The following is a 445,786-nucleotide window of genomic DNA, read 5'->3' as shown; positions in this document are numbered from 1 at the left end:
GTGTGTCCTTGATAGGCATGTCCCTGTCAGGCAGGGAGGAAATGGCCATGTGAGGGAACCATGGTTCATAAAAGAGGTTGAATGTCTTGTCAAGAGGAAAAAGGAAGAGTATGCAAGGATGAGAAAACAAGGTTCAATAGGGTCGCTTGAGGGTTACAAGGTAGCAAGGAATGAGCTGAAAAAAGGGCTTAGGAGAGCTAGGAGGAAGTAGATGTTCTGAGGAAGGATGTATTAGCAATTTTGAAAAACCTGAGGGTCGACAAGTCCCCTGGGCCAAATGGGATATACCCAAGGATTCTTTGGGAGGCAAGGGATGAGATTGCAGAGACTTTGGCTTTGATCTTTGGGTCCTCGCTGTCCACGGGGATAGTGCCAGAGGACTGGAGAGTGGCAAATGTTGTTCCTCTGTTCAAGAAAGGGAATAGGAATGACCCTGGTAATTATAGGCCAGTTAGTCCTACTTCGGTGGTCCGGAAGATAATGGAAAAGGTCCTGAAGGATAGGATTTATGACCATTTGGAAAGATGCAGCTTAATCCGGGATAGTCAACACGGATTCGTGAAGGGTAGGTCTTGCCTCACAAATTTGATTGAATTCTTTGAGGAGGTAACTAAGTGTGTAGATGAAGGCAGAGCAGTTGATGTCATATACATGGATTTTAGTAAGGCGTTTGATAAGGATCCCCATGGTCGGCTCATGAAGAAAGTAAGGAGGTGTGGGATAGAGGGAAATTTGGCCAATTGGATAAGTAACTGGCTATCACATGGAAGACAGAGGGTGGTGGTGGATGGAAATTTTCAGACTGGAGACCAGTTACCAGCGGTGTACCACAGGGTTCAGTGCTGGGTCCTCTGCTATTTGTGATTTTTATCAATGACTTGGAGGTGTGGGCTGAAGGGTGGGTCAGTAAATTTGCTGATGACACCAAGATTGGTGGAGTAGTGGGTGAGGTGGAGGGCTGTTGTAGGCTGCAAAGAGACATTGATAGGATGCAGAGCTGGGCCGAAAAATGGCAGATGGAGTTTAACCCTGATAAGTACGAGGTGATTCATTTTGGTAGAAAAAATTTGAATGCGGATTACAGGGTCAACGGCAGGGTTCTGAGCAATGTGGAGGAACAGAGAGATCTTGGGGTTCATGTCCACAATCTCTGAAGGTTGCCACTCAAGTAGATAAAGCCGTGAAGAAAGCTTATAGTGTGTTAGCGTTTATTAACAGGGGGCTTGAGTTTAAGAGCTGCGGGGTTATGCTGCAACTATACATGACCCTGGTGAGACCACATTTGGAGTATTGTGTGCAGTTCTGGTCACCTCATTATAGGAAGGATGTGGAAGCATTGGAAAGGGTGCAAAGGAGATTTACCAGGATGCTGCCTGGTTTGCAGGATAGGTCTTATGAGGAAAGGTTGAGGGAGCTAGGGCTTTTCTCTTTGGAGCGGAGGAGGATGAGAGGCGACTTAATAGAGGTTTATAAGATAATGAGGGGGATAGATAGAGTGGACGTTCAGAGACTATTTCCTCGGGGGGATGTAGCTGTTACAAGGGGGCATAACTATCAGATTCAGGGTGGGAGATATAGGAGGGATGTCCGAGGTAGGTTCTTTACTCAGAGAGTGGTTAGGGTGTGGAATGGACAGCCTGCTGTGATAGTGGAGTCGGACACTTTAGGAACTTTCAAGCGGTTATTGGATAGGCACATGGAGCACACCAGAATGACAAGGAGTGGGGTAGCTTGATCTTGGTTTCGGACAATGCTCGGCACAATATCGAGGGCCGAAGGGCCTGTTCTGTGCTCTACTGTTCTATGTTCAATGATCTATGACATGCGGCACCCCTGCCTCGTTCCTCTGTGCAGAGGAAAGTACTCTGAATTCATCTCGTTTATATGCACACTCACCATCGGGTTATTTTTAAAAAAATATTTTTATCAGGGTATTTGCAAGTTTTTATAATAATAACAATAACAGCGACATAAACATGGTACAATAAACATTTCCACCCCATCACAATCTTCACACACCCTGATGCATGATCAATTGCACAGAGACGAGAGTTGAATACAACAGAGGCTTTATTACTCTAACGTGTGTGGCCTCCGACAGCAGCTGGCGAAATGGCTGCTGTATAGGGAGCACACATATTTATACTCCGCCTACTGGGCGGAGCCAGCAGGCAGGGACTACCACCGTACTTGTATAACAGGGTCTTACCACACATCTTCTAATATGTACAACAGTGGTGATTACCACCTTCACCACCTGTTAAAATTGAGTCCGGCGGGGGTGGTGGAGAACTATATACAGAGCAAGTTTAACATACAGAAGTGAAAAAAAAAAAAATCTCTTTCTGAAGTCCAGTACAAGGTGGTTTGATAGTCCCGAACCAATGATAGATTTAGCCGGTCCAGGGCCTTGATGTGACGTTGGAAGTGACGCAGTGGTGACGGCGATTCCGGTGTTGGTCTGGTCCTCGGTGACTCCAGGAGCGTGCCGACATCCTCTTCGTCCTCGGGCGTGGGCAGGGGGAGGACGGATGGACCTAGGGGGGTTGCTGCTGGGTGTGCCAGGGGAGGGATGGGTGGAGCCAGGCCGGAGGGGTGTGTGCGCGTGGAACCTGCTGGTGCCAGGTCCCTGAGGGAGACAGTATCTTGGTGGCCGCTGGGGTACGCTACGTAGGCATACTGGGGGTTAGCATGGAGTACCTGCACCTTTTCAACCAACGGGTCCGCCTTGTGGAGTCGGACGTGCCTACGGGTCCTGGAGCTGAGAGCCAGGTCAGGAGCGCCACCCCTGATGTGGACTTCCTGGGGAAGGCAAAGAGACGTTCATGGGGTGTGTCGTTCGTGGCGGTGCATAGTAGCCGACTGGAGTGCAGTGCATCAGGGAGGACCTCCTGCCAGCGGGAGGCCGGGAGATTTCTGGGCCCAGGGGCCAGTTGGACGGCCCTCCAGACCGTCCCGTTCTCCCTCTCCACCTGCCCGTTTCCCCGGGGGTTATAGCTGGTCGTCCTGCTGGAGGCGATACCCCTGCTGAGCAGGAACTGACGCAGCTCACCACTCATAGAATCATAGAATCATAGAATCTACAGTGCAGAAGGAGGCCATTCGGCCCATCGAGTCTGCACCGGCTCTTGGAAAGAGCACCCTACCCAAGGTCCACACCTCCACCCTATCTCCGTAACACAGTAACCCCACCCAACACTAAGGACAATTTTGGTCACTAAGGGCAATTTAGCATGACCAATCCACCTAACCTGCACATCTTTGGACCGTGGGAGGAAACCGGAGCACCCGGAGGAAACCCACGCAGACACGGGGAGAACGTGCAGACTCCACACAGACAGTGACCCAAGCCGGGAATCGAACCTGGGACCCTGGAGCTGTGAAGCAATTGTGCTAACCACTGGGCTACCGTGCTGCCCTGAATGAGGATCCCCTGTCACTGTGGATGTTGGCGGGGAAGCCGAACAGAGCGAAGATTGTGTTGAGGGCTTTGATGACGGTGGCAGATGTCATGTTGGGGCATGGGATGGCGAAGGGGAATCTGGAGTATTCATCGACCACACTGAGGAAATACATGTTACGGTCGGTGGAGGGGAGGTGCCCTTTGAAATCCACGCTGAGGCATTCAAAGGGGCGGGAGTCCTTCACCAGGCGCGCGCGGTCCGGCTGATAGAAGTGCGGTTTGCACTCCGCACAGACCTGGCAGTCCCTGGTGATTGCCCTGACTTCCTCGACGGAATAGGGCAGATTGTGGGCCTTTATGAAATGGTACAACCGTGTGACTCCCGGGTGACAAAGGTTGTCGTGCAGGGTCCGGAGTCGGTCTACTTGTGCGCTGGCACATGTACCTCAGGATAGGGCACCTTGGGGCTCGTTGAGCTTGCCGGGGCGATACAAAATCTCGTGGTTGTAGGTGGAGAGCTCGATTCTCCACCTCAAGATTTTATCATTTTTGATCTTACCCCGCCTGCTGTGTGTTATTGAACATGAAGGCTACCGACCGTTGGTCAGTGATGAGAGTGAATCTCCTGCCGGCCAGGTAATGCCTCTGATGCCGCACAGCTTCAACGATGGCTTGGGCCTTTTTTTCGACGGAGGAGTGCCGAATTTCGGAGGCATGAAGGGTTCGTGAAAAGAATGCTACGGGCCTGCCTGCCTGATTGAGCTTGGCGGCTAGGGCGACATCTGATGCGTCGCTCTCCACTTGAAATGGCAGCGTCTCGTCTACTGCGTGCATCGTGGCCTTGGCGATATCGGCTCTAATTCGGTTGAAGGCATGTTGAGCCTCGTCCGTGAGGGGGAAAAGGGTGGACTGGATGAGTGGGTGGGCCTTGTCCGCATAGTTTGGGACCCACTGGGCGTAGTATGAAAAGAACCCCAGGCAGCGTTTGAGGGCCTTGGGGCAGTGGGGAAGGGGGAGCTCCATGAGGGGGCGCATGCGGTCGGGATCGGGCCCCAGAACCCCGTTCTGGACCACATAGCCGAGGATGGCTAAGCGGTTTGTGCTGAATATGCACTTCTCCTTGTTATAGGTGAGGTGTAGGAGAGTGGCGGTGTGGAGAAATTTGGCAAGGTTGGCATCATGGTCCTGCTGATCGTGGCCACAGATGGTGACATTGTCTAGGTACGGGAAGTTGGCCCGCAACCCGTACCTGTCGACCATTCGGTCCATCTCCCTTTGGAAGACCAAGACCCCGTTGGTGACGCCGAAGGGAACCATGAGAAAATGGTAGAGGCAGCCATCTGCCTCGAAGGCAGTGTATGGGCGGTCCACCTTACGGATGGGGAGCTGGTGGTAGGCGGATTTGTGGTCAACAGTTGAGAAGACCCGGTACTGTGCAATCTGATTGACCATATCAGATATGCGTGGGAGGGGGTACGCGTTGATCTGCGTGTACCTATTGATGATCTGGCTGTAGTCCACGACCATTCTGTGTTTCTCCCCAGTTTTCACCACGCCCAGTTGGGCTCTCCAGGGGCTGTTGCTGGCCTCGATGATGCCTTCCCGAAGCAGCCGCTGGACCTCGGACCTGATGAAGGTCCTGTCCTGGGTACTGTACCGTCTGCTCCTGGTGGCGATGAGTTTGCAATCCAGGCTTAGGTTTGCGAATAGGGAAGGTGCGTCGGCCTTTAGGGTCGCGAGGTCACACACAGTAAGCGGTGGTAGGGGCCTGCCGTATTTCAAGGTTAGGCTCTGGAGGTTACACAAGAAGTCCAGGCCGAGTAGCAGGGCAGCGCAGAGGTTGGGGAGGACGTAGATGCGGAAGCCGCTGAATTCTACGCTCTGGACCGTGAGTGTGACTATACAGTACCCCCGGATCGCCACGGAGTGGGATCCGGACGCCAGGGAGATTCTTTGATTGGCGGGGTGTACCGCAAGGGAGCAGCGCCTTACCGTATCTGGATGGATGAAGCTTTTGGTGCTCCAGGAGTCCAGCAGGCAAGAGGTCTCGTGCCCATCGACCTTCACGCTTGTCGAGGCGGTGGCTATATTGTGCGGGCGAGACTGGTCGATCATGACCGAGGCGCGTCGTGGCCGGTCGTCGTTGGTGTCGAACGATGGGGTGCCCGGGGGGCACGGGTCCTGGAACAATGGTGGTGCCCATGTGCCGTGGGGAAGACAAGATGGCGGCGCCTGATGATCTTGGGGTGGACATGATGGCTGCGCTCACGGGCTGCATGTGGCAGGGGTTGAAAAAGATGGCGGCGCCCATGGGTCGCACGTGGGCTGAGAAGGGGAAGATGGCCGCGCCCACTGGCCGCGCATGGTCTGAGGGGGAGAAGATGGCGGCGCCCACTGGCCGCAAGTGGTCTGCGGGGGAGAAGACGGCGGCGCCCACTGGCCGCGCGTGGTCCGGGGAGGTGAAGATGCGGCGCCCATTGTCCGTACACGAGGTGGGTCGGGGCAACACCGCAACGAAGTGCCCCTTCTTGCCGCAGGCCTTGCAAAGGGCGGTGCGGGCCGGGCAGCATTGGCGGGGGTGTTTCTGTTGCCCGCAGAAGTAACATCGGGGGCCCCCGGGGTTGGCTGGCTCGCGCGTGGCACAGGCGTATTGGCTGGGTGAGGCCCCCGGTGAGGCGGCCGTCTGCGGCGTCCACGATGTGTAGGAGGGGTGGGCCGCGCGGCTGGGGGGTGTAGGCCTGAATATTGCGCGAGGCGACCGTCATCGATAACGCCATCTTTTTTATTGCTGCAAGGTCGAGCGTGGCCCCCTCTAATAGTCACTGGAGTATGAGGTCTGACCCTATCCCCGTAACAAACCCGTGTCCCTGGTGCTGTGAAGCAATGGAAGCAACAGTGCTAACCACTGTGCTACGGTGCCGCCCAGATTGCACAGCAGCAACTCTCCAAGGCTCTTTGACAGCATCTTCCAAACCCCAAACATTACCACTTGGAAGGACAAGTGCAACCTGCCGCATGAGGAGGTTTGAATGTTCCTTGGCCGTGATGGCGTGACAGTCACAGTCTCTAACCAGGGGAATTAAAGCACGCCAGAAATCTTCTACGGACTCACCAGGGAGTTGACTGCGAGTAGAGAGTATGTGTCTGACGAAGAGCATGTTCGTCTGCTGGGTGTAATTCTCTTTCAGTAACACCATGGCTTCGTCATAGTTCGGCGCGTCCTGGATAAGAGAAAAGACGTTGGAGCTCAGCCACGAGTAGAGAATCTGAATCTTCTGAGCTTCCGGGATTGGGTCTGGTGCAGACCTGATGTAAGCTTCGAAACAAGCTAGCCAGTGTTGAAAGTCCTTTTTGCGGTTCGATTCCCAGCTTGGGTCACTGTCTGTGTGGAGTGTGCACGTTCTCCCCGTGTCTGCATGGATTTCCTCCCACAAGTCCCGAAAGATGTGCTTGTTAGGTAATTTGGACATTCTGAATTCCCCCTCTGTATGCCCGAACAGGTGCCGGAGTGTGGCAACTAGGGGATTTTCACAGTAACTTAATTGCAGTGTTAATGTAAGCCTACTTTGAAAGTAATAAAGATTATTATTATTATTATAAGTGGGGTTAATCTAATGTTTCTATGCCAAGAAGGATGAAATCTATTGTTAGATGCGTGTTGGACAAAGGTGTTTGGAGGATTTTCACAGTAACTTCATTGCAGTGATAATGTAAGCCTATTTGTGACGCTAATAAAGATTATTATAAAACTATGGTACACACTGCTACCACTGTGCACTCATGGTAGATGGAATTATTGTTTAAGGTGCTAGATGAGGTGCCGATCAAGCAGTTTACTTCATCATGGGTGGTGTCAAGCTTCTCGAGTGTTGCCGGAGCTGCATTAATTTAGGTAAGTACAATATTCCATTACATTCTCGATTTGTGCGCTGTAGATGGTGGACAAACTTTGGGGAATGTTGGCCACATTTTTCAAGAGTCTGTCAGTCTCAACGTCAACTGTAATTTTTGCGGATTACGTAATGGGATTGATTTTCTACAGCTGTGCAAATGATGTGCACGGTGGTTACCTGCCAAATGGCACTAACAGGTCACCAGAATTATAAGGTGACTTACTCATTGCAGACTTCCCAGCCTCTGACTTGCTATTTTTTTTTTAAATTTTATTAAAGTTTTCACAAAATATCAACAACAAAATGTAAAAGGAACCCAATAGAATTAAATACCAAACAAAACAAAACAACCGAGGGCCCCCTCCCCCCTATACATAAATAATAAATTAACACCTGCCGAAACACATAGCAAACATAGCAAATATATAAACCCCCTCAGATCCCCCAGTATAGACACACAGAAATAAAATTGAAACCCCCCCACCCGATCCTCCACCGCCGGGTTGCTGCTGCTACTGACCATTGTCTACCATTCTGCTAGGAAGTCTAAGAACGGTTGCCACCGCCTGAAAAACCCTTGCACCGATCCCCTTAAGGCAAATTTCACCCTCTCCAATTTAATAAAACCGCACCATATCGTTGATCCGGGATTCCACGCTTGGGGGCCTTGTATCTTTACACTGAAGAAGAAACCTTCACCGGGCTACCAGGGACGCAAAGGCCAGAATACCAGCCTCTTTCGCCTCCTGCACTCCCGGCTCCTCTGCAACCCCAAATATTGCGAGCCCCCAGCCCAGTTTGACCCTGGATCCTACCACCCTCGACACCGTCCTCGGTACGCCCTTCCAAAATTCCTCCAGCACTGGGCATGCCCAGAACATATGGGTGTGGTTTGCTGGGCTCCCTGAGCACCTAACATACCTGTCCTCACCCCCAAAAAAACGGCTCATCCTTGTCCCGGTCATGTGTGCCCAGTGCAGCACCTTAAACTGTATGAGGCTGAGCCTCACGCACGAAGAGGAAGAGTTCACCCTCCCCTGGGCATCTGCTCACATTCCCTCCTCGATCTCCTCCCCCAACTCCTCCTCCCACTTACCTTTCAGCTCCTCCACCGAGGCCTCCTCCCCCTCCTGCATCACCAGGTATGTTGCCGAGATCTTCCCCTCTCCAACCCACACCCCCGAGAACACCCTGTCCTGTACCATGCGTGGCGGCAGCAGCGGGAATTCCACCACTTGCCACCTGGCAAACGCCCTTACCTGTAGATAGCTAAAGCTGTTTCCCAGGAGGAGCCCGTACTTCTCCTCCAGCGCACCCAGACTCACGAATTTCCCATCCCACAAACAGATCCCCCAACCTTATTATCCCTGCCCTGTGCCATCCCGAAAACCCTCCATCTATTTTCCCTGGGACAAACCGGTGGTTCCCCCATATTGGGGTCCACACCGAAGCCCCCACTTCCCCCCTGTGCCGCCTCCATTGACCCCAAATTTTGAGGGCCGCCACCACCACCGGGCTCGTGGTATACCTCATTGGAGGGAGCGGCAGTGGCGCCGTTGCCAGCGCCTCCAGGCTCGTACCCACAGAAGACACCGTCTCCAGCCTCTTCCACACCGCCCCTTCCCCCTCCATCACCCACTTGCGCACCATCGCCGCATTGGCGGCCCAGTAGTACCCACAGAGGTTGGGCAGCGCCAGCCCCCCCATCCCTACTCTGCTCCAGGAACACCCTTCTCACCCTCGGTGTCCCTCACACCCACACAAACCCCGTTATGCTCCTGTTGACCTGCCTAATGAAGGCCTTCGGGATAAGAATGGGGAGGCACTAGAACAGGAACAAAAACCTTGGGAGCACCGTCATCTTGACTGACTGCACCCTACCCACCAGGGACAGCGGCAACGCATCCCACCTCTTAAACACCTCCTCCATTTGCTCCACCAGCCTCGTGAAATTAAGTCTATGCAGGGCCCCCCAGCTCCTGGCCACCTGGACCCCCAAATATCTGAAGCTCCTCTCCGCCCTTTTTAGTGGGAGCTCGCCAATCCCCCTCTCCTGGTCCCCTGGGTGAACCACGAACAATTCGCTCTTCCCCATGTTGAGCTTGTACCCTGAGAAATCCCCGAACTCCCTGAGGATCCTCACTACCTCTGGCATTCCCCACACCGGGTCCGCCACATATAGCGGCAAGTCATCCGCATAGAGCGACACCCTATGCTCCTCCCCAACCTGCACCAGCCCCCTCCAGTTCCTCGACCCCCTCAGTGCCCTAGCCAGGGGTTCAATCGCCAGTGTGAAGAGCAGGGGGGACAGGGGACACCCCTGCCTCGTCCCTCGATGCAACCAAAAGTATGTAGACCTCCTCTTGTTCGTGGCCACACTCGCCATCGGGACCTTGTACAACAGCCGAACCCACCTGACGAACCCCTCCCAAACCCAAACCTCTTCAGTACCTCCCACAAGCACCCCCACTCTACCTGATTTAAGGCCTTCTCAGCGTCCATTGCCGCCACTATCTCCGCCTCCCCCTCCCTCATAAAAACGTTCAGGCGCCTCCGCACATTCGCGTTCAACAGCCTCCCCTTCACGAACCCCGTCTGGTCATCGTGGATGACCTGCGGCACCCAATCCTCAATTCTCGTGGCTAAGACCTTCGCCAACACCTTGGCATCTACATTTAACAAAATCGGCCTGTAAGACCCACACTGCAGGCGATCCTTGTCCCGCTTTAGGATCAGGGAGATCAGTGCCCGGGACATAGTCAGGGGCAAAGCCCCCCCCCTCCCTTGCCTCATTGAAGGTCCTAACCAGCAACGGGCCAACAGGTCCACATAGCTCTTGTAAAACTCGACCGGGAAACCGTCCGGCCCCAGTGTCTTCCCCGCCTGCATGCTCCCTATTCCTTTGGCCAGCTCCTCCAGCCCACTCAGGGCCCCTAATCCCGCCACCAGTCCCTCCTCCACCTTCGGGAACCTCAGTTGGTCCAGAAAGCGGCCCATCCCTCTCTCCTCCAGTGGGGGCTCGGACTGATACAGTTCCTCATAAATGTCCCTGAAGAACAGGAGTTTTTTAGCACAGGGCTAAATTGCTGGCTTTGAAAGCAGACCAAAGCAGGCCAGCAGCACACGGTTCGATTCCCGTAACAGCCTCCCCGAACAGGTGCCGGAATGTGGTGACTAGGGGCTTTTCACAGTAACTTCATTTGAAGCCTACTTGTGACAATAAGCAATTTTCATAAAAGCCCCTGAAGACCCCAGTGATACCAACCCCACTCCGCACCACACTCCCGCCCCTATCCTTAACTCCCCCGATCTCCCTAGCTGCGTCCCGCTTCCGAAGCTGATGCGCCAGCATCCGACTTGCCTTTTCCCCATATTCATAAATCGCCCCCTGGGCCTTCCTCCACTGCGCCTCTGCCTTCCTGGTTGTCAACAGGTCGAATTCGGCCTGGAGGCTACGCCTCTCCCTCAAAGGTCCCCACTCCGGCACCTCCGCATACCTCCTGTCTACCCTCACCATCTCCCCCACCAGCCTCTCCCTCTTCCTCTGCTCTCTCCTCTCCTTGTGGGCCCTAATGGAGATCAGCTCTCCCCTAACCACCGCCTTCAGCGCCTCCCAGACCATCCCCACTCAGACCTGCCCGTTATCGTTGGCCTCCAGGTATCTCTCTATGCTTCCTCGGACCCGCTCGCTCACCACCTCGTTAGCTGACTCCTGCTGACCCCAGCCGCTCCCGCCTCTCCTTCGACTCCTCCTATTGTGGGCCTTCCCCTCCCCCTCCATTACCCACCCGCAGGCTCTCCGCCTCCCCCTTCCATCCCAAGCGCGGGAATAAACTACCGCTTCCCCGCCCCGCCCCGCCTCCTTCAGCCTTCAGCGCGGGAAAATGCCTACACTTTCCACCTGCCCGGCCCCGCCTCCTCTGGCGCAGCTCCTTTTACAGGCCCAGTCCCCTCACCCCCGACTCGGGCCTCACCCTCCCCTGCGGGGCCCCATCCCCCCTACCGACCATCCACCCTCTACTCCGTTTACTTGCCCCCCTCCAAGAGCCCACCCGTCAGACCCAACCAAAGCAGTGCCCAACCCACCCTAACTACCCACACTGAACCAAAAATAAACAATAACAAAGAACCCCGCCCTCAAAATATAACACAACAACAACAATCCCCGACCATCCCCACACCCGACCCCCCATCCTGGCCCTCAGTTTGTATCCAGCTTCTCGGCCTGAACAAAGGCCCACGCCTCCTCCGGGGACTCAAAATAATGGTGCCGGTCCTTGTAGGTGACACACAGACGCGCCGGCTGCAGCATGCCAAACTTGACCCCCTTCCTGTGCAGCACCGCCTTCGCCTGGTTGTACCCGGCCCTCTTCTTTACCACCTCCGCGCTACAGTCCTGGTATATTCGAACCTCCGCGTTCTCCCACCAGCTGCTCCTCGCTTTCTTGGCCCACCTGAGTACCCACTCCCGATCAGCGAACCAATGAAACTGCACCAGCACCACCCACGGCAGCTCGTTAGCCTTGGGCCTCCTCGCCAGCACTCTATGGGCCCCTTCAAGGGCCCCTGGAAGGACCCCGCTCCCATCAGCGAGTTTAACATGGTGACCACATAAGCCCCCACATCCGACCCCTCCAGCCCCTCCGGGAGGCCCAGGATCTGCAGATTCGTCCGCCTCGACCGATTCTCCATCTCCTCGAACCGTTCCTGCCATTTCTTGTGGAGCGCCTCGTGCGCCTCCACCTTTACCGCTAGGCCCAAGATCTCGTCCTCATTATCTGAGTTCTTTTCCTCTGACTTGCTCTTATAGCCACAGTATTTATATAATTGCGCCAGTTAAGTTTCTCTTCGATAATAACGCCCAGGATAGTGATAGTCAACTCAGCGATGATAATGTCAGTGGTAAAGAGGTCTAGGTGTCAGGCTTTAACCTGACTATCTGGTTGAAATAAAGGCAGCGCAGGCAGAATGAGTAATGATTGATGCCTCAGGAACAGATCTACATGATGCTTTCCGTCTGTGGTCACAAGAAAAAATGGATGTCAAGGAAATGGAACTTCCTTCTATTCAGAAAGTTGTCAAGCTGGTAATGCAGAGCAGGCAAGCCAGTTGGGGTGCAGTCTGTAGAACACCTTGCACATTAAGGTAGCTGTGAATTCATACAGTGCCAAGTGCTATCTCATCCTGCTTTTGCTCTGACTGTGTGCAAACCTGTTCCACCTGATGTGAAGAACCTTGGTGTCATTCCTGATATAACAGTGGACTTCAAGTTTTTTTTAAAATTTCCAATTAAGGGTAATTTAGCATGGCCAATCCACCTACTCTGCACTTATTTGGATTGTGGGGGTCAGATCCGCACAGTCACGGGGAAAATGTGCAAACTCCACACGGACAGTGACCTGGGGCCGGGATCGAACCCGAGTCCTCGGCGCCATGAGGCAGCGGTGCTAACCACTGAGCCACCATGCTGCCCTAGTGGACTTTAAGTTGTGAAATATTGCTGATGACATCTGCTGCATAAAAGTTAAGGGTCATGCCAATCTTGATAATGTTTCCATATATAGGATTCAGCTGGAATTCTTGGCCATAGTTATTACACACAACTGGTAATGTAATGACATAACTGGTAATATGTGACTACTAATCATTTTATTTGGCATTTACAATGTTTCAATTTTTAATAAATGGAATAAAAACTATGAAAGCCAAATGAAAAGGATTTGCAACGTTCCAACTGCTGGTACCATTTTTAAAAATTCATTTTTACAGGATGTGGACTTTGCTGGTTAGGCCAGCATCCCGAATTGCTCTTCAGAAAGTGGTGGTGAGCTGCCTCCTTGAACTACTGAAATCCATGAGTTGTTGGTACACCCACGGTGCTATCAGGGAGGGAGTTGCAGGATTTTGAGCCAGCGACAGTAAAGGAATGGAAGTATATTTCCAAGCTGCAGTCACAAAGTGGTCATGCTAATGTTCCTGTTATATACTGACACCATCCCTTTAAGGTCCCAGGTTCGATTCCGGCTTGGGTCACTGACTGTGCGGAGTCGGCACATCCTCCCCGTGTGTGCGTGGGTTTCCTCCGGGTGCTCCGGTTTCCTCCTGCAGTCCAAAGATGTGCAGGTTAGGTGGATTGGCCATGATAAATTGCCCTTAGTATCCAAAATTTCCCTTAGTGTTGGGTGGGGTTACTGGGTTATGGGGATAGGGTGGAGGTGTGGACCTTGGGTAGGGTGCTCTTTCCAAGAGCCGGTGCAGACTCGATGGGCCGAATGGCCTCCTTCTGCACTGTAAATTCTATGAATTCTATGATAAGGTCAACTAAATTGAAGAGTGAACAAATTTATTGAACTTCTTAACACATTAGGAAGTAATTGTGTCACAGAAGATTGGACTGAGCTATACACAACATAGGTTCCCAGCTGTGACACCCGGTTTGTGCTAAACTACTTAAAGCGAAGCAAGGGCAGCAATTGTATCACTGCTACTGGTTTATGCACCCCCAGACCAGAATTTCTTTTCTGCTTTCTATCCAACATCTTGTGGTGGCAAATACAAGTGTAGACGGATGAGGTCTTTGCGGTGAAGCTCTCCATTGGTAAATAATTGCACCAGAAGTCAGTTCCTATAAGGGAACTGAAAATTGGAGGGGAAACCATCACTTGGTCACAAAGAGAGCTTCTCCAGTTCTATCCCATTCACTAAGCAAAGTCAACTTGATTAATAAATAGAAGCCTTAGCTGGGTATCTTCTCCTAAAGCAATTAAAAATCAATTCAATAATATTGAACGACAAAAATGGTTATTGACATTAAAAAAATAGTTACTTTTTCAATCAAACCAGATCAAATCATACGATTGTTTTTATTTTTTAAAAAGTCTTATTATTCCAACTTATATTTCAGCAACATCAGCTTCTTATGAATAGAACAGGGCATTGACAAAATGGCAACTTTTCTGGAGTTAGGGAGTACACGGTTTGGCGCAGTTTTCAGGTTTTAAAGTTGGGGGTTAAACCATTTTCTATTATATGAAAGCATGATTGAATTGTTGTTTGTGCTGAAGCAGAATAATACGATTGAAACTTTAACAGGCCTTCTTTTGTGTGTATTCCTGTCGGTCACCAACTCTAACCAGCATCTACATGATAAATATCCATTCATTCCCTCATCATAGGCCAAGTGAATTACATTATTGCGATGTGGTCTTGATATCCTCAAAGTTGTGAATGTCAATTCCCCCATGACGGCACAGTGATTAGCACTGCTGCCTCACAGCGCAAGGGAACAGGGTTCAATTCCACCCGTGGGTAACTGTCTGTGTGGAGTTTGCACGTTCTTCCCATGTCTGCGCAGGTTTCCTCTGGGTGCTCTGGTTTCCTCCCACAATCAAAGATGTGCTGGTTAGGTGGATTGGTCATGCTAAAATAATTGCCCCTTAGTGACCAAAGCTGTGCAGGTTAGGTAGTGTTACAGGGGTAGGTAGGGTCGTGGGCATAGGCAGGGTGCTCTTTCAGATGGTCGGTGCAGACTTGATGGGCCGAATGACCTCCTTCAGTACTGTAGGGATTCTAGAGAATTATCTATGTCGAGCTTTGAGGGCGCTAGGACCCAGAGTGGGCTCTCCGTGTTTGTGGCTCTTGGGAAGAGCAAAGTTGAGAGAAACTTCAGGAGGATGCTCATACTGTCTGAGAAACTGGGGTCCCTGATCGGTGTCAGCTTTGTTCGTTAACCATGCCCCTATAAGTCCGCCGTCTTCATTTCCTTGCAGTCGTGGTCCTTGATTGACTATGGAGAAAACCAGTGGTAAGTTTCAGTTTTTAAAATTTTCAGAACTTTGAGACTCCTCACTAAAGTCATAACTAGCTTTAAAACGTTATTTCATTCCAGGCAACAACAAAAAATAACAAATGTGCAGGAGCTCATAAATAATTATTTTGTAGCAATTTAATGGAAGGAATGGGTCTTTAAACATGTTGGAAGTTCAATTAATTGGGTGGTGGAGAAATTCGACCTGAGTTTCCCCCACCCCCCGAATGCCTCCACGATGGTGTACCTGGGCTTGTACATGTTGGAAAATACAGTTTACCTTCGGTCAGGCTGGAATCCGCGTTCTTTTTGTTTAAATGCCACTCCTCAGCAGACATTTATTTGCACTTTTTTTCTCTCTCGTCTCCTGGGTTTACTTGAAGGCAAATGATTAACGCTGGTTTGAGAATAATTCTCTTCCCGCCCCCTCGCGGGGTGGTGTGACCTTTTTGTTTCTGACTCCGGCACAATTAAATCAACCCGCAGAAAATTAATTTCTGGTCCTTTTAGTGAGTTACAGTAAATGTTCGTATTGGGTTTTTTAAAACTTTGGCAGTGGAGTGAGTTGGTGAAATCATGTAGCACGGCTTGTCCGTGCATTGTGATCACCCTATGTTACACATTTTACTATTTTGATTAAGTAAAAGAACAAAAAACCCTGCCTGACTCGAAATGTAAGCAATGAGGTAATTTTAGCGCAATTTCTTGAAAAGACACATTGAGGATTCATTACAGTAGCAAAGACTTAATCCCTGGCGAAAGTACGAGGAGGACATCATTGCGATTTCATTGCAGCAGATGACCGGATACTGTTATCAACTAACCGTGGCTGCAGCTAACTCACTGACCAACACCCAGGTGCAGCAACAAGGAAGCTCAGTGTATTTGCACTTCGACCCATTCTCAGAGTGTTGCTCTCACCCACTCAGCAGTTCATTCTTAATGTTATTGTGGCAGGCAGTGAGCTTGCACGCTTTCTCGCAGCATTGGAATAATATCCCACACAAAAGGTTTTGGAACATTTCACTGTGTGCGGCTTTTAATAGAACCAAGTGTGAGACCTCTGAGAAGTGGAGAGGATCCTTGATTGGCTTTGACGGACAGTTCAAAGGCCAGGGGTGCCCAATAACTCGGCTATATTGAACTTCACATGTGGCTGAGGTGGGTTTGTAGAGGGTTCGAGTCTCGCAATAAGGAGACTAAGCACTCTGGAATAGAATTTTCCCTACCTCTTACTGTACGTTTGATGGATAATTGCAGACAGAATTCCTGGAGAAATAGTCTAAACAGCTGTTTATTTCTTCCCTTTCTGCCAAAGTTACTGCAGGGTATTAAGGAAACCACTACAGAATAACTGGTTGAAAATATTGGCCATATTTAGCCACTTTGGGTACCATTTTGCAACCAGAATGATGTATGCACCTGGAGGTGGCAACTAGAGGATTTTCACAGTAACTTCATTGCAGTTTTAATGTCAGCTTACTTGCGACAATGATAAAGATTATTATTATTCACACTCACTCCAACTGTATCCTGGACTGGGTGCCGTTTTGGGCAGGTCAGTCGCATGGGTATTAGGAGGGTGTGCCAGATGCATGCAGTTTATGCAGATTGTGCTGCCATTCTCAGACTGGTGCCCCAGCCCTCACCCTCTCTTAACACGCACACTGAGCATACAATCAGCAGCAGAATGGACCACTCACCAGTGCTGTAGGGCCATACAGCAGAGGCCTGTTGAGCCTGAACTGACAAAGCTACACTAAATCTACACTAATACCACTGTCCAGCACTTTGCCTATAACCTTGAATGTTATGACATTTCGAATGCTAATCCCTGCACTTTTTAAAGATTGTGAGGATTTTCCATCTCTACTACCCTTCCAGGCAGTGCATTCCAGACTCTCACCACCCTCTGCATGAAAAAATCTTTTCCTCAAATCCCCTCTAAACCTCCTGCCTCACCTTAAAATTATACCCCTTTGTTATTGACCCTTCAGCAAAGGGGAACACTGTGTCCATGCCCCTCATAATCTTATACACCTCAATCAGCTCCCCCCTCAGCCTTCTCTAAAAATAACCTGAACCTATCCAGCCTCTCTTCTTAACTCAAATGCTCCATCTCAGGCAACATCCTGGTGAATCTCCTCTTCACCCTCTCCAGTGCAAACACATCCTATAGTGAGGTTACCAGAACTGCGCACAGTACTCCAGCTGTGGCTTAACTGACGTTTAGTACAGCTCCAACATAACCTCTCTGCTCTGCTCTTACAATCTATGCTACGACTGATAAAGGTAAGTGTCCCGTATGCCTTCCTAACTACCCTGTTACCCTGTCCTGCTGCTTTCTTGGATCTGTGGACAAACACCCCAAGATTCCTCTGTTCCTCTTGAGCTTCCTAGTGTATTGCCATTCATTGAGTATTCCATTGTCTTGTTAGTCCTTCCAAAGTGCATCACCTCACACTCTTCAGCATTAAATCTGCCACTGATCTGCCATTTAAATGGAGCATCAAGCACTTTCAGGTCAGTTGCTGATTAATTTCTATTGGCTCTCTCTGAGTTTCTGATTGGTATTCCAGATCTGATCTCACCAGTGACCTATACATCTGAATCATGACTTTCTACCTTTGTATTCAACCTCTCTCACAGTAAATTATTGAATTCTATTAGCCTTCCTAATTACGTACCTGCATACTAGCCTTTAGTGATTCACGCGCTAGGACACCCAGATCCCTTTGGATCTCAGAGTTCTGCAATCTCTCACCATTTAGGTAGTATGCTTGGTTTATATTTTCTGCCAATATGTTCAATTTCCCATTCTTCCATATAATATTCCATTTGCCAGATCTTTGCCCATGCACTTAACCTATTTCCTTTTGTAGCCTCCTTATCATGGATATCATAGACTCCCCACAGTGCAGAAGGTGGTCATTCAGCCCATCGAGTCTGCACCGACCTTCTGAAAGAGGCCCCATCCAATCCCCGTAACCCCACTTAACCTTTGGATGTTTATGGGCGATTTAGAATGGCCAATCCACCTAACCGGCACATCTTTTGGGTTGTGGGGTGAAATCCACGCAAACACGGGGAGAATGTGCAAACTCCACACGGACAGTGACCCAGAGCCGGGATTGAACCTGGGACCTCGGCGCCTTGAGGCAGTTGTGCTAACTACTGCGCCACCGTGCTGTCCCATATGCTTTTTCTTTTAAATTTGGTGGCACCTTTAACTTTTTTCGTTAACCATGGATGGTGGGCCCTCCACATAAAATGTTTCTTTATCATGGAAATCTGCCACATCTTGCAGGCAGTCGTGCAACCTCAGGGCAGGGCAAGGCTGGTGCTGCCAGTGACTGTGAAGGCTACTGCGGCCTTGATTTTCTTTGGGCTGGGATTCTTATAAGATGGAGTAGGTGATATCTGTTACATCTCCCAGTTTGCCATCCACTGCTGCATAAGGGAAGGAAAATTATTGACTGGGATTCTCCAGCCATTGGGATAATCTGTTCCCGCTGGCAGGGCACATCCGCCCTGGGTTTCCCAGTGAGATCGGAGTATAGAATTCCACCGCTAACGAACGGTGCACCGCTGAGAAACATGCGGTTGGGGAACTGGAGAAACCAGCCCATTTTCTTCTCTCTGGCCTGAGAAAAGCAAGTGAAATGTGCCAATGGTTTTGCCAGGACAGCAGGCTTCCCTTTGACTGCACACACCTGGCTTTGTAGGAACTGCAAATGGTCTAGGTGCCACCCCATGAATGTGCTGTTAGTGTGTGTAGCACGATCAATCACTCACGAGACGAGAAGAGATGGAGTAAATCGATGGCTTTATTACGCAGACTTGTTCCCCAGCAGCACAGTTACAGAATGCGACTGCTGGGAGAACCCGGACTCTTATACTCCGCCTTACTGGGTGGGGCCAGTAGGCGGCTGATCCAATCGGGACCCAGCGTCTATCCACCAATAGCCTCTCGGCATCACAGTGTACCGTAATACCCCTAATACATACCACCACATTCACCCCTTGTTAAAAATGAACCCGGCGGGGGTAGTGGGCCGTATGGTGGTAGGGGTTTACAGAGTCGATACCTAGGATGCCGCGAACACGGCGGCTATGCTCCGATATTAAACTACCAGTACTATTTACAATGCCACTTTTACTGGGCAACTGAATTATTTACAGAGACATTTCTTGCTTTGTTATATGGATTTGATGAGTCGAATGGGTGCCCTGGTCATCCTCGCTGATCGTCTCAGCCCCAGTGGTGATGCAGGCGCAGGCTCGGGCACCGTCGTCTCTGGGAGCGTAGCGACGCCTCTTCCTGCTCCACTACCCCTAGTCGTGACTGGGCGGAGGACCGATCCACCCGGGAAGGGAGCGGCTGTTGGGTGCGCCGGTGGGAGGGAGGGGGTGATTGGTGTTGGGGGGGTGTCTGGAGCTCTGGAGGGGGCGACTGTGGGGTGCGTCGGTGGGAGGGAGGGGGTGTGTGGAGCTCCGGTGGGCGGCAGGTCCCGCAGGGAGACCGTGTCCTGTCGGCCGCCGGGGTATGCCACGCAGGCGTATTGAGGGTTCACGTGGAGGAGATGAACCCTCTCGACCCAACGGGTCCGATTTGTGCGTCCGCACATGTTTTCAGCGCAGGATGGGTCCCAGGGCTGCCAGCCAGGTGGGAAGTGACGTTCCGGAGGAGGACTTCCTAGGGAAGACCAGGAGTCGTTCGTGAGTTGTTTGATTCGTTGTTGTACAAAGCAGCGACCGGATGGAGTGGAGGGTGTCTGGGAGGACTTCCTGCCAGCAGGAAACTGGGAGACTTCTGGACCGTAGGACCAGCAGGACGGTCTTCCAGACCATTCCATTCTCCCTCTCTACCTGACCGTTCCCCCGGGGGTTGTAACTGGTCGTCCTGCTCGAGGCAATGCCTTTGCTGAGCAGGAATTGACGCAGTTCGTCGCTCATGAAGGAGGACCCCCTATCGCTATGTATGTAGGCGGGGCAACCGAACAGTGTAAAGTTGGTGCAGAGGGCTTTAATGACCGTGGCCGCGGTCATGTCGGGGCAGGGGATGGCGAAAGGGAACCGGGAGTACTCGTCAATCACGTTCAGGAAGTACGTGTTGCGATCGGTGGAGGGGAGGGGGCCTTTGAAGTCCAGACTGAGGCGCTCAAAGGGACGGGAAGCCTTTATCAGGTGCGCTTTATCTGGCCTGTAGAAGTGTGGCTTGCACTCTGCGCAGATTTGGCAATTCCTGGTGGCTGTCCTGACCTCCTCGATGGAGTAGGGCAGGTTGCAGGTCTTTACGAAGTGATAGAACCGAGTAACCCCCAGGGGGCAGAGGTCCTCGTGGAGGGTTCGGAGATGGTCCACTTGTGTGTTGGCACATGTGCCGCGGGATTGGGCATCGGAAGGCTCGTTCAGCTTTCCGGGACGATACAAGATCTCATAGTTATAGGTGGAGAGTTCGATCCTCCACCGCAAGATCTTGTCGTTCTTGATCTTGCCCCGCTGTGCATTATCGAACATGAAGACAACCGACCGTTGGTCAGTGAGGAGAGTGAATCTCCTACCGGCCAGGTAATGCCTCCAATGTCGCACAGCTTCCACTATGGCCTGGGCCTCCTTTTCCACTGAGGAGTGGTGGATTTCTGAAGCGTTGAGGGTGCGTGAAAAAAAGGCCACGGGTCTGCCCGCTTGGTTGAGGGTGGCCGCCAGAACTACGTCGGACGCGTTGCTCTCGACTTGGAAGGGGAGGGATCCATCGATCGCGTGCATCGTGGCCTTTGCGATATCCGCTTTGATGCGGCTGAAGCCCTGGCGGGCCTCTGTCGACAGGGGAAAGACCGTGGACTGGATTAGCGGACGGGTCTTGTCCGCGTAGTGGGGGACCCACTGGGCGTAATAAGAGAAAAAGCCCAGACAGCTTTTCAGGGCCTTGGAACAGTGAGGGAGGGGGAACTCCATAAGGGGTCGCATGTGTTCAGGGTCGGGGCCTATAACTCAATTTCGCACTACGTAGCCAAGGATGGCTAGACGGTTGGTGCTAAACACGCATTTTCCCCTGTTGTACGTGAGATTCAGGGCGTTTGCGGTCTGGAGGAATTTTCGGAGGTTGGCGTCATGGTCCTGCTGATCGTGGCCGCAGATGGTGACGTTATCGAGGTACGGGAACGTAGCCCGCAAACCGTACCCGTCAACCATTTGGTCCATCTCCTGTTGGAAGACTGAGACTCCGTTAGTGACACTGAATGGAACCCTCAAAGGCAGTGTATTTGCGGTCGCTCGGGTGGATGGGGAGCTGGTGATATGCGGACTTAAGGTCCACCGTGGAAAAGATCTTGTACTGTGCAATCCGATTGACCATGTCGGATATGCGGGGGAGAGGGTACTCATCCAGCTGTGTGTACCTATTGATGGTTTGACTATAGTCTATGGCCATCCTCTGCTTCTCCCTGGTCTTTACAACTACCACCTGAGCTCTCCAGGGACTATTGCTGGCCTGGATTATGACTTCCCGCAGCAGCCGCTGGACCTCCGACCGGATAAAGGTTCGGTCCTGGGCGCTGTACCGTCTGCTCCTAGTGGCGACGGGTTTGCAATCCGGGGTGAGGTTCGCAAACAGGGACGGCAGGTCGACCTTGAGGGTTGCGAGACCGCAGATAGTGCGTGGGGGTATAGGGCCGCCGAATTGGAACGTTAAACGCTGGAGGTTGCACTGAAAATCCAACCCCAGGAGTGTGGCAGCGCAGAGGTGGGGGCGGACGTAAAGCCGGTAGTTCTTGAACTCCCTCCCCTGCACCGTGAGGTTCGCGATGTAGAACCCTTTGATCTCTACGGAAATGGATCCTGCTGCCAAGAACATTTTTTGATTACTCGGGTGGATCGGAAGAGAACAGCGTCTTACCGTATCGGGGTGTATAAAACTCTCCGTGCTCCCAGAGTCAATCAGGCAGGGCGTCTCGTACCAGTTGACGAGTGCCGTCGTTGTTGCCCTTTGGAGCGTTCGGGGCCGCGACTGGTCCAGGGTCACCGAAGCCAGTCGCTGCTGCTGCATCGGGGCGTTTTCTTCAGGCCCCATGAAGTCGTCCATTCCGGGGTCCTTGGCCGTCAGCCAAGATGGCGGCGTCCACGGGTCGCACACGGTTGGGGGTAGACAAGGTGGCGCCGCCCATTGATCGCACGTGGCCGGGGGAGCACAAAATAGCGGCGCCCATCCTTCCCGCATGGAATCTGGGACCCGAGATGGCGGTGACCCCCCCCCCTCCCGCATGGAGTCCGGGACCCAAGATGGCGGCGCCCCTCCCTCCCGCATGGAGTCCGGGACCCAAAAAGACGGCGCCCGTTGGCCACACCTGGATCATTGGGGGGGGTGGTGCCGGGGTGCCGGTCGTGGCGAGGGTCCACGGTGCCCAAGGGGCAGCCGCGCGGTCGGGGGCGTATGGAGTCCGGGACCCAAAATGGTGGCGCCCGTTGGCTGCACATGGATCGTTGGTGGGGGTTGAGTTTGAGGTCCTGGTTCTCCCCGGTAGATTGCAGCGACGCCCTGGGCCTGGCACACCGCTACAAAGTGCCCTTTTTTGCAGCACCCTTTGCAGAGTGCTGAGCGGGCCGGGCAGCCCAGCCGGGGGTGTTTTGTGTGCCCGCAAAAGTAGCAGCGGGGCCCCCCCGGGTGGGTTAGCGCTCTGGCAGCACAGGACTGCGGGGGGGTGGGGGGTGCCGGGGGGTCGGTCGTGGCGGGGGTCCACGGTGCCCAAGGGGCAGCCGCGTGGTCGGGGACGTAGGCACGGGCATTCTGTGACGCCACATTGAATGAGGCAGCGAGGGCCCATGCCTCCTTGAGGCCTAGTGCGTCTCTCTCTCCAGCAATCGCTGGCGAATTTGGGACGGGAGCCTACCTGCTATGAAGGCAACCCGAATTAGTAGTTCCGTATGTTTATTAGCCGAAACCGATGGGCAGTTGCTGTTTATCCCCAGTATCAACAGCGCATTGTAGAATTCGTCCAGCGATTCCCCGGGAATCTGCCATCTCGTCGCGAGCTGGTGGCGTGCGTAGACCTGGTTGACGGGCCAAACATAGATTCCCATCAGCATGGCGAGCGGCGACTGGAAATCGTCCGCGTCCTCTATGAGAGTGTAGATTTCCGGGCTCACCCTGGAATGCAGGACTTGCATTTTCTGGTCTTATGTAGTCACACAGGTGGCCGTTCGGCGGTATCCTTCGAAACACGGTAGCCAGTGTTTAAAAGTGGCCGCTGAGTTTGCCGCGTGGGGGCTGATTCGCAAACACTCTGGAGTGATTCGGAGCTCCATGTCCTTTACGTCTGCGTAATAAATTGTAGCACGATCAATCACTCACGAGACGAGAAGAGATGGAGTAAATCGATGGCTTTATTACGCAGACTTGTTCCCCAGCAGCACAGTTACAGAATGCGGCTGCTGGGAGAACCCGGGCTCTTATACTCCACCTTACTGGGTGGAGCCAGTAGGCGGCTGATCCAATCGGGACCAATCTATCCACCAATAGCTTCTCGGCATCACAGGGTACCGTAATACCCCTAATACATACCACCACAGTGTGTAACATCATGCAGGAGAATGTCGATATGCTGGCAGAATTCATGATGTATTTATTCTATGCCAGATTGATTTTCTTTCAATTCTGAACACCAAACCAGAGCTGAATGATGCAGGCTTAACACCTGATTCATGACTCTGCTATAACCTAACCACATGGCCAGTATAACAAGAGCTATGCTGTCACATAAAACATCACAGAGCAGACGTGTGGTGTGCTCAAACATTGGATCTGTAGTCTGGACTGCTCAGGAGCCCTTTGAGGCATGTGACCCAATTTGTTATGATCTGTTGTGTCCCAATTTGTTATGATCTGTTGTGTCCTGCAGAACCATCATGAGAGCAAGGCCTTGCCACTAGGAATATGGAACAAACTGTGGAGGCATCCAATGCATTCCTTCCTTCCTGCTGGGCTGCTGTCATCACTCTATTTGATTATCATTGTGTGAACACTTTCCGAAACCTCCATCGGCCACATACCTTATTTTCCCCCCATCACTGCCATTCCTCCATCATTGCCGAGCTCAAAAATCCAAATCAACTTGTATCCAATGAATAATCCAATAATCAGTACAAAAGACAGCTAATCACACATGTGCATTCCCTCTAATTTTGTATGAGAGAATCCTGGATCTTGCTCTCTGTCAAGTTGTATCCGGAGGCACTTCCTCAAAGTGCTCCACAAGGTGCAGGCTCATTTGAAGTAGTGCCGGCTAGTGTTAAGTGGTGCTAGCCTTGCACAAATTGGGACCCCTTGCTGAGGTGTTAAACCAGTCGGCAGTTGAGTGCTGGGCTGCAAACTTCTATCTTTTAAATTATTGGCACCACAATGTTTTCCTGCATTGCAATGAACAGACATTCTCTCTGGGGCAGCACGGTATCACAGTGGTTAGCACAGTTGCTTCACAGCTCCAGGGTCCCAGGCTCGATTCCCAGCTTGGGTCATTGTTTGTGCGGAGTCTGCACATTCTCCCCGTGTCAGTGTGGGTTTCCTCCGGGTGCTCCGGTTTCCTCCCACTATCTAAAGATATGCGGGTTAGGTGGATTGGCCATGCTGAATTGCCCTTAGTGCCCAAAAAGGTTAAGTGGGGTTACTGGGTTATGGGGATAGAGTGGGGGCTTGGGCTTGATTAGAGTTCTCTTCCAAGGGCTGGTGAAGACTCGATGGGCCGAATGTCCTCCTTCCGCACTAAATTTTTTTAAAAATACGCGTTCATCACTCATTGTGATTCCCCCATGTCTGTTATCAGGCCTTAGTCAGTTGTTTACCTCTACCCCTTTGGCTTCAAATTGTGATTTTAGTTTAACAGGAGAACTAGGGAAGGGACAGCACGGTGGTGCAGTGGTTAGCACTGCTGCCTCACGGTGCCGAGGACCTGGATTCGATCCCAGCCCCAAGTCACTGTCCCAGTGGAATTTGCACATTCTCCCTGTGTCTGCGTGGGTCTCACCCCCACAGCACAAAAAAAGATGTGCAGGGTAGGTGGATTGGCCACGCTAAAATTGTCCCTTAATTGGAGAAAAAAAGAATTGGTTGGTCTAAATTTATTTAAAAAAACATGGGAACTAGGGCATATTGAAGAGTAAATAAAATTCTGTTTGAAGTTTCTGCCCAATGAGAAAGAAAATGGTATCTATTATTTAATATGTAAGTGACATTAATGGTAATATATTGAGCTGGATTGGGAACTGCCTGGAAAGATGCAGGCAAAAGGTGGATTTGGATCTGTCTGCAGATCAGCCACCAGTGAGGTCCTGCGGGAATTGGTGTTGGGATCATTGCTGTTGACTATTTTTATAAATGATCTAGATCTTAAATGTGTTGGCAGACTGGGCTCATGACAGAAAAATTACGCTTAATCTGGAAAAATTGCAGTTCTATGTATGTGGGCAGGGAGAATGCTCAACATGTTTATATCCTTCAAGGAAAAAGATTAAAGAAAGTGGAGAAAGATAGCAATCTGGGTGTTCTAGTGCATTCATTTCTAAAAGGTACATGAATAATGCTGTGAAATAATGGCTGAAGTCAATAAGGTGTTGGGGTTTATTCACAAGACAATTGATTTACAGGATGAGACACTTAATTAGGTCCTTTTACAAGACCTTGGCCAGGCCCTACTTGGGATACTTCATCCACTTTTGGTCTTTTCAGATGACTGGTGATATTGAGACTTTGGAAAACATGTAGCAGTGGGTAACTAGACTAATTCACAGAATACAGCATTTTACTGTTGGATTTTACGGTGGGGGATCGGGGAATGGTGGTGGTGGGGGGGGGGGGGGGGGGGGGGGGGTTTGCGGTGGTGAACCCACTCATGCAGCAGAGGGACTGGGAGGTGCATCTTGTTGGTGGAGCATAATATTGATGGTGGAATGTAACTAATGGTTGTTGCCAGGTTCACTGTCCCTGTTGAAGATGGTTTCCCATCCCGCTAAGAGCTGTCAGCCAATAAGTGGGCCAGCAGCTCAGCAGCATCACCAGGAATGGCGGCCATTGCTGGGGCTGTAACTACAAGATGAGGGTACATGAATGGCCGTGCGCCCTCAAAGTTAGGCAGGCCCTGGCATGGTGGGAAGGTGGGTGTTGCTGAGGGTTTGCGACACACTTGCCAAGGTGATGGCCGCTGTCACCAGCATTGTTCATGTACTGTTTAGAGATGTTTGTACACAGATATGAAGATTAGTTTCTTTCTCCGCCTTTTGTGCTTTTTTCTTGAAGAAAAATGTGTTGAGCATTTTCCATGCCCACATGAAGATAATTGCAATTTTCCAGATTAAACATCATTTGCCAGTCATGAGTCAAATCTGTCAACACATTAAGATCTATTAAATTGGGCCAAAATATGGTGAACTCTACGCGTTAGAGAGTCATAGACTTTGGACTGTTCTAAGGCTTATAAGAAGATGAAGGAATAGATTGTGCTCCAGTTTGACAATTTGCACCAGTTAAATAATTCTCAAGGAACCAAGAGTCATAAATGTATAAGGTGAGATCTAGGTTAGATATCAGGAGGTGCATCTTTTCCCAGAGACTAGTGGATCTCTGGAATCAGTTGCTGGCTCATGTGATGATGCTGATTTGCTGATTTCCTTCGCTGGCCCTGTTTCTCGCTCGGGACTTTAAAAAAAATTCTTCTACTTCTCCCAGGAGATCCCATGGTTTTACGTGGGGAGTGTATATATTGTTACAAGAGGTATTACAATTGTGTGAACAGGCTGGATGGACCAGAACATTTTTACTTGTTTGCTATTGTTTGTATGTTTGAATTAAGGGAGTAGAGAAGTACATTGTGTATTTGCTGATCTTGTATAAATGAAATCACTTGTCGGTTCAGATTCTGAGTTTTGATCAAGTAAAAATGTATATTCGGTCCATTTTTCAAAAAGAAGAGAATCATGTGATGGCATGTGACATATTCCAGTCACCAGGGAACAGAGTCCTTTACAGTTCCTGCATCTCGTGCAGAACAGAGAAAGGGGTAGTCTGCATCATAACAGGTATGAGGTGAGTTCTTTGAACTCAAGAAAATATCAAACATAAAACCCCCAAAACGTGACAGCAATGGAGACAAAAACCCCTGCAGTAGTTGGATGATCTGATGGAAGGATTGTAAACTTCAAAGGAATGATTAATTAGATATGATTGGCCGAGAGCCATAGAATGTTACAACACAGAAGGCGACATCTTGATCTAATATCTCTGTATCTACTCTTTCCCAGAGTGATCCAAATCTAAACATACTACCCTATGTGTCCTTATAATAGGAGCAGTACAGTTAGTGCATGAAGAGAAATAACAGAGACAAGCAGAATTTTTTTTAATGTATTCGTTCATGGGGTGGGGGTTTTGCTAGCGAGGTCAGCATTTAGGGCCTATAGTTGCCCTTGAGAAGGTGGCGGTGAACCATCTTCCTGAATTTCTGCAGTCCCTGTGTTGTAGGTATACCCTCAGTGCTGTTAAGAAAGGAGTTCCACAGTTTTGATCCAGCAACAGTGAAGGAATGGCAATATAGTTCCAAGTCAGGGTGGCGTGTGCTTGTAGGGGAACTTGCATGTTGTGGTGTTCCCATGCATATGCTGCCCTTCTCCTTCTAGGTGGTAATGGTCATGAGTTTGGAAGGTGCTGTCAAAGGAGTTTTGGTGAGTTGCTGCAGTGCATCTTGTAGATGGTACACACTGCTGCCAATGTGCATCGGTGGTGGAGGAAGTGAATGTTTATGATGCTGGATGGGGTGTTATTCAAGTGGGCTGCTTTGTCCTGGAGTGTTGTTGGAGTTACAAACACAAGTCAGGGGTGTGATGGAATACTCCTCACTTGCCTGGATGAGTGCAAGTGGTGGACAGGCTTTAGGGAGTCAGGATGTGAGTTACCTTCTGCAGAATCCCCAGCCTCTGACCTGCTCTTGTAGCCATAGTATTTATATGCCTGTTCCAGTTCAGTTTTTGGTCAATGGTATCCGCCAGGATGTTGCTCGTGAGGGGTTCAGCGATGTCAATGCCATTGAATGTCAAGGGGCAATGATTAGATTCTTTCTTGTTGGAGATGGTCATTGCCTGGCACCTCCAAGGCACGAACGTTACTTTCTACCTGTCAGCCCAAGCCTGGACATTGTCCATGTCTTCATGCATTTGGACACAGATCGCTTCAGTATCTGAGCAGTCACAAATGGTGTTGAACATTCAGCAACAATCAGCGAACATCCTCACTTATGATGGAGGGAGTGAAGTAGCTGGAGTCGGTTGGGCCTAGGACACTATATTAAGGAATTTGGGGACTGAGTCAGTCTTGGGACTGATAATAAATGTGCACCAAGGAGGCGAACATCAACTAAGCATTATGCTTCCAGTAGAGCACATAGAACACACAAGCTCTTCAAAAATGTCTCCAGAGGGGTTTGCTTAAACAGCCAATAGCCAATTATAAAAACTTGAACAAAACTGTCCCCCATTGTAAAGTGACCTCAAAACATCTTCTCAAACAGAAAATAGAATAACAAATGCAACTTGAAATACTGGACATCATATCAAAGTGGTCTTGATGTGTATAGATTTAAAACAGTTGCTTATTTTTAGGTGCAATATTCAATCAACTTCCTCCTTTTTAGTGCAGGACCCTTGAGACCCGAGTCCACCTCTACAGAGCCTTTTATCACCTTACCCTGCACTGCCTGATCTCACTTTCAACTGTGACACTCCCTTGTATAATGAAAATCCTCACTGCAACATTTTTCATCCTCTGGGTGTATTTCTCTGGACTGCTAAATGAAAGAAAAAATATAAATGATTGCAAAGCTGAGCATGTGGCTGGTTAGGTAGATGTGGTAGGCTACTCATTTCAACTTGCTCTCTTCTTCAATGACTTCTTACTTTTGGAAAAGAAGAAAGGGTGAAGCAATTCTATAAAAAGAATAATGGTATTTCTCGGGATTTTGATGTTTCCCAGTTTATGCTCCTAACCTATTACACAGGCAGACTGTAGTTAAACTGTCGACCAACCTGCAGTTCCTTCCCCCAGCCAGGTTGGCCATATGACTTCCAAGGATATGCAGGACTTCTTTCTTCCTCATGGAGTGTTGAATGTCTGTTGTTGGGGACACCAGTGCCCTGAGATTCCCAGCTCAGATCAAAGATTCAAAGTACAGCCCTACAGAACCCATTGGGGTAATTAATGAAGGAGTGCCACATGTACAATAGGTCTATAAGGAATGGTCTGGGGAGTGGCTGACTTCCCTAAGCCATGCTGATGAAGTTGTTGAACTTCTGGCAATGTGCTAGGGATGAAAGAGGTGGAGATCATTTCCTCATTTACTCCCTCCACTAAGTGCACATGATGTCCTCCTGGTTTCCTGTCTTCAACTCAGAACAATGTCTCCCTCCCGCTGTACAGCACAAGTAGGGGGGAATCCAGGTCAGTTTCCCTGACGTTGGTGGCACTTTCCTTAGTTTTGGCTGCTATTACTATCATCCAGATTTCCAGCTTCTTTTATTGCTGCCAATTGACTGTTAAATAGCAGTAGGTTTTACATCCTGCTACTGTCCAGTTCCCTGCCTCTTCCTGCATTTTTCCCTGTTCCTGTGGCAGCTGTCCATGGCTCTGCTGAAGATCAGTTCCTGACTCTTCGTTATTTCCTGATCACTTGTCTCCCCCACATTGCACGTTTCCCGACCTCTTCCAACATCAGTCCCCACGAACGTTAGCCATTACAGTCTGGATTTGCAGAACTTGCATTCCTCTCCATATTTTAATTTCTTGAGGATTCACTTTTGCGACAGGGCCAGGAATTGGGATATCATAACATGGAGAAATCCCACACTCTGTCACTTTTGGAAACGCAATGGTTTAGTCAAAATTTCAGTGCCTACGTTTTTGTGTGTGTGGGGGGGGGGGGGGGGTGAAGGTTATTTTCATATTAAATATCAATAAAATCATATTTAATCTATTTGGCAAAGATTGCCTGTTTGCTTTGCAGATGGTCATTTAATCTGTGTCACTCACTTGTGTGACCTGAGTCATCGGGAAATGTAGCATATCCTCCTGTATGAGTCATAAATTTACAGAAACACAGTAATAAATTCAAATATTCAGGTCACATCAAGAGAGAAATTTTGACATTTCTTTAATTCTATATGCAAAATGTGTTAAATACAAGAATGGCAACATCAGAAATGTTGGTACTTCTAACAGCTAACAACCACAACTTGCATTTATACACCATATTTCATGTAGTACAATATCTCGAGGCTCAAATGTTCATTACAAATATTTCTTCCAGTCTGATGCTCCTGATATTTTACGTAACAGTGATAGTCCCTTCTTAAAACTTTCAATGATGGGAAGTGAAAGATACGCTTAGCTGAATGGAATGGTGTGAAAGCAGACATAACCATGTTCTTGCTTTCTAATGGTTCCCAAAATGACCAAGGTTCAACTTGCACAACCATCTTTTGTAAGACTGTCTCAGTTGAATCAGGTACATAAAGCATGGATTACTCAAAAAATGGCTATCTGATTATGTATAAAATATTCAGTATTGGACAGACTGTGACGAAGTACAGTACTCAATAAGTGATATAAAGGGTGTGATTCAACGACCTTGTCGTGCCAACTTGGAGTCGGGACGCGATGGTTGAATCCTGGGAAAGGCCAAAATCGGCCTTCAAACCAGGAGGAGAACCTCATGTGAATCAGAGGACTCACGAGGCCCGATGCGACCTGGATCTCACCCTCACTGGGCAAGATCCAGAAATGTATTTTCAAATGAGCCATTTCACCGGATTACAACAGCCATGCCTGTGAGGCTTCAATCGGGCACTGTTCAGTACTGGTTCACACAAACCTAAACCAGGCGTGATAGCTTGGAGCGGTCTCGCAGACAATTATAGGTCCCCAGGGGGTCAGGGACAGGGCAGGCTAGCACCCTGGCACTTCCCGGCAATGTCAATGTGATGCTGCCTGGGTGGCATAGCCAGGCTGGTAGTGCCAAATTCCTGTGTGCCAGGTTGGCAGTTCCTGAGGTCCGGCCCGGTGGGAAGGCCTTTTTCATAAGAGCAGGGGTTGAGGTGGGGTGGGGTCTCCAGGGTCCCAGAAAGGTTTGGAGGAGGCAAAGAAGGGGATTCTGAAAGCCGGGAGGGTGTGGTGGGGGAGAGCTGAAAAGGGGGTTTAAAGATCGGGGCAGCCTTCTGAAATGGCTCCCCGATCTGCGAGGAGATCAGCTCACCAGTGCTGATGACTGCCAAAGTGTGGCCTTAACAGGAAGAAACTCCCCTAAAAACCGGCAAGGTGGCATTAAATAGCGGGGCTATTCTCGGTGCTGCAACCTCCAAGAAATACCCCGCCAAATGCTCCCGAAACAACACTTTTCCTTTTTTATTGTTGAATTGTACCCACAATGTTTAATCTTTGGATTGGTATGCAAGAAGAATTTATAAAAGTTTAAATCTTAAACGAATTGTAGTAGATATAAATTCTCCTTGTCAGAAATATGTATGAATACGTGTATTTTTGGATATATTTGAACATTGAAACTAAGCTATAGAGAACTCATCGGTGCCTTAACTGTTGAGCCCTTTTGTATATTTGGACTTTCAGAAGGCATTTGACAAAGTCATGCATAAGAGATTATTGTGCAAAATTAAAGCGCATGGGATTGGGGGAAATGTATTGAGGTGGATAGAAAACTGGTTGGCAGCGAGGAAACAAAGAGTTGGGATCAATGTGTCCTTTTCAAATTGGCAGGAAGTAACCAGTGGGGTACTGCAGGGATCGGTGCTGGGACCCCAGCTATTCCCAATATATATTAATGATTTGGATAAGGGAACAAAATGTCTCAAAGTTCGCAGATTATATCAAATTAGGTGGGAGGGTGAATTGTGACGAGGATGCAGGGATCCTACAGCAAGATCTGGACAGGTTGGGCGAGGGGGCAAACCAATGGCAGATGTAGTATAATTTGGATAAGTGTGAGGTTATTCATTTTGGAAGCAAAAACAGGAAGTCAGATTACTACCTGAATGGTTGTACATTGGGAGAGGGGAGTGTGCAGCGGGACCTGGGTGTCCTTATGCACCATTCGCTGAAGGTAAGTATGCAGGTGCAGCAGGCGGTAAAGAAGGCTAATGGTATGTTGGCCTTCATTGCAAGAGGTTTCAAGCATAGAAGCAGGGATGTGTTGCTGCAATTGTACAGGGCCTTGGTGAGGCCACACTTGGAGTATTGTGTGCAGTTTTGGTTTCCTTCTCTGAGGAAGGATGTTCTTGCTCTCGAGGGAGTGCAGCGAAGGTTTACCAGACTGATTCTATGGATGACAGGACTGTCATATGAGGGGAGATTGACTAGGTTGGGATTGTTCTCGCTGGAGTTCAGAAGAATGAGGGGGGATCTCTTAGAGACTTATAAAATTCTAACAGGACTAGACAGGGTAGATGTTACCAATGATGGGTGTGTCCAGAACCAGGGGTCACAGCCTGAGGATTCAGGGTAAACCATTTCGGACAGAGATAAGGAGACATTTCTTCACACAAAGAGTGGTGAGCCTGTGGAATTCATTACCAAAGGAAGTAGTTGATGTTAAAACTTTGAATATATTCAAGAGGCAGCTGGATATAGCTCTTGGGGAGAATGGGATCAAAGGCTATGGGGAGAAGCAGGATTAGGCTGTTGAGTTGGATGATCAGCCATAATCGTGATGAATGGCGGAGCTGGCTCGAAGGGCCAAAAGGCCTCCTCCTGCTCCTATCTTCAATGTATTTATGTATCTATTAGAAATGGTTACATATAGAAAGGCCCATGGTGCAGATTGGTGGACTGCTTGCTGGTAGTGCTAATGCAAGAAACCATTAGAAGATTCACAATGAATGGTCTTTGTGCTGCTTCACTGTACTGTAGTAAATGCCACCAATATTCTGTTTTCTATTTTCTTGCAGTTATCCCATTACACAACGTGAAGATGTGCAGTACAAACATTGAAAACTTAATACTAACAACCCCTTGCAACCTTTTAAGGAACAGTAGGTGTATTCCAGGAGTCATTCTGTAATCTGTCAGGGAAATTCATCTGTTTATGGAAATAATGCATAGTTGCTTTATTCCCTCTTTGCCGGAGCTTTCTTTAACGTAGTATTTTAGCACCCCACATTAATGATTTCCATCAGATTGTGAACATTATTCCATTGCAGTACATGGTGTGTTCCTTATTTCCTGATGGTTAGTATAGTGCTCACAAAGACCACAAAATAGCTTTAACTTAAGGAAAGCTATAAATTTATTATCACTACTAACTTGGATTCGACAGATATCCTTAAGAATACACAGTTGATTAATAACATCTAAACCACACTCATCTACAGCTAACTCACTACTGGTTTAAACTATAATCTGCACTATCTGCTCTTCTGATCTTCACTAGCTCACTCCTGCAAACACACCTCCCCTAAGATCTAGCATCGCTGCCTTATATAGTTGTAACTAGCTCCCTCTGGTGGCTACACTCTACACTACATTAACCCTTGCAATGCTGATAGTCATAAGAATACCACAGATGGTTGTTACTATTCCATCTGTTGCATTGTCAGCCACAGTCACAGTAAAATGGCTGGCTGATAAAGCCTTGCTTGGACTGCTGCGAAAGTCATATTTTGCAGATATTTCTGGTCATAAAAGTTCACATTAAGATGTAACAGATGGAGTGGTTTTTTAAGATCATCGTCCCGCCGCGCCACATTTCTGCCTCACCCCGCCGGCGGGATCCTCCGTTATGCCGACCGGTCAATGGGGTTTCCCACTGTGGGGCAGTCCCACGCCGTCGGGAACCCCCTGGGCTGCCGGAAAAATGGAGCATCCCGCCCCATATGTTTAACTTTTGAACCATCGCACCAAATATTGCATATAATTCTGCAGGTTGAAAAGAAGTTGTTACTGAGAGAATTTATTTTCTTTATTTTTTTCACCCATACTCAGTTCTGAAGTGTGCAATGGCAACCCCAAGTATCTTGACAAGTACTGTCTGTTACAGAGATACTACAATACAGCATACTTCCCAAATATCCTCTGTTACTGTTCTGAAGCAGGTGACTCTTGTTTATATATGCTTTCACGGGTGCAGGTGGTCCCAAGAATCCATTCCTTAGCTATGAACCTAAATGGTGAATATCAGCAGGCTACTCTTTCCAAATACTGCAAATAACTGAAAAGTTTGTTTTCATAACTGCTGAGAGGGCGTCTCTGATGATTCTGTGAACAAATGCAGTACATATCAGGTATACAGGGCGTTGTCTTGCCCAGGAAAGTCTTAAGGTTTGACTCCTAATGCATGCTGAGTTTGCTGGTCTCTGGAGGCAGCCATTGATCTTCATGTCTCTGTCTTGATGCTAAGAACACCAGGTTAAAGTCCAACAGGTTTGTTTCGATGTCACTAGCTTTCGGAGCGCTGCTCCTTCCTCAGGTGAATGAAGAGGTCCAACGCCGGCATCTCCACATCATTGAAGCTAAGAAACATCAATCAAAGCTCTTGGTCCACGCCTACTGCCTTTAAAGGAAAACGGATATGCTAAAATCAGTGAGTGAGGACAGAATCGGGGTTGGTCAGCATAGTCCCCTATTTAAAATGGTAATGGGACGGCATGGTGGCACAATGGTTAGCACTGCTGCCTCACGGCGCTGAGGACCTGGGTTCGATCCTGGCTCCGGGTCACTGTCCGTGTGGAGTTTGCACATTCTCCCCGTGTCTGCGTGGGTCTCACCCCCACAACCCAAAGATGTGCAGGTTAGGTGGATTGGCCACAATAAATTGCCCCCAAATTGGAAAAAAAGAATTGGATACACTAAATTAGAAAATATAATAATTCTTTAAAAATATATAAAATGGCAATAAACCAAATTCTTGACTGAAGAGTTTAAGATACAACTAACATGGAGTATTCTGATGGGTGAGATTTTCCAGTCACTGTTGGAATATTCCAGTCACTGAAGGAATTTTTCTTCATCTGACAGATCTTTGAATTTGACATGCAGGGCGAGACATCAAAGGTTCTCAAGGCTACAGGGGGAAGACTTTTACCTTAACCTGACAGATTATTGAAATTGACATGCTGAAAGAGTTTAAAGGGTTTCAAGGCTAGAGAGGACTTCTCACATCACCCCACCCACAGCATCCTGGAGGTAAGTGTAGAGAGGATACTCATCACATTGCTCCCCCTCAGTGTCCCTGGAACCTGGTTCCCGCTTTTAGGGTTCAGGAGTGATTTGCACCCAGGTGACTTCTGGGGAGCGGGGGTGTAGCGCACAAAGACTCCATGAGACGAAAAGAGTGAAGTCGATGAGGCTTTATTAAGCGTGTCTGTTCCCCAGCAGCCCGATAGTAAACTGGCCTGCGGGGGAAGGCACCGGCTTCTTATACTTCGCCTTCAGGGCGGAGTATGAGGTCAACGGCCAACCAGGACCCGGGATCTGTCAGCCAATGACATTAGGGCTTCCAGTCCCACATGACCCCCAATACATACTACCACATTCACCCCTTGTCAAAAATGAACCCGGCAGGGTGATGCTTCGTATGGTGGTAAGGGTTTACAGGGCTGGTCCTGGGAGGATAGAACAGTTAAGTACAGTATTGGACAGTATCGTCCTGTTACAACTATTTACAGAGGGTATAGGAAAAACAAAATGTTCATTGGACAGTCCATCTTTGTTTTACATCGACGCCACGAGTCGGTCGGGCGGTCTGGTCGTCCGTGTCGATCGCCTCGGCCCCCGCGGTGGTGGTGGTGCTTGTACCAGCGTTGTCGCCTCCGGGAGCCGCACGGTTTCAGCTGTCGGTGCAAAGGGGAGGGGGACTGATCCTCCTGGGAAGGGGGCGGTCGCGGGGTGCGGCGGTGGCAGGAAGGGGGGCGGTTGGGTTGATGGTGTCGGGGGGGTGTGCGTGGTGCCGGCGGGCGCCAGATCCCGCAGGGAGACCGTGTCCTGTCGGCCGTCGGGGTACTCCACGTAGGCGTACTGGGGGTTTGCGTGGAGGAGGTGAACCCTTTCGACCAACGGGTCCGCCTTATGTGCCCGCACATGCTTTCGGAGCAGGATGGGTCCTGGGGCCGCCAGCCAGGTTGGCAGCGACGTTCCAGAGGAGGACCTCCTAGGGAAGACAAGGAGACGCTCGTGCGCCGTTTGATTAGTGCTTGTACATAATAACGACCGGATGGAATGGAGAGCGTCCGGGAGGACCTCCTGCCACCGTGAAACTGGGAGATCCCTGGACCGTAGGGCCAGTAGGACGGCCTTCCAGACCGTGCCGTTCTCCCTTTCTACTTGCCCGTTCCCCCGGGGGTTGTAGCTGGTCGTCCTGCTTGAGGCTATGCCCTTGCTGAGCAGGAACTGGCGCAGCTCGTCACTCATGAAAGAGGACCCCCTGTCGCTGTGGACGTATGCGGGGTAACCGAACAGCGTGAAGATGCTGTTCAGGGCTTTAATGACTGTGGCCGCGGTCATGTCGGAGCAGGGAATGGCAAAAGGGAAGCGGGAGTATTCGTCCACTACATTAAGGAAATATGCGTTGCGGTCGGTGGAGGGGAGGGGCCCTTTGAAATCGAGACTGAGGCGTTCAAAGGGGCGGGAAGCCTTAATCAGGTGTGCTCCATCTGGCCTGAAAAAATGCGGCTTGCATTCCGTGCAGATGTGGCAGTCCCTTGTGACTGTACGGACCTCTTCTAAAGAGTATGGGAGATTGAGGGACTTGATGAAGTGGTAAGACCGAGTGACCCCCGGGTGGCAGAGGTCCTCGTGGAGGGTTTGGAGGCGGTTAATTTGTGCGTTGGCACATGTGCCGCGGGATAGGGCATCGGACGGCTCGTTCAGCTTTCCGGGCCGGTACAAGATCTCATAGTTAAAGGTGGAGAGCTCGATTCTCCACCTTAAGATCTTGTCATTTTTAATCTTGCCCCGCTGTGCATTATCGAACATGAAGGCTACCGACCGTTGGTCAGTGAGGAGAGTGAATCTCCTGCCGGCCAGGTAATGCCTCCAATGTCGCACAGCTTCCACTATGGCTTGGGCTTCCTTTTCCACTGAGGAGTGGCAGATTTCTGAGGCGTGGAGGGTTCGGGAGAAAAAGGCCATGGGTCTGCCCGCTTGGTTAAGGGTAGCCGCTAGAGCTACGTCGGAGGCGTCGCTCTCGACCTGGAAGGGGAGGGACTCGTCGATGGCGCGCATCGTGGCCTTTGCGATGTCCGCTTTGATGCGGCTGAAGGCCTGGCAAGCCTCTGTCGACAGAGGGAAGGGCGTGGTCTGTATTAGGGGGCGGGCCTTGTCTGCGTACTGGGGGACCCACTGGGCGTAGTACGAAAAGAACCCCAGGCAGCGTTTCAGGGCTTTTGGGCAGTGCGGGAGGGGAAATTCCATGAGTGCGCGCATACGTTCGGGGTCGGGGCCTATTATCCCATTGCGCACTATGTAGCCCAGAATGGCTAGCCGATCGGTGCTAAAAACGCACTTGTCCTCGTTGTACGTGAGGTTCAAGGCTTTGGCGGTCTGGAGGAATTTTTGGAGGTTGGCGTCGTGGTCCTGCTGATCGTGGCCGCAGATGGTTACATTGTCGAGGTACGGGAACGTGGCCCGTAATCCATGTTGATCAACCATTCGGTCCATCTCCCGTTGGAAGACCGAGACCCCGTTTGTGACGCCAAAAGGGACCCATAGGAAATGGTATAATCGCCCGTCTGCCTCGAAGGCTGTGTACTTGCGGTCACTTGGGCGGATGGGGAGCTGATGGTAGGCGGACTTGAGGTCCACGGTGGAGAAGACTTTATACTGGGCAGTCCGATTGACCATGTCGGATATGCGGGGGAGAGGGTACGCGTCTAGTTGTGTGTTCCTGTTGATGGTCTGGCTATAGTCAATGACCATCCTTTGTTTCTCCCCTGTCTTCACTACTACCACCTGCGCTCTCCAGGGACTATTGCTGGCCTGGATTATGCCCTCCTTTAGTAGCCGCTGGACTTCGGACCGAATGAAGGTCCGGTCCTGGGCGCTGTACCGTCTGCTCCTAGTGGCGACGGGTTTGCAATCCGGGGTGAGGTTCGCAAACAAGGACGGGGGTTGCACCTTGAGGGTAGCGAGGCCGCAGATAGTGAGTGGGGTATGGGGCCGCCGAATTTAAACGTAAGGCTCTGTAGGTTACATTGGAAGTCTAAGCCCAGCAAGGTGGGGGCACAGAGTTGGGGAAGGACGTTAAGTTTGTAGTTTTTGAATTCCCTTCCCTGTACCGTTAGGGTGACTATGCAGAATCCCTGGATCTGTACGGAGTGGGATCCTGCAGCTAGGCAAATCTTTTGTGCGCTGGGGTAGGTAGTTAAGGAACAGCGTCTTACCGTGTCGGGGTGTATAAAACCTTCCGTGCTCCCGGAGTCGACTAGGCATGGCGTCTCGTGGCCGTTAATTAGGACCGTTGTCGTCGTCGTCTGGAGAGTCCGGGGCCGAGCCTGATCGAGCGTAACCGAAGCGAGCCGTGGTTGTAGTAGTGGGGTGTGGTCCGTTGTTGCCGTCCAAGATGGCGTCGGGGATGGACAAAATGACTGCCCCCATACATCGCACGTGGCTGGGGGGTCACAAGATGGCGTCGGGGGTGGACAAAATGGCCGCCCCCATGCGTCGTACAGGTCGGGGGCGGTCCAAGATGGCGGCGCCCCTCCTCCCCTCGTGGTGGTCGGGACCCAAAATGGCGGCGTCTGCGGGTCGCACATGGTGTGCTGGGGGGTCTGGGGAGCGCTAGGACCGCGCGGAGTTCCTTCACTGCGAGCACCAGGGCCGCGGGCGCTAGGACCGCGCGGAGCTCCCTCTCTGCGAGCGCTAGGACCGCGCGGAGCTCCCTCTCTGCGAGCGCCAGGGCCGCGGGCGCTAGGACCGCGCGGAGCTCCCTCGCCGGGGACAGCGGTGGTCGGGGCCCAGGTAAGTTGCGCCGGCGGGTCAGGCGTGGGGCGCGGGACGGGGGTGAGGGCCCAGGTCGGCGGCGCCGGCGGGACAGGCGTGGGGCGCGGGGTGAGGGCCCAGGTCGGCCGCGCCGGCAGGACAGGCGTGGGGCGCGGGACGGGGGTGAGGGCCCAGGTCGGCGGCGCCGGCGGGACAGGCGTGGGGCGCGGGACGGGGGTGAGGGCCCAGGTCGGCGGGTCAGGCGTGGGGCGCGGGACGGGGGTGAGGGCCCAGGTCGGCGGCGCCGGCGGGACAGGCGTGGGGCGCGGGACGGGGGTGAGGGCCCAGGTCGGCGGGTCAGGCGTGGGGCGCGGGACGGGGGTGAGGGCCCAGGTCGGCGGCGCCGGCGGGACAGGCGTGGGGCGCGGGACGGGGGTGAGGGCCCAGGTCGGCGGGTCAGGCGTGGGGCGCGGGACGGGGGTGAGGGCCCAGGTCGGCGGCGCCGGCGGGACAGGCGTGGGGCGGCGAGAGCTAGGACCGCGCGGAGCTCCCTCACCGGGGACAGCGGTGGTCGGGGCCCAAGTCGGCGGAGCCGGCGGGTCAGGCGTGTGGCGCGGGAGGGGGGTGAGGGTGGCGTTCGGGACGCAAAAGACCCATTCCTCTCCGTGGAGAGTGTTGGCCGGCACCCAAATCGGGAGCGCCGGCGGCGGGTCGTACATGGACTGCGGGGAGGGGGGTTGGGGAGCGTGGGCGGCGTGCAGGGCTCCCAGTTCTCCCGGGGCCGCGGTGGTCGGGACCCAGAGCCGCTGCGCCTGCCGGTCGCACATGGCGTGCTGGGGGGGTTGGGAGGCATAGACTGCCTGTAGGGCTCCCTCTGGCCCCGGGACGGCGGCGACCTCGCGGGATCGGCACACCACCGCATAGTGGCCCTTTTTCCCGCAGCTATTGCAGATGGCTGCGCGGGCCGGACAGCGTTGTCGGAGGTGGTTCGCCTGGCCGCAGAAATAACAGCGGGCGCCCCCGGTGCGACTCGGCGTTTGGGCCGCGCAAGCCTGTGGGGTGTCCGGGGGGAGGGGGGTTTGCCGCGACGGGTACGTACGGGGCCCAATGGCCTGCCGCGCGGTCGGGGCCGTAGGCGCGGGTAGCGCGGCGTAGAACTCGTCCATCGATTCTTCGGGAGCTTGCCGTCTCGTCGCGAGCTGGTAGCGAGCGTAGATTTGGTTAACTGGGCGGACATAGAGACTTTTCAGTGCTGCGAACGCCGTCTGGAAATCGTCAGTGTCTTCAATGAGGGTGAAAATCTCCGTGCTCACCCTCGAGTGCAGGACCTGCAGTTTTTGTTCGTCTGAGACCCGGCCAGTGGTCGGTCTGAGGTAGGCCTCGAAGCAAGTCTGCCAGTGTTTGAAGGCTGCTGCCGCATTCACTGCGTGGGGGCTGATCCTCAGGCATTCTGGAATGATCCTGAGCTCCATAGTCCTTTTTAGGCACGCTTAATAAATTGTAGCGCACAAAGACTCCGTGAGACGAAAAGAGTGAAGTCGATGAGGCTTTATTAAGCGTGTCTGTTCCCCAGCAGCCCGATAGTAAACTGGCCTGCGGGGGAAGGCACCGGCTTCTTATACTCCGCCTTCAGGGCGGAGTATGAGGTCAACGGCCAACCAGGACCCGGGATCTGTCAGCCAATGACATTAGGGCTTCCAGTCCCACATGACCCCCAATACATACTACCACAGGGGGTCGGTGGGGGGGGGGGGGGGCGTGGTTAAGTGAATACCGAGAGGCTACTGCATTCAACTTTAATCTCTCTAATGAGATTAAAATTAATGCAAATTACTTGTGATTAGGGTTCTTGCCAGCACGAGCGGGCTTGGAGAATGGGAAACTGATTTGTGCCCAACGCTAATTCCATTTCAGGGCTCTCCTGCAATTTTCCTATCATAGTGGGAATTACGCCGAGTGCAACACAGCTGGAAAATTGCCACCTGATGGTATACCTAGGACTGCAGAGATTCAAGAAGGCAGTTTATCACCACCTTTCAAAGCCAATTTGGGGATGGGCAAAGCTTATTTTAAGATTGAATATTAAGAAAAAGAGTTCTGCTGGCAGAAAGGCAAAATGGAAAATATAGAAGAAGTACGAATGAGGACATGGTTGTCCTAATTGTGACCAGATAGCTATCCCAACCACCCAAAATCATCATTGATTCAGACTCCAAACTCAAGCTTGCCGAGAGTAAATATCATCATTTCCTCTTACACTAATAGCTTTCCTTCCTATATTAAAGGGAGAAAATGATGAATGACCAAATTCAATTGTTTGCTGTTGTCCCATAATCATTTGCCAAAGTCTTCTCAAATTGGCAAGAACTAAAGATAAAGCAAACTGGTTGTCCTCAATTGAATCTATAAGATTTGTCAAAGGTTCACATTCAAAGAGGTTTTTAGTGAACTTTATCTAATGGCTGATAGGATTCTCTGATCATTTATATCGACAGCCTGACATCTGCAGGAAGGAGGTTGGACCATTTCCAGAGTGTACAGAGCAATAGTTAAGGCTTTTGCTTGATTTTGAACACTTGTCATGAGTGCACAGTTTCCTTGATGTGGCCCTTTTCGGAGCAAACAGTTTGACTGAAATGTTAAATTACGGCATCTGGTCCTGCAGTTTGTTTGTATTTGAACAAATCTGTTTCCAGTTGACACTTAAGTTAGGAAGAGCAGTAAGTAATGCAGATCGGAGCAGGAAGTTGCAAAGAAACATTGGCCAGAATTTTCCACCCATTCATGCCAGTGCGCCCTTCTGGTCCAGCCCATAGCACATCCCCGCCGCGGGTTCCATGCTGGCGAGGGCCGCATTCAGCTGGAAACCCTGTCGATAACGGCGGGACCTGGAGATCCTGCCGCTGGTCAGTGGCGGGCCACCGCAAAACCCGTGTGGAAAATCCCATTCAAAGATAATTAAATGAGTAAGCAAAACAGTAGAGGATGTAGTTCAATGTGAGCAGGTGTGAGGTGGTCCACTTTGCACCCAAGAAAGATAAATCAGGGTATTTTCTAAACGGTGAGAAATGAAGTTATTTCGGAGACCAAGTACACAAGTCATAAGTGCTGGAAGACAGACATAAGAAACGATGAAGAAACCTAATGGAATGTTGGTCTTTATCTCAAAAGGGTTGGAATATAAAGGGGAAGAAGTGATGCCTCAGTTGTTTGGAACCAAGGTCATTCCCTATCTGGTGTACTGTGTTTAGCTTTGGGCACTGCACCTCTGGCAGGATATATTGGTCTTGGAGAGGGTGCAGCATCAGCTCATCAGATTGATATAGCAGTGTTAAATTACGAAGGCATGTCGAATTGGCTTTGAGTATAGGAAAATAAGGGGATGTGATTAATGAGTTATTTTGGAAAAAGCATTTCCTCTCATGGGGAAATCAAGAAGAAGGGGACATCACTTATAATTAGAACTTGGCCATTCAGAAGAGAATTCAGGATTTTGCTGAGAAGAAAGACGTGTTGCCAAAGCGTTCCATCTTGCACTCCCTTCATCAGGACAAACAAAAGAATGCCAAATGTCAAATGATCAGAACAATTTATGCCACCGGAGAAAAGGGACAGTGGTTACCACAGCTACCTCACAGCACCAGGGGCCTGGGTTCAATTCCGGCCTTGGGTGACGGTCTGTTTGGAGTTTGTACATTCTCTCCGTGTCTACGTGGATATCCTCCGAGTGTTCCAGTTACCTTCTACAGTCCAAAGAAGTGCAGATTAGGTCCAGGGATGTGTAGGTTAGGTTATTAGGATAGGGCGGGAAGTGGGCTTTCAGAGGAGCGGTGCAGACTCACTGGCCTCCTTCTGCACTGTAGGGATTCTATGAAAAGGGATGCTGATTGAATGGTAGGTCAACTCTGATTGGCTGAGGGTTGCCATGAAGATAGCCACCGGGAACTATAAGCTCCACATACTCCTGGGTAGTTCAAAAAAGACCAAGGCTTGAATATTTTCCGTTAGTTTGCAGAGAATAGTGGTCCTTATGTATGTTGCATCTTTGAACCATGAAGGAGTCAGGATGCATGTTTTCATACACGGGGTAGTAGAAATTTAGAACCCTCATCTAAGGCTGTGTATGCTGAAGTTTTCAAGGCTGAGATAGTTACATTTTTATTAGGGAAGGGTATTAAGAAATAAGGAGCAAAAGCAGGAAAACTGAGTTGAGGTGCATATTAGCCTTGATCTACTTGAATGGCGGAGCAGGCCTGAGGGGTTGAATGCCGGCCTGTTCTTGTTTATAATGTTTAATCACTAGTATACACTGAACACATTGCCTGAGCTAAATTCTGGTCATGCTGCAGGTCATGCTCAAAGGTCATAAGAAATCAGAGCAGGAATAGGGGCAGCACGGTAGCATTGTGGATAGCACAATTGCTTCGCAGCTCCAGGGTCCCAGGTTCGATTCCGGCTTGGGTCGCTGTCTGTGCGGAGTCTGCACATCCTCCCCGTGTGTGCGTGAGTTTCCTCCGGGTGCTCCGGTTTCCTCCCACAGTCCAAAGATGTGCAGGTTAGGTGGATTGGCCATGATAAATTGCCCTTAGTGTCCAAAATTGCCCTTAGTGTTGGGTGGGGTTACTGGGTTATGGGGATAGGATGGAGGTGTGGACCTTGGGTATGGTGCTCTTTCCAAGAGCCGGTGCAGACTCGATGGGCCAAATGGCCTCCTTCTGCACTGTAAATTCTATGAATAGGCCATTAAGCCCATCGAGCCTGTTCCACCATTCAGTAAGATCATGGCAGGTCTAATTACGGCACTAACACCGCTTCATGCTGCTCGGCCACTTCTGATAGAGACTTTTAAAATCAGTCTGGGTTTACCTTTTTTTTATCCTTCCTGCTTTATAATAATAATATTTATTAGTGTCACAAGTTGGCTTACATTAACAGTGTAATTAAGTGACTGTGAAAATCCTCTAGTTGCCACACTCCGGCGCCTGTTCGGATACATTGAGGGAGAATTCAGAATGCCCAATTCACCTAACAATCTTACTCCATGTATCCTATGCTTTGCCAGATGGTTTCATCTTGGTTCATTTACTAATTTGTCAGCAGTCTCTCACTACATTTTCTGGTAAATCTGGATTAAGCAACATATTTACAAATCATTTCAATTGCAGCACTTATTAGACGTAGAGTCATGAATGTTCCTGCTATTTCATTATCTCTGACCCTCCCTAGGACAATACTGCTTTAAGCATTGTCTGCACAGTGACATGGAAAGTTCCTTATGTTACCCGAAGTTTCATCGGATATAGGTGGGACTGCAGTACTGAATTGTTTCCCCTGCTGTGATCCGTTGCACTGCAGCTTCCCCAGGATTCTTTAATGAAACATCCGTTCTCTTTGATTGACATTCACTCAGTTCCTTCCTCACAACACTCATTTGCGCAAATTTCCCTTCTCAAAATCTGGGTGAAGGACAGGCCTTGAGATTGTTTGCGAGTTGAATAAGTGCTTCCTATCCTGCAGGCCTAGAAACAGCTGGTCACGTTTACATAGGCAATGAGAAATAATGCATCATCAGGCAAAGTAATAGTGACTTCATTGTACCTTCTCATCCAACAAGGACAAAATATGTGAGACCCAGAAGGGAGATATGAGTATAGGCTCACGGCTGGGTTATCTGGATGTAATCAGATGTCATTCTCTGTTTCAGAGAGCCAAACAAGTACAAGTCAACTTCCTTTGTTTGTTAAGGAGATCTAAGTGGCATACATTGGGCTGGATTCTCCGCACCCCGACGCTGAAATCGCGGCCAGCGCCGGGGCGGAGAATCCAGTTTCCCACTTGGAATCGGGACCGGCACTGGTTCCCCGGGCCCCGAAACGCGCGCTGCGCCGCGTATCGCCAACTTGCGGCCATTGCTGGAGGCCCGCCCGCCCCGCTATTATCTGCCCCCGACCGGCCAAAGTCCCTACGTTGTGGATCTAACATGGTCCTGCTGGTCAGGGTACTAGCGTGGCGGGCTGCGGACTCAGTCCGCGGCTGCCATGGTCGGGGGCGGGCCAATTGGAGGGCAGGGAGGGTCTTATATGGCACCGCGCTAATTTTGGGCGGGCAGTCCGGTTCGGGCACGTGGCCGATCGGGGGCACTATTTGGAGGGTCCAGCTCCGAGGTCTGAGTCCGCCATGGAGCAGTTTTTCTGGCGTGAAAGGCCACAGTTTTTGCAACGGTGTGGGGACATAGTGCCTAAAACAGAGAATCCAGCCCATTGATTTTCCTGGTAATGTTGATGATAACAAAATCAATTTCCACAAAATAGCCAACCTTGTTTGATTGGAAATGGAATTGGGAGACAAAACTAATACATTCCTGTATTGATATGATAAAAAAATGTGGAAAACAAACCCAAAATGCAGAAACCTCATTCTAGTTCCAGCCACTGGATATGTGTCACAATGGGATTTTAATGCCTCAGGATTATGGAAAAATTGTCCTTGAGGTCCTGCCTACAAGGTGTGAATCTGAATAATGTGGTAGATTTGCCAGATATGCTTTTGTTTCTTTGCTTTTGTTTCTTTTCTTGAAATTGAATCGCAGGGCTGACGGGCAATCAATTCATGCAACTTTCTGGTGGGTCAAGTCATGGTAAAAGAACATCTCAATTTTGAAAAGTGGGAAAATATTAATAAAGTACATCATACAGTTTGTACAAGGATAATTTGGGGCAGCATGGTAGCACAGTCGCTTCACAGCTCCAGGGTCCCAGGTTTGATTCCCGCTTGGGTCACTGTCTGTGCGGACTCTGCATGTTCTCCCCGTGTCTGCGTGGGTTTCCTCCGTGTGTTCCGGTTTCCTCCCACAGTCCAGAAGATGTGCAGATTAGGTGGAGGTTAAATGGGGTTACTGGGTTACGGGGATAGGGTAGAGGTGTGGGCTTGAGTTGGGTACCTCTTTTCCAAGGGCCGGTGCAGACTAGATGGGCCTAATGGCCTCCTTCTGCCTGTAGATTCTATGAACATGGTTTGTAGTTTGCCCGATGAAACAAAAGACTTTTATCGACTCAAGTAATTTGGAAAGAATAATAGTGAATTGCAAATAAATGTTAGAAAAAATGGAAAACGGTCTACAAATAAGCACCACAATGGTAATAAACATGAAAGTATAATATAAATGCTTAGATATTGATTATTATATGATGGCTGTGGAGTCCAATCCATAAACTGGTACTCTTCATAAATAATTCATACTGAATTACAGAAAACAGTGCACTGAATAATTTTCCTCAAGCAGCCACACTACTAACCAATCAATTAAATTAGCTCCTACACTCAGCAATGACTACAACGTTGTTAATGATTTAATTTCTCCCCGAATACTTCTTACAACATCTTAACATCACCATGTGATGCATCAACTTCTATGTCAAAACAGGGCTCCATTATATTCCTAGGTTTTGACATTTGCCACACTATATCAAAATACTTTGGAAAAATGGTGCAGACTCAGTGAGGCAAATGACTTGTTCCTGTGATAGAACATTCCCTGGTTCTACATATTGTTTTTAATTATTTTGGGTTGAACCCATGGTAGAAACAGAAAACATGATGAGAATTTGTTGAATTTAAGGTCAGCTGGCAGTATTGAGCAACAATGCAATGAGTGAGAAATCAATTTGAGCTGTTTTGTTGACTACGTCTTTTGGATGCATTCTGTATTCAGGAAGTATGCACATTCAATCCAATTTTCCAATTGTCTCTTTTCCTGAATGTGCTGAATGGTACTGAGGTATGGATCTAGGGAAACCATCAGTTCCTCGCACCTCATTCAAATGGGTACCTTTGTGCATAAACCGAGACAGTGACATTTGATAGGCGAATTCACTGTAGGAACTACAGTTAAGCCTAATCCTGGTCTCATTTAATACACACACCCAAACAATATACATACACAATTTCCGACTGGAATCAATAGATACTAATCAGACACAGGAATCTTGAGCATTATTTTCCTCTTCAATGCTGTTATAATTTTTGGCTCTCCTACTGCGACTCAATTCAATTCATTCAGACAGATAAAGGATCTGCTCTGTACAGCTCAGTACTGCATTGACTGCTGCATTTACCCATTAGAAGAGATTGTTATAAAACGATGATATCCAGCTAAATTAAATTCACAACACAATTCAAATTCCAGTCACTTTTGCTTGCACAAAGAATTAAACCAGAATAGAATCATAGAACCCCTACAGTACAGGAGGAGGCTATTTGGCCCATCGAGTCTGCACCGACCCTCTGAAAGAGAACTTTACCTAGGCCCACTCCCCCGCAACCTAATCCACACTAATCCACCTAACCTGCACATCTTTGGACTGTGGGAGGAAACCGGAGCACCAGGAGGAAATCCATGCAGACATGGAGAGAACGTGCAAACTCCACATAGTCATCCAAGGTCGGAATCGAATCCGGGTCCCTGGCGCTGTATAATTTCTTTAAATGTTTTGAACTTCTTCACTTCCTATTTTCTGTAACCATATCATCCTCTTCCTGCTTGATTTAGGTTTATATTTTGCACCTTAATCCTTTTAAGCTCCTCTTTTTTTTTTAAACAAAACTGTTAACCTTCTTAGAATAGGAACTTTCTAAAGCAATCTGTAACACTGATCTGAGTAATATTGAAAGCATACTTGTGTAGAATGGCAACTTTGTTTTGTGTTATGTATGACCCATCAATGCACTTGAATAGTTGTTTACAGGTGGATACTATTAATGCAACTTATACAGTGGGAGTGAAATGTTTAAAGATATTTTTATAAAATGTATTTATCAGATATAGTGGAACTTGTTATAACTGCAAAGGAAAGACTTAGACCAAAATAAATACTTTGCATTTCTGTACGTCCTTACCACATCCATGGGATTTTCCGAATTGCCTCATTTTCAATAAGTTATTTTAGAAGTATCATCACCGTTGTTACATAAACTAACCAGGCAGCCAATTCAGACAATGCAAAATAGCTTAAAAAATAGCTTGAGGTGAATAATGTTTTTATGGAATACAAACAGAAAATGGTGGAAGTGCCCAGCTGGTTTGGCAGCATCTAAGGAGAGAGAAACAGAGTTTGTATTTTAATCAGTGACTGTTTGTATGAACTGTTGTAATGCAGGGTCACCCATCTGGAATTATAACCCCACTTCACCCACTACAGGTGGTGTCAGATGTATTGTGCATTTCCAATATTTTCTGTTTGTATTTCAAGTTTCCAGCATCAGTATCTTTCCTTTTGAATTAATATTTTCCTAGGAATGGTTTCAGGCAACAGTGTTCACAAGGAAACTGGGAGATCTCCCTACTCTTTCTAAAAGTGCTGGCCCAAACTCAGTTTGACATTTCGTCTGCAAGACAGCTTCTCCAAAAGTGTAGCAATGAACCTATAAGCAAGAACAATTACCTGGATTGAAAGAGAAAATATTTAAGGAAGGATCTTAAAAGGTGGGTCATGCAAGTAGATAAACTCCAGATGACCTTTGCAAAATGCTATAGGAGATCTATTACTTTTTCTTTTAATCAAATGGTAAAAGCATTTATAATTTGGGCAGCATTAAGGAGGATTTTGTGTGAAGCTTGTTTTTTGGAGGTTGTTTGCTGTGATTATAACTTTAATATTTTTCAAGACAAATATCTGTTGGGAACTATCTGAATTTCAGGAATGTCAAAACTCAAATTTGAAATCTCAAAACAGCTAAATGCTCATCATCTCTTGACACCTCCACCCTTTCTCCCACTCAGTTCCACTGGAAATCTGATTGCCAAACCAAATGTAGAAAAATGAACCTATTGTCTCACAAGTAAACTCCGAAAGGAGTGCTAAATTTACGATATCTCAAGGGTAGTTGAGATATTACACAAGAATTTCAAAATTCTGTTTCTGCAGACACATTTGTATTATGGTGGTCCTGGCACTGGTTTCAGAATCCTGTAATTGTAATCACTTCACTAGGGTCTCTGGAAAACCTTCTTCCATCGAACAATCTATTTTCATGGAACATGGTAGCAGAGGTTAAACCATATATTTTGCTTTTGCACACAAATGGGTTTAATTTTAAGAACAAACAGAAATATTTATAAAGGTGCAACTTTCAGATTAGATCAGTAATCATACATGTTGAGTGACTCTTCAATTGTAAAGTTGTTGATGGAATATCTGAGCCATATGAATTGTGCAGTGGAATTATGATTATGCTGTGAGAATTCAAGAAGTGATTTCCTATTTCTTACAATCAAATAGTTGAGCAATGTGGTCACTTTTTGTGGTTCAACATTATAGGTAAAAGTTCTGAATGTGTTATTAGTTATCTCAGTCCCTATTTTCTACCCTGTGTCATCCTTTTTTGTTCCGCACCTCAAACCCCACAAACCCGTTGCAGGGCAGTTGACCTCCGCACAATTGCTTTACCAACACTATTGCTTCCTTAATGTACTATGGTGATTATGTACTTGCTTCAATTCATACACAAGATATAAACTAAGCTCCTGAGTCTGTCCTAATAATTGAACAACTGCATAAATATACTTAGAGGTTAGTGTGGTATTATCATAACTGTAAGAACGGCAAGGGTCAATGAAATGTCCAGAGTAGCCACTAGAAGGAGCTACGGATACAAGTATATAAGGCATTGATACTGAGCCTTGGGGAGAGAGAGTAATCCAGGAGTTAGCTAAAGACAGACAGAAGTATTGACCGTGTGAGTAAGGGCAGATCATAGTTTATAGCAGTATTAAGATTAGTTGTAGATGAGTGTAGTTTATATATTAACAATCAACTGTATTATTTAGTAGTACGTGTTGAATCCAAATTAGTAGTGTTAATACATTTATCACTTTGTTTAAGTTCAAGCTATTTTGTGGGGTGGGATTCTCCGTTTTAGCAGCAGAGTGTTGATGCCGCCGTAAACGCCGGAGCATTTTACGATGGCATCATTTGGCTGCTAGGAGCAGCGATCCCCCAACCCACAGGGGGCCAGCACAGCACTGGAGCGCTTGACTCAGCTCCAGCTGCCGATACGGGCCGCATCACGGCCTGCCGGGTCCGCACATGCGCGCCACGGCCGGCGCAGGTCCGCGCATGCGAGTGGGTTGCCATCTCCGCGCCAGCCCCCACGCAACATGGTGGAGACCCACAGGGGCCCGGCGAGGAAGAACATAGGCCCCCCCGGAATTAGCCCGCCCGCCGATCGGTAGCCCCCGATTGCAGGCCTGGCCACCGAGGAGTCCCCCCCGGAGCCTGATCCCCCCCCCCAACCAGGATGGCCCCCACAGCCAGAACGCCAAGGTCCCGCCGGGTAGGACCACACGCGAATGATGCCGTCGGGACTCGGCAGGCACTCTGCCTGTCAAGCGTGGAGAATCACCGTGGGGGCCACTCACAACGACCCCCGATGGCGCCGCGGCGACAAAGCCCGTGGTCTTTGTGAAGACTATGCCAACCATCCTGAATTAAGCAACACAAAGAACACCACAGATAGGTTGGAGTATTCCTGTTACTGAAGTTAAACCTGAACTGCTATTAGCCAAATGCTATTTAATTTCCTGGAATCCTTTCACTAATATGGGAATCCATTTAAATGATGGGAATGCCTCAATGCCCAATATAGTACATTTATTTCAATTCTGAACTGGCTTATCGGTCCTACAATAGTTTATCATAGAATTTACAGTGCAGAAGGAGGCCATTCAGCCCATCGAGTCTGTACCGGCTCTTGGAAAGAGCACCCTACCCAACACCTCCACCCTATCCCCATAACCCAGTAACCCCACCCAACACTAAGGGCAATTTTGGATACTAAGGGGCAATTTTAGCATGGCCAATCCACCTAACCTGCACATCTTTGGACTGTGGGAGGAAACCGGAGCACCCGGAGGAAACCCACACACACACGGGGAGGATGTGCAGACTCCGCACAGACAGTGACCCAAGCCAGAATCGAACCTGGGACCCTGGAGCTGTGAAGCAATTGTGCTATCCACAATGCTACCGTGCTGCCCACTTGGGTTCTAAGAACCAATACATTCTGTCCAATTGCCTTGTAAGTAATTCAGTTGGTAGCAGGCTTGTTCTTTGAGATAGGAGGTTGTGGGTTCAAGTCTCAATCCAGAAATAAGGACACAAATCTAGGCTGACTCACCAGTATAGTATTGATCAAGTGTTGCCTTTGACTGACTAATACATTCTATCGATGTACAAGTCTCTGGGATTGTGTTTTGTTTATTCGGTTTGCGGGCATTGCTGGCAGAGCCAGCATTTGTTGCCCATCCCTAATTACCCTTGAACTGAGTGGCACGCTCGGCCATTAGAGAGACAATGAAGAGTCAACCACATTGCTGTGAGCCTCAAGTCACATGTAGGCCAGACCAGGTAAGGACAGAAGATTTTCTTCCTTAAAGGACATTAGTGAACCATCAGGGCTTTTACGACAATCCGCAATAGTTTCATGGTTATCATTATACTTTTAATTCCAGATTTTTATTGAATTCAAATTTCACCCTCTGGCGTGGTGGGATTTGAAGCTTGACACCATTGAGTGATCAATCTATTTTTATTATTTGAATTAAGTAGACCATAATTCTGAATGGCAGCATTTAAGTTTTTAGATCCACTTCCATTTATTTATTTATGCAATACTTGATACAATGCTTTTTATTTGCATTATCAGCAACGTTGCTACAATTAATTAATAATGTTCTTGCCTTTTTGACTCTTGACTAATTTATAATGTTGCAAATGGCTGAAATGTTTTCATGTTTTTCATTTTTCACATGGAACTTTAAAGCAGTGGTTAAAGGTTCCCCAGTACTGTTAAAAGAAGAGTAGGGAGGTTCCTTGGTAACCTGGCCAAACATTCCTCATCAACAATTGCAACCAAAAATAGTTGAACTGATTTTTCAGCATTTTTTTGTTGGGGTGAGCAGTGTCTGGAAATAGGCTGCCTACATAACAAAAGTGATTGCATTTGAAAAGTAATTAATTGGCTATAAAGTGCTCTAAATCGTCCTGAAGAGGTGACAAGGTGTGATAAAAAGCGGGATTCTCCGGAATCGTCGCAATGGCCCGACGGCGGCGTCAAAAACGGCGCAAACCACTCCGGCGTCAGGCCAACCGGAAATAGTGGAATTCTCCGCAATTCCAGGAGCTAGGTGGATGCCGGCGGGTTTGGCTCTGCGGCAGCCAGCGCCGAAGGGACTGCGCGAATCCGCGCATACATCAAAAGGCCGGTGTGATCCCACGCATGCGCGGAACCGCCGGTGTATTCTGACGCATGCGCAGGGGGGTGTCTTCTCCGCGCCAGCCATGGCGGAGCCCCACAGGGGCCGGCGTGGATGAAGAAGTGCCCCATGGCACAGGCCCCCCCCCCGCAGATCGGTGAGCCTCGATCGCAGGCCAGGCCACCGTGACGGCGGGGCAGGATTCGTGCCGCCCCCCGGGCATTCTCTGACCCGGCGGGGGTCGGAGAATCCCGACCAAAGTCTTTTTTTCTTCAATTGTGTGTCAACTGCAGAAATATCCAAGGGGAAGAGGACCATGTAAGATTAAGGTGGGTTTAGAAAATCCCATGACATGATTTTGAAGAAGAGCAAGAAAGTTCTGCCAGTGGATTCGGCCAACCAATATGCATCCCTTAAACAGTTTCATTAAAAAAGAGATTTTAAAATGTCTAATTTAAAAAATAGATCCACATCTGGGTCATTATCGTATTGTTTTTGGGATCTTGCTGTGACTGACACAGTAACCTACTTTCCAACACTCACTATACTTTAGAAATAATCCATTGTTAGTAAAATGAATTGGAAGCTAGTGAAAGGCACTATATAAATGCAAGGATTTTTTTTTACTGCTTTGTCATGTATTTCAGAATTATCCTAAAGCAGAGGTTTTCAGAGTCAGGGTCGTGACCCATGGATGGGTCACAGGCAGGTTTCGGGAGGGTCTCGGCGCTCGGTCGCAGCGTTCCTGATCGCGGGAGGAATGGCCAACAGCCGCGACCGGCTTTTCAAAATGCCAGTCACGACGGACTTTTGAGATTGCTGGCCATCCCTGTGGTGATGTGCATCACTGTAAATACATGTAAGCTAGACAGACAGTAGAGGGAGCACCAGAAACATCACACACACACACACTCAACCAATAGATAAGTTAGATGGGAGGCGACCAATGGACATTCACGATACACAAGGAGGTGACACGACCACATTACACCAACCCGTACATAAAGGACACCACACACATGATCAGCCCCTTCGGCCAGTGGAGACAGTCAGTGAGGAGAGGCACAGGGTTGATTCATTATCACACCAACCAAGTGGAAGACAGCAGCTGGTTGTCAGTTTAGGTAGCTACAATAGGATTAGCAGTAGTGTCGAACTCAAGTTATAAAAGTGCACATAGTGTAAATAAATGAGTTGAAGTTATTTACACGTCTCGACCTTCTTTGACAAATGCAACACAAGGAAGCCGCTTACGTTACAAAGGAAACAGAATAAAACAATCCCGTGCATGCGTGCTGGCTCACACAGTGCACAGGCCAGGAGCCCAACGGGGTGGACCGCCTGTTCCTGACATCAGCTCGCTGTCCAGGGCCAGTTTTTTCCAGCAAACGGCAGAGTCCTCCCACCAGAAGCAGCGGCAGAGAGCAGGTCACGAGCCCCATACGCTGACATCACGTGTTCTGGGCGCGAGAGAGATTCCTCCATTTTGCAGCTGCCAGCAGTGCTGGTGTGAATACCAGGGCCTCTGGTGAACAATCCATGAAGAAGAAGCTGAAAACAGGAACAAAGCAGCATTACGACGATTACTTGAGGTATGAGATATTAATTGTGCCACTGCAAATCAGGATTAAAAGTTCATGTGTGTTATATGCAGGGAAGCACTGGCAAATGAAAGTTTAAAATCCTCAAAACTTCTAAGACGTTTGAAGACTAAACATGTGTGTTCGAGGCCAAACTTCTTTATTTTTTTCAACGGATGCAGTGAGATTTTAAATCATCAGCGGAAGGAATTATCAGAAATGTAACATTGAATAACTAAGTGACAACGTGAGGACCAAGCAGGCTCATCTGTCACATTAAAGGTAAATGAAAATGGTAGGTCGCAAAGGTCATCCGGTGTGGGACCCAAAGATTGGCTGGCGTGGGTCCTGAAGGATGGCCGGTTGGTAAAAATGGGTCCCAGGAATAAAGGTTTAAAAAACACTGTCCTAAAGGGTTTGATACATATTTGCTATTGATATTTTAAATACTTGATGGTTCTGAGTATTTTACATTTAGGGTGTCTTCAAACTGCCAGTACCTAGCTACACAATTGAATAAGCTAAGGTGTAACAGTAGTAATCTGAACTGGTTATTGAATGGTTTTGCACATCACGTATACCCTCTCTGAACCTTTTCCATTTTTTGCAGGGAAGAGTGGGAAAACACTTGGTAACGTTAATTATTAAGCTGCTTTGCTTCACAGATTGCTAACGACCACTCAAAGCAGAAGTTAGGTTCAGAATCAGAGTTCAATACACTTCAGTCTTTTCTTACTGACCCCAGCAGTAAAGATTTCAGTTCAACCGATAAGAAAAGCCTCAATTTTTAGCTTCGTCTTTTTCAGAGCTATATTCCAAGAAGTGATTAAAATGCCAAATAGGAAGCATTTACAAGACTGTTTCGTGGACTCTGCAGTTTTTCACTGCATAAGTTCTTTTGATATAACTTTTAAAATTATTTTCAGCAAAATTAAATCTAGATTCAGTATAAGAAAACAGCCAGATGGTGTTTTTGCACTTGGGGCTTGAATCCTGTTGACTTAATGCAGCACAGAAGGAGACTATTAAGCCTTTGGGACTTGTGCCAGTTCTTTTGAAAGAGCCATCCAATTATTTTGACTCCCCTGCTCTTTCTCCGTAGCCCTACGGATTTTGGACCAGACCTTTGCCAGGTCAGGCCGACTCGGAGCCCTTTAAAGATGGCAGCAGACCCAATTCCAGAATTCCCATTGAGATAAGGTGCCCACACACAGCACTCCAGCCCTTGTCAGCATCATTTGCTGGGGTGAATTTGAGCCGTTTCTTTCAAAATAGGTGGTTCACAGCACCTCGGATGAGTTGTGAACCCCAGGGGGATTCCAGTCTCGAGTGGGGAACCAAACAAAAACAGTCACTTCCTCCTGGAAATCTTTCAATTGCAGGCTCTGAAATACTAAAAAAAATACGTTCTTTCATTTTCAATAGTCGGATGCTGTATTGAAAGTTTGACATTTTAATTGCAGTTATTGATTTCAGGGTGGGGCATTTTATAAATGGTGAGAGCGCTTTCCCATTGGGAAATTATGCATTCAATACTGAAGAAAACAAAACTTGGAAACTCTTAAGTGTCATGATTTGAAGTGATTTAGATGTTCACAATCCTTAAAATAAAAAATACTGCTCTGCACCTTTCCTTAGAGAAAGGAAAATTAGACACCTACTGCTGGAGTACATTGATTGACAGGCCATCTGGTGTAGCTTGGGACAATATAGTTATCTGTTTTTAAAATTTCAATGGACTTCATCGTCTTGGAGCTATGATGCTCTTTCATGACAGCCAAGCCCTTTATGAATGTTTGGCTGAGTTTCCAACTCTACAGAAACACACATCTCAGCAAGAAGCTGTGTGGGCTGTTTGGCAGTTTTAAGAGGTTATTAAAGTATTGTCTGTCTTTAATCTGCATTCTGAACAGATGTTTGTTTATACTAAAAAATTGATTGACCAATTGAAATTATTTGAATGGGTTTCAGTATGAAATGTGTTTGAATGTCAGCTCTATTAATTAGATAGTTAGAAATTTACATTTTTTATTTAAAAGTCATTGCTCCTGATATCTGGCACAGTGTACACTGGGTGAGTGGCTGTGGAGGATATTGGGGACATGGAGCGCACATGGGTGTGTATGAGGGGCCATGGAGCATATGATGGAACATGAGGATTGGTTCAGCGGTGAGTATTTGAGGACCTGATATCACTACAACTGAGCCAGTGTCTCAGTAAATGGAGGTGGGCAGCCTCTCCATCCGCCAACCTCTCACTTTGGGCCTGCCTCTGGAGGTGGCATTCATTTTAAAGGAGTTGGTTCTGCCAAGTCAGGAAATTTCCAGATGCAACCTCCCCCCATCTTCTCCACAAACCTACAGTTCATTACCCTTAAGTATATATCCAATACCCTTTTGAAAGTTACTAATGTATCTGCTTTCAGGTAGTGTCTTCAAGATCATAACTTAACTGTCTTCTTTTAGATATATTTTCTCTTCATCTCCCCTTTTAGTTCCTATACCACTGCATCATCCATACCTTACTGACTGGAACTAGCATATTAACCTGACTCTGATAACATAACTGATAAAGAAGCATAGAATATAGAATTCTTACAGTGCAGTAGGAGGCCATTCGGCCCATTGGATCTGCACAGACTCTCTGAAAGAGCACCCTATCTGGGCCCAACCCCGCCCTATCCCTGTAACCTAAACAGTATAATCCCTGGAGACTAAGAGGCAATTTATCATGGCCAGTCCATCTAATCTGCACATCTTTGGACTGTGGGAGGAAATCAGAGCACCCGGAGGAAACCCGCGCAGATACGGGGAGAAAATGCAAACTTCACGCAGTTACCCAAGTCACGGAATTGAACCCAGGTCCCTGGCGCTGTGAGGCAGCAGTGCTAACCAGCGTGCCACCATGCCACCATTTAATTAAACATTTAATGTGCAGCACACAGGGCAGTCAAAATATTTTTACAGCTTTTGCATTGTGTAGGACTATGAAAATCAGCATTATTTCTATGCTTCTTCAGACATATTCTTAATCATAAGCGCAGAAGTCCGTTTCTAGCTGAAGAAACATGACGGTTTAATTTCCCAATTTTGGTCTTATTAACTAAGAGTTCCCGGTTAGTGTTAAATTATTGGAATTTTTGTACGATGGCCTCAACCTCTGGGAACTGGGATATGATTGTCCAAACATTCTATTTATAACTGTGAACAACCATCAAAGTAAAGTAAGGTTTCCATCTAGCCACCTGGGGATTCTTGCTCAGAACTCAGGAACAAAATAACTATCTTCAAATCCATTGCAATAACTGTTTTCCCCCACAGTTTGAGTATGTAGGAAGTTGTCATTCATCATGAATTACCTTTCCTTGTGGTATTTCTCCCCAGATGTACTAAGTAGTTTAAGTGAAAAATAACAACCAGATGACCAGTGGAAACATTTTGCTAGTTCACATGTCATATTTCATGGTTTCAAGAAACCTAGTGAGCAAAATCGGAATATGTCGATCCAATTTCTCAGGCGCAACATGGGTGTAAATCAGAAAAGCAAATTACTGCGGATGCTGGAATCAGAAACCAAAAGAGAAAATGCTGGAAAATCTCAGCAGGTCGGGCAGCATTTGACAAAGGGTCATCTGGACTCGAAACGCAGCTGTTTTCTCTCCCGACAGATGCTGCCCGACCTGCTGAGATTTTCCAGCATTTTCTCTTTTGAGTGCAAATCATACCGGCTTGGAAGGAGAACAACCTGTGTTACTCTTGCCGCTGTTGGTCCAGCTGCTATATTTGGGGGTCCATTTCTTTGCTGTCCAAGACACTGAGATCTGTAGCTGCCAACTCCAGGAAAGCTAATCTCTTGTTTATTTTGTTTAAAACCTTCTGCGGTGCCATAAGGAGGAGAAATGCTCCAGCCCCCTTCTCCATCACTCCCACCCCCACATCCCCCACTACTCAGATGATAACCCTCCTCCCATTGCTCTATCTGACCAACCTCTTGCTTCTCCTTGAATTAACCTGAAAGCTAATGGCCGCTACAAGCTACTAGTGAATGTCAAACAGGTGCTAGCAGCTGGGCCTAGATGTACATGGCAGGATGAAGCCCAATTATGGGTTGACTTTGTGTCTCTCTGTTCAGATGCTTGGGCAGCACAGATTTCCAACAGGAGAGATCAAAATAGCTCATTCGCAGTAAATTTCGTCCTGCCTCGTGAATAGATTGAATATATAACCAAACTGTTATCTGGTAATTTACTATATAATTGGATTACCCTAATCAGTTATGTTGGGTGGTTAGTTAAGGAATTCCAATAGGTTAGAAATGGATTATGTATTACTTGAATAAATATGATTCTCCTCCTGTATGATGCATTTTGTAACTTTCCATTTGTGTGTGTGGCAGGAATTGGATCCACTCTTTTAAATGCACAGGATTCTTGTGAATAAATGAATCTTTTCTGGTCTTGGTCTTGGGCTCAATTTGCAGAATACTGAGAGGCCGAGATAGAATGGATGTGGAGAGTGTCTCCGCGAGTAGTAGGAGAAGGTAGAACTCAAGAGCACAGCCTCAGACTGAAAGGAACACCTTTAAAACCGAGATGAGGAACTTGTTCAGCCAGAGGGTGGTGAATCTGTGGAACTCATTGCAGCAGAAGGCTGTGGAGGCCAAGTCACTGAGTGTCTTCAAGATAGAGATAGATAGGTTCTTGATTAATAAGGGGATCAGGGGTTATGGGGAGAATGCAGGGGATGGGGATGAGAAACTTATCAGCCATGATCAAATGGCGGAGCAAACTCCACGGGCTGAATGGCCTAATTCTGCTCCAGTGTCTTATGTATTTATGAATTTTATGGCCCTGTCACAGAGTGGGTGGGACTGTAAAATGCGGCGAGCCATTCAAAAACCCATTGACTTCAGCGGGACAGAAAATCCTGTCAGCAGGAGTGTCTATAAAATCCTGCCCCATAACTCTATTTCGAAACTTTCAGTTGTAATTCTCCCCATGAAAATCTGCATTTCACACATCCCAAGTGGATTCCTGTGGGTAGGTTTGCCACGTACCATGTGGGAGTCATTGCCTACCATCCCAATCAGACCTTGATGCCTGAACACTGTACTTGAACACTGCAGGAGGCAACACCACACACGCAGCAGCAGCGATCCGAAGCCCCAGCACTGGGGACATGTCCATGGCTGGAGGGTGGGTGAGTGTAATGAGGAGTGGACCAGTGCCCGGTCCAGGTAACGTTATGTGTGGGTGTCCAGGGCCTGGGGTCCAGTGAGAGGCCCCCGCTGCAGCCGGGTGTGCATGGGCAGGGCCTGCCGGGTGTGTGGGGGAGGGGGGGGGGGGGAGGGGGCACCCATCCCCTGGGTGCTTGGATCGTGGCTGCTGCGAGTGTGGTCTTGCCTCCTGCAGTGTTGCCTCCAGCAGTGTTCAGGCACAGTGTCCTGGAATCACGGTCTGATTAGGATGCTGGATCATTGGGGGAATGGAGAGTTCTGGGGTGGGAGCCATCATTGTTTGTCAGTCTATCATGCTCCCCCAATGCCTTACAGATATTGGACGGTATGGACGGTATTTTGGATCGGGTAGAACTAGCTCTAGTGGTGCTGCTGGTAGGCCGGGCAGACAGGCACCGGAGAAGCAGCAGCAGCGTCGACAGAGGCTCAAGGAGGACCCCGCCCCACACCCTGAGGACCTGGCTGCCCATCAGGCCAGGGTGAGACCCAGAGGGGGAGGCCCGCGACGGCCCAGGGTGTACAAGCGTCGCTGGTCGTTCAAGCAGATGACGGACAGTGCGTTCCACAGGAGTCTCCACCTCAACAAGGAGATGGTGCGGCACCTGTGTCATGTTCTTGTAGACTTGGCACCATGTGCAGAAGAAGGATACCCACTCTCCGTAGTCGTAAAGGTCACCACAGCCCTGAACCTTATGCCTCAGGATCCTTCCAGGGCTCGAGCGGGGACCTGTGTGGCATCTCTCAGGTCACAGCCCACAGGTGCATCCGACAGGTAACGGATGCCCTGTTTGCTAAGGCAGAAAACTATATAAACTTTGACATGGACCAAGCCCAACAAGACGCTCGAGCAGCAGGATTCTCCGCCATCACCGCGATGTCCCAGGTCCATGGTCTGATAGACTGCATGCATGCCATCTTGCGCACACCAAGCCATCTGGGAGTGGGCTCCAATCAACAGGAAGGGGTTCCACTCCCTGAATATCCAGCTCGTATGGGACCACCAAATGCAAATCATGCACGTGTGTGCATACTTCCCAGAGAATGTGCACAATAATTACATCCTGGAGCAGTCCGATATCCCAGCGTCTTCGAAGACTACCCCAGAATGGCCGCCTGGGGAAAAAGGGGAACCTGCTGAGGACCTGGCTAATGACGCCAGTAAGGAGGCCATTGACCGATACGGAGACCCGATGCAACAATTCCCGTGTGGCCACCCAGGCTACCATCGAGCGGTACATTGGGCTGCTCAAAATGCGGTTGCGATGCCTCGACCTCTCTGCATACACCCCCCGGGAGGTCGCTCACTTTGTGGTGGTCTGCTGTGCCCTCCACAACCTGGCACAGCAGCAGAGCGATGTGCTGGAGGTGGGGGACCAGGAACATGTGGCCACCTCCTGAGGAGGAGGACGAAGATGATGTTACATCATTCCAGGGTGCTGGGACTGTGTTGGAGTTGTTAGTGGGTCACTGTCAAGGGCAGCAGTGCCAGGTGCAAGCTCGTGGGGGCGGGGGACAGCTCACCTGTGCGGCCCGGTGTAGGCCGTTGACCTTACGGCACTGGGTCCCGGTCATCCTTGTCATGCTTCCCATGCTGACAGCTGCTGCCATTTAATCCCAAGCGGCACTGGCTGCCCAGTGGCTCACCCTCCGAGACCCTCTGGGGAACAGGACATCCTTCCTGGCCTCGACTATCTCCAAGAGCCTCCCCAGGTCTTCATCCCAAACCTTGGGGCCGGGCATCTCAGCGCCATGGCTGGCAGCTGAGTGGGGTTGGCTGTCTAAGTGCTGTTCAAGAGTTTCTCGACCTTGTAAGCGGGGAGCTGGCATGTGCGGGCCCAGCGAATCAGCTGGCGAGCCTTAATTTGCGGCGTGAAGCCCATGGAGCTACCTTAAGTGGACCAATTATCTCACTTTGTTATTGATATTTTAGGAAAGCCTTTAATAATTATTATTTAAAAGAAAAAAAGTGGACCAATTGTGGGGACAGTCTCGCAGGGCTGTGCGCCTGGAAGATTGCAGCAGTTCCCCCTCGCTACCACGCTTAGAAATCATTTGGAAGAATCGCGCCCAATATCTTTAAACTTCTGGGGCAGGATTCTCCGTCCCGCCAGTCCCATTTTCTGGTGTGGCATGCACCCACCGGCAGTGTGAATCTCCATTCCTGCAGCCGACCAATGGGGTTTCCCATTGCGGCCGCCGGGAAAACGGCAGGCGTGGGTGTGCTGCCGGCGAAGCGGAGGATCCCGCCGATGGAGAATCCCGCTGCTGCCATTTAGTAGCTGTGGATTCTCAATGTCAAGACCATCTCCTTCCAATCAGCTGAGATCATGTCCTTCATGGGTCTTATTTTAAATTTGTTCTTGGCATGTGAGTGTTGATCGCAAGGCCAGAATTATACAAGACGCCCTTTAACTGAATGGCTTGCTAGGCCATAGAGTGTCAACCATATTGCTGTGATTGTCAGCTGTCTTATATAGACCAGACTGGGAAAGATAGCAGTTCACCTCCAAAGGACATTTGTGAATCAGATGTATTTTTACAATACGGTATTATGGTAATTATTAATGAGACTAGTATTGAATCCACATTTATTAATTGAAATTAAATTCCAGCTACCACGGTGGGATTTAAACATTTGTTTCTGGAGCTCTGGATTAGTGAAGTAATATTACCATTCCCTCTTTCCCTCGATCTCAAAAGCAGATTTTTCATGGGTGGATTTCAGCCAAGACTAGAACTGAAAAGTTTGTCAATTTGAGGGCTTGATTCCCCGAAGAAGCATCAGCCTCCGATGTCAGAATGGTTACTATGGGCGCAATTTAATTGCCTCACGCGCTCGACTTAGTGACACGCTGAGGCCATTAAATCTCGTAATCTGGATCTTGTCCTCACTGGACAAGTTCCAGAGTAACGTATTTAAGTGAGCCATTTGGCTCAATTAAAGGTATCTGGCCAGATTCTCCCGGGGCCTGGGAGACCGTTTAGCGCTGGTTTCCACAAATACGGACCGGGGTAATGGCATTTGGTGGATGGGGGGTTGTGTCCCAGGCCATTAGAGCCCCCCGGGGTGGTCGGGCTCTAGGCAGGGTGGTACCCTCGTACTCCTGCTTGCACCTGGGCACTTTGGCACTGCCAGCCGGACATCTTGGCAATGCCACCTGGAGACCCTGGCACTGTCATGGTGCCTGGATGGCACTTCCCGGCTGATGGGCATTGCCAGCCAGGGTACCAGGCTGGCAGTGATTTGGTCTTGGGTGCCAGGTTGCTCGTGCCATGGTTCGGGTCCTTGCCTTTAAGAGGTGGGGCGAGGGGGCAGTCAAGGACCCCATAAGAGCTGTGTTAGGTACAGTGGGGGGGGGGGGGGAAGAGAGAGAGAGAGAGGGAACTCCAGAGGCCTCAGTGGGGTAGTTGAGGGGGGTTGAAAGATCAATGCCACACCCATCCATGAACACAGCTCGCCAGTGCAGGAAATGATGCAAGTGCGGCCTCGGTGGGGCGTTCCTCACCAAGGCCAACAAAAAATGGCAAAATACCTTTAAATCACCGTCTGCAGCCCATGCAGCGATGAGAAACACCCCGCTAAACGTTCCCAAAATGGGACTCTGTTTCTGTCCCGTTAAATCGCGCGCTCCCAAACCAGTGAGACAAGCTTCCAGTAGAGGGTGCAAATAATTGAAAGTCTACCATCAATATTTAAATTAAGTTGATCTGGGGAAAATAGAATAGAGTTGTAGCAGAATCCCACTGGCAGCATAAGTGCATTGCCCGCGAGTACCAGATGAACCATTCAGAGAGCAAAATCTTAGTCCTGCAAAGTAATGCTGAATCCTCAGGTGGCACATAAACCGAATGTTGCAGAGATGCTACCTGTATTGATATCCCTGCTGCTACAGGGGTCCACGGGAATGAGAGAACATGGCTAGCTCTGCTACACACTAACAGCGACAGTGAACTGCACATCGAATTGCATCATGCAAAACCATCTTAGCTCGAAATAATTACAGGCTGTAACTGTACACACAGTAGTATTTGTGCAATCTGCAAACACTAGTTCATTATTGTCGTGTAACGACAGTCTGAATAAATGAAGGGCAGCTCAGAGTTTATAGAGATATGTGCAGTGATGCCGTATCTTTGTTCTCTGAAATGACTGACCAATGATGTCATGTAGCTAAAGTGGCCATTATAGTACGCTGAACGAGATATTTGTGGAAAGTGTCCCTTGGGAGACTGAGGACCTCTTTGTGTTCTTTCCTACCCCACACCCCCAAAACCGAATAAAATTTCAAAGTCAAAGAAACTTTGTGCAGACTGGTCAGTTAATCGCTAATGAAGGAATTCATATCCTCAATCTGTCTGCTCCTCTATTTGTCATTGTTGTTTGTCCAAAGGAATATATCTCAGCTGTAGAGCAATTATTAGGTGCCCCACTTGAATCTTAATTCTGTTATAAATTTTCAATGTTTGGTGCCTAAAGAGTAAAATGATCCACCAGTGAACCAACTAAAGTGTTATCTTGGTGAGCACTAAAAAAAATATATTGCTCTTGCTGGGCACTGACTAACCAAAACGCAATTTTTTTTTAGCAGTGAAAAATTGTAACCTGGTTGTAGCTCAATTTCACCTATTTAATTTTATTTCAATGTAAAAAATATCTTAGCAGGTTGTAAAAGCAAAATACTGCGACTACCAGAAATCTGAAATAAAAACGGAAAATGTTGGCTACACTCAGCAGGTCTGGCAGCATCTGTGGTGAGAGGAACAGAGTTAATGTTTCAAGTCCAATATGACTTAAGAGTCATATGGACTTGAAATGTTGGGCACGATTTAATGGCCACGCCGCACCCAAAAAGCAGCTTTTAGTGGCGCAGCTTGGCCACTAAAAGCTGGGAGACCTGCTCCTGTGATTTAACTGTCTCGCAATGCCTAGTGCAATCTAACGTGATCTTGCATGACATTGTGATGTAATTCCTGCCCATTGTAGGCGGATCACTTTTTACCAAATCTGCACATTAAAGAGAGTCAGCTAGTCTCACTTTAATGTGCAGATTCCTGAATTACCCGAGACGCGGGATTAATCTTCCTCGCCTCGGAGACCTCAAGCGAACAGCGTTCAGTACTAGTCTCCAAAAAAAGGGGTCTAGACGGAATGGCACTCTGAGGGGAGGGGGAAGGGGAGGGGGGAAGCTTGGAAGGAGGGTCTCCCAGGTGATTGGAGGCCCCCAGGTGCATACACTTTGGGCATCCTGGCACTTTGGGTGCCACCTGGGCACACTGGCAGTGCCAGCCTGACACTGCAGCTGCTACCTGGGAACCCTGGTGGTGCCAGACTGGCACCATGGCAGTGTCACCTGGGTGTTAGCCTGGCACTGTCAAGGTGCCCAGGTGACACTGCCAGCTGGCAAGGGTACTGCCAGTGTGTCAGGTTGGCACTGTCAAGGTGCCAAGCAGGCATTTTTTGCGCATGTATGATCAGGCCCGGGAATGTCCTGCATGGGTGTTGGGTCTTTCGGGGGTCAGGGGTCACTTCGGAGGCCTCGGAGATCGAAGCCATTTAAGAATGGCGTCCTGATCTCTCGATACACTGAGGAGTTTGAAAATATATATTTAATGGAATAATGCTCTATATTCTGTGCTGCATTACAGCCTCTTAATTTATCAACATTGAAGAACAACCTTCATTTACATAGCACCTTTTTAATGTTGTAGAATGCTACTTTTTTCACTATCCTTTTTATATACTTGTAAAAGATCTTCCAATGCTTTTTTATATTGCTGCTGAGTTTACTCTTTCTATTTTCCCCTTTCTTTAAAATCAACTTTTAAGTCGCCTTTGGTTCCTGAAACCCTCCCAATCCTCAGGTTGACTATCTTTAGCACTTTATTGAAGGGCTATGCTGAATTGCTATCAGCTTGTTTAATTGTTTGGAATTTAGTGCATTATTTTCTCTTCCAAACTTTTCTCCTCAAGGCATTGTCCACTTGCTTGGGTATAGTTATTTGAGTACCAGACACCCTCAGGTGCCATCCCAGGTGGCCATTTATCTATGTATCACCCTGCATGTGGATCTTGGGTGGATGAGGATCAGCTTTGGCTTCAATACAACTTTTTCCATGTAAATATACTAGGTGAATCTAATTTTTAGTGAATTTGAAAAACGGTGGAGATGATAACGGTGGCATTAGCACTTCAGTAACTACTGTTAAATGTGAATGGGACCACTGATGTTCACTTCCTATAAATTTGCCTGGTGAGTATGGAGTAATGAACAGTAGTATATAATTGATTCCCGATGGATGTATATCAGTGAGCAATCTCCAGATTTTGTAATAAAATGCAAGTGTAGAAAGGCTGGAATGTTTGATCCTAGGTGCGGGTAAATTTGTGTTGATACGTAGCCACATTGTTTGTCTGGAAGCAGCTCAAGTGAAGCAGTGCAGATCCAGCAATGCAATTAGATTTGGCTGTAAACCTCATGACCTTGAAATCGAAACCCAACCTAACATCAAAGCTCAAATACCCTTGGGTAGAAAGACAAACCGATATCAAAGCAATTAAATTGCTGAGCAGGTGAATCTCCGTTTGGCCTCTAGTTTCATTAGGAATAACACTAATCCCTGAGCTCACGGTGTAATGAAGCTATTTCAGAGCAAGATGGTTCAAATAAAATAGTTTTTTTGGACTTGGGGTCCTCTCCAATGTAACTCAGGCCCATTAAAACATCTAATCCATGTTATTATGGTAACGGGACACTCCTGCTACCACAGAACACTATGCCTGTGTCAGGGTTACTTGTGGGTGAGAGTGTGGGCAGACGCCGGTCTAGAATGAAACAAGCTGTTGTCCTGCAGTCCTGGGCTGTGCCTGCGCCAGAGGTTTTTGTTATTTCCAGGAACCCAAGCAAGGTTCCCTCTAGGAATTCAAGACAGTTAAGTCCAGGGCTTAAATACATCCAATACATTAACAAAAAAACAGAGAGTTTTGTTTGCTTTCCAAACTTTCCGACAGAAAATCAATCCATGCTTTCTAAATTGTTATCATAATTTTTCTTTGCCAACAGGTGGCACAGTGGTTAGCACTCCTGTCTCCCAGCTCCAATAACCCGGGTTCAATTCCCACCTCGGGTGACTGTCTGGAGTTTGTACTTTCTCCCCATGTCTGCGTGGGGTTCCTCCAAGTGGTCCAGTTTCCTCCCCCAGTCCAGAGATAAGCAGGTTAGGTGGATTGGTCATGCTAAATTACCTCTTAGTGTCCAAAAGGTGGGGTTACTGGGTTACAGGGATCGGGTGGAGCCGTGGGCTTAAGTAGGGTGCTCTTTCCAAGGACCGGTGCAGACCCGATGGGCCGAATGACTTACTTCTGCACTGTAAATTCTAAGATTCTCTCCTCCCTCTGCAGCTAATATCCTGAAGCTGTAGGCTGTGATTTGCTAAATTACGAGCTGCCTCTGCATCCCATTTTATGAGGTCATTCTTCAAGTGTGAATTTAGATTAATTCTTGATAATTTTAACATCCATCTCAATTCATCATACACCCTCTCCTCGAAGTCCACAACCCTCTTATCAAGTCTCTCCTTCTGTGTAAACTCCCCATCCCATGTCCATGGCCAGCCCTTTCATTTCGCCTTCCCACATGGTCTTGCTCGTCTCATCATGTCAATTACAGTTAAAGCCATCACTTTCTTGTGTCATTCACCACACACAAGCTCAGTCCATGGCCCAACCCTACCTCATATCATCCCTACAAGAATCTATCCTCCAATTCACTTACTACACTTTAAAATCCCACCTTTCACCCTTCATTCGCCACAATATTTCGGCAGCTGCAGATTTGTTCAAGGTACCCCCATCTTTTGTGTCCCAGTCCTCAATAAAACCATTACACTCTCTCATCCTGTGTATTCCCTTTTTTCTCTGTTCTGTTAAGTCCAATGGACGCAGACCTGAAAAGATATGACAGACAACTGGTTGAAGCCTCTGGCATCAGATCTGGCTGGACCACAGAGGGACCACAGAGATGGTGAGATTCTCTGGCCTCCCTGCGGCATGTTCCTTGGTTGCGGGGGATGGTGGGCTGCCATTGGCCACTGACTGGATTTTCCAGTTCCGCTGCTGTCAATGGGATTTCCCATTTATTCCACCTAAACTACTGGGAAACACTGGGTGCGCTGTTGACAGGAACGGAAGATTCCACTCGCAAGAGCAGCCAGAAGATCTCACCCAAAAGCATGATCAGGACCTGCTCCTGTCAGCTGAAAGCTGCTCAGAATAAGCCTCGAATGGAAATATAACAGCTAACTTTTGTTTATTGAAATCCATCTTCTTAATCTTTCCCCCCCCCTCCCCCTCCTCCCCCCTCCCCCCCTCCCCCCCCCCACCCCTCTGCCCACACTCTTGCACCTTCAAGTGTAAGTTGTTCATGGACTTCTTTGTCACTAAAATCAAAGCCATCCAATAAGCTACCACTGCCACGTCCCATCCTTCCACTTGCCCTTCTGGCCAATCTTCTTCTCAGCCTCCCCTTGCCCTAGCACTGAATTTGAAACTTTCCCTAGTTTCTCTCCCATCTATTCTCGTGTCTTCCCTGAGTTCATCTCATCCAAGAGACCCACCTCCTGCTCCCTCGTTCCTAATCGCACAAAAATGCTGTCCACCGAACCTACTCTTCTGGTCAGCATTTATGCTGATACTATTCAAGTCTTGTGCCTCTCTCTTTAAATCTGCCATAATCAATCTTTCACTGCACTTGGGTGGTCGGGCTCTGGTAGGGTGCCACCCTAGTACCCTAGCAGTGCCACCCTGGCAATGCCAGGGTGCCCATGTGGCACTGCCAGGACACCAGGCTGGCAGTGCCATGGTGCCCAGGTGGCATCTTGCCTTTGCTGGGGATCAGCCTTATGAGATGGGGGGGGGGGGGCTGAATGATCCCCCTCCCCCTAATTGGTAAGTTGGGGTATTGGGGGGGGGGGGTCTAGAGATCTCCTCTTGCTCTGGCAAGCTAAACTAATTTGTTTAGGAAATGAGCCTAAGTGCGGCCTCGGCGGGGGTTTCCTCGCCGAGGCCCAAATATTAAGTAGAGTCCCATTAAATAGCAAGGGCTTTCTCACTGCTGCAAGCACCGAGAAACACCCCCCCCCCCCCCCCCCCGTATCGCGCCCAAAACGGGACTCTTTTTAATTTCTATTAAATGCCCCTATTTCATTTTGCAATAAGTATGGTGTAATCCAAAGCCAGTTAGCAACATCCTAGAATTACATTTCCCACAGTAGTTTAGCAACACAATTTGATCAACACATAGGAGGTACTTTATCCAGCCCTGTCAAAGATCCTCGGTTTAGATTACAACAAATTGTCCTACCATTCTATTTTCATTTGAGTTGAAGACATATGTTAAGGGCAGCACGGTGGCGCAGTGGTTAGCATTGCTACCTCATGGCGCCGAGGTCCCAGGTTCGATCCCGGCTCTGGGTCACTGTCCGTGTGGAGTTTGCACATTCTCCCTGTGTTTGTGTGGGTTTCACCCCCACAACCCAAAGGTGTGCAAGGTAGATGGATTGATCACGCTAAATTGCCCCTTAATTGGAAAAAATTAATTGCTACTCTAAATTTTTTTTTAAAAGACATATATTAAACCCAGGTAATAGCTATTCATCTATTTCACAACACAAAGGGTTGTGAATCTATGGAATTCCTTGCCCAGTGAAGCAGTAGAGGCTCCTACATTAAATGTTTTTAAGATAAAGATAGAATAAAGGGATTAAGGGTTATGGTGTTTGGGCCGGAAAGTGGAGCTGAGTCCACAGAAGATCAGCCATGATCTCATTGAATGGCGGAGCAGGCTCGAGGGGCCAGATGGCCTACTCCTGCTCCTCGTTCTTATGTTCTTACGCCTAGTTTTTTTTTGTATTTTCAATCCTTCCTGCCAGATAAAATACATTAAAAGTGTAATCAGACAAATATTTTGTACATCAGGTTTATTTTGTTATAGAATCTCTCTGCCTCTTATTACAATTATTTTAGTGGGCTTAAATTACTTAAAAGCCAACATTGAGTAAAAGAAATTGGTTAGTTACGAACCTGCAGCCTGAAAAGTTAATACAATCGGTTATTGTTGTGTAATATTCCTAAAGGATTTTTCATAAAACCTCATTTCTGTTATCGTAATTTATGATACCAAAAACAATCAGAAGTCTGTGCTTTAAATACAGTCACGTCATTAAAAATAATCATGTTATATTGTGATGGGTTTAAGCCAGCTTCACTGTGTTTGTGTATATTCTTTAGTTCCCCACCCTGATCTCTCTGAAGGAACAGAAGTGTATGATGCTCTCTGAATGTTGTATTATTCAAAAAACAGCTCCAAGGTCAAAACTAGCTCAAATTTGCTGTTGCATCGTGACATCAGCTTCCTACTTCTAAATTGATAAATTCCACAGCAGGAGAATGTGTTAATGCTTTGTAAGTTTAGAAATGACCTGTAATTATATCATGATCAGATGAAGAATTGGGCTTCTGTGAAAACAGTGTAGGTCCAAAAATAGTCTGGAATGTAGCTCCAAGCTCTGACATAAAAGACATTTAAGTTTAAAATAATGAGGTGCAAACATTTCGTTAACAAATGTACTGCATATGCTAACAATGTGGGTTAGACATTCAAGGTGGAAAAAAAACCCTTATAAATATTTAATTTAATTTAAAATCCAGGGCCTTTTTGAGCATGCCAGTAATTTTTCATTTTACTAATATTTTATTCCAGCCCTAATCTGACCTTGCCCAATGGAGCTGGTGTGGGAGTTGATCAAGTGTGTGGATTACATCCATGGCTTAATATCTGATGCCTGGGAGGGAGAATCTGCATCCAGGTGGGTGGGACTGCACAGCTGTAGACTATTCGGCCCACCTACGTTTGCAATTGCATCCTTCATGGCCAAGTTACTGCACTTTAAATTATTCTGTTTTAATTACATATTTTCAGTTGGGAGAAGCTAGTGGGAGTATGGCAATATTAACCATTCTGCTGTCAATTATGTCAATTAAGATACAATTCCCTGAAGAGATTGCCTCACACAGCTGTATGAGATGATACAGAAAGATATGCTTCAGGGATCCGATCCGGCAGTAGATTAGCATTCTCTGCATGAATTCATTAAATTCTGCAAAATCAAACACAGTGTTGAATTTTATATCTGTGTTTATCTTACAAACTTTATCAAGAAGTAACCCCATTATCACCTTTAGAGACTTAAGCATAAACACCCTCAAATGAGGCACTTTAGTATAAATACTGAGGCAAATTTCTTACTCCAGTGTACAATCAGCCTGAAGCAAATAATCCCATTTTGCGTTCAGCAGAGATGGTGCACTCTGTAATGAGTACAGGAGTATGAGATGGAACAGTACTTATTTTGACTGCAAACATTTTCTTTACATTACATAAGGGGCAGAATTTTACTGTCCCCTGCGAGTGGATTCACAGGAGGAAGGTGGTAACCTGAAAAATTCTGCGGTTGACTTTTCTGCCGCCTACCTACCCACCCCAGACCTCACCCCAAGTAAGGCCATTGTGCCCAATTAATGGTCACTTAGGTGCCACTTCCCATCCCAGTTGCTGTTTATTAGCCAGGGGGAAGAGGTTGGGGCTCGGTCTGCTGCTGACAGGATAGCCTGCTTGGGCCTTGGGCGGGAATGACAACGGAGTGCTTCCTTCACAGGCCCTTTTTTTACAATGGTGGGGTGGGGAGGGGTTCACTTTCAACGTTCCTCTGCCCAAGGTGCCCCGTTCCATCTTCTGCTTTGCACCTTGCCCCCACCCCCTTTCTGTCTTCCGCCAGTGCCGCCTGTCCTGGCCCCACTCAGGCCTTCACACTTACCTTGCACACAGCTCCTAGCGATTCTCGTTGGGACTGCACCCAGTGGCACTGCTGAGGCAAGAGAGTTGTTAACCAATCAAATGGTTGGCAGCTTTCAGAGGCGGGACTTCCTCCCCAGAAGGGGGCTGGAGACCTGCCTCCAACCAATTGGATTGGATTGGATTGGATTTGTTTATTGTCACGAGTACCGAGGTACAGTGAAAAGTATTTTTCTGCGAGAAGTTCAACAGATCATTAAGCACATGAGAAGAAAAGGGAATAAAAGAAAATACATAATAGGGCAACACAACATATACAATGTAACTACATAAGCACTGGCATCGGATGAAGCATACAGGGTGTAGTGTTAATGAGGTCAGTCCATAAGAGGGTCTTTTAGGAGTCTGGTGACAGTGGGGAAGAAGCTGTTTTTGAGTCTGTTTGTGCGTGTTCTCAGACTTCTGTATCTCCTGCCTGATGGAAGAAGTTGGAAGAGTGAGTAAGCCGGGTGGGAGGGATCTTTGATTATGCTGCCCGCTTTCCCCAGGCAGCGGGAGGTGTAGATGGAGTCAATGGATGGGAGGCAGGTTCGTGTGATGGACTGGGCGGTGTTCACGACTCTCTGAAGTTTCTTGCGGTCCTGGGCCGAGCAGTTGCCATACCAGGCTGTGATGCGGCCTGATAGGATGCTTTCTATGGTGCATCTGTAAAAGTTGGTAAGAGTCAATGTGGACATGCCAAATTTCCTTAGTTTCCTGAGGAAGTATAGGCGCTGTTGTGCTTTCTTGGTGGTAGCGTCGACGTGGGTGGACTAGGACAGATTTTTGGAGATGTGCACCCCTAGGAATTTATAACTGCTAACTATCTCCACCTCGGCCCCGTTGATGCTGACAGGGGTGTGTACAGTACTTTGCTTCCTGAAGTCAATTACCAGCTCTTTAGTTTTGCTGGCATTGAGGGAGAGATTGTTGTCGCTACACCACTCCACTAGATTCTCTATCTCCCTCCTGTATTCGGACTCGTCGTTATTCGAGATCCGGCCCACTATGGTCGTATCGTCAGCAAACTTGTAGATGGGGTTGGAACCAAGTTTTGGAACGCAGTCGTGTGTATACAGGGAGTAGAGTAGGGGGCTAAGTACGCAGCCTTGCGCGGCGCCGGTGTTGAGGACTATTGTGGAGGAGGTGTTGTTGTTCATTCTTACTGATTGTGGTCTGTTGGTCAGAAAATCGAGGATCCAGTTGCAGAGTGGGGAGCCAAGTCCTAAGTTTTGGAGCTTTGATATGAGCTTGGCTTGGATTATGGTGTTGAAGGCGGAGCTGTAGTCAATAAATAGGAGTCTAATGTAGGAGTCCTTGTTTTCGAGATGCTCTAGGGATAAGTGTAGGGCCAGGGAAATGGTGTCTAATGTGGACCGGTTGCAGCGGTATGCGGATTGCAGTGGATCAAGGCGTTCTGGAAGTATGGAGGTGATGCGCTTCATGATCAACCTCTCAAAGCACTTCATTACGACTGAAGTCAGGGCCACTGGTCGGTAGTCACTGAGGCACGTTGCCTGGTTCTTCTTAATGTTCTCACAGTTGTGGGGAATGGAGGCGAGTTCCCTGCTGACATTGTTTCAATGACAGGGCAGGAAACCTTGCCACCCATCAAATTTATGCCACGTTTACTTCTGTCACCCTCAGCTATACCTTGATTTGAGGGTGACATCTACTTAGGGTTGAGAGTTTCTATCTGGGTTCTCATGTGACGAAGACATTTTCAATCCATAGATCTTTGAACTCAACGCAGGTTTCAAGTTGATGCACAAGTTCTGAACAACGTTTAGCAAATCCCTCCCAGTCATTAAGGTCAATGCTGCTGTGCTTCAAAGGTGCTTCAAATTGTCTTTGAAACCTCTTCTTTGTCGTGTCCTGAGAATTTCAGACAACAGGCCCTCTTGTGAGGGACATTATTCAGCCATGCGGACACAGTGGCCAGTCCAGCAATGTTGATTTTACTGCTGATTTTCCTGAATGCTTTATCGTCTTCAAGAAAAACACTAACATTTGTTTGACAGTCCTCCCATTGAATCCAAAGATGGTGGCAGAGGCATTGCCAATGTGTCAATGACATACAGTCTAGGTATCACTGCAGTCCAGGAGCATGCTGATATACAGTCTAGGTATCACTGCAGTCCAGGAGCATGCTGATATACAGTCCAGGTATCACTGCAGTCCAGGAGCATGCTGACATACAGTCCAGGTATCACTGCAGTCCAGGAGCATGCTGACATACAGTCCAGGTATCACTGCAGTCCAAAAGAAAGCTGACATACAGTCCAGGTATCACTGCAGTCCAGGAGCATGCTGACATACAGTCCAGGTATCACTGCAGTCCAGGAGCATGCTGACATACAGTCCAAGTCTCACTACAATTCAGTAACATGCTGAAGGTAACTGCTTTATGCATTAAGGCCAGGGTTGTATGGCCCCGCCCCAGTGTGTCTCCCCCAGCGGATGTGGTGAGCTATTTAAATTTCCATTCAGTTGGCAGGGACTGGAATATCCCGTCGGGCAGGCGGGCTGGTAGAATTCTGGCCGAGGATTTTCATTAACTTGCAGAGGTCTTTGTAGTTAGTGCTCTCACTGCTGAAGTTTGTAGAATGCTGAACTGGCACAGCTGATCTGACATTGGATCTAGTCCTCATTCGTGGCCTTTTGAGTGAGGTGACTTTCGAGGTATTGGATGCTCATATTCCAGAGTTTCTTTTTGAGCAAATATGGGAACTGAAATATTTGGCTGATCGGTTGTTGGTTGATATTGATCTGAGTTTTTTGTTTTGGCAACATTCAAGGACAGGCCACATTTGTATGCAGAATTGAAGAGATGGAGAGTTGCTTGCGAACCTGGTATATAATGGGCAATGACACTGCCTGCAGTCATCTGCAAATTGTACATCATGGCCGGAATTCTCTGGCCGTTTGCTGGTGGCGGGAATCTCTGGTCCTGCAAGAAGTGCACCCCCACCCGTGGATTTCCCAGGGGCGTGGGGTGGCTTCAATTGGAATTCCCATTGACAGCGGAGGGAACAGAAATCACACCACCAGCGAGTGGCGGGTCACCTCTCACTATCAAGAAACACTGGGCTGGGAGGCCAGAGAACCCCGCCCCATGTGTATCCATGGTGGTCAGTTTAGTTATGGTACAGAGGCAACTGAGGTTAAAGGGATTTCCATCTCGGTGAATTGCCACTGTCAGATTGTAAATAGTATTGGTGTTATCACAAAGCCTTCTTCGACCCCAGTCTAAATTTTGAAGGTGTCTGTTTCAAATCTGCCATTCAAATTGGGTGCAGTAATCTCATAATGAAGCAGTTGCAGGATTGTAATGACATTTCTTGGACATGCAAATCTCTGGAGTACAATCCACACAGCCTCACAATTTACTGAGTCAAATGCTTTGGTTAGGTCAGTGAATGCAATGAAGAGTTCCTGGTGTTGTTCTCAACATTTTTCTAGGATTTCTCTAACCACAAAGACATGTCAGATATTCCTCTGGAAGGTCTAAAGCAACTTGTGTCTCCAAGAAAGTTTTCTCAGCCACAGGAAGTAGATAGTTCAGGAGAATGTTCCTGCTAAGGAAAATACTTTGGTCACTTCCACAGCATAATTTATCTCCTTGAAGGTAGTTAAAGTTGTCACATTTCTGAAGTCAGGGGCGAGTTCTTTTTTCTTCCAAATGCACAGGGTGAGTGCATGGAGTCTTGACGTTGACAAAAAACCACCAGCTTTGAAGACCTCTGTATAACAACTCTTGGGACCACAGACATTTTTGATGTTCATCTGTTTGTTACAGCACTCCCATTGATAGTGGTTCATCCACGGATTTATAACAGGGCACAAGGAGATATCATTGAGGTTTCATAGTTAAGATGTTTTTTAAATTTAAATTCAGAGTACCCAATTCATTATTTTTCCAATTAAGGGGCAATTTAGCGTGGCCAATCTCCTACCGTGCACATCTTTGGGTTTTGTGGAGGTGAGACCCATGCAGACACGGGGAGACTGTGCAAACTCCACACGAACAGTGACCCGGGGTCGGGATCGAACCCGGGTCCTCAGCGCCGTGAGGCAGCAGTGCTAACCACTGTGCCACCGTGCCGTCCTTCATGTTTAAGATATTTCCCAAAATGTTCTTCCCAGGTTTGGCATACAGCATTGTTTTCCATAAGAAGAGAAACACCAATCAGTGAACGAAAGGGATTTTGACCATTTGAACTCGGTCAATCGATGGCTCCCACTGGGTTCCAAAAGGTTGGCATGTCAGGATGGACAAAATATCATTGGATCCCTCGGGCTTTCTCTTCCCACCACATGTGTTTTATCTTCTAGATTTGTCTTGCTGTTGGAATGCTGTCTTCAGGTGTTCCAACCTTAGGTGGTTCTGCCAGGCAACGAAGGCTGCTCGGTTTTGTTCCAAGACGTCACATATTTGAGCATCATTTTCATCAAACCAGTCCTGGTGGCAATAATGCTCGAAGCCAGTGGTCTGGGCCATGCAGCTGACTTTATTGGTCCAGTGGTTCTGGAATTGAATTGGATTCTCTGGTACTGGGAGGCATACCAACTCTCCTGCATTTAGTCAGACTGTCACATGTAATATCATGCCCTCACACCTGAAGATGGTGACACTTTAATATTAAAACAGAAAATGCTGGAAAAACTCAACTGGCCTGGCAGCATCAGTGGAGAGGAGAGAAAAAGAGTTAAAGATTCAAGTTCAATATGATTTCTTTGGCACTGGAGAACAATAGAAATGTATGCCGGAATTCACCAGGCATTGTGATTCTCTGTTCCCGCCGGTCGCGCATCGCCGCCCACGAGGTTCCCAGCGGCGTGGAGTGGCTTCAATGGAAAATCCCATTGAGAAACAGTGGGAATAATGAATCGTGCCGCCAGCAAATGCCGCGTCGCTGAGAAACATGGGCTGAGGGACCGGAGAATCCAGCCCGTAGAGTTTTATGCTGTTGGAAAAGTGAGAGGAGGTGTAGCAAAATAGAAGGCCAAGGATAGGTTAGTGTCGGGAGCGATCAAATAATAAAGATGCCATGGAACAGAAGACAAAGGAAGTGATAATTATAGCATTAAATTCTAAAGGTTTTGTCCAGAGTAGGTGTTAATAGCAGAATAAAGGTCAGCACTGTCTGAAAGCAAATTACAGGAGAACAAGATTCAGACTGGCAGTTGGAGTAAAGTAAAATTAAAAAGGAGGACAGAGTTCATGGTCTGAAGTTGCCGATCTCAGTATTGAGTCCAGAAGGCTGTAAAGTGCCGAATTGGAAGGTGAGATGCCGTTCCTCCAGTTTGCATTACTAAAACATTATATGGAGATGCTGGCGTTGGACTCGGGTGAGCGCAGTAAGAAGTCTTACAACAACAGGTTAAAGTCCAACAGGTTTGTTTCAAACACCTTTTTTTTTGTTGTCGAAGGTGAAGACGTTGTGATCCAGAATGAAGCGGATGAGATTGGCAGTTGTCGGTGTTGAGTACTGAGGCTGTTGCAGCAATGCCGTCGTCATGGGGGATGCTGGTGTAGAGTGCCGAGACATCCATTGTGACGAGGAATGTTCCTGGTTCAACTGGTCCATGGATGCTGAGTTTCTGGAGGAAGTCCATTGTGTCGCGACAGAAGCTGGCCGTACCTTGTACGATGGGTTTCAAGATGCCCTCGATGTAGCCAGAGAGGTTCTCACACAGGGTCCCATTGCCTGAAACGATAGGACGGCCTGGTGTGTTGGCCTCGTGTATTTTCGGGAGGCAGTAGAGATCTCCAATGCGGGGAGTACGTGTGATGAGAGCATGTAGGATGCTCTGAAGGTCTGGATCCAAGGTCTTGATCAGTCTGTTGAGTTGGCGGATGTGTACCTTGGTCTGATATGTGGGTAACTGTCTGTAGTGTTCCTGGTTGTTGAGTTGTCGGTACACTTTGCAGTAGTCCGTTCTGTTCAGTATGATGGTGGCCCCTCCTTTGTCTGCTGGTTTGATGACGATGTTGCGGTTGGTCTTGAGAGGGCGGATGGCGTTACGTTATGCTTGGGTGACGTTCGGGGCTGTCTTGTGAATGCGACTGATGAATCTGGCATTGACGCGACTCCTGACGGCTTGAGCATACATGTCAAGTCTAGGGCAGCAGCCTTCCGGAGGGGTCCAATTCGATTCTTTCCTCTTCAGTTGCCGCACCGCCGATCTCTCGGTCTGCTGTTCTGGTTCAATGGTAGTCTCCTTGGGATCACTGTTGGCCTCTTGGGGTCTGAGGACGAATTCCCAGAGCCTCATTCGCCTGATGAATTCCTCCGTGTCTGCCGTGAGACTGATGGGGTCCATTTTGGTGGTGGTGCAGAAATTGAGCCCTCTGCTGAGGACTTCGATTTCGTCTGGTTGAAGGGTGTAGTCCAAGAAGTTGACAATAGATTTCCTTGTATTGTTTTCTACTGTGGTACCGGGGAGCCTTGGTTGCTGCTGGTGGTGATGCCGAGTTTCTCAAGCTACCTGTTCTTGGTGTGCATATAGGTGGCATAGTGTGTTCGAAACAAACCTGTTGGACTTTAACCTGGTGTTGTAAGATTTCTTACTGAAACATTATAGTAGGCTAAAGACAGAAATATTGGCAGGATTCTCTGGCCTCCTAGATGTTTGTTTCCAATCGGTGGGAGGCGGCGCAGAATTTATTGACTCTGCTCTCGCTGCAATCAATGGGAATTCCCATTGAAGTCACTTCATGCCGCCGGGAATCCCAGAGGTGGGGTACGCTGCCGGCGGGATACTCTGGTGGATTGGCCGGTGAATTCTGGCCATGAGCATGGGAACAAAATGGTGCATTGAAAAGACAAGTGAAACTCCACCAAATTGAGCCTGGGGATGGAGGGGGAACATGGAGTGATTGGAAGAAGCTTTATTTCTGTTTTCTGGACTCGCTAGATGTTGCCTTGGGATTGACATTTCAAACAGACTCTCTCCAAGATTGCGTTTCACCTGAGTGGATGTAACAGAAAGTATCTCAATGACCATGTTGTAGGTGGTAACTTGAAACATGGTCTGGTTCAAGAAAAAGGAACAAACACTGAGTATGTTATTTTCAATTCAGTTTTGCAATGATCAATGGTGGAACTACCCCTCAATTTAAACCAATTAATGCTATTTGCAGAGAAGAATTGACTTTACAGCATAAAATGCCTTTCAGTTACTGTATTGACTGACATGGCAATTGCTGCGGATTGCAATTCATTTTGAATCACGCAAACCATTTAATATCCGAATGTTTACTGAAAAGCAGGACACAGATCAGACATCACCGGCTGCAAAGGAGAAAGAGGCTTTTATGAATAGCAGACTCGCAAGTAATTCCTTCTCCACTTCCCTTCTCATAGGAACAGCTTTAAACTGCAAACTCGCATTACAAAAGACAGCATTTTGGGTGTGTACACATTTTTGAATTGAGTTAAAAATTGCAAATGCATGAAATCTGGGGAGAGAAACAGGGAAACAAAAATGGAAACATTCTGCAGATTAGCCATGTAGGGGGAATGAAGTGAACATTTCAGGTTTGTTACCTCCTTTTGAATGAAAAATATGAGACAAACAGGCATGTTAACAGGATTAGACGGAGAGAAAAAAATTAATTTAAAAAATCACATTTGATTGTAGGCTGATGAAGCACATAACGGTCATGCAACAGAGGCATAATTAAAAAGAAAGACTTTCATTTTGATCCAAAAAGAAAATTCTGGAAAATCTCAGCAGGTCTGGCAGCATCTGTAGGGAGAGAAAAGAGCTAACGTTTCGAGTCCAGATGACCGTTTGTCCTTACAGCTAATTAAGTAATGTTGAAGTGTCGTCACTGTAATATATTTTTAAAAAGAAATCATAAATGACATTAAGAGTGTGTGAGTAGTAACTGATCACTTTGCTGAGGTGTTTATATATGGGTTTTCTGCAGATTAAGGTTATCATAAATTCAACAACAGAGGTGACTGTTCTGTCAGGTTCAGGTGGTAATGCCTGCTCCACACTGGAGATTTCTTCTCTTGTTCCATTTCTTGTCTGTTCATATGTACTTGTGTAGTGGATATGAACTCAAAGGTAACTGTTTATGGAATAATTTAAAATCCAGACTATTAGCAAATCAGCAAACTCTGTGTTAATGTGGTCTTTATGCTACTTACACTGCTATGTAGAATCATTCATAAAGATCTCTCGTCATCAAATCAATAGCAAGCACAGCACTAATGGTAAAAAGTTGACGGAGGAAAATTGGTAAGTTAGGAAATGCAAAGTAATTAAGCAATACATAAATGTTTAAGCCTATAGAGAAAAGGATTTCCCTGCACTGTTGCTACATGTTGATATCGTAAACTATTATAAAGCCATTCAGCGAGAACTGGTTTCTACATTATTGCTAAGTACCTCACAAAGGCTATTAAATCAGCAGGAAGGAAGTGCATAGGCAACTAATATTGTTCCATTACTGTTGTGATGACTGCTTATTTTAAAGCCTTAATCCAGTAATGGCATGGTAAATGTAAAAGGAAGTTACCAATTTTTATTTCAATCAAATGGACCAGCCCTAACTGCATGAGATGTGAAGTACTAACAATGGATATTGTGAGAGCTTTGGATCAAAATCCATTGAAGTACTCCTGAATAGAACAAGTGACTGGGAATGAATGAAGGAAGTATATGTGGTTCATGGTTAGTTTTGAATTGAATTGGACTAGCGTTTATTTCCTTGCTCCTATTTTGCAAGCATCTGAAAATGTTTCTTTAAGGCAAATATGTATTATACATCCTTGTTATTATTAAATATACAAAGAGGAGAAAACTAGAGTGTCGTCCTCAGAAAAGGATAAAGGGTATTTCTGTAGGTTTGCTAATCAGTTATGTTCATATCGCATGATATTAAGAAGTAAATCATTTTTAATCCAATATTTCCATAGGGCGTATAAAGTTTTTAATAGGGACTTTATCATTTCCCGTTGTACTTAGTGGATATCATATAACATCAACACAGTTCAAGAAAACATCTTTGACTTGGTTTAATTTTATTGAACTTTGAACTGACTGAATTCAAGACTATTTCCAAACTAGTGAAATTCTTGAGCTAAAAGCAAAGCCTGCTTTGGTGACTGCTTGGTGCAATTCATGGCTTTTATGTTAGTTGTACTTTTCATCCCTTGGCCAATATTTATATTGTTTCAAAAAATGTTTAAGTGAAGCCTATGCACAGTCTAGATGGGTATCAGCACAATGCAGCAAACCATCTCATTGAGCAGTATTTTCTTTATTCCAGTTTGTCATTGAATATTCCAACATTCACACTGACTGACTGACTTCCAATAATCATTCCAAAATTCATATGCAGTTGTCAAGTTGATCAGTTTGTGCCTTCAAACACTATAACATGTGAAAGTGACACTTTCTTTCACGCACAAATAGTTTATTATAACCAGGTTTGCAAAATTGTGAGCATACATTTAAGAACGATATGTTCATACACATGAAATCTAAAACATTGTTTTCTCCAAGTTTTTTTTATAGACATTTGGCCAAATTTAAAGATTGTTACTTGGTAATACAGAACTTGAATATTGCTGAATAAAAAGGCATTCATAGAATCAAAAAATCCCTTCAGTGCAGAAGGAAGCCATTCGGCCCATCAAGTCTGCACTGACACTCTGAAAGAGCACCCCACCTAGGCCCACTTCCCGCCCTATCCCTGTAAACCTACCTAATCTGCACATCCTTTGGGCACGAAGAGGCAATTTTAGCATGGCCAGTCCACCTAACCTGAACATATTTGGCATTATTTCAAAGGAGGCCAAGGGAATTGTTCCTGGTGTCCTGGTGAATATTTATCCCTCAACCACACCTGCAAAACAGACGGTCCATTTGTTTTTTCATTTGTCGGAGCTTGCTGTGCACAAGTTGGCTGCACCATTTTCTACATTCTAACCTTCACAAAGTATTTTGCTGACTGTGAAATGCTTTGGGGCTTTCTACGGTTGTGGAAGGCACTATATAAATGCAAGGTGTTATTTTGACTTTCTTCCAGCTCTTAACAGCAGGGCCGGAATTCTCCAGCCATTGGGAATCTCTTTCCCCATGAGCAGCGCACCCCTGCCCTCAGATTTCCCAGTGGCGTGGGCTGGCTTCAATGGGGAATCCCATTGACAAGCAGCGGGAAGAGAGAATCCTGCCATGAGCGAACGGCACACTGCCAAGAAACACGTAGCTGGGGGATCGGACTATCCAGCCTCAGATGAATTATTTATAAATTGGAGGAATCTTGATAATTTAATTGAAGGACTTTGAGCTGTTTCTGTGATCTTATCCTTTAATCTGCAGATTTCTCCTACTGCAGCCCACATGTATTCTTCACAGTTTTGACACTTTTACTTGAAAAACAAAACTCATTGACATCCTCAAAGGATTCATTTGTTTTGCCTTTTATGGGATTAAAACACTGTACAATCCTCAAACTGCTGGATTGGTGTGTGATTTACGGTGTTCCAATTCATATTATATTCTTATTTTTATTCACAAGGACCACAGCTTAACTGCCATTACCTTAAATGGCAGTGCCTCTTTGGTGTTGTACCGCTTTGACAAAGCACGCGTCTAGAATATTTGTGTCAGTAAAGGTTTTATTGCTCTGGGATAAACCTCTCATTATACTGCCCAGAAGATTCATTAGAGTTTGTTTAGGCTTCATCAAAACTGACCAGGCGATTTGTCAAAGTAAATGAAACAAACCACCAGTTACTAAAAAATGGATCATATAAAATATCATGAGCACTAACATGAAATGTATACCCCTCAACAAGCTGGATTCCCTCTTCCCTTTAAATGGTCTGTATAAGTGTATACATATTAAGTGAATGTTTTGGCGGTCGCTAATGATGCGTCTTTTTGCACCTTTTTAAAACCTAGCGTCATAAACGAGAATGCCACTTGGCGTGGCACGTTTGGTTGTATCTATGGGCCCATGCCGCAGGATGGGGCAGTGCCTTCAGCAGAAGAGAGGAAACAACTGGGCAGAGAAGAAAAAAAAATGTACAGTGCTTTTCATTGGTTAAAAGGTTCCTAGTATTTGCAAGTGACTCTTGTGTAATGTTCCTCAACACAATTAAATTGCCCTTGTTCACTGGATTCTGTGCTTTTCATTAAGGTACAATCAAATTAAGACTCACTAAGAATGTGCCTTGTTACTTACAGTTGGATTTGATATTTTATTTACTGCTTCAATAAGGTATACTATCTACTTGGAAAGGGAAAAAATCTTTTTGTCGTGTCGTGCTTATGTTATGAGACTAATTTTAATCTGCATTAACATTATCAATGATCTAATTTTTTCCCTCATTTTTATATCTCGTGATTCCAGTATTTTTTTCCTCCATTTTACCCTCCCTCCACCTAATATTAATAATCGAATGATGCCTCCCAGTGGGTCCGAGATATAAAACAACAGGTCGTCCGCATATAGTGAGACCCTGTGTTCGACGTCCCCCACCTTGCGCACAATCCCTCTCCAGTTCCTTGACGCTCTAATGACATTGTCAATGGCTCTATTGCCAAGGCAAAAACCAGCGGGGAGAGTGGGCACCCCTGCCTTGTCCTACAGTATAGCCCGAAGTATCCGAGCTCACCTAATTTGTCCGTACGCTCGCTACCGGCGCCCTATAAAACAATCAAACCCAGTCCACAAACCCCTATCTGAAACCAAACCGTCCCAACACTTCCCACAAATACTCCAATTCTACCCGATCAAATGCCACCTCTGCATCCATTGCAACTGCCACCTCCATATCCTGTCCCTCCGGGGCATCATTATCACTTTCAGTAATCCCCTGACGTTCGCTGACAGATGCCTCCCCTTTACAAACCGTGACTGATCTTCCCCTATCATCTCAGGCATACAGTCTTCAATTCGTGAGGCCAAAATCTTTGCCAGCAATTTGGCATCCACATTTAGCAACGATATCGGGCAATAGGACCCACACTGCTCCGGGTCTTTATCCTTCATTAATATTAGGGATATGGAAGCCTGCGATAATGTAGGGGGGCAGCTCACCCTTATCCCTCGCCTCCTTGTGTGCCCTCACCAGCAGGGGCCCCAAATCCTCAGCAAACGTCTTATAAGGTTCTACAGGGAATTAAACCAGGGCCTTCCCTTCCTGCATCACCCCATGCCCTCCATCACCTCCATCAGTCCAATGGGGGCCTCCAGCCCCTCCACCAGTTCGTCCTCCATCTTGGGGAACTCTGACCTGTCGAGGAATCGGTGCATTCCCCCCCACACCGGTCGGGGTGCCAGATTCATAGAGCCTCTTATAAAACTCCTCAAAAACCCCATCGCCCCTCCTGGGTCCAGTACCACGTCCCCACCTGCCCTTCAACCTTACGCTCTCCCTCGCCGCTTCTTGCGTCCTAAGTTGGTGGGCCAGCATCCTACTCACCTTCCCGAACTTCACCTCCTTCTTAAAGAGGGCAGCCTTCGATTAAACCCGGCTCTCCTCGTCACCTGTTCCACGCCCAGGTCCTGGTACAGCTGGAGCTCATTCCCTTCCCAGGTGCACCTCCTCATCTGCCTAGCCCACCGCAATATCTTCTCCTTGTTGAGGAATCGGTGGAGACACACCACCAGCGCCCATGGTGGCCTGTTCGCCTGCGGCTTCCTCATCAGCGTCCTATGCGCTCAGTTGAGGGCCCCCTTCCCCATCAACTGTTCCAACATCTTGGCTACTTATGAGCCAGCATCCGCTCCCTCGATGTCCTCTGGCACCCCACGATTCTTAAGTTTTGCCTCGGCGAGCGGTTCTCCAGATCCTCCATCTTCTCCTTTAGCCCCTTCTGGGTCTCCCGCATCATTCTGATCTCAGCCTCCAATGAGGTAAGCTGCTCTTCGTGCTCCCCCACCGCCTCTTCCACTTTCCGAATAGCCTGGCCCTGGGACACCAGCCTCTGCTCCATCCGTTCGATCCCCGCTTTTAGTGGTTCCATTGCCTAAGCTGGGTCCTCCTGGGCTTCCCCCCACCCCCCTCTGCTGGCTTAACCTCTCATTTAAGACATCCACCAGCTGCTCTGTTGACCACTGGGCAGGCAGGGCTGACTCTTTACTCTCCTCCATCTTCACCTATGGCGGACAAAGAATTTCCTGCTCCAACAGCTCCCTTCTTCTCGATCCACTTCTGGTCTGTGGATCCATCCACCAGCACCACCAGTGGAGTTTAACTTCCTTAATCACCTCTGCACCTTTTTCCACCAAAACATCCGCCCAGCAACAAGGAAATGGACCAAGAAAAATGCCTCGAGCAGGTGCTGCCAAATGTGGGGCCACTCACTCCATGGCCGCCACCGGAAGTCAGACCTGGTTAGCTCTTAACAGTGGCTTAGACTGGACCAGAGCCATAACTTTTTTAAGGTTTTAAGGCGGTGCTGTAAGATCCATTCATTCCAGGAGTGATAATATAAGAAATAGGGCTTTGTTATTTTATAAAACAAAATAGAAGACATTTAAACCTTTAAACTTAAACCCTAACAATAACATATTACGTGCAGTTTCTTAACCTTAACACACTAATTCCCATTAAACAGCACCTTTACAGAACCTGCAGGTTTCATGCCACTTACACAGGCAGACAAAGGCAATACTTGCATATATAAAGCAATTTTCTTCTGTTAGGGAAATTCATTCTGAATCCTTTTCCAAAGCCTGCCTCGGTGACAACTTTCATGACCACTCTCGGTCAATTTCCAAAATCTTCTCTCTTCTATTGTTCAAAACATGATTATTTTTCACTCTCTCACTGTCTAAGGTATGCCCAGACCCTCAAAAGAGGTTCTCTGGGGTTTCCAGAGGGTATCTAACCTTGAACCTATCATCGTTATCTTGGCTGTTTGATGTCCCACTTCCGTTTATACAAAAGAACAGAGCCATGCTATTGATATGCAACTAACCTCCCAATGATGAACAAAGAGGCCATCAGACTCTTGGTCCATCAGACTTAATGGTTGGTCAGACAGGAGTGTCCCAAAGGACAATGGATCTGGGGCATCCTGTGTATTCCCACTAATTAGTTTAAGTCTGACTTGGACAATGTAAGTCGGCCTGGTGTGTGCATATCACGCTGACTCCGTGCCAGTGGGTGTTTTCCCCTCGGTATGTTTAACCACTAAATTGCCTGCTACATCTTCAATCTAATTTCTGGACTCAAATTCCTCATATGCCCCTCGCATAAGAGTGACTCGTGGAGTGCCACAGGGATCCATGCTGGGACCTCAACTGTTTAAAATCTATATCATTGACTTTTTAATGAAGGGACCGAATATATGATAGCCCAGTTTGCCAAAGTCATCAAGGTAGGTTGGAAAGCAAGTTGCCAAGAGGACGTAAAGAGTCCACAAAGTGATATAGACAGGTTAAGTGAAAGGGCAAAATTTGGCAGATGCAGTATAGTATGGGAAAATGTGAACTTGTCCACTTTGGAAGGAAAAATAGGAAAGCAGTACGTTACTTAAATGTAGAGAGATTGCAAAACTCAGTGGTACAGAGGGATCTGGGTGTCCTGGTGCATGAAACCACAAGAAGTTAACATGCAGGTACAGCAAGTGATTAGGAAGACAAATGGAATGTTAGTCCTTATTGCAAGGGAAATGTATTATAAAAGTAGGGAAGTTTTACTGCAGCTGCACAAGGCATTGGTGAGACCACATCTGGAGCACTGTGATGGAGTATTAGATGAGGAGGATTTTTTCTCTCAGAAGATAATTAATCTGTGGAGTTGTTTACCACAGGGGAATGTAGAGACTGGGTTGGTTGTTAAGTATGTTGAAGGCTGAGATAGAGAAATTTTTGATCAGGAAGGGAATCAAGGGTTATAGGGATAAGGCAGGAAAGTGGAGTTGAGACTTATCACATCAGATCAGTCATGATCTCAATGAAAGTTGGAACAGACTTGATCGGCCAAATGGCCTGTTTCTTCTTCTATGTATAATGGTTTCATGCTGTATGATACTGTGTACAGTTTTAGTCTCTTCATTTCAGAAACGATATAATTGTTTTAGAAGCAGTTCCCGGAGGCCCAATCAACTCATTCTTGAGTTGAAGGGCTTCTCTTATGAATCAAGGTTGAACAAATTGGGCCCATATCCATTGGAGTTTAGAAGAATGAGAGGTGATCTTACTGAAATTTATAAAATTCTGAGGGGAGGATGGATACTAGGAGGATGTTTTCTATTGTCGGAGGAAACTCCTTTTCTTTCTTATGGCTTTCGGAGCAGAAGTTGCCATCGTAGTTTTAATGTCAAGTTCCCTAGCCAGTTCAATGTCCTGATGGAGAGCAAGTGTAACCCCAGGATGGCGCCCTCAAACTCCAATCTGGAGTAAGATATTACTGGGTGCTCCATGGTTTGGCCAGGGTTTCCGCAGTCGCAGCCAGGCACGGTTTGGAAGTGCCACTTGAGGGTGATTATTCTATTGAGGGTTGTCCACATGCTCCAGGGGAGGTTGAAGCCTAGACATTGAGGTATTGGGTCGCAGACAGTGGCTGGGATTTTCTGGCGCTGGCACGGCGGGTCCCGTTGCCGCGGGTGTAGCGAGCTAGCCAAAGGTCCATTGACATCAGCAGGGCTGGAAGATCGCGCCAGCGGATGGCACCCTAAAATCCTGCTCAATGTGTTTATTTGGAAGGGTGTTTTCTGCCCAAGCTTTCCTCCAGGTTTCATCATTGTTATAGGTTTGGAAATGTTTGATGTGTGTCCAGAGTGTGTTCTGTAGAGCCATGTGGCAAATTGGGGGGGGGGTTCTTGATGGTCTCTATGGATGCAGAGGTCCAAGTTGCTGCTGATTAGAGTTACTGTGTTGCTGTGTCCCATCCCAATGGAGGGAGGGGTGATATTTGACAGGATTAGTAACTACTGAATTGGAGTTGATCTCAGTGCTCCAAAGCTGATCCTCATAACTGAGTGAGGTTGTTTTCATTTGAGTTTGGTGTGGCAAATTGAGGCCTACACGGGAGCACAGTACCCAGCCATCTATAAAACCAGAGCTCCAGCAGACGTGCAAGCGATGGTGGTTTCGCATTCGAGCTTGTGCTGGTGAGCTTACAGATGACGTTCACCCGAATCTTGGTCTTTTCAACAGTCATTCCTAGGTGGTGATGGTAAGTTAGGGAGTGGTCATGGGGATGGGTGGGAGTCGGGCTATGCTGTACTTCTCCACAGAAGGCAACATTTTGGATGTTGGCATGGACACTTTCCTTACATCTCGATAAGCGACATACTCACACTCTGGATGGGATTTTCCGGTCCCACCCATGATGGGATTGGAAATTCTTCCCAAAATCAATGGGCATTTGGCTACCTCTTAAAATTTTCCATCCCGCCTGCGACGGATCGCTTGGTCTCTAACTTGTCAAAACTCTGACCTGTTGCATGACTTGTGATTTTCAATTGGAATGCAGAGACGATGGACTTGGTAGGGTTTGCTTGCAGGCTCCAGTTGTAAAAATATTCAGCCACTTTTGAAAAGTCGATGTTCAGCATGGCTCCCATATCCTGGAAAGGTTGTCCAGGCAATATAGTCAGCGTAAATTAATTTTCATGATGATGTGTGAGTATGTCGCTTATGTGGATGTCAAAAAGTGTTGGTGCCAGGAAATTGTCCTGAGGGAGAGAGTGTTCTTGGAGAGCTGACCATGAGGGCGACATGATGGCACAGTGGTTAGCACTGCTGCTACACAACACCAGGGACCCGGGTTCAATTCTGGATTTGAATGACTGTCTGTGAAGACTTTGTACGTTCTCCCTGTGTCTGCATGGGTTTCCTCCGGGTACTCCAGTTTCCTCCCACAGTCCAAAGATGTGCGGGTTAAGTGGATTGGTCATGCAAAATTGCCTGTGGTGTCCAAAGTTTAGGTGGGGTTATGGGGTTACAGGGATAGGGTGAGGGAGTGGGCCTAGTTAGGGTGCTCTTTCAGAGGGTCGGTGAAATCTCAATGGGCTGATTGGCCTCCTTTTACACTGTGGGGTTTCTATGATTCTATGTCTCGTAGGTAGACTTGCATCCTACTGTTGTTCCGAAAGGTGAACAAGACTAGAGCTAGGTGACATAGTTTAAGAATAAAAGGTCTCCCTTTTAAGACAGAGGTGAGGATATTTTTGACAAGAGGGCTATTGGTCTGTAGAACTCTTCTTTTTTTTTCCCCGCTGAAAGCAGTGTAGGCTGGGTCATTGAATCTATTCATGGCTGAGTTAGCTCGGTAAGGGAGTCGAGGGCTATGGAGTTTCATGGACACTTTAAAGGTGGATACTGTCTTCATAAATGTCTTAGCTAGTGTTCAAACTAATTTGGGTAGCTCAGGGTATTTCCAACTATTAGGGGCATGAGACAGGGCTGTCCGTTATCCCCACTTCTGTTCACATTAGCAATAGAGCCTGTGAACAAAGAACAAAGAACAAAGAAATGTACAGCACAGGAGCAGGCCCTTCGGCCCTCCAGGCCCGTGCCGACCATGCTGCCCGACTAAACTACAATCTTCTACACTTCCTGGGTCCGTATCCCTCTATTCCCATCCTATTCATGTATTTGTCAAGATGCCCCTTAAATGTCACTATCGTCCCTGCTTCCACCACCTCCTCCGGTAGCGAGTTCCAGGCACCCACTACCCTCTGCGTAAAAAACTTGCCTCGTACATCTACTCTAAACCTTGCCCCTCTCACCTTAAACCTATGCCCCCTAGTAATTGACCCCTCTACCCCGGGGAAAAGCCTCTGAATATCCACTCTGTCTATGCCCCTCATAATTTTGTAGCCCTCTATCAGGTCGCCCCTCAACCTCCGTCGTTCCAGTGAGAACAAACCGTGTTTGTTGGCTATTGTGGCTATTGCTCTCTGAGCTTCTCGGAGATGGTCAGGTATTGTATATTGCTAGAGGGACGGGAGTAAAGACATAGGGCTGGATTCTCCGCTGTCGGGATTTTCCGTTGCACCGGTAGCCCGGGGATTTCCCGATGGCGTGGTGCTGCCCACAATGGAAAACCCAATTGGCCAGCTGGCGAGACCGAGAATCCCGGGGGGGTGCCGCACCAGAAATCTGGTGCGGCGGGACAGAGAATCCCGCCCATAAGAGTTTCGCTACATGCAGAAAATCTATTATATGTATCTAACCCATTGAAATGTATGGATACGTTTATGAATATATTGGAAAAAATTTGAATCATTCGGCTGCAAATTGAATATAACAAAAAATGAAATATTTCCAATAAATACCTGGGGAGAGAAACAGATTTAAGTAACCTTCCATTCAAACTAATTGGAAATAAATCCAGGTACTTGGGTATACAGGTGAGAGGCCTGATGGAGGGGGTAAAAGAAGATTTAAAAAGGTGTTATACACTTTCATTTTCATTAGTTGGACAGGTACAAACAATCAAAATGAACATCCTAACAGGCATTTTCTATAAAATTGATATAATGATTTTGGATTTTATAAGAGCTAATAAAATTCCAAGAATTCAGGTGTTTTTACAAAGGAATCAGTGGCTGGGAGGGTTGGCGTTGCCCAATCTTTTGTATTTTGGGCAGCTAATATAGAGAAGATTCAGCAATGGTGGAAAGAGGAAGAAGCAGAATGGGTACATGGGTATGGGAGGAAGCATCATGTAAAGGGGCTAATTTGAAGGCTTTATCTGCGACCCCAGTCCCATTTACCCCAGGGAAGTTTACAGAAAGTCCAGCGGTGGTATCGTCCTAAAAAATCTGGAGCCAATTGAGATGACATTTTGGTTTGGGTGTTATGACACCCTGGTCGAGTACACGGTTATTTCCAGCCCCACAGACCCCGGAGTCCTAACATAAGTGAATTAACCAATAATTCATATATTTTCCTTGAGATCTTTGACCCTTGGTTGCTTCAATGATTTACAGTCACCAGATTTGCAAGTAAAACATAGAAAAACTGTTTATTTATAACAAGAAAAGAGACAAACATGCAATGGCTAAAATGGAACAATGGTTAATTTAATTATTCCCCAAAGCGCAACCCACCCTCCACTCAGACACTTGCAAGACAGACACATGAAGGGGGTAGGAGTGGGTCAAAATAACAGGGATTAAAAGAGCGTGAAATTAACTTTAGCTGCTGATGGTGTAGTCTTTGTAGGGCACGAAGTGTTAAAATCATTGGTTGGTTTGGATTTTCTATGTTTGACTTTAATTAGAACATGCAGACTGTAGAAGACTCTCTGGGGAATCATTTTCAGTTGAATGACCTCCACCAGTTAGACTCTCAGACTCACTGAGATAATATTAGAATTCTACACCTGAGGATTTCAAATAGGTTTTCAAACAAACCCTTCTTCCTGCAGGGGGTGCTGGAATGGATCCTCCTGCAGGTTGAACTGACTGCAGAAAGAAAGGTCTTTAAACATACGCCATCAGTTGAGAGAAATCTGTTCAGCTCCCCAGCCTTTTAAGCAGAAGTGTAACATCATTCACAGGCCGGGCTGGAGTGTTTTTTAATCTCCAGCCTTAGCCGATGGAGTGTTTTAAATCACCAGCCTTTCAAACAAAGATTTAAACTTTCACAAACCTGGCTACTGTTTGCAGTCTTTCAATCAAAGTTGAACTTTCACAGGATTATTAAATAGAATGGCCGTACCTGCTCACTCCAGCCAAGGGATCAGAGGGAGAATAAGTTCTCGGCTTTCTGGGAGAGATTTTCAACAAGCTTCTGCTCAGATCCTGCAGTTCAATTCAAAAAACAAGGTCTGCAATTCTGAGGCATCCAGCAAGTCCGTGATTAAAAAAAGAATACAAGGTTTGGAAAGAGGTTCCTTATATGGGAAACATGTTGGTGATAGCGCCTATTTATGGAAATCACGATTCACCATGGCAAGATTGGATACAACATTTAAACAGTGGCATAAAGAGGGGTTGGGACAGATAAAATATTTATTCTTAGAAGGTAGATTTGCGAATTTCAAAAAATTGAGGGAGAATCACAAAATGCAGAGGGAGGAGAAGTTTAAATATCTTCAATTACAAAATTTTGTGAAAAAGGAGTTGCCCTCTTTCCCTCGACTACCAGATAACAACCTCCTTGATAAATTGCTCTTGCCAGATGAGTTGGGAGATGGGAACATTACTAACATTTATAGATGGCTGATGGATATAAAGAAAACACAGATTGAAGAAATAAAACAAAAAAATTGGATATGAAATTGGAATGGGGACTATGGAGTGAAATTATGCACAGGGTCAATACTACATCTTCATGTGTTCGGATAAGCTTAACACAATTCAAGATAGTATATAGCATCCATATGACACAGGAAAAAATTAGCAGATTCTTCACAGAGGTAGAAGATAAATGTAAAAGATGTAAAGGAGGACCAGCTACCCATGTTGACATCTTCTAATCATATCCACGATTAATGGGGTTTTGGATCTCGGTATATAATACATTATCAAAAACTATGGAGATGGAAATATTACCAGGGCCTCGAGGCAATTTTTGGAATGTCGGAAATACCAGGACTAATAGAAGGGAACAGAGCTGATGTGGTGGTCTTTGCCACATTGATAGTCCGGAGGCAAATAGTATGAGAATATTGACATGATTGGGAGATGTTGCGGAATTCCTTTAGCTTGAGAAAATTAAGTTTGTCCTTTGTGGCTCAAATAGGGAATTCTGGATGAGATGGAAGCTGTTCTTGTCTCTATTTACAGATCTGTTTGTTGCCACTGGGTAAAGGGAGGAGGTAGGGGGACATGGGATGAGGGGGTTGGTGGGGGGAAAGAAAAAGGGGAGAAGTTTAATGGAAATAAGCGAAAAACTCTCAAATTATATTTTGTTGATTTTGTTATTGATTGATTGTTTGTATGTTGTTATGTGCATCCTTATTTGAATAAATTGAATATTTTAAAAAATAAATGAGGGTTTCTATTGACATGTACAGGTCACTCCGGATATTTTTGTGCTTTTTATAAAGACGTTTCTATTTCCAGAAACTGTTGTATAGAATTGAAAAGACAGTGAAAGAAGCTTGGGAAGGTGGAAAATAACTTGATTCAAAAATAGAGTTGAGCTCCAGTTGTTTCCTCAAGTAAACAAAAGTGTTTGATTTTGCAAGATGTAATTTTTGATTCTTTTGGCAGTGAATTAGCAATCGCAACACAGGAAGGATACTACTGAGAGTGATGCTTATAAGTTGGAAGAGGTTTTGTGTGCTTCTGTAATATATGTTGAGATTATACTTCTCGGTCAGTTAGTCTGGCAGCGAGCCCTGCCTTGAAGAGCGGATATCAGAAATTTAGGCAAGGATTGTGAACAATTTTCCAACTATTAATTTAAGGTTTCCCACTGAGAGTGCAAAATCAAACCTGTGGTGCTTAGTGAGTAAAAATTCCCAAATCATATTAGCTTTGGTAATTGTACAATATATATTAGCATCTTGACTCTTATCCAGACACTTCAGCTATACCATAGAAAGCGCTATGTTTGCTATGATTTTTTACATGAATTAAAACTTGACGAGCAAATGCATGTGAGCCTTTAGAATTAGGCTTAATGTTGAGCATTTAGGACCTTCATTGATTTTTTTAGACAGTTTCTTTTATATTATGCACAAGTATGACGCTGCTCATTGGATCAAAAAGCTTTTGGAATCATAAATTATTTTCATTCTATCAGTTAATTATGTAAGCTTTTAGTCAAACAAACTGTTTAAAATATGTTTTTTTTAATCTGCAGTAGGTCTTCCGAAGAAATAGCCTATCATGATCTCAGGAAGTTAATGCTTCTCCCAAGTTGGTCTGCTGAAAGATGTACTTTATTTGATGGCTAATTTTCTCCTGTTCATTTGTGATTTCCTGAAGATGTTGAATCTTTGCTGCTGTACATTTCCAAGTCACCTTTCTACACATGTGAGCTAGTGTCAGCAGAGGATTTCATCATGGGGGTGAAAGCACCACCATAGCTAATACATAGGCACCACCATAGCTAATACTCCAAGCAGCGATTTCCAGGACAGTGGTCAAACGAGGCAATCCTGCTTAGTTTTTGAACCATAGAACCATAGTATTCCTACAGAATGCAGAAGGGGAATGTAGAAGGAGACCGTTTGGCCTATCAAGTCTGCACCAACCCTCTGAAAGAGCACCCCACCTAAGCCCACTCCCCCAACCCATCCCCATAATCCCACCTAACCTGCACACCTTTGGACGCTAAGGGACACCATAAGGCATAGGAGCAGAATTAGGCCATTTGGTCCATCAAGTCTGCATGGCCAATCCACCTAACCTGCACATCTTTGGTCTGTGGACTGAAACAGGAGCACCTGGAGGTAGGGAGAATGTCTGTGAGGAGTTTGCACAGTCACCCAAGGCTGGAATTGAGGCCAGGTCCCTTGCGCTTTGAGGCAGCATTGCTAGCCATTGTGCCATCATGCCGTGCCCCTGTCCAGGTCCCCTTATGATTTTGAATACCGCTATCAAATCTCCTCTCAGCCTTCTCTGCTCTAAGGAGAACACTTCTCGCTGGATTGATTTATAACTCCCAGACCACCTGTTTTTCAGCAATCAGAGTGAATTAAGATCCTCCTGAAAAAATCGGATCGTTTTAGGAAAAGCTGCCAATATTTCTGAAACTCTGGCCATTTGTTGCTGGCACAAAACTAAGATCATGGGAATTATGCAGAGTGATACAAACCATATTCACTTAACATTTGCATGAATGTGTAGGGCAGGTATTGAAATAACTATTGGTTACCAGCTAGCTCTGGAATATTTTATACATTCAACAGTGAGGTTGCTTGAATAGTTTTCCATCAGGAAGTCTAATCACCTATGGTATGTCAATGGTCATGTATAATTCCGTAAAGGGATGAGGAAATAAGTGTCGGAAAATTGATTTTCTGCAGGAACCGCTATAAACAGCATTAACCTGTAAATTTCTGTGCAATGAAACTGTTTCCCTCAATGCAATTTAAAGCGATTGCCCATGATCCTGACCGGAGTGCATTCGTAACAATTTGTGTTTCCTGTGCAGTCCAATAGATGTACCATAATGTATTCTGTTATCTTGATGTTTATGGTCTTTTATAGAGATATAGCCAAGTAGATTTTACTGATTACAATTAATAATATAGCATATTGTGGACTTACTCCGAAAAAGAGAAACAGCCTTTTCTCAACTGTTCAGCTTGTAATCAGCTGTTAATCAATAAAGCAACCCATCTAACTCCCAGATAACTAATTGCATTCCTCCTGGAACATAAAAGGTCACTTATTGCTCACCAGGTTAAACCAACCTCCAGGCAGTTCCACCGCTATTTCTATATACATTTGGATTGGGGCAGTGAAAGATTAACTGTGCTGACAGAGAAGTTAACAATAAAAAAATCTAAACTGTGTGGAATTATGCTGAGGTGCTCAGCGCTGTGGAAATTAGGCTTGTTTTCGACTGGTACATCTGTAGAGGTACTCGAATTGTTAGCGAAAGTGCCTTCCAGAACTAAAGTTAACTCTTTGGTTCATTACAAATACAAAATATGTAAGATTGTTGTATGTTTGGGACTGTCTCTTAAATTGGAGGGAAAATTATGGAATGAAGGGGGTGGGGTGAGGGGGCCATGTGGGCTTGTCTGAATTCTGTCTGACAACACGCTTGGGTGGCTTGGTTGTTACCTGGCTTGGGTTCACTTACTAGGAATAAGGTCAGTATGAAGTCTTACAACACCAGGTTAAAGTCCAACAGGTTTGTTTCGATGTCACTAGCTTTCGAAGCGCTGCTCCTTCCTCAGGTGAATGAAGAGGTCTGTTCCAGAAACACATATATAGATAAATTCAAAGATGCCAAACAATGCTTGGAATGCGAGCATTAGCAGGTGATTAAATCTTTACAGATCCAGAGATGGGGTAATCCCAGGTTAAAGAGGTGTGAATTGTACCAAGCCAGGACATTCAGCCTCTGATCTCCGGGTAAGCGTTCTCCAAGGCGGCCTTCAGGACCCGCGACAACGCAGAATCGCCGAGCAGAAACTTATAGCCAAGTTCCGCACACATGAGTGCGGCCTCAACCGGGACCTGGGATTCATGTCGCATTACATTCATCCCCCACCATCTGGCCTGCAAAATCCTACCAACTGTCCTGGCTTGGTAGCAGCAGCTACAAAGCACAACCCACAAAGTCTATGCTGACCATCAAATACCAATCTATACTAATCCTATTTACCAGCACTTGGTCCATAACCAACTATGCCTTGGCGACTTAAGTGCTCATCCATATGCTTCTTAAGTGTTGAGACTTTCACCACCCTCTCAGGCAGTGTATTCCATATTTTCACCACCGTCTGTGTGAAAAATTGTCCGGTCCCCTCAGTCTGCTGCAAATGATAGAATTGCCTTTAGTATCTTGTCATGTACACACCTGGGGTACAAGGGGGCTCGGTGCATCTCTGGTAGCACCCAGTTCTCTCGGAACTTGGTATGTATTTAAGAACTGATGTAACTCTGTCCATTTTGATTTATGCCCCAAATTCTGGTCTGCTGTGCCAGAACGACACCACTTTCACCCCCAACCAGGAAACAAAATCTCAGGCGTTTTTCTTTCTACCCAATTCCTACTGGGGTTCAATTCCACAGGCACCAGCAGTGCTTCAGTTTTCTTCATGTTTGCACGTGGATAGCAAATTTCAGCACCCATTGCATTGCACCAGAAGGCGAAATCTCATGAAACCACCCACTCCTTCATGTTAAAAGTCGTTTTTGCTGATTAAGTCAATATGATCAATGTGGCTTGAGCTATTCTTGAACTTTAATGCAGGAGAAACAAAGTTTAAATATCCTTGCAATTTCTCTCACTGTATCTTACTAAAAGTAATCCAACAGCAGTAATAAATTTGACGGTGGGACGATATTAAAAGGGAGGGTTGTCAATCAAGTCAATCAAGTCCTTTTGACTTGTTTCCAAATCAGTAAAAGTGGTATACTTGGGCTCTAATTATATTATTATGTAATTTAGTACAGTATTTATCACTATTGATCTACTGTAGTTTACAAAGTTCAAAAAAGATTTGCTATGAATGAGTTTTGATGATTCAGAAACTGAGCCAAGAAACAGGGATATTGTTTCTTGAACTTGGCTGGTTAGGTACAGTACTGCCAAACGAATGAGAGAACAGCAAGAAAAGGAAGCAGAAGGCGCTGACGATATAACAACACCCAGAGTTTACAGGAAGGGCCATCTGGGAGCTGCATCCGGACTGACAATCCTGTACTAAAAAGTTTGAAAATGTAGTTAGGCCCTATCCAAATAGTTCCATTCACATATAGCTGGACAGCACGGTCTATTATATGCTTTTTTAAACTTTTAAAACTTTACTTTTGACGTGGTTTTAACAGAGCCGAGAGAATGAAATAATTTCAGTAAACCTTGTTGGGACTGAATTAACTTTACAAAATCACTACAAAACTCCACTGCATTTTCTTAACTTTCCCAATGTCTGTGAATTCAGATTGGAACGTTCATTTATCTTTGAACCTTGTGGTGTTTGTAAAAGGAACGGGATATATTTATTTTTAAAGGTGACAGTGTAATCCTTATTGTTCCAAAGTGCAATCATAAATTAAAACATATGAAAACTTGTCAAACTGAGGAAGTTTAAGCACCATAATGTCTGAAGTTCGGTAAGAGTTTTGCTAAAGGTATAGCCAAGAAACCCATCATAGATTTTAGCAACACTACGGCCGGATTTGCCAGTGCAAGTCTACCGCTACTAACGAGGATGGAGAATTTGGCGCGCTGTTCGCGATCGGCAGGATTCTCTACTCCCACCGCTTGTCAATGGGATTTCCCATTGAAACTGCCCCATGCCACTGGGACACCCGTCGGCGGGGGGGTGCTGCCGGTAGGACCAGGGAATCCCGCTGTTAGCAAACGGCCATAGAAGTCCAGCCTACTTTTCTTTTGACAGTGTGGAGAAGCCTCGGAGAAATTTAATTTGTTTAAATCTTCCTGATTCAAAATAAATATCTTCCCATTTCTCCCTCTCTCCATCAAGGTGATGATACTTCGGGCGCGATCTAGTGGCCTCGTCGCGCCCAACTCGGTGATGCGATGAGGCTATTAGATTTTGTGAGAGGCTTCTCCTCACCTAAAGTGTAGGTAAATTCCTCAGTTTGACATCCTCTCATATATGTTATCTGATAAGATCTTGCGACACATCACGATCTGGATCGCGTCCTTGTTGGATGAGATCCAAATTAACATATGTAAGTGAACTATTAGACTTATTTAAATAAGTCTGCAATGGATTCTCTCGCCTGGGAGCTCTCGTCAGGATGCCGTTTAGCACTGCTCCGCACAATCGTGGACGAGACATCGCGGCACCTGGGGGGGTGTCCCAGGCCGGGGACCCTCACATAGTGCATTGAGGCTTTGGGGGGAGGGGGGTTGGGGGTCGCACCAGGGGCTTCGGAAATCGGGACGCCATTTAAAATATCTCACTGTTCTGAGGAGTTCCGGTGAGCTGAGTTCCTCAGTGCACAAAATAGGGCTATGTGCGGCCGTGGCTGCCATTCCCTGTTGAGGTCCCTTATCTAATGCGGGAGGCATTTTATAGCCATGCGTTTCTCGGCACTGCGAGCACCGGGAAACATACGGCTATATTCACTCTCTATGGGACTTTGTTCCCTTTTAGTTAAGTCGCACCCACAATTTCCAAACACACAAACAGCAGCTCTGAGCTGGAACTCGTCCTTTAGGCACTGATAAACTTGTATTTACATTGCCTGTCATGCTACCTCCAACCGACAACACCTCATTCATTCTGCTATATGTATATAGTACAGGTAAGTCCCATACCTGATCACCACCTGCCTACAACTAACACCCACTGACATACAATTTACGCACACTTTTCAAATTAAAGTCAGGATAGTCATTGGAATCAAGAATTTTGTCTTTTTTTAATGACCATTAACCAAGTACACAGTTACATTTTAGCAGTGCAACTAACCAAATCCATGAGTTACATCTGACTCTGGCCAGAATTTTCCAGCCTTCCACGGTGGTGGAATCTTCTGGTCATCCGAAGTCATGGATGTTTGAATGGCTTGCTGCATCTGCTGCAGGGGAACCCGCTGCAGTGGGGCTAAAACATTCCAGACTGTCTCAGGTAGTAGATGTAGTGCATTATTATTCCTCCATGGCCTCTCTGCAGCCTTCAACATGATCTATGGACCATTCCCACCCCTCCAGTGCTTCTGATGTGTTGACCAGGTTGTTGTGCCTGCATTTGATAAAGTGCACTCTTGCGTATCAGTTCATAGCCAAAACATCTTTAATAATGACTTCTCTACTCTACTGTACTTCTTGAAATATATAAGATTCTTAAGGGATTAGACAGGTTCAATGTTGGGAGGATGTTTCCACTCATGGGAGAATGTAGGACCAGAGGGCATATTCGCAGAACAATGGTGTGCTCATTTAAGACAGATTTGAGGAAGAAATCCTTCTCAGAGTGGTGAATCTTTGGAATTCGTTACCCCAGAAGCTGTGAAGGCCGAGTCCTTGAACATTTTCAAGGCTGAGAGATCGGTAGGTTTTTATTCGGTCGGGGAGTTGAGGGTTGTGGAGAGAAGGCAGGAAAGTGGACTTAATGAATGTGAGATCAGCCGTGAACTTATTAAATGGCAGAGCCGGGATGAATGGCCTACTCATGTTCCTGTTTCTTATGGTCATCCAATTCATGGATCTATCCTTGCTCCACACCTCCTCCTCATCTACAAGCTGCCCCTAGCTGTAATCCTACACTGAAAAAGGGTTAACTTCCATAGGCTGAATGGGAGATGGGAAACAGGAAAAAATCTTGGATCAGAAACCTGCCTCTGATGGGAAATTGATTTAAGTTCAGATCTTCATGGGGAACAGTCTTTAATTGATATGGATGTGGGTTTCCTGTCCACTTCGAGCCAGTGGCTGTGGGATCATTGGCAACTCAGGCGAAGTGAATCACTCATTTAGCCTTCGCACAGCAGCCATCACTGAGGCTGCGGTTTGTGCCAAAGCCTTCCAATGCAATAGAGAAAAGCAAGATGTCACAGGGGAACCAGAAGTCTGGCATCAGGCAAGGCTTACCTTCACTTCATTGATGCTAAACTGGATCTAATGTCAAGGCTTTGAGGGTGAGGAGGGATATCCTCTTCTCTGAGGTTGGTCGAGGGAGGCCACCTTATCATGTATCAGGACACCGCTCTGTTCAGCGTCAGTTCCCTTCATCTTCAATTCCTTCTCTTTTCTCACCTCCTGCTCCTGCTTCTGCACTTCCCCTGATGAGCTGTTGCCTTCGAGGGGTTCATCATTCATAAGGTCCACACGTCTCAGAAGGACCATTTTGTGAAGAGTGCAGCAAACCACCACAATAACTGAGACCCTTGCAGTCGGATATTGAAAGTTACCAACCAACTGGCTCGAGCACCAGAATCACTTCTTCGTCAGCCCAGTGATTTTGACAGGACATGGCAAGCAATGCTGTGAGGTGTTTTGCAACAAGGGCACAGATGTCTGTGCCATCTGCCTGGAGAGTCACATTCTCCTAGTTCTCCAGGTAGTAGTGCATGCAGCAGTTTGATCCTTTATTGAGGATTTTGCCTCTGTTGCCTTCCTGTACCGCTTACCTTCCGTACTGTCCCAATGTCAGGAGTTTCATCCTTCCTAATTGTCACTGGGCCCAATTGTTACTGTCAGGAACTGGTCTTTCCACCAAAACATTCTTTCATTTATCTCCATTTGCCAATAGGCACAATGTAATGGACAGTGCAGAACCTTCCAGATCCTCCTTTGGTCATCACTATTTGTTCAATAGAAGATTGCAGAGGAAAAATGAAGGTTCAGTCCCAGGTCAATGGGGGCATTGGAAGGATCGTCATTGTTAAGATGCTGTCATGCAGCTTTTATTGGATTGTTAGAAGCAATTTGGACAGAGGAGAGCATCAGTTGGGTGTCCATTCTCAACCACAGGACTTGCAGGATTCTGAGAAGCAAGAGTCAAAGAGACAGAATAACTGGCAGTGGTTTACTGGCATCAGTGCTGCATTAGTGAGATAAAACCGATAGAAACAATACTTGAGCTCTCGCCTCAAAATCAGGTAGAGCAACCCATATGCTCTTGGCATTTTGCGCATATACAAAGAATTGTATGCATCACTTTTTCACCTAATTTGTTGAATAGTTTGTGCAACGAAACACCAAAGGCAAAAACCGAGTTAATGGACAGCCTTAATGCATAAAGAAATTGTCTTTCAGCATATACATGACATACATTATAGACTGGACATTTTATTGCCATCGCTGTCAAATATCATTTGAAAGAACTAATTCTCATTAATTATTGACGGGCAATGAAACCCTTTCAACTGTAGCCTAATGATATCAACCGTATGCAGAGAGAATGTTGAAGGCAGTGGAGGCTGTGATTTTCATACAATTTAACTAATGAAGACTGATTGCTGGTGAATTACTTCAAGTGAACAAGGAACATTTATGCTGCAATTACACTGGGACACGTGTGGTCAGAGTGGAAACCACCAGGTTATGGTGTCCTTCAGATGCACCCCAACAAAGAGTGTCCCTGGTGCTGCGAAGCAGCAGTGCCAACCATTGTGCCACTGTACCATCCCCGTTTTATTCATTCATGGGATGTGGGTGTCATTGGAAAGACCAGCATTTATTGCCCATCCTTAATTGCCCTCGAGAAGGTGGTCGGTGAAGTGTTGGGTGCTCTGAGATACAGAAGAACCAACACGGTTGCGATTGGTACAACGCAGTTTTATTCCTTTAAACTATTCATATAACAAACTTGGTACTCAGCACGTGGTGACTGTGTGAGTGTCTGGCTTTGAGGTCCTTGCCCCCCTGTGTCGTCTCCTGATGGACTGCCCAGGAAGTGTTGTGTTTCTTGTTTTGTACTGTGTATGCTCTTGTCTGTGATTGGCTGTCGTGTTATGTGTGCTAATTGGCCCGTTGCTCTGTCTATCATTATGTATGTGTGTATGTGCTGTGATGTTCACTTGAATATCATGACAGTAGGGAACTGCCTTCCTGATCTGCTGCAGTCCCAGTGGTATAGATAAATCCAAATGCTGAAGTTCCAGGATTTTAACTCTGCGGCAGTGAAGGAATGGCAATATAGTACCAAGTCAGGGTGGTGTGTGGCTTGGTGGGGGCATCTTCCAGGTGGTAGTGTTCTCATTTGTCTGCTGCGATAAGGCTCAAAATCAGCTGTTAATTCCTTCAGTTTTTTATAACAATGAAGATTTTAAAGGCTTTTTCGAAGCTTGAGGCAAATTGCATCCCCACTTCAGTGGGAATGGACGGTAGTGCGAGGAAAATGGGAGTGCAGGAGCAAGCTGGCAGGTCACCCATGAGTCACAAATGAGGACTGATTATCAAGATGTTTCAGACCTTTCACTGGTGTTAGTGAGAACACTGCCCACCACCAATCCAATGGGTACCACTCATCAAAATCAAAATCGGCATTACTTTTGAAGCTTAAAAAGTTGCTTTCAAACTGATGATACTGCAGTCAGTGCATGCCAAAGCCCTAGTTTGGCTTCTTTGTGGTGTTCTCAAACCTAGAACCAAATGCAGAATTAAATTGTGTTCATCTGCTGATATCTTGTGGTCTCATATTGCTACAAATGATAAATTGCTTCACATCTCCGCAAAGGAGACAATTTCCAACTCTCAACCCTACAATTTTTCTGCGTGAATGAGGCAGTATGAGCTAAAAACAAACTTCCCACTGACATCTCGCCCAGTGACCACTTAATAGATGTTTGAACAGACTTGATTTATGTGGCCAATGTTTCTGTTGGAAAGCAGCCAGATCCTCATCATGCCATACAATTTGGGATTCTATTCTATCTTTTGGAACCGAAAGCCATTTTCATTGATACCCAGGAGGCTCTTACATGTGGTAAGCCAACCTGCTGATAACTGAGAATACAAAAAGTCACGTCTTGTGTATGTTAAAAAGATCACTGGCAGCAGGTTGAGGAATTTATTGATTTGCCACTTTTCAGCCTTCAGGATTACCTCAATTCCTTTTCCTTCTGTAAAGTCCCCAGCCCGCTAAAAGCATTCCCCCTTCGCAACAGACTACTTTCAATCATCAGTAAAGTGATGGGAAGGAGTAATCAACAGTGCTTTCAAGCAGCATTCACTTAATAATAATCTGCTCACTGCTGCTCAGTTTGAGTTCCGCGAGGGGCATTGGGATCCTGACCTCATTACAGCCTTGGTTTAAACATGAACAAAACAGCTGAACTCCAGAGGTGAGGCGAGAGTGACTCCCCTTGACATCAAGGCAGCATTTGAAGAAGTGTAGCATCAAGGAGCCCTAGCAAAACTGGAGTCTGCACCAACACTTTGAAGGAGCATCCTACCTAGGCCCCCACCCTATCCCCATAACCCAATACCCGACTTAACCTTTTGGACACTAAGGGGCAATTTAGCATAGCCAATTCACCTAACCTGCACATATTTGGACTGTGGGAGGAAACCGGAGCACTGGAGGAAACCCACACATACACAGGGAGAAAGTGCAAATTCCACACAGACAGGCAGCCAAGGCCGAAATTGAACCCGAGTAATGCTCAGTTCCTACTCCTTGATACTGACTGAATTCCCAAAGCAGAATAAAAAGTTGAAAAGCATTGGGGAATTTTTATCCTGTTTATCTGGGTTGGTGACACAAGTTGCAGTTAAGAATTAAATTAAGTCTCCCCCAGCTGCCATAAAAATTGAACAAAACATCATTGGATGCTGAGGACGTTCCAAAGTGTCATAGCTTTGCAAAACATAAAACCTCCTCAACATAAAGAAAACTATTCTGAAAAACACAGCTGCAGGAAGCACTTTTGATCCAATTCCTGTGCATTACAGGCAGGGGTTTAACTGAGATTATGAAACATTTCCAATGGGGTTTAATATGTGTGATTGGATAATCCATACTTAAACTTGTTCTCATGAAATTACTCCTCTCTGAATTTGGACCACGTTCAAATTCAAATCATCCACCTGACTACATTAGAAAAGCACATTCAAGTTCAGATGAAATTTTTAACTAAAGGCATTGTTGTGTTGGGCGCTCTGGATCCGTGGAACACATACAGGTCACCAACACTTGAAATAGTGCAACACTATTTTGTTGAGTCATTAACTGTTTAACATACTCTCACTGTGGGTTAACACGATACTAGCTTTAACTATAGAACTTTGCCTTGTCCTAACCAGTCGATGCACTCAGCATATGGTGAATGTCTGTGCTGCAGGCTGTGAGCTCTGGCCTACTAGGAAGCTGCAGCTCGAATGAGCGGGAACTCTGATGCCCCCTGTCTTTATAGTGCAAGTGCTCTAACTGGTGATTGGCTGCGGTGTTGTGTGTGTTGATTGGTCCCATTGTGTGTTCATCAGTGTGTGTGTCTGCACCATGATATACTGGTGTATATTATGACAGGTATTGTCTGTATAAAAAGCTTGTGAAATTATGGTTGAACTATAGAAATGTAGAAAGTATAACTATAGAAATATAGAAACCATAGAAATAGGCTTGGTTGTGTACATTGATAAATCATGCTAAAGTGGTGGTAGGTATGTTGTGAATATGGCAATGAATATTTTACTCCATTTATTGTGGTGATGTGCATCAATGTAAATACATGTAGGCTAGCTAGACACTAGAGGGAGCACTAGAAACATCAAACACACACACTCAACCAATAGATCAAGTAGATAGGACACGACCAATAGACATTCACGATACACAAGGAGGTGACACGACCACAGGGGGGCATTACACCAACCCATATCTAAAGGACACCACACACATGATCTGCCTCTTTCCAGTGGAGACAGTCAGTGAGTAGAGACACAGGGTTGATACAATATTACACCCACCACGTGGATTGCAGCAACTGGTTCGTCAGTCTGGGTAGCTATAGTAGGATTAGCAGTAGTGTCGAACCCAAGTAATAGAAGTGTAAATAGTTTAATAAACGTGTTAAAGTTATCTCCACGTCTGAACCTTCCTTTGTCAAGTGCACCACAAGGAAGCCGCTTATGTTACACCTACAACATAACAAATAATTTATAATGTACATTATATTTACAAACATCTGCAGAAATAACTTTACTGATGTCTTGGGCAGGATTCTCCCAGCCCAGGGCCGGACCAGAGAATCCCCGCAACCAGGCCACGCCACTCCAACGGCGGCTTGCGATTCTCTGGTCCGCAGAGAATCGGCACCATTGGCGCCGGCGCGTTTGGTGCGGTGCCGGTCACAGGCCGCTCTACGCGGCTGGGCCACCGATTCTCCGGCCAGGATGGGCTGAGCGGCCGCTCTAAAAAGGCAGAGTCCCGCCGGCACTGTCCACACCTGGTCGCAGCCTGCGGGAACTCTGCACGCAGGGTCGGGGGCAGCCTGTGGGGGGATGGGGGTGTGGAGGGGGGCTATGCCCCAGGGGAGGGGGCCTCCGATGGGGCTTGGCCTGCAATCGGGGCCCAACGATCGGCGGGCCGGCCTCTCGCTCCCTGCACCTATTTTCTTCTGCGCCGGCCCCTGAACTGACGCGCCATGTTGCGTCAGGGCTGGTGCGGTGAGGGAGGCCAACACGCATGCGTGGGTTGGAGCCAGCGCCACTGCGCATGCACGGATCCCGCGGCGCACAGTTCACGCCGGGATGGGAGGCTGGAGCGGCGTGAACCGTTCCAGCGCCGTGCTGGCCCCCTGTAGGGGCCAGAATCGGTACTCCCAGTGGCCTGTTGACGCCATCGTGAAACGCGACGGTGTTTCCGACCGCGTGGGCACTCTTGACGCCGAATGGGAGAATCCCGCCCCCTGTTTCCAGTATATCGTGAACTTTTAGTCGATACTTTTAACATTGCAGAGACACAGACTATTAAGATGGGTGCTACAAAACATGTGACCTTTGGCATTTTGAACTTCAGACAGTTCTCAAGGGAATAAGTAATTAAATATGGACATTCACAGTTATCTGGTGAATTAACACAACTCTTTGTTTAAGGGCCATAGAATTCTTGCTGACTGTTTCTGTGGGCGAGATTTAACAAAAAAGAAAGAGTCCATTCCTGGTATGTTTAGTGGGGTGTTTCTCAGCACCTGCAGTACTGAGAACGACCCCGCTATTAATTGGGTCTCTGCTTCTTTTTCGGGCTTCGGCGAGCAATGCCCCGCTGAGGCTGCAATTACCTTCATTTACGTTAGTGCCATTTTTAAATGCCGCCCCTATCTCTGACCCCCACAGTGGCCTCTAGACACTCCCCCCATGCTCCAACTTACCAATTAGGGGGTCCACAAGCCCCCCTCACCCCACCTCATAAGGGCAGGGCACGGGCAATCTGGCACCTGGGCACACAGCCTGACACCCTGGCAGTGCCACCTGGGCACCTGAACAGTGTCAGACTGGCAGTGCCAAGGTGCTTGGGTGGCAATGGAGGTGCCAGTATACCATCCTGCCCTCAGCCCAACCACTTGGGGGCCTCTGATCACCTAGGAGACCCCCCCTCCCTTCCTCCTCTCCCCCCCCCCCCCCCCCAAAACCCAAGTGCCGTTACGCCTGACCAAGTTTGTGGAAACCGGTGCTAAACAGCGGAATGGCGGGGTCTCACAAGCAGGGGCATTCGATCTTGCTTCTTGGGATCCTCCTGCGGAGGCTAACTGCTCACGTGAATATGCAAATCTGGATCCTACCCAGTGAAGGTGAGATCCAGAGAGCGGTGTCTTGCGAGATCTTATTAGATCTCACGAAGCATCCTGACGTTGTAAATCTTGTGAGAGGCCTCTCATCACCGAGTCAGGCCGACGAGGCCATACGATGGCACCCTCTGTTTCACCCTGGACCAAAGGGAATATCAAAATTCAAGTGTGTTTAAGATGAATGTGAATGCATCCGAGGGTGAGTGGGGTGGCAGGTGGGGGCCATGGCGGAGATGGTAAAAGGAGTTTAATTCTGCTTTGTGGAGCTTTGATTGTGCAGGAGGAATCCTCTATTTGAAAGCAGGTTCTCCATCCAGAAGATAGGCTGATTCACTGTCATGTTGGAAAAACTCCAGTGGAGGCCGCAGGTGAGGAGGAGGCAGAGATCTGGCATTCGAGTTTGTGGTAGCATGGTGGGCAGTGGTGTGCTGGCCGATCATCAGGGAGGGTCCAATCTCCGATCCCAAAGGATAGAAGGTAGATGAGTTAAATCTGAGACACACATCTGCATCATAATATTTAAATAGCCAAGCTTCCTTCTGCGAGAAGGTTGTTTTCCTGCCGCCATCCTGCCTTCATTAAGTGGATGCCTTTGCAGTGGATTGTGGTTGCATTTGAGTGTTTTTGAACTTTCACATCTGACCTGGCCTAAATTCGCCAGTTTTTGGAACTAAACGTTCATCCATTACATTTCACTTACCTGCTGATATATTCCAATTGATCTCCCATGACTGGTCTGTAATCTAAAGAAAGCTGATTAACCAGCAGATAGAATGTTGGAGTGAGGGTGGGTGTTAGAAAACAAAGGTAGTTTTAAGGGATTTATATAAGATATAGTTGGGTGGCACAGTAGCACATTGGCTAGCACTGCTGCTTCACAGTGCCAGGGACCAGGATTTGATTCCCGGCTTGGGTCATTGTCTGTGCGGAGTCTGCACATTCTCCCTGTGTCTGCGTGGGTTTCCTTCGGATGCTCCCGTTTCCTCCCACAAGTCCCGAAAGGCATGCTGTTAGGTGAATTGGACATTCAGAATTCTCCTCAGTATACCCGAACATCCGCTGGAATATGGTGACTAGGGGTTTTGACAGTAACTTCACTGCACTGTTAATGTAAGCCTACTTGTGACGCTAATAAAGATTATTATTATAAGTGGGGTTAATCTAATGTTTCTCTGCCCGAAGGATAACATCTATTGTTATATTCATGCTGGACAAAGGTGTTTATATGTTTGGGAGTTGGTTAAGTTCCAATTGTGTTTCTATTATGCTTAGAGAGGGCTACGATATAAAGAATAAATAAACAAGCAGTGGTTGCTCAGAAACTATGGCCTTATAAGGTAGAAGAGCTTTAAGTTTTAGTTTAGCTAATTTGTGGAAAGTTGCAAACCGGATCTTGGGGAGTGAACTTCTCTCAACTCTGCCAGAAGAAAGACTGGACAGGGCGGGAGCTGCAAAGAGGCAGGTTTCCGGAAGTACAAGTTACAATCCAGATAACCCTAGTATTGTTCAGAAGAATTCAAGGAAGACTAAATAAAGTATTTTGAGTTAAAGAGCCAATTGCAGTAACTAGACTTGAAGTGGCCCAGCAGACTTCGGAGGTAAATGAAACCTTTGATGCCATTTTAATACACTCTGGAAATTGAGTTGTGAGCAGTTTGCATATCAGTCAAGACAAGGAAATCCTAAAAGGGATGGTGTAAAATCCTGGATTGCATTCGCTGTTAAACGTGGAGCGTAAGTTTTCTTTTAAAGTATTATTTGGAAAACTGGTCTGGATTTCGAAAAGCAAACCACTAAAAGGAGAGCAAATTATGAGAAAAGATTTTAAAGCATGTTTTGGGAGTGGAAACTCTCACGTTACAATCATCTGGGGGAATTCTGAGGAGTCATTTACAAACATTCCCTTGGGGTTCAGAGTGCAATGCCCACAGTCGTCTTGTGTGCTTAAAAAGAACTTTGTGTTAATGAATCCATTGCAGATTAAGATGTATTTTATAACCTGTGTTAAGCTTGGGGGGGGCGGGGGGAGTAACAGCATATATGTTGAATGAATGTTTTTTCTTCTTGCTAAAATTAATTGGCGCTCCTCCATGTTTTATTTTTAAAAATGTAAAAGTCATGTTTTCTTGAGCCACGGCTCCATTCTGGGATCTTCCTGCACAGTTAGAACATCAACTTGAATACTTGAATTGTAACGGAGGAACAGAGAAATGTATTAGGCAGGAGCAGCTTTAAGTGTTAAGACTTCAGCCTGGTGCAGGTTACTCTGTATCCAAATTATTACTGAAATTTCATTCAATTTAAAATATGGGTCACATTTATGCCAGTATCAATTTCGAGCATGTGATCAAATGAAAAGGGCAGGCTTTTTGATTGGATTTTAGATGATTTTGGACTCGATCTCACCTCCAGAATATTATACAGTTACTTCAAAAGTCATTGCATATCTGATTCAATAGAATGATCTGGTAACATTGACATTGAAGCAAATCTCACCCCTTCTGCATTTTGAACCTGTTGGACTTTAACCTGGTGTTGTAAGACTTCTTACTGTGCTCATCCCAGGCCAAAGCCGGCATCTCCACATCATGGCATTTTGAAGGATTGCTTAACAGTTAGCACATGTTTTATCATCTACCCAACAAGGGAGTAAACCATCATTGTGTGTGAGGGGGAGGAGAGCAAAGCATAAATGTTTATCTCCTTAAGTCATTTGGAATGGAGTTATATTAAACAGACAGGGTGCAATGCTTCTGAGCTGCGTTCACCATTTGGGAACACTCCAATTTTTCGAAGTCAGCCTTATGAGTATAATAGTAATTTTAATGGATGGAATTGAAAGTCTCTGAATGATCTGTATCTGGAATAATTGTTGATATGTTGATGAAAAGCAGTGTCACATCTCTGAAACTTAAATTTATATCAATTATCCACTGAAATTGATTTCTATTACTCTCAGCATGGGAAAATAACTAGTTCTTCTAAACAGAAGAGCCTAGAAAGAAATCCTGCATTTGATGGATTGTTTACAAGCAAAGAAAGAACATGCATTTAGTCAGAACTTTTCATTTCCTTAGAACAACCCAAACCACTTCACAACTCACAAATTACATTTTGAGCTGTGGTCACTGTTAATTTTAAGGCAATTTCTGTGCAGCTGGGTCATCCAACTGAAAATAAATAACCAATTATCTATTTTGTGGTGTTGATTTGAGTGATAATTGTTGGTTGGGATAACGTCCTGCTGTTGAAAGAACATTTTTTCCATCACTGCAATAACAAGTTGGAATTAGATGGGTTTGTACTTCAAGCAGAAATCAGCAGTGAGACTTTCTAAGCTGGTTAAACATAACATTGGCTTTGGGAAATTAATGTTTATTATACAGCAAAAACGTGGAAATAGATACCACGTAGAAAGGGAAAACAATGCAACAGGTTAGAAAGGCCATAATCACAAGCTGCCAATCCAACCATCAGCACTCTGAGCAGGTATATGATTACTTTTCCTGTGACTCCCTCATTGACCTGGAGACCTTTAGAATGGAATAGAATGGGCCTGACTAAGGCAGGGCCTGTTAAAGGTGGCAGGGTGTCTGGTGTGGTTCTTGGGAACTGAGAACTATCGGAAATTGGGAGGTGACAAAGCCAAACACACTCAGCAGGGGAAGTGAGGAAGTGACATTGAAAAAGAAAGTTAGTGCCGCCTTCCAAATTCACACAGCATGTCCTGAAGAACATCAGCCCTGACATTTGCCTGAATTCCAATAATTGTTTTTATTTTCCTCTCATTTACATTTAAAATCCTATTAAATACAGCAAACTCTCAGAGACATGTTAAAGCCTTGTGCAAGTCTCTTTGAAATAGCGGCTATGCACTTAAGATGGTTTCAGCTTTCTCTGTGATTTTTTTGGCGCTTATCTGAAGTTATGCTTTTTAAAATTGTAATGTTTTTCCAGTTCCACTATTTTCATTTTTTTCTTTATTAATTTGAACAAAAGCAAAATCATTGTTTCGAACAGAGAATGTTAGGATCTGACCACAATTTTCTGAATGTCCAAGCTGTTTTCCTGCCTATAAATTATCCTCGATGAAATATTATTTTGTCCATAATGCATCAAGACAGGATCCAAATAAAATCATAAATATTGCCCTTTGTAAATGTTCTATGACTGGAAGCTCGATTCATGTGTGAAATAACTAAAACACATTTTAAGAAAGACAGACCCCACCCTCCACCAAGGTAAATTCCAAATTTCAACTGAGACATAACTAAGGATTGCTTTATAGGTACAAAAAAGTGAGGGAAAATTAAAACTGATGCCCCAGTCATGGAGCAGCAAGTGACCAGGAAGTTCCCCGTCAGCCATGGGACCCCAGTGTCAGGATCAAAAGGCATTCAGAACTGTGTGAGAAACTATAATTTGGAGTGATTTTTCCCAAATTGGCCAGAGGGTGGGCTTTCCTTAAAGGCGGCGAGCAGGCTCTTAAAGTTGGAGGGCCAATAGGATGCCTGCGAGCTGATGCACAATCTTACCTTTCCAGGTGAGAGAAAGAGGGCACTTCAGAATGGAAGCAACCTGACTTCTTTAACTTCTAAGTTTAAAAACAAACTACTGGCACAACCATAGAGGGATTCCGCTCTTCAGTCTTGCCTGGTGGCTACAGCTGAGGCCTATCAGGTGGGTGGGTGTGGGGGTGTGAGGGGGGGGGGGGCAATCGGTCTGGAGTGCTGGTTTCTTGGTCAACAACCAGGAGGCATTTGGACTGTTCAGTGACCCCTCGGGTGGCCTGAAAGCTGACTGGATAGTCCTTCACTTGTTGCTGAGTGGTTAACCAATGCTTGAGGGCCCTGCTATCTCTGATCTTGCCTCTGGAAAAATGGCCTGTCGGTGGGATACGTCTGACACACTGGCCAATGGCATGGAATTCTGCACCGCAACACCCCCTCCCCCCACCCTCTTCCATACTCTCCTCCAAAAAAGCCTAAATATCCAGCCAAAAGACAATAACAGTACACACCTACTCTCACAGTGGCAATCCCACTCTCACAGTAACAATCCTACTCTCACAGTGACAATCCCACTCTCATAGTGACAATGCAACACTCACAGTGACAATCCCACTCTCACAGTGACAATCCCACTCTCACAGTGACAATACCACTCGCACAGTGACAATCCCAGTCTCTCAGTGACAATCCCACTCTCACAGTGACAATACCACTCACACAGTGACAATCCCACTCACACAGTGACAATCCCAGTCTCTCAGTGACAATCCTACTCTCACAGTGACAATCCCACTCTCACAATGACAATCCCACTCTCACAGTGACAATCCCACTCTCACAGTGACAGTCCCACTCTCACAGAGACAGTCCCACTCATACAATGACAATCCCACTCACACAGTGACAATCCTACTCACACAGTGACAATCCCAGTCTCTCAGTGACAATCCTACTCTCACAGTGACAATCCCACTCTCACAGTGACAATCCTACTCTCACAGTGAAAGTCCCACTCTCACAGTGACAATCCCACTTTCACAGTGACAATCCCACTCACACAGTGACAATCCCACTCTCACAGTGACAATCCCACTCTCAGTGACAATCCCACTCTCAGTGACAATCCCACTCTCACAGTGACAATCCCACTCTCACAGTGACAATCCCACTCTCCCAGTGACAATACCACTCACACAGTGACAATCCCAGTCTCTCAGTGACAATCCCACTCTCAGTGACAATCCCACTCTCACAGTGACAATCCCAGTCTCTCAGTGACAATCCCACTCTCTCAGTGACAATCCCACTCTCACAGTGACAATCCCACTCTCACAGTAACAATCCTACTCTCACAGTAACAATCCCAGTCTCACAGTGGCAATCCCATTTTCACAGTGACAATCCCACTCTCAGTGACAATCCCACACTCACAGTGACAATCCTACTCTCAGAGTGACAATCCTACTCTCACAGTGACAATCCCACTCTCACAGTGACAATCCCACTCTCACCGTGACAAACCCACTCTCACAGTGACAATCCCATTCTCACAGTGACAATCCCACTCTCACAGTAACAATCCTACTCTCACAGTGACAATCCCACTCGCACAGTGACAATCCTACTCTCAATAGTGACAATCCCACTCTCACAGTGACCATCCCACTCTCACAGTGACAATCCCTCTCTCACAGTGACAATCCCTCTTTCACAGTGACAATCCCACTCTCACAATGACAATCCCACTCACACCGTGACAATCCCACTCACACAGTGACAATCCCAGTCTCTCAGTGACAATCCCACTCTCTCAGTGACAATCCCACTCTCAGTGACAATCCCACTCTCAGTGACAATCCCACTCTCACAGTGACAATCCCAGTCTTTCAGTGACAATCCCACTCTCACAGTGACAATCCCTCTCTCACAGTGACAATCACACTCTCACAGTGACAATCCCACTCTCACAGTGATAATCCCACTCTCACAGTGACAATCCCACTCTCACAGTGACAATCCCTCTCTCACAGTGACAATCACACTCTCACAGTGACAATCCCTCTCTCACAGTGACAATCACACTCTCACAGTGACAATCCCACTCTCACAGTGACAATCTCACTCTCACAGTGATAATCCTGATAATCCTACTCTCACAGCGTCTCGCACACAGCTCCAGGAACTAGAGATATGGGGTGGTGGTGGCATAGCAGTTATTTCACTCAGCTAGTAATTCAGATGCCCAGCCTAAGCTCTGGTGACATGGGTTGATATCTCACCATGGAAGTCAATGAAATTTTAATTCAATTGGATAATTTTTTTAAAAACCTGTAGTTGAATGGTGCTGCTGGATTTTATGGCCCCTCACCAGGCAAATGTCTGGTGGCTGGGGGAGCGGTGCGGGTGCAAAATATGTCAGGTGCCCAGCACAATCCAAACTGTTTCCCACTCGGCTGCCCAACGTTAAGCATATGGAGGTCCTTAACTGCACAGTTAATTGGCAAGTTTACAAGCAATATCCCTTTCATAACAAAACCAACAAGCTACAAAACACATACTTGCAAATCATTTTACTGACCATGAATAGTGCAGGGAGATCGAAAAGTAATGAGGATGAATAATTATAAATGTATTTTAATGGAAAACATTTATTATTCAACGTTTTAACAATTAACTGGCGGATGCAAGTACTGATGCAAGGAGTTACAGAGATCGGCAAAGTAAGCAACAGGCCTAGATGGAGCTCGGAAGGAACCTGAATTACTAAGTGAAATTGAACTACGGACAGATACAAAAGCACCTCCCAATTTCTAACTCTCTCTATTGAAGGCACTGCCTGCAGCTAGGTTCTGTACACAGTCAATTCATCTTCTACCTCACCTGAGGGAACATTTTATATTTGTAATAAATGCTGGCAGACCTTGCAATATCAGTTTCCTTTTTTTTCATCCAAAGTCCACATATATGCCTTTTCCAATAAGGGTCATCAGACAGCACTCGAGTAGAAATCCTAAAAGACTTGCCCCACCCTTGCCTGGGGCTGCAATGATTCAGCTGCTGCTTTGACCTTGATCAGCACAGACCAGAAATGTGATGTCATTAAATAAAAACAAAACAGACACAAGATCAGGCAGCATCTGTTGGGAGAGAAACAGAATTAATGGCCCCGATAGTTACTGAGACAGTATTTTGGAGATGGAGAGGGTGTTCGCAAATCACCTGAAGTTTAACTTCAGTGTGTGTGTCTGTGTGTTTCTTTTGAAACAGATTCCCTGCTTCCTAACAGACTTGACTATCTGCAACTCAGCATGAGGTGATAATCCAGGAGCAGGATGGCTTGGTGAGGCTGATTAGGAGAGTCTGGGGTTAATGCAGTGGATCCGATATCATTGGGTTGGGGAGAAATCAGGGGGCTGTTAGAAGTTGTGGGATAGATGGGTGTGAGTCACAAGACGGTCAGACATCATGGGCGGGATTATCCCATACCCGGCGGGGCAGGGGGTCCCGGAGGGACGGAGTGGCGTGAACCACTCCGGCGTCGGGGGCCGCCCCAAAGGTGCGGAACTCCACACCTTCAGGGGCTAGGCCCGCCCCGAAGTGGTTCGCGCCACACAGGCCAGCATGGAAGGCCCTTGGCGTCGCGCCAGCCGGGGCCGAAGGGACTCCGCCGGCCGACGCGCATCAGCGGCTGCTGACGTCATCCCCGTGCATGCGCAGGGAGGGTTCGCCATCGCGGAGGCTTACACGGCCGGCGCGTAGGAAAAGAGTGCCCCCTCGACACAGGCCAGCCCGCGGATCAGTGGGCCCCGAGGGTGGGCCAGGCCACTGTGGGGGCACCCCCCAGGGCCAAATCGCCCCGTGCCCCCCGAGGACCCCGGAGCCCGCCCGCGCGCCGGAACCCGCCCACGCTGCCAGGTCTCGCCGGTAAGGGACCTAGTCCAATTTACGCCGGCGGGACCTGCATAGAACGAGTGGGCCTTCGGCCCATCGCGGGTCGGCGAATCGCCGGGGCAGGCCGCTACGAGCAGCCGTCGACTGGCGGGCCGTGATTCCCGCCCCTGCCAATTCTCCGGCGCCGGCGTATTCGCCGACTGGCGGGGGCGGGATTCACGCCGCCCCCCGCCGATTCTCCGACCTGGTGGGGGGTTGGAGAATCCCGCCCCATGTGAGAGATTGAGGATTGGTGATGGAAGGGTGAGGGGTCAGTGATGGCAAAGGGTGGGTGTTAACAGGTTAACTTAGTGTGCCTGGAGGAAACACCCCCGCTCCTCCTGCTCCATAAGCAGTGCTCTAAAAGCATGTAATTATATGACGTTTCCAGCCCTTCTCCCTCCCTTTTACTTGCTTAATTTCCTGAGGCATGGGAAACTCAGCCAACAGAAAATGAAAATATAGACCATCCTAAAGTGGATTTTACTTCATTCCTTCATGGGATATGGGTGTTGCAGACAGGGCCAGGTTTTGTTGCCCATCCCTAATTGCCCTTGAACTGAGTGGCATTTTAAGAGTCAACCACATTGCTGTAGATCTGGAGCGCATGTAAGCCAGACCTGGTAAGGAGAGCAAATTTTCTTCCCTAAAGGACATTACAACATAGAACATTACAGCGCAGTACAGGCCCTTCGGTCCTCGATGTTGCGCCGACCTGTGAAACCACTCAAAAACCCATCTACATTATTCCCTTATCGTCCATATGTCTATCCAATGACCATTTGAATGCCCTTAGTGTTGCAGGCAGGGCATTCCACACCCTTGCTACTCTCTGAGTAAAGAACCTATCTCTGACATCTGTCTTATATCTATCTCCCCTCAATTTAAAGCTATATCCCCTCGTGCTAGACATCACCATCCGAAGAAAAAAGCTCTCACTGTCCACCGTATCTAATCCTCTGATCATCTTGTATGCCTCAATTAAGTCACCTTTTAACCTTCTTCTCTCTTAACGAAAAAAGCCTTAAGTCCCCCAGCCTTCTCTCATAAGATCTTCTCTCCATACCAGGCAACCTTTCCAATGCTTCCACATCCTTCCTATAATGTGGCGACCAGAATTGCACGCAATACTCCAAATGCTGCTGCACCAGAGTTTTGTACAGCTGCAACATGACCTCATGGCTCCGAAACTCAATCCCTCTACCAATAAAAGCTAACACACCATACGCCTTCTTAACAACCCTCTCAACCTGGGTGGCAACTTTCAGGGATCTATGTACATGGACACCGAGATCTCTCTGCTCATCCACACTGCCAAGAATCTTACCATTAGCCCAGTACTCTGTCTTCCTGTTATTCCTTCCAAAATTAATCACTTCACACTTTTCTGCATTAAACTCCATTTGCCACCTCTCAGCCCAGCGCTGCAGCTTATCTATGTCCCTCTGTAACTTGTAACATCCTTCCGCACTGTCCACAACACCACCGACTTTAGTGTCATCTGCAAATTTACTCACCCATCCTTCCATGCCCTCCTCCAGGTCATTTATAAAAATGACAAACAGCAGTGGCCCCAAAACAGATCCTTGTGGTACACCACTAGTAACTGGACTCCAGTCTGAACATTTCCCATCAACCACCACCCTTTGTCTTCTTCCAGCTAGCCAATTTCTGATCCAAACTGCAAAATCACCTTGAATCCCATGCCTCCGTATTTTCTGCAGTAGCCTACCATGGGGAACCTTATCAAACGCTTTACTGAAATCCATATACACCATATCAACTGCTTTACCCTCATCCACCTATTTGGTCACCTTCTCAAAGAACTCAATAAGGTTTGTGAGGCACGACCTACCCTGCACAAAACCGTGTTGACTATCTCTAATCAAATTATTCCTTTCCAGATGATTATACATCCTATCTCCTATAAACCTTTCCAAGATTTTGCCCACAACAGAAGTAAGGCTCACTGGTCTATAGTTACCGGGGTTGTCTCTACTCCCCTTCTTGAACAAGGGGACAACATTTGCTATCCTCCAGTCTTCTGGCACTATTCCTGTAGACAACGATGACTTAAAGATCAAAGGCTCAGCAATCTCCTCCACTTCCCAGAGAATCCTAGGATATATCCTATCCGGTCCAGGGGACTTATCTATTTTCACACTTTCCAGAATTGTTAACACCTCCTCTTTATGAACCTCAAGCCCTTCTAGTCTAGTAGCCTGAATCTCAGTATTCCCCTCGACAACATTGTCTTTTTCCTGTGTGAATACTGACAAAAAGTATTCATTTCGCACCTCTCCTATCTCCGAGGACTCCACGCACAACTTCCCACTACTGGCCCTACTCTTACCCTAGTCATTCTTTTATTCCTGACATATCTACAGAAAGCTTTAGGGTTATCCTTGATCCTACCTGCCAAAGATTTCTCATGTCCCCTCCTGGCTCTTCTTAGCTCTCTCTTTAGGTCCTTCCTAGCTAAATTGTAACTCTCCAGCGCCCTAACTGAACCTTCATGTCTCATCTTTACATAAGCCTCCTTCTTCCTCTTGACAAGTGTTTTGACTGCTTTAGTAAACCACGGTTCCCTTGCTCGACCACTTCCTCCCTGCCTGACAGGTACATACTTGTCAAGGACACGCAGTAGCTGTTCCTTGAACACGCTCCACATTTCCATTGTGCCCATCCCCTGCAGTTTTCCTCTCCACCTTACTACTCTCAACCTCCTGTATACTGGAGCTTCAATTCAGGTTCCCAAGCCCCTGCTGAACTAGTTTAAACCCTCCCGAAGAGCAATAGCAAATTTTCCCCCCCCAGGATATTGGTACCCCTCTGGTCCAGGTGCAGACCATCCAGTTTGTAGAGGTCCCACCGACCCCAGAATGAGCCCCAATTATCCAGAAATCTGAAACCCTCCCTCCTGCACCATCCCTGTAGCCGCGTGTTCAACTCCTCTATCTCCCTATTCCTCGTCCAGAAGGTTTTTTACGACAATGGTTTCATGGTCATCATTAGACTTTTGATTCCAGATTTTTTTATTGAATTCAAATTTCACCATCCGCCATGGCAGGATTCAAACCCGGGTCCCCAGGACATTACCTTGGGGTGTCTGGATTACTAGTCCAGTGACATTACTACTATGCCACCGCCTCCCCACAGGATCCTTAAAACGTTTCAACCACTGACCCAACTTCTGAGAGTGGATTGGTTTCCCACCCTTATCTTGTCTTCATTATAACCAGAAGTGGGCAGGTATGAATTGGGTTGGGTTCCTGCTTCAGATTTTTATTATTCAAATTTTACACCTGAACGAAATCCATCTGTTTTGGGGATTCAAATTACCCCCCAATATTTTAGGTCAATGAACTTGCATCAGAACTAGAAGATGTTTGAGATTGGCTTGCTAATTGCACTAGAAAACACTTCCACCTACGATGATATTGTAATGAGGCTATGCCCTTTAATTTTGAAACTATGATTTTCAAATTTTCAACTGATGGGAAATTTTGCAATTTTTAATGAGATAGAACAACCAACTTAAAAATGCAAGGCCATCTTCCTCCGTGAAGGTGAAAAACAAACAAAATTTAACTTCCCATATTTCTGATACTGTGTATGTGTGTGTAACATTCCACCTTTATTTATTATGTTTTCCCTCTGTTTAATGGTTAATACATTTGCTCTTCTTCTGAGTCAAGAAAACCTTGTTTGATTGGCTGCTATTTTTAAACATTGAGTGATTGTAATATCATGGGGTGTGGGAGGTTGATGTTTATTTCCCAAGGTGTAGGAATGCAGCAAAAGAAAAGGTAGTAGATTCCTGGATGAAAGATGCATTGCTGTGCTCTGTTGCTGTAATTATGAAATATAGTTATGCTCCAAAGACACACTGGGGCATGGACAACCGAACAAGAGTTATGACTGAGCGGGATTTTCCAGTCCTTCTTATCAGCAGGTTCTTCTGCTGCCACCAAAGATGATCCCCCGCAGTGGGTTCCCCAGTGGCAGGATCGACAAGCCACGTAATACGGCATAGACATTGCATAGACATTGGCGGGACCAGAAAATCCCACTGGCGGCCAATGGCAAGTCGTCTCTGCCACTGGAAATGAGTGGCATTTTTCACCCCCTTGTGGCAGATCTTTCAGTCCCACCGCTAACAGTTGCTTTTCCAATTTTTTGCACCGTCCACCAATGGGGAATCTGAGGGGGGGAAGAGGGAGCTACCAATGGCAGGACAGGAACATTCCATTGGCGGGGAAGACCAGAAAATCTTGCCCAAGGATTTTGTCTCCAGTGACTACTTTGGAACTTCTGTTAGCTTCGGAAATATGGAACAAGTTTCTCTGCTGGTCTGATTGTGAAAAGTATAATACAGTGGCCTACAGACCCAAAACGGTCCACATTTGATCAGTGGTCTACCCTGAGGAAACTGATCCGCTTCAAAGACAGGAAGGAACTTCCAACAGGCCTCAGTGCTAGTTGAGCAACCAGTGTTCCTGCTTCTGGTTACTATGTAGTGACTCCTGCTGAAAATGTGGATGTCGGTGTCAGTCACCATAACATTGGGCTCAGCTGTGGTATCCATTATGGAATATTCAATTCTCTTTGCTCTTTAAACTCAAACAAACAAGCAAAGTCAGGATCAACAAGAAAAAGGGAATAAAATTGGAGAAAGAAATGAAATGTGCAGAATGAGATTGCAGTAGGGTTTGCTGTGCACGCAGTAGTTGTATTCCCATCATTAATATGCTACGAACAGTATTGGAAATGAAACAGACATTGTTTCATGGTCATCATTAAACATTTTGAAATAAGTTTAGAAATTCACCAAATCTAATCTGTAGTTTCCTCAAAATCATTAGAGAGCAGGGATCTAGTGTGATCATTTATGAATGGCAAACAGGCACCCTGGTGCCAGTAACAGGCAGTAACCCTTGTGATTAGTTAGGGCTGTGATGAAAGGCATAAAAGAGAGGAGCATAGAATCCGAGAAACCGATTGAGTTAGTGATAAATACTAGTGGAGCATTTATGGCAGGGCACATCCCTGTGGGAGGGATCACAGCTGCAAGAAAACCAACAGCAGAACTCATCAAACCGGGAAAGAGTGCTGCTGACTGCAATAACTGAGCTCAGTCTGAGGAGAAAAAGTGAAAAAGTTCTGGGATCTAATTTGAAACTTTTGTTGGAATTGCTTGTTGGATTTTGAGTTAGAGATGTTAACTGGACCATACAAATCTACCGATAATGGTAAGTTCTAATAATTAACTGGTTATTTAACCAACATGTAGGTTGTGCATCTTTCAGTATTACTTTAGCCTTTTTGCACAATGAAAATGAAGTAGAGTTCATATGAACCAAGTGCCACAAATCACAGTGTGCAAGTCACCCTGGCATATAAGACCAGCTCCAGAAATCATGGTGTTTTTTTTTTGCTTATACTCTGTGGAAATCGACCCTGACTTTTCAGTCACAACAGGCTACACTCGCATTGGTAGTCGACCTTGATTTTTAAAATGTATTTATTCAGGGGATGTGGTGGTCACTGTCTTGGTCAGCATTTATTGTTTGTCACTAATTGCCCTCGAGAAGGTGGTGGTGAGCTGCCTTTGTGAACCGCTGCAGCCTATGTCTGGTAGGAATGCCCACAGTGCTGCTTTTCACCCCATCAAATGCATGTTTCACTTACTATTTATTACCTTATAATTGGGTGCAAGGCATCAAGCAGCGATATGAGCTGTGCCGCAAAGTTGCATGGGATTGTAAGATACATCATGCTTTGTTTTAGATGCTGGTGACTCTTCAAAATGGTAACCGTGCACGCCAACGCTGGCAGTTCACTTTTATACTTGGCGTATAAATCGGCTTCCATTTTTGGAGGGATTTTTTGAGGCTTCAAATGTTACGTTATAGCCCACCATCTATGGTATTTTGGTTAAATCTAGAGTTTGCTAGGATTTTGCTTACATCACATTTTTTGATGTAAGTGGAGATGTAAGGGCAGCACGGTAGCATTGTGGATAGCACAATTGCTTCACAGCTCCAGGGTCCCAGGTTCGATTCCGGCTTGGGTCACTGTCTGTGCGGAGTCTGCACATCCTCCCCGTGTGTGCGTGGGTTTCCTCCGGGTGCTCCGGTTTCCTCCCACAGTCCAAAGATGTGCAGGTTAGGTGGATTGGCCATGATAAATTACCCTTAGTGTCCAAAATTGCTCTAAGTGTTGGGTGGGGTTACTGGGTTATGGGGATAGGGTGGAGGTGTTGACCTTGGGTAGGGTGCTCTTTCCAAGAGCCAGTGCAGACTCGATGGGCCGAATGGCCTCCTTCTGCACTGTAAATTCAATGATAATCTTTGACAGTGTTTGAATAACATTGAAATTTAACCTGCCAAAAAGTATACTTTAAAAATCATAAAGTAAGGAGATATCAAGCACAATATTTATAGAAGTCTCCTAACTCGTATTTCTAGAGTCACCATTGCTATTAACCACTCCATGTAATGTTGTTAAACAGAATGCAGAATGCATTGATAGTAAGCTGCTGCATTCAGACACTAACCAGTCCGAAATGAAACCGCTTTCCATTGAATAGTTAGTTGTGAATGCAGTAAGAATCCACAGTCAGCGGCCCAACACTGAATGCAAAGGATTGCAACGACCTGGAGAAGTATCGCTCAGCTTCACTTCAAAGTCAGTTTGTCCCTTAACGCCTGATTTACATTATGTGGTTCGGGGATTTGCCGCACATTTGTGGTCAGATACACACTCAGTTGGAGCACATACCAAATACATAGCTTAAAAGATCATAGAATTGCAGGCACGAGCAAATTACAAATGTAAATACAGTGCGTCTAAATCACCTCGATCACTTACAGTCATCCATTGGTCCTTCAACCCGAACGCCCTCTGCCCATAATAATGACCATCACCAATTTACAGAGCCTCAAACGTGAGTTTCTTACAACTGCTTTTGCTCAGAGGCTCTCTTCACATTATAGTCAGTTTTTCAGCCAATTTTCTTCTACTTTCTTTTAATCTTTTGAGCTTCTTCTACGTATGTCCTGTTCCATATATTCTGCTTCTTTTGATGTCTTTTTATGATGTCAATGTAAGTTATATTAAAATTGCAGATTCTTGAACATGCTGTGCCTGAAGTGCCCAGGTGAATGCATTGAAGCTAGAATTTTCATTGTGAAGAGAAACATGGGGCAGGATTCTCCGAGCCTCCGTGGAAAAAATCGCGCTCGGCACGGGGGCGGAGAATAGGGTGTCAGACCCATGATCGGGTCCGACGCCTTCCCACGATTCTCTGTGGATGGGAGAATCGCCGCCAGTCACGCCCACACGATCAGGGGCCACCGATCAGCGGGCACGCACGATCTGGGGGAGCCTATATTGTTGGAGCCGGCTTGCTGTGTGGGTCCGCCATGTTGTGCAGGGCCCCGTCTCAGCAGCCGGAGCTGCATGGACTACTCCGGGACCCTGCAAGCCTCCTTCAAAATGGCGAATCACTCTGGACTTGCTCCAAGAAAGTCGAAAGTGATTTGCGCCCGTCTTCTCGCGGGCGTGAGGACATAGCCCCATTTTTAGAGAATTCCGCCCATGAGTTTTGTTCTTCCCTTGGCCGCCAATTGTTTTTGGTGATTTACACTCATATTATGTTAAACTGTTTTCTAATGCAATTCATAGGAATTCTGAGTCTCACTTGGCTATTGTTGATGAACGGGAGTGGGAACAGGTGCAATTTGGGGCAAACTTCCAGGGCACCCACAGATGTAATATCGAAGGGTGCAGTCAAAATGGCTTTGTCCTAGGAAAGGAAGGAAAGAAAGATGTGCATTTATGCAGCACTTTCATGATTTCAGGATGCCCCAAAGTGCTTTACAGGCAATGAAGTACAGACTATGGACGGAACTTTGAGCACATGTTAGCAATCAGTGTAAACAGCGATGTGAGCCCAAAATCCCACAAGAGTCAGGAAACGAGATTTTCATTGGTGATTTCTCGTTTCCCGATTTAGCCTGCCATTCGCTACTGATGTAACAAGGTTCCCACCCAGAATGGAACCTCATTTTAACACATTGGAATATAATTAAAGGGCTTCCCAGCCATATGATTCCCATCCAACCCCCACTGAATATTCATACCTCGCCAACGTGAAATCACATCGGTGAGGTTTACAACTGCTATACAAAAACAGGTACCAGTCAAGGGGAACCTGCCTGGAGTGCCAAGGGAAGTATAGCTCCTGGGGAGCGTGACATGCCCAGGCCGTGCCAGGGGTGTGCCCTCTTGGGAGCTCCACTGGGGGAATGGGGTTCCCTATTACGGTCCCACATCAGACCCCAATAGTGGCTAAGGTACTGGATCAAAACCCCAATATTTTAGTTTACTTTGTAAGACTGTGTAGTAAGAACGATTCGCTCCAGGTGTGATTGCATGAAGAAATGTAGTACTTTAAAAACAAAACTTTATTATGAATATAATATTAAACTCTTTAACTTCACAACTGAAAAGTATAGCTTTACCCTTTAAACACTACTACTCAATTCCCCATTAAACGACAAGAAAAAAAACATACATCGCTCAATCCACCTTAAAAATCAGCATGACATAGAGTAATACTTGCTTTACAGAACAGATTCTGGCTCCTGTTAGAACCCCTTTAGACTCTGGCTGATATTTTCGAATAGCTGCTTCAACCGGGTTGTTTCAGCCGCTTCCTTGTCTTCAGACAAGACTGCTCTGCTTTACCTATTATTACTCTGTTTTATGCTTTCCTACTGGAAGAGAAAGCTGCTTTTCCTTGTGGTCAAATCACAGATTGCCAGATCAGGCTTCAATTCTCTCCAAACGTTTCTCAAAATGTCTCTCTCTCCCTTAGCTCCATCCAGCAATGTCATCATCTCCCCAAGCTGAAAACAAATTAACTCCCAAGGGGCTTCCTCAGCCAAACTACAGTACATTAGCCCAGTCTGAAAAACACATTCCTCTGGCCAATTTCACCTTCTAACTCCTAAAAGCCCCAATGCCATGTAAAACACAATATGTTTATAAAAATATGACCGCTGCAGACAAGTGCACTCTAACCGCAGGATTTTAACCCTTTTGTTGCCCAATATTGATAATCCTAAAATCCTCCATTCATCGTGCCCCTTGTGTAGCGGGGGAGAGGGTTGATGCCAGTTGCGGTGGGGTAATGTTGATGACTATGAGAGTTTGGGAGTGTGCTGGTTCCTGTGAGGGGGAGGTTGCCCTGATACCTATGTAGTGATGAGGGAGGTGTTAAAAAAACACCTTTACATCTACATACACACAATAGTTTACAATATTTCAACCAGTCCAACAGCCCCCCAAACCCATAAGACACAGGAGCAGTATTAGGCCATTCAGCCCATCGAGTCTGCTCCACCATGCAATCATGGCTGATAGTTTTCTCATCCCCATTCCCCTGCCTTCTCCCCATAACCCCGGATCCCCTTATGAATCAAGAACCTATCTATCTCGGTCTTAAAGACACTCAGTGATTTGGCCTCCACAGCCTTCTCGGCAAAGAGTTCCACAGATTCGCCACTCTTTGGCTGAAGAAATTCCTCCTCATTTCAGTTTTAAAGGATTGTCCCGTCTGTCTGAGGTTTTGCCCTCGGGTTCTAGTTTTTCCTACTAGTGGAAACATCCTCTCCACGTCCACTCCATCTCGGCCTTTCAGCATCCTGTAAGTTTCAATAAGATCCCCCCTCATCTTTCTAAACGCCAACAAGTACAGATCCAGTATGCTCCCCATATGACAAGCTCTTCATTCCAGAGATCATTCTTGTCAACCTCCTCTGGACCCTTTCCAAGGTTAGCACATCCTTCCTTAGATACGGGGCCCAAAACTGCTCACAATACTCCAAGTGGGGTCTGACCAGAGCCTTATACAACCTCAGATGTACATCTCCCTCCAAAACAGGTATACCGTTTTGGATACTGTTGGGGGAGATGACTCACCAGCGGAAGGCAGTAGTAGCCAGGCTCATGGCACCGTGGCTGGCTCTGCTGCACAGAAGGGCGGGAAAAAGACTGGCAGGGCTATAGTCATAGGGGATTCAATCGTAAGGGGGGTAGACAGGCGTTTCTGTGATCGAGAACGAGACTCCCGAATGGTATGATGCCTCACGGGTGCACGGGTCAGGGATGTCTCAGATCGGCTGCATGACATACTGAAGGGGAGGGTGAACAGCCAGTTGTCGTGGTGCAAATAGGCACCAACGATATAGGTAAAAAATGGGATGACGTCCTACAATCAGAATTTAGGGAGTTAGGGGATAAGTTTAAAAAGTAGGACCTCAAAGGTAGTAATCTCAGGATTGCTACCAGTGCCACGAGACAGTCAGAGTAGAAATTCAAGAATAGTCAGAATGAATACTTGGCTTGAGAGATGGTGCAGGAGGGAGAGGTTCAGATTTTGTTCTGGGGGCGGTGGGACCATTACAAATCGGATGGTATTAAAAAACTTTAATGAATATATTTTAAAAAAACAAATCGGATGGTCTACACCTGGGCAGAACTGGAACCAATGTCCTAGGGGGTGCTTTTGCTAACACTGTTGGGGAGGTTTTAAACTCATGTGGCAGGGGGATGGGAACCAGATTAGGAAGTGAGAGGTCAGTAAAGAGGCAGCAACTAAAGCCAGTAAGGTACTAGATAATAAACTCACTGTGACTAAGGAGAAGAGTAGACAGGGAAGAGATGATGAACGCAAAGGGACAGATGGTCTGAGGTGCATTTGTTTTAATGCGCGAAATGTAGCAGGTCAGGCAGATGAACTTAGTGCTTGGATTACTACCTGGGAATATGATGTTATTGGCATTACTGAGACTTGGTTGAGGGAAGGGCAAGACTGGCAACTAAACATCCCAGGGTATAGATGCTTCAGGAGGGATAGAGAGGGAGGTAAAAGGGGTGAAGGAGTTGCATTACTGGTCAGAGAGGATATCACAGCTGTGATTAAGGAGGGCACGATGGAGGATTCGAGCACTGAGGCAATATGGGTAGACCTAAGAAATAGGAAGGGTGCAGTAACATTGTTGGGACTTTACTACAGGCCTCCCAAAAACGAGCGTGAAGTAGAGGTACAAATATGTAGACAGATTATAGAAAAATGTAGGAGCAATAGGGTGGTCGTGATGGGAGATTTTAACTTCCCCAGCATTGAATGGGACTCATGTAGTGTTGTAGGCGAAGATGGAGCAGAATTTGTAAGGAACATCCAACAGAGTTTTTTAGAGCAGTATGTAAATAGTCCAACTCGGGAAGGGACCATACTGGACCTGGTATTGGGGAATGATCCCGGCCAGGTGGTTGAAGTTTCAGTCGGTCATTACTTTGAGAATAGCGATCACAATTCCGTAAGTTTTAGAATATTCATGGGCAGAGATGAGAGTGGTCCTAAAGGAAGAGTGCTAAATTGGGGAAAGGCCAAGTATAACAAAATTCGGCAGGAGCTAGGGAATGTGGATTGGGAGCAGCTGTTTAAGGGTAAATCCACATTTGAAATAGTGGGAGTCTTTGAAGGAAAGGTTGATTAGAGTGCAGGACAGACATGTCCCTGTGAAAATGAGGGATAGAAATGGCAAGATTAGGGAACCATGGATGACGGGTGGAATTGTGAGACTAGCCAAGATGAAAAAGGAAGCATACATAAGATCTAGGCGACTTAAAACTGATGAAGCTTTGGAGGAATATAGGGAAAGTAGGACAAATCTCAAACGCGCAATAAAGAGGACTAAAAGGGGTCATGAAATATCTTTGGCTAACAGAGTTAAGGAAAATCCCAAAGCCTTGTATTTGTATATAAGGAGCAAGAGGGTAACTAGAGAAAGGATTGGCCCACTCAAAGACAAAAGAGGGAATTTATGTGTGGAGTGAGAGGAAATGGGTGAGATTCTTAATGAGTACTTTGCATCGGTATTCACCAAGGAGAGGGACATGACAGATGTTGAGGCTAGGGATGGATGTTTAAATGCTCTACGTCAAGTCGGCATAACGAAGGTGGAAGTTTTGAGTATTCTAAAAGGCATTAAGATGGACAAGTCCCCAGGTCCGGATGAGATCTATCCCAGGTTACGAGGGAAGCGAGGGACGAAATAGCTGGGGCCTTAACAGATATCTTTGCAGCATCCTTGAGCATGGGTGAGGTCCCTGAGGACTGGAGAATTGCAAATGTTCTCCCTTTGTTTAAGAATGGTAGCAGGGAAAATCCAGGGAATTATAGACCTGTGAGCTTGACGTCAGTGGTAGGCAAACTGTTGGAGAAGATACTGAGGGATAGGATCTATTCGCATTTGGAAGAAAATAGACTTATCATTGATGGGCAGCATGGTTTTGTTCAGGGAAGGTCATGTCTTACAAACCTAATAGAATTCTTTGAGGACGTGACAAAGTTAATTGATGAGGGAAGGGCTGTAGATGTCACATACATGGACTTCAGTAAGGCGTTTGATAAAGTTTCCCATGGCAGGTTGATGGAAAAAGTGAAGTCGTATGGGGTTCAGGGTATACTAGCTAGATGGATAAAGAACTGGCTGGGCAACAGGAGACAGAGAGTAGTGGTGGAAGGGAGTGTCTCAAAATGGAGAAAGGTGACTAGTGGTGTTCCACAGGGATCCGTGCTCGGACCACTGTTGTTTGTGATATACATAAATGATCTGGAGGATGGTATAGGTGGTCTGATTAGCAAGTTTGCAGATGATATTAAGATTGGTGGAGTTGCAGATAGTGAGGAGGACTGTCAGAGAACACAACAAAATATAGATAGATTGGAGAGTTGGGCAGAGAAATGGCAGATGGAGTTCAATCCAGGCAAATGCGAGGTGATGCATTTTGGAAGATCTAACTCAAGAGCGGACTATACGGTCAATAGAAGAGTCCTGGGGAAAATTTATGTACAGAGAGATCTGGGAGTTCAGGTCCATTGTACCCTGAAGGGGGCAACACAGGTCAATAGAGTGGTCAAGAAGGCATTCAGCCATGCTTGCCTTCATTGGACGGGGTATTGAGTACAAGAGTCGGCAGGTCATGTTACAGTTGTATAGGACTTTGGTTAGGCCACATTTGGAATACTGCGTGCAGTTCTGGTCGCCACATTACCAGAAGGATGTGGATGCTTTAGAGAGGGTGCAGAGGAGGTTAACCAGGATGTTGCCTAGTATTAAGGGTGCTAGCTATGAAGAAAGGTTGAGTAGATTAGGATTGTTTTTGTTGGAAAGACGGAGGTTAAGGGGACCTGATTGAGGTCTACAAAATTATGAGAGATATGGACAGGGTGGAAAGCAACAAGCTTTTTCCAAGAGTGGGGGTGTCAATTACAAGGGGTCACAATTTCAAGGTGAGAGGGGGAAAGTTTAAGGGAGATGTGCGTGGAAAGTTTTTACGCAGAGGGTGGTGGGTGCCTGGAACGCTTTGCCAACAGTGGTGGTAGAGGCGGGCACGATAGCATCATTTAAGATGCATCTAGAGAGATATATGAACGGGCGGGGAACAGAGGGAAGTAGATCCTTGGAAAATAGGCGACAGGTTTAGATAAGGATCTGGATAGGTGCAGGCTGAGAGGGCTGAAGGGCCTGTTCCTGTGCTGTAATTTTCTTTGTTCTTTGTATTCCAGTCCTCTTGACATGAGTGCGAACATTGCATTTGCCTTCTTAACTGCCGACTGATCCTACATGTTATCCTTAAGAGAATAATAAACTAGGACTCCTTAGCCCCATTGTGCTTCTGATTTCCTGAGCCTTTTCCCTTTTAGAAAATAGTCTATGCCTCCATTCTTTGTACCAAAGTGCATAACCTCACATTTTTCCACATTGTATTCCATCTGCCACTTCATTGCCCACTCTCCTTGCCTGTCAATGTCCTTCTGCAGCTCCCTGCTTCTTAAATATACCTGTCCCTCTGCATATCTTGTATCATCTGCAAACTTGGCAACAGTGCCTCAGTTCCTTCTTCCAGATCGTTAATGTATATTGTGAAAAGTTGTGGTCCCAACACCAACCCCTGAGGCACACCTCAACACCATGGACTCATAATTTATTAAACCCTCCTATACGGCACCTTGTCAAAGGCCTTCTGGAAATCTAAATAAATCACATCCACTGTTCTCCTTTGTCTAACTTCCTTCTTACCGCCTCGAACAACTCTTTAACAGATTTGTCAGACATGACCTCCCCATGACGAAGCCGTGTTGACTTTTTTATCATGCCGTCCTATTTTATCATGCACTTCCAAGTACTCTGTAATCTCATCTTTAATAATGGACTCTAAAATCCTACCAATGACCAAAGTCAGGCTAACCGGCCTATAATTTCCCGTCTTCTGCCGCCCTCCTTTCTGATACAGGGGTGTTACATTAGCCATTTACCAGTCCTCTGGGACCCTCCCTGCCTCCAATGATTCCTGAAAGATTGCCACCAATGCCTCCACAATCTCCTCAGTTATCTCCTTCAGAACCCTGGCGTGTGGACCATCTGGTCCAGGTGATATATCCACCATTAGACCTTTCTTTGTACCTGATAGCACTGAAACTGGTTAACTCTTGTTGCTAACTTTTGGTTGGCTCTTTGTAAATGTTGCTCGTTGTGTCTTTACTTAATTTGCTCTGTTTTATAACCTTTGCTCTAGAGTCGCCAGGTATCTTTATGACACCACCACGAGGTTCAAGTTCAAGTGCTGATCAATAACTTAATACACCAGTTAGTATGTTTCAAATCAAAACACATTTATTTTACACAGTCAATCACTACTCATGTATAAAACTCTACTTACTCGGCTATCTCTAACACTAAAAAGCCTATACTTAGCTTTGGAACTGGCCCACCAGGTCAGGGGAACAAATGGCCTTTCGTTCGATTCTGAATCTGCAGGCTTCAACGCTGGTATAGACTGATAGCTAGGAGCGCCTATCTCGTAGCGTGCGTTGACTGGAGACTTACTTGGTTGGGACAGCTACTAGGCGGGTCACGTTCAAGGGTTCTTTCGAGCTGCTGAGAGACCCTGCCAAGAAGGACAAATTGAACTTGGGGACTCTATTTTATAGTCCACAGGGGCTTCACTCCCTTTTGGGCGGACCCCGTACCTGGTTCCAAGTGATTGGACTAAGTTTTGATCACTTGGATCGATGTCTCCAATACTGGAGCTGTTCCCTGATCGCTGGGCGGTTCCTAAGTGTCCGTTGGCCTTCCTTTGTCTTGGCTCCTGTTGGCGCCGAGGAGTCTGGCTTGGCCTTGTTTACCTTAACTGTTTCCAATTGTTCCCGGGGATTGCTCATCAGTATGTAGATGGTTGTTAGTTTCAGTGCTGTCTGGGTTCCTGCAAGTTCTGATTACAGGAAACTTTGCACCTGTTTGTTTTTCCTGCCTTGGCTAAATTTCCCTGCATTCTTAGCGGATCTCCATTTTAAAGTCGGGAAGTGGCCAATCCAGGTGACTACACCCCCTCCTTGTGATCCCTAACGCGAAGCGTGAAGGATCACATAACTGCGTCGTCTTCATTCCCTGACGCAGCAAGCACTCTTCCATGGCCTCTACACTGACCATAACTATGCAAGAAAATTTTAACTGACAATTCTCAGTAGCAATGTCACAACAGGGACATGCAGTCCAACATATTTTTTTTAATGGTACCTCTAACTATCTTCCATAAACTACACTCACTCAAACATACAATCATACTAACTTCCTAACAATACAAAAATAATAGCAGCATTCACATTTTGCTCTGGCTTGGCGGTCAAGCACAGAGTTGTACAATCTTTCAGTTGCAAATGAGACATAATTCTTTATTCACTAATGACGCAAAACGAATGTCCTTTATTGTAGATCAAGGGGTTCAGGGGCCTGGTGAAAACCGAAAATAGGGGATCTCATCCTGTATACCGGGGTGCGAGAGTGGTAGGCTCTCCTTCGCCATTTTTTCATGCGGATAGTCTGCACGATGCTGCAGAATATCGCCAATGCTAAAAGGGATTCAATGACATATGAAAGGGAGTACCACGTTATAACCTATCACACAATGATGGTGTGTTGTTACTTTTCACTGGGCTCTGGGTGCTATGGGGAAGTGAATCATTGACGGCCGGGGGGGGGGGGTTGGGTCAGGGCGTTCGCGTTCGCTTACAAATTATAATGGTAACGAAAAACACATATGATGTCTTCATTGTTCTCTTCTCCCTTCTCTTCTCTCTTCCTGGAGCTTCTGGAATTCTGTGGATCAAGCATAGTTTCTGTTACTATCTTGTTTAATACCTTGTACGTCAGCATGTCCCTTTATTTCCCTTTATAATTGGTCACCATGTGTGACTCCCTCATTTTTTAAAAAACCGAATATTTGGACTAGACATCTGAGAAAATACTGCCGTACTGCGAGCCGTCTCGCAGCCTGTGTGATTTACCATCCCAGTGTTTGAGGATGTAAATAGCATAGGGAAGCAACCGTAGGGTTGCCAAAACCAAACAAAAGAATTTTGAACGTAATGAGCCAAAATGGGCCGCGGCGGGTAAGATTTGGATGGAATCCCCGGGTAGGACGGTGATCAATGCCATATGTGCTCTACCAGAGCGTAGCTGACCACAGGGGGGTCCTCAGGCAGGTGGGGACCACTGCCGTTTCTCCACTGCCTGAGCAACCGGCAAGAACGGGTAAGAATGTGGTCGTTGTGGGGGGCTGCCTCTCGAATTAGGAGAGCAACTATGAGTCGGGATCTGAACTATTGTCTGGGACAGACTTGTACCTTTAGTTCCTCTGAACTATTGTCTGGGACAAACTTGAACCTTTAACAATTTTCTGTCGACAGACTAGTTCCTCTGAACTATTGTCTGGGACAAACTTGTACCTTTAACAATTTTCTGTCGACAGACTAGTTCCTCTGAACTATTGTCTGGGACAAACTTGTTCCATTAACAGCTATTGGGCGTCAAAGGGGGCGGTGACGTGGGGCCGTGAAAAACTTTTGAGTTTACACACAACACTTAACGATAACATTAACGAGCAAACATTCAACAAACATGGTGCAGGTTCCACCAGAAAGGATATCGTAAATTACATTTGGACTGGGGTGTAACTAGCATATGGAGGCAGTGTAGTGTGACCGAAGAAGAGAGGAAGGAGGGGCGAAACAAAAATGAAGTGGCATTGCTGAGGTATCGCTGCCATGAGAAGTGGTGGGTAACCGCTCACAGTTTGCATGGGGCAGCTGGGAGCTTGCAGCTGCTGTGGATGGTGTTCTCTTTCATATCTGGGTGCGAGTCTAGCTGGTGGTGGGGGTCTCCTGCCATCTCGGGCGAAGTGTCCTGGCTGCCCACAGTTGTAACATGACCCCTGGGGCACGTAAGGTGGAGCAGGCTCTCTGGGGTATTGCTCCCTTGGGTATGGTTCCCTCGGGGGGGGGGGGGGTTCAGGCTGTTGGTGTCGTTGCTGGTTCGGGGGCCATTTGTGTGCTGATTCTGTTGCTGTTTCAGGGGGGCTTGACATTCTCGTGCATAGTGTCCCAATTGTCCACAATTGTAACACTCTTGAGATTTGGGCTGGGGTGGGCTGTTCCTGCCCTCATTCACCTGCTTGTTTTTCCTGCGTTGGCTGAATTTCCCTGCATTCTTAGCGGATCTCCATTTTAAAGTCGGGAAGTGGCCAACCCAGGTGGCTAAACTCTCAGAAGATTGTACAGCTTCACTTCTTAAAACTAGAGACATTCCCATAGAATCATAAAATTTACAGTGCAGAAGGAGGCCATTCAGCCCATCAAGTCTGCACCGGACCTTGGAAAGAGCACCCTTCTTAAGCCCACACCTCCACCCTATCCCCAGAACCCAGTAACCCCACCTAACCTTTTTGGATACTAAGGGCAATCTAGCATGGCCAATCCACCTAACCTGCACATCTGTGGGAGGAAACCGGAGCACCCAGAGGAAAGCCACGCAGAAACGGGGAGAACGTGCAGACTCAACATAGACAGTAACCCAAGGCAGGAATCAAACCTGGGACCCTAGCGCTGTGAAGCAACAGTGCTAACTATTGTGCTACCTACAAACATACATTGTACATCGACGAACAAGTCATCAAACTTCTCTAACCCCCTGCCTTCCAAGTCCCAAAGGACGAGTCCAAAGCCGCTGGCACAAAACAATGGTTTTCACAAATTGGAGCCAAGACTGACATGACACCCAGTTTAAAATGTTGCCTAAACTGTCCCTGTATTCTCAAGGTTTGGTTGTCCACTTGGTGGGGAAAATGGACGGGGAGCCGGGATCAATCCTCTCAAACTGGTGCCTTTACAGTCATTCCTTTCCATCCGTTTCCAAATGGCTCCATCCCCCTATACCATCCCGCAACTTTTCAATATTTGCCGCCCAACAGTAATATAACAGGTTGGGCAATGCTCGGCCCCCTGATTGCCTATCCCTTTTGTGATGTACGATTACTGTATTACTGTGCCCTTGTCATCATGTAAGGTGATGTCCCCTTTAAGACCGGGCTTGGAACCCTGGGGGACTCCGCCTCTGGCTCTGCCCACCTGGGAGTCGTATATAAGGGGCCGCCTTGTGGGCGGCACCCAGTTAGCACCCGTCTCGGCACCAGGCTAGTTCTTAGCTTATTAAAGCCTTCTTTACCGTTTTACTCTCTAAGCAACGATATTGAGGGTACAACACCTTTGTAAAAGGCCTCCCCAACGAACCCGTGGGAGGAGGAGTTTTTTTGTAGTGCTGATTGGGGAGCACTTTAAAGATGGCAACCCGAGCTCTGACAAGCCAGCCTTGCCAGCTCTTTCAGGCCCCGCCCCAGCAGAGTGACGGTGCAAACCATATGCCCAGATTCTCTGTTCACAGAGTTCCAGAAAATCTGGAAAGAAAACTTGGCTGTGCATCTGGAGCAATCCACACCAGTTTTCAGTCAGAAACTGACACTGGCAAATTTCGGGAACATTCCGCCCTTTATATCTTTTGTCCAAATGCACTATTAATCTAAATCTTTCTTTGAAACTGATAAATCTGCTTCTAGTTTTAAAGCAAGAATGCCTTAAAAGTTTTAAAAGTGCATGTCATCAAATCTGGTTACCTGTATCATTTCAAACTTATCATTACAAATTAACATCAGCCTTGATTAATGAGTCGCTGAAAATCTTGAACATCTAAGCAGTGCGAGGGACACCTGGTGACATTGGACTGGAAGCTTGGGCTAAGTTACAAAGCTTAGGAATGAATCTGTGAAACAAGATTTTCCTTTCAAATATAAATACTCAAACAAATTGTTATTGTTGAATAAACATTCACACTCATTGTGCGGGACTTTATGAGCCCCCCCCCCATGGCATGTTTTCTGGCGGCATAGGCGCCTCGCATTGGCCACTGGCGGGATCTTCTAATCCCACTGAGTTCTGTGGCATTTTACGTGGCTCGCCCGACCCGCGGCCGGGAACCTGCTGCAGGGGGTCGCCTTCGATAGGACTGGAATATCCTGTCAACAGAAATGGCTGGAAAATCCCACCCATTGTTTATTCACACTCATTGTTTGACTGCATTTGAAGTTTTGTTGGCACCTGCTTGTGAAACAACAGTCACACTAACATGTTTGTTCGACCAGCAGTTTAGCAGAAATAATTGTTCTGACTTATCAAAGTCACTGCAGCTCAGTAACTGAGGTTAAAATGCTCCAGTTCCAGATTTTTCCTTTCTTTACTACATCAACTAAAACTTGCAAGTTGCTTTCCTCGATTTTACTTTCCTTTCCTTACTTTTGATATTTCTGACTTCTGAACCTGTGCGTTCTCTGTTTTCCCTCTTTGCAAATAGAGGGATTTTCTGCCAGTGCCACTTGCCTTCTGTTCTTCGATATTCCACTCATCAGATTCTGAGGGATGGTTACAGGCCGACACAGTAAGTCCCAGATGAACTGACATCAAAGCTTCTCAGTACTAGATGGCCATCAGCGATTATCCAGTGATAAGGAGGAAAGAAACATTTCAGTATTCCTTCTAATATTTAACACATGGCTTCTCTGGTGAGTACTGATGTGTTGTATTCTACTTTGCCAAGAAAAAACAGTGTAGGAGTCAGTTCCTAAAAATGCATCGGATTGTAAAATGGAGAGTGTGGGACAGTAACGTTAGTTCCTTCAGCTGTGGTGTTCTCCTTCAGCCAGTGAGGAAGGGGACTGTAATATGAGTGGCTTCGGTCACTACGCTCTCCTTCAACCATTGGCGAGGGAGTGTAGTGTGAATGCTTTCCATCGCCCTCCTCTTCAGCCACCAGGTAATGGATGGAGCAGGGGGAAGCTGTTGCACATGTGCATTAGGTCACCATACTATTCAGACGGGGGTGGAGACTGATTTATTTTTTGGTACAATGCCTGCTCATTCAGTTGGTGGTAGAGGAGAGCATAACTGTTTGCTCTGAGCAGATGGTTCTTTTAGCAACACTCTCACCTCTTGAGTCAGAAAGTTGTGAATTCAAGCCCTGCTCCAGGACTTGAGAACAAAAAATCTAGGCTAACATTCTGGTGCAGTACTGAAGGCATCCATCAGAAGGGTCATCTTTTTGATAGGACATTAAACTGAGGCGCCATCTCCCCCCTGAGGTAGACATAAAGGACACTATGATGCCATTTTAAAGAAGAACAGTGAAGTTATCCTCATATCCTGACCAACATATATCCCTCGATTAACATTAGAAAAATCTAGTCATTATCACATATTTGAGAGAGTTTGCTGTGTGCAATTTGGCTGCTGCGTTTCCTACATTACAACAATAACTTCACTTCAAAAATCCTTTTTAGCTGCAAAATACGTCAGAACATCCTGAGGTCATGAACGGCACTGTAGAAATGCAAGTCTTTTTAAAAAAAAATTTCACCCTCGTTTGACTATCCTAGAATCATAGAAATACACAGCGCAGAAGAAGCCCTTTGGCCCATTGAGTCTGCACCGACACATGACAAACACCTGACCTACCCACCTAATTCCATTTGCCAGCACTTGACCCATAGCCTTGAATGTTAAGACGTGCCAAGTGCTCATCCAGGTACTTTTTAAAGGATGTGAGGCAACCCGCCTCTACCACCCTCCCAAGCAGTGCATTCTAGATCGTCACCACTCTTTCATGTAAAAAAGTTTCCTCACATTCCCCCTAAACCTTCTGCCCCTCACCATGAACTTGTGTCCCCTCGTGACTGACCCTTCAACTAAGGGGAACAGTTGCTCCCTCTCCACCCTGTCCTTGCCCCTCACAACCTTGTACACCTCGATCAGGTCACCCCTCATTCTTTTCTGCTCCAATTAAAACAACTCAAGCCTATCCAACTGCTCTTCATAACTTAAATGTTCCATCCCTGGCAACAGCCTGGTGAATCTCTTCTGCAGCCCCTCCTATGCAATCACACCCTTCCTATAATGTGACGACCAGAACTGCACACACTACGCCAGCTGTTGCCTCACCAAAGATCTAGACAACTCCAACATGACCCCCACTGCTTTTATAATCAGTGCCTCGATTGATAAAGGCAAGTGTCCCATATGCCTTTTTCCCCACCCTATTAACCTGCCCTCCCGCCTCCAGAGATCTGTGGTCAGTGTCAGTGTTCAGTTTACAAGAAGTGTAGCTGACTTATTCTGAGCTGTCCATACTCAATAAGCAGTCATTTGGAGATGCATGGTAGCAGCCTGCAAAGAATATTTGTTTTTTTGTGGCAGATTGAAGATTCAATAGTATCACCATGAAACTCAAATTACTTATTTTGTGTCCAAATTTCTTTGTTGTTTTAGTCCTGCTAATATTTTTTTCCAAGTGACATCAAAAATATGTTCAAAACCCTGGATCAAAGATATGGCGGGGTTTATTAAATTGGAGAGGGTGAAATTTGCCTTAAGGGGATTGGTGCAAGGGTTGTTCAGGTGGTGGCAACCGTTCTTGGACTTCCTGGCAGAATGGTAGACGATGGTCAGCAGCAGCAGCAAACGGCCCGGGGGGGGGGGGGGGGGGGGGGGGGGGGTTCTATTTTATTTTTGTTTGTCTATACTGGGGGATCTGAGGGTTAAGTCTATTGGGTTCCTTTTACATTTTGTTGTTGATATTTTGTGAAAACTTTAATAAAAATTATTTTTTTTAAAAAAATGTTCAAAACATTGAAGCCCCGTTGGATAAGGTGACCGCCCCCTTGCACATCCAAGCACTGCTTTTGCCTGATTATTTTTGTCACATTTTCAAATCTCGTTCCACGATGAATGCTGTAAGTAGTTAGCATGCTGAACAGTTCAGTGGTAGATGTTTTTTGCAGTGACTTTTTAAACTTTTGTCCAGGGAGACTGACCTCCGCCTGCTGCTTAATCTGACGCATATTTGAGAGTTTGCACTGTCCTCCGTTACTGGCATGGGGCGTTCTGGAATGCAGCAGACATAGGGAAGCCTGTGATTCTCAGGATAGCTGGACCCCTCCAATATAAAACAGAAAAACTGCAACACATTTTAAACAAATTGAAATGAAGAGACGTGTTTCTTAACACCATTTATTGCAGCCATAATGGTAAAAGATGAAAAGGATATTGTTTAAAACAGCAAGCTAACCAGAGTCATTGTGAGCTTGGATAATAAGATACTGAGCGATCCTTCAGTTAAAGGTCATATATTGCTGGGCAATAAATGACATGAAGATAGTTTTTCCCAGAATGGTGATTGACATGATGTTGAGTGCAACAGCAGACTCAGCCAGTTCAAATCACCCCCAGCTGCAGTTTTGCAATATGTGTTTAGAAGAGGCCATTTCAATCCAGAAGATTATTCATTGTGGCTGAACAAATTGTTTCCTTCAACCAAATTTTAAACCAACGCACTTGATTGGCTCAACAAGCAAGTAAATGTGGCTGTCACCTCTAGCAGTGCAATTCTAAGCTGGTAAAGCAACTGATGTTACTTCAATAACCTAAGGTATTTTCTGTGTTGTTTCTGACGAAATAAAGATCGACTAACACAGGGTAAAATTAACCCCATTGCTAACCACAGCCCCAAACATGTGTTACTCAGCCCCCCCCCCCCCCCCCACCCCCCCCAGGAAGAATGTGGCCCTAGGTGGCGGAACCACCTGGGTTGCCTCGAGTTAAGGCAGCCTATCTTTTAAATGTCAGCCCTGATTGCTGAAAATCTCTGATAAATCGTGACAGCCAAGATAAAGAAAGAGGAGCCTGTAAACTGAAATTGCCTTAAATCAACTGTGACCTAATTCCTTCAGCAGGTTTGAATTCCAGTGTAACTGCTAACCTATTGCCTTACCCGTATGAATCATTCAACAATTCTGCTTTGGCTTTTGTTCTGTTACTTTTAACTCACAAGCTGAATTTGCACTCAGAAAACATAAGCCACAAAATGGATAGCTTATGTTTAAAGGTCATAATTTGTGCTCAGTAACATATTCTCGTCTAATATAATTTGATATATTATTTGAGGTGTGAATGTGTCAAAACAGGGTCTTAGTAATTGCACTTCAAATGTAATTAATTGGCTGTAAAGTATTTTAACATGTCCTGAGGATGGAAAAGACAATGTATAAACATAAACTGTTTTCTTTTATATTTCAACATTTCTTTCTCTCTTTCAACTGAAAACAAATGTGAGAGTGAATGTTGAAATGTTTCAAATGGCTGTACCTATCATGCAAGCCCATTTCCCTTCGATTGCAGTGGGGAAGGTTAAAAAGGGCACACGGCAAGGGGTATTTCCAAAATGATACAAACATCTGATGGGATGACAGTGATCATTGTTAATGCAGGCTAAAACCAGATACAGAAATAGAATTATTGAGGAACTTGAGCAAGAACAATGGGTGGGATCTAATTGCCTAGTGGCGTCCAACTCGGATGCGATAAAGCCAGCAAATCTCGTGAGAGGCCTCTCGTGAGATTTATGACGTTACACATCGCTTGATCTAACAAGATCTCGTGAGGCGTCACGATCTGGATCTCACCCTAAATGGGCCAGATCCAGATTTGCATATTCAAGTGAGTAGTTTGCCCCACTTGAATATGTCTGTGCGGGAGTTACCTAAGATGCGGGAAAGTGCCAGGAAACACACCGCTAAACGGGCAAGACAATTCTTTCCCCAGAAACAATCATGGCATGGACTTGCTGCAGTGGGCTTACTCTTGCCATGAAAACAAAAGTGTTCAGCCACGCTCCGATCGTACTACTGTGTGTAGATGCACCACTCTGCTCTTCCAGTCCATTTGAGCAAAGGCAAGGTAAAGAGATGGATATTCCTTCAGAATAAGACAGCATGAAAAGGAAAGTTGTAACTTGGAATGGTGGGATTACCTGCAAATTGTGTGTTGGACTGTGCCTGGGCGATACTGAGCATGATTTAACCACCGCGTTATACACAACCTGGATCTGGGCATGCAGTTAAATATCGGGAAAGGCTAAATTGAGATTTGCGCTGGGCACGAATCAGTTTGCGATCTAACCGGTTCGCTCTCGATGGCGTGTTCCAGATTACGGCCAAATATGGCGATCATATCATTAACCAGTATTTGCATTCATTTCCATCTCATTCGCGAATTAACCGGCTCTGCAACGAGAAATCACACTGGCATCGTTTAGTATTCCTCTTTAAAAATGGAAAGCTGGCGTAATGGCTGCTGAGGGGAGCTGCGGACAGGAGTAGCCATTTCCATTTTCTATCACGTACCTCAAGGGCACTGGAGCCTCTGCCCAAGTACTCAGGGGGGCTGTGGGTGGGAGGGGGCTTGTTTGTGGGCTGAAGCATTCTGAGTTGTGGGTCGTCTCTGGGCCGAGGGGGGTAGAGTGGGGGTGTTGATGTGCGGCTTTTCGTCTGAAGCCTTCAAAACATCTTTATATATTGAGGAGACCCATAACAAGGGCAACTACAGCTGCTGCCTGTCTGTCCTACCAAACATTTCCAGAACAGAGCCCTGCTCTTGGTTTTATGCTGAAGGTCACGTAACTCCCTTTGACTGTGACCAGCCTATATCTTCACAGCTGAAGGCTATTGTTAATGAGGAATTGGCCTTGTTAGTTGTGAGAGCACTTGTGAGAGCTCTCAAGCGGTGCTGCAGGTTGTGTTTGCTGCTTGCTGCTGCTTGTAGCTGCAAATGCCTGGAGGCTGCTCCTTCTTTTTCTGTAGCCTGGAGTAAGGAGAGGGAGGATGGTGAGACTGGAGGGGGGAAAGGGAGCTCTTTCTCTCTTCTGCCATTCACTGGGTTGGTGTGATTTTCCACTGCTGAGAAATCTACTGCTAGGAGTTGCAGAAGGGAAAGAGATAAGCAGATTGATCCGAATAAGTGGTGTTTGCTGTTCGTTGGTGCTTGCAGCTGCCTGGAGGTTGTGTGTTTGTTTGCTGCCACCTCTTACTTCTGTGACCTGGTGTAAGGAAATTCAGGATGTGAGATGACCTGCTGCCTGCACTGGAGGAGGGGTTGGGGAGTTCTTCTGGCATGCTCCGGGTTGGTGTGACTTTCTACTGCTGGAAGCTGCAGGAGGGGGGAGAGAGAGGCGGATTGATTCGAATGAGCAACTTCATGAAGTTGTTGAAGAAATGCTTTTGCAGATTGCCGGTAATTTTATTGTGAGTGTGGTGAGCGCTGCATATCGACTAGCATGTTGCCGCGAGTCAAATATGCTGGACGGCGAGGCTGTTTTACTGCACCTTGAACGCCAGTGGACCATGTGGATACCGAGCTTTGGTTCTGATTAACTTAGGCCATATGAGAGTGCCTGTATAACGGAGACTCATGGACAGAGACGGATATGTAAAAACGACCGAACAACAAGGACCCTCCATTTTGTTAAGGACCTGCAAGGGTGATACAGTGTGTTTGGTTTTCTGCGTACAAATGAGCTGTTGTAGCTTTGTGTTTGTACCGACATTCTGCAACGAAAAGATACTTGTGTATGGCATGATGCCGTTTCCTTGTTGATTAATGGTTAGTGCGATATACGGACTTATGTCGTTGGTTTTCATTTCTTTGTATAGAGGTACTGTTGATCATTTAATAAAGAAAATATTCTTAAGTGGATTCAATCAAACTTTGGAACCTGACAGTTTGCCTGAACTCGGGCGTCCTCACCACAGAGGCAGCAGCTAACAATCAAACACTCAGGAGCTGGACTTCAGCACTGGGGGTATCCTAGCGACCATAAGGTAAGTGTGTGGACCAAGGGAGGGTACCTGAGCATGGTCTCCCTGATGTTCTCAGCAGAGGTCTGGAATCTGTGGGCTCCTGCTTTGGCCAGGGGTGAGTGTGTAGCATGAGTGTTTTCCAGCACCACTGGCTCGGTGGATGGCACTCTGGGAGAAGGCGGGACAGGTAAGGATGGGGGAGGCTTGGGGGATTTGAGGGTCCTAGGGTGGTAGCCCTAATTGATTGTCAGTCTCTCTCCTTCTCCAATTCCTTACAGATATACAAAATATGGCTAGTTATGTTGGTCCCGCAGCGGCTGTCCTCGCAGTGCTGGTGGCAGCCCAGGTGACCAAACGTTGGAGAAGGTGGCAGCAGCATCGACGCAGGCTGGATGCGGAACTGCATGTGCAGGGGGCTGCCATATACCCTGAAGACCTGGCCACCCATCAGGCTGAGAAGGAACCCAGAGGAGAAGCCAGCGATGGCCCAAAGTGTACAGGCGTCATTGGTCTTTGGAGGCGGTGACGGACAGCATGTGCCGCAGGAGATCCCCTCTCAACAAAGTGCGGCACCTGTTCCACGTCCTCACGGACATGGCACCCCATGGAGGAGGAGGACACTGCGCCTTGTGGCTGTGAGGTTCACAGCAGCTCTAAACCCTGTTCATTTCAGGGCTCGGGCGGGGATATGTGAGCCATTTCTCAAGCTACAGGCCACGTGCATCCATGGGATCATGGATGACTTGTACGCCCGGGCATCTGACTATATCAACTTTGAGCTGGACCAAGGCCACCAATGCCCGGGCTACAGGATTCTCCGTCATTGCCAGGATGCCCCAGGTCCAAGGGGCAACAGATGGCACGCATGTCACCTTGTGCGCATGGGGGCATCAGAGAGTGCCCATATAGAATCATAGAATTTATCGTGCAGGAGGAGGCCATTCGGCCCATCGAGTCTGCACTAGCTTTGGGAAAGAGCACCTTACTTAAGCCCATACCTCCACCCTAACCCAATAACCCCACCTAACCTTTTTGGACGCTAAGGGTAATTTAGCATGGCCAATCCACCTAACCTGCACATCTTTGGACTATGGGAGGAAACCGGAGCACCCGGAGGAAACCCACGCAGCCATTGGGAGAACGTGCAGACTGCGCACAGAGAGTGACCCAAGCCGGGAATCAAACCTGGGACCCTGAAGCTGTGAAGCAACAGTGCTAACCACGGTGCTACCGTTCCACCCTTCACTCCCTGAATGTTGAACACGTGTGCGCCCACCACCTCCGTCCAGATCATGCATGTGTGTGCACGCTTCATAGGGTGCATGCATGACAGTTACATCCTGGGACACTATTGAGATCCCCGGCATCTTCGAGCACCACCCCAGGATGATGGGTTGGTTCTTGGGAGGGGGGGGGGTAAAGGTACCCGCTGAGGTCCTGGCTGATGACGCCAGTGTGGATGCCAGAGATCAAGATGGAGACCCGATATAACGAGGCCCATGTTGCCACCATGCTGTCATTCATCGGTGCGTCAGACTGTTCAAAAGCAGTTCCAATGCCTCGACCACTCTGGGAGGAAGCTCCATCACTTACATGGTGTTATATTACCATTGGTGGTAATATGTTGTGTTCTTTGTCTTTTCTTCCAGAATGGTCCATTGCGTTGATGACAAAGATTCCACCAATCATTAGATTGAAACAAAACTGATTTATTGTATAACTATTAATTAAATGAAGTTTGTACACTCTACTGAGCTACAGTTAATAATAAAGTAATATTGAATCTGTCTAGCAGTACTCAATAATCTAAATAGTCACTAATTATACTATGATCTAACCTCGTGTTAACTCTATCTAATCTAATCTCCTAGTGCTGTTCTCATGCTTTCTCCTCCACTAACTCTGACTTATATACGGAGTAGTGGTGGCACACTCTAGTGTTTGAATTGCACAGAGATGTAATAATTAACTCTTCACTAATCTGACTATATACATATCATTATACACGGGTTCAGGTACGTCTCAGAAAAAATAGGCAAAAATAACAAAGAGCGATAAAATTTAACTGGCCCCACAATGAATCTGGCAACTGTGGAATAAGTACACCAGAGTATTTGGCTCCACTGAAACAATGTTTAAAAATTGCTTTGTGTTTAAATTTACAAACCTCATGACTGTAGTTATTGGGCAGCCAAGGGCCAAAGGCTTTGGATGTTTTGCTCAAACATTGCCTGTGAACCAACACCTTAAGGAACTTAAAGGGCAAGCAGGTCTCACATTCCCTCCCATCCCTGCCCCCTCAGAGGGCAGCCTCTGAAAATTGCATTCTGTCCTGGGGGCATCAGTATTCCAAAGCAACAACCGGGACCACAATGTTCAATCACTAGCACGCGGTTTCCACCCCATAGCCCTTGAAAATTTGGATCAGTGTGTCTGATTTTTAATCTTTGATTGATGCAATGGGCTTGCAATGCTTTGGCTGATTATCAACAATGCAAACTCTTTTGATTACTTACACACTTTAGAAGCTAACAGAAACCCTCATTGGTGCATAGACTGTTATGACTCCTTGGGCTAGTGAACAGTCAATTCCAGTCCCACTTGACCCAGAGTTGCAACACAATTTAAATTAATAAATAATTTGGCTTTGTTTATTGTCATGTGTACCGAGGTACAGTGAAAAGTATTGTCCTGCGTACAGTCCAGACAGATCATTCCATACATGAAAATATTCTGAGCAAAAAATCCGAAGCCTTTGGCCCTTGGCTGCCCAATAACTACAGTCATGAGGTTTGTAAATTTAAACATAATTAAGTTTATTAATAAAAATAACTATGATTAAATATGCAGCAAATACAACAGGTTAACTATTAATTAATTCCTAACCCCCCCACTTAAAACTCGCCACACCCTCTGCACACACAAGACAGACAAAGACATGTGGAAAAGTGGGGTGTAAAATAATAAGCAAAAGGATAAGAGTCTTTGTTTCTGATGGTTTTCTTCCAGCACACCTTTCTTCAATTTAGGCTTTCTGTTCGAGATTTCTGCTTTCCGTCTGTAATGATTTTCATTCAGGTCTCTGCAGTTTCAGAAATACATTGTTTTTTCTGGAGAATAACAAAAGAGACAGAGAGAGAGAGAGCAGCTTTTTTCCACTGAGCATCCAGGGATCTGACTGTCCTTCCTTGGTTCTCTGAAAAAAAAAGCTACGCAACACGGACATCCAATCACTGCCTGTTACCGGTCAGAATACAACCTTTTGGCCAATTCTCAGGTGTCAAAAAGTCTGAGTGCTGCTGTCCGTGGCTAGCATTGTTCTCTTCTGTAACTTGTGAATTCCTCATTTCCCCTGCTCAGCTTAAAGGTATATGTCCATTAAGCATCAGTAAAAGTAAAGACAGGGGAAAAAAGAGAATCAATAGGAAGGGCCCTTGCAATACTCCAACTAATTTAATGAAACAATAAAATATCTTGTAACCATCTTCTAATCATACAAACAGTGGAAATCTTGTAAATTCTACATGGCCAAGCTAGAGTGCTGTCACAGTGATGCACCCAATATTTTTTCTTTGAAGGAATTTTTAGTTCTGAATTGACCTGTACCTTTATAATCTATAATGTCTGCCCGAAATTGGCTCCTACAATCTTTTATTTTATAAATTTAGAGTACCCAATTCATTTTTTTCAATTAAGGGGCAATTTAGCATGGCCAATCCACCTACCCTGCACATCTTTAGGTTGTAAGGGCGAAACCCACGCAAACACGGAGAGAATGTGCAAACTCCACACGGACAGTGACCCAGAGCCGGGATCGAACCTGAGACCTCGGCGCCGTGAGGCAGCAATGCTAACCACTATGCCACTGTGCTGCCCGGCCCCGAAAATCTTGATGCACCGCGGTCAAAACTCTACTAATATTAATTAGCTATCAGTTATATAGCAGTATTGATAATGACGTCAGAATTTCCCTGAAGCCCTGTAAATGAAGGAAATTCATATGAATAGAACAGAAGAGAATTTTAACTTGCGCAGAATATATTTGCCTGAAGAGAATTAAAATCAATCCCATTCACATGTGATAGTAAGGGGTAACAGAACATGCTTTATTTTTTGATAACTTACATTATAAAACTTGGAGCAATTAGAGAACTGTCTGGTTCACTATGGCCTTGGGTGAGATTTGGTGAAATATTTTAACCTAATTTGTTGAAATTGCTCTTGTTCTGGCCCTGGTGCTCGCTGTAATGGTTCATCAGTTGCATGTTTTTGAGATGTGCGTGCTAATCAAATTTTGCGTTGGGTAGCAGCCCAAATTATTTGAAAAGAGCTGTGTGGATTTTTGTTGTTTAATTCAGTTGGTATTGGTATGGATAGTGGAATCAATGGGTTTTCATGCAGTTTGAAGTTCAGCCTGATCGCTGAAATGCACCATGACCATGTCCTAAATCTCAGCAATGTTGCAGGTCAGGCATTTCTGCGCTACCGCCACACATGTACCAGACACTAGAAAAATACGCATGAGATACCTGTTATTGTTCTTAGCCCTTTTATGAGGTTTGAAAGTTCAATATACTGCAGGTATGCAGATGGAAGGCTTGCAATTGGGGAGGCACGATGGCGAATGGTTATCATTGAATCATAGAATTTACAGTGCAGAAGGAGGTCATTCGACCCATCAAGCCTGCACCAGTCCTTGGAAAGAGCACCCTACCTAAGCCCACACCTCCACCCTATCCCCGTAACTCAGTAACCCCACACAAATTTTTTGGACACTTAAGGGGCAATTTAGCATGGCCAATCCACCTAACCTGAACATCTTTGGACTGTGGGAGGAAACCGAAGCACCCGGAGGAAACCCACGCAGACACAGGGAGAACGTACGGACTCCACACAGACAGTGACCCAAGTCAGGAATCGAACCTGGGACCCTGGAGCTGTGAAGCAACTGTGCTAACCACTGTACTGCAATACCGGTTAGCACTGCTGCCTCACGACGCCGAGGACCCGGGTTCAATCCCGGTCCTGGGTCACTGTCCGTGTGGAATTTGTACATTCTCCCCGAGTCTGCGTGGGTCTCACCCCCACAACCCAAAGATGTGCAGGGTAGGTGAATTGGCCTCGCTAAATTGTCCCTTAATTGGGAAAAAATAATTGGACACTCAATATTTTATTTTTTTTAAATGGAAGGTTTGCAGTTTAAAACTCTGCTCAATTAATGATATGTTGACTGATAATAGCAGTGATAAGTTTGGTTTTGCCTGGCCTTTGTGTAATTCGGTGTGGCTTATGTTCTCCCTATTCAGAGGAAACCTTGGTGAGAAACTGTGTGAACACTTTCTGTGGGAGTAAAGTTATTTATTGACACAGAACATAGACCCTGCTGATTGTCCTATTTATCTTCAGTTTGCTTTGGGCTCTGATCTAACTGTGAGGTATGATAATCCCGAGAGACTGAGGGGGGAGGGCGAGGGGCACTGTTCTTGCCGAGGTTGAAAGTTGTGTGGATGTTAAAAACCTGCAGTAGTAATGTCACAGAAATATTCTATCATTGTCTGAGTGGCAAAACTGTTGACAAACAGTTTACTTTTAACCAAATTACTTAAAACCAAAATGGTGCAGTGGATTATGTTGGACGCTTTTCAAATTACCTGCAAGAGATAAATGGCATTTGAGCACTGAATTCAAACATCAAAAGGGCTACCACTTGGACTCAGATCAGTTGAGTCACAGGTCATCAGTAAATTTTCCTGGTGGACATTAAACTTAGATGGAGCTAAATGATCCCACAACCGACGGATTGGATTAATGCTCTGCAGTCCTGCCTCATCCATTCATGGTGGAGCCGTAAACAATTAACAGGAGGAGACAGACATCCCCCTCTTCAGTGGTGGCAGAACCCAGCATGCGAGTGCTAAAGATCACGCTGAAGCGTTTGCAACCATCTTCAGCCAGAAATGCCCAATGGGTGATGTCTATTGTATATTAATTTTTGTGTGTAATTATATTAAGGTGGTGGACATCAAATGGGACCCACCCCTGCTCATGCATAGAGTTGCAGGTGGAAACTGTGATTGCTGGGTTTAAAGGTGCATGTTTGCAATCGGTCAAATTATAATACAACAACAACGTATATGTATGTATCACCTTTAACATAATAACATGTCCCGAGGCACTTCACAGGAGCATTCGGAAATAAAATGTGACACCAAACCAGGTAAGGAGGTGTTGGAGCAGGTGGCCAACAGCTTGGTCTCAAAAAGAGGTAGATTTTAATCAGGGAAGTGAGGGAGAGCGGAGGAGAGCCGACTGAGGAAATTCCAGAGTTTAGGGCTTAGGCACATGTAAGGCAAGGCCATAATGATGGAGGCAGGGTGATCAACCATCCTGGATTTTACTGGACAGTTCCATAATTTGGCCACCGTGTCCCAGCTCAGACCTTGACGGAATATATTTTGTCCCAGGGGTTTGGTAAGGTTGATAGTGTGCGTTCTGGGATGTCCTATGGTTGTTGAGTGGTGGGATCTGAGACAGCAACATCAGAACTGGAGTAGACCGCCCTCCCCCATCCCTCCAAACCGCTGCCAGAATGTCTACATTTCAAATGTAGAATAGAGCAAGAATGTTTCTTCTGATGGGGAAAAGCAAACTAAAGGCCAACAATATAAAATAGTTACAAATAATTCTATTACGGAATCCAGGAGAAAGTTATTTATCCTATAATGTGGTAAGAACATAGAAATAAAACTAGGAGCAGGAGTAGGCCATTAGGCCCTTCAAGCCTGCTCCACCATTCAATATGATCATGGCTGCCCATCTATCTCAATGTCATATACCCACTTTCTCCCCATACTCCTTGACGCCATGAAAATCTAAACATTTCTCTACCTCGCTCTTTAACACATTCACTGACTTTGCCTCCACAGCTTTCTGTGGTAGAGAATTCGACAGGTTCACTACTCTTTGAATGAAGAGATTTTTCCTCATCTATGTCCTAAATGGTCTGCCCCATCTTCTAAGAGTAGTTCTCGATTCCCCAACCAAGGAAAACAACCTGCCTGCACCTAGTGTGTCCAGACCTGTTTAAAATTTTATGGGTGGGATTCTCCGTTTCAGAAACCAGTGTTGACGCTGGGACAAAATCGGTGGATTTCTGCGAAAACAAAATTGTCGCTGGTCTCAGAGTACTTCAGGATCCATTAATGGGCTAGCACCAGCGCCACATAGAAGACGAGTGATTCCAATGAAAAATTGTACCGGATTCGCTGGGGTCAGGTTTGACACCCAAGAGGCTGACAAGCTGCAGTCGCATATTAGCACTCCACTTCCCACACACACTCATCCCATCCAACAAGATGGCACTGGTTGCGCTGGAGTGCACCCATCCCATTGATGAGTCAGCTAGAGCCAGAGATATCTCAGGAGTGACTCATATGACCCGTGGCACTAGGTTCACTGTGGGCAGTGGCGTGCACAATCACATGGCTGCCATGCAGGCTGCGGCAGAATGTTCCGTGCCCATTCACTCCGACCCCACAGCCCCCCCCCCCCCCCCCCCCCCCCCCCGGGCCAGGCCCTGGCTGAAGCCCCCTGGCCAGTATCACAACTGTCAGCACGCTATAGCGATGTTGGACACTTTTTGTATCCACTCTCCCTCAGCAGCCATGGCACCTGTTTCCCGATTTTTGAAACCACAAGTGAAACACGCTGTCGGTAATTCCTCCCGGTGGAGGTGGAGCATTGCTGAAGCCCTAGAGATTACCGGGTCAGCCTGCTAATGATATGCGGATGACGTTTACTGTACTTGCGGAGTAGAATGCATTGACGCTGCTGTAGGAGCACCGGAGCATGGCATTCTGGTGGGTGCCTGGCGCTGGCCACGATTTTGGCCTCAAGACCGATTCTCCACCCAATCGCCTTTCCTGATTTTGGCATCAGCCAACCGAGAATCCCCCCCACTGTGTGTTTCAATAAGACCTCCTCTCATCCTTCTAAACTTTAGTGAATACAGGCCCAGCTGAACCAATCTCTCCTCATAGGACAGTCCAGTCAATCCCGGTAACCGCCTAGTGTGCCTCTGCTGCACATCCTCTTGGGTAAGTATATCCTTTCTTGCGTAGGGAGACCAAAACTGCATGCAAAACTCCAGGTACGGTCTCACCAAGGCTTATATAACTGCAGTCAGACATCCCTACTTCTGAACTCAAGTCCTCTTGTAATGAAGGCCATCATACCATTTGCCTTCCTAATTTCTTGCTGTATCTGCCTCTCCACTTTCATTGGCTGGTATACACGGACACCCAGGTCCCTTGGTACATCCATGCTTCCCAATATATCACCACTTAAGTAATACTCTTCCTTTCTGTTTTTTCACACCAAAGTACTTAACTTCACATTTCGCCACATTGTACTGAATATGCCATGTGTTTGCCCACTCCCTCAGTTTGTCCAAATCACCTTGAAGCTTCCTTGCATCCTCCCCACAACTCACAATTCTGCCCTGTTTTGTTCAACAGCAAAATTGGAAATGTTACATTTAGCTCCCTCATCCACGTCATTTTTTGTATATTGTGAACAGCTTGGGCTCGAGCACTGATTCATGCAGTACCCACAACTTGGAAAAAGCCCCATTTATTCCCACCCTCTGTTTCCTGTCTGTTAACCAATTCTCGATCCAGGTCAATACATTACCTTCTATCCCATGTGCTTTAATTTTTCTAACCTCTGATGAGGGACCTTATCAAAGACACCTAAAAGTCCAAAGACACCACATCCAATTGTTCTTCCTTCTACTCGTTACATACTCAAAAGTCTCCAGTAGATTTGTTAAGCATGATTTGCTTTCTTTTGTAAGGGACAATGAAATGAGTCCACAGGGAAAAATAAAACTTATTTTATTTAACCCATTAACTATTATGTACAGCTCCAGTAGTTCCCTACTGGGTCTTCTCTAGTCTGTGCCTGACTGGCTGACTCTATTTATACATAGGCACATGTACTGTGTTAAAGTTCCCCCATCTCCTTATCGGGGGAGCTCATATTCTGCAAGCTTCATGGAGTAGTGGATTATCCCAGTCCGTAAGACCCTTGCTGGTTATAAACTATCAAAACGCATGCTGCTGACTTTGTTCAATCCAGTTAATGCTTTCCAAATGTTCCGGTATCAAGTCTTTTGTAATAGACTCTAGCATCTTCTCCACTACTGATGTCAGGCAAACTGGTCCGTAATTTTCCATTTTTCCTCTTCATTCCTTTTTAAACAGTGGGGTTAGATTTGCCACCCTCCAATCTGTGGGAGCATGTGTACAATTTTAGAAGCTATGCATCCAATATTTCCAGGAGCACATCCTTTAATACTCTGGGATGTAGATTAACAGGCCCTAGTGATTTGTCAGCCTTTAACCCCATTAATTTTCCCAGCACCATTTTCTTACTAATACTGATTGTGGTACTTTCTAACCAAGGTGTGCTTGAAGTGAGTGTTTGGTTATATTTAAGGGGAAACTAGACTAGCATATGAGGGACAAGGGAATAGAGGGCTATAATGATAGATTTGGGTAGGCACGGTGGCACAGTGGTTAGCACTGCTGCCTCACAGTGCCAAGGGCCCGGGATCAATTCCAGCCTTGGGTGATTGTCTGTGTGGAGTTTGTACATTCTCCCCGTGTCTGCATAGGTTTCCTCAGGCTGCTCCGGTTTCCTCCCACAGCCCAAAGATGTACAGGTTAGGTGGATCGGCCATGTTAAATTGTCTCTTAGTATTCAAAAGGTTAGGTGGAGTTACTGGGATGGGATGGGGGTGTTAGCCAAGATGGGGTGCCCTTTCTGAGGGTCGGTACAGCCGCGATGGGCCGAATGGCCTGATTTAGATGAGGAATTATGGGAGGAAGCACAATTAGAGCATAAACAGTGACATGGTCTGCTTGATCTGAATGATCTGTTTCTATGCTGTATAGCCTATGTAATCCTACGTATGCATGGGAACACCATCACCTGAAGTGCCCCTCCAAGCTGCACATCGGGCCCCTCCTGCTGGCGATACTTTCCAGCTTTTGAACGGCTAAGTGCTTTTTCTGGCCCCACACCCGCTTCAGGATTGTCGAATTCCACCCACCATCTAATTTGAAAATGCATTGCCAGTACATTTTCGTCGTTGGATCAAAATCTTAAAATTCTTTACTTAATAGCAGCGTGGGAGTACCTTCACCAACAATGCCACGTTCATTCAAGTTTTTATATAATATTCACTTAAATCTGAAAATAGCCAGTAGTACAATTTTCATTCTGTCCTTCCAAAATCGAGTTGTGGATTGAAAGCTGGTTTTCTGTAAATATCAGCCCGAGGAGGAAGTACGATATAATGATTATAGATCTGTCACAGTTGACAAAGTGTTAGAAACAATTTGAGGTATAGAATTATTAACGCAATTGGCTGAAATACACATTTTCTTCTTAATGGACGGTTATGTATCAAGAAATCACAGAGTTCTATGTGTTCATCCATTGATTTTATCCAACTATCCATGTGTTGTCTACCCACCTAACACTGAACTTCTCCTCATGCCGTCACCCCGTTCCTTAGCCATTACCAGCTTCTCCTTCTGGCATTGGCTTTTAGAATTTTAGTACTGAATTTTCTCCAACTTTCCATCTCTCCGCCTTGCTTTCAAAAAACCCTCTCTTCAACTGTGTTTATGGTTCTCCATCCCAATATCTCAATTCCCTTCTCCTTTCGCCGAGCTTGCTCTCCACCATATCAAAGAACAACAAAGAACAAAGAAATGTACAGCACAGGAACAGGCCCTTCGGCCCTCCAAGCCCGTGCCGACCATGCTGCCCGACTAAACTACAATCTTCTACACTTCCTGGGTCTGTATCCCTCTATTCCCATCCTATTCATGTATTTGTCAAGATGCCCCTTAAATGTCACTATCGTCCGTGCTTCCACCACCTCCTCCGGTAGCGGGTTCCAGGCACCCACTACCCTCTGTGTAAAAAACTTGCCTCGTACATCTACTCTAAACCTTGCCCCTCTCACCTTAAACCTATGCCCCCTAGTAATTGACCCCTTAACCCCGGGGAAAAGCCTCTGACTATCCACTCTGTCTATGCCCCTCATAATTTTGTAGACCTCTATCAGGTCGCCCCTCAACCTCCTTCGTTCCAATGAGAACAAACCGGGTTTATTCAACCGCTCCTCATAGCTAATGCCCTTCATACCAGGCAACATTCTGGTAAATCTCTTCTGCACCCTCTCTAAAGCCTCCACATCCTTCTGGTAGTGTGGAGACCAGAATTGAACACTATACTCCAAGTGTGGCCTAACTAAGGTTCTATACAGCTGCAACATGACTTACCAATTCTTATAGTCAATGCCCCAGCCAATGAAGGCAAGCATGCCGTATGCCTTCTTGACTACCTTCTCCACCTGTGTTGCCCCTTTCAGTGACCTGTGGACCTGTACTCCTAGATCTCTTTGACTTTCAATACTCTTGAGGGTTCTACCATTCACTGTATATTCCCTACCTGCATTAGACCTTCCAAAATGCATTACCTCACATTTGTCCGGATTAAACTCCATCTGCCATCTCTCCGCCCAAGTCTCCAAACAATCTAAATCCTGCTGTATCCTCTGACAGTCCTCATCGCTATTCGCAATTCCACCAACCTTTGTGTCGTCTGCAAACTTACTAATCAGACCAGTTACATTTTCCTCCAAATCATTTATATATACGACAAACAGCAAAGGTCCCAGCACTGATCCCTGTGGAACACCACTGGTCACAGCCCTCCAATTAGAAAAGCATCCTTCCATTGCTACTCTTTGCCTTCTATGACCTAGCCAGTTCTATATCCACCTTGCCAGCTCACCCCTGATCCCGTGTGACTTCACCTTTTATACGAGTCAACCAACAAGATATTTCTTCATCATTTTAAAATGCTTTGAGGCATCCCTCTGTATCTGAGGAGCATTGTGAATGGAGTCTTAATTGCAATTGCACGAGTCACTACTGTAGTTTACACAATTGTGTGGCGGGATAATTGAAGAACTTGTTTTTCATTCTTCAGTGGTGGAGCAGCTGATCCCAGAACTGAATCTCTTACTGAAATTACTGGACCATGAGTATCTGAGTGCCACCACCAGAGAGAAGACAATGACAGTGAGCAGCATGTTGCAGAGACTTCAACCAACCTCTGGTCAGTACCATAAATCAAATTACTTTACTCCCATGCCGATTCATTGGGTTCTAACTGAAACAAAGCCTTGTTGGGACTAATCTCCAGTTTATGAAATATTAAGTTTGGTTCACAATCACATTTTCCTTCAGTTACTTGCTGACCTCATTTACCCCTTCAGCTGGTGAGGAGATGCACGATAACCTTGATTTCATCATAGTTACTGCTACTGCGTGGCTGGCCAACAGGAGGCGGGCTTTATTGGGGAGTTGATTCCCAAAGAGAAAATATTTTGTTTCCAATGGGCTGATGTTATAACACATACTCTTCCCGAGTTGGCATTGTCAAGCTTAATCAGGTGTGGAAAAAATGGAAAAGAACATGTCACACTGGTGCAGTAGGGGGTGCTCTTCTCAGGTCAGGGCTGAGGCCTGTTGTTGATACACTGCAGGGTGTTCTGCAATACAAACTGAGAGATGACGATTGGGCCAGAAGAGAGGCTGCTTTATTGTACTGCTGGGTATCCTTTACACAACATTAGGTTGCAGAATTCTACACATAATGCTTGAAATGGAAAGTGTTCTATTCTTTTCCTTAGCATTCCTCACTAATTAAACTATTAGGTAAGTTCATAGAATCATAGAAAATCTACAACACAGCAGGAGGCCATTTGACTGAATGTAGCCAGGCTGATCAACTAAAAGCTACCCGGCCTGATCTCACCCTCCTGCACTTGGTCCGCGACCCTGCAGGTTGCAGCTCTTTAGGTAGTTGTGTCTCTTCTGAACATTTGCATACATTTTCTTTCTGAAATGGTGTCTTCTTTAGTCATAAGAATATTTGAAATTCCATTTGCCATTTGTAACCAATGGTGCATTGCTGTCAGATTATTAACTTGGTTATATATCAAGAATGCTTATAAGCATGGCCGTGTAATGATGACTAGTTCATTCAATGGTTAGTTGTACCATATCTGATTGTGCGTGGCCCCACATGATAGAACAGAACAATCAACATTTCTCCTTCATCATATGGAGATGTGCAAAAAAGAGCAAACATTTGCTTGAGTTCCTAGAAAAGATTAGAACAGGTTTTTACTGTTTAACAATTTCCACACAGGTAATTTACCACCGCGTTGCGCCCAGTGCTGATCCCGTTGCACCAGTAGCATCGCGGGAGAGGCCCAGAACGGGCTTCGTGCTGGGCGCCAAGCCAATCACAAGTCACCTAACTAGCGACGCCTCACTAGGCATGATCCAGATACTCAGATTTAAAAGAGCCGTCAGGCTCATCTAAATATGCACGGCCTGTTTGAGGCAGCATTCTCATGACTCCCAGGTGTCCGCCCGCACCGGTGAGGCCTCACTTGGGTGCCGATTAGTACTGGTCTCCTCCACCTGGCGAAATGGCCACACGAGAGGGCTCAAAGGTCCTTGGAGCCCCCCACCCCCACCCCAGGCAGTTGGGGACAGGGCACACCTGGCACCTTGGCACTGTCATGTTGCCATGAGCAATGCCAGGGTGCCTTGGCACTGCTGAGGGGTGGGCCCTGAGGAGGGCCTTGCCCATGAAAGGGGGTGTGGATAGGCATCATGAAGGTTGGGGAGTGCAGGGAGTCCTAGAAGTGGGAGGCCCTAAAAGTGGGGGTCCCTTAGCGACCCCAAAGCTGGGTATGCTCACTTGGCAGGGGGGACAATACCCACAAGGATGGATGGGTGTGGGACAGGGTCACCCTCATGCCTGGGTGGTGGGGAGGAGCTCACACTTACTTTTAGTGATGGGGGAGGTTGCCCGTTGGGGGTCAAGGGTTGGGGGCGTTACCCATGGCTGCAGGGGGTAGCATTGTCCATGGGTGGGAAGTGTGGGTGGGGGACCCTCAACATCACTGAGGTCAGTGCACCCTTTCAAAATGGCACCCCGATCTCTGAAGTTCCAGTCTGCGGGTCAACAAATGCTGGCCCAGCCAACGATGCCCACATCAGGTGAATGAACTTTGAAAAGGAAGAGGATTTAAAACTTATTTCTATGTATTCCAGAAACATAAGAAATAAAGGTAACAGTTTCCATACTAGTAACTGGAAATGAAACGGTGTTATAAACCTGAGCCTAGTGTTGAATGTCACTGTCTTGGAGTGTGTTACTTTTGGAATTCTTGTCAGCATTTTGAAGAATCTGCATTAGAATGCTGAAGGAGTAGTGGTTATGAGATGTTTATCATTGTACAGAAGCTGAGCGGCACGTGGCGCAGTGGTTTAGCACTGGGACTATGGCGCTGAGGACTCGGGTTCGAATCCCGGCCCTGGGTCACTGTCAGTGTTGAGTTTCTACATTCTCCCTGTGTCTGCGTGGGTTTCACCATCACGACCCAAAGATGTGCAGGGTAGGTGGAGTGGCCACGCTAAAATTGTCCCTTAATTGAAAAGAAAATAATTGGGTACTCTACATTTTTTTTAAAAACAAACAAAAAAATCATTGTACAAAAGCTTACATCGACTGAAATTAGAAGTGTACAGATTAAGAGATGCTGTGAATTTAGTATCCAACTTTTGAACCACCGTTTGCATTAACTTGAAATACTTTAGCCCTTTTCCATTCAGATGTTTCACCAGCTTTAATTATTTTCACTAGGAATTTGAGGTTGTTTTATGTGACACGTGCTTTACTATCAAATGACTCTCTGCCTAAGTGGGCAGAGCTAGGCAGCAATTAGAAGGATTTTAACTTCCTACAGAATAAATAGTGGCGCAATGACATTTACACACTTACACACAATAGTTTTAATTTGGAGTTCTGCACAGCATTTTCTGTTCAGACCATTACGTGTAAGTTTATCAACTATTAGAAGTGTAGAAGTTGAAGCTTCAAAGTGTCTGATTACTTGGTTTCTGCCTTTGTATAATTCCATTTTGCTGTGTCTCTTCCTTCAGATACTAATTATATGTACATGAACACATCTGATTGTCGGAATGGCACAAGCTTTGTGGAATCCTTATTCGACGAGTTTGGTATGTCAACATTTTTGTTCTAAAATAAAAAACTACAAGACTAATTATAAATGATCACACTTTTCAATGCTTCTGCCCCTGTAGCACCATCACTGTGGGAAGCTGTGAGAATCTTATAAATGCATTTCCCATTACAATGAAAATATCAATGTAGCAATAGAGTACATCACTTTAAAATGAAGACTGAATCATTCCAATTTTCCAACATTTTAACTGCAAAAGTCAACTGAAAATTACACTGGATCTTGACGCCTCGTAATCAAAACTGCAAGAAATTGAAAAATAATTTGTTTCATACCAATAGAAGCAGCCTCAACATTAGTCCTGCAATCTAGTTACCGAAATGTCAAATCGTAGTTTCAGCCATTAGCTCTTATTATTAACTCATTTGTTACGTCCTCCTTGTACAAGTAAAGATAACCTCCTCTCAAGTAAGAGTGACATAATAAGTTTTTATGTATTTTTTAGGGATTCAAATATAATAGAAGAACATTCCTGGTACACTATAGGTGCATTTTAATCAACACCTACTTATTTTTGACTGCCAGAAATGCAGAGAAAATCTTACTTTATAATCTGACAATGAAGGACATCTTATTCAATGTAGGTGGATTCCAGTGCAGTTAGCAACAGTCATCCATGGAAGTTTGTTTTTGTTGTGAATTGCACAAGATGGATATCTTCATGGTGCAGCTGTGCCATTTTTAACCTGCCTTAGCAGTGAAATACATAAATCCATCTATTATGTTTTCTGAAGTAATAGCACATTTCTGAGTTATTGTTGCTGAGCATTGAGAAAGAGCCAGCTGAAGAAAATACACAGCAACAAGCTCATTTGAATGAAAGTCAAATGGTCCTTATGCCAGGGCCTGATCCGGCACTGGCATAATGTCACCCAGGCATCCTGGCAGTGCCACCTGTACGGCATATTGGCAGGGTGGCACCCAGGTGGCATTGTCAGGGAACCAGGGTCTGGGTACCCAGGTGATATCAGGGGTGCCAGGGTACCATCCTGCCCAGAGTCCAGCCACCAGGGGCCTCTGATCCACTGGAACCCACACCTGAAGTTAGGAGATCAGAGAAGTTCAGAAGAATCCAAGGAAGAGTAAACAAAATGTTTTGAGTTAAAGAGACAATTTCACGCAATAGATTTAAAGTGGAACAGCAGACTTCAAGAGGTAGATAAATGTTTAATGTCATTTTAATACAGTCTGCGAAGTGAAAGGTCAGGCAATTGTGAGCAGTTTACACAGCATTCAAGACAAAGAAGTCTGAAAGGGGTTTGTGTACACCCTGGACTGGATTAGCTGTTAAAAGCGGAGTGGAAGTTTTGTTTAACATCGTCATTTGGAAAACCTGGTATGGAGTTTGGAATGCAAACTTCTAAGGGCAAGGATAATTATGAGAGAAGATTTTAAAGTGTGTTTTGGGAGTGGAGTTTGTGAACTTACGTGGCAATCATCTTGGGGTCATGTGATCTGTTGCTCCACGTTTTATTAAAAAAAAGAAAAGTACAGGGCTGGGTTCTCCGCCTTGCTGTACCACATTTCTGTTTCACCCCACCGGCGGGATGCTCCATTCCACCGGCCTGTCAATGGGGTTTGCCATTGTGGGGCAACCCCACGCTTTGGGGAAACCCACGGGCTGCCCGCAAAGCGGAGCATCGGCAGAGAATCCAGCCCTGCGACTTTTGAGCCAGGGTTCCATTCTGGGATCTTCCCATCCAGGCATAACATCAACTGGGATCGGAACCCCGTGACCATAACTCTATATCAATAAATCTAACTCTGTAAATCACATGACGTTTCTGACTGTTGTTTTTTGTTTCTCCCCTTTCCCTACACTGTTTGGTTTATCTGCTTTATATGAATCTTCTGTGACCTGCTCTTTGGTCAATTCCCTCCCAATAATCCAGTGAACTGTTTTTGATTAAAAGTAATTTAAGTAACTGGTGTGATTGCCATTAATAACTTTTTGGATAGCAATCTTATTAAGATAGGCTATTGGCGGTTAAAGCCCAAAACTGTCAGATATTTGGGATTAAGATTATGGCTAATGCTATAAAATCAGAGATGAGTCAAGTAAACTCATCTATGAGGTAAGAGAAAATAACAGTAACCCTTCCCGATAGGATCTTCACAATTCATTTTGGAAACTAACAGGCCTCACGGAGGTCATCACTTTCAGAGGGTTCAGAATATTAAATCACCATAAAAGTTAAATGACTGTTCCAGCCTAGAACTGAGAACTATTATGACTTGAGAGGTCAGATATTCAAAGGCTATCTACCACCGACTATTACTGAGCATCATGTATATCAAATAACTGTAGGAAATATTTGGTCAATTTATTGTTAAAACACTGGGATGTCTGATGCACACTTTGCCTGCTAACTGAGTGGTGATCTGTCCCCAGGGTTCAGCTTGGACCATTGTGTGTGGGATAGAAAACTGAATATCTGTAGTTGCACATTCTCATATATCATAAGAGCAAAGAAGAGTCAGCACAGTGGTGCAGTGGTTAGCACTGCTGCCTCATGGTGCCGAGATCCTGGCTTTGGGTCACTGTCCATGTGGAGTTTGCACATTCTCCCCGTGTTTGCGTGGGTTTTGTTCCCACAACCCAAAGATGTGCATTGTAGGTGGATTGTCACACTAAATTGCCCCTTAATTGGAAAAATGAATTGGGTACTCTAAATGTTTTTATTTTTAAATAAGAGCAAAGAATCTTCAGGCCATCAAAGGAAAATGTACTGTTGAGTGGCTCTAAATAAGTAACTCAAGCTGTTAGCTCTGAAACTTTTATGGTATATGTAATAACGCCCACAAGGCCCACGTGGAAACCATAATTGATCTCTCTGTGGGGCTTGAGGAATATGAGCTTCCCTGCTAGTGGGCAGAGCCGACCCAGCTGGGGCTCATAAGATTGAGCATAAAAGCCGGCCCAAGCAGGGACCGGCATGTTGGTTGTCCCAATGGGAATATATAGCATAAATAGTTTGCTGCTATGGGCAGACTGTAGGTTTCCTTAATTAAATCTAAATACTTCCATCGCTGGCTTCCTGGTCATTAAAGAGGCGACAAGGAAAAAATAAAATCTAAACACCCTAGCCGTTCCAGTACAGCAGCGTGTGGAGATAGCTTTCAAAAATGCCATATTTCGGGAAACAGGAGGTGTTTGACACAGGCCTGGAAGATTGAGCTCAGTAAGCAGAGTGGATGAGATACTTTTTTCAGGCTAATGGCATCTTGGGAGAGGACCGGCAAAAGATAATCCTCCTGACAGCTTGCATTTGGTATTATAAAAAGCCTCATGTACTCGGCTGCTCCAGATTCAAAATCGTTTGAGGAACTGGTTGCACTGTGAACCAAAACCATCAGTAATTATCCAACGGTACAGGTTCAACACTGTGGTACGGAACAGATTTCTTAACTCGACTCCGACAGCTGGCTGAGCATTGCGGCTTCGGGCTGACCGTATCTGAAATGCTGAGGGATAGGCTGGTGTACAGAATCAATAACATAGAACATAGAACGATACAGCGCAGTACAGGCCACACAGAGGAAGCTATTGGTGGAGCCCACAGTGGATTTTAAAAGGGTCATTGAGCTAGCGCTATCCCCGGAAAACTTGGAAAAAGGGGAGCAGGAACTTCAAGGTTCCATGGACGATAATGTCCATCGTGTTGCTCGACCTGCATATCAGACTCCCGCGACATCCTAGGGCAGTACCTGAATGGCCAGGTGACCTGCAAAGCGACAACCAAGGGTACAAAACTGTATCCGGGCTCAATATTCTGGGGCCTCCGCAGATCAGCCGGACCCGTCCCCTGAGGACACGGAGGTTCCAATAGCATTGACAGGCATATGGGTATAGATCACGCGGAAATCAAGGCCGCAAGAATAGGCAGGCAGTCTGCCACCCTGGACAGACGATGAGGGGTTGTCCCGAGCCAGGGCTTTGCACGTGGCCCCACCTGAGGAGGGCAACATGACATAATTGACCTGCATCACGTCCCCGTGCCTGTTTCGCGCTGTCGTGAAACGCAACGGCATTCACGACGGCGCGAACACTTCGTCTCCATTTTGGAGAATCGCCCACTCTGCTCTAGTACATAATTAACTCACACTCCAATCCGAGACTTCAATCTTTTAGTCTGTTGGAAAATTGATAAGGCGGAAACACAATTATCCATTCTTTAATTTTCAGCCAATAGGTTTTGGTGTTGAGGGTGGCGCAGTGGTTAGGACTGCTGCCTCACGGCACCGAGAACCCAGGTTCGATCCCGGTCCCGGGTCACTGTCTGTGTGGAGTTTGCATATTCTCCCCGTCACTGCGTGATCTCACCCACAACCCAAAGACTTTCAGGGTAGGTGGATTGGCCACGCTAAATTGCCCCTTAATTGGGAAAAGAATGGGTACTCTAAATTTATTTTTAAAAAGATTTTGGTGTTGAATGACCATAGATTTAATGAAACACAATATATATTATTATTAATATGTCTTGCCTATGCTGTACTGCATCAAGCATAAAGTCCTGGTGCCTATAAAGAGACCCGGAAGTAACATTGCTTTACGCGTTTATCTGATTTCGTGCTTGCATTCTATTATTTCAGACTGAACATTATAAATATATTTATATTTTCCATTTGTGCCTAATTAAGAATATTGCAACCAATGTAGATTAGAGAGAATGTTGATATCATATAGGATCAAATTTCATGAATCAAGCAAAACGTCAGAAGACAAATTCAATATTTCCAGAGGCATTGATTGAAAGGCACAAGCTTTGTAAAAACAATCTCAGCACACTTCTCGCCTTGAGATAAGGATCTGAATTTTCATTAAGATGAAGAGGGTCTCTGGCTTAGTCAAAGTGGTGCTGGAGACCCAAATCTGGAAGTCCTGCCCTGAACCCGACATCTACTATTTTCACCAATAGGGGCACAGGGACGGGTTATAGTTTGCATATCCATAATTCAAGCAGGCAGCTGCTTTTGTAAAGGTGCAGCTGCCGTCAAATGCATCCAATTTTCATAACTGGGTTGTCCAAAACACAACTGGTGGATTTTAATCTTTACGAAGTAGGCCTGAAGCTCCCAGATTTCTTTGGAGGGATATGGTACCCTTTTGGATATGTCCAGGCATATCTTTGGGAGAGGCCAGATGTCCTTTTGGGAGAGGTCAAGCACCCTTGGGACTGTTGAAAATAGACATAGCTGTGCGCAAAATGTGGATAAACTCATTGGAACTGCCAAACTGTCAAGGAGGCTGTCAGCTTCATTAGAACTATCGAACATTCAAGGCATTTGGAACTGTCAAACTCATTGGAACTGTCAAGCTGTCAAAGATTTTGAATCTCCTGGCCTTTAAATGTTTTAAAAAATATCTCTGGAGTAAATACAGCACGCTGGCACAGTGGTTAGCGCTGCTGCATCACGGCGCCGAGGTCCCAGGTTCGATCCCGGCTCTGGGTCACTCTCCGTGTGACGTGTGGAGTTTGCACACTCCGTGTTTGCGTGGGTTTCATCCCCACAACCCAAAGATGTGCAGGGTAAGTGGATTGGCCCCACTAAGTTGCCCCTTAATTGAGGCAGCAATACTAACCACTGCGCCACTGTGCTGCCCTGGACAGCCTTCTTCGAGGCGATATCCAAGGTTGTGAGGGTGAAGGTGAAGCCATGCCCGATAGTGGCAATCTTCGGGGTATAGGAGCAGCCAGAACTACACATGAGGAAGGGGGCTAATGCCCTGGCTTTCGCTTCCCTAATCGCACGCCGGAGAATCCTGCTTGGCTGCCGATCAGCAGCACCATCCACATCTGAAAACTGGCTGGCAGACCTGGCAAAATTTCTCTACCTGAAGATCAAGTACACCATCCGAGGGCCAGACGAGGGCTTCCGCAAAGCATGGGGGCTATTCGTCAGCCATTTTCAAGACCTGTTCAAAGTTCATAGTGATTAGGAAGAAAGGGGGGAGGGAGGACCGATGAGGGCAGACAAGAGCGCACAAAGCAGAGAGGAACAAGGGAGAGGGGGGGGAGGCAAAGAAGGAACCCAGGGGAGTATCAGGGAGAGATATGGAAAAAGAGTAAGGGGGGGGGCAGGGAGAGACCCCACCCCCAGAAAACCCACAAGGGTAACGGCAGGAATCGCATAAGGAAGGAAAGGAATATAGCAATACGACATCCAGGGTGAAAGGTGGTGCCAGGAGGGAGCCCAACTATCAACGGGGGAGGAGGGCGGAGCAGGAGGGGAGGGCTGAGAGAAGGGGTATATGTAAAATTGTCCATAAGAAACTTCACACTCTGTAAATATGTGCTTTATATGTCATATTGTCAAACTGTTAAAATTGGAAAATGGCAATAAAAATATATTTTTTTAAAGAAAGCCTTTGAATGAATGAAGAAATGAATGAAGTCGCTTATTGTCACAAGGAGGCTTCAAAAGAAGTTACTGTGAAAAGCCCCTAGTCGCCACATTCTGGCACCTGTTTGGGGAGGCTGGTATGGGAATTGAACCATGCTGCTAGTCTGCTTTGGTCTGCTTTCAAAGCCAGCAATTTAGCCCTGTGCTAAACCAGCCCCTTTGATGTGGGGCTATGAGTTCAGATGCCTGTTTTTATAAGAGTTTAGGCACTTGAATTAAATGTTTGTTTCTATGAGTGATTGAACACTTGATGGAATGTAAATGTAGTGAATGGGTTTGCATAAAAGACACATTTGTTTTATTTAATCTCAGCATGAGTCCTAAGGTCTTCCCATGGTAGATACTGAGGAGTTGGCATTGGGGTATAAGGGAAAATGGTGGTGGGTGTACGTATGGATTGGGCATGATTTGAAACTCAGTTCGAATATGAGTTATAAAGTATAATAATAATAATCGCTTATTGTCACAAGTAGGCTTCAATGAAGTTACTGTGAAAAGCCCCTAGTCACCACATTCTGGCACCTGTTCAGGGAGCTTGTACGGGAAGGCATCGGGAGGTGGGTCGCGGGTATTGGGTTGACATGGAAATAAATACCTGTTGTTTAGAAAAGACCTACTTGGAGGAATCTCCTGATTGAAGGATACAATTATTCAAAGACACCCAACGGAAAGAGGAGACGCGGAAAGGAAATACCAGCGATGTAGAGTCCAAGGACCAACCCAACTTCCCCGAAATACCTACCAAACATGCAGGCAAAGATGTGGCTCTAGGATGGGCTCATCAGCCTCGCAAGGACCCACAGAACCTATGACAAGTGACACAGAGTTTCTTAGGTGGACAACCATACTCATTAGCGAGTGATCGCCAAAGAAGAAAAATATCATGAGGTCAGCAGCTGAGTGGCCCTGGCAGAATTCAAACTGAGCATCAGTGAGCAGGTTCCTGCTGTGTTAGTGCCATTTGATAGCACTGTCCATGACACCTTCCATTATTTTGTTGATTATCAAGAGTAAACTGGTGTTAATTAGCCTGGTGGATTTTCCCTGCTTTTTGTGGATAATCAACACCTGGGTAATTTTCAATATTGTCAAGTAAATGCCAGTGTTGTAACTGCACTGGAACAGCCTGGCTAGGGGCACAGCTACTACTGGAGTAGAGATCAACAGTCCTACTGCGGCCCAGAATATTGTCAGGGCTCATAGCCTTTGCAGTATCCAGTGCCTTCAGCCAGTTCTCAAATTCGCTGAGGGCTGTTATCTGCGATGCTGGTGACATCATAAAGAGGCTGAACTGTATCAGCCACTGGGAACTGCTGGCTGAATATTGTAGCAAATGCCTCAGCCTTATCTTTTACACTGATGTGCTGCCCCCCCACCCCCCCCCCCCTATCATTGAGGGTGGGGATATTTGTTGGGCCTGCTGCTCCCATGTTTACAAATGCACCACCATTCACAATTGGATGTGGCAGGACTGCAGAGCTTTGATCTGATCCGTTGGCTGTGCGATCATTTCGAATGAATGGCAGTACACAAACCAAGCTTCAAAGAAACTAGTTTGTGTTCGTGCTGATTACTTTGATACCAGAGTAATTGAATCTGTACACAGGATACACGCAGCTGTGTTGGCAATATCTGGGAACAGGGATATTCACTGATGGGATTTTAGTGTGCAAATTGAAAGCTTTTATGTCATTTGGTTTTTATTATTAATGAGATTTTTATTGCATGTATGTCTCACATCACTTCCTACGATGAGTTGAAAGGTATGCTAGTTAAGCACAGCACTAAAGGCTACTGAAAGGAGATGATATTAGAAGTATAAGTGCACGGCTGCCTCTCCGCACTGAGGACCCGGTTTCGATCCAGTCCCCGGGTCACTGTCCAACGGGAAGTTTGCACATTCTCCCCGTGTCAGCGTGGGTCTCACTCCCACAACCCAAAGATGTGCAGGGTAGGTGAATTGGCCACACTAACTTGCCCTTTAATTGGAAAAAGAAAGAATTGGGTACTGTAAATTTCTGAAAAAAGAAGTATAAGTATTTGGAAGCAGTAGTTTTTCTCATTGGCGGAAGTTCTTCAGGAACTCATTGTAAAAAAAAAAACAACATATAATTCATCATCTCTGAATGCATAATGTGGCTGGAATTTCCAAGGAGCCAGTCTAGATGTGCTGAGAGCTAACTTGGTTTTTTTTGGTACCTGGGAAAGATGAGGCAATTATGATTTTTATGTCGATAGGTGATGGAATTTTTTCAATGTGCATGTTGATATGTAGATTGACAGATGTTTTATGATATTTTGATGAATGGAATATTAATCTGACAGATTGAACAATGAGGGACAAAAAGCAAGCTAATAGCATAAACACATCTCTCGCAGAAATCGCTAAGACTACGTTTTTCTCTCCTTACGTTCAGAATATGGCAAAGTTCTGTTTGTGTCTACCTTTTCATTCTGGACACTATAACACGACATTTAGACCATCCATATAAACAGTCTTGAGTGAGGATTTTTTCATTTCAATTAGATTTCTTCACTTCACAGATCATTGTGGATATTAAGATCATTTGGAGGACCTTGGTACACTTATCCAAAAGTATTCTTCAGCTTCTCTCTTATAATATCCTGTTACAATATTTCTTACATGATCCCAAGGCTTTCGCCTGTACTGCTGAATCCAGAAGTCTATTCCACAGATTGACCACTCTGAATGAAGAAGCATTTCATTAGGAGGAACTTCTTCACCCAAAGGGTTGTGAATCTATGGAATTCCTTGCCCAGTGAAGCAGTAGAGGCTCCTTCATTAAATGTTTTTAAGATGAGACTTCCGGTTGCGGCTATGCGGAGCTAAGCCGCATGATTCGGCAGCTCCCGCTACCACGGACTTTCAGGCTCGCTAGAGGAGCCCCAATGGAACCTTTTTTTGACGCAACCTGTGGGGAAGGGAAGAGAGAGGTCCCCCTCCAACTTCTATGAAACGGACCAGAAGTGCAATGGCCAAAGGAGCGGCACTGGAGCAACGGGAGAAGCGAGGGAAAGAAAACAAAATGGCGGCGGCCAGGGAAAAAGGGGAGCTGCAGGAGTTCATCAAGCGCTGCTTCGAGGAGCAGCGCGAGGAGATGCGCAAGGAGATGTTGGCGCCTATGCTTTCGGCAATTGAAGGACTCGGGATCACCCAGAAGGCCCACGAAGTTAAGATCCAGGAAAAGAGTCAGTCAGAACGAGGACGTGCTCGTGGGCCTGGTGGTGAGAGTGGAGCAGAACGAGGCGCTACATAAGAGGTGGGCGGGAAGACTCGAAGACCTGGAGAACAGGTTGAGGAGAAAGAATCTGCGGATCCTGGGTCTCCCTGAGGGAGTGGAGGGGGCCGATGCCGGGGCATACGCGAGCACGATGCTCGAGGCGATGATGGGCACGAAGGCCCCTTCGAGGCCGCTGGAGTTGGACGGGGCACATCGGGTGCTGGCGAGGAAGCCCCAGGCAAATGAGCCGCCAAGGGCGATGGTGGTGAGGTTTCACCGGTTCACGGACAGAGAGTGGGTCCTGAGATGGGCCAAGAAGGAGCGGAGCAGTAAGTGGGATAATGCAGAGATCCGAATATACCCGGACTGGAGCACGGAGGTTGCAAAGCGGAGAACGGGTTTCAACCGGGCAAAAGCGGCGTTGTACCGGAAAGAAGTGAAATTCGGAATGCTGCAGCCAGCGCGACTGTGGGTCACATACAAGGGCCAACACTATTACTTTGAAACGCCTGAAGAGGCGTGGACCTTTGTACAAGCCGAAAAGTTGGACTCTAACTGAGGGTTTGTGAGGGTGGGGGGGATGTTTTGGGGTTTGATGTGTGATGGTTGTTGTATATAGGGGGTCAATCACGCGCAGGAAATGTTACATGGGCTGGGGGAGAGAGACAAGGCCGTGACAGGAGCTGCGCCAGAGGGGGCGGAGCGGGATCTGGAAAGCGCGGGTTTTTTTCCCACGCGCGGGAAGAAAGGCGGGAAGAGGAACGAAGAAATGCACATTGATTGGGAGACTCCCACACGGGCAGGTCAATGGGATGGCGGGGGAAGCCGGGGTCAGCAGGCGTCAGCTGACTTACGGGAGTAACATGGGGGGAGCAAAGAAGCTAGACTGGTCTAGCGGGGGGGGGGGAGGGGGGGAAGGGGGGGGAATAAGGGTTGCTGCTGCACTGGCTGAAAGGGAATGGGGCACAGAAGAGGTGGTCGGGACGGGGGTCCCCCATCTGGGGGACTGGAGGGTGAGGGAGGCGTGGACACGGGACTGGCCCAGAAAAGGAGATGGCTAGTCGGCGGGGGGGGGGGGTTGTTGGTAAACGTATACTCCCCGAACTGGGATGATGCAGGATTCATGAAGCGCATGTTGGGGCGCATTCCGGACCTGGAGATAGGAGGCTTGATAATGGGGGGGACTTCAATACAGTGTTGGATCCAGCACTGGACCGCTCCAAATCAAGGACTGGAAAGAGGCCGGCGGCGGCCAAGGTACTTAGGGGGTTTATGGATCAGTTGGGGGGAGTGGACCCATGGCGATTTGCAAGGCCGCAGGCCAGGGAATTTTCTTTCTTCTCCCATGTACACAAAGCCTACTCCCGGATAGATTTCTTTGTTCTGGGTAGGGCGCTCATCCCGAGGGTGGAGGGGACGGAGTATTCGGCCATAGCCGTTTCGGACCATGCCCCATACTGGGTGGAACTGGAGCTGGGAGAGGAGAGGGACCAACGCCCGTTGTGGCGGCTGGATGTAGGACTGCTGGCGGACGAGGTGGTGTGTGGGAAGGTGAGGGGGTGTATCGAAAGGTAGTTGGAGGCCAACGACAACGGGGAGGTGCGGGTGGGGGTGGTATGGGAGGCGTTGAAGGCGGTGATCAGGGGAGAGCTAATCTCCATTAGGGCTCATAGGGAGAAGACAGAGGGTATGGAAAGGGAGAAGTTAGTGGGGGAGATTTTGAGAGTGGGCAGGAGATACGCAGAGGCCCCGGAGGAAAGATTACTTGGGGAAAGACGACGGCTCCAGATGGAGTTTGACCTGTTGACCACAGGGAAGGTGGAGGCACAGTGGAGGAAAGCGCAGGGGGCGACCTACGAGTATGGGGAAAAGACTAGTCGGATGCTGGCACACCAGCTCCGTAAGAGGATGGCAGCGAGGGAAATAGGGGGAGTCAAAGGTGGAAGGGGAGCCACGGTTCAGAGTGCGACGAAAATAAACGAGGTATTTAAGGCCTTTTATGAAGAGCTGTACAGATCCCAGTCCCCAGCGGGGAAAGAGGGGATGAGACGATTCCTAGACCAACTGAGATTCCCGAGGGTGGAGGAGCAAGTGGTGGCTGGTTTGGGGGCACCAATTGGGTTGGAGGAGCTGAGCAAGGGTTTGGGGAGTATGCAGGCGGGGAAGGCCCCGGGACCGGACGGATTCCCGGTGGAGTTCTACAGGAAGTACGTAGACCTGTTGGCCCCGCCACTGGTGAGGACCTTTAATGAGGCAAGAGAGGAGGGGACCCTGCCCCCGACAATGTCGGAAGCGACAATTTCTTTGATCCCAAAGCGGGACAAGGACCCACTGCAATGTGGATCGTACAGGCCGATCTCGCTCCTCAATGTGGATGCAAAGTTGCTGGCAAAAGTGCTGGCCACGAGGATCGAGGACTGTGTCCCGGGGGTGATCCATGAAGACCAGACGGGATTCGTAAAGGGCAGGCAATTAAACACTAACGTGCGGCGGCTCTTAAACGTGATGATGATGCCATCGGAGGAGGGAGAGGCGGAGATACTGGCAGCTATGGACGCGGAGAAGGCTTTTGACCGAGTAGAGTGGGAGTACCTCTGGGAGGTGCTGCGTAGGTTTGGGTTCGGGGGAGGGTTTATCAGTTGGGTTAAGCTCCTTTACAGAGCCCCGATGGCGAGTGTAGTGACGAACCGGCGGAGGTCGGAGTACTTTCGACTGTACCGAGGGACGAGGCAGGGGTGCCCCCCTGTCCCCCCTGTTGTTCGCATTGGCGATCAAACCATTGGCCATGTCATTGAGGGAGTCTAATAAATGGAGGGGGGTGGTCCGAGGGGGAGAAGAGCATCGGGTGTCGCTATATGCGGATGACCTGTTGCTGTACGTGGCGGATCTATTGGAGGGGATGGTGGAGGTCATGCAGACTCTAAGGGAGTTTGGGGAGTTTTCGGGCTATAAGCTCAATGTCGGGAAGAGTGAGCTCTTTGTAGTACAGGCGGGGGACCAAGAAAGAGGGATAGGGGACCTACCGCTGAGGAGGGCGGAGGGGAGCTTTCGGGATCTGGGGATCCAGATAGCCAGGAGTTGGGGGACCCTACATAAACTGAATCTGACGAGGTTGGTGGAGCAAATGGAGGAGGATTTCAAAAGATGGGACATGTTACCGCTCTCGCTGGCGGGTAGAGTGCAGTCGGTCAAAATGGTGGTCCTTCCGAGGTTTCTGTTTGTGTTTCAGTGCCTTCCCATCGTGATCACTAAGGCCTTTTTTAAGAGAGTAGGCAGGAGTATTATGGGGTTTGTGTGGGCGAATAAGACCCCGAGAGTAAGGAGAGGGTTCCTGGAACGCAGTAGGGACCGAGGAGGGTTGGCGCTGCCAAACCTGGAGATCTACTACTGGGCAGCAAATGTGGTGATGATCCGCAAGTGGGTTATGGAGGGAGAGGGGGTGGCATGGAAGAGGATGGAGATGGCGTCCTGTAAAGGAACGAGCCTGGGGGCGTTGGTGACGGCAACGCTGTGCTCTTGCCGACAAAGTATACCACGAGCCCGGTGGTGGCGGCAACGCTAAGGATCTGGGGCCAGTGGAGACAGCACAGGGGTGCAATGGGAGCATCGGTATGGTCCCCAATCAGGGGTAACCACCGGTTTGTCCCGGGGAAGATGGACGGGGGTTCCAGAGCTGGCATCGGGCGAGGATTGGAAGAATGGGGGACCTGTTCATCGACGGGACGTTTGCGAGCCTAGGGGCACTGGAGGAGAAGTTCGAGTTACCCCCGGGAAATGCCTTTAGATATATGCAGGTGAGGGCTTTTGTGAGGCGACAGGTGAGGGAATTCCCGTTGCTCCCGGCACAAGAAGTTCAAGATAGGGTGATCTCGGGTGTATGGGTCGGGGAGGGCAAGGTGTCAGAAATACACCAGGAGTTGAAAGAAGATGGGGAAGCGCTTGTAGAAGACTTGAAGGGTAAATGGGAGGAGGAGCTGAGGGAGGAGATCGAGGAAGGTCTGTGGGCTGATGCCCTAGGTAGGGTTAATTTCTCCTCCTCGTGTGCCAGGCTCGGCCTGATACAATTTAAGGGGTTCACAGAGCGCACTTGACAGGGGCGAGGTTGAGTAGGTTCTTTGGGGTGGAGGACAGATATGGAAGGTGCTCAGGGAGCCCGGCGAACCATGTCCATATGTTTTGGTCATGCCCGGCAATGGAGGGGTTCTGGAGAGGAGTGGCGGGAGCAATATCTCAGGTGGTGAAAGTCCGGGTCAAGCCAAGCTGGGGGCTAGCAATATTTGGAGTAGTGGACGAACCGGGAGTGCAGGAGGCGAAAGAGGCCGGCATTCTGGCCTTTGCGTCCCTAGTAGCCCGGCGAAGGATCTTGCTAGTGTGGAAGGAGGTGAAGCCCCCCAGCGTGGAGGCCTGGATAAATGATATGGCTGGGTTTATAAAGTTGGAGAGGATTAAGTTCGCCTTGAGAGGGTCTGCGCAGGGGTTCTACAGGCGGTGGCAACCGTTCCTAGACTATCTCGCGAGCGTTAGAGGAAGGTCAGTCAGCACCATGGGGGGGGGGTGGGGGTGGCGGGGTACTGCCTGGGAGGGTGGATGAGCAAGAGATAACATGAACGGTTGGGGAAACTGGCACGTATGGGAGAGGGCCAGTGTACAAAGCTGTGTAAATATATCATTTTGCCATGTATATATCTTGCTCTGCGCGATTTCTCGGGTTTTTTTGTTACGGGGCGGGGGGGGGGGGGGGGGGGGGGTGGTTATTGTTTGTAAGGGAGAAAAATTGTGTTAGAAAACTTTAATAAATATATATATATTTTTTTTTTATGTTTTTAAGATAAAGATAGATAGTTTTTTGAAGAATAAAGGGATTAAGGGTTATGGTGTTCGGGCCGGAAAGTGGAGCTGAGTCCACAAAAGATCAGCCATGATCTCATTGAATGGTGGAGCAGGCTCGAGGGGCCAGATGGCCTACTCCTGCTCCTAGTTCTTATGTCCTTATGTTATTTCTTGATATTGCTACCAACATTGTGAGAAAATGAAGTTAGGTCTTTTAAAAGAAAGGGAAGACAAATTAAATTTCCTTCTAGTTATCAGACGGTTAAGAAACATTGAAATAAGTCGTATATATGTGGCACAGGATACCTAAGACAGGGAAGAAAATGTAGACAACACAGCCATAATAAAGTATTACAAAAAATAATGCTACTACCAACAATGAATTATCAATGAACATTGTGAAGAGAACAGACTATATGAAGGGGTAGGTTATAACACTTATTTACATTCTGAACAATGGCAGCACTTGGGAATCAATCATCACCTCATTCATGATAATAAACCTCTTACTTCATGTTCCTGTGACACTCCCTCTGTAAAGAATATGCAACTAACACGAATTACTAAGCTAAACCACTTTCTGAACACATTTGTGCTATTATCACAGCAGTTAAAGTATGACTTTTTCTTGTGTAAATGCAGATTGTGAACTACGTGACCTTAAAGATATGCAGGAGGAGTATAAGGATGGAAACCAGATTAATATGCCATTACCAGAAACTCCTCATTCCAAATTGGTGAGTGTTGAGTACCTGGACTCTTTGTTTATTTTGTATAAAAACATCAGTGTAGCAAAGGGGAGTAGTCATGATTTTATTTCTGACAAATCAAACCAATAATAGCTCGAATCATTGATATGTTGACTGTAACAAACCCTTGTGCTTAATCAAAAAATGTGTTCAATGAATAAGTAGAATTTGGTATGATTTTAAATTTTTTTGTTAATTGTGGCATTTTTTGAAGGGGGGCAATATAACTGATTGAATATTGAGATCATTGGATTGTACTGAAGAATCAATTTTCCCCACTGTTGAGTAGTCTTCACAGTTAAAATCTTCATACAAGTCAACCTACAAAATAAAACCCCTGAATAGCTGACAATTCGGGGAAAGAAGCTTGGAATAAAGCCCTTAAAAGCAAGGCAAAGACGACAAGGACACCAAATAGATTAAGGACTTATGTTGAGCTTTGGATTTGGTTGTTGTTCATTATGTCAACCACCTGATATAATTGGCAGCTGGTGTTGGCCAGATTTGGCCAAGACTTGATGTACTTTTGGATGAAACATTTAACCAAAGCCATGTCTGCCTTCTCGGGTGAATGTAAACGATCCCATGATGCTATTCAATGAAAAGCAGGAAAGTTCTTCCTGTTGTCTTGGTCAATATTTATCCCATGTCAGCTGTGGCTCAATTTGTAGCACCTTCATCTCTGAATCACAAGGGTCTGTGTTTAAGTGCCACTCCAGAACTCGAGCGCGAAAATTAAGGCTGACACTCCAGCACTGCACTGAGGGACCGTTGCACCTTCAGAGACCTTTTCAATTAAGTATTAAAGTGAGGCCCTATTTGCCTGCTAGGGTGGGTGTAAAAATCCCAAGACACTGGAGGTATCCCTTGCGTCCTGGCCAATATTTATCCCTCAGTTTCGAAAGAAATTGATTTTCTGGTCATTATCACAATCGTTAGCTGGTGCACGATAACAGTGACTACATCTCAAAAAATACTTCATTCACTTCAAATATTTTAAGACATCTGGCAGTGTTAGAAATGTAATGCAAATGCAAGTCTTCCTTTTTTTCTCCGCAGACGTCAGTAAAACAGGTGAGCCAGTTGTTACCACCGTTAGTGAAACCTTTCTGTGCACAGATACAGTAATCATAGAAATAAAAGCACTGAGATTCTGATTTATAAAACAAGTTTTTCTCTTATTCAGGGAATATCTGATACACCACCCCCGCTCCCCACAACGCCACCACCTGAAGGTTATTATGAAGAAGCTGTTCCATTAAGCCCAGGAAAAGTTCCCGAATACATCACCTCTCGCAGTAGGTATCCTGTTCATATGAGGAGGCAGCACCTGAACCTTCTATCTTTTATTTTAAAGTGACAGAGCTGTTGTTTTCTTACCAAATAATTGAAATAGTAAGCCAGAAATGCTGGATTCAAAAAGGATTATTCTGCTGGTTCATCGGTTTCCTTTCATCTGATAAGCCTCCCTTGAACGAATGAGTGTGTGCTTTACCTCTGGCTGGAAGTGCAGTTAAATTGAAGTCTGTGCAGGTAGCATGTTAATCATATTGTTGGGCTAATAATCCAGAGGTTTAGAATAATGATCCAGGAACACGTGTTCAAATTTCACCACGGCAGTTGAGGAATTGGAATTCAGCTGATTAAATAATATCCAGGAATTAAAAAGCTACATCAGTAAAAGTGACCACAAAATGACAAAATTGTCATTAAAAACCCACCTGATTCACTCATGTCTTTCAGTGAAGGAAATTTGACATCCTTACCCAGTTAGGTGTCTATGTGGCTCACTGCAATGTAGTTGACTCTTAACTCTGAAATGGCCTAGCAAGGTACAGAGTTGTAGTTAAGTAAGGTGGCTCACCATCACCTACCTGAGGGCAGTTAGGGATCAACAATAAATGCTGACCTTGCCATTGATGCCCACATCACATGAATGAAGAGAAAAAGAGACACAGGCCTGAATTTTTCACAATATTTTCTTCTGAGCTGGAAGAGTGTAAAAGACGTTGGGAATGTGTCCCAACGTCATTGCATACTCATCGACAATTGCTGAGCTAGTTAAGGCCATTAAGAGTACAATCAACTCTAATTTCACGTTGCCCCCGTGCGTTTGTAGGTCAGTGCATGGGCAGACAGCCATCCCATTTTTTTCATTTTTCTCATCCAAGGGCAGGATAAAAGTGAGCTGGAGCTTTGGCTCTTATTAAGGGTTCAGGTGAAGTTTGCCGTTGTTTTAGTCTTGAAGTATTAGACCCTTTCCTGTGTTTTCTTGAAGCATTTGCTTTGCTAGCATTTATCTGAGGACTTTTTTCAATCAATGCTGCCAAAGCATTTCAGCCCAGTGCAGCCTTCAGTGCACAGGACAGTGCCATCTGCATTTCTGCAGATGGGATTGTCTACTCCGCTGAGGACACTTCCTCTGAGGAGGAAAAGAGGCGCTGAATGCAAAAGAGGACAGGCGTGTTGTCGTGGGTCCTGCCCCTTTCATTATTTTTCCAAAGATTTTGGCGGGAAAAGGCAGCTGGCAGGCTGCCCTCTGCTTTCTCCCTTTGGGGGACCAAGTCCCCACGCCTACCGGAAAACGGGCAAGAATCACTCCAGACTTTTTCCTCGCAAATACGGGGTGATTCCCCATTCTCCAGGGGGCTAGCAGGCCTCCGGCATGCAAACCGCAGCTCTGGCTGCCGTTGGGGCCCTGCTGGACAGGCCGCGCATGCGCACGGCGGCTGCAAGCGGGTCCGCGCATGTACACAGCAACCCAGCTTGGCACAGGCGTTGCTGACATGGCGGAGCCACACAGTGGACCCGCGCGGAGGAAGATAGGTTGCTCCCGGATTGCGTCGTCCAGCCGATCGGTGGCCCCCGATCGCGAGCCTGCCCGTCGTCGAGGCCCCCCCGGTGTCCGATCCCCACCCCTCCACCATAAAGACCACATCAGCCGCAACTCCGAGTTCCCGTGGGTGGAACCACATTAGAACCACGCCAGCGGAACTCGGCAGCCACTCGGCCCGTCAAGTGCGGAGAATCGCCGCGGGGGGGACCTTTTCCAACGGCCCCCGACTAGCGGCACGTCGATCGCGCGCGCACGAATGGCGGCATTCTCAGGTTGTTGGAGAATCGCGTGCCGGCGTGGGAGCCTATTTTGTGTAATTCTCCTCCCCTGTGCCGAGCGTGATTTCAGCGTGGAGGGTCGGAGAATCCTGCCCCAGGTTTCCGTTTCGAAAAACTTCTTGTAAATCTCGCCAATATGACGTTAGGTTGGCAAGGCGGGAGATCCCAATGACAATACAGCGGGGAAGCCCGTTCATTAGGTAATAATGCATTTAAATGAAAGGCCAAGAATCTCGTTATGTCACCGGCAGGGGATTGGGGAGAATCGGGAAATGAGATCTCGCCGACAAGATTCTTGTTTACCGATTCTCACAATATTTGGTGCCCACGTCACTGTTTGCACCCGCAACGAACATGGGCACAAAATCGCAGCCAACACTTTTGGAATAAAAAATCATAAAATCTGCCCTGTGAGACTGTAAATTGTTACCCATCCCACTCGTGGTATTTGTTTGAGAATGATTCAAACAATTGTACATGGCCCAAAGTCAGGAGTGATGAATGGTTGTTTTATAACGGTTAATTTTCTGTATTATTTATGTTGAAATCTTTTAATCAAGTTTATATACTTGACCACAAATGAAGGTCAAAATCTTACTGATTCATCAACTGCCATCATGCAGTGGTTCAGTCTGGTCTGCCTCCAGGTTATAAAGCAGACAGACAGCTGAAACTTGAATCCAGAAGGCTTGCTGAACAAGTCCCAGGTCAGTAAGATACAAATGCGGGAACAACCAAGCTCCTCTTCAATGTGGGCTTGCATCTCTTCAACTTTTAAATATTTATGCAGTTAATAAAATATTGCAATGTAAGCAATGTCCTAATTAAACCAGAGAATACCACTTTCTCAGGACCCCATTTCGCAGCTCCAGTAGCCTGCAATCTGTGTTTGATTAAAACTCTTCTGCAAAGAGTTTGCTTTCACATTGATGTCCCTGGTCATCAAAATAATCTTGTACTAAACAGATGGCCATTTTTTAAATTAGCACTATAATCTGGATTCCACACAGCAGATTGAATTGTTGTTTATCAGGTTGTGGAATGAAGCAGTGGATTTAATGTCATCAAATAAGATTATAAATTTAGTAAGACTCCTGAAATATTCTCTGAAGCTTTGCTGCTTCTCTCTGCAGCTGAGATAGGTCCTATCCCATAAATTAACAACTAAGACATTGCACATTTCCACTCCCAAGGATTGTAATGACACTGAAGTGAATTTTGCTTCAATTTTGTAAGTATGTGAAAGCGAAATGTGTTCATTGCATTTGAATGCCTGAAATACTAACTCCTTATTCAGTACAATTTTGACTCTAATGTCGATATATGATGATATTTAGCATCAAAAATAAAGTAATTGCCTGGAATATCTGCAGGAATTCTCCAGTAGGAGATTGACAGAACCCTGGGCCGGGCCGGACAATCCCCGCGACCGGCGCGAATCACGCCACGCCGCCGGGATGTGATTCTCCGCAGAGATTCTCGGCCCGGGATGGGACGAGCAGCCATAGCAAAAAACCTGAGTCCTGCCAGTGCCGTTCTAATCTGCTCTCAGCCGGCAGGACCTCGCCGTGGACGGGTGCGGGCGTGGCCTGTTGGGGGAGGGGGGATCGATCCCAGGGAGTGCCTCCGTTGTGGCATGGCCTGATCAGGGCCCACCGATAGGCGGGCCGGCCTCTCGGGCTGGGGGCCTCCTTTCTTCCGCGCTGGACAGGGGGGGTCCAGAGACCGCAGTGGAGTGGCTAGAGGATTGAAAGATTGGGGCGGCATTTTAAAATGGCGTTCTAATCTCTTCCTGCACTGAAGTGCAGGAAGTGACATAGTGCGGCTTCTGTCGGGCGTGTCCGACCTAGGCAAAAAGGAAAATAACGTCCCGTTTGATAGCACTGCAGGCTCTGAGAAACTCCCCACTATTCATGACAAAATGGGAATCGCTTTTTTCAAGAGATTGAAAGATTGATTGTGCATTTCCTGCCTTCGCTCATTGTTTTCACAGGCCTCAAAACTGTCGAGATTCTTCCATCCCTCAGTCTTCACTTACTCCTATAAGTTTTGTAAACCTCACCTTTTGGTCACCAACAAGCACTCAGCTTCTCTCTTATCATTTTAACTTTGGTCATATCCTGCTCTATTTACCTTTGCCCTTTACCTCGGCTGGTGAATTAAAAACAAGACAAATTGTTTCCACCTTTTGCTGCAGTTGGTTTCTAACCAAACTGAGTGCAAATCTTTTAGAAACCAACTCAAAACACAGGGAAAAAAAATCAGAGGCTGTATTCTCCATTGGGGGTCCTCCGTTTTGCCGGCAGCGCACTCACACCCGCGAATTTACAGATGGCATGGGGGTGCCCACAATGGTAAACCATTGTGAATGGTAAACCGGCTGGCTGCCGGGACGGAGAATCCCGTTGCCGGCGGGTGCGCACCGCTAGAAAACGGGTTCAGCGGGATGGATAATATCTGGTTGGACCAATGATATTCACAGAAAAATACTGAGGGCCAAGTGGGATATTGGTAGATTGTAATCGAGCCGCAAGAAGGGGAAGTAGCCAAGGGCCATGTAATTTAACCAGTGGGTTCGACTGATGAGAGTAAATCACATGAACAATTTGGTTTGATTTTCAATGGACAGTGATGCACGATCAACTGAACAAAGACTAGAGTTGGATACATCTGAGGCTTTATTGTTCTAAGATGTATGGCCTCCCACAGCAGCTGGTGAAATGGCTGCTGAATGGAGGACACGCATATTTATACTCTGCCTACTGGGCGGAGCCAGCGAACCTGCGAACCTGTAGCACAGGTCCTACCTTACATCACCTAATAAAGGTGTAACAGTGGTTGACCAAATTCACCCCCTGTTAAAATTGAGTCCAGCGGGGATGGTGGAGAACTATATACAGCAATGAATCTATATTTACAGTATTTGAGCAGAAGAAAAAAGTCTTTTGAAGTCCGGCGGACAAGTTAGAGGTTTAACCGGTCTGGTGCCTTGATGTTCCGCTGGGAGCGACTAATGGTGGCGGCGATGTCGATGCTGGCCTGATGTTCAGTGACTCCGGGAGCTTCCCAAAATCCTCTTCATCCTCGGGCATGGGCAGGGGAAAGACGAATGGTCCTGGTGGGGTTAATGCTGGGAGTGCCGGGGGAGGGGAGGGTGGCGCCGGGCCGGAGGGGTGTGTGCATGTGGAACCTGCTGGTGCCAGGTCCCTGAGGGAGACAGTATCGTGGCGGCCGTCGGTGTACGCCACGTAGGCACACTGGGGGTTTGCATGGAGCAAACGGGTCCGCCTTGTGGAGTCGGACGTGCCTACGGAGCAGGACTGGTCCTGGAGCTGCGAGCCAAGTCAGGAGCGACACCCCGGATGTGGACCTCCTGGGGAAGGCAAAAAGACATTCATGGGGTGTGTTGTTAGTGGCGGTGCACAGCAGTGACCGAATGGAGTGGAGTGCATCAGGGAGGACCTCTTGCCAGCAAGAGGCTGGGAGGCTCCTGGACAGTAGGGCCAGTTTTACGGCCCTCCATACCGTCCCGTTCTCCCTCTCTACCTGCCCGTTTCCCCGGGGGTTATAGCTGGTCGTCCTGCTGGAGGCGATACCCCTGCTGAGCAGGAACGGACGCAGCTCATCGCTCATGAATGAGGATCCTCTGTCACTGTGGAAGTAGGCGGGGAAACCGACCAGAGCGAAGATAGTGTTTAGGGCTTTGATAACGGTGGCAGACGTCATATCGGGGCATGGGTCGGCGAAGGGGAATCTGGAGTACTCATCGACCACACTGATGAAACACGTGTTTCGGTTGGTGGAGGGGAGGGGCCCTTTCAAATCCATCCTGAGGCGTTCAAAGGGGCGGGAGGTCTTCATCAGGCACGCACGGTCCGGCCGGTAGAAGTGCGGCTTGCACTCCGCACAGACCTGGCAGTCCCTGGTGATTGTCCGTACTTCCTCGACGGAGTAGGGCAGATGGCGAGCCTTGACAAAATGGTACAACCATGTGACTCCCGGTGACAAAGGCTGTCATGCAGGGCCCGGAGTCGGTCTACTTGTGCACTGGCACATGTACCTCGGGATAGGGCATCTGGGGGCTCGTTGAGTTTGCCGGGGCGATACAAAATCTCGTAATTATAGGCGGAGAGCTCGATTCTCCACCGCAAGATTTTATCGTTTTTGATCTTGCCCCACTGTGTGTTATTGAACATGAAGGCTACCGATCGTTGGTCAGTGAGGAGGGTGAATCTCCTGCCGGCCAGGTAATGCCTCCAATGCCGCACAGACTCAACAATAGCTTGGGCCTCTTTTTCGACGGATGAGTGACGAATTTCTGAGGCATGAAGTGTGCGGGAGAAGACTGCCACGGGTCAGCCTGCCTGATTGAGGGTGGCGGCTAGGGCGAAGTCCGATGCGTCGCTCTCTACTTGAAAGGGCAGTGTCTCGTCTACTGCGTGCATCCCGGCCTTGGCAATATCGGCTCTGATACTGGCGAAGGCCTGTTGTACCACGGCCGCCAGGGGAAAGTGTGTGGACTCTATGAGTGGGCGGGCCTTGTCCGCATAGTTTGGGATCCACTGGGCGTGGTATGAGACGAACCCCAGGCAGTGTTTGAGGGCCTTGGGGCAGTGGGGAAGGGGGAGCTTCATGAGGGGGCGCATGCGGTCGGGATCAGGCCCCAGAACCCCGTTCTGGACCACATAGCCAAGTATGGCTAAGCGGGTCGTGCTAAACATGCACTTCTCCTTGTAGGTGAGGTTGACGAGAGTGGCGGTGTGGAGAAATTTGGCAAGGTTGGCATCGTGGTCCTGCTGGTCATGGCCGCTGATGGTAACGTTGTCTAGATACGGGAAGGTGGTCCGCAAACCATGCCGGACGACCATTCGGTTCATCTCCCTTTGGAAGACTGAGACCCCGTTAGTGACGCCAAAGGGAACCCTGAGGAAGTGATAGAGACGACCGTCCGCCTCAAAAGCAGTGTATGGATGGTCTGATTTACGAATGTGGAGTTGGTGGTAGGCGAATTTGAGATATACCGTTGAGAAGACCCGGTACTGTGCAATCTGATTGACCATAACAGATATGCGTGGGAGGTGGTACGCGTTGAGCTGCATGTACCGATTGATGGTCTGGCTGTAGTCCACGACCATTCTTGGTTTCTCCCCAGTTTTAACGACTTCCACTTGGGCTCTCCAGGGGCTGTTGCTGGCCTCGTTGATGCCTTCCTGAAGCAGCCGCTGGACCTCGGACGTAATGAAGGTCCTGTCCTGGGTGCTGTACCGTCTGCTCTGGCGACGGGTTTGCAATCCGGGGTTAGACTTGCGAAGAGAGAAGCCGGATCGACATTTAGGGTCGCAAGGCCGCACACAGTGAGGGGTGGTAGGAGCCCGCCGAATTTGAGGGTTAGGCTCTGGAGATTGCACTGGAAGTCCAGGCCGAGTAGTAGAGCAGTGCAGAGGTGAGGGAGGATGTAGAGGCGAAAGCCGCTGAATTCCACGCCCTGGGCCGTGAGTGTGACCGTACAGTACCCCTGATCGCGAAGGAATGGGATCCGGAGGCCAGGGAGATTCTTTGATTGGCGGGGTGTACCGCGAGGGAGCAGCGCCTTATAGTATCCGGGTGTATGAAGATTTCGGTGCTCCCGGAGTCCAGCAAGCAAGAGGTCACGTGGCCGTTGATTTTCACGCTGGTCGATGCGGTGGGCAGGTTGTGCAGACAAGACTGGTCGATCGTCAGTGAGACAAGTCGTGGTCGGTCGTCGCTGGCGTCAGATGATGGGGAGCCTGGGGGGCCCAGGTCCTGGAATGCTGTCGGTGTCCATGCCCCGTGGGGGAGACAAGATGGCGGTGCCCGAAGATCCTGTCGGGGACAAAATGGCAGCGCCATGGGCCACACGTTGCGGGGGTTGGACAAGATGGCGGCACCCACTGGCCGCGCGTGGCCCCGGGAGGTGAAGATGCCGGCGCCCACTGGCGTGGTCCGGGGAGACGAAGATGGTGGCGCCCATTGTGTGTAGACTAGGGGGGTGGGTGCGTTAGCGGTGACTGTGCGGGCCTGGCACACTGCAACAAAGTGCCCCTTTTTGCCGCAAGCTTTGCAAAGGGCCACGCGGGCCGGGCAGCGTTGGCAAGGGTGTTTCTGCTGGCCGCAGAAGTAATATCGGGGACCCCCGGGGTGCGCGGGCTGGTGCATGGCGCAAGCGTACTGGCTGAGAAAGGCCCCCGCTGGGGCGGCCGTCTGTGGGGTTCATGATGCGTAGGAGGGGTGGGCCGCGCGGCTGGGGGGGTAGGTCTGAATGTTGCGTGAGGCGACCGTCATAGAAAGTGCTCGCTTCTTTGTCTCAGCTAGGTCGAGCGTGGCCCCTTCTCACAGTCTTTGGCGTATGAGGTCCGACCCAATCCCCGAAACGAACGCATCCCGCATAAGGAGGTTCGAATGTTCTGTGGCCATAACGGCCTGACAGTCACAGTCCCGGATGAGTGGGATTAGGGCCCACCAGCAGTCTTCTATGGACTCACCAGGGAGTTGAGAGCGAGTGGCGAGTGCATGTCTGGCGAAGAGCGTGTTCGTCGTCTGTGCGTAGTTTTCTTTGAGAAGCGCCATGGCGTCGGCGTAGTTCGGGGCATCCTGGATCAGCGGAAACACTTTGGAGCTCAACCTTGAGTATAGGATCTGTATCTTCTGAGCCTCCGGAACAGGGGTGGTCGCTGAGTTGATATATGCCTCGAAGCAAGCTAGCCAGTGATTAAAGTCCTTTTTGGCGTCGCTTGATTGCGGATCCAGCTACAGGCGATTTGGCTTGATATGGAGGTCCATCTTTTAGAAAATCTTAGAGCAATAAATTGATGCACAATCAATTGAACAATGACTAGAGTTGGATACAACTGAGGCTTTATTGCTCTAAGATGTGTGGCCTCCTACCGCAGCTGGCGAAATGGCTGCTGAATGGAGGACACGCATATTTATACTCCGCCTACTGGGCGGAGCCAGCAGGCAGGGCCTACCGGCGAACCTGTAGTACAGGTCCTACCTTACATCACCTAATAAAGGTGTAACAGTGGTTTACCACAGATAGTATGGCTGGGTTCTTACATGTCTTGCCATGTGCTAGACTAGTCATCAAGCAGCTACAGTCAGGCTATTCTAGGTTGCTACTTACATCCAATGCTGAGGGAGTGCTGCACTGTCAGAAGTGTTACTTTGCAATTGAATTAATCAATACCATCCCCCCATGAAATCTGTTTCATAGATTGGCCATTCCCTCATTTGTTTTCACTGATTAGTTTTGAATTTGCCTGCTTTCAAGCAAGGCCATCTCACCTTATTCTGGACAAGCTGAAATAGCTTGTAATGGCCTACCTTACCTAGGTGCATACTGATGGGTACAGGTTTTTGCCTGGATTAATTAACTTCAGTGACACCGCAGCCCCCACAAGATGTTTGAGTCTTAATGCTGTTGTTCTTTCTATTCAAGCCATGAAAAGTAGACGAAAAACAAAATGTACTCAAATTGAACTTTTTCAGGTAAAGTTGCAAATTTCTTTTGGGTGAGCAATTATCTTGATGTCTCTAGTATTGCCAACAAAGAGACCACACAATACTGACTGGAATTTTTTTGAAAATATCTAAGCCTTTCATGGCCCGTTAATCATGATTGCTGTACAATCCCTAATTTTTTACCGATGGATAATATGATTTATGGTGTTGTTTCGGTGATTAATTCCACTGAGTCGTTTTTAATCTGATGCCTAAGGATCGAAGTGTTACAAATTATTATTTGGGCAAGGCCATTGCGCCAGCATACCTCTGACCTACTTTGTCCCCCTCTATTTTATTTACACATTCCAAACCTGTGACTTCTACCACCAAGAAGGACAAGGGAAGCAGATGCATGGGAACACGACCACCAGCAAGTTCCCCTCCATGTCATACACCACCCTGATTTGGAACACATCGACATTCCTTCACTGACACTGGGTCAAAATCCTAGAACTCCCTTCCTAACAGCACTGTGGGTGCAGCATTTCAAGAAGGCAGTTCACAATCACCATCTCAAGGGAAATTAGGGATGGGTAATAAATCCTGGCCTAGTCAGCCACACCCACAACCCATGAACGACTAAAAAGAAATGAAGTGTATCTGCTTCAATATCCTTACCAAGGGAAAAGTCTGTATTGTGATATTCTTGAAGATTTATTAGCTATCCAATCAGATCTTTCCCGCGTACTTTGACTGCCGCTATATTGTTCTTTCTAGACAATGATGGACAGAACTGTAATATCAGCTAACTCAGGCTGGGGCACAAAGATATTCACTAACTTCAGATGATTTATATTTCTTTCAACTTAAATCCCATTGCATCCAGCTTTGCCAGCTTAACATCTGAGGAAATACTAGATAATTTTTTATAAAAACAAGAATAAATGAATGAGTCGGTCATGGTTTAATGCGTTTCTTGTTTGTAGTGACAGCTTTTTAAGTTTGGTATGCTGCATGCTATTTTGTAAAGGAATGGGATTGTTTAAGAATCACAAAGGAAGCTTAGCCTTGTGGCTTTTGATGAATGTGTTGAAGTCGGAGAACAAAGCATGACATTTTTCATTTATATTGCACTTGTGGAGGTGGGGGATGGAAGGAATAAGAAATCTTGCCTCATATGTATTTTGATCTGAAAATGCTGCAACTATCCTCAAGTGGTTTCTCAGTGGGTCGGCATCAAAATTGCCCCCCACCATCTGCAAATTCTTCCACCCTTCTTATATCATTCTTGCCTGTCTTAAAAATATTGCATCTGTTTTATATTTTCCATGTTTAATCAATAACCAATACTGAAAATGGTAAGCTCCTAACAATTAGCCTTAAAAGGATAATGTGCAGTAATCACATGATATGTAACTAAGGTGCGAGTCTAACAGCAGGTTACCATGACAACAGTATTCTTGCTGTATTTCGGCTTTGTCCTGCACTGTGTTTCCATTGGTATAATGTGGCAAGCTGGAAACAGGGATAAACAAGCAATGTTCCCTGTGAGCTGCACAACCACACAGCAATACAAAGATCCCGATGCAGGTCGCATACAAGTCGGACCCTATGGTGATTGTCCCTTTAAGAGCAACACAGCAGAGTAAGGGCCACATGATCTGTGTGACCATTCGGGGCTCAGTGTGGAATCACCCCATTGTTCGGGAAGTTCCAAGGCAGAGATAAAAGCAATTTTCTGTGGATGCTGGAATCTGAAACAAAAACAGAAAATACTGGACAATCTAAGCAGGTCTGACAGCATCTGTGGCGAGAGAGGGGAGCTAACGTTTCGAGTCTGGATGACTTTTGACAAGATTTTTGTCCTAGGCAGAGATGTTTTGTAAGCAAGCTACAGCTTGTATAGCTACATTGCTATACAATTCTTATTAAAAAATTACTTTTCCCTTCATTAATGAAGCCTGTGAAGTGCATGTTTATAGACCCTTTAAGTTATTGTGCACAACCATGCAAAAGAAATTAAAGAGTCCACACATTTCAATAAATGACCTGCACACTTTAAGAAAAAAATTATAGGAATGTTTCTTGCAAGTTCTAGTAATGGAATGCGATGAGAATGGTTCTGAAATGCAGCGCTGGTGAGCTATGTAGGAAAAACAACCCTTTCACAAACAAATCTAGTGAGGTATGAACAGTGCCTTGGGAGATCCTGGGCGATTTTCTCCATTCCCGTCGGCGATCGGGCGGAGAATCCCTTTAGACGGCGAAATTGGCAGCTGCGGACTGTGTCCAGTGCCGCCACAGTTGGGTGGGAACCCTGCTACTAGCCAGGAGGGGGCTTCCGCGAGTGCTGGTGGGGGTTGGCTGGGGAGTGGCCAGGGTGTGGCGAGGAGGTGGTCAGGGGGACACTATCTGGCAAGTCGGGTCCATGCATGGCTGACGCCACGTTTTACGGTGCGACCGCTGCAGGTCGTCACCATGTGCATGCGCACCACGGACCTGGCCATTCTCTGGCCGTTTATTTTGTGGAGCCTGGGAGTTTATGCGGCGCGGCTGCTAGCCCCTCCGGTCGCAGGATCGGTGAGGAAGCGTCGCCGATTATTTTCCATGTAAAACGCTATAGATCCTCCGCACTTAGCCTCAGAAACGTGAATCCAACCCCCTATTATCCACCTTCACCACCCACCCAATCATCTCTTCTGTTTAAGCTCGGAAGTTGCATCTTGTTTCATTAATCGCTAACCAGGATTCTGCAGTAAAATGAGGTGCGAATCGACTCCTATATCCATTATTCACTGAGTCCTCACTTTACATTATCCAAATACCTGACAGTTGTAAACTGGGCACACCTTATTTAAAGTCAGGCAACTATCATATAGCCAAACAAAAACATGGGATTAGGCGCAATAAGGTTTTACAAATTAGAACCATTGATGGCACCAAAAAAGACAATTCCTTAAAACTTATCAGATCTAATATGTCCTTTACATTATAAATTGGGTACAAATGTTACCAAGGAAGCAATTCTGATGACTTAAAAATGTTTTTAGAAAAGGTTGCAATGGAGCCACAATGAGCAGTTACACATTTGAATCCCAGTCTGTGCTGCATTAGCAGATCTCAGCTGGGGAAAGCACACTTGGCCTTGGCCTTCCTGAGCAAGGAAGACAAAAGCTCCCTTGATTGCCACCCAATGATTTACTAATGGAAAGCGTGTGTCTGTCAATATCAGTTAAAGAAAGAATGGGCTCAGCAGTGATGTCCCCATGGGCGAATAGCTCACAAATCTGAGCTGGTGGGCTGGTTCAGCACACAGCTAAAATCGCTGGCTTTGAAAGCAGACCAAGACAGGCCAGCAGCATGGTTCAATTCCCGTACCAGGCGCCGGAATGTGGCGACTAGGGGCTTTTCACAGTAACTTCATTGAAGCCTACTTGTGACAATAAGCGATTTTCATTTCATTTCATTTTCATAATGAATGCAGAATCAGTTTTTGGGCATGTGAGGAGAATGTGCCCAGCACCTGTGGAAGCGCATGCTGTAAAGAGAGGGAGACTGGGAGAACAATGGCAAAGAATATAATTCTGAGAGGTTTTCTTTAAAAAACAATGTTGAGGGGATCAGTAAAATATAAAGATATTGAATAAATTCTCCATAGCTGTGTTCTGAAATAAAGATAATGATCAAATTTCAAACCTAAGCAAACTGATCAGAAAATAAAGGTCTTTGGAAAAGAGAAAATAATAAAATAATTATCAGGTGTTAAGATAATCCTCAAGGAAAAAAGTGACGAACAATAATGCTGCATTATTATTTTCGGAACTGCATAAATAAAAGGATGAAATGAGGACTGTCAGAGATGGGAACATATTTAAAAGAGTGTACAGCATGAAAATAGAACTTTGCACTAGCCAAACATTATTGGGGAGCAAGATGGTCAACTTTTATTTAGTCCACAAGGCCCTCAAAATCTATTTAAAAAATATAAGTAACTCAGTAGAATTGTTTGAGGGGGAAATCATGGATTTTTATATTGCTGTTCGGGGGACCTTGCTTTGCACAGTTTGGCTCTCATGTTTTCTACATTGTAATAGTTTCCCCACTTCAACAGTACTTCATTGGCTGCATATGGGACATTCTGAAATTGTGAAAGCTGCTGTATAAAAGCAAGTCTTTCTTTTTTTTGTATGCCATTTTTAGTTGATTGACATGATCAGCACTGTTTCAAGTTTATTTTAAAAGGTATTTTTCTAATATACATTAATAGGTTTTCCCTTTTTTTTTCTCAGACAGTTCCAGTCCACCAAACTCTATCGAGGATGGCTATTATGAAGATGCTGACAATAATTACCCACTTACAAGGATCATTGGAGAACATAAGCATTCATGTAGCTACATAATATTTCATTCTTATACTGTCCACGTACATAAATAATCTTCAGTATAAGTAATTATGCTTGTAAGGCAGTACATGGTATGTTGTAACTCGCATCCGAAGCTTCAGAAGGAACTCATGGCATTGGGGTTTTAGAAATCGTGGGCAGGAAGCCCCAACTCCATTTACAATGGATTCAATATTGGGAGACCACTATAATTCAGATATGAGAGAAATATAGATAGACACCATTTTGGCCATTGCAAATGCCTTAACCCAGTGTGAGATTCACGTACTGATGGAAGAGATCGAAATGCTTTTAATGGGCGCACAAGGTCTGTAAAACTGTCACAATCTGTAGTTTTTTTTAAATATCCTGCTCTTTAAACATAAAAAGAACAGGCTGCAGCTGTCACTGATAGTTAAATAAAAACCTCTGCTAGCCTTCTTTGATTGACAGACCATCTGCTGCAGGTTAGAAAAATCTGTAGCATCTGAATGTGCAGTTTCAATAGATTTCTTTATTCATATTCTCCCAAGTGCTATAACTATATCATTATGAATGCTTGGCTGACAAAAGAGACAAATATCTCACCAAGCGGTTCTGAGTTGACAGTTTGGTAGTTTAAAGAGGCTGTTCTAGAATTAGCTGTCTTTGTAGTGTCTGAATAGAAGATTGTCTGTTTTCTAAGAGATTAAGCACTTGAGATTCAAAAGCATGAAATGGGTTTCATGAATGAGAGATTTAATTTTCTCCATCATGTGCTTCTGAGTGAGAGCTCTTCCACAATGTTACAAGCTTTCTTTCAGGTTTGCATAGCCCCTGAGATCTGTCCATGGTGGATGATGGCTATGGGGTTGGAATGGAGGTCATGGGCCATGGGTGTGAGTGGGGAGCTGAATTAACATGGAGAGTATGAAGGACCATGGCGTGGAGAAGGTGGGAGGAGCTGGGGGAGACCTAGTTTGGGATTGAGGATATGTGAAGGACAAGTGTTAGAGGGCTTAACAACTTCTGAAACAAATGGAATGAAGTCCCTGAGAACCAAAGTGGGTCTTTGAACCAGCTTGCCTCAACACTCACATACCCTTGTGGCAGCCGATGCTCGGGTTCCATGGTTGGCGGGCCCAACACTATCCCACATCTAGCAACCCTCAAACTGAAAAATTGCACAATTCAGGCTAATTTTTACCAAGGCCCAAAATGAGAGAAAAAAAAGACAATGCGAAGCAGAGATTTGAATGTGTAGAAAAAGAAGTACATGGTGGAGCAGGCTCTAGTGACCTGCAAATCCAGTGGAAGGAGGAATAAAGGAAGCAGATAGACAAGTGCATGGAATCCCACCGCTTATGCTTGGACAGTGCCCATCCACCCCCTCGCTCCCCTAGTGCTGGAAATACTGCCATGTCCATCCCACATTGCCGGAACTGACTTTCAAAGGGAAAATGGGAACTGAAGTTGAGGTCTGAAGTTGTTAATGTTAACGCCAGAGATAATGCACTAATAGAAAGATAAAATGCAGTTACTCAGGCTTACACCAAACTTCATTGGAACAGTGTAGAATGGCAAAAAGGAGAAGTTAGAAGGGAGTGGAATTGGAATTGAATTGGGAGGTGACAGGGAATTCAGGATTACAAGCAGAATGGAGGTGTTCAGCACAACTCAAACGCTTCATCCACTATCGAGCAACAATACAGGTTATTAGGTTGGAGGATTATTACTGCAGCTTCATTTACTCAAATATTAGAAACATTTTTATTTTTATTTTTATAAATTTAGAGTACCCAATTCATTTTTTCCAATTAAGGGACAATTTAGCGTGGCCAATTCACCTACCCTGCGCATCTTTGGGTTGTGGGGGCGAAAGCCTGGCAAACACGGGGAGAATGTGCAAACTCCACATGGACAGTGACCCAGAGCCGGGATCGAAACTGGGACCTCGGCGCCGTGTGGCGGCAATGCTAACCACTGAGTCATCGTGTTAGACGTTTTAGTTGCTGTGAAATGAAGAGTCTAAAGTTCTTGTTCCTTTTCACCAAACACCATTTATTTCACTTCCACAGCCTCTGCACAAAACTCTTAACAACACACCACCCGACAGAGGCCACCTGAAGACCCTTTACATATCAGTGTCAATTAATGGATACTTAACATAAATGAGACAACTAATTGCAATGTCTCTTAACCCATTACTTAACAGTCTCCCCTTCCTTGGAGAAAAAAAAATAATTGGGTGAAAACAAAATTTCAAGAAACTCAAAAACACACACATGATGTCCCCCCCCCTTTTTTTTTGTTTGGACGAGAAAGAAAAGAAAAAAAGTCACAGAAACAAGCGCCCTTCATTAACAATATCCAAAAGTTTCTGTGAACTCGCCCCTCTTTTCGTAAAACAGTCTGACAGTTGGTAGCTCCTGTCGACCCATTTAATTTTTGTTATTTCCCCTCTGTCCAACATCTGCTTCAAACTTGCGATGTCTAGCCATAACCTCTTTTCATTGACACTTTTTGTAGAGTGCACATTTTCCCACAGGGATTTATTGTCAATGTGACAGTCAATAGGTATATTACCCAAATCCCCTAATCCCAAAATTTCTGTCAATATCATACTTATATAAAAAGCCATATCCACCACCTCTACAAGGCTTAACGTCTCAGCAGCCAAAGTGCTTTTTACCACTCTCCTTATTTTCTTTGTTTCCCACACAAGTGGGCAACATTTACCATTGTTCCCCAAAAGGAAAATTATAAAACCTCCTGCGCTTGAAACCCCATCACATAAATTTGCGTAGGACGCATCACTATAAACTATGAGTTTCAAGTGCTTAAGGTCACCTAAAACCAGGAACTTCAAAACACACTCCTGCATTTTTAGTTTGGCCAACGCTTTATTTGCTCTTATTATGTCTTCCACTTTGGGATCATTCATTTTTGTACTCAACTCTAAGACATTAAAACTCACGTCCGGTCTAGTCTGTCTACCTAACCAGTTCAGTTGCCCAATTAAACTTCGCAGTTGCTCTTTTTCTATCTTTGAAACCATTGCGCCTTTTTGTGAAACTCGGCCACGACTAATTGCTATTGGGGTGATTCTTTCCAAATAAGATTGCTGACGTAAAGTTGCCCCTAACTTAGTCTGTCCAATTTCCAGTCCAATATATTTAAATGCACCGGAAGCCTGACTTCCAACCCTGAATTTTTTCCTCAAACCAGAGATTACAATAGCTTCAAAATCACTAGTCCCTCCCCACAAAAAATCATCGACATGCATCATAAAAATGCCAGAAAGATTTCCTTTATAGTGCCAGTAAAACATTGCAGGATCTGCTTTCAACTGGCAACAGCCTAACTTTAACAAAACTGACCTTACCGAAAAATATTAGACTCTAGATGCATCATTTAATCCTTATACACATTTGTTCAACTTCCAGAGTACCCCTTCTGTGTTAGCTGCTTCTTTAGGAAGACGGAGAAAAATGTCTCTCTGGAGCTGATGCCCCTGCAAAATGGCAGCTTTTATATCTATAGATTTGCATTCCCATGCCTTTGTGGCTAATAGAGCCAAGAAGATCTTTAAAGTAACCTTTCCTGCTGTAGGCGAATCTACCATTAAATCCTGATCTTCTAAGTTTTCTTCAAATCCCCTTGCCACAAGCCTGGCCTTTGCCTTATAAGTTCCATCCGGAAGAACCTTTTCCGTGCAAATCCATCTGTGGGATAGAGCTCTTTGTCCCCTATCCGGTACTTCCGTGTATACCCCAAATTCACTCCAACTATGCAATTATTGTTGTTTAGCTTCTTTAATAACTTGCTCATCTAATTTATTTGAAGCCACCAAAATCTCACGTGCATGTGGGCTTCTACTCCTATTAGTATTCGTAGTCTTACTCATGTTCCGAGATCTTGACAAACTACATCCCCTCTCCCGCCTGGTATCTCGTTCTGTACTGCGACTGCTTGATCTTTCCCTTCTGCTGTGGGATGTCCTTTCAATAGTTCTCGACCTTTTCCTGCGGACCTGTTCACTATCCGATGTACTATCTGAACTGGCACTGCGTTTCTGTGCCCTCCATGTTTGAACTTTGTTTCCCCAATCCATTGTCTTGACTCCTTCCCCTGAATGCTGTACATTCAACCAATGTTTATACTTTCCAGTGGCCTTCACTGCTCTACTAATAACAGTTGCATCCTTCCATTGACTAGACCCTTCAGGCAAGTATGTCACTTTTGTAACAACTTTTGGCAGTTGCCCTTCCGGAAAAATGGCCTGTTTTAATTCACCGGAAGTGTTGTGTTCCTCCACAGAAACCCTGTCTATATCAGTTAATTGGTCCTCATAGTTCTGTAACACATGCATACCAGATGACTCTGGTTCCTCGTCATGTCTGTCTGCTCTGTCTAAATTTGAAAATTTGTAATCTGTGCCTATTATCCTTGATGAATGGACCCTAACAGTTTGATTACCATGTTGCAAAATAATTGTTTTGCCATCTATGCCTGTGATCTTCCCTGGGCCTTTCCATACATTAGAATTGTCTCTCTTATAGTATACCATGTCTCCTTGCTGAAAAACGGCATCTGATGGCCGGACGTTATGTCTTAAAGCCCTGCGAATTCTTTCAGAGACTTCTGCTTCCAAAAAAGCCTTTCTACTGCTATGTAATGCATTTAAATGTTCAGCAAAACCAGAGCTAATTGTAGTCCCCTCCCAAGCTGGAGGCTGGTCATCCAAAATGGACGGAATTTTAGGATTTCTACCAAACACTAATTGATAAGGACTATAGCCCCCAACCATCTGCAATGAATTATTTGCATGTACTGCCCATGCTGAAGCTGAATTTAGCCTGCAATTTGGTCGATCTGCCAAAATATTCTGAAGCATGTCATCGGTGACAGCATGATTTCTTTCACAGACACCATTACTAAATGGGCTTTCTGCAGCCGTATTCATAACTCTGATATTCATGTTTTCACACATATTCCTAAACTCATCATTAGCAAATTCTCCCCCATTGTCCGTAAGGAATTTTGCCGGTGGACCCATTCAGAATTGATCCAGAATTACTCTCTTTTCTTTACTTCGTACAATCGTTGATTGACTAAATCTGGTTGCTAAATCTACAAAATGCAAAATAAATATATTATTTGCTTTATCCCAGATCTTAAGGTCCATGGCCACAATGTCGTTAAAATCCCTGGCCAAAGGTAGGGTTAATATCGGTCGTGCTGGTGTCCTTCTGTACTTCCTACAAACTTCACAGCGGTCACTAACCTGTTCTATCAGTTTAGTATAGTCGTCATCCCTTACCCCTGCATCCTTTAATACATTTTTCAGCCTCCGAGGAGACGGATGTGCAAATTGCCTATGCAGTTTTAATACCACAAGCTTTTTATCAGCTAAAGTCCCATTTTCAACTGCCATTAACACATCCTTAACCACTCTACTTGAAAAATTATTTGTCAGTAATGGAATACAATAGTGTCCTGACTGTGTAAATTGTAAGTCCACCGTCTTTCCAAAAACTGTTGCCTTATCCTGTTCCATATCCAGTTTCATGTGTGCTTTCTTCATCGATGGTCTGCTCAGAAGCAAAGGTATCTCACTTGATACAACATCCGTGCTAATGAAATGATTCACTCCGGCAATATTGAAAGGGATCACCACTCTTTTCAGTGACTTCAGAGTATTATCATCCCCAAAGCTGAAACTTGTGGAACTTTCAAATTCCTTAACCTTGTTATGATTTTCAGCATTCAAAGAGTCCAGGTAACATTTTAACCAGTCAATTCCACACACAGTAGATGTGCAGCCACAGTCCAATACAGCACAGTTGAAGGATTCTGCAACCAACACCCTCATTACTGGCGTAAAACTGCTTGTCAATAGGACAATGCCTTCTTTCTGGTCACTATCTTTTTCCTCTTCTGACTCTTCCGTGTCATGTGTCGCTTCAAACACTCTATTATAACGAGTTGGACAGTAGAAAGCATAATGGTATTGAGAGTCACATCGAAAACATCGATTTAGCATGCCCCGTGCATTTCTGGGGTTCATCTTCCTATTGTAGGTTCTAACTGGGTTTCTGTCTTCATAATTTCCTTGTCTCGGTCTCCGTCTATAGTCTTGAGCCCTGTTCGTAGCCATACGATTTTGCCATCCTGTTACTAGTGTATCTTCCATATTCTGCCTTATTGCAGGCTGGCCTATTTGGGTCATCAGAGCCATCGGAATCGAATGTTTCCCCAGAAACTTTTGTAAAGCTTTTGTCATCTGTTCGAATAAGGTATCCTTATCAGTAAACTGAACTCCTGTCAAAACCAGGAGCCTATCCATGTTGCTCACTCTAGCACAGTCAAGTAATTTAAAGGCCAACACAGACTGTGGAAATTCCAGATTGTGTTTCTGCAGCCAACATATAGTCTGCCAAATTCCATTATATAGTCTTCCATGAAGATATCTTCCATTTTCCGGAACTTATCAAAATCCGACCATGCTTCATACGCACTTAACAAGTCATCTTTCTTATAAATCTTATCCAAATAATGTAATAAAGTCTCCAGACCTTCTTCTGAGTCTAACTCTTCCAATTCCAGCTCAGAAAGCACTTTGTTTTGGATTTTACTGCCATATGGTAGAGAAAGAGCCAATGCCATACCTTGTTTTCTCTTTCCCAAAGCAGTTACTTTAGTCCACATAACTACTGCACTTCTCCATTGGTCGTACGATTCCCTTTCAGAAAATAAGGGAGGATAGTCATATCCAGCCATCTTTATCCTGGGTTCAGCCATGTATCTTTTTTTTTTTTTCCTTCTCACTCACTCCTTGGTTTGATCAGGAAAAGTTGTATCTTTCAAACCTTCACATTTGCACAGCAACCATCCTCTGCTGCCATTGTTACACGTTTTAGTTGCTGGTTTAGCACAGGGCTAAATCGCTGGCTTTGAAAGTAGACCAAGGCAGGCCAGCAGCACGGTTCAATTCCTGTACCAGCCTCCCCAAACAGGCGCCGGAATGTGGCGACTAGGGGCTTTTCACAGTAACTTCATTTGAAGCCTACTTGTGACAATAAGCAGTTTTCATTCATTTCATTCATTCATTTCAAATGAAGAGTCTAAAGTTCTTGTTCCTTTTCACCAAACATCATTTATTTCCCTTCCACAGCCTCTGCACAAAACTCTTAACAACACACCACCCGACAGAGGCCACCTGAAGCCCCTTTACATATCAGTGTCAATTAATGGATACTTAACATAAATGAGACAACTAATTGCAATGTCTCTTAACCCATTACTTAACACATCGTGCTGCCCAGAAACATTTTTATACGGTTGACCCCAAATTTGACGAGGGAAGTTTTCATTAGGGGAGGGGTTTAGGGAGGAATTTCAGTTGGAGAATCGATAATTGGAGCTTTTACTCCAACACGCGCCTCCTTTTATTTCCGCCTGCTGCTTATATTAATGCCGGCGAGAAAAGGTGCCTGATCCTGTGATCCTAGAGATGGGAGGTAGGCTGGGTGTGATCCAACCTCCCCGAGCACAGGGAGTCAGGAGTCGGTAGATGCGAGATCTAATGACCAAGGTTGGGGCTGACGGGGAGAAAGTGATGACAGGGAAGAAAGTGGTTCAGTGGGCTAAGAGGAAACACTGCTGCTTCTCCTGACTCTCAAGAAATTCTGTAAGAGCCCCTCACATAGCTCTTCCTCTGTCCTGCTCTAATTGTGACTACGGTACTGCCCTCAGACACCATGAATGAAGCCTTGCTCAAGCAGATCATCATATTCTTTCTGAATTACATTTTAATCGAGTACATTTTCTTCCAGGTGCAGTTATATTTGTCTCTGCATCTTGAGGTGGAATTTTAATGGGAAAGAGCACGGAGGTTTTGATTTGGTCAGCAATAAAAAATGACTGAAGTGAAAGCACATCGGTGATCTGGCTCCAAATTTTTTGCATTTGATGTGCTCCTACCGAAGTTCCAGATGACGGAGGGTTATCTGAAAAATTCAGTCCATGGTGTCTTTCTACATTGGCCATAATAAATGCTTTTTAAAGAGTAGCAACTCTATTGGATGATTTGGTATTTCCAATCTTCATTTCCTATCTTTACCTCCATTTGTACCCTGACTGACCCAAACCATTCGAAGTTACCTGGAAATGTGGCCTAATTATTTGGCGGGAAATGCTTAACCAAAGATGAGTCGGCCAACTAAAGTCGGGGATTTTCTAACGATTTTGCTTATTTTATTTTGTTGTAAGTTCACAACTTATTTGAACTTGGATGATTTCAATAACTATTTTACTGAGGATTCGAGGTCCATAACATTTCCCGCACATCCTCATTTACTGGTTTCATTTCTGGTGTGTTTCCTTGGCCTCCCAACCGCCTATTTCCTGGCAGCAGGAGACAGCGTGCTGTACACGGGTGGCGGGATTCTCTGCTTCCGTTACCATCAATGGGAATTCCCATTGAAGCCACTCCACGCCGGCAGAAAGTCCCGGACAGGTGTGTGCTGCTGGCGGGCCCAGAGAATCCTGCCGCCAGTGAAACAGCTGGAGAATTCCGACCTTTATGTCATTCGACTTTCCAAATATTTTAAACTATTTTACAAAATCTTTAAAGGACTGATCAATGACAAGAAACATTTGAATTTGGGTGAAAGTGATTCCTTGTTCTACGTGTCAGGTCGTGAGTTCCTAAAGAGTTAAAAATGGTTTTAAAAACTTGCAATGAAAAACTTACGGCTCACCACAGAGGTAACTACACCCCACTGTGCAAAGCCCCTCGATGCACTTCTGGATTTGAATGTCATTCAAACTCAGGAACATTCAGCAATGTTGCCAATTCTCAGCTGTGTTATTAGGCATGACACTTGAAGATAGTGGAGCATTCCACTGGGAGAACAAAATGCGATAAGAACTGGCTGCACAATTGCAGCGTTGCATTGATGATGGCATTAGAACAGTCAGCAGCAGAGGCTTCCATACCCAGAACATGACATTTAGAAGGATCAGTGATTCCAATCTAAACACACATCATGTTCGCTGACTCTTCTCTTGAAGGATTTCGCAAAGTTAGGAGGATTTATTGCTTGGTGGAAATGTGAGCATTATAAAATGCGCAGGATGTGCCGCACAGTTGTAATGTTCAGCAAAATAAAGACTTTTAAAAAAACATAACTTACAAAAGATCTGAAATAAAAACGGGAAATGCTGAAAATACACAGAAGGATCATTATCGCCTGATGCTGGAAAAGATGGATTAACACTGTAGGCGTGGACATTGTGACCCTGGAACCCTAGCAGCTAAACCCACATTATATTCACAACTTTAAACTGTGATTTTCTCCTCCATCTTGACCTTTTCAGCCATCCAAAACATTTTTGTCCTCTGCACTCCCCCCCCTTTCCCCCCACTGGGCCACCTGTCACTTGTTCTTAAGTTTTGCTTGCAGTGAGCATTGATCTTTGTTCTCCTAATAACACATTTTGCTATCTTACCTTATATCAGCACCTACTTTCACCCTTCAGACTGCCATTAACACTTCCTCTGTCTCATGCCTTACTCTTTCTCATGTCTTACTCATCTTTGTCGCAATCTCTCCTAGCTCCTGCTTATCACTGACCTTCTCTGCTCCAGCTGTTCCTTCCCCTTGTATACAGTACACAATTCATCACATTTCTCCTTCTCTTTAACTCTGAAGAAGATTTATACGGACTTGAAACGTTAACTCTGGGGCAAATTCTCTGCCAATGGGATTCTCCGTTCTGCCGGCTGCGCACCCAAGGCGGCATGGGGTGGCCACAATGGGAAATCCCATTGATCAGCGGTGAGAATGGAGAATCCTGCTACCGGCAAAGGTGCGCCGCCAAGGAACACGCGGCTGGGGAAATGGAGAATTCACCCCTCTTGTTTCTCTCTGCACAAATGCTGCTAGACCGGCTGAGTTTCCTGTTTTTATATGAAGTTCACACAGCTCTACTGGATTCTACCCCCCTCTATGCAAAAAGACTAAAGTGCATTCTTCACGTGGCATAGGTTTTCTTTCTTACGCTTACTCATTTTTTCCTTTCCCACCCTCTCGTAAAACCTCCATTCTGGTATGTGGCTGTATTGATCTACTCAGAGGCCAGTCAGTACCCTGCCCAAGTGGGTATTCACATGCTAACTTTGCTGGATAATTTGACAATTGGGGGTGCGAGGATGCAGTATTGCAGCCAAGCCTGAACCTATCCTCATTTGAACTTCACAGATGGACATTTCCATCCTTGTGTCTTTGTAGCATCCTAAAGTCACCTTTCTGATGTCAAAGCAATTTTTTATTTCTAAATTATATTTTGCCTGGTATCAGTTACAAAATTATTCATGCAGCTGAGCAAAAGAAAACAAAGCGCATTGAGAAAATATGCAAATGTAATTAGGATAAATATCTCATTAAATGAAAGCCAAATCATGAAGTCATTTGACTCCAGTGCCTGTATTGAGTGAGTAAACAATGTAGAATGCTGATAGGGATCCTCTTTTCCCTCTGGCAGCACACATCCGGCCATGGGTTTCCCAGCAGCGTGGGGTGGTTACAATGGGAAATCCCATTGACAAGTGGTGGAAAACATGGATTTTCCATCCAGCAATGGTGGGATCGCGAGGCACGACCGGGCCGAGAATTGCGCGTCAGCCGGAAATCGATGCTGACGCCAGGCGCCCAACGGAATACCACGCTCCGGTGCCTCGACAGCGGTGTGAATGCATTCTATGCCACACGTACAGTAAACAGTGTCAGCATATCATTAACGGCTCCATCCCGTTATTCTCTGGGGCTCCCACGATGCTCCACCTCTGCCAGGAGGAATTACTGACAGCAAGGTTCACTTGTGGCTTTAAAAATCAGGAAACAGGCGCAGTGGCTGCTGGGAGAGAGAGAGGCGATAGGACATGTTCCCAGAGGCACAACCTTCAGCTTCCGGACCTGCTGCTGGCATGGCTGGCTGGGGGGGGGGGGGGGGGGGGGGGCGGCGTCTGCTAGGGCCAGGGGGAATAGTGGGGGGTGACCAGATGATGGGCTGAGGGGTTGTGGTGTGCCCCTCGGTGTTCAGGCATGGACCGCCATTGCCACGGTCTGCAAGACAGCCATCCTGCTGCACATCCCACTGACCGCCCACCAGAGCCCGTGGTTGTGAAGAGCGACACCAGCCGTATGAGGGCACCCACACCACAACTCTTCCCAACAACCCCCTCCCCCCCCCCCCCCCCCCCCCCCCCCCCGCCCACCAACCCACCCACAAACGGGCGGCACCAGGTTGGACTCCTCCAACTGCACCTGCAGGCACTGGGTAATTGCTGACAACCCCTCATGTAGTCTCCAGCTCTATGTCTACATCTCGAGCTGCCCTTTCTGTCATAACATACACCAGTATATCATGGTGCAGACACACACTGATGGACACACAGTGGGACCAATCAACACACACAACACCACAGCCAATCGCCAGTGAGAGCGCACACACATAAAGACAGGGGGCATCAAAGTTCCCGCTCATTCGAGTTGCAACTAGCTAGGAGGACAGAGCTCACAGCCTGCAGCACAGAAATTTACCATGTGCTGAGTGCATCGACTGGTTAGGACAAGGCAAAGGTCTATAGTTAAAGCTAGTATCGTATTAACCCACAGTCTAAGTAAGTTTAAACAGTCAATGATTCAATAAAATAGTGTTGCATTATTTCAAGTGTTGGTGACCTGTATGTGATCCAGAACACCCAACACATCACTTTCCATAAGCCCGAGACCCATCTGGACAGCAGCTAGTCCCTGGGGTGGGTTGCCTTCCGATCTTCTATCCCCTCGGGAGCTGATGCTTCCACTCCCTCAGAGGTTCCTACCTCCACCTGATGTACCGCTGCACGTGTGTAGTGGGCACCAAACAGTGCCCCAGGAGCCTCTTCTCGGTAAGTGTCTCTGGGATGGTGTAAGGTGTTGGAGACAGCTGTGACGGAAAGTCGGTGTTGTCCCCGGACTGTTGTTCTGTGCTGTCAGAAGGGTGGAGTTTAGGGGCTCCATCGCTGTCTGGTGTCACCACCAATCAGGTCAACATGTCCTGGGGTTGCGGCCAGGTGCGGAGGTACCAGAAGGGCCCGCCTCATCGGCAGGTGATCCTGCAAGACACAAGTCATGACGCATGGTTGAATCGTGGTTTGGGGTGGTGAAGGGGTGGAGGGGTGGTGTGGGGATGGTGGGGTGATGGGGAGGTGGCAGGCTGGTGTGGGGGCAGTGGGGTGGGGGTTGTGCCACGTGTGCAAAGGGTGTGTGGGACGGGGATTGGTGCCAGGGGCATTTTACTGGCTACTCACCCTGGCAGTTCTGAGGAGCTTGTGCAGCTTTTCCGGCACTACTGGCTGGTCCTAGCGGTGGGGCCCATGCGTTCACAACCTCTGCCACCTGCACTCAGGCATGGAGTGTAATGGCGAGTGGCAGCCTCCTTCCCACCTCCGGGAACAAGGTGCCCGTCTCTCCTCCACAGCGTCCAGCAGTGTCTCGAGCTCTGCATCTGTAAAACGGGATGTCACATTTCAAGTTGCCATCTTGTTGGCTGGAATGAGTGTGTGGCTACAGCTTATCAGCCTCTTGCGTGCCAATCCCGACCCCGGTGAATCGGACACCGTTTTTCATTGAAATTGCACTAGTTCCACGTGGTGCCGGTGCTAGCCCATTGATGGATCCTTAATTGCTCCGGGACAGGCGCCGCATCCTTCGCCGGAGAACACCACCGATTCAGTCCCGGTGTCAGCACTTAGAGAGCCCCGCTCAGTGAATCCCGCAGCCGCCGAGAAGCACGCGGCTGGGGGACCGGAGAATCCCACCCACTGTTTAGAATCATGGACGAAATTCTCCCGAAACGACGCGATGTCCGCCGACTGGCGCCCAAAACGGCACCAATCAGACGGGCATTGCGCCGCCCCAAAGGTGCGGAATGCTCCGCATCTTTGGGGGCCGGCATTGAGGGGCTAGGCCGGCACCGGAGGAATTTCCGCCCCACCAGCTGGCGGAAACGGCCTTTGTTGCCCCGCCAGCTGGCGCGGAAATGACAGCCCCGGGCGGCGCATGCGCGGGAGCGTCAGCGGCCGGTGACAGTTTCCCGTGCATGCGCAGTGGAGGGAGCCTCTTCCGCCTCCGCCATGGTGGAGACCGTGGCGGAGGCGGAAGGGAAAGAGTGCCCCCACGGCACAGGCCCACCCGTGGATCGGTGGGCCCCGATCGCGGGCCAGGCCACCGTGGGGGCACCCCCCGGGGCCAGATCGCCCCGCGCCCTCCCCCAGGACCCCGGAGCCTGCCCACGCCGCCTTGTCCCGCCGTTGAAAAGGTGGTTTAATCCACGCCGGCGGGACAGGCAATTTATCGGCGGGACTTCGGCCCATTCGGGCCGGAGAATCCAGCGGGGGGGCCCGCCAACCGGCGCGGCCCGATTCCCGCCCCCGCCGAATATCCGGTGCCGGAGACTTCGGCAACCAGCGGGGGCAGGATTCACGGCGGCCAGCGGCCATTCTCCGACCCGCTGGGGGATCGGAGAATGATGCCCCTTGGGTCTGGATCCCCGTTTGAGAGACTAAGTATTCACGCCGGCATGAAAACGGTGGTGTTTTACGCCAGGAAATCTGGCGCAAAATGACCACCGATTCCCTGCTCCGGGGGGGGGGGGGGGGGGGGGGGGGGGATCTTGCAAGGAGGCAGCATAGAGCTCCCAATACGGCCCAGAGCAGTGCCGGGTCCGTGGCCGCGCATGCGCACGGCGGCGGCCTGCAGCCGCCGCGCTGTGCTTCATGACGGACTCGTCCCGCAGACCGCAAAAATAGTACCCCCCTTCGGCCACTCCGCTCCCCGGACCAACCCCCCCCACAGTGCCCCCAGCCCCAAATGAAAACCCCCCTGCCCGCGAATTAGCCCTCCCCAACAGTGGCATCACCGGACTGAGTCCGCAGTCGCCACGCTAAGTTCACGACGGGTGAGACCATACGTGTTCCAGGCCATCGGGAACTCGGCCGTTCGGGGACAGAGCCTAGCGGGGCGGGCCTCAGCCAATGGCCTGAGGCCGTGGATACAGCGTGCGTCGTATTCCTCGAGTACGCTACTTTTCGAGGGCGGAATATCGTGAAAGCGGCGGCACCCCGATTTTGGGGTCATCGGGGATTCTGCCGAGATCGGCGAATCCCGCCCAAGGAGTGGGATTCTCCGCCCACCCAGCCACGTGTTTCTCAGCAGCGGGAGGCGGTACGCCATTCGCTGGTGGCAGTTCTCTATTCCTGCCGCTGTCAATGGGCATTCCTATTGAAGCCAACCCACGTCACTGAGAAACCGGTGGGCAGAGGTGCCCTGCCGGCGGTACCAGAGAATCCCGCCACCAGTGAACAACTGGAGAATTATAGTCATGATCTCATGGCAGGACTTTTCGACCCCTCCCTCCGGCGGGGATTTCCACTCCTACTGAAGTCGATGGATTTTTGAACGACTCTTCCCATTTTACAGTCCCAATTCCACCACTACGGGGTCATAACATTCCATCCTTGGGTTAGTTTGGTGAGTGTTCTAAAAATTGGAGAGAAACAGAGAACAGGAGAAAACTAGCATTTTGAGCTCAATAAAAACAGAGATCATGATATCAAAACCTCCTTACAACTGTTGCCTTGTCAAACATGCCAGAATTGCTGAATCTCCTACAGATTGCATGCTTCATTGAATATATACTAATTGCTTCACACAGACAATGACTCGGATGTAATGAGCAGCTCATATGAATCATACGATGAAGAGGAGGAAGATGGGAAAGGTCAACGGCTGACCCATCAGTGGCCCTCAGAGGAAGCCTCCATGGACCTGGTGAAAGACTGCAGGATCTGTGCCTTTCTACTGAAGAAGAAACGCTTTGGGCAGTGGGCCAAACAGCTCTGTGTCATTAAGGAAAATAGACTACTGGTAAGTTGATTATTGAACTTTAACCTAGGAAGGGCTAACCATTGAAGCACCTTAAAATTTTAATCAATTAACTGATAGAACCTATGGAATATGTTTGTAAGTTAGTTAAAATAACCATATGTCTTTCTTGGAAAAAGAAATCTAAAGATACTTTAAAGTGTGAACTATGCTTTTTAGGGGATATGTTATTAACAAGAGGCGTAACACTACAGGTGGGATCTACCCAAAAAGCAGTGCGGCGCAACGCGACCAATAGATGCCGGGAGACCCCACTTACGGCATCTACCAAGCTCGCGACACCTTGTCAGATCTAATGTGATCTTGCAAGAGGTCGCAATGTGAATCTCATCTATTGTGGGCGGGATCACGTTCTGGCAAATTTGCATATTAGAGTGAGACAGCTAGTCTTACTCTAATGTGCATTCCCTTTAAAACATACACTTTCTGAGCATCTGATTTTGTTAGTGGTGATGAGCTAGTAACAATTAGACTGGATTAGTTCACAATATCTCCATTAGATATTTCTCATATTATCCACTCTTGTGCCCTCAGTGAGAATTCTATTATTTTCCAAGTGGGGCGGAACTGTGCTCACTTTTATACCATGGATACATGTTCAGCAAAATTACACTTTAAAGTACCCTATTTCCTTTTGATGATATTTAAGATTTTTTCCCAAATTATTGCAGCAGGAACCTCTGCTTTTCTCTTGGTCAAGAAAACTTGGTTAGGTGAGCTTCTTTTTATTTCATAGAATTTACAGTGCAGAAGGAGGCCATTCAGCCCATCGAGTCTGCACCGGCTCTTGGAAAGAGCAACCTACCCAAGGTCCACACCTCCACCCTATCCCCATAACCCAGCAACCCCACCCAACACTATGGGCAATTTTGGACACTAAGGGCAATTTAGCATGGCCAATCCACCAAACCTGCACATCTTTGGACTGTGGGAGGAAACCGGACGAAACGGGAGGAAAACTCCAGAACCATTTACCTGAACAGGGGGCCTAAGCTCACCTATTGATTGACAGTTTTTAGAGGCTGTAAAGGATTAGATGTCTTTGAAGTGGATTGTGAATAGAAATTTGTTGTTTGTTTTTACAATAAATTGACCACTTGAGGGTATTTTAAATCTTTAATTAGGTTTCATGAACTCATTTTTTTAATATCAAGTGTGTGAGTGAGAGCTCCCTTAGGCTGTTAGAACTTTAATGTTTTCTTCATTGTCACATTCCCCTTGAGGATTGCCCATGGCCGAGACTGGATGAGTGGCTGTGGGAGTGACATGAAGGATATGGGAGCTTTGAGGTGGAATGGAGATACGAGAAGGCATGGGGTGACTTGGGGTATTAGGGGGCATAGTGGTATGAAGGGATTTTACTCATACTAGTTATGTGGGGTGGGTGAGAGGATCAGGTGTACGGGACCCAGCAGCGTTTCCTACAAATTGGCCGAGACCCTAGAAAACTGAGCTGGGCTTTCTAAGTAATCTACCACGGCACTCGCCCATCCATAGTTACCTCCAAAAGCCACTGAAGGCAATGGACCGGACTCAGTCATGGCCTTGCCCCTGGAGCGTGTGTATGGGTCCTTTCCAGAGAGATGGATCTGCAGTCAGGACATTTTCCGACTTGAATTTCTCACCTCAATAGCAAAAATCCGGCCAATACTTTATAGTGACTATCAGCTTAAAGGAAATTATGAGAAAAAATGTTGCTTTAAATTGGAGAATTCCCCTCAAAGAAATGCAAAACAAATGAACATTTCTCTTTTCTTAGTGTTACAAAAGCTCCAAGGATCATCAGCCTCACGTGGAGCTGCCATTGAATGTGTGCAATGTTATTTATGTGCCTAAAGATGGACGACGCAAGAAACATGAACTGAGGTTCTCCCAACCCGGAACAGAGGCACTTGTATTAGCCGTACAAAGCAAAGAGCAAGCGGAGGAATGGTTAAAGGTACCGTGAACAGTTTATGGCGTCTGCTTTCAAAATTATGAATGCCGAGATTTTTATAGGGTATCATTGTGCAAAATATTCTCTCATGTTCTGTAGATTTTGAATCACAACAAGATTTTTCTGGCTGATAAGAGTGTATTAAACTTACTATAACGTTTCTGGTTATCGTACGCTAGCAGGACCTCGGCTGGGGGTGTCAAGAACCAGGTCACTTCCAGCTCTTATGCACAGTGTTTTAAGAGCTGCAAATGTTTCACTTGGAAATGAACAACTGAAGCAAATTCTTACACAAGGGGCAGACATTGAAGCACTCACCTCCTAAGACCCTTTACTTCTCTGATCACTGCAGATTGCTGCACTGAAATAATTCTCAATCGTCAATGGTGTCCTTTACACTGCTGACATTTTAACTAATTTCAAAAGTTCAACGTGCTAATTCGCTCAGACTATAACTTTGGAATGCAAAATAAAGATGAGTGCTGTAACACACCACTAAATGTCATGACATTTGAAAAATCTATATCACTTTATTGGCTGAAATTACTGTTGCCAATATTATCAAATGTTGAAAATATTCACATGCTATTCTGCTGTCAGCTACTTTAACAGAGCTATTAATCATATCCATTTAAAATAAACTAGTTAACATTTCTTAAAATAGAAGGCAGAGGAACATTAAGCAAGCAAGCTAAGCATACATCCACAAATCTCAGTAATAGTCATTTTAATCTGTTGGACGGGAGTAAATTTATTTTTGTCCATTAGCCCTAACTCCACAACCATATCAGCCTCTTCATAAAGGTTTGAGATATAGAAAAAGAACACAGGTAACTATGTTAAAAAATATTAGACAAATCAGACAAATGATAACTTTAATTCCTATATCACAGCAGTAGAATACTGTAATTAAAATGGGTGCCCATTAAACATTGAAACGACAGAAACCATTGGCCGGAACTTTCAATCCCGCCGACGGCGCACCTCTACTGCGGTTTTCCCAATGGCGAGGAATGAACTCAATGGGAAAATCCTTAGTGATGGTGGGACCAGAAGATTCCACTGCTGGCCAATGACAGGGCCGCCTCCCGTTGCCACGAAACATGCAGTAGAATGTGTGATAAATCCTGCCCATATCCTGCTCATTTTTTAAAAAATGGTTTTATTGAGTTTTTGGTATACAAAACAAATATAAATATGAACAAACAATAGGAGATGAGGAAAAAAAAGAGAACAAAAAAAAAGTAAAACTGAAACTATTTACACATAGATCGGCTTCTACTATTTACATACGTACATCACAGTTTCCTTTCTTTTTCCTCCTTACAGTATTTGCAGTGGCGGTTGTGGTCCCTGCGTTTCGCTTCCCACTGGCTTTCTCTTAGGTTTATTTCCCTATGGCTCAGGTTGTTGCACCTGCCCCTGCCCCCCCCCTCCCCCCACCCGCTGCGTCTCATGTTCTTTTGTTGGGCTTGGTTGAACTCCATGTTTTCCTGTACCCCCCCCACCACCACCCTCTTTTCCTTACTGTGCCGTGCCTACTCCCTCCTGTTCTTTGGTTCCTCGATGTTGGCTACAAACTGGTCTTGGAACAGCCGAATGAATGGCTCCCATGTTGTGGAAGTCTTCTACAGACCCTCGGATGGCGAATTTAATTTTCTCCATTTGGAGAAATTCCGCTAGGTCGGACAGCCAGTCTGCAGCTTTGGGTAGTGCTGCTGATCGCCAGCCGTGTACGATTCTCCGACAGGTGATTGGGGAGGCAAAGGCAAGTGCGTCAGCCCACCTCCCATGAACAGATCTGGCTGTTCTGATACCCCGAAGACTGCTACTCTCGGACATGGCTCCACGCTCATCCCCACCACCTTGGAAATTGCCTTGAAGAAGGCTGTCCAGAACCCAGTGAGTCTGGGGCAAGACCAGGCCATAGGGGCGTGGTTGGCCAGGGCGCCTTGGCATGGTTCACATCTATCCTCCACCTCTGGGAAGAACCTGCTCATTCATGGTCTGGTTAAGTGGGCTCAGTGAACCACTTTTAACTGCATTAGGCTTAGCCTTGTGCATGTGGAGGTGGAGTTGACCAATGCAGTGCTTCACTCCAGAATCTCCACCCTATTTCAAACCCCAAATCTTCCTCCCACTTCCCCCACGTCTCGTCCAGTTGTGTATTGGCCCCCCTTTAGCAGTCGCCCGTACATGTCATCCCTTTCCCTAAGATGTCTGCGTCCAATGGGTCCTCTAGCATTGAATGGCATGATGGTCGCGGGAACGTCCTTGTTTCCCTTCTTGGGCAATTTTTGATTTGTAGGTACCTAAGTTCGTTGCCCCTGTCAGCTAGAATCTTTCTGTCAGTTCTTTGAGCGTTGTTAGCCTGTTGCTGGTGTAAAAGTCCCTAACTGTCAGCTTCCCCCTGTCCTGTCTCCATATTTTGAAGGTGGCATCCATAGTCACCGGCATAAACCTGTGGTTGTTGCAGATGGGGGCATTGTCGGACATTTCGGTTAGCCCGAAATGCTGTCACAGGTGGTTCCACGATCGGAGTGTTGCTACCACTACTGAGTGCCGCCCTGGCTAGGGCCGGGAGGGACACTCCATTTAGACACGCCTTAAAACCTTCTCTTTGATCAGGTTTTTGGTCATCTGATCTATTATCTCCTTATGTGTCTCAGTGTTATATTTTGGGGCGGGATTTTCCATTGTGAATCTGCGTCGCTACTGCTGTCAGTGAGGACGAAGAATTTGGCGCTCAGCCAAATCTCCATTCACTGCAGCGGGACGGGAGAATCCCGGGAGCGTTAAGGAACAGAAATTCAAAGTCTAAAATCCTCCTGTGGTGTTTTATTATTGGATTCATGTCTCATTACATTCACCCCCCACCAACTGGCCTGGGCTTGCGAAATCCTACTAACTTTCCTGGTTTGAAACAATCACACCTCTTTAACCTGTGGTTATCCCTCTCGCCAGTCACTCCATCTGGACCTGTAAAGACTTAATTTCCTGCAAAGACTCTCATTCAAAGTATCAACTTGCATCATTGACTTTGCATCATTGATTTGTGGTTGTGGAAACCACCTCTTCACTCACCTGATGAAGGAACTGCACTCCGAAAGCTAGTGATTCAAAACAAACCTGTTGGACTTTAACCTGGTGTCGAAAGACTTCTTACTGTGTCCACCCCAGTCCAATGCTGGCATCTCCACATCATGTTTTATTATGTTAGAGACTATACAAAATCTAAATTGTTGTATTTTATAGTCGTGGTCTGTGTTACAGAGAGTTAGGGAGCCCAATTGCTATGGTAACATGCATTTTTACATGCCTGTTTAGTCTGCAGCTATGGTTAGTGATGGTTAGAGGCTACAACTTTCTCCCCATCGCATAGCTGACCATGAATCTCTCCCGCTCTAGGGCGGCATGTGGTGCAGTGGATAGCACTGGGACTGCGGCGCTGAGGACCCGGGTTCGAATCCCGGCCCTGGGTCACTGTTCGTGTGGAATTTGCATATTCTCCCCATGTCTGCGTGGGTTTCACCCCCACAATCCAAACATGTGCAGGTTAGGTGGATTGGCCACACTAAATTGCCCCTTAATTGGAGAAAAAAATAATTGTGTGCTCTAAATTTATTTTGAAAAATGAATTTCCCCCACTCTTACCACCTGCCATTGGTGACGGACTTGAAGGATTTGCAGGTCGAAAATCAACCTGTTTCACCACATTATGAACGCACCTTCCTCGGACATTAAGTCCTGGGGTCAAACTCAAAGCCAGAGATTCCGGCTCAGATGCAGGGACGCTGTGTCACAAGATCTCCATATTATTCCGTAAATAAAATAGGTGCCAACATTGCCTCATTTGAAAAGTAATCTGATGAATTTCGAAATTACCTTCTGGGAACATTTTAAGTACTGTAAAATAATTAGGCTGGCTCCTGGTTTAGTACAAAAACCAAGGGATCCTTTTAAATAAGTTAAATCATAACATTATCTAACAAGAGATTTTTTTTGACATCTTAATTAAGAGTTTTCAAATCAAATTAAATAGTTTTGCAAATATGAGTAAAGAAATGGTTGTTGACCTATTTTTATGCTGAAATGCAAGAGTTTCTTTAAATAAATTGTTGCTTTAATTGAAACTGGAGACGGCAAATTAAATCTAATTAAATTGATATCTCCACAACTCTTCTTTGATGACTGAATATAAAATTCCTTATGGTATTAGCACGACTACAGTGACTAAATCTGTTTGTGTATCCACGGAACATCTTCAGAAGACAGGAAGAAATTAAAAGATGGTGTCCAGAGAATTGTATTTCTGTCAGTCCTTGTATCATAGCTTGGGGAAGCTGAGAAAGAAAATAGACACACTTTCTGGAGTGAATCTTGTTTTTATTGGTTTGGATTATAATCCTAAATATTATTGTCTGATATCTGATCCTTTTGAATTTTCCGCTCTGGTTTTCCTCTGGTTGATCACAGCTTCTCAGAGGGAATCGGTGTGTTAGAGTTAGAAAAAACTTATCTCCCCATCGAGATAACTTGATCCCACACCAGGCGTGTATGTGATTCTGTGAAATCCTTCTACAGTTTCCTCGCATTGTTTCCCATATGGATTTCAGTGTTTGATCTTTTGAGACATGCTTGAGGCGGAAGAACAATTTCAGACAGAACCTCAGCAATCCTGGCCAAAGGCAGACCACTGACCTGGGTCACCAATGGAAAAATAGTGAAATCTCATTGTAACTGTTGTATAGATAAGCAACTTATACACAAACTATGGACTGGATTCTCCTTTTCTGTGGCTAAGTGCTGACGTGGGAACTGTGGCGTTTTACGACTCCAAAATTGGCACTGAACCCTCACCGATTCCGGGACCGGTGAGGGGCTAGCAGCGGCGCTGGATAAATCTCCAGGCTCCTGCACCAAAAAGGGGCAGAGAATGACTAGGTCCGTGGGCGCGCATGCGCATGGTGATGACCTGCAGCGGTCGTGCCATACAACATGGCGCCAGCCATGCGCGGACCCGACCTGCCAAATACGACCTCACAGGACAATCCCTGGCCACCCCCCACCAGTCCCCCCCCCCCCCCTCTCCCAGCCCTCGCGGTAGCGCCCACCCCCCCCTCTCCCCCGTCCAGCAGCACGGCTCCCGGCCGACAGTGGCGGCGCTGGACACAGTCCGCTCAGACACACTTCAACCTCACGGTCAGGAACTCAGCCCGTCGGGGGCGGGGCATCGGGGGAGGGCTAACGCCGTTCCTGCGGCGCGTGACGCAATGATGCCATTTCCGAGGGGCGGGGACTCGGAAACTGGGTCAAACCAGCGCCGTCCTCAATTTGGGCATTGGCAGGGCTTCTCCGCCTGGTCCCTGATTACGATATTGATGTTGGGCAAAGGAGAATCCCACCCCATATTTGTGCAAATATAACTCTGAACTTTCCCCAGTGCATTCTTCCATTCCTTCACCACCAAAATGCTCGCTCAGTATAGTGGACTCATCTTCTCCATAATCCAGAAGTTCAATACCATACCCGTTTCCATTTTCTTTGCTCTTTCCTCATTACTTTCCTAAACTGCAATAGAGGTTGCTTTTATGCTGCATTTACCTCATGGAGTTACTGCCAGTGGGACTCCCAACTTCAGTGGCAGAAGTTTGAGATAAATCTCCATTTGGCTTCAGGAGAAATAAAACATTGATGAGATCCAAAATGGACTACTGATTTTCCATGTTTTATGTGATTTGTTTTATTTCTTTAGATAATTAGGGACATATGCAGTCAATGCAATGGTTCTGAGGGATCAACATCACCACTTTTCCTACCAAAATTAGAACTGGAAAAGGTAAATGTAAGATATGTTTTGTGTTTGAATTAATATTTTATGTTTAATAAATACACAAGTCATTGACGTTCAGGCCAATTTCACTTCAAAAACATTGGTTAAAATATAGCGAATTTTGTTGATGGTAAAAATGTCAGAAGAATTACACAGCTGTGGGACAAGTTATTGCTGCACTTGTGTGTGTGTGTGTTTATGCTTATGAATGTGTTCATGTTTGTGTGTCAGTTCATGTGTGTGTGTGTGTGTGTGTAGAAGATGCAATCAGTCTACTAGACTGCTCGCATGTGGAGAGGTCTGAAACAAGTTATTTTAACACACATCAGGTGCCAAAAGAGACCTTTTGAATTGCATAACAAATATGGTGCATCGACACATAGATTCACAGGATCAACTGGGCAATGCTACTGATTGCTTTCCAGTCACTCCAGTAGCTGTGGATCAATCGCCACAGTGTAGTGTTTCACCTTCAGGAAAAAGGGAACAATAAAGGGGAAATAAACATTTTAACTTTACCTACATTTTATCTAATACCAGAAAGGCACACACAAGACACAAGAATATAAAGAAATTCTGGTACACGCCCATAATTTTGTCGAAGTTGAGGTCCAGTTCCAGCTTTGCTGTAAGAATGAGGCAGATATGTTCCCCAGGGAAGAAAAAGGGAAAAAGGGAAATCTCCTGAGTGCATCCCTCACATTCCATTTCGTTGAGAGGTAATAGTGATGGAAACCTGGCAGTTGATCATTTTCTCAGCTTTTCTGCTTGGGATATGCTAGTATGCGTGGAACGGGGAGAGCTAAATTGGGAGAGTTACTTCATTTGTTGGGTAAAATATATTTAACTAATCAAAGCAATCACAGGAATCTAAAATAATAGTAGCATCTGAAAATAATCAGTTTTAGATACAGTCAAATATGCTTATGAAAGAACGAGGTTCCGCTCACATTTAACCAATGTTCTATTGACTAACTGGGTTTTCACAATGGTGTAATCCCAAACAACTACCATTTCTTGACTTGTGTGTGTGTGTTTATGCTTATGTATGTGTGCGTGTTTGTGTGTCAGTTCATGTGTGTGTGTGTGTGTGTGTGTGTAGAAGATGCAATCAGTCTACTTGACTGCTAGCATGTTTTCTAAGATTTGTTATGATGTAAGCAGGAGTAGGTATTAATTTTAACAAATTTATTTGTCATTTACTTCTTATTTAGAATCTGCTATTCAGGTCCCATCTGAATTGCAAACAAATCACCGTATTTTATTGCCTCACAAGCTCAAGTGAATGAGTTGGCAGCAGATTTGTGCTACATAATGGTTTAATGTAAATCGGATCGATAAAGGTTCTTGTGTATAACTTTACACTTAACATTGGCTATGAACAGATATTTCTTACTGCTGTCAGAATACCAGCCATGCAATCAGTAGGCACAAGAAATAATTCCGCAGTTGTTTCCACTAAATCTTAAGTTACCAAACCACTGTTCATGATACAAACTATGAGGTATTGTTAGAAAACATTGCCTAAAATGGTTATCTGCTGCACAAGTGTCATTCTCCAGAAAGGTTAATTTATCCACTTGTATTTGCATCATGCTGAAATATATGGGGCGAGATTCTCTGTTCTCCCCTTGGCGTGTTTCTCGGTGGTGGGAGATGGCTGCCAGATAGATCTTCTGGTCCCGCTGCTGTTAATGGGAGTTCCCATTGAATCCATCCCATGCACCGGGAAACCCACGGTGGGGGGGTGCTGCAGGCAGGACCGGAAGATCCCGCTGCGCCAACAGTCGGAAGGTCTCGCCCATAGTGACCGCAAGTTAGCTGACAAAATATGCATAAGATAAAAATGTAATCTACTGAATAGAAATCTTCAGATGGCTTATGAGCAGAATTTTAAATGTTTGGATAGTAGCTGGAATCATAGAATGATAGTTATAAGCAAATTCATCCAGAAGATTCCCCTCAAAGCGCGTTAAATAATAAAAGCTAAAGCATTTGGCCTCTCTAGCCTGAGTGAAAAATAGGCAAGTGTAAAGAAAGAATTGTAACTTCATTTTTTATCAAAATTGGCAAAGACAGGAATTTCAGCCCCATTGTGGGAATTGCTGTTCTTGCTGTTGTCCTGCTCACATGATGTTCCTTTAGGCAGATGACTGGGGAAAAAGGAGTAAGGCTTCCTAGTATTGTAAAAACAAAAGATTATTCTTGGTTTCCATGCCTTTCTACAGAGATTATCAAATGAAAAACAGGCCTCAGACGCTGAGAGTGTAGTAACAGGGGAGAACGGATCTCCAGTTAATGGGAGAGAAAGTAGAGAACATGGTAAGTCAGTACATCGCAATGTAAACAATTGTTTAAAGCTCTGTTGTTTCCAGTTCCATTAGTTCTTTTCAAGCAAACCCTGTTTTCTTTTATAATAATCTTTATTGTCACAAGTAGGCTTACATTAACACTGCAATGAAGTTATTAGTAAAATATGAAAGGAACAAAATAAAATCACTCACTGTGCCACCAATGCAAGTGAGTTGTGTGCAAACATTTGGGAGCTGAGAAAAAATTTCGAGAGAGTTTTCTAATTTGGCCAAAAATTCCTTTCCCTTTCCCAGAAGGTTTAAAGCTGCATAATTAAGGAGGATTAAGCTGATAATGTACAGAAGTCAAACCAGGCTCTAAGATACCAACTGGTCTTTAATTGTCCTTTTTGATGTATGGTTCTATATTTACCTACATGATCCACTTACCTACATGATCCACTTTCTATCAGTTTCAAGCCATAGTGTAATTCAGATCACTAAAATCTCTGTTTCAATCTAACAAAATAAAACTTAAAGGAGAAAAGATACTTTCAGAATTTCAAAGAGAAAGAGGCTTCTTTGGATTTGATGTATAGAGCTGTAAAAAGATGACGAAAGTTAATATGATTAATTGTAAGTGATTTTTAAGATTTTAGAAATTGTTTGTAAATTCCAACTGCTTGCTTATTATGGCTTTTGGAAGTTACTGAGCTCCAAAATCTGATCTTTGTTTGATATTATACATTATGCCAATGATGTACTCCAGTTTCCAAGTGGAGACGACCTCAGGGGTGAGCTGTTTGTAAGCACAAGAATGCACACCAGTTAAAACTTCAGATGAAGGCTCTACCAAATCAATGCTACAATCAAGTCTTTCTGTTGAAATCATAGCCTCATCACTTCAATATTCAAATATTACAACGGGCTAACATCAGTGCTGACATTGAACATGTATTAGTACAAGCAAGTGCACACACAAAAATCGATAATGTGATCATGCTGCTCTGAGCAAATTACAGCAACGTAGAAAATTGACTGCATTTCAAATCATGTTTTTGAAATGTAACTCAGAGCACAGTATGAACAAAGCATTGAATTTCATCCAATTGAATATCCAGTGTCATCAGTAACAACGGCAAAAAAACAACTTCTGAAATTCTCTCCGCATACTTGAAATGATAAAATAAGAAGGAAACATCTGACTAATATAAAAGGTCTTTATTTATGTTGTGCCTTTTCTCATTCTCTGGACACTGAAGTGCAGTCACTATTGTGCTGTAGGCAAGCATGACAGCAAGGTCCGAAAAACAGTAGTGGATGAAGGGCCAGTTAATCTGACTTGGTGGTGAAGGAGAGATCCCCGTTCTTCCTGTGGAGTGCATTGGGATTGTTTACGTTGACCTGAACTTCCAGATGGCAACATAGAATTGATGTAACACCACATTGGATATAATAGGTCCCTGGCCCCTCTCGGCTACATTAAAAAGTGCCGACAAAAACTCTGAGAAACACGAAGCTTCAGCCACAGTCATGCGCAGACTGAGCATGTATTTTTACCTCCGCTTTTAAACCGTATATTTCAAAAATAAAGCAACTTATGTCTTAACTGTCTGCGTCATTAGAAAATGGTAAATGTATATGCAAATATATGGTGATGTATAAAATAAATTCTAAATAACGACTATTTCTAATTGCTAAGGCAACAGAATTATGTGGGCCATGAGGCATTCCCTGACCAGCCATGACCGTTTCATTTTCATTTTTTTAAATCAAAATTTTAAAGATTTTTGGGGATTGCAAAATAAATCTTGGGCTGAAAATGCTGTTGTTGTTTTAGTGTAGCTGTAAAGTGTGAGGCCAGAATTTGGGGCATAAGTCGATATGCCAGAGTTTCATCAGTCCTAAAATACATACTTCCATGAAAATGATGCATGTTTTCCAGCGGCAGGATTATGAGGGCCTTAGAAAATCTACCATTTACACCAGAAGCTCATGACAACTTTCCTGTATGCTCACATCTCCAAGAGCAGGCATGTGAAGGGATCAGCGGGAAAAGCCAGGTCGACTTTAATTAGCAGAGAGGCTGGCATCACAAAGGTGAACATGTTACCTGTGCTATGCCAAGTGAAGGCATGTCATATTCATACCTCTAAACATGGACTGCATTCAGTATATAATTTTCTAGAACTGTCTTGTATTTAAAAAGTGGACACGAACAAGACTATTAAGATGGCTGCCCAGGATCAGGTGGACCTTGCAAAATCTACTCAAACCTCCAGAAAGTTACAGAAAGATTGAATAACCAAGGCCAGAATTTTATGCCCGGGTGGGTTCTGATGCAGGTGGGAGTGTAATATTGCACTCCCTTAAGGCCCTGATTGGCCGGCAACTCTCCAAGGTGGACCTCCTCCCGAGCGAGAGCATAGGCTCTGCCTTATGTCATCCACTCCTCGTTAAAGTGTAATATGGCATTGGGGCTGCTGGAGCTGGTAGGATGTGTTCCACATGGGCTCTTTGACCCCTGCAATTCTAAAAATTCAGGTCCATGGGTGGGGGCCTCCCCCTTGAATGCCAGAAAATCCCTGGACTGCCATGCATGAGGTGATAACCACTTCCTGCACACATTTTGCTGGGTATGACTGACAGTGCACTAACATGCCCTCTCCCTGCTTGGACTGAGACCAGGACTGTCTTTGGAAGATCAGCAATGTAAACTGAATTGCTGCTTTGCTCCATGATCCTTCTACCCTGGCTCCGATTCACTTATGTCCTTCTCTAAGATCCCCCCCCAAGTCATGTGTCTGGAATGCAACCTTGACCAGTTGTCCTCATTCCCTGCCCGGTTAAGCCTTTGCCCTCCAGCCCCTTACCTTGCTTCGGTCTTGCCTCCCCTCCCCTCGCTGTCCCACCACCACCTCAGATGAGCCCTTGCCTTGTAGCACATTACAACCCACACCTGCATTACTACTTGTCTGGTTTATAGAACTTTATCTCTGTAACACTGCTTAACAATGATGTGGTGCTACCTGCAAAGTTAGTGCAGAGTTAGAGGTGCAGGGAGCATTGCGCGATGCAAGGGAGAGAATAAGCCTCAAAGTCACATGGTTTTGTGAAGGGGAGGTCATGTCTCATTAACTTGATTGAGTTTTTGAGGAGGTATCAAAGATGATTGATAGGGGGAGGGCGGTGGATGTTGTTTACATGGACTTCATTAAAGTCTTTCTCAAGGTGCCTCATGGCAGACTGGTGCAAAAGGTCACACGGGATCAGAGGTGAGGTGATAAGGTGGATACAAAACTGGCTCGGTCACAGAAAGCAAAGGGCAGCATAGAAGGGTGTTTTTCTGAATGTGTCTCTGTTGTTTGTTGTGTACATAAACGATTTGGAGGAAAATGTAGCAGGTCTGATTAGTAAGTTCGCGGATGACTCCATGGTTGGTGGAGTGGCAGATAGTGTTGAGGATTGTCAAAAGATACAGCAGGACATAGATAGGTTGGAGACTTGGGCAGAGAAATGGCAAATGGAGTTTAATCTGGACAAATGTGAGATAATGCATTTTGGTAGGTCTAACATAGAGGGGAAATATACCGTAAATGGTAAAACTCCTAGTAATATAGAAAGTGAGAGAGATCTGGGCGCGCAGGTCCACAGATCTTTGAAGGTGGCAACACAAGTGGACAAGGAAGTCAAGAAAGCATATTGAGTGCTTGCCTTCATTGGATGGGGCATCGAGTATAAAAACTGGCAAGTCATGCTACAGTTGTATAGAACCTTGGTAAGGCCGCACTTGGAATCTTGCGCACAATTCTGGTCGCCACACTACCAGAAGTATGTGGAGGCTTTGGAGTGGATGCAGAGGAGGTTTACCAGGATTTGCCTGGTCTGGAGGGTGTTAGCTATGTGGAGAGGCTAAATAGACTCAGACATTTTTCATTAGAAAGACGGAGGTTGAGGGGTGACCTGATAGAGGTCTACAATATTATGAGGGGCATGGATAGGGTGGATGGGCAGGCACTATTTCCCATGGTGGAGGGGGTCAGTCACCATTTCCCATGGTGGAGGGAGCATAGGTTTGAGGTCCGTGGGGAAAAGTTTAGAGGAAATGTGCGAGGCAGGTTTTTTACACAGAGGGTGAGTGCCTGGAACACATTGTCAGGGGAGGGTGTGGAAGCAGATACATTAATGGTGTTCAAAAGGCATCTTGACAAACACATGGATAGGATAGGCATAGAGGTAAATGGCACAAGAAAGTGCTGAGGGTTTTGACAAAGGTTGGTATCATGACTGGTACGGGCTTGGAGGGCCGAAGGGCCTGTTTCTGTGCTGTATTGTTCTTTGTTCTTTGAAGTGAGGTCCCAGATATACAACACTTATCTATGGTTGTGAATTGCATCTAATTAGACACTGATGTGACCTTTTGATACCATCCCCCTACCGTCACCAACCAAACTCTCCACAGGGGAGGGCATCAAACTCTGACCCATGTTCCTGTTAGGGTTGGTGAAAATATTGTAAATCCATTTTGAATTGGACACCACAAAACTTGATTAATCTCCTGTAACACATTGCCCCCTCCCTACCATATGCCTGATGTATTTTAAAAACCATATTGAAAACTTCAATTTGTTCATTCTTTACATTAACTAGATAAATTACACAAATTACTATTTTGCTTTAGAAGAAATGTTTCTCTGATACAATCTAGACTTGTCTAGGCGTAAAAGGTGTCTGCATGTCGCTTATTAAATGTATGTCATCTTCTGAAGGATGAGATGGGAACGAGCTATTGAATAATTATTCTCCATCTTGCAGCTAATCCTCCTTGGCATTCCACAAGCAAGGGTGTAACATTCTTTTCATGAAAGGCATATACATCAGTGTGATTTAATCAATTTTATTGTTTATGATTAAATAGTCAAAGGGAAGCGGAGTGGCTTGGCTGAACTAAAAGGCACAGTTAGCAAGGCTGCTGGGAGGAAGATTACGCGCATCATAAGTTTGGCAAAGAAGAAGCAAGCTACTGAGGAGCAAACTTCCTCAACAGAAGAGGACATTCCATGCTGTGGTTAGTACTAATCTGCCTTCTGGTACTTGGCTTGATAAATATTTCGGCCACATTCATTATTTGTACCTGTCATAGTACGACTAAAAATCACCAGTACTTATTGCACACTCCTGCCATAACTCCACCCAACATTACTTTCCAGTTTCCCGATGACCATGTGAGCACAGAGTATCTGTGCATCCCAAATGAGGCCCTTGTTACAAAGAGCAAATGTTTGCTACATTAAGAGTCCCCATGACCACCGGCCTATCCTTGGTACAGCTGGTGAAAACCGCATACCAGCTGCCCCATCACAGAAGTTGAACTCACCTGGGAGGTTGAAGGCTAGACAATAAAGATTTTAAAGGAATCTATATATTTTTCAATATAATTAGCAATGCCTTTACAAAGAGGATTGAAAGGGCCAGCTATCTGCCTCTACAAGAGGTAAGGAACCTCTGTCCCTCCCATCCAACACTGAATCTGGTTGTTTCTGTCACAGGTTTTGGTTTGTCAAAAGAATTGACATCCGTCCTTGGGAACCTCCTCCTGATCCTGTAACATCCACTGAGCTGAACAGTGAAAATTCTTCTCCACTTAAATGTGTGGAGTGCAAGAACCCATCTCATACAATTCTCCTCCTAATCATTCAGGACAATTGTGAATTAATGAGTCTGAGTTAAGTCCCTTGCTTCTCATTGTCTTAGTTTCAAGCAAACGATGAACCACCGAATTCCACAATTTGGCTCTTGTAAATTGATTATACCTAATATAAAACCTTTGCTTCGATACCAAGAGCTGGTGGACTTTAAAACCTGTGCATATTAATTTTGTGTTAAAACACACTTGAAGAAAACTCACACCCGCATCTTTGTGAGGAGAAAAATGATCAAAGAAGAAAGAACAAAGAAATGTACAGCACAGGAACAGGCCCTTCGGCCCTCCAAGCCCGTGCCAACCATGCTGCCCGACTAAACTACAATCTTCTACACTTCCTGGGTCCGTATCCTTCTATTCCCATCCTATTCATATATTTGTCAAGATGCCCCTTGAATGTCCCTATCGTCCCTGCTTCCACTACCTCCTCCGGTAGCGAGTTCCAGGCACCCACTACCCTCTGCGTAAAAAACTTGCCTCGTACATCTACTCTAAACCTTGCCCCTCTCACCTTAAACCTATGCCCCCTAGTAATTGACCCCTCTACCCTGGGGAAAAGCCTCTGACTATCCACTCTGTCTATGCCCCTCATAATTTTGTATATGTCTATCAGGTCTCCCCTCAACCTCCTTCGTTCCAGTGAGAACAAACCGAGTTTATTCAATCGCTCCTCACAGCTAATGCCCTCCATACCAGGCAACATTCTGGTAAATCTCTTCTGCACCCTCTCTAAAGCCTCCACATCCTTCTGGTAGTGTGGCGACCAGAATTGAACACTATACTCCAAGTGTGGCCTAACTAAGGTTCTATACAGCTGCAACATGACTTGCCAATTCTTATACTCAATGCCCCGGCCAATGAAGGCAAGCATGCCGTATGCCTTCTTGACTACCTTCTCCACCTGTGTTGCCCCTTTCAATGACCTGTGGACCTGTACTCCTAGATCTCTTTGACTTTCAATACTCTTGAGGGTTCTACCATTCACTGTATATTCCCTACCTGCATTAGACCTTCCAAAATGCATTACCTCACATTTGTCCGGATTAAACTCCATCTGCCATCTCTCCGCCCAAGTCTCCAGACAATCTAAATCCTGCTGTATCCTCCGACAGTCCTCATCGCTATCCGCAATTCCACCAACCTTTGTGTCGTCTGCAAACTTACTAATCAGACCAGTTACATTTTCCTCCAAATCATTTATATATACTACAAAGAGCAAAGGTCCCAGCACTGATCCCTGTGGAACACCACTGGTCACAGCCCTCCAATTAGAAAAGCATCCCTCCATTGCTACTCTCTGCCTTCTATGGCCTAGCCAGTTCTGTATCCACCTTGCCAGCTCACCCCTGATCCCGTGTGACTTCACCTTTTGTACTAGTCTACCATGAGGGACCTTGTCAAAGGCCTTACTGAAGTCCATATAGACAACATCTACTGCCCTACCTGCATCAATCATCTTAGTGACCTCCTCGAAAAACTCTATCAAGTTAGTGAGACACGACCTCCCCGTCACAAAACCGTGCTGCCTCTCACTAATACGTCCATTTGCTTCCAAATGGGAGTAGATCCTGTCTCGAAGAATTCTCTCCAGTAATTTCCCTACCACTGAAGTAAGGCTCACCGGCCTGTAGTTCCCGGGATTATCCTTGCTACCCTTCTTAAACAGAGGAACAACATTGGCTATTCTCCAGTCCTCCGGGACATCCCCTGAAGACAGCGAGGATCCAAAGATTTCTGTCAAGGCCTCAGCAATTTCCTCTCCAGCCTCCTTCAGTATTCTGGGGTAGATCCCATCAGGCCCTGGGGACTTATCTACCTTAATATTTTTTAAGACACCCAACACCTCGTCTTTTTGGATCACAATGTGACCCAGGCTATCTACACCCCCTTCTCCAGACTCAACATCTACCAATTCCTTCTCTTTGGTGAATACTGATGCAAAGTATTCATTTAGTACCTCGCCCATTTCCTGTGGCTCCACACATAGATTTCCTTGCCTATCCTTCAGTGGGCCAACCCTTTCCCTGGCTACCCTCTTGCTTTTTATGTACGTGTAAAAAGCCTTGGGATTTTCCTTAACCCTATTTGCCAATGACTTTTCGTGACCCCTTCTAGCCCTCCTGACTCCTTGCTTAAGTTCCTTCCTACTTTCCTTATATTCCACGCAGGCTTCGTCTGTTCCCAGCCTTTTAGCCCTGACAAATGCCTCCTTTTTCTTTTTGACGAGGCCTACAATATCACTCGTCATCCAAGGTTCCCGAAAATTGCCGTATTTATCTTTCTTCCTCACAGGAACATGCTGGTCCTGTATTCCTTTCAACTGACACTTGAAAGCCTCCCACATGTCAGATGTTGATTTGCCCTCAAACATCCGCCCCCAATCTATGTTCTTCAGTTCCCGCCTAATATTGTTATAATTAGCCTTCCCCCAATTTAGCACATTCATCCTCGGACCACTCTTATCCTTGTCCACCAGTACTTTAAAACTTACTGAATTGTGGTCACTGTTACCGAAATGCTCCCCTACTGAAACATCTACCACCTGGCCGGGCTCATTCCCCAATACCAGGTCCAGTACCTCCCCTTCCCTAGCTGGACTGTCTACATATTGTTTTAAGAAGCCCTCCTGGATGCTCCTTACAAACTCCGCCCCGTCTAAGCCCCTGGCACTAAGTGAGTCCCAGTCAATATTGGGGAAGTTGAAGTCTCCCATCACCACAACCCTGTTGTTTTTACTCTTTTCCAAAATCTGTCTACCTATTTGCTCCTCTATCTCCCGCTGGCTGTTGGGAGGCCTGTAGTATACCCCCAACATTGTGACTGCACCCTTCTTATTCCTGATCTCTACCCATATAGCCTCACTGCCCTCTGAGGTGTCCTCTCGCAGTACAGCTGTGATATTCTCCCGAACAAGTAGCGCAACTCCGCCTCCCCTTTTACATCCCCCTCTATCCCGCCTGAAACATCTAAATCCTGGAACGTTTAGCTGCCAATCCTGCCCATCCCTCAACCAGGTCTCTGTAATGGCAACAACATCATAGTTCCAAGTACTAATCCAAGCTCTAAGTTCATCTGCCTTACCCGTAATGCTCCTTGCATTAAAACATATGCACTTCAGGCCACCAGACCCGCTGTGTTCAGCAACTTCTCCCCGTCTGCTCTGCCTCAGAGCCACACTGTCCCTATTCCCTAGTTCTCCCTCAATGCTCTCACCTTCTGACCTATTGCTCCCGTGCCCACCCCCCTGCCATACTAGTTTAAACCCTCCCGTGTGACACTAGCAAATCTCGCGGCCAGGATATTTATGCCTCTCCGGTTTAGATGCAACCCGTCCTTCTTATACAGGTCACACCTGCCCCGGAAGAGCTCCCAGTGGTCCAGATAATGGAAACCCTCCCTCCTACACCAGCTGTTTAGCCACGTGTTTATCTGCTCTATCTTCCTATTTCTAGCCTCACTGGCACGTGGCACAGGGAGTAATCCCGAGATTACAACCCTCGAGGTCCTGTCTTTTAACTTTCTGCCTAGCTCCCTGAACTCCTGCTGCAGGACCTCATGCCCCTTCCTGCCTACGTCGTTAGTACCAATATGTACAACGACCTCTGCCTGTTTGCCCTCCCCCTTCAGGATTCCCTCTACCCGTTCGGAGACATCCTGGACCCTGGCACCAGGGAGGCAACATACCATCCTGGAGTCTCTTTCACGTCCACAGAAGCGCCTATCTGTGCCCCTGACTATAGAGTCCCCTATTACTATTACTCTTCTGCGCTTTGACCCTCCCTTCTGAACATCAGAGCCAGCCGTGGTGCCACTGCTCTGGCTGCTGCTGTTTTCCCCTGATAGGCTATCCCCCCCGACAGTATCCAAAGGGGTATATCTGTTCGAGAGGGGGACAACCACAGGGGATTCCTGCACTGACTGCCTGCCCTTTCTGGTGGTCACCAATTTCTCTGCCTGCACCTTGGGTGTGACCACATTTACATAACTGCGATCTATGACGCTTTCCGCCACCTGCATGCTCCTAAGTGCATCCAATTGCTGCTCCAACCGAACCATACGGTCTGTGAGGAGCTCCAGTTGGGTGCACGTTCTGCAGATGAAGCCATCCGGGACGCTGGAAGCCTCCCGGACCTGCCACATCTCACAGTCAGAGCACAGAGCACAGTCAGAGCACAGAATGCTTTTGGCAGCATCAAAAAATGCTTTTGGCAGCATCATTGACCACGTGCATCCAGTTTGGTGTTAGTCAGAAGCTTGGATAGAATTCTATCCTCAAAGTCATTACTTATAAAACGAAAAACAACAGTGGAAGACGTTCCTATTTCAAAATCCAACCGAGGTAATGAAGAGTACTAAAAATTATGGATAGTTTGTTGCATGCAATGGCAGCAACTTCAGCCATGCACTACAAACCTGTGAATCCAGGGTGGTGAAGTGAACGGCACAATCCTATAGGTATCAGAAGGTAATGTTGACCCCCAAATTTATGTGAGTTTAGTTCCAAAGTTAAGCAGAGAAACAACCTCACTCAATTTAAATATTTTAATGAGGCTGCATGCTTTAATTTTAAAAATGACTTCATTGTTAACCACAGTTGGCTGCGTTTCCCAGGTCTAGGGAAATCCTGCAGAAGGAATAAAGGTTGAATCTATGAAGTAATGGTCTTTCCAGCACTGCTTGTGGGCCAGGAGGAGCAGAGGTTTTTCTTTCAGGCCCAACAAGCTTATCAGTAAACTGCATTTCCCAAAATATCTTTCTGCTCCTCCCCATGCGATCAGGCCGGGATTCTCCATTGTGAGTATGCCTCGCTACCGCTGCTAGCGAGAACAAAGAATTTTGAGCTCAGCCAGATCTCCCATTCACTGCAGCGGGACCAGAGAATCCCGCTGCCATGAGCGGACGGTGAATCCAACCCCACATGCCTCCCCGTGATCAGATCCCCTGACCGCCTTCTGCTTTCCCTGATCATCATCTGTTTAACCTCCCTTGCAATCAGAATTCCCCCCTGCCCTCACAACTCTACAATCAGACAACCCCAGACTATTCCTACCCCACTTCCTCTCTGACCCCAATCCTAGACCCACCTGGTCTTAGCTTGGCTACAGCCTTCTGATGCAGACATTCTTGTAAACAGACAGGCTTGTTGTGGACAGAAAACCTGAAAAAGCATTAAAATATGTCATCTGGGAAAGGTATTTCCTTGTCCTCATGTGGAGTGTGCCTCCTAGGGAAGACTGGGCTATGATCCTAAACCCATTTCCCATCATGCAAGTTTACAACACAAGGGGCGTCATTCTCCGACCCCCCTGCCGGGTCGGAGAATGGCCGTTGGCCGCCGTGAATCCCGCCCCCGCCGAAGTTTCCGGTACCAGAGATTGGGCGGGGGCGGGAATCGGGCCACGCCGGTTGGCGGGAACCCCCGCTCAATTCTCCGGCCCGAATGGGCCGAAGCACCGCCCAGAAATTGCCTGTCCCGCCGGCGTAAATCAAAGCTGGCATTTACCGGCGGGACCAGGTGGCGTGGGCGGGCTCCGGGGTCCTGGGGGGGGCGCGGGGCGATCTGACCCCGGGGGGTGCCCCCACGGTGGCCTGGCCCGCGATCAGAGCCCACCGATCCGCGGGCGGGCCTGTGCCGTGGGGGCACTCTTTCCCTTCCGCCTCCGCCAAGGTCTCCACCATGGCGGAGGCCGAAGTGAATCTCCCCACTGCGCATGCGCGGGAAACCTTCAGCGGCCACTGACGCTCCCGCGCATGCGTCGCATTTCCGCGCCAGCTGGCAGGGCACCAAACGCCATTTCCGCCAGCTGGCGGGGCGGAAATCCCTCCAGCGTCGGCCTAGCCCCTCAATGTTGGGGCTCGGCCCCCAAAGATGCGGAGCATTCCGCACCTTTGGGCCGGCGCGATGCCCGTCTGATTGGCGCCGTTTTTGGCGCCAGTCGGTGGACATCGCGCCATTGGGGGAGAATTTCGCCCCAGCTCTCTGAGGTTCAGCACGAAATATCACAAAATTTTAAATCTTGCTCTACAAGGCTACAATGATGGTTGGTGTGGAAAGTGGATCTGTCACAGTTGTGCAGTTTTACAAAAAGGGATTATGTGCTGTTTGAAGTTAAGATACATTGCTGCACCAAAGTATCCTGACCATGCTTAAAAAAAAAAATTGGGAGTGTATTGCATTCTGCTGATCCAATGGGCGGGATTCTCCGTAATTGGCGCGATGTCTGCCGACCTGCGCCAAAAACGGTGCGAATCAGTCCGGCATCGCGCCGCCCCAAAGGTGCGGAATTCTCCACATCTTGAGGGGCTGAGCCCTTACCTTGAGGGGCTAGGCCCGCGTCGGACTGATTTCCGCCCCGCCAGCTGGCGGGAAAGGCCTTTGGTGCCCCGCCAGCAGGCGCAGAAATGACTTTGCCAGGCGGCACATGCGCGGGAGCGTCAGTGGCCGCTCACGGCATCCCCGCGCATGCGCAGTGGAGGGGGTCTCTTCCGCCTCCGCCATAGTGGAGACCATGGCGAAGGCGGAAGGAAAAGAGTGCCCCCACGGCACAGGCCCGCCCACAGATCGGTGGGCCCCGATCGCGGGCCAAGCCACCGTGGGGGCACCCCCCGGGGCCAGATCGCCCCGCACCCCCCCCAGGACCCCGGAGCCGGCCCGCACCACCGTCCCCCGCCGTCCCAAAGGTGGTTCAATCCACGCCGGCTGGCGTGGGTTGACAGCGGCGGGACTTCGGCCCATCGCGGGCCGGAGAATCGCCGGGGGTTTCCCGCCGACCGGCGCAGCACGATTCCCGCCCCCGCCGAATATCCGGGATTCACGCCGCCCCCCCCGGCGATTCTCCGACCCGGTGGGGGGTCGGAGAATCGCGCCCAATATTCCTACACTTGATAATCGTAAAAGCAAACCATAAATGTAATTGGAAAATATAATTTAGTCCCAAAATTTAATTGACTCTTTCGCTGAAGGCACTTATTCATGCTAAAATAGGCTACCACAATTGCCAGCAGAATGTCACCTTCCCACCAGGGAGCCATTGTTTTTATGTGAGCATCATAACTCGGTCTGATTAAGTCCTCGCCAGAGATCCAACTGCAAGCAAGCTTAGGAATCACCTCTCTGGCCTGGGTTGTTGTGGGCCATTGTAATGCCCTTGCTGCTCTGCTGGCTGGCATCAGATGAGCACAGAACATGGTCTGTATGACTCAGCACCACACCAATCAGTGAATTTACTGGCTAAACCATTAAGGCGATCGCCAATAAATGCAATATTTGATATGGTCAGCAAGGCATACCACATATTGCTTTTAGTATTCACCCCGCAACTAGTAAAAATAAATGGTATTGTCTGTAAACCTAAAATAACTTGCCATGTTAAGAATACTTCACAACCAGTGGTCCAGCTAAGCCGCAAGAGTGCTCTGCAGCATGAAAGTTACAATGCAGGCCTTGTACTGTGATGCAAAACAATTTAAAGACACCAGACACTGAGAAAAATGGGCCCTGCACGTCACCAAAATTGTAATAAGAATATTGTGCACAATATGGTGAGGTGAATACCAAAGAAGAGGAGGGGAACAATTTGAAGTGAAGGGCAAGAAGCCAGAAAGTGCAGTCTTAAGATAAGGATATGAAGCAACAATTCCAGACACCGAGATAAGGACAAAGATCAGCTGGGGTGGAATTCTCCGGAAACGGCGCGATGTCCGCCGACTGGCGTCCAAAATGGCGCAAATCAGACGGGCATCGCGCCGCCCCAAAGGTGCGGAATGCTCCGCATCTTGGGGGCCGAGCCCTAACCTTGAGGGGCTAGGTCGGCGCCGGACGAATTTCCGCCTCGCCAGCTGGCGGAAAAGGCCTTTGGTGCCCCGCCAGCTGGCGCGGAAATGACATCTCCGGGCGGCGCATGCACGGGAGCATCAGCGGCCGCTCACGGCATCCCCGTGCATGCGCAGTGGAGGGAGTCTCTTCTGCCTCCGCCATGGTGGAGACCGTGGCGGAGGCGGAAGGGAAAGAGTGCCCCCACGGCACAGGCCCGCCCGCGGATCGGTGGGCCCCGATCGCGGGCCAGGCCACCGTGGGGGCACCCCCTGGGGCCAGATCGCCCCGCGCCCCCCCCAGGACCCCGGAGCCCGCCCGCGCCGCCTTGTCCCGCCGGTAAGGTAGGTGGTTTAATTTACGCCGGCGGGACAGGCATTTTAGCGGCGGGACTTCGGCCCATCCGGGCCGGAGAATCGCGCGGGGGTTCACGCCAGCCCCCGGCGATTCTCCGACCCGGCGGGGGGTCGGAGAATCTCGCCCCAGGCTCCCATCCAACTCCAAGAGGAACATTTGGCTTTCTGGCAATGGGGACGATTTCACTGATACAATTGCTGCTAAATCCATTACCACCCATCCAGAAAAAAATCATTGTCAAATCAACAAACACTCAATCATAGGCCAGAATCATCCCAGCTTGGGTTCCAGCAAAGGTCAGAATTTCAGTCTGGTGGCCATATGTCTGGTGAGTTTCAGGAGTTCCCAGCACCCAGACACTTCTCACGGACACCTGCACCATATGGCTAGCTTGTATGTTTCTCTTCTGCTTCCTCGATCTCAATAAAAAGTTATATTGATGCTGGGAATAATTAAGACGGCTAATGTTCTAGTCAGGCTGTAGAGAAACGTTTACAAGGTGTCAGGATAGATTTGACATTAAGTAGGCATGGTAAATATAACTGGGCTTTGGGGACTAATGCTTCATGAGTAAAGCCAGCGGCATTACAATCTAGTTGGATGTTCAAAAGGCATTAACAAGTGACCCTTTGTAAACTTTGCCTACATGCAAGTTGTCTTTTCAACAAAACAACAGGGTGGATTGAGTAGGAGTAATTATAGTCAGATTTTATAGCACCTCAGACAATACCAAAATAATCATTAGTGTAGATTTTCGCAAATACAATTGAACTACATTTGATGATTTTTGTCTCCACCACTTTTCCCCCGCCACCCCTGCCCACACACCATACCCCCACCCCCCAATTCCCTGTACAATTTTGATGTGATTAGTACCATGATTACCACCCTCTCACCAGTAACTCCTTTAAAGTGGTCATAAGCCTCTTCAATAATTACATCCAACCCTTTGTATCTTGTTATGTTCTTCCCTATTTCATTTAATAGATCCTCATTTATGCCTTATTCTTTTCTTTAGACTCATTGCCCCTGGCTGAAGTTTGAGCAACAGTTTCTAATTGGGATTATACTAAAGCTACCTTAACTGGCCCCTGTGCTCCTAGGACATGGAAATGTCACATGGCCGCTCCTGATCTATCCATTGATTTAGTGGTACCAGAAATTAGGCATGTATGGGTTTCGAATTAGGAAATATGAAGCTGGACCTTGCCGAGCGAGGGCAAGATCCAGATCATAAGACCATAAGACCATAAAACATAGGAGCGGAAGTAAGGCCTTTCGGCCCATCGAGTCCACTCCACCATTCAATCATGGCATCTCACGACGTCTCGTTAGATCTTGCAAGGCGTTCTGAGCATTGCAAATCACATAACAGGCCTCTCGCGAGGGTTGCACATAAACATGAGTTTTGTTGGTCTCAATGCAGTTCCTGTTGGGCACTAGTTGTACCACAATATTTAGGCAGCTTCCTTATTGGGTCCACTAGGTGACTGGTGTGGACGATGCTCTATACCACTGATCATCATCTGAAGTTAGGGCAGAGATATATTTGAGGGCAAAGTAAAGGAAACTCTTTCTTTGCATACCCCTTTTTTCCCAGTAACAATATCCCCTCACCGTGGCAGCATAGTTTGGGTGACTGTCTTTGTGAAGTTTGCACATTCTCCCCGTGTCTCTGTGGGTTTCCTCCTCTGGGTGCTCCGGTTTCCTCCCACAATCCAAAGATCTGTATGTTAGATAGATTGGCCATGCTAAATTGTACCTTCGTGTCCAAAGTTAGGTGCGGTTACGGGGATGGGGGAGGGAAAATGGGACTGAGTAGGGTGCTCTTTCAGAGCGTCGATGCAGACTCGATGGGCCAATTGGCCTCCTTCTGCACTGTAGGTATTCGATGATAATTAATCAGATTTCTGCTGTTTAGCTACAACAAATCTAGAAATGTTACCAATATGTGGAGCAAAGTGGTGATCAATGGGAGTAAGATTGAAATGTGATGCACTGTCTGCACTCAAGCTTGTGTTCAATGTAAAATGTTCATTGCAGTGTCTGTCATGCTTTGTGCCTTAACTCCATTCCAGGCTACCTCAATGTGATGGTTAACAACTACTGGAGAGAGCGCTGGTGTCGACTGAAAGGCAATAGGCTGTACTTCCATAAGGACAGGACAGATCTAAGGACACACGTGAGCTCCATTGTGCTGAAGGGGTCTGAGGTGGTGCCAGGATTCGGACCGAAACATCCTTTTGCTTTCCGGATCCTTCGAAATGGACAGGATGTTCGTGTGCTAGAGGTGCAGTTATAATTAATTATCAGGCAACAGCTAGTTTTGGGTAAAGAACAATCTAAGCTAAATATGAGAATGACAAAGGACATTTGGGGTGGGATTCTTTGGAAACCGGCGGGGGGTGGGGGGGGGGGCGCGACTCCAGCGCGAAGGAGTGGCGTGAACCAGTCCGACGTCGGGCCGCACCGTTCAGGGGCTAGGCCGGCGCCGGAGTGGTTTGCGCCGCACCGGTCAGCGCGGAAGGGGCTTGGCGCCATGCCAACCGGTGTCGAAGGGCCTCCGCTGGCCAGCGCGAGTTGGCGCATGCGCAGGGGGGGGTTCATCTCCGCGCGGACTGTTACACCGGCCGGCGCGGAGGAATAGAGTGCCCCCGGCACAGGCCCGCCTGCGGATTGGTGGTCCCGATCGCGGGCCAGGCCACCATGGGTGCGCCCCCGGGGCCAGATTCCCCCCCCCCCCCCCTCCGAGGTCCCCGGAGGCCGCCCGCGGAGCCAGGTTCCGCCGGTAAGTACCTGTCGTAACATACGCCAACGGGTCCGGCCACAAACGGGCGGCCACTCGGTCCATCGCGGGCCAGAGAATCGCCGGAGGGGCCGCTGCCAGCGGTCGCCGACCGGCGAGGCGCGTTTCTCGTCCCCGCCATATCCCCAGCGCCGGAGAACCCGGCAGGGGCGGAATTCACGCCGCCCCCCGGCGATTCTCCGACCCGGCAGGGGGTCGGAGAATCCTGCCCTTGGTCTCTCAAGCTCATTCTGGGGCATTGTAGTTAACTGAGACTGGTATCTAAATGCATTTTTAACTCCTTGAATATTTTTGATTCCTTTACATCGCATGGTCGATTATTCTACAGGTGACTGAAATGGGCACACACAGTTTATGCAATAAACAAATGAGCTATTAAGTGAGACCCAAGGGCCGCGGGAGAATGCAGAATAGAAGGAAATTAATATAAGTAAGACAGTTGTATTGGAAAAATTATTGGGATGGAAAGTTGATAAAGGACCTGATATTACACATCTCAGTATGTTAAAGAGATTGCATTCGAGATAGTGGATGCATTGGTGATCATCATCCAAAATTCTATAGATTCTAGAATGGTCAAGAAGAGAGGAAGTGAGAAATCAGTGGTTGGGAAATCCCAGAATCTGTTATATAGGATGTGATAAATAGACAGTTGGACAGGCATTATCTGATTGGGCATAGTCTTTTAAAAAATATATTTTTATTCAAATTTTTACATATTTTCAACAAACAGAAAAAAGAAAAACAAAGAATGCATAAATAAACCTCTTACAACTACATAAACACAGTAGTAAACACAAAGTACACCCCTCCCCTTCCCCCCCGTGTTGCTGCTGCTGCTGACCACCTCCTTACGCTCCGCTAGAAAGTCTAGGAATGGTTGCCACCGCCTGAAGAATCCTTGCACAGACATTACCATCTCCAATTTAATGAATCCTGCCATGTCGCTGATCCAGGCTTCCACGCTTGGGAGCGTCGCATCTTTCCACTGTAGCAGAATCCTCCGCCAGGCTACCAGGGACGCAAAGGCCAGAATACCGGCCTGTTTCGCCTCCTGCACTCCCTGCTCGTCCGATACCCCAAATAATGCTAACCCCCAACTCTGCTTAACCCGGGTGTTCATCACCCTAATTAGACACCGTCCTTGCAACGCCCCTCCAGAACCCATCCAGTGCCGGGCACGCCCAGAACATATGGCCGTGATTTGCTGCGCTCCCTGAGCACCTCATACACTTGTCTTCCACCCCAAAGAACCTGCTCAGCCTTGCCCCTAACATATGCGCTCTGTGAAGAACCTTAAATTGTATCAGGCTAAGCCTGGCGCAAGAGGAGGAAGAAATAACCCTACCCAGGGCGTCCGCCCATGTAGCCTTGTCTACCTCCTCCCCAAGCTCCTCCTCCCATTTACCCTTTAGCTCCTCCACCGAGGTCTCCTCCTCCTCCTGCATCTCCTGGTAGATCGCCGAGACCTTGCCTTCTCCAACCCACACCCCCGAGAGCACCCTATCCTGGATCCTACGTGCTGGAAGCAGTGGGAACTCCCTCACCTGCCGTCTTACAAACGCCCTTACCTGCATGTACCTGAAGGCATTTCCGGGGGGAAGCCCAAATTGTTCCTCCAGCACCCCAAGGCTCGCAAACGTCCCATCTAAAAACAGGTCCCCCATCCTTCTAATTCCTGCCCTGTGCCAGCTCAGGAACCTTCCATCCATTCTCCCCGGGACGAACCGATGGTTCTCTCAGATCAGGGACCAAACCGAAGCCTCTACTTCACCCCTGTGGCATCTCCACTGCCCCCAAATTTTCAAAGTCGCTGCCACCACCGGACTCGTGGTGTACCTTGTCGGCGGGAGCGGCAGCGGTGCTGTCACCAGCTCTCTCAGACTCGTGCCCACACAGGACGCCATCTCCAGCCTCTCCCACGCCGCCCCCTCCCCCTCCATTACCCACTTTCGTATCATCGCCACATTGGCAGCCCAGTAGTACCCACACAGATTAGGCAACGCTAACCCTCCTCTGTCCCTACTCCGTTCCAGAAACACCCTTCTCACCCTCGGGGTCTTTTTCGCCCACGTGAATCCCATGAAGCTCCTGCTGACCCGCTTAAAAAAGGCCTTAGGGATCAGGATAAGGAGGCACTGGAATACAAAAAGGAACCTCGGGAGCACCGTCATTTTCCCCGACTGCACCCTACCTGCCAGGGAGAATGGCAGCATATCCCACCTTTTAAACTCCTCCTCCATCTGCTCCACCAGTCGTGTCAAGTTGAGCTTGTGTAGGGCTCTCCAGCTCCTGGCCACCTGGATCCCCAGGTACCGAAAACTCCTTTCCGCCCTCTTCAATGGAAGCTCATCTATCCCCCTTCCCTGGTCCCCTGGGTGTACCACGAAGAGCTCACCCCACGTTTAGCTTATACCCGGAAAAGTCCCCAAACTCCCTGAGGATCCGCATCACCTCCGGCATCCCCCCACTGGGTCCGCCACATACAGTAATAGGTCATTGGCATACCACGATACCCAGTGTTCCTCCCCCCGCCGGACCAGCCCCCTCCAGTTCCTGGACTCCCTTAAAGCCATAGCCAAAGGCTCAATTGCCAATGCAAATAGCAAGGGGGATAAGGGGCACTCCTGCCTCGTCCCCCTGTACAGCCGAAAGTATTCCGACCTCCTCCGATTCGTGGCCACACTCGCCACCGGGGCTTCGTAAAGTAGCCTAACCCAACTAATGAACCCCTCCCCGAACCCATACCTCCTCAACACTTCCCAAAGGTACCCCACTCCACCCTATCGAAGGCCTTCTCAGCGTCCATCGCCGCCACTATCTCCACTTCCCCCTCCACTGCAGGCATCATGATTACGTTAAGGAGCCTCCGCACATTGATATTCAGCTGCCTTCCCTTCACAAAACCCGTCTGGTCCTTGTGAATCACCCCTGGGACACAGTCCTCAATTCTGGTAGCCAACACCTTCGCTAACAGCTTCGCGTCCATGTTGAGGAGCGAGATTGGCCTATACGACCCACACTGTAGTGGGTCCTTATCCTGCTTCAAGAAAAGTGAGATCAGCGCCCTGGACATCGTTGGGGGTAGGCCCCCCCCCCCCCTCCCCCCCACCCCCCTCCCTCGCCTCATTGAAAGTCCTCACTAGTAGAGGGCCTAACAGGTCCATGTACTTCCGGTAAAATTCCACCGGGAACCCATCTGGCCCCGGTGCCTTCCCCGCCTGCATACACCCCAGCCCCTTAGTCAGCTCCTCCAGCCCTACCGGTGCCCTAAGCCCAGCCACCTGCTCCTCCTCCACCCTCGGGAACCTCAGCCGATCCAAAAATCGACGCATCCCCCCCTCCTCCGTCGGGGGCTCAGACCTATACAGCCCCTCATAAAAGTCTCTAAATACCCCATTTATTCCCACCGCACTCCACACCGTGTTCCCCCCTTTATCCCTAACTCCCCCAATCTCCCTCGCTGCCTCCCACTTCCAAAGCTGATGTGCCAACATCCAGCTAGCCTTCTCCCCGTACTCATACACCGCCCCTTGCGCTTTCCTCCACTGCACCTCTGCCTTCTCAGCGAAAACAGCGCGGGAGCAGAGAGAGCCGGGACAGCGAAAACAGCGCCGGAGGAGAGAGCCGGGAGATTTTAAAAGCGCGGGAGGAGAGAGCCGGGACAGCGAAAACAGCGCGGGAGCAGAGAGCGCCGGGACAGCGAAAACAGCGCCGGAGGAGAAAGCCGGGAGATTTTAAAAGCGCGGGAGGAGAGAGCCGGGACAGCGAAAACAGCGCAGGAGCAGAGAGAGCCGGGACAGCGAAAACAGCGCCAGAGGAGAGAGCTGGGAGATTTAAAAAGCGCGGGAGGAGAGAGCCGGGACAGCGAAAACAGCGCGGGAGCAGAGAGAGCCGGGACAGCGAAAACAGCGCCGACGGAGAGAGCCGGAAGATTTAAAAAGCGCGGGAGGAGAGAGCCGTGACAGCGAAAACAGCGCGGGAGCAGAGAGAGCCGGGACAGCGAAAACAGCACGGGAGGAGAGAGCCGGGAGATTTAAAAAGCGCGGGAGGAGAGAGCCGGGACAGTGCTGGGAGAGGTGAGTGCACAAAAGGTGTGGCAGGAGTGCCTTTAGTCACGGAGTGCTGATTGGAACAGAGTGCATCTGAGTTTAGGTGAGTGACTGAGTTCGGGTGAGTGGCGAGAGAGGGCTGTGTTTTTGTTGGTGTTCGGGTTTATCCTTGAGGTTATATTTTTTTTTTTAATTTTTGAAATATTTAAATTAATTCACGAGTTGAATATGGCTGGACAGGTGATGTGCTGTTGCTGTATGATGATGGAACTGGTGGATCCCATTGAGACCGTCAGTGACCACATCTGCAGCAAGTGTTGGCTGCTCGAGGAACTTCGGCTCAGAATTGATGAGCTGGAGACCGAGCTGCACACACTGCGGCACATCAGGGAGGGGGAACATTACCTGGATGCTTTGCTTCAGGAGGCAGTCACACCCGGTAGAATAAGTTCTGTTAATTCGGACAGTGGTCAGGGACAGAGTGGTGTGACTGCAAGGGAGGCAGGTAGGGGGATCCTGAGTTTAGGAGTTGAGGAGCCTCAGCCCTTGATCTTGTCCAACAGGTATGCTCCCTGTGTGGATGAGGAAGAGGGCTGTAGGGAGGATGCGTTGACTGACCACTGCACAGTGGTACAGGAAGCCATTCAAGAGGGTGGAGCAAAAAGACAAGTGGTAGTTGTAGGGGATTCTATAATTAGGGGGATTGATGGCATCCTTTGTAAGCCAGATCGAGAGTCCCGCATGGTATGTTGCCTGCCCGGTGCCAGGGTGAGGGACATCTCTGATCGGCTTGAAAGGATTTTGGAGAGGGAGGGGGAGGATCCAGTTGTTGTGGTCCACGTTGGGACTAACAACATAGGTAAGACTAGGAAAGAGGACCTGTTTGGGGATTATCAAACACTAGGGACTAAATTAAAGAGCAGGTCCTCCAGGGTTATAATCTCTGGATTACTACCCGAGCCACGTGCCAATTGGCATAGGGTTGAGAAAATTAGAGAAGTTAACACGTGGCTAAAGGAGTGGTGCGGGAAAGAGGGATTCCATTTCATGGGGCATTGGCATCAGTACTGGGGCAGGAGGGACCTGTACCGTTGGGACGGTCTTCAGATGAACCATTCTGGGACCAGTGTTCTAGCGAATAGGATAAATAGGTTGGTCACAAGGACTTTAAACTAGCAAGTTGGGGGGAAGGGAAGTGTAAAGCTATGGACAGTATACTGGTTAATGGGGATCAAGGCAGCAGGTTACGTGACAGGTTATTATGTAGAGATATGGGTTCAAAGACGAGGAAAATTAGGAGAAAGGGTAAGAGGAAAAATAAATTGCGAAAAGTTACTGATCAAGGTGTTAGGATTCATAACAAAGACATAAAAAACAGCATAAGTGTACTTTACCTGAATGCTCGTAGTATACGAAATAAGGTAAATGAGTTGATGGCGCAAATCATCGTGAATGACTATGATTTAGTGGCCATTACTGAAACATGGTTAAAATCTGGTCACGACTGGGAGTTAAATATGCAAGGGTATCAGACTATACGAAAGGATAGAATGGATGGTAAGGGCGGTAGTGTAGCTTTGTTGTTTAAGGATGGCATCCGGGCAATAGTAAGGGATGATATTGGTGCTATGGAGGACAAGGTTGACTCAATTTGGGTGGAAATCAGGAATAGTAAGGCGAAAAGGTCACTGATAGGAGTAATCTATAGGCCACCAAATAGTAACAGGATGGTAGGGCAGGCAGTAAGCAAAGAAATAACGGATGCATGTAGAAATGGTACAGCGGTTATCATGGGAGATTTTAATCTGCATATCGATTGGTTTAACCAGGTTGGTAAAGGCAGCCTTGAGGAGGAGGTTATAGAATGTGCCCGGGATAATTTCCTGGAACAGTATGTAATGGAACCTACAAGGGAACAAGCGGTACTAGATCTGGTCCTGTGTAATGAGGCAGGATTGATTAATGATCTCATAGTTCGGGATCCTCTTGGAAGGAGCGACCACAATATGGTGGAATTTAAAATACAGTTGGAGGATGACAAGGTAAAATCAAACACTAGTGTTTTGTGCTTAAACAAAGGCGATGACAATGGGATGAGAGAAGAACTAGCTAAGGTAGACTGGGAGCAAAGACTTCATGGTGAAGCAGTTGAGGAACAGTGGAGAACCTTCCGAGCGATCCTTCACAGTGTTCAGAAAAGGTTCATACCGACAAAAAAGAAAGACGGTAGAAAGGGGAAAAATCGACCGTGGATATCTAAGGAGGTGAGGGAGAGTATCAAATTGAAGGAAAAAACATACAAAGCGGCAAAAATTAGTGGGAGACTAGAGGACTGGGAAGTCTTTAGGGGACAACAGAAAGCTACTAAAAAAGCCATAAAGAAGAGTAAGGTAGACGATGAAAGTAAACTGGCTCAGAACATAAAAGCAGATAGTAAAAGCTTCTACAAATATATAAGACAAAAAAGAGTGGCTAAGGTAAATATTGGTCCTTTGGAAGATGAGAAGGGAGATTTAATAATAGGAGACGGGGAAATGGCTGAGGAGCTGAACAGGTTTTTTGGGTCATTCTTCACAGTGGAGGACACAAATAACATGCCAGTGACTGATGGAAATAAGGATATGATAGGTGAGGACCTTGAGATGATTGTAATCACTAAGGAGGCAGTATTGGGCAAGCTAATGGGGCTAAAGGTAGACAAGTCTCCTGGCCCTGATGGGATGCATCCCAGAGTGTTAAAAGAGATGGCTAGGGAAATTGTAAACGCACTAGTGATAATTTATCAGAATTCACTAGACTCTGGGGTGGTCCCAGAGGATTGGAAAGTAGCAAACGTGACACCACTGTTTAAAAAAGGAGGTTGGCAGAAAGCGGGTAATTATAGGCCAGTAAGCTTAACTTCGGTGTAGGGAAAATGCTGGAATCTATCATTAAGGAGGAAATAGCGGGGCACCTGGAGGGAAATTGTCCCATTGGGCAGACGCAGCATGGGTTCACAAAGGGTAGGTTGTGTCTGACTAATTTGGTAGAATTTTTTGAGGACATTACCAGTGCAGTAGATAACGGGGAGCCAATGGATGTGGTATATCTGGATTTCCAGAACGCTTTTGACAAGGTGCCACACAAAAGGTTGCTGCATAAACTAAAGATGCATGGCATTGAGGGTAAAGTGGTAGCATGGGTAGAGGATTGGTTAACTAACAGAAAGCAGAGAGTGGGGATAAATGGGTGTTTCTCTGGTTGGCAACCTGTAACTAGTGGGGTCCCTCAAGGATCAGTGTTGGGCCCGCAGATGTTCACAATTTACATAGACGATTTAGAGTTGGGGACAAAGTGCAATGTGTCAAAGTTTGCAGACGACACTAAGATGAGTGGTAAAGCAAAAAGTGCAGAGGATACCGGAAGTCTGCAGAAGGATTTGGATAGATTAGGTGAATGGGCTAGGGTCTGGCAGATGGAATTCAATGTTGCCAAGTGTGAGGCTATCCATTTTGGGAGGAATAACAGCAGAATTGATTATTATTTAAACGGTAAGATGTTAAAACATGCTGCTGTGCAGAGGGACCTGGGTGTGCTGGTGCACGAGTCGCAAAAAGTTGGTGTGCAGGTGCAACAGGTGATTAAGAAGGCTAATCGAGTTTTGTCTTTCATTGCTAGAGGGATGAAGTTCAAGACTAGTGAGGTTATGCTGCAATTGTATAGGGTGTTGGTGAGGCCGTATCTGGAGTATTGTGTTCAGTTTTGGTCTCCTTACCTGAGAAAGGACATATTGGCACTGGAGGGAGTGCAGAGGAGATTCACTAGGTTGATCCCAGAGTTGAGGGGATTAGATTATGACGAGAGGTTGAGTAGACTGGGACTGTACTCATTGGAGTTTAGAAGGATGCGGGGGGATCTTATTGAGACACATACAATTATGAAGGTAATAGATAGGATAGATGCAGGCAGGTTGTTTCCACTGGTCGGGGAAAGTAGAACTAGGGGGCTTGGCCTCAAAATAAGGGGAGGTAGATTAAGGACGGAATGTAGGAGGAACTTCTTCACCCAAAGGGTTGTGAATCTCTGGAATTCCTTGCCCAGTGAAGCAGTTGAGGCTCCTTCTTTAAACGTTTTTAAGAAAAAGATAAAGAATAAAGGGATTCGGGGATATGGTGTATGGGCCGGAGAGTGGAGCTGAGTCTACAAAGATCAGCCATGATCTCATTAAATGGCGGAGCAGGCTCGAGGGGCCAGATGGCCTACTCCTGTTCCTAGTTCTTATGTTCTTATGTTCTTGGTGGTCAACAGGTCGAACTCGGCTTGGAGGCTTCATCGCTCCTTGAGTAATCCCTCCTCGGGGACCTCTGCATACCTCCTATCCACCCTTAAAATCTCCCCCACCAATCTCTCCCTCTCTCTCCTCTCCTTCCGGGCCCTAGTGGAGATTAGCTCTCCCCTAATCACTGCCTTCAGCGCCTCCCAGACCACCCCCACCTGCACCTCCCCATTATCGTTAGCCTCTAGATATCTTTCAATGCACCCCCGGATCCGCCCGCTCACCCCCTCATCTGCCAGCCAGCCGACATCCAGGCGCCGCAGAGGGCGCTGGTCCCTCTCTTTCCCTAGCTCCAGCTCCACCCATTGCAGGGCATAGTCTGAGATAGCTATGGCCGAATACTCCGTGTCCTCCACCCTCGGGATTAGTGCCCTGCTCATAACGAAGAAGTCTATTCGGGAGAAAGCTTAATGTTCGTGGAAAAAAAATGAAAATTCCCTGGCCCCTGGCCTGACAAACCTCCATGGGTCCACTCCTCCCATCTGGTCCATAAATCCCCTCAGCACCTTGGCCGCAGCCGGCCTCTTACCCGTCCTGGACCTGGAGCAGTCCAATGCTGAATCCAGTACCGTGTTGAAGTCCCCCCACCATTATCAAGCTCCCTGCCTCCAGGTCCGGAATCCGGCCCAACATGCGCCGCATAAATCCGGCACCGTCCCAATTTGGGGCATATACATTCACTAATACCACCCGCACCCCCTGCAGCTTACCACTCACCATCACCATCACATACCTACCTCCATTGTCTGCCACGATGTTCAGCGCATCAAATGACCTGTTTCCCCACCTAAATCGCCACCCCTCGCCTCTTTGCATCCAACCCCGAGTGGAAAACCTGCCCTACCCACCCCTTTCTCAGCCTAACCTGGTCTGCTCCCCTCAAATGCGTCTCCTGGAGCATAACCACATCTGCCTTCAGTCCCTTCAGGTGTGCGAACACACGGGCCCTCTTGACCGGCCCATTCAGCCCTCTCACATTCCAAGTTATCAGCCGGATCAGGGGGCTTCCCGCCCCCCCCCCCCCCACTCCCGATTAGCCATCCCCTTTTCTAGGCCAGCCACGTGCCTGCGCCTCCCGCACTCTCCATTCCCCCCAGCGGCAGGCCCCCGCTCCGACTCTCTCTCCGAGCTCCAGCTCCCCTTTGGCCAATGCAGCAGCAACCTAGTTCCCCCGTCCCCCCAGCTAGGTCCCCCCCCAGCTGCATTGCTCCCCCCATAGCACTCCCGTAAGTCAGCTGACTCCTGCTGACCCTGGCCACTCCCGCCACTCCATCGACCCCCCAGTGTGGTAGTCTCCCCCTCCCCCCTCCTGTCCATCAGCGGGCGCTCCTCTACAACACTGCCCTTCCCCACCAGCCCCGCCCCCTTCCTTCCCCAGCGCGGGCAAAAGCCCGCGCTTTCCATCAAACCGGCCCCGCCCTCTCTGGCGCAGCTCCCTTTTGCAGCCTGATCCCAGCTCCCCCACCTCGGGCCTCCCATCTCCCCTCCCCCCCCAATGGGGTCCCGTCTTTCCAACCACTGACGCCCACATTCTCACAAAACTCCCACTTCGAACCATTTCACCCTACCCCACCCAGCATCCAAGGAAACAGTACAGAACAGAACAGATCATCCCCCAACATCCCCCAAAACACAGTGACCACAGTAGCCACCCCGCGACATCCCCTCACAACCGACCCTCAGTCCGTGTCCAACTTTTCGGCCTGAATAAAGGTCCACGCCTCCTCCTGCGTCTCAAGGTAATGATGCAGGTCCTTAAACATGACCCACAGTCGCGCCGCCTGCAGCATCCCAAATTTCACCCCCTTCCGATGCAGAACCGCCTTAGCCCGATTGTAACCGGCCCTCTTCTTGGCCACCTCTGCGCTCCAGTCCTGGTATATACGGACCTCTGCATTCTTCCACCTGCTGCTCCTCTCCTTTTTTACCCATCTTAGGACACACTCCCTGTCCACCAAGCGGTGGAACCGCACCAATACCGCCCACGGTTGCTCGTTAGACTTGGGCCTCCTTGCCAGGACTCGGTGGGCTCCATCCAGCTCCAGGGGCCTCGGTAAGGCACCCGCGTCCATCAACGTGATCAGCATCGTGACCACCTATGCTCCAGCATCCGACCCCTCCACTCCCTCCGGGAGACCCAGAATCCGCAGGTTCTTCCTCCTCGACCGATTCTCCATGTCCTCGAACTTCTCCTGCCATTTCTTATGCAGCGCCTCGTGCACCTCTACCTTCACCGCCAGGCCCAATATCTCGTCCTCATTCTCCGAGGCCTTCTACCGCACCTCCCGGATCGCCGCCCCTTGGGCCTTCTGGGTCTCGACCAGCTTGTCGATCGAAGCCTTCATCGGCTCCAGCAGCTCTGCTTTCAATTCCGTGAAGCAGCGCTTGAGAAACGCGTGCTGCTCTTGCGACCACTGCGCCCACGCTGCCTGGTCTCCACCCGCCGCCATCTTGGTTTTCCTCCCTCGCACTTTTCGCTGCACCAAAATTACTTTTTTCACCGCTCCGCTCCTGGTCCAATCCATACAGTGCCGGGGAAATCGTACTGTCACCTTTCCACACTGGGAACCGTCGAACAAATGCCGCTGGGGCCCCTAAAAAGAGCCCAAAAGTCCGTTTCTGGCGGGAGCTGCCGAATGTGCGACTTAGCTCAGCATAGCCGCAACTGGAAGTCCTGATTGGGCATAGTAAGCATGGATCTACTATTGGGAAATCACATTTGACAAAAGTGTTGGGAGTTTTTTGAAGATATTACTAACAAAATTGATAAAGGAGAGTCAATGGATGTAGTGTATTTGGACTTTCAAAAGGATTTTGATAAAGTCCCCAACAGGAACTCAACAGCAAAATTAAAGCACATAGGATGGGAATCAACATCCTGTCATGGATTGAGGACTGGCTAAAAGGCAAAAAACCGAGAGTAGGAATAAATGGGTCATTCTCTCATTGGCAGGCTGTGGCTAGTGGGGTACCACAAGAATCAGTACTTGGACCCGAGATGCTCACAATATATATCAATGGTTTGAATGTGGGGACCAAATAAGTTTGCAGATGATACAAAGCTAGGCGAGAATGTGTTGTGAGGAAGATGTAAAGTGGCTACAGGAGGATTTGAACAGACTTGGTGAGTAGGTAAGAACATGAGAGAATATAATGTGGAAAAATGTTGAAGGAACCGATGTACAGAGTATTTTCTAAATGGTAAGAATTTAAAAAGCATAGATGTACAGAGGGACCTGGTGTCTTTGTCCGTAAGTCACTGAATACTAACATGCAGCCACCTTTGGTACATTGGTTAGTACTGCTACCTCACAGAGCCAGGGACCCGGGTTCAATTCCCGGTTGGTTGACAGCGTGGAGTTTGCCCTTTCTCCCTTTGTCTTCATGGGTTTCCTCCAGGTGCTCCGGTTTTCTTCCAAAGTCCAAAGATGTGCAGGTTGGGTGACTTGGCCATGCTAAGTTGCCCCTTAGTGTCCAAAAAAGGTTAGGTGGGGTTTCTGGGTTACGGAGGTCGGGTGGAGGTGTGGGCCTAGGTAGGGTACTCTTTCCTAAGGTTGGTGCAGACTCGATGGGTCGAATGGCCTCCTTCTGCACTGTAGGGATTCTATGGATTCTATTGAAAGAGGATTTGAGTACAGGAATAGTGAGGTCTTGCTTCAGTTGTATAGGAGCTGGTTAGACTGCACCTGGGGTGCTGCGTGCAGTTTTTGTCCCCGAACCTTAGGATGGATATTATTACCATAGAGGGAGTGGGTTCACTAGACTTGTTCTGGGAATGGTGGGATTATCGACTGAAGAGAAATTGGGCAAACTGGGCCTATACTCTCTAGAGTTTTGAAGAGTGAGGGATGATATCATCGGAACTTGCAAAACACTTAAAGGAATAGAAGGATAGATGCAGGTAAGATGTTTCCCATGGTTGGAGAGTCTAGAACCAGAAGGCACAATTTCAAAATAAGGGGATGCCACTTCGGACCGAGATGAGGAGAAATTTCTTTACAGGAGGTTGTGAAACTTTGGAATTCTCTACTCCAGATGGCTGTGGAAGCTCAGGCATTATGTATGTTTAAAGCAGAGATTGATAGATTTCTGATTAACAATAATGGAAAGGGTTATGGAGATTGTGGGTGTAAAAGGCATTGAAAAGTCCGATCAGCCATGTTTATATTAAATGGCAGAGTAGGATGTGGATTTGGGTTTATTGTCACATGTACCGAGGTACAGTGAAAATTATTGTTCTGCGTACAGTCTAGACACATCATTCCATACATGAAAAAATATAGGACTTATAAACTTAGGTTTGACAGGCTGAATAGCCTACTCCTGTTCCTATGTTCCAAACAGTGAACAGACCGACAAGGTCCCAGCTTTGACCATCATCTCATCTTGGATAGCTAAGATTAACCCGGGCACTCATAGTGATTCTGCAGTTGACCTCAGCACCAATTAAATTACAGAGAAGTTCCTGTTCCTGATCGTTTTGTTTCTTGGAAGTGTGTCCGTGTCAAGGTTAGATGAGGAAGGATTCAGTCAAAATAGAGTTGGAACTACATTGAATTTTACAGCACAGAAATGGACCTTTCAGCCCAAAAGTCTATGCCATGTGTTTCTGCTCTTCCCATCTTACATCATCTCACCCTTGCAAATGTGCTTCTGCTCCTTTCTCTCTCATGTACTCATCTAACTTTCCCTTAAATGCATCTGTTCTATTTACCTGAACCATTCCATGTGGTAGTGAGTCCCACATATTCACTACTCTCTCGGCGGTTCTGCATTGTCGCACGTCCTGAAAGCTGCCTTGGCTGCAGCCTCGGGTAAGCATTCTCCAAGGCGGCCTTCAGGACGCACGAAAACGCAGAATCGCCGAGCAGTAACTGATAGCCAAGTTCCGCACACAGGAGTACAGCCTCAACCGGGACCTCGGATCCATGTCGCATTACATTCACCCCCCACCATCTGGCCTGGGCTTGCAAAATCCAACCAACTGTTATGGCTTGAGACAATTCACACCCCTTTAACCTGTGATCATCCCTCTCTCCAGTGGCTCTGTCTGGACCTGTAAAGACTTAATTACCTGCAAAGACTCGCATTCAAAGTATCGTCTTCATCATTGACTTTGTCTATATATATATGTTCTGAAACCCACCTTTTCATTCACCTGAGGAAGGAGCTGCGCTCCGAAAGCTAGTGATTTGAAACAAACCTGTTGGATTTTAACCAGGTGTTGTAAGACTTCTTACTTTGTATTCTTTGATTGCATGGGACTGTGTTTCTTTTTAAATAACAGTGAAAATTAATGTTATAATAAAAGTGAGAACATGTACATCAGTCACATAATCAGAAATTGATAAATAGGAATCAAAAAACATTTGGTTGAGGAATCACAGAATTGTTACAGTGTGGAAGGCCCATCATGTCCGCACTAGCTCTCATAATGAGCAAGTCACTTAGTGCCATTCCCCACCTACGCCACATAAATCTGCACATTTTCCCTTTTCAGATATCAGCCGAATTCCCTTTTGAACACCTCAATTGAAGCTGACTCTCAGGCAGTGTATTCCAAACCTTAACTACTCGTTGCATGTATGAGTTTTCCTTATGTTGCTTTGGCTTCTGTTGCCAATAACTGTTGAATTAAATCTGACCTCTCATTCTCGATCTTTTACCATTGCGATCAGTTTCTCTCTATCTACTCTGCCCAGACCCCTCACGATTTTGAATACCTCTATCACATCTCCACCCGGCCTCCTAAGAAGCACTTCCAAATGATTTCCTAGTTGAGGAATTTTGTTTTTCATTATGAATTCTTTATCTGATACTCGAGTATCATTCACAGTTCTCCCTTGTGCCTATTACAGACCAGCTCCTCTGAGGAGATGGGTCGATGGCTTGGACTTCTGCTTGCAGAGACAGGCTCAACCACGCAGCCAGAGGCTCTGCATTATGATTATGTGGATGTGGAAACAATAGCAAACATAGTGGATGCAGTTAGACATTCTTTCTGGTGAGTACTCTATCTATTATGTATAAAATGAACAAGAAGCCTAATTTGTGGTGCTAATACCTTATTGTCATTTATCATGCTAAAAGATCAAATCCTTACTCCATTTGCAACTAGAGTCCGGAATTAAAACAGTAAATATATTCAACAATTTCTGGAGGAATCTGCACAGATTTTAACCCTTTTTGTCTCTTCTTTCCAACCGTCCTCTGAGTCTTCTTTATGTGTGGGTTTGGACAGTGAGCGTTAGTCATTTGAACATGGTGGCACTTGTAAACTAATACAATTCTTTGCTCGCACAATGCACGGTGGCACAGTGGTTAGCACTGCTGCCTCACAGCGCTAGGAACCCGGGTTTGATTCCAACCTCGGGTGAGTGTCTGCATGGAGTTTGCACATTCTCCCCGTGTCTGCGTGGATTTCCTCCCGGTGTTCCGGTTTCCAGTCTAATTTTCCAGCAGATTTAAAACAGTCCAACAATGTGCAGTTTAGGTGGATTGACCATGCTAATTTGCGCCTTAGTGTCCAAAGATGTGCCAGTTAGGTGGGATTACAGGGTTACGGCGATAGGCAGAGGGAGTGGGAGTGGGTCTAGGTGACGTGCTCTTTCAGAGGTTTGGAGCAGACTCGATGGGCTAAATAGCCTGCTTCTGCACTGTAGAATATTGATGAGTAATTTCAGCACTGGTCACTAGATAATAAACAGAAGCTGAATCCTCCCCCTTAGTCTGTGAATGACAAACCTCACTTGTGTGGTTTTGTTTCTCTGTGTGGAATATGACCATGTTTAGTGGATTAACTTATTTTGTTTCATTACCTAGGTGGGCGACTTCCTCAAATAATTCTGCACTTTATCTGTCCGATTCCAGAACATATGATGAAGTACCATATGAGAAAGTACAGGTGAGATACCTCGTGGTTAATAATGTTCTCAAGCAACATTTAAACAGAATTCAGACAATGGTTGCAAAGAATCATTTTTATCAGATTTTCTAAATTACCAATATTATAGATCCGTTTTTGTGACAGGACGAATGATGAGGCTAACAGCACTGTCCATTATAATAGGGTGAAGCAGCCAGCAACTTTTGACATCCACACATGCACAGTTAAATGCATCATATCGATTGATTCCAGAGATGAGAGGTTTATTTTATGAAGGGAGATTGAGCCGTTTAGGCCGATGCTCTCTTGAGTTTCGAACAATGAGAGAAGATCCGATTTTTATAATCTTTATTGTCACAAGTAGGCTTACATTAACACTGCAATGAAGTTACTGTGAAAAGCCCCTAGTTGCCACATTCCAGCGCCTGTTCGAGTACACTGAGGGAGAATTCAGAATGTCCAAATTGCCTAAGAGCACGTCTTTCAGGACTTGTGGGAGGAAACCAGAGCACCCGGAGGAAACCCGCGCAGACCCGGGGACAAAGTGCAAGCTCCACACAGACAGTGACCCAAGCAGGGAATCGAACCTGGGACCCTGGCGCTGTGAAGCAACAATGCTAACCACTGTGCTACCATGCCGTGAGGTATATAAGATGATAAAAGGTATTGACAAAGCAGATGTAAAACGGATGCTTCCTCTTGCGGGGCAATCTAGAATGAGAGGTCATAGTTTTGGGCTAAGGAATAGCAGATTTAAAACAGAGCTCAGGAGAAATTACCTCCAAGGGTCATGAATCCATGGAATTCACTACCGTAGAGTGCGGTGGCTGCCAGGTCATTGAATAAATTTAAGGAGGATATAGACAGGTTTTTAATCAGTAATGGGTTGAAGAGTTATGGAGAACGGGTGGGAACTCTGGTTCCGAGTGATTGGACTACATTCCGATCACTTGGATCGATTTCTCCAATACTGGAGATGTTCCCTGATCGCTGGGCGGCCCCTAAGTGTCCGTTAGCCTCCCTTTGTCTTGGCTCCTGCTGGTGCCGAGGAGTCTGGCTTGGCCTTATTCACCTCACATGTTTCAATTGTTCCCGGGGATCACTCATTAGTATGCAGATGGCTGTGAGTTACAGTGCTGTCTGGGCTTTTGCAAGTTCTAATACACAGGAGATTTTGCACTTGCTAGTTTTTGCCTGTGTTGGCTGAATTTCCCTGCAGTCTTTGCGGATCCCCATTTTAAGTCGGGAAGTGGCCAACCCAGGTGGCTACAAGGCCGAGATGAGATCAGCCATGATTGCATTGAATGGCAGAGCGGGCTGGAGGGGCTGAATTGTCCACTCTTATGTTCTGATGTTATCCCAGAAATCCATATTGTGAGCTTTCGCTGTACCGCCTCCCAAGCAAGTAAGTCTTTCTTTAGATATGGAGACTAAAGCTGCGACTGTATTATAGTTGTCCCGATACAATTGCAACAACAGTTCCTTGCTCTTGACCCCTGTTTTTTTGCAATAAAGACCAACATGCCATTTTCTTTCCTCGTTACCCCAATTCTGTGAGTGCTTATCTTGTGTTTTCATCTTTTGTGCGGCACTTATCAAACATCTTTTAGAAATCCAAGTAGACTACATCTGCTGATTCCACCTCTACCCTAATCATTATAGCCTCGAAAAAACTATAATAAATTTATCAGGCACGATTTTCCTTTCTTGAAACCACGTTGACTCTACCTGATCATCCTTTGATTGTCTATGTGATTGTATGGATATCAGCATTTTCGCAATGATTTATGTTGGGCTGGCCGGCCTGAAGTTCCCTGTTTTTTCTCTCTCCTTCCTTTCTTCTATAACAGTGCCACATTTGATAACGTCCAATATGCAGAGACCAGACTAGAATGTTGGGAACTTTGGAAACATATAACCAATGCATCTGCTACCTCTGCAGCTATCTCTTTTAGAACCTTAGGATGTGGACCATCACATTCTGGGGATTTCTTGTTTCTTAGTTCCTGAGGTTTCCCTTATTACTTTTACCCTGCCGACACTATTTACTTTGGATTTTCATCCACAAGGTGGGTATCTAGAGTCAAGAAAAATCCTGTGGGTTTGGGTGGTGGTGGTGGGGGGCTAAGGGGCGGGGTATGGCTGGGGTCTTGCAGCTGCAGGCTGCAGCAAGGCCAGCTGACCCAGGAGAAAGTTTGGAGGCAACCACAGTAACTATCAGGTCCAGAGATGGGCTGTTTATAAAGCCTGGTGCTATGAGACTTTGTCCCAGTTAAAATCAAAACAGAAAAACCATCCACACATCCAACCTCACACATTCCCGACACCTCATCCATGCCACTTCATGCCCCCAACCCACCCCTTATGGCCCCTCATGCCAAGCATTTCCCCCCCCCCCAAACAATCCCTATGACCCTTCATAGCTCTTCTGAAAAGATATGGCACTTCCACGCCCATTGACTCGCTCCACATATTATAAACCAATTAACCCTGTAGTGACATTAAGATGTGTAAAAAAAACATTTTTTTAAACATTCATTGATAACTTTACACTTTAAAAAACATTATACTAATTACTACAGCCTGATAAAAATATCAATCATCCATTTAATTTCACTTGAAATTGCTTTATCTTGTGTAAGTAAGCACCATGAAATTGACAGCATAGATCAGAGAGTCAGAGCTGTCAATCAGATATATTTTCTTTGGGGCTCAGGTTTCTCAATTGGCCAATAGATTTCTGGACTATCCGTCAAGCCTCATTGTGTATTCTTGGCTGCAAACCCAGGTATACATTATAAAACACCTGAGCCCCAGAGGGTGACATGGGAGCCATGATGGACTAATGGGGCCATACCTTGGCATGGGAGCATGAGGAGCAAATGGGTTTGGTTGGGGGGTATACCTTGGCACGGGGGCACGACGGGCCATAGGGGCTGTCTGGGAGGCATACCTTGGCATTGGGGGCGTGAGTAAGAGCTATTGAACTAACCTTTTAAAAACTCCTCTCATGCACTCAATACCTTTGAAATGCAATGAACCATGAATCTTTACAAATTGCAGCGGACTGGCATATGCATTTCTCTGAAATTGAGCCTGCCAGGTTGGGAATGCAGGATGTGGGCTTGCAACTCAAACAAGCCCGGACCCTAAGGCGGCACTCCCAAAAATCAGAAACCCCATTTTGGGTGAGTGCCATTTGACTCAGTCAAACTCCAGCCCTTTAAGTTCCTCACTTTTATTAACCTCTTGGTTATCTTTTATTTCTGATATGTAATTTGTATCTTCTACTGTGAATCAAAGAATCATAGAATTTACAGTGCAGCAGGAGGCCAATCGGCCCATTGAGTCTGCATCGGCCCTTGAAAAGGGCACCATACTTAAGCCCACACCTCCACCCTAACCCCACCTAACCTTTTTGGACACTAAGGGCAATTTAGCATGGCCAATCCACCTAACCTGCACATCTTTGGATTGTGGGAGGAAATCTGAGCACCCAAAGGAACCCACGCAGATATGGGGAGAACGTGCAGACTCCGCACAGACAATGAACCAAGCCGGGAATTGAATCTGGGTCCCTGGTGCTGTGACGCAACTGTGCTCCCGTGTCGCCCTCAGCATGGTTTGGATGTATTTCCCCTTAGTGCCACTTCTAGCAGGATCTGGCTACAATTTTAATACGAATGGTGGAACAAAGGGAAAGAGGTTCACAAAGGGCCAGATTTGAAGAAACACAGAGTTGTGGGGATGGGTGGGGGGGGCCGGTGGGTGGGGGGGTGGGGGGGTGGGGGGGGGGGGGCGGTTGCAGGGATACAAGGCGGCAGATGTAAGATTGGAAGAAGTAAGAGGTAAGAAGGGGGAGGCTAGGCCATGAAGGGATTTAAAATGCAAATGTGATATCTGAGGTATTGTGAATCAGGAGCTAATAAAGGCCAGCAGAAACAAGAGAGGATATAGGAAGCTGAATTTTTAATAAACTGAAATTTAACAAGATGAAGGATGGGAGGCCAACCAGAGCAGTGTTGGAATAGCCAAGATTGGAAACGACAAAGCATGAATAGTGGCAGAGAAGATATGATGCCACTCGAAGTGATCCAGATCCGGTGTTGGATGGTGAAACCTGTTGTGTGTCAATAATAAGAATCAGAAGGCAGATGAAGAGCTTTTTTCTTCCGCAATGTGCTGTTACTACTTGGAATGCAACACCTGAAAGCACAACAAGAGATAGGCAAATGATTTGTTCCACTGCTCTGCCAATTCCTTACTCACAAGGATACTTTTTTGTCTGTCTCTGCCTCTAAGGGATTTAAGTCAGATTTAAGACTCCTTTTTACAGTTGTGATTTCTTTCAAATTCTTCACCACTGTCTGGGTGTCACTAGCAGTCACTTGCAAGACCATGGCCGGAAATTTCCAGCCATTGGGATTCTCTGTTCCCGCCAGTAGCGCTCCCAGCCTGCGGGTTTCCCAGCGGCTTGGGGTGGCAAAAATTGAAAATCCCATTGACACGCAGTGGGAGTCGAGAATCGTGCCGCCAGTGAACGGCGCGTCGCCGAGAAACATGCAGCTGGGGGACCGAAGAATCCAGCCCCATATTTTCTTTTGAAGGCAATTTCAATTGAATAGTTTGCATCCGGTTTCCTCCCACAAGTCCCGAAAGACGTGCTTGTTCGGTGAATTGGGCATTCTGAATTCTCCCTCAGTGTACCCGAACAGGAACTGGAGTGTGGCGACTAGGGGCTTTTCACAGTAACTTCATTGCGTGTTAATGTAAGCCTACTTGTGACACTAATAAAGATTATTATTATGAATGTTAATGATGCGATTTTCATTAAAACCAACCTTTACACCTCCAGAAGATGCAAGTCATTTATTCTGTAAAGAGATTTTTTTGTGTGTTTCCCTGATCGTGTCTGTGTTGGAAATTAGTCTTTTACTTGAATTGCTGGCTGAGTGATTATATGAAAATATAAACTTTCAAAAGCACCATTAAAACTCAACCTCCCAATGACACACTCGTGTACAATGATATAACTGCAGGGTCATTTACATCCCTTCCCTGGTAATTTAAATCTGGGTTTAATTGTAGGGCTGTTACATGGACAATTATTTATCCTCCCCATGATTTCATGTTTGAACTTTAGTACTTTGCTAGTCTGAACCAACAGAAGCAATAGAATTGGGTGCAACACTAGCTCGGAGCCTGTGGACTCATCATTCAATCAAGATATATTTAAGGCATTTCCCCTGACGGACTTAGTAGCTCAATGCACTCTCTAATATAATGCTAAGCTACATGCGTTGAGATGGTCTCAGTCCATGCTGAAATGGTTGATCTAACCATGGTACAAGTATCTGATGCGCACCATGTGACCTCAAGCTCATAATAAATTGTCACATGACCACTCCTGGAAAGTTTGGCTCAGGTCAGAAAAAATGTTGCTTTCTTTTGATGTGACAGAATAATGTTAAATTGGAGAGTAGAGAAGCATGGGAACAAAAGTAGGCCATTCATTCTGCAGCCATCTGGGATGGCCACGTCCCGATTACATAATGGACACTTGCAAAGAATGTAGGGAAAATTGGACAATACTGAAAAGCAGGCAAGTGCAAGGTCTGTCTGTTGATTAGAGCAGTGGCTCTCAGACAGAACTGGTACTGCTAAGCCATCTACATACTAATGAACCATCTCCGGGGACAAAAGAGAAACATTTAGATAAACAACGTTAAGGCAGACACCCCGGCGCCAGAGGAAACTCAAATAAAGCAAACCAACGGTCACTTAGGACACGCCCAGCAACCATGGAACCCACCCCTCTATTGGAGGAAGATCGATAAGAATGATTGGGAAAGGCCCAATTAATTGAGGCCAAGTTCAAGGCCCGCCCAAAAGCCCGCGAAGCCCTTTCGGGTATAAAAAGTATTCCCCAAGAGAGAATCTTTCTTTTGGCCTTGGCTCTCAGTGAGGAGAGACCTGCCTAGCAGCTACGCCAGACCAAGTAAGTTCCAAGTCAACGCACGCTACGAGATAGACGCTCCTAGTTGCTATCCTGTAAACAGCTCAACCCAGCAGCCTCAGAACCAAGCAACGGCCATTGTTCCTCTGACTAAGTATAGGCTTTTAGTAATGGTGATAGTTTAGGTTGTAGCATTTTATGCATGAATAGATTTGACTGTGTGTAAATAAATGAGCATTGCTTTTGAACTTACTAACTGGTGAAATGAAATGAAAGTCACTTATTGTCACAAGTAGGCTTCAAATGAAGTTACTGTGAAAAGCCCCTAGTCGCCACATTCCGGCGCCTGTTCAGGGAGGCTGGTACGGGAATTGAACCGTGTTACTGGCCTGCCTTGATCTGCTTTCAAAGCCAGCGATTTAGCCCTGTGCTGGTGTATCGAGTCTTTGATCAGTATTCAGTTTTGAACCTTGTGGCAGTGTCGAAAGATACCTGGCGACTCTTGAGCAAACGTAATTAAACAGAGCCAAATTAAGAGACAACAGCAAGTTAGCAACAATTCCTTCAAGCCTGCTCTGCCATTCAATTAGGTCATGTCTGAACTGTAACTTAATCCATAGGCCTTGACACACTTACCAAACAAAAGTCTGTCCCTCTGGGTCTTGGAGGTTCCAGTTGTCCTCACATTTGCCGCTTTTTGGGCCAGAGAATTCCAGATTGCTATTGCATGTTATATGAAAATGAACATCCTGGTTTCCATCAGCTTTTCCCCATGTTCTTGATTCCTTCATCAGAAGAAATAGTTTCACTCAGATTTGTCTAAAGCTATGGCGCTACATTGTTTGGAACTTCATAATAAATTTTAAGGAATTAGATTGAGAGATACTTAAAATGTATAAAAAGCTAAAACTCAATGTAACCATGGGTTCTGCTTTCATTTTTATTTGAGCATCTGGCGGATATTGGCTGGATTCTTGTGCACGTGCTCAGAATTTCTATTGAGATACATAAAGCTGTGCTTTTACTTTATGATCACAATGATTTACATTCAGTTAATGTGGCTCAACCCAAAAACCTGCTGAATTGAAATCTCTAACCCATCAAACCTTGTAAGAAAAGTCTCGGTCACACCCATTTTAGCAAGTGGATTTCCCTTCAGTTTTGAAATAGTGTTTCAAATCAGTTTCCTGGTGAGTGAGAAAGTGTTCTGTTGCTGAAAGCTTTCGCAGATGTTTCCTCCACCCGCCTGTGACAAACTCTATCCTGCACCTCAACACAATGGCCATTAAAAAACAGCAGCCAGCACGAATCAATCTGGAGGAAGAGAGCACCTTGACCAACTGTTACATTTTTTTATCTGAAGAAAGAACTTTGATGGAATGGCAGACTTTTGAAGTTTGTTCTAACAGTCCTTTAAATAGTTTTAACACCATGGTTTTCACAACAGATTTCCCTGACATCGTCCAACCCCTCTTTTAAATGAGTTTTGATGTTATGAGTTATGATATTGAAAGGCAGTGTGGCCAGAAGTTGCCGGGAGATCCCTCTTCCGGGATCTACCTGGTTCACTCTGTCTCCCCAGATCTAATGTGATCTCGTGAAACGTCGCAATATGAATCCTGGCCATTGTGGTCAGGGTCACTATTTTGCAAGTCTGCATATTAGAGTGAGACAGCTGGTCTCATTCTAATATGCATTCCCATGATCTACCCAAGGCTTGGGATCTAACCCCTTTGCGTCGGAGACCTTGGGTGAGTGCCATTCAGTGCTAGTCCCCACAAACAGCGACCAGATGGAACGGCACTCGCGGGAGTCTCCCAGGTGATCAGAGGCCCCCAGCTGTTTCCCATTTGGGCAGGGTGGTGCCCTGGCACTGCTCGTGCTACCTGGGTACCCTGGCAGTGCCAGCCTGGCACCCTGACATTTCCACCTGGATGCCAGCCTGGCACAGGTGTCACGGCCAGGATGCCAGCCTGGCAATTTTCACGCACCAGGGCTCCAACCGTGGGGTGCCCTATGTGGGTGCAGGGGGGTCCGAGGATCCCCTTATGGGTGAGTTGAGGCTTTCTGGGGGTTCGGCCATCGCATCAGAGGGGTTGAGAAATCGTTGGCAGCCTGATCTTCTCATATTCTAAGGTGTTCCGGCGAGCGGAGCTCCTCAGTGCAAGGAACGGGACGAAGTATGGCTTCGTCGGGGAGTTCCCTGCTGAGGTCCAGAATCTAACCAGAGTCCCAGCAGATAGAATGGTGTTTCTTGACACTCGGTTAAACACGCTCGTTACGGGACACTGTTCCCATTTGGTTAGATTGTCCCTACATTTTAAACAATTGATCTGAAACTCCATAATTAGCAGACTTTTTAAATCAAAATAAAATTGCTCTCTTGGGGTGGAGTGGGCAGGGCTGGTGGGGGGATGAATGGGATGGGGTAGTGGGGGGAGTGGGACGGGAATAGTAGGAGAGAGGAGTGGGATGGGGGTAGTGTGAGAGGAGGAGTGTGCAGCGGTAGTGGGGGGAGGTGTGGGTTCTGGATAAAAGGTATATTTTGTTCTAATTTACCTGCCGCTCATCTGGCTAATCCATGGATTCCACCCCCTCTTACCCACCCCACGGCAGCACTTTCAGGAGCAGACCTCCCAAATACAGGAGATAAAATGGAGGTAGTATTTGGCCATGACTTTTAGATCAGGAGCCTCAGCTGACCATGGTGGAGACAAATGTCACAAAACTGGACTCTGTAGCACATGAGTCGCTGGTGTTTTGGTTACTGTTTCGCTGCCAAAGTAGTGTGTGTGCTGCACAAGCACTCTTTCTGAGTCGGAAGGTCGTGAAATTAGTTGGGATGATACTGATTTGATGCCTGAGCATCCGTTTCCGACATTGCTGCTCCAATTAATATAATCTTTTGAACTTGCACAGCTAAACATGCATGCAGTGACAGAAGGTGGTATTTAAAGGGATCATTGATTGGTGAAGTACTGACAGGAGTGGTGTTGTGGTGAAGGCCTTGGATCTGAATTCAATGTTCTGGCCAGACCATTAACTCCCAGTTATTGATGCTGCAGTTACCTTTCTCCTTGGCCAGTAACATGAACAAAAGAATGAGCAGAGGCTGAAAAGAGGGGGATAAGCTGCTTGCAAAGCGAACAGGAGCAGGCAAAGGGCTCCCAGCAGGAGGCCTTATCCTACCAGGGCCTTATGGAGCCATACCCTGCAATTATGGACCACCTGTCCTCCAAGAGAGAGGGGAGTATGTCAGTGAATCTGGTGCAGTGTGTTTGGGTGATGTTCCGGTCTCTGTTGAATATTTGGCAGTGAGTGCAAGCTGTGAGAAATAGGTGTGAGGCTCCGAGCAATACTATGAGGATGAGGTGAAGCTACGAATGTGAAGTATGAGTTGTGATGCTCCAGAATGTTGAAAGATGAGTGAAGTGTGGGCGGTGTTTTCCAGCTCTGCCTGTTGCTGGGATTGTCCAATCCTGCTGAAAGCCAATGGATATTTGGCTGGGCTGCCGGACCTCCCATGGCAGGTCAAATTCCAGTTAAGGGGCAATTTAGCATGGCAAATTCACCAATCTGCGCATCTTTGGATGGGGCGGGACCCATGCAGACATGGAGAGAATGTGCAAACTCAACACGGACAGTGTCCCGGGGCCAGGATCGAACCCAGGTCCTAACCACTGCGCCACCGTGCCACCCCAAGCAGCATGTCAGCTGAGTGATTCATTTGCAAGGATGGTCACTTGTGTGAGATCACTAATCTTTCAGGTCCTCGACTAAGCTGCCATAATTGACAGCAATGGCTTTCTACTACCACTGCCTTCTCAGTGTCTGGCTGGTAGGCTTCTTTATCCCCTGTGAGTGGTGAGCATTTTCCCTCCTGCACCAAGACCTCCAGTGCTGGGTTAGAGAAGCTTCGCACACACCCGTTGCCCTGTTACACCACACTCGCTCTTCTTGTAGATTAGACATTCTTCCACAGATGCTTCCAACATCTGCTACAACCACAATGCATTTCCCTTTTAAGAGATGCAAGCTAGCTTTAAATAGTACTGGCTTCTCACAAATTTGCCCCTGTCCATCCCCCAGCTGAAGGACTTTGCTGGCCGCATTGCGACAAACCGGCACAAGTTAATCGTGCATTACAATCCCCATGACATTTTTGCTCCATGGTGTCACAGGAAGGGACCGGTGATGCTTTGGGCCCAGTGAGTGAATGCAAAGGATTGTATTATCTCCGATGCACCATTCTCCCAGGTCAGGGAGTGGGGATGTAGAAGGTGGGTAAAATTGACCCCAGTGCTTGTAACTGAAGAAAGGAATTGAGTTGGTATTTACACCCTACCCTAATGTAGGGTAAAGGCCCTGTGCATGAAATGCTAACCTATCTCTGCCCTTCCCAGATGCTGATGAACTGTGTGCATCTTCTCCACAATCTCTGCTTTTCTAATTTCAGATTCGTAGCATTTACAGTTCTTTATTTATATGTTTATGTTTCACTACAATTCTTCTATAAAACGTGTAGCATTCTTTCACAGCTGTGCTTCCGCAGCATATTTTAAACCATGAGCATGGAAGGTATTGACAGGTGTGGCATAAAAAAACAGCCTGTTTGACCTCTGTGGACCTCCAGTTTCCTGTGAGCCTCATTTAATTTATGACCATCAAAGCATCACCTCTGATCTGAGAAGTCTCTCCCATATACTTTCACAGGAACAAAGACTTTTCCCACTTTAGTCTCGAGGGAATATTTCACAGGCAGGAGGGACTATATGGTGGGAATTTATGCTGTGTTGCAGAAAAAACGGCTGTTTTTAAAGTCTGTCCCTCCAGATGCAAATGTGACCCTGAGCCCTGTCGCATCTAACCAGTGCAAAACTGCTTTGCTTTCTAATGGCAGATTAAAGGTAAGGTAAAGTCACCATAGTCCCAGGTGACCATAGGCTGCTTTCCCCTGTGAGGGGAGAGCTGACTGGTGGTGGTTTAGCCTGAGGATCACCACACCTGAGGCAAGGGGCAAAGTTGAGAAGGCGGGGCCTTCATAAATAACCTCAGGGAATTGAACCCACGCTGCTGGCCTTGCTCTGCATCACAAACCAGTTGTCTAGCCCCCTGAGCTAAACCAGCCTCAAGGATGTCATTGCTGAACGCTGGTGAGATCAACAGGCAAGTGCCCAAGACCAGAGGTGAATTCTATGATTTCCCACTGCTGTAATATCCAACAGGCCTGGTGACACACATAGCAATTCACAATGCTTCCGTACTTATAGAGTCATAGAGGTTTACAGCATGAAAACAGGCCTTCAGGCCCAACTTGTCCATGCCGCTCAGTTTTTACTACGAGGATAGTATCAATTGCCCACATTTGGCCCATAACTCTCTATACCCAGCCTTCCCATATAACTGTCTAAATGCTTTTTAAAAGACAAAATTGTACCCGCTTCTACTGCTGCCTCTGGCAGCTCGTTCCAGACACTCACCACCCTCTGTGTAAAAATATTGCCCCTCTGGATCTCCCCTCTTACACTAAACCTATGCCCTCTAGTTTTAGACTCCCCTACCTTTGGGAAATTATGTTGACTATCTACAGTATCTATGACCCTCATTATTTTATACACCTCTATAAGATCACATCTAAGCCTCCCATGCTCCAGGGAAAAAAGTCCCAGTCTATCCAGCCTCTCCAATAACTCAATAGATCAAGTCCCAGTAGCATCCTAGTAAATCTTTTCTGCACTGTTTCTAGTTTAATAATATTCTTTTTATAATAGAGTGATCAGAACTGTACACAGTTTTCCACGTGTAGCCTTACTAATGTCTTGTACAACTTCAGCAAGATGTCCCAACTCCTGTATTCAATGTTCTGACCAATGAAACCTAGCATGCTGAATGCCTTCTTCACCACCCTGTCCACCTGTGATGCCACTTTCAAGGAACTATGAGCCTGTACTCCTAGATCTCTTTGTTCTATAACTCTCCCCAACTCCCTACCATTAACTGAGTAGGTCCTGCCCCGATTTTGATCTACTAAAGTGCATTACCTCACACTTATCCAAATTAAACTCCCATCTGCCATTCATCGGCCCATTGGCCTAATTGTTCAAGATCCCATTGCAATCCTAGATAACCTTCTTCACTCTCCACTATGCCACCAATCTTGATGTCACCTGCAACTTACTAACCATGCCTCCTAACTTCTCATCCAAATCATTAATATAAATAACAAATAACAGTGGAACCAGCATTGATCCCTGAGGCACACCACTGGTCACAGGCCTCCAGTTTGAAAAACAGCCCTCTACAACACCCTTTGTCGTCTGTTGTCAAGCCAATTTTGTATCCAATTGGCTATCTCCTCCTGGATCCCATGAGATTTAATCTTATGCAACAACCTACCATGCAGTACCTTGTCAAAGGCCTTGCTAAAGTCCATGTAGATGACATCGACTACACTACCCTCATCTATCTTCTTGGTTACCCCTTCAAAAAACTCAATCAAATTCGTGAGACATGATTTTCCACTCACAAAGCCATGCTGACTGTCCATGATAAGACCGTGCCTCTCTAAATACCTGAAGATCCTGTATCTCAGAATGCCTTCTAACAACTTATCCACCACAGACGTTAGGCTCACCGTTCTGTAGTTCCCAGGCTTTTCCCTGCGGTCCTTCTTAAACAAAGGCGGAACATGTGCTACCCTCCAATCTTCAGGCACCTCACCTGTGGGTGTCGACGATTCAGATATCTTTACTAGGGGACCTGCAATTTCCTCCCTGGCCTCCCACAACGTTCTGGGATACAATGCATCAGGTCCCGGGGATTTATCTACCTTGATGCGCTTTAAGACTTCCAGCACCTCCTTCTCTGTAATATGTACACTTCTTTAATCCCTCATCCAAAAAAAAGTAATGTTCTTGTCAATGGTCCTATATCCTAGAAAGAGGAATGCCCACCAGCAAGACTGTATTTCCGCTGCTCACTCTAAATACAGTGTCAATGTTCCTGGGACAGAAAACCATCATATTTACATATACCTTCAAAGTTACGTAGCTATTAGTGTGTGCTGATATTCTAAATAAGGGCTGACACAGGTGGGAAGTATTTTGCGAAATGTTAAATACAACAAATGGCTATTTATGTAGCTGCTCCACACTGGCAGTTTCCACCAGAAAGAACGAAAGACTTGCATTTGTGTATTGTCTTTTATGAGCTGTGTACGTATCAAAACACTTCACAACCAATGAAAGACTGAAATGCTGTCACTGTTTCAATGCCTTGAATACAGCAGCATTTGAACAAGTGCATCAGAGCAGTACTGCAGCCTCCTCCTCCTTTTCTTTCGAAGACAATGACTCATGGTCCGGTGTTTTAATACTTATATGGGACCCCCATTTCTGGACCTATTCCTGAAATTGGTGAGTTGGAGAGCGCAGTGCCGCCAAAACAAGATATTTTATCATGCTCCTCCTACCTTCATTTTAGCACCAATTTCTGCCGTTCCAGCTTGTTTCCTTCCCGTTCTGTCAATTGGCTTCCTTTTCCCTGAAATGCCTTGGCTGGCACCTGAGCTAAATAAATTTTGAGAGGCCCAGACTGGCAATGTGTGCCGGGCATGTGTTTGGTGACTGTATCTTGCCACAGTTATGAGGGTGAGGCTGGAGGATAGATATTCATTGATCCTTGTATCTCTCCATTCTGGTGCGCGTTGTCCAAGTGCTGCATGGATCACCACCGTTTCAATGGCTGATGTATTTGGATCCCACTTTGTCCAACTTTAGTGACCTCAGCAATGCTTCAGCGCAAACACAAACATCAAACTTTATTGATCTGCCCACATTGGGCAGTGTACTTGCGGCTTTAACAGACCTTTGGCTCACAGTTTTGTTTTTGTCTTTTTCAGGTTGAAGAGCAGAAGCGACCTGTCACCTCACAAGTAAAACGCCAAGCATCCATGTCAGCTGATGCCTCACAGAAAATTAATGTTCAAACTAAAGTTAAACGGCATGGCTCAAGTAAGCACACGATTTTAATCACAATTTATTCCTTTCCAGACTCGTGTTCCATAATGTATTTGGAGGAAGTAACAAGGTACGTGGAACTAAAATGGTAAAACAGGGACTGCCATGTTGATTGGGTGGGGGGGAGCTACTTGGTAAATGGAGGACTCCCGAGTTCAATATAAGATTCAGCTGCTACTTCATTCACTTATCAGAGAACCGGCGCTGATTTTGACTTGTTTGGTTTTCCAAAATACTCTGAGGAGCGTTTGATAAAGTCACATGACACATTTAAAGGCCCACCGCTGCTTGCCTCATATTTTTAAAAGTTTTTTTTTAAAGCTGTGCCATCACACAAGTTCAGTGATGTTTTTGCAGTGACAAAGATATAGATTGCATACATCGATTCTTTCACAGCCACGAAAACAAGGTCCAAGACCAACAGTTTGACATTCCTTATTATGAAAAAGAGCTCAGCATATCAAAGGTCTCTGGGTGCAATTCTCTAGCCTCGTTGCGCTCTCGCTCGAGTAACCCCATATAGACCCTATGCCAACCCATATACCCATATACTGGGGCAGAACGGTAGCACAGTGGGTAGCACAGTCGCTTCACAGCACCAGGGTCCCAGGTTCGATTCCCGGCTTGGGTCACTGTCTGTGTGGAGTCTGCAACTTCTCCCCGTGTCTGCGTGGGTAGTTTGCATGTTCTCCCCGTGTCTGCGTGGGTTTCCTCCGGGAGCTCCGGTTTCCTTCCACAGTCCAAAGATGTGCAGGTTAGGTGGATTGACAATACTAAATTGCCCTCAGTGTCCAAAGGGATTGGGAGGGGTTGCTGGGTTACGGGTGTGGGGTGTGGGCTTAAGTGGGGTGCTTTTTCCAAGGGCTGGTGCAGACTCAATGGGCCAAATGGCCTCCTTCTATGTCTATTCTATGTCTCTATCTTCATCCTTTGTGCAGCGATAGAGCACAGAAGGCTAAGCAGGTTGAGAATCACTGAGAGGGCACTGGGGAGAAGGGGGGAGGGGTTGCGGGTAAGGAAGGTGGGGCGGCACCATTGGGAGCTGGGGGCAGTTGGGGACACATGTACATCTTTTAAAAACTTTACATCCGAGAAATATGACACATCTGGCATTCTTCCACAATGCGGGCTGACCACCCAGGTTGTGGAGGGCACAGCAGACCACCACAAAGCAGGTGACCCTCTGGGAGGTGAACTGGAGATCATCACCAGAGTGGTTGAGGCATCGGAACGGCATTTTGAGGCACCGGATGCCCCGCTCAATGACAGCCCGGGTGGCCGCATGGGCCTTGTTGGACTAGGTCTCCGCATTGGTCACCAGCCTCCTTACTGCGCTCTTAGCCAGGCCCTCATCAGGTACTCCTTATCCACAAGAGCCAACTGGCCATCCTGGTGTGGTCCTCGAAGAGGCTGGCAATGTCCGACTAAAACAGGAAGTAGCTGCCGTGCAAACTCCCCGGGAAGCGTGCACATACGTGCATGATCTTCAGGTGGTGGTTGCACACAAACTGGACATTCAGGGGGTGGAACCGCTTCCTGTTGATTTAGGGCATTCCCTGACATCCCAGTGTGCGCAAGGCGACATGCATGCCATCTATTACCCCCTGGACCAGAAGCATCCTGGTGATGGCAGTGAATCCTGCTGCCTGGGCATCTTGTAGGGCCTGGTCAAGGTCAAAGTTTATATAGTTCGCTACTTGGGCAAAAAGGACACCCATGACCTCATGGGTGTACCTGTGGGCTGTAGCTTGTGAGATGCCACACAAGTCCCCGCTTGAGCATTGGAATGATCCTGAGGCTCAAAGGTTCAGGGCTGTGCTAACCTTGATGGCCAACGGGAGCAGATATTCTCTTTCTCCACATGGTACCAAGTCTGCAAGGACATGTCTCAGATGCCGCACTGTCTCCTTGTTGAGGCGGCGCCTCCTGCGGCACACGCTCTCCGTCATCTGTTTTATAGACCAGTGACATCTATATACCTTGGGCTATTGCCGGCCTCCCCCACACCCCCCCCTCCCCCAGGTCCCTTCATGGCATGATTGGTGGCCGGGTCTTCAGGGTTTGGGGCAGGGCACTGCACATAGGCTGCCACCTCAAGTCTCTGTCGATGCTGCTCCTGCCGCTTCCTCCAGCATCTGGCCATCTGGCCTGCCAACAGCACCATGAGGACAGCTTTTGTGGGGTCCAAGATATCATCTATACCGTGTATTATCTGTAAGGAATTGGAGAGGGTGTGAGACTGACAACCAGCAGTGTCCTCTACTTCAGGACCCTCCATTCCCCCATTGCTCCCCCTCCCCCTCCCCTGCCTCTGCCATCCAGCACACCCTGCCCACGCACTCCTGGCCGCAATGGGGGCCCCTGGTCACCAGACCCACCACCCTGTACCCCAGGTACTTGAACGTAACGTTACCTAGACCAGACACTGATCCCCTCCCAGTGCACACACCCACTCTCTGGTCATGGAGATGCCCCAGGTGCTGGGGCCCAGCCCCTGGACTGTTCAGATATTGGCAGGTGCCTCCTTGATGTTGCTTCCTGCAGTGTTCAGGCATCACGGTCTGATTGGATGCTAGGCAATAACCCTCACATGTTACATGGCCTGTCCACCCATAGGAATCCACTTGGGAGCCTGTGAAGTGCTCACTTAACCGCAATTGCCAATTCCTTATTAGCGGACCCGTGGGCGCTGAGACCCCTGCTCCCCCTCCCCAGCCCAGGATTGACCCCCATCGATGGCCGCCCACCACGGCCGAGCCTGCTCCCCCCCCGAGCACTGGGGCAGCAACCCCTGTGCCCCCGGGCTCATTCCGCCTGCTTCTCATTTTTTCAAAGGTGTACTATTCGGCGCCAGATTGACCACTTGCTGGGGAGGTGGTTAAATCATGGGAGGCCGTTAAATAGGGGGCGCTCCCGTAAATTGTATGGAGATTATCCTAAAGTGGTGATTATTGGTTTCTCGCCTCACCACGCCATGATTTCACCAACGGTTAGATTGCAAATCGATCGGCGCCTGGCGCGGTTCTCGATTTTGGTCTTCCGTGATCTAACAGCCATGTCGCGCTCTTGCTCAAGCGCGATGCGGTCATTAAATCGCGCCATATATCTTCAAAGAACTCCTACAGCTTTAGACTTTCTCCTATTGGGCCTAAAGTGCTTAAGCTGTGTTTTGGACATCCCGCTCGCCAAAATCACATCTGACGGAGGCAACTTCACTTTAACATGTCCAGTTGCCTCTGTGAACAATGGATGTACACATTGGGACTCACCTCCATTCTCTCCATTTCAAAAATGACAATGGCCAGGTTCAGATCCAAACTTCCATTGCCATTTTTGCAACATCTGCTCAAATACTCTGTTCAGACTGTGCAGTCCATATTTGGATGGGTGCCAACCCTGAATCAACAAGTGTGATACCTGGAATGTTACTGAGATGTTAGGTAGGCCCGCAACATCAGTATTTTGCCCACTCAAAATAACAATTGTTTCATCACTAACTTCGGTTATTTTAAGAGTTGTAGAATTCCTGCTGAGCCATCAGAGCTCTTTTTGATTTTGATTAACTAGGCATGCCACAAGTGCACTTTCCTCACAAGCTTCCCCTTCCCCAGTGAGAATATCAGAAAGTGACAGCTCCATCAGGCTCTGTAACTAAAACTGACAGTCCAAAGATGTGCAGGTTAGATGTATTGGCCATGATAAATTGCCCTTAGTGTCCAAAATTGCCCTTAGTGTTGGGTGGGGTTATTGGGTTATGGGGATAGGGTGGAGGTGTTGACCTTGGGTAGGGTGCTCTTTCCAAGAGCCGGTGCAGACTCGATGGGCCAAATGGCCTCCTTTTGCACTGTAAATTCTATGATAATCTATGAAGGAGATTACCCATGTGTTTCGATTTAAATTGTTTCCGATGAATATACTGTCCAATAGATATGGATATAATATATTCAGATTTTGTATTTAAAAGTTGCATCAAAATGCATGCAGCCAGCTCATTTAAAAAGAATGATAATATATTATCAGTGAGTAGGTGGTTGTATTCTGTTGTACAAATGTAGGAGGTGAGGTATCCACAGTAAGTTTAAAAATCCCACACTACTTGTGTAAACATGAAATGCTGCATCCACGATAGCGTTTGCACTCCTCTCTCAATCCCAATTGTCACTACGACAATTCAGAGTTTACTATAACATTGCATCCCAGCTCACACATGTCCTGGACAGATGACAGCTCAGAAACATGCATTTCTTTTGACCACACTGCCTTTGTCACGTGGTTGCAAGGGGCTAAGATTAAGCACAGGTCACATCAGGACCTCTGTTAACATTATTATCCCATTGGTATCAGGTCACACAGCTGGTAAGCTTGCTTTCTATAGAGGTAAGGCTTCACTAAATACGATGCACCTTGCTCAGAAATTCAAGGCCAGCTTTCTAGTGCAGTCCTTTCTTTTAATGGGACAGGGACTCATTCACCCCCTAGACAGCGACAGCAACAAATGGACACAAAAGTCCCACATTAGTTTGTTAATTAACACCTTCTACAAAAGAGTAGTTTCCTTCCATGAACCTCATGAATAATTGTCAAAACCTAACTAGGTAAAGAACACAGGCAATACTAAATTTGTGATTCTAAGCTGTTGAGTACAGTATGGAATTATACAGGACATTACTCCCTCAGGGAGCTGGAACAAGACTGAATGTTCAGAGACTGTTGTACCCTCAATAACGACGCTAGAGAGTAAAACGGTAAAGAAGGTTTTAATAAACTAAGAACTAGCCTGGTGCCGAGATGGGTGCTTACTGGGTGCTGCCCACAAGGCGGCCCCTTATATACGACTCCCAGGTGGGCAGAGCCGGAGGCGGAGTCCCCCAGGGTTCCAAGCCCGGTCTTAAAGGGGACTTCACCTTACATGATGATAAGGGTACAGTAATACAGTAACCGTTCATCACAGAGACAATGGCTGGAACTTCCCTGGGGTGAGGGGTGCATTCAACCCTGCTGACAATGGTGGGACCAGAAGGCCCATTGCCAGCCCATGACGGGCTGCCTCTGCCACTGCAAAATACGTGACGGGTTGTGTGGAAAATTCTACGAAAAAAAACAATTACATTTTTTATTTTATTTATGCTGTTTGGGCCAATGTTTGGGATCCTGTATCAGTCCATGCAACAGCTCGTCTGGCATTTCAACAAATCCTACTGTGCATGCAGTGCATCACAATTTGTAAAAGGCTTTTTGAATGAAATAGCCTCATACAATAGCCCAAACCTGGCACCCATCATTTTCGCCGGGGGATGGAAAATGGAGGAAGGTTGTAGTTTGCATATCCGTGGTTCATAGAGGCAGCTCCCCATATAAAAATGCAGCTTGCTTCAAACAGATCCAATGCTCGACACTGGAATGATCAAAACACGATTTGCGACCTTTATACCTTCCAGAAGACTCTGTGTAGAGGTAGTACACCCTTTTGGATAGGTCCAGGGGCACCTTTAAGAGAGGTCAGGTGACCTTTGGGATATTTTAGAAGTAGACATGAATGGGTGTAAAATGTGGTTAAACGCATTGGAACTGCAAGCTGTCAAGGCAAGTGTTGAGCTGTCAAGGGAACTGTAGATCCCATTGTAACTGTAAAGCTGACAAGGCAAGTGTTGAACTATCAAGGGAACTGTAAAGTCTATTGGAACTGTAAAGCTGTCAAGGCATTTAAATTATTTTTAAAAAACCATGCTGCATTTAAAAAAACAGTGCTTGCTACTTCACTCTATCTTTAGACATAATCCAGAGGGGTTATCATTTATAGGATTTGTGGTGCATGATTGATTTCACAACTTATCGTTATCACAGTGATGTGTCTGTCAGTTCAGTTTGATTGACAGCTACAAGTGGTGACAAACTCTTTGATGCGGGACTATGAATAATGAATACAAATGCTTGTTTTTACAAGGGGATTAAGCACTTGTACAAAATGTTTATTTTTATAAGGAATTATGGGCGGAATTTTAAAGCCCCTCCCACCAGTGGAGTTTCTGCTCACACTGAAGTCGATGAACATTTCAACAGCTCACCACATTTTTGATCGATGGGACAATAACATTCTACCTTATGTAGTTGAAGTAATGTAACTGTACTGAATGTGGTGTTTATGAATGAGAGATTCATAAAAAATAAAGTTTCCAATAGACAATAAGAACGTCATCTTCTTTCATCTCAGCATGGGTCCTGAGGTCTACCCATGCTGGATCCTGGGTGAATTGGGATGGAGGGTGTAAGGGTAAAGGGTGGTGGGTGAGGACATGTGTTAGCATGGGTTGGCACCAGCTTGATGTAGGTAGAGGGGCATATGTCAGAATACAAAATGTCAGAGGGAGATAGAGAACCTTGTGGAGTGGTGCAGCGACAACAATCTATCCCTCAATGCCAGAAAAACTAAAGAATTGACTTCAGGAAGCAAAGTACTGTACACACCCCTGTCAGCATCAATGGGGCCGAGGTGGAGATGGTTAGCAGCTTCAAATTCCTGGGGGTTCACATCACCAAATATCTGTCCTGGTCCAGCCACATCGATGCTACCACCAAGAAAGCAAACAGCGCCTATAATTCCTCAGGAAACTAAAGAAATTTGACATGCCCACATTAACTCATACCAACTTTTACAGATGCATCCAGCTGCATCACAGCCTGATATGGCAACTGCTCGACCCAAGACAGTAAGAAACTTCAGAGAGTCGTGAGCACAGCCCAGTCCATCACACGAACCTGCCTCCCATCCATTGACTCCATCTACACCTCCCGCTGCCTGGGGAAAGCGGGCAGCATAATCAAAGACCCCTCCCACCTGGCTTTCTCACTCTTCCAACTTCTTCCATTGGGCTGGAGATACAAAAGTCTGAGAACACTCACGAACAGACTCAAAAACAGCTTCTTCCCCACTGTTACCAGACTCCTAAACAACCCTCTTATGGACTGACCTCATTAACACTACACTCCTGTATGCTTCACCTGATGCCGATGTCTATGTATTTACATTGTGTACCTTGTGTTGCCCTATTACGTATTTTCTTTTTCTTTTCTTTTATTTTCATGTACTTAATGATCTGTTGAGCTGCTCACAGAAAAATACTTTTCACTGTGCCTCGGTACATGTGACAATAGACCAAACCAAACCAATATGTTGGGATGGAGGGTGTGAGGTACTGTGGGGGCATCAAGTGGCACGAGTTTGCATGGTTGGGGCACAAGGAGTGTGAGACAAATGGGGTGAGAACGAGAGAATTATTTTTGTTTTGTTTTTTTACAGCGAAAGTCCCGGAGCACCAAGGCAAGCCTTTAAAACAGCTCACCTCCAAACCCGACTGCCCCAGTGGTGCCCTCCACACTGTTTGTGGGGGTGACTCTTGTTAACACCCAAACCCCAGAACCAAAATCAGATCATCCAGGGAACCTTCCCCAGACACAGTTTTGCGGTGTTGGGAATCTTTCAGACTCCGTTTTCCTGAGTCAGGAGCAAACATTCAGGCCTGAGAGATTTTGAAATCCTCACCCTTGTTTTCAAACTCCTCCAAGGCCTCACCCTTCCCTTAGATTAATCTCTTCCAGCCCAACAACACTCCAGGATATCTGCGCTCCACTAATTCTGGCCTCTTGTGCATCGCCTATGGTAAACGCTCCACCCTTGGTGATAATGGCTTCAGGTGACTAGGCTGCAAACTCTGGATTACCTTCCACTCATCTCTTTATCTCTGTACCTCACTTTCCTCCTTTAGGTCACTCCTTAAAACCCAAGTCTTTGACCAAGCATTTGGTCGTCTGAACTAATATCTCCTTAAGTAGCTCAGTATCAAACTTTATTTTGTAATGCTCCTATGGAGTGCCTTGGGATGTTCCATTATTTTAAAGGTACTACATAAATATAAAGAACAGAAAAGCAGAATGTTATTGAAATGGAGATTGACTGTAGAATGCTGTGGCACTAAGGAATCTGGGTGTCCTTGTGCATGAATCACAAAATATAGAATGCAGGCTTAGCAAGTAGTTCGAAAGGAAAATGGAATGTTGACCTTTATTTCGGGGGTAGTATGGAGTAGAAAAGTAGCAAAGTCGTGCTACAGCTGTCCAGGACATTGTTGAGACTGTACCTGGAGTAGGGCGTACAGTTTTGGTCTCCTTACTTCAGGGCAGCTATACCTGCACTGGAAGCAGTCCAGAAAAAGTTCACGAGGCGGATTCCTGGGATGAGGGGATTGTTTTATGAGGAAGAGTTGAGTGTGTTGGGCCTGCACTCATTGGGGTTTAGAGGAATGAGAAGACGATGTTTCCCTCATGGAGAAATCTAGAACAGGGAGCACAGTTTTAAAAATAAATGGTCTCCCTTTAAAGACTGAGATGAAGAGGAATTTTATCTGTCAGAATGTCATTGGCCTTGGATATTCTTTTCCCCAGAGAGCAGTGGAGGAGTAGGTGATTTAAATATATTGAAGGCCGAGTTAGATTTTTGATCCACAAGGAAGTGAAGAGTTATGGGGAGTAAAGGGCAGGCACAAAAGCAGAGCTGAGGCCACAGGCATATCAGCGGTGATCTTACTGAATGGGGGAGCAGTAGATGGGCTGAATGGCCTATTTCTGTTTCTAGTTCGTATGATCTTATAAGTTGTTGTATAGCAGAGTTGACACTTGCTGAAGTTGAATTTTAATGTTTAGGTATTACTGTTTCCTTCCAAGCATTTTTTCTCCCTCTAAGTCAAAGCTGCTGAAGGATTTTTTTCCAACGTAAATCACTTCAGATGATTACACGAGAGATCCAAAACAGTGTTATTCAGTTTTGAATGCATAAATGGATTTTTACCATAGGGAAAAGTACTCTAATCCATCTCAACCTTTACAAAATGGTGATCAATGTGTCTGCTTACTTTTGAAGATCAGAGCCCTATAATCAATCACTGCTGTGAAAACAAATCTAACTTACAATACCGCATTCAACTAGTGAAACTGAAAGAACATTTTCTTAATATCCCAAAGCCTGTCAATGAAACCATTCCAGGACCAGATGATTGTATTTGTTGGTTCTCCTCTTGGGACTGGGGACACCCCATGGTTCATGATTCCGGAGAGGACATCAACCTTGATGGGGTTGAAGGAGCCTGTCTTTGAACTGACCACCCCCGCAATGAAATAAATGCTACATTGCAGCCCCTTCCAACGAAAATTGCGAGAAATGGGAATGGATCGGTAGTCCCAGAATCGGGTCCCACCCAATGTTCTTAAACGGTTCCCCTGTCGGCATGAGTTGGCAAAAATCTAGGCCAAAATGTGTCTGTTCCATGGTTTAATAACATTTCAAATAGACCATTTTCAATACCTGACTAACTAAAATTGCAGTTCCATCTGCCTGCTTAAATGTTTCAAGCATACAAACTACACCTTACCAAAAGAAGAATTATTAACTTGACATTTATCAGATTTTTCCAAGGTAAGTTTCCATGTCCACGCTTGTAATGGGAATTAGCTATGTAAACGTGTCACAGTGCAGCTACACCTTGCTGTCAATGGTGATGCCGATGAATCTACATATTGTATCTTATTGAACTCCATGAAAATTGCCATTTGGACCAGCTAAGATAACTTACATTTGTTTTTTTAGATGAGCTTGAGGATGAACATTTTTCCCCCAGAGATAACTAACTGACTCATGCAGTAGGGCTACCAAGCACAAATAAAGCAAAGGAAAATCACTTGTGAAAGCAAATGACTTGTGTGGGAATGGCTTGGAGGAGGGATTTTTTAAAATTTTAATTAATTGTATTAACTGCTGACCTTTGCTTATACTTATTTACCTCAGATTAAAATTTAACGACGATGGAATTCTCTCCCTATTAAATGAATTGATTGATTTACTAATATCATAGAATTTACAGTGCCCATCGAGTCTGCACCGGCTCTTGGAAAGAGCACCCTACCCAAGGTCAATACCTCCACCCTGTCCCCATAACCTAATAACCCCACCCAACACTAAGGGCAATTTTGGACACTAAGGGCAATTTACCATGGCCAATCCACCTAACCTGCACATCTTTGGACTGTGGGAGGAAACCGGAGCACCCGGAGGAAACCCACGCACACACGGGGAGGATGTGCAGACTCCGCACAGACAGTGACCCAAGCCGGAATCGAACCTGGAACCCTGGAGCTGTGAAGCAATTGTGCTATCCACAATGCTACCGTGTTGATATAACTGGTACATGTTAATTTATCTACTTGCAGAGAGTCAAGAAACATACTTTTTATTACATGCTTTTTACACATTTTGGGAATTTTTAAAATACTCTTATCTTTAGAAATGATTTTTGTGACGACACACACATCCCTTCTCCACTGGAACTTGTAATTCAGTCATGGCAGAGACTGGAACCCAAGCGTGAGCGTTATGTCTTCACAAATTACACTTCCAAATGAGAATCTATTTATGGAAAACAAGTTTTTAAGTTCACCACCTGTAGCTTGATGCCATCTGTATGTTTCAGATGCAAATCAGTCAAAATATGGGAAGACTCGAGCGGAAGAAGATGCAAAGAGATGGCTTACTGAAAAGGAGGCCCTTGAGAATCAGAAGAATTCCATTCGCAAGGAATTGATACAGCTCCGCAAAGAGAAGAAAGAGTTCCGTGAAGCTCTAAAACTATGCACAGGTACAGCCTTCACCTTGCTCCTTGAAATACACAGAACTTTGGAAGCTCGGTAATGTGTTTGTAACACACCTTTTGGTAGGTTGATGCTGGAATCAATCAACAATTAGCTACATGACTGGGTAAATATTCAAAGATAGATTTTGAGTAGAGGGAAGCCTCTCTCTGTATTTTTACTCTCCCTTTTGCTACAATGAACCAAAGGTTTGGAAGCTAACTTCGAGTCCACTTGCCATTGTAGGGAAAAAAATAATTTGGGTTTACATCCAATGCAATTTTATTTTGTAGTCGTTTTCAATTTCTTCCCATAAAGGTTTCCACGCCTGTTTCCATGCTATAAACATCTATGACTCTATGACTGTGACAGGAGATGCCAGGTGGCATCCAGGCTCAGTTCTCCCGGTATGCACTCAGTTAAATGATATCAGGCTGTTTGGGACCATGGGCATCACGATCAATCCCAATGTCCCCTCATTAGTAATTGGGAAAGCTAGGCAGGGTTCCTACTTCTGGCATTAGAAATGCACATGTGTGGGGTAAATGGGGATCCTTGATGAGGATGTTTAAGGCATGCGGCATATTTTCCTCCTCAATTTTCCAGACGTTTTTATCAGTTTTATACAGGTGATGAGGGTAACCAACAGTTTGACCACCATTACAAATGTAAATTCCAGGCTATCAAATTCACCCACTCTGATTTACGCTTCCTACTCGATTCTTAATCCAGGATTTTCTGAACCCCCCCCCCCCCCCTCCCCCAGCCTCTTTTGCAGAGGTAGCCTGCCATTGGCTGGCAGGGCGATCTTCTGGTCCCACCGCTGTCAACGGAGTTTCCTGTTGTTCGCACCCACGGCAGGGGATTACCGGCGACGGGACCTGCGGGAACTGCCTGGAAATCCTTTAGGATAGTAATTACGCGGTCCTTCAATCTGATGAGTCAAGGAGATGCACTATTGCTGGCCATGTTCACTTAGTCCTAAGTGTCCTGTATTCCTCACTGCAATGCTATCAGCTCTTACTTTCAGCAACTCATTGAGCAAAATTCAAAAACTTAAATGCACAAGGGCAAGTCAGGACCAGGATCTGTTTTATTTATTTTTCTGCAGCTTCTATTGCCATCTAGTGGCTGATAACAGCACATTTGCCACATTTCTAAATACTTTATTTTAGGTGAAAGTAAGGCCTATACCATTTGTCAATCTAGAAAGGCATAAATGATCCTGTCCTGGTCAATATTTATCCTTTAACCAACTAAAATAGTTTAATTGGTTATTATTTAATTGCCATTTTTATGTCTTTTGTGTGTAGAACTTAGTTGCTGCGTTTTCACACAAAGACAACAAACAGTAACATCAAAAATAATTCATTGCCTAAAACAAGTGTTATGTGACGTCCTGAGCATGTGAAAAACACTGAGTACAAGTTTTTTTTTTCTCAATTAATATGTTCCTGATATTACATGAAGTAGGAACGTTAGGACATTGGCAGAACTCCTCTTCTTTGTAAAGTGCCACGTTAACTGGGAATTTGAACCCCATAAAAGGCCCTTGCAGCATGCCATCAAGTCACGAATAAATGTTTTGTTACTAATTTGAGGAAAATCTATTACATCTCATTGCTGCAAGCTCAAAGACAATTGCATACAAATTATTTCCTATTCTTGCTTTAGTTATCTTAATAACTCAAAGATGGAGGGAATCATTTTTCGTATCTTGAACCCTTAATTAATTCAGGTTGGCATGATTAATCCAGTGCTTGTAACACATCAGATTTCTGAAGGCTCCACAAACTGACTGAATCATTTGACTAAATTTGGAAATGGATTTATTTGAAAAAAATTGTTGTATTTCATAAATTACGGGTTCAAAATATTATAAATTTAACTGACCATCTGTGGAAGTGCTTTCGATACGTCAGCTGCATACCTAATTACTTTGGATTGTCCTTTCCAATTATAATCTCTCGATTCACTGATTTAATTACTGTGAAAATATTTTTTTTAAACAAACAATTTTATTGAGATATTTTTTGCTGTTGTAAACAGTTACAGATTACAGAAATGTGCAAACATCAACAGAAAACCAACACTTCTACCGAACCATAGTGCACATAACCGATCCTCTCCCAAAAACACTACCCGCCTATTTATCCCTCCTACTCTATTCTAATCTCCCCCCCACCCCGCCCTGCTGACATTCTATCTCCTGCGAAGAAGTCGATGAATGGTTGCCACCTTCGGGCGACCCCCAACACATTACCCTCAAGGCAAATTTGATTTTTCTTACAGACCCAGAAAACTCGACGTGTCCGAAAGTCATAGTTCGGTCTTCGGGGGTTTTGAGTCCCTCTATGCCAGCAGTATTCGCCGCCGGGCTATCAGGGAAGCAAAGGCCAGAACGTCGGCCTCTTTCTCCTCCTGGACTCCCGGGTCTTCCAAACCCGAAAATTGCCACCTCTGGGCTCATCACCACCCTTGTTTTCAGTACCCGGGACATGACCCCCGCAAATCCCTCCCAGTACCCCCTAAGCTTAGGGCATGCCCAAAACATGTAGACGTGGTTCGCTGGTCCTCCCGCACATCTAGCGCACTTGTCCTCTACCCCAAAGAATTTGCTCATCCGAGCCACCGTCATGTGGGCCCGTTGAACAAACTTAAACTGATTCAGGCTGAGCCTGGCACATGTTGCGGTTGAGTTTACCCTACTCAGGGCTTCTGCCCATACCCCGTCCTCCATCTACCCGCCGAGTTCCTCCTCCCATTTGAGTTTCAGTTCCTCCGTCTGGGACTCTTCCCCCTTCATGAGCACCTTGTAAATATCCGAGACTCTACCCTCTCCTCCTTCTCCTCTAGAGAGTATTCTGTCCTGGAGCCCTATTGGCGGGAGTCGTGGGAAGGATGGGACCTGTCTGCGTATAAAGTCCCGCACTTGTAAGTAGCTGAAGTCATTTCCCCTGACCAGCCCAAATTTCTCCTCCAAAGCCCTCATGCTCGCAAAGCTCCCCTCCAGGAACATATTGCCCACCCTCCTCACCCCCGCCCGCCACCATGTTCGAAACCCACCAACCATGTTCTCGGGGGCGAATCGATGGTTATCACATATTGGAGCCCAGACCGATGCACCCACCTCCCCTACAGGTTTCCTCCACTGGCCCCATATCCGCAGGGCCGTCCCCACTACCGAGCTGGTGGAGTACCTGGCCGGTGAAAGCGATAGAGGAGCCGTGACCAGGGCTGCCAGGCTGGTGCCCCTGCACGAAGCCGCCTCCACCCGCTCCCAAAGAGACCCTGTACCCACAATCCATTTCCTTATCATGGCTATGTTAGCCGCCCAGTAATAGTTGGTCAGTTTCGGCAACGCCAGTCCCCCCTCGCCGCAGTTCCTTTCAAGTATCGCCTTCCTCACCCACGGGGATTTTCCCGCCCAGACAAAGCTCATAATAATTTTGCTAGTTCTTTTAAAGACGGACTGCGGGATAAACATCGGGAGGCACTGAAAAATGAACAAGAATCTTGGCAGGATTGTCATCTTTACCGTTTGCACCCTCCCCGCAAGTGATAGTGGGAGTGCATCCCATCTCTGAAATTCCCTCTTCATTTGTTCCACCATTCTAGTCAAGTTTAACTTATGTAACCTGCCCCAGTTTTGTGCCATCTGTCTCCCCAAGTATCGGAAACTTTCCCCAACCAGCCTAAATAGCAGCTCCTTCAGCCTATTCTCCTGGCCCTTTGCCTGCACTACAAACATCTCACTCTTGGTCATATTTAATTTGTACCCTGAGAACCGACCACACTTTCTCAATGATTCCAGTATATTGTCCATCCCGGCCAGTGGGTCCGACACAATCAGGAACAGGTCATCCGCATAGAGAGAGACGTTGTGCTCCACCTCCCCCCTAGTCATTCCCTTCCACCCCTTTGCAGCTCTCGGGGCAATCGACAACGGTTCTATGCCCAGCGCGAACAGCAACGGGGAGAGTGGGCATCCCTGTCTGGTCCCGCGATGTAGTCTGAAATAGTCTTGACATTGTCCTGTTCGTCCTTACGCTAGCTTTTGGGGCCTGGTACAGTAGTCTGACCCAATTAACCAGTCCCTCTCCGAACCCGAATCATCCGAGTACCTCCCACAAATAGTCCCACTCCACCCGGTCAAAGGCCTTTTCAGTGTCCATTGCCACCACTGCCTCCACCTCCTTGCTCGTCGGGGGCATCATAATCACATTAAGCAATCTTCTCAAGTTGGCTGTCAGCTGTCTGCCTTTAACAAACCCTGTTTGGTCATCCCCAATCACCTCCGGTACACAGTCCTCAATTCTAATCGCCAGGACCTTGGCATCCACATTAATCAGGGAGATTGGCCTGTATGACCCACAGGATTCCGGGTCCTTGTCCCGCTTTAATATCAGCGAGATAGTGGCCTGCGACATTGTCGGAGGTAGGGTCCCTCTGTCCCTCACCTTATTAAAAACCCTGGTCAGCACTGGCTCCATTATCTCCGAGAACTTTTTGTAAAACTCTACTGGGTATCCATACAGTCCTGGGGCTTTACCCGACTGCATGGCCTTTAGGCCCCCCAGTACCTCCACAGCTCTAATCGGGGCTCCCAGCACGTCCACTAGTCCCCTGCCCACCTTTGGGAAAGTTAGTCCGTCCAGGAACTGTTTCATCTCCTCCGGCTCCTCTGGGGGTTCTGAAGTGTAGAGCTTACTATAAAAGTCCCGAAACACCTTATTCAGTCCCGATGGGTCCACCACTCTACTCCCCATCCCTGGCCGCCTCCCTTCTCCTGAGTTGCTGCGCTAGTAATCTGCTGGCCTTCTCCCCAAGCTCATACACCACACCCCTTGCCTTCCTAAGCTGTTCCACGGCTCTACTCGTGGATAGCACTCCCAGTTCCGCCTGCAGTCTCCGTCTCTCCCTGAGTAGGTCCTCCCCCGGGGACCCTGCATGCTCCTCGTCTATCCGGTGAATCTCCTGAACCAATCTATCCATTTCTGCTCTGTCCGTCCTATCCCTGTGAGCCCAAATTGAGATCAGCTCCCCCCTCACTACCGCCTTCAGCGCCTCCCACAGGGTCGCTGCTGAAACCTCCCCCGCATCGTTAACCTGCAGGTAATTTTGCGTACACCTCCGCAGTCTCTCACATATCCCCTCCTCCGACAGCAATCCTACGTCTAACCTCCATTGCGGGCGATGGTAATTTGCCCCGCAGACCTACAGGTTCACCCAATGTGGGGCGTGGTCCAAAATAGTGATCGCCGCGTATTCTGTATTTTTTACCTCCCCTACACAGTCCCTGAAAAAAAAATTGATCCTAGAGTATACTCTGTGAACATGTGAGTAAAACGAATATCCCCTTCCCATCGGCTGTCTGGCTCTCCATGGGTCCACTGCCCCCATTTGCGCCGATCAATCATAACCCTTCTTGGGCCCGACCCCGGGCCCGGGCCATGTGCCTCTTGGTTTGCCTCTTGGCAGTTTCCACCCCCGACCTCCTCTCCATTACCTACTTCATACCCCTCCCACGTCAGCAGAATAACTTCCCCCCCCCTTTCCCCCCTAGCAACATCTCCCTATAACCCCACCTCTGCCATCTACTGCACACCCCCCACCTGACTGCCTTGACTAGCCAACCTGCTAGCCCAATGACTCATCCCTCCGGCGCCTACTTGTCCCGCTCCCATTGTTTCCCCGACCTCCTCTCCCCACTCAGCAACACACCATCCCCTGATCTGACCCACTGGAGCAGTCTCACTAGAATGAGAAAGATCAAACGAGATGGGGACATCAAACAGCAAAGTGAGGCTGCTCCAGGTGTAATACAGTTCCAACTGTGTAAACAGATGAGTGTTCACAAACATCCCTTTCTGAGCATTAATTAAGTAACAACGCAGTAACACAGTACCTGTATAACACCCACCCATTAACAAAAAAACCCAAAACCAAAAACTTTAACCCCCATTGCTCACCGGCCACCTTTATGTTACAGTGAAGGCTCCAACAAACAAAAAAAACACGACAAAAGGTAAAAGAAAGCGAGAGGGGGATCACATCCCCCCCCCCCCCCCCCCCCCCCCCACCGCACACCCTGTAGGCAAAAGCTGCCAAAAATACAACACAAAGCACCTTTAAAGCAGTAAACAGTCGACCGTCAGTCCAGGCACAGTAGGCATCCCCCCAAACAATAACTCTCGGACTCTAGCTTGAGACCATAGGTCCTTTTTGCGGGACCAGCTCTGATCCCTCGCGAAGTCCATCGCTTCTTCGGGCTCGGAGAAGTAGTGGTGTTGGCCCTGATGCGCGACCCAAAGATGAGCCAGGAAGAGCAGACCAAACATCACGTGCTTTTTAAATAAAACCTCCTTAATTTGTTTAAAGGCTGCTCGACGCCTGGCCTAGGTCCTGATAAATGCGAAGAACACTGTTATTCCACGTGCTGCTCTTAGCGCTCTTTGCCCACTGCAGCACACGCTCCTTATCCGTGAACCTGTGGAGCCTAATCACCATCGGACGGGGGGGGGGGGGGGGGGGGGGGGGGTACCCCCCGGACGCATCTGCCTCGCCTGTACTCTATGTGCCTCTTCCAGCTCCGGCGGTCACGGAAAGGCGTCAGCCCCCATCAGCTGCAGCAACAGGTCAGCCATAAAAGCTGTGGCATCTGCTCCCTCAGCCCCCTCCTGGAGGCCAGATTTTGTCTGCGGGCTCTATTTTCCATCTCCTCTACTCTGTCCAGCAGTCTCCTCTGTCTCTCCTTCAACCCATCGACTTCTAGCACAGCAATCGTCTGCGTGTCCGCCTGCTCCTCCACCGCCTCTCCCAGCTCCTTAACTTTTTTGTCCTGGGCATCCAATCTCTGATTCAATTTATCCACTGCCTTCTGAAGTGAGTCCAAGTTATCCCGCTTCAATGTTTCAAAACTGCTTTTAATAACCTGCAGCATATTTTCCAGCGCTAACTGGATCGCCGGGTCCAAGGTCCGTAGGTCAGCCATCTTTGCTCCTGGGTCAGCTTCCACTGCACTTTGTCTTTGTCCTTTCCTTTCCCGTTTTCGGTGCTTTCTGCTCTCCTGCGGTTCCATACAGCTCTGCCCGCTAATCAGCACCTCCGTGGCCGTCTATCCCAGCGCTCAAAAGTCCCGAAAAAACGGGAAACCAGGTCCACAAATCCTGCCGGAGTGAGAGTCACCGAATGTGTGGCTTACTCGCTCATCGCCGCCACCGGAAGTCAATTACTGTGAAAATATTGACGATAAACCAATTGTGGAATCATTACAGTTGCAGTGACTGAAAGCTCTTGGCATTTAAAGGGATAATATGGGCTCGAGAGATAGAAAAAACGTCAAGGATGTCTACCATCCATCACTGTGGGTCTGTTGTAATGTGTATGATAAGCTGGAAATTATCACATTGAAAACACTTGCAAATAATGCTGTTATGAATCACACAACGTAAAATCATCACTCTAGATATCCCGAACCGTGCCAATTTGCCCTGTGGAGGTGTCATTTTGCATTGTTGTTGTGCTCGTGCAACACAGCACCCACTTCCTCATTGTTCTTTGTGTCCTGTGTCAATTTGAAGGCAAGTTTCCTAACTACAAAATATTATATTGTGTGCTTTAGCTGATGAAGATGCAGTGCTATCAGCTGCAACATCACTGGAAAAAAGAAAAAGAGGTGAGACAATTACATTGTAAAGAAGAAAGTAATTTCTATATGAAAAAAAATCATAAAATTGCATACTTATTCATTGTGAATTTCAGAACATATAAGCAGAAAAGAGCAGTCATATGATGTAAATAAATGGTGAGGCAACACAGTTATATAGTCCATTGGGATATCAATATACATCACCATGAAGTGGAGGAACAAATGCTCGTTCTCCCTATTTCACCAAGCTCTTGGTCACCATCATTGTGAAGACGTTCCGAGCTTGTTTGACACCTCTGCACAATGGAGTGGAGAGTCATTGTCCTGTCTCTGTGTTGCTCACTTCCTAGTAACCTGCTGAAAAATGACAGAGGCAGAACTCGTGAACATGCCATCACCGGTTGAGGCAGGATTCCAGGGGCGAAGCGCGGGAGGAATGAGTTTAATACCTTCATATGTTTAAGGGAATGGGAGGTGTATAAAAGAGGAGTAATGATTGGCAAGAAATCTACTGACCAACATGGTATTGAGATTGTCAAAAAGATGGGCACATCTGCTTCAAATCATTGATACATGGCCACAAAAAAACATAAACAACAAACCCTGGTTTGTTAATATACCACTGAACTAATCTGATCAGTAACTTAATCATACAGCCAAATCCCAGATAGCGACTGAGAAAAGTCTTCATTTGAACATTAGGGAGAGGAGATTTCCTCTGCGTGCTAGGTGGAACAAAATTGTAGCCACGTTAATTAAAAATGAGCTAACATGTTGGAGAGATATGTTTTGGTCATGATCCGATTCGGCATGATTGACGATGCCATTGACTAATCTGCCAAGAGTCAGTGCCACGCTCACGAACAGTATCGGTGACACGATAACACAATGGTTAGCACTGTTGCTTCACAGCGCCAGGGACCCGGGTTTGATTCCCGGCTTGGGCCATTGTCTGTGTGGAGTCTGGATGTTCTTCCCGTGTCTGCGTGGGTTTTCTCCGGGTGCCCCGGTTTCCTGCTACAAGTCCTGATAGATGTGCTTGTTAGGTGAATTGGACAATCTGAATTCTCCCTCCGTGTACCCGAATAGGAGCCGGACTGTGGGGACTAGGGGATTTTCACAGTAACTTCATTGCAGCGTTTATGTAAGCCTACTTGTGACACTAATAAAGATTATTAAATTGTTGGGTAAGATAGCAGTGAGGGGTGACTGACAACCTTGCAACTATACTGCAACAAAGTGTCAGCACTTTCAGAAGAAGAAATTATCAAACAAAAAAGCAATACATGAACCTTGGACCAGTACAATATCAAGGGCCAGGCATACCCAATTTTAATTGGTCCAAACCAAGTCACATTTAGGTTTTTCCAAGTAAGTTATCATTGGTCCAATTCAAAACATTTCAGATTAAGCTACACCGTAGCAATATACTCATGCATATTCTTTGGTAATCCAAGGGAGGTTGCATTTTAAATGTTAACAAGGAACATGCACCATACACATGGTGATTGATTTAATGTACATAATGTGGACATTTTTCACAGGTAAAAAGTCTCAAATTGCTCTGGAAGAGAAAATAAGAGTGCTCGAAGAAAAATGTAAAGATAAAGAGACTGAGCGGGTGGAGTTGGAACTCAAATTAACACAAGTAAAGGAGAATCTGAAGAAAGTCATTGCAAGGGGAGCAGAAATTAGTTTATCCATCGACTCGAGGTCAGACTCTTCGGGTCTGCAGGTACTTGGAAGAATTTTATTTTTGGAAAAGAAATGGAAATAAATTGTGAAATCTACCTTTAACATCTTCTGATTATTTATTTTTAAGTTTAGTTATCAGTTAAGGCTCAACAGGGTAGATGATAGAATCACAGAAATACACAGTGCAGAAGAGGCCTTTCAGCCCATCGAGTCCATACCGACACGTGAACTACACCTGACCTACCTACCTATCCTCATTTACCAGCACTTGGCCCATAGCCTTGAATGTCATGTCGTGCCAAGTACTCATCCAGGTACTTAAATCCAAGGGACGCAGCCATAGAATAAGAGTTAGGTTGTTTAGGACTGAGATGAGGAGGAATTTCTTCAGACAGAGGACTGTGGAGACTCAGTCATTGAGTATGTTCAAAGTAGACGGCAATAGATTTTTAGATACCAACGACATCAAGGGATATGGGGATAATGCGAGAAGATGGCATTGAGGTAGATAATCAGCCGTGATCTAGCTGAATGGCGGAGCAGGGCCGATTGGTGTACTCCTGCTCCCATACTCCTGCATCTGTTCAGTTGATAGAACCTTATTCTCTTTTGAGTTTGAATTTTGTCAGTTCAAAGTCCACGGCAGTATTTTTAAAAAAAACTTTGCATCACTACAGTCCAGGAGGATGCCATTCAGCCCATCGAGTCTGCACCGACCCTCCAAAAGAGCTCCCCACACTATCCCCACCCTATCCCCATAATCCAGTAACCCCAGCTAACTTTTTTTGACACTACGGGGTAATTTAGCATGGCCAATTTACCTAACCTGCACACCTTTGGATTGTAGGAGGAAACCAGAACACCCGGAGGAAACCCACACAGACACGGGGAGAAAGTGCAAACTCCACACAGACAGTGACCCAAGGACGGAATTTAACCTGGTTCCCTGGAACTGTGAGGCAGTCGTGCTAACCACTGTGCAACCATGCTGCCTTTGAGCACATAGTCTATATTTAACGCTAATACATTATGGCCTGAATTTTTCAGCTGATCTCACCAAGTGAGACTTGCGGTGTCCCCCTTTGAATCGGGGCCATGGCTCAACCTCCCATTGCTGCTGTAATAGATTAGCAACTCACTCCTTAGGTGTTACTTACAGGCTCCTGGCTGTTTAAACTGTGGATTGCTGCCAGTCTCTTTGAAATGCTCTGAGGTCTCCTGGTCATGTAGATATCCATCTACCCTGCCCATCTGGAAACCCTCATGTTGCCTGAGATGAAACATTTTAGTTATGAAGAGAGGTTTGATAGGCTTATGTTGTTTTCGCTGGAGCAGAGAAGACTGAAAGGGGCGACCTGATCGAGGTGTGCAAGATTATGAGGAGCATGGACAGGGTGGATAGGGAGCATCTGCTTCTCTTAGTTGAAGGGCGGATGCGAAGGGACACAAATTCAAGGAGCGGGGCGGGAGGTTCAGGGGGGGTTTGAGGAAAAAAAAAATTTCCCAGAGGGTGGTGACGGTCTGGAACGCACTGCCTCACACCCTTTAAAACGTACCTGGATGAGCACTTGGCACGTCTTAACATTCGAGGCTATGGGCCAAGTGCTGGCAAATGGGATTAGGATTGGCAGATCCGATGCCTTTCATGCGGTGGTGCAGACTTGATGGGCCGAAGAGCCTTTTCTGCACTGTATTTTTCTGTGATTCTGAACAGCAGTCTAATCAAGGGAATGGGCATGGCCATGCTTAATCACATGAATACCAGGTGTCCAGGCCCCTCACTGCATTCCTTAGATGCACAATTCCACAGCAGGGGAAGCAGAGGATTAACAGAGCTAAAATCAGCCAATTTCTCCAGGCCCTGCATGTCCACCTTGCCCCATTGATATCACGTGGTATGGGTGTATGGATCCTGGACCCGTACAGTAAACCTGACGAGCTCCCTGTCACAACCTCGGTGTTAAACCCAGGCTCTAAATTACACTGCGGCCAAACTCCTAACAAAAGCACACATCCCTCAGTGACCCCCATCAGTAGTATGTACCCGCACACCAATCTCTTAGCATAGAGCTGCATAGTATGAATGCCTCGACCACGCAAGCAGCTGTCACCATTCTGGTGGGAAGGCACAAGGTTCATCCAATGAGGACACCCACAGTAGACCCCAGGACAGGCAAAGATCCTGCATGACAAGAGCCTGCTCCAGAACACCAGGGTCCAGCTGGTGAGGCTCAAGTGCCAACCATCCAGCAGGCCAAGGAGGAAGTATGAAGGCGGCGCCACATCAGGCCAAGCCGGTGTTCATCCTTCAAGGAGCTGCCGGACCATATGTGCCACCATTGACTCCGCCTCACCAAGAAGAGATGTGAAGATGGTGCCAGATGGTGATGGACTTGGCACCGCGAGGGGTAGGAGGAGGACACCTGCTCCCAAGTGGCCGCTAATTTGACTTCTCCAGTTGTACTTCCAGGCACTGCAATGTTGCTGACACCCCATCTGGTAAATTCTGGTTCTGAATCTGCATCTGCACCATTGATGGGATAACCTTTTCCAGAGGTGCGACATCTGTCTTGGGGGCAGCTGTTCCCTGAAATAGGGATGTGTTCTCGGAAGGGAACTTCTCAGGGTTAGGTGAGTTGCAGCAGAGATTTGAGTTACCGAGGGGGGGTAAGTTTAGGTACTGGCAGGTGCGGGACTTTGCTCGTAAGTTGCTACAGATGTTCCCCCAACTACCAGAGTACACACTGCTGGAGAAATTTCTGCTCCCAGGTGACGTGCGGGAGGGTAGGATCGGGGCATATACGGGTGTTGGGTGAGCAGGGTAAGGCGCTGTTGGAAAGGGTTCAGTGGGAGGGAGAGTTGAGGAGGGAGATAGGTTGGGGATTCTGGTGTGAGGCAATGCGGTGAGTGAACTCAGTTTCCTCCTGCGCTAGAATGAGTTTGATTCAGTTTAAAGTGGTGCACAGGGTGCACATGACTTGGGCTCGGATATGTGGGTTCTTCCTCGAGGTAGCTGATGGGTGTGAGAAGTGTATGCAGGGGCCGGCGAATCATGCTCACCTGTTTTGGGGTTGTGAGATGTTGGAGAGCATTTGGGAGATGGTGTTTGGGACATTTTCGAGGATAGTGGGAGCCGAGGTGAAGCCGCACCCCATGGTGGTGATCTTTGAAGTTTCGGAGGTGCCGGAGCTGCTGGGGGGGGAAGGGAGCCAATGTTGTGGCTTTCGCCTCTCTGATTGCCTAGCGATGGATTCATTTACATTGGAGGGCGGAAACGCCACTGGGGGCGACAGCCTGTACGAATTTCTCCGGTTGGAAAAGATTAAGTTTGCCTTAAGGGGGTTGGTAGAGGGCTTTGAGGTACAGTGGAGGCCGTTCATGATGATGTTTGAGGAGCTGTTTGTCGCTGGGGGAGAGAAGATGGGGACGGGGGCCCGAAAAGGGGAAGACATGTACAATCTGTTAACTCTGTTTTGTTGGAATGTGGTGTTGTTGTTACTATTTACATTTGGAATAAAATATCTTTTTTTTTAAACGGGCTTGGGAGCAGGAGTCAAGGAAGGAGGTCATTGATCATCTTCCTGCATTGCATGCCAGTCTTCTTTGTGAGGCTGCCATCACTCGCTACATCTGCTACCTCATCCCAGGCTCGATCCATTACAGCTGGCCGGTGCCTGCACCTCACCCTGGGGAAGAGGTGTCACTCCTCTCCTCAATGTCGTCCTAGATCCTGTGGATGGCTACATCAAGGAGGCATGGTGCAGCTCTTCTTGCAGTCATCTTCTTGGCTAGAATGAGAGACTGGGGTGAGTGGCGCACCTCAAAGCTGCTTCAGCTTGTCAGGCTAACATTGGGATTCCCGATCCCAGAGAATCACTCGCCTGGGGAATCGGGATTCGGGTAGGATGCACATGGGCAGTGGGCTGATCCATTTGCATGGATGGACTCGTGCAACCCCAGTGCTCCTAGCAGCAGCGCAAAAATGTTCTGATTCTTCATTGGCGGGAGAACTTAGCCTCTGAACTAGAGAATCGTGCCCATTATTACACTATTTGTAAGAGAGCAGGAAGTTGTGGTATTCTACTTTTTAAAATGTTTCCAATTAAGGGGCAATTTAGCGTGGCCAACCCTTCTACCCTGTTCATCTTTGGGTTGTAGGAATGCGACCCACGCAGACATACAAACTCCACATTGACAGTGACCCGGGGTTGGTACCATGAGGCAGCAGTGCTAACTACTGTGCCATCTTGCCACCCAAAATTCTGACCAACACTCCTTCAACCAGCATCAACAAAAAGAAAGGAACTGACCAATCATCTCATTTATCTTGGTGTGCGCAGAAGCTTCCAAAGTCTTTACACAAAGACTTTGTTAGCTATGTGGAGAGGCTGAATAGACTCTGACTGTTTTCATTAGAATGACAGAGATTGAGGGGTGGCCTGGTAAAGGTCTACAAAATTATGAGGGGCACAGATAGAGTGGTGGGCAGGCACTCTTTCTCCGGGTGGAGGGGTCAGTCACCAGGGGGCACAGGTTTAAGGTCCGTGGGGCAAAGTTTAGAGGAGATGTGCGAGGCAGGTTTTTTATGCAGAGGGTGGTGAGTGCCTGGAACGCGTTGCCAGGGGAGGTTGTGGAAGCAGATACATTAACGGCGTTCAAAAGGCATCTTGACAAACGCATGGATAGGATGGGTATAGAGGGATACGGCACAAGGAAGTGCTGAGGGTTTTGGCAAAGGTTGGTATCATGACCGGTACAGGCTTGGAGGGCCAAAGGGCCTGTTCCTGTGCTGTATTGTTCTTTGTTCTTTATAACAAGTCATTTCACTTTTATTGGTGATTAATTGTATGTTAAGTGCTTTGAGTCATTTGCAAGAAATATAATAAATCACCATATGAATACAAGACCTTTTTTGATGTAAATGGAAGAAAATTTCCAAAATCTTTTCATCAAAATTTTAAAATGTTTGCGTTGAGGAAAGTTTTTCTTTTCCAGAATGCAATCGATCCAAAATGATCTTGCTCCCCTAATGGCTCCCTGAATAAAACCACTGTACTGGTTCTTTCCTGAGTAAACTAATCTCAATCAGGATTGCAGTAAGGTGCAGTGTTGACTTCAACACCCCTGAGATAAAGAGAAAAAACATCTGCAAGAACCCATGAGCTGTAGGTCCAGTAATTTATATTGAAAAGTGTCCATTCGTGGATGTTGATTGGGGAAAAGATTCATGTGCACCTGAATTTCTCTAAGCTACTCATAGTAGGTGAATCTTCTAGCTGGGAGTATGAAGATGGAAAATTACCCCTTTAAATTCCAAGATGGTGGCTTGTATCAGATATTCCCTGATGGCTCTGTTGCTGAATGCACTGTCCAGTATGTAACCAAGCCACATGATGGGAAGGAGGTCCCAAGTGTAATCTCAAACTTGCACATTGTTGCCTGAGCTTAACTGGAGAGTCAAAGTTGGTTCCAGCAGCTGGATGAAGGAAGGGGAAATATACCCAAGTCCAGTGCCTAAGCAATGATTTGGTTTGGAAAGTCTCTTTGTCTGATCATCGAGCAAGAACAGCATTGCGTTTAGCTGCTATGTCTCCAGTATGGCCCACAAACATATTGACGGGTCTCTGAACTGTCCACTTGTGTGAGGTAATGGAAGTCGAGCAGGAAGAAAGGGGAGGATGCTATCTTCGGGGGTCTATCCACTATTGCACAAAGGGAAAACCTCTGAAGCTAATACCCCCTTCTTTCCAAGCCTTTTAAACTCCTGTCCACGTCCACCCTACTACCTATGAATTATGGTGTAGACAGCATTGTATCAGGGTTAATTCACTTGTTGTGACCCTTGATTATTTATTTTAATATGCCAGCAGGCTGCCAATTTCAGCACCTGCCACCTATCGTGTTATCGGGGTGGGCTCGAGGGTTGGCAGGAAGATGGTGGGGTTAACACTACCCTATTTTACATGCCCCCCCCCCCCCTGAAAACATGCCCGGCAGGAGCATGTAAAATTCAGCCCATAATGAAGAGATTTTTTTTTCACATTTGAAAGCATTGTTATAACCTTTAGACCATACGACGTAGGAGCAGAATTAGACCACTAGGCCCATCGAGTCTGCTCCGCCATTCAATCATGGCTGATATTTTCTCATCCCCATTCTTCTGCCTTCTCCCCATAACCCTTGATCCCCTTATTAATCATGAACCTATCTATCTCTGTCTTAAAGACACTCAGTGAATTGGCCTCCACAGCCTTCTGCGGCAAAGAGTTCCACAGATTCACCACCCTCTGGCTGAAGAAACTCCTCCTCATCTCTGTTTTAAAGGATCACCCCTTTAATCTGAGATGGTGTCCACTGGTCCTAGTTTTTCCTACTAGTGGAAACATCCTCTCCACATCCACTTTATCCAGGTGTCACAGCATTTTGTAAGTTTCAATAAGATCCCCTCTCATCCTTCTAAACGCCAACAAATTCAGACCCAGAGTCCTCAAACGTTCCTCATGCAACAAGTTCTTCATTCCAGGGATCATTCTTGTGAACCTCCTCTGGACCCTTTCCAAGGCCAGCACATCCTTCCTTAGATACGGGGCCCAAAACTGCTCACAATACTCCAAATTGGGTCTGACCAGAGCCTTATACAGCCTCAGAAGTGTCATAATATGCACTCACGCAAATGGCGTGACTATGTACTTCTGATCGATTACTTTTCAAAATACCCAGGAGTTGTGAAGCTGTTGGACCTCACGTCAAAATCAGTCATCAAGGCCTGCAAGGAGACGTTTGCCAGGCACGGTATACCACTCACAGTGATGAGCGACAACGGTCCATGTTTGTACAGCCAAGAATGGTCCAACTTTGCACAATCCTACCACTTCAAACAGGTCACATCTGGCTCCACTACCCGCAGCCAAACGGGAAGGTGGAAAAAGGGGTCCACATTGTCAAGCAGCTGCTCTGCAAGGCTGCAGACTGCATCTGATTTCAACCTTTCACTGTTGGCATACAGGGCAACCCCTCTGTCGACTGGTATGTCTCCGGCTCAACTACTCATGAATTGCAACCTGCAGACAACTGTTCCAGCCAACCACGTTCCAGAACTTGTTCACCTCACGGTGCTAAGAAAAGTGCAGCGACTCAGGGACCAGCAGAAGATCATGTATGATGCTCAGGCCACTGATTTGCCTGTGCTGGCTCCAGAAGATGTTGTTCGCATCAAGCTGCCTGAGGGAGGTTGGTCAGCCCCAGCTGTTGTTCTACGATCTGTTGTACAGGTCTTTTGTTGTTCGCATGGCTGATGGCTCCATTCTCAGGCGCAACAGAAGGGCACTGCGCAAAGTTGCCTGCCCACCACCACCTGACCACACCCCTCCGTATGTCGAGGCGCCTCCTCCGGACATTTCAAACTACGAGCCCGTCAATCTGGCAGCAATCCCGCCTGTCGAGACGCCGCGTCCCCCCCCCGCCACCTCTGAGGCGGTCAACATGAATCCGCCGCCCAGCACAAAGACTGGACTTATGGACTTTAACTGTGTAAATTTTGTTCACCTTGTTCTGCATATGCATGTTAGACACCTTCCCATGTATATATGTTCACTCACTCACCATTTTGCACATAGTCACACATGTAAATACAAGCACACAGCCACAAGCATCCAAAATTTATTTTAAAAGGGGAGATGTCATAATATGCACTCATGTTCATAATGAGATACAGACAGGCAGTAATGGACACACACAGGAACCAATCACCACACGGAATACAGAACAGCCAATCACCAGGCAGGACACTACAGGGGACATTACCAGTATAAAACACACGAGGCAGGAAGGCTCGGCCTCTTCGTACTGGTGATAGCTGTAGCAGCAGTCAGGGTGCAATGTACAGTCAGCACCTACTACACATGGCACAGGGCAAGTCTGGGCAAGCCAGACCAAGGTTAGCAAGCTTAGATTGATAGAGTGTTGACTCACAGCGAACTATGTACATTACTCGACAAGTTCAATAAAGCAGTATTGAACCATCTACAGCGTTGGAAGCCTGTTTTCAAGTGATACTCCATCGAGTTGCAGTCCGTGTTAATCCAACACAGATAACACATCAAGATGCACATCCTTCTGTCATGATATGCACTCATGCACATAATGAGATACAGACAGGCAGTGACAGCCAGTCAACACACAGGACAGAACACAACCAATAACCAGGCGGAACACGAGAAGGTGGTCTCCCACTATAAAACACACGAGGCATCGACACTCTGCCTCTTTCCACTGGTGACAACTGTAGTGACAGTCGGGGTGTATATATCAGTTATCACCTTCTCCACGTGGCTCAGAGCTAGTCTGGTCTAGTTAATTATAGTAAGCACGCTTAGATTAGTAGAGTGTCAAACCCACAGCAAACTGTGTGCACTGTTTAACAAGTTCAATAAAGCGTATTGAACTAACATCAAAGTTTGGAGTCTACTTTCAAGTACAACTGCATCCAGTTGCAGTCCATGTTACCCCAGGGTGATTAACATGACATGGTACCAGTAGTCTACTATCTCTAAGTGGTTTACCTCGAGTGATTCCGTGACGACCAGCAAGTGCCTTCCAGCGACATGGAAAAGATCCGAGCCCCTCCACAGCTAGGGATCGCCGGCAATCTCGGCACCAACTGGCGGGTCTTCAAGCAAAGGTTCCTTCTCTACATTGAGGCTGCAGACCGCGAGGATGCGTCCGATGCCAGAAAAATTGCGCTGCTCCTATCAACTACGGAGGACCAAGCCATCCAGATTTTCAACTCACTTAACTTTACCGATGGCCAGGACAAGACCAAATTCAAGACCGTTTTGGAGAAGTTCGACAGTCACTGTGAAGTCGAAACAAACGAGAGCTTTGAGTGCTATATCTTCCTGCAACGCCTTCAGGGTAAGGATGAACCTTTCCAATCCTTTCTAACTCATCTCTGTATTTTAGCGCAGTCCTGCAATTATGGTGCAACCGCTGATTCCATGATCAGGGATCAGATCGTGTTTGGGGTGCACTCTGATTCCTTGCGGGAGCAACTCCTCATTAAGCACATGACCCTGCCAGTCGCAATTGAGACGTGTATAGTGCATGAGCATGCGAGAAATCGGTACTCCCGTTTCAAATCGGCAGAATACAAAAAACATGCCTCCCACGCAGAGAGTGTACAGGCCATCGCCCGGATGCAGCGCCTCAGTATCGATGAAAGTGGCCATTTTGCGCGCTTTTCCCGGGGCCCCACGTATGTGCAACACGAACGGGAGAACGAAGCGGCCGAAAACCAAACTGCGCAGATACGAACGTCGACTGACCGCACTGCGCATGTGCGACGACGCACGGAGTGTAACAACGTCAACGTCAAGACGGCCCGAACTGCGGCACCGCCCACTGAAAGCGGCAATGTCCTGCAAAAGGCAGGCGATGTTTACATTGTGGGAAGCCTGGACATTATGCAGCCTTGTGCAGGTCTGCACCACCAGTCAAGTGCCAGCGATCCCAATTCCAAAGCAAGCGCGTTTGATGTGTACAGCAAGGTTTACTGGATTCTGATCCTGGTAGCACTACGGATCCAGAGACGACTGCCTGGAGTCCCCCTATCGTGTGGGCATCATCACTACATGTGAGTCTGCCTCCTCAAATTCAGCAAGGTGCCTATCTATCCTCAATGTGGATTCTGCGGACAAATGGCGTGCTGTCATACAAGTAAATCAATGCAGCATCCCGTTCAAACTGGACACTGGTGATTCTTCCAATCTCATCTCTCATGCTGATTTTGACCCCATTAAAAAGCAATCCAAAATTCTTCCGCCAGCCTGCCAGCTCCTAGATTATAATGGCAATGCCATAACTGCACTTGGATCTTGTCATCTATTCGTCTTCAACAAGACCATCAATGTCACACTGCGATTCGAAATCGTCAAGCCTGATAAGGCATCCCTGCTCGGTGCCCATGCATGCAAGCTACTCAACCTCATACAGCGAGTCCATGCCATGTCTTCATCCAATCAGGATCTTCAGGCTGACATTGATGACATCCTTGCTCAATATCCAGATGTGTTTGATGGAATTGGCACTCTGCCATACTGCTACAAGATCCTACTCAGGCCTGATGCCACGCCTGTAATCCATGCACCACGCCAGGTGCCGGCTCCTTTGAAGGAACGTTTAAAGGCACAGCTACAGGAGCTCCAAGACCAGGGCATCATCTCCAAAGTGACAGAACCGACTGACTGGGTCAGCTCGATGGTCTGTGTGAAGAAAGCCCTCAGGTGAGTTGCAGATATGCATAGATCAAAAAAATCTTAACCGGAACATAACGCGGGAACACTACCTGATCCCGAAGTGGGAGTAACTGACCAGTGAGATGGCACACGCCAAATTCTTCACGAAGCTAGATGCATCGCATGGTTTCTGGCAGATACTACTGGACGAGTCAAGCAGGAAGCTCTGCACGTTCAACACACCATTTGGCAGGTACTGTTATAACCGTATGCCGTTCGGCATTGTCTCAGCCTCTGAAATCTTCCACAGGATCATGGAGTAGATGATGGAGGGCATTGAGGGTGTGCGTGTCTATGTAGATGATGTAATCATATGGTCCATGACCCCCGAGGAACAGATATCTCGTCTCAAACAAGTCTTTTGACGTGTCCATGCAAACGGACTCCAGCTGAACAAGGCCAAGTGCTCCTTTGGCATGTCAACCATCAAGTTCTTGGGCGACCAGATATCCCAGCAGGGTGTGCAACCAGATTTGGACAAGGTCAAGGCCATTAACTCCATGAAGACCCCAGAAGTCAAGAAGGCGGTACTACGCTTCCTCGGAATGGTGAACTTCTTGGGAAAATTCATTCCCAACATGGCCTCACACACCACAGCTCTCAGGCATCTGGTGAAGAAGTCCACCGCATTCCAATGGCTACCCACACATCAAGCAGAGTGGCTCGAGCTCAAAGCAAAGCTCACTACTGCTCCGGTACTTGCGGTTTTTGACCCGGACAGGGAAACAAAAATCTCCACGGACGCAAGCCAGGACAGCATTGGTGCAGTGCTCCTCCAGAGGGATGACTCCTCGTCCTGGGCTCTAGTTGCTTATGCATCAAGGGCCATGACTCTTACTGAACAGAGGTACGCCCAAATAGAAAAAGAGTGCCTGGGCCTCCGAACCGGCATTGTAAAGTTCCATGACTATGTCTACAGTCTACCAACATTCGCAGTGGAGACTGACCACAGACCCTTGGTCCATATCATTCATAAGGACTTGAATGACATGATACCCAGGCTTCAGCACATTCTCCTTCGACTCCGAAGGTAAGATTTTGAGTTAGTATACACACCAGGCAAGGAGCTGTCCCGCTCCATCACCTCGCCCTGTGAAAAGGTTGACTTCATCCACCAAATTGAGGCACAGGTGCAGCTGTGTGCCAGCAACCTCCCGGCCTCAGATGAAAGAGTGATCAGCATTCGTGAAGAAACTGCCAAACACCCTCTTCTGCAGCCTGTAATGCACCACCTCGCAAATGGCTGGCAAAAAGGTCAATGCCCTCAGTTCTTTAATGTGAAGGACGACCTGACAGTCGTTGAGGGGATCCTCCTCAAGCTAGATCGTATCGTTATTCCTCACAGTCTGCAGAGCTTAGTGCTCAAACAAATCCATGAGGGACACCTAGGTGTCAAAAAATGCAGGTGAGGGCCCCGCAGGCTGTCTATTGGCCTGGAATCAGCCAGGACATATCCAACATGGTCTTCAATTGTGCGACATGCCGGCGTTTCCAGCCTGCTCAAACAAATGAAACACTCCAGCAACACAAGATCGTGACCTCTCCGCGGTTCAAGGTGGGAATCGACCTTTTTCACGCCAATGGGCGTGACTATGTGCTCATCATACATCATCAAATTACCCGGAAGTTGTGAAGCTGTCAGACCTCACATCAAGGACAGTCATCAAGGCCTGCAAGGAGACATTTGCCAGGCATTGTATTCCACTCACTGTCATGAGTGACAATGGTCCCTGCTTCCACAGCCAAGAGTGGCCCAATTTTGCCAAGTCGTACCAATTCAACCACATTACCCCAAGCCCACACTACCCGCAATCCAATGGGTAGGTTGAGAAAGGGGTCCATATAGTGAAGCAACTGCTCTGCAAGGCTGCGGACTCTGCTTCTGACTTCAACCTTGCGCTGTTGGCGTACAGGGCAACCCCTCTGTCCACCGGTATGTCTCCGGCTCAACTCCTCATGAATAGAGACCTGCGGACGACTGTTCCAGCCATACACTTACCAGACCTGGATCAGCTCCCAGTGCTGCAAAAGGTGCAGCAACTCAGGAACCGGCAAAAGCTGATGTACGGTGCTCATGCTACCGATTAGCCTGTGCTATCTCTGGAAGATGCTGTTCGGATCACCTGATGGAGGCTGGTCAGCTCCAGCTGTTGTTGTTTGACAGGCTTCTCCCAGATCGTTTGTAGTTCGTATGGCTGATGGCTCCATTGTCAGGCGCAACAGAAGGGCACTGCGCAAAGTTGCCTGTGCCACCACCATGTTGTTATGTCTCCTCCGGACACCTCGCACCATGAGGCCACCAATCTGGCAGCAATCCCGCCTGTCAAGGAGCAGTCGTCCCCACCTCCACCGCTCAGGCGGTCGACAAGGATCACACGCAAGCCCCAAAGATTGGACTTATAGACATTTAGCTTGTAAATTTTGTCCTGTATCTGCACGCTAGACACCTCTTATGTATATATTCATCCAGTCGCTTTCATCCACTCACCATTTAATGTAAATAGTTCTACATGTAAATACAGTCGCATATGCTCCAAGCAACCAACATTTTTTTTAAAAGGAGAGATGCCATGATATGCACTCATGCACATAATGAGATACAGACAGGCAGTGACAGATACCCAGTACAGCCAATCAACACACAGGACAGAACACAACCACCAACAGGCAGAACACTAGAAGGTGGTCTCCCACTATAAAACACACGAGGTATCGACACTCTGCCTCTTTCCACTGGTGACAACTGTAGTGACAGTCAGGGTGTATATATCAGTTAGCACCTTCAACACGTGACTCAGAGCTAGTCTGGTCTAGTTAGTTATAGTAAGCATGCTTAGATTAGTAGAGTGTCAAACCCACAGTGAACTGTGTGCACTGCTTAACAAGTTCAAGAAAGCGTATTGAACTAACATCAAAGTTTGGAGTCTACTTTCAAGTACAACTGCATCCAGTTGCAGTCCATGTTACCCCAGGGTGATTAACACGACACCCTTGTCTTGTATAACCCTCTTGATATGAATGCTAACATTGCATTTGCCTTCTTAACTGCCGATTGAACCTGCACTTCAGTCTGATCTCACAGCTCCTCAACTAAATGAAGAGATATTGAATGTGTGACTATAGTTAAAAATGTCTAGGCTTGTGTGAAAGAGGATCCAGTTATTAAATATTGTCTTGTGTTCCCAAAGGCTGAAAATAATTACACAGAACATCACTTAATTCCTGTGAACTGTGCCTCAGAAATGAGAAGGAGAGCTCCCACCATGATATCCTCCAGTAAAGGATGCGTCTTACAGAAGGCTAAGGTATCAGTTTTGTTCAGATATCCTGTCCCTAGTAGGAAGCAGTGAGTTATATTAACATAATGTTCAGCTCCAGTTTGCGACTGTAAGTAGCACCATCTGCTAACAGTCGGGTTTTCAGCCGGATGACAGCTTCATTATGCAATATGATGCTTTTCCATTGGTGTGAGAGGTATCCTGGAAAAGCAGGTCCACAGACAGAACTACCGTAGATCGCAGCATGTAACCTTTCGGAAGACCCTTCGAAAAAATTTGGGGTCGACTTACCCGTCAAGGTAAACAAGAAACTCCGGAGGACCCATTTCTATTTGTCAGTCACCGCACACGGTTCGCTCTGTGTGGGTGCATCTTAAATTCCCACAAGTCCTTGGCGACTCAGCCCACATCATCTGCTTGATCTCATATGCCAACTTTTTAAGGCGAACATAACCAAAAACATGCATCACTGAGCTGTAAAATTGAGGCCATGTCCCAATGCGAGTATAGCCTTAAACAGGTCTTTTGGCACTGAACGCCTAATATGCTGCCATCTGTGGTGATAGGAGATATAAAATGTTATGAGTATGCAACACTGATTTCTGCTTTGTAACTGCATTTTAGGTTTAACTATTGTGTATGTATTTAATGCAAAATAATTTATGCAGTGATGATTTTACCAGATAAGTGGTTTCTTATTTCTAACAGTTAATACTGACACTTACCTGGTGAACCCAAATGTCCTGGAGACATTTTCACACTGCAATGAAATGATGCACTCCTCTGCCCTTACACACGCACGCCAATACACCCCACGCCATGCACCCCACGCCATGCACCCCATGCCACGCACCCCACGCCACGCACCCCACGCCACGCACCCCACGCCACGCACCCCACGCCACGCACCCCACGCCATGCACCCCACGCCACGCACCACACGCCAGGCACCCCAGGCCACGCACCCCACGCCACTCACTCCACACCACGCACCCCACGCCATGCACCCCACGCCATGCACCCCATGCCACGCACCCCACGCCACGCACCCCACGCCACGCACCCCACGCCATGCACCCCACGCCACGCACCACACGCCAGGCACCCCAGGCCATGCACCCCACGCCACTCACTCCACGCCACGCACCCCACGCCACGCACCCCACGCCACGCACCCCACGCCAGGCACCCCAGGCCACGCACCCCACGCCACTCACTCCACGCCATGCACCCCACTCCATGCACCCCACGCCATGCACCCCACACCACGCCATGCACTCCACCCCATGCACCCCACCCCACGCCACGCACCCCACCCCACGCCACGCAACCCACGCCACGCACGTCACCCCACCCCACCCCACCCCATACCACCCCACATGCATCCTGCACCCCCATACACACCCCACACCCCCACACACACCCCCACTGCTACCCCCACACCCACCCTCAAACGCCCACCCGCGCACACATCCACACACACACACCCACACCCCCCCCACACCCACACCACACCCTATACTCCCCCCCCCCCCCCCCCCCCTCCCCTACCCCCATATACTCACACGTACACCAAACACCACCCCCAACCAGGTTACATAGCTTTGGTAGTAGATGGCATTATAGGAGATGTTTTATTGATTTGGATGCCTGTCCAGAGCCATAATAGACAGGTGGTATTAGGGCAAAGTCAATTACATTCACTTTTAATCATTCTGGTTTGTTGATGTATAAGAGGTATTGGTAATTTGGTGATGTTTCTCACGTGGGCAGAAAGGTAGAGAAGCTATTTATAGGATTCAGTACCAAATTTAATCGACCAGACTTTGTAGTCAGCGGTGAACAAATGACACTCGTCGCAGTCACTGTTGTGTGGCTTTCAACGTTCCCAATGCGAATTTGAACCTGGCGCTAAACAAGGGGATCTCCAGACATCCAGCAAGAATCAGTGAAGGATTTTCACAGGAAGCAAACCAGGAAGGAAAATGCATTGTTCCTCCTTAATTTCTTATAAATGTTATGGAAACCAAAAGAAAAACTGGGATGCACACATGAAAAGCTAAAATGTAAAATATATTCATTTATGTCTATTTATTGTATTACAAAACTAATGGTAATAATATAGAATCTGCGATGAAGTTTTCATCAGTAAAGTGATTTCTAAAGATTGTGGCTCCAGGTATTTTCAACAGTCCACCCTGTGGAGGAGCAAGGAATTTTTGCTTTTAACTGCATGTGTTCAGATTCCAGGAGTTGCTGTCAGTTTCCGAAGCAATGAGTTTCACATAGCTATAAGGACAATTCAAAAGAAATGGAGCGGCTTCTTCATGTTACAATTTGGCAAATAAAGCTCTAACAAAAGATCTACTTTCTGTTTTTAATTATAGGAATGGGAGAAAAAGACAGGGACATGAAGCGGAATGAGGAAGGTGGATGCGATGGGATATTTATTAAGTTGGAATAAATGCAATGAATTTCGACTTCATCAAAGCTTGTCAGTTTTCACCCTGTGGAAAATGATGCCATGTATTCGTGCTCAAGCAGATACTCCAGATGGAAGGAACATGTTAAGAATGTCATAGGGTAGGGCAGCACGGTGGCCTAGTGGTTAGCACAGCTGCCTCACGGCACTGAGTCCCAGGTTCGACCCCGGCTCTGGGTCACTGTCAGTGTGGAGTTTGCACATTCTCCCCGTGTCTGCGTGGGTTTCGCCCCCATAACCCAAAAATATGCAGAGTAGGTGGATTGGCCACACTAAATTGCCCCTTAATTGGAAAAAATAATTGAGTAATGTAAATTTTTTTCAAAAAAGAATGTCATAGGGTGTGGGGTAATTAATTTGCCATAACTACCTGGTTATTATCTTGGAAGGTGAAAAACTTTATTTTAAATTACAAGTTCCAGATAATTTCTCCAGTATGTCACAAAACTCATGCTCTTTTAAATTATAATAATTATTAGAATGAAGACTGGAATGAAAATGAAATAAAAATCGCTTATTGTCACAAGTAGGCTTCAAATGAAGTTACTGTGAAAAGCCCCTAGTCACCACATTCTGGCGCCTGTTCGGGGAGGCTGTTACGGGAATTGAACAGTGCTGCTGGCCTGCCTTGGTCTGCTCTCAAAGCCAGCGATTTAGCCCTGTGCTAAAATCCAACATATGTGAGCATTACTCAAAGACATATAAATTCTTATCTACAACTATGTTAATAAGTAAATGCTTTCAGGAGAGAAAATTAGGAATAATTAACAAGTATCTGATCACAACTGCTGATCCGAGTTGGACTAAATTTTAATGTTTTCCAGTGTATGCATTGTGTGGTTCACCCTTAAGCAAGATTACAAATACACTGTGACTCTTTTCTCTAAACTGTGAGCTCCTTTAACGGACTGTTTTGGGGATGGGAGCTCGACTGCTCAACTGATGGTTATAAAAAATTTGAACACTGAACACATTTTGAACTGACTGAAGGTTGTTTTCAATATCAATGCACAATTCATCCCCTCGCTTTCCTATCTCATAATGGTATTTCACTCTGTACTCTCCTCTTACCCCTCAAAATCTCTACATTCAGTTAGATCTATTAGCATCTTTAACATCTGCGAGCATAATTCCCTTTGTGACAGCTACGGACTCAGATTATTTTCGTGGTAGTCAGTACTGCTATACTATGTTATCAAGCTCTGTGCCCACTCAGCCCACTGTTACCCCATTGTATGTATATTATTTATTATTCTAATATAATTTCTCCTCTTAAGACTAATTTCCTCCAATAAAAGTTTTGTTGGTTACTTGAGTCTGTGTTCATATCTCAACTGGATACCTATAGAACAACCACAGCCTGATAATGAAAACTAGGCATGATTCAGTCATATTTTGCCAATACCATGTCACAGGAGTTCATTAATAAAATAACGTTGATGATTGATAGAAGTGTGAATAATTAAAAAGGCAATGTGGTTTATCAGTGCCTGGCCATATGAGTCCACCAGTGCCTTGCTGTGCTGTGTAGTGGTCAGAAACCAAAAATTTATATTTATAAACTGCCTTTAACATCATTTTTTTAAAGTAACAGGAGTGGCAGTATAAAACAAAATTTGACACTGAGCCACATAAGGAGATACAGATCTGATAGTCAAAAATTTTAAGTAGCACACAAAAAAAGGAAGAAAGTAAGTCAGGTTAAGGCCCAGTCCAGGAACAATTTAGTATGGCCAATCCACCTAACCTGTCCATCTTTGGACTGTGGGAGAAAACCCATACAGACACAGGAAGAAAGTACAAACTCCACACAGTCAGTAACCCAAGGCTGGAATTGAACTCGGGTCCGTGGTGCTGTGAAGCAGCAGTGGTAACCGTGCCGCCTAAATGTTAACATGAAAAAAGATTTTTGAACAGCGATTCATATTCAGTGCCTTTAGTTACCATTTTGAAAAGACACAGGACTAAAAACAGACTGTTAATCTTGCAATCTGGTTTCATCGCTCCTGCCAATTAATTGCCATTAACACAAAACATTATAGGTCAAGTCAAAATAATTATTTTAAAAACAGTTCTATGTTTCAAGTATTTTCTGAACAAATTTCTAATTTTCTATATTTGGTTCAGTGTAGATGTATGCTATAAATGTTTTTGAAAATGCACATTTTGAAAGTAACTTGTAAATAGGTGGAATTAATTTGCAATTTCTGTGTTTAATGGTTCAAGCAAAAGAATTACCATGTTTTCCCAACCAACTCTAGGCTCAATTTTCTTTGCGTTACTCATTGGAAGATAAGGTTTTCTGCTTGTTCATTCCATTTTATAGTTTTATTTTCATGTGCACCTGTATATATTTCGGTAACAATTCTGCAGGCAATTTGTAGTCTGATCGCGGACATTTCTTTTCTAGTTGACTGAATTGTGATATTGAGTCATATGCATTTTGATTGTCAGCAATTTTTAATTTGAAACGAAACAATGTTTAATTTGTAAGCACTTTATAGGGATATGGTTCCACATATATTTAAGAACCAATGAGCAGTTTTCTTAATAACCTGATCTGTGGTCAAATGTTAATTATGTACACTTTCTATCCCCACCCTCAAAAATAAACGTTTTTTAGAGAATGTTGCAATTGAGTGAACTACATGACTGCGACCCATTTTTCAGAGGCCATAATGTAATAATGTGATTGACGTTGGACCTGCTGCTTTTGTTGCACTTTTAGCTTGTTGAAAAATCAGGATAATCTCATGTGAACTTGACTACGTTTTTCAATAGCTCCTGCGTCACCAACAACTCAAATAACAGAAGCCATCAGAATTTTGAAACAGTTTAGGAGGGTAAACAGTGAAAGATTTTTTTTCCACTGGTTGGTGAATCAGTAACATGGAGTCATTATCAGTAGGAAAATGTAAGGGAAAGTTACGAAATGTTTTTTTTCACTGGGCGGAATTTAATCTAGGAAATGGGCTCTCTCCTGCCGAATGGGGAGCCAGCGAAAACCCCTGCACCTCTCCTTTGGAGAAGGCCCAACATATTAATGCAAATCAGATAATGGTCAGCAGTGAGCCTTTTCCATGGGTGTGGAAATCATGTCCCTTGAGAGCTACTGACCAGTAGCTCATCATTGCAGGCAGCACCATTGGGGACGGTGGGAGTTGCCAGCAGTGTATACACCAGCGGCCCAAGATTAGCCAGGAACGCAAGTCAGGTCAGTGAGTGCAGAAGGGGTTGGTTGGCTAGGAGGATCAAAAGAAAGGACGGAGGGAGGGGTGGTTGTCAACAAAGCCACTCCAATCGGCCCCATTTCCTGATGCCTGGTCCCTTGATCAGGGACTGAGTGCCTGACAATGAGGGACCCATCTTTTTCCCACTCTGGTGAGATCACCATCAAGGGTTTGCTTTTCTGGCTCCCCTCAAGGTGACGGCCCCACTTACCGTTGGTTGAATAACGGGGTTGGGGGGAGTGGTGGATGAATCCCTTAAGAACTTTCAATTGACATCAGTGTGGGTGGCCATCCACAAACCTTCCTGCCTATTAGGAAAACAAAGATAGTTTTATGAGATATGTATTGGTAAACATTAGAAATAAGGTAGAGATTTTAGTCTGTTTAATTTAATATTTCTGTGCCTGGAAGGGTAAAACCTATAGTTAGATTCATACTGGACAAAGGTGTTTCTACGTGTGGGAGTTGCTTATGTTCTAGCTGTGATTTTATTATGCTTAAATAGGGCTAATGCGCAAAGAATAAATAGGCCAGCAGAGGTGTGCAGTCATTGCTGAGCAACTGGAGGCCCTTGTAAGGTAAAAGTCTTTTAGGTTTTAGCTGGATATATTGCAGTTGGAGTCATAACACTGGGGAGTGAACATCTCTGAACTCTGCCAGAAGATGGACTGGACGGGACCTGAGCTGCAAAAAGACAGGCTTTCTGGAATACCAATTGCTGCCTAGATAACCAGAGAATTGGGACAAAATGAATTTCTTAAGATGACTGAAGTTAAGAGAACAGAGATCAAGGTATTGCTCGCCGGAATTTAAGGAAGAGTAAACAAAGGGTCTGAGTGAAAGAGACAATTGCAGTAATCAAATTTAAAGTGGGTCAGCAGACCTCAAAGCTAACTCAAGTGTTTGATGCCATTTTAATACAATTCTGGGAATCTGGAATTAAAGCAATCGTGAATGGTCTGTACAGCAGTCAAGACAAAGGAAGCTTGAAGGGGGTGGTGTAAAATCGTGGACTGAATTCACAGTTATAAGTGGAGTGGAAGATTTGTTTAAAAGTGTCATTTGGAAAACCTGGACTAGGTTTCAGAATGAAAACCACGAAGAGAAAGCATTATTGTGAGAGAAGATTTTAAAGGGAGTGGAGTTTGGAAACTCTCATGTGACAATCATCTGGGGATTCTGAGAAGAAACCCACAGACACTAACTTGGGTTCAGTGCAGAGTGCATGTATTTGACCACAGTCATCTTGTGTGCTTAAAAGGGACTTTGTGTTAATAAGACCATGTAGCTTACGATGTACTTTGTAATCCATGTTAATCTTAAAATCGTGTGTAATTGTTAAGTTAAAGGGGGAGTAAATTAGTACTGTATAATAATTCAATTTTTCATGTTTAATAAATGTATTGTTTCTTGTTAAACTAATTAGTGGTCGTGTGATTCTGTTCCTCCACATTTTATTTTTAAAAGTAAAACTTATGGGCAGGATTTAAATAGATGGGAACAAAATTCCATATCGAGCGCGATTAGCCACATATTTCCCAGCGTCGCGTCGCCGAGAAACACAATGTGCTAGATAGGGGGCCTCAGCAGGGAGCATGTGGCTGAAGCCGCACATCGCCCCATTTGGTTCGCTGTGGAACTCCACTCGCCGGAACTCCTCAATGTGGCGAGAGATCGGGACACCATTTTTAAATGGCGTCCTGATCTCTAGAGTCCCCAAAATGAATTCCAACCCCCTCCCCAGTCCCAACTCACAATGGGAGGGTTCCCTGACTACCCCCCATATCACCTGTGCAGGGCAACACCGGCCTGTCGACATCACGCAAAAATGTCAGCTTGGTACCTTAGCAGTGCCAACCTGGCACCCTAGCAGTGCCACCTGGGTGTCAACCTGGCAGTGCCATCTGGTGACAGCTTGGCAGTGCCCAGGTGGCACCAGCAGGTCCAGTGTACCACCCTGCCCAAAGGGCATGCACCTGGAGGCCTCCAGTCACCTGGGAGACCCACAATTGCCATTCCATCTGGTCCCCGTTTGTGAAGACCGGTGCTGAACGGCATCGCCTGAGGTCCCCGAGGCAAAGGAGATGGATCCCACTCCTTGGGTACCTCGGGAATCGGCAAATTAAAGTGAGGCCAGCTATCACGCTTTAATATGCAGGTCTGCTAAAATGGGCGGGATTTACATCGCAGCATCTCGTGAGATCGCATTAGATCTCAGGATGCTTTGTGAGCTGGGTAGATTGTGGGAGCGAGGTCTCCGAGCTTCTATCGGCCATGCTGTCATGGCGAGCCGCTTTTTGGGCACAGCATAGCCGTAAAATTGCGGCCATGATCTTTTGAGCTACGATTCCATTCTGGAATCTTCCTGTCCAGTTATAACTTGAACTGGGATTGTCATGCCACCTCAGACTACATTGGGGCAGAGACGGAAAGGAGTTGGAATTCTGAGCTGACAACTTCTGTCATGATTAAATGGCCCCTCCCTCCAAGGGCAGTAAATTCCTCTCACTGTATGACTACAACATGGAATACTTTACCAGCAGTAACCAATGAGGCAAATAGTAGAACATTTAAAGGGGAATTGGGTAGGTGCTTGAAAATAATTTGGGTAAGCAATAAATAGAGTAAACAACTTTGCTTGAAACTCTAGGAGGCATGATTGGGTGAATGGATGTAATTTTCACATGCTTTTGTTTTCAATGCAATGCTGAGCCATCTGTTAAACAAAACTCCTAATAATACTTTTATTGAGCTGAAAGTTCAAGATTTAAAATGTCAACAAACAGCCAGATTTCCAACAAGAAGATGGGAAGTTCAAATTGCGCAATTTTCTGACTCTGTAGACCATTCTCGATATTATCTTTGCTCTGAGAAGGTAGAAGCAAGACCAATCCAGATCTGCTAACCCCAGAAGCAGGTTGGATCCAGAAACAGGTGAGTGAGTGTACTAAGGTAGGCTTTCAAACGAGCCCACCTTAGGTTCTCTGTAGTTCGTCCCAATTTTATTAAAGGCTATTAGGCACTCTAGCCCTCACCCCCATCCACTTCATATACCCCTCCACGACTTCCATGTCAACTCCATATCCACTCATTCAGTATGCACCATGTACATAATCAATGAGCCATGTAAAACCTTTGGTCAGACCTGCTCATGAAAAGAACATAAATTCACAAATCAGCTCTGAGAAAAACTTCTGCTTATAAAAGTGTCATTCAGATAATGCAATTCATAGTTTCATTAGCAAAAGCTTTATTTCACAGTTCTTAATAAACATCGACATTGAAAAAGCAGATCGAAGAAAAATAACATTATAACCACTTAAATTTGCCAATCAAAGCCAACATTCTGCTTCAGCCAGAGTAAACAGACTCCTGCTGAGCTAATGAGTTTGTGAGCCATGCAGCTCAGCCAAGATTTCGATACCATCTACCAACTATATTAACAGAAACGGATGATCGGATATCTGTTTCTCCAGATGGCTTCATTATGAATGCTCGACTGAGCTTCAAGGCTCCCTGGTCCAGTTTTCCATCATTGCATTGCAAAGCTGATGTCAATCTTTGGATCAACATTAACATACAAGCAGACCTACCCTGCTATGGGACACTTCACATTCATGAAGCGCAATGGGCTAATGGATGTAAATGTCTGTGCTAAATTGTGAAATGTCTGCACATCCCTGAGTCCTAATATAAGAAAGCTTTTATTTTACTTTTACCATTTGAGGGTAATGGCAGTTCCATTAAAATATGAATGATTGTGCATTTTCTGTAACACAATATGAAATATTCAGCATATATTAAATGTATTTAGCTTCAATCATGGGTTCATGGTAGTGCAGCTGCTTGAATTTAATCTCCACTGAGATGAGGGAGCGCCACTTGTGCAGCCCACTCACTCGCCTAGGTTGCCCATTACTATTCCTATTGGATAGTCTGTATTAAATTTTAATGTATATAATGGAGGTATTGAATATTGTGATGGATTATGACTGTTTCTCCTTATTTACTCCTTTTTTCATTGCAGGATGGTGAATAAATAGAATACCTGGGTGACTAGTAAAAGAACCAAACTTGTTGTCATGATCTTGAATTCACCATATGATAGGATGATAGAAGCATGTTCAATATTAACATCCAAAAGGAAATTGGGTATGTACTTGAAAAGGAAAAAATGCCGAGCTGCGAGATAAACACGGTGGAATGGGGCTAATTAGATAACTCTTTCAGAAGCACAATGGGCCAGCTAATCATCACCTGTACGGTAAGAAATCGAGTTTTGAATAAGCAGGTATTTTTTAAACAGCATTGTTTCTCCATCTGGAAAAGGAATTCTAAACACTGACCTCTGAACAGTCTTAGTTCAGGCTCCCATGTTGACATTCCTAAGTGGTTAGACGGCGTCCTGAGCACCTCCATATCTCCTAAGTATTTAGAGAAGACCAAGCATTGACTCTCAGCAGGATGTAAACTAAAAAAAGCTTACCTCTAGCAGAGTGACAAATAGGAGAAGGAGGTGGTGACACCCTAACATTTGGAGTACCTATTGTCTATCGATTGGTCAGAATAGATAGCTAGATGACTGACACTCGGTAAGCTACCAGCCATCAAAAATCATATACGTATATTAGCGCTATTCTGGTGGTGGGGTGTAATTGCTGGTGAGGGGTGAAGTGCTGGTCAAGTGACAATGCTTCTTCAGATGGAAGATGGAGCAGTGGAAGAGGATGACAATCGAGGGAAGAGTTTCTTAACACTTTGACTCCGCAATCAGTAAACTGCTCTCAACTGATATTACGGGTCATATACGTTTCCTGTCTGATGAGTTACTGAATCATATCTAAACTACGAACTTAAAATTATTTATGACTCATCGGCTGTCTATTTAGGTGTCTGTGGCTCCCCAAATCCCCAAAACCTACAGTACTTTGGTGTTGATATCACAAGTGAGAGATTAATAGACACAATATGTAATAGAAAATGTTACTTTGACGTTTGTCGTCCTGTCTATTCACATGAATCCTTTTACTTTTAACAATTCCTGATTCTTACAAAGCTCAATTTGATTCACTTTTCAATATCAAATCTATTTGAATAGATCCAAGATATGATTGTGTAAAAATTGAAAAATTGATAGAAGTGCAAAGGGAGACTCTATTATCCTCCAGGTTTTCTATTCAAAATCTTAGAGCTTCCCCCAAAAGCATACCCAAAAGCATTTCAATAATGTAAGACTGTCTATATATGATGAAAAAATCCAAATGCTTTCATAGTTATGCTCTTTATCTCCACAAGACACTTGATACTTAATTGCTTGATGTGATTGGAAGTTGCTGTGGAATTAGTATTCCCACAGCAATCTGCCAAACCATCAGCTTTTAAGCAAGTGAAGATTATTATTGTGATATAAAATGAGAGCTCCCATCCACCCCTTTCTAAAATGTGCTAAAAATGTATTGTGCATACTATGTTAAACTAAGCAAAGGATTCAGCATGTCAGTTTTGAAGCTGTGGAACGGCGGAAATGTGAAGTGTGAATGCTTTCAAAGATTTTTGATTGTTGAAATACAGTGTGGTGCCAGAAATGATTTCTCATCTTTCAAGATTTGAACGTTTTCAAGGACTTCTAATATTTTGGGTGGGATTTACCGGCGACGCCATGCCTGACTTGGTGACGTGACAAGGTCGTTGAATGCCATGAGAGGCCTCTCGCAAACTTCACGATGTTTGAGACGCCTCACAAGATTCAACTAAACTTCGCGAGACGCCGCAATCTCGATCGCATCTGCACTGGGCATGATCCAAATCAACATATTTAAATGAACCTTTTGGCTCATTAAATATGCACTTGCCGCATTCTCCCAGTGACCAGGAACTAACAGCCTCCCAAGCGATGCCTTGACCTTGTGCCTTTTACTACTGGTCCACACAAATATGGACCAGGCATAACAGCACCTGGGGGGTCTCCCAGGCCATTGAAAATCCTCAAGTAATCAAGAATAGGGCATGCTGGCACTCCCGCTGACACCCGGGCACCATGGTGCTGCCAGCCTGCCACCTTGGCACTGTGATCTGGGAAAAGTGGAAATGCTCGAGAGCAAGGTATTCTCCTTCGGTGGGGAATGTCGAAGGCATACCAGACGAGGAGTGCATCAAATATTGGGGCACTCTTCCGAACCGGAGGACACATGTGGCACAGCAGGAGAAATGATGGTGGAGGGCCCGATGGCGTCATTACCCGTACAATGGTTGCACACCAGTTGGCTAAATCCTTGTGGCTGAATTTAAAAAACAGACAGACAGCTTCAGAGGAATCTGATGAAGGTGGCAGAGGTGATTCAGGCTGCCCTGGAGAGTGTGGAGCAGAGCTGGAGGCACAGAGTGCATCAATCCAAAAGGAGACAGTGACTGACCATGAGGATCAGACTGCCTCGTTGGAGGCAGAAATGATGATGATGGCGGGTGATCAGAGTTGAGGGAGAAGGTCAACTACTTGGAGAACCACTCAAGGAGGCAGAACGTGAGGATCGTGGGGCTGCTGAAGGTGTTGAGGGAATGAGGTCCATGAAATATGTGCCAAGATGTTCAAGAAGTTGGTGGTGGAGGAGGCCTTCAACCACCCTCCTGAGGTGGATCGGACGCATCGGCCATTGAGGAAAAAGCCAAGAGCGGATGAGCTGTTGCAGGCAATGATTGTGAGTCTGCACCAGTACCTGGACAAGGAGTATATTCTGAGATGGATGAAGGAGATGCAGGAATGCACTTGGGAAAGCCTTGTCGTTTGTATTCACCCGGACCTGGAGCTCCCTGACCAGACTGGCCTCATGGAATGTTAGTGGGCTGGTGGACCGATCAAGAGGTCCTGTGCTTTTACTCATTTAAAGAGCTTGAAGGTAGATGTAATTTTTATGCAGGAGATGCACCTGAGGGTGAAGGATCATACAAGGTTGGGTGGGCAAGCGTTCCATTCAGGGTTGGATACGAAGGCGAGGGGATTACGGTGTTAATTAGTACGAGGGTGGTACTCTCGGCAACTAGCATAGTGAGGGACGCGAGGGTCGATATGTCATGGTGAGTGAGAGGTTGGAAGGGGTGCAATGGTGCTGATGAATGTCTATGCCCCCAAATGAGATGATGTGGATTTTATGAAGCAGGTGTTGGCAAAGGTTCTGGACCTAGTCTGGATCAGTCATGCCCCAAGTCCATGAAGGTGTCCGCAATGGCAAAGGAATTGTTGGGATTCATGGAAATAGTGGATCCCTGGCAGTTTTGCTTACCAGAGCGAAGGAATATTCAATCTTCTCGCATGTACATCGGGTGTATTCTGGCCAATTAAGGGGCGGATACCTCAGTGGCTGGGCGGGTCCCAGTTGTCATTGTTCCAGGCACGTAGGCCTATCCAAATAAGGGGAAGTGGCGCCCGTTAGTCTGCTACTGTTGTAGTTCCTTGATTCAAACTCTATTGCCCTGGGGGAAATGGTGATTGACTTTTAATGGGTGCAAGTTTTGGTCAGGTCTGGCTTCTTTGCACAAATCAGAGAGGCTGTGTACTTGTCTGTGTCCAAGTTGACCACAATTCCCATGGTCCTTTGCAGGTGGCCATTTTAGATGGCTACAATTCTCGAATTGATTTCTTTGTTATGAACAAGACATTGTTGGTGGGATGGTTGGGGCAGAGTATTCAGCAATTGTGCTGTTGGATCTTGCGCCACATTGTGTGTGGAAAGGGGGGTTCCCAGCAACCGTAGTGGAGGCTGGATGAGGGATTGTTGGCAGATAAGAGGGTGTGTGAGAAGTTAGGGATGGCTATATGCATCCATATGGAACTTAATAAAGTGTGAAGATGTCTGCCTCCACACTGTGGGAGGCTGAAGGTGGTAATTCGGGGGGAGCTTATTTCGACTCGATGGCTCTGGGGAGCGGTTGTTAAAGGAGAGTTTGAACTTTTGTCTACTGGGAAGGCAGTGGCAGTTGCGCCGGAGTAGAGGAGAGAAGGCCATTTGGCTGCTTATCCACCAGTTGAGGCAGCAGGCAGAAGCGCAGGAGATCAGGCAGGTAAGGGATCCGGGGGGCAGGGTGGTCACTGGGCCGGGAAAGGTGAATGGAGTGTTTGAGGCCTTCTACCGAGGACTGTGCAAGTCGGAGCCCCCGGGGGGGCGGGGGGGGGGGGGGGGGGGGGGGGGCGGGTGGAGGAGGTGATGTGGTGTATTGGGTTGATACAATCTGGGAAGGCCTGGGTCTGGATGGATTCCCAATGGAATTCTAAAAAAAGTTTGCTACTGAGTTGGGGCCTTTCCCAGTGGAAATGTTCAACGATTCGATTGATATTGGGGAACGTACGCTCAGGCTGACACAGGCATCAATTTTGCTTATTTTAAAGAAAGATAAGGATCCAGAGAAGTGTGAGTCATACATATCATCCAATATCACTTTTGAATTGGGTGCGGGGTTGTTGGCCAAGGTGCTGCCAACATGCAGGGAGGATTGTGGACAGGGAGTGAAAGAAGAAGACCAAAAGGGGTTTGTGAAGGCACGGCAGCTGTCATCTAATAGTAGGAGGTTACGAAATGTGGTAATGACCCCCCAGAGGGATGAGGAAACAAAGGTGATAATATCTATGGACACAGAGAAGGCGTTCCACCGGGTTGAGTGGGTGTCTTGTTTGAAGTGTTGGGCCGGAGTTTGAGGGTTGACCAGGATGTTGTACAGGGCTCCCATGGCAAGTGTACATACTAGATACAAGCTTGGGATATTTCTGTTTGCAACAGGCAATGAGACGGACTGTCCGCTGTCCCTGTTGTATTTTGAATTGCCTACTGAGCCATCAGCGATGGTGCTTAGGGCTTCAAGGCGTGGCGAGGTATAGAGATGGGGGGGGGGGGGGTGGAGCATCGAGTATACCTGTACGCAGATGATTTGCTGCTGTATGTTACAGACCCAGTGGATAGTATGGATTGGATTATGGGGGCATTGACATAGTTTGGGGTGTTCTCAGGGTATAAGCTCAATGTGGGAAAGAGCGAGGTGTTCCTGATCAATGCTCGGATGCAGTGGAGGGGTTTGGAGAAGTTGCCATTTCAGTTGGTCAATTCAAGCTTTCAATATCTGGGAATAAGGATGTATCACAGATGGGCCCAGTTGGATAAATTGAATTTGGCTTATTTAGTGGAGGGGATGAAGGACGACTTCAGGAGGTGGGATGTTGCAGGGAATGTCCAAACTGTGAAGATGACGGTCTTACCAAAATTTCTGTTTGTCTTTCAGAATCTCCGGATTTTTGTCCCTAAATCTTTTTTGTGAGGATAAATAGATTGATTTTAGTTTTTATATGGGTGGGCAAGGTACCTCAATTTAGGAAGGTGTGTTTGGAAAGGGACAGGCGAGGGGTGGGTTGGCTTTGCCGAATTTGTTGACTTGTACTAGGTGGCGAACGTGGACAAGGTTTGGAAATGGGTCATGGGGGAAGGGTCAGTGTGGGAGCGGATTAAGGAGGCTTTGTGTTGGGGGACGGGTTTGAGGGCACTGATATTGGTACCTCTTCCATTCTCACCAGCCAAATACTCCACGAACCTGGTAGCAGTTGTGTCGCTCAGCGTTTGGAATCAGTGCAGGCAACATTTTAGGATTGAGCGCATGTCGCTGTGGGTGCTGATTTGTGATAATCATAGATTTATCCCAGCATGGTTGGACTCAACATTCAGGGTGTGGGAGCAGGAGGGGATGGAGAGGTTCCAGGATTTGTTTGGGGAGAGCAGTTTTGCAGAGTTGGGAAAGTTGGTGGAGAAGTTTGAGTTGCCGCGGGCAATGGGCTTTTGTATTTGCAAATCAGGGACTTTATGAGGAAGGAGCTGGCCACGTTTCTGAGGTTGCCACCCCCATCGTTGCTTGACAAGGTTATGGCTGAAGATGAGTTGGGGAAGGTAGGGTCTCCGATATTTGTGGGGCATATGTAGAGGGAGTGGGCAGCAGTGGATGGGTAAAACGGAAGTGTGGGGTAGAGCCAGGGCAGGTTTTTGAAGCGGGGATATGGAGCAAGGCCCTGCGGAGGATAAACCCGACCTCTTCTGCAAGATTAGGCCTAATTCAATTCAAACTGGTGCATATCACAGATGACTAGGTTTTTCCCGGGGTGGAGGATAAATATGGGCAGTTTTCAAGGCCGGCCGGTAAACCACACTCCCGTGTTCTGGTCTTGCCTGAAGTTAGTGGAGTTTTGGGAGGCTTTTCGGAGATTATGTGGGAGATTTGGGGAGTGCGTTCGGCCCTGATCCCGTGGGTGGTGATATTCGGGATGTCGGATGATCTGAGAGTGCAGGTGGGGAGGGAGAGGCTGACATGTTGGCCTGTGGATCGTGTTAGGGCTCCAGAGCCACCCAAAGCAGCAGGGTGCGTGAGTGACTTAGCGGAATTCTTAGATTTGGAAAAACAATTGCCATTGGGGTTCAGAGGAGGGGTTCTTCTTGAGGTGGAGGTTGTTCATTGCTTCTTAAGGAGTTACAGGTCCAGACGGAGCGACTGGAGTGAGGGAGTCCTTTCGGAATTTTGTCTACTTTCTTGGATTTTTGTAGAAACCTAATGTCAGCGTCTAGGGGCTGTTTAGCACAAGGTTAAATCACTGGCTTTGAAAGCAGACCAAGACAGACCAGCAGCAAGGTTCAATTCCCGTACCAGCCTCCCCGAACAGGCGCCGGAATGTGACGACTAGGGGCTTTTCACAGTAACTTCATTTGAAGCCTACTTGTGACAATAAACGATTTTCATTTCATTATATGCGCGATCTTCTTGGAGATCCTCTCCACTTTGAGCCCACAGTTTACAGTGTCAATGGTAGCCATGATGTGGAGATGCCAGCGTTGGACTGGGGTGAGCACGGTAAGAAGTCTTACAACACCAGGTTGAAGTCCAACAGGTTTGTTTCGAATCACTAGCTTTCGGAGCACAGCTCCTTCTTCAGGTGAATGAAGAGGTGGGTTAAAACTATTGTCTGCCATCATTGTATTTGTCTATATATGTGTTTCTGGAACCCACCTCTTCATTCACTTGAATAAGGAGCTGCGCTCCAAAAGCTAGTGATTTGAAACACACCTATTGGACTTTAACCTGGTGTTGTAAGACTTCTTACTGTGCCCACCCCAGTCCAACACCGGCATCTCCACATCTTTGAGGAGTGGTACATGGCAAAGCGGGGAGGGGGATGGACAAGGGGGTGCTTTTGTTCGGGGATATCATTTTTTTATATTATAAATATAAAATTGGGGCACATGGGGTGTTACAAGTGATGAAGAGGTTTGTTTTGTGTTATGGCAAGTGTATAAAGATAATAGTTTCCTGTGTTTTGTTCGTAAATTGAAAATGTCTTGAATAGAGTTCTGTATTGAAAAGGAATTCAATTTGAACTCTGCATTAAAGCTACACTATGCTATAAATTTGCTGCATGCAAAAAGAGAAATGTGCATTTATATAGCACCTTTAACATCCACAGAGCATTCCAAAGGGCTTTACAGCCAATAAAGTGTTATTTTCAAAGTGTAGTCACTGTAATGGTTCCACAGTATGGGATATTTCACATCTCCAGCACAAGAAAGCAGATGAGGCTTTGGCTTCATGTCTCAGTTTAACAGCCTTATTTCTGCACTGCAATATGAACCTTGAATTTTATGTTCCCAAGTCCTGGGTGGTTCTTGAACCTATAGCCTGCTGAGTCAGGGGCAAGAATGCCATCAACAGCACAACAATATTTACTGATGTGCTAATGTTTCCATAAAACGTCCATGTTTCAGTCTGTCATGGGTTTTGTTAATACATCATTTTGAGGCTCAAAGAATGGGCAAATCTACTGACAAAGTGGGCTGGATTCTCCACTGTATGACGCCGGCAGAGAGATCGTGATTGGGCGAAGAATCCAGCGTTGTCAAAAAACGGGGATGCTGATCCGTTTCCGATGCTCCAAGCCCCCATTGGCGGCGGCATCGAGGCTCATGCCCTACGCCAGCAGGAGGATGCAAATACTTCAAATTGACCCTTTAGTAACCTATTAACGGGCTGGAAACCGGATTCTCCATGCCTCCGGGCCAGGATTCACGTGGGCATAGATTGGGGCAGGTATTTGTCACTGTGGTCCTCGTGTGGGGGACCTCGGGGTGGGCCAAGATGTAAGTCTTTTAAGGTAGGTATCACCAAAGTCCATCAGAGGGCCCCACCTCTTCCCCATAATGCAAATCCTGCCAACCCCAGCCCCATCAGACTGGCCCTCCCACCAGACCCCTCATCAGAGCCCGCCACCAGAGGCCCCTCACAACAAAGCCCCCTTCACTAGAGACTCCCACAACAGAGCCCCAACCAGAACCCCCCCCCCCCCCATTAACAAAGCCACGCCGTCTCCCCCCCATTACAGAGATCCCTACCTGGAAGCTACAGAGCAGTCTAGACAGAGGCAGTGAAATAAACCATTGCTTTAAAACTCACTGGCCCCTACACTTGCTGCATCAGACAGAGAAAGTAAGCTGTAAATTCCTAGAAAGCGAAAACCACATCTCCAGGGTTTAAACCCCCTCAAATATTTGATCTGTAAGGCTTTCATACAAATCAATGAGAAATTGCTTTTACAAGGATGTTATTTAGAGCTTCCAGACAGCCAACTATCTGGCTTGTTTAATTTAATTTCCCTTCATGCTTGAATGGATCTCATGCAGCCTACTGTGAAACTAACAGCAATGTTTATACACATCTAACTATGACTGACATTTCTTGACCACATCAAAAGCAGTAAAGTGCTCTCACTTCCTCTTTTTCTCTACAGTAAGCACTGACGCTTCAGCGGAATACAGGGAGAATTGCATTGTTGAAGCTGCTCTCTTTCAGGGAAGATGTTGAACCAAGGCCCTGTCTGCGATAAAGCACTTTGGGGCATTTTGAGATTGAGACACACTCTATTTTGTTTATTTCCTGAACTCTTTGCAAGGTGGGCAGGTTCTGGCTAAACAGGGGGCGGGATTCTCTCAGCCCAGGCCGGGCCGGAGAATCGCCACAACGGGCACGAATCGCGTCACGCTGCCCCAACACCGGTCCACCGATTCATAAGAACATAAGAACTAGAAGCAGGAGTAGGCCATCTGGCCCCTCGAGCCTGCTCCACCATTCAATGAGATCATGGCTGATCTTTTGTGGACTCAGCTCCACTTTCCGGCCCGAACACCCTTAATCCCTTTATTCTTCAAAAAACTATCTATCTTTATCATAAAAACATTTAATGAAGGAGCCTCTACTGCTTCACTGGGCAAGGAATTCCATAGATTTACAACCCTTTGGGTGAAGACGTTCCTCCTAAACTCAGTCCTAAATCTACTTCCCCTTTTTTTGAGGCTATGCCCACTATTTCTGATTTCACCCGCCAGCGGAAACAACCTATCCGCATCTATCCTATCCCCTTCATAATTTTATATGTTTCTATACGATCCCCCCTCATCCTTCTAAATTCCAACGAGTACAGTCCCAGTCTACTCAACCTCTCCTCGTAATCCAAACCCTTCAACTCTGGGATTAACCTAGTGAATCTCCTCTGCATACCCTCCAGTGCCAGTACGTCCTTTCTCAAGTAAGGAGACCAAAACTGAACACAATACTCCCGGTGTGGGCTCACCAACACCTTATACAATTGCAGCACAACCTCCCTAGTCTTAAACTCCATCCCTCTAGCAATGAAGGACAAAATTCAATTTGTCTTCTTAATCACCTGTTGCACCTGTAAACCAACTTTTTGCGACTCATGCACGAGCACACCCAGGTCTCTCTGCACAGCAGCATGTTTTAATATTTTATCATTTAAATAATAATAACTTTTGCTGTTATTCCTACCAAAATGGATAACCTCACATTTGTCAACATTGTATTCCATCTGCCAGACCCTAGCCCATTCACTTAGCCTATCCAAATCCCTCTGCAGACTTCCAGTATCCTCTGCACGTTTTGCTTTACCACTTATCTTAGTGTCGTCTGCATACTTGGACCCATTGCCCTTGGTCCCCAAGTCCAAATCATCTATGTAAATTGTGAATAGTTGTGGGCCCAACACTGATCCCTGAGGGACACCACTAGCTACTGATTGCCAACCAGAGAAACACCCATTAATCCCCACTCTTTGTTTTCTGTTAATTAACCAATCCTCTATCCATGCTACTACTTTCCCCTTAATGCCATGCATCTTTATCTTATGCAGCAACCTTTTGTGTGGCACCTTGTCAAAGGCTTTCTGGAAATCCAGATATACCACAACCATTGGCTCCCCATTATCTACCGCACTGGTAATGTCCCCCAAAAATTCCACTAAATTAGTTAGGCATGACCTGCCCTTTATGAACCCATGCTGCGTCTGCCCAGTGGGACAATTTCCATCCAGATGCCTCGCTATTTTGTCCTTGATGATAGATTCCAGCATCAGCATCCAGATTCTGCGGAGAATCGCCGTCTTTGGCGGCGGCGCAGTCGGCGCGCCGCTGGTCCAAGGTCGTGCTACGTGCCCCCTCCCCCGCCGATTTTCGGCCCGGGATGGGCCAAGCGGACACGCAAAAAAGCCGAGTCCCGCCGGCGCCGTTCACACCTGCTCTTACCTGGCGGGACCTCGGCGTGTATGCATCCGGGGGCGGCCTGGTGGGGGGGGGGGTGGCCTACCGATTGGCGGGCAGGCCTCTCAGACTGGGGGCCTCTTTTGTTCCGCGCCAACCCCTATAGCCCTATGCCATGTTGCGTCAGGGCCGGCGTGGAGAAGGGAGCCACTGCGCATTGGCGCCGGTCCCACTGCATGTGCAGACCCGCGGCGCCCATCTGACACCGGGGATCAGCAGCTAGAGCGGTGTGGGTTGCTCCAGTGCTGTACTGGCACCCTGTAGGGGTCAGAATCACTGCTCCTGAGGCCATGTTGACGCCGTCGAGAAACGCGACAGCGTTTATGCCGGCGTCAACACTTAGCTTCAGGATCAGAGAATCCCACCCAGGGTTTTTCAAAGTACGGATTGCAGCCCACGGGCAGGTGTTGGGAGGGTCGGGGAGTGATCAGTCATGGCTTTCCCACAGTGGTCCCAATCGCGGGACAAGTGGCCACTGGCCGCTACCGGTATTTTTATTGAGAATGGCGGCTATTGTTGCCTTTTAAATGAGAATGAAATGACGGTGTGTGCAGTCTTCCAGCCATAAGAGGTAGCAGTGACCAGGTTATTGCATGTACACTTGACATCAAGCATCCTGTATGTATGTGCTTTTGGTGCCAAATCACGGAGGACAGTTTCTTCCATTTTCTAGCCGCTAGCAAGCAAGGCAAGTGGACTGTGAAGATGAATCTTTTGTTACGAGAAAGAGACAGCCAGAGATACAAATACGCAGAATAGCTATTGGCCAGGTTTGTACACCTGAGTCTGCTGGAGAGAGATGCTCAGAGGAGTCCAAGGCAGGACAGAACAGCGTGAGCGTTAGCTCTACAGATCTCCATAGCTTCTGGTTAATAGCTAACAAAGAAGAAACTTAACTCGGGAGCAAAGCAGTAGAAAGATGATTTCCTGAGGTATGGCTTTGTCAATTGTGACAATGCAAATAAGGATGTGTGATATATGTGGGGAAATACTGGCAAATGAGAGAAGTTTCAAATTTTGAAAGAGAAGTGGTGGGGAAAACTTCCTTTTGAGATTGAGACCCCAGTCAGTTATTAACTTGCAGCAGACTCCAAATAAAAAGATTACGGTGCTGTACCTGACCTGTGACAGCACATTGAAAAAACACCAAAATCCTATGAGGCTGTTAGCATTCTGAAGTAGCATCTCCCAGGATGGTGTTCAGTGCTGAGTAAAACAAGCATTTTGTTACTCTTGCCCTTATATATGTGAGGTTGGATTTTCCATTCGCACAAAGGTGAAGATGGCACAAAGGCCATCGACGGCACAACTGGTTGGAGTCTGCACCTGATATGCGCACTGCCCTCTCCTCCTGGGAGCCTGATTCGAGTGAGATCATGAGATCCAAGCAGGCTCCCCTTTTGCATTAGAGGTACGCAAACATGACGTGGGTCGCGAAGATCGGCTGGCATAGGTCCCGAAGGTTGGCCGGTTGGCAAAAGTGGGTCCCGGGAAAAAAGTTTGCAAAACACTGCTCTATAACAATTAAACATAACATGCAGTGCTATGGGAGATGAGGGAGAAATATGCAGACTGCAATGCTCAGGTCAATCTCAAATTTATAATGAATTCACTGAGCATCTGTGGGGGAGGGGATTACAATTCACTGTTGGATCAACAGGGATAAAATTACTATTGTTCCTATCGTTGTTGCTTACCCTACTGAATTGATGCTGAAGAGATTTTTCCGCAAAAACATTTTTCTTTATTCCTGCATTTTCTTATAATTTCTACCATTTCTTGCTTCGTAATCTACTACTTAAATAAAAGCAAAATACTGCAGATGCTGGAAATCTGAAATAAAAACAGAAAATGCTAAATGATCGCAGCTGGTCTGGCATCATCTGTGGAGAGAGAAAAGCACTGTTAACATTTTGAGTCCATTGACCATTTTCGAGACATTAACTTGGTTTCTCTCTCCACAGATGCTGCCAGACCTGCTGAGTTTATCCAGCATTTTCTGTTTTTATTTGGGCTGTATGGTAGCTCAGTGCTTACCACGGTTGCTTCACGGCGCCAGGCTCCCAGGTTCAATCCCGGCTTGGGTCACTGTCTGTGCGGAGTCTGCACGTTCTCCCCGTGCCTGCGTGAGTTTTCTCCCACAAGTCCCACAAAAGATGTGCTGTTAGGTGTATTGGGTGATCTGAATTCTCCCTCTGTGTACCCGAACAGGCGCCGGAATTTGGCGACTAGGGGCTTTTACAATAACTTCATTGCAATGCAAGACTACTTGTGACAATAAATATTATTATTATTTCAGTAACTTACTGCTGAGCTTTCACAAGGTAGATTACAATGATTGCTCATTGTATGCAGTGGTACTTGTTTCATATTTCATATTAGTTTCTTTAATTTGTGTGTATATATGCGTACATTGACTAAAGGTAAATTCAGGCTTGTCTGTATGGAGGTATCAGTTGATACCCAAGTACTTTGGCTGCGCTTCTGTATCTCCTATGGGCCAATAGCAGTGCAGCCCGAACCTTTGGACCAGGAAACTTCCCCACCTTCTTAGCCACAACAGGTCTAACATGAGGAATTAGAGAGGGAAAAAAAGAGACTGAAATAAAAATAAGCATTGCTGCAGAAAATAATTTTGCAAGATAATGTTTTGCTTTATTTCTGTGTTTTTCTGATATTTTCTACAGTATCTTTAGTATAGGTGACCATTGCTCAGCAATTTACTGCTCACCTTACACAATGTAAGTTACAATGATTGATATCACATACACAGTGGTACTTGATTTAGATTTTAGTTTGTTTCTTTAATTTGTACTGAGACATTGCTCTGGGTGGGCCTGTTATTATCACTGTTCCATGTTGAAGAATACACAGAATATAAAGCCAACTACCCAAGATTTCTCAGTTGGCAAGGTCTCACTGTACAGCTGAGTCTTGTTATCAAAGGAAGGCAAGGTTCTATCTCTTCTATTGGCTGAGTTGTGGTAAACATTCTGCAATCAGCCACAGCACTCTTGAGCTCTGAGAAAAAACCTACTGTTCTTGCTGGAAAGTAATCGTGCAAGCTCAATACCTGACTTTGCTGTCAATCATCCTGCCAACATTCACTCTAGACTTTGCGTTGGAGGATTATTACTCAAGTTGACATGCCAATGGGAAACCCATGTCGATGGAAAAGTATCCTGACAGATGGTAATGTTTTGAGGGGAGAATGGACAGCGAGTAAAGCTGGCTCAATGGACTGCACACATCCTTTATTATCTCTTATTTTCCTGCAGATCACCCTGCAACTGTCCACATTGTACTTTTCACTATCAGAGCTTTCTTAATATGGTATTTGTCAAACAAAAGATCCAGGGTTATTTATAAGAGGTTAAAGCTTTCCACCTTGTCCCTCGTGTACTGTCTGCTATTACATTGAAATGACACTCTCAGAATCAAAATGGATAAGATGCATACTCATTACTGTAAACAGTTACTACAACCTACATCATTGCTTAAAAAATGCAACTTTCCATTGCTTTATATGCATTTTATTCTCGATGTAATACAGCTTTCACATTGCCTAGCACCGATTGAGTTAGTGTATAAAGATTTGGGTTGGCCTTAAATAAATAGTGATCTCATCTCAGCTCTAAAATTTATGGTTCAAAACAAGTTCAGGGAAGAGAGGTTAAAGTTTCCTAGTTGGGAAATCTGTTACAGTTCAGAAGTTCATCAGAGCTCAAGTATGCAAGGCCAGTTGTGGGTGTGATGCAACCTAGAGCTGCTCCATTTCCCGATCAGCTGGAAGGATAGAAAAACTACATCAATTTCAGAGTTTCAAGCATATAAACCGCAACCAGCCATTTCACATATTCACACTACTGCTGAAGTGCCACTTAGAGGCAACAGATACACGGTCCATTATTGGCAAGGAAAAGTGCCACAGAAAATGGTAATCACACGTGGCATGCTTGCTTGTTAACATCTGGTCACAATGCTTTGTATGTAGAGATTGTCCTTAAACCCTTTTCTCAGTTCTGATGAAAGGTCGCAGACCTGAAACATTGGCTGGAATTCTCCGACCGGCCGTGGTGATTCACTTTTCCCGCCAGCAGCCAAATTCCACCACAGTTTTCTCAGTGGCATAGGGAGATTTTAATGGGGAACCTTACTGATAAGCAGCAGGAAGATAGAATCCCACCACCAGCGAATGGCCTATCGCCGAGAAACACGCGGCTGGGTGACCAGAGAATTCTGCCCATTAACTGTTTCACTCTCCACAGGTGCTGCCAGACACATTCGTTATTTACTGCATTTTGTTTCATTTTAAAGATCTCTAGCATCTTGACAACTTGTCATATCAAAGACTATGGCCGGGATTCTCTAAAAACGCGGGTAAGTGTTGACGCCGGCGTAAACACCAGAGTGTTTCACGCCGGCGTCAACGGGCCTCTTGGGCCAGCGATTCTGTAGCCCACAGATGGCCAGCACGGCGCCGGAGTGCTCCGCACTGCTCCAGCTGCCGTACGCGGCCCTGCACTGCTAGCGCGGGTCTGCGCATGCGCACAGCGGCCGCTTCAACGCCGGTGCCGCACAACATGGCGGAGCCACACAGGGGGCCAGCATGGAAGAAGGTAGGCCACCCCCAGATCACGTGCGCCTGCCGATCGGTGGCCCCCGATCATGGGCCTGGCTGTCATGGAGGCCCCCCTCCCACGGAGATTGATCCCCCCGCCCTCCCCACCAGGACAGCCACCACAGCCGCGACGCGGAGCTCCCGCTGGGTGGAACCATACGTGAACCACGCCGACGGAAACTTGGCCAGTTGACCACGGAGATTCGCCACAGGGGCCGCTTTCAACGGTCCCCGACCGGTGACGCGACTGGCGCTTGTCATAATATACACCAGTATATCATGGTGCAGACACACACACTGATGGACACCCCTGAGGACCTGGCTAATGACATCAGTACAGAGGTCGGTGAATGCTGCAAAGACACAATATAAAGAGGCGCGTGCAGCCATCAATCTGTCATTGAGTGGCGCATCGGACTCCTCAAAATGCGGTTCCGCTGCCTCAACCACTCTGGTGTTGCACTGCAGTACCTGCCGAGGATCTCCCAGTTTATGGTGGTCTGTTGTGTCCTCCACAACTTGGCACAGCAGCAGGGTGACATGCTGGAGGTAGAGGGGGAAGAATATGTGGCCACCTCCGAGGAAGAAGATGAGAATGAGGAGGCGCTGGACCAGGAGGGGCTGGAGGTAAAGCCCGGGTAGGATCCGCAAGGCCAGACGGAGGATGGAGTACAGGCAAGAGGGACAAGGGTCTGGCAAGCCAGGAGGATCAGGGAGGCCTCTTCGCCCGCTTCACATAGCACGTGGCCTTGTCCTTCATTCCCCTTCGCCCCAAAGCCCACCCCCTCCCTTCACCATCGTCCACCCCGCCCCAATTCCCACCCTCCCAGAGTATGTGTAACATCACTCCAGGGTGATGGGACTGTGTCGGCAGTGTCAGCGGGCCGGTTGTGGTTGGTTGTGCAGGAGCGGTTTAACTGCTGCTCATCTTTGTTAGCAGGGGGCTGGCGAGCGTGGTCCTGGCAAATTAACCGGGCCCCACCCGGACGACCTGTTAAACACTGACCCATCCCTCCCACCGACCACATATCCATTCTCCCACATGTCCTCCAGCCGATGGCGCCGGCCCATCTGGGGTGGCCACCACCCCTACCTCCCATGAGACCAGCTCAGAGGAGAGCTCCGAGGATGCCATGTTCGACACGTCCCACCTGTCATCCCCATCCTCCAGTGCAGAGGCACACAGCTCGGTGGGCAACGTTAGTGGTCAGGCTTCTGGTGCACAATCTGGTGAGCACCACACAGTTGCTGATGCACATCAGGAGGAGGCAGCAACGCCCAGGAGGGACAGCAGTCGAAGGTCTGCTGGATCCCACTACCCAGCTGGCTCTCAGACAGATGTTGAGCTTATGGAACATGCTACCCCAGAGCTGATGGAGATGTTAGGGAGCGGTCAGAGGGAGATGTCAGCGACACTTCAGCAGGTCCATAGCTGATTGGAGGTGTTCCAGAGGCTACAGCGCAGGAGATATCGCCGGCAATGCATGGCACCGAGGCCAACACTGCTAGGGTGGTCATCACAATGGGGAGCCTGGTGCATGACATCACCAGCATGAGTGGAGGTGTCCAGGGCGTGACGCAGTCAGTGACGGGCATGGCCCGAGGGTCTTGGTAGACTGTACGACTCGCTGGGGGATGTGGCCCAGTACCTGGCTGTGCTTGATGAGCTTCTGCGGGACATGTCCCGCTCTCAGATGGGAATAGCCGAAGCGCTGCGGAGCTTGACCCAGTCGCAGGTGGGCATTGCCGAGATGCTGCAGAGCATACCCCATTCAATGAGGAGCACCACAGAGTGCGTCGACGCCGTGGTGCAGACATTGGGGAGCAGCCAGGGCTGGCAGAGCCAGATGATGCTGGGGTAGTCGGGGCTCAATCCAGCTGCCCCTCCATCCCGAGGTAACCCCCAGACCCATATGGGCACTGAGTGGGAGCCAAAGGCACTGGGTACCAACCATGTCCCATGGAGTGAGGATGGTGGCCACCTACTCCCCTGAGTTCCACCCTTCTGATGAGGCCACAAATCAAAATCAGCACATGGGACAGGGCGGCACAGCTGTGCATGCGCCGCTGATGAGTGCGCCGAGGGTTTTAGACTGACAAACAGCGGTGGCTCCCACCCTGGGACCGTCCATTCCCCATTGATCCCTCCCCCACCCCTCACCCATGCCCGGTATGCCCAGCCCACGCCCTCCTGGCCTAAGCGGGGCCCCCTCAATGGACCCCAGACCCTGTACAGTGGTGCAGTCATTAGCACTGCTGCCTCACGGTGCCAAGAACCCAGGTTCGCTCTCAGCCCCAGGTCACTGTCTGTGTGGAGTTTGCACATTCCCCCTGTGTCTGTGTTAGAGGTGAAAATATTCACACTAAGGCCTGAGTATAAGTAAAAAAAGCAGTTTATTATGTCAGAATTCTGGGAGAGAAGGTCTCAGACTCCGCAGCCTTTGACAGCACCTTTTGTCACTTGAGCTAAAGCTCACACGGGTTAATATACAGATTCAAGGGGCGGAATTAGTTGTATTCTCATTTACATACAATCAATCAACTATATTCTCGTCACACTTATTACATGTAGGCAATTTTCCTAGCATCCCAGTTATCACATATATGGTTAAGGTGGGTGTTGTCTTACCCACCCCTAACTTCATACAGAAGTCGTTCAAAACTAACATAATAATGTGTCCTGTCTAAGCTGTAGACCTTGAGCTTTATCAATGATACATTGCATGTCTTGTTCGGTAAAGCTGTTAATAGCGGCCGTTGGGATACTCCCTATACATACCCACGGTTGGTTTCATGAGACAGTTTACAGAGAATGTGGCTTGTTCAGCCATTTTATGTCATTAATATCACAAAATAGCTAACAGCCATTTTGTGTCTTTTCTGATATTAGCAGCATTGTGTATACACTATCTATTTCTACAAATTGCCTCTTCTAAACAGGCATCTAAGACAATGATACCTTTTGTTCCATCAGAACTATTCAAAAGTAATATAGGAGCGCAAATGTAGTTACAGGGCCATCTATAATTTATATCATAGTCCAGTATCACAAAATGCCCTCCAACATTCCCCCCTTTTGGTCATGGAAGATGTTTACAGAACTCCAACTGACCACAATGAAATGATATGAGGGCTACAGGGTGCGTTTAATATGTCCTTTGGGGCATGTAACCTCCCAGATGTTCTGTACGTACACCGTGCATGTGATTCAATGATTACCCCTCAAACAAAACCATATATGGTGATTCAATGTCTTGATATCAATCATTCCTGCCTCCCTGACTAACTCTGCTGTCTGTCATTAAATGATGTTATTCATAGCAGTTTTCAAGTAAGCTCATCTAACAGACCCACACCCGCTACCACTAACTGTCACTCTGAAGTAGATCCTCTGTGTGTTTATTTTTCAAAGCGTGGATTTTTTTTTGTTAACTGGTGGTAAAGCTTAACTGATTGACTGATCGTGAGTCTTCGATCCCTCAGAGTTTCTGCATCTCTGGCTATTTATACTTCTAACTCAAATGATCCTTACTAGGTCTATAGTGGTGGGCCTAAGGGGTAGAAAAGTTATAGCGATTGGAGGTTACAGTATTTTCCTTTTCTTCCATAAACTTAAAATGCATGAGGGCAGGTGTAATCTCTAAGACACAACCATGAGTTCTGATTAACCCACATTCGTCCAACTCTCCCTATCCCACTGGGTGGGGGCAACGTGAGGGAGATCCCATATATTATCCCTGCGTATAGCAGAGGTCTCGATGAGATAGTACCTGAGGGAGGTGTTAGCCTGTACGATTCCAATGTCCTCCAGTTGGTGGTGAGGGTATGGCCCTGAGTCTGGTGTGATGATAGGGATAATCAGAACCATCTGTACCCCCGTTATCTCATCCATTTTACAGTCGGGGATCGCTGAGTATACTCTGGTTACTTCCTTCAGAGTACGGTTGTAAATGTTGACTGCCTTAGTGTGTGTGCCTAACACTGTTGTCCTGTTCAACTGTAAATGCAGGCCCTCTTCCCCAAGACCTTTCTCTGCTTTCCCTAATATTCTCTTCCTTATTCCTGTAAGTTATTTCACCTTCGCATTTAACCTTCGTATGTCTAGTGACTTTACCATAGAAGTTTCTGTCATGTCAGTGCATCATTGATTATGCCTCTTCTAACCCTGTGTAGGTTGTCATACCCGCAAAATCTAGTGGCACCTGTGTCATTGGCAGCCTGCTTCATAACAACCTTACTTAAAACACTGTACATATTTATTTCATATTATAAACAATACCGGAACGCTCGAGAAGTACAGACACAAGTTGTATATGCATCCGATGTCTTTCCCCGAATGTAGCTGCAGCCAAGCATTAGAATAAGCTATATCATTGTTGCAGTCTCTGGCTGCTGGGATGCACATCCCATTAATAAAATTATATAAAGCACCATAGTTCATATAGCTACGTGCATTCTCTGTACGTTGTGAAGTCAATGATGTTCAAGCGCCTTGAAGTGCTTGTAGTTGTTATGAGATCTCAAGAGCCATCACCAGTCCCCACAGCTGCTGCTGTCGTGCCAGCCTTTCTTGAATGTTTAACCAAAAAATTTAAAGGAAAAGTGGAAAAGTGTCCTGGTCGACACCAGGGGCGAAATTCTCCGGTATCGGCGCGATGTCCGCCGACCAGCGCCAAAAATGGCGCAAATCAGTCCGGCATCGCGCCGCTTTAAAGGTGTGGAATCCTCCGCCCCTTGACCGGCCGAGCCCTCACCTTGAGGGGCTAGGCCCGAGCCGGACTGATTTCCACCCAGCCAGCTGGAGGAAAAGGCCTTTGGTGCCCCGCCAGCTGGCGCGGAAATGACATTGCCGGGCGGCGCATGTGCGGGAGCGTTAGCGGCCGCTCACGGCATCCCCGCGCATGCGGATCGGTGGGCCCCGATCGCGGGCCAGGCCACCGTGGGGGCACCCCTTGGGGCCAGATCGCCCCGCGCCCCCCCCAGGACCCCGGAGCCCGCCCGCGCCACCTTGTCCCGCCGGTAAGAGAGGTGGATTAATCCACGCCGGCGAGACAGGCATTCTAGCAGCAGGACTTCGGCCCATCCGGGCCGGAGAATCGCGGGGGGGGGGGGGGGCCGCCAACCGGCGCTGCCCAATTCCCACCCCCGCCAAAACTCCGGTGCCGGAGAATTCGGCAACCGGCGGGGGCGGGATTCACGCCAGCCCCCGGAGATTCTCTGACCCGGCGGGGGGTCGGAGAATCTCGCCCCAGGTGTTAGATGTTTCCATATAAAGCTTTTCCTGTATGGGCTGAACACGTGTGTTATGCAGGGGATAGTAGTTCTTATATATATTCCAACCCTTTCATATCTAGTTTCCTAATTCTATTGCGTTTGAACCCGACTTTGACGTGCATTTGCCTGGTTAATTAGCCAGTTTACAATAACTCAACTGTCTCAAATTCCTGAAGCTACTGCAAATATTGTGGCACTTGTAGTTACTTGTGAAGTTCTGCACTGTATGTTCTATGTTCTATGTTCTAACACCAAAGATCCATTCTGCATGGGACAGAGTGGGTTAACTAATCTGAATATATCTGACAATTCAAAACTTAAGATTTGTAAGTTCCAATTAAAAATACATCTTCAGCTGTTTTGTCTTTTTATTACCTTACCAGAATTACAAAGCCAGAGCTCAGAGTGTGGACAGGGGCAAACCCAACACGGGTCAATTCTCTGCTGGTTTGAAAAAGGGGTGGAGTAAAAGTTGGATTGCTGCCAAGTTCCTGTTATCAAGTGTCTTAGAACGATTTGTTTTTTGGAATATAGATATGCTTTCAATCAGAATTGTGTGTTTTTCCTTTTAAAAACCAGCTTCCACATTGTCTGAAGTTTTAATTTCCAAGTTAATTTTAAACATTTATTTTAAAATAGCAAACACAATAAGTTATTGAATATATAACTGAACCAAGTTTGCGCTGTATCTTGGTTCTCTACCAGACGTCATTTTGTCACCACCATTCTTTTGTTTAAACAAGAAACATGATCATGGACAGATTTTATTTACCCATCTGTCCTTTACACTTAATTCTGCAATCTCAGAATTAAAACATCTGCGTTGTGTCAGGGATGTTTTAACCCTGAACTAATGAAACACCTGTTCGGTCATATGTATGTCAACTATCCTAACTTCGCGGGTGCGGCGATGACCAGCTGAGTCGCACGTTTCGGCAGCTCCCGGTGAAACGGACTTTTGGGCTCTTGATAGGAGCCCCAACGGCAATTTTGACGGCTAAAAACACTGTGCGGTAAACCAGAAGGGAATCCCCCCTGGATACGGATGAAAAAAGGAGGAGAAAGTGGCCGGATTGCAGTGGATCCTTTAGAACAGCGACAAGGAAGGCAAGCAAAAACCAAGATGGCGTCGGAAGGTGGCAGTTTAACATGGGGCCCTGAACAACAAGAGTTCTTGAAATGCTGTGTGGAAGAGCTCAAAAAGGAAATGAAGAAAGAGCTGTTGGCCCCGATACTACAGGCGATCGAAGGGCTAAAGGAGGAACAAAAGACCCAGGAGCGGGAGCTTCGGGTCGTGAAGGCAAAGGCAGCCGAGAATGAGGACGACATACAGGGCCTGGTGGTGAAGACGGAGATGCATGAGGCACATCAGAAACGATGTGTGGAAAGGTTGGAGGCACTGGAGAACAACGCAAGGAGGAACAACTTGAGGATTCTTGGTCTTCCTGAAGGTGCGGAGGGAGCGGACGTCGGGGCATATGTGAGCACGATGCTGCACTCGTTAATGGGAGCGGAGGCCCCGGCGGGTCCGTTGGAGGTGGAGGGAGCATACCGGGTGATGGTGCGAGGACCGAGAGCAGGAGAAATTCCCAGAGCCATAGTGGTCAGATTCCTCCGTTTTAAGGATAGAGAAATGGTCCTTAGATGGGCAAAGAAAACTCGGAGCAGTAAATGGGAGAACGCGGTGATCCGCGTTTATCAAGACTGGAGTGCGGAGGTGGCGAGAAGGAGGACGAGCTTTAATCGGGCCAAGGCGGTGCTTCATAAAAAGAAGATAAAATTTGGAATGCTGCAACCGGCAAGACTGTGGGTCACATATCGAGGGAGGCACCACTACTTTGAGACGGCGGATGAAGCGTGGACTTTTATTGTGGAAGAAAAACTGGAATGAGCGGGTTATTAAAAAGAACGTTTGAACAAAGTGGTGGGGCGAATGTGGGGGGCGAAGAGGGGGTTTAAAAAGGGGGGAAAGAGGAGTTTTATGTACTAGTCCTGCGATGTGGTAACTTTTCTCTCTTCCACAGGTGGTGATGGGGGGAGGAGGGGAGGTGGAGGAGATGGGGCGTTTGCCATTGGGGGCGGGGCCAAGGGAGAAGCGCGGGCTTGGTTCCCGCGCTATAATAATCATGGCGGGAATAGAGAAGCAGGAAGGAGGGGGCGTCGCACGGTGCGAGCCGAGGTCATGGGGGGAAGCCGAGGTCAGCCAGAGTTTGCTGACTTCTGGGAGCAACATGGGGGGAGTAATTACACTAGCGGGGGATCTAGCGGGGGGGGTGGGAGGGGGGAATTACTGGGTTGCTGCTGCTGGGGAGAGGGGGGAGCTGGTATGGGAGGGGATGGGCGGGGGGGGCACCGCCTGGGGGAGATACAGCTGCGTGGGAACCGGGTGAGGAGCTGGAAAAAGGGGATGGCTAATCGACAAGGGGGGGGGGGTAGGAAGCCCCCCAACCCGGCTGATCACGTGGAACGTGAGAGGGCTGAACGGGCCGATAAAGAGGGCACGGGTACTCGCACACCTTAACCACATCTGCCTTAAGTTTCTTATGTTACAGGAAACGCACCTGAAACTGATAGACCAGGTTAGGCTACGCAAAGGATGGGTGGGGCAGGTGTTCCATTCGGGGCTAGATGCGAAAAACAGGGGGGTGGCTATATTAGTGGGGAAGCGGGTAATGTTCGAGGCAAAGACTATAGTGGCGGATAACGGGGGCAGATACGTGATGGTGAGTGGCAAACTACAGGGGGAGACGGTGGTTTTGGTAAACGTATATGCCCCGAACTGGGATGATGCCAATTTTATGAGGCGGATGCTAGGACGCATTCCGGACCTAGAGATGGGAAAGCTGATAATGGGGGGAGATTTTAATACGCTGTTGGAACCAGGGCTGGATAGGTCGAAGTCCAGGACTGGAAGGAGGCCGGCAGCAGCCAAGGTACTTAAAGATTTTATGGAGCAGATGGGAGGTGTAGACCCGTGGAGATTTAGCAGACCTAGGAGCAAGGAGTTCTCGTTTTTCTCCTATGTCCATAAAGTCTACTCGCGAATAGACTTTTTTGTGCTGGGAAGGGCGTTGATCCCGAAGGTGAGGGGAACGGAGTATACGGCTATAGCCATTTCGGATCACACTCCACACTGGGTAGACTTGGAGATAGGGGAGGAAACAGGAGGGCGCCCACCCTGGAGAATGGACATGGGACTAATGGCAGATGAGGGGGTGTGTCTAAGGGTGAGGGGGTGCATTGAAAAGTACTTGGAACTCAATGATAATGGGGAGGTCCAGGTGGGAGTGGTCTGGGAGGCGCTGAAGGCGGTGGTTAGAGGGGAGCTGATATCAATAAGGGCACATAAAGGGAAGCAGGAGAGTAAGGAACGGGGGCGGTTGCTGCAAGAACTTTTGAGGGTGGACAGACAATAGGCGGAAGCACCGGAGGAGGGATTGTACAGGGAAAGGCAAAGGCTACAAAGAGTAGAATTTGACTTGCTGACTACGGGCACTGCAGAGGCACAATGGAGGAAGGCACAGGGTGTACAGTACGAATATGGGGAGAAGGCGAGCAGGTTGCTGGCACACCAATTGAGGAAAAGGGGAGCAGCGAGGGAAATAGGGGGAGTGAGGGATGAGGAAGGAGAGATGGAGCGGGGAGCGGAGAGAGTGAATGGAGTGTTCAAGACATTTTATAAAAAATTATATGAAGCTCAACCCCCGGATGGGAGGGAGAGAATGATGGGCTTTTTGGATCGGCTGGAATTTCCCAAGGTGGAAGAGCAGGAAAGGGTGGGACTGGGAGCACAGATCGAGGTAGAAGAAGTGGTGAAAGGAATTAGGAGCATGCAGGCGGGAAAGGCCCCGGGACCGGATGGATTCCCAGTCGAATTCTATAGAAAATATGTGGACTTGCTCGCCCCGGTATTTACGAGGACCTTTAATGAGACAAAGGAAAGGGGACAACTGCCCCCGACTATGTCTGAAGCAACGATATCGCTTCTCTTAAAGAAGGAAAAGGACCCGCTACAATGCGGGTCCTATAGACCTATTTCCCTCCTAAATGTAGATGCCAAGATTCTGGCCAAGGTAATGGCAATGAGAATAGAGGAATGTGTCCCGGGGGTAGTCCACGAGGACCAAACTGGGTTTGTGAAGGGGAGACAGCTGAACACGAATATACGGAGGCTGTTAGGGGTAATGATGATGCCCCCACCAGAGGGGGAAACGGAGATAGTAGTGGCAATGGATGCCGAGAAAGCATTTGATAGAGTGGAGTGGGATTATTTGTGGGAGGTGTTGAGGAGATTTGGTTTTGGAGAGGGGTATGTTAGATGGGTGCAGCTGTTGAATAGGGCCCCGATGGCGAGCGTGGTCACGAATGGCCGGGGATCTGCATATTTTCGGCTCCATAGAGGGACAAGGCAGGGATGCCCTCTGTCCCCATTATTGTTTGCACTGGCGATTGAGCCCCTGGCGATAGCGTTGAGGGGTTCCAAGAAGTGGAGGGGAGTACTTAGAGGAGGAGAAGAACACCGGGTATCTTTGTATGCGGACGATTTGTTACTATATGTGGCAGACCCGGCGGAGGGGATGCCAGAAATAATGCGGATACTTGGGGAGTTTGGGGATTTTTCAGGGTATAAATTGAACATGGGGAAAAGTGAGTTGTTTGTGGTGCATCCAGGGGAGCAGAGTAGAGAAATAGAGGACCTACCATTGAGGAAGGTAACAAGGGACTTTCGTTACCTGGGGATCCAGATAGCCAAGAATTGGGGCACATTGCATCGGCTAAATTTAACGCGGTTGGTGGGACAAATGGAGGAGGATTTCAAGAGATGGGATATGGTATCCCTGTCACTGGCAGGGAGGGTGCAGGCGGTTAAGATGGTGGTCCTCCCGAGATTCCTCTTTGTGTTTCAGTGCCTCCCGGTGGTGATCACAAAGGCTTTTTTTAAAAGGATTGAAAAGAGCATCATGGGTTTTGTGTGGGCCGGGAAGACCCCGAGAGTGAGGAAGGGATTCTTACAGCGTAGCAGGGATAGGGGGGGGGCTGGCACTACCGAGCCTAAGTGAGTATTATTGGGCCGCTAATATTTCAATGGTGAGTAGGTGGATGGGAGAGGAGGAGGGAGCGGCGTGAAAGAGATTAGAGAGGGCGTCTTGTAGGGGGACTAGCCTACAGGCTATGGTGACAGCCCCATTGCCGTTCTCACCGAGGAACTACACCACAAGCCCGGTGGTGGTGGCTACACTGAAGATTTGGGGACAGTGGAGATGGCATAGGGGAAAGACTGGAGCCTTGGGGGGGTCCCCGATAAGAAACAACCATAGGTTTGCCCCGGGGGGAATGGATGGGGGATATGGAATGTGGCAAAGAGCAGGAATAACGCAACTGAAAGATCTGTTTGTGGGTGGGAAGTTCGCGAGTCTGGGAGCCCTGACCGAGAAATATGGGTTGCCCCAAGGGAATGCATTCAGGTATATGCAACTGAGGGCTTTTGCGAGGCAACAGGTGAGGGAATTCCCGCAGCTCCCGACACAAGAGGTGCAGGACAGAGTGATCGCAAAGACATGGGTGGGGGATGGTAAGGTGTCAGATATATATAGGGAAATGAGGGACGAAGGGGAGACTATGGTAGATGAACTAAAAGGGAAATGGGAAGAAGAGCTGGGGGAGGAGATCGAGGAGGGGCTGTGGGCAGATGCCCTAAGCAGGGTAAACTCGTCGTCCTCGTGTGCCAGGCTAAGCCTGATTCAGTTTAAGGTATTACACAGGGCGCATATGACTGGAGCACGGCTCAGTAAATTTTTTGGGGTGGTGGATAGGTGTGCGAGGTGCTCGAGAAGCCCAGCGAATCATACCCATATGTTTTGGTCATGCCCGGCACTACAGGGGTTTTGGATGGGGGTGACAAAGGTGCTTTCAAAAGTAGTGGGGGTCCGGGTCGAACCAAGCTGGGGGTTGGCTATATTTGGGGTTGCACAAGAGCCGGGAGTGCAGGAGGCGAGAGAGGCCGATGTTTTGGCCTTTGCGTCCCTAGTAGCCCGGCGCAGGATATTGCTAATGTGGAAAGAAGCCAAGCCCCCGGGGGTGGGGACCTGGATAAATGACATGGCAGGGTTTATAAAGCTAGAGCGGATTAAGTTCGTTCTAAGGGGGTCGGCTCAAGGGTTCACCAGGCGGTGGCAACCGTTCGTCGAATACCTCGCAGAAAGATAGATGGAATGGAAAAAAGAAGGCAGCAGCAGCAGCCCAGGATCGGGGAGGGGGGGGGGGGAGGGGGGGGTGGGGAGGAGGGGGGAGGAGGAACCAGAAGGACTCTCAAGGTTGTTAATATATACTGTATAATATGTATAGGTCGTTGCTACAGATAATTATATATTGGACTGTTAAATTATATTTTTGGAGAGTGTTATTTGTGATAAGATAGTTGCCAATTAGGGTTAGTTTTCATTTTTGTTATTTATTATTTATTCATTTTCTGTTTATAAAATAGGTCATTGTTATTTGTGTTGTTATAATATTATGTAAAGGATGCACAATGTACTGTGTTGGTTGACCAAAAAGTTTCAATAAAATATTTTATTTTAAAAAAACTATCCTGACTTCCAATGAACTATAAAACTAATATTTTCTTATTCTTACATACTTGATTTTGAACCCTGATTAAAATTCCTCGTGTATCAAAATTACCCTGGAAATGTCAATGATAGCCTTTGAAAAGAAAAATTTGTTAACTACACTCAAACTATGATCTTTAAATCACAATATTAGATGACACACCAAAATAAGTTAGGTAAAAATCATTCTGGAGCCTATTCTAAAATTCCAGATTATAAACCCAAGGTTACTTCCTCAGACGATAAATCTTAGCAGAGAGATATTAACATTCACAGACCAAACACACACACATTCTCACAGGTCGCAAATATCAGAGTAAAGAGACAGCAATTTCACAATCGCTTAATTAAAATACTGAACAAAATCTTCCATTCTCCTTCGTCATAAAACTTTATCTGTGTTATTCCATTTAAGTCAATTTCCACTGATTAATTTTATAGGCATTTGGTATTCTTAGAGACGTATATTTCTTTGTGCAGATGACCTGCTTGCTGAAATGGTTAAATTTTTGTACAGAATCGAAAAAGGCAGAGAACTTGGCATGATGCCATTTTTGTCTATTTCGTGACCTCAAACATTATTTATTCTTTCCTTTAATGTTACTCAAATTTCTTTCTTGTTCTTGAAACTGAATTAAATTTTCAATGTTCGCTATTTAACCAGTGTTTGAAAGAGATATTACTGGATGTTTATTTTTTTTTTGCTTCAAATGAATTGAATTACTACCGAGTTTATCTGGATGGCTTGAAATGATCTGAAATTATTTTAGACAAGAATCCATTGTTAAGTTTCTAACCGTAATCTTGTATTGACTTTACTCCCCATTTTTTCCTCGTTTTGGGAGGGGGATTTGTCATCCTCAGATATTTCTGAACAAAAAGCTGATTGAGCGTTTCAGCTCCTTTCTGATCTTTTGGACTTTACTTTATTTGATTTTTTTCCTTTCCTATCCTTTGGACATGTCTAAACTTTTAGTTGATTTAAAATGTCCATTTCCAGGGAGCCTATTTCTTTCCCCTCTCCTTGAGACATTCTAGGACAGTCCTTAGCCGTAATTGTAGCAGTTTTCCGTGATTCTTTGCCAGTTTGCACAATCTGTACTGCCGCTATCTTTACTCGCTTTATTGCTATGTTTAAAGGAGTGAGAGCTCAATTCCTTTAAACTAGCCTGTTTTCCAAACGGTGTGAAGGCTTAGTTTATGTCATTTGTCCTTCTAACTGGTGAACTAAGATGACTCCTGCTTTATTTGTCTTACCTCACTTCTGTGGATCTCACCATTTTCTTTGTTCCACAGGGGCTGCGCGGGATCCCACCCATCTTTGATCATTGTTTTTTTTTGTACCAGAGTATTTTGCTCTTACCCGAACACCAGACTCATGGATCCCCGGGGGGCCCCAGAAAAGCGGCCTTGTGCCTCTCTTTTCTTTTCCATGATGTGTTAACCGTGTCGTCTCAATCACCGTGTATCCGGTGTGACTAGGCGACTGTGCTCAGAGGCTTTACCTATCGTCCACTACCGGAGGGTGGCGGCCTGACTTGTCACTGTGTCACGGTAAATTTTGCGACCCGTTATTCACTCAACAGTCTGTGCGTCTCGGATTCCCAACTAACTCTGGCTGTCACGTGAGAGCTCAATTGCCCCCTTAATTCAGGCTCAGCATGGGTCCTCGAGCAGCCAATTAGTACTAAAGAAAATGGTATAGCGAACCAACAAAACAAAACCAAGAAACAGAAATTCTAAACGGAGTCTTTTACTCACTTGGCCTTGATACCAGATTCATTGGATGTTACCTTACCGTCCGTCCGCCTCGCCGTGGGACTCTAATTTCAGGCGGGCAAAGGTTTGACTACTCGCCTTGTTCACCGGCTCGAGCGGCGTCCAGCTCAGCAACATCCCGCCAGACTACGCCAAGTGTTAGAGGTGAAAATATTCACTTGAAGGACTGAGTATAAGTAAAAAAGCAGTTTATTATGTCAGAATTCTGGGAGAGAAGGTCTCAGACTCCACAGCCTTTGACAGCACCTTTTGTCACTTGAGCTAAAGCTCACACGGGTTAATATACAGATTCAAGGGGCGGAATTAGTTGTATTCTCATTTACATACAATCAATCAACTATATTCGCGTCACACTTATTGCCTGCAGTCAATCAATTTTCCCAGCATCCCAGTTATCACATATATGGTTAAGGTGGGTGTTGTCTTACCCGCCCCTAACTTCATACAGAAGTCATTCAAAACTAACATAACAATGTGTCCTGTCTACAGTTGTAGACCTTGAGCTTTATCAATGATACATTGCATGTCTTGTTCTGTAAAGTTGTTATCAGCGGTTGTTGGGATACTCCCTATACATACCCACGGTTTGGGTCTCATGAGACAGTTTACAGGGAATGTGGCTTTTTCAGCCATTTTGTGTCTTTAATATCACAAAATAGCTAACAGCCATTTTGAGTCTTTTCTGATATTAACAGCATTGTGTACACACTATCTATTTCGACAAATTGCCTCTTCTAAACAGGCATCTAAGCCAATGAGTACCTTTTGTTTCATCAGAACTATTCAAAAGTAATATAGGAGCACAAATGTAGTTACAGGGCAACCTATAATTTATATCTTAGTCCAGTATCACAAAATGCCCTCCAACAGTCTGCGTGAGTCTCACCCCCACAACCCAAAAAGATGTAGATGGCTCAGCCATGCAAAATTGCCCCTTAATTGGAAACAAAAAGAAACTGGGTTCTCTAAGTTTAAAAAAAAAGAAAATACTGAAAGTGACATTATGTATAATGTCTAGCACATTAAGGGTTAATGTAATATTTTATCCTACCACCAGATGGAGCTGGGGAGCAGACCTATAAAAAGGAATGCCTCTCAGACTTCTGGGTTAAGGCGGGAGAAGGCGAGAGAGAGTAGGAGGAGAGCAGAGAACAAGTAGAGATAGTCTGTGTGAGATAGGTGCTAGTTTAGTGTGGATTGTAATTATAGTTTATAGTATTACTAAATTTAAAAATAGCGTTCGAACTGTACAATAAATAGTGTAATAAAATTTAGCTTTGTTCATTTAACTTTACTTTGTGATGTTTGTGTATACTACGTTCAGAATCCATCCTGAGTATTAGCAACACAAAGAACAGCACACTGGACAATCTCAGCAGGCCTGACGGCATCTGTGGAGAAAGAACGGAGCTAACGTTTCGAGTCTGGATGACTCTTTGTCAAAGCTGGAGCGAACTGGAAATAGGATCAGATTTATAGCACGGTAGCACAGTGGTTAGCACGGTTGCTTCACAGTTCCAGGGTCCCAGGTTTGATTCCTGACTTGGGTCACTGTCTGTGCGGAGTCTGCACGTTCTACCTGTGTCTGCGTGTGTTTCCTCCGGGTGCTCCGGTTTCCTCCCACAGTCCAAAGATGTGCAGGTTAGGTGGATTGACCTTGATAAATTGCCCTTAGTGTCCAAAAAGGTTAGGTGGGGTCATTGGGTTAAGGGGATAGGGTGGAGATGTCGGCTTGGGTTGGGTGCCCTTTCCAAGGGCCTGTGCAGACTCGATGGGCCGAATGGCCTCATTCTGCACTATAAATTCTATGATTATACTGTGGTGGGGTAGGGGGGGTGAGGGTGGCGTGGATCTGTGGGGCTGGGTAGAGGGCCAGCGATAGGTGGAGGTTGACGAAGATGTCATAGACAAAGAGACAAAAGTAATGTAAATGGTGGTGATCATGGCTAAGAAGGGTGCTGATAGTAGCACATTAAGAGACCAGAATGTGTTAATGGCAGAACAAAGGTAAGCAGTGTGTCAAAGGACGGCTTGGAGTAGGGAACAGATGGCCCGAATGGGGTGGGGTGGGGTGAAGGGAGGGGGAAGAGAATGGTAAGGGAAAAATGGATCGATGGAAGAAATTAAAATAAATTGATAGAATTGGAGGAGAAAGTTCAGTCTGAAGTTGTTGAACTCAACATTAAGTCTGGAAGGCTGTAATGTGCCGAATGGGAAGACGAGGTGCTGTTCCTACAGTTTGCATTGGGCTTCACTGGAACACTACAGCAGGCCAAGGACAGACATGTGGACATGGGAGCAGGGCAGTGAATTGAAATGGCAAGCGCCAGGAAGGTCTGGGTCTTGCTTGCAGACGGACCAAAGGTGTTTTGCAAAGCCGTCACCCAGTCTGCGTTTAGCCTCTCTAATGTAGGGTAGACCGCATTGGGAGCAGAGAATGGAATAGACCAGATTGAAGGAGGTGCACGTGAAACGCTGCCTCACCTCAAAAGAGTATTTTGGATCTTAGATGGTGAGCAGGCATGAGGTAAAGCAGCAGGTGTTACACCTTCTGTGATTGCATGGAAAGGTGCCGTGGGAAGAGGGTGATGTGTTGGGGGTGATGGAGGAGTGGACTAGGAAATCCTGAAGAGAATGGTCCCTGCGAATGCTGACTGGGGGAATGAGGGAAAGATATGTTTGGTGGTGGCACCATGCTGGAGTTGGCGGAACTGGTGGAGGATGATCCTTTGAATGCGGAGGCTGGTGGGGTGAAAAGTGAGGTCAATGGGGACCCCATCCTGGTTCTGGGAGGGAAAAGAAGGGGTGAGAGCAGAGATGTGGGCAATGCCTTGGACACGGCTGAGAGCCCTGTCAACCACAGTGGGTGGGAAACCACAATTAAGGAAGAAGGAAGATATGTCAGCTGCACTGTTTGGTCATTTGTTTTATACATCTGTGTACAGCCATCTTATATTGTTTTATGTTCCCAGTGTTAAGCCTTGAATGAAGCTATAGCATACAAGGTAACAGCATTATTGATCTTAACAACCACTGTCAATGCCGTGTTGGTAGAATAGTTTTGGCTGCATATCTGTTTAGAACGTGTTGTACAACACTGACGTATCCTCCACTGTTTATCAAACTTGGCAGGCACTGACCTTGAACTGGGAATGACTTTTAGCTTGGATTACTAAATAAAAAGGAACACCATGGGGATGATTGCCCTCTCCTAGAAAGCTTGTACCTTGGGTGTGCAACTGTGTATGGTCTGAATGTTATTAAGTGGAGGTTCCACAGGAATTTTTCCAGTGAAAGATTGGAAGAACCCAAGAGAGGGTTAAAAGCAGCAGTCTCTGCCATTTTGCTCGAGATTCTACAAAACAACCACTTGGTGGAGCCTGGATGTTTTAAATTTTATTCTAAAATCAGTCATTCATAACATGTCTCCAAGTATGGAAATAACTTGAGATGCAATTAAGCTCAGTTATAAATATAAACACAGGCAAAATAATAAATCACCTGGTCATCAGCAAAGCTCATCAATTAATCCTCCAATTAAGCTCAGTAACCTGCAACTTTGAAATTCACAAATGATACAAAATTGGAAGAGGAATTTGGGAATTACAGAATGTGCTGTTTTCAGTACTTACTTCTGACTTGTTACCTTTGTTAATCCAGGACTGGATGGCAGTATGAAAACAAGTCAACAAAAGCAAAATACTGTGATTGCTGGAATCTGAAACAAAAACAGAAAAATGCTGGAAAAAACTCACCAGGTCTGGCAGCATCTGTGGACAGAGAAAATAGAGTTAACATTTTGAGTTCCTATGACACTTCTTCAGGGCTAAAGAGTGGGAGAGACGTGATTAATTATATATTGTATAAGAGGGGATGGGGAAGCTGGGAGAAGGTCAGTGATTGTTGGCCATGATGTGGAACAGGGAGAGATTGCAACTAAATGTTGCAATCCCATGTTGGGAACAGGGAGAGATTGCAACTAAAAAATATAAATCATGAGACACAGGCAATGTTAACGGCAGGAGAAGGTGAGAGTAGTAGCATAAAGGTGTGATATCAGAATGTGTTAATGGAAAAATAAATGTCAGTGAAAGCAAATGTAAGAACAAACAACAGATGGTCCTGTGGGGGAGGGGGACGGGGAGGGGGATGGGGTTGCACTGGGACAAAAAATGTTTGGGGTATATTAACAAAGGGTTGAGTTGGAGGAGAAGGGTCACAGTCTAAAGTTATTGAACACAATGTTGAGCTCTGAGGGGTGTAACGTGCCAATTGGCAGATGAGGTGCTGCTCCATAAGCTTGTATTGGGCATCACTGGGGAATTGCAGCAGGCCAAGGACAGACATGTGGACATGAGAGCAAGGTGTTGAGTTAAGATAGCAAGTGACAGGAAGGCTGGGCCATGCTTGCAGACGGAGCGAAGGTGTCCTGCACGATGGTTGCCCAGTTGGCGTTTAGTCTCCCCAATGTAGCGGACACAATATTGGGAGCAGTTGATCAAATTGAAGAGGGTGCAAGTGAAATGTTGCTTTACCTGAACAGAGTGTTTGAAGAGCGAGGAAGTAAAAGGGCAGGCATTGCACCTTCTGCAATTGCAAGGAAATGTACTGTGGGAAGGGGACATGGGAGTTGGGTGTGAATGGAGGAGTGAATCAGGGTGTCATGGAGGGAGCAGTCCCTGCAAAATGCTGACGGGGGTGTGAGGGGAAGATGCGTTTCATAGTTGGAATCATGCTGGAGTTGACAGAAATGGCGGTGTATGATTCTTTGAATGCGGAGGCTGGTGGGGTGGAAAGTGAGGGTAATGCATGTCAGTTTATTTTAATTGTTTCATTTTTTGGAATACAGAAAATCTAAAGTCTGATTATTTAAAGCACTGCTCCAACAAATCAACCATGGAATGAGACTAGCCTTAACAATAGAAAAGGATTAAGACTCAAACTATTGAGTTCTCGTCTATAGAGGATCCATGCATTGATAGTCTGCATTGGGTTTAAAACATCTTGTAACGTTTCATTTGGAGTTTTGGTTGGACATTTTCCTGAATTTACCTTATGGACTATTCTCTTTGGGTGTTACACATATAGATGTTGCCTCAGGAAAAGCTGAAAAACATTATGTCAATACAATCTAAAATCAACACCTTTCACTTCAATACTGTGCCTGCCTATGCATGATAAATTGTAGGCCTGGAGAGATAATTGATCAGCTACAGCTGTTCTCTCATGCCTATGATGACAGTTTCATGCACGATACATCACTCATTTGTTACAGAACTGCGAAGCTCTGACATATAGTCCCTTCAACTTAAATTAAGGAAACTATCACTCTGAGGAGGAAGAACTTTTGATAGAAAACTTGTCCATGAGCAACATTTAAAATCCTTAAAATACCCTCCTTGAGAAGAGGTGTTCACCATTATTCCAGCCCAAAAGCAGACTGACGGGGTCAAGCATTTCAGCTCAGCTAGCTAGAATAAAAGCAGTTTACGTGGAAGCATCAGGCCATGATGATGAGAACATGTACACAACATACTATGACTCCTGTAATCTAGTACAGCACCGAGGTTCTTCAGAGAACCAGAATCAAAAAAAAATTGCTGTAGATCTAAAGCATTGTAAAAAGATGTGAATGAAGTAGACTTTAAGGAGGGGCTTAAAAAAAAGGAGATGGGGGTGGGGAAGCAGAAAATACCAAAGGCCCCACTGTGTGCTCAAACAGGATTCACAAATAGCTGCAATCAGAGGAAGAGAGAACTCGGGGAGATTGTAGCACTAAAGTGGTGAGGAGAATGACCATTAGGTGGGCAAAATTCTCCGTTTGGGAGACTATGGGTGGGATTCTCCGATTGCCGACGCCAAAATCGCATTTGACGATTGGCCGGAGAATCCTTTTTGACGCCGAAATTGTTGGCGGCATCTGTTTTTAGATGCACTGTCCCCTCCAAAATGGTGTCATTGCTGAGAATGTCACACGCCATTGGGACAGCCTCTGGACATCACCTGAAGGCCCTCCCCCGATGCTCTGTCCCCGATGGGCCGAATTCCCGATGGTGTGGATCACTTGTGGTCTGAGGTTTCATCAACCTTGCGTGGCGGCTGCGGACTGTGGTGAGGGGGTTACAGGGGACATTATCTGGCAGGCTGGGTTCTGGCGCAGTGGCCGCCATGTTCTACGGCGCGACCGCTGTAAGTCGCCGCCATGCGCATGTACAACCCCGGACTCGGTAATGCTCCGTCCAGATCTGCAGGGAAAGCCAGGGGTTTTACGTGGCACGGTCTGAGGGTTTCCAAGGGGGTGGCCTGGGTGGGCTTCCAAATGACCAGAAGCTCTATGAACATTAACAGGACACAGTGAGCAGTCAGCAGAGTGAGCAGCCAGGGGTCTGTAACTCAGGGAAAGTGGGGTGGGATCATCAGCTCAGGGAAGCATAAGAGGCGGGATTCTCCACACCCACGCCGAAGTGGCCGCGCCGTCGTGAACGCCGTCGAGGTTCACGACGGCGCGGAACGGCCCCGGTCCTGACCGATTCAGGCCCTGACAATGGGTCAGAATCGGGGCCGCGTCATCTACCCGCGCCAGGCCTTGTCGCCCGCATAAAAGCGGCGCCGCATAGATGACGCGGCCGGCGCCGCATAACGGACGCCATCCGCGCATGCGCGTGGTTGCCGTCCTCTCTAAATCCACCCCGCAAGAAGATGGGGGACGGACCTTGCGGGGCCTTCAGAGAGGACGGCCCGACGATCGGTGGGCACCGCTCGCGGGCCACCCCACATTCCAGGTGAAGCCCGGTGCAGGATCCCCCCTCGCCCCCTCGCCTTCCCCCCCACAGGCCGTCCCCCCCAGCGTGTGGACCAGGTGTGGACGGTGCCGGGGGAAACCCGCCGTTTTGGCCTGGCCGCTCGGCCCATCCGGGCCTCAGAATAGCGGGGGTGCCGGAGAATCGCCATTTTCGGTGTCTCCGGCGATTCTCCGGCCTGCGGCCCGCGAAACTCGACCGGGCCGTTCCCGCCGCTTGGGAGAATCGCGGGAGGGCGTCGGACCGGCATCCCCGGAAATTTTGGCGGCCCAGGCGATTCTCCCAACCGGCGTGGGAGTGGAGAATCGCGCCCAAGGCCTTGAGGTCAGGAACAAACTGGTATAGTCTAAGGCGGCCAGAAAAGGGGGTGGAATTGATGACCACAAACTACTTATCCTTGTTGATAATAACACCTTTAATGTTCCCTAACTGAACCTGCTCCGATACCACTTATGTAAGGAACCTCTTTGTCTGATATTTGTGCTCCTTTTAATTACTGTCATGCTGACAGCTGCAACATTGTGGAGTTTGGGTTTCAACTGCAGACTTTTGAAAGACCCCTGCTGTAAGCAGCTAGTTGAACTGACCGAATGGATTCCACTCTCTGCAGTGTGCTGTGTAGCAGGTTTCTGTGATGACATTTTGATGGAATTGGCCGGCAGCCGATTGCCTCTTCTGAAATTCTGGGACTTGTTTGATTCTCAATCGTGATTGGTGGGGCCCTTCAGAAGTTTGTGTAAGATTTCGGGAAAAGAACACAGGTTCCATTTTGGCTTTCAGTCTCTGCTTAGAAGGCAGCACACAGCAAGTCTGGTCTCTCTCCAACAAATCTCTGCCTGGCGATTTAAGATGCTTCCAGCCAGCCCGCGAAAGTTCCACTGGAAGCTAAAGCAAATCTCTCAGCTGAGGGCTTGTGACCCCCCCCCCCCCCCCCCTCCCACCCCCACCCCCACACATAGAACTCACTTCCATGCGTCTCACCATGTCTTTTGTGTGTGTCCCAGGACAAGACAGCCTGTGATGGGCAGGAATGGTCTGTGGGAGAGGGGTCACTCACCTGTTCTAGGGACATCATTTTGGTTTGGGATGTCACTTGGTTGACACATGCCGACCTCCATTTCAGACACTGCCCTTTCCTCAGTCTTGCCTGCTAGCGCCATTGCCCTCTGCTCCGTGGAGGTCTGTACTCACAGGTCAGGCATGACGCCTCCAGTTTTCTAATGTGTGTCTTGTCTTTTGTCTCGCAGGATCACCAACAGATGAGGCCGGTCCATCCAGCATTGCGGCTCCCCAGACACTTCCACAGCGTGCCCCAGAGCACCAGTCCAGGGAAGACACCGACTTCTCATCACTGCTATCACCTGCACCCTCTACCATTGCAGAGACTAACACCTCAGTGGAGCATTTTAATGAAGAAGCTCCTGAGTCATTTTCAGGTGCACACTTGACACTCACTGCAGCACATCAGGTGGAGGCAGGGACTTCCGAAGGAGCGGGGCATCAGAATGCTGCCCGATTCCAGGAAACAGCTGTAATCCAGACAGGTACCATGCTTCTGAAAAGTACGATCTCATCACTGGTAGAGATGCAGACACTGAGCCAGGATTTACAGGTGGTGTCAGCAACTTTCCAGCGCCTGCAGATGCAGTAGATGGTGCCGACAATGCGTACTGCCCAGGCCAACACTGCACAGGTGGCGTCCGCAGCAGAAGGCTTGGGGCAAGATGTCAGAACCATGGGCCAAGACGTCCAAGGCATGGGGCACACTTGTGGTTGATGTGTCCTGGGCACAAATGGACATTGCTGCCATGCTCCAGAGCTTGGCCCAGTCACAAAGGGTTATGGCGGAGGGCATCAAAAGCATTGGCTGGGCGCTGACTGACCTTAGCCAATGACAGAGGAACATGGCAAAGTCTCAGAGGGACATTTCACAGTGGCAGAGGGATATGACCAAGGCAGTGAGGGACATGTTTCACTCTCAGAGCGATGTGGCCCAGTCTCAGTGCTCCATGGCAGTGGGCAGTGAGACCATGGCTCAGATGAGACTAGGTCTCCAGGACTGCGAGCGCCAGGTGACGGTGGAGCCTCCGGGGCTCATTCCAGCCTCAGCTTCGTCACAAGGAGTAGCCCAGGGGCCATCGAGCACCCCGAGGGAGGAGGAAGTGAGGAGGCTCATGCTGGTGCCTCCTGCAGGGGACGTTCTAAAACATCTCAGTGTTCCTGAATCCCCACCCATCCCACCGGACGCAAAGCCTTGATTTTTTTCAATTTTGCGCGATTCTCCTCCCGAACGCGATCACCTTTCCAGCATCGCAAAGCGGAGAATCCAGGCCATAATGTCAGCAAGGAAGAGAAGGGAGCCAAGCTTATGTTGCTTGAAGAATCCCAGAGATGGGGATTAGAAAATTAAGCAATTGCTTCGGAAATATTGGGCGGGATTCCCTGACCCCCGCGGGGTCAGAGATTCACCGGGGGGCGGCGTGAATCACGTCCCCGCCGGCCGCCGAATTCTCCGGCACCAAAAATTCGGCAAGGGTGGGAATTGCACCGCGCCGGGCGGCGCCCCCCCCCCCCCCCCCCCCCCCCACACCCCGGGCAATTCTCCAGCCCGCGATGGGCCAAAGCCCCGCTGCTGTCATGCCAGTCCCGCCGGTGTGAATCAAACCACCTCCCTTCCCGGCGGAACTGGCGGCGCGGGCGGGCTCCGGGGTCCTGGGGGGGCAATCAGGCCCTGGGGGCTGCCCATTTGGTGGCCTGGCCCGCAATCGGGGCCCACCGATACACGGGCGGGCCTCTGCCGTGGGGGCAATCTTTTCCTTCCGCCTCGGCCATTGCCTCCGTGATGGACGATGCGGAAGTGACCCCCCCTGCGCATGCGCAGGGATGACGTCAGCAGCCGCCGATGCTCCCGCGCATGCGCAGCCTTCCGCCGACCGGCGAGGTCCGTTCGGCCCCGGCTGGCGTGGCGCCAAAGGCCTTTCCCGCCAGCCGGCGACGCGCCAACCACTCCGGTGCGGGGCTAGCCCCTCAAGGTGAGGGCTTGGCCCCTAAAGGTGCGGAGAAATCCTGGTGTTGTTCCCGCCACTCCATCCCGCCGGGACCCCCCGCCCCGCCGGGTAGGATAGAATCCCGGCCATTGTGTTATGTCCAAGCCTAAAATGTTTTCCAGCAATTTTTTGTTTTTGTCTTAAAACCATGATATTCTTAGTATCTGTGTGTTATGTATCTGAGAATACATTCCTGTTGGTTATGTGTCACATGATGTGTAGTGATGTCAGCAGAGTTTGCACTTGCTTTGAGCAGATCAGCGTCTTTGATTGTATGAGCAACACGGTTAACAAACCTCTCAGCTTGCTTTACAAGAATCCAGGCTGGAAGCCAAAAACATTTGGCATGTTGATGGGATACTTTGAAGGTATGTTGATAAATGATTAGAGACTACGTGTGGTGCGTGACACCTTTTCTCTTTGCAGCAACAAAAAAATATATCTCTGCTCATCTTCCAATTGTTTTTTATTTTTAATACAATTATTTGAATGGAACATAAACATTTATTTCTGCTTAACCGGCGGCACGGTGGCACACTGGTTAGCACTGTTGCTTCACAGCGCCTCGGACCCGGGTTCAATTCCAGCCTTGGATGACATTTCTCCCCATGTCAGCGTGGGTTTCCTCTGGGTGCTCTGGTTTCCTCCCACAGTCCAAAGATGTGCAAGTTAGGTGGATTGGCCATGCTAAATTGCCTCTTAGTGTCCAAAGATGTGCAGGTTAGGTGGGGTTATGGGGTTGAAGGGATAGGGTAGGGGAGTGGAACTTGGTGGGAGTGCACTTTCATAGGGTAGGGCCCGACTCGATGGGCCGAATGACCTCCTTCTGCCTTTAGGAATTCTATGAATCTAACCTGTAATATTTGCATGCAAAAGATTTTACAACCCTGACAAAGGGAATATTTACACTTTTGAATTACATCTATGCTGCTCCCTTTAAATGGACAGAAAAAATAGTGGACCGATTGAGTCACGCACCACACGCAGCCTCTAATCATTTATCAACATACCTTCAAAGTATTCCATCAACGTGCCAAATGTTTTGGGCTTCCAGCCTGGAACAGTTGCGGCAGTGGGAACGGTGATTACATGGTAAGTGTATCTTCTATTTGTGTTTCCTTCACTGTTATCACCTCTCAGCACAACTCATTTGTTTATGTCCACGATTGCCATTAACACATTCTTTTAAGCTTTATATGTATTAGCACTTCATTAACATCCACAGTAATCCACTCTGTTTATACATCTGCCACAAATCACAGCTAAACTCCGTGCTGATGAATTAGAAATGAGGAAATAACGAGTGTCAAGTACAAAGAAAATAGATAAAGCTCTCTGGCCACTGTAAATACAAAAAACAGAGGGCAGGATTCTCCATTTCTGAGACTGTGTTGACGCCAACGCAGAATTCGGGGACTTTCATGACAACAAAACTGGTGCCGAACCTGGGTCAATTCAGCAACTGTTGGGGGTCTAACACCGGCACCACGTGGAACACAATCGATTCCAATGAAAAACAGTGCGGAATTCACCGGATCATGGCTGACAATCAGGAGGCAGACAAGCTGCAGCTGCATATACACACTTCACTCTCCAGACACACTCGCCCCAGCCAACAGGATCGCACTGATTGTGCTGGCGCGTGCCCATACAGCTGATGGGTTGGCTAGGCCAGAGGGCACCTAGGGGGGTGCGGCCCAAGTAGACACCTATACGACCCGTGGCCATAAGTTCACAGTGGGCAGACAGCGGCGTGTGCAGCCGCATGGCTGCCTTGCCGGCTGTGGCAATGGTGTTCTGTGCCCGTCCACCCCGACCCCACAGCCCACCTCCAGGCCATCACCCGCTACTCCCGAGCCCTGCTGGAAGCCCCCCAACCTGCGGCACAACTGTCAGCAAACTATGGCGATGTTGGACACTTTCCGTACCCCTTCTCTCTCCTCCAGCAGCCACGGCGCCTGTTTCACGATTTTGCAAAGCACCAGTTAACAGCACCGTTGGGAACTCGGCCCATCAGAGGCAGAGCATTGCGGAGGCTCCGGAGAATACCGGGTCAGGCCCGCTAATGACATGCAAACGGTGCTTACTGCATGTGTGTTCCAGACTGCATTCATGCCACTGTTGAGATGATGGAGAATTGCGATTTGGCGTCAAATCGGCCCCCACCAAGATTTTGGTGTCGGAACCTATTCTTTACCCAATCGCGTTTCGCGATTTCAGCGTCAGCCAACAGAAAATCCTGCCCAGATTCTGCTAGCAAAAGAATGGATCGATTTAGCAAGGATAATGGATCAACCAGATAAATAAAAAGCAGTTAATTGATTTCATCAATTCTTCCAACTGGCTTTGTGCTTGCTCTGTTGGTCAATGTGTGCTTTGACTTGCTTTTTACTGTTTAGAATGTTGGCGATGCTCGATCAATAACTCCTGAGACGAGATTGGAGACAATTGAAGGCTTTATTGCACTAGATGTATCCCCCTGCAGCGCTGGTACAGAACGCAGCTGCTGGGGAAACACGGTCTCTTATACTCCGCCATACTGGGCGGAACCAGCAGGCACGCTTCACCAATGAAAATAGCAGTCTCAGGTACCTCCCACACCAATGGTCTTACAGCATTATTCAGGGTACCGTAATACCTCTAATACCGACTACCACATTCACCCCGTTAAAAAAAGGAGACCGGCGGGTGTGGTGGTCTTGCATTATACAGTGGTAGAGGTGTAGGTTACAGTGGTACCCAGTATACATTAGCACAGTGTTTTGCCTCATTACATGTCCAACTATTTACAGTAATTATTTACAGTCAGAGTGAAGCAATTAGTCGATCGGGGGCCCTGGTTGTCCTCTGCGATCGTCATAGCTTCGGCGGTGATGCAGGCTCCGGCTCGGGCATCCGTGGCTCCGGGAGTGTGCCTTCGGATTCTTCAGCAGCTTCATCATTCCTAGATGGGACCAGTGGAAGGACCGATCCACCTGGGAAGGGGGCGGTTGTGGGGTGCGCCGGTGGGAGGGAGGATGGGGTTGGCAGTGGAGGTGCAGGTGGGGATCCAGCGGGCGCCAGATCCCGTAGGGAAACCATATCCTGTCGGCCGTCGGGGTACACCACGTAGGCGTATTGAGGGTTAGCGTGAAGAAGGTGGACCCTCTCGACCAATGGGTCCGACTTGTGCGCCCGCACGTGTTTGCGGAGCAGGATGGGTCCAGGATCTGCCAGCCAGGTTGGAAGCGAAGTCCCGGAGGAGGACTTCCTGGGGAAGACAAGGAGACGTTCGTGAGGGGTTTGGTTGGTCGTGGTACACAGTAGTGATCGGATGGAGTGGAGAGCATCCGGGAGGACCTCCTGCCAGCGGGAGACTGGGAGATTCCTGGACCGTAGGGCCAGTAGGACAGTCTTCCAGACCGTTCCGTTCTCCCTCTACACCTGCCCGTATCCCCGGGGGTTGTAACTGGTCGTCCTGCTCGAGGCAATGCCCTTGCTGAGCAGGAATTGACGCAGTTCGTCATTCATGAAGGAAGACACCCTATCGCTGTGTATGTAGGCGGGGAAACCAAACAGCGTGAAGATAATGTGGAGGGCTTTTATGACGGTGGCTGCGGTCATGTTGGGGCAGGGGATGGCGAATGGGAACAGGGAGTATTCGTCAATCACGTTCAGGAGGTACGTGTTGCGGTCGGTGGAGGGGAGGGGCCCTTTGAAGTCCATACTGAGACGTTCAAAGGGACGGAAAGCCTTTATCAGGTGCGCTTTCTCTGGCCTATAGAAGTGCGGCTTGCACTCCACGCAGATTTGGCAATTCCTGGTGGCGGTCCTGACCTCCTCGATGGAGTAGGGCAGGTTTCGGGTCTGAATGAAATGGAACAATCGAGTGACCCCTGGGTGGCAGAGGTCCTCGTGGAGGGCCCGGAGGCAGTCCACTTGTGCGTTGGCACATGTGCCGCGGATAGGGCATCAGGAGGCTCGTTTAGTTTCCCGGGACGATACAAGATCTCATAGTTGTAGGTGGAGAGCTCGATCCTCCACCGTAAGATCTTATTGTTCTTTATCTTGCCCCGCTGTGAATTATCGAACATGAAAGCAACCGACCGTTGGTCAGTGAGGAGAGTGAATCTCCTGCCGGCCAGGTAATGCCTCCAGTGCCGCACAGCGTCTACTATGGCCTGGGCCTCCTTTTCAACTGAGAAATGGCGGATTTCCGAAGCATGGAGGGTGCGTGAGAAGAAGGCCACGGGTCTGCCCGCTTGGTTGAGGGTAGCCGCCAGGGCTACGTCGGACGCGTCGCTCTCGATTTGGAAGGGGAGGGATTTGTCGATTGCGTGCATCGTGGCCTTTGCAGATATCTGCTTTGATGCGGCTGAAGGCCTGGCAGGCCTCTGCCGACAGGGGGAAGACTGAGGATTGAATTAGTGGCCGGGCCTTGTCCGCATAGTTGGGGACCCTCTGGGCATAATACAAAAAAAATCCCAGGCAGCGTTTCAGGGCCTTGGAGCAGTGGGGAAGGAGGAACTCCATGAGGGGGCGCATTCGTTCGGGATCTGGGCCGAGAACTCCATCATGCACTACGTAGCCGAGGATGGCTAGACGGTCGGTGCGCAACACGCATTTGTCCTTGTTATATGTTAGATTAAGGATTTTTGCGGTATGGAGGAATTTTCGGAGGTTGGTGTCGTGGTCCTGCTGGTCGTGGCCGCAGATGGTGACATTATCGAGGTACGGAAACGTGGCCTGCAAACCGTACCGGTCAACCATTCGGTCCATCTCCCATTGGAAGACCGAGACTCCATTTGTGACACTGAAGGGAACCCTTAGGAATGGTAGAGCCGCCCATCTGCTTCGAATGCAGTGTATTTGCGCTCGCTAGGGCGGATGGGGAGCTGGTGGTAGGCGGATTTTAGATCCACCGTGGAAAAGACCTTGTATTGTGCAATCTTGATTGACCAGATCAGATATGCGGGGGAGAGGGTACGCATCGAGCTGCATATACCTGTTGATGGTCTGACTATAATCGATAACCATCCTATTCTTCTCCCCGGTCTTTACAACCACTACTTGAGCTCTCCAGGGACTGTTGCTAGCCTCAATAATACCTTCTTTCAGTAACCGCTGGACCTCCGACCTAATGAAGGTCCGGTCCTGGGCACTGTACCGTCTGCTCCTGGTGGCGATGGGTTTGCAATCCGGGGTGAGGTTCGCAAACAGGGAAGGCAGATCGACTTTGAGTGTCGCGAGGCTGCAGACAGTGAGGGGGGTATAGGGCCGCCGAATTTAAAAGTTAAGCTCTGGAGGTTACATTGGAAGTCTAACCCTAGGGGCGTGGCAGTGCAGAGGTGAGGAAGGACGTAGAGACGGTAAATTTTAAACTCCCTTCCCTGGACTGTGAGGTTCGCTATGCAGAACCTTTTGATCTCTACCGAGTGAGACCCGGAGGCCAGGGAGATTTTTTGGTTGACTGGGTGGATAGGAAGAGAACAACGCCTTACCGTATTGGGGTGTATGAAGTTCTCTGTGCTCCCGGAGCCGATCAGGCAGGATGTTTTATGCCCATTGATGAGCACGGCTGTCGTCACAATCAAGAGTGTTCGGGGCCGAGACGGGTCCAGGGTCACCGAGGCAAGTCGTGGCAAAATTTGGATGTTTTCCTCGGACGGTGTTTAGTCATCCGAGTCGGGGTCCTGAGAGTCCAGCCAAGATGGCGGCGCCCACTGGTCGCACGTGGCTGGAGGTGTACAAGATGGCGGCGCCCAGCCGTCACACGTGGTCCCCGGGGGACAAGATGGTGGCGTTCGGAGGCCACACGTGGCCCTGGAGAAGGAAGATGGCAGCGCCCGCTGGCCGCACATGGCTCGTGGAGATGGTTGTGGTGGCAGTCCTGGTTCGCCCCCGGAGATCGCGGCGACCGCCCGGGCCTGGCATACTGCCATGAAATGGCCCTTTTTGCCACACCCTTTGCAGATGGATGAACGGGCCGGGCAGCGCTGCCGGAGGTGCTTGGCTTGCCCGCAAGAATAGCAGCGGGGCCCCCCGGGGTTGCCTGGCCGTCTCGCAACACAAGCTTATGGGGGGATGGGGGATGCATCGGAGTCGGCCGCGGGGGGGTTCCATGCTGCCCAAGGGGCTGCCGCACGGTCAGGGACGTAAGCGCGGGCGTTTCGGGTTGCCACATCCAGGGAGCTAGCACGGGCCCGGGCCTCCTTGAGGCCTGGTGTCTCTTTCTCCAGCAATCACTGGCGGATTTGGGAGGATAGCATACCTGCAACAAAAGCGCCCCGGATCAAAAGTTCTATGTGGTCGCTGGCCGAAACTTGCGGGCAGTCACAGTTCCTCCCTAACACCAGGAGCGCATGGTAGAACTCCTCCAGCGATTTCCTGGGGATTTGTCGCCTCGTCGCTAGCAGATGTTGGGCGTAGACCTGGTTTACAGGGAGAATATAGTGTCCTTTCAGCAGGGTCATTACGACCTCGAAATCGTCCGCATCCTCAATGAGGGTGTAGATCTCTGGGCTCACCCTCGAGTGGAGGACTTGCAGTTTCTGGTCCTCCGTAGGTTCAGTTGTGGCCGTCCTGAGGTACCCTTTGAAGCACGCCAGCCGGTGTTTGAAGGTTGCCGCTGAGTTTGCCGCGTGGGGGCTGTGGAGCTTGATTCGGAGCTTACTGGGCGGAACCAGCAGACAGTCTCAGGTACCTCCCACACCAATGGTCTTACAGCATGATTCAGGGTACCGTAATACCCCTAATACTGACTACCACAGTTGGTCCAATATAATGCCAAACTTTGTATGTCCTTCACCTAAATACTGGAAAGATTGAAGCTTTTGTCTTCAGATCGGACCGTAAACTCTGTTACATCACCATTTATGCCGCCCCTATCCCCAAACCATTATCTCAGGCTGAACCAGACTCTTCTCATCCATGGCATCTAATTCAAAACCGTGCTGAGCTTCCAGCCCCATACATCTGCCTCAAAAAGACCAACAACTGGTGGACACATGACAGATGAAATTTAATGCTGAGAAGTGTGAAGTGATACATTTTGGTAGAAAGAATCAGGAGTGACTATACAAATTAAATGGTGCTTCTCCAAAGGGGATGCAGGAACTGAGAGACTTGGGGTTTTATGTCCACAAGTCGGTGGAAGCATTGGGAGTCTCTTGTGGAAGGATATGTGACCTTTGACTTTACTAATAGTGGAATAAAGCACAAAAGCAAGAGGTTATGGTAAACCTTTATAAAACATTGGTTCGCCCTCAACTGGAGTACTAAGCTGGATTTTTATCTTCGAGGCAGGTAGCGGGAGTTGGGAAATTTCCTAGTTTGAACTGCCCACCTTGGGAGAAAGTTCCAGGAAAGATGGAATTTTCATTCCAGTTGGGGGAGGGGAGGGAGGCGGTGTGGAGACGGGGGGGGGGGGGGGGTTGGGGGGGGGGGGGGGGGGGGAGTGCTGCAGTAAGACCACCTGACCCAGGAAAAAATTCAAAAGCAGCCCACATCATAGAATCATAGAATTTACAGTGCAGGAGGCCATCCAGCGTATCGAATCTGTCCCGGCCCTTTGAAAGAGCACCCTATATCAGTGGCATGGGGCTTTGATCCAGTTATGATGAAAATAGTCGGGTCCTCTAGCCTTATACCACTCTCCCCTCACCACCACCGCCCCCACCTCAAACACACCCTCAGCATCATCGGTGTAACCTCATGCTTCTCAACAATCACCAGAGCCCCTCATATACATCATGCTGGGATATTCCTCCATCCACCCTCTTGCCCTCATCTCCACCATGCCAAGGTATGTCCCCACCATCCCATGGCCCTTCATGCCCGCATGGCAAAAACCTTTAAAAACAGTAATTCATTGTTATCTTCACTTTCTGAAAAAAAATCATTTTTTTTTACAGATCAAAGTGTCAATCATACACACCCTTAAACAGCAAATTCAAGCATCTGAAAGCTCTTTCTCTTGTGCCAATAAACCATGTGCAATTGACAAAATATCATAGGGCCTGAGCTGTCAATCAAGCATTGCTTTCCTGGTTTAGCACAGGGCTAAATCGCTGGCTTTGAAAGCAGACCAAGGCAGGCCAGCAGCACGGTTCAGTTCCCGTACCAGCCTCCCCGAACAGGTGCCGGAATGTGGCGACAAGGGGCTTTTCACAGTAACTTCATTTGAAGCCTACTTGTGACAATAAGCGATTTTCATTTTCATTTTTCATTCCTTGAGACTCAGCTGTTTCAACAGACTAATGGATGTTTGGACTCTCAGCCAAGAATACATCGTGAGTTTTTGAAGGAAAACAGGGGGCGGGATTCTCTAATCCCGCGGCAGAGTGTCCACGCCGTCGTAAACGCCGTTGTGTTTTATGATGGCGTGAACGGGCTGACCCAACAACTAATTCTGGCCCGCAAAAGGGGCCAGCAGGACACTGGAGCAGTTCATGGCACTCCAGCTGCTGATCCCGGCGTGGACTGGGCGTCGTGGGATCCGCGCACTCGCAGTGGCGCTGGCGCCAACGCGTGCATGCGCAGTGCCTTCCTTCAATGTGCCAGCCCCGACGCAACATGGCACAGGACTACAGGGGCTGGCGCGGAAGAAACGAGGCCCCCAGCCAGAGAGGCCGGCACGCCGATCGGTGGGGCCCGATTGCGGTCCAGGCCACATTGGATGCCCCCCCTCCCCCCCCACCCCCCGCTCCCCCCCCCCCGCCATCCCCCCTCCCCCCCCCCCCCACACAGGCTGCGACGCCGACCCTTCCACGCCGAGTTCCCGCCGGCTGAGAGCAGGTGTGGACGGTGGCGGTGGGACTCGGTGTTTTCACAGCGGCCGCTCGGCCCATCCCGGCAAGCCGGCCGCGTAGAGCGGCCCCCGACAGGCGCCGTGCCAACCACGCTCTGCGGAGAATCGCGTGCCGACGTCAGGCTGGCGTGGCGCGATTCATGCCAGTCGCGGGGATTTTCCGGCCCCGGGCTGAGAGAATCCTGCCCAGGAAGTTATCACTGACTCACTGTCTTAAAGGTGTTTTTTTACGCATCCTATTGTTACTACACGGTCCATTGGTTTTATAGGGCATCTAGTGAGTGAATGGGCATGGAAGTGCTATAGCTTGGCATGAGGAGGGGCTTTTGAACTTGCCTTTCAAAAGGTTCCTCATGTAGACTATGGTTCACGACACCCTCTGAGGTACCGTGAATTGTGAATCTTTGAAAATCTAACCCACGTCCCTGGAATTGGCAGAGGACTAGGACATGCCAATCCCCGCAATGGAGCCAGCCAGATCTGGAAAGCAGGGTATGGGATCATGACTTAAACCCGCCTGCATCCTTAGAACACTCTGCTGAAAATCGGAAACCACAGGAATGCAATCCCATAATAGGATCTCTGCCACCATTTTCACCCCTCCATGGAGTCTCCCCAACTCCATGAAAAGTCCTTTGTTTTCAATTCTGGGAGCCACACTTTAGAAGGACGTGAAGGCCTTAAAGAGGGTACAGAGAAGATTTATGAGAATGGTACCAGGGGCTTCAATTAAGTGAAGCAACTGGAGAAGCTGGAATTGTTATCAGAGCAGAAAAGGCTAAGGCAATATTGAACTGAGGTTTTCAAAATCAGCTAAACCTTGATTAAGTAGAGAAGGAGAAACTGTTGCAGTGGAAGGATCGGTAAGCAGAGGACACAGACTTAGTAAAAGAATAAGAGACAACATGAGGAAACCTTTATTTCCACAACAAGTTGAGACCGAGAAGGCACAAGGAATGACAGACTATGGAGCATATACAAAAGAACAAGAATGCGATTCCGCGGCCCTGTTGCCGCAACGGGTGAATCGTGCGAGAGCCCCAAATGGGTCTCTGCGCCTGGCCGATCGCAAGTCACCCGACTCCCTCCACCTAGACATGATCTGGATTTCGCCCTCGCTGGACGAGATCTAGATCTGCATATTTAAATGAGTCTAATGGTTCATTTAAATATGCGGATGCCGGATTCACCACGCGGCACCCGGGACTCAATGACTGCGCCTGCGAGACTTCATTAGGGTGACGTTTAGTACTGGTCCACACAAATGTGGACCAGGTGTAATGGCATCTTTGGGGGTCTCGCAGGGCATTAGAAACCCCGGGTGGCCAGGGTCAGGGCAGGGTGGTATCCTGGCACTTCTAGCACCTTGACACTGCCAGCCTGGCACCATGGTAGTGCCACCAGGGCACCCTGGGAATGCTAGGATGACATTGCCAGGGTGTCTTGGTGGCACTGCCAGGGTGTCAGCACTGACAGGCTATTAGGCTGTCAGTGCTCTGGTGCCCGGGTGCCAGATAAGCACTGCCAGGGGGGTAATGTGGCACTGCCATGGTGCCAGGTTGGCAGTGCCCAGCTGTTGGGGGAGTGCCAGGATACCACCCTGCCTTGGGGGGGGGGGGGCGATAAAGCGGAGGGGCCCTGAAAGGGGGGGGTGAGGGGAAGATCAGGGCTACCGGTCAAAATGGCACCCCTATCCACGAACAGCCATTCCTGCTGGCGAATTGATCTGGCCGGCAGGAAGTCAACTAAAATGTGGCCTAGGCAAGGAGAAACTCCCCAAGGCCAAAAAAAACAGTGAAGTGGCGTTGAAAAGTGAGGAGTTCCTTGGCATTGCAGCTGCTGAGAAACACCCTGCCAAACACACCCAAAAGTAGATTTTAACATTTCCCACTGAATCATTCCCCCAAGAACATGCTGAACTCTGTTGTTCAGTGATTTGGAAAGCATGGTTCAAAAGGGTAATGGAAGCAGATTCAGTACTAATTTCAAAAGGGGAATGGATAAGTATTGGAAGAGAAAATGTTTGTTGCACTTTGGGGAAAGACTGGGCTAGGGGAGGTTGTGGGGGTGGAGGAGGCATTGTGTGGGACTAGAATAGCCCTATCAAAGAGCTGGCATAGGCATAGTGGGTCGTATGGACTCTTATCCTGTGCTGTATCATTTTAGGATACTGTGAACACTATCTTTAGAACACTGCCTGCCTCTTCCCCTACCTTAGTTCATGAACCACTGAAGCCTTCACCCATGTTTTAACATCAGACGCTATCGCCAATGCTTTCCTGGCTGCCTTCCTACCCTCCATCTTCCATATACCTCAACTCATCCAAAACACTGCTGTCCATATCTTAGCCTGCATCAACATTATATACCCGTCACACTATCCTCGATCCTCATGTCTTAACTTTAAAGTTCCCATCCTTGCATTTAAATGTCTCCATGTGCCTACCCCTATAATCCCTATCTCTGTAACGCTCTCCCAACAAGCCCTGAAATGAGGGGTGAATTTACAATGAAACACACCATGCCATGGCACAGGGCCCCCAAACAACAAGCATCCCCAAAATGCAGGATTGTCTTTAAAAATGAAATAAAGTTCAATAAACCACACACATCCAAAGGCAACGTTAAATTGTAACGGGGTGAAAATGATACACAGAATAAGATGAAATTAAAATACATGCCGCTCGGGGGAGGGAGGGGGAGGAGAAGGGAGGGACGGAGGGGGGGGTGTCCCCTCTCCCACCCGCCCTCGGGTAATAGCTGCTTCTCGCCCCACATCCCGGTTCCAGCTGTGGAATCAGCTGCCGAGGGTGGGACATTGAACCATCTTTCTGAGACTGGGACAATGAAAGTTGACTTGCTGAAGGCTTGAGTTGTCCAGTGCCAAAATGACTTCATTGCTTGGGATAGTTTTCCCTGTTGTCAATATCGCAGACCTCAGGTAACTGTGGAGTTTGTGCGTTTTCCCCGTGTCTGCGTGGGTTTCCTCCGAGTGCTCCAGTTTCCTCCCACAATCTGAAGCTGTGCAGATTAGGTGGATTAGCCATTTAAAATTGTCCCTTAATGCCTAATGGTTCGATGTGGTTGCGGGGATATGGCGGCGGAATGAACCTGGGTGGGGTGGTCTTTCAGAGGGTCAGTGCAGGCTTGATGGGCAAAATAGCCTCCTTCTGCACTGTAGAGATTCTATGATTCTAAGATGTCAGCAGTTTTACATGATGACGAGCTGACAATTATCCTTGTCAGGGGAAAACAAGCAGTGTTTCAAACTGTTGGCCCATAAAAATGCAGGCCTGTCGAGGCAGACAAACTTGTTCTTGCCATTTCCATAGCCTGGGAATGGTTTAAGAGCACGGTGGCAATTTGAAATTACCATCATTCAAAACTAATCCTCATGTAAAACTGTCATGGTCTCCTTCCTAATTCCAAATACCTGTTACATTGCAAAACTTAGAAAGGTGCTTTAATACTCTTAACCCCAAATTCTAAAAGAAAACTGGTTTAATCCAAAATTTACACACCAATTTACAACTTAATGTGCCATTTTTCTCATAGCGAAACATTCCCAAACCGACGCAAAGGAAGGAGCAATAGCTAAACAGGGAGAGAGGGGTGTTGGAAAAGTTGAGCGTGAACAGGAGAAATAATAGTAATAATAATCCTTATTAGTGTCACAGGTAGGCTTACATTAACACTGTAATGAAGTTACTGTGAAAATCCCCTAGTCTGGGTACACTGAGGGAGAATTCAGAATGTCCAGTTCACCTAGCGAGTTAGTCTTTCGGGACTTGTGGGAGGAAAGTGACTGGATACAGTTAAAACAAGACTATCACCTCCTTAGACCTCTATGTAAGATAATAGGAACACTCTGTTCAAACTAATTCCAAAATTATTATAGCCACAATCCCAAACTCTGAACAAAATAATCAGAATCCTACATTTAAAATAACAAATAGATTCCACTAATACTAGACTCCAAGAAAAAGTTTCAGAATTCTACTGTTATTTGCATGTTTTTATTGAAAAAATTGAAGATAAGCACAGGGCCCAACCTACTGTTAATCCAACATTGTCTGAAATGCATGTTGCACCGATTCTGGTCTCTTGTGCATTCACTGCGGACAGTGTGCCTTTAGCTGCCCAAGCTCTGGAATTGCTTCCCCTAATCTCTTCAAACTCCTCTTCCTCCTTCTCCTGACACCTTCTTTTGCTGGATGCCTCAACAAAACTCTTTGATGGATCTTTTGTTATGTGAAATGTGGTATATTAATGCAGAGGGCATAAAATATGTAATTGAAATGTGCCATTTGTCTTTATTATTGAGTTACCAGCTGTTTACATGTTATGCTGAAAGTGCCACATCAAAAGTTACTTAAGATTGCATTTTGTGGAGTTGGTCATCGACTTGAGGATGAAGACTGTGGTGTTGGGTGCTCTGGTGCACAGATGAGCCAACACAGTTGTATGTGGTACAACTCTATTTTATTTTAACTCTTATAATACAGTTCGTTTTGGATACTCTGCACGTGCTGTCTCCCTGAGTGTGTCATGTAGCAGGTCTGTCCTGGTCCTCCTCTCCAGCTAATCCTAACCACCAGGTGTCGTGTTTGTGCTTTTATATCTTTCTGTGATTGGTTGTGGTGGTGTGTGTTCTGATTTGTCTGTTGGTGTGTCTATCATGATGTGTGTGTTTGAATATCATGACATCCCCCCTTTTTACAAAGGTATGTGCCTACGTGGTTATAAATATAATCGTGTCGTGAGTGCATCTAAGAGTGTGTGTGTGTGTTGTGTACAGCGTGTGTATATGACGTAACTATTTACATGGGGCGATGTTGGGTGCATCACACTAACAAGGTTGTACCATAACAAAACATGAATGCGAGAAAAAAACCAACTTGAACAGTGGTCCGGTCAGACGATATCTGGAACGATAAACAACAACAGGTTATAATACAGAAGTGTTTGACTTTTTGAACGTATGAACAGCGTTATAAGTCCAGTCTAATGGGTGACCGCCTCAAGAATAGGCTGGTCCTCAAGCCGGTTCAGCTGTGGAGATTTGGGTTCACACTGGTTCACCTTGGACTGTTGGAGGTGATGCTGTTGCCGAAGTCTCTACTTTTCCATTTGTTGTACTTCGTGCAGTGCTTGGTTTTTCATTCGTGCAAATATAACATTCAACATCTTTGTTAGTGTTGCCTTGGCTGTGGTTTGGTTCTGGTGGCGATGGAAGGGGCATGATCCGTGGCATCTCCACGAAGTCATCCTTGGGAACCAGTGGAGGATCCGGCGTGTGCGTACGGTTCAGTTGCGAGCGTGGAAGGCGGCGCAAAGCTCGCTGATTGCGCCTACGCACCAATCTATCCGCCCTGCATGCCAGGAACAAGGTGGAGTCTTTTTTCTTTTTATGGTTGTGGTGGACGGCATCTTGTAGCCGATGGGTCGTTGCCATCGAAGTAGCACCATCACTAATATCATGCAAGGCGATGACTGTGCCAGATGTGGAAGTTGGCCGAGACCGTGCACGCTGGTTCCGGCCACCTGCTGTGCCGGAAGGGCGACTCCGCAGAGAAACGTCGAAGCATGTCGCCTTGGAGAGAGAATTGTTGCTCGCATCAACGTCTGGCGATGGCGCGAATTGGTGTGTCCGTCTTGGACCGCCGGTGCTGGTCGCCACTGCCGACCCAGTGGGACTGCCACGCGATCCATTCCCTGTCGCCGTGGCATCCGCCGTCACCCTGAGCGTGCCATCACCGAGGCCGCGACACCGCCCGTCCGGAGCAAGGTCTGGCGTGCGCGAATCAGAGTCGGCGCTTGGCTGCTCCCCATCTGGAGTCCGGTCTGCCTTCCGTCGATGCTCCCCGTCCGGAGTCCTAACAGGTTCACTGGAGGCAGCCGAGATTCCCTGAAGCTGCACTTCTGGAGTCGGAACATGCAGGAATGCACCAACCAGTGGAGAGGCTCGAGCCATCGAGGGTGGAAGCGGTGCGCCGCCACCGCAGTCGTCAGTGGTCCCACCGTGATCGTCGAGTGCCTCGGTACGCACTAGGCGAGGTCTGTCACCTTGCACCTTTTGCATCGGAAGTGGGATGCTGTCGTCACTCGTCTCACATCCCGTGGATAGATCCTCATTAGCAGCTTGCTGTTCACTAGGATTTGGTAAATTGTCAGAGTTTTCATCTGGTGGTGCACACCATGTCGGTGGACTGTCATTGTCTTGCCATTGTCCTTCATTTGGGCTTTTCTTCTTTGGAATTTTAAATCTTCCCCCAGACATTGCAGAACCTTGGGCGAAATTCTCCTACCCGCCCCGCCACATTTCTGCCCCGACCGGCCGGCGGGAGTCTCCGTAACACCGGCCGGTCAATGGGGTTTCCCATTGTGGGGCAGCCCCACGCCGTCGGGAAACCCCCGGGCGCCGGCAAAACGGAGACTCCCGCCGGCGGAGAATGACGCCCCTGGTTTATTACCCCCAAATTCTCCCATATGTATGGTCTCGAATATAGGATCCAATGTTTCTATCGACATTGTACTATTTTCCAAAGAACATTCAGTTTCACTTTTCTTCTCAGGTACCTCATATGTATCTTTGTCTAATGTACATGCCTTCATGGTCTCTGGGTCTGATTTTGCTGGGACTGGCATGGTCACAGTCTCTCTTTTACTGTTCTCAATTGCCCACATTATACTCCCCATACATAACTGCTTAATCACTGGGGTTAGTGTGGTACAATGGATAATCGGGTCGACCTTATCTGCATCTTCACCATTAGTGGAAAGCACACTTGGTTCACTTGAAACTGCTGCAGGTTTTAAATTTGTTATCTGGCTACTCGATGTCGGTGTCCTCAGGGTTCTTGCTCCAATGTTCTGCTCATTTATCAGTGGAGTGTGTATAGGTTCAATGCAATTAATGTTCCCCTCAAGGTTTGAAGAGTCATTACTGACTAACTGCTGGTCTCCGAAGTTGGGACTTTTCGGCGTTGTGTTGAAGGGAGACATTTGTCCCTGCTGTAGATATGATTCAGGTTGTGTTATTTCCATTACCTGAGGATCAATGTCTTGTCCATTTTTTCGATCCGTACTAAAACACTGGCAATTCTCAGTCTGCTCCTTGCAAGTTAAACATTCAATTAATTTCTTTAGCAAATCCTCAGCATCCTTCTGTGACCGTGCAGCATTATTAATCTCTGTTCGGCTATAATGATCCTGAAGGTCAGCGCATAAACCTTTTTTCTTCGGGCTTGGAAGAGGCGATTCCTTTGGCTTGTCTTCAGTTGGGCTTGAACAGTCTTCAGCGCTGTGCCCTTCATTGTAGCATGAGAGACCGTCATGGTCATGCTGCTGTGTAGTGGAGCATGGTAGGCTGTTATAGCCTTCTTGCTGTTCACGTGAGCATGGCAGACTTGCATCGTCTGCTGCTGGTTGGTCAGGAGAGGTTGCTAGACCCTCATGGTCTAGTTCCTGCAAGGACCGCACATTGGAGTCTTGCATTGCTTCTATCGTGGAGGCTGTCCACGAGCTCTCTGTGGAGGCTTGTGACACTGGAGTCACTTCTTGTTCATGCAAGGACTGCGCTCTGGAGTCTTGCGTTTCTGCAATTGTGGAGTCTGTCCACGAGCTAGCTGTGGAGGCTTGTGACACTGGAGTCACTTCTGGTTCATGCGAGGACTGCGCTCTGGAGTCTTGCATGTCTTCTTTCATGGAGTCGGGAACGTTGAGCGGGACGTGGACCACGCTCTGTGTGGCAGCAGGGCGCTCTCCGTGTGCTTGCACCGCTCCCTGTCTGTTAATGTCAGGCTGCAGCATCATCCGGTACTGATAAGTTGGGACGTCATATCTGCTGGATTGAAGATCCTCAAATCCGAAAAATGAATCCGCATCTGCGTCGGATTCAATGTGGGGGCCGCCAATGTGCAACACGAAAGGTTCGTCCGAGTCATAGTCGTATAGGACCACGGAGCTATCATTGGGCTCGCGAGGTCCGGAAACACTGTAAAGATCGTCATCGAAGTATTCGAGGTCGGAATCATCGGCTTGTGCGTAGGTAACTGCTTGTCGGAGGGTTCTTCGGAGGTCAAATTCATCTCCTGGGTCAATTTGCGGCAATGTGCTGTCATTCCAGGTGAGGGAAGGTTGTTTTACAGCTTTAACAGATTTTTGTTTTTTTGATTTGGGACGTTTCCCTTTTAAATTGGATTTGGGACGTTTCCCCTTTAAATTGGTGCGGTCTGGGGCCTCTGACATCCTGACGCTCGGTATGTAGCACGTAGGAAGCGACTGCGCATGCTCAGATCGCTGTTCCTTTACCGATGGCCGTTTTCTTGACTGCGCATGCGCAGCATCTCGCGCATGTGCAAACGAAACTTCTGGTTCTGCACACTGCTCGCGCAACTGTGCTAGCGTGATACCTTTAGCAAGATGGCCGCCGACCTCGACCCGGCCCTCTCTCAGGCCCGGGATTTCGGCCTCTGGGAATTCGGGCTCCGGGATCCCAGCCACGAGGTGAGTACTGCCGCTTTTCTTACCTTTACTTGCTGATTGGATTGTGTTTTCTTCACAGTACTTGGAGAATTTGTCCAGGACTGCCTGGTAATCGTACCTTTGCTGCCTCCTGAAGAACCTGAACCGTGTGAATATTTCTCTTGCCCTTCCACCGGCGATGGTGAGGAGAAATTCAATTTTTTCGCTATCATCCAGGTCTTGGAGTTCAGCTGCCACCAGGAACAATTCGAACACTTGCCGGAATCGCCGCCAGTTTTCGCGGAGATCGCCGTAGCACTGGAGCGGCTGCGGAATCGGGAGCTCTATCATTTTGCCTGGGCACTGCTGGTTGTCTGTGTACACTGAGGTATGCCGGCAGGTATCGATCCACTCCTGTACCATGTGGTGTTGGGTGCTCTGGTGCACAGATGAGCCAACACAGTTGTATGTGGTACAACTCTATTTTATTTTAACTCTTATAATACAGTTCGTTTTGGATACTCTGCACGTGCTGTCTCCCTGAGTGTGTCGTGTAGCAGGTCTGTCCTGGTACTCCTCTCCAGCTAATCCTGACCACCAGGTGTTGTGTTTGTGCTTTTATATCTTTCTGTGATTGGTTGTGGTGGTGTGTGTTCTGATTTGTCTGTTGGTGTGTCTATCATGATGTGTGTGTTTGAATATCATGACAAAGACCACTCAGGTCACAAATTTTTGTGGGGACATTGAATGACTCAGTGGGCTGGTTCTTGATCTGAATACATTTGGGATATTTTTGGTTGCTTAGCAAATTGATTACATTCACAGAGGGCAGTTATTCATGGCAGCAAATCTGTCTGATTAGTGCAGTCCCACAAAGACCTGTTTTACGTCCATAGTTTGCCGCCTCTATGTTAATGATCTGATTTCAGGCATCAGGATAACAGTCAGTAAGGCTGGATATGGCAGCTGTCTTTCAATGTTGCTGAACATTATGGCCCAGATCTTCTGGTCTCTGGATTGTCTCCCTAATTCCCCAATCTGACCTCACCAACCCTATCCCTTTTACCCATCCTACCCTTTTACCCACCTTGCCTCCATATCCACCCTATCCACTTACTTACCCAACCTTATCTCCTCCCTGTAGCTTTTCAAAGAAGCTTTGGGACATTTTGTGCAGCCCGAATGCACTATGGGAGGGTCCACGGCCTGCCCTGAACACCCACATAGGGCACCCCAGCCCGATCATGCGCACGCAAAAAGCCAGCTTGGCAGTGACAAACATGCGATGGCGTTGCGATCCAGGTAGATCCTGGGAGCTGGGACTCCCGGTTTTCATTGGCCGAGCTGCCCCGCGGCAAGGTGCTTTTCCGGCACAGCATGGCAATTGGATCACGCCCTCAATCTCTTAACTTACTGTCATAATATACACACAGGTATATGATGGTGCACCGACAGGCAGTGATTGACACACAGGAGATGACCAGTGAACACACAGAACACAGCAGCCAATCACCAGACAGGTGACACGACCACTATGAAGCCAGCGGGCACTAGTTTTCCTGCTCTCTTGGGATGCAGCCTCTGAGACAGTCAGAGCCCATGAGCAGCAACTAGAACATACACCATGTGGTAATAAGATAGTCTGGTCAGGTTAGCCTCAGGTCTCCAGTCAAGTCAGCATAGTGTCAACCCACAGTTAAAGTATGTATCATAGTTAAGAGTTTAATAAAATCAAGTTGCATTTCTTCAAGTGTTGGAAGCCTGTCTCGCTCACTGCTGCAGCAAACGCAGTTCTCGCAGAGCCGGCATACCCAACACATCACTTACCAGAGTACAACAGCTAGTGCCGTAAAAATGTGTTGTTGCTTCTGTGTGGATTCCCTTCACTGATATCTCCAAGGTTTCCTGTGTTGGTTTGGAAAAATCGTCCATTGGTAGATTGCCCAGAAAAATCAGAGGAAAGTGTAATTTTTTTTGTCTGATCAGGGTCGGAAATAGGGCTTCTGACCTTGAATGGAAGATTTGGGCCAATATGTTGCAATTGGGCTGAAGCATTTATACAGATAGAGTTACTTAGTCAGGGAATCTTAAAACATTGTAGTTCTGAGTGATTTTGTCATGAAAGTAAATAAGGTACTTGAATGTATAATCCGGCCAATTAAATATAAAACTCTCAGTACAATTCTTACCTCTCCAGGCTTTGGTTCAGCTATATCTATAATACTCTGCCCAGTTATGATCCTACACATGGCAACACAGAAGGGGATAGGGGAGACTAGAGGTCTCGGTATCAGGTTAGGCATTGGAAGTGAAACCTTTTAGTCTGAAATAGACATCAAGATAATATGATTTAGGTCTTTAAAATGCAGGGGGCAGGGCGGCATGTGGCGCAGTGGTTAGCACTGGGACTGCGGCGCTGAGGACCCGGGTTCGAATCCCGGCCCTGAGTCACTGTCCATGTGGGTACTCTAAATTTTTTTTTAAATGCAGGGGGCGATTTTCGGCCTGTGATCACTGTCAGAGAGAAAGGTGACTTGGGTGAAAAATCCAGAGAAAATCAGAAACGCGATTCACTCTGGGGAGATCGCGTTTCCCTATTTTCCCCGCCCCTCACCGGCAACATCACAGGTTCATGCCCTCAAAGCGAACCTAATTTAAATGGATTATAATAAATGTTAATATTATATTATTGAGCCTCACTGCCACATGATTCTCCCTCACTAAATATTCATACCTCACTGACGTGACGTCACATTGGCAAAGTTTACAACAGCTTTTTAAAAATAGGATTCGGTCAAGAAGATCCATCCCAGGGCAGAAAGGTAAGTATAGCCCCCAGGGGAGAGGGACATTTCTGGGCTGTGGCCTGGCACTGGCCCTGGCTTGGGTTGGCATTGCCAACCTAGCAGTGAGGGGGAAACTTGCAGGTACGGGGGAGCGGCACTGGGGGAGCACTGGTGGCACTGGGGGAGCACTGGTGACACTTGCGCGGTGGTGTTGGGGGCCGCCGATGATTGTCTGGGATGCAGGGTAAGCCCATGAATATTGTCTGGGGTGGGTGGGGGAGAGCCCTTGATTCCTCCGTGATGGTGGGGAGGGTGTTAGTTGCACTTCTATTCAGATTAGGGTGCCTGTTAAAGATGGCACCCAAACACTGTGGAACCGAGTGCCAGCTCTATCAGGCCCCTCCCCGCCAAAGTGATGGCGTAATCCATGCCCACTCATTTTCTTTCTTTAAAAAGGCTTAAGTTCTGAGAGAAAACTGGTCTGTGCAACTGTAGAGTTACTTGTCAGTTTTCAATCTGAGCTTGACACTTAGAAAAAGATATAGAACATAGAACATAACAGCTCAGTACAGGCCCTTCGGCCCTCGATGTTGCGCCGACCTGTGAAACCACTCTAAAGCCCATCTACACTATTCCCTTATCGTCCATATGTCTATCCAATGACCATTTGAATGCCCTTAGTGTTGGCGAGTCCACTACTGTTGCAGGTAGGGCATTCCATGCCCTTACTACTCTCTGAGTAAAGAACCTACCTCTGACATCTGTCTTATATCTATCTCCCCTCGATTTAAAGCGATGTCCCCTCGTGATAGACATCACCATCCGAGGAAAAAGGCTCTCACTGTCCACCCTATCCAATCCTCTGATCATCTTGTATGCCTCAATTAAGTCACCTCTTAACCTTCTTCTCTCTAACAAAAACAGCCTCAAGTCCCTCAGCCTTTCCTCATAAGATCATCCCTCCATACCAGGCAACATTCTGGTAAATCTCCTCTGCACTCTTTCCAATGCTTCCACATCCTTCCTATAATGCGGCGACCAGAATTGCACGCAATACTCCAAATGCGGCCGCACCAGAGTTTTGTACAGCTGCAACATGACCTCATGGCTCCGAAACTCAATCACTCTACCAATAAAAGCTAACACACCATACGCCTTCTTAACAACCCTCTCAACCTGAGTGGCAACTTTCAGGGATCTATGTACATGGATAACGAGATCTCTCTGCTCATCCACACTGCCAAGAATCGTACCATTAGCCCAGTACTCTGTCTTCCTGTTATTCCTTCCAAAATGAATCACCTTACACTTTTCTGCATTAAACTCCATTTGCCACCTCTCAGCCCAGCGCTGCAGCTTATCTATGTCCCTCTGTAACTTATAACATCCTTCCGCACTGCCCACAACTGCACCGACTTTAGTGTCATCTGCAAATTTACTCACCCATCCTTCTACGCCCTCCTCCAGGTCATTTATAAAAATGACAAACAGCAGTGGTCCCAAAACAGATCCTTGTGGTACACCACTAGTAACTGGACTCCAGTCTGAACACTTCCCATCAACCACCACCCTTTGTCTTCTTCCAGCTCGCCAATTTCTGATCCAAACTGCTAAATCACCCTGAATCCCCTGCTTCCGTATTTTCTGCAGTAGCCTACCGTGGGGAACCATATCAAACGCTTTACTGAAATCCATATACACCACATCAACTGCTTTACCCTCATCCAACTGTTTGGTCACCTTCTCAAAGAACTCAATAAGGTTTGTGAGGCACGACCTACCCTTCACAAAACCATGTTGACTATGTCTAATCAAATTATTCCTTTCCAGATGATTATACACCCTATCTCTTATAAACCTTTCCAAGATTTTGCCCACAACAGAAGTAAGGCTCACTGGTCTATAGTTACCAGGGTTGTCTCTACTCCACTTCTTGAACAAGGGGACAATATTTGCTATCCTCCAGTCTTCTGGCACTATTCCTGTAGACAAAGATGACTTAAAGATCAAAGCCAAAGGCTCAGCAATCTCCTCCCTAGCTTCCCAGAGAATCCGAGAATCCTAGGATAAATCCCATCCAGCCCAGGGGATTTATCTATTTTCACACTTTCCAGAATTGTTAACACCTCCTCCTTATGAACCTCAAGCCCTTCTAGTCTAGTAGCCTGAATCTCAGTATTCTCCTCGACAACATTGTCTTTTTCCTGTGTGAATACTGACGAAAAATATTCATTTAGCACCTCTCCTATCTCCTCGGACTCCAAGCACAACTTCCCACTATTGTCCTTGACTGGCCCTACTCTTACCCTAGTCATTTGTTTATTCCTGACATATCTATAGAAAGCTTTGATAAGATTCTGCCCACAGATGGGATTAGATTTGGTCTAGTGGCAATTGATTATTTTAGTAAGATAGGCAAGGCAGGTTGAAGGAACTCAGTACAAATGATCAGTACATAGATTTAGATTAGGTTTCAAGAAGTACTTTCTCAGGCTCCACGATAGGCTGCCAGAACAATCGTGTCTGGATTTTCTGCAGGCCTTTGGATGTGTTTCTGCAAACAGAAGGAATCTTGAGTTACAGAAGGCAGTTAAGATAACTGGGGCTAGAGATACCAGTCACTATAGTCTGCAGATAGTTTGTTTATTCTCCTTTTTGTGTTGAAAAGGTTTCCCAGAGGTTTCCATGAATTGGACCGAGGTTTATTTTCTGTGCTTCTGTCTTTCCACGAAGGTTGAATGCAAAGGAGACTGATTATACAAATAGATTATAGCATGTCAGTGTGAGGGCAAGTTTGCTGAACAAACTGAGCCCCAATTTTAACTCGGGGCTGAAATTTGGTGGGTGGACATCTGGAATAACATCTGAGCATAAGGCTTAGGTGATCTTAATGCCATTTTTCTCAAGTTACTAATGCACAACCAATGGGAAGTGGCAGATGGCTAGCAGGCAGGGGGGGCACAAGGTCTGCTGGCAGGTGCCCATCACTGGGGACCAAAGGAACAGTCCCCAGCACTCTGGTAAATCATAGAGATGGAGTTATGCAGAGCTTTGTGAGAGGGGAATGAGTCGAAGAAGACAAAACTTCACTTATGGGGCCTAAAAAGGCTCAGCTGTTCCTGCCGGTCCCACAAAAATGAGGAAAAAGAGGGAGAAACCTGTGGGTGTCTTAAGGATTCAATTAATCTCCTGATAAGGTTAATTTGGTGGGAACATTACAGCCACTTCCCACTAAATCCCATAGCTGAAATGACAGTCAAGCCCTGATGATGCTGTCGTTATAAATTTGCACATTTAAAAGGACCAGAGCAATTTCCAGGCATTCCTCTCCCATGCTCAGAAGAACGGTTAACATTGTAGATTTACAGGGTCAGGACAGGATCTTGGCAGGTGAATCCCATGAATGGTTTTATGTGCCAGCCTGACTGGTTCCTGCCTTTTGTCAGATGTCTGTGTAAATATGCTGTCATGATGCAAATTACATTTGGCGTCATTGTGATGGAATAGTTACTGAACACATTTGCAACACTGGAGATTACTAATTACTGAAACTGGCTGCAGGGCTGTCCGCACAGTTGAGAAGTGAGCCCACACATGCCTAAATGATCTAAAATGTCGACCAACTTAAAATGCAACAAAGATAAAAAGCTATCATAGGCACCCCAGAGGCATCCCAGGAAATCCTCTTTCAATCAGGATTAAGGCACCGGTTTATTTATTTTACAGATTTTATCTCATTAGCTCTATCTAGAAGGAAAACATTGGAATATAAATAGTGTCTAAGACAATGCTGAGTACACAAACTACTCCACATACTATTCTATTAAAACTGAACTTAACCATTGTAGAAACTTCCTCCTGGAAGATCCCTCGGGCAACTTCAACTTTAAGAATTCTAAGTACACCAAAATATTTTCTGGAAGCAATTCTGAAATGTAAGTGCAGTATTATTTGTTTTTCCTCTGCCCATTTTGCTCAGTCAACATTACATCATTCAAACAGTATCAGTCTTGGTGACTTTGCTTTTTGTGAATTCATTAGCTGAACACATCATTCTCATCCAATGCCTCTCCTTTGTTGCCCAGGTGGTATATGATTCCATTCTTATCTGTCCAGTCATAGCCAGAGGATCACCAGCAGTGACTTCTGTTCTTGCTCCTGTACTCCTATCTCTGGAATCTCGTAAGGATCTACCTTTGACTATTCCACATGTACAGTAAGCTGATGATACCCAGCACTATCGCACCTCCAGCTTGTCAAAGAACAAAGAAAAGTACAGCACAGGAACAGGCCCTTCGTCCCTCCAAGCCCGTGCCAACCATGCTGCCCGACTAAACTACAATCTTCTGCACTTCTACACTCACGTGAGGAAGGCCTGGGCTCCCAATATTTTCAGGACAGAAAGCTTCTTTGTACATTTTAGAACAATCCAGTATTGTTCCCTGGAAGTGAAATTGCAAAACAATACAACTGCAAGGTCAGATTTAACTTTTTTCTTAAGTTACAAATATTAAACTGAAATTAGTGACACCAATAACAAAGAGAAAAATATCTTGCATTTACGTAACTCCTTTTCACTACTCTCAGAAATACGCAAAACACTTTATGCACCATGACTTGCTTTAAAAAATGGCCCCTGCTATTTAAATGTACTTGTAATGTGATAAACGTGTTTATATTGTAAATGTTACTCAGCTGATGCAAAATTAGGTCAACCCTCACAAACTTACCCTTTCAGCTCTCGCCCATGAATACAGTGACTCATGCTGGGGCACAGTTCCACAGGTACTCTTGCATCTCTTGCGAAATGGCCAATTTTCATCTCTTGAAATTAGTGGTCTTGTGGCACAATGATAGTATCCCTACCTTTGGACCAGAAGCTCCGGGTTCAAGTCTAATGCCAGGACCTGTTGGCCACAGAAGGAGTATTCATAACATGGTTCAACAGGCTGATAATCAACTTGGGAATCCTTCTACCATTTCCTCACTATCTCCAAAGGGAGAAAAAAGTATGAAGATACGATTTTCAAAATAATCTCTTGATGGAACAATAGCATCAGCAGATTGATCAACTATAGGAGTGTCACAACCAGCCATTACATTCTATACCAGGGTTTTTCAAATTCAGGGTCGCAACTCATGGGTGGATCGCGGGTGGGTATGCAGAGGGTCGCGGAGTGGTCGGACGTGGCATTCCTGATCACGGGAAAAATAGCCTAACAGCCGTGACAGGCTTTTACGAATGCCGACTGTGGACAGTGCCCAATTGGCTCCGGCGTTTGAGGAGGCGGGGTTGCGCAAGGCTGGGCTTTGTGCTAGTCATGGAGCAAATGTGCGGCAGGCACTGATGTGCAGCCAGGTGGCTGCACGATGCTAACTGTGGTGACTCCAGCTTGGAGCTCTGCTCTGGGGCTTGCCCTCTGCGCACTGCTCGGCTCATCCCCCACCACCGATCGGCAGTATGTGACAAAATATCTGCTTGCACTCCCATGATGTAAAGTACGGGTCAGAATTGGTCAGCAGTCTGTGACTGTGGGAGATTCATCTGATGACAGTAACAGCAACTGGACAGAGGAGAAATTATTCAATTTTGTATCTGCCAGCAAGCAAGCAACAGGCCTGAGTGAAGGACTGGAGAAGGATTATTTTGTAATAAGGAAGAGAAGACCAGAGACACAAACAGGCCAGGATCTCACAACTGAATCTGCTGGAGGGATCTGCTCAGAAGAGTCCACAACAGGATAAAGCAATACTAGTGTTAGGTTTGTACAGAGCTCCAATTAAGATGAAACTAACAACCAATTAAGAAGAAACTGAAATCGAGAACAAAGCTGTATATAGATGATTTCTTGAGATATGGCTTTGTTAATTCACAGAATCACAGAAAAATACAGTGCAGAAAAGATCTTTCGGCCCATAGCCTTGGATGTTAAGATGTGCCAAATGTTCATCCAGGTATTTTTTAAACAATGTGAGGCAACCCACTTCTACCACCCTCCCAGGCAGTGCATTCCAGACTGTCACCACCCTCTGGGTAAAAAAGGTTTTCCTCAAATCCCCCCTGAACCTCCCACCTTTCACCTTGAACTTGTGTTGACTTGTAACTGACCCTTCAGCTGCTCCCTATCCACCCTGTCCATGTCCCTCATAATCTTGTACACCTCGATCAGGTCACCCCTCTGTCTTTTCTGCTCAAGCGAATTCAACCCAAGCCTATCCAATCTCTCTTCATAACTTAAATGTTCCATCCCAGGCAACATTCTGGTGAATCTCCTCTGCACCCCCTCCAGTGCAATCACATCCTTCCTATAATGTGGGAACCAGAACTGCACACAGTACACCAGCTGTGGCCTCACCAAAGTTCTATACAGTTCCAATCAGACCTCGCTCCTTTTGTAATCTATGCCCTGATTGATAAAGGCAAGTGTTCCTTATGCCTTTTTCACCACCCTATTAACCTGCCCTTCTGCCTTCAGAGATCTAATTACAAACACACCAAGGTCTCTTTGTTCCTCAGGACTTCCCAGTGTGGTGCTATTCATTGAATATTTCCTTGTCAAATTGCTCCTTCCAAAGTGTGACACCTCACACTCTTCAGGATTAAATTCGATCTACCACTTTGCTGCCCATTTGACCATTCTGTCTATATCTTCCTGTAACCCAAGACATACAACCTCACTGTTAACCACCAGGCCTATCTTTGGGTCATCCGCAAACTTACTGATCCTACCTCCAACATAGTCATCTATGTCATTTATATAAATGACGAATAATGGGGACCAAGCACAGATCCCTGTGGTACCCCACTGGGGGCAGCACTTTGGCACAATGGTTAGCACTGCTGCCTCACAGCTCCAGGAATCCAGGTTCAATTCCGGCCTCGAGTGACTGTCTGTGTGGAGTTTGCACTTTCTTCCCATGTCTGCGTGGGTTTCCTCCGGGTGCTCCAGTTTCCTCCCACAGTCCAAAGATGTGAAGATTTGGTGGAATAGCCACGTTAAAATGCCCCTGAGTGTTCAAAAGGTTAGGTCGGGCAACTAGGTTTATGGGGATAGGGTGGAGGCGTGGGCTCTTTCCAAGGTGCTCTTTCCAAGGGCCGGTGCAGACATGATGGGCCATATGGCCTCCTTCTGCACTGTAAATTCTATGATTCTATGATACTGGCTTCCAGTCACTAAAGCAGCCCCCTGTCATCACCCTCTGTTTCCTACAGCTCAACCAGCTTTGAATTCACCTTATCAAGTTTCTCTGTATCCCATGTGCATTTGCCTTCTTTATAAGTCCCCCATGTTGGACCTTGTCAAATGCTTTGCTGAAATCCATGTAAGTTACATCAACTGCACTACCCTCATCTACATAATTTGTCATGTGCTCAAAAAATTCAATCAAATTTGTTCAGCATGACCTCCCTCTGACAAAGCCATGCTGACAATTCCTAATCAATCCTTGCCTCTCCAAGTGGCGATAGATTATCTCCTTCAGAATTTTCTCCATTAGTTTCCCCACCACTGACGTGAGACTCACTGGCCTGTAGTTCCCTGGCTTATCCCGACAGCCTTCCTTACATAGTGGGACAACATTTGCAGTTCTCCAGTCCTCTAGCACCTCTCCCATGACCAGAAAAGAATTAAAAATTTGGACCAGGGCCCCTGCAATCTCCTCCCTCGCCTCCCACAGCAACCTGGGACACAATTCGTCCGGACCTGGAGATTTTTCCACTTTTAAACCTGTCAACACCTCCAACCTTGTGCCTTCCTATGACAACTTGCTCAATAACTTCACCGTCTTTCTCCCCAAGTTCCATATCTGCCTCTTTATTCTCTTGGGTGAAGACAGATGTGAAAGATTCATTTAACACACTACCAATATCATCTGGCTCCAACCACAGATTCCTCCCTTGGTCCCTAATGGACCCTACTTTTTCCCCAGTTATCTACTTCCCATTGATATACTTATAGAATATCTTGGGATTTTCTGTACTTTAACCTGGTAGAGATTTCTCAAAATCCCTCTTTACCCTCCTAATTGCTTTCTTAAGCTCCATTCTGCACTTTCTGTATTTCATAACACCTCTGTTGATTTGCTCCTCCTGTACTTAATAAAAGCCTCTCTCTTCTCTCTCATTGTACCCTGATTATCTCTGGTCATCCATGTTTCTCTATGCTTGTTACTCCTTCCTATTACCCAAGAAGAAACATGTTGGGCCTGTACCCCCCCTATTTCCTCTTTGAACACCCCCCTCTTCTGTAGATCTTCCCACCAGTAAATTGTTCCAATCTACCTTAGCCAGATTCTGCCTTATTTAATAAAGTCTGCTCTCCTCCAATCCAAGACCTTTTTCTGCAATTTGTCTATTTCCTTGGCCATAACAAACTTAATTTGCAGCATGTTGTGGTCATTATCACTAAAACGCTCCCCCACAATCACATCAACCAATGTCCGGCTTCATTCCTCGGAATTAGGTCCAGCACTGCACCATCCCCTGTTGGACCCTCCACATGTTGAACTAAAGTGTTGTCTTGTATACATTTTACGAACTCTGCTCCATCTAAGCACTTAGCATAATGACTACCCCAGTCAATATTGGGAAAGTTGAAATCACCCACTACAATTACCCTATTATTATTTTTACACAATTCTGCAATTGCGCACAAATTTTCTCCTTAATTTCCTGCTGACTATCTGGGGGTCTATAATAAACACCTAACAATGCGGCTGTCCCGTTTTTATTCCCAAGCTCCACCCACAAAGCTTCATTTAATGCCACCCCCAAGATATCATCCCTCCTTACTGTAGTAACTGACTCCTTAACTAATAGTGCAATGCCTCCCCCTGTTTTGCCCCCTCCCCTGTCCCTCCTGAAAATTCTGTATCCAGGAATGTTAAGCTGCCAATCCTGCCCCTCCCTCAACCACATATCTGTGATGGCTACTATATCATAATTCCACGTGTCAACCCTCGCCCTTAACTCATCCGTTGTACCTGTAATACTCCGGGTATTAAAGTAGAGTCCATTCAGCCTTGTCTTACTCCCTTTAAACTTATTACCACTGTATTCACTCTGACCTGATTGCTTTTCTAGGTTATACTGTGTTCCTATTCTGCCAACAGTCTGCCAATGCAAATCAGGATGTAAAATCCATGGGCGGGATTCTCCGAAATGGAGGCAGAGTGTTTGCGCCGTCGTGAACGTCGTCGAGGTTCATGACGGCACGAAACGGCCCCTATCTTGACTGATTCAGGGCCCGATAATGGGCTAGGAGCGGCGTCGCGTCATTTACGCATGCCAGGCCTGCTGTCTGATTGAAGGATTGCAGATCGATTCCTGAGACAGGATGCCCAATGGGTGGACAGCCAGCAGTCTCTATGGTCACAATATGGCGTGCAAGGTTTGGTGAATATTGTGAATTTTCCTTGTTCTTCAAAAGGGGCAGCACGGTAGCATTGTGGATAGCACAATTGCTTCATAGCTCCAGGGTCCCAAGTTCGATTCCCGGCTTGGGTCACTGTCTGTGCGGAGTCTGCACATCCTCCCCGTGTGTGCGTGGGTTTCCTCCGGGTGCTCCGGTTTCCTCCCACAGTCCAAAGATGTGCAGGTTAGGTGGATTGGCCATGATAAATTGCCCTTAGTGTCCCAAACAAATTGGCCTTAGTATTGGGTGGAGTTACTGGGTCATGGGGATCGGGTGGAGGTGTTAACCTTGGGTAGGGTGCTCTTTCCAAGAGCCGGTGCAGTCTCGATGGGCCGAATGGCCTCCTTCTGCACTGTAAATTCTATGTCTATGCCTTGGCGCCACGTAAATGCGGCGCCACATACATGACGCGGCCAGCGCCGCATAACTGGCATCACCCGCGCATGCGCGGGTTGGCCGGCGCCAACCCGCGCATGCGTGGTTGCCGTCCTCTCCATGTCCGCCCTGCAAGAAGATGTCTGACGGATCTTGCGGGGCTGCGGAAAGAAGGAGGTCCTCCTTCAGAGAGACTGGCTCGACGATCGGTGGGCACCGATCGTGGACCAGACCCCATTTGAGCCCCCCCCCCAGTGCAGGATCCCTCCTCGCCCCCCGCAGGTCCCCCCCCCCCCCGCCCCCCCAGCGTTCCCACGCTGTTCCCGCCGGCAGCGACCAGGTGTGGACGGCGCCGGGGGGAACCCGCCGTTTTGGGCAGGCCGCTCGGCCCATCCGGGCAGGCCGCTCGGCCCATCCAGGCCGGAGAATCGCGGGGGTACCGGTGAATCGCCATTTTGGCTGTCTCGGGCGATTCACTGTACCGCTCTGCGCAAAACGCGATTGTGCCGATCTGGCCGCTTCTGTGAATCGCGGGAGGGCATTGGACCGGCGTTGCGGGAAAATTTGGCGACCAAGGCTATTCTCCCAACAGGCGCGGGAGCGTAGAATCGTGCCCCTTGCGTATTATATGCAGGGAAGTAGTGGGAAACGAAAGTTTTAAACCCTCAAAATGTCAAAGGCATCTGATGACTAGGTATGGTGAGTTTGAGGACAAACCTCTTGATTTTTGTCAAAGGATGCAGTGAGAACTTAAATCATCAGTTGAAGTCCTTAGTAGAAATGTAACATTGAATGACAAAGCAAGTGAGATCATAGTGGACCAAGCAGACCCATCTGTCACATTAAAGGTAAGGAATAAGGGCAGCATGGTGGCTCAGTGGTGAGCACTGCTGCCTAACGGCACCGAGGTCCTAGGTTCGATCCCGGCTCTGGGTCACTGTCTGTGTGGATTTTGCATATTCTTCCCCTGTCTGCGTGTGTTTCGCCACCACAACCCCAATGATGTGCAGGGTAGGTGGATTGGCCATGATCAATTGTCCTTTAATTGGGAAAAATGAATTGGGTACTCTAAATTTATTTTTTTAAAAGGTAAGGATTAAGTGTGTGTTGCAAAGGTCAACCAGCAACGGTTGCGAAGGATGGCCAATGTGGATCTTGAAGGTCGGCCAGCATGGAAAGTTTTGAGGATTTTAGACTTTCATTTGGCATTTCTTACTGGTTCCCCTGCATTGATCTATTAAAATCTTCAGTCATCTCCTTCTCCATTCTCACGAAAAGCACTTACTTCCTAGTTTCCAGAGAGTGGTGACACAAAGTGATGATTGTGTAGGTTTCTTCCAGTGTTGACATGTGTCAGCCCTACTGACTGACCTCATCTGATCGGTATTCCTGGCTGACAAAACTGGCCTGACTTCCCTTTCACTGCCCAGTAGCTGTTGCTGTTGTCAGATGCATCCATCCCAGTCACAAACTGCTGACCACTTCCCGACCCATACGTCACATTGTGGGAGTGCAAGCAGATGCTGTGCCGGCCGTTGAGCAGCTTGATTCTGCCGGTCGGAGCGAGGGATGAGCCGAGCATTGGGCAGAGGGCAAGCTCCAAGCTGAAGTCACCACAGTTAGCATCACACGCCCACTGGCCGCTCATCAGCTCCTGCCTCCCCCGCAAACGGTGACCAGCACATAGCCCAGTCTTGCACCACCCCACCTCCTCGAACCCCGCAGCAAATCGGATACTGTCCGCAGCCAGCATTCTTAAAAGCCGGTCATGGCCGTTGGGCACTTTTCCCCGTGATCAGGAAAACCACAGCTGTCCACTCCGCTCCCCTCCTGACACCACCCACAAGTCACGACCCTAAGTTTGAAAAATCCTGTCCTAACTCATTCATAATCCCATTCATCCATCTCCACACTGATACACATTAACTCATTCTAAATAATGTCTCAATTTTTAAAATTCTTGAATAAAAACAGGAAGTGCTGAAAATAATCAAATATTCAGCAAATCTGGCAGCATCTGTGAAGAGCAAAAAATAAGTGAACTTTTCAAGTCCAATTTAACTCTAAGAATTATAGAATTACTAGTGTAGAAGGAGGCCAATCAGCCCACTGAATCTGCACCAGCTCTCTGAAAGAGCACCCAACCTAGGCCCACTCCCCCACCCTATCCCCATAACGCCATCTAACGTGCACTAAAGGGCAATTTAGCATGGGAAATTTACCTAACCGTCGCATCTTTAGACTGCGGGAGGAAACCAGAGCTCCCGGAGGAAACCAACACAGACACTGGGAGAACGTGCAAACTCCATACAGACAATCCCCCAAGGCCGGAATTGAACCCGGGTCCCTGGTACAGTGAGGTAGCAGCGCTAACCACTGTGCCACCATGTCTGTTCTGACAAAGAGTCATTCAACTTGAAATGTTAATTCTGTGTCTCTCTCTGCCATCATACGTTGAATAATTCCTAAGGGCTGGTTTAGCACAGGGCTAAATCGCTGGCTTTGAAAACAGACCAAGGCAAGCCAGCAGCACGGTTCAATTCCCATACCAGCCTCCCTGAACATAGAGGCACCGGAATGTGGCAACTGGGGGCTTTTCACAGTAACTTCATTTGAAGCCTACTTGTGACAATAAGCGATTTTCATTTCACACTCTGTTTTTATTTCAGATTTCCAGATCCTGCAGTATTTTAGCTTTACTTATAATTCTAATCCTTGTTTTCAAATCACTCCATGGCCTTGCCCTCTTCTCCCTCTCTGTAATGTCCTCCAGCCCCACAATCCTCTGCGATATCTGTGCATCTCCAATTCAGGTTTCTGTGCATCCTAAATTATAATCGTTCCACCATTGGCAGTAAAGCTTTCAATTACTGAGACTTTCAGAGCTCTGGAATTCCTTCCCTAAACTCTCTATCCCTTTCCTCCTTTAAGATGCTCTTTAAATGACCAGGTACATGGTCATCTGGCTAAATATCTTATCCTATGACTCGGTGTCAATTTTTGTTTAATAACACTGCTGTGAACTGCCTTGGGACATTTTACAATGTTAAAGGTACTATATAAATGCAAGTTACTGTTCAGTATGAACCTGTGTGAGCCTCCGTGCTTCTGAGTTGAGCTGGTTTTATTATCCAGAATAATATCACATGTAGAATTGGGGAGACACAGAACTGTGGGTCTATGGGTCTTTTGCCAATGTAAATGAAGCAGGTTATGGTTTTGTAGATGCCTGGAACTGTACCCGATCTACCAGAATATGAACAAATACAGCGACAATATGAAAATGTTTAGTGGACAATGCAACAACCTGGACACCCATGATTGCTGTGACTGTTTTACTCTGCAATAACCTGTTCCACCTACCTGTGCTAAGTCCCTTTTTAAGCTCTTTCTCACCAGCACCTTTGATATTTTCTTACACCATTGTCATGTGATGAACAGCTCCGTGCAAGTGTGACATCGCCCTACCCTCTGTCAGCTCTCTGTACTTTCGGCCGGCAGAGTTTGCTCCGGTGTAACATCACTGAACCATCTTCTCTTGTTCTGAGTGGATATAATTACTATTCAGTAATGGGCTAGTGTGAATATTGGAAATAAGTAATGAAAATGCTGGAAATACTCAGCAGCTCAAGCAGGTTTCACGGAGAGAAAATGAATTAATGGTCTTGATTTTCAATCTGAGGTCAAGAATTTGATACTTGGATAATCTTCAGGTCTGAATTCCATGCCACATCAGCATTGTTCCTATGACACAATCTTCAAATGTAATTGCCCTAATTGGGTCAGAGGTGACCACATTACCCAATTAATTAGTGGCATCAACCATTACCAGGACCCAGGAGCGACCTGAAGAGTGCGAATAGCAAGTCAGGTGGCAGCCACGACGGGGCTTGCCACTGCCTTGCGGAACAGAGGACGCTGTACCTCAGAGGGCCAGCAGCCTCAACAGATACAAAAGTGCCAAACAGCCAAATGAAAGGTACCGTCTGCAATTCAGCATAAGATACCCACCTCATGAAATTTTTCAACACAAGAAAAATCATTCAATTCTGCCTGAATTGAATCCAATGGCTGTGCACTAATGTGCAGCAGACTGGTTGGATTTGGCGATGTTCAAATTGGAGATGAGCAGGCTCCCCATTTCCTCCTCCTGTCTTCCCTTTGAAAATTGTGTTGTGTTCCAGAGACAGTGGGTTGCAGTGATGCTCCCTGGGAATATTTTCAAATAATGCCCAAGGCCATTGAAAGTCCAGCCCAATGTTTCAAAACTGAAAGAAGTTAGAGGTTTAAGCCTTTAAGCATGCAAATAGGGGGTGGTGAGGAAGGGAAGAAAAAAATGTAAGGCTTTTGATATGTTGGATCACATAAGTGATTAAATGACAAAAGGGATGTAGGAGCATGACATAAAGTGGGTTATAAGTGGACAATCAAGAAGATAAAAAAACAAATGACAGAAGGTGTGAATGCTTCTGCCTGAGAAATAGAAATGCTCGTGCCACCAAAAGTTGTTAAACTCAATATTGAATCCAGAATGCTGCAAAGTCTCACTCTGAAAGCCGATGTACTGTTTGCTGGGCTTTTGCATTGTGCATCTTTGGAACAGTGTATGAGGCCGAGGACAGAGAAGTCGGAGCTAGACTGAACAGAAGTGCTCAGCAAAGTGATGATCAAATCTGTGTTTGTTCTCTCTAATGAAAAGGAGACTTCACTGCGTGTCTCAAAGATAACAATATATACTGCTGGATGCTGAACAGAATCATTTTTTTCCAAACGGACCCACAGGCCAGTGGCACCCTCTTAAGTTCATAAGGCCAACATTTCACATTATGAATCCCAATGAGAGAGGTCCTATGGGAAGGAGAGAGGACAATAGAAGTGTGTGTGCTTGTATGTTCTAGGCCCAAATAGCGAAGCTTGTTCTCCAATCATCTTGCACTGTGTCAAGGCCTTGCTCTATCAAACCTATGCGGTAGCTGTTGTGCAATGGCCATCCTGGGTTAAAAGAACTCATGCACAAACTAGAACCATAGGACACCATCTCAGACTAAAGGGACGATCCTTTAAAACAGAGATGAGGAGGAATTTCTTCAGCCAGAGGGTGGTGAATCTGTGGAACTTTTTGCCGCGGAAGGCTGTGGAGGCCAATTCACTGAGTGTCTTTAAGACAGAGATAGATAAGTTCATGATTAATAAGGGGATCAGGGGTTATGGGGAGAAGGCAGGAGAATGGGGATGAGAAAATATCAGTCATGATTGAATGGCGGAGCAGACTCGATGGGCCGAGTGGCCTAATTCTGCTCCTATGTCTTATGGTCTTATGATCTTCCACCCCTTAAAATGAAGTTCTGGACTTGAAATGTCAGAACCCTCATGGACACCCAAAATGTGACTGACCGGCACTGCTGTTGCCTGGTAGCTCAGTACAAGCAAGAACTGATGGGCAGGGGTAAGTTAGGTCAAGAGAAAGGGTGACAATTCCACCTTTTTCTGCAAAGGAAAACCAGAAGAAGATTGCTGCATCCACGGATTTGGCTTCACCATTAGTAATGAAGTAGCTGACTTCCGGTGGCGGCTATGAGGGAGTAAGTCACACATTTGGTGGCTCTCGATCCGGTCGGACTTTTGGACCTTTTTCCCTGACTTTTTTGTACTTTTGAGCGCTGGATCTGAAGGCATAGGCACTCAGGCACTGATTCGCAGTTATGGGTGTATGGAATTAAGAAGCAGAAAGAATCACAAACAGTTGAAGAAGTGGGCAAACAAGGGCAGTGTAGAAGCTGCTGCTGAGGACAATATGGCCGATGTCCGGACCCTGGTGCAGACAGTCCAGCCAACAACGGAGCATCTGCTGAAGGTCATCCAAGAGGGCTTCACCGTGCTGAAACGGGACAGTTTAGACCGGATTCAGAAATCAATCGAGCGCCTGGAGCACAGGCTGGATGCCCAGGATCGGACGATCCAGAAGCTGGAAAAGGCGCTGGAGGAGCTGGAGGACCACCAAATGGTGGTGGAAGTGGAGATGGAGAGGCTGAAAGACCAACAAAAAAGGCTTCTAGAAAAGGTGGAGGACCTGGAAAATAGGTCCCGTCGGCAGAATTTGAGAATCGCTGGTATCCCGGAGGGGGCCGAGGGAGAGGATGTTGCCACGTGTGTAGCAAACATGTTCCAGAAGCTGTTGGGGGATGATGTCTTCCCTCGCCCGTTGGAGGTGGACAGGGCGCACAGAGCGATGGTGGTCAGGTTCCACAGATTCCTGGACAAGGAGTGGGTGCTACAGTGGGCCAAGCGCACGCGGAGCTGCCATTGGAACAATAGTGTCTTGCGCATCTACCAGGACCTGAGCGTGGAGGTGGCCAGGAGGGCAGGCTACAGGCAAGTCAAAGAGATTTTGTTTAAGAAGCAGGTGAGGTTTGGGCTGCTATACCCGGCGCGCCTTTGGGTCACGCACGAGAGACGGCACCACTACTTTCAGGAGCCCGAGGACGCGATGGACTTCGCCAAGTGAGAAGGGTTGGTGCCGAACTGAGGACTTTTTGGACTTGAGTTTTGGACTAAGCGATGTTTACACATTTTTCTTGTGTTGTTTTTTTTTCTCTTCTGTACTCGAGTTTTCGCTGGAAAAAGAGGGTAGTTAAGGTATTTGGTGCTGGGGGCTTTTTGTGTTCTGATCGGGGTGGTTGGAAGTGCCTATCACTTATTTTGTTTTATTCGATTTGCACGAGCGTCGGGGTTTTCTTTGTTCCTTGGTTTTTTTTTCAGAGCAATTGCTCGAGGATGGCTGGTTTGGGGAAGTGATGTTGATGGGCGGGGGGGGGGGGGGGGATGGGTCGGAGGCAACAATAGGTGGGAGACTTGTTGGCGCCGGAGTCGAGAGTCAGCAGGCTAGCTGGGTGAGCTGGTCTACGGAAGCCAGGTGGGGGGGGGTGTATATAGCTAGTTTATGGCAGGGGTTAGGTTACAGGGTGTTGTTGCTAGGGAGGGGTAGGGGGTAGTTGATCTGCTGACGAGGGAGGGATTTGGGTTTGATAACATGGAGGAGGTCGGAGATGGGGGCTGCCAGGAGGCGGGCCAGGGGAAGCGCGGCACAGGGGCTAGGGGCGGCCCCAAGAAAGGAGATGGCTGATCGGTGAGGGGGGGGGGGGGACACGGTGCCCCTCAACCAGGCTGATCACCTGGACGTTAGAGGGTTAAACGGGCCAGTAAAAAGGGCACATGTGTTCGCGCATCTGAAGGCGCCGAAGGCGGACGTAATAATGCTTCAGGAGATTCATCTGAAAGTAACTGACCAGGTCAGATTAAGGAAGGGCTGGATTAGCCAGGCCTTCCACTCGGGGCTGGACACTAAAACCAGGATGGGTCGAGATTTTGGTTAACAAATGGGTGCAATTCGAGGTGGGTAGCACAATCTCGGATGGGGGAGGCAGATTTGTCATGGTGAGTAGCAAGCTCGAGGGGATGAGAGTAGTTTTGGTCAATGTATATTCCCCAAATTGGGATGATGTGGATTTTATTAAGAGACTGCTGGGGAAGATACCTGACCTGGACTCGCACAGGCTGATTATGGGAGGTGATTTTAACACAGTCCTTGACCCCGGCTTAGGCCGGTCGTGTTCAAAAACGGGAAAGGTGCAGGCGATGGCAAAAGAACTGAGGGGGTTTTTGGAGCAAGTGGGGGGGGGGGGCTGATCCATGGAGGCTAGTCGGCCGATGGGGAAGGAGTTTTCGTTCTATTCACATGTTCATAAGGTGTATTCCCGAATTGATTTTTTCATCATGAGCATGGATTTGCTGGCGGGGGTGACAGACGTAGAATATTCGGCGATCGCTATTTCGGACCATGTTCCACATTGGGTTGATCTGCAGGTCTGCAAGGAAAGTTTTCAGCACCCTCAATGGAGGTCAGAGGTCGTTTTGTTGGCAGACGAGGCGGTGTGTGAGAGCGTGAGGAAATGTATGCAAAACTACCTGCAGGTCAATGACACAGGGGAAGTCTCAGCTGTGGTGTTCTGGGAGGCGCTGAAGGCAGTGGTGAGAGGGGAGCTGATTTCGATTCGAGCACATAGGGACAGGACGGACAGGGCAGAAACGGACCAACTGGTAAAGGAGATCTTACAGATAGACAGGTGATATGTGGAGACCCCGAGGGCAGAGCTAATAAGGGAACGACGAAGGCTACAGACTGAGTTTGGGTTGTTGTCCACAGGTAAGGCTGTGGAGCAGCTTAGGAAGGCGAGGGGTGTGATTTATGAGCACGGGGAAAAAGCCAGTGGAATGCTGGCACAGCAACTGAGGAAGAGGGAGGCGGCCAGGGAAATAGGGAAGGTGTACATCACAGATCCTGTGGCTGGGCTGGATGAAATCATGGGAATCCTGAGGGAATTTGGCTGATTCTCGGGGTATAAACTGAACATGGCAAAAAGTGAGTTGTTTGGCGTCCAGGCGAGGGGCCAGGAGGGTCGGCTGAGGGGGCTGCCTTTTAGGTTAGCAGGGGACAGTTTGAGATACTTAGGGATACAGGTGGCGCGGGACTGGGGCCGGTTGCACAAGTTGAACTTATCTCGCTTGGTGCAGCAAATTAGGATAGAGTTCCGGAGGTGGGATGCGCTCCCACTGACACTCGCGGGGACAGTGCTGACGGTTAAAATTTACAATCCTCCCGAGATTCCTATTCGTATTCCAGTGACTCCCCATTTTCATTCCGCGGTCTTTTTTCAAGAAGGTCAATAAAATGATTATGGGATTTGTGTGGGTGGGAAAGTCCCCACGGGCGAGGAGATTGATGCTCGAGAGGAACCGAGGGGAAGGGGGGCTGGCGCTGTCAAACTTTAGTAATTACTACTGGGTGGCCAACATAGCTATGATAAGGAAGTGGATGGTGGGTGCGGGGTCGGTTTGGGGGCAGATGGAGGCCGCTTCGTGCAGGGGCACCAATTTGGCAGCCCTGGTTACAGCACCCCTGCCGTTCCCGCCGGCAGGGTACTCCACCAGCCCTCTAGTGGTGGCGACTTTGCGGATCTGGGGCCAATGGAGAAGGCACGTGGGGGAAGTGAGAGCATCAGTTTGGTCCCCAATTTGCGACAATCAGCGGTTTGCCCCGGGGAATATGGACGGTGGGTTCCGAACATGGCAGAGGGTTGGGATTGAGAGGGTGGGGGACTGTTGTTGGAAGGGAGTTTCCCGAGCATGAGGGTGCTAGAGGAGAAATTTGGGCTGGCGAGAGGGAATTATTTCAGGTACTTGCTGGTGCGGGACTTTCTACGCAGACAGATTCCGTCCTTCCCACACGTGCCACTTAGGGGGATCCAGGACAGGGTTGTGTCTAGTGGCGGGGAGGGTCTCAGATATATACAAAGAACTTATGGGGGCAGAGGAGTCACAGACCGAGGAGCTGAAGCTTAAGTGGGAAGAGGAGCTCGGAGGTGAGATAGAGGGCTTATGGGCGGAGGCATTGAGCAGGGTAAACGCGACCGCAACATGCGCTAGGCTTAGCTTGATTCAATTCAAGGTTGTCCACCGGGCCCACAAGACAGTGGCCTGGATGAGTAAATTCTTTGGATTGGAGGACAGGTGCGCCAGATGTGCGGGAGGACCAGCGAACCATTTCCACATGTTCGGGGCATGTTCAAAACTCAGAGGTACTGGCAGGGATTCGCGGACGTTATGTCCCGGGTACTGAGAACAAGGGTGGTGATGTGTCCAAAGGTGGCAATTTTTGGGTTTTCGGAGGACCCGGGAGTCCAGGAGGAGAGAGAGGCTGACGTTTTGGCCTTTGCTTCCCTGGTAGCCCGGCGACGAATTCTGCTGGCATGGAGTGACTAAAAGCCCCCGAAGTCGGAGGCCTGGTTATCGAATATGGCTAGTTTCTTGGTCTGGCGAAAATTAAGTTTGCTCTGAGAGGGTCACTGTAAGGGTTCGCCCGGAGGTGGCAACCATTTATCGACTTCTTCGTGGAAAATTAATCGTCAGCGGCGGGGGGGGGGGGGGTTAGGGCAATGTAGATTAGGGGGGGTAGTTAGGCGGGTCCTTGCAGGGGGGGAGCTGGTTTTTGCACTACGTTGATTGTTCTTTGCACACTGTTTTGTATTGTTGTTTACTGTGGTGGTAGTCTGTGTCAGAAGGATTACGGTACCTGGTAATGCCAGAATACCTTTGGTGGAGAATGTACTTGTTCCCATTGGTTAAGCCTGTATGTTAGCTCCGCCCTGCAAGGCGGCGTATAAGAGCCCGTGCCGCCCCAGCAGCTTTCTTCTGTACCTGCGCTGCTGGGGGAAACATCTAGCGTATTAAAGCCTTCAATTGACTCCAATCTCACTTCTGGAGTTATTGATTGTGCATCAATTTAATACGCTAGTTTTTAAAGAATGGAGCTCCGAATCAAGCCGGAGTGTCTGCAACTCAGCCCCCACGCGGCAAACTCAGTGGCAACCTTCAAGCACTGGCTGGCGTGCTTCAACGGATATCTCGGGACGGCCGAAAACACACCCATGGGAGAACAGAAACTACAAGTTCTGCACTCGAGGCTGAGCCCAGAAATCTACACTCTCATCGAGGACGCGGACGATTTCGATGCCGCAATGGACCTGCTGAAAGGACATTATATTCGCCCTGTAAACCAGGTCTACGCCCGACATCTACTAGCGACGAGGCGACAAATCCCCGGGGAATTACTGGAAGAATTCTCCGTGCGCTCCTGGTGTTGGGGAGAAACTGCAGCTGCCCACAAGTTTCGGCGAGCGACCACACAGAACTTTTGATCCGGGATGCTTTCGTTGCAGGTGTGCTGTCCTCCCAAACCGCCAGCGATTGCTGGAGAAAGAGACACTGGGCCTCAAGGAGGCACGGGCCCTTGCCGGCTCCCTGGATATGGCCTCCCGAAATGCCCACGCTTATGTCCTCGAACGCGCGGCAGGCCCCTGGGCAGCGTGGAACCCCCCCGCGGCCAACCCCGAGGCATCTCCCATCCCGCCACAAGCTTGTGCTGCGAGACGGCCTGGCATCCCCGGGGGGGCCCCGCTGCTATTTTTGCGGGCAAGCCAAGGACCTCCGACAGCGCTGTCCGGCCCGCTCATCCATCTGCAAGGGATGCGGCAAAAAGGGCCACTTCGTGGTGGTATGCCAGGCCCGGGCGGTCGCTGCGGTCTCCGGTGGCGAATACGGACCGCCACCACAACCCTCTCCATGGACCCTGTGCGGCCAATTGGCACCGCCATCTTCCTCCTCCAGGGTCACGTATGGCCTCTGGGCGCTGCCATCTTGACCCGCAGACGCCACGTGCGATGGATGGGCGCCGCCATTTTGTGCACCCCCAGCCATGTGCGACCAGTGGATGGACTCCCAGGACCCCAGTTTGGCTGACCACACACCGCCCGAAGAGAACATCCAACTGCTGCCACGATTAGACTCAGTGACCCTGGAGCAGTCTCGGCCCCGAACACTCTCGACTGCTACGACGGTGCTTATCAATGGGCATGAAATGTCCTGCCTAATCGACTCTGGGAGCACGGAGAGCTTCATACACCCCAACACAGTAAGATGCTGTTCTCTCCCCGTCCACCCCTTTAATCAAAAAATCTCCCTAGCCTCCGGATCTCACTCTGTAGAGATCACGGGGTTTTGTGTAGCTAACCTCACGGTCCAGGCAAGGGAGTTCAAAAACTACCGACTCTACGTCCTTCCTCACCTCTGCGTGGCCACACTCCTAGGGTGGGACTTTCAGTGCAACCTCCAAAGTCTAACTTTCAAATTCGGCGGCCCTCTACCCCCCTCACTGTCTGCAGCCTCGCGACCCTCAAGGTCGATCCGCCTTCCCTGTTTGCGAATCTCCACCCCGGATTGCAAACCCGTCGCCACCATGAGCAGACGGAACAGTGCCCAGGACCGGATCTTTATTAGGTCAGAGGTCCAACGGTTACTGAGGGAAGGTGTCATTGAGGCTAGCCACAGCCCCTGGAGAGCTCAAGTAGTGGTTGTAAAGACCGGGGAGAAGCATAGGATGGTCATCGACTACAGTCACACCATCAAATGGTTTACGCAGCTTGACGCGTACCCTCTCCCCCGCATATACGACCTGGTCAACAGGATCGCGCAATACAAGGTCTTTTCCACGGTGGATCTTAAGTCCGCCTACCACCAGCTCCCCATCCGCACTAGTGACCACAAATACACTGCTTTTGAAGCAGATGGGCGGCTCTACCACTTCTTAAGGGTTCCCTTCGGTGTCACTAATGGGGTCTCGGTCTTCCAACGAGAGATGGACCGAATGGTTGACCGGTACGGTTTACGGGCCACATTCCCGTACCTCGATAATGTCACCATCTGCGGCCACGACCAGCAGGACCACGACACCAACCTCCGAAAATTCCTCCAGACCGCATAAATCTTTAACCTCACGTATAACAAGGATAAATGCGTGTTCAGCACCGACCGCCTAGCCATCCTCGGCTACGTAGTGCGTAATGGAGTTATAGGCCCCGACCCTGAACGCATGCGCCCCCTTATGGAGTTCCCCCTCCCGCACTGCTCCAAGGCCCTGAAGCGCTGCCTTAGTTTTTTTTCCTACTATGCCCAGTGGGTCCCCAACTATGCGGACAAGGCCCGTCCACTGATCCAATCCACAGTTTTTCTCCTGGCGATAGAGGCCCGCCAGGCCTTCAGCCGCATCAAAGCAGACATTGCAAAGGCCACAATGCACGCCATCGACGGGTCCCTCCCCTTCCAGGTCGAGAGCGACGCGTCCGACGTAGCTCTGGCGGCCACCCTCAACCAAGCGGGCAGACCGTGGCCTTCTTCTCATGCACCCTCCACGCCTCTGAAATCCACCATTCCTAAGTCGAAAAGGAGGCCCAGGCCATAGTAGAAGCTGTGCGACATTAGAGGCATTACCTGGCCAGCAGGAGATTCACTCTCCTCACTGACCAACGGTCGGTTGCTTTCATGTTCGATAATGTACAGCGGGGCAAGATAAAAAAAACGACAAAATCTTACGGTGGAGGATCGAACTCTCCACCTACAACTATGATATCTTGTATCGTCCCGGGGAGCTAAACGAGCCAACGCACAAGTGGACCGCCTCCAAGCCCTCCACGAGGACCTCTGCCACCCGGGGGTCACTCGATATTTCCACTTCATCAAGACCTGCAACCTGCCCTACTCCATCGAGGTCAGGACAGCCACCAGGAATTGCCAAATCTGTGCGGAGTGCAAGCCGCACTTCTACAGGCCAGAGAAAGTGCACCTGATAAAGGCTTCCCGTCCCTTTGAATGCCTCAGTATGGATTTCAAAGGCCCCCTCCCCTCCACCGACCGCAACACGTACTTCCTGAACATGATTGACGAGTACCCCCAGTTCCCATTCACCATCCCCTGCCCCGACATGACCGCAACCACCGTCATAAGAGCCCTCCATAGTACCTTTATGCTGTTCGGTTTCCCCGCCTACATACACAGTGATAGGGGGTCCTCCTTTATGAGCGACGAACTGCGTCAATTCCTGCTCAGCAAGGGCATCGCCTCGAGCAGGACGACCAGTTACAACCCCCGGGTAATCAGACAGGTAGAGAGGGAGAACAGAACAGTCTGGAAGGCCGTCCTACTGGACCTGTGGTCCAGGAATCTCCCAGTCTCTCACTGGCAGGAAGTCCTCCCGGATGCCCTCCACTCCATCCGGTCACTGCTCTGTACGATTAACTCACAAACGTCTCCTTGTCTTCCCCAGGAAGTCCTCCTCTGGGACCTCGCTCCCGATCTGGCTGGCAACTCCCGGACCCATCCTGCTCCGAAAACATGTGCGGGCACACAAATCAGACCCATTGGTCGAGAGGGTCCATCTCCTCCACGCTAACCCTCAGTACGCCTACGTGGCGCACCCCGACGGCCGACAGGATACGGTCTCCCTGTGAGACCTGCCGCCCGCTGGATACCCACACAATCCCCTGCCACCAGTCCCACCCTCCCTCCCACCGGCGCACCCCACAGTCGCCCCCTTCCCAGGTGGATCGGTTCTTTCACCGGCCCCGTCTAGGCCCTCCCGCCCACCGGCGCACCCCACAGCCGCCCCCTTCCCAGGTCAGTCAGTCCTTCCACTGGCCCCGTCTAGGGGTGATGAAGCTGACACCGAAGCCGAAACCACGCTCCCGGAGTCACAGACACCTGAACCTCCACCGGCATCACCACCAAAGCTACGACAATCGCAGAGGATGACCAGGGCCCCCGATCGACTAATTGCTTCATTTTGAAATGTACATTACTGTTGTAAATAGTTAAGATGTAATAAAGCAAAACGCTGTGCGGAGGTATTACGGTACCTTCATAACTAACTTCTACTACTTTACCATGTTGTAATACGAAGCCACCGCCCCCGCCGGACTCTTTTTATAACAGGGGGTGAATGTGGTGGTAGTCTGTGTTAGAAGGATTACGGTACCTGGTAATGCCGGAATACAATTGATGGAAAATGTACTTGTTCCCATTGATTAAGCCTGTATGTTAGCTCCGCTCTGCAAGGCGGGGTATAAGAGCCCGTGCCGCCCCAGCCGCTTTCTTCTGTACCTGCGCTGCTGGGGGAAACATCTAGCGAGTTAAAACCTTCAATTGTCTCCAATCGCGCTTCTGGGGTTATTGATATGCCAAAATGCCTCAATAAAATTGTTTGTCAAAAAAAATAATGAAGTAGTTGTTGTCTCAAAGACTTCCCTTGCGGGATCAATGAAAGCCTCATGAGCCTTTGGCTCACCCTCACCCAGAATTAATGCCTCATTCCTCATACGCCCGGCACTGGAAGCTACAGACATGTCCAAAGAAGAATTTTACTTCAGACTCTAACAATCCTCATATTTAATCGCTGAAGCCAAGTGTCAACAGCAAAAGGAGCCATTGTAACCTCGGGCACCCCACTGACCCACTCCTCCAACCACCATCTCTGCCCCACCCGTGACGGAGTTTCACATTGGACTTCTCAATGATCCGAGAACTCATTTTTAGTGTGGAAGCAAGTCACCCTGGATTCCGAGGGATTGCTGAAGAAGACTGTAAACCAAATTGAAAGAAGTACAGGTTGAATTGCTGTTTCACCTGGAAGGAATGTTTGGGGCTCTGGACCCCGGGAAGGAGAATGTGAAAATAAATATGCTGGAGATGTTCAGCATCTGTGAAGAGGTAAATGAAGTGGGGGGTGATAGCTGATCCGGCCGAAGGTAGCTTGTCACCAGGGATGGAGCCTGCTGCAGACGGTGCCCGTTGCCAGGGAGCGTTTCCTGGGGCGTGGCCTCAGCCGCTGGGGGGCGGGGCATGTGTCGCTCGGGGAGGGGCCTCCGTCGCGAGGGGCGAGGCCTCTGTCGCTCGGTTTTAAAGTGAGGACCAGGAGGCTGGATCGGGGAGTCAAGATGGTGGCGACGTACCTGTCTGTGGTGAGATCGAGTTGTGAGAGAGCAGTGATGTGGGCCTCGCGGCCGAGGTGAGCGATCGTGTCACCACGGAGTCGGGTCGAGGGTGGGACAGCCCAGGATCCCGGCTTCCCTCCCGAGCACTGTCCCCGGGGGGGGGGGGGGGAGAGATGGAGCAAGTGGGGGTCCGGTGCATCCCTGGTCCAGCGCCGGGTAACCGGAGTGGGTGTCTTGGGGGAGGAGGGAGTAGTTATCGCTGGGGTCTGTGTGTACTCGGAAGGCCGCCCGTGTATTTCTATCGGAGGGATTGAGGGCTGTGTGTGTGTAACGGCCTCTTCGTGGTTGGGATTCCGCCCTGGCTGAGTCAGCGGGCGGAGGTGTCAGCTTGTGATAATTGGGTGAATTATTCCTTTGTCAGACCAGCCGACAGTGAGTGGGCGAGTGGTTTCCCCCGCCGCTCCCCCGCTCTGTGACAACAGGCGCTTCAGTGGTTTGTTTTTTTGGCAGCGACCCTGCAGCAGCTGCTGCTGCTGTCGTGCTGCTCCTCACGTAGGCGCTTCAGATTCCTCCACCAGGCGGAAACCAGTCCATCCAAACGGGGGAAACTGTATTTCCCCCAAATCTAACCCCTCGATTTCAAATTTATTTTCTTATTGCATCCTACAGTTTATCCTCCGGTAACTTTAAGCTTTGCAAAATATACTCTCAAAGGTTCGACGATATTCAAAAGTTTCCTTTTGTGGGTCAAACATGGTCAAGTTCTCAATACGAGCGTGTTGGCCAAATTAACGAGTAGCTGGGGAGACGCATACACACGAGGTCAGACCAGGCATTCAACGGCTCGAAATTCCCCTCGAGTAAGCAGACAGATGTTTGCGACTGAGACTCTCTTCTGGAGCAAGTGGAGGGAACAGATAACGGTGAATGCACTGGGTGGGCTTTTTTTTTTCCGGGAGCTGTTGGGGTTTTAGTTTTAGTAACTTGACACCAGCAACACGTTGTCGGATATTCGAATGCCCTGAATAAGTTTCAAATTGAAGTGTAGTTTTTGTTCTGACGGTCACTGCAGCATATCAGGGATCACTTCTGATGTGCAGCTTTGTGGTGAGATATCCATGATATCCTACAACCAGGTAGTGCCATGGGGTCTCTTGTCTATTTGCCTTTCGAGATAGATGCATAATTCTTGCACTCCAGTCTGTCTAGATTACTTGAATCTTGAGATGGTTGGGGAGTGGGTGGTGGAGGAAATGTAAAATGAAAATCGCTTATTGTCACAAGCAGGCTTCAAATGAAGTTACTGTGAAAAGCCTCTAGTTGCCACATTCCGGCACCTGTTCGGGAAAGCTGGTACAGGAATTGAACCCGTGCTGCTGGTCTGCTTTAAAAGCCAGCTATTTAGCCCACTATGCTAAACCAGGTTACAATTGCCCCCTTTGGCTCAAGGCAAGAGTACTACTGCAAGCTATCATGCAGCATGTATTTGAAGGAGAAAGCAAATTTGACACTTTGTGTGCCCCCCCCCCCCCCCCCCCACATTCTGAGATCATCTAATTTAGTTTAACCTCGTTGTGTAGAATTTTCCTATCCTGTAAAAGTCATCAGTGTAGTGTACATTTATCAGGTAGTAAGATTCCAGGATGTGAATTTGGCACAGATACTAAAAGCTCTGATTACTATTTGGGTCAGAGGAACAACTCAAAATCTAGCTGTTTAATACCTTATAAGGCATCTAATGGTGTAAAATTACAGTGGCAGACATGGTGTATGTACATTTTTGCACGTACTTTAAAAGTCACAGCCGGTGGATGGCTCTTAAAATAAAACCAGGATATTCCAGATCAATTCAGTTCTAACTGATTTTTAGGTGTGAAAATTAATTGTTCTCTTCTGCTGTTTAAGATTTTGCTGAAATGCCTTTTTTTGAGTATCCATTGCAGCTTTTTTGAACAGCAGGAATTTTTTTCTGAATTGAACCTTCAACAGCAATATCTAACACGAGTTTGTGCTGTCTGTCGGGTGCTTGTTTTCTCCAAATCCTTTGCCTTAATGCAAGCAGGATGTTGATATGACCCTACAAGACCAATGTAAGCAGAAGTTTCTAATTGAATTGTAGTGAGTAGTCCAAAGAACCCATGCAGAAATTAATAGAACTCATTGCAGTGAAGTTTTCAGCAGGAGTCCTGATTGTTGCGAATTCTTCAAATGAAAATTAATACAGGATTCCTCTTAACAAAGATTTCAGCAACTGTCAACATATTCACTAAGTAAAGGATGAGATGTTCATCAAATCAGTGCAGTTGCCGGGCACAACGGTGGCGCAGTGGTTAGCACTGCTGCCTCATGGCACCGAGGTCCCAGGTTTGATTCTGGGTCACTGTCCATGTGGAGTTTGCACATTCTCCCCATGTTTGTGTGGGTTTCTCCCCCACGACCCAAAGATGTGCAGGTTAGGTGGATTGGCCATGCTAAATTGCCCTTAATTGGAAAAAATAATTGGATACTCTAAATTTATTTTTTTCAAAAAGATGCAGCTGCCTTAAGGCATTCAATCCTAGAAATTTGTGCAATGCCAAGCCTAGGGTTGTTTTCATTAACGTTCATTATTACAACTGGCCAGGGGCAATACTGGTTGTACTCTGGTGACCCTGAAGAATAGAGGCTGCATTCAATGTTAATGAGCTTTCGAGTGGAACAGATGGGTTGCTGGAAAATGTGGCAGTGTTTTTAAGATGACTGCTCCCTTCCCGTCCCTAACTGTCTGGTATTGTAGGAATGGTGGCGAATCAAAGGATATTGATTTCCTGTGGTATGTTTCTTTCTGAATTACCATTCAGCTCTTCAGACTTTGCACGTACCTGGGTTTTTTTGTTCTTAAAAAGCAAAGGAGGTGAAATGTTTGTTCACCTGTTAAAACACATGGGCCAAAGAGAAAATGCTGGAAAACACATGTTCCCCTTCCTGGAGAAGTTTTTTAAGTAAAAATACTTGGCAAGTTGATATTCTCTTTAAGTGTAATGTCAAAGCTTTTAAAATTTTCACAGTGATTATTGAAGTTAATTAAACACCATTTTAGTTCAGATTTTTTACATGAGATTTGATTGTTCTTCATTTAAAACACCTGTTAATATGCAATATACAACAAGTCAGTGTTTGGCAGTAAACTGTGATACTTTGACGGGTCAAATGGGGCAAGCATTTGTAAAATTCAAGGACAAAGGCTATCAGTGCATGTTATTTTAACATTAGTTAAGTAGAATGATATGTTTGAATTCTAGGGGCTTCTTGACACTCTGTGGTAATCCTATCCAACACAAGACAGAAGAAAATCAAGATTCGGTGAATTCTGCCAAACCTCTCAAGTGTACTGCTGAAAATGCAATGCAACACAAGATGCCTTCTAATCCATGTGCTAGTCAAAAAATGCTGCAACTCAAAATGAATGAGTTAGCTAAAGAACATCAGACCCTGCAGGCAAGTCTCACTTGATAGTGATTGTGACCAAAATAGAATCTGCAGCCAAGCCTCTATTTGCTACCATGTTTGTCACCTATGTGCGCACGCTTTTCAGTAGTGCTTAGAAATTGCTCACCTGGTGGAAAATGCAAGGCTCAACAGTAGTTTTTTTTTTCTGGAAGCTATTTGCTAATGAAGCAGTTCAATAGGTAAATTTCAAAAGTAAATCTGTGCCAAAGCTTAAATTTAGATATTTGTTTAACCTATAAGTAAATGCATGAATATGTGTATGTTTATATCCTTAATATAATTGTCCTGGCTGTAAAACTGTTGGCATGACTATTATTACAGCTGCAAAACTGATAGCAAAGTTCGGTGTCTACATGCCTGCAGGTAAACACATCCCAGTTGTCGATTCCCTGCTCCAAATAGGATGTACTGTTGAAAAATCTTCTCAGATCTTTGAAATCACTTGATTTCCATTTTTATGCTTTTTCAAGGGCTTTTACAATGAAACTAAAGTTTCACTTTATCGAATGAGGTACAATTGGGGTTTTTGTAAAACGTCTACATTTGATTCTTCAGCTTCCACCCATGTGTATGTCACAATATCTTGTTTCGCTGTCTAAAATTACCAGGAGTGCAATATTTAATTTCTTTTACTATGAACTGAGAATTCTTCATTGTGACTTGGATCCTTGGCCTACATGATGTAATCTCTTGCTGAATGCCAGATGTCCCCCTTTAGTTCACACTGGAATTAAATTAGCTTCAGGAAAGGTGAAACCCATGCCATAGATTGCTACATCTTTTGTGAGCTGCTTTCTTTAATCAGTGGTGAATGCAGTCACTTGGTCACAAACCGCAAAATCCTGACTGTATTGAACATGGTTGTATAATCAAACACCCACTATTATACCTCTTTTGGTGAAATTTAAGTTAATAAAATCAATGCTGGAAATTGAACTTCCCCCTTCCAGCCAGTGCTGGGAGTAAACCCTCCAGGATAGATGTTCTGTTCAGAAATGCAAACCAATAACCCTATGCTCTTAAAATGATTTAAAACTCATAGAGGATTCTGAGTGATATTTTATCCATTCTCATCGTGTCATTCTTTCTGGCTATTATGAAAGATTACCACTTTTATTAATCATCTTGCAGTGTGGACACATCTGGAGTGAGATAGAGCCTGAAGGAGGAGTTGGTCACTCAACAGTAAATCTGTGTTTTCGTAACTTATTGCATTGATGGGGAACAGTTTCTTCCAACAAGCCTGGATGAAATTGTTGCTGGGGTCACTGCCATCCCCCCAAGCAGATTCTGAGAAATTGAAACAACTGCTTGAGTATAAGCAAAAGCTGACCCACGAGTAAAGCTTAAATGAGCAGTGGACTGAAGAGCTGGTCAAAAATGTTGCACAAATTACTGTCAAGATTGCGACTGGAATTTGCAACATTAGTAGTGGCTAGAAGGGAACTGGTCACCATATCACAGAAATTGAATCCTCAGAGACATGGTAGTGTTTGATTTGACCAGCTGCGCATACAAGTGGCCACGGTGATTGACTGCGATAGTAGCATTCAGTACAGTTGACCATGAAGCTTGTTTTAAATCAAACAGTTCTTCATTAGTTTTTGGCCAGTAAGTGGCTCAAAGAACTGGCCATAGTAATAATCCTGCCAATAGGAATACACAACTTTGCCCTTTTACTGTTTTAGATTTTGATGCATCTTTATTGGTATTCAGTTGCCACATGATGAATTTTGATCTATAGGTCAGAATTTAAATTGAGGGATTGAAATGTAAAATTAATTTGGAAACTTGTAGTATATTAACTATCAGCTTCCAAATATAGAAAGTGCAGATGATTTTTAACACTAGTGTGAGCAAATGTTGTTCATGATTTAAGTGTGCTGGATTATAACCTTGCATTCTAATAATTGTATTCCTGAAGCCAAATTTCAGGCCTGTATGGAACATTGGAAGTTTGGATTCTGCACCGGACCATCCGAATGCTCATTGCACGTGACTTGCAGCACCAAGGTGGATGAGCGAGCAGGGGCTCTGATTCTTGAAGTTGAAGGTGTGTTGTCAGGAGTTTGTTGAGAACAAGCTCTTGATTCTAAACAAAGCAAGCCAACTTCATGTGAAAAATGGTGGCAAACTGGGAATTGGTTGCAATCTTTTAATAAGCTACTGAATAATTTAAGTTCATCTTTGAATGGGTAGCTTGTATATTACAGCATTAATTTGTTAAATGCTCATAAATTTGTTAATTGCTCATGACAAAGTGGTGGTTGTTTTTGTACATATCCCTGAATTTCCACTTGCATGCATTCTCATACTGCCCAACTTCAAAATCTCTTCCACATGGCCATTTGCAAGCCTAAACCTAACAATTTGACTGTCAGCAGTGTGGTTAACTGGTGGAAGCCACAATCTGATACTGTACTTGCTTAACATTCAGCAGGAAGCTGCTGGATCTGGAGCAGGTACTTAGGCTAGCATTTCCTCTCCTCTGCTCTGGATGCAAAGATCACTTATCCTTACAGTAGCTGTGATCAGCACAGGCAACAGGTTATACGTCAGATCATTTTAGTTCTATATTCCGTTTGCTCCCTAGTCATTTTGATAGTTCAATAAATTTTCTGTTTGGGCTTTCTTTGCAACCTGATTTTACATTTTTATTATTGTGCGAATATATTGTGCCCACATTCCCAATTTATCTACATAAATAATAGCTGTTTTAAAAGATGCTCAGTAAACATTTTTTTTGAAGGTGTATATTATGGGCTTAATACAGATCCTAAGTATAATTGTTATGGCAATGAAACGATTATGCAGTTCTAGTTGTATAATTTGAATTATTTTCAAAAATGTTTAATTTTTCTCCCGTTTGATTTTTACAGGAGAACTATAAGAAAGTTGTAGCCAGGGTTGAAGATGACAATAGAAGAATCAGAAAGTGTGTTGAAGATGCTAGGTTATACGGTGAGCAGATTTTCTAATGTATTTGGAGTACAGAGATGAAGAATGCATGGCCTGCTACATGATGCAAACAAAACTCCAATCTGAATAACTTGATCAATCTTACCAAAGTATGAACATTGCAATTCTTTATTAATCAGCTATCCTGGTTGGGAGGTTTGCTCTTCGGGAGGGTTTAAACTAGGGGGATGGGAACCAGAGCTATGGATCAGAGGATGGGGTAGCTGTTGAACAGCCAGAAATAGTATGCAGAAAGTCTCTGAGGAAGGGTAGACAGTTGATAGGGCAAAGTTTTACTCAGTGGAATGGGTTGAAGTGTGTCTGTTTCAATGCAAGGAGTGTCAGGAATAAGGGAGATTAACTTAAGCATGGATCAGTACTTGCAACTACGATGTTGTGGCCATTACGGAGACATGGATTTCACAGGGGCAGGAATGGTTGTTAAATGTTCCGGGTTTTCGATGTTTTCAGAAGAATAGGGAGGGAGGAAAAAGAGGAGGGGGAGTGGCACTGTTAATTAGGAGTGCACCACAGCTGCAGAAAAGGAGGTAGTTGAGGAGGGTTTGTCTACTGAGTCCGTATGGGTGGAAGTCAGAAACCAGAAAAGAGCAGTCACATTATTGGGAGTTTTCTATAGACCGCCCCCCCCCCCAATAGTAGCAGAGAGATAGAGGAACAGATTGGGTGGCAGATCTTGGAAAAGTGCAGAAATAACAGAGTTGTTGTCATGGGTGATTTCAACTTCCCTAATATTGACTGGAACCTCCTTGGTGGAAATGGTTTGGATGGCGCAGATTTTGACAGTGGTGTACAGGAAGGATTCCTGACTCAATATGTAGATAGGTCGACTAGGGGGAAGGCCATATTGGACTTGGTGCTCGGCAACGAACCAGGCCAGGTGTCGGGGGTGGGATTCTCCCAGCCCTGGGCCGGGCCGAGAATCCCTGCGAACGAGCCACGCTGCCCCGACACCGGCACGCGATTCTCCGCAGGCTCTATGCGGCCGGCCTGCCGATTCTCAGGCCCAAGTGGGCCGAGCGGCCATAAGAAAAGAGCCGAGTCCCGCCGGCGCCATTCTAACCTACTCTGGGATGGCGGGATCTCGGTGTCCCGAGGGGTCGGGTGGTGGCCTGTGGGTGGGGGGGGGCTCTGACCCTGGGCGGGTCCTCCGATGTAGCCTAGCCCACGATCGGGACCACCGATCGGCGCACGGCCTCTGTGGCTGGGGGCCTCCTTTCCTATGCGCCGGCCCCTGTAGTCCTGCACCATGTTGCGTCGGGGCCGGTGTGCTGAAGGAGGCCACTGCGCCTGCACGCATTGGCGCCGGCGCCACTGCGCATGTCCTTGTTGGCGCCAGCGCAACTGCGCATGCGCGGATTCCGCGGCGCACAGTTCGCGCCGGGATCAGCACCTGGAGCGGCGCGAACCGTTCCAGCACTCTGCTGGTGTAGGGGGCGACGGCGTTTACGACAGCATGGACACTCTGCCGCGGGATTGGAGAATCCCGCCCCAGATGTCTCGGTGGGAGAGCGTTTCGGTGACCGTGACCACAACACCTTGACCTTTACCATAGTCATAGAGACTGATAGGAACACAGTATGGGAAGGTATTTAATAGGGGGAGGGGAAATTATATTGCTATTAGACAGGAGCTGAGGAGCATAAAGTGGGAACAATTGTACAACAGTAATGTGGGGATTGTTTAAGGAGCACTTGCTGCGAGTGCTGAATAGTTTTGTCCCACTGAGACGAGGAAGGAATGGTAAGGTGAAGGAGCCTTGGATGACAAGAGAAGTGGAGCTTCTAGTCAAGAGGAGGAAGGAAACTTGCGTAAGGTTGAGGAAGCAAGGATCGGACTCTGCTCTAGAGGGTTACAAAGTAGCCAGGAAGGAACTCAAGACTGAGGAGAGATAGAAGGGGGCATAAAAAATCCCTGGCGGGAAGGATTAGGGAAAACCCCAAGGCATTCTACGCTTATGTGAGAAATAAGACGATCGGAGTGAGAGTAGGGCCGATCTGGGATTGGATTGGATTGGATTTGTTTATTGTCACGTGTACTGAGGTACAGTGAAAAGTATTTTTCTGCGAGCAGATCATTAAATACATGAAAAGGAAATGAAAGAAAATACATAATAGGGCAACACAACATATACAATGTAACTACATAAGCTCTGGCATCGGATGAAGCGTACAGGGTGTAGTGTTAGAGGTCAGTCCATAAGAGGGCCATTTACGAGTCTGGTGACAGTGGGGAAGAAGCTGTTTTTGAGTGTTCGTGCGTGTTCTCGGACTTCTGTATCTCTTGCCCGATGGAAGAAGTTGGGAGAGTGAGTAAGCCGGGTGGGAGGGATCTTTGATTATGCTGCCCGCTTTCCCCAGGCAGCGGGAGGTGTAGATGGAGTCAATGGATGGGAGGCAGGTTCATGTGGTGGACTGGGCGGTGTTCACGACTCTCTGAAGTTTCTTGCGGTCCTGGGACGAGCAGTTGCCATACCAGGCTGTGATGCAGCCTGATAGGATGCTTTCTCTGGTGCATCTGTAAAAGTTGCTAAGGGTTAATGTGGACATGCCAAATTTCCTTTAGTTTCCTGAGGAGGTATAGGCGCTGTTGTGCTTTCTTGGTGGTAGCGTTGACGTGGGTGGACCAGGACAGATTTTTGGAGATGTGCACCCCAAGGAATTTGAAACTGCTAACCATCTCCACCTCGGCCCCGTTGATGCTGGCAGGGGTGTGTACAGTACTTTGCTTCCTGAAGTCAATGACCAGCTCTTTAGTTTTGCTGGCATTGAGGGAGAGATTGTTGTCGCTACACCACTCCACTAGGTTCTCCCGCCTGTATTCTGACTCGCCGTTATTCGAGATCTGGCCCACTATGGTCCTATCGTCAGCAAACTTGTAGATGGAGTTGGAACCAAATTTTGCCACGCAGTCGTGTGTGTACAGGGAGTAGAGTAGTGGATAGTGGAGGGAACTTGTGCCTAGAGTCTGAGGCGATGGGGGAGGTCCTAAATGAATACTTTGCTTCAGTATTCTCCAGAGAGAGGGACCTTGTTGCCCAAGCGAACAGTGTAAACCAGGTTTTTTAAAAAATTTTTTATTAAGGTTTTCATAAAATATCAGTAACAAAATGAAAAAGGAACCCAACAGGGTTAAGTACAAAACACAGTCCAAAAAAAGCAACCCTCCATACCCCCCCCCCCCCTGTACGCAAGTAACAAATTAACATTAACACCCCGACTTAACACAACAAATATATACACCCCTTCAGACCTCCCCCCAGTGTAAAGAACAAAAACAGAAATAAAGGAACCCCCCCCCCGGAGTTCTGCCAGGAAGTCTAAGAACGGTTGCGACCGCCTAAAGAACCCTTGTACCGACCCTCTCAAGGCGAATTTCACCCTCTCCAACTTAATAAACCCCGCCACATCGTTGATCCAGGATTCCATGCTTGGGGGCCTCGCATCCTTCCACTGAAGAATCCTCCGCCGGGCTACCAGGGACGCAAAGGTCAGAATAGCGGCCTCTTTCGTCTCCTGCACTCCCGGCTCCTCTGCCACCCCAAATATTGCGAGCCCCCAGCCTGGCTTGACCTTGGAACCTACCACCCTCGACACCGTCCTTGCTACACCCCTCCAAAATTCCTCCAGCGCTGGGCAAGCCCAGAACATATGGGTGTGATTCACTGGGCTCCCCAAGCACCTAACACACCTGTCCTCGCCCCCCCAAAGAACCGGCTCATCCTTGTCCCAGTCATGTGTGCCCTGTGCAGCACCTTAAACTGTATGAGGCTGAGCCTTGCACACGATGAGGAAGAGTTCACTCTCCCTAGGGCATCTGTCCACGTCCCTTCCTCCATTTCCTCTCCCAACTCCTCCTCCCACTTGCCTTTCACCTCCACCACCGAGGCCTCCTCCTCCTCCTCCTGCATCACCTGGTAAGTTTCCGAGATCCCACGCGTCCCACCTCTTGAACACCTCCTCCATTTGCTCCACCAGCTTTGTGAAATTAAACCTATGCAGGCCCCCGCAGCTCCTGGCCACCTGGACCCCCAAATCCCTGAAGCTCCTCGCCGCCCTTTTTAGTGGGAGCTCACCAATCCCCCTCTCCTGGTCCCCTGGGTGAACCACTAACAGCTCGCTCTTCCCCATGTTGAGCTTGTACCCCGAAAACTCCCCGAATTCCCTGAGGATCCTCATTACCTCTGGCATTCCCCCCCACCGGGTCCGCCACATATAGCAGCAAGTCATCCGCATAGAGTGACACCCTATGCTCCTCCCCACCCCGCACCAACCCCCTCCAGTTCCTCGACTCCCTCAGTGCCATAGCCAGGGGTTCAATCGCCAGTGCGAAGAGCAAGGGGGACGGGGGTTACCCCTGCCTCGTCCCTCGGTGCAACCGAAAGTACTCGGACCTCCTCCTGTTCGTGGCCACACTTGCCATCGGGACCTCGTACAACAGCCTAACCCACCTGACAAACCCCTCCCCAAACCCAAACCTCTTCAGCACCTCCCACAGGTACCCCCACTCTACCTATCGAAGGCTTTCTCAGCGTCCATCGCCACACTATCTCCCCCTCCCTTGCCGGCATCATGATAACATTCAGAAGCCTCTGCACATTCGCGTTCAACTGCCTCCCCTTCACGAACCTCGTCTGGTCTTCGTGGATGACCTGCGGCACACAATCCTCAATCCTTGTGGCTCAGACCTTCGCCAGCACCTTGGCATCTACGATTAGCAACTAAATCAGCCTGTAAGACCCACACTGCAGGGGATCCTTGTCCCGCTTCAGGATCAAGGAAATCAGTCCCTGGGACATCGTCGGGGGCAAAGCACCCCACCCCCCCTCCCTCATTGAAGGTCCTAACTAGCAACGGGCCCAACAGGTCCATATATTCTTTTATAGAATTCGACCGGAAAACCATCCGGCCCCGGTGCCTTCCCCGCCTGCATGCTCCCTATCCCTTTGGTCAGCTCCTCCAGCCCAATCGTGGCCCCCAATCCCGCCACCAGTCCCATCTCCACCTTCGGAAACCTCAATTGGTCCAGGAAGTGGCCAATCCCTCCCTCCAGTGGGGGTTCGGACCGATACAATTCCTCATAAAAGTCCCTGAAGTTCCCATTGATGCCAACCCCACCCCACACCACACTCCCTCCCCTGTCCTTAACTCCCCCAATTTCCCTAGCTGCGTCCCGCTTCCGAAGCTGATGCGCCAGCATCCGGCATGCCTTTTTCCCCATACTCCTAAATCGCCCCCTGGGCCTTCCTCCTCTGCACCTCTGCCTTCCTGGTGGTTACCAGGTCGAATTAGGCCTGGAGGCTGCGCCTCTTCCTCAACAGTCCTTCCTCGGGCACCTCTGCGTACCTCCTGTCTACCCTCACCATCTCCCCCACCAGCCTGTCCCTCTGCTCCCTCCCTGCCCAGTGGGCCCTAATGGAGACCAGCACTCCCCTAACCACCGCCTTCAGGCCTCCCATATCATCCCCACTCTGACCTCCCCGTTATCGTTGGCCTCCAGGTACCTCTCTATACTTCCTCGGACCCGTTCACTGACCTCCCTCGTCCGCCAACAGCCCCACCTCCAAACGCCACAACCGGCGCTGGTCCCTCTCCTCCCCCATCTCCAAGTCCACCCAATGCGGGGTGTGGTCCGAAATGGCTATCGCCGAGTACTCTGTATCCTCTACTCTCGGCAGTGCCCTGCTCAAAATAAAAAAAGTCGATCCGAGAATAAGCCTTATGGACATGTGAGAAGAATGAAAATTCCCTAGCCCCCAGCCTTGCAAATCTCCACGGGTCCACCCCTCCCATCTGGTCCCAAATGGAGTTGAAATCAGCCATGATTGAATGGTGGGGTGGACTCGATGGGCCGAATGGCCTTACTTCCGCTCCTATGTCTTATGGTCCATAAACCCCCTCAGCACCTTAGCCGCCGCCGGCTTCCTACTGTCCTAGACCTGGAGCGATCCAGTGCCGGATCCAACACCGTGTTAAAGTCTCCCCCCATTATCAGGCCCCCCACTTCCAATTCTGGGATCCGACCCAACATGCGCCGCATAAAACCCGCATCGTCCCAGTTCGGGGCATACACATTGACCAGTACACCCCTATCTCCCTGCAGCTTACCACTTACCATTACGTACCTGCCGCCATTGTCTGCCACAATGCTCGACACCTCGAATGACACCTTCTTTCCCACCAAAATCGCCGTCCCACGATTTTTGGCATCCAGCCCCGAATGAAACACCTGACCTACCCACCCTTTCCTCAATCTGCCACCTTCAGGTGTGTCTCCTGGAGCACAACCACATCCGCCTTTATCTCCTTCAGGTGCGCGAACACGCGGGCCCGCTTGACTGGCCCGTTCAGTCCCCTTACATTCCAGGTTATCAGCCGGATCAGGGGGCTACCTGCCCCCCTCCCCCGCCAATTAACCATAACCCCTTCTCGGCCAGCCACGCTCCTGCGCCCCACGCCTGGCCCGTTCCCCACGGCGGCAGATCCCCGTCTCGACCCCCCCCCACTCGCTCCAGCTCCCCCTTGACCATAGCAGCAGCAACTCGATTACCCCCCCACCCCCGGCTAGGACCCATCCTAGCTGCTTTACTCTCCCCATTGCTGTGTGAATCAGGTTAATAGACTCAAACAGGTTGATATTAAGAAGGGGGTTGTGCTGGAAATTTTGAAAAGCATCAGGATAGGTAAGTCCCCTGGGCCTGATGGAATATACCCAAGGTTACTACGGGAAGCAAGGGAGGAGATTGCTGTGCCGTTGGCGATGATCTTTGCATCCTCGCTCTCCATTGGAGTAGTACCGGATGATTGGAGGGAGGTAAATGTTGTTCTCCTGTTCAAGAAAGGGAATAGGGAAATCCCTGGGAATTACAGACCCATCAGTCTTGCGTCTGTGGTGAGCAAAATATTGGAAAGGTTTCTGAGATATAGGATTTATGATTATTTAGAAAAACATAGTTTGATTAAAGATGGTCAGCATGGCTTTGTGAGGGGCATGTCATGTCTCACGAGCCTCATTGAATTCTTTGAGGATGTGACGAGACACATTGATGAAGGTCGGGCAGTGGATGTGGGGTATATGGATTTCAGTAAGGCATTTGATAAGGTTCCCATGGTAGGCTCATCCAGAAAGTTAGGGGGCATGGGATACAGGGAAATATGGCTGTCTGGTTACAGAATTGGCTGGCTGAAAGAAGACAGCGAGTGGTCGTGGATGGAAAGTATTCCGCCTGGAGGCCGGTGACCAGTGGTGTCCCGCAAGGATCTGGTCTGGCACCTCTGCTCTTTGTAGTTTTTATAAATTACTTGGATGAGGAAGTGGAAGGGTGGGTTAGTAAGTTTGCCGAAGGTTGGGAAGTTGTAGATAGTGTTGAGAATTGTTGCACGTCACAACAGGACATTGTCAGGATGCAGAGCTGGGCTGAGAAGTGGCAGAAGTTCAACCTTGTGAAGTGATTCATTTTGGAAGGTCGAATTTGAATGCTGAATACAAGGTTAAAGGCAGGATTCTTGGAAGTGTGGAGGAACAGAGGGATCTTGGGGTCCACGTACATAGATCCCTCAAAGTTGCCACCCAGGTTGATTGGGTTGTTAAGTAGGCATATGGTGTGTTGGCTTTCATTAACGGGGAGATTGAGTTTAAGAGCCGTGAGGTTTTGCTGCAGCTTTATAAAATTTTAGTTAGACCACACTTGGAATATTGTGTCCAGTTCAGGTCGCCTCATTATAGGAAGGATGTGGATGCTTTGGAGAGGGCACAGAGGAGATTTACCAGGATGCTGCCTGGACTGGAGGGCATGTCCTATGAAGAAAGGTTGAGGTGGCTAGGGCTTTTCTCACTGGAGCGAAGAAGGCAGAGAGGTGACTTTATAGAGGTGTACAAGGTGATGAGAGGCATGGATAGAGTGGATAGCCAGAGACTTTACCCCAGGGTGGAAATGGCTGTCACGAGGGGACATCATTTTAAGGTGATTGGAGGAAGGTATAGGGGAAATGTCCGAGGTGGGTTCTTTACACAGAGAATGGTAGGTGTGTGGAATGCACTGCCAGCAGAGGTGATGGAGTCAGACTCATTAGGGACATCTAAGTGACTCTTAGACAGGCACCTGGACAGCAGTAAATTGAAGGGGTGTAGATCTTAGAACATCTTAGATCAGGATAAATGGTCGACACAACATTGTGGCTGAAGGGCCTGTACTGTGCTGTACTGTTCTATGTTCTATCTATGTTAGTTGGTTATTGTGTTGACAGTTTGAGGCATTTAAACAGATTGAGAATTTGTTCCGGAACTTCAAGATAGCATCTTCAACTGTTAATGACTGACTATCTCTTTGTACAATGGTCAGCGCAACACAACGCAAGTAATCAATTTGTGATAATTATAACTGTTAACCAAAACCCAGCCAACTCCCAAATAAAGTACCTAGAACTCCTATGATTAAACACTTCTGGATTACTTTACTCCTAAGGTTTCAGCCACTGTTTTATGTATTTTAAATCAAAAACCACGAGTATTGTGAAATTATATTCCATTGGGGAATTCTGATCATGGTATCAAGTTCATAAAAATTTGAATCTCTTCAACCCCATTAAACTTTAACCCTTACTCAATTTCTAGAACTCTTCATCCAGTTCTCTTTTTGGTGCACCCTTCATCCAGTTCTCTTTTTGGTGCACTCCCATGACCATTCCTCTGCTTGTAAAATTGGCAATTCTTCAGCCGTGATGTAGTGCATGTTTTACTGCGGTGGTCCTTCAGATGTAAGTTTTGCAGGTGAATATTCACTGGCTTTCCAGCGATCCTGGTCTACATGAGGGGAAACTGTGGCGTAGTGGTATTGTCACTGGACCAGTAATCCAGAGACGCAGGGCAATGCTCTGGGACCTAGGGTTTGAATTCTGCCAGGGCAGTTGGTGGAATTTGAACTCAATAAAAATCTGGAATTAAAAGTCTAATGACAACTATGAAACACTATCGATTGTTGTAATGCAAGATGGCACCGGAGCATGGCAACGCTGAGCTCTCTCCCACAGATCCTCTTCCTACATTTCTTATAACCGTACTAACATGTATGGAATGATCTATCTTGACTGTGCAGAACATACCTCTACCTCGGTATACGTCACAACAAATTCAAATCCAACTTGATGCAGTACAAGCCTATGTTAGGTACTCTCAGCTACAGTTGAGTAAATTGAATTGGTCTACTTTTGAGGTTCTAAATTTCAAGGCTATCTTCCTGAAGAATACTACTTTAGCCTAAAGGATTTGTGCTCCTGCAGTTGGATTTGATGCATTATTTTTAGGTTGGTGATTAATGATTTGAAAATCTGAGCTTGTATTCATTACTTCCTAATTGTGGCAAGTCAGAGCATCTTGAGGGAATTTAAGTATGAAATTAAGTTTCTATTGAATTATAATTCATATTTGTTAAATGCATACTTTTCTCATTTAGGTATTCAGAGCTTTTGTAAAGATGTTCTCGCATTGGCTGATATTTTGGAGAAGACAACAAAGGGTGTAACACGTGAGGACCTTGCTAATTCCAATCCAACTTTGAAGAACCTCTATGAAGGCCTATGCTTGATTGATGAGGAACTGTGCAAAATATTTTCCAAGCATGGGTTGGAGAAGATGAATTCCATTGGCCTCAAGTACAACTCAGCTGAACATGAAATTGTTTTGCGTGTTCCATCTGTGGAAGCATCACCTGGTACTGTAGTAAAAATAATGAAAGAAGGGTATAAACTTCATGGCAGGATTCTAAGAACTGCACAGGTTGGGCTGGCCATTGAAGCTCAACCACATTTTAAGGAAAGATAAAACTGGGTCTTGACAAAACAGTCATAATGTTGTCTATAATCTTAATTTGTAATTTATGAGTACTTTATATTGTTGGATATCTTACACATCTAAAGCTATAGTATTTCCAAATTCAATGGCTGCTAAGATTTGAATTTGCTACGGTTGGGGGGGGTGTGAGAGAGAGAGAAAAGAGCTGTGAAATGTATGAAGTACATTTTCACATGAGAACTATTGGACCGTGTATTGCTGTTGTACAGGAAGTTCAAATCTGTCTTGCCTAACACTGCCAAAGAACTGGATAAAAGCAAATTACTGCAGATGCTGAAATCTGCAACCAAAACAGAAAATGCTGGAAAATCTCAGCAGGTCTGGCAACATCTGCAGGGATAGAAAAGAGCTAATGTTTCAAGTCCAGATGACCGCTTTGACAAAGGGTCATCTGGACTCAACATTAGCTCTTTTCTCCCTACCGATACCGCCAAAGAGCTGCTAGCTGTCACCATCTGAGTATGAGTAGTAAACAAAGGAAATTGAGGTGGTGCTCCTCTGTTGTGCCATTAAAAATCTGTGGCCTGTGCTTGGACACCCCAGTACGTTTGCTACAATTTGCCACAGTGACCTGTTCCTTAAAGTGAGAAGTGGCTTGAATGCCCATTCCTGACTATCCAGTAATTCTCACTGATAGGATTAGATTCAACCAACTGGCAATTTCACCATGTGGACATTTCAAGGCTGTCAGCAAGTATTCAATTTGCAAGGGTGCCTGGAACTATAGCCTAGTAAGGATGCGGAGAAGTGTTAGATCTGGTCAGTTAGGGATCTTCCAGAACTGTTCATTAAGTCTGTGTTACGGTTTGGTAATTTTGCATGCAATGTGCAAGAGACACCTTGGCTTTCTAAGATTGCTATATTTTTTGCGGGGGGGGGGGGGGGGGGGGGGGGAGAAAGAGAGAGAGAGCGAGGAGGAGGGGAGGAGACCGAGAAAGAGGGGAAATACTATTGTTAAATCTATTCTGCTTCATGTGACTTTCATCATCCATCTGGGCTTCCTGTGCTCTTGGACCTACTGGAAGCAGTCTGATCAAGAACTGAAAAATGAATCTGTCGAGCTTTTTGTCATCTTTGAGGAAATGTTGAGACAGTGGTTAGCGAGCTTGAGTACTTCACTCAAGTTTTTTTGTGTGGCTATATTGTAATGTTCCTGTTAGTTTCAGTGGACAAAATAGTACGTTTATTACAGTATCAAACTATAAGTCTATTTATAACATGCCATGACATGCAAGATTTATTTTTTTTTGTAATCTTAAGTAGTGCAAGTATACTAGTGAAAATTATAATATATTGGTTTGTGCATTCTTTTGTTACACTTGTCTGGACCGTCTTGAGTGCCCCAAATCAGTTTTATAGAGTATGCGTTATTGTAAATGAATGGAAGAGCTGGCAAAACAGTTTTTAAAAAATTGTTCACCAGAAAATGCTACTTGCAATAAACAGAAGATTAAAAGTTCTACAATAAACAGAAAATTCTTTAAAAGTTCTGCAAGCTCCTTTTGGACTTTCTGTTTTGAAGACATGTGCTACTTTTTTCAATATCTTGAGTAAGGAAAAAGTAGACTTTTTACTGTTTCTACTTAATCTCCATATTTTTCTGCAAATTGAGCAGAATTTGTGCAATAGTTCAAGGTGATCCTTTACTGAAAACACGTGGATACATGACTCGTGAAGTTTGAGGGGGCAACCCTCTGCTGATTTAGTCCGACTCACCACAAAGGAGACGTTTGTGGTGGAGGTCAATAATCTGAGGTTTCAGGGCATCACTGCAAGAGTTCTTTAGGTCGTATCATAAGCCAAACCATCTCTTCAGCTCCATCATCACTCCTTCCACAATGTTACAAGTGTGCAGTCATCCGAATATCCCCAATGTTTAGCACGTTCACAAACTGAAGCAGTCCATGCCCAAATGCAATAAGACCTATTGTTAAGTGGCAGGTATAATTTGTGCCCAAAGTGCTAGGCAATGACCATATCGACGAAGGGAATCTAGCCATTGTCCCTTGGCATTCAATTACATTACCATTGTTGCACCCCTCACTATCCTTTTTTTAAATAAATTTAGAGTACCCAATTCTTTTTTTCCAATTAAGGGGCATTTCATAGCCAATTCATCTACCATACTTTTTGGATTGGGAGGGATGAGACCCACACAGACACCGAGAGAATGTGCAAACTCTACACAGACAATGGCCCGGGGCAGGGATCGAACCCGGGTCCTCGGTGCTGTGAGGCAGCAGTGCTAACCACTGCGCCACTGTGCTGCTCAAGCATCTCCAGCTCTCCGTATCATGGGGTTTACCATTGGCCAGCAACTGAGCTGGAGTACCCATACTGTGGCTGCAAGAGCAGGTCTGAGGCTACAAATCCTGCACAGTGAGTGACTCCTAAATCCTGTCCACAATCTACAATACACTGCACTTGCTTGGGTGAGTGAAGGCAAAGATTTAAGGTGATTCTCAAAATCAATGAGCTAATGCGAGAAAACTTCATCCAGTTGGAATTTAGAATGGCCTGTCAGCCCAGGGAGCTGTAGTAATGGCAACAGTACTTTAAATATAGGGTGCAATTTATCAACTTATTTAAAAATAATTGATAATACCTTTAGTTAGGTATATAGTATTGGGTCTCAGATTAGCCATGATCATCGTATTGTGCAGCAGGCTTGAGGGACTGAATGGCCGCTCTCTCCCTTTGGTGAAAAGTTAGGTGATTCGGTCGTCACTTTCACAAGGCAATTAAGTAAATACTTGAGAAAAAAGTGCAAGAAAATAGGAAAGAGCCAAGGCGTGGGACTTGGATTGCTCTTTGCAAAGCTGGTGCAGGCTTCATGGGCCATCCATGTATCAGTCTAGCTGCTGTGCAATATATGACTTAATATGCCATCTTTGCCTTTTCACACCCGTTGGGTACTGTAGTTTACCCAGGAGGGTGGTATGGAGGCAGACTGGTAAGACCTTGGATCACAGTTTTGGTCATCCACAGCCACGTCCCCAGTAAACACCATGTACAGTCTGATTCCTTGTAATGTCAATGGAAAATATTTTGCATCTCTGAGGGGGGATGGCAAAATACCCTCTCCGTCTAATAAAAGACTATAATTGAAGTGGATGAAAAAATGTATTGTGCCATGTAGGATGAAAAATCCTGTAGTATCTGTAAAACTATTAGTTTATGTAAAACCAAAAGTCACATTAAAGTGATGTGATAAAGAGATGGACATTAAAGTGGTAACACTTTTTTTCCATAAATTTAGAGTATCCAATTTTTTTTTTCCAATTAAAGGGGCCAATTCACCTAGAATCATAGAATCATAGAATTTACAGTGCAGAAGGAGGCCATTCGGCCCATCGAGTCTGCACCAGCTCTTGGAAAGAGCACCCTACCCAAGGTTAACACCTCCACCCTATCCCCATAACCCAGTAACCCCACCCAACACTAAGGGCAATTTTGGACACTAAGGGCAATTTATCATGGCCAATCCACCTAACCTGCACATCTTTCGACTGTGGGAGGAAACCGGAGCACCCGGAGGAAACCCACGCACACACGGGGAGGATGTGCAGACTCCGCACAGACAGTGACCCAAGCCGGAATCGAACCTGGGACCCTGGAGCTGTGAAGCAATTGTGCTATCCACAATGCTACCGTGCTGCCCGTACCCGTACCTACCCTGCACATCTTTTGGGTTGTGGGGTGAGACCCACACGTAGGTGGAGTTTAGACATTCTCCATGTACAGCGACCCAGGGCCGGGATTGAACCTGGGACCTGAGTGCTGTGAAGCAGCAGTCCTAACCACTGCACCACCATAAAATGGGAACACTATTACACTTGAAATACTTGCATTCCCAGATGAAAACCTAGATAAGCACTGTTAATGCTATAGCTGGCAAATTATAGACTACATCTGGGGGAGAGAGATGCTGCTAATTTCAAAGCAGAACACCTGTCAATGTAAGGGAGTAATATGTGGGTTGATGTTATTCAAGTGCCAAAACCATAGCCATTGAAATCACAGTAGAAAAGATAGTCTGACAGTGTTCTGTAACACTTCACTGCATATGGTGCTTTCCGAAAAATGAAAATCGCTTATTGTCACAAGTAGGCTTCAAACGAAGTTACTGTGAAAAGCCCCTAGTCGCTTCATTCTGGCACCTGTTCGGAAGGTTGGTACGGGAATTGAATCCGTGCTGTTGGCCTGCCTTGGTATGCTTTAAAAGCCAGCTATTTAGCCCTGTGCTAATCCGGCCCCTTTCTCCATTAGTAATTGCAAACAAATATGTAAGGCTGGTAAGTGAAGGAGTGAAAACATTTTATACTGGTCTTTGAAAATGGCCCAGAGTCCTCTGCAGGCTTTCCATTTTCTTCACAAACTCAAACCTGGTTTGTTTTTAATGGGTTTCCAAAGTGCTGATTATTGAATGAAAATGCTGGCCTGCACCAATTGGCTACCCCGTGATTGTCACTTTTGTTATGGCAAGAGATCAGAGCCCCAGGTTACTTATGGTCAAATTGAACTTTTAATAAGATGAGTTTTTAAGAATAGGACATACTTGCTGAGACCGTAAAGTAAACACTTGCTGGAATTTCTATTAGGACATAGAACATTACAGCGCAGTACAGGCCCTTTGGCCCTCGATGTTGCGCCGACCTACACCTACACTATTCCCTTATCGTCCATATGTCTATCCAATGACCATTTGAATGCCCTTAATGTTGGCGAGTCCACTACTGTTGCAGCAGGGCATTCCACGCCCTTACTACTCTCTGAGTAAAGAAAACCTACCTCTGACATCTATCCTTTATCTATCTCCCCTCAATTTAAAGCTAAAAACCTACCTCTGACATCTGTCCTATATCTATCTCCCCTCAATTTAAAGCTTAAAAACCTACCTCTGACATCTGTCCTATATCTATCTCCCCTCAATTTAAGGCTATGTCCCCTCGTGCTAGACACCACCATCCGAGAAAAAAGGCTCTCACTGTCCACCCTCTCTAATCCTCTCATTATCTTGTATGCCTCAATTAAGCCACCTCTTAACCTTCTCTCTAAGGAAAACAGCCTCAAGTCCCTCAGCCTTCCCTCATAAGATCTTCCCTCCATACCAGGCAACGTTCTGGCAAATCTCCTCTGCACCCTTTCCAATGCTTCCACATCCTTCCTATAATGCGGCGACCAGAATACTCCAAATGCGGCCGCACCAGAGTTTTGTACAGCAGCAACATGACCTCATGGCTCCAAAACTCAATCCCTCTACCAATAAAAGCTAACACACCGTACACCTTCTTAACAACCCTCTCAACCTGAGTGGCAACTTTCAGGGATCTATGTACATGGACACCGAGATCTCTCTACTCATCCACACTGTCTTCCTGTTATTCCTTCCAAAATGGATCACCTCACACTTTTCTGCATTAAACTCCATTTGCCACCTCTCAGCCCAGCTATGTCCCTCTGTAACTTTCAGGGATCTATGTACATGGACACCGAGATCTCTCTGCTCATCCACACTACCAAGACTCTTACCATTAGCCCAGTACTCGGGGCAGAATTTTCCCCCCACACGCCGGGTGGGAAAATCGCCCGGGCGCTGCGCGAGACCCGCCAGGTCGTCCCGACGCCCGCACGCGATTCTCCCACCTGCACCCCCACCAAACCGGCACGGCGCCAATCACGGCTGGCCGGTGGGAGAATCGGCGTTTGCCGTTGGTAATGGGCGAGCGGCGATTCTCCGGCACAGATGGGCCGAGCAACCTGCCCAACACGACATGGCCGCGCCATCCACACCTGGTCGCTGCCGGCGGGAACAGCGTGGGAACGCTGGGGGGGGGGGCGAGGGGGGTTCCTGCACCGGGGGGGGGGGGGGGGGGTGGCTCAAAAGGGGTCTGGCCCACGATCAGTGCCCACCGATCAGCGGACCTCCTTTCCTCCGCAGCCCCGCAAGATCGATCCGCCATCTTCTTGCGGGGAGGACGGCAATCGCGCATGTGCGCGTGACGTCATTTACGTGGCACCGGTCGCGTTATTTACGCGGCACCACTTTTACGTGGTGCCAAGGCCCGACGTGCGTAAATGACGCGGCGTCGCTCCTGGCCCCGCAGGGTCAGGAGAATAGGGGGCTGGGAACGGCCTCCGACGCCGGAGTGAAACACTCCGGTTTTCACTCCGGCGTCGGGACTTAGTCTCCCGATGGGAGAATTGCGCCCTCTGTCTTCCTGCTATTCCTTCCAAAATGAATCGCCTCACACTTTTCTGCATTAAACTCCATTTGCCACCTCTCAGCCCAGCTCTGCAGCTTATCTATGTCCCCCTGTAACTTGTAACATCCTTCCGCACTGTCCACAACTCCACCGACTTTAGTGTCATCTGCAAATTTACTCACCCATCCTTCTATGCCCTCCTCCAGGTCATTTATAAAAATGATAAACAGCAGTGGCCCCAAAACAGATCCTTGTGGTACACCACGAGTAACTGGACTCCAGTCTGAACATTTCCCATCAACCACCACCCTTTGTCTCTTCCAGCTAGCCAATTTCTGATCCAAACTGCTAAATCACCCTGAATCCCATGCCTCTGTATTTTCTGCAATAGCCTACCATGGGGAACCTTCTCAAACGCTTTACTGAAATCCATATACACCACATCAACTGCTTTACCCTCATCCACCTGTTTGGTCACCTTCTCAAAAGAACTCAATAAGGATTGTGAGGTATGACCTACCCTTCACATAACCGTGTTGACTATCTCTAATCAAATTATTCCTTTCCAGATGATTATGCATCCTGGGCGAGATTCTCCACTCCCGCGCCGGTTGGGAGAATCGCCTGGGCCGCCAAAAGTTCCCGGGACGCTGGTCCGACGCCCTCCCGCGATTCTCCCAAGCGGCGGGAACGGCCCCGTCGAGCTCCGCGGGCCGGAGATTCGCCGGAGACACCCAAAATGGCGATTCTCCGGCACCCCCGCTATTCTCAGGCCCGGATGGGCCGAGCGGCCAGGCCAAAACGGCGGGTTCCCCCCGGCGCTATCCACACCTGGTCGCTGCCGTCGGGAACAGCGCGGGAATGCTGGGGGGGATCCTGCACCGGGGGGTACCTCAATTGTGGGATGGTCCGCAATCGGTGCCCACCGATCGTCAGGCCGTCCTCTCTAAAGGAGGACCTCCTTCCTTCCGTGGCCCCGCAAGATCCGTCCGCCATCTTCTTGCGGGGCGACTCGGAGAGGACTGCAATCACGCATGCGCGGGTTGGTGCCGGCCAACCCGCGCATGCGCGGGTGATGTCAGTTATGCGGCGCCGGCCGCGTCATCTATGTGGCACCGCCTTTACGTGGCGACAAGGCCTGGCGCGTGTGGATGACGCGGCCCCGATCCTAGCCCATTGTCGGGGCCTGAATCGGTCGGGATAGGGGCCGTTTCGCGCCGTCGTGAACCTCGACGGTGTTCACGACGGCGTGGGCACTTTGGCGCGGGAGTGGAGAATCCCGCCCCAGATCTCTTATAAACCTTTCCAAGACCTTGCCCACAACAGAAGTAAGGCTCACTGGTCTATAGTTACCGGGGTTGTCTCTACTCCCCTTCTTGGACAAGGGGACAACATTTGCTATCCTCCAGTCTTCTGGCACTATTCCTGTAGACAAAGATGACCTAAAGATCAAAGCAAAAGGCTCAACAATCTCCCTAGCTTCCCAGAGAATCCTAGGATAAATCCCATCCGGCCCAGGGGACTTATCTATTTTCACACTTTCCAGAATTGCTAACACTTCCTCCTTATGAACCTCAAGCCCTTCTAGTCTAGTAGCCTGTATCTCAGTATCCTCCTCGACAACATTGTCCTTTTCCTATGTGAATACTGACGAAAAATATTCATTTAGCACCTCTCCTATCTCCTCGGACTGCACGCGCAACTTCCCACTACTGTCCTTGACTGGCCCTACTCTTACCCTAGTCATTCGTTTATTCCTGACATATCTATAGAAAGCTTTAGCGTCATCCTTGATCCTACCTGCCAAAGACTTCTCATGTCCCCTCCTGGCTCTTCTTAGCTCTCTCTTTAGGTCCTTCCTAGCTAACTTGTAACTCTCGAGTGCCCTAACTGAACCCTCATGTCTCATCTTTACATAAGCCTCCTTCTTCCTCTTGACAAGTGTTTTGACTGCTTTAGTAAACCACGGTTCCCTCGCTCGACCACATCCTCCCTGCCTGAGAGGTACATACCTATCAAGGACACGCAGTAGCTATTCCTTGAACAAGCTCCATATTAAACTTGACCAACTGGTTCAGAGAAAATGGCATGTTGTACTATTTTCAGACACAGGTTCTTCAAATGAAGAGATAGACTGCAAAAATTGAACTGTAATCTCCTATGGTGATAATAGAGGCTAATTACCAACTTTGAAGGTATAAGACCATAAGACATAGGAGTGGAAGTAAGGCCATTCGGCCCATCGAATCCACTCCACCATTCAATCATGGCTGATTTCAACTCCATTTACCCGCTCTCTCTCCATTGCACTTAATTCCTCGAGAAATCAAGAATTTATCAACTTCTGTTTTAAAGACACTCAACGCCCCGGCCTCCACCGCCCTCTGTGGCAATGAATTCCACAGACCCACCACTCTCTGGCTGAAGAAAGTTTTCCTCATCTCTGTTCTAAAGTGACTCCCTTTTATTCTAAGGCTGTGCCCCCGGGTCCGAGTCTCCCCTGCTAATGGAAACAACTTCCCTACGTCCACCCTCTCTAAGCCATTCATTATCTTGTCAGTTTCTATTAGATCTCCCCTCAACCTCCTACACTCCAATGAATATAATCCCAGGATCCTCAGACGTTCAGCGTATGTTAGGCCTACCATTCCTGGGATCATCCGTGTGAATCTCCGCTGGACCCGCTCCAGTGCCAGTATGTCCTTCCTGAGGTGTGGGGCCCAGAATTGCTCACAGTATTCTAAATGGGGCCTAACTAGTGCTTTATAAAGCTTCAGAAGTACATCCCTGCTTTTATATTCCAAGCCTCTTGTGATAAATGACAACATTGCATTTGCTTTCTTAATTACAGACTCAACCTGCAAGTTTACCTTTAGAGAATCCTGGACTAGGACTCCCAAGTCTCTTTGCACTTCAGCATTATGAATTTTGTCACCGTTTAGAAAATAGTCCATGCCTCTATTCTTTTTTCCAAAGTGCAAGACCTCGCACTTGCCCACGTTGAATTTCATCAGCCATTTCCTGGACCACTCTCCTAAACTGTCTAAATCTTTCTACAGACTCCCCACCTCCTCAATACTACCTGCCCCTCCACCTATCTTTGTATCATCGGCAAACTTAGCCAGAATGCCCCCAGTCCCGTCATCTAGATCGTTAATATATATCATATTCTGTGAGTTATATCCCAGACTCTGGACATGATGTGTGTTGAAAGAAAGCAATTTCTGGGCAGAAGACCAGTTTGTTATTTCCCTTCCTGAATACACAAGGGGGTAAAGCTCAACTGCAACCCTGGTCTGTGTGTGCTAGTCTGGTGTTGCAGTTCTACTGTACTCGCGTGTGATTTGAAAGTCAGCTGAAGAACATCTACTAGGTATTCCTGTGCTTACAAGTATAAAGTCTCTATCTCTGATTGCTGGAAGCAAGTCACAAGGTAGGAAAACCTCAGTCATAAAGGCAACCACACAACTCCTAAGCTAACTTGCAGAACCAAGACCCCCCCAAACCAACTGCTCAGCTGCCATAGTCAATTTCCAGAATTACCGTCTAATCTTCACGGACAAACCGAAGACTTTGTATATTTTTATTTAACTTTTATTTTCGGACTCCTGTTACAGAGCAGGCCGACGTTAAATGCGAAGGTATTCCAAAGCTCTGGAGGTTAACTTGGAATGCCAGTTCCTAGTGATGTCTGTGTTTTTTCTGGTATAATATGAGGAATGGTGTGCAACTCAGCGAGGAACACTTCAGTTCTTGAGTGAATGATTCACAAATACTTTTTATTAACTTAAACAAAACACACAGCAAAAAGGACTATAATGCACTATGACACTTGAGTAGACTGATGACTACACACAAGTTTACATGGACCCAATTACCTACATTTACCTGAACTCTGAGACACCCCTTTTTCCAAACAACATCCAATTTTAAGTAATTTCATGAGCTAAATCCAGCAAATAATTACAACAACCAGGTTAAGGTAGCCACGTCTGGGAGGTAGCCTTTAGGTTCAACAAAGGCAGAAAATCATTGTTTCTTTTCGGAAACTATATCTGCAACTTAATGACTTCTGATGTTAGCTGTCTCTCTTTCCTTGGCTCGTGTTCTATAGATATACTATTTCTTTCCCTTTGCTGTTATTCACCCTGTGGAGTTGGCTTTTGGCAGGTACGTGTCCATTTCCTTCCCTCTCCACTTTGAAGTTATCACTTCTTTAGCCCCATTGTTTTATCTAGTTACATATGTAAAATACTTGTTTTCCACTGATAGACGAATTTGCACCTCATCATTTTCTAGGCATCTGCCTCTAATAAACCCTCTGTTTTTACTTTTTTTTTGTAATTTAATTTTCCACATTCTTAACACGTTCCCTCTTTTCAAAAATGAAACGTCTTAATTTGTAAGATGGTTTCATCTCTCAACCATTTCTTATTGGTTCTATCTGTCAACTATCCCAATTATTTAAAAGCAAGCATTAACATAAAATATGCCCAAGCGTACTTTCGCCCAATGTTCCCAATAATCTCTTTTAAGCTCAGGATAAAGCTTCAGTGATGAAATTTTGGAATGCAGTTTGACAGTCCTTCAGTTAACTTTCTTGTTCTTCTAGGGCTCTGTAGGGGGAAGACGTGCACAGGACAGTTCCCGCTACAGAACTAAGTTCTCAGGGTTTTTTTTTTCTTATTTTTTGCTTGTTTTGTCCGGGGCGTTTTTTCTTCCTCCCACTCCTTGCGGGGTTTTTATTTTTGTGCACTCTTAAAAAAAAAAACGGAGAGGAGGGGAAGAAAAAAAGAAAGGACTGGGAGGAAAGGAGGAAAAGGTGTGTGAGAGGAGCTGGGGCCGGAGATTGGGAAGCGGCCGGGGAGAGTCGCGTCCCCCCGATGGCACGTGGGCCTGCGAGCCGGCCTGACCGAGCCAACCTCGCCCCCCCCCACCCACCCGCACAGCAGAACGTGGGCAGCCGAGGAGAAGCAGCACCGATGCGGGGACCGAGCCAGCAGGAAGGACCGCCCCCCCCCCCCCCCCCCCCCCCCCCCCCCCCCCCCTGCAACCACCATGAGACAGGCGGCGGCACAAAGGCAGATTCCCGGCCCGACCAGAAGCCTCTCTCTCTCTCTACCCTGGGTGAGTGTGGAGGAGAAAAAGAAAAGAAGAACTTCCTCTTTTTTTAAAAAAAAAACTTTGAAAAGAAAACTTTTAAAGGGAGAGAAAATTCCTTCTTTTTTTCCACGTTTAAAAAAAAACTTACCTGAAAAGAGTCTTTTTAGAAGGGAGGGGGAAAAGAAAAGGGGAAAAATGCCAGAACGGAGCCAAAGCAGAGGGTGAAAAGGCACCAAAAGCAAACAGGGCAATACACGAGCCCGCTCAGACGAGCTAATCGTGCACAAAGCGGGGGAATGGAAGCCTCGCCGCAACAAAAATAACTTGTCAGAAAGGAGTATTTCCCCCCTGGGCCAGACGGGAACTGGAACTGGAAGGCAACCTTTGCCAAGGCGCTGAGGGAACAATCAGCAGGAAAACAAGGCAGGACCAGAGCAGACATAGAGGCTGCAGTACAGGCAGCAATGGCCAAGGCCCTTGTGGAGGTGCAGCTCGCCCAGGGCAGAGCAGAGAAGAAGCTGGAAGCCCAAGAGGAGAAACTGGAAACTCAAGAGGCGACCATTAAGGAGCTGGTAAAAGCCGCGACTGACATGAGCGACTGGATCACGGCCCTGGAGAAAGAGGTGGCGAGACTGGGCACAATGCAGGGGAGCCTGAAGGGCATGGTGGACGATCAGGAAAACCGCTCAAGAAGACAGAATGTCAGGATAGTGGGCCTACCAGAGGGGATCAAGGGTAGAAACCCCATGGCCTACGTGGCCGAGATGCTGGGCAACTTAATGGGGAGGGAAACTTCCCCCAACCCACCGGAAATGGACAGAGCACACCGGTCACTGCGTCCGAAACCCAGGGAGGGGGAACACCCGAGGGCAGATATAGCCAAACTGCACCGGTACCAAGACAGGGAAACAATCCTGCACTGGGCCAGGCAAAACAGAACTTGCAAATGGGAAGGACACTTCATTAGAGTTTACAAGGACATTGGAGCAGACCTCGCCAGGAGACAGGCCAAATTCAATAAAGCAGCCCTTCACAAGAACAATGTGCGTTTTGGTATGCTGTACCCTGCGAAACTCTGAGTCACATACCAAGAACGAGAGTATTTCTTCACAGCCCCCGCCGACGCAAACAAGTTTATCGAGGAACACGGGCTGGAAAACCAACAGCAAGGGTAGAAATACGGGGTCCCTGGCAAAGGGCAACAACACGCCGATGGGAGGGGAGGGGTGAGGCAACGCCAGGCCCCACAGCCCCCACCTATACCATGGCGAGCGCACCCTGAACAAAAAGCAAACCACTACCTGAGGGACCGTCACAGGTGGGAGACCAGGCCCCAGCACGAGGGAACGAGAGTAGTGGAGAAGGGAGAGCAAGCGAGGGGAGTGCAGGGTAGGATGGGGGAAGAGAGGGCAGAAAAACGCAGATGCTCGGCAAGGGGCAAGCGAGACAGTAACTCCCGAGAGAGGGGTCACCACCCTAGCAAGAAAGCTAGCGCTGGGGACATGCAACAAAGCAGGGCCGCAGTGCGACCCCAACAAGGGGGACGGCGCCAGGCAGAGGGGGGGGTGGGGCACTCAACAGAGGCGGGAGAGCAAACGGGAATAGGAGCAGGGGAAAGAGGGACAAAGGAGGGATATACGGAAGAGGGGGAGGGACCGGGGAGGGTAGGGAACACAGGGACGGAGGGACAAACAAGGCTAGAAAAGGAACAGCAATAGGGCTACAAAGTGCTGCAACCAAGGGCTCGGAACAAGGAATCGCTGCAAGCATCCACCCAGTACGGTCTCTGGGCGAAGGAAGATCCCAGAGTGCAGGGGCTACCCGCGTGGCGGTCGCACAGCGGGCAGCCATGCCGGGGGCCCCCTGGACGGAGGGAAACCCCGACCGCATGGACGGAGGGGCCCGACCGCATGGAGAGAGCAGTGACAGCGGCCATCCTGGACGGCCCCTAACAAGGGAGAACCCCGGAGGGCAGGGGCACGTCCACCAAGTAAATATGATTAATCCCACAGGAGCGAGGGGACAGAAGCCCCCCACCAGGATAGTTACCTGGAATGTAAGGGGACTCAACGGTCCAGTGAAAAGATCCAGAGTCTTCAGCCACCTAAGAAACATGAAGGCAGACATAATCTTCCTGCAAGAGACGCACCTGAGAGAGCAGGACCGACTGCGGGTAAGAAAGGGCTGGGTGGGACAAACCTACCATTCCTGCTATGGGACGAGGGCCAGGGGGGTAGCAATACTGATCAGCAAGGGGACGATGTTTAGGGTGACAAAGATGGTTACGGACCCAGGGGGACGGTACGTCATGGTCAGAGTGGCCCTGGATGGGGCACCGGTAGTGCTAGTTAACATGTACACACCCAACTGGGATGACACAAGCTTCATCAAGAAGACCATGGCAGAAATCCGTGACATAGCGACGCACCAGCTAATCATGGTGGGGGGGGGGGACTTCAACTTGTACAGGACCCAACGACTGACAGATCAAACCCCAAAACAGGGAAAACCTCAAACATGGCATGGGAACTCGGTCACTTTATGGAACTGATGGGAGCGGTGGACCCCTGGAGGTTCTCCAACCCAGGGGAGAAGGAGTTTTCCTTCTTCTCCCCAGAACACAACCTATACACCAGAATTGACTTCTTTGTGGTGGGGAAAACGGTGCTTCCGGGGATAGACAAAGTGGAATACTTTGCAATTGTGATATCAGACCACGCTCCACACTACATGGACGTGAGGTTGGAGACGGGCAGGGCCCAACACCCCACATGGAGGCTGGACGTTGCCCTACTAGCTGACAAGGCCTTCAACGAAAAGATATCGCGGGCCATAGCAGAGTACACGGAGAACAACCAGAACTGGAAGGTCTCACCCTCCACGTTCTGGGAAGCGCTAAAGGCCGTACTAAGAGGGGAAATCATCGCTTTCAAAACGCGAAGAGATAGGGAGGAAAGAGCGGCTAGACAGCAGCTGGTCGACTCCATACTGGAGGTAGACCGTAAATACTCCGAGGCCACGACCGTAGAGCTCCTGGCAGAGAGGAAAAAGTTACAAAGGAACTTTGATCTGCTCTCCACCAGGAAAGCAGTGCACCAACTCCGCCAGGCACGTGGGACCCTATATGAACACGGAGACAAAGCCGGCCGCCTGCTGGCATACCAGCTGAGAAAGCAGGCAGCCACCAGAGAAATTTCACAAATCGGGGATACTAGAGGCACCTTAGAAACAACCAGAAAAGATCAACAAAGACTTCAGGGCCTTTTACCAAGGCCTGTATTCCTCAGAGCCCCTAATGGGAGGAGTCCGGGATGAAACGGTTCCTTGATGGACTGGACATACCAGTCATGGGGGAGGGCAGAAAACGGGGCCTGGAAGCACCACTAGCACAGGGAGAGATCATGGACAACATTAGCTCCATGCAGGCGGGGAAGGCGCGGGGACCAAATGGGTTCCCGGCAGACTTCTATGAAACATTTGCGACAGCACTGGCCCCGCACCTGCGGGAGATGTTCACAGACTCGCTAGCTAGGAGCACACTGCCACCCACGCTAGCACAGGCCACAATCTCGCTGATACCTAAGAAAGATAAAGACCCAACGGAATGTGGGTCATACAGACCCATCTCACTGCTGAACACAGATGCCAAAATACTGGCCAAGATTCTAGCCAGAAGGCTAGAGGACTGCGTGCCAGAGGTGGTCAAGAGGTGCGTGCCAGAGGTGCGCAAAGCTCAGCCTGACGCAACTAAAAGTGGTACATAGAGCCCACTTAACAAGAACCTGTATGAGTAGGTTCTTCCCGGAGCTGGAGGGGAGATGTGAACGGTGCCAAGGAGGCCCGGCCAACCACACCCACATGTTCTGGTCTTGCCCCAGACTTGCGGAGTACTGGACAGCCTTCTTCAAGGCAATATCCAAAGTGGTGGGGGTGAGGGTGGAGCCATGCCCGAAAGTGGCTGTCTTCGGGGTTTCAGACCAGCCAGATCTATTCCTGGGGAGGCTGACAGACGCCCTTGCCTTTGCCTCCCTGATCGCCCGCCGTAGAACCCTGTTCAGCTGGCGGTCAGCAGCACCACCCAAAGCTGTAGACTGGCTGTCCGACCTCTCGGAATCTCTCCAAATGGAGAAAATCAAATTCGCCATCCGAGGGTCAGATGACGGCTTCACCCAATTGTTCCAGGACCTGTTTGTGGTCAACAAACAAGCAGGAGAATAGGCAGGTAGCCAAGAACCAGGGGAAAGTAGCCAAAGCATGAGAGGGAGAGATAGACCGGGAAGGGGGGGTGGTACAGCTAAATCTAAGAGGAAAGAAAGGCGAACCACAGGGGGGGAGAGTGGGGAGAAGAGGGAAGAGACAGGGAACAATAGAGGAGAGCCAGGGGAGGGGGGGGGGGGCAGGGAAACATTAACAAACTTGGCATCCACAGGAAGAGAGAAAAAGGAGAATACAGGCGGAAGACAGGGGGACCGGCTGAAGCGGAAGTGAACACAAGAAGACAACGGCAGCAAAATCCATCCGGGAGAAGCAAGGGGCAACACCAGCACCAGACCCATGTGAGGATTGCCCTCCGTAATTGTCTCTCTGGCACCCAAATGTATATCTACCCCCCCCCCCCCCCCAGTCTCTGCACCTCCCCCCCCCCCTCAAACAGATGCCTACTTATGTGTGTAAATAATTTTGCCAAGTGTACAGAGTTGCTGCTGTTGCTGCATAATACCCTACCAGTTACTTTATTTGATTTTGTATTTCTCTTGTGTTGTAACTTTTTTTTCCTCTCCCTTTGTGATTTGTGTGTGTGTGCCCTTCTCTTCTATATATATTTATATATATCATATCCTGTGTACATAACGGCAAATATACTTTGTTCAAAAACCCAATAAAAAACATTTATAAAACAAAAACTTTCTTGTTCTTCCAAAGTTTTGTCAGTGAACCAACAAACTGCTGAAGTTCAGCATGAAGGTACAATAAAACCCATTCATTCCCAGAAACCTTAAAATCTCCTTTCTTCTTGTAAGTTCTGAAAAATCCCAAATCGCCTGTATTTATGAATCTCGTGGGGCCATTAGACCATTGTTAGGACTCGCATATGAGAATTCGCAATTTGGAAGACTGTGAGGGAAGACGACTAAACCACAGGAGCGATAACACTGACCAATTGGTATCCTTTATGTTAAACAAACTTTAATTCAAAAACAGAATCAAGCACAGAAATAGTGTTTCAATTAAAAATTAAAACAGTTCTTAAGTAAAAGGGAAAAAACTTCAACTCACTATCGGCACCTGCCACTATATATTTCAATTAAGCAACCCAATACAGTTGAAATGCCACTTATAAATAAATTTAACTATCAGAGTTATTTGCTTATTGGTGCAGACCTTTGGAGAGAGAGATCCTTTCAGGAACAACCTGAAAATCCTTTGTGATATCAGACTAAAATCCTACAGCATACAGCTGTTTAACCTAAAATCTTATAACAGACTGCAAAACTACAGGCAGACTTGGCTCCTCCCATCAATTACGTAATCTTTATCCAAAAGTATAAAGCAGTCTTCCGTCTCCTCCCACTATGATGTACCATTACTGTTTAACTAGGGCTAAACAGAATCACTCATAAATGATCTACACCTCAGGGAACATCCAAAATTAAAACAATGTTCCATTAGCCATCTCTCCATAAACAAGTAAATGGTTAAATTCAATGATCACCTCAACTTTATGATGCCTTTAATCACAGGTTTAGCAGACACACTGTCCATATGCAACTTGCTTTTAATATTACTGCAAACAAAATAATGGACAAAATATAACAATTTCTTACATTGATCACATCTCCCCTCTTAAAAAAATGAGCCAGTCATATGAAAAGTTGACTTCATTTTCCAAAGCTCTTTCAACTTTAAGCACCACTCATTACTAAACACTATCACCCTATATGATACATCTCTCATCATATGCATGAAAATTTAAACATCAGTATAGTCCATTTCAGTCTTTCTTTCCCAACTTTGAACATTCCATTCTTCTCACATCTCAAAGTCGTGACAAAGCATTGACAATGGCATTTTCTCTTCCTGCTTCGTGTATAATTTTCAAGTTAAATGTTTGCAGCAGGAAGTTCCAAGTAAATAGTCTTGTATTTCAATCTTTTAAACTTCTCAAGAAACTTCAAGGAATTATGGTCTGTATAAACAGATGTTTCTGATGAATTGTTAGCAGCATAAATGTCGAAATGTGCCAGCAACATTCTGTGGAACAAAGGGAACTTGGCATGTTTGTCCATAGATCTCTGAAAGCGGAATGGCAGGTTAATAGGATGGTGAAACAGGCATATGGGACACTTGCCTTTATCAATCAAGGCACAGATTACAAAAGCATGGAGGTCATGTTGCAGTTGTATAAAACTTTGGTGAGGCCACAGCTGGAGTACTGTGTGCTATTCTGGTCTTCACATTATGGGAAGGATGTGATTACACTGGAGGGGGTGCAGCAAAGATTCACCAGGATGTTGTCTGGGATGGAACGTTTAAGTTATGAAGAGCAGTTGGACAGGCTTGAGTTGTTTTCTTTGGAGCAGAAAAGACTGAGGGATGACCTGATTGAGGTATACAAAATTGAGGGGCATGGACAGGGTGGATAGGGAGCAGCTGTACACTTAATTGAAGGGTCAGTCACTAGGGTATACAAATTCAGAGTGAGGGACAGGAGGTTTAGGGGGATGTGAGGAACAAGCGTTTTACCCAGAGGGAGGGTGGTAGAGGCGGGTTGCCAATAAAAAGTACCTGGATGAGCCCTTGGCACATCATAACATTCAAGGTCATGGGCCTAGTGCTGATTAATAGGATTATGTAGGTTGGTCAGGTGTCTTTCACGTGTCGGTGTAGACTCGATGGCTGAAAGGCCTCTTCTGCATGTATTTTCTGTAATTCCATGATACTTTTGTTGTCTTCTTGTAATAGGACAGCAGTGATGATCACATCACTCGCATCAATGGCCACCTTAATTTGCTTGTCATTATTCAATGTCGTCAAAACTGGTGAGGTGATTAACACAGTTTTCAGATTGTCAAATGTCCCTTGATATTCTGGTGCCCACTGAAATTCCCTGTGCTTTTTCGAAAGATCAGTTAGTGGAGCAACCACATTACTAAAATTTGGCACAAATGTTCTGTAGAAACATGCATAGAAAATAAAAGGAGGAGGAAGCCACTTGAGCCTACTCTGCCATTCATTATGATCATGGCTGATCAAGTTCAATACCCTGATCCCACCTTCCCCCCCATATCCCTTGATCCTTTTAGCCTCAAGAGCTATATCTAATTCCTTTTTTTAAATATAAATTTAGAGTACTGTACCCAATTAATTTTTCTTTACCAATTAAGGGGCAATTTAGCATGGCCAATCCACCTAACCTGCACATTTTTGGGTTGTGGGGGTGAAACCCACGCAGACATGGGGAGAATGTGCAAACTCCACACGGACAGTGACCCAGGGCCGCGATTCGAACCCGGATCCGCATCGCCGTAGTCCCAGTGCTAACCACTGCGCCACATGCCACCCATCTAATTTCTTCTTAAAATTACACAACATTTTGGCCTCAGCTACTTTCTGTGGTAGTGAATTCCACATATTCACCACTCTCTGGGTGAAGAAATTTCTCCTCACTCAGTCCTAAAAGGTTTACCCCTCATCCTCAAACTAAGACCCCTAGTTCTGGATTCTCCCACTATCAGGAACATCCTTTCTCAATCTACCCTGTCCAATCCTGTTAGAATTTTTAAAGTTTCTGAATTCTCCTCTCACTCTTCTAAACTCCAATGAATATAATCCTAACCGATTTAGTCTCTCCTCATATGACAGTCCCGCCATCCCAAGAATCAGCCTGGTAAATCTTCGCAGCATTCCCGCCATAGCAAGGATATCCTTCCTCGGATAAGGACACCAAAACTGCACACAATACTCCAGGTGTGGCCTTACCAATGTCCTATAAAATTGCAGCAAAACATTACTATTCCTATACTCAAATCCTCTCACTATGAAGGCCAACATACCATTTGTCTTCTTTACTGCCTGCTGTATCTGCATGCTTTCTATCAGCGACTGATGCATGAGGACACCAAGGTATCGCTGAGTATCCACCTCTCTCAATTCAAGTAATAAACTGCCATCCTATTTTTACTACCAAAGCGGATAAACCACATTTATCCACATTATACTGCATCTGCCATGCAGATGCCCACTCACGCAACCCGTCCAAATCCCACTGAAGCATCTCTGCATCCTCCTCATAGCTCACCCTCCCACCCAACTTTGTATCATCTACAAATTTGGAGATAATACATTTAGTTCCCTCATCCAAATCATTAATATATAACATGAACAGTTAGGGCCCGAGCACAGATCCCTGCAGTACCCCACTAGTCACTGTCTGCCAATCGGAGGAAAAAACGCATTTATTCCAAAGTTTTGCTCCCTGTTTGCCAACCAGCTTTCTATCCATCTCAAGACATTACCCGTAATCCCATGTGCTTTAACAACTCATGCCTAAAAATCTTAAAACTTCTCTTCTCATTGACGGTATTGGAAACTCCCTAATAACTTTAATTTTCACATTCCGTTGGTCCACCTGATCATGTCCAACTGTATGGCTTAAGAACATGACTTGGACTTTCGCAAACTCACTTTTAGTCAGGTTTATCACCAAGCCAGCCTCCTGTACTCAATCAAACATTTCCTTCAAATGCCCCAAATGCTCCTTCCACGTTTGACTGAACACCACCAGATCGCCTATGTACAATGCACAATTCTTTAGTCCAGAAATGATCTTGTTGGTTATCTTTTGGAATGTTGCTGGCGCATTCTTCATTTCAAACGGAATAACTTTAAACTGGTACAAACCATTTGACGTTACAAAAACCGAAATTTCCTTCATCATTTAGGTGCTTGCAAGTATCCTTTTAGTAAGTAAATTTTGGTAATGAAATTTGCTGGTCCCACCTTTTCAATACAGTCTTCCAAACGAGGAATAGGATACAAATCTGACTTCGTAATTGCAATGACTTTCCATAGTGCACACACAATTGTTGCAGTCTATCTGGTTTTGGTACCATCACAATAGGTGAACTCCAATCATTGCAACTCACTTCAATGACATCATTCTTAAGCATGCTTTCAATCTTCTTTTAAACCTGTGCCAACCTGAGTGGATACGGTCTGTATGGATGTTGGTTAATTGCAATAGAATTTCCTCCATCTACATCATTGTATTTCCTAGATTGTTCCCACATATAGCTCCATGTGACTGTAATTACTCTTTCAGAACACTGATTTTCTTCCGGAACGTAACTCAGTAATTTATCCAAATTTATTATTACTTCCACACTGTCCATTCTAATTTGAGGAAAGTCAAATTCAAAATGGTCTGGATTTATCTTTTCTCCCTTAGTTATAACTATAAACACACCCTCCTGTTTTCCTTCCCTATCATAATACCTTTTGAGTATATTAACATGACAAATTCTGAGTTTTCCATCTATCTGGCGTTCTTATCAAATAATTCACCTCACTCAATTTCCTTTCAATTTGATAAGACTCACTAAATATTGCTTTTAATAGTTCACCTATAACTGGTAACAACACTCGTACTTTCTCCCCACAAATAAAATTAGGAGTTTTTGATTTCTTATCCTTCCCTTTTTTATCACATGCTGTGACAATTGTACATGCTTTTTAGCCAACTCACCAGCCCTATTTAATCGCTCCCTAACGTTTGACACTTAGTCCAACAATGTAATATCAGAATTCTGACTCACCAATTTCTTCTTAACCAATTTAAATAGACCTCTGACCTCATGATCAAAAATCAATTTGAACAGACTAAATTTAGTTTATTCATTAGGTGCATCCCTAATTGCAAATATACAAACAGAATTCCTTTATCCTCTGGATAATCCTGACCACAGGTCCTCAACATAGAACCATAGAATTACCATAGATTTCCTATAGTGCAGAAAGAGGCCATTTGGCCCATCGAGTCTGCACCAACTCTCTGAAAGAACACCCTACCTAGGCTCACTCCCCCACCCTACCCCTGTAACTCCATAACCCCACTTGACCTGTGCATCTTTGGACACTAAGAGGCAATTTAGCAGGGCCAATCAATCTAACCTGCATTTCTTTGGACTGTGGGAGGAAACCGGAGCATCCAGAAGAAAACTACATAGTCACGGGGTTAGAGTGCAAACTCCACACAGCCTGTCACCCAAGGCCAGGATTGAACCAGGGTCACTTGCGCTGTGAGGCAGAAGTGCTAACCACAGTGTCATCCTGCCGCCCCTATCTTTAAAGGTCTTTAAAGCTCCCTGCGATTCTGGATGATATGTAATTGATTTAAATCGCTTTACTCCAAAGTTATCCAGAACTTCACTGAATAACTTTGACATGAAATTGGAAAATGATCTGTTTGGACTTCCTTTTGTAGTCCGTAGCAGCTAAACATTTAGTTAACTCTTCTACAGCCCTCTTTGCTGTAATATTTTGCAATGGAATGTCCTCCAGCCACCAGCAAATATTGATTCCCAGTTTCTGTCTCAGGGAAGGGTCCCATGCAATCAATTAGGACCCTAGTGGATTTAGATTTAGATTTATTGTCATGTGTACCAATGTACAGTGAAAAGTATTGTTCTGTGCACAGTTACATTGTACCATATATGAAAAACATAAGACATATGATAGATACACAATGTAAATAAATACATGGATTTAGCATGAAGCATACGGAGTGTAGTGCTACACAGTAGAGGAGATGCGTGGAGAGATCAGTTCAATCCAATAAAGGCCGTTTAGGAGTCTGGTAACAGCAAGAAAGAAGCTGTTTTTGAATCTGTTAGTGCGTGCTCTCTGTCTTTTGTATCTTCATCCAGCAGAGGGCAGTAGAGCGGAGCTGCTGACTGGCTGTTGCGGGGGAAATTTGCATACGTCCGTGTGCTCACCCTAACTTGAAGGTGCACCTGAGCAAGCGACCCTAGCTGTTCAAGTGAAGACAAGCATCCAGCAGAGGACAGTAGAGCGGAGCTATTGACTGGCTGTTGCAGGGGAAATTTGCATATGTCCGTGTGCTCACCCTAACTTGAAGGTGTACCTGAGCAAGAGACCCTAGCTGTTCAAGTGAAGACGAGCATCCAGCAGAGGGCAGTAGAGTGGAGCTGCTGACTGGCTGTTGTAGGGGAAATTTGCATACGTCCATGTGCTCACCCTAACTTGAAGGTGGTTTGTGGAGGAGCTGTTGTCAAGTGACGCTTAAACCCGAAACACTTCTTCAGTGTTTCCCTCCCTACTCACTCCTCTAACCAAAAACAAACAACCGCTGTAAAGATCAAGAGGAAGGTTCCAGGGCAGGTAGAGTAGAAAGAAGTTGAACCGTGATGTCAGAGCCTGCAGGTAAGGGATTGGCTGGTGATTGGTAAGTAGTTTTTCTTTTATTTTCCCTCAGGTGTTATCGTGCAGGGCGCAGAGGTTGCTGAGTGAGTGCTTGCTGAGAAGGGGAGTGAATAATAGGTAAGCTCTTTCTTTCTTTTTCTTTTTTTATCTAGAGGGGATGGCAGGGAAGGTAGTGCAATGTTCCTCCTGCAGAATGTTTGAGGTGAGGGACGCCGTCAGTGTCCCTGCTGATTTCATCTGTGGGAAGTGCACCCATCTCCAGCTCCTCAGAAACCACGTTAGGGAACTGGAGCTGGAGCTGGATGAACTTCGGATCATTCAGGAGGCAGAGGTGGTCATAGATAGAAGCTTCAGGGATGTAGTTACTCCGAAGAATAAAGTAAGATGGGTGACGGTGAGAGGGGCTGGGAGGAAGCAGTCAGTACAGGGATCCCTTGTGGTTGTTCCCTTCAGTAACAAATATACCGCTTTGGATACTGTTGAGGGGGGGCTTACCAGGGGTAAGCCATGGGGTACAGGTCTCTGGCACAGAGTCTGTCCTTGTTGCTCAGAAGGGAAGGGGGGAGAGGAGTAGAGAATTAGTCATTGGAGACTCCATAGTTAGGGGGATAGATAGGAGATTCTGTGGGAACGAGAGAGACTCACGGTTGGTGTGTTGCCTTCCAGGTGCCAGGGTGCGTGATATCTCGGATCGTGTTTTCAGGATCCTTAAGGGGGAGGGGGGGCAGCCCCAAGTCGTGGTCCACATAGGTACCAACGACATAGGTAGGAAAAGGGATAGGGATGTAAGGCAGGAATTCAGGGAGCTAGGGTGGAAACTTAGATCTAGGACAGAGTTATTATCTCTGGGTTGTTTCCGTGCCACGTGATAGCGAGACGAGGAATAGGGAGAGAGAGGAGTTGAACACGTGGCTACAGGGATGGTGCAGGACAGAAGGTTTCAGATTTCTGGATAATTGGGGCTCATTCTGGGGTTGGTGGGACCTCTACAAAAGGGATGGTCTACACCTGGACCAGAGGGGTACCAATATCCTGGGGCGGGGGGGGGGGGAAATTTGCTAATGCTCTTCGGGAGGGTTTAGACTAGTTCAGCAGGGGCTTGGGAACCTGAATTGTAGCTCCAGTATACAGGAGGTTGAGCGTAGTGAGGTCATGAGTAAGGTTTCAAAGTTGCAGGAGTGTACCGGCAGGCAGGAAGGTGGTTTAAAGTGTGTCTTCTTCAATGCCAGGCGCTTACGGAATAAGGTGGGTGAACTTGCGGCATGGGTTGGAACCTGGGACTTCGATGTTGTGGCTAGTTCGGAGACATGGATAGAGCAGGGACAGGAATGGTTGTTGCAGGTGCCGGAGTTTAGATATTTCAGTAAGCTCAGGGAAGTGGTAAAAGAGGGGGAGGGGTGGCATTGTTAGCCAAGGACAGTATTACGGTGGCAGAAAGGACGTTTGATTAGGGCTCGTCTACTGAGGTAATATGGGCTGAGGTTAGAAACATGAAAGGAGAGGTCACCCTGTTAGGGGTTTTCTACAAGCCTCCGAAAACTTCCAGAGATGTAGAGGAAAGGACTGCAAAGGTGATTCTGGATAGGGGCGAAAGTAACAGGGTAGTTGTTATGGGGGACTCTAACTTTCCAAATATTGACTTGAAATGCTATAATTTGAGTACTTTAGATGGGTCTGTTTTTGTCCAATGTGTGCAGGAGGGTTTCCTGACATAGTATGTAGATAAGCCAACGAGAGGCGAGGCCATATTGGATTTGGTGCTGGGTAATGAACAGGACAGGTGTTAGATTTGGAGGTAGGTGAGCACTTTGGTGATAGTGACCACAATTCCATTACATTTACTTTTGTGATGGAAAGGGATAGGTCTGTACCGCAGGGCAAGAGTTATATCTGGGGGAAAGGCAATTATGATGCGATGAGGCAAGGCTTAGGATGCTTCAGATGGAGAGGAAAACTGCAGGGGATGGGCACAATGGAAATGTGGAGCTTGTTCAAGGAACAGCTACTGCGTGTCCTTTGTAAGCATATACCTGTCAGGCAGGGAGGAAGTGGTCGAGCAAGGGAACCGTGGTTTACTAAAGCAGTCGAAACACTTGTCAAGAGGAAGAAGGAGGCTTATGTAAAGATGAGACATGAAGGTTCAGTTAGGGCGCTCGAGAATTACAAGTTAGCTAGGAAGGACCTCAAGAGAGAGCGAAGAAGAGCCAAGAGGGGACATGAGAAGTCTTTGGCAAGTAGGATCAAGGATAACCCTAAAGCTTTCTATAGATATGTCAAGAATAAACAAATGACTCGGGTAAGAGTAGGGCCAGTCAAGGACAGTAGTGGGAAGTTGTGCTTGGAGTCCGAGGAGATTGGAGAGGTGCTAAATTAATATTTTTCGTCAGTATTCACACAGGAAAAAGATAATGTTGTTGAGGAGAATACTGAGATTCAGGCTACTAGACTAGAAGGGCTTGAGGTTCATAAGGAGGAGGTGTTAGCAATTCTGGAAAGTGTGAAAATAGATAAGTCCCTTGGGCCGGATGTGATTTATCCTAGAATTCTCTGGGAAGCTAGGGAGGAGATTGCTGAGCCTTTGACTTTGATCTGTAAGTCATCTTTGTCTACAGGAATAGTGCCTGAAGACTGGAGGATAGCAAATGTTGTCCCCTTGTTCAAGAAGGGGAGTAGAGACAACCTCGGTAACTATAGGCCAGTGAGCCTTACTTCTGTTGTGGGCAAAATCTTGGAAAGGTTTATAAGGGATAGGATGTATAATCATCTGGAAAGGAATAATTTGATTAGAGATAGTCAACACGGTTTTGTGAAGGGTAGGTCGTGCCTCTCAAACCTTATTGAGTTCTTTGAGAAGGTGACCAAACAGGTGGATGAGGGTAAAGCAGTTGATGTGGTGTATATGGATTTCAGTAAACCGTTTGAGAAGGTTCCCCACGGTAGGCTATTGCAGAAAATATGGAGGCATGGGATTCAGGGTGATTTAGCAGTTTGGATCAGAAATTGGCTTGCTGGAAGAAGACAAAGAGTGGTGGTTGACGGGAAATGTTCAGACTGGAGTCCAGTTACTAGTGGTGTACCACAAGGATCTGTTTTGGGGCCACTGCTGTTTGTCATTTTTATAAATGACCTGGAGGAGGGCGTAGAAGGATGGGTGAGTAAATTTGCAGATGACACTAAAGTCGGTGGAGTTGTGGACAGTGCGGAAGGATGTTACAAGTTACAGAGGGACATAGATAAGCTGCAGCGCTGGGCTGAGAGGTGGCAAATGGAGTTTAATGCAAAAAAGTGTGAGGTGATTCATTTTGGAAGGAATAACAGGAAGACAGAGTACTGGGCTAATGGTAAGATTCTTGGCAGTGTGGATGAGTAGAGAGATCTCGCTGTCCATGTACATAGATCCCTGAAAGTTGCCACCCAGGTTGAGAAGGCTGTTAAGAAGGCGTGCAGTGTGTTAGCTTTGATTGGTAGAGGGATTGAGTTTCGGAGCCATGAGGTCATGTTGCAGCTGTACAAAACTCTGGTGCGGCCGCATTTGGAGTATTGCGTGCAATTCTGGTCGCCGCATTATAGGAAGGATGTGGAAGCATTGGAAAGGATGCGGAGGAAATTTACCAGAATGTTGCCTGGTATGGAGGGAAGATCTTATGAGGAAAGGCTGAGGGACTTGAGGCTGTTTTCGGTAGAGAGAAGAAGGTTAAGAGGTAACTTAATTGAGGCATACAAGGTGATCAGAGGATTGGATAGGGTGGACAGTGAGAGCCTTTTTCCTCGGCTGGTGATGTCTAGCACGAGGGGACATAGCTCGACATTGAGGGGAGATAGATATAAAACAGATGTCAGAGGTAGATTCTTTACTCAGAGAGTAGTAAGGGCGTGGAATGCCCTGCCTGCAACAGTAGTGGACTCACCAACACTAAGGGCATTCAAATGGTCATTGGATAGACATATGGACGATACGGGAATAGTGTAGATGGGCTTCAGAGTGGTTTCACAGGTCGGCGCAACATCGAGGGCCGAAGGGCCTGTACTGCACTGTTATGTTCTATGATGGAAGAGATTGGTAAAAGGAATACCCCAGATGGGAGGGGTCTTTGATTATGCAGCCCACTTTTCCAAGGCAGCGGGAGGTATAGACAGAGTCAACAACGGGAGGCAGGTGTTCCTGTGATGGACTGGGCTGTGTTCGCGACTCTCTGTAGTTTCTTACAGTCTTGGGCAGAGCAGTTGTCAGACCAAGTTGTGATGCAGCCAGATAGAATGCTTTTTATGGTGCATCTGTAAAAATTGGTAAGAGTAAATGTGGACATGCCAAATTTCCTTAGTTTCCTGAGAAAGTATATGCGTGTTGTGCTTTCTTGGTCATAGCGTCGATGTGGGTGGTCCAGGACAGATTGTTGCTGATGTGTACATCCAGGAATTTGAAGCCGTCAACTATCTCCACCTCAGCACTATTAATGCAGACATGTACGACACTTTGCTTCCTGAAGTCAATGACCAGCTCCTTTAATTTTGCTGACATTGAGGGAGAGATTGTTGTCATTGCACCATGCCATTAGTTTCTCTATCTCTCCTCTGTACTCAGACTCATCATTGTTTGAGATCCAACCCACTACAGTCGTGTCATCAGCAAACTTGTAGATGTAGTTGGAGCCGAATATGGCCACACAATCGTGAGTGTACAGGGAATATAGTAGGGGGCTACGAATGTAGCCTTGTGGGGCCCTGGTGTTGAGGAATATCGTGGAGGAGGTATTGTTGTTTATCCTTACTGATTGTGGTCAATGGGTCAGGAAGTTGAGGATCTAGTTGCAGAGGGAGGAGCTAAGTCCTGGCTTTTGGAGTTTGGATATGAGCTTGGCTGGGATTATGAAAGACTCATGAAATGCTGGAACCCATATTTTATTTATTAATTTATTTTTAAAATTTAAAGTACTCAATTATTTTTTTTCCAATTAAGGGACAATTTAGTGTGGCCAATTCACCTACCCTGCATATCTTTGGGTTGTGGGGGTGAAACCAACGCAGGCACGCAAAGAAGGTACAAACTCCACGCGGACAGTGACCCGGGGCCAGGATCGAACCTTGGTCCTTAGCACCGTGAGGCAGCAGTGCCAATTACTGTGCCAACCTGCTGCCTTCAGAACACGTATAAGGGTCCTGGCTTGATTACCGCTTGAGCTTATCATATCACCTGACATGTATGGCAAAATTCAGTTACATCCTTATGCAGGCTAGGCCAATACATTTTTTTTGTAATTTTTGCTTGAAGTTTCCTTACACCTAAATGCCACCCCATTGGAACCTCATGCGTTTCCTGCGAAACCTCCTTCCTATAACCCAGGAATGCAACTTTGCTAAACTCTTGCCCTTTTCTCTTTTGCCTGAATATTTTTATTATTATATTTTTATTATAAATTTAGACATTTCCAGCTCTTGTCTTTTCTCGCATTTTCCATTTTCTATCTTTGTCAGATTTAAAAGTGTGTTGAAAAAAGGATTTGACCTATGAATCAACTCATTGTCGTCAGCAAGCTGCATGGCTTTTCTTGCAGTTTTAATTCTTTGAGCCACCACATGAGTTCTTATCACTGCAGGTAATAAATCTTTAAATTCTTCCAACAGGATTGCTTCTCTAAGAGCCTCATAGGTTTCTTCAATTTTTAATGTTCTCAACCACTTATCAAAATTATTTTGTTTAACCCTTTTAAATTCAATATAAGTCTGTCCAAACTGTTTTCTTACATTTCAAAACGTTTGTCTGTCAGCCTCCGTGAATAACTCACAAGCACTGAATGTAGCTTTCTGCACTGTATCATACTCTCCAGACCTTTCCTCTGACAGACACAATTCACTAGCCCTACCGACAGGTTTACTCTGTAAAAGCAGTGTCCAAATATCTTGCAACCAATGGCTATTTTCTCAAAGGACCTTAAACTGTCTTGATGTCCTTTTCATCATACATTGCACAAATCTAAACGTCTCTCAGGCATGATTTTCAAAATACTTTTTCTGCCTGACAATTCTTGTACATTTAAATGTGTTGCTATTTCTTCAAACACCTCAGCTTTTTTAATACCTGGAGGCAATCTTAATTGTAATATATTTGCCAATTCCATTCATTTACTTTTCGGTTTACTTTTCAAACTTTCTCAGGTTATATTGTCGACTCACAAACAAGACTTGGCCAGTACAAGAGCCAGTTTTGCAGTCACCTTATTTTAAATCACGCACCTCCTCACTTGGTTCCATGCTTTCCTCACTTTTTTCTTGTTGAAAAGTCACAAATTCCCTATACCCCAGGAATTACACTTTTTAAGATCCCGGATGAGCCCCCAATTTTTGTTACAAACCACGCTGATGCTAAATGTGAGGGTATCTCAAACCCAGAAGGGTAATTTGGAACATCAGTTCATAACGGTGTTTGTGTATTTTCTAGTAAAATATAAGAAACAGAGTACAACCCAGTAAGGAACAATTCAGTCATTGTGTGAACAATTAATAAAGGATATTTATTAACTTACAAGAAAGACAAAAACACACATGACAAGAAGGACTGTCATGAAAGGCTATACGCACATGTGTATATAAAAAACTCTCCCTTGGTCCCCAGCTACATACGTTTACCTGAATTCTGAGACACCCCTTTTTCCAAACAACACCCAATTTTAAGTAACTTTATTAGCTAAATCCAGCAAATAATTACCACAATCAGTTACTGTGGCCACATCTGCGAAATGGCAGTTTCTTTTGGAGATTGTATCTGCACCTGTTAGCTGCCTCTCTCTCTTTCCTTGGTTAGTGTTCCAGAGGTATCTTATTTCTTTCCCTCTCATGTTATTCACCCTGTGGAGTTGGCTTTTGGCAAGTGCATGTCCATTTCCTTACCTCCCCACTTTGATGTTGCCAAGTCTATAGCCCTATTATTTTCACTCGTCACATATGTAAAATGATAGGCAAATTCGCATCACATCATTTTTCTAGACACCTGTCTCTAATCAACTCTATGTTTTTACATTGTTTTTTTCTTTTTTTAATCTTAATTTTCCGCTTTCTTAACACTTATAATTTTTCATCTGTGTAAGAGTGTTGTGTTTTAATATTTTCCCCTTTCTTTTAGTAACAAATAAACTCACTCTTACTTTACCTTAAGAAAGCCTGGTTGAGTTGGTTCTTTTTAAAACATTAATACATTTGGACTAGGAAAACGTATCCACGAGGGAAGGGGTCCTTTTTAAATTAACTTTGTTGCAATCAACCAAGAGGGTTGAATCAAGAAAGGGAGCCAGTTCATCTCTCCTCACCTGGGAGTCTAACAATTTGGTGGTATCTTGTCTGGAATCAGAACAAATTGAAAGACCTCACTTGGACACCGATTGTATCACTTTACAAAGCATTAATCATAGAATCACCTTGATGGCTGAAAACCACACTCATCTACAATCAAATGCTCTCCTGCTCATGGTTAGTAGGGAATTGCTACTGGACCTTGAGAGTAAGAATTAGATGGAATGATGACAGTGAGAGTTTTTCTCAAAATGGCCCCGATGTACATACTCCTTGCACTCAGCCCCACAGACAGGGCCACACATGCTGTGACATTCCCAATGACAGAATCTGCCCCTGCACATATGCAGATGGAGTAGTCTTTGGTGGGGCCCTTACGGGTTCAAAAATCTAGAGGATGTCTGTCATGGGCATCTCATGTCAGAGCAGAGGAACAAGCAGCCTACCCAGCTTTGCCAATGCCACAGGGGTAGAACCACATGGAAGTAAGAGAAAACGATTATAGTTGCACAAAGAGAATCACAAGGGTTCTCATTACAGTTATTACCGTGTGGATTATGCTTCTTTTAATAAAGGCATGATTACATGTGACATGATAATGGTTGTGGTATTAATTGTGCTCTATATCACATGGATCCTGGGCAGCTAAAGGCGAGTGAATAGCCTGAAGCTCAGTTAAGAGGATGTAAAACTCTGAGAGAATGTAACGGGTGGATGCATGTTTGTATCGAGCAGGTTTGTTGGCAGGGGAGAGAGGTTGTCTCCGCAAGGGTTGTGATGGAACAGGCAATGCTTCACCCACAGAATTCAGCTGATGTGTGCCTGTAAAGTAACGCTATCACCTGCCCCAAGAGCTGCAGCTTCAGAAACACTACTGCTCAGGGAGGTTCAGAACATGGATGTTGGGCCTGCAGAGCTTGTGCTGTAGCCATGTAAAATGGCTGACTCCTGATTAGAATGGTCAAACCCCGATTTAAAATGGCGAACAGAAGAGGCTGATGGGAAAATCAGCCAACAGGACTCAAACAGACAGCTGCAGGTAAAACAGTGTATTCGCCTCTGGGGAAGTCAGTCCAGACCGATACCTGCAGCCATCAACATCACAACACCCCAGCCATCTGCATAGTAATCAGCCATGCCCGGGAACAATTGCTACAAATTAGCAACTCAAAGCCGACCCAGACCTTTCGGCGCCAGCAGGAGCTGACACAAAGAAAGGTAAACGACCACCCCTCGATCAAGGAATCGCTCCAGTATTGGAGCATATCGAACCAAGTGATTGGGACCAAGTCCAATCACTTGGAACCAGGTACAAGGTCCGCCCCGAGAGGCGGGAAGCCCCTGGGGACTATAAAAATAGGGGCCAAGTTCAACTCGACCCTTTTTCCCTGCTCCGCACCCTTCGAGACCCTTGCTGCAAGAGAACGTAAGTTTTACTCCAACGATCGCTACCAGATAGACACTCCTGACTATCGACCTGTACCAGCTTTTGAATCCCACAGGCTCAGAACCCATTCGAAAGACCATTTGTTCCCCTGAACTGGTGGGCCATTTCCAAAGTTAAGTATTGGCCTTTTAGTGGTAGGTAGTAGTTTAGAAGTAGAATTATTGTATAAGTATTAATTGCTGTATATAATAAATGAGCGTTGATTTAACTCTTACTAAGCGGTGTGTTGCATTATTAATCATTACTTGGACTTGAACCACGTGGCGGTATCAGAAAGATACCTGGCGACTCATGAGCAAAGGTGACAGAATAAGAATAAGTAAACTAAGGCTAAAACGAGCAACAGTGCTGAGAGAATTAACTCCTTCTAGGTGCTGCACCATGACTAACCTGTCAGCTCCACCCAGTTGCATGGACCCCATGGCACTGGGCATTATCACAAGTGAGATGATAGGATGATTTTTCCCTTGAAGATGTCCAAGACACTTAAAATAACTGGCACTAAGATCCTGACCTCACACAGAATGACTGAGTTTAGGTTAAAGGAACAGCTGCTATTAACATTAGACTCTGATTTTGACTGATCTTAGACTTGCTGGTGTAATGTAAAGGGTCCATGTGAATATGTAAATGAGACAGCTCACATCATCTTGGGGAAGCGAGAGAAGATCACATGACTATCATAATCAAGTTCTCTAGTAGCCTCATGACCAGGATGAAGTCTCATTCAAGATGTAGTTATTGTTTATGATTGAATAAAGTTGACATTGTTGGAGAAGACTCCAACAATAGTTATTAACAACACCTCAAACATTCCAGTACGGTGATACAGTAGTTAGCACTGCTGCCTCACGGTGCCGAGGACCCGGGTTCAATCCCAGCAGAAGGTAATGGACAGGGGGGAAATGAACATCCAGTGACCGAGTAGCACATCGACAAGCAGCAGATTAGAAAAAAGAATGGAAAGAATGCCATCATCAGAATTGCTTCGAGCAAGTTGTAGGTCCAAAGCATGGTGCTGAAGATTTGTGAGGTACTGCACTGCATTGGGTCTCACTAAAAAATGGAGCAAGGGACAGGTCAGTAAAATGCTGTACACAATAGGTGGTTGTGCAGACGATGTTCCAGTCACACAAGGGATCAATGACAAAACTGCTGCAAACGACAAAGTAATGAAAGCGTTCGACTTCAGTCTCAGGAAAAATACCATTGTTACGTGGGTGAAATTTAATACGTGTACCCAATTACCAGGGCAAGTATTGATCCCTTTACTAATGATCAAGACATGGCAGCATGATGGCATGGTGGTTTGCACTGCTGCCTCGTGGCGCTGGGGATCGGGTTTGGTTCCGGCCTTGGATGGCTGTCTGTGTGGAGTTTGCTTATTCTCCCCGTGTCTGCGTGGGTTTCCTCTGGGTACTCTAGCTTCCTCCCGAGATTCGGGGATGTGCAGCTTGGGTGGATTGGCCATGCTGGATTGTTTCTTGGTGTCCAAAGATGTGCAGGCTGGGTGGGGTTGCAGGGGGGGGGGGGGTGCGGGGAAGTGGGCTTGGGTGGGGTGCTCTTTCAGGTGGTCGGTGCCGGCTTGGTGGGCCAAGTGGCCTCCTTCTGTACTGTAGCAATTCTATTAAAAAAAGTTAATGATCTATACAGACTGCCATGAATTTGCGAGTAAGGCCACACGGACAGTGACCTGGGGTTGGGATCGAACCCAGGTCTTCGGCACCATGAGGCAGCAGTGCTAACTATTGTGCCACCATACTGGAGTATGGCAATTTAAAAGATTAATTAATTTGAGATAGAGTCGTTGCTGGGGTATCCTATAAAATCTTGTTGGATCTCTTTTTAAATGTATTTGATTATAAACATGTGTAAAAAGAACAGTAACATACTCAACCACACACTCGATAACCTACAATTTTCCCCATTTTCCCCCCTACCCTCCTTCCTCCCTCTCCCCCGCGACAATCAATTCCTCAAACATTGTCATGAACAATCCCCACCGTGTCTCAAAGCCGTCCTCCGACCCTCTCAACTCAAATTTGATCTTTTCCAACGGTAGAAAGTCATACAGGTCCCCCAGCCAGGCTGCCACCCCCAGTGGCGTATCTGCCCTCCAATTAAACAAGATCCTCCACAATATCCTGCACCGGGCAATTAGAGAGCCGAAGGCCACAACATCAGCCCCCTTCCCCTCCACCAGCTCCGGCATTTCCGATACCCAAATATCACCACCATTGTGTCAGATCGGGCCTGACCTCCACCACCACAATTTTGAACAACGTCCCGAACACCGCTTCCCAGTATCTCTCCAACTTCTCACTACCCTGGCACATGTGCACATGGTTTGCCAACCCCTGCCCGCAGAGTTTGATTTTTCATTTTCATTAAGCTAATTGTGGCTTTTGGCAATTACCCATAGATGAGGAATCCAAATTATTTATAACCTTTATTACTCCATTTGGGAATTATTGTTTTTCAGTGTCATGTCTGCACCTGAAATTTTTCACTGAATGACAACACGTATCCTGGAAGGAGTAATTTTCCACATGGATGACCTCCTAATCCATGGTTCCACCACAACTGAGCATGGTGCCAGAATGAGAGCTGTGCTACGACGCCTACAAGAAGCAGGACTTACCCTGAATCACAATCGCAAATTCTTACTGCTGACTATTAAATTGCTAGGGCATACTGCACATGCATCGGTGGTCAGTGCGGATCCTCAGAAAACTAGAACAATCAAAGAATTTCCGCTTCCCTGAAATGTCACAGAGCTCCAGCAATGTATGGGGATGACAAATCAAGTGGGGAGGTTCTTAGCCTATTGAGCAAATGTGAATGAACCATTACATCAACTGTGAAAACGGAACCAGGCTTGGTGGTGGGGAGAAACCCAACAGATAATATTTGGAAGGATCAAGGAAATGTTGATATCACCAGCCATATTGGCCCCATTATGATCCAGAACTGCCAACAATTGTTGCCGCAGATGCAACATTAACTGCATTGGGGGCTGTACTTCTCCAGACTCAGAAGGCTTGTAAATGCAAACTGATGTACTACACATCACGTTTTTGACTGATATAGAACAAAGGTATGCATAAACAAAGAAGCCTTAGCTGCTACTTGGGCTTGAGAGAAGTTTGCAAATATGCCTTGAGTCTTCAATTCAAAATTGAGGCTGACCACAAACCTTTGGCTACTCTATTGAATGCAAAGGAATAAGCAAAGATGCTGCCGAGGATGTATAGATTTAATTTGAGGTTGATAAAATTTGACACTATAACTGATTATTTGCAAGGGAAGCAACATACTTCAGTGGATATTTATCATGTATTCCTGTAGCAAGGCTGGAACAAGGGGGCATAAATTTAGTTGAAGACGTGGAGACCTTTACTTCACTAAGGACCAAATATCTACCAGCTACAACATAATGCTTAAATGGGATTGACAATGTACAGGTGTCAAATGAAGAATATGCTCAGGTCCATGAGTACTGCATCGGAGGATGGCAGGAATCCACACCACAAAATCCTATTCTGAGATAATATTTTGAGCGAAGAAGACATATCAGTGTCATGGGTGACTCGCTGATTTATGATGAGAGACTGGTTGTACCGAGACTTCTACATCTCGATGCACTTCAGAGGTTACATCAAGGTCACTTGGGTATCACAAAGTGGCATATCAGAGTGAGAAATTCTGTCTGGCGGCCAGGGCTCTTTCAATCATTACAAGAGATGATGTCCAATTGTACCATGTGCGCTATCCATCAGCAGGAGTGGATGGTGGCATCCTGATTTTCATCCAGACTGTGGGAATGTCTCTGGATGAACTTTTTGAGTTCAGAGGGAATGCTTCTTAGATTGTGGTTGACTACTATTCAATATATTGGTAAAACATCTGGATAGTCACACATCTGAGAATGTCATTATGCCAATGAAATACATTTCTTGCCACACACGGAATTCCAGGCCTTGTCATTTCTGACAACGAATTCATCAGGGAGTTCACTGAATCTGTCTTGATTCTGAATCGGGTTTGTCTACATGACTAGCTTGCTGAGATGCCTGCAAAATAATGGTGACCTGTAAAGGAAGTGCAGACAGTAAAGGCTGTATTAAAAAAGAACATTGGCATTAGCCTGGCACGGCTAAGTTATCGTTCTACCCCACTCTAGAATGGCTGTATGCAAGTTTTTAATAGGAAGGAGGCTGAGCACTCAACTTCTTACTCCTCTGCACACACCTATGCTGTATCCGACAGCAGCAGATTTGGACAAGGTGAGGGAGAAGGAGAATGAATATCATTCTAGTCAATTGCAGAACTATAACAATAATAATCTTTATTGTCACAAGTAGGCTTACATTAACACTGCAGCGAAGTTACTGTGAAAAGCCCCTAGCCGCCACATTCCGGTCCCCGTTCGGGTACAGGGAGGGGGAATTCAAAATGTCCAAGTTACCTATCAGCACGACTTTCAGGACTTGTGGGAGCAAACTGGAGCACCCATAGGAAACCCACACAGACACGGGGAGAACATGGAGACTCCACACAGACAGTGACCCAAGTTGGGAATCGAACGTGGACACTGGAGCTGTGAAGCAACAGTGCTACCTGTCATGATATGCAGACATGCACATAATGAGATACAGATAGGCAGCTAATGAGCACAGAGAACAGGGCATAACCAATCAGCAGGCAGAACACTTGGGGGTGGTTTCCCCCTATACAAGGCACTCACACTCCGCCTCTTTCCACTCGGGACAACTTCAGAGTGAGTCAGGTGTATATATCACGTAACGCATACAGCATGTGGCTAAGAGCTAGTCTCGTTCAGTCAGGCAGAGAGATCACACTTAGGTTAGCATAGAGTTAAACTCACAGAGAACGGTGCTAACTGTGTGACAGGTTCAATCAATCAAATTGAACTAACTTCAAGGTCTGGAGTCTATTTCAGTCATAGCTGTATCCAGTTGCAGCCCGTGTTATCTCAGTGTGCTTAACACGACACTACCCACTGTGCTGCCAACAGGGTGCACACGCTACCAGACCTCCAGCCTGGAGAGTCAGTGTTCATTTGTGATCAAGCTTGTCAAAGCCAAATTCTTGAGAAAACTTCATGCCTGCGATTCTAGCTTGCAGAACAGAAAGCAATATACTGCAAAGGAATAGGAGTGTACTAGCTTCTTCAAGGAGGCAAACTGCTGCAGAGCTGACCCATTCTTCAAGAAACTTAGAAGATGTTCTGGACGGTAAACTGGTATCCTCAGACAAATCTCATGCTGCCCAACAGAGTTTGAAAGAATGCATGGAGAGCTGGAACCCTTAATAACCTCTGAAAGAGCTGAGAGCATAGTCAGGTAGACTGGCAAAACTGCCACAGTGGTTGTCTTTGTAAATCAAAAACTAAGTCGGAGAGAGGCTTGGGAAGTTGATGCAGTGTAAAGGTTTAATGTGAATATATAAACGAGACAGCTCGCATCATCTTGGGGAAGTAATGTAAGATCACATGATTTTGATTTGATTTGGTTTGATTTGATTTATTGTCACATGGCTCGAAGTACAGTAAAAAGTATTTTTCTGCGGCCGAGGAACGTACACAGTACGTACATAGTAGATGAAAGAATAATCAACAGAGAACATTGACAAATGGTACATCGACAAACAGTGATTGGTTACAGTGCGGAACAAGGGGTCAAACAAACCAAATACATGAGCAGGAGCAGCATAGGGCATCGTGAATAGTGTTCTTACAGGGAACAGAGCAGTCTGAGGGGGAGTCGTTGAGGAGTCTTGTAGCTGTGGGGAAGAAGCTGTTCCTATGTCTGGATGTGCGAGTCTTCAGACTTCTGTACCTTCTGCCTGATGGAAGGATCTGGAAGAAGGCAATGCCTGGGTGGGAGGGGTCTCTGATAATGCTGTCTGCCTTCCTGAGGCAGCGGGAGGTGTATACAGAATCAATGTGGGGGTGGCAAGCTTGTGTGATGCGTTGGGCTGAGTTCACCACACTGCAATTTTGTGCGATCTTGGACCAAGCAGTTGCCATACCAGGCAGTGATGCAGCTGGATAGGATGTTCTTTATCGCACATCTGTAGAAGTTTGTGAGAGTCGATGCAGACATTCAAAATTTCTTTACCTTCACTATGACTATCACGATCGGGTCCTCTCATAGTCTTGTAACAAGGATGAAGTCTCATTCCAGTCAAAGTTATTCTTTGTTACGTTTTGAATAAAGTTGACGTTAAATCCTATCTTAGAAAATTTTAAGTTGCCATAGTCCCAGATGATCACAGGTTGCTTTTACCCATTGAGGGGGAGAGATGAGTTGATTTAACCTGAGGATCACCACTCCTCAGGAGCAAGGCTGAAAAGGTGGGGCTATGATGAACTAACATCAGCTGGTACAAGAATTGAACCCATAATAATGGCTTTGCTGCTTTGCTCTGCAACCACAATCTAACTGTCCAGCCAACTAAGCTAAAGCAGCCCCCAGTTTAGTCAAAAGACTACAACTCTAGTCATTAACAACACTTCGAACACAACAATATTAGAGCTGTTTTCACCCTTTACAGTGCTGATATGAGGTCAGTTTCAGTCTTCAATCACTTCCTGCTTTGCACTCGCCATCTCCATCCTGTGGAGTTGCAGACGCACTGTATGTGGGGGAGAGGAAACAGGGATTTAATGCTTAAAATTGCTTTTCATTGACTTTTTAAGTTGCTCAATCAGTTTCTTGCCACAGCCCCGCGAAAGGTCCGAAGGGGCATGAAGGATCACGCTGATCTCAACCCAGTGTTGTTTTCTGGAATTTTCCATTTTGGCTGCTCCCAATCCTGCCTATGTGGACTGGGAAATCATCTCTCAAAACATTTGTTTAATGACAGTAATTTTCTTTATTCCCCGTGGTAATTCCTCCTCTCTGCTTCAAAGGGACCCATATGTGCTTCTACTAATCTATTTTCTTTTTACGCACATAATATTTATGGTAACCAACTGATTAAATATATTCCCAGAGGTTTCATCACATGACTTGCCCCCACACTCTTGCTATTAGTCAGACAATATTTATGGTAACCAACTGATTAAATATATTCCCAGAGGTTTCATCACATGACTTGCCCCCACACTCTTGCTATTAGTCAGCCAATAGATTCATCTTTGTGTCACACTGCCTTCCTATGCCATTTGGAAAGCAGAAAGACTTGCGGCCAATTGGATGATTCTTGACTGTCAACCAAAGCCATTTACCCCTTTTCAATACTTTTATATATGGCAAAGAGAAACATTGAAACATATGACGAAGAAAAGTCCTTTTTAAGGTCCCAGTGATGTTTCTCCACAGTTGCCCACAGCAGTGACCTGGAGATTGATCTTCACTTCCTGGATACTCTCGGCCAATCTTGGAGTGCTATTAATACTAAAAAAAAATCCTGTTTACAGTCTTCTTTTATGTTGCTTGCTAGTTTACTCTCATTCCATTTTCTCTTTATCAATTTCTTGGTCATTGTTTGCTGAATTCTTCCAATCCTCGGGTGAATTACTCTTTTTGAAAACATTATAAGTCTCTCCTAACCAAATACTATCTTTAACTTCTCCAGTTAGCCACTGTTAGATTACTTTTCCCGTGTTTTAAAAAAACCTCATAAGTGAATGTGTAACTGATGAAAATTATGAATTAATTCTTTAAATGTTTACATTGTTTATTCTTTTGCATATCTTTCAATCTGGTTTTTAAATTAATTTTTATTCATTTACGGGATGTGGACATCATTGGTTAGGCCAGCATTTATTGCCTATCCCTAGTTGCCCTTCAGAGAGTGGGTTGCATTCTTGAACTGCTGCAGTCCTTGGGGTGTAGGTACGCCTATTGTGCTGTTGGGGAGGGAGTTCCAGGATGTTACCCCAGCGACAGTGAAGGAACAATGATATATTTCCAAGTCAAGGTGGTGAGTGACTTGGAGGGTAACCTTCAGGTGGTGGGGCTTCCAGGTATCTGCTGCTCATGTCCTTCTAGATGGTAGTGGTTGTGGGTTTGAAAGGTGCTGTCGGAGGAACCTTGGTGAGTTACTGCAGTGCATCTTGTAGACGGTACACGTGGCTGCCACTGTTCATTGGTGCTGGAGGGGTTGAATATTTGTAGAAGGAGGAGCAATCAAGCAGGCTGCTTTGTCCTGGATGGTGTCGAGCTTATTGAGTGCTGTTGGAGCTGCACTCATCCAGGCAAGTGGAGATTATGCCATTACACTCCTGACTTGTGCCTCGTAGATAGTGGACAAGCTTTGGGGAGTCAGGAGATGAGTTCCCGCCGTAGGATTCCTAGCTTTTGACCTGCTCTGGTAGCCACAGTATTAATATGACTAATCCAGTTCAGTTTCTGATCAATGGTAACCTCCAAGATGTTGATTGCGGGGAATTCAGCCATTGAACCAGGGGGTGGTTTAGCACAGAGGGCTAAACAGCTGGCTTGTAATACAGAACAATGCCAGCAGCGCGGGTTCAATTCCCATACCGGTCTCCCCGAACAGGCGGTGGAATGTGGCGACTAGGGGCTTTTCACAGTAACTTAATTGAAGCCTACTTGTGACAGTAAGCGATTATTATATTATTATTATTGAATGTCAAAGGGTGGTGGTTAGATCCACTCTTGTAGGGCATGGTCATTGCCTGACACATGCAGCAGCCAGAGCAGTGGCACCAGGGCTGGCTCTGATGTTCAGAAGGGAGGGTCAAAGCGCAGAAGAGCAATAGTAATAGGGAACTCTATAGTCAGGGGCACAAATAGGCGCTTCTGTGGACGTGAAAGAGACTCCAAGATGGTATGTTGCCTCCCTGGTGCCAGGGTCCAGGATGTCTCCGAACGGGTAGAGGGCATCCTGAAGGGGGAGGGCAAACAGGCAGAGGTCATTGTACATATTGGTACTAACGACATAGGCAGGAAGGGGCATGAGGTCCTGCAGCAGGAGTTCAGGGAGCTAGGCAGAAAGGTAAAAGACAGGACCTCTGGGGTTGTAATCTCGGGGTTACTCCCTGTGTCACGTGCCAGTGAGGCTAGAAATAGGAAGATAGAGCAGCTAAACACGTGGCTAAACAGCTAGTGTAGGAGGGAGGGTTTCCATTATCTGGACCTCTGGGAGCTCTTCCGGGGCAGGTGTGACCTATATAAGAAGGACGGGTTGCATCTAAACTGGGGAGGCATAAATATCCTGGCCGCGAGGTTTGCTAGTGTCACACGGGAGGGTTTAAACTAGTATGGCAGGGGGTTGGGCACGGGAGCAATAGGTCAGAAGGTGAGAGCATTGAGGGAGAACTAGGGAATAGGGACAGTGTGGCTCTGCGGCAGAGCAGACAGGGAGAAGTTACTGAACACAGCGGGTCTGGTGGCCTGAAGTGCATATGTTTTAATGCAAGAAGTATTACGGGTAAGGCAGATGAACTTAGAGCTTGGATTAGTACTTAGAACTATGATGTTGTTGCCATTACAGAGACCTGGTTGAGGGAAGGGCAGGATTCGCAGCTAAACGTTCCAGGATTTAGATGTTTCAGGTGGGATAGAGGGGGATGTAAAAGGGGTGGCGGAGTTGCGCTACTGGTTAGGGGGAATATCACAGCTGTACTATGGGAGGACACCTCAGAGGGCAGTGAGGCTTTATGGGTAGAAATCAGGAATAAGAAGGGTGCAGTCACAATGTTGGGGGTTTACAACAGGCCTCCCAACAGTCAGCAGGAGATAGAGGAGCAGATAGGTAGACAGATTTTGGAAAACAGTAAAAACAACAAGGTTGTGGTGATGGGAGACTTCAACTTCCCCAATATTGACTGGGACTCACTTAGTGCCAAGGGCTTAGACGGGGCAGAGTTTGTAAGGAGCATCCAGGAGGGTTTCTTAAAACAATTTGTAAACAGTCCAACGAGGGAAGGGGCGGTACTGGACCTGGTATTGGGAAATGAGCCCGGCCAGGTGGGAGAAGTTTCAGTCGGGGAGCATTTCGGTAACAGTGACCACAATTCAGTAAGTTTTAAAGTGCTGGTGGACAAGGATAAGAGTGGTCCTAGGATGAATGTGCCAAATTGGGGGAAGGCTAATTTTAACAATATTAGGCGGGAACTGAAGAACCTAGATTGGGGGCGGATGTTTGAGGGCAAATCAACATCTGACATGTGGGAGGCTTTCAAGTGTCAGTTGAAAGGAATTCAGGACCGGCATGTTCCTGTGAGGAAGAAGGATAAATACGGCAATTTTCGGGAACCTTGGATAACGAGAAATATTGTAGGCCTCATCAAAAAGAAAAAGGAGGCATTTGTCAGGGCTAAAATGCTGGGAACAGACGAAGCCTGTGTGGAATATAAGGAAAGTAGGAAGGAACTTAAGCAAGGAGTCAGGAGGGCTAGAAGGGGTCACGAAACGCCATTGGCAAATAGGGTTAAGGAAAATCCCAAGGCTTTTTACACGTACATAAAAAGCAAGAGGGTAGCCAGGGAAAGGGTTGGCCCACTGAAGGATAGGCAAAGGATCTATGTGTGGAGCCAGAGGAAATGGGCGAGGTACTAAATGAATACTTTGCATCAGTATTCACCAAAGAGAAGGAATTGGTAGATGTTGAGTCTGGAGAAGGGTGTTTAGATAGCCTGGGTCACATTGAGATCCAAAAAGACGAGGTGTTGGGTGTCTTAAAAAATATTAAGGTAGATAAGTCCCCAGGGCCTGATGGGATCTACCCCAGACTATTGAAGGAGGCTGGAGAGGAAATTGCGGAGGCCTTGACAGAAATTTTTGGATCCTCACTGTCTTCAGGTGATGTCCCGGAGGACTGGAGAATAGCTAATGTTGTTCCTCTGTTTAAGAAGGGTAGCAAGGATAATCCAGGGAACTACAGGCCAGTGAGCCTTACTTCAGTGGTAGGGAAATTACTGGAGAGAATTCTTCGAGACAGGATCTACTCCCATTTGGAAGCAAATGGACGTATTAGTGAGAGGCAGCATGGTTTTGTGAAGGGGAGTTTGTGTCTTACTAACTTGATAGAGTTTTTCGGGGAGGTCACAAAGATGATTGATGCAGGTAGGGCAGTGGATGTTGTCTATATGGACTTCAGTAAGGCCTTTGACAAGGTCCCTCATGATAGACTAGTACAAAAGGTGAAGTCACACGGGATCAGGGGTGAGCTGGTAAGGTGGATACAGAACTGCCTAGGTCATAGAAGGCAGAGAGTAGCAATGGAAGGATGCTTTTCTAAATGGAGGGCTGTGACCAGTGGTGTTCCGCACGGATCAGTGCTGGGACCTTTGCTGTTTGTAGTATATATAAATGATTTGGAGGAAAATGTAACTGGTCTGATTAGTAAGTTTGCAGACGACACAAAGGTTGGTGGAATTGCGGATAGCGATGAGGACTGTCAGAGGATACAGCAAGATGTAGATTGTTTGGAGACTTGGGCGGAGAGATGGCATATGGAGTTTAATCCGGACAAATGTGAGGTAATGCATTTTGGAAGGTCTAATGCAGGTAGGGAATATACAGTGAATGGTAGAACCCTCAAGAGTATTGAAAGTCAGAGAGATCTAGGAGTACAGGTCCACAGGTCACTGAAAGGGGCAACACAGGTGGAGAAGGTAGTCAAGAAGGCATATGGCATGCTTGCCTTCATTGGCCGGGGCATTGAGTATAAGAATTGGCAAGTCATGTTGCAGCTGTATAGAACCTTAGTTAGGCCACACTTGGAGTATAGTGTTCAATTCTGGTCGCCACGCTACCAGAAGGATGTGGAGGCTTTAGAGAGGGTGCAGAAGAGATTTGCCAGAATGTTGTCTGGTATGGAGGGCATTAGCTATGAGGAGCGGTTGAATAAACTCGGTTTGTTCTCACTGGAACGACGGAGTTTGAGGGGCGACCTGATAGAGGTCTACAAAATTATGAGGGGCATAGACAGAGTGGATAGTCAGAGGCTTTTCCCCAGGGTAGAGGGGTCAATTACTGGGGGGCATAGGTTTAAAGTGAGAGGGGCAGGGTTTAGAGTAGATGTACGAGGCAAGTTTTTTACGCAGAGGGTAGTGGGTGCCTGGAACTCGCTACCGGAGGAGGTGGTGGAAGCAGGGACGATAGTGACATTTAAAGGGCATCTTGACAAATACATGAATAGGATGGGAATAGAGGGATACGGACCCAGGAAGTGTAGAAGATTGTAGTTTAGTCGGGCAGCATGGTCGGCACGGGCTTGGAGGGCCGAAGGGCCTGTTCCTGTGCTGTACATTTCTTTGTTCTTTGTTCTTTGTACATGTGTGGCATGAATGTAACTTGTCACTGATGTGTTGTGTACTCTGCTACACAGACAAACCAACACGGTTGCGAATGGTACAACTCAGTTTTATTACTATCATTTATTTACAGTGGTAAACTGGTTACTGAGGTTCGATCATAACCCTAAAATCTGTGGACCTATTCCTAATACTATCTTGTAATGGCACTGAGCACATGGTGGATGGCTGAGTGGCTTGCTATGAGCTCTGTGCCCTGAGCTGTCTCCTGCTGGAATGCTCAGGAAGTGTCGTGTTCCCTGTTTTGTACTGTGTATGCTCTTGCCTGTGATTGGCGGTGGTTTTGTGTGTGTGTTGATTGGTCCGTTGATCTGTCCATCAGTATGTATGTGCTATGATGTTTACCTGAATATCATGACAGTCACGTGTTAGCCCAAGCCTGGATATTGTTCAGGTCTTACTGCATTTGGACATGGACTGCTTCATTATCTGAGGAGTCGGGTATGGAGCTGAACATTGTGTAGTCATCCGCAAACATCCCCACTTCTGACCTTATGATGGAGGGAAGGTATTGATGAAGCAGCTGAAGATGGTTGGGCCTAGGACACTAACCTAAGGAACTCCTACAGTGATGTCCTCGAGTTGAGATGATTGATCTCCAACCACAACAACCATCTTCCTTTGTGCCAGGATGACTCCAACCAATGGAGAGTTTTTCCCCTGATCCCCATTGACTCCAGTTTAGCTAGGGCTCATTGATGCCATACTCAGTCAAATGCAAACTTGATGCCGAGGGCAGTCACTCTCACCTCACCTCTGTCATTCAGCTCTTTTGTCCATGTTTGAACCAAGGCTGTACTAAGGTCAGAAGTTGAGTGACCCTGGCAGAACCCAAAGAAATGTACAGCACAGGAACAGGCCCTTCGGCCCTCCAAGCCCGTGCCGACCATGCTGCCTGGCTAAACAACAATCTTCTACACTTCCTGGGTCCGTATCCCTCTATTCCCATCCTATTCATGTATTTGTCAAGATGCCCCTTAAATGTCACTATCGTCCCTGCTTCCACCACCTCCTCCGGTAGCGAGTTCCAGGCACCCACTACCCTCTGCGTAAAAAACTTGCCTCGTACATCTACTCGAAACCTTGCCCCTCTCACCTTAAACCAATGCCCCCTAGTAATTGACCTCTCTACCCTGGGGAAAAGCCTCTGACTATCCACTCTGTCTATGCCCCTCATAATTTTGTAGACCTCTATCAGGTCGCCCCTCAACCTCCTTCGTTGCAGTGAGAACAAACCGAGTTTATTCAACCGCTCCTCATAGCTAATGCCCTCCATACCAGGCAACATTCTGGTAAATCTCTTCTGCACTCTCTTTAATGCCTCCACATCCTTCTGGTAGTGTGGCGACCAGAATTGAACACTATACTCCAAGTGTGGCCTAACTAAGGTTCTATACAGCTGCAACATGACTTGCCAATTCTTGCCAACCCAAACTGAGCACCCGTGAGCAGGTTATTGCTGAGTAAGTGCTGCTTGATAGCACTATTGATGACTCCTTCCATCACTTTGTTGATGATGGATTAGACTGATAAGAGTATTTATTGGCTGGGTTGATTTGTTCTGTTTCTTGTGTACAGGACACAGCTGGGCAATTTTCCACATAGCCAGGTTAGATGCCAGTGTTGGAGTTGTACTGGAACAGTTTGGCCAGTGGTGTGGCCTGTTCTGGAGCAAATCTCCCTATGTTCCTCATGGTTACA

The 445,786-nt window shown here is 47.0% G+C and overlaps 2 protein-coding genes and 1 long non-coding RNA gene across 5 annotated transcripts; 2 read left to right on the top strand and 1 right to left on the bottom strand.

The window, feature by feature from the left end:
* Nucleotides 1–12,928: 12,928 nt before the first annotated feature.
* On the bottom strand, nucleotides 12,929–15,830 carry LOC140426873 (uncharacterized). Its single transcript, XR_011948318.1, has 2 exons — nucleotides 15,384–15,830; nucleotides 12,929–15,082 (listed from the first exon to the last, which is right to left on the bottom strand). It is a non-coding gene; the product is annotated as an uncharacterized lncRNA (long non-coding RNA).
* On the top strand, nucleotides 14,944–295,419 carry LOC140426872 (actin filament-associated protein 1-like 1). Of its 3 annotated transcripts, XM_072512116.1 has the most exons (21): nucleotides 14,981–15,100; nucleotides 69,885–69,990; nucleotides 152,453–152,581; nucleotides 155,488–155,565; nucleotides 170,708–170,802; nucleotides 172,001–172,112; nucleotides 185,682–185,780; nucleotides 200,520–200,731; nucleotides 202,509–202,688; nucleotides 208,441–208,524; nucleotides 210,747–210,840; nucleotides 215,728–215,877; nucleotides 226,762–226,973; nucleotides 241,715–241,860; nucleotides 242,679–242,760; nucleotides 256,599–256,710; nucleotides 267,234–267,398; nucleotides 275,015–275,068; nucleotides 276,586–276,776; nucleotides 290,217–290,333; nucleotides 292,694–295,419. In XM_072512116.1, exons 2-21 carry the CDS (start codon nucleotides 69,963–69,965, stop codon nucleotides 292,718–292,720), a joined length of 2,367 nt encoding a protein of 788 aa, XP_072368217.1. In that variant the 5' UTR covers nucleotides 14,981–15,100; nucleotides 69,885–69,962; the 3' UTR covers nucleotides 292,721–295,419. The 3 variants fall into 3 exon arrangements, with proteins under 3 accessions (XP_072368218.1, XP_072368217.1, XP_072368216.1); XM_072512117.1 differs by lacking the exon at nucleotides 69,885–69,990 and having other exon boundaries at nucleotides 14,944–15,100; XM_072512115.1 differs by lacking the exons at nucleotides 14,981–15,100; nucleotides 69,885–69,990 and adding an exon at nucleotides 119,308–119,487.
* An 88,518-nt stretch (nucleotides 295,420–383,937) lies between these two features.
* On the top strand, nucleotides 383,938–400,277 carry LOC140426871 (grpE protein homolog 1, mitochondrial-like). The gene is made up of 4 exons (XM_072512114.1): nucleotides 383,938–384,047; nucleotides 387,255–387,450; nucleotides 390,342–390,423; nucleotides 399,890–400,277. The coding sequence occupies exons 1-4, from the start codon at nucleotides 383,977–383,979 to the stop codon at nucleotides 400,255–400,257; spliced, it is 717 nt and encodes a 238-aa protein (XP_072368215.1). The 5' UTR covers nucleotides 383,938–383,976; the 3' UTR covers nucleotides 400,258–400,277.
* Nucleotides 400,278–445,786: the final 45,509 nt, after the last annotated feature.

This window comes from Scyliorhinus torazame, chromosome 7 (genome assembly GCF_047496885.1).
Source record: "Scyliorhinus torazame isolate Kashiwa2021f chromosome 7, sScyTor2.1, whole genome shotgun sequence".
In the NCBI taxonomy this organism is placed as follows: Eukaryota; Metazoa; Chordata; class Chondrichthyes; order Carcharhiniformes; family Scyliorhinidae; genus Scyliorhinus; species Scyliorhinus torazame.
The sequence above is the reverse complement of the archived record's forward strand: the minus strand, read 5'-3'. Positions and strand labels throughout refer to the sequence as shown.

Excerpts from the sequence above, each read along its gene's own strand:
- LOC140426871 (XM_072512114.1), top strand. The coding sequence starts at position 383,977 with ATGGTGGCGACGTACCTGTCTGTGGTGAGATCGAGTTGTGAGAGAGCA. Across the intron at positions 387,451-390,341 it reads AAGAACATCAGACCCTGCAG|GAGAACTATAAGAAAGTTGT; the intron begins GCAAGTCTCACT and ends TGATTTTTACAG. Across the intron at positions 390,424-399,889 it reads TGAAGATGCTAGGTTATACG|GTATTCAGAGCTTTTGTAAA; the intron begins GTGAGCAGATTT and ends TTTCTCATTTAG.
- LOC140426872 (XM_072512115.1), top strand. The coding sequence starts at position 119,454 with ATGTTAACTGGACCATACAAATCTACCGATAATG. Across the intron at positions 155,566-170,707 it reads ATCCTTATTCGACGAGTTTG|ATTGTGAACTACGTGACCTT; the intron begins GTATGTCAACAT and ends GTGTAAATGCAG. Across the intron at positions 208,525-210,746 it reads CAAAATTAGAACTGGAAAAG|AGATTATCAAATGAAAAACA; the intron begins GTAAATGTAAGA and ends GCCTTTCTACAG.